The following is a 576,716-nucleotide window of genomic DNA, read 5'->3' on the forward strand; positions in this document are numbered from 1 at the left end:
AAAATAAATAAATCACAGCAGGATCCTCTATGACCCATCTCCTAGAATATTGGAAATAAAAGCAAAAATAAACAAATGGGACCTCATTAAAATTAAAAGCTTTTGCACAACAAAGGAAACTATAAGCAAGGTGAAAAGATGGCCTTCAGAATGGGAGACAATAACAGCAAATGAAGCAACTGACAAAAAACTAATTTCAAAAATATACAAGCAACTCCTTCAGCTCCATTCCAGAAAAATAAATGACCCAATCAAAAAATGGGCCAAAGAACTAAATAGATATTTCTCCAAAGAAGACATACAGATGGCTAAGATACACATGAAAAGATGCTCAACATCACTCATTATCAGAGAAATGCAAATCAAAACCACAATAAGGTACCATTTCATGCCGGTTAGAATGGCTGCGATCCAAAAGTCTACAAGCAATAAATGCTGGAGAGGGTGTGGAGAAAAGGGAACCCTCTTACACTGTTGGTGGGAATGCAAACTTGTACAGCCAGTATGGAGAACAGTGTGGAGATTCCTTAAAAATCTGGAAATAGAACTGCTTTATGACCCAGAAATCCCACTGCTGGGCATACACACTGAGGAAACCAGAATTGAAAGATATACGTGTACCCCAATGTTCACCGCAGCACTGTTTATAATAGCCAGGCCATGGAAGCAACCTAGATGTCCATCAGCAGATGAATGGATAAGAAAGCTGTGGTACATATGCACAATGGAGTATTACTCAGCCATTAAAAAGAATACATCTGAATCAGTTCTAATGAGGTGGATGAAACTGGAGCCTATTATACAGAGTGAAGCAAGCCAGAAAGAAAAACACCATAAGTATACTAACGCATATATATGGAATTTAGAAAGATGGTAACGATAACCCTGTATGTGAGACTGCAAAAGAGACACAGATGTACAGAGTAGTCTTTTGGACTTTGTGGGAGAGGGAGAGGGAGAGGGTGGGATGATTTGGGAGAATGGCATTGAAACATGTATAATATCATGTAAGAAATGAACTGCCAGTCCAGGTTCAATGCCGGTTAGAGGATGCTTGGGGCTGGTGCACTGGGATGACCCAGAGGGATGGTACGGGGAGGGAAGTGGGGTGGGGGGTGGGGTTCAGGATTGGGAACACGTGTACACTTGTGGGGATTCACGTTGATGTATGGCAAAACCAATACAATATTGTAAAGTAATTAGCTTCCAATTAAAATAAATAAATTAAAAAAAAAAAAAGTGGACATGGAACAACAGACTGGTTCCAAATAGGGAAAGGAGTACGTCAAGGCTGTGTATTGTCACCCTGCTTATTTAACTTATATGCAGAGTACATCATGAGAAACGCTGGGCTGGATGAAGCACAAGCTGGAATCAAGATTGCTGGGAGAAATATCAATAACCTCAGATATGCAGATGACACCACACTTATGGCAGAAAGTGAAGAACTAAAGGGCCTCTTGATGAAAATGAAAGAGGAGAGTGAAAAGTTTGGCTTAAAGCTCAATATTCAAAAAACTAAGATCATGGCATCCAGTCCCATCTCTTCATGGCAAATGGATGGGGAAACATTGAAAACAGTGGCTGACTTTATTTTGGGGAGCTCCAAAATCACTGTATATGGTGATTGCAGCCATGAAATTAAAAGACACTTACTCCTTGGAAGGAAAAGTTATGACTAACCTAGACAGCATATTCGAAAGCTGAGACATTACTTTGCCAACAAAGGTATGTCTAGGCAAGGCTATGGTTTTTCCAGTAGTCATGTATGGATATGAGAGTTGGACTGTAAAGAAAGCTGAGCACCGAACAACTGATGCTTTTGAACTGTGGCATTGGAGAAGACTCTTGAGAGTCCCTTTGACTGCAAGGAGATCCAACCAGTCCATCCTAAAGGAGATCAGTCCTGAGTGTTCATTGGAAGGACTTTTGTTGAAGCTGAAACTCCAATATTTTGGTCACCTGATGCAAAGAGCTGACTCATTGGAAAAGACCCTGATTATGGGAAAGATTGAGGGCAGGAGGAGAAGGGGACGACAGAGGATGAGGTCATTAGATGGCATCACTGACTCAATGGACATGAGTTTGAGTAACCTCCAGGAGTTGGTGATGGACAGGGAGGCATGGTGTGCTATAGTCCATGTGGTCGCAAAGAGTTGGACACGACTGAGCAACTGAACTGAACTGAAAGCATAAATCCATATGTAACATAATTCTGTGATATAAATTAGAGAAAATTATTGAGAATTTTGAGTGAAAATTGAATGAAAAATTATTCATAATATTCATAGACATATTTAAAAAAAGTATCAAGGTAAAATGTAATTACTGCTACTATGGACTGAGTTGTGTCCCCCTAAGACAATATGTTGAAGTCCTAACACTCATTATCTGGAAAAGTTACTATATTTGATGTTGGGTCTTTGAAGTGGCAATTAATGTAAAACAGGTCATTAAGATGGACCCTAATCCAGTATGAATGGCGTCATTACAAGTGGAAGAAATCGGGACATAGATCTATACAAAAGAAAGACCATGACAGAGAGAAGGTAACCATTTAAAGCTAAATAGAGAGGCCTCAGGAAAAAAAATTGTTTCCAACTTTATCTTGGACTTCAGCTTCCAGAATTGTGAGATTTCTGTTATTTAAATTACTCCAGTCTGTGGTACTTAGTTATGGCAGCCCTAGCAAACTAATACCCTCTTTGAAAAAAACAAGAAAATTTATTGAATTTGGATTTGTGTGTTTATCTGTACTTTAGTTCAGTTTAGTCGCTCAATCGTGTCTGACTCTTTGCAACCCCATGAATCGCAGCACGCCAGGCCTCCCTGTCCATCACCAACTCCCGGAGTTCACTCAGACTCACGGCCATCGAGTCCATGATGCCATCAAGCCATCTCATCCTCGGTCATCTCCTTCTCTTCCTGCCCCCAATCCCTTCCAGGATCAGAGTCTTTTCCAATGAGTCAACTCTTCACATCAGGTGGCCAAAGTACTGGAGTTTCAGCTTTAGCATCATTCTTTCCAAAGAAATCCCAGGGCTGATCTCCTTCAGAATGGACTGGTTGGATCTCCTTGCAGTCCAAGGGACTCTCAAGAGTCTTCTCCAACACCACAGTTCAAAAGCATTAATTCTTCTGCGCTCAGCCTTCTTCACAGTCCAACTCTCACATCCATACATGACTACTGGAAAAACCATAGCCTTGACTAGACGGACCTTAGTCAGCAAAGTAATGTCTCTGCTTTTGAATATGCTGTCTAGGTTGGTCATAACTTTGGGTCCATTTATTCAGCTGAAAGATTTTGTCATAATTAGAGTTAACCAATACTCATTACTAAATAAAGCAATATTTGGACTTCCAAAATCGCTGCAGATGGTGACTGCAGCCATGAAATCAAAAGACGCTTACTCCTTCGAAGAAACATAGGGGTGGGATTGCTGGGTCGTATGGTGGTTTTATTCCTAGTTTTTTAGGTAATCTCCATACCGTCTTTCATAGTGGCTGTATCAATTTACATTCCTACCAACAGTGCAAGAGTGTTTCCTTTTCTCCTCACCCTCTCCAGCATTTATTGTTTCTAGACTTTTTCATGATGGCCATTCTGACCAGTGCGAGGTGATACCTTATTGTAGTTTTGATTTGCACTTCTCTAATAATGAGCTGTGTTGAGCATCTTTTTATGTGTTTGCTAGCCATCTGTACATCTTCTTTGGAGAAATGTCTGTTTAGGTCTTTTCCCCACTTTTTGATTGGATTGTTTGTTTTTCTGGCATTGAGTTGTATGAGCTGCTTGTATGCTTTGGAAATTAATCCTTTATCAGTTGCTTCATTTGCTATTATTTTCTTCCATTCTGAGGGTTTTCTTTTCACCTTGCTTATAGTTTCCTTTGCTGTTGAAAAGCTTTTAAGTTTAATCAGGTCCCACTTTTTTTACTTTTGTTTTTATTTCCATTACTCTAGGAGGTGGGTCATAGAGGATCTTGCTTTGATTTATGTCATCGAATGTTCTGCCTACATTTTCCTCTAAGAATTTTATAGTTTCTGGTCTTACATTTAGGTCTTTAAACCATTCTGAGTTTATCTTTGTATGTGGTGTTAGGAAGTGTTCTAATTTCATTGTTTTACATGTAGCAGTCCAGTTTTCCCAGCTCCATTTATTGAGGAGGCTGTTTTTGCCCCATTGTATTTTCTTGCCACCTTTGTCAAAAATAAGGTACCCATAGGTTGATAGGTTTATTTCTGGGCTTTTTATCTTTTTCCATTGGCTTATATTTCTGTTTTTGTGCCACTACTCTACTGTCTTGATGATTATAGTTTGTAATATAATCTGAAGTCAGGAAGGTTGATTCCTCCAGCTCCATTATTCTTTCTCAAGACTGCTTTGGCTTTTTAGGGAATTTTGTGTTTCCATATGAATTGTGAATTTTTTTTGTTTCAGTTCTGTGAAAAATGCCATTGGTAATTTGATGGGGATTGCATTGAATCTGGAGAAGGAAATGGCAACCCACTCTAGTGTTCTTGCCTGGAGAATCCTGTGGACAGAGGAGCCTGGTGGGCTGCTATCCATGGGGTTGCACAGAGTCAGACAACACTGAAGCGACTTAGCATGCATGCATGTCTTGGAGAAGGAAATGGCAACCCACTACAGTATTCTTGCCTGGAGAATCCCAGGGACAGAGGATCCTGGTGAGCTGCCTTCTATGTGGTTGCACAGAGTCAGACATGACTGAAATGACTTAGCATCAGCAGCAGCAGCATTGAATCTGTAGATTGTGTTTGGTAGTATAGTCATTTTCACAATATTGATTTTTCCTACCCAGAAACATGGAATATCTCTCCATCTGTTTATGTTGTCTCTGATTTCTTTCATTAGTGTCTCATAATTTTCTGTGTACAGTTCTTTTGTCTCCTTACATAAGTTTATCCCTAGATATTTAATTCTTTTTGTTGCATTGGTGAATGGGATTGATTCCTTAATTTCTCTTTCTGATTTTTCCTTGTTAGTATATAGAAATGCAAGTGATTTCTGTGTATCGATTTTGTATCCTGCAACTTTGCTAAATTCGCTGATTTACTAGAGCTCTAGTAATTTTCTGATACTATCTTTAGGATTTTCTATGTACAGTATCATGTCATCTGCAAACAGTGAGAGTTTTACTTCTTTTTTGATCTGGATTCCTTTTATTTCTTTTTCTTCTCTGATTGCTGTAGCTAGGACTTACAAAACTATGTTGAATAACAGTGGTAAAATTGGACACCCTTGTTATGTTTCTGATCTTAGGGGGAATGTTTTCAGTTTTTACCATTAGGGATAATGTTTGTTTAGGCTTATCATATATGGCCTTTACCATGTTGAGGTAGGTTCCTTCTATGACCTTTTTTTTTGAAGTGTTTTAATCACAAAGTGGTGCTGAATTTTGTCAAAGGTTTTTTTCTGCATCTATTGAGATTATCATATGATTTTTATCTTTCAGTTTGTTAATGTGGTGTATCACATTGATTGATTTGCATATATTGAAGAATCCTTGCATTCCAGGAATAAACCCAACTTGATCATGGTATATGAGCTTTTTGATGTGTTGCTGAATTCTGTTTGTTAAAATTTTGTTGAGGACTTTTGCATCTGTGTTCATCAGTGATATTGGCCTATAGTTTTCTTTTTTTTGTGTGTCTTTGTCTGGTTTTTGTATCAGGGTGATGGTGGCCATGTAGAATGAGTTTGGAAGTGTTTCTTCCTCTGCAATTTTTTGAAGGAGTTTTAGTAAGGATAGGCATTAGTTCTGCTGCTGCTGCTAAGTCACTTCAGTCGTGTCCGACTCTGTGTGACCCCGTAGACAGCAGCCCACCAGGCTCTTCTGTCCCTGGGATTCTCCAGGCAAGAACACTGGAGAGGGTTGCCATTCCTTCTCCAATGCATGAAAGTGAAACGTGAAAGTGAAGTCACTCAGTCGTGTCCGACTCTTAGTGACCCCATCGACTGCAGTCCACCAGGCTCCTCCATCCAGGGGATTTTCCAGGCAAGAGTACTGGAGTGGGGTGCCACTGCCTTCTCTGGCATTAGCTCTGCTCTTCTTTAAATGGTTGATAGAATTCTCCTGTGAAACCATCTGATCCTGGGGTTTTGTTTTTGGGGAAATTTTGATCACAGTTTCAATTTCATTGCTTGTAATTGGGTTGTTCATAGTTTCTATTTCTTCTTGGTTCAGTCTTGAAAGATTGAACTTTTCTAAGAATTTGTCCATTTCTTCCAGGTTATCCATTTTATTGCCATATAGTTGTTAGTAATAGTCTCTTAAAATCCTTTGTATTTCTGCCTTGTCTGTTGTAATCTCTCCTTTTTCATTTCTAATTGTATTAATTTGATTCTTCTCTCTTTTTTTCTTGATGAATCTGGCTAAAGGTTTGTTAATTTTGTTTATCTTCTCAAAGAACCAGCTTTTAGTTTTTATTAATCTTTACTATTGTTTCTTTCATCTCTTTTTGATTTATTTCAGCTCAGATCTTTATGACTTCTTTCCTTCTACTACTTTTGGGGTTTTTTGGGTTGTTTTTCCAGTTGTTTTAGGTGCAAAGTTAGGTTGTCTATTTGATGTTTTTCTTGTTTCTTGAGCTAGGATTATATTGCCATGAACTTCCCTCTTAGAACTGCTTTACCGTATCCCATAGATTTTGAGTTGTCATGTTTTCATTGTCATTTGTGTCTTGAATTTTTTTGATTTTCCTTTTGATTTCTTCAATAACTTGTTGGCTATTTAGAAACGTGTTGTTTAATCTCCATGTATTTGTGTTTCTTACAGTTGTTTTTTCTTGTAATTGTTATCTAGTCTCATAGCATTGTTGTCGGAGAAGACTTTACTGAGGTTTGATTTGTGAGCCAAGATATGGTCGTTCCTGGAGAATGTTCCATGTGCACTTGAGAAGAAGGTATATTCTTCTGCATTTGCATGGAATGTTCTGAAGATATCAATGAGATCCATCTCATCTAGAGTATCATTAAAGATTTGTGTTTCCTTATTAATTTTCTGTTTTGATGATCATCCATTGGTGTGAGTGAGGTGTTAAAGTCTCCTAGTATTATTGTGTTGCTGTCAAATTCTCCTTTTATGTCTGTTAGTGTTTGTCTTATGTATTGAGGTACTCCTTTGTTGGGTGCATACAGCTGTTATATCTTCCTCTTGGATTGATCCCTTTATCATTGTGTAGTGTCCTTCCTTATCTCTTGTAATCTTTATTTTAAGGTCTATTTTGTCTGATATGAGGGTTGCTACTCCAGCTTTCCTTTGCTTCCCATTTGCATGGAATATATTTTTCCATCCTCTCACTGTTAGTCTAAATGTATGTTTAGGTCTGAAGTGGGTTTCTTATAGGCACCATATATATGGGTCTTGTTTCTGTATTCATTCAGCCAGTCTGTGTCTTTTGGTTGGAGCATTTAATCCATTTACATTTAAAGTAATTATTGATATATATGTTTCTATTGCCATTTTCTTAGTTGTTTGGGGTTGATTTTATAAATCTTTTTTCTTCTCATATTCTTGACTATATAAGTCCCTTTAACATTTTTTTGTAAAGCTGGTTTGAAGGCACTGAATTCTCTTAACTTTTGCTTGTCTGAAAAGGTTTTTATTTCTCCATCAATTTTGGATGAGATCCTTGCTGGGTACAGTAATCTTGGTTTAGATTTATCCCTTTCAGTACTTCAAATATATCCTGCCAATCCCTTCTGGCCTGCAGAGTTCCTGCTGAAAGATCAGCTGTTAAGCATATGGGATTTCCCTTGTATGTTACTTGTTGCTTCTCCCTTGCTGCTTTTAATATTTTTTATTTGAGTTTAGTCTTTGTTAGTTTGATTAGTATGTGTATGGTGTGTTTCTCCTTGGGTTTATCCTGTATGGGACTCTTTGTGCCTCTTGGACTTAACCGACTATTTCCTTTTCCAGGTTGACAAAATTTTCAAGTATAATCTCTTCAAAAATTTTCTCATACCCTGTCTTCTTCTCTTCTTCTGGGATCCCTATAATTTGAATGTTGGTACATTGACATTGTCCCAGAGGTCTCTGAGACTATCCTCAGTCCTTTTCCTTCCTTTTACTTTATTCTGCTCTTCGGAAGTTATTTCTACCATTTTATCTTTAAGCTCACTGATTCATGCTTCTGCTTCAGATATTCTGCTATTGATTTTATCTAGAGTATTTTTAATTTCAGTAATTGTGTTTTTTGTCTCTGTGTATTTATTTTTTAATTCTTCTAGGTATTGTTAATTGATTTCTGCATTTTCTCCATTCTCCATTTTGTTTTCAAGGTTTTTGATCATCTTTACTATCATTATTCTGAATTATTTTTCAGGTAGTTTGCCTATTTCATCTTCATTTATTTGAACTTCTGTGTTTCTAGTTTGTCCCTTCATTTATGTAGTATTTCTCTGCCTTTTCATTATTATTTTTTTTATCTTATTGTGTTTGAGGTCTCCTTTTCCCAGGCTTCAAGTTTGAATTCTTCCTTCCTTTTGGTTTCTGCCCTCCTAAGGTTGGTTCAGTGGTTTGAGTAAGCTTTGTATAGGGTGAAATTTGTGTTGAGTTTTTGTTTGTTTGCCTGTTTGTTTTTCCTCTGATGGGAAAGACTGAGTAGGTGGTAATCCTGTCTACTGATGATTGGGTTTGCATTCTTTTGTTGTTGTTGTTTAGATAAGGGGTCCTGCATAGAGCACTACTGGTCCATGGATGATGCTGACTCTTGTATTTAAATGGGTTCCTTTGTTTGTGTTCTTACTATTTGGTACTCCGAAATCTGTATGAAGATCAGGAAGCAACAGTTAGAATTGGACATGGAACAACAGACTGGTTCCAAATAGGAAAAGGAGTGCGTCAAGGCTGTATATTGTCACCCTGCTTATTTAACTTCTATGCAGAGTACATCATGAGAAATACTGGGCTGGAAGAAACACAAGCTGGAATCAATATCAAGCCGGGAGAAATACCAATAACCTCAGATATGCAGATGACACCACCCTTATGGCAGAAAGTGAAGAGCAGCTAAAAAACCTCTTGATGAAAGTGAAAGAGGAGAGTGAAAAAGTTGGCTTCAAGCTCAAGATTCAGAAAACGAAGATCATGGCATCGGGTCCCATCACTTCATGGGAAATACATGGGGAAACAGTGGAAACAGTGGCTGACTTTATTTTGGGGGGCTCCAAAATCATTGCAGATGGTGACTGCAGCCATGAAATTAAAAGACGCTTACTCCTTGGAAGAAAAGTTATGACCAACCTAGATAGCATATTCAAAAGCAGAGACATTACTTTGCCCACTAAGGTCCGTCTAGTCAAGGCTATGGTTTTTCCTGTAGTCATGTATGGATGTGAGAGTTGGACTATGAAGAAGGCTGAGCACCGAAGAATTGATGGTTTTGAACTGTGGTGTTAGAGAAGACTCTTGAGAGTCCCTTGGACTGTGAGGAGATCCAACCAGTCCATTCTGAAGGAGATCAGCCCTGGGATTTCTTTGGAAAGAATGATGCTAAAGCTGAAACTCCAGTACTTTGGCCATCTGATGTGAAGAGTTGACTCATTGGAAAAAACTCTGATGGTGGGAGGGATTGGGGGCAGGAGGAGAAGGGGACGACAGAGGATGAGATGGCTGGATGGCATCACGGACTCGATGGCTGTGAGTCTGAGTGAACTCCGGGAGATGGTGATGGACAGGGAGGCCTGGCGTGCTGTGATTCATGGGGTCGCAAAGAGTCGGACATGACTGAACGACTGAACTGAACTGAACTGAGGATTAGTTCTCTGGTAATCTAGGGTCTTGCTTCTCTGGTGGCTTAGATGGCAAAGCGTCTGCTTACAATGCAGGAGACCTGGTTTTGATCCCTGGGTCAGAAAGATCCCCTGGAGAAGGAAATGGCAATCCACTCCAGTATTCTTGCCTGGAAAATCCCATGGATGGAGCCTGGTAGGCTACAGTCCATGGGGTAGCAAAGAGTCGGACACGACTGAGCGACTTCACTTCACTTTTCTAGGATCTTGGAGTCAGTGCTTCCACTCCAAAGGCTCAGGGCTTATCTCTAGTCAGGGACAAAGATTCCACAAGTATTTTTTTTTTTTTTTGGCATTTAGTGAGATTAAAACAAATATCCCAAAATGAGAAACCAAAGATGAACTCCAGACAAGTGGAAGTTATAAAATCAGCAAATAATAATTAAAATAATGAATATACACATATACATATACATCTATGAGCAAAGTCAAAACAGCCCAACAAAAATAAAGTACAGTAGATTGGCCTGGCGAATAAAGGAAATCAGAAATTATATTTACCAGTTAAGAACAAAACTAACCAAAGCACAAACTGGAAAACAAAACTAAAGCAAGGTGCCAATTGGGGAATAAAGTAATGAAAATAAAATTAAAATATGTTGAGAAGAAAGGAAAGAAAGATAGAATAGATATGCAAAGTTAAATAGAGATAGATGAAGATTTACATACATTAAAGATTAACTGCAAGGGGAAAATAGCAGTAGGAAAAGCAAACAAATGAATAAATGTAGAGAAAATAATAATAGGTTAAAAAATTAAAAATTAAAATTAGAAAAAGAGAAAAGAACAATTTTAAAAAAAAAGGAAAAGTCTACAGAACTGCAGGAGCTCAATGTAGAGGCAGAGGTTTATAACAACAATAAGAAATGTGACAGAGGAAATAAAAAGTTCAAAAGCTTAATTAGATTTCACCAGTTCAGTTCAGTTCAGTCGCTCAGTCGTGTCAGACTCTTTGTGACCCCATGAATCACAGCACGCCAGGCCTCCCTGTCCATCACCATCTCCCGAAGTTCACTCAGACTCATGTCTATCGAGCCCGTGATGCCATCCAGCCATCCCATCCTCTGTCGTCCCCTTCTCCTCCTGCCCCCAATCTCTCCCAGGATCAGAGTCTTTTCCAATGAGTCAGCTCTTCGCATGAGGTGGCCAAAGTATTGGAGCTTCAGCCTCAGCATCATTCCTTCCAAAGAAATCCCAGGGTTGACCTCCTTCAGAATGGACTGGTTGGATCTCCTTGCAGTCCAAGGGACTCTCAAGAGTCTTCTCCAACACCACAGTTCAAAAGCATCAATTCTTCGGTGCTCAGCCTTCTTCATAGTCCAACTCTCACATCCATACATGACCACAGGAAAAACCATAGCCTTGACTAGACGGACCTTAGTCGACAAAGTAATGTCTCTGCTTTTGAATATGCTATCTAGGTTGGTCATAACTTTTCTTCCAAGGAGTAAGCGTCTTTTAATTTCATGGCTGCAGTCACCATCTGCAATGATTTTGGAGCCCCCCCAAATAAAGTCAGCCACTGTTTCCACTGTTTCCCCATGTATTTCCCATGAAGTGATGGGACCCGATGCCATGATCTTCGTTTTCTGAATCTTGAGCTTGAAGCCAACTTTTTCGCTCTCCTCTTTCACTTTCATCAAGAGGCTTTTAAGCTGCTCTTCACTTTCTGCCATAACGGTGGTGTCATCTGCATATCTGAGGTGATTGACATTTCTCCCAGCAATCTTGATTCCAGCTTGTGTTTCTTCCAGTCCAGCGTTTCTCATGATGTACTCTGCATAGAAGTTAAATAAGCAGGGTGACAATATACAGCCTTGATGTATTCCTTTTCCTATTTGGAACCAGTCTGTTGTTCCATGTCTAGTTCTAACTGTTGCTTCCTGACCTGCATACAGATTTCTCAAGAGGCAGGTCAGGTGGTCTGGTATTCCCATCTCTTTCAGAATTTTCCACAGTTTATTGTGATCCACACAGTCAAAGGCTTTGGCATAGTCAATCAAGCAGAAATAGAAGTTTTTCTGGAACTCTCTTGCTTTTTCCACGATCCAGCGGATGTTGGCAACTTGATCTGTGGTTCCTCTGCCTTTTCTAAAACCAGCTTGACCCAGAGAGATGTTATGGGGAGGGAGGTGGGAGGGGGGTCATGTCTGGGAATGCATGTAAGAATTAAAGATTTTAAAATTAAAAAAATAAAAAATTTTGAAAAACAAAAATAAAAAATAAAACCAGCTTGAACATCAGGAAGTTCACGGTTCATGTATTGCTGAAGCCTGGCTTGGAGACTTTTGAGCATTACTTTACTAGCATGTGAGATGAGTGCAATTGTGTGGTAGTTTGAGCATTCTTTGGCGTTGCCTTTCTTTGGGATTGGAATGAAAACTGATCTTTTCCAGTCCTGTGGCCACTGCTGAGTTTTCCAAATTTGTTGGCATATTGAGTGCAGCACTTTCACAGCATCATCTTTCAGGGTTTAAAACAGCTCATCTGGAATTCCATCACCTCCACTAGCTTTGTTTGTAATAATGCTTTCTAAGGCCCACTTGACTTCACATTCCAGGATGTCTGGCTCTTGATGAGTGATCACATCATCGTGATTATCTGGGTCATGAAGATCTTTTTTGTACAGTTCTTCCGTGTATTCTTGCCACCTGTTCTTAATATCTTCTCCTTCTGTTAGGTCCAGACCATTTCTGTCCTTTATCGAGCCCATCTTTGCATGAAATGTTCCCTTGGTATATTTAATTTTCTTGAAGAGATCTCTAGTCTTTCCCATTCTGTTGTTTTCCTCTATTTCTTTGCATTGATCGCTGAAGAAGGCTTTCTTATCTCTTCTTGCTATTCTTTGGAAATCTGCATTCAGATGCTTATATATTTCCTTTTCTCCTTTGCTTTTTGCCTCTCTCCTTTTCACAGCTATTTGTAAGGCCTCCCCAGACAGCCATTTTGCTCTTTTGCATTTCTTTTCATGGGGATGGTCTTGATCCTTGTCTCCTGTACAATGTCACGAACCTCTGTCCATAGTTCACCAGGCAACCTATCTATCAGATCTAGGCCCTTAAATCTATTTCTCACTTCCACTGTATAATCATAAGGGATATGATTTAGGTGATACCTGAATGGTCTAGCGGTTTTCCCTACTTTCTTCAATTTAAGTCTGAATTTGGTAATAAGGAGTTCATGATCTGAGCCACAATCAGCTCCTGGTCTTGTTTTTGTTGACTGTATACAGCTAGTGCCAATAAAATCAACTACTACAATCGAGGGGGCAGGGAAAGAAAAAAAATGGAAAAATCCAAAAGAATCTACAGAACAAGTCAAAACATAAGAAAAATAGTTTTTCTTGAATTGCTGCTTCAGAGTCCTTTTCCTTACTGAGAGTCACAGTCCACCTCATCTGCCTAGGATGCCCTCCAACACTGTGCTGATCTCTGGACCTGCTGTGGGGGCAGCTCGGAGTCTAATCTGGTCCTAGTCCTTTGTGTTCTTGCCTCCAATGTCCACAGCTATCAGAACCAGTGTGTTTTATTTTTTGGGAGCTCTCAATGACCTTTTTTATATTCTGTAGATACAGAGTCTGCCTAGTTGATCATGTGGATTTAATCTGCAGCTTGTACAGATGGTGGGAAGGCTTTGGGTCTTCTTCCTTAGCCACATTGCCCCTGGGTTTCAACTGTGGTTTGTTTTCCACCTCCACATGCGGTTCATCCACTGGGGTTTGCTCCTGAGGCTGCCCTGGAGGATTTGGGTTTGCCCCTCTGAGAGCCAGATGTGGAGGTGGTGCAGCTGCTTGGGTCGCAGGGGTTCTGGCAGCATCAAGTACTCAGGGGAGTTCGCGGCTAGGGAAGCAGGAAATACAGTGCTTTAGAAGGGTATGGGAACCAGTACTGGCCAGTATGCTCCAGTATTCTTGCCTGGAGAACCCCATCCCTGACAGAGAAGCCTGGCAGGCCACAGTCTACAGGGCCACAAAGAGTCAGACACTACTGACTGTGTGTGTAGATGCAAGACTTTTGCTTGCCTGTGGCAGCTCTGCCCAGTAAGAGTTGAGTGTGAAGATGGCACAGCTTCTTGGCTTGTGAGAACCCTGGCTATGCCAAGTGTGCAGGGCCACAGACTGCCTCTGCCACAGGAGTTATGGCCCTATCGGATTTTCAAGCCTCTTGTAGCTGGCAATCAGAAGGCCTCTTTGGCCAGTCTTTCACTGTAGCTCTGCCCATCCAGGCACTTAGAGGGCTCCCTTGCCTGGAGTCCTACTCTGTTGTTCAGCATGTCAGGCACATAGAGGGCCCCCCTGGCTGGGGTCCTACTCTGTAGTTTGGTGCATCAGTCACTTAAAGGAGCACCCTGGGTGGGGTCCTACTCTGTAGTTCAGTGTGTCAGGTGTTTGATGGGCCAGCCTCTCTATTGTTCAGCGGCCGATGCTGGCCTGTGGGGAGAGAGCCTCTGTGATGGCTTCACCCTCTATGCATGACTCGGCAGTATTGCTTTGCTTCCATGGCAGCCAGACTTTCCGCCACAGGTATTTCCCATCACAGTCTCCTCCCTCACATCCCATTGGTCTGTCTCTTCACAGTCAACAGCAGCTCTCACACTGGGATTGCTACACAATTCCTAAACTCCAGCTCCCAGCTGCTGTGCCTTCCAGGGGACCTGTGTCCCTGTCTGGGGTATGTATGGCTGCGACAAGGACTGTCTGATTCTCATTCCATTTAGGCTGCCACAGATCAGCTGTTTCACTCTTGGCCTTAAATGTTTCTCTTCTGACTCAGACAGTTGCCCCGACGTGGGGATCGGATCCCTGTTTCAGTTCCTCCACCGGCCAAGGGCAGGTCCAGTCCTACTAACACTCCTGTTTTTCCCCTTAGTTCTTTTGTCCTACTGAGGCTCTCTACATATTGTGTGTGGCTCTATATATTCTTTTCCACTGGTCAGGTACTCCTGTCTGCTCTCAGCTGGTGTTCTGCATGCACTACTGTGTCTGAAGGCATCTTCCTGATGTATCCATGGAGAGAGATGTACTCCACGTCCACCTACTTCTCTGCCATCTTATTCTCTCCCCAAATATATCTGAATTTAAAAAAAATCTTACATGTTACCCAAGGAAGGTGAGGCAGTCAATAATTATGTCTGATAGAGAAGGTTTTAAAACAATAAGTTGTTGATTGAATGAAGGTTAAACAAAATAACAATTCATATTTTTCTATTGTCTTCCCTGATATCTACATTAGCTAATTTTAATCCCAGGTTTTAATGTAACTGACAGTTATGTGGACTGCGATACCAAAATTAAATGAGCAGAATCCCAAGGTAGAAATTTTGTAAAGTAAACCACTTTTGTAAAAGTGCAACTGACATTAAGAAACTAAATCTCAAGATATTGCCATGATCACTTATAAATTATTTTTTCCTCTATGGAAACTATTGTGTAATCTTAGCATATATTATCTCACAAGACTTAATTAAAGGTTGTGTGTGCCACAACTAGAATCCCAGATGCCACAACTAAAGATGCTGCACGATGCAACAAAGATGGGATCCCATGTGCCACAACTAAGACCCAGTGCCGCCAAATGAATAATGTATGCAATGCTCAGCGGCTCAGTCATGTCCAACTCTTTGTGACCCCATGGACTGTAGCTCACCAGGTTCCTCTGTCCATGGGGTCTCTCAGGCAAGAATACTGGAGTGGGTTGTCATTTCCTTCTCTAGCGGATCCTCTCGACTCAAGGATTAAACTTGCATCTCCTGTGTCTCCAGTATTGCCAAGCAGATTTTTACCACTGAGCCAACTGGAAGCCAATAAATAAGTAGTAAAGATTCGAAGAGTAGATCAAAAGTGGAATAATTCAATTTAAACAATAATTTTGCTATTGTAGTACCACAGTTAACTGTTTTCTTTGCAGATTTTCACAGTACTCCATTAAACTGGGTAAATATATTCCCACAAAATGTATATGTTGAAGCCATATCCCCAGTGTGACTATATATGGAGGTAGGGTTTGTATTAGAGGTGATTAAGGTTAAATGAAGTTACTGGAGTGGGGCCCTACACCAATAGGCCTAATATCTTTATAGGAAAAGGAAGAGACATCAGCAGTACACCTGCATAGAGGAGGCCATGTGAGGACACAGTGAGAGGGCAAGCTGTCTCTAAGTGAAGGAGAGAGACCTTAGGAGAAACCAATCCTGTAGACACCTTGATCTTGAACATCCAGCCTTCAGAACTGTGAGAAAGTAAATTTCTGTTGTCTAAGCCATCTAATATGTGGTACTTTATATGGCAACCCTGGCAAATGAATAATGTCTTAGAAACCTGTTGAGAACATACTAACAGGAGAGAATTGTTATAATTTCTAAAAAGAATGAGTTTTCAACATTACATTTTGGTTTCATATTTGACAGAAAGGCAATGGTTTGTGCTCATGTAGAAAAATACAGGATAAGACCTATTTCATATATGTATATTTTACGTCAACATGCCTTTTCATATTCTTGACAACAAAGGACCTTTGCCAACAAAGGTCCATCTAGTCAAGGCTATGGTTTTTCCAGTGGTCATGTATGGATGTGAGAGTTGGACTATAAAGAAAGCTGAGTGCAGAAGAATTGATGCTTTTGAACTGTGGTGTTGGAGAAGACTCTTGAGAGTCCCTTGGACTGCAAGGAGATCCAACCAGTCCATCCTAAAGAAAATCAGTCCTGAATATTCATTGGAAGGACTGATGCTGAAGCTGAAACACCATTACTTTGACCACCTAATACGAAGAACTGACTTATTGGAAAAGACCCTGATGCTGGGAGGGATTAGGGGCAGGAGGAGAAGGGGACGATAGAGGATGAGATGGTTGGATGGCCTCACACTCGATGGACATGAGTTTGAGTAAGATCCTGGAGTTAGTGATGGACAGGGAAGCCTGTTGTGCTGTAGTCCATGGGGTCTCAAAGAGTTGGACATGACTGAGTGACTGAACTGAACTGAAGTCAACATGCTCTGGCTCATTTATATTCACATTATTTTTCTTCTCAGAATTATCACATGTATTTGAGGGGAAAATTCAGAAAAGAAATTTTCAAAAGACAGTGTTTTGTAATAAAAAATTAATATCCATTAAATAGGGTAAGAAAAAAATCTGACAAAATGTAGTGATATCATTTATATGTTCACCAATTGCATATATAGTAAGCATTAAAAATGTGTGCCATAATTTTTTTAAGTAACTTCTAATACTTTTTGAGTTCAGTTGATTTCTGAGTATGAACCTCACATTATTTTGATGAAAAGTGATATTTTTTCATTAAATGTTTATAGGCATGTTCCATAATAATTTTACACAGGTAAATAAACAACCGTAATAGTTCTTGTATCTCTATAAAAAGAGCAAAAAAGGGAAAGAATATTTTATATTTTCTAATAATACTGTGGCTCTGGCTTAGTATTTAATTTTTCCAGGAGTGTGTGTTTGCATATTAAATACTTGGCACAAGACATATATTTCCTAAATCATGAAAACATACATGCTTAGAATGAAAATATACATGGAGAAAACAGACACAAGTGTTTTGGTTTGCACCCCAGGTGATTCGATTTTATTTCAGCAGAAATTATAGAGAAAGTGTAAGAATGGTGATAAATATCAGAGTACAGAATGTCACCATGATGTTATCTGGCATGTTGAAAAAACAGAGCAATACACTTAAGTATCATTTGACAAGAAAACATTCAAGAATGTTTCATCTCTTGATTCCATTCAGACTAAAAGTAGATTCAAATCAATTATGAAAAACATCATCTAGTATAATACGAGGAATTATTATATCCATTGTGGATCCAATGGACTGATTACATCCATTGTGGATCCAATGGATATATTACATCCATTGTGATAGACATGAAATTTCTGAATGTTTACAAATTCAACAAAAGGTTATCAAAACCCCCAGAGTCTTCTTTCAGAACACTGATGTTGCCTGAGTGTGGACTGCAAGTGGCCAGAGACGTGCTACTCAGTATCACTGTAGTGCCTATTCCTTTTAATTTGCTCTTCCACTGTGAGTTGTTCAGACTGGACTTCCACTCTGGGAAATGGAGGCTTGGCTGTAAAGTCACAGCTCGGAGCATCAAAATCTGTGTCTTTGTTGACGTGTGCTGCTCCTATTGTTTGCCCATGCCAATGTCTGATATCCTTCCCCAATTCTCTTAAATACAAACATGGCATATTTTTAATATGATCTACAGAATCTATTAAATTATGCTTAAAAATGTTCTCATTCCTTTTAGAAAAAGCAGCAATTTTCACAGTGTTCGAAAAGAAGAAATGTAGGGTTTTATTATTTGAGTGGTTTTCTTTGATGTTTAAAATATTTGTCTCAGAAGAGGGCATTGAACTTTTCCCGTCACTGAGGCCTGACCTGGGGACACACTGCACAGGACTGCCTGCAGTCGCTCGGTCAATCTGTTTATCTAGAGTCATAGCCAGCACGTTTCTTGAGTAAGTCTTTTCAGATTCGAATATACCAAGTAACTCCGGGAGTTTAGAAGCATTTTCTAAGCTTTCAATTTGATGTTCATTTGCAGTGCAGTACGCTTCACTTGACAGTGGCAATAGATTAGGAAATTCTAAAATAGATGTCTTCTGCCTGCAATTATTCAGATATGATGCTGCTACATAATTGTTATTATTATTCTTATTCAAATTCTCTTTACGATTTTCTGGTACCACCTCATCATCGGTGTTAGTAACCTGTAGAACTTCTGCACCATCAGGTTCATTAGCTTTTTCGTTTTTCTCTTTCTCAGCACTCTGCACAACCGCATTATTGTTGTCATTAAGATCCATTTCACTTTTCCTCTTATTCTTTGTATCTTCGGCCTCATTCACCTTATCTTGTACATCCTTATTTCCTTCCTTCTTCTCTTTTCTTGCTTCATATGCTTCCATTTCTTTGATTCCTGTAATATCTTCTTTCTGACACATGTGGATGGATTGCAGGCATGGCTGCAGGAAAGAAATGTTATCTCGTTCTTGTCCTTTACTTTCCACAGTTTTCATGTATTCTATCAGTGACCCACTTTTAAATCCAGCAGATGTAGGGGTTGTCATTTCCGGTGGCCATTTAGGTTTACTCATTTTGAGCTCTTCCTCAAGGGAAGAGCTTTTCTTAGGTATCTCCCTGGAAGGAGGCCAAATGATTTTTAATTTCCCCCTCTTTCCACATTTTTTCAAATCATCCCTTTGCCCTTCACTCTTACCAGCATCTAAATGCTTATTAAGTTCTCCAAGCATGGGGGTATTTTCCGCATTGTTTTTACACATATTTGGTTCTTCATTAGGAGTAATGTCAACTGAGCTGCTTTGATTTTTGCAATTCCATCGATCTTTATGCTGTTTGTGTCCAAAACCTTCATCATAATTTCCTTTTGATTTGAAAAGTTGTTTAAAGTGAGGTTTACAATATATTTGTCCATGAAGTGAGGCATAATTTCCCAGACTGTCAAAAAAAAACACAACATTTTTAAACATTTTATATATACACTGCAAATTCATACAGCATTAGGGAATTGATTATTTCGGGCAATGAATCAGAGATTGAGTACAATTAGCTTACTGGCAATAGGAATGTGCCTATTAATTGAACATTCCTGTTAGATAATATTCACCACTAATGCCCTCTATAATACTTGTCTTGCAGTAGTCAGAATTTTGTGCTGTATGTCAGGTACTGCTATAAAAGGTGCTATAGTGTAATGCACATGTAGTTATAGATGATGTAAAATGGTAGGACTAAATCTTTGCTAACTCAGAGAATTGTGAGGGGCTGCAGTTTTCAACAAATCCTGAATAGCATACAAAAATTAACGATTTGAACTTCGTAGTTAACTGGATTTTGAATGAATGAATTGGAAAGCTTGTCTATGCAATTTTTAATCTTGTCTCTTTGGAAATATTAACAAATAGAAATGCCTGTTAAAATTAACATCAAATTTGGTCAAAGGCAGCAGCATCATTTTTTAATATTTCTGAATCACTACATAAAAATGGAGAAAAAAACTAAAAACCCAAGGATAAAATTACAACAAAACTAAGTGACAAGGTATCCTTGTCAACCTCAAAATACAAGGAGGGAAGGACAAACCAACATCAGCTACAAGATTAGCATAATAGTAGCATGTGTGTGGATGACAACAGAGGGAGAAAGGAAGGTGTCTGATGGACCTGAAAATATGAGACTACAAAATAGTCAATCAATAGTTCCTGGAAAGTATCACATGCCAATTGGAGAGCAGCAGCTCAAATTGGGAGAGTTTTGGCATTTCAATAGCCAGTGAGAGTGCAAAAGTCCTGTGGCAGGAAAGTCTGAAGAGGCTGGAGAAATTAAACTCAAAACTGACCCACTGGGATCCTTTAGATCCTACACTGTGATCCTTTAGATCCTACACTGTGAAAAACAAATATGGGAGTGGAATCAAAAGTAAGGTGAACAATGATGACAGAAATCAAAACGTCCCAGTCAACATGAAGGAGAGAATCCAAGACAGGAAATCCCAGGAATATCAAGGCACTATAGTTTTTTGAACAGTATAAGAAAATTAGAAAAGGTAGCCCTGTGAAGTTGGGAAAACCATCCTGAATTTTGCTTCCTTCCAAGATTTGCGTAAATTAACTCCATATAAAAACAAGCAACAGCAAAGTATCAAGGCCAAACAGTATATAAAGTTATTATAAGAAGTGAAAGAATAAGGAGCATTATCATTGTAGGCAACAAAAACATGGTAGAAAAACATGTTCTTGAAACATCAAACTTTTAACCTACTATTTCAAAATGAACTAAAAGACATTAAGAAAATGATAAAAGACCCAAAAGAACAGCATGAATTATAATTAGAAAAAGCAATAAAGAAGGTTTCAGGTATCAAGAAGAAAACAGTAATGAAAGGAAAAGTCAAACATGTCAGCAATAAAAACCAAACTAAAAGAAAAACAAGAGCAAATTAATAGGAAACTTCTTTAGAAAAATATGGCTTTCCTGGTGGCTCAGATGGTAAATAATCTGCCTTCAATGTGGGAGACCTGGTTTCAGTCCTTGGGTTGGAAAGATCCCTTGGAGAAGGGAATGGCAACCCACTCCAGTATTCTTGTCTGGAGAATTCCATGGACAGAGGGGCCAGGTGGGCTACAGCTCATGGGGTCGCAAACAGTCAGACATGACTGAGTGACTAACACTTTCACTAAAGAAAAACAGGAAAATTAAAAGATAAAAAATTTATAATCATAAATGAAAAATATATAATAGGAGTTCCTGAATAAGAAAATAAAATTATGAAACAAGTTAAATACTAAAAAGCTATAATTTAAAGAGCATTTCCCAATATAAAAAAGAATGAAATTACATACTGAAAGATCACAAATTGTTTTCAGTATGTAAGAACTAAAGGAATAAACTTTCCATGAGCCTTTTCTAAGGAATCTACTTGAAAATAAGCTTGAGCAACCATAATGACTAAGGAAATCTCAACATAAGGATTGTGGGTTAGATTAAATACACTGTTATATATAAACTGTGATGAAATGAGGGCACAAAGGAAGGTACTATAACATGTAACGGCTACATATGATGACACCAAAGACTCAGTACACTATTCTAAAATATAGGGTGTGAGTGATCAGCAGAGCAAATACAATTAATGCTTTGATAATCAAATTAGTGGTGCTGATAGTTTTGTTTTTCTAAAATTGTTGTTCAAATGAATATGGGATAGTCTAACTCTGTTATCTCCTTTATCTTTGAGAACCAGAAGCCCTGAAGTAGAAGAAGATACGGCTGTAACAGAGAAGAGGCTAAGCAAAAGCTACGAAATTCTGAATTCAATTTGGAAACATCACTATGAATTCCTATTTTTTTCTGTATATATAAATATTTACTATATCTTAACACTAAAAAGCTTAGAAATAGTGATCAACTCGGTAGAAAGAGCATCAAGATTATAGTCTTGAAATATTTTACATTTCTCACTAGAAGAAACCAAGGCTTAGAGAAATGACTGACTCTGCATCTGGGCCAGTAAATGTATAAGATGAACATGGGACATCTAGACCTATCAGATAAAGAGGAAGCTATCACAGACAACTTGGGTTCTGTCAAAAGGACTCAGGAGACAACTTGAAGTAGCTTCCACTGGCCAGGTATAGAATAACTGGAGTTTCAGTAATGATGATAATTGTTTGCGTAAACATGCGTAAATCTGAAGTTTATAAAGACATTAAAATATCTTAAAAGTCGTTATCTCTAGGAGATAAAAAACTATTATATTAAATTACTAAATAAAAATTGATACATTGACAAAACTGATGAATAAAGGAAAAGAATTATGGACTTATTCTGCCTTTTTAAAAATTAACTTTATCACCGTGTAAACAAATACCAAATACAGGGAAGCATCTTCTGTGAAAGTATTCCAATCATAAAAAATAAAGAACAAAATTTGAGTATCAGGATTTTGCAGACATCATTGAACAGATATAGGTATTGCAAGCTTCAATATCTGCTATGTTACAAAAAGAGAGAAAAGCTGACGTAATGTGTTAAGTACACTCTTGTCAATACTCCCTATGTTCTTCCAAAAGGAATCAAATCTTATTTTAAACTTGAATTAATCTAGAACCTGGATTCAGCTGACAGTTTTTGAAAATACAGAGGATAAAGGAGCATATGAGTGTGTAATCAGCAATTCCAGACTGCAAAACTTCACAGGTCAAATGTCCTGGGTCTTTCACAAGTAAACAATATGGAATGAAAGGAATGGATGGAAAACCTATAGATTATTTTTAAAAAAGACTTGAAAGACTTGAGAGAGTTTCTTAAAAAAGGATAAAACCAGAGTACAAAATTTAAGAACACACATTTGGGTAAACAAAACTATAAAATGCAAGGAAACAATTACTATAAAGGATGATATTTACTCACAGGCAGGAGACTGGTTATGTTTGCATAGGGCAAAGGGAGGAAGGAGCTTCTGGAATGGCTAACAATGCTGTATTTCCTGATCTTGATAGTGCTTATGAAGTGTTCACTTTATAATTTAGTGAGCCATGTATTTGCTTTGCTTGGTTTTCTGTATCTGTGGGTGGTATATGTGCTGTACTGTGTTTAATTGCTCAGTCGTGTCTGGTACTTTCTGACCCCAAGAACGGTAGCCTACTAGGTAACCCTACTCCATGGGGATTCCCCAGGCAAGAATAGTGGAGTGGGTTGCCACGCCCTCTCCAGGGGATCTTCCCGACCCGAGGATTGAACCCAGGTCTCCCGCATTGCAGACAGTTTCTTTACCATCTGAGCCAGCAGGGAAGCCTGGGTTTTATATAATGCTTTTAAAAAATAGCAGTCATTGAATAAATATTTTTGAGTCCTTATTGTATATTTGGGTTTACTTGGTATTGACAAGACAAACATTAGCACATTTCCTACAGCCAGGGAAAATTACACTAGACTGTGTTAGAATGGGGCGAGCACAGGAGATGCTGTGACCCATATACAGGGGTAAAAGCAGGTCACTTCAAAGACATAAAGTCTCAGTTGAGGTCTGAGGAATGATCTGGGGGTGAGGCATGGGAAAACTCCTCCAAGGAGCAGCAACAACATTTGGAATCAGCTAGATGTGAGAGAAAAAAATGACTTTGAGGAACTGAAATTCAGTCTTCATGAAAAGCAATAGGCAACAGGAGGAAGGGGTGTTGGGAGATGAGAAGGGACAAGATATTGAATTGCTTTTTAATTCATATTTATATGTTAATTTTGGGAATAGAGGAAGCCATTATATATTTAAAACTGGGAAGTGATTCCAGATTTACATTTTTAGAAAGATCATTTTTCTTATTCAGTGGAGCATGGCATTGGGAGAGGTTGGTGGTGGTGAGAGTTATTTCTCTTATCTATGTGATCTTCATGCTTGGACTAAAGGGCCCCTTCTGAATTTTATTAAGAAAGCAAAACATCAAAAGGAAAAAGGTAACAGCCATTCCGAGCAACATAGAAAATGACCACATTTCCCTTTGTTGTTTTAACTGAGGGAAACAGGATTTGGAAAAACTGACATCTTTGTAGAGACATGATATTATAAGCATACTGCAAGCTCTTTGAATATTTGGGCCCCAGGCCACAGAACAGTTTTACCTCAGTTTACTGTTGCAATGGTGGCAGCGGAAACAGGATTTATGAAAACTCTGCCTGTCTGCTACTAGGCACTCCATTGGATAAACTGTCTTTCGACAAAGTATACATATTTCCTTGTCTTGGAGTTGCAGTTTCTAAAAATAAAAATATATAAGAGCTTATGTAATACTGTTTTCAGTCACATTGTAAAAGCAAAACAAACAGCAACAGCTTATTAACTGGCCATGCAGTTAGTATAGAAATCTCTAACACTACTGGTCTCGATGTTCCTTCTCTGGATGTAGGGCATCTACCATTAGGCTTAAGGTTCTGGTACAATCAACCTTATTCTGGTTTATCTACTATTTATACGTGGTACAAGTTAATTTTTATTATTTTAGGAAATATACATGAGTAAAGTGTGTTCACTAACTTTAACACACTGAAAAGGATATATAAGAAAATCGCCATGAGGAGACCTCCTGAGACCACTTATCATTCTAAATGACTGAACTTTCTATGTATATAAAAGTTTATACCTAACTTGGTCTAAAGTTTTAGTCTTTAAAGTATTCGGTAGAGATTTTTCTAAAATATATCCATATATTTTTTCAGCTGATATTTTATTTGTTTAGGTATTTTCTTGATGACTTAGTGTTGACTCTGTGACACCAATTCTTAACAATCAGATGAGACTCCTAAATACACGGAACTATTCAGGGCCATTTGTCCTCAGTCTAAATAGCTTAAGATTTCAGGGCTTTGGGGATTCTTATCTCTGCCTCTTATGATTTCCCAAAGTTACATGTGAATGCCAGTTCCTATGAGTAATAGTAGTTATATTACCAAGTGTTTGCATAGTTATATTACCAGTGTTTGCATAGTGGTTCAAAACTGACACAACTTTTGCCAGAGTATTGTTTTGATTCTCACAACTATTCTGTAATAAGCTAGTGTAGTAGTTTTATATATGAGCATATATGTGCACTGTTCTTTATATAAAAAAATATTATATACACACACTTTAATGTTTTGATGCTCAATTTGGGCTACTAAGAAATCTCCTTTATTTATTTTGTTCTAATAGGAGACACACTTCTATATTTAATGCCAATTTCCTTGTATTTTTTATGTCTTTAGTTAACAGAAACTCAGCATTTGAAATTAGACAGCTTTGCTTAATTATGCCAGAAGTCAGTACATTAAGAAATCATATTAACCTGATAAAATAGACACATATGTTGCAAATATGATAAGGGCAGAATTATTAGTTTCAGCAGTTTTTATTTTTAGGCTTGCTATTTCTTTCAATCTATCTAAAATAATGGGCTACATTAATTATGTCAAATCTTCTTATTGTGAAGCCTCATTAATTGTAAAAAGGAGGAGAATATAAAGAAATGAACTGTTCTCTGATGTTAAAAAATCTCTACTAAGTTCATGTGTTTTAAATCTCTTCTTCCAAATAAAATTATATTTTAAAATTATTGTCCATGTTTATCTGTGAATGAGACCAATTGAGCTATAATTTGGGGTTTACGAAAGGCAAAAGAAAATCAGTTATGGGGGAAAAAATAGCAGTGGCATTAGAGAGCCAATTCCATCCAACTCAACAACAATAATTAAATATACTTTTGTCAGAGATCTCAATCAATGAAAATCTTAAAAGCACATATGCAGACTGTAAATTGTTTCTTGGATTATTACCAGGTTGTATTGAATGCAAACTCAAACACCACTTCAGTCTGGCAGTTAAAATTCTATCAATAATAGGTCAAGAAATATTATCTCATATTGTCTTTAACATGTGTATAAAATAATATTTTAATAAGAAATACTCATAATGTACTGCTGCTGCTGCTGCTGCTGCTGCTAAGTCGCTTCAGTCTGTCTGACTTTGTGCGACCCCAGAGATGGCAGCCCACCAGGCTCCCCCATCTCTGGGATTCTCCAGGCAAGAACACGGGAGTGGGTTGCCATTTCCTTCTCCAATGCATGAAAGTGAAAAGTGAAAGTGAAGGCGCTCAGTCGTGTCCGACCCTCAGCGACCCCATGGACTGCAGCCTACCAGGCTCTTCCATCGATGGGATTTTCCAGGCAAGAGTACTGGAGTGGGGTGCCATTGCCTTTTCTGTATAATGTACTAATGGTATACAATAATTAATAAATATATAATTCCATATAATAATGAATGCTACCACAATAGCAATTATTATTATACCTGCTGCTTTATCTAAAGCCTTATTTACCTTGACATAGGTCTCAATAACCTATATAGTAGTGTTTGTTACTCTCACACAGGGCTGGTGAATCATATTAAATGCTTTTGTAAAGAGAAAGTAGTAAAAGCAAGCATGGTAAAGGGAAGGATAGCAACAACCAGGGAAAGCTGTTAGTTTTACGTTATGTTGTTTAGTTCTTTCAATGTACTCTTTTAATTGCAAATCGTCTTAGTTCTGTGCCTTTAAAGGGTTAATCTTACTTCACTCTTTGCAAGGTCATTTACCACGTATAAATGCAGATTCCTCTTGGAAGGTGGTTTCCATCTCTGTTGCAGAAGCATCTGAGGTTGTATATCCCAAGTTTTTAATAACTCTTTCACTCTCCTGCCAAGTCTGTTGAAAATTCCTCCTGAGTTCTTTAGGTGAATCAGAAACATCTAAAATGTGGCCAGCGATGACATCCTCATAGGTGGGTGGGGCGTGCTTGAAGTCAAAGCGAGATCTGCCAGCTTCTGAACCATGTGACGAAGAGACCGTCGTCTTCGACCCTACAACCTGACTCTCAAATGCATCCAGACCTGAGAAATGTTCACTGAGAGACCTTGTTTCAGAGCGTATGCTGGGCAGCTTAACAGGCATCATTTCTTGTCGCTCTCTAGGACGACTGTGAGAAAAACCCGTAAAGCTAGTGCTTTCTGAAGATGTCAATCCAAATTCCTCCTTAAATGAACGGCTTTCTTGCTTTATATTACGATTTGCTTCTCCATTTACATAAACTCTTCTATTTGACTGTGTGTCAAAACTTAGGCCATCCTCAAATCCCCTGAACCATCTGTTTATTTCATTTTCATGGTCACTCACGAAATTTTCAGCCATTTCAACAGTCCTGTTGGCTGCTTCGTATCTCTGCGCGTGCTCTGCCAGGCGAGGTCCTTCGACTTTGCGGATGATTTCCACTGCGTCAAAACTCTCAGTATCTGGCACTGTGTCTTTAGCGGAATTTACTCCATCTTTGTGAATGTAAGTCGACCTTTTTTCTACTTTCCTTACTTCCTCTTGAGCTTCCATGGATTCTTTGAAAGAACCACTATCAGCATGATTGACAGTTATAGGTATTGTGATTGTAGGTGGAGAGTCCCTACCACGAGCCTCTATCTTAATTTGACGGCGAAGCGTTGCAGGAGACGTGATGATCTCAGACCTCTTCTCCACAATGGGAACCGGGGTTATCGATGAACATGGGATGATCCCTCTGGATAACTTCGCAGTGGTGTCTTTGAGTTTCACAAGTTGTTCAGAACGACTCTTGGGTGGCGAAGGGGAGGTACTTGCTCTGAGGATTCTAGTTGGTTGTGACGGTCTTGGTGATGGTTCAGCAAAACTGTCCTTTTTAGGGGACTGGGAAAGCTCATCCTTAGGAGAGGTTTGTGCTCGCCGGGCGGTAGACTCGATCGTTATGAAAGTTGGTGACGGTGGGCGTGTTTTTAAAGATGGAGGAGGAAACTTGGCATCATCTACTTTATTTTCCTGATGGGTTTTCACTTGATGATGAGCAGTAGTTTCTTGATGAGTTGCTACTTGGTGGTGCTCTGCTTTTTCCACAATTGTATTTTCTTTCTGCTGGGTATTTTTATTATAACTGACATTAGCATTAGACACTTTAGATAATGTTTCATTAAGACTGGTAGCTTTATTTCTCTGCTTTCCTGCTTTAGATGATATCATGGCCGTTTGAATTGTATTTTCACAGGACACAAGCATATCCTCTGCCTGAGTCTTAATCTGTGTTATTTCTTCTTTGATTTTTTCTATGTTATTCTCCATAGCAATGCGAACTCCATATTCTCTTTTTTCTTCACTTAATAGCCATACTGGAATAATATTTAACAGCATCTGAAATGTCTTAAGGCCATTTTTATCTGGCTCTGCTTCAAACTCTTTTACCCTAGACAGAATCTGTTGTAGTTCTTCACGTTTTCTCAAGAATTCCAATACATTTATAGCACGTTTTCCATCATCCTGCTGGGATTCTTTCGCAGAGGAAACTAAAGATTTGTTCTGTGTAATCTCTTGCTTTGACTCTTTAGTATTAGAAAAGACTTGTTTCTGTTGTATGCCCTTGACGCCAAGATATTTTTCTTCCTGAAGATTATTATTTGGCTGGGGCAATTTTTTATGTTCAACTTGACTTTCAAAAGACTGTATATGTGTTTGCTGAAAATTCTGAGTCTGAGAATCAAGATGTGCCTCAGCAACCTTTTGTTCGACTACCTTCTGAGCTGATTTATTCAAGTGTTCTTGTTTTGCTTCAACTATTAGACTTTCTTTCTTTGGGCCAATCATTGGCGGTCCCTGAATTGTTTCTTCACTTCCTAGAGGTTTCCCACTCTCAGATTCTCTAAATTCTCTTTGCTTCTCATGAACTATTTTGAGCTTACTTTCATGGCTTTTCCCTGTGGTTTCTGTAGGCAACTGTATTGTTGCTCTCTTTTCCTTCGCAGGTAATTGATAATATTTTTCATTCACTGACTGCTTATTGCTACTACCTTCAGTCCTTGCTTCTGTTCTCTCGGTTTCCTGGTACTGTTGTTTGGTAATGGTTTGAATATCAACTTCAGATTGCTTTTTATGACTTTCATAGCTGTGGTTTGTTTCATTTAACTTATGATCTAGAATTGGAACCTTGATGGTTTTAACTTTGAAACTGGGGGAAACTGGTTTGCTTTGGGGCAAGTGCAACTGCTCCAGATGCTTCTGTTGTGTTTGCTGGGTCCTACATTCTTGCTGACTGTGTTTAATTTCACAAGCTGATTTAGATTGGATCATATCCTTTGAGTTTTGCAAAACTTCCTTTTTCATGGTATCTTTGCCTTCCAAGGTTGCTGGAACATGTTGGAGCCTCTTGGCAGAGAATGTCACTGACGGTGTTGTGGAAAGCTGGTTATCTGTACAGACCCCTAGTTCTTGAGAAAGACTTTGAGAGACTGGGTTTGTTTGGGCCACAGTGACCTCTGAATCCATTCCAGTCAGGGGGACCTCTTCCTTTGTATTTTGTAACAGCACGTCCTTTTTCAGCTCTGATATGTTTTGATTTTGGCTCTCTGTTCTAACTATGTTGTAGCCTGAACTCCCCTGTCTCTGGTTTTCAAGCTCTTCTCTTTGTTGCCTATATTTTTCTTCAGCAATCATTAAAGGTGTTTTAAATTTTCTCATATAAGGTTTTGGACTTTGCTGCCCTGAACCTGCTGGAAATGAATGAGATTTTATGAGAGGTGCTATAGGTTTTTTCTTGGCTGGTGAACTTTCTGGAACTGCCTGTGAGAAAGACCTTGTAGAGTCCATAGATAGTTGTTTTCTTTTATCAAGACTTTTGCTAGATATGTTCTGCTTTGTCTCTATGTGTTCACTGCTAGTTGCCATTATTACTCTTTTCTGATCCATTGAGGGAGTCATTTTACATTCTGTATCTGGCAGAGAATTTTCCAAATCAACTTTTGGGGAACTATGATTCTTTATATCTTCTATCTGCTTGGGAAACTTGGGTTTGGGGAGTGTGGGAGGTGGCAAACGTCCTCCAGATTTTCCTGTTATGATTTTAGCCTGAGAGCTTGAGGCTTCTTCTTGGGAGTATTGTATGAATGTTCCATTATGCTTTTCTTGAACAGAAGAGGAAAGGAGATGTGCTGGTTTTAGAGCTGGAGCTGGAGGAGGAGGGGGCGGTGGTGGAAACATGGATAGACATTCTCTTCCAAATTTCTTGTCTTCTGGTGGTGGAGGAAGAGGGAGGCCTGGAAAACTTTCAAATTCAGCCTGTATCTTCTCAGTGGACAGTGAAGGAGGAAACACATTTTTTTCAGGCAACATCATTAAAGGAGGTGGAGGAGGAAGAGGAAATTCAATTTCAGATGATGCATTGGAAGGTAGAGGAGGAGGTGGAGATGGAGGTGGAAGAGGGAACTCATTTTCCTTTGCATTATTTTCAGGGTTAAATTTGATTGGATTAAAGGACATTTCCATTGCCATTTTTAAATCTTTGGTGGTATTTGTCTTCATTAGAAAGTCCTGGCTCTTCAGATGAATATCAGTCTGCTTTTTGTCAGTTGCTTTAAGTTGATTGTGGCTTTTTTGGGAGACTTTTGCTTCTGTTACATTTGACATGTCTTGATTCACTGGCAAAGTCTGCCACCCTGGTTGAGGGGTCACATTCTTTTTCATTATATCTTTATTAGAATATTGCTTTTCTTGCTTTAACAGAGTCTGCTTCTGAAAGTCCTCTGAAACCTCACGTGTTTCTCCAACCATCTTGTAGACTGGAGCCTGGGTTAAACCAGGCCTAGAGCTTTGTGTACCTGTTGATGTTTTAGTGTTTTTGGGATTTTTAGAACACTTGACAGGGAAAGCCTCAATCTGCTGGTGGTCATTCCCCAGTTGGCAAGTTTCAGTCTGTTGCTTTCCAGTTGTTTTATCAGTAGATTGCAAAAAGACAGCCTCCTTCTTCTGTTCTCTCGCTGTCTCTGCTTCCTTGGTTTTTCGATGTTCCCTAACTGACAGGGTTGAAGTCAACTGTCTGCTTACATGTTCATCCCTAAGATGTTGCTCTGTTGTGTTATCAGTCCAGATACCCGCTTGGTGTGAATTAGATAGTTTTCTAAGGTTTTTTTCAAGAGCATCATTGTTTTGTTCACGATCTATGACGATCTTTATAGGGCCTTTGGGGGCTTTTGGAAGATTAACCTCAGTTCTTTCTTCCATTAAATCTCCATGACAAGATTTGTTTACAGTTTGATTGAGAATGTCTCCTCCCGCCTGCCACCTGGCTGCTGGCTCAAAGGGTCCTGGTCTTGGCTGAAGAATGCTTTTCTTGTCCCTCTGGACAGCCACCTGATGAATCCCTCTTTTCTGCACTTCTTTGGAGCCTGCCATCACAGTGTGCACATCATCTTTGACTGCACTTTTATTTACCTCTTTGAAAGCTCTTTGTGTTTCGTTTAGACTCCTTAATGATGCCTCAAGGTCATCTAGGATAAGCTCCTTTTTCAGTATTTCTGTCCTCGTCTGTGCAGTCTTTTCAAGGCATTCAATAGCTTTCTCAATATCCCCAGGGATGACATCAGGCTGTCTAGAGTCTTTCCATTTTTGACTTGGTTCCTTAAGTGACTTGAGGGAGGTCAGCATGTCACCTTTAAAAACTTCTTCTGTTTTAGCCACTGTTTTCTGACTTACGGCCTGGCTGAGGGAGTTTAGGGTTGACTTCACATCACCTTTAATAATTTCTTCTTTGGGTAACTTACAAGATGTATTCTGAGGCTCTGTCAGAAAAACCTTAACTGTGTTAAGCACATCTCCTGGGATGATGTCAGTTTCATTAACAGTACGTTCAACCTGAGATTGCCTTTTCTTTAATAACAGTTTTGTGCCTTCTACATCACCACCAATTATTTCTTCCTCTTTTTCTTGTTTCCCACCTGTTAGTATTTCATTTGAGCCTGTCTGGAGTTGTCTGAGATAATCCAAAGCTCCAGTTTCTATGCATGTTGTAAAAAACTGAACATTTCCTCTCTCAGAGGCATCAATTTTAGCCCTTTCAGATACTTTATTGTTTGATATGGAAGATAGCAAATTATGAATCGTACGTTTTACATCACCCCCTACTATTTCTTCACGCTTAATTGTGTCAGCAGCATTTTCATGGAGAAGACAATAGATAGTCATGTTAATATCGCCTCTCTCATCTTCCTGAATCAAAATACCTTTCTTTACAGATCTTTCCTCAGAGAACAGGTTTTTTATTGCTTGTTGGACATCACCACTCACTATCTCTTCTTTTTCAGCATGAAATTCTGTTGATCTGTTTAATAACTGAGTTTTGGTCAGATTAACATTTCCCTTCTCTTCTTCACTGACCAAGATCTCTCTTTTCTTACAGTCTCTTTTGGAAAGAAGGTTCACCATTATATTTCTGAGGTCAACCTTGATAATCTCTTCTTTCTGTATCTCAGGTGATGCTTGATTCATTAGCTTGTATTTTGCCATTCGAACATCTCCAACCTCATCAGCTTCAATGATGATTCCAGGAGCCTCGATAACTTTTTGAGAGTACAGTTCTCCTAAGGTTTCTTTAATGCTCTTACCAATAATTTCCACCTTTTCTACCCTCTTTTCAGTAAATCTGTGAAGGGGTGTGGTTTCAAAGAGCCATGTAGTTGTCTTGACATCAGCAGGAGGGATTTCTTCCTTGGTGATTTTTGTGATGCTTTCATCTGCTTCCTTAATAGAATCCAAAGTTTGATTTTCAAAGAGCCATACTGCCTGCTTCACATCACCTTTCTGCATATCTTCCTGGGTGACTGTTTTGAGATTTTCATATTCTGACCCTTCTCCTCTCAGTTCATCTAGAGTATGGGTCTCAAATAGCCACGTGGATGTTTTAACATTGCCCTTCTGTATTTCATTGACACTTACTGTTCTTACATAAGTATTCTTATCCAAATTTTCAGACTCAAAGAATTGTTTACTTGTCCTTACATCCCCACCTTGAATACAGTTCACAGTGGGCACAATATCACATGATTCTTTTGCAATCTGATCCAGTGGCTGGGTTTCAAATTTGTATCTAACAGAACTAACATCTCCCTTCTGAATGTCTTCTTGTGTGACAGATTTAATCACATACACAGTCTCAGATTCATTAATTGAGTCTAATGGTTTTGTTTCAAAAAGCCACCTTGTCCCCCGTACATCTCCGTGAATTACCTCTTCCTTTTTAACTGTAGTCACTTCATGATAAAACCCTTCTCGATCTTGAATTGCATAGAGTGGCTGGGTTTCAAAGAGCATTCTATAGCTTTTTACGTCACCCTTTATTACTTCTTCAGTAATTGTTTTCTTGGTGCTAATATAGTCCGAGTCTTCTTTAATCTCATCTAAAGAAAAAGTCTCAAAAATAAAGCACCCCTTTCTTACATTTCCACCTTGTATGTCTGTCACTGTCTTAACTAATTCATCACCTTCTTGACTTTCTTTTATCATATCAATTGGTTGGTTTTCAAAGAGCCACCTACAATGTAAAACATTGCCTTTCTGAATATCTTCCGTCTTTAGGGTTTTGATCTTTCTCAAAACCTCCTCTGAACCAGAACTTATAGAATCTAAGGACTGACTTTCAAATTTATGCCGCATGCTGGTGACATCCCCAGCTTGGATATCCATTTCTATGGCTTTGATCTCCTTTCCTTCTTCTCCTTGTATGCTGTCCAGATTTTCTGTCTCAAAAAGGAAGCATGTTGTACGAACATCCCCACCATGGATTTCCTCTTGTTTCACAGTTTGCAATTTGACTGTTGCTTCAGAGTCATCTTTTATCGTATCAAGTGGCTGAGTTTCAAAGAGCCATGTACAGGCTTTCACATCTCCCTTATGAATTTCTTTACTGCCAGTCATTAGTGAAACTTTTTCATAAAGAGATTCCATTGGCTGGGTTTCAAAAAGCCATCTACAGGTTTTGACATCCCCTTTAACAATATCAGTGACTTGTTCAGTTTTACTTTCTACTTCTTCCATATTGCTGAATTGTTTAATCGAATCAAGTGGTTGGGTTTCAAATAGCCACTTAGCAGATTTTACATTCCCAGTCTGTATTTCTTGAGCAGATATTCCTCTAATTATCTGATATTTATGAATGCTTTCATCAAACTGATCAATGGGCCTTGTTTCAAAAAGCCACCTACAGCTTCTTACATCACCTCTTAGGATTTCTTCTTGCTGGACTGTCTTTACTTGATGGTATTTTCCAAGGTGATCTTGAATGGCATATAATGGTGTTGTTTCAAAGAGTGATTTATTTAGCTCTACAGCACCTCTGGTGACTCCTTCCACCTCTATTTTATGTGATGCATCAAATTTAATCAAGTTGTTTGACTCGAAGATATGTGTATAATTCCTTACATCTCCTCTGTCAACTTCTTCAAGTTTCACTGTTCGTATGTACTCTTTTTTATCTTCTCTAATCTCTTCCAGAGGTTGGGTTTCGAAAATCCATTTTTGGTGCCTGACATCCCCCTTTTCTTCTTCAGAAGCAGTAATTTTTTGAAGTTTTCCTACATCAGGGCTATCTTTTAAAGCCTCTATTGGAAGTGTTTCAAATAGTTGCTTAGTAGTTTGCACATCACCCCCTATTATCTCTTCAGACTTTAGAAGGTCTGCATCAGGAACGTCTTTCAGAATATCTAATGGCTGTGTTTCAAACATCCAACACTTTTTAGAGACATCTGTACCTATTACTGTTTCCTTTTCAGCGATGACCTCTTCTGTCTCTTCTTTGATTTTCTCCAAAGGTTGAGTTTCAAACAACCACTTGGCCCTACTCACCCCACCTTTGACATTTTCTTCCATGGATATTCCTCTGACGACTTTAATTTCTGTCATATCTTTGTTAATTGTATCTAGGGGCTGTGTTTCAAACATCCAACGTGCTGTTCTTACATCACCCTTTTCGACATCTTCTCTGTGAACAGTTTTAATTTCTAGCATTTGACCTGAGCCATCTCTAATAACATATAATGGTTGCGTTTCAAAACATTTTATACTTCTCTTAACATTCCCCTTAATTTCTTTGAGCTCAGATCTGAGTTGCAGTAGGTGCAACTCATCTACTGAGTGAAGTTGTCCAAGTTGATCCAGATGTTGAGTTTCAAACATGTATCTCACAGTCTTGACATCTCCCCCAGTTATGTCCTTTATGGCAGTTGCTGTTGATTCTTCTTGACTTTGATGCAATTTATTCATCGAGTCTAATGGCTTTGTTTCAAACATCCACCGAGCTGTGTGGACATCTCCTCTGGCTAGCTCAGGAATTTTCTCAGCATGTTCCTCAGTGCCAGAAGAATGATCCCCCAGAGTATCGATGGGTTGGGTTTCAAACATCCATGTGGTATATTTCACGTCACCACCAGCGATGATTTCTTGATCAGCAATGCCCTTGGAGATGTTGTCTTCGTCTGGAGAGCCATTGTTGATGGAATCTAATGGCTGATTCTCGAAGATCCATCTCATGGACTGCACCTCCCCCTTCAGAATTTCATCCCACTCCAAGTGTTCTCTTTCGGAGTTCAGACCTTTTTGAGAACTGTCATTCGTATTTTCAAAAACATACCGGGCTTGTTGCACATCTGCTGAAACTGAGCTCCCCGCATTCATTTGACGAGAAACAATCTCAGAAACCTCACTGATATAATCTTTTTCTAAGTTTTTCCTTAACTCAGGATGGATGTGTTTATATAAACGGTTTAATTCATACAAATTTCTTTGTTTGGAGTAGACTTCTTTGGGGACTGGTGGTATTCTAGGAAGGCTGGGGAGTTCAGGGGACTGGGAAAATGCTGTCACATCTACTGGAGGTTGAAGCATGTCGGGTGGGGGAGGAGGAAATTCTTCTGTCTTTTCCGAAGGAGTGGCATTAATTTGTGCCAGAGTTGAGGAAGCGGCACTGTGGTCACTGTATCTGGTGGCTGATGTTTCCTTCCTCTGGCTGGTTGAAGTGTAAGAAGTAGAAGAGGTACCCACAATTGATGATGGCTTTAAAGTCTCTTCAGATTCACTTTCAATCTTTAAGGGACAGAAAATCAAATCTTATAAAGATGACTATACTGGTGGAGACTTTCTGGGCACTGCCTTTCACCTGCCCATGCTACGATGTCTCCCTTGGGAACAACAGGTGATAGACTCCATTTAGAGACCTACTTCAAAGCAACATTCAGTATATGTTACTATCTTTCCTATAATCCATTTGCACTTTTAGAATTATATTCCCTATTCAATACATCAGGAACTCAGTATTTTAGCATTTACCCATAATCTTGACTGTCTTTCCTTCTTTACTTAATGTGCTATGCACATTAGATTACTAGAGGGAAACAATTAAAATCTTAAAGTACTTTTGAGGGTTGTTTTGTTTTCCTTGGAATTTTAAAAACAACAGAGTAAGTAGATGACATTTAAAAACTGGCTTAATTACTTTATCTAATGTTAATTATTAAACTTAAGTGCATATATAATTTTTTCTCCCCTAATTTGCTTTAGTGAGAAAAGTTTTAATTCTCTGTACTGCTTTTCTCATGTAGAAAAATATTCTTCTTCTGGAACAGAATAAGGACTGGTTCAGGATATTTTTTGCTATTGAGAAACCTCTTCAGTCAATAATTCGAAAATGTTATGTGTTTACATGTGGTTTTATACTTAACATGTCTCTGTGCAGAGAAATTATCTTACCTTAATCTGCTTGGCTGGGGTCAATTCTTTGTCAGAATAAAGGACCTTCTCCTGGACAGACTTTTCAAATTGTTCTTTTAAAAACTTAGTTGAAACCTTTGGAATCTCTTCATCTTCAGGTGTATCTATGACTAAAAACAGAAAAGAACACCATGGATATTATGTAACTAATAAACATGATGTTTGAGAAGTCATTATAATACTATGGAAAACTTCTTATAACATAAGTTAAATAAAAGTATTCAGGATATAAGTGTATACATATGGTACTACTTCATTAGGTAAGTTAGTAGATGCCAAAAAATATAGGAAGAAAAATGATGGTGGTTACTGGATGGAAAGTCGTAAGTTATGAAGCTGTTATTTATTTTAATTGTATATATTTTCCAAATTTTCTACAAGCATGTTTTACTGTTGCACTCAAATAATAATAAAAGTTATAAAACAAGAAAAGAACAGCAGAAGAACAAGAAAGGATCTACTTCCTTAAGCAAAAGTACCATAAGACCAAATTCAGATATAGTTAAGTAACATCTGGGTCACAGTTGGCTTAAATCTTCCCTTTTAGCACGTAAGAACAGCAAAACTCATTCCCCTTTTACAGGCAAGACACTCTGTACCCATTTTATGCAGATCTGCACAAGTTTGCCTGGAATCTAATCTCATATCTGTAGGTTGGAGAATTAGACTTAAACATGCTTGAATCTATCATTAAAGTGAAGTGAAAGTGAAGTCGCTCAGTTGTGTTCAACTCTTTGCGACCCCATGGACTGTAGCCCACCAGACTCCTCCGTCCCTGGGATTTTCCAGGCAAGATACTGGAGTGGGTTGCCATTTCCTTCTCCTGGAGATCTTCCTGACCCAGGGATTGAACCCGGGTCTCCCGCATTGTAGGCAGACGCTTTACCGTCTGATCCACCAGGGAAGATTATCATTAAAAGTAATACAATCTAGGTAACTTTTCTGTTCCCAAGGAGCTTGATAAACATCAAGTTTATTCTAGATCCCTAAGGCCAAAACAATTCAGAGGTGACTGGCTTATCACTTTCTAGGCTTTTTGGATACATCATAAAGTTGAAGGGCAATGAACTATTTTAGAAGCTTATTGCGTCTCTTAGCATAGACAGAACCTAATTATATATAGAAATACTGCCCTGTCTCCATTAGAATCATGAGTAATAGTTACTAACTTTATTCAGTGGGAAGGCTTGTGCTTTGGAAGTCCTCTATTCAAACGCAGAAGCATCAGCAGTAAAAAGGTATATTCAAATCAAATAATATCAGATTCTTACCTGTTTCTTGAACATATTGATGGAGCTGAGAAGCTTGATTTATTTCCTCAGTGTGCTTTTCAAGATGAGAGACCTGTGTTTAAAGATAATTTTAAATAAATAATTGTTTTTAAGAAATCAGTTATTTCAGGATTGTACATGTATTCTACATTGCAGAGTGATTTTCATCCAAGACTTCAGTACACATAGAGAGATGCAAATTAAACACTGATCATTTGTTTTAATGAGCTCATGCTGTAACAGAACATATATGAATGGACATCTAAAGTACCCTTATATTTTCAGGGTGCTCATTTTATATTTCAAAGACTTCAAAGTTGGGAAAGAGACACTGATGTGTATTGGTATTAAATACATAAAGGAATATAAAAGCAATTGTTTATAACAAGATCAGAATGTCCACACAGTTCTGGAAACTGTGTGGAAAGTGTTTTTTCTAAGTAGTTACCATTTCTGTTCCAAGAACATCAATTTTGTGTGCTTCGGAAATTTCTGGTTCATTTCTTTCCATTTCCTGGCTGCGTCTTGAAGTGTCAACCTGGTTGCTACAGATTACCTCCTGAAAATGAATGAATGAATAGACATGCCTTAAGAAAATTCTGAAATTTTTAACTTTTATCAGTGCAATTTCGGTGAAAGAGACTTCTGAAAAAAATTGTTTCCTCAGTATATTGCTTTGCTTGACTGTTGTAACAAATGACCACAAACAGTATCTTACAGTTGTATAGGTCAGAAACACTGAATGGGTCTTGCTGGGTGTTAGCAGGTGTCATTCCTTTCTCCAGGCTCTAGGGGAGGATCCATTCTCTTGCCTCCAGCAGTTCTAGAGGCTGCCCACTTTCACTGGCTTATGGCCTCCTACTAGTTAAACTTTTTCTCTCTCTGCCATCTTGCTGATTTTCTCTTCTGATTCCCCTTTCACTTTTATGGACCCTTGTGATTACGCTGGACTAATCCACAGAATCCAGGATTATCTCCCTGTCAAAAGGATAGCTACTTGGCAGCTGTAATTCCATCTTCAACCTTAATTCTTCTTTGTCACATAATTTAACATATCCACAAATCCTGAGGATTAAGATACAGGTATCTTCAGGAGCCAGTATTCTGTTCACCACCCTTAGAAAGCAACAACTGTTAATGAGGCAACTCATACCCCATATGACAAAGATGAATCTCGAAAAGAAAGTGAAAATCCTTGATGAAAAAGAAATATATCAATATTGTGGTTTATAAGCCAGATTTTTCATGTTACAGAAAGACATTCCTGTGTTCAAGCTGACCTTCTGATTTGGTGGCAGATCTAGAGTCTAATTTAAGAGTATAACCATTACATAAAACCAATATAAACAGGCCATATTATGCTAGCATATCTCCATCACCACACATCAGGCTGCTTTTGATTTTAGTTATGCCGTTGCCTTCTCCAGTTAAGTTATCACAGGTGATCCTGACTGAACTGGATGGTTGAAACTGCTGCTAACTTTGGTGGTCCATCCCTGCTGTTACTCTGGGATGGGATCTGATGCAAATATATGATTGATTGATTGATATGAAGCATTTGGCACGCTGCTAAAAATCTTACCATCAAAAAATAGAATGTAGACAGATGACTCTCCAAGAACACATCTATTTGAACACCTTTGAAGTTGCGATTTTACTTTACTTTTGATAATTTACATGATTAGCAAGTACTGTTTTTGATATGGGATTTCATTAATAAAAATGTTGTCTTACTAAAGAATAGTCAAGTGAGCAAAGGTGAATTATTATTATTAATCAAATAGAAGCACTAGAGGTTTTCTTTTTAAACATGGAGTTAAATAGTTTTAAGTGATTAAGTTCTAAACCTTAAACCAAGAATAAGTTTATATTAAAATTAATTCATGAGATCTTGACTTGTGATTTGTTTTTCTTGCTAGTATACTTGCAGTGTTTGGCTTTTTCCCCCTCAAGTCTATTTGGTATATAGGGTCAAATTTAATAAAGTGGCAGTCATATATTTGCATATATATATTTACATTATATGTATGTGTGTATATATATATATATATATATATATAGTTGCTAAGTCATGTCCAACTCTTGTGACCCCTTGGACTGTAGCCTGAAAGGCTCTTCTCTCCATGGAATTTTCCAGGCCAGAATACTGGAGTGGGTTGCCATTTCCTTCTGTAGCAGATCTTCCTGACCCGGGGCTCAAACTCTGGTCTCTTGCATTGCAGCTGGTCTCCTGCATTGCAGGCAGATTCTTTACCAACTGAGCCACCAGGGAAGTTGTATATACATATATATGTGTGTGTGTGTGTGTGTGTGTGTGTGTGTCTATATATATATATATATATAAAACATGACTTGATCTTATTATATTTCTCTGGGAAGGAGAATTAAGACAAAAAATTGATAACTTCTCAAAAGTCCTACAGAGAATTGAAGCCAAAATCTAGGTTTGCACTTTAAAATGTAGATTATATTCCATTCAGTCCAGTTCAGTCGCTCAGTCGTGTCCAACTCCTTGTGACCTCATGAATCACAGCATGCCAGGCCACCTTGTCTATCACTAGCTCCCAGAGTTTACCCAGATATTTTTGGGTAAACCTAATATTTATACCTAATATTCCATTAGGTGAGTTAATTAACTAGATGGGAGGAATCCTTTCACAGTGTATAAGTATACCAATTATCACTGTGTATGCTTTAAATATCTTATAATTTTTTCAATTATACTTCAATAAAGGTATAACTGAATATCTGAAAAAGGCATTTGAAAAGGTACCTGAAAAAATTTAAATTATACCTCATTAAATTAAAGACCAGTGTAATATTTTCCTAAGCAGAATGCACTTCCAGCTCTAGTCATTTATCACATGATATTTATTAACATGCTTGATGCATAGTTTATGCTAAGGAAAAGCTTACTTAATGAATGAATGAATAAAACAAAATAAAACTTCCATTAACAAATTAATTTCAGTCAACCTTCTATTTGACTGAGAATGTCCTAGGACCAGGGGTTAGAACAATGAACAAATGTGTACTTTATTTTCTCAAGAGGGAGTATAAAAAATAATCCATATTCTTTCAGATTCAAATAATCATAATTCTATATAATAAGAAGTTGTGCATAATCAAGTTTTATTTAAGGTTATTAATAACATTAGGCTGGAGGAAATAATAAAAGTATTATCTTTTATTGTCATCACCTAGGTTTCCCAGGTGGTGCTGGTGGTAAGAAACTCGCCTACCCAATTCAGGAGACATAATAACCTCAGGTTCAATCCCTGGGTCAGGAAGATCCCCTGGAGGGGGGCACGGCAACCCACTCCAGTATTCTTGCCTGGAGAACAACCCCGTGGAGAGAGGAGCCTGGCAGGCTGCAGTCCATGGGGTTGCAGAGTCAGACACGACTGAAGCGGCTTAGCATGCACGGAGAGAATAATAAGTGCCATTGCAGACGACAGAGAGAAAGGAATGCATGGGTACAAATAACATTTCTTTGTGTAAAAACTGTTTGCAACTATGGCAGATCTTTATATCTATCGACATATAATGGGGATATTCTATGGGTTTCTTTTGATGCACTGAGAAATAGGAAGTACTGATTAAACAGTGAAAGAGCAAAGGACATGGGAACTTATCAGTGACAAGATCCTTATTGAAGGGCACTTTGATCATTACTACAGAATCACATCTCTGCCTAGAGGCGCATATGACAAGCTGTGACCCAGAGGCCCATTTATTTGACCCACTCAATGATTTTAAGGTTTTGAACTAGTTAACACCTACCAAAAAATCAAGATTCCTGCTTATGTTTGAAATTTTGAAGATCTGGCAACACTGGATTCACATTCCAACATGGCAGTGGCTTGCTGGACAAAGTAGTGGCCACCTGTCTTAGTTGGGACATATACTTTTCAGTTGGGCACCGTTCCTATCATTCACTAATGTTTAATACCAAATCTGCCTGGAACCATAGAAATTTGAGTTTCTGATACTTGCTGCCAATTGTCAGGCTGAAAGAATAAAGTCAGTGTGTTAACTTGATGTGTTGAGAAAGATAAATGTAAAATGTTGGGAGTAGAAAAACAGTAAATAAATATATTTCAACACATTTTAAAAAAACTATCATTTTCTGGGGCTAACACTTTATACTTTATGTGTATCTGCTTGGTTTAAAACAATCCAGGCCTATCATCTCTAAATATATTTTCTTGTGGGAGATGACACAACATAAATACATAAACAGTACAAGGATACATAAATTTAGTTTAGAGTTATAAGCTTCTACTTCAGCACTTATGTGCTATTATGAAACAGAACTATAACTGTTACACTAGTTCGGTATGTTAGTGTCAAGGCATCAATTTTACTGCCCCCTGTTTTCTGTAATTTACATAAAGCCTGTCTTAAAATATTCCAATTTTTTGTTTCCATTATTGACTGTGTTTCATATTTTGTAAGTAGTGGAGTTGGATTTTAAATCTGACTTTCTTTCTTCCCAAGTGTTGGTGTCTATAGACTGAAGTATTAGATAAAGGATGGATCGTCATAATGATCAGGAAGAAATCCAATTACACAAACAAATGCAATAAAGAATTCTGGCCAGAACACCATACATAAATTCACATGAGAAGTTCACAAAATTGGTATTAATACTTTAAAAATTAAATTCAAATATAGATTGGCTGCAAGAAAAAAAATACAATTTTGGGTTCATAGGTGGATTAACCAAAATCAGTACTCACGCCCTCCTTTATACTAGGTATGTCATAAGTTACTATGGGTAACTTACTAAATCACACTTAACTTAAAAAAAACAACTCATTTATCCCTGAAAAGAAACATATGATATATATGCTTTAATTTTGGAATCTAGACAATATCAGGCAAAATTAAAAAAAGCTATAATGTTCGCATAACTCATGCCAATCTGATATCAGCTCATCGATTAATCAAGTGTATTACAAAGTTTCCATGGATGTACATTTCTCCAAAAGGGATTTCTCCAGCACAGAAAAGATTCTGCACTTCACCTACTTAATTTGCCATTGTTCTTATCACTGTAAGAAAAGGCATTGTACATTTCCACTGATAAAAATGCAAACTCATGCTACCATAATGAGTAAGGGAAGAAAAAAGACAGGTTTTTTATGATGACTCATTATTATTGTGACTCTTAGAAGTACATCCATTAAAATAAAGTGTGATGTAAGACTGGCAGAAGAGTAGTTGATAACTGCCTCACTAAAGTGGAAAAAATAGCTCATTCTCAATGCTAGTAATTCAGCAATTTTACCCGTCACTAACCTCATTCTTAATAAAACCAAGAAGGGTTTGTACCATTGTCAAACAAGCGGAAATAATACCAAAAATGTGCTGTTTATGTTAACAAAAATGTCAGTTGATTCAAGACTTGAAAGAATAATCAGTTCTTTAAGTGATGAACATAAAAATTTGTGGTTGATATATTGTGTTTGTCTATTTGGATATTGGATATATTTGAATTCAAACATGTTTTATTTTTGCCCTGACTTTTCTCTCTTCACTTTTTAAAAAATTTACTTTAAAATTTTACAGCATAAAATTTGATATCCCTATAGTTTGAGCTTCATGTTAGGGTTTTTCCTCATTCACTACACACTTTTGAGCCTTGGCTCAAAAACTGTATTTTCTTTGAAACCTTTCCTGACTTTTCTGTACAGAGTTACCTGTTCCTGCTCTTATTATCATATTCCTATATGGTCAGTACATATCTCTATTACCTACCTATCACATTTCACAGTCATTATTTGATAATATGACATTCTCCTTTAACTGAACTCATACATCTTCAAATCTTGATGTTTATCTTCCTGTTAGAGAGTAGATTCTCCCCTCTAAATGTCAAGAAGTGAATGCATGGATAAAAATAACTTTTTTTTAGGAATGTGAAAACTTTATGATTTTATAAAAATCTAGTTTAAAAATTAAAGTTCTATAGAATCCTATGATTTTATTTTTTTAATATTTCAGTTGATAATCTTTGATACTGAATATTTTGTAATTGGTAGGCAGAGTTACTATTGCATATAGCAATAATATGTTAATCACTGACAAAGTATACTTAGCAGAGTTCTCCTGATAACATTACAAATGGTTGGAACATTTATGGAAGAACATGGGCAGTGCTGTTATGCTATAAAGAGCAATTGAAATCACTAGAGGGAAGCCTGTATCAAGAAACCAAAAGATACACAAAGGCAGCAAACACATACAGAAAGTAAAGAACCTTTCAAAATAGGAAAATTTATTTTCAAATGTTCTTTTTATAAAAGATCTTATTGGTGATAAACTAACTTGTATGTGCTTTTTCTTTTGTAAATTGTTATTATTCATTGAGTTAGTAAATCAATGCATTATCAAGCATTATGTAAAAACAACAGTAGAATGCATTGGGTAGAATTTCTATGACATCAACAAATTAAGTTGATATATTTGTGATGACAATAAAAGATAATATTTTATCCTTATTTTTACTATAAAGGGGAAAGAAGAGTCAAGGCAAATGCGAGTCGTGACCCTTTGTATAACTGTATATACTTGGAAGTGAAGACTCCAGTTGTACTTCATTTAGTTGCCTGAAGCTATGAATGCTCCCTGAAGCTGGCTGGGCTATTGGATCCTAAGAGAGTGATGATGCAAAACATTTGTAAAAAAAATTAAAGTAGCAACTTTTTCCTTTGAAATTACTGCATCTCTAAATGTGAGTGACCTCATATCACTTCACCTATATATTTATTTATTCTAGCAACAGCTACTGAGCACCACCTATCTCTATAGCATTTTGCTAGGCATTGTCAGTATTGTTTTAATAAAAGTTTTATCTACCAACCTATCTACATATCAATAATCTGTCAGTCTATCTCTATATCTATGCAGTATATAAAAATATGTACATATATATCTAATGGAATAAAAATGGCTCCCTTAACTTGAAATTCTCTTAAGATCTGTAATATATAGATATGCACGAATTATGTAGGTTTGTTGTGTAAGTCTCTGAGAGAATTGAATTCATACTTGATTGAATTCATACTAATTCATACTTTAATTGAATGCTATCATTCAATTAATATCAACTATTTCCTGACTCAAAAGAATTATGCTTTGGTCCCATCTAGCTATAAAGAACAAAACTTATCATTTTTAATAAAATATTTAATTTAAAAGTAGAAATATTTGACTTCAAAGAGAGGTTTCTGAATAAGTAATGCCAGCTTTCACTGCTAAAATTCTGTCCTCTTCTTTCCGCAAAGTGTTATTTATACAGTCATATCTCAGCATCTAAAATGCTAAAGATTCATAAAAAGAGCTTTAAAAGATGTACTCTCAACTGAGCCATCAAACATATTAGTTATATAAATAGCAATACTTATTTGACAAACTAAAAAAAACAGGATACATAAAACATTTGATTTTCAGTAAAAGACACCTAGAAGTTTTATGTAGAAGTATAATATACATATTATATATTCACACACACACATATATACATGTATACAACATTTCAGTCTAACATAGAAGTAAGGCATCTTAAAACCAAAAGGGCATTTGGATATAAATAAACATAAAAGTATAATAAAAGAGGCTGAAACATGGAGTCTCAAGGAGTAGTGAAATTGCAAGTAAAAAGCTTGCCAAAAAGAATGAAAATAACTTAAAGAAAAAGAAAACCAGGGGTAACATGTGTATTATGTTAATTAATACAAACCAAAATAGAGAAAAAGAAGAATTGTACCTTTTCATTACACAACTCCTCTTCACCAATATTCAGTTGATTTGTCAGTGAAAGCCCCGCCAATTCTACCTTTAATTATCTTTTGAGTCAGTGTCCCCTTTATTCTAGAATTTCTGACCCATTTAAGCCCTCATATATTTAATCTGCTATTTCAGTATTCTCTTAACTTACTTTCTCCAATCTAACTTTGACACTCCTTACATCAATCCTATACAGCTAGGAAGAACATTACTTAAATGCATATCTATTCTTCTTACTCCCTTGTTTGTTTCTTCAATGGTTTCTGATTGCCTTAGAATAAAATAAAAATTATATTTTTTTCTCTTATGCAGGCTTTGGCTATACTTCCAGCCCCATGACTCAATTATGTTTCACTATATTCATAAATATACTAATTTACCTGTGGCATAAGCTGTTTCTTTCACCTACAGTGTAGTTCTACATTTATAAAAAAAGTATTTTAAGTCTCCGCTGAAGCATTCTCCACTCTCAGATTCCCCTCCTCAGTTATCCCTCATCCAGAGTAAAGTTTATCACAACCTTTGTGTCCTAACAAACCTCATTTATATTTTCTATCATAGAATCTACCATATTGCACTTGTAATCATTTGTCATGTGTCTGTCTCTCTGATAGAGAGAGCTTCTTGAGGGCAAAGTAATATCACACTCATCACTGAATCTTTCGTGCTTGACAGATGGTGCATGCTTAATGACTATCAGCAGAATAACAAAATTACAAGGCACAGACTCTGGAATTAGCCTTCTTGAGTTTGGATCACATTTGCTCACTTTCTTTGGGCAAGTTACTTAGCTCTTCCATGAGTTCATTTCTTGTCCAAAAAAAGTATGTGTGTGTGTGTGTGTGTATGTGTGTGTAGGGGCAGATGAAATAGTACCTATCTTGGAAGGTTACTGTAAGGAGAATCGGAGTAACATATGTGAAAACCTGGCTTATAAGTGCTACATTAATATTTGCTATCTTTGTTTAACAAATATTCATTGTACACTTACTCTGCATCAGCTATTTCCCCAGTAATTCAAGATACAGTAAATAAGGCAAAAGAAAAAAACAAAAAGATTGAATGAAAGTATTGTCTCTGGTTATGTCAATATATTTTGCCATGAATTTTTTCATTATAGAAATGAGTCCAGAAACAAAAGAAAAAACAAGTTTCAATATGTATATTCTTTTTTCCACCAGAGAAGAAGTGGATTTGTGAGGTTTATTGAAAGAGAAGCAAAAAGGTGCCTGTGCATATCATAACCCTTCTAAATCATTCTGGCCCCCAGGACATGGAAATTTCTATAGAGGCATGGCCAGAGAGTAGCTTTCAGATCACCGATTTAGTTTTTCTCTGAACTGACATCCAATGAAGACTCAGTTCACAGGGATTTGATCTACTATTATACAATTCTTTTTACACTTAACTCTTCATTAAAAGGTCCTGTTTTGTGCCTCTCATGTAAATAACAAATTGAATGTTAAGATTTATAATTTTCCCTCATAGCTCAGTTGGTAAAAAGAATCTGCCTGCAATGCAGGAGACCCGGGTTCAATTCCTGGGTCAGGAAGATCCCCTGGAGAAGGAAACGGTGACCCATTCCAGTATTCTTGCCTGGAGAATCCCATGGACAGAGGAGCCTGGCAGGCTTCTGAGCTATTTCACTTTCACCTAGTCACTAAGTCGTGTCTGACTCTTGTGACCCCATAGACTGCAGTCCGTAGACTGTAACTAGGCTCCTCCGTCCATGGGATTTTCTAGGGGCAAGAACACTGGAGTGGGTTGCCATTTCCTTCTCCAGGAGATCTTCCCAACCCCACGTTGTAGGCAGTTGCTTTACCGTCTGAGCCACCAGGGAAGTTCAAAATATAGTGACTAAACCACCACATATATATGTATATTATCAGTCACAGCTCCCAGTGCCAAGCATCAGAGTCTAACTGATATAAATAGGAAAGGTACTTTGTTAAAGAAACAATTCACAGTAGAAGTGTATTTCACAGACCCTGCAGGAATAAGATTCCCGAAATATTCTCAGAGAATGAGACTTGGAGGTTTTATAGGGAGAAACCATGCTGAATAATGCTGCAGAACCTTCCGGTGAATCCACCCTTGCAGTTGACACTGGACACACCCACTGCCAATGCCACTGACACTATATCATGAATACTGTTTTTACAGTGACTATTTCTTGAAACTTGATGCAGCTAATCTCCTGTTACCAGCCATCACCAAAACTGTTTCTGCATAGTTCTTGCTTCTCATGTCCTTTCTTTACTTCCTTATGCAAAGCTTGAATTGGAAGTGTCTGATTGGTGCAGTCTAGTTGACAAGCTTGAGTCCTAGATACCAGGAAGGCCAGGCGAGTGAGCGTATGGTATTTGCAGCTTCTGCTAGTGGAGACTGGTTCTGCCTCATGGGATGGTGAAGTCACCAGGGGTAGACGGAGGTGCAGATGTCCAAAAGAATGAAAATAGGACATTGTCTCTCCTAAGAAAGTGTTATTTATCAACACTGCAGTCTTATTAATCAAACAGAAACCAGTTAAAAACACAAGAAAAGGGATGCCATTCATTGTAGAAAACACTATTCATGTCTTATGATGAAATTGATTCGGGCTTATTTCTTGGTAATATATGTTCCATTTGACTTTACAAATTCCTTTGGGAGGACTGAGACAGTAAAATTTCTCTGCTAAAAGGATCATGAAGAGTTCCTGTTATACAAACCTGCCTCCTTCTTTCACCATTCCTCTGAGTCTTTATGGTCATCAGTCTTACTTACTGGAGGGACACATTTTAATTCCTTATATAAAAATCCAAGCAGAAGAAAGTGCAATAAAACAGATTTAGCTCTGATGTAAGCATTCCAAGATAATCTGTGCAAACAAAGCCTTTCAGGGTAATTATTAATTATGATTACAAATTAATTACTCTGATCACTTGGGTTTTCTTCAAAATGAGGGAAATTTCTGAAAAATAAAAGGGTAATTGGTTGCAGTTGCACTGGTGAATGTATCTACTAGTAACATCTGGAATGGAAAAATAATGAAGTGGAAATAGGAATGGTGGATTATGAGCTGGAGTTTGTCATCAATTCAAGTGAGAAATCAGGTAAGTAAATGACAGCTAATTTCAGTCGCAGTTAGAATCCTGATTCATAACCTGCTGGGGTAGAGTGTAGGGAAGCATTGAAGGAGACAGAAATAAAGACCTATCACTGACTGAGTGTTGTATATGTCAGGAAATACACAAGGCCCTTCACACTTCATAACATCTGATTTGTTAAGAATTTTACCATTTTTAGATTCTACATGTTGATTACCCATGGACTTAATCAGTAAAAGGAGTTGAAGGGAAAATGCTGCACAAGATTTGAAAATTCCAAACATATACCATGGTACAGAGGTTAACAAGAATTCCATCAGTATAGAATCAATGCTTTAACACCAAAAAGCAGTAAGTTATGTGCTCAACATGCACTTGTGATGTACCTAAAGTGTGTTTAAACTAGGAACAAGGAAGGAGAGTCATTATCCTCAAGTAGCTAAATATTTATGCTGAAGAACTGCACTGAAACACCTTCAAAGAATTAAAAAATTAAGTCATGTGCTGTAATTTTTATTGCACATTGATTTCAAAAATCACTGAGTCTTTTCCCCTAATATGGTTTTTACTAGTCCATCAGGTAACTGCACAATTTTCTTCATTTCTTTTAAGGTTCATGATTCAGTGAAACATCTTTTCTATCAATATAATACTGGTAATCACATGCAAAGATTTAAAAAATACAAAAGTTAGAGGGGTCTTAAAATTGAAGAGACTCTTACAAAAAGAGAACAAAGAACTATTTGCTTTAAGTAGATGTTTAAATAGTTTCATTTTGCCTAAAACTATACATCTATAGCTTTTAAAAATTGAGCCATTTAACTCCTATACATATATAGAAACAAATCAGATGAAATGAAATTTAAGGACATAGCCTTTGATCTGTATTGGATTTTTCTCCAATTATACTTATCAATTCCAGGGCAATGTAAAGGGTAGAACACCCACCCACTTGCTGGAGATTCATGACTGAAGGTCAAATTAGTTCTGTAAGGAGGGGTCAGAGCAGATGAGATTCAAATAGACTTTGCTAAGAAGGGGTGATAGTCTTGTCTTTAAAACTTCAAGAATAGTGGTCTAGGAAACAGTAAAAGATAAATACTTGATTACATATCTCAAAATTATAAGAGAAATTATACTGAGCATAAGTGCTAAACACAGAGACAATGATCATTATATTTAAATAAGTTAACCTGTATTTTGTCTGAAATGATATTGTCTCAGTACTATTTTTACAGGAGGAAATCAACACATTTGTATCTGATTCTGATATAGAAAAAGTAGTTGTGTGTGTAAGTATCTCTAATTCTCTCACCCGTATTTCTTTACATTCCCTCATCTCTATAAATTACTGCTTTTTCATTCTCTGTTTTCTGTACCCAGACTTGATGGTACACTCTGTCATTGTCATAATCCCCTCTTTAGTAATGAAAGGGCTGGGAACAATAAAGACAGAAAAGAAAAGAAATTGAGGGGAAGAAAGGAATACTCCTTTTTTAGATCCTCTAAGAAAAACAAAACAATGGAAATGTGATTGGGGGAATTTGTTGTTGATACTTTTAGAATAATGATAAAAAATGCTTATGATAACAGGTTCACAAACTGGACCCCAGCCTAAAGTCTTGACTGCACTGAAGCCTCACAAACCTCCAAACCTATTTCTATACGCTGTGCAATATGATGAATTGCATAATCCAATGGAGGGATTTCAAATACCAAAGCAGAATGATGTCTCTAGAAGACCATGGCGTATACCCAAGGATAAGGACGATGGATTGAGTACTTGGCTCCCCACTTTTGGTGTCCACCTAGTGGCTGCTACCTGAAGTGCTCTGTCCTCCTGACGGGGTTGAAAATGAAGGCTCTCCGGGAGTTGGTGATGGACAGGGAAGCCTGGAGTGCTGCAGTCCATGGGGCCACAAAGAGTCAGACACGACTGAGCAACTGAACTGAACTGAACTGAAAGAGCTCTTTATTGGACCATGTTGAGTAGATCACTCAGGACAGAGAGGGATAAAGAAGAAGCACAAGAAAAGCCTGTTGGAAGGAGATGTAATCTTACTTTTGGGTTCTGTGATGTTGAGATTTGCAAAGAAACTGGAAAAAAATGAAGAATTTCCTAAACATATCTCTGCAGAAGCATTTCCTCTAAGCACAGAATCTCTTTATGCTTCTTCTTTGTTCATGCCTTGTGTTCTTCCAGTTTTGCTTTTTTAGCAGGATAATTCATTTGTAATTATGCAAACTAATAAATAAATGAACATTCAAAAGAACAGACAGGCTTGACTTAATCCAATCATTTTTAGAGCCCCAAGAGGACAGGTTTATTTTGAGAAATATCAGATCCAGAAGCAGCAGAAAAAGCTAATAATATATCCTCTGATATATTATAGAAAATGCCCATTTTCATAAAAGTAATTATATGGAAAAAAACATTTTTGCAGATTTTACTAAGTTCTGAAAACATGATTGTATAATGTTAATGATTTCTATTGGTGCTATAATTTTCCTTGCTCTTCACAAACTAGCAAAATCTCAGAACTTAAAATTCTGTATCTTGCCATTTTATTATTAAATTTAAAAAGAAAGTTTATTTAGTAAATATAGTATACTATATTGTTTACATACTTGAGAAGCTTTTTAGGTGTAATTATACAAAGAGCACAGTTATAATTCTAAACTAATAGGACAATTCAGAATGAAGAAGGGGCTATACAAATACATATTCTTTTTTCTATTCCAACTTTCCCTAAATGTCTACTCTCTCCCATAAAAGAAGACATACAACTTGATTATGTCTAAATAATCTTTACATCTTTATCAACATCAAAAGCTTTTTGAGATCATGTGTTGGAGCACTGAGAATATGAAATTCTGCTGTGATTTTGTGCCTTTGTGGAAAGGGTCCAGGTGACACTCCCTCAACAACCACAGGCCCTGTGATAAGCACAATGCCATTCCTTTCCTCCTAAGCAATCCTAACTCCTTTTACTTGAACGAAGTGAAGGGTATATCTGTAAGCACACTTGTCTTCTGTAAAAGAAATTGGAAATGGGTTCTATAAGAACAAATAGGTTACAGAAATGGAAAACTCACAGTACCATTCAGAAGAAGAGGAACTATGGTCATAATATTCCAATAACTGGGATAAATCTTGTTTCTACAAATTTTTTTTTTGGAGAAACAGTAAGATGATCATAGAAAGAAAAGCAACCAATTCAAGATATTTTGAAAGTGTTGAATCTATGCTTGTAACTTAGTCTTATTTATGAGTATTTGTACTATCCCCCAAGGTCCTGCCTGCCTGGGAAATGAGGGGATAGGGGTGGGGCTTCATACAGTAATGCTTCTAAATCCCTCTAAGCCACCAGGCAGATTAGTTTCTTTGCTCATTTTCAGCACAGTAAAGGTTAACAGAGATTTGTCAAGAGAACACACTGATCATAACAAATAGCCTCTTCCAACAACACAAGAGATGACTCTGCACATGGACATCATCAGATGGTCAATACTGAAACCAGATTGATTATATTCTTTGCAACTGAAGATGGAAAAGCTCTATACAGTCAGCAAAAACAAGACTGGGAGCGGACTGTGGCTTAGATCATGAACTCCTTATTGCATAATTCAGAATTAAATTGAAGAAAGTAGGGAAAACCACTAGACCATTGAGGTATGACCTAAATCAAAGTCAGGAATAGATTCAAGGGATAAGATCTGGTAGACAGAGTGCCTGAAGAAATATGGACAGAGGTTTGTAACACTATTAGGAGGTGGTAATCAAAACCATCCTAAAGAAAATTAAATGTAAGGAGTCAAAGTGGTTGTCTGAGGAGTCTTTACAAATAGCTGAGAAAAGAAGAGAGGCAAAAGGCAAAAGGGAAAGACATACCCAACTGAATGCAGAGTTCAAAAGAATGGCAAGGAGAGATAAGAAAGGCTGCTTAAGTGAACAATTAAAAGAAATAGAGGAAAACAATGGAATGGGAAAGACCAGATCTCTTCAAGAAAATTGGAGATACAAAGGGAACAGTTCATGCAAAGATGGGCACAATAAAGCACAGAAATGGCAAGGACCTAACAGAAGCAGAAGAGATTAAGAAGAGGTGGTAAGAATACTTAGAACTATACAAAAAAGGCCTTAATGACCTAGATACCACAATGATGTGGTCACTTACCTAGAGCCACACATTCTGGAGTATGAAGTCAAGTGGGCCTTAGGAAGCATTATTATGAACAAAGCTATTGGAGGTGATCAAATTCCAGCTGAGTTATTTCAAATCCAAAAATGATGCTGTTAAAGTGCTGCATGCAATATGCCAGCAAATTTGGAAAACTCAGTAGTAGCCACAGGACTAGAAAAAGTCAGTTTTCATTCTAATCCCAAAGAAGGGCAACGCGAAACAATGTTCAGATTACCACACAATTGCACTCATTTCACATGCTAGCAAGGTAATGCTCAAAATCCTTCAAGCTAGGCTTCAACAGTACGTGAGCCAAGAAACTTCAGATGTACAAGCTGGATTTGGAAAAAGAGGAACCAGAGATCAAATTGCCAACATTCACTGGATCATAGAGAAAGCAAGAGAATTCTGGAAAAACATCTACTTCTGTTTTACTCACTATGCCAAAGCTTTTGACTGTGTGGATCACAAAAACTGTGGATAATTCATAAAGAGATGGGAATACCAGACCACCTTACCTGTGTTCTGAGAAACCTGTGTGCAGGCTGAATAGCAACAGTTAGAACTGGACATGGTTTCACCAAGACGCACAGAGCTATAGGAAGGTGGACATGAACAGGAAGAGAGGAGGCAGATGGAGACTGGGTAGCCAGAGGTTACAAGTTGAAAAGCATGTTCAGGGATGTTAATTTTAAATTAATCTTGAATTGCCTAATGAGCTTCTAGGAAATGATTCTGTCTCCCTAGGCCAAAAAGGCAAAAAGAAAGACGGTGTGAGGCATAGAACAATGCCATCCTTCTTTGTCATTTTACTTTTAAATAAAATAAGTTTATGAATCGTATTCTACTTTGAATGGCAAAGTAGTGGCAATACTACTACTGATAGTAGCTGGTGTTTACTGAACTGTTCATATCTGCTGGTCAGTTCTGGTAAGAACTTTACATGAACCACCTCGTTTTATTCTTAACTCACACAGTACTTAATCCTCATTTTATAGAGGAAGTTATGTGGTCAACTCAGGAGACTATAACCTGGGCTGTCTGATTCTGGAACTGATAGGCTTAACCATTCCTCTAAACTGCCTCAGTTTGATTGGGTTACTTTAGTTACAGCAGTCATTTAAAAACCATGCACATAACTTCAAAAAAAAAAAAAAAAAAAACAACACATTTCAAGACATGCTTTTGGTCACAATCCTGTGTGCTGATAGAGATATAAGTTAGGTTGGGGTTGTTAATAACAGTCCAGGCCCTTGAAAAATTATGTATGTGGCAGAAAGCTAAAGTCAGGCTTAAAACACTTTTTATGAGAAATGCTTTGCAATGTGGACATACAGTTGATAAAAATATGTTTAGCTTGCTAGAAAATAATTATGGGTCACCTTTAACGAGTCTAAAACACACAGATGTCAGATACATCACAAGCTGTCAAAAATGTTTTCTATCAGCCTAAAATTGTCTAGAGATTGCTTCAAATCCACATAATCTTAATAGAGTACGACTGTTTATGCGAGGCTTTTTGCAACAGCAGATGTGTGTGGAAAGATACACCCTGTCTTGCAGCTCCCTACTGGTCCGCATCAGACTTGGCGGCAGGGAGTGGAGGTCAGGCATGCTTTAGACTCTTGACATAGATTCAGTGCAGCCGTTCTCATATGAAAGCAATTACCTAAGCACAGCATCGGACTGAGTACTTACCAGATTTTTGGAGCTCCATCTGTTCTTCCCTATGTAGACCACTTAAAATGAGGGAAAAAAGAAGCAACTCCAGAAAAGAGCTGCTAGGACTTCACAATTAATACGCAAAGAGCTACTCAGTACTGTGTAAATACAAGAGAAAGAAAATGAAGAGGAAATAAGCATGAGAGAAGGAAGATCAAATCCTGAATGTGAGAATATGGCACAAAGAAGGAAGCTCCTAAGATTGCTAATGGGTCCAAGGTTTGGTTTTTGGAAGAATGGGAAAGTTCTAAAATTAGATTGTGGCGACACCACACAACTTTGTAAAGATATTGAACAGCCATTGAACTGTACACTGAAAATGGCTGAACTTAATGGTATGCAAATTACCTCAATAAAGCTGTTAAAAATGAAGAAAGAGAGGATGAAAGTCTTTAAAAAGAACAACAACCCAGCAACCATACAATGGGTGAGTGAAAATAAACTCTGACAGGAAGAATGGCATTTTCCTACCAACAACATATTTATCCTAATATCTGCTCCATGTACTTCAAGATCTCTTTTTAAAGATGAGGGGATGGATTATTCAGAATGTTTTCCCAAATGGAGCCTGTTGTAGTGAGTGGATTAAAAATATCCCTCTTAAGTGGTCCTTTCCATTCTAGTATTTAGAACCTACTGCTTTTCACTGGCATAGAATTCTGAGAATTCAGTCCTAAGACAAAATGAGAAACAATGCTAATGTGGTATTTCTAACCTAAATATCAACAGGACACATGCTGAATGGCTCATAATCCCTTAAGGAGGGTTGGATTTCATTCTTATCTACAGGAATAAGTAAAGGATGCTTTGAAAAACAGACTCTAAATGGGTGATATTAAAAGCAGTACTAACTATCAGAACCACCGATAATAATAAAGTTTCCCCAACATATTCTTCTAAGAAGCTGAACTCCATACCCCTGTTACCCAGAGACCATGACTCTCCAGAGTGGCTTCTTTTTCTAATTTACATAAGGATACTCCCACAGGCTAGCAGTGATGCTGCTAACTGTTAGGCAGAACCATAAAGTCGAAGTCTAGAATACATAAATAGGACATTATTCCAAGTTTAAAATGTTTGGCATAGTGAGTGTTCCTGTATCTTGTACCTGCTTTCCCCCCACTATTTAAACCTCTTTCAATAGGTATAATCAATTAAATAAAAGAGAGAACTTTACCCTCAGAGATAGCTTAATTTTCAAAACCTGTTTAGTCCTATTCTCTGTTTTCTAGACAAACTGCTTCCAAATAACTAATTACCTTGAAACATTTGACTTCAGTACATTAGGAAAAAAAAGAGGCGGATTAGAATTCATATTACACCTTATGAAATTATTGGAGGAGGAAATGGCAACCCACTCCAGTGTTCTTGCCTGGAGAATTCCATGGACAGAGGAGCTCAGCAGGCTACAAGTCCATGGGGTCGCAAAGAGTTGGACACTACTGAGCGACATTTGCACTTCATTAGAAGAATTGACTCATTGGAAAAGACCCTGATGCTGGGAGGGATTGAGGGCAGGAGGAGAAGGGGACAACCCAGGATGAGATGGCTGGATGGCATCACTGACTCGATGGACGTGAGTCTGAGTGAACTCCAGGAGCTGGTGATGGACAGGGAGGCCTGGCGTGCTGCAATTCATGGGGTTGCAAAGAGTCGGAAATGCCTGAGTGACTGAACTGAACTGATGAAGTTATTACTAATTGTGATGTTAAATATTGTCAGAAATCCAAAACAAATGTTCTTTCTTTTAACTCTAAACTTGATTTTCAAGTTAATTTATATATGTTAGCAAACTAAATATTTTTCTGGCTATGGGCAGAATTTAGCAGAGAGATAAATCTCAAGTACTTTAAACAAAGAGACAGAAAACACTCTCAGGCATGACAACAATTTGGATAAAACAGAATTAACTGTTTGTCTACCAATAAATGTTTTGTCGTCAATCCTTGCTGATAAAAGAAGAGATTTTTAAAATGCATTCAGAATGCTTTAAACATTTAAGTGAATATCTAAAACATGATTTTTCTACATTTTCTGCTCAAATTTGATAGATATCTCAAATTTCCATGAAGGATTATGTCAGTAATTTGATTTTTAAGGACAGATGACTTGTTTCTTTTATTTCCCTACAGATTTCTGTGTAAGGGTCAATAAATGGTATTTACTTGTTCATTCTCTCATGTTTCCTTTCTATTTTATTTATATTGCATTGCATTATGACTTAGATTTAGCCATTTCTCATGGAATTATGGGGTATTATTAGTATGTCTAAAGGCAGATAATGAAACTGAAGTTCAGAGAGGTCATTACAGGCCTAGAATCATGCAGCTATTCAGATTTTTAGTACATTTTTTAAATTACTCTTACATACTTTAGTATTTCATGTTCTCAGAGCAGGGATTACAGCTTATAATAGTACACTATATTTGCAAGGAGAAAAATACGTCTGCAATACACACACGCATATATTGCTTGATTGCTTTGGTCTTTTTGATTGTTTTTTGATTTGATTGTTTTTACTCAGGATTGATTTGTTTTTGATTGGTTGATTGTTTTGGTTTGATGGTTTTTACCCAGCCTCTATTTACTGTTTGTTCCTAAGGGGATGCTGAGGACATGCACAGAGGCTGCTCAGTCAATCAGCGTCCTCTGGCTAGAGTACTTTAGCTCTAGGGGAAGCACATGTATCCATTTAGAGCCAATTATATGTCATAAGGCTTTTTTCCGAGGCTTCTGGGAAAAGGATTCTCCCTCTTTTTCTGCATCATTTTTAGTCTTTTCTGGGGAAAATTTGAGTGAAAAAGGGGCCAACTGAGAGGAAGTAAGGCTGAGAGGTTAAAAAAGAAAAGAAATATGGTCAAGGAGATATTCAGTTTTTAAAACAAACACTTGGAAAGTGCTTATAAGGTCCAAGCACAACCTTAAGTACTTTACAAAAACAGCTTTTTTAATGCTCTTAACATACCTATGAGGTGGGTGCTAGTCTAATCTTGGCTTTATAATTGAGGAAATTGAGACACAGAGATATAAAGAAACTTGCCTAATGTCACCAGCTAATATGTTAAGGAGGGCTTCCTTGGTGGCTCAGCAGTAAAGAATCCACTTGCCAAAGCAGGAAATGTGGGTTGGATCCCAGAGTCAGGAAGATCCCCTGGAGAAGGAAATAGCAACCCACTCCAGTATTCTTGCCTGGAAATCCCATGGACAGAGGAGCCTGGCGGGCTATGGTCCATGGGGTCCCAAAGAGTTGGACACGACTGAGTGACTAAACGACAACAACAATGAGTTAAGGAGCAGGGATATGGACCCAAGCGATCTTGCTCCATCTGAGTGCTCCTAGCTACTGTGCTAGAGACATACTGTGAATCCTTAGTTAAATCCATGGTAATGTAATACATGCTTAACAATGGGTTCTCAAAGGAAAGACAGAAAGAGGAAAGGGAGGAAGAATAGAAGGGAAGGAAAGCAGGAAGGAAGGGAGGAAAAATATTCCTGATTTGTTGCCAGTTCCCTTGCTATTAATATTCACAGTATGGCTGATTTCAAGCTATTAACATGATATTATCTGGTTTTCAAAATTCCTAAAAATTTAATAATGAAAGTGTTGGCACAAGCCAGCTGCTCTAGTATACCTCTGGAGATTACATCAAATCTCCCTTCTACAAGATTGCATTTTTATGAATTTGTAATATTCTTTTTAGCTTAAAACGTTTGTGGTTGGGTTTTTGGTCTTTTGCAAAATAAAGCATCCTAATTGATATCAAATTTTATAGATGATGAAATGCTTTCATGGAAATGCCCTTTGGTATCTTTGACCACCACAATCACCTCATGAAATAGACAAATCACTCATTGGTTTCTCCATCTTAACAGAAGCTAAGACTTGAGGGGTTATGAATTTGGACTATGTAGTGCTGGCAACATAATTTGCCATACTCAGTGTAAAATGAAAATGTAATGTTACTTGTTTAAAAATCACTAAGAATTTCAAGATAATAGCAGAGTATGAAAATAAGTGCAGGGCCCCTCCACCCAAGGGGTTCTGTGTAACTGCTCCCCGTGAAGATGGCCCTGGGTCTATGTAACTCAGCTGATACATGTCAGAGGTGGTGCGTGAACTCATATCTACCAAGTCTCATAGTTCTTACACTCTATCACACCGCTTTCCTGTAAATTAAAGGACCTGTAAAAACCTGTACTTCTACATAGGATTTATTTAAATTATTAATAATGACTATATATCATGTAGCTGATCAATTTCAAGTAAACACACATACTTGATTCACTTAGATTCCTATGTTGCAAAAGCTATATTTTAGATCGCAACTATATCCAATCCCAGGTTTCCTTGGTGGCTCAGTGGTAAAGAATCCACCTGCAAGTTTGATCCCTAGGTCGGGAAGATAGCCCTGGAGAAGGAAATGTCACCCATTCCAGTAATCTTGTCTGAAAAACTCCATGGGCAGTCCTTGAGGTCACAAAAGAGTTGGACATGTCTTAGCGACCAAACGGCAACAATATCCAATCTTAATTTATTTACATTACATTTCCTTTAGATAAAATTAAAAGAAATCTTGCCTTAAACTTGAGCTACTTATATTGCACCTTAAAATTTTTTTTCAAACAAAGCCAGAAAAAGAAAACAAATACTATTTCACATATCAGACTTTTAATTAATCTATCTGATATACTTTCCCTGCTACCTGACCACCATACACACTTGACTGCCTTAATATTCAAAACTTAGACAACTCTAAATATCCTTGGGATTTTTCTGAAAAAACAAAAACAAAAAATACTTTTATGTCCTATGACAACATTTCAGAAATATCCCAGTTACTTTCTTCCTCATAGAAAGGCTATTTACAGTGCAGTTACTATTTTTCACAGTGCCAGGCTCAATCTAATGAGTCTTATTACTAATATTTTCACAATCAAAAATCATTATAACCCATGACAATATTTGGTGATATATGACAATGGAGTAATGAAATGGGAAAATAAAATCTTTTATGTAAGATAGCATTTAGAGGTTGCATTATTAAGTTTTATATAACATCTGGGTTCCACTACTCAATTTTTGATTATTTTAAGCAAATAGAAAACTCATCAAAATAAGCAGCTGAATAATGCTTCAAATTTAATCTATGCAAAGAAATAACAGGTAGTTTATCATGAGTTATAATGTAAAGGCAGAAGGTCAATGTAAATATTGTTCTCAACATTTCTGTTTACCTGTTTGACTAACTTAGACTATTTAATTTTCATTTTTGAGACATTAGAAGCCGAGAAAAAAATATACCAGTGGGATTTTCTAGAAACATGTCAAAATGCTCCAATAAGTTAATACACTGATATGCTTTCAGGATGATTTTCAAAACATTTCAAAATTACCATTCTTGATGAGTAATAAAAACAAATATACCACCAAAGAGGGCGGGTGTGTGTGTTTTATATTAGCACTGAAATAAGAGCATTTCAGCCAGACAGGATTTATCCTTGACTGATAGTAGTATTACCTGCTCAGATCTGTTCTGGTGTTGGTATTGGTACTGAGTGAAGGTATTAGAGGAAGAAGCAATTTTGTCCTTCTCAAATTGTTTCTTCACTCTGGCCAAACCACCAGGCACTGTGCACATTTCTGATTCTTCCAGCATCTAAAACAAATTAAGAAAAAGGAAAATTCAACTTTACATCATCTCAGGGTAGGATTCTCAAGCTATTAAAAAAAAAATCATTGACAGTTATTAATGGGTGGTATAATAGAAAGACAGTAACATAAAAAATTATTTCAGAAGACCTTTATTACAGAAAACCTTAATAAAAATAATCTATCCATGATGGTGTCTCATGTGTCAGTCTTGTGATATAAAGTTAGAAGAATCTTCAAAATATTGAGTTAATTTTCTTTATCTCAGATTTTGATGTCTGGAGATTAGACCTGTTAGAATGTATTTCTCTCATACTACATAAACTAGCCAGATATTAGAACAATGGATTAAATTTTAATCCATAATAAAGTTGTTATTAAAATCCCAAATGTCTAGATAGGTAACACACCATTAACAATATTAAAAAAGAAATTTGACTTATTCCAAAATGTACTTAAATCATTAAGGATAAACAAAATAGCTTTGGAGTTCTTTTAAGGGAGCATATTTTTAATCATATGAAAAAATATTAAAGTTAATTAAAATAACCACTATTTAATACATAGTGCTGAGTGATTTTCTTCTATATATTTACATATATTTTTTCACTTGATGCTTCTCCATATTCTGTGAGATATGAACATTTATCATCCTCACTTTAAAATGAGGAAATTGAGGTTTGGGGAAGTAAGACATCTTGTTAAATTCTCACAACTAGGGTGTGAGTGTGGGAGCTGGAGTTTGAAACCATATCTGCCTGTCTTAATCACAGCTGTCTGTCTTAACACTAGCCTTCAAAAAATAGGCAGAAAAACAGATACTCCCAGATGGATGTATCCTAGGACTCAGCTCTTAGCCTTGGTATATGAGACTCTGGGTTGGGTGGGAGGGTCTAAGTTTAGAAAGATCCTGGTCTATCACTGGCAGTTTACGGATGAGAAAGCTCATTCTAGTAGGAGTCACTTGGAACAACCTGAACAACTTTGAGAAGTTGTCTCAGATACTCTGTCCCTGTGGGAAGCTCAGTAACTCGACGGCTTTGGTTTTGACGATTCAGCATATTCCGCAGCCCAGCAGGCACTCAAGCCCAGGTGGGATGACAACTGTTAAGCAAACAGGCCCCAGGCCAACCCACTCTCCTCTAGGATGTGTCCCAGTATGAGACTGGGAGGAGATTCAGTGACACTTCATGCACAGAAGGTCTCCTGAGGTCTGGCCCAGTCCTGACATAAGCCTGGAAGACTTGAAACCTGAGAGTATCTGGATACTTGTGAGCTGAGGTTCCCTGGACTGTGGATTCTTACGATCCTGAAATCCTGACTGAAATAGTTTCTCAAAGAAGTACTAAAAGTACAACACTATATTGAGGTTTTCTATACTCTAAAATGGGTTTCCAGAGGTGGCACAGTGGTAAAGAATCCACCTGCCAATGTAGGAGACACAAGAGACCTGGGTTTGATCCCTGGGTCAGGAAAATCCCCTGGTGGAGTAAACGGTAACTCACTCTAGTATTCTTGCCTGGGATATCCCATGGACAGAGTAGCCTGGCGGGCTACAGTCCGTGGGGTCACAAAGAGTTGGACAGGACTGACCATGCATGCATGCCCACACGCAGGCAATACTCTAAAATACTGGAGATGAAATTAATATTCAGGATTGTCTGAATTACTGGCAGATACTCAAGTGGTTGCTTTATCAAGTTTATAACCTTTCCCCAGTTACAGGGCCTGCCAAATATTTAAGAATAGCACATTAGCTCAATGGAAAGAAGGGATACATTCTATCAAACTGTAACAAACTTCACACATAAATCCTGGTCAATTACTATCACTTGATACATGTTAAAATCATAAGAAGTTATGGCATCTCTTTTGAAATTTAAGATAAAGAAAGGGAAGGGTAAATTAAGGCTACAGTACTTCTCTTATCCCCTCTATCATTTAACTTATGTAAATGACCTTTTTCATGTATGCTGCTGCTGCTAAGTCGCTTCAGTCGTGTCCGACACTGTGGGACCCCATAGATGGCAGCCCACCAGGCTCCACCGTCCCTGGGATTCTCCAGGCAAGAACACTGGAGTGGGTTGCCATTTCCTTCTCCAATGCATGAAAGTAAAAAGTGAAAGTGAAGTTGCTCAGTCGTGTCCGACTCTTAGCGACCCCATGGACTGCAGCCTACCAGGCTCCTCTGTCCACGGGATTTTCCAGGCAAGAGTACTGGAGTGGGGTGCCATTGCCTTCTCTGATCATTTATAGATAATATATAAATATCAAATTACAGAAATCAAGCCAAATTTTGTTAAGAAAGTTACCTTTTCCAACAACTATAAACAATGTCCAAATGATGTACAAATTAATCCGGTAGGTCTGATTAATTATGCTAATGAATGGATACTTCCTGGTATGTGTGTTTGCACAAAAATATCAGTTCTTACGCTGAATAGACTGCCTCTTATCTACTAAATGAATTAGAAAAAAATGAATATATCCATTAATTTCCTTTAGCATCGTGCTTTGGAATTAGACCATGTTACACACGCAACAATGCATACAGTTTGTTGATATTTTCTAGTAATACAACCCAGTACTCCTGATGCCACTTGCTGGGCTAAGGCGGAAAGCCCTTTGAGCTATAGTTCAGTTAGTAGGAGTGAAAAGGTTTTTTTGTTTAGTTCAGCTTGTAAGTGCAAGTTTACCTATGTAAGATGGCAGGACTTACTCAAGAAGCAGCCTGTGACTATGAGCTGGAGAGATGTTTCTTTGCTTAGACTGAAATCATTATGCCTTGGTTACCACCATGTACTGACATCCCAACTACTCCATGTAATTGTCAATGACCATGTAACTTAGATTGCTTTGCATTGAACCTTTTAAAAAAATGTTTATCCTTATTCTATGTTTCCTATTCTTGGGCACAGCAATAAGATTTGGAATTTAATGGGTACACCAATAAAATTATTCTATTAACAAGTCAGTTTAAATACCTAACACAAAATCTACCTAATGTTATTTTAATAGTAAGTTAATTTAAATATATAACACTTCAACCTAGGCAAGTATATTACATAGAGAATCAGCAATTTTGTTTAAAAGAATTGTTCTTGGTTTCTAGAGCATAATAGAAATAACATAATTTGGGGAGTAGGACAAACAGTGATTCTAATCCCATGTATGAGCCTTAAAACCTTGGGCTAGAGTTCCTTAATCTCAGTTTTATTTCTTATAAACTGGGGGGGGGAGGGGGAGCAACATATTTCTCACAGATTTTTAGCAAGTGTTAAAAAAGAAGATAAAGGAAATAAAATTGCACAGCACAAAATGTGTTGCTTTGTTGCTTAATAAATGTTACTTCTCCTTTCTCCTCTAGGGGGCTTCTGTAGACTGATGCTTTTTCACAGGCAGGCCTTTCCTTTGATGGTGGTGGTGGTGTAGTCCCTAAGTCGTGCTGGACTCTTGAGCCCCCATGGACTGCAGCCTGCCAGGCTCCTCTGCCCATGGGATTCTCCAGGCAAGAATACTGGAGTGGGTTGCCATTTCCTTCTCCAGGGGATCTTCCTGACCCAGGGATTGAACCCCGGTATCCTTTGCAGGCAGATCCTTTACCAACTGAGCTCTGAGGGAAGCCCCAGCCTTTCCTTTATGTTCAACAAGATACCACCTGGCTGATTCTAGGACAAAGAAAAACTGATCTAGGACAAAGAAACTATCTCAGTGTAATTCAAATATAATGGATTCAGTTTGGGGCCACATCAATGACTTCCAAATTCTGCACATAAAATATTTGGTTTATTTATGTAGACAACACTTGGTTATAAGTAGTTTCCATGCTTTTTTGATTAAACAAACATTTGATGCAATTGACCAAATGAGGCAGTTATTTTGCTGTATCTTAGATATTTATCAGGATTTCTCTGAGATAATATATGTGCTCATTTTTCTCAAAATATTAGCTTAGGGGCAAACCAAACAATAGGGCACTTTTTGGGCCAATATGCATTCCTGTATAAGAAGAGGCAGTTGAATATAGTTAAGAGAGTACTGGAGTCAAGAGACTTTGAATCTAGTCTGGCTTCGTTGCTATCTAGTTACATGACCTCCCATAAATCGCTGTCCCTCAGTTAGTTTTATCTGTACATGGGCAGGAAAGACAGGGACTATTAAATTCCTTTTACATAGACTTTCTTCAGAATAGCACTGAAATTAAAAATTTTTTATATTAAATAGTGAGAAATTGTTTCCCATGTGCTTGATTTAAATGTTTTCCTTTTAACATTAAATACAAATCATGCCTTGTACACATATGTTTTATGGTATATTATCCTCGTGCCTAGCAAGATAAAAGTCTTCCTAGATAAAAGATGGCTTAGTAAATAGCTAGTCTTTATTTAGGTATTTTCAAAGTCAGCTTGTTTCCCCAAGAAACATTCTTCCAATTTATTATCTAACTTGTGGTGAAATTGCTTAATGATCCAGCAGGGGGTGCTATGTAAGAAGACTGGCAGGAGGTGCTGGAGGGATACTATTTGTTTTGGAAGTATTTAGATATTTCTCTACATTCATTCAACATCTATGCTGCGTCTAAAATGTATTTTAATTACTATGTAAAATCTTAAATGTCATCTAGAATTGCAATATTGTTAATGAGTTTGGCACAGTCATTCTTGTCGCTGAATAATTTGTAAAGAAAAACGCCGCTTCACAGTAGCTATTTTAGAATACCATCCTTCTTGGCTATTCTGTTTCTCTTGTGGATAAATGAACATCTTTGCTAATTTGGAGATTATAATTATAAAAGAATATCCTTACAGTCCATTAAAGCTTCTACTAATAAAATGACTTCTCAAATCCTGCGGCTTGCAGGCCGCAGAATATGGAGCCCAACAAACTCTTTTGAATATGACTTTATTATGCATTGGCTCTAAATATCGCTGGTCTTACTGAATCCTGCTCTTTCCTATAATCATAAGTGGTTTAGCAGAGTGCCTACATTGCTAATCTCCCTCATTTCTATGTTGATTAAGCTACTCGTAATGGATTTAGTGCATACAGAAAAATGAAAAAAGCAAAAGAAATTATATTGCCAGTGAATTTAAATTAACTATACATGTGAACAAGGAGGATGGGAGGCAGACCCACATGATTAAGATTTTGAAATTAATTCCCCACCTTCCTGAGGAGAATAGCTATAGGTTAAATGATAATTGGGGCAATAATAACATATTTATACAGTGCCTTATGGCTTACATGTAAATTATCTCTTTGACTCTTCACAGAGACCCTCTGCAGTAGATGGTTTTTCCCATTTTTCAGTTAAGGAAACTGAAGTTCAGAGAGGGGTTAAGATAGGAGCCCAAGTTTATACAAATGTTAAGTGGCAGCATGCATGCTAAGTGGCTTTAGTCATGTCTGACTTTTTGTGACCGTAGGGGCTGTAGCCTGACAGGCTCCTCTGTCGGTAGGATTCTTCATGCAAAAATACTGGAGTGGATTGCCATGCCCTCCTCTAGGGTATCTGCCTGACCCAGGGATTAAGCCTTAGTCCCTTATGTCTCCTGCACCGGCAGGCAGGTTCTTTACCACTAGTGCCACCTGGGAAGCCCCAGTAAGTGGCAGAGCTGAAGCTTAATTTCAGATACCCTGAATTTGATACACATTTTTGCTGTTTTCTCTACTTTATCCAATTGTCCAGTAGTATTCTTATATTGCCATGTAAAGAAGGCATGTGAAAGGCAATCAGCCGGCCTAATGCAGGAGCACCAGGAGCAGCTTACATTGGCGGAGAAGCTGTGGCAGTCGCCCCTGGAAACAGCTGCCTGGTACCTCGCCATCCGTTCCTTCAAGGACACCACTTCTTGGAGGTCTGACACACTCTTGCTCTGCGCGGCAGTGTCTTCTGCAAATCCACTCGCAGGCTTAGTAGGGCCAGCAGTCACTAAAAACAAACGTAGCATGCTCAGATATGATTCAGGTTTTGAAAAGAAAATAACATCATCTTAGGAACAGTGAAGGCACTTAAAACATCTGGTTTTGAAAAGCAGACTGTAATATACCACAGTATTTCCCATGTTTCACAGGCACCTTCTTTTTTTAAAACCTTCAAGCAAAGCTACAAAATGCCAATAGAGAAGCATCTGCTTATGCAAACAGCAAATGAAAATACTGCCCCACTTTCCTGCCATTATTCCGATAAACAGTAAGTATTTATTAAGAGATACATAATGTTAATGAAACTCCTGAAGCACTATGTGTTGGATTTATGCTAAATGCTATACAAGCGTAATCTCATTTACTTCTCTAACAACCTCATGAAGTATGTTCCATTATTTTCTAAAATTTATAGATAAAGAAAATGGAGAATCAGAGTAATTAAAAAACTTTCCCATGATCACACAATTAGTAAGTGTCAGATTTGGTGGTTTGACTAAATCTTTAGCAAGTCTAAAAATTGCTCTTTGCCTGTTACCTTACCCTTCAACCCTCAAGGAGATAGATCTGGAAAGATCTATTGAGATAGATCTAAAGTATGTGAATGCTATGAGAATTATAGACTGGAGTTTTTCCTTTAATTTCACAGAGGCATGTGTTACATAAGACAGAATTAATAGTTCCCTTTAAAAATAAGTTTTGCCAGTCATTCCAGATCACCTGATACTTTCCCATGAAAGCCATCTACCTGACAAAAATACAGGGCATTAGATATTACATATTTGCAAACAGAGCAAAAGCCTGATTGCATGATCACAGAATAACGGATGTTGGAAGCAGAAACGTCTTAGAGATACCGTAGTCTCATCTGGTCTAATCGATTCCTTTTAGGCATAAGGAAACGCATCTACATGTTTCCTGATGTGAAAGGAATATAAGGACCCTCCCTGGTGAGTGTGATTCTCCATGTTTATTTTAATACAGGTGCCAGAGTTGATTTCAAAACTAGTTTTTGTTATTTAATTCAGCGTTCTTTGCTGCTATCACTCTGTTTGTTTGTTTACTATTTACTCTTTAAAAATTGTAATTCCAAAATCATTTCAAGGGCTCCTTCTGGGGCCAACCAGTGAATGGTGTGTGTGTGTGTTTTGATATGTTCATCACTCATTCATACACCCCTGTCTTTCTCCTTAGGGCTGTTGTTTTCTGCACTCATAGGGTAGTGGTCTTTGGTGTGCTTTGTTATTTGAATTGGTTTACCAACACTGACTCAAAGCCCCAGACAACCCCAGTTAACAGACCACCAAGGTGTTTCCTCCCTGCCCTGGTCCCCTATCTTCTCACCGTGTCTCTACACTGAACCATCTTAGTACGTTGTTTGTTTTTTCCATCAGCTACTTGAAAGTTTATGTACACACAGCAATTTGAGAATAATATGCGTGACCCAGGAGAGATTAAAAATCATTTGTAGTTTGACTCCGTATTTTGTAGTTTGACTCCGTATTTGGCTTTCCTTAAGGACTTCTTGTTATATTAAATTATAGGTATATTTTAAAGTTTTAATTTTTTTATATTTTATTTCACACATATCAAAAAGAAACAAAATATAAAGGAATAAGACATTGTATCATATGCATGCTGTGATTGTATAACCTGATATATTCACAATAAATGTGAATTAGTTTTAAAAATTCACCTGTCTTCTGAAAACTCTATATATCCACACAAAAGTATAACTCCTCCAGATAATCCTGATAAAAAGAGATTCACACAAACTACTGAAAGTCTTTCACATGCAGAAGAAAATATGTCTTTATTTTTCTCTGTGCATTGTCTATTTGTACAGATGAATTCTGATTATGTTCAGCCATACTCCTCTTGTTGTAAATGGTCACTATATAAATTTTATTGAACATGAACCACTAAAGTTTTTCCACATTATGATATAAATTTCATTTTGTACATTATTCATAAAATATGTCATTCTTATATCAGTCTTAACAGAAAGTCAGTAGTTTATTTTTGCAAAAATTTACAGAGTATTTACTTTCCAAATACTTCAATTTTTATCCTACATACTGGGAAATGCCTAAGATTATTAATGGTCAGGAAATCAGTTGCCTGAGTATTAGAGAGATTTGGCTTCCATTGCCTTGTGGCTTTTTCTTCTGATCACAGAAAAGACATTATGTTTTAATCTCCCTGTTTCTCTCTCTCTCTCTTCCTCTCTTTTCCCCATCAGTGACTCTGCCTACACAGGCAGGGTAGTGGAGTAGAAAACCTACCTGGAGCAAATAAATTGTGTCCATGTTGTTTTTTAACCTCCTAAGTCAATGTCTTTTAATATCCTCATTTGAAAAACAAGGTGATGCTTCCTGTTGAATGTACTGTGAGGCAGCACACCCATTTGTTCCTATCCTAATGTTGATGACACCTGATGTAAATTTGTAAGGTTCGTAAAACAGTCTCTTTTTTTTCTTTTTGAAGGATAATTGCTTTACAGAATTTTGCTGTTTTCTGTCAAACCTCAACATTAATCAGCCATAGGTATACATATATCCCCTCCCTTTTGAAACTCCCTCCCATCTCCCTCCCCATCCCACCCCTCTAGGTTGATACAGAGTCCCTGTTTGAGTTTCCTGACCTATACAGCAAATTCCCATTGGCTACCTATTTTACATATGGTAATGTAAGTTTGCATGTTATTCTTTCCATATATCTCACCCTCTCCTCCCCTCTCCCAATGTCCATAAGTCTATTCTCTGTGTCTGTTTCTCTATCACTGCCCTGTAAATAAACTCTTCAGTACCATTCTTGCAGATTCTGTATATGTGCATTAGAATACAATATTTATCTTTCTCTTTCTGACTCACTTCACTCTGTATAATAGGTTCTAGGTTCGTCCACCTCATCAGAACTGACTCAAATGCATTCCTTTTTATGGCCACTGTGTTTGTATCACAGCTTCTTTATCCATTCATCTATTGATAAACATTGAGGTTGCTTCCATATTCTAGCTATTGTAAATAGTGCTGCAGTGAACAATGGGATACATGTGTCTTTTTCAATTTTGGTTTCCTCAGGGTATATGCCTAGGAGTGGGATTGCTGGGTCATATGGTGGTTTTATTCCTAGGTTTTAAAGGAATCTCCATTCCATCTTCCATAGTGGAAGATGTATCAATTTACATTCCCATCAACAGCGCAAGAGTGTTCCCTTTTCTCCACACCCTCTCCAGCGTTTATTGTTTGTAGACTTTTTGATGAGGGCCATTCTGACTGGTGTGAGGTGATATCTCATTGTAGCTTTGATTTGCATTTCCCTAATAATAAGCGATGTTGAGCATCTTTTCATGCATTTGTTAGCCATCTGTAAGGACAGTCCCTTTCTTAGTGATGTGTGGCAAAGAAGATAGGAACATTGGTTGTCTGACCTCATGATATTCTCTTTCAGAATATGACTGACATTAGAAACAGGGTTAACTGAGTTTAGGGAAACTTTAAAGAGAAAGGTAACACAGAACAAAGTGGGTGTAAGACAGACTCAAAGATATCCTGTACAACACAGGGAACATAGCCAATATTTTGTAATAACTGTAAATGGAAGATAACCCTTAAAAATTAAATAATTTTTAAAAACATTACTAATAATTGACTGGAAACTAAAGATGCTATTGTCATAAAATACTTGTAGAAAATAGGGAATAATAGGGAAAAATAGGGAATAATAGGACCTGTAAGTATTCTAATGGAAACCAGAGTGTGGAGGACCATGCCATAAGGCTACAGTGGTCTGTGAAAAAGAGGAAAGGAAAATAAAATTTTACATGACTATTTCTGATAAAAAGCATTATAAATATTTACATCACAAAACCATTGTACTAGAAGTTATTTGTTTCTGGGATTTAGAGGTAATTCACTGTGCAGATGAGTAAATAAACTTTTTTAACAGTTCAATGAATTCTCTCAAATCTCCAGTTAATGAGTTCTCCAGCCCAGCCTAGAATCTATTGTAATCCTATATATAGAATATTTTATTTGCTGATAAGAAACTACTTGCTAATCCACCCCCAAATTAATTCTTTCTGTAATAGAATATATCCTGTAAAGCAGAAAGAGCATACAGGGAAGCACTTGGAAAGAATATACACCACTAACAAATCTAAGCTGTTATCATGAGACTATTAGAAACCAAGGGTAAGCATGCATTTTCAAAGAATTCTGAGGTTCTTAGGGGAAAGATTTCTATTATTATCTTTTGTAATATAAGAAGTTATATACTCCAGTTAGACCCAATTTATGTCCACTTCCTATTTTCTTAAATCATGAGAGAGTGTGTCTCTATTTTCCTTGAGCCTCAAACATGTGCTTTTCTTCTGCAGGTTTTAAAAATGAAGAAACTGACTAAACCAATGGATCAATCAAGCAAATTTACCTAGGTTGCAAAGTTTATTATGCTTCCTTGAATTTTACTTCCTGTGGAAAGTCCTTGTTTAAGGAATTTTTAAAAAAGCAAAGTAGTACAAGATAAGGCAGAATGCCCTGATTTTGTTGAGCAATTATTCATCTGCATGTAATCAGTCACAGAAGGGTTTGCATAGTCAGCCTTCTGTGTTTTCTTGGAGGTGATAATAGTTTTAAGATATCAGATATACAAAATGATGAGGAATAGTCAATGTTTTGAATACACATTGAAAATTTCTCGTAATTTCACAATTTCTGTTATCAGTGAAAGAATTCTTAGAAATATGCAGAGACTAATATCAAGAGGCATTTCAAAAGGGTCACTGAGACATTTGCCATGAACTAGTCTTCAAATTAGCTGTTCAGGAATTTTCAAATTTGCAATTCAGTTTTTTTATTTTATAAATGATATGTTCCTAGAGCATTAAAAAATGACAAATCTATCCTTATTTCTCATTAAACAAATGTCTAAAAGCTGAAATAACAAGTTATAAATATAATTAATGACTTGGAAATAAAGGTTAATGTCTAGATACATAGTGGTAGGCTCAGTGTATTGCTTCAAAATACTGTCAAAGTCATAAAAGTGTTTATTTAGAAAACACCTAATGTGGCAGGATTTGCATGACCAAGTGCTTTGTCATGATCTTATTTCTAAAGCAAGATTCAATCTCAACACATTTTCTAAATTTAAATATGTCTTATTATTTTCAAAATACGAGAGGCCCATTCCCAAATTGTAGTTGTGGGTAAAGTTTTATGGAAAAGATGATTATGTCAATGGATGTTGTTGGATGAAAGACTGATATTGAACACCAGGAGCTTTAAAACTGGCTTGCACAAGGATGGTGTAAATTTTTGTGAGTCACCTCTTTACTTCTCCCTTTTGCCTGCACAATATGAGCTATGTGAAATAAAGTAAAAAATACTTTGACCTCTTTATTTCACTAAGAGACTGTTTGCTAGAGTCTGAGTTGTGAAGCTGATATTTGGTCTCTCTGATTTAGAGCACAGGTATAAGCAGAGGTGTTTCTGATTTCCTAGCTGTGGTGAAATCAGAAGGAAAGTTATCAAAGGTGGGAAAAGAATTAAAGGTATAAAAGTTTTTTAGAAGAATTAAAGCACACATTGAAGGCAGTTAATAGAGTTACTGTATGTTGCAGAGGGCTCCCTGGGTAGCTCAGATGGTAAAAAATCTGCCTGCAATGCAGGAGACCTGGATTCGATCCCTGGGTCCAAAAGATCCCCTAGAGAAGGGAATGGCTTCCCACTCCAGTGTTCTTGCCTGGAGAATTCCATGGACAGAAAAGCCTGGCGAGCTACAGTACATGGTGTCACAAAGAGTTGGACATGACTGAGCGACTTTCTTTTTCATATGCTGCAGAAGAGAAAAACCAATAGCGAAATACCAATGACAATGTGAAAGACGATGACAAAGATAGAGAAAAGACAGCAAAAGTCAAAATGCTACTACAAGATAGTAGCATTTCAGTAGGAAGGTGGAGGAATGAGCAGAACAAATGAAAAATAGATTTTTTGCTGAAAATAGAAATATTTGCTGAAAATAAAAGTTGGGCATTGATAGATTTAAAATATTTACCATAATCCAGGATAAAAAGTAATTCTAAAACACCAATAGTAAATCCTGGTAAAACATTTCAGAATCAAGGAAAAGAAATTATCCAGACAGATGAAGGATTTCTGTGATGATGAGGCAAAATTCAGGATGTGTTCTTTTTAACACTGAACACTAAAAGCAGTTAGAGAAATGATTACTGAAATTTTAGTTTCAGTACAGAACTAGAGTTTCTGTGAATTCGAGTCTATGTGAATTCAAGACTCTGAGAACTAGGGTCTATGTGAATTCAAGAGTCTATGCGAATTCAAAACTCTGAGAACTACAGTCTATGTGAATTCAAGTTGGTATTCATGTGAAAAGTCAATAAAAATCAAAACACAATCCTTTTAACAAGTCAGCCAAAAAGAAAACAAAGAGACTTAACAAAATAAAATGGAATAGTGTAAAACCAAATGTAAATAAACATGTGCCAAACTTCACCTAAAAGACAAAGACAAATATTAATAAGTCCAATCATATGCCACCTGCAAGACAAAATTTAAAAAGAAAATATTGGGCAAGAAATTGCCAGGCAAAAATAAATGAAGAGGAGTTATCGTGGCTATATTCCTTTCATGCAGTAGCATTAAAAACAAAAATATATCCAATGAAATAGAGAGCTATTCTATAAATAGAAGATGCTACCCCACTATGAAGCTATAGCAACAATGGGCTTCTGCATGCTGACTAGCATAGAACAGAAACATATAAAGGTCATCTGTAACAAAAAGGAGAATTTTTATATAATTTTTGTGAATATAATTGCTGTAGATCACTTAATATTTTTCCATCTTTGCCATATGAAACTTCAGAAATAAATTAGCTGAATTATACTTTAATAAGGTTTATTTTAATGTCATTTATGTATCTTTTATTATTAAACAAATACCAATTATAATAAACATGACATATTCACTATGCTCCAGAGCCTCCAGTCTAACTGGTAAGAGAGACAGGCAATTTTAGCCCAGAGCTAAAATTTATGGTTTTCCATCAGGTTGAGTTGGGAGCCCCTGGGATGGGGCGAACCTAATCTACCTGGGTGTGTCATTGCGTTGTGTCAGGAAGGCATCCTGAGAAGTGGAACATCTGCACTGAAACAAGAAAGAGTTGGCATGTGACCGCGTGGAAGAGAAGAAGATGCAGAAAAGGAAGGAAACAGCAGCATTCCCAACAAATCGTGTTGGGAAAATCAGGCAATGCTTTTGAGGAAAACATTAAGAGTTTCTCACCGCATGTTAAAGCCAGGAAAATATTTAGAAAACACCTAATGTGACCAGAGTCACACCACCAAGTGCTTTGTTGTGATCTTACTTCTAAAGCAAGACTTAAGTGATTTTTAAAATGATGAAATTTCCTTAGAGAGATATAGCTAACTCATAAAATGAGTTCCGTTGGACATTCTCAGCATAAAAATTCAAGGTGACAAAATCTTTCCAAATATGTAGTGAGACAAAAGGAAACTGGAGGACAGACAAGTATAATAAATAGGCTGAAGTGTTAATTTTCTAATTATTTTCTGACATTATTGAAAAGACAAATAAATGACTCAAAGGAATGATTCACAAGCAAAAAAAAACAATAGAAAATATGTATAAAGTGCTTTCTACATGTCAGACATTAGTCTTTTTAATGCTCTCAACTGCCGTATGAGGTAGTGACTATATTTATTTTTAATCTCCATTTTACAGATAAGGAAACAGAGACATGGAAAGACTGTCAAACTTGTTCAAGATCAGGTGGCTAGGAAGCTTCAGAGCTGGAAAGGAAGCTAGACAATCTGGCTCTGGGTTCTGTGACTTAAGTACAATTCTATGCTATATCTCAAGAAGTACAAGTGTCCAAAAACCAAAAGACACACCCAAACAATTACCTTCCCAAGGAAAGAAATGAAGTAAAATTCAAACAACATAATAATGTCATTTTTTTTTTTGCTAACTGACTCACTGCATATGCAATAAAAACATATAAAATAAATAGACCTAGAAAACTGATCTGATGTATAATTATGAGTCAAAAGAGATTCTAAGGTTTAATAGTAATTTGAATTCTCAGGCAGAGAAATAAGAATTTAAAGATTTTTTTATTAGAAATTTTCTAAACTCAATTTAAGAAGCCTTTATTTAGTCCAGACTAAAAGCTAGGCAGAGAATGAGCTGAAGTGTCACGAAAGTCCGCAAAGCTGATACAAATACAGATGTCATCAGCTTCAAGAAGGCAAGTGTACTTCTGGAGACGTATCAATAGCTTTGCTATTATATTCTGGATGCATTCTAAAGAAGTCAACTACTCAGAAAATTGACTTAGAGCTAAATTGGGAGAATGATGAACTAAATTCCATAAAATCTAAATATATGATTTACAACCCAGCTCAAATTTGTGTACAGCAGATCAAATCTATGGACATACCATAGACTCAGAGCCATTAGCATGAATAAATTTTCTATAATTCTTAATATTTGCATATCCCTCAGCTAATAATAAAATTCATCCCTTTTAAGCATTCAGAATGCTGCTGCCAAGTCAAATTTGTACTCAATTTGAGTTTTATATATTTTACCCTCATTTGAATATTATAAAACCAAGAAATAGGTGGAGAATAAAATGAAAGAGCAAGTGTATAGCAAATCTTGCATTAATTTACAGTGTTTCAAAAAAACATGGAGAAGAAGGGCAGAGAGTTAACTGAGTAAAAGTGTTTGACGTGACGGCACAAAAGGCATGCTGTGGCATATGAACCCAGTAAATCAGATTCCACCTTTAAGACCAACCTCCCTTTGGCCCCATTCCCCCCAGAAGCATTGTGTTGTGTGTCCTCTAGTCGCCTGTCCACACTCTATTCATTCATGTGATTTGCACGATTTATACATTAACAAGAACAGATCATCTCTCAGGGTAATAAAAAGGATTGGTTCTTGCTTTCTTAGTAAATCTTCCCTAACCACTATTCTCCTTATTCAGGTACTAGAAGAGATCCTACACATCCAGTTGCCTCATAGAGGAGAAAGACAAGGTTTAGCAATGCGGTAAACAAAGCATAGGTTCTCAAAAGATGTGTACATCCTTATCCCCCAAATCTGTGAGTGTGTGTGTGTGTGTGTGTGCGTGTTATGCGTTATGAGCAGTTATGTCTGACTCATTGCGACCCTATGGACTATAGCCCGCCAGGCTCCTCTGTCCATGGGGTTCTCTAGGCATGAATACTGGAGTGGGTTGCCATTTCCTTGTTCGGGGGATCTCCCTGATCCAGGGATCGAACCTGTGTCTCTTGCTTTTCTTTCATTGGCAGGTGGGTTCTTTACCACTGCACCACTGAGAAGCCCCAGAATCCGTGAATATGGTATTTAATTGGGTTGACCAAAAGTTCATTCAGATTTTCCTGCAAGATCTTACAGAAAATCTTGAATGTACTTTCTGGTTAACCCAATACATGAGAAAGGGGACTTTGCAGATGTGATTAAATGAAGAATTTTAAGGTGGGAAGATTATCCAGGATTGTCCAGGTGGGTTCAATGTAGTCACAAGGTTTCACATGAGGGAAAGAGAGGCAGGAGAGTCAGAGTCAGAAAGGAGAGACACTGACAGAGGTGAGAGAGGGGGAAAAAGGTGAAGAAGGAGAAGAAAAGGAGGAGGGAGAAGTGGAGGAGGAAGGAGAAGAGGAAGAGGAGTGAGAGGGAGGGGAGCGGAGGAGGAGGAGGAGGAGAGTGGGGTGGGGGGGAGAGAGAGAGAGAGATGTAACACAAAACCTAAGCTACGGGCTTTGAAAGCAGAGGAAAAATTCCATGAGTCAAAGAATGCAGGTAGATTCTAAAAGCTTCAAAAGGTAAGCTCCCCCATAGAACTTCTAGGAGGAGGGGGGGGTCCCAGGCAACACTGTGATGCTGATCCAGTGAAACTTGTTTTGGACCTCCAGAACTGTAATAGAATGGATTTGTGCTACTGTAAGCACAACTGTATGTATTAATAACTGTTTGCATTAATTTGTTACAGCAGCAATAGAAAACTAATACAAGCCTCCACTGTACACGTACGTGCACCACACCAAGTCGGAAATCACTACACAGTCGGTTCTTTTAATGGCATATTTCAGTTCTAGCTGCCCCAAATTTTATAGATTTATATACACAAACCACGCTCTGTTGGAAACATCTTTGAATTTCTTTGTGCCTCAAGGAATAAATGTCTACCTGCTCATAGATAAGACTTAGTATAAAAGTCCACTTAGATTCTAATCTCTCTGGGTAACAGAACTGCCATTTCTAACTGCAATAACAACTTCTTTCTAGACTTGTCTTCTCTTTTCTGCAGCCCCTGGCATCTCATAAGAAGTTCTCCTGGTACAAGAGCAGTTATAAATGTATAGAATTTAGACGGAAATTAAATAATCATTCGTGCTTAATATTGCTAGTTTGGACATATTTGAAAATTCAGTCATATTGCTATTAAATATGTTAAACTGATTGCTAAAAGTATTGGCCAGTTAAAAAATCAATAATTGAATTAAATGACTTAAATTTCTTTGAAGTGGTCAAATAACTTGAAAGTATTAAATGCCTATAGATGATGCATACTTTTACAAAATAAGTCTTGTTAGATATTTCCCTAACACAATGAGACTTATATTGCATTACAACAATAACTACTTGTTAATGAGTATCAGTTATGTGTTAGCCATTTTACATGTATATTCTTACACATCATTTTATGTCTAATTCTTATAACAACTCTACCTGATGGGTGGTTTTATTTCCAGTTTACTAATGGCAAAAGTAACATTTAAAAAGATAAAATCATACAGTAAGGAGCTGAGCTTGAAAAAGTTCAGGTATTTCTGAGTACAAAGCTATTTAACTCTGCACAGTCTTTTATGTAAGTATTTTTCATTAACATATAACATTATAAAGTGAGCTTTTAAAGGGTATGAATCTCCCTTTCTGCTTCCTAAACATCTACACACAAATCCTTTATTTCAGAGTATCTAGGGATAAATCAAAGGGAAACCAGCAAGTTGAATTTCTGTGCCCCTAAGTGAGTTCTTTTTTGTCCTTATAAGCTTGAGTTTAGAACTGGAAATCAAGCAAATTCTTCATCTATATTTCTTTGGTCACTCACTGTAGAGCTCAAACTTGAGATGGGGTTAGGTATTGATCCAAACCAGCAGGGACAGAGTTAAGCTTTTCTGTATGGGAAGGAAATGCAAAGCAAGGGCTGCTCTCATTGCTATTGATTTGTTTTGCCTCAGGGCATGGGAGGTGGTGGCAAGATTCCATCAAAGTTTCTTCTTTAAATCTGTATCCCAGGTATACAATAAGGGTATTTGATAAACTCTCCCCTTAAGGCTTTCAGCATACATTTGGTAAACATTTATTACTCATCTAATGTTGACTATAAAGAAGGCTGAGCCCGGAAGAACTGATGCTTTTGAATTGTGGTGCTGGGGAAGACTCTTGAGAGTCCCTTGGACAGTAAGGAGATCAAGTCAATCCTAAAGGAAGTCAGTCCCGAATATTTATTGGAAGGACTGATGCTGAAGCTGAAGCTCCAATATTTTGGTCACCTGATGCTAAGAGCTGACTCACTGGAAAAGATTGAGGGCAGAGGGAGAAGGGGGCAACAGAGGATGAGATGGTTGGATGGCATCACCAACTGAACGGACATGAATTTGAGCAAACTCCAGGAGATAGTGAAGGGCAGGGAAGCATGGCGTGCTGCAGTCCATGGGGTCACAGAGAGTCAGACATGACTTAGCAACTGAACAACAACTGTTGACGACGCATAGTGCTCAGGGCAGGGCACAAATTAATCACTGTTTTATTTAGTCCTGCTCTCCTTGAAAAGAGAAGAAAAGAAAAACCCCAGAGTGATCCTCGAGAAACACAATGCTCTAAGTGTCGATCTGGCCTTGTGTCTAAAAATAGAACCACAACAGCTTGCATCATTTCCACATGCTGACTTAGGAATAAAAAGTTCCCATATGGCTGGCCCTGCCAAGGAAGTTAGCTTTTGTGAATATGCAGCAGATGGAGTCCTCCTGAGGTGGGGAATCCTAAAGGAACTTGGTGACACACACACCACATCCCCATCCCCCAAACCACGTTCATTTATACTGAGATGAAACTGAATTAAAATAGATCAAGACTAATCATTTTGATGGGGTTGAAAAGTCCCGCACATGTATCCTCATAATGCCTTAATTTCTCTTCAGATTTTTCCCCCTTAACCCAAGCAATGAGTAGCTCTCTCTACTGTGCTCTCCCAATGTTTGAAAATTACACTTCTGTTTGTATTATGTGTTACTTTTTATTGTATTGTTGAACCTCTCTGTCATCCCTACTTCTCTGCCCTTCCACCTATATGCAAATTCCTCCAGCACAGGGCTGGGTTAAGCTCATTTTGAAACCCATTTTATATCCGTTCTACCTGGTTTTCATCCTACATGAGGCAAACCCAAGGGAGATTAATCATCTACTCTGGACCCAGAAAGCCTGATATTTATTCTGTCTCTGACACTTACTTTTGACTTTAAGCAAATTTCTTAACCCCTGGAAGCCTTCTTCTTCTTACCTATAACAAGAAAATGATACCAGAACCTGAATGCCTGTGAGGACTGAGGGATATCTGATTAAAGTAATGAGTTTTACATAGTATCTTGCACATAGTAAATAATATATGTTCCCTAGCTTCCTGTCTCCTTGCTGCTGCTGCTAAGTCACTTCAGTCGTATCCGACTCTGTGCAACCCCATAGACGGCAGCCCACCAGGCTCCGCCGTACCTGGGATTCTCCAGGCAAGAACACTGGAGTGGGTTGCCATTTCCTTCTCCAATGCATGGAAGTGAAAAGTGAAGGTGAAGTCGCTCAGTCGTTTCTGACTCCCAGTGACACCATGGACTGCAGCCCACCAGGCTCCTCTGTCCATGGGATTTTCCAGGCAAGAGTACTGGAGTGGGGTGCCATTGCCTTCTCCTTAGATGATGTTATATATCCTAGGTAGTATTATCCAGATAATTTGAGATGATACGAGTCTGAGAATAATAAAAGTTACAAAGTTCCCCAAATCTCAAAGCCAGTAAGTAGAAAGGATAGGACTTGACTGATGCATATGCATCTCAAGGCTGTTCCACTCCTTTCTAAAGTCAAGTATCTGTCATGCTACTTGAAACAAGAATACAATAGAGCATGACAGAGTAGATAATTACTGGGAGAGACTGGGGCAAAGAAGGCGTACAGTCATGTTCATATGGCCACAGGAACGGAGCAAGTATTTAAGAGAGAAGAATGTCAATGAATGTGATATCCAAAGTATTAGTCTGTCTGTGTTTTTGGCATTAGCCTGCTGGGAGGGATTGGGGGCAGGAGGAGAAGGGGACGACAGAGGATGAGATGGCTGGATGGCATCACTGACTCGATGGACGTGAGTTTGAGTGAACTCTGGCAGCTGGTGATGGACAAGGAAGCCTGGCACGCTGCGATTCATGGGGTCACAAAGAGTCGGACGAGACTGAGCGACTGAACTGAACTGAAATGAATGAGCCATTAAATTTTTACCAGGAAACAAGAGGGCAGTCCCCTAGAAAATGTGACATGTGTGAAAATCACAGCACTGTGGGGATGGATCTACTCCTTTTCTTCCTGCAAATGGTTCCTCACATTTCCCGCTGCCCACTGTTTTGTTAGGTAAAATCATGAAATCATCACTGAAAGCTATTCACGTGTTTTATTTCCCTGTGGTGTCTCTGAGCAGTGGGCTTGACACAGTGAACCCTGGCCTGGACCAGTTAGGTAGTGATGACTGGGCTGCTCCTTAAGACTCTGCCATCCTTGTTGCTGCCTTCCAAAGGCAAAGAAAGAGAAGGATCCTGGATTCCATGTTTAACGATCCATTCCATTGCTGCTCTGGTAAGTACCTCTACATTGCTAGGTACCTCTGCTAAGTATCTCTTCTAAGTACCTTACTAAGATGTTTGATAACTGCTAAAGGAAAAGGGGTTTTTATATTTGGTTAGTTGGAATATAGGTATTCTTTCTATTATTTCGTCTGTATATTCCTTTACTTAAATTGATTTCCATCCCCCTTTTCCCCTAAGGGGAAAACTCTAGAAACTCTCCAAAGTTGATATGTTTCTGCATAATTCACCTCTTGCTAACTCATTTCCTCTTTGATGTCACTTAACTTTTTCTCACCCATTATTTCCTAATGTATTCCTTTTATATTCCTACTGCATACTAGCTTAGAATGTGTTCTTTCCCTAAAACAATCCATTTTTATTTCTCAGGCTTGGAAAAATTTCATGCAAAGCTAGTTCGTGTGTACTGAACTATTTTATTTAGTTCCAAGTATGCTGTTGTCACTCAACAGATCAAAAATAAGCAACAGTAATAAAATGCAGATGAACCTTTAATCATCTGCAGGTTTGAAAAACACCTCCCCAGTATGCCTACCTTTAAAACAAGCTTGGGCAGAGTAAGAAAGTTATTTATTACTTAAATCAGTTCTATGCTAGCTGCAATCTGGAAAAGCCAGACATTTTTAGGAATTCCTCAGTTCTTCATCCTCTAACTTTCCCCTCTCCATTAAGGTTAGCATCTGAGAGTTATTCTGACAGAGGGCATTAAAAGAAAGCCTGAATCATTCAATTCTGATTCTCACTGACTTAGACAATTGATGCTGCGGCAGCTTCTTTCCTACTAACCATATTTTCCTTTGAAAAACAAAATGCATTTAATTCAGTCTGCTTTTTGTCTTAGAGAAATTCAGTCTCTGAATTTACACAAACTTTTCAATGACCTTAAGTAAGTCTTTGTTTAAAATGCTTTCTCTGCCTAAGTCCACAAATAACAGCATACTTTGATATCTTTTTTTTTTTTGAACTAAATGGCTAGTAGACTTCATCAAAGAAAGGAAAACTCACTAACTCCACACAGTTTCCTTACCGAACATTATTTGGAAAGGCTAAGCAATCAAGGAGAAAAGTGAAAATGCTTAAGTAATGCAATGTTTTGCTTGCTAAATAACAGACTTCTCTGGAAGTAAATTCACTCTTTCAGAGCAGTGATATACTAGAAAAATTCTACAAACACATTCCAAACAATGCGATCTTTAATCATTTAAATGTTTCCTGGGTAGGAAAATAAAATTGTGAGTGTTAAGCAGAAATAATAAGAATCCATCCAGTCTATGGGGTTGCAAAGAGTCGGACACAACTGAGCGACTAAGCACAGCTCTTACCAAAGTTCTGGGTTCTCCTAATATGCTATAAAATGAAGGGTAACCAGCACTTGTCAAATATTTGTACTGGCATGACTCCTTTCTGATTATTGTCCCCCATAATTGTAAAGGACACTTGATAATACTGTATACATTTTGAACAGTCTTTTAATTTAGAACAAGGATGTTTATAAATTAAAACTATAATAATTTTAATTACGTCAAAACTGAATCAGCCAGGTGCTGGGTTACTGTCCCTGTCACCATTAACATGCCCTAAATACCCTTTGCATATCAACGCAGCCTGTAATTTCAAAAGAAAGAGATGATGTCAGTTTCCTAATGATATCCTGGTCCTAGAACAGTCCAAAGAGTGGAAGTAATTTAATAGTCTTCCCTGCTTAAGATGCACATGGGACACATAGTCAGTCAGTCTCACCATCCCTTAATTTATTTATAGCTACTATCTTTGCAAATTTGGCATTGGCATTTGTTTCTGTTCTCTCAGATTCAAAAGCTAATCCTATCAGGCCCTGTAAGTGGTGGAACTCAGTTTATGCTGCTTATTTCACTCCTGTTTTTAAAGGGCGAAGTGTAAAAATCAGTCTCTAAATGTTATTCGGATTGAAACTTGCTCTTTTCTGTGCACAATAAGACAGTAATATCTGTGAACAATGAATTTAATTAAAACTTGCAAACAAAAGTTTTGATAGACCACTTATATTTAAATTCAGGCGTGGTGGTAGGTAAGGGGAGGAAAGTTGTGGGGGGGGAGTCGGGAAAGAAACGTAAAAAGGAATTAAAAATTATATAATGTGCTTCTTTGTAAGAGTCCACATGAAGCTAGGCTTTCACAACTTTCAAACAGATTCACTTTCCAAGACTACTCCCTTTAGGCACCAAAAAACCTTAGGCAGCTGGACAAATCACTTCAACTTAGTGCAACTTTCTACTGTTTTAAGACAACTTACCTGAAAAGGAACTCAGACTATAAAGTTAAGTATCTCCTTGTTTATTTTTAAAGATTATTTAAATATCTAGACATTTAACTGCGGCTACAGACGGGAACTAACAATCACTAGACAGGGACTCAGCATCAGGCTCCATCTCTTAAGTCTTCTAGTAGCATACATCACCATGCTTACCATTATTTCAGTCAAAGAATCTCTTAGTCTCATCAGTTTACAGAATGGTCACACCCACAATGTGAATGTGAAAGTCTGGTCATTAAACAGTGGCCAGAAATGATCCCCATGGGCCTTTATATGGGGATAGGAGGAATACAATTCATTTGTTAGAATGATATTCTTGTGCTTTTCCTAACAATGAGTGCCAGAGCCGCTCCTAAAAATTTTTTGTTTTTGGAAGAACAGGTTATATGCAATTTTTATTATTACCAGGAACTAAAATTCCTAGATTGCCAAGAAGCAATTGACAGTTGAGATGAATATGGCCAGCTTCACAGGTATTTAACATATAACATTATAACTTGCCCGGTAAGCATTTATTGAATGAATTTGCCTTGCAACAATACTGCAAAATTCAGTGCACATCTTTTTAGGGTTCCTGTTGACAGATTTTAATTTTTCTCTTGTAGTTCTTTTTAAAGAGTAGAAAAAAAGTTCCAAATTCTGTAACAGAAGTTATTTAAGCAGAGCAGTGATGTGAAATTTGGGATTAGAGCTTCCAGGAAGGAGGAAAAATAAACTTCTTGCCTGTGAACCTGTGAGTCTCCCACAATGAAATCCAGCTCATCTCCCAAAATGCTCAGCAAGACACCACATGAGCAGGTGAAAATTAAAACTGCATAAAATTGTGTGTTTGGAAAATGAAACAAGTCAACTTTGGGCTTTCTGCCCAGTTTAATTTCTGTCAGAAATTCTCTTGTTATTACATATCTGCAGAAAGAAATTAGAAAAGTGTTATAGCTAAAAAATTTCAGATACATTCATATCTCCATCACAGTTTGGTCCAGAAGAAAATAACTAGCTTCCTCATTCCAGTGGATAAGTACAAGACTACAGATAGAACACGTAAGTACTAATACACATACACACACACACACACACACACACACACTTTTCTTTAGGGGACTATTTAATCACAAGTAGTATCCTGTTTGCTTTATGAGATCGAGGAGAAAGACCTCAGGAGGTTTTCAGACTGTCCCAGTGCAGCTCTGGGTTGGAAGCCTGCCAAGGAAAACACATGGGGCAGAAATCCCCAGGCCCCATTCACCAGCCATGCAGGACCTGAGGAAAACATCATGAAACTCTCTGAGCCTAACATTTGCTGTTACAGGAAGTATCTCAGGAGAAGGAATTTAAAATGTTGATGCTTTGCAGCACTCTCTGCAGTGCGCTTTATAAAATCTTAAAACTGAGTGTGGAGTTGGTGAGTAGCTTAGGCCAGACAGAAGTAATACTCATCTATCATGACCAGTCTCCTGAAACACACACACACACACACACACACACAATTCTTGGCACCCAATCACGTACATTTTTCAGGGTTCCATCCCCAGTCTTCTGTTTTTGTCTTACCACACACATTCTATTAGTTCTCAGTTTCATCCATATTATATCAATGTATATCTCTAGTAACTATTTCAGACTTAACCTTGCCATACTTTTGAAAATTCAATGTGACTTTTAAAAAGAATATTACTCATAAACGTCTTTTCATTTTCAAATTTTCCAGTTGTATATTACAATGGAGAACATCTGGGATTGTCAGGAATAGTGGTGAATGTGACATGAAGTCAATTAAAAGTGAATAAAATGATTGTTGGGTATTAACATATATGCAAAACCACAAACCTTTAAATATATATATATACACACACACACAGACACACACAACCTGGGAATGGGGGCAAATATATCAGATGATGAGGAAAATGTTGAACTGGCTTTTGATAAGGTATATTTAGCTCAAGAATGTGAGGACAAATGAAATGGAGATCAATGGAACCTCTAATCTTGCAGCTGACAGTGGGCCCAGGCTGAGTGGGCACTGGGTCTGGCATGGGTCCTTTAAGCTTTAGACCCATGCCTGAAGCCTGGAGTCAGGAGTGCTTAACACCAGGCCACCAACACTCCTGAACTGTTCGTGGCCTCAGTTGAAATGTGTGCCCTAATCCATCCTAGGTTCCATCCTGTCTTGTTCTTAGTTTTCCTTATTTCTGACCTTGTGATTTATTTTTCTGTTTATAGCTTAGCTTCATCCATCAAACCTGATACATTGTACCATTTCACTGGCTCATAAACTTTTGCTTCCTCTTCCATTATTGGATTCCTCTTGGCCTTTTCTGCTTTAGATTCTACTGATGAACAGGTGCCCGCAGCTGCATCTTTCAATGCTTTCCTTCCAAGTGAGAGTTCTCCCTCCATCTTTACTCAGACACTGAGTGGATTCAAAATGCAGAGAGATGAGGCAAAAGAGCAGAGGGGCTGATGGGCAGGATGTGTTGAGGATGGGAACACTATGCTGTGGGTCAAGGTTAGTTGCAGCTAAAAGAAAAAAGACTGTGATCTAAGAGTATTTTGAGAGTTAAGAACTAAGTCAAAGTAATGAGGGAATCCAATGTGTGGCTATGAGCAGCTCCATCAGAAAGGAGACAGACGCATTATGGTTGAAGTGGTTGAAGAGCTCAGTTTCCTGAAGTAATGTGATATTGACATCACTGAAGATAACCAAAAAGTTATTAGTTTCAAGTGTTGGAATGATTATAATAGAAAAATGATATTTAATAGCTTTCTACAACTCCAAAGAGGACAGAAATTTAATTTGAGCTCAAGAGTGCACCTTTGAAAAGGAAGGGTGCCTTTAACAAGAGAACAACCTATTAAAATGGGTAGATAATTTTCTCTCTTAAAAACGTTTTTATTTAGTATGGTGTTATTTTGAATTTGCAGCATCTAGGATAACTTGGTACTTTAAATTCTTAAGTTGTTCTCTGGGAAAGACATAAATGTTATTATATTAATCCCATATATTAGGCAGTAATAATAATGATGATAATAATAGCCAAAACTCATGTAGCATTTACTGTATACCAGGCACTACTGTTTTAGACATTTTACAAATATGAATTTATTTAATCCTAAAAACAGTAATCTATGAGGTAGATTCTATTAGTATCTCCATTTTCAGATGAGGAAATAGGCACAGAGATGGATTTAAGTAATTAACCCAGGATCAATCAGTTGGTTAGGTTTAAGAGCCAGAATTCAAACCCATACTGTCTTGTTTCAAAGTCTGTACTCAGCTAGTTAGAGTTTATGTGACACAGCATTTTCTGGTTTCCTAGTAAAGTATTATGTGGGTTTCCTTTGAGATCTCTTCTGGCTCTAGAAGGTGATGTTCTTGTGATTTTGGTAAACTGAGGACACTCCATAAATCTTAAGGATAGTGGTAGAGCTAGGGTTAAGTAATATATTCCACAGGTCTTTAAGAGAAATGAAATAAAAAAGAAGGAAGGAGAAAGGGAGAGAGAGAGAACAATGCACATCATTTGTGAAATCTTTCTAATTTTGGAAAATTTTCAAAAAACTTTCTAATTTCAAAATATAAAGATGATTATAAATAATGAAATTTTATATATCGACTCCATACAGCTATCTATGGGAGAATAATCTTGTAGAAAAGGTTTATTATTGTTATAGTTTTTATAAAAATATAGCTTTGTACTTTATCAGTACAAATGTTTACAAAACAGCAGTTTTTAAAGCAATGTTACACGAAAGGTAAAGTGTCACTATAGATGATATTGTGGTTATTGGTTATTGTTTGAAGACTACTCTTTTTTTTTTTAACATCTAAATGGACTTTGAGAACATAAACTAAAGGGAAAGCAATATGGAGACATGGGTAACACTGTGCCTTGTGTATAATAATGTATACATATACACGTGCTCAGTTGCTCAATCATGTCTGACTCTTTGCAACCTCATGGGCTATAGCCCACCAGGCTTCTCTGTCCATGGGGCTTTCCAGGCAAGAATTCTGGAGTGGGTTGCCATTTCCTCATCCAGGGGATATTCATGACTCAGGGATCAAACTTACACCAGCAGGTGGGTTCTTTACCACTAAGCCCCTGGGGAGGCCCATACAGATACATACACATACATATATATACACATACGTGTATATACATGATCATAATGGAACACAAATTAAAAGAGATGGTAACCGTATAACAAAATGACATAGTAGAGAAGCTGGGACCAGTTGGGTTGAAATGATGAATTAAAAGAAAAGCAGTGAAAATTGAAATTTGAGGTAATTTGTTGCTTCTAGTTAATGGGTGAACTATTAGAAACTATAAATTGTAGTTTTGAGCCAACAATTGAAATAACTGAACTAGATCTTTACAGAAAAAAAAAAAGATTGCAGTTTAAATACAAAGACATGGCTTCCTTTCAAATTTCATTTCTCTGATACTTTATAGAGTTAAACTTGTGGTTGTTGCCCAATTCTGGATGATGAAAGGATGATGAATCCTGAAATCATTCCCATTCCAGAACGAGTCAGTGACTGAAGCACACACGCATAATTCAGTTATATTCCTCAAAATAAGCACTTTGGAGTCCTCTGAGATCCAGAGGGCTAGCACAGTTTCCACTGCAGAAGTCAGGGCTGTAAAACAGGATTCTGTTCTTGCTCTGAGCAGTCTGGGGTGGCACAGAGGACAGAGGGAATGACCAAGCGGCTGATCGCCATCCACTGCTCTTCCTTTGGCACCTCTGGCTCTAGCCTCTGTGTTCCAACTGGAACCTGGGCTGGGCTGCACCCCAGTTGCCACAGCAGACTTTCATCCTATGCAATACTCAGGAGTCTAGGTCAGGATTCAACAGAAGCAGAGGCAGTGAATCAAAGTTTGGAGCTGGAATTGACCACCCTTAAATAATGTGAATGAACTCATTTTATTTTTGTCTCTTTCCAGGATTTTCCAACTTGATAATAAGGTGCTTGTATTGACAATAAAAAACTCTAATTTATACAACAAATAAGTTAAAAGCTGATCCTTAGCTTTACAAAAAGATTTCTCCCTGTTTCTCTGGAACACTTATTTACTGTAGTTACTTCTGAAGTCTAATTACTTGACAAAAAGGCTTAGTGGTTAGATAAGATAAAGCTGAATTCTTGTTATGACTGCATGGACTGAAAACAGTCAACAACAACAGAGATAGTGATAAAGCACCTGTGGATTTTAATGCAATCCAGTGGGGAAATGTGACTCTACTCATCAAAACTTCAAATATGTAGCTTTTAAAAAAACCCACCACTTAATAAACTGATCTGCCTACATCTTACTTCAGTGCAACTAACTTCTTATGAATTAAGTAAGAAAATCAAGTAATTATTATCTGAACATTATTTTATATGTATAGTTCCTGTTTGTGAAAGTTTACATGAAAAGCATTGACATGTTTTGAAACCATTTATAACACTGGACTTAGCTTTTAAAATTAATGGTGATATGATTTTTTTTTTTCTTTTAGCTTTTCTATGTTGCTGACTACCAAGTAAATGCATCTAGAAACACATATGCTGATATATTCAGATTTGGGTGGAATTGGGTCTTTGACAAATAAAAATTTCCTAAAATAAATTATTTTAGTATTATATTCATTTTAAGTCATATGTATGCCTGGAACAATTTGGCAATTATTTATTTTTGAACAGCCAGACATATCTAAAGTGTTTAGCTCACCAGGCAACAGGATATATCCTGCATACAATTAGAAAAATGTAGAAGACACAAGCCTACTTGAAGGTCTGCCAAAAACAACAGTGCAAAATGATGTGTCCAATGATGGGCTGATGGTGGAGGGCAGGGGACATGGGGAGGAAGTGCTGGGGAAGAGGGGAAGAGTTCATCTAGCACAGATGACAAGCAAACTTAGATGACAGTAAAGTTAAAAAATAAACCAAGCGCCATTTATTAAGTTGTCAATAAATATGTGGATCAGGTCTGCTTTTCCATAATTTACCCTAAATTTGAGAGAAATATGAAATGAAAAATAAAAAGAAAAATAATAACCTGGGACAAAAAGACTTTATCAAGTTGTACTTTGAAATGTATTCCAAGTTGTGGGGGTGGAGTGGGGATGGAGTGATGGTTTCATGAAGCTTTGCAGAATAAAAGAGAGTAGGTTTCTACTTCTCTCTGCCTAAATCTTGTAAGTTGCTAATTAATGTTCTGTGCCTCAGTTTTCTTATCTAGAACTTAAAAGTGTTAAGTCAAATAAGTCAGTGGGGTTCTTTGTGTTATCTATGTGACAAATTCCTTTTATTCTTTGTGACATTTTAAGAACTACAGCCACTCTACCAGGAATTTGGATTACCTATTGCACTGCTCAGTGCCAGATTATTTTTACGCCACCATTTAGGCCCATGGAGTCCCAGGAGTCATTAAATATAGCCATGCTGTCATTTGTTGTATCCAACTGACACAAATAACTCATTGAATTTGCTGACTCTCAACTCTTTTAAGAAAGCAAAATATTTGTTCTTTACATTGTCTGATTGTCACTGTTCTTTGTGCTTTTCTTGACTATAATGTACAAATAGAAAAATACTCAGGTTAGTTAAATTTGCAAAAAAAAAGATTTCAATGATTAGGAAAATAAATACTATGAATATTTCACTCTGGAGTTCATAGGTAGCATTTCACAGAGGAGTAATATTGTGGGACATATGTGAAATAATTAAAAAAATATATTTGGCCTGTTTCCCTGATTCCTGGCGTAGAGCTCCTAAAACTCTTGGAATTTGATGGTGTCTTTGGTATGTGAGCTGGGCTTCCCTGGTGGCTCAGATGGTAAAGCGTCTGCCTGCAATGTGGGAGACCTGGGTTCGATTCCTGGGTCAGGAAGAGACCCTGGAGAAGGAAATGGCAATCCACTCCAGCACTCTTGCCTAGAAAATCCCATAGACAGAGGAACCTGATAGGCTACAGTCCATGGGGTTGCAAAGAGTCGGACACGACTGAGCTACTTCACTTTGGTATGTGAGCTGATGAGGTAACTCCTGGCTTCCTGTTGGTTGTGGGGGGGAATATAGATAGTTTCAGGACAGGGTTTGCATTCAGAAAAACCAACTGAGTAATTAAAGAGTTGGAATATTCAGCTCTACTTTCCACTTAAGAAAGAGGGAGAGGGATTAGGCACTGAATCCTATTACCAATGGCCATGATTCAGCCAATTTCCCCACATAAAGAAATCTCAATTCTAAATAACAGCATTTAGTGAGCTTCCAGGCTGGTGAACATGTTGATTGATGGTGAGCCCAGAGAGGGCATGGAAGTTCTGTGCACCATCTCCACACACACACATTACTCTATAAATCTCTTCCATTTGACTGTTCTTGAGTTGTAACCCAAATTCAGGGCTAAAGTGGGGGCAACCTGTGGGTTCTGCTCTAACACTGGAAGTTAGTATGATTACTGAAATGAATTGTTGCATACCCACTTGCTATCAGAGAATTGGAGAACTGGTTGGTGTTAGAAAACATCAGTCATTTGGTATAAGGGAGGAAAACCAACAATATCATATCTTACACAGTCACATGAAGACCATTTACCTAGGGGGATTCCCTGGTGGCCCAGTGCAGGGGGTGTGGGTTTGATACCTGGTTGGGAGTTAAGATCCTACATGTCTCACAGCCAAAAAACACAAAATATAAAACAGAAGCAATATTATAACAAATTCAACAAAGACTTTAAAAAATGGCCCACATTTAAAAAAAATCTTAAAAAAAGATTGAATAAATCAGTGTTCTAAAATAGTTTATTCCTGAATCAGAAAAGTCTGAAGTTAACCACACTCTGCAAAGGATGAAACTGTAATTTGAATGAGCAAGTGATAGTTTCAGAAGCAGGAAAAAACAAATTACAATTTAATTAAATTTCAAAGTGTAACTCAAATGCTTTTAAAAAAGGAGGTGGAAAACAAATAAAAAGGACAACGTATTGTCAGTTAAGTACTGTTCCCCACAGACTGTTCAATCAGAAGTCTTGAAATTATACTGCCAGGCACTTATTAAGTTGCTGCCCTGGTCTATAAATTACTGAATCTAGACATGACTTTGAGCTAACAAATAAGTGTTACAAATGGTCTCTTACTGCCCAGAGTTGTGTACAGGCATGAAGAAGAAAGAGAGGAGAGAGACGGAGAGAAAGTGAGAGAAGAGCTGAGTATCAATTCCCTGTTCCAAGGTTATCACAGGAGTCCAACCCCAAATTGTCTCATCGTAAGTAATATTTTACCAGACAAATAAAAAAGAATACTGATGTGCAGAAGCTTTTCAGTTGTGGTAAATGTGAGAGGCAAAATGCTTGACTAGCAGACAGCTATCCATGGTAAACAATAATAAATTATACATGAACTTTGTGGTCTTTTTACCCAAAAGTCAACTTGAAGAAAGAGAACCAACCCTCTCTCCCTCTGTAATTGCTGAAGACTTGAGGCCCACCTGACATTTTCTAAAGTGATGCTCTCTGTGATCATTAAACAGTGCCTCTTTTTATTTTTCAGGTGGTTACAGGCAGTTGTATCAAAGATGCCCAGTACTTCAAGCAGAAACATTCATGCCAAACTCCAGACTACATTTTCCCCAAACAGCTGGCACTTTGCCATATTGTAGACATTTGAAATGCTGATTGACTTTAAAAAAATAGGTCGAGTTGTTTGTTTATATATTAACAATAAAAAAGGTAAAAGAATCAAAGATTAGGCAGAGAAATAGAGAAATACTTAAGCATAGAATTCAAGACTTTCCCATTTTTGATCCAGTATTTTTGCTTCTAAAACTCAATGGTAATAGCTTCTAAAACTCAAAACAGGTGCTCTTTCATATTAAAATTCATGGCTCTGAAGGTAGCTGAGGTAAATATTTTACTCGTCCTTTGGCACTCTGTACATAAAATTTTAAAATGATTCAAACAACCACCAACTTGTCAGTGACCAAATAGAGCTCTGATAAAAATAAAATATCTTTCAGTTCAGCACCAGCTGGCTAAATTTAAACCCTGTATTATGTAATCTTAAAGTGTCCTTGCTTTTAGTTGGTGTCTTAATTTAAGAGAATCTGTTATAATGTCTCTTCCAAATCACTTTAGTCTCTAACATTCTAAACATTTAAGGCACAACAGGACCAAATTAAGGTGTTCACAGGCAACTGAAGACAGAAAAAATTCATTTGAAACAGTATATAGGGCATGCTACTTTTAAAGTAAAATCTGTCTTCTCTCTTTAAGTTTGTAGTTACTATAATTAGGGCTGGCAGACCCGACTGGCTGCGCTTTTCTTAATTCTGGAAAACATGTAAGAACCTGATTCTTTAATCCTTACTCCAGTAATACTCCCAGAGGAGATGAGACTGTGGTTGGGGCAAGAAGTACAAAATCAAACTAAGGCTGGATAAAGAATACATTTCATAGATTTCTCTGAGTAAGCTGCAACAGTTGAGAATATTTTAAGTTCTCTTTTTCCCTCAGCAAATTTTAAGAAATATAGTTTAGAGTTTTAAACATATTCATTGTATAGATGATCAATTTATGCTCATAAAAGATGAACTAATTTTTTCAGTTTTCTCTTTTAGCTAAAAACTGAAGTATAACTTCCACTCATGTCTGTTTATCAAATTTGGCTCATTATTCTTTAATACTAAAAATAAAAAAGGACTAACTATTAATCTGCAAAGAGATTAATAGATGAAGCCCTAAATGTAATAATCTGAAGTAATGCTAAATATTGTCATAAGAACAAAATCTGAGTGAATATTTCCTCTGCTAACAAGTACAGTTAGACCTGTGGTCTTCCTTGATCTTAAGCAATCAGTAAGAACATATTACAGCTATGGAAGTAGACATTTATCAATGACAACGTAACACATACCTTCTGCAATATTTAGACTTAACCCCAAGTTCGTGGAAAAAGCATATATCTTTACAGTTCTTCACAGACTAGTTTCCTCCTTTGTACAGCAAATTTCCCAGTCCCCTGAAAGCAATCGGTGGAGTGGAGGCCAGCTCCACTGAAGGGTCTATCAAGCAAGTAGATGGGACGGCTGAATTTATTTTAGCCCTGCGTCTAAGGATGTAACTTAGCACCTATTTTTAGGAACTGAGCTCTGTATAGGTGGGGCCTGAGTCAACTACTCTTTTCAGAAGTGTGTCTCTGAGGGCACTCTGCCTCGTAGTTCCTCAGTAATGTATGCATGGTATTAACACATGTGCAGTCAATCAAACCTCCTTCTGCAGCCAGGACCATCAAGCCAACTCTCCACTTCCGAAAAAGCCTAAAAAATAACCAGCACCGATGAGGGAAAGGATGACAGTCCTTGAATTAGTTTCATTTGTTTTAATAATTTCAACCTTTTAAGAGTCAAGAATATAAAGCATAGAGAAAACAAAGCATAGAGAAAATGTTCTAATTTATTATGATGGAATTTGGGTTTTCAGGAAGCAGAAACACTGTTTTTATTTACAAACAGCTCTTAGGTATTGAAAACATTGGTTTGCGTTTTGAGGCTTCACATACAAAACAAAACACTGCTGTGGTATATTTGTAAGTAAGAAAGTGCTCTCTTGTTTAAAGAAACTGAGAGAGGAGGGAGTGATAAGGCATTCTAGAGAGAGTAAAGGGCGCTTGGCAGAAGGAACAGCAGGCCAGGGAAAGGAGTCACCTCACACGCTCCTGAGAGAATCATATTAGGTGTCCTTACTCAGCACAGCCTGGAGACCTGACCCGGAAGGAAGTAGAACTCGCCTAGAATTGCAATTGAGCTCCATAATGCCAACATCTAATACCTTCTAAGTAAACATAAAACAGGCAGCACCCTCTGTCTTTCCTCTCTTCTATTATTTGCTTCTGATAGGTTTACTGTGTACACTAATGGCCTCACAGGAAGCCCAAATAAAGAGAAAAATCACACTTTGACTTAAATCACTTGACTTACATATTGTTTATTTCATACAAATGCTTACAAGTAAGCTATTCATATTGTTTACTAATAAAGACTAGTATATACATTACACTTTCCCATATACAATATTCCATATACATGTACTTTCTATTAAAAATAGGTCAAGGAGTGATATTCCAACTGATTAACTCTAAGAAAAAGCTTCTGAGACAGTGTTCTGGTACACCCACAGATTTTTCAGGGCCAGAAGCCAATACAACCTAATTACTTTAGAGCTGTGCTGTCCAGTGTGGGAGCTACTAGACACATGTGATCATTCAAAGTTTCAGTTTCAGTTTAGTCACTCAGTCATGTCTGACTCTTTGCAACCCCATGGGCTGCAGCACGCCAGGCCTCCCTGTCTATCACCAACTCCCGGAGTCCACCCAAACTCATATCCATTGAGTCAGAGATACCATCCAGCCATCTCATCATTTGTTACCCACTTCTCTGCCTGCCCTCAATCTTTCCCAACATCAGGGTCTTTTCAAATGAGTCAGCTCTTCGCATCAGATGGCCAAAGTATTGGAATTTCAGCTTCAACATCAGTCCCTCCACTGAACACTCAGGACTGAATTCCTTTAGGATGGTCTGGTGGGATCTCCTTTCAGTCTAAGGGACTCTCAGGAGTCTTCTCCAACACCACAGTTCAAAAGTATCAATTCTTTGGTGCTCAGCTTTCTTTACAGTCCAACTCTCACATCAATTAACAATTACTGGAAAAACCATAGCCTTGACTAGACAGACCTTTGTTGGCAAAGTAATGTTGTCTAGGTTGGTCATAACTTTTCTTCCAAGGAGTAAGTGTCTTTTAATTTCATGGCTGCAGTCACCATCAGCAGTGATTCTGGAGCCCCCAAAAATAAAGTCAGCCACTGTTTCCCCATCTATTTGCCATCAGGTGGTGGGACTGGATGCCATAATATAGTTTTATGAATGCTGAACTTTAAGCCAAGTTTTTCACTCTCCTCTTTCACTTTCATCAAAAGGCTCTTTAGTTCTTCTTCACTTTCTGCCATAAGGGTGGTGTCATCTGCATATCTGAGGTTATTGATATTTCTCTTGGCAATCTTGATTCCAGCTTGTGTTTCTTCCAGTCCAGCGTTTCTCATGATGTACTCTGCATAGAAGTTAAATAAGCAGGGTGACAATGTACAGCCTTAATGTACTCCTTTTCCTATTTGGAACCAGTCTGCTGTTACATGTCCAGTTCTAACTGTTGCTTCCTGACCTGCATACAGATTTCTCAAGAAGCAGGTCAGGTGGTCTGGTATTCCCATCTCTTTCAGAATTCTCCAGTTTGTTGTGATCCACACAGTCAAAGGCTTTGGCATAGTCAAGAAAGCAGAAATAGATGTTTATCTGGAACTCTCTTGCTTTTTCGATGATCCAGCGGATGTTGGCAATCTGATCTCTGGTTCCTCTGCTTTTCTAAAACCAGCTTGAACATTTGGAAGTTCATGGTTCACGTATTGCTGAAGCCTGGCTTGGAGAATTTTGAGCATACTTTGCTAGCATGTGACATGAGTGCAATTGTGCAGTAGTTTGAGCATTCTTTGGCGTTGCCTTTCTTTGGGATTGGAATGAAAACTGACCTTTTCCAGTCCTGTGGCCACTGCTGAGTTTTCCAAATTTGCTAGCAAAAGTTTACTTGATTTAAATGACATAAAATTGAAAGTTTATTTCATCACTTGCACTAGGCACATTTCAAGTATTTAATTTCTACATGTGGCTGGTGGCTATGTATTAGACATTGCAGTGATAGCACATTCCTATTATTGCAGACAATTCTATGCTGATTTACAGCACAGGATTTTAATATAGCTTTGATACCAACTAAACTCTGTGACCTGACAAATTTCATACATTGTTTATATTTCACTTTACTTCTCTATAACTAAATGGGACTCAGTTTACCTACTTTAAATGATGGTTGTGAAGATTAAATGACTCTGTGTGTGTGTGTGTGTGTAATACTCAGGAGCTTCCTTAATGGCTAAGTGATAAAGAATTTGCCTACCAATGCAAGACATGTGGGTTCAATCCCTGGTTTGGGAAGATCCCCTGGAATAGGAAATTACAACCCATCCAGTATTCTTGTCTAGAAAATCCCATGGATAGAGGAGCCTGGTGGGCTACAGTCCACAGGGTCGCAAAACAGTTGCACACAACTTAGCAACTAAATGACAACAGTATATAATATGCGTGAAAGTCTAAATCTAGGAAAAATATTTATTTAAAAATTATCATTATTATTATTATGACTTTATCCTGCTATATGGTTAAGAAAATGGCACTAGATCTATCATCACAACAGTTTGATTTTAGTCATGAGGAGATTGACCTACAAGGTAAGTATAATAATCTTTACTTTTGTATTTGAATATTGAACCTAATGATGCTATCATGGTTTTAGTATTTCAAAATATTGTCAGTTATTCAAAGACAGGACTTGTAGCTTTGTACTTTCTCTTCTTACTCAAAACTGCCTGCTTTCTCATTCCACTGTAGTGATAGATTTCTTCACTTGTTTCTGTAAGTTTAATTCAAGATAATGTTTCTTCAAACTTCCAGCTTTTGGCCCTTTCAGGAAATAAATATATTTGATTTAAATACATAAATAAAATTATTTTTTTCATATTTTCTAGTGTTTGTTGTTGTTAATTGCTAAGTCGTCTGACTGTTTTGCGATCCAAAGCACGGTAGCCCTCTAGGCTCCTCTGTCCATGGGATTCTCCAGGCAAGAATACTGGAGTGGGTTGTCATTTCCTCCTCCCGGGGATCTTCCTGACCCCGAGATCAAACCCGCATCTTCTGCATTAGCAGGTGGGTTCTTCACCACTGACCCACCCAGGAAGCCTCCCTTTAGATTACTTGCTTTCAGTGTGGCTACCAGAAAAGCTGAGTTTGGTTTTGCATCTCCTTGCTTCTGCCATTGTTCCCTGTTATTGAATACTTTTGAAACAACACTTACTAGTTGAGAAGGATTTGTTTCAAATACACAATCTGACTTCTACATTTTTAAAATCTCTGGGGCACTTTGCCTGATGAGGGTCATATTTATCATCGTTACATTCTCAGGGACCTCCAGGTCTGTTCGCATGTAGCACCTATAATCATGTTGTGGATCACAGTGAACTGTGGAAAATTCTTCAAGAGATGGGAATACCACAGCACCTTACCTGCCTTCTGAGAAATCTGTATGCAGGTCAAGAAGCAACAGTTAGAACTGGACATGAAACAATAGACTGGTTCCAAGTTGGGAAAGGAGTACATCAAGGCTGTATATTGTCACCTTGTTTATTTAGCTTAGATGCAGAGTATATCACATGAAATGCTGGGCTGGATGAAGCACAAGCTGAAATCAAGACTACCAGGAGAAATATAAATAACCTCAGATATGCAGATGACACCACGCTTCTGGCAGAAAGCAAAGAGGAACTGAGGAGCCTCTTGATGAAAGTGAAAGAGGAGAGTGAAAAAGCTGGCTTAAAACTCAACATTCGAAAGACTAAGATCATGGCATCTGGTCCCATCACTTCATGACAAATAGATGGGAAAACAGTGGAAACAGTGACAGACTTTATTTTCTTGGGTTCCAAAATCACTACAGATGGTGACTGCAGCCATGAAATTAAAAGATGTTTACCCCTTGGAAGAAAAGTTATGATCACCCTAGACAGCATATTAAAAAGCAGAGACATTACTTTGCCAACAAAGGTCAGTGTAGTAAAAGCTATGGTTTTTCTATATGGTTGTGAGAGTAGGACCATAAAGAAAGCTGAGGGCCAAAGAATTGACACTTTTGAACTATGGTGCTGGAGAAGACTCTTGAGAGTTCCTTGGGCTGCAAGTAGATCCAACCAGTCCATCCTAAAGGAAATCAGTCCTGAACATTCATTGGAAGGACTGATGCTGAAACTGAAGCTCCAATACTTAGGCCACTTGATGTGAAGAACTGACCCATTGGAAAAGACCCTGATGCTGAGAAAGACTGAGGGCAGGAGGAGAAGGGGATGACAGAGGAAGAGATTTTGGATGACATCACTGACTCAACGGCCATGAGTTTGAGTAAGCTCTGGGAGTTGGTGATGGACAGGGAAGCCCGGCGTGCTGCTGTGCATGGGGTCACAAAGAGTTGGACACGACTGAGTGACTGAAATGAACTGAACTAAGCTGAGCTGAACCTAAAAAGTTTGATAAATTCTTTCTAGAAAGTCTGATGGGTCCTCAGTTGGTTTTGTCTCCTGAATTTTTAAAGCTCCTTTGTCTATGTACCCTTTTGGGTTTTCTCTTCGACCTCCATACCGTAATATGGTAGTCCTCTGACTCCTTTTTCTCCTGATGCAATAGCATAAATGCTTCTATATATGGAATCTCATCTCTTTTCTCTGCTCTTTTGCAAAACACTTTTGTGAGATTGCATAATAACTGAGTGGACATTGAGAAGATCCCCTGGAGAAGGAAATGGCAACCCACCCCTGTATTCTTGCCTGGAAAATCACATGGACAGAGAAGCCTGGCTGGCTACAGTCCATAAGGGTCACAAGCCGTTGGACATGACTGAGCGACAGCAGGCAATGTTCCCATTGAGAACAATTAGAAAAGTTGAATCAATTACAAAAAAAGGATATTAAAGGCATCAAGGATCAGCCAAACAATAAGGGCTAGAGGGAGTACCTTTCAAGAAATATGATTTTTCAAATGTGAGCTAAGAATCTGAAGCTATCCCTGGAGGTTATTTTTCATTTCTAGATGCAGATGAAGCTGACAATCCAGGCTAAGTCAGGAAGAACACTGAGGCTGGGGGACAAAAGAACAACAATAGTTTTGGCAGTTGCACCGGACTGGGATAATAAAACTGGAGAGGAGCAGGACCTCAGATTTATTTTACTCCTCAAGATATCGGCTAAGTTTCAAAATTTCACAGGACAGCAGGCTATAGCTATAAGCCCAAACACAGAAAAGTGTAATAGCCTACATTTTCATGATCTACTAGGAGGACAGGAGACAGCTCAAAGTCCTCAAAGGAAAGGGGAATTGACTTTTAAATAATCCTCAATAACTGCTTTGTCTCGGGGTGCTTGATAGTGCAGACTGAACTGGAGCTGAGTGAGGATCCTGTCTCAGCCCCTAGAAGATGGAAGACAGATGAAACAACAAAGGAGGGACCTGTTTAGGCATAGAGTGATAAAATTAATGACTTGAATAGACTTAACAATAGCCAGTCTCTCTTCCTCAATTTACCAAACTCAGAAGCTTCACAGGGTGTGTCACTACATATCCAAGCTGAAGACCTCTGAAAAGTAGAGCAGAGATAGGCTCTGACAGATTCTCAATAAAAACTTTAAGTAGTCAGCCCCTCTACTTCCTCTGCTGTGTCTGCCTAGCAGAGCAGAGGCTAACCTCTCTAATGAAAGTATATTATCTGGAGATTTTTATACCTTTGTTTTTTGAAAACGCAATGCTTGACTTTCAACTAAAAAAAAGTACCTGGCATGCGAGGAGACAGAACATTGTCTCTACATGCAAAAAGGAAAAAAGCAGATATTAATAGATGGTTAATTAGACGATAAGGACTTTAAAACAATCATGATTTATATATTTAAGAAAATATAGTAAATATCACAGGATGTATATAAAAATACAGAGAATTTTTCAATAAAATCCAAATTACAAAATAATAATGAAATGGACATTCCAGTGCTGATCAGAAATTAAGAACTTGAGGGATGGTGTTAAACTATCAAGTGTTCGCTGTCTCCCGCTATCCCAGGTGGGAGACAGTGAAAGACAAGATTAATAATCTGGAAGACAGGTGAATAAAAAATAGAAAGGTTTTGTTTGGATATTTTATATTGGATATCAAAAAGTGTTCATGAGATTTTCTGTAGACATATGCCACTGTTGAATCATATAACTACCGCTCATTAAAATGTAAGCCTTTTTTTTTTGCATATGTTACTGACAAGCCACATTACATTCTCTTATTTTTTAAAAATTTATGCCTAAGTGAATGGTAATGGCACCATCCCATTAGTCCAGCATGCTTCTGCCATTTACCATAGTTTTCTCTTCACAAACTGCAATATATGTTTTATCTAAGTGAATGATAAAGAATATTGAACAGAAAAGAACCACTGACATATTTAAAGTCATACTGCTGCTAAAGACCTCCTTCTGAGGGGAAACTAATGTATGAGTTTAGGTTCATTTATGTATATACAATTGTATTGTTCTTGGTGGCTTGATATAAAATGTTTTGATTAGGAGATTTCAAAATTCTACGTGCTTCTTTACTAGGTCATCAATTATCTTGAATTTATTCCCTTATTCTACTTTTCCTGGTACCATTTGTTGGTTGAAGACTATTATCCTTGACAAAAAGTATAGACACTCTCTGGGAATTCATTTGGCTCACTTTCTTTTCTTGTTCATTAATAGTACAAATTTCCAAGAAAAGCAGTGAATCTTTTTTCTTTAATTTTCTCTTAATAAATATAGACTTTATGAAAAAGAATTGTATCAGAGTGATTTACATATATTTTATTTTATCGTCACAACACCACCAAGATTTTCGGTATTATCACTTCATATTAGGAAACTGAGGGTCAGTGAAGTTAAGGAACTCCTTCAAAGACAAAAGTTAATAATCAGCAGTATTGGAGATTAGATTCAATTTTGTTGATTTCATATGTTTGGATCATTTGGGATATATTATTTATCTTGACCATAATCTACACATTCTATCCAATCACTGTTATGTATGCTGGATGATATGCCTTGAGAGCGATCACCTTGTTCAGTTTAGTTCAGCCACTCAGCAGTTGTATCTGACTCTTTGTGACCCCATGGACTGCAGCACGCCAGGGTTCCCTGTCCTTCACCAACTCCCAGGGCTTACTCAAACTCATGTCCATTGAGTTGGCAATGCCATCCAACCATCTCAACCTCTGTCGTTCCCTTCTCCTCTTACCTTCAAATCTTTCCTAGCTTCAGGGTCTTTTCCAGTGAGAAGGTTCTTTGCATATGGTGGCCAAAGTATTGGAGCTTCAGCTTCAGCATCAGTCCTTCCAATGAATGTTCAGGACAGATTTCCTTTAGAATGGACTGGTTGGATGTCCTTGCAGCCCAAGGGACTCTCAAGAGTCTTCTCCAATACCACAGTTCAAAAGCATCAATTCTTCAGCGCTCAGCTTTCTCTATAGTTCAACTCTCAAACCCATAGATGACTACTGGAAAAACCATAGCTTTGACTAGAAAGACCTTTGTTGGTAAAGTAACATCTCTGCTTTTTAATATGCTGTCTAGGTTGGTCATAGCTTTTCTTCCAAGGAGCAAGCTACTTTTAATTTCATGGCTGCAGTCACCATCTGCAGTGATTTTGGAGCCCAAGAAAATAAAGTTTGTCACTATTTCCACTGTTTCCCCATCTATTTGCCATCAGGTGATGGGACCAGATGCCATGATCTTAGTTTTCTGAATGCTGAGTTTTAAGCCAAGTTTTTCACTCTCCTCTTTCACTTTCATCAAGAGGCTCCTCAGTTCCTCTTTGCTTTCTGCCAGAAGCGTGGTGTCATCTGCATATCTGAGGTTATTGATATTTCTCCCAGCAATCTTGATTCCAGCTTGTGCTTTATCCAGCCTGGCATTTCGCATGATATACTCTGCATCTAAGTTAAATAAGCAAGGTGACAATATACAGCCTTGACATACTCCTTTCCTGATTTGGAGCCAGTCTGTTGTTCCATGTCCAGTTCTAACTCTTGCTTCTTGACCGGCATACAGATTTCTCAGGAAGCAGGTCAGGTGGTCTGGTATTCCCATCTCCTGATGGGAATTTGTTGTGATCCACACAGTCAAAGGCTTTGGCTTAGTCAATAAAGCAGAAGTAGATGTTTTTCTGGAAATCTCTTGCTGTTTCGATGATCCAACAGATGTTGGCAATTTGATCTCTGGTTTCTCTGCCTTTTCTAAATCCTTTTTGAACATCTGGAAGTTCACAGTTCATGTACTGTTGAAGCCTGGCTTGGAGAATTTTGAACATTACTTTACTAGCGTGTGAGATGAGTGCAGTTGTGCAGTAGTTTGAGCATTCTTTGGCATTGCCTTTCTTTGGGATTGGAATGAAAACTGACCTTTTCCAGTCCTGTGGCTACTGCTGAGTTTCCAAATTTGCTGGCATATTGAGTGCAGCACTTTCACTGCATCATCTTTTAGGATTTGAAATAGTTCAACTGGAATTCCATCACCGCCTCTAGCTTTGTTCATAGTGAAGCTTCCTAAGGTCCACTTTGTATCCAGGATGTCTGACTCTAGGTGAGTGACCACGCATTGTGGTTATCTGGGTCATGAAGATCTATTTTTGTATAGTTCTTCTGTGTATTTTGCCACCTCTTCTTAATATCTTCTGCTTCTGTTAGGTCCCTACCATTTCTGTCCTTTATTGAGCCCATCTTTGCATGAAATGTTCCCATGGTATCTCTAATTTTCTTGAAGAGATCTCTAGTCTTTCCCATCCTCTTGTGTTCCTTTATTTCTTTGCATTGATCATGGAGAACGGCTTTCTTCTCTCTCCTTGCTATTCTTTGGAACTCTGCATTCAGATGGGTGTATGTTTCCTTTTCTCCTTTGTCTTTAGCGTCTCTTCTTTTCTCAGCTATTTGTAAGGCCTCCTCAGACCACCATCTTGGCTTTTTGCACTTCTTTTCTTGGAGATGGTCTTGATCACTGCCTGCAAAATAGGTAGACTCTGGAAAGCCCCTTTTGTGCATTGCAGCAAAGTTAACTAACAGTGGACACTCTAAAGACAAAAAGAGTGGATGAGTGAGAACTTTACAGCTGGGACATCTGCACTTCAGTCACCTGATAGATAATCCCTGGACCAATGGGGCCAATCTAAGATTTTTAGAATTAAAGAACTAAATTTCTAAAATCTGTAGAATTAAAGAACTTGAACATATAAAACTCCAAATTCTGTGTTATTATTCAGCACACATGAAGTACTAGTCCACCAATTAGAGTTTAACAATCTGCTGTGAACATTGTTGATGACATGACCCATTCAGTTTTCATGCAAGCCGGATTAGGATATTAGTAAGTCTGAGTGAACTCCGGGAGTTGGTGATGGACAGGGAGGCCTGGCGTGCTGCAGTTCATGGGGTCACAAAGAGTCGGACACGACTGAGCGACTGAACTGAACTGAACTGAACTAAATTGTAGCTCAATTTAGTTAACAGCAGTTTTCACCTGCTTAAGTTTAATTCCATTAAAATTACATCACAATATTAAGGAAGCATGAATAAGTCCTTCAAGGATATATGACTGACATTTAAATTGTATCTCATAGTGTCATATAGGATGATCATGAAATTTATCATGCAAACCAGAATGCTTTAGAGAGTGAACAGAACACTATAAATAAGTATGATAACACAATAGCACAATCTGTAACAGTCCAGGGCAAACAGGATGGTGGAATGGCATGACTAATAAGCCTAATGTGGACCCTCTTGACTCACTATCAGGGTCTGCATGCAAGAGACTGGTGACCTGGCTCCCAATATAAAATAGTCCTTTACTAAGTACTTCAGAATGTGAATCATCTCTACTCGTTAAATATAATTTGGATAAAACATGTTCCCTATAACAAAGATGGAGATGAATTAAAGAACTCCAGGGACTATGAGATTTGATTCCGATAAAGTTAATATTAGGGTACAATTTGGTTAAAAAATGACAGATGACTAGGTATTCCTAATAAGCCACTGTCAGTTAAAATAGTAAAAAAAGAATAAAGCTGTCCAAAATATCATGGATTGCTAATAATGAGAGAGCTAGAATATTAAAGTGATGCTATGTTTGTGTAAGAGAGATGAACAAAGAAGAAAATCAGAGAAAAGAAGAAAGAACAGGAGAAAATATGCTGATGTTTGTGCAGAATATCCAACAGTGGTTTCCCTCCGAGCAATAGACATGAATCACAGTTTTGGATGACACATTGCATAGAAAACCCTCTGAATCAGGCGACACATAATTCTCTCAAATAAGAAAGACTGACTCACTCCACAGTCTCATGTTGCTCTGACCAAAACTAGGAGGTCTTCTCTCTATATCACGTGAATACCTTCTGGACCAAGCTGCACTATAGCCCTGAGTCATCACCACTCCTTCCGCTCTTACTATACATCAGTACATACACTACAGAACAGAATGGAGAAGTGGGGTGGGTTGTTAGGGTTCTAAAAGGGCACTTTAGACAGTAGATGGAGGAACTTTGTACAATTTGTCATGCTTTGCATCATGCAAAGGCAAGTTTATACACTGTATCTGATAATCTTAGTTTAATTCTGTAAGGTAGAAGGTAGAAGCTTTAACCTCTACCTAGCAAATTTGGGTAGGAGCAAAAATTAAAGCTTTTAGATGTAGTTCAAAGAGAAAACGGAAAAAAATTATGGTAAGAATGAAGATCCAAGTGTTCCATGATGGCAAAAACAAAAACAAAAAAGAAAAAATTCCCTCACCCTATATGAAGGAAATGGCAAGCCTGAATCAATCTCAACACAGTGCAAGTAAAGTAAATAAGTCAAGATGTCATAAAGAGGCACTGCTGGAGGAAGGCAAAAGTGTACTGACTTGATGAGGCCAGTTGAGAGAATAATTCCGAGAATTAGTTTATTTTTAAAATAGCTGAAAAATTTACAGCTATATTCTTCATTTTAACATTTACAATCTTGATGTGCTCAGGAGGATTCATGAATAAAAGCCTCTACAAAACTATAATACGTGTTATTAAGGAGAGAATAGGATGAAATAAAAAAATGAGAAAAGTGAAGGCTATAGTAGGTGGCAAGAAAATGCAAAATTCAACAGAAAATTAAAGTAGCAGTTGAGATAGCAAAGAGCATGTAAGAAAAAAATGAATCCAATCGATGAAAAGGGAAAAGATTTGAGAAATTTTTTGTAATGCAGGAGTGAAATCAAAGAGATGAAAATGGTGGCCTAGATAATGATAGATATGAAGGACAGAGATATGATCAAAGAAAGATAACTGTTTAGGGGAAGAAAGAAAAAAAAATAGCAAGGACATAAATAATTAAATTTAAAAGAAAAGAAAAAGTTTTCAAGCTGAAGCAAGATCTGAGAAGACAAAACCAAAGGCTCATCCAGATACCTGGATATGCCCTTATAAATTTTTGAATTTTAAAGATAAAAAATAATGAATAAGGAAAAAGACAAGCTAGTCTCAGAGTTCTCACTGAGACATTATGTACCATGATAGAGTACAATATTGTATATGAGGGGTTTGCTTTTGTTTGTTTTTATGATGGACATAGATTGAATGGACAATTCTCTTTATATCAAGTACCTGTTATTTATGTATGAGGCACATAGAGACATATTTTCAATAAATAAAAAATTTTTCAAAGCAAGTGGTTAATATATCCTCAGTAGGGAAGCTGCTAAAATATATCTGTAAGCCTACAAAAGATGATTCAAATCAAGAATTAAAAGAATGAGAAGTTTATTGTATAAAAGCTTTATTATTTGAGTTAAAAGCAGACAAATATTGTAAATACAGTTATAAAACTGAATGTAAGGCACCCCACTCTAGTACTTTTGCCTGGAAAATCCCATGGATGGAGGAGCCTGGTGGGCTGCAGTCCATAGGGTCCCTGAGAGTCGGGTACGACTGAGCAACTTCACTTTCATTTTTATGCACTGGAGAAGGAAATGGCAACCCACTCCAGTGTTCTTGCCTGGAGAATCCCAGGAACAGGAGAGCCTGGTGGTCTGCCGCCTATGGGGTCGCACAGAGTCAGACACGACTGAAGTGACTTAGCAGCAAGGACTTCCCTGGTACTCCAGTAGTTAAGACTCGTCTGTTCCACTGTAAGGGAGAGGGCAGGTTTGACCCCTATCTGGGAACTGCAATCCCACATGCCACACAGTGCAGCAAAAAAAAAAAAAAAAAATTGAATGTAAACTTCCCCCAAATTCTTGAAAAAGCATATATGGAAAACAACATTTTAGTATTCATAGCATCTTATTTTAAAATATAATAATTCAGGGTTCTAATCACAGATTAAAATAAATTATGTGACATTAAATGTCAAGAGTGGAGAGAAAGCAGGGGAAATAAAATCAAGTGTGTATTTTTTTTGGAATTTGATGAATTTATTCAAATCACTCACTCATACATTCATTCATTGAGTAGGTCAGTCATCAAATATGAATAGAGCAGCTGTATATCAAGCACTGTGATAGATAAAGTGTTTATAGGATGAACAAAACATCCATGGGCCCTAGTAAATACACAAATAGATATACTATATAGGGGATAAGTTGATGAAGGAGAAGAAATCAGCAGTGTGAAGAAGAAAACACTTTAGGTTGAGTGGTCAAGGAACACATTTAAGGTAGTGACCAAATTTCAAATTTTATCAGGAAAATAAATACAAAAATTAAAAAAGAGTGAGTTAAAAAACATGACAAACCAATATGACACACTAGCCCCAACAAAAATTACAATTTACAAAGCTGCTGCTGCTGCTGCTAAGTCACTTCAGTCGTGTCCGACTCTGTGCGACCCCATAGATGGCAGCCCACCAGGCTCCCCTGTCCCTGGGATTGTCCAGGCAAGAACACTGGAGTGGGTTGCCATTTCCTTCTCCAATGCATGAAAGTGAAGAGTGAAAGTGAAGTCGCTCAGTCGTGTCCGACTCCTTGCGACTCTGTGAACTGCAGCCTATCAGGCTCCTCTGCCCATGGTATTTTCCAGGCAAGAGTACTGGAGTGGGGTGCCATCTCCGATTTACAAAGCTGTGTTAACTCAAATATAGTGAAATTGGCATTGAAATCAATATCCTTTTAGTGGAATAAAAATAATCATTCTGAATCAAGCATATAAAATGGAATTAGTTTTCTAGAGCATAGAAACTCAACTAAATAACTGGAAAAAAGGAAAAAAAGAGAACATTTTAAAGTCACACCTTATATTTCAAATACATATTCTAAGCTAATAAAATACTTAAGCCTAAATGCAACAAACAACCATAAGAAATAGAGACATGTATTTTTTCAAAGTCATATATAGTCAACATTTCACACAAGAGAGTAAGAATAAAATTAAATCTCTCTGGAGTCCAGACACCCAGACCTTTTTTATGTGGGCAACACACTGTTGTCAAGTTTTTCAAGTATCCTGAAATGTTCTTTGTATGTAAAAAGACACATTATATGAGTGATAATATATGCATACACACATATCTATATGTATATATATATATCTATCTCCATACCCTCCTTTTTTATAAAAAATGGGATAATTTTATACCCAGTGGTTTATATTTGCCTTATTTTTTCGTGAGAAATGATGCAAATCCATTTATGTCTCCAAAGTAAATAAAGTCAGTCACCATAATTGTAGATTAAAATATTTCAAGTAATTTATCATTCCAGTAACCAAAGAACCATATTTGACAACATTCAACACCTATTCATGATTAAAAACTTTCGATAAACTAAGAATAAAAAGATTGTTTAAAGTTCATAAACAGCATGTACATAAAATTCTGTAGCCTACATCACACTTAATGATGGAAAGTGAATGTTTTGTCTTTATTAAGATTGTGGAGAGGATGTCTACTCTTATCCTTTCCACTTGGCATCATGCTGGAGTGTTTGCCAGTGTAATAAGGTAGGAAAAAGAAATATGAGACAAATGATTAGGAAGAAGTAAACCAATCACTATTCAAATAGCATTACTATATACTTAAAAGTCTTCAAAAATTACTATAACTAATAAAAGCAAAACCAAATACCACCACACGTCTAGTAGAATGTGGGACACCACTACACAGCTAGCAGAACACTAATTTCTAAAAGTGTATGTTTCTACATGCTATTTTACATGTATATCCACTGAGAAAAAACTAGGAGGAAATACACTTGATTCTCCATGGTAGGAATACCAGTAATTTTTATTTTTCTAAACTTTATCTCACAATGGAAAATCACATATTTATAACATTAACAAAACAATAAGCCTCATTAATGTTTTTCAAATAAACATGCTGTCATTTGCCACTGAAAATATAGAAGTGGAAGAACTTTTGTAGCTAGAATTTTTTATGTCTTTTGTGTGTGTGTGATATACCATGTAGCATGTGGGATCTTCCCTGACAAGGGATCGAACCTGTGCCCCCTGCTTTAGGAACATGGAGTCTTAACCACTGGACCTCTAGGATTCTATTGCCTATATAGTCAAGATGTTAGAAACAACTAGATTGCTTATAGAATTATTTGTTAATAATCTCTTCTCCCTCAAACCTACATACATCATTCTACTGTTTTCTAGCAGAGCATAGGTTGGAGAAAAATTCAGTGCATCTTGACAGTGTTACTTTGTATATGACTGATTTTCCTCTTAGGATGCTTATAAGACTTTTTATTTTTTATCCTACATATTTAAGATTTGTAATGGAAGAAATAATAACCATATATGAAAATAATAGCAGCAAATAATAATAACAGCAAGTGAGCATATGTATGTGCCAGTTGCATTCCAAATATATTGCAAACATCATCTAATATAATCTTCATAAGAAATATATGTAGTAAGTTCTACTTTTTTTAAAGCAAACAAACCAAAATATAGAGACAGGTTAAATATTTTTCCCAACATATTTTGCTCAAAGTCTAACAGTCAGAAATTGGATCCAAACTGTCTGGTGCCCAATTCAATGCTTTTGATTACCAGGTTGTAAGTCTTACTCTTTATAGTAATGGGCAAAGTAATTTCAAAATTTTTTATCTTTTAGAAATAAATAGATGAAATATATTTTTAAAAATGATTTAATCCATTAGGGAAGAATAAAATATGTATCCCCTTAGTGAACTGTGACAAATAAATGATATTATGTAATTCATCTAAATGTTCTTGATATACCAATGTGTCATTTATCATTTTATTCCTCTAAGCTGCAAATCTACCCTCGGTGGCTCTGCATGCAATGCTGGAACATTTTTCTCTTGCCAGCTGGCAAGATGGTAAGCTTCATCAGTAGAGAACCCTGAAGGGATCCTGGAAGAGAGTCAGCTCTTGGTTTCTGTGCATCCTCTCTCCTGGCAGCCTCCTACAGTGCTCTGTGGCCAGGGCATATGGTACCTCTGCATGGTACCTCCCTCAGAGGCCCAGAAGGTGATTCCCCAGTTTCCCAGTGCAGCCCCTCTATGAACTTCTCTGCCATCTGGGGGGCCTCAGTCGTGCGCTCTTCAGGGAGGTCTGGATCCCAGCCTTACAGGGCAGAGGACCCTTTCTATATTTGTTAGTTTCTTGGGTGATCTTTGTTACCTCTAGAGGTTGTGGTTGCTTTCTATATCTTCTATTTCTGTATTCCTCAGAGTTTTCTTTACTCCTTTATGTACAATTCTCTTTTGCTCCTATCTCCTGTTATAGTTAATGATTCCCTGTTTTAAACTTCCCCTGTTAAAGTTACTGTATGTTTCTTGTCTCCTGATTGAAATCTTACTGGAAGAACCATTAAGTGCAATAAAATATAAATGGATGTAACAATTTACATTTTCAACAGTGTGAGAGGATTCCCTTTTCTCTACATCCTTTCCAGCATTTATTGTTTGTGATGATGGCCATTCTGACAGGTGTAAGGGGATACCTCATTGCAGTTTTTATTTGCATTTCTGTAATAATAAGTGATGTTGAGCATCTTTGCAAGTATTATTTGGCCATCTGTATGTCTTCTTTGGAGTAATGACTATTCAGGTCTTCTACTCATTTTTTTTTTTAATTGGCTTTTTTTTATATTGAGCTGCATGAGCTGCTTGTACATTTTACAGATTAGTCCCTTGTCAGATGCTTCATTTGCAAATATTTACTCCCATTCTGAGGGTTACTCTCTTTGTCTTGTTTATGGTTTCCTTTGCTATGCAGAAGTTTTAAGTTTAATTAGGTCCCATTTGTTTATTTTTGTTTCTATTCTCATTATTCCAGGAGGGGCATCAAAAAAAGATCTTGTTGTACTTTGTGCCAAGAGTGTTCTGCCTGTTTTCCTCCAAGAGTATTATAGTATCTAGCCTTACATTTAGGTGTTTAATCCATTCTGATTTTATGTTTGTGCATGATATTAGGGAATGTTCTAATTTCATTCTTTTACATGTGGCTGTCCAGCCATTAGGTAGAATAACATGGAGTTTCCTTTAAAAAACTAAAAATAGAACTACCATGTGACCTACCAATCCTGCTACTGGACATATACCTGGGTAAAACCATAATTTAAAAAGAAACATGCACTCCAATGTTCACTGCAGCAGTATGTGCAATAAACACAGATGCCAAGGGAGAAGGGGGGGTTGGGATGAATTGGAAGATTGGGATTGACATGTGCACGCTAGTGATACTATCGAGAACCTAGCGTAGAGCACAGGGAACTCTACTCAGTGCTCTGTGGTGACCTCAGTGGGAAGGAAATTCAAAACAGACAGGATATATGTATACCTATAGCTTATTCACTTTGCTTTGCAGTGGAAATTAATAAAATATTCTAACCAATCATATGTCAGTAAAACATTTTTAAAGATATGTAAATGGCTATTTTTTTGAGATTGAATATCCTCTATACATATCTGTAGTTATCTCTGAACCTCCCAACCTTAAAGTGTTCCAGTTTCAATAATCTCGTTTACATGTTGGGAATAATAACACTTACCTCAAAGGATAAGAAGTAGACAACACAAATGTTTATAAAAATGTATTACATATTGTGAAAGCACAATAGAAACGTGAGTTATTATTACTACGTGGTAAATGCTGTGAGGACAGGCCCATTTCTGTCCTGCTGTTACTGGATGCCCAGTGCCTTTCACAGGGCTTGGTACACTGTGGGTGCTCCATAAATGCTGGTTTGGTGAACAGATGCATGAACACATCTCTGTCATTCCATTTCACACTTAAGTCCGTTTGAGCTAAATTTTAAATATGTCAGATAAAGACATTGAGCAAATGGTAAATATTATACAATAAAAATTTACTTTGCATCCTTCAACAGCATCTCAAAATCTTCTCGACTCTTGTCTCAAACACATTTGTAGTTATAAAAGAGATAGAAAACATGGGAAAAAAAACCCCTATGTAGTCCCAGAGATAAAACTGTGATGTACTGTTTAATTAATGATTTTCAGGTGTATTTTGTAAGAACGGTTACTGTTTGTAACCTGCTTTGGCCACCTGATGCAAAGACCTGACTCATTTGAAAAGACCCTGATGCTGGGAAAGATTGAAGGCAGGAGGAGAAGGAGATGACAGAGGATGGATGAGATGGTTGGATGGCATCACCGACTCAATGAACATGAGTTTGAGTAAACTCCGGGAGTTGGTGATGGACAGGGAGGCCTGGCATGCTGCAGTCCATGGGGTTGCAAAGAGTCGGACACAACTGAGTGACTGAACTGACTGAAAACATTTAATTGTGTATGAGTCTTCTTTTGTTATCTTTAAGGAAATTATAGGTTCTGATGCCAAACTGTTTATGTTATAGCACAACTAGAACACTGTTTTAAGTTATTATGTGGATAAATAACTTCACATTTGATGCCCTTTATTTTCAGGGAGAAAAGAAACAGCTTTCATAGATTTCCCCCCCCCCCTCTTAATAGTCTCTGCTACTATTTTCACCCAAAAGACTAGACAGATATCAAGTTAAAATATGTCACTATGGCCAAGATGAAGCTCTATAATTATTTTCTTCTTACATCTGTCCATGGGCTTGTATACACCGATACTGTTTGTTCCTCCCATTGCAACACTTTTCATAATCATCTTCAGCTGCCTTGTCAAGGAAATTTGTTGCTTTTTTCTAAGAGTATGGAATTAGTAACACTTCACAAACTGCTTTGATCACAGGGGTGGATGGGGAAAGACAGGCAAAAATTCTGGATTCTCAAAATTTTTTCTTGAAAGTAATGAAAATCACTTATTTTTTGGTGGACTTCCTTCTCTGTGTGTCTGGTGTTTCAAAAAAAATGAAGACATAGGATAGTCTCTGAGCTGTTATACATATACGTGTATACTGTATACAGCATATGTGTAAGCTTCTTTCCTTTGCTTCCTGTAAATGAAGAGCAATGTCCATGTAAAGTAGATACTGACTTTTTCACATAGGGACATCCCACTGAACACAGTAGGCTCACATGTTATCCCAAGCATGTGCACGTGTGCTCAGTCATGGATGATTCTTTGTGACCCAATGGACTGTAGTCACCAGGCTCCTCTGTCCATGGAACTGTCCAGGCATGAATACTGGAGTGGGTGGCCATTTCCTACTCCAGGGGATCTTCCTGACCCAGGGATTGAACCTGCTTCTCTTGTGTCTTCTGCATTGGCAGGCAGGTTCTTCATCACTGCACCACTTGGGAAGCCCCCCAAAGATAATGAATTAAGTCAAACGCACACTGAAAACATCTGTTTATGACACACAGAATAAACAGATAAGTAAAGGAGTGAATGAATGAATCAAAGCTGAAAAGATTTGATGGAAGAATTTAGCAATAAAAACTAGGATCCCTAGGCTTTCTCATGAATCTAACATTTTTTTCAAGCATGCCATTTGGATGTCATAAACTGCTTTGTGTGTCTGTTGAGAATGCTTGTCTCCATGTCTTTATTGCAATCGATGCATTTTGTTGTTGTTGTAAATAACAAAGCATAGTAAACATTTCCAAGCAACATTTGATTTGTTTATATTGAGAATTGGGAGAATGTGTAAGGATGATTTAGTATGTGCATTTTTAGACTGTGAATTGAAAAAAAAAAAAAACATAAGCAAGATGAAAATAGAAACCTAAAAGCTTCCAGTGGAGCTTGGAAGAGGAAAATCATGAACAGTCAGTTTCATTGTCTTTGAAGTTTTAGACATTCATCTATTTTTATTGACTAACCAAAAAGACATTTAAGCTTTGCTTCAGATGTCATTTCAGGCTGATAGGTCAGTTTCTCTTACTCTTCAAGACTTAGTTATTAAAAAAATGTTTTTTCCTATTGACAGGTCATAAAACATGAACACAGTAGACTTTATTTGATACAAAGTTTTTTTTCAAAACTTATTATCTAAATTTATGCCTTAGAAGTGCAATCCATAGTCAACCACCTTGTCAAAAGCTGGAAAATCATGTATTCACACAAACTACATCCCTTGAACATCTATATAGCACTGAGTATGCAAATACAACTCATCTTGCATTGATGAACTTACAATTGTTTATTGATGCAAAGAACTTGGAAACATCTTAGATGATTTAAAATAATCCCCTCTAATTATAAATATATCTTATAGAACTTTTATGGACTGCACTTTCCCTAGCGGGCAAACTATTTCTGTGCCATTTTGAGTGCTATGCAGAGTAATAGGTTATTTTCCTGTAATATTTTAGGCAATACCAACAACATGCCTAAGAGATACATATTATTAACTTTACTATTTTAAAGAATAGGAAACTAGAGCTTAGAGAAGTTAAGTAACTTTCTCAAGGTTGCACAATTTGTAAGTGACCCAAATAGGATTTAACCTGAACTTACCCATCACCAAATCAGCATGTTCAACTATGGACTCATATATGAGTCCATATATGAAAGAGCATATTCTCATACGGTCACAATTATACTATGTTCAATGATTCTTGGTATTTAAAAATTAGTTTATTCATTCAACAAGTATTTTAAGCATATAGTCCACACTGGGCATATATTGCTATGTACTTGTGAATAACACAGACAAATAAATCATAACACAATGTAGAATCATCATATAGATATTTGTAAAGGTTGCGTGTGCAATTAGGAAGGGGCTGCATCTGAGGGAGCATCTGAAGAAAACATCCTGGGATCATTTTATCTGTTATTCTAATGCCAGTGGCTCAGAATACCAACTTCTCCTTAGGCTGTCTAGGTATCTTCTATTTTGTAGAATGTACTTCTCAAAGTGATTACACGGGGGAGGGGCGTCAATGTGGCAAACAATTCTCTATGGACCCATTTATTTACTTATTTTAAAAATAATCTCATTTATTTTTGGCTGTGCAAGTCTTTGTCGTTGCCTGGACTTTTCTCCAGTTGTGGCAAGCGGGGGCTGCTCTCTAGTTGTGGCGCAAGGGCTGCTCATTGCTGTGGTTTCTCTTGCTGCAGAGCATGGGCTCAGGGGGTGTGGGCTTAGGTAGTTGCTGCGCCGGGGCTCAGGAGCTGCCGTTCCTGGAGCACAGGCTCTGGAGCACAGGCTCCATAGCGGTGGCCCATGGGTTTAGCTGCTCTGTGGCATGTGGGAACTTCCCAGCTCAGGGACTGAACCTGCATCTCTGGCATTGGCAAGCAGATTCTTTACAACTGAGCCACCAGGGAAGCCCCAGCCCATTTATTCTTAATGAAATAGCTATTCACCTTGTCTAGAGCTGAGATTTCTGTTATATTGCTTTTCTAGCTTTAATTAAATATGATTTGACTTGTCCTCTTGCTCTTCAGGCCCAGGTTGTGTTGGGCATGAAGACACATCAAATTCATTGCTGTGAGGACATAAATGATTATATATATATATATATAAATAAAGACTAACAATGTAAGCAATAATAACCAGCTGGTCTAAAAAAAAGTAAGCTTAACCTGAATGAAATGAAAGTACATGGTCAAAACATTTCTCTCACAGAACTGTCAGCCTCTGGTGCTCACTTTAGGACTAAGTTAATTTAAAAATACAACAGGAAAAGAGAGTTGATATCACCTCTATTAATACAATCATTTGGCAGCCTACTGACACATAAATGGAAAATAACTAGTCAGACTTAGCGAATTCTTCTCAAATCTAGAGAGAAATTCAATTTTAAAGATTATGTGTGAATGGTTCCTTTGTCCCCAGTAATTCCACAGCCACCTCATACACCCAATTTTCTTCCTTTACTCTCAATTTGTCATTATTTATTTTGTTATCATGTTATATACTTATTATCTACTTTATTCACCAGCAGAAAAGATCCATATGGGCAGGAACCACATTTTTGTTCATCATGGTATATCTGGGGCCTAGTATCCAGTAGTCATTTTATTAATGTGTTGCTTGGATAAATTAATAATGACTTCTATAGCCCTACTGGGCTTCGCTGGTAGCTCAGATGGTAAAGAATATGCCTGCAGTGTGGGAGACCTGGGTTGGGAAGATCCCCTGGAGAAGGGGATGGCTACCCACTTTAGTATTCTTGCCTGGAATATTCCATGGGCAGAGGAGCCTGGTGGGCTAGTCCCATGAGGGGTTGCATTTGTATCTATATCCATCTTCTATAAATTCTGAGCTCCTTGAGAGCAAGATCATAGTCTTAATTCATATTTGTGTCTTCTGAGCCTAGTCTATAAGAGATGCTCAACCATAATTTTCTAAATAAATTAACTCAACCCAGATGTTGCAAAACTGTTCCACTCACACAAACAACTACAACATATTTCCTTGAATGACTATAATGGGGAGAGAGGTAGGATCCCAGGATCTGTTTGAGAATTTATTTCCCTGTTTGTCTCTGTCTAAAGAAAATTTTTGCTAATCTAAAATTTATGGTACTTTTTATTTGCATTCTTGTGCTTTATATTGTTAGTTATTTTCACATTGATTGGCCTGTACCCAAAACTCAAACTTTGATCCCACTCCAGCCCAAGTCCTGCCTCTCTCCAAATACAGGATCAATCTTAGTACTGATGAGCTGCTAGAACTCAGTGCTATTTCCCTTAGCAAACAAAAATCCAAGATAATATTGTTTACCAAACTAGATCAGAGTGCAGAGAAATCACTTGGGAAGTTTATTAAAATGCATGGATATTCAGAGTCTAATCAAAGAGGTAAGCTACATTTTACTATAAGCTGTAGGTTGCATTGAGAAATCTGTATTTTAATAATCATGCTGCTGCAGCTGCTGCTGCTAAGTCGCTTCAGTTGTGTCCGACTCGGTGCGACTCCATAGACAACAGCCCACTACGCTCCTCTGTCCTTGGGATTCTCCAGGCAAGAACACTGGAGTGGGTTGCCATTTCCTTCTCCAATGCATGAAAGTGAAAAGTGAAAGGTAAGTCGCTCAGTCGTGCCCGACTCTTAGCGACCCCATGGACTGCAGCCCACCAGGCTCCTCTGTCCATCGGATTTTCCAGGCAAGAGTACTGGGGTGGGGTGCCACTGCCTTCTCCCAATAATCATGCTAGCAGGGTGATTTGAGAAACTCAAATTTTAAGACCAGAGTTGAGAGAGGATGTTTATACATCCTTGCATTGTCAGTGCCTGTGTCTGACACATAATTGGTATTAACATCCTTCCTCAAAATGTAGATGCCTATGCTTCTTAGACAATCGGTTTTGTTCATGATCTGTCTTCTTTTGTTAACCTTTTTTCTGCCCCAGAATCCATTTCCTATCACTTCTTATCCTATGTTATGGCCTAGTCTCAATAGAAATTTAGCCCATTGGTTTATATTTAATGAGAACCTTCTCTACGCCATTAACAATTTCCAATATCACTTAAGATAACTGAGTTGTTTACTAAGAGCAAGTTGAAATGCAAACAACATCCCATAGCCACTGGGACCCAATCCAGATTGCTTGGTGATAAATGATGAACACTGAATTCACTCTTTAAACCTGTAAAAGAATCTAGACCTTGTACTTCACACAATGCTCTGTCATAGACTGAGTTGGGTCCTAAAAAAGATTTTATTTAAAGTTACAGGATTTTACATTAACCTCTTCTAAAATACTTTATTCCCTAATATTTGTTAAACTTGCAAATCTCTAAAAAAACTTCCACCGAAGTAGAAATTGAAAAAACAGTAGTCTTTTACAAAATGTGGAATCAAATAACAAAAGGCCAGTTAACAGCCATATTTTAATATAATAGTTTTTCATTTATATTGCTATTATAAAACTTAAACCTAACTCTTTACAGCTTTTACAATTCTTTTTGCTGCTGCTGGGGGTGGGGGAGGTTGTCACACTTTGGGGAGTGGGCCTGCTGCCATGGCCCCTCAGCTTTTTACAACTCTTCAGCATATAGACGTGCCACTCAACAGTAATAAAAGCAAGCAGGACCCTATGGGGCCCTCCCAGATACAAAAGATTTCCATGTCACTGTTTCTTGTTTGTAGGAAAAGGTTTCAACCTTCTAGACATTCCCAGAGTTCTAAAGGGCAGATTCAAACAGTTACTAATTAGAAGACTGAGGGAATGCGGAAACAAAGCAAAGACTGGCAAGAAACAGGGCAGCGATACAGCAGGGTTCTGGCTCCTCCTAAAGGGATATAAGGGATATACATAACAATGCAATATGTATCCTTGGGATCAACAAGTGTCATTGTTGCTCAGTCTTCCTGCTGTGTTGACTCTGTGTGACCCCATGGACTGCGGTACACTAGGCCTCCCTGTCCTCATCTTCTGGAGTTCACCCAAGTTCATGTCCATTGCATCAATGATGTCTTCCAACCATCTCATCCTCTGTCACCCCCCTCTGCCCCTGCCCTCAATCTTGCCCAGTCTGGGTCTTTTCCAATGAGCTGACTCTTTTCATGAGGTGGCCAAAGTATTGGAGCTTCAGCATCAGTCCTTCCAGTGAACACTCAGGACTGATCTCCTTTAGGATGGACTGGTTTAATCTCCTTACAGTCCAAGGAACTCTCAAGAGTTTTCTCTGGCACCACAGTTTGAAAGCATCAATTCTTTGGTGCTCTGCCTTCTTTATGGTCCAGCTCTCACAACTGTACATGACTACTGGAAAGACCATAGTCTTGATTACACAGAACTTTGTCCACAAAGTTGTGTCTTTGCTTTTTAACATGCTATATACGTTTGTCATAGCTTTCCTGCCAAGAAGTAATTGTCTTCTAATTTCATGAATGCAGTCAACATCCACAGTGATTTTAGAGCCCTTTTCAGAAATCTGTCACTGCTTTCACCTTTCCCACTTCTATTTGTCATGAAGTGATGGGACCAGATATCATGATCTCGGTTTTTTTAATATTTAGTTTAAAGCTGACCTTTTCACTCTCCTCCTTTATCCTCATCAAGAGGTTCTTTAGTTCCTCTTCTCTTTCTGTCCTTAGAATGGTATCGTCTGCATTTCTGAGGTTCTTGATATTTCTCCTGGCAATCTTGATTTCAGCTTATAACTCATCCAGCCCAGCATTTCTCATGATGTATACATAAGTTAAATAAACAGGGTGACAGTAAACAGCCTTGTTATTCTCCTTTCTCAGTCCTGAACCAGTCGGTTATTCCATACAAGGTTCTAACTGTTGCTTCTTGACCAGTATGCAGGTTTCTGAGGAGACAGTTAAGATGGTCTGGTATTCCTGTCTCTTTAAGAGTTTTCCACAGCTTGGTATGATCTACACAGTCAAAGACTTTAGCGTAGTCAATGAAACAGAGGTAGGTGTTTTTCTGGTTGATCTCTGGTTCGTCTGCCTTTTCTAAACCCAGCATGGACATCTGCAAATTCTTGGTTCACATGATGCTGAAGCCTAGCATGCAGGATTTTGAGCCTGACCTTACTAGCATGGGAGATGAGTGCAATTGTCTGGTGGTTTGAACATTCTTTAGTACTGCTCTTCTTGGGAATTGGGATGAGGATTGACCGTTTTCAGTCCTGTGGCCACTGCTGGGTTTTCCACATTTGCTGACCTATTGAGTGCAGCACTTTGATAGTGTCATCTTTCAGGGTTTTAAATAGCTCTGCTGGAATTCCATCACCTCCACTAGCTTTACTGACAGCAGTGCTTCCTAAGACCTAGTAGACTTCATACTGCAGAAGGTCTGGTTCTGGGTAAGTGACCACACTATTGTGGTTATCTAGGTTATTAAGATCCTTTTTTGTACAGTTCTTCTATGTATTCTTTCCATCTCTTCTTGACCTCTTCTGTTTCTCTTAGGTCTTTACCATTTCTGTCCTTTATTATGCCCATCTTTGATATTTCCAATGTTCCATCTTTGATATTTCCAATGTTCCATCTTTGGTATTTCCAGTTTTCTGAAAGAGATCTCTAGTCTTTCCCTTTCTGTTGTTTCCCTCTATTTTTTTTTTTTTTTGCACTGTTCTTTGAAGAAGGCCTTCTTGTCTTTCCTTGATATTCTATGTAATTCTGTATTTATTTGGGTGTATCTTTTCCTTTCTCCCTTGCCTTTCACTTCACTTCAGCTATTTGTAAAGCCTCCTCAGACAACCCCTTTGCCTTCTTGCTTCTCATTTCCTTTGGGTGGTTTTGTTTGCTGCCTCCTATAAATATTATTGGAGAAGGCAATGGCACCCCACTCCAGTGCTCTTGCCTGGGAAATCCCATGGACGGAGGAGCCTGGTAGGCTGCAGTCCATGGGGCCGCTAAGAGTCGGACACGAGTGAGTGACTTCACTTTCACTTTTCACTTTCATGCATTGGAGAAGGAAATGGCAACCCACTCCAGTGTTCTTGCCTGGAGAATCCCAGGGACAGAGGAGCTTGGTGGGCTTCAGTCCTTGGGGTCGCACAGAGTTGGACATGACTGACGTGACTTAGCTGTGACTTAGCATACAATATTATGGACATCTGTCCATAGTTCTTCAGGCACTCTGTTTACTAGACCTAATCTCTTGAATCTATTCATCACCACCACTGTATATTCATAGGGGATTTTATTTAAGTCATACCTGGCTGGACCAGTGGTTTTCCCCACTTTCTTTGGCTTAAGCCTGAATTTTGTTATGAGAAGCGTATGACACAATACTATAAAGATTTTAACAATATTTTAACAAAATTAAAAAAATTCAACAATATTATAAAGATTTTAGTATCTTAATCAAAAATTTTTCTCTAGTAAAATCAATTCTTCAATATATATCCTCCATCATTGATGATTGTACTTACTTCTAGTGTTTCTTTTAGAAAAATAGATAAAAGTTGGTACGAATTTTTAGATTGAAATTTTGAATTTGATTAACATTGTTAAACTGTCTCTCCAAGTGATCATACTTTTTTTTTTTTTCACCACCACAACATATGAGAGGGTCTATTTCTTTATATAGCTTCTCTGGTGGCTCAGACAGTAAAGGATCTGCCTGCAAAGCAGGAGACCCAAGTTCATTTCCTGGGTCAGGAAGATCCCCTGGAGAAGGAAATGGCAACCCACTCCAGTATTCTTGCCTGGAGAATCCCATGAATAGAGGAGCCTGGCTACGGTCCATGGCCACAAAGAGCTGGACATGACTGAGTAGCTAACACACTTTCATTACCTAATACATCCTACAAATGAGGGGCTTCCCTTGTGGCTCAGCCGATAAAGAATCTGCCTACAGTGCAGGAGACCTGGGTTTGATCCCTGTTGGGGAAGATCCCTTGGACAAGAAAGCAGCAATCCACTCCAGTACTCTTGCCTGGAAAATTCCATGGACAGAGGAGCAGGACAGGCTGCAGTGCGTGGAATTGCAAAGAGTTGGACACAACTGTGCAACTAACTTTCACTTTTCACAAATGGAAGTTTGTCGCAGAAAGTTTTTACATTCTGATCGTCTGATGGAAAATATTATGCCTAATTCTTATGTCAATTTTATCAATAATTACTAGTGTTGTTCACATTTTTATATGATTATTATAAATTGTAGCTTTATTTTGGTTCCTACGCTTACTCCTTGGAAGGAAATTTATGACCAATCTAGACAGCATATTAAAAAGCAGAAACATTACTTTGCCAACAAAGATCCATCTAGTCAAGGCTATGGTTTTTCCAGTAGTCAAGTATGGATGTGAGAGTTGGACTATAAAGAAAGCTGAGTGCCAAAGAATTGATACTTTTGAACTGTGGTGTTGGAGAAGGCCCTTGATAGTCCCTTGGATTGCAAGGAGGTCCAACCAGTCTATCCTAAAGGAGATCAGTCCTGGGTGTTCATTGGAAGGACTGATGTTAAAGCTGAAACTCCAAAACTTTGGCCATCTGATGCAAAGAGCTGACTCATTTGGAAAGACCCTGATGCTGGGAAAGATTGAAGGCAGGAGGAGAAGGGGACAACAGAGGATGAGATGGTTGGATGGCATCATTGACTCAGTAGACTGAGTTTGGGTAAACTCTGGGAGTTGGTGATGGACAGGAAGGCCTGGTGTGCTGCAGTCCATGGGGTCACAAAGAGCTGGACACGTCTGAGTGACTGAACTGAAATGGAAACTGATACTTTGCCCAGTTTTAAATTTGGTTGTTTCTTTGATAGATGCTTCCTATATATCCTGGATATTCATGTTTTGTTGGTTACATGTGCTATAATATTTGCTATTTTTCTATTCTCTTATTTAGTTAGTATATTGTTTTCAGAACCATAGACAAAATATGTCACCTGCCATATCAGTAACCAAAGGACATTGGGGCTATCAAGCTATCAGCCACTGAGGCCACCCTCGATGAGAGTACACCCTAGGGGGATTCAGGATGAAGAAAAACAGGACACTGGCCCTACTTAGTTAAGGAGCATATCAGAGGAATAATTTCATTAAGCCCAGATTTAAAAAAAGAGACTTCCCTAATGGTCCAGTGGTTAAGACTCTGCACTTCCGAAGCAAGGGTACAGGTTTGATTCTTGGTTGGGGAACTAAGATCCCACAGGCCCAGCAACATGACCCCCCCCCCCCCAAAAAAAAAACCTAGACTCGCATCTTCTCATACAGAGAAAAGTGCTAAGTTCATTAACTTAGGATGTTTGCTCTTACTTTAATTAGCAGTAATCTTTTCATGTTCAACTCTTTTTGTTTGTTTGTTTGTTTTGCAAAAATTCCAATGTCCTGGCTCTTCCCTTACCTCTTTAGAACAGACTCTTAGAGATATCTAAGAGGCTATATTCTGGGCTTAGTATTGTGTATTCTGGATAAGTCTTCAATAATGCCCCAACTAAAACATAATGCTCACCTTTTAGGCTGTGCAATTTTTTCAGTCAACGGAAGCTTAAATATTTTTATGACATTGGGTCTCATATATTTTCTGTTTATTTTCCCCTCTCAAGTCATAAATATATACTTATATTAATATAATTTTATACAGAGCTCCCTTTCTAAAACCTCTAATTCACATCTGATGTTTGTGTATGTATAGTTCTGTTTTGTTATACATGTTGACTCTTACATAGTGTTGTTTCTTGCCTATAGTGTGATTTTTGATTGTGAGCTCACGTTCATTGGAACTCTAACCCTGGACTTTATTGAGGCCTTAGTCAACTAAGTACATTCTGCCAGAGAGGATTTATATTTTGTCCTACCAGCTGTTTACTAACCTGGATCCATTAAAAATTGATATTAAAGTTCCTTAATAGTTACCTATCCATAATATAACTAAAAGTAATGGGCTTCATGCTCTGACATCATCTTCCCACAGAGCACTTCATCATCACTAGGGATAGAGACTGAAGATACTTAAGCCATGAGTCATAAGTATTGTTACATGATGATATAAAATAGGTTTGGAGGTGGTGTATAAAATTCTTCCCTGATGTTTTTGAAAGGCAATGGTCTTAACAAGTCACTAGAGAATGATTACGCATCCTCTAATAAATCTGGAACTACCTAGAATGTTACACGCTGAAATATTAGACCTAGTAAACTATTAAACAGGATGTTTCCTATTGTGTTTGGCAAGAACTGATTATTTTTTTTAAATAGATGATCTTCAAAAAATTGAACAACTGGTCTTTTATATTAGGCAATACAAAGTTATGTGTTGTTCTTCAAGAATTCCTGAGACCCTCTGGCTGGGACTTTGTGTACTCTTCTAATTGAGGCCCCATATAGTATTTCATCACTTTGGAAGTTGTAAATAAAGAATCATAACTATGACATGCAATATTTATTCATAGAACATTATTTTAGCTCAATCCTCATATTTATAGATGTGCAAAAAAAGCCAAATATAGAAACATGTAACTCTTTGTAAATATAACTTCACATTCATGTGCTATTATTACTTGTTTTCATATTCCTTATTGATAAGTTATTATTCTTCTAATTCACCGTGGACACTAAATATTTTAAGGAGCATGCAAAGCTGTATTAAGCAGAAATAATAAGATATTATCTTAAAAACAAAATGCTTCTAATTAATTTTGATTTCAAATAAGTGAGATATTTCTTATATTAGATTGTGTGGAAAAAATACACATTTGTAATAAAAACATTTGGCTCAAAATCTGAAAATACAAATACATAAAAAACATATACTTTGAAAACTGAATTTTTCAAGAACTGCTAATTAGCTAATGTACTTGGCAGCTTTTTTCCCCACTCCTCATATCTAGGATGTCTAGAGTTTAGGATTGTCCTTAGAATGTTTTTTTATTGTGGTAAAAATTTAGGTAAATACTCCACTCCTTCACTTTTATAAATTTTGTTAAAACATGTCAATCAACATTTTAATCAACCCTGAATGCATAAAAATTGCCTTCCTTTTTCATTCAAACCAGCTTTCTTAACCTGGCAACTGAGTCATATTAACCTCAACCTAAATTGTTTCATTTTGGAATTGAGATCCTACTCAGGTACCACCTCACTGGGTATAAAGACATTCATTGACATGAACTGCTAAGTATAAAATATATGGAAGCTTTCCTATTCCCCCCAAATTCCTTACTTTCAATTGATCTACCTGGAATTTTCCCCTTTCTCATATTCCTCCCTTTCAAACATCTTTGAAAAAAAATATTCTTTACAAATCCAATCATATTTCACAGTCAGCACCATTCCCCTCCACAAAAAGACTTCAAAAAGGAAAAAAAAAGAAAATCAGCACTTCTACAAAGCATCTTGGGTCCAGGGACAAATGACTTTCTGTATGTCCTTCTACTATACAACTATTCATCCTTTAAAGACAATTTTTTTGTGGACGTGCTTCCTTTCTTAAAAGTGGCTCAGGGACAGAATATGTCTTCATATACCCTACTCCCCGATACCAAATACAGAAGCAGGCTCACAGTACATGTTCAGTAAACATTTGCTGAATTTATGGATGTTGCTATTGCTCTCCGTCTGTGTTTGTCTTTGACTCCAGTTATTTAGTAACTGGATTCTAGATATTTCTCAAAAACTGTTTTAGAACTGCTTTTCCCTGATGCCTTTTCCTGCCTTTCCCCCTCTATTCCTACTTCTGTTTCTGTCCCTTTCTCTCTCTCCTCCTTTCTTCGTTCTCTCTTTCTTTTCCCTCAAAAATCACTGCCTCAAAGTAATGTGTTTTCATAGTCATGCATTAATCCTTTGTGACTAGCTTTGTGCTTAAACCCAGCTATGATTGCATCTTCAACACCTGTCATGAAACTTGTCCAGTGTGGACCCACCACATTCGTGAACCTCTAACGTTGCCTTTATTTTGAAACACTGACAGCTACATGAGCTGTGCCAACCTGGAGAGAACATGAACTCAGGTTAAGATGCGGGGTTCTTGTGTTTCACCTTTGTCCTAACATTCTAATTTCAAACCTATTAGGTAACACAATTCTCATGTCCCTTTCCCTAGAATAACCACTTCTTGGTTCAGGTCCCACGTGTGAGCTCCAAGTCTTTAGCTGGCCCTGTGATTCTGCCTGAATCATTTGCGTCATATCTTAGCCTGTCCTCTGGAGACCAAAAGTGAGCAATAGATACGCCAAACGTACAACATGTGTACTGAGGAGCAAAGGGCAGAACAGGCACACACTTTGCGTGGCGACACTGGTAAGGTATAAGGGTTCTGTGTGTGCTTAGTTGCTCAGTAATGTCTGACTCCATGGTCCCATGGAGTGTAGCCTGCCAGGCTCCTCTGTCCATGGAATTTTCCAGGCAAGAATACTAGAGCAGGTTGCCTTTCCCTTCTCCACGGATCTTCCTGACCCAGGGATCAAACCCATGTCTTTTGCATCTCTTGCATTGGCAGGCGGATTCTTTACCACTAGCTCCACCTGTGAAACCCCATAAGGATTTTACTGCCACGTTACCTTTGCTTCAAGTAACTGCGTAAATACCAACACTATAGTCAACTCAGATCATGGGGCCTGTCATCTCTCAAGGAGGATTCTGCTTCAAACCTTCCTGAATATATCTGTTTTAAACACATTAAAAACTATAACTTTGTATACTCCTAGGGATGAAGAAAGAGAAAAAATCTTTTATTTGAGTGTTTGCTTAAATGTCATCTTTTTGTTGTGGCTCATCCTGACTATCCTAATTAAAACTGCAAACCTTCACAGGTCCTAATCCAATTTATCCTAATCTATATCTTTTATAGTACTCATTGCCTTCTGATATATAATTTACTTAACTATTTTTATTGTGCATTGTATGTTTCTCCCTGTTAGAATACAAGCTGCACGAAGGGAGATTCTTGTTTTTCTTTTCCCTCGTCTTAGTCTATTTTATTCATGGATGTTCCCAAGCATGTAGACTAGTACCTGTCTCAAATAAACAATCAAAAACATTTGATGAATGAGTGAATGGACAAATGAAAACAGTGCATCAAAAATATTCTCTAGGAATAGATATACATTTCTGATTCTATAATCAGAATATTTAAAAAATAATATTTAGTTCTTCCAATATACAAGATGAATGAATGGTTCTCAAGTGGGATATTTATATTTGTTGTTCTCTTTCTTTGATGGCATCATGTTTTAAAATTAAGTATGACCATGTCCCAGCTCAAAATGATTTCCTGGGATTTTGATTATTAACCAATGGAAATTTTCCAGCATTCCAAGGTGCTGATTTATAGCTAGCATGTGAAAGACCTCAGGAATAGATCCTTCACTACAGTTTCCTCAGAATAGCAAACCCCCAGCTGCCCCTTCCAACAGAGTCCATGATTTAACTCTGGACTTTGTTTTGACTCACTGACTATAAAAAGAGACTAAAAGGAACGTATGGGAGTCATTGAAAAACTGCAGGTGAAACCCACTTTAAGAAAGAAAAAGAGCAACCTCAAACTGAGTAAAGAGATCAAACATAGCAAATCCTTTTGATATGACAAAAGGAATCTTCACTTTGTAAAGGACGTCGCTGTGAGATTATTTTAAATGGTGATTCACTGACAATATTTTTACTGATGACATGTCTCCTGTATGAATTAAAATAACATGGCTATTTTATAGGAGATTACCTGGGGGCATGAAAAAAGGTACAAGCAGGTAAGGAAGCAGGTCTGGGAGTAGAAGCTGGGGTTGAGAGTCTTGGGTTCACCATGGTGTGCCCAGAGGCTGGGTCTAAAAGCCTGTATTTTGAGTTTCATTAGAGAGAGCATGTCAGTCAGAGCAGAACAAATGGTGCTGACGGCTGTCGCTGGAACTGCTCTGTGTCTAATTTATTTATGAGCTTCCAAATGAAGCCCCCCTTTTTTTTTAAATTAAAGGAATGGTTCTGTTAATTTTAAGGCATCCTGTTACTGTATTTCATTTAACTTTTTTGACCTTAGGTATTTAGAGAATGGTTTGCTTCCTGACCTGAGTGGATTCATATTCCTAAGACAGTTAAGCTCTAGAAAAGATATTGTAGGAAAATCGCATACCCTCACGGTAGAAATGTCTGTTCCTATAATAGTACCATTGTTTTATAGTGCGTTGAGAAGGGGACACAGGTGAAACTATGTTTCTCTTAATTTTGTCACTAGGAAATACTGCACAGAAGAGATTACTAAACCTTGTAGACAATCTTTTTATTATGTGGATTATTGTTTATTTTGCTTGTTTATTTTGCTGAGATAGACTTTCTTTATACTTACCCACCTATATTCTTAGAAGGATAAATTTGCAGAGAAAGGGCAAGTTAAAATTAACTATCATCTGGATCCCTTCCTATGAGAAAGGTGGATGATGAGTTTCTTGAGGAAATGACATCTACTAAAACTATAATGTCCAAAATGGTAACTATTTGCATTCAAATTAATTAAAATTCAGTAAAATTCACAAATTGCTCCATCTCAGCAGGTACTTTTGAAGTACTTAATTGTCATTAGTGGTTATTTGCTACTGGTGTTACCACACTGAAGTGTACACATGTGGAACACTTTTATAAGAGACATGTGTACCTGAATGTTCATTGCAGCACTGTTTACAATAGTTAGGACATGGAAGCAACCTAGATGTCCATCGGCAGATAAGTGGATAAGAAAGTTGTGTTTCATATACACAATGGAATATTACTCAGCTGTAATAAAGAACACATTTGAATCAGTTCTAACGAAGTGGATGAAACTACAGCCTATTATACACAGTGAAGTAAGTGAGAAAGAAAAACACCAATACAGTATATTAACGCATATATACAGAATTTAGAAAGATGGCAGCAATGACCCTATCTGTAAAACAGCAAAAGAGACGTAGGTGTATAGAACAGAGTTTTGGACTCTGTGGGAGAAGGCGAGGGTGGGATGATTTGAGAGAATAGCATTGGAACATGTATACCACCATATGTGAAGTAGATCACCAGTCCAAGTTTGATGCATGAAACAAGGCACTCAAAGCCGGTGTGCTGGGACAACCCAGAGGGATGGGGTGGGGAGTGAGGGGGCAGGGGGTTCAGGATGGGGGGTGACGTATGTATGCCTGTTGCTGCTTCATGTCAACAGATGGCAAAAACCACCACAATATTGTAAAGTAATTAGCCTACAACTAAAATAAATTAATTAAAAACATCAAAACATCTAATTTTAAAGAACAAATGAGACATGTGAATAATAATCACACACAAGTATAAGCAGTGCACATATATCAATATTGTGGAAACATTAATAACTGAAAGGATCCCACCACTTATAGAGTCGTGGAAGATTCGGACAAACAGAACCCAGAACTCTATCAGGGAAGACGAATGGCCATTATGAGAATAAAAATAAATTTTGCTTTAATTCGGCATAATAAAACAAGAAATATACCAGGTACTATCTTAAGGTTTATCAGAAAAGCCTTGAAAGAGTAACTTTGAATGTATATTTTATCTGTTAGCATTTTACATGTTGATAATTTAAAAAATCAATATTAAAATAATGGTTTGCAGAATAAAAGCGAAAAGTAGGCCACTGTCCTATTAAAAAAATCCCAATTAACTTAAAATTTATGAACATTACCCCATCACCTGTGATATTTGAAGCATCTCTTGGTCCAGAAATTTTCAGCAGAAAAAGTAGATATTGCATACTATGTACATGTGGGTCAAACTGAAGTAGATCAAACCATGTAAATCAGTATCTAAGACCCTCATCATTTACTTTCCAACTTAGTGGTTTTTAAATTTCTGAAGGAAATTCCATAAATCAGATTTTTAATAGCAGTACAACATTTCGGTCAAAAACCATTTATATGAATTTGTCTTTTCTCACACCTATCATATCATCCAAATTTGTCAAATTATGGATTCGTCATGCTTGACATTTAATTTCAAATGAGCCAAGTCTTCTTAGAAGCATTGGAACAACTAACTACTAGAGTACATTCCACAGAAAATGTGAACATAATGCACTCACACGTACACACAGCACTATATGTTATTCGACTCTAGTACACCAGTGAGGAAATCTTACAAACCTAAGAAGAGGTAGTGAGGGCAATGAAACACAAGCCGGGATGGATCATCAGACATGGAAAGGAGTCTGGGGAAACCCCAGTGCCCTTCTGTGCTGCTTCCTATGACCTTCAGTTTGGATAAGGGACAGGGCTAATCATTCGGCATCTTCATTCCTGAGTTCCGAGATGGGACTATCAATTTACATAGATTTTACTAAATTCAAACAATGCAGGCCATTAGGTAACTACATGTTAATAATCTATTGTTAGTTTATTTTTAAAATGTTACTGTCTATAAAAGAGCTTTAAGTAAATGTTACCTTCAAGTATGAAATGCTTGAGGCTACTTAAGAGGTTTAACTAATATGTGAGGCCATTACAGTCACTCATATAATTGTATAAACTCTGATATCTTTCAGTTATTACAATTATTCAGACACTTGTGTTTACCTTCTTGGAATAAATTCTATCTCTGTGCAGCAGAACAACAATATGAATATACTCTTTGATTGTGTTGGCTTTGTCAAGATTATAAGTTAACTCTAAGTATTAAAAGGGCTTATGATTATTCCATCAGAGAGAAAAATTGGGGGTACCATGGAAGAATTAAAAGGACACTATAATGAAAGAAGCTTCTCTTAGAAAGTAGTGGTGCAGAGGGATCGGGTCTCGTGCAAGGTACATATAAAATAAAAATTCAGTTAGTTGCTATGTTCATCTGTAGCGCAATTTCTCCACTCTGGCTTTGTTGTTGTTTTAGTTTAGTTGTTTGAGATGTTCAATATACCTAGAAATTTAAATCTGTGGTCACTCTAAAATTTACGTCATACCTTGATAATAAATAATACCCTTCAGACTACCTTTTCTAAGCTTGTAAAGTTAAGACGCTTTTGAAAAGCTTTGCACGGAAATGAAAGAAAACAGAAGAGAGAAGTAAGGTGAGATGAGAGGAGCTGTTTATCTCATGTAACTTTGATTAGTTTGCCAGCCTCTCTGTGCTAAGATCTCCACAGGCCAGCATCATCAGACATAAATCATTCACTAAAGCTTCCCCTTTTTTTTTGGCCTCTGCTAATCTAATTCTTAGCATTCAGCCAAGTGCACACGAAGTTTAATCACAAGGCCAGAAATATATGGAGTAAATTCTTCAAGACTAATACTAATCATATTAGGATATCTACTGGGCATACCAAAATGAATTGAAAATGAAAAATAGAGATTGAGATCCCAATTTGAAGGTATTTTGAAATCCATGCCTGGCCCTCATTAGAAAACTAGCCCTTACCCCCACCAAAAATGAAAGAAAGCTCTCTTTTATTCTTCCCACATCATCTCCCACTCCAAACTACATACTTAAATCAATTGGAAACAGAATGGGCTAAATCATATGTAAATTATTCTGAGGTTCAGTTTGTACTGTCATAGATTATAGCTTATCAAACTTTAATGTGCACACGAATCATTTGAGGATCTTGTTAACATACAGATTCTAATTCAGTAAGACTGATGAGGAGCCCAAGGTTCTGCATTTGTAATATGCCTCCAAGGGATGCTCCTGGTCTGATTCACAGAAGACACTTTGAACAGCAAAGTTTTAAAGTAGAGCATCATTTGCTTTCCCAAATTGTGACTTGTCTATCATATTCCAAAGACTATTTCACATTACTTTCGACTGGCATCTTGATGTTTGGCTGTATATAAATATATATATCAAAAGTATCCTAAAAGTTGTACTAATTGTGATTATTAACAATCATCACAAATACTATAATATGCATTACTTGGCTAAAATAGAAAAACCCAGAATATGACTAATCAGAAATGATAAATTATATCCATATTTTACAATAAATTATTTATATTTTGCAGTTCTGTCATAGTTGAAATTATACTGATACTGTAATTTCTAACATATGAGCTATTAACTTTTTAATGACATTTGCAGAACATTGATCAAATTTATGAGGTTTTCCCTTAAATTATGACACGCTCATGTCATTTTTTATTCTGAATTCATTAAGCACATTTAGTTTAATTGTCTGAAAAAGAGATGCTGAAGGCTTTACACTTTTTTTTTGCCATTGACAATTACTTATATTTTATTCTTTTATTTCCCACAGACAGGGAGACAAATATGTTTTTCCCTTTAGAAAAGGAAAAGTCAAGTGACGGTAAAATGCGTAGCTCCAAAAGCCTAATACTGAAAACACGTATTGTACTGGCTTATAATCAATTAAAAGATATTTTATTTTTAAAAATCAAAGTAAATATGATATACGCTGCTGCTGCTGCTAAGTTGCTTCAGTCATGTCCGACTCTGTGCAACCTCATAGACGGAAGCCCACCAGGCTCCCCCGTCCCTGGGAATCTCCAGGCAAGAACACGAGTGGGTTGCCATTTCCTTCTCCAATGCATGAAAGTGAAAAGTGAAAGTGAAGTCATTCAGTCATGTCCAACTCTTAGCGACCCCATGGACTGCAGCCCACCAGGCTCCTCCGTTCATGGGACTCTCCAGGTAAGAGTACTGGAGTGGGTTGCCATTGCTTTCTCCAGAATATGATATATAGAGAGAAGTATTTAAATATACCATTTCTCCCCTGAATTGTGTTTCTTGAGCTGTTCTTTCCCAATTTTTAAACAAAACTTTTAAAGATTTTACTTATTAACCACTCATGCTATCCAATGTACAACCCTAAGAAATATAAAAAAATTATGCTAACCTTCAAAGATGTGACTGTGACTACTTTCAGATGAGATCTTGTCAAAAGATGTTTCCTTGTCTTTCTTGCCTGAATCTTTCACAGAATCATCGGACTGGCTCCCAAGGTGACTCTTAAATGCTGGTGAACACAAATTTCTCTCAATTTCCACTTCCTGTTAGAAGACATTAAAGGGATATGTGTTAAAAGCTATCAGTGGGAAACAGATGTGGTTTTTAGGGGGTTTAAAAAGTGGGAGTGAGTGAGGGAGGAGGTTTCTATGAGTGATGCTTTCCAATATGCTTCGGGTAAAATGTTGATAACTTAGCCAAGCACTGTAAACACATATCTGACACTTAGTTTACTTCTCTGGAACTAGTTCCACTTTCCAAATTAGCTTTTCTTTCATGTGGCTTATTTTGTTCTCATAAAAGAGAGAAAGTAGAAATAAGGGTCAAAATATAACCTAATACATGTTAATAGATGCAACTTCCTAAGGCCTGAGAAATGTCCTTAAGGGATTTAAAAAAATAGCTATATATATCAACGTCATATGCTTAAGACAGAAGGAAATGAGTTTTTCTTTAATATCATGCTCATCCTATAGCGATAATCTTAGTAATTATAGAATTCCCAAATTACTAACCTATTCAACTACCATACAGTAAGTACAGTTTGGCCATTCATAGAGATTATGAAATTACTTCTTTGAGACAGTAATTCGAAATTGGAGAGATAAAAATTTCCCAAATAAAAATGTGTAAATGATATTTCAAATACAGGGAGTCTACTGTTCCTTGTTTTATAGATTAACACAATCCAATCAAGCAAACCCCATCAATCAGACTAATTATTTTGAATAAAAAATTGTAAAATGTAAATGAGCCAAGACAGCTTGAGAAGCAAAGGGTACTTTTTAAAATCAAGTAATATGTTGAAAAAACTTTAATAGCTACTCACATCTCTTATATTTTTGTACATGAAGTTGTATTTTCTAAACCATGACCATTCAGATAAAGAACTGATGAATTGCTCTTTACTTTTGTTACATTTTAAATACACTGGCATGAATAAGTCAAGTTTGAGAGACAGATAAAAACTCTAAAACATTTCTTAGAGTAGGTACATTTTCTGTGTCTATGACATGGTTAGACAGGCAAGTCTTTCAGAAAAATAACCTCTTAACTTCTTAGCATGTTTATGTTTTCTAATTTTCACACACACAGTATATATACATACATATATTACATTTATAACATTTATATATATACACTCCGTTCAGTTCAGTTCAGTCACTCAGGCATGTGCGACTCTTTGTGACCCCATGAATCGCAGCACGCCAGGCCTCCCTGTCCATCACCAACTCCCGGAGTTCACTCAGACTCGCGTCCATCGAGTCGGTGATGCCATCCAGCCATCTCATCCTCTGTCATCCTCTTCTCCTCCTGCCCCCAATCCCTCCCAGCATCAGAGTCTTTTCCAATGAGTCAACTCTTCACATGAGGTGGCCAAAGTACTGGAGCTTCAGCTTCAGCATCATTCCTTCCAAAGAAATCCCAGGGCTGATCTCCTTTAGAATGGACTGGTTGGATCTCCTTGCAGTCCAAGGGACTCTCAAGAGTCTTCTCCAACACTACAGTTCAAAAGCATCAATTCTTTGGCACTCAGCCTTCTTCACAGTCCAACTCTCACATCCATACATGACCACTGGAAAAACCATAGCCTTGACTAGACGGACCTTAGTGGGCAAAGTAATGTCTCTGCTTTTGAATGTACTATCTAGGTTGGTCATAACTTTTCTTCCAAGGAGTAAGCGTCTTTTAATTTCATGACTGCAGTCACCATCTGCAGTGATTTTGGAGCCCCCAAAAATAAAGTCTGCCACTGTTTCCACTGTTTCCCCATCTATTTCACATGAAGTTCATATATATAATTAGAAAATAGTGGTATGTGATTGACCATCTCATCTTTCAGTACCCCTCCTTCCAATATATGATACATACTGTCTTCTTTACTGTGACTGTTTAACTGGAACTAAAAACATTTACAGGAGTCAAACAATGGTAAAGAAGTTTCCATTTTTAAAAAGGCATTGCCTTTAACATTTCTGTTTCCAACTATGAGCAAAAACCCAAATGCTCATAACAGTAGTTTGCTTTACGTCATCAAGATACAACGTCAGATAAGCCATGGCGCTTGGCTTGATTGCCTTAGCTAGCGGAGAAGCACAGAACTCTCTCCTCAGTTCAATCTGGTGTCTTCTCCTACTGTCACAGGAAGTGACTGCTGTGCAATGGATGCAGCATGTTTGTTTGCTTGTTTCGGCCATTTAATCCAGCTCCTTGCATTGGCAAAAATAAACTAAGATAAGCAAAGGAAAAATAAAAATGCCTTAAAAGTCATGATTCTTATTCAGAAAATTTTTGTTTTGATAATGGCCAGAATGCTGAAAATGGTCCACGAACCTGATGTGCACATGCGCTCAATCGTTCAGTCGTTTCCAGCTCTGTGTGACCCCATGGACTGCAGCCCACCAGGCTCCTCTGTCCCTGGGATTCTCCAGGCAAGAATACTGGAGTGGGCTGCCACTTCCTTCTCCAGGAGATCTTCCCAACCCAGGCACTGAACCCCTGTCTCTTGTGTCTCCTGATAGGTGATGTGAAATTTATCATCTCTCTGTTTCATATGCAAACACAAAATGTGATTTGGTGAAATTGTTTAAGCAAGTTTCAGCCAGTGATGACTCTGACATATATTACATTGGTATTTCCAACTCTGAATTCACAACTATCAAGAGTGTCTCATATACTGAGGCAGTAAATGGCCCCACAGACAATTCAAATATGGGCAAGTAGACCCATTTCCAAGCCTTGATCATCAGATTCATATCAGTGTGTGGCAACTTCCTTAGCACCCTGTCAAATGGTAAGAAGGGGCCTGTACAGAAAAGGACTTTTTAGATAAGGTTGAATTGAGTTGTCTCTAATCAGTGATCTGCTGTAATCTCTTTAATCTGTTTTACGCACTACAAAAGATTTACTCTGAGTAAAAATCCACAGGCTTAAATAAATGCACAGAACACCAGTTTAGAGGGGGAAAATACCCACAGCTTTTGATTATGAGAAACTGAGATTCAAGCCTTCCCTTCACTACTTATTAGCTATGTGATCTTGTTCAGGTCACTTAATATATCTGGGACTAAGTTTTCTCATATATTATAGGAAAAGATTTAGTCACTGAACATCTAATATCCAACAATCAACTATTTGTAGTGTAATTTCATTTGAAATAAAATAAAATAAAATTTTAAAATGTGATTAATTTTTCCTAGCTTCCAGTCTAGTCAAGGAGACAAGGTATAATATACCACATAAATCAACATAAATATGCAACTATGTACAGGTGAGGAAGAAGAGATAGATACACTCTGAGTGTCTAAAATAGAAGAATTAGCCTAGTGAGGAAAATCACAAACAGTGTTCCCCTCTACCCTTACCCTAGAAGAACTTGGCTGATATTTGAAGGATAAACATCCTACTTTGACAAAATCTACTCTAGCTTTTCACACTGTAGCCCTGATTCTGTCATGTGTGCATATGTACACACACACATACGCAAACACACACACATACACACATTGCTTAAAATTCTTCAGTAACTCAGCTAAGGTCATAACAGTTAGTGTGGCCTTCCATTGGTGTTACTGACATTTTGAACCAGGTAACTCTATATTGTGAGGAGCATATTCTGTGCATTGTGGGATGCTTAGCAAGTTTTCTTCCATTTTACCCACTAGATGCCAGTAGCATGCCCCCCTGGCTGTGACCATCAAAGGTGTGTTCAGACATTGCCAAGTTTCCCATGGAGAGCAAAGACATCCCTGATTGAGCTGCTACTTCAGAATAGGCTGGACCAGAAGAAGATCAATATTTATATGAGAAGATAAATTATGAGAGCATGGTAGTGCTCCAGGCAAGTGATGACAAAGGGTGGTGATGGAAATAAAGAGCAGTGAACTAAGCTGAACGCTATTTAGGATGTAAAATTGACAATGCTAAATGATGGATTGTCTGAGGTTTGAGAGAGAGAGAATTTCATCTTTCTTCTTTCTGGTGTACATAACTAAATGAGTTGTGGTATAATTAAATAATGTGAAAGCACCAGAAGAAGACTGGTTTGGCAGAAAAAAATAGACCATGAGTTGGGTAGCAAGATATCCAAAAGGATTGCATTTGTAGCCCTGGAGCTTCGTGGAGAGGTCTTAATGAACAAGTAATCTGTGAGTCATCTGTCTTATGGTGGTAATTGAAACAGTGGTTGTGCATGAACTTTCCTCAAGTGTGATGAGGAAAACATCCAGAGTTGAGCCTTGAAAAATGCTGACATTTAATATTAGGGCAGAGAAGTAATAGCAGACAAGAAGAATGTTAGAGGAAAATTAGAAGGGAAGAATATCTTTAACAATATTACATTCTTATTGGGAGTAAAATTAGATAGAAACTTAAATACATACTTTGAGCGTAGCAACATGGATGTACACTGTTGAGTAAAATTGTTTTGGTGAAAGTAAAAAGCTCGGAGGCAGATGAAATGGGTGAAGAACTGACTGAGAGATAGTGGGTGAAGATAATTTCTTATAAAATTTAGTGTTAAAGCGAAGGGAAGAAATAGAGCAGTAACTTGAGATGTGTTTTGTTTATTTCTGTGGTAAAGAGAGAGACGTGCATGTGTTGAAAAGTCAGTTGAATGGATTAAGTGAGAGGGAGAAGCTGGTTGGCTATGCTGCAGAGACAAGGAATATCAATGATGTAAAATTTCTGAGAGGGGGAAGAGAGTGGGACCCAAAACATGGGATCAAACATAACCCAAAGATAAGAGAACATAAGCATTCTGGTTGTCACTGAGGGGAAGGAAGGTGAAATAAATACAGATATAGATAATTTGTAGGCTTGGTAGCTTGAAGATAAGAACATCCCAATCTGAGATCGTCTGTTTTCACTGTTAGAATGTGAGGTCTGATGCAAGCAGGGAGAGCTTGGAGAAGACAATGAAAGAAGTTTAATTTCATTGCTGTGGGATGCAGAGAAGTGAGATGAGCAGACAGATGGCCAGGCCTAATGCAGCCCTGGGTGCCCATTTGAGGTTGATAATATCGAGTTTACAGGGATATTGTTAGATGCTATTGAGTGACTTTGTCTGAAAATTCTCCATAGTTCTACTTTAGGCAATGAGAAAGTGGATAGTTGCTGACTTCAACCTGGTAGAGGTTATGTGAGGAAAAAATCAAAATAAAATGTGTACTGTAGGGTAGGCTAAGGTGTGGGAGGGAAAGGTTTAAGGGTGTTTAGGTTCCCATCAAGAGAAATAAGAAAGTGATTGAAATGAAACCCTGGGAGGTAAGATGAATTGAAAGGGAAGAAAGTAAAGGAAGGGTGGATCAGAAGACAAAAAAAAGATTAACAGACTAGAATCCTGGTGAATTTAAAGAACACTTATACTGTGAATATTTGGTGAAGCAAATTGGAAAGGAAGGTGAATGAGGTATTTGCTTCAGTGATTTAGGAAGTAAAACAGATATGGTTTCTAGGATCTAGATGTGACCATGAATATGGAAGCTAACGTAGAATAGAGGAGAATATTGTTAAAAAAGGGGAAAAGGAACTCAGAGGCTATGCTTTCTCAGGTTAATGAGAGGGCTTGGAAGCTTGAGAATAACTGTAAGTTAAGTTTCAACATCCCTGGTAAACAAGGGAAACTTGACTGAAATTACTTAACACAGTAATGAACGGGGACAAGAGGGTTCATTATGAACCTCAGATGATCAGAATTTTAACAAGAGAGTGGGAAAGGAGTGGCCAGAAAGAGCAATGCCTCCAAGTACACAAGGAGGAGGATTCAGGGATGGCAGGTTTTCAGGGGAGAGTCATGCTTCTGTGAAGGCAAGAAAGTAGAGAAAGCATCTGTGGGGGAAGTGGAGGGTACAGGGGAGGTCGCCGATGATGGAGGGGCAGCTCCAGAAGTACTGGTGAAAGCTCTGGTTTAAATAATATCTAAATAAGTCAAATCTCTCAATAATGTTTACAACCTTTTCTAGCTTTAAGACACCTTGAAACCAGGAAAGCCATGGGAAGTAGGAGAAATTTAAGCTTAAAAGAGAATGAAATTTTTTTTGTTATTTATATACATTTATGTATTTAACATACTGAATAATTTGTCTTAGAAGATGAAATATATGTGTTTTAAATATGAGAATGGAAAATGCCAACTTTTAATCACAATCTAGCCGTCTAGTTCCCAAGAGACCATGGAGCTATATAAGATCACCTAAAACAGTCAGAACATCTTCCCAGACATTTCAAAGGAAAGTGGACTGCCTTATTAGTTTTTCCTCTCAGTATGGATACGTGAGTGGAAAGGTTGCTGAGGTGGGAGTGGGTGGAAGATGAGCATGGATGAATGAGAATGTTTAGACTTGCCTGCATTTAAAGTGCTGAGCTTGCTTAAGTACATTTCTAGACTCAGTGGGTTCTTGCCTTTAAAGAAATTTTTAAAAAGGGAAGTTTTATGCCTTCATAAAGAAAAGGTCAGAAAGAAACGGAAATCATCAAAATGCGAGAGATAGGAGAAGACACCTCCTCACGATGAATTTTGCTAATGTGAGAGAAAAAGAGAACTCTAATCATGGCTTGAAGACGTCATAAGTGAACAATCCTCTTGAAAGTTTATAATCCCCTTTTCCTGGCCCATTTTTCTGGAAGCTTTTACCTTCTCCCTCTATGTATTAAAAATATAATTTTCCTCATAACTCAGTGCAGCCTTGTCTATGAAGTTCCTCCAATCATTCCATTCCATAAACATCTTTTGTTCATTCAAAATATATTTGAACATTTAATATGTCTCAAGCATTGTTCTAGGCACTGTGAATACAAAGATGATTAAGATGCAGCTTGGGTCCTCAAGATGCTTACAGTCTAGTGACAGATGAAATACATTAATTGACCCTTCTAACACAAATAGGAGTGTGTAATAATAATGAAATATTAGGCATCCTGGACACACAGAGGGAGGATTCCTTTAAGACGTGGTGAGAGAGAGCTTCCTCAAAAAGTTTACGTCAGAGCTGCTTCATGGGCTGGAGTTGAGCTCCATCCTGTAGGTAACAGGAATCCTTGAAAGTGAATGAAATAGGGGTGACAAGATTAGATTCATACTTTAGATAAATGTATCTGTCAGTTCTATGAGAAATATACAATGGAATAAGATGATAGTATCTTATACAGTGAGTTTGTAAGGAAACTGTTTGGGGGACAGGACAAACCTACAATAGCATAGTGAAAAGGAAAGTAGAAAGAGAGCACATTAAACCATATTTATGAATGAAATTAGTAACTGGTAGGCTAAAGGAGGTAGATGAGTAAACAAAGTCTAGCATAACTCACAGAGACTCTAACATGGATTGTTCTCTGAAACTAATAAACCAGGATGAATTTCTTCTTTAAACCAATCAGTGCCCTGGAGAGCTGAGGCCAATTTCAGGTTTCCTTCTGGACCCACTACAGTGAGGTATCCTGGGAGGAATCCTGGGAGATGAAACATACACCACACCTTCGCAGTTTGGGCACAATATTACTCCGGATACAAGTTACAGGGGCAATACCACAAACATGGGATTGCTCTTCTCTTCTCCCAATACATATTTCACACGTGAAAGTGAAATTGAACTTTTTCATTAAAATAGGGGTAATAAAACAGTTATTTTGCTTTAAAAATGAAGTCTGGGTTTCAGTTTTGAAGGGTTGGTAGGTGCAGCCTCCTCTGTGAATTACGCTTTTGACATGCTGACTATTACTTTTACATGAGACATCCAGATGAAGACATCCAGGGGGCAGCTAGATTTCTCAAAAGACAAGTCTGTGCTAGAGTGAAAGATTTAGGACTCACTAGCAATAAGGTGATAGTTATTACAGTAAAACTATATTAAATTTCCCAATCAGAGTATGTTGACTAAGTCCAGACAGCTGAGAAAGAATGTCACTGACATTTAGGAGACAGGCAAAGGAAGCTTATCTAGGGAAGGCAGGAGAGGAGAAACAGTCAGAAGCAGGGCTACTCTGGTCCACATGGTACCTTGTGTGAATCAAAAAAAAAAAAAAAAAAAAAAGCCTCTTCAAGACACTATTCCATCTGTCAGAAACTATATGTATTTTGTTAGATCAGAACATGTTACTGCCACCTGCTGGAAAATATCCTAATAGATGACACCACTCTTGTTTTGGGTACCTCTTTCCCTAGATGCGTGACTTAAGCAGATTATAACCTGCACAACTCCATGTGGCTGCCAGAAGCACCTAGTGATGATTGAAAGCCATAATTGCCCAGGATGTGCGCATTTTCAATGCAGCAGAGAGTTTAGAGAAAATAAGCAATAAAAATATTTCCTGGTTTAGGCAATGAGGAGCTGAACTAGGTAAAACCCATTCTGGTAGAAGAGAGTTGGTTTGTGAAGAATTGATAATGAGGGGAAAAAATGATATAAGCATCCTAATTCTTGAGGATTTGAGTAATAATAAAAATAATAGCAATGAAAAGAATAGCTAGTAAGCCTTGAACATGCTACATTTTAAGCATTTCATGTGTATTACTCTTGCAAGCCTAATCTCAATTTATGAGAAGGTAAATTTACCCCCATTTTAGAGATTATGAAACTGTGGTTCATAGGAAGGACAGGGAACAGATAAAGAAGGTGAGGGTGACACATAGATGTGGGGCGAGTTGTGTGGCAAAGAGATCATAGCTTTGAGCCTTCATGATCTTTCCCATCTCTGCAGAGAATTCACAATGGGATGTGTAAGGAGAGGCAGATGGTTGTTTTCCCAGAAGATGCAATTTGGATTCAGAAGGCCAAATCCACTGTCCAGTTCTTTCATTAAGAATAATGTTCTCCCTGCTAACTGTTAATATCCCTTAGCCTCGGCTTCCTCATCAGAGAAATGGAGACACCTTGCTGTCTGCCCTATTTTCACGGTACTTTTTAAAAGACTGTCACAAAACAGCAATAGTTTCCCTCCTCTGCACATGTTATCTTGCCCTCCATTGTCAATTTTGCCAAGACAAGTAAGGTCTATATCTCTGCTTCTTTGAGTCAGGGCGTACCTAGTGGATATGGCAGGTGCGCTTACAACAGAGAACACCATGGCGCAAAAGGCCCTTGTGAATGAGATGGGGGAGAGAAGGGGAAAGGAGGAGAGAAGGAAATTGCAAGCAGCATGGGTGCTCAGAAATGCAACTGAAGAGTCTATACAGTTTCTGGCCCAGTCTTGTGAATGGTTTCTTTCAGAAAGCATCCCTATGCTTTGAGGTGTCCAAGCCACTGGGACAGATCATTTGTACATGCTCCATTCTACAGCCAGGCTGGATTTCCAAGGCCACAGGAGAATCAGCAGCTTGCAGTGTGTATGAGCCATCTTGGCTGTTGAGTGCTGTGGAATCTTCAGACACTTATGGCCTCAGACCATGTGCATAGCCTCAGACCATGTGACATGCAAAATTCATGAAAGAGTCTGAGTAAGATCTGCTCAGTTGAATCAAGCCAACCCATAGAACCATGACAGATAACAATGAATCATATGAAGCCACCAGATTTGGGGACTGGCTTGTTATGCAGTAATAAATAACCAGAAAATGTATCTTCACCCACCGTATCTCCTATTGTTCAGCTTCTGTGGCCCTCATTTTTCTACTCAGCAATAAGAAAGCTGGAGAAGAGAAACACCCTTTGAAGAAATCTTAAGGGCCAGCATTTCCTGAATATTATGTTATGCCATATGTTTTGCTCTACATGCATATTTTAATTTAATACTTTAATACTCTGAGGTAGCTACTTTTATTTTTTTAATACTTAAAGTTAAAATAATACCTTTTTCATTTTTGCTGTTGTTTATTTCTTTTTCGGTCATGCCATTGGAATGCAGGAACTTAGTTCCAGTTGGACCAAAAATGGAAACTGTGTCCCCTGCAGTGGAGGTATGAAGTCTTAATCACTGGATCACCAGGGAATTTCCAGCAGTAACTTTTATTTTATAGTAAAGAAAATAAAGTTAGAGAACTTAAGTAACTTAAGAGAGTTGCCCCCATCCGCACAGTAGAAAGTGCTAGATTTTCATCTCAAATGCTGATGTCTTTGATTCTTAGCTGATATTTTTAATTGCTACATAAACCTGTCTTCCTAGTGTAACTTATTAATCAGTTCCCCAAACTGAAATAATATGGATTAGAATGGGATGACAGGCAAAATATCAAGTCCTTTACAGCTATAAATAGTCTCATTCCTCCTTAAATACCTTTGGTAGCATTATGCCTTATACACAGTAGGCATTTAACAAATGTTGAGGCAAATTTCTAAAATCTCATGATGTTTTATATTCACACGGCATCCAGGAAGAGACATAAAGAAAATAAGCAAATTCAATAATTAGATGGGGAAAGCTTGATGGGCACTACAACATAATTTATACACTCTATTGCATGCCGTCACTCAAGAAGGATCAAAAGAAACCATGGCTAGCTCCCTCATTTAACCACACTTGATAGATGATTTCAATGTTGGGTTTATCAGGTGAGTTAACTGAGCTGCATGATTTCCCAGGATCATCTCAGAAACTCTGCATCTAGAATCTTTCAGTATGGCTCCACCAAGTTCCATCTGCCCATGCTTGGCCATGTCTCTGGCTGTTCTCAAAGGTATTTCCTAAATCGTCTCTGTACTTTCTGCTTCTTCACCTGTGTTCATACATGTTTCTCTATAGAATACTCTCCCCCATGTCCCTACTTGCCATATTTACTATAGCAACTTCAACTGTCTTTTCACATGAAGGTTAAATGGCCCTTGCTTCAGGAAGCTTTCCCCTAAGACCATAGAGAGAAGCAGTCCCTTTCACATGAGAACTCCTCCAGTATTTGCATTCTCCTTGATGCCTTTCTGGAATGGGTGAATTTAACTCAGATGACCATTATATCTACTACAGTGGGCAGGAATCCTTCAGAAGAAATGGAGTAGCCATCATGGTCAGCAAAAGAGTCCGAAATGCAGTACTTGGATGCAGTCTCAAAAACGACAGAATGATCTCTGTTCATTTCCAAGGCAAACCATTCAATATCACCATAATCCAAGTCTATGCCTCAACCAGTAACGCTGAAGAAGCTGAAGTTGAACGGTTCTAAGAAGACCTACAAGACCTTTTAGAACTAACACCCAAAAAAGATGTCCTTTTCATTATGGGGGACTGGAATGCAAAAGTAGGAGGTCAAGAAACACCTGGAGTAACAGGCAAATTTGGCCTTGGAATGCAGAATGAAGCAGGGCAAAGACTAATAGAGTTTTGCCAAGAAAATGCACTGGTCATAGCAAACACCCTCTTCCAACAACACAAGAGAGGACTCTACACATGGACGTCACCAGATGGTCAACAGTGAAATCAGACTGATTATATTCTTTGCAGCCAAAGATGGAGAAGCTCTATACAGTCAACAAAAACAAGACCAGGAGCTGACTGTGGCTCAGATCATGAACTCCTTATTGCCAAATTCAGACTTAAATTGAAGAAAGTAGGGAAATCTGCTAGACCATTCAGGTATGACCTAAATCAAATCCCTTATGATTATACAGTGGAAGTGAGAAATAGATTTAAGGGCCTAGATCTGATAGATAGAGTGCCTGATGAACTATGGAATGAGGTTTGTGACATTGTACAGGAGACAGGGATCAAGAACATCCCCATGGAAAACAAATGCAAAAAAGCAAAATGGCTGTCTGAGGAGGCCTTACAAATAGCTGTGAAAAGAAGGGAAGCAAAAAGCAAAGGAGAAAAGGAAAGATATAAGCATCTGAATGCAGAGTTCCAAAGAATAGCAAGAAGAGATAAGAAAGCCTTCTTCAGTTATCAATGCTAAGAAATAGAGGACAAGAACAGAATGGGAAAGACTAGAGATCTCTTCAAGAAAATTAGAGATACCAAGGGAACATTTCATGCAAAGATGGGCTTGATAAAGGACAGAAATGGTTTGGACCTAACAGAAGGAGAAGATATTAAGAACAGGTGGCAAGAATACACAGAAGAACTATACAAAAAAGATCTTCATGACCCATAATCACGATGATGTGATCACTCATCTAGAGCCAGACATCCTGGAATGTGAAGTCAAGTGGGCCTTAGAAAGCATCATTAAGAACAAAGCTAGTGGAGGTGATGGAATTCCAGTTGAGCTGTTTCAAATCCTGAAAGGTGATGCTGTGAAAGTGCTGCACTCATTATGCCAGCAAATTTGGAAAACTCAGCAGTGGCCACAGGACTGGAAAAGGTCAGTTTTCATTCCAATCCCAAAGAAAGGCAATGCCAAAGAATGCTCAAACTACCACACAATTGCACTCATCTCACATGCTAGTAAAGTAATGCTCAAAATTCTCCAACCCAGGCTTCAACAATATGTGAACCATGAACTTCCTGATGTTCAAGCTGGTTTTAGAAAAGGCAGAGGAACCAGAGATCAAATTGCCAACATTCATTAGATCATCAAAAAACCAAGAGAGTTCCAGAAAAATGTCTATTTCTGCTTTATTGACTACGCCAAAGCCTTTGACTGTGTGGATCACAATAAACTGTGGAAAATTCTGAGAGAGATGGGAATACCAGACCACCTGACTTGCCTCTTGAGAAATCTGTATGCAGGTCAGGAAGCAACAGTTAGAACCAGACATGGAACAACAGACTGGTTCCAAACAGGAAAAGGAGTACATCAAGGCTGTATTTTGTCACCCTGCTTATTTAACTTCTATGCAGAGTACATCATGAGAAACACTGGACTGGAAGAAACACAAGCTGGAATCAAGATTGCCAAGAGAAATATCAATAACCTCAGATATGCAGACGACACGACCCTTATGGCAGAAAGTGAAGAGGAACTAAAAAGCCTCTTGATGAAAGTGAAAGAGGAGAGTGAAAAAGTTGGCTTAAAGGTCAACATTCAGAAAACAAAGATCATGGCATCCGGTCCCATCACTTCATGGGAAATAGATAGGGAAACAGTGTCAGACTTTATTTTTTGGGGCTCCAAAATCACTGCAGATGGTGACTGCAGTCATGAAATTAAAAGATGCTTACTCTTTGGAAGGAAAGTTATGACCAACCTAGATAGCATATTCAAAAGCAGAGACATTACTTTGCTGACTAAGGTCCGTCTAGTAAAGGCTATGGTTTTTCCAGTGATCATGTATGGATGTGAGAGTTGGACTGTGAAGAAGGCTGAGTGCCAAAGAATTGATGCTTTTGAACTGTGGTGTTGGAGAAGACTCTTGAGAGTCCCTTGGACTTCAAGGAGATCCAACCAGTCCATTCTGAAGGAGATCAACCCTGGGTTTTCTTTGGAAGGACTGATGCTAAAGCTGAAACTCCAGTATTTTGGCTACCTCATGCGAAGAAGAGTTGACTCATTGGAAAAGACTCTGATGCTGGGAGGGATTGGGGGCAGGAGGAGAAGGGGACGACTGAGGATGAGATGGCTGGATGGCATCACTGACTCGATGGACACAAGTGTGAATGAACTCCGGGAGTTGGTGATGGACAGGGAGGCCTGGCGTGCTGCGATTCATGGGGTCACAAGCGTCGGACACGACTGAGCGACTGAACTGAACTGAACTGATGACTTTCATTCTGCTTTGCACTCTATTCATTTTTGACTCATGTTGTTTTCCCCATTATACCATCAGCTCATTAAGGATATGCTTTTTCACCTTTAGAGCCCACATAGCATCTAACACACTGCTTTCCTTGAACACTGCAGATGGCTTACTAAATGTTTGTTGAATGGATTCAAATAATTTTTGAATTTTATATTCAAATAAAAATTCAGAACTAAATACAATCTAGAAATGTCCAACGAAGGTAAAGATGTGAGAGAGAATGAAAGGAGCAGATGTTAAAAAAAAAAAAAACAGGCTAACTCCTCTGGGGAGAGAAGAAAAAACAAAATTTATACCCTACACATGACAACCCAAAACTTTACGGCCAACACTTTAAAATTACTCCTTTAGATACAACTCAGCGGTCTAATGCAAAACAGTTTTTTCACAATTTAAAACAATTCTAAACTTAAAAAATCCATCACATATGAGAGAAACAATTGGGGTACTAAAATTATTGTTTATAAGCAAGAATATATGCATTTTTGCTAAAGTGTTATAAAACAATTTCCTTTTAAAAAATGGGTCATAAGTTATCATGGTATTTTTATTCATCCTTCCAGAATGAGTTTAAATATTAAATAACAGAATAGAAGTTACCACTTCCCAGGGGAAAAAAATGCATCAATAATTTTTATAATTTTCAAGTTGTTATAAATCCTTATTGACTATATGGCCATAAAATCAACATCATCCTAGTCACTCCTGTAGGTACTTTTATCCCGAGTAGTCCCTATAGTCCCCTGTTCTAGTACACTACATACAGATACCACACCCATCCATGCTCATTAATTCATTTCACTTACTACTGAACTGGGCTGAACTGTGTGACCCTCCCCGATTCATACACTGAAGTCTTAATGCCTTGTAGCTCAGAATATGACTGTATTTGGAGATAAGGTCTTCAAAGAAGTGATTAAGTTAAAATGAGGTCTTTAGGGTAGGTATTATCCAGTTGGACTGGCATCCTTATAAGAAGAAGAAATCTGGGCTCACTAATAGACACCAGGCGTGCACATGCAGAGGAATGACCGTGTGCAGAGGCAGCAAGAGGGTGGCCATCTGCAAGCCAAGGAGAGAGAGAGGCCTTGGAGATAACCAATCCTGCCAGTGAGTGGAGCTTGGAACTTGACCTCCAGAATTATGAGAAGATAAATTTCTGTTGTTTAAGCTAGGGATCCTCAACCTCTGGGATCTATTGCCTGATGATTTGAGGTAGACCTGACGTAATAATAATATAAATAAGGTGCACAATAGATATAACATGCTTGAATCATCCCAAAACCATCCCCTCCTCACTCAATTTGTAGAGAAATTGTCTTTCATGAATCTGGTCCCTGGTGCCAAAAATGGCTGGGGACTGCTGGTTTAAGCCACCCAGTCTGTGTATTTGTTATTGTAGTCCTAGCAAACTAATATAGTATACTTAGAGTGATAAGGATATGATTGATTACTGCATGCTAAGTCACTTCAGTCATGTCCAATTCTTTCGACCCTAGAACTGTGGCTCACCAGCCTCCTCTGTCCCCTGGATTTTGCAGGCAAGAATACCGGAGTGGGTTGTCATGCCCTCCTCCAGGGGATCCTCCTGACCCAGGGATCAAACCCACGTCTCTCGCGTCTGCTGCACTCGCAGGTGGGTTCTTTACAACTAGCATCACCTGGGAAGCTCCATGTCTCTGTAGTTAAGACAGAAAAGTCCTTACTACCACTAATGTGGTCTCTCAGTCACACTTACTGGATGCATTTAACAGGATAACTATCAAAGTAGTTGTAAGGCTCACATGTGATATAATGTATGCAGACCCTCTCTTCTGAGACAAAGCCACAGGCAAAAGTTTTCCTAGCTATTTTATAACCTCCTGACCAAACTGAGATTCATTCTTGAAATTCTGACTTTTGCAAATATGTTTCCTCTGTGACTCTGCCTGCATTCTAGTCAATGTCATTAAATTCTGGCAGATTTTTAGGTCCTCAGGTGAAATGAATGTAACCGTTACCCAGTTCTTGACAAGCCAGCAGAACTGAAGGCACAAAGTCCCATAGAAGTCTCTGGCAGAAAGATCTAAAGCAAAAAAAACTATAATTGCATAAACAGCATTGACTCTCAAGATCATTCTCCCTGTGTTTTATTTTACATTGTGTTTAATTTATTTTCTTTCATTCTAGGTTTACCACTGAAGGCCATTCTTCACTTTGATTTTAGTTCTAAAAAGATATGAAGACATCTTGAATTTTATCTCTAAGCCTGTGGTGTATACTAAAATTCTCCCCAAATTTTCTTCTTCAGGATTCCTGAAATAGACGCCGTGGCGCTCAGGAATAAGGGTCTGTGTCTTCTATCTTTCATCTTTTCCTTTTTGTGTTCTCTACAGGTTAGGGTTGGAGAAGGCATTCAGCAAGAAATGTTCTCAAAATAAATGACAGTCTCCAGGATTTCTGTAGACTGCCTAATGTAATGCACCTATCAATATTGACTATATTATCAAAAAAATTTAATGTGTTAATTCAAAATGAGGCTTTTTGCTCACAAACGCAACTAGTGGGCAGTCACATAGCCGCAGAATTCAGGCGAGCTCAGCCACTGGGACCTTGGGTCTCCATGCGGCCACAGTCAGGTCCTTTTCAGATGGTACTCTCTGGCGCCTGTGTTTGGCCAGAGAGGCTGGTGAGCCTGGACGGCTCATTCAACACTATCACAGTCTAGTCAACACTGTCACCTATAATTCTGCAGCCTGGCATGTTGCAGTCCATGGGGTCGTGGAGACTTGGACACGACTGGGTGACTGAACAACAACACATTTCTGGGGCTGGGAACAATGTCACTAGTAACTATGGGTAGACCTTCAACCTTTCTCATGTCTGTTATGTTATTTCTCTGCAGAGTGAGTCTGCTCCTCCTCGTCTCTACTGCTGCTGCTGCTGCTGCTGCTAAGTCGCTTCAGTCGTGTCTGACTCTGTGCAACCCCATAGATGGCAGCCCTCCAGGCTCCCCCGTCCCTGGGAATCCCCAGGCAAGAACACCTGAGTGGGTTGCCATTTCCTTCTCCAATGCATGAAAGTGAAGAGTGAAAGTGAAGTCGCTCAGTCGTGTCTGATTCTTCATGACCCCATGGACTGCAGCCCACCAGGCTCCTCCGTCCATGGGATTTTCCAGGCAAGAGTACTGGAGTGGGGTGCCATCGCTTCTTTGTCACCTATACTAGAACACACAAATTCCCTTATCCAGGGCATCTTCCCAACCCAGGAATCGAACCCAGGTCTCTTGGATTGCAGGCAGATTCTTCACCACATGAGTCACCAGGGAAACCCAGACCTTCAACCTTTCTCATGCCTATTATGTCATTTCTCTGCAGAATGAGTATGCTCCTCCTCGCCTCTCCTAGAACACACAAATGGGTATGAAACAACTCAGCATATATTCACCTTCTTGGTATGGAATCTTGTATTTGTGCCCCACACAGAGAGTTAGATCTTGTCATCCCTGTTTTCTAAGTGAGAGAAATTAAGTACAATTATAATCCTGGTTCATAACCCCATTTTTGGTTGGGTCCAAAATGAATACTCCTATGCCCCAACTTTTTACTTTATTTTAGTTTTTGCCCCAACTTTTCAAAGAAAATATTCAGTGTGCCGTTATTTAATATTCTTAGAAGAAATATTCTTCAGGGAGGGGAAAAGCTGATTCAGGTCTTGAATGCACATTTCCTCGTTTCTTTAGTTTAACATATCTCATTTAGAAGCTGGACATGTATATGACTATTTTGCTATTTGCTACTGACTTAACAGAAAGAATTGAAAGAAGTATGTTTCAAAGTCCACTGAAGTTCCCCATGTGCAAAAATAAACCATGTTGTTATCTGAGCTTTGAGTGGCAGCGCATATCATTATGTCCCTTTGTTTCTCACCTCCTTTGAGACCATGCTCATCTGACTTGCTGTGTGCCTAAGAGAGCCTGTGGCATTTTATGCTCCAGGAGAACTGAACACAAATTCCCTAAGACGCAGAATTTTAGTGCCATGTACCCTTATTTTCATGCTGGTATTTCATTTAGGCAGTTAATTTTCCATAAAAAGCAGAAATACCACCTTCTTTCTCTTCTCAGTCAAGAATAACAGCCTGCAGCTTGCCCCCAGTTGCTCTCATTTTGCTTAAATGGACCCCTGAAGTATTTTATGATTATCTTTATTAGTTGGAGACTATATCCAGGCTTGAAATAATTCTAATGAAAAGAAAACTTCTATTAAAATATTCTAACTAGTTTCAATCGGCCATATTACTGCAATGGAAAATTCCCTAATGGCCAAACCCTTTAAAGCTAATCTGCTTTAACACGTTTTAAAACTGATGTGCCTTTTGAGATTTAGGTGTTAGCATGCAAAGTGTTTTCTTTTCCTAGTCTTATATTCACTCATTATTTCATTTTCCCTTAACTTTTTGAAAATGAGATAACCTGATGCTATTCCCTAGAGCTGCATGAATGAGTTAAGAGCAAATTTCTGTACTCAAACTATCATTCTAAAAAATGCATAAGAATAAAGTGAAGAAATGTGTAATTGTGTGGATGATGACCTAACAATGCTCTGAGTGAATCATGTATGTTTCCCAAGGAGTACAAAGTTCTTGACAACTACAACAATTCACATGATTGTGTTGAGTTGGGGTGACAAGGTGGAAAATGGCCCAAAGCTAGTCACACCTGGGTTTAAATTTCAACTTCATTACTTTCTGGCTTGGTGAACTTGAGAAAATTATTTCACCTCCATGAGCTTCCATTTCTTCCTCTGTAAAATTATGATACTATTGCTCATTTTGTGGTGAATATGAAATATGGCATTGGATAGAGCAGGCATTCAACACCTGATAGCTACTCCATAGGTATTTCAATACGTGATTTTAACAGTCATCAATAAAATGCTAAGTAAACCGAGTTTTCAAAGTCAAAGAAACACTTCAGGGAAGATTTCTTGGGGAGTGTATTTGATTTCTGGCTGCAAATTTTCTTCTAGACACTAAATTGAATATTCAAAAAAATATGTGGTCCTCATAAGGTATAAATATTTATATCCATGAACTAATTATGTCCCATTGAAATTTTGTTAAGAAGACAGCCTGAGATACACACTCTTGTGAAGCTTCTGACTATCCATGTTTTATGAAAGAATCTTCTAATTATCAGAAGAGATGAGCTTTTATCTTTTTTCATCCCTTATGAGGTATGCTACTGCTGCTAAGTCACTTCAGTCGTGTCCGACTCTGTGCGACCCCATAGACGGCAGCCCACCAGGCTCCCCTGTCCTTGGGATTCTCCAGGCAAGAACACTGGAGTGAGTTGCCATTTCCTTCTCCAATGCATGAAAGTGAAAAGTGAAAGTGAAGTCACTCAGTCGTGTCCAACTCTCAGCGACCCCATGGACTGCAGCCTTCCAGGCTCCTCTATCCATAGGATTTTCCAGTCAAGAGTACTGGAGTGGGGTGCCATTGCCTTCTCCATTATGAGGTATGGGAACTTGATATATCATAAACTACCTATAACTCTTACTTTACCATAAATGGAAGGCAATGATAGCTCAGACTTGCTGTAGTGATGATTAGAATAAGTACTGAAAATAACGCTTACAAAATACCTTAAATGCTTCAGAGGCAGCATGCTCTCATTCAAAGTTCGAATTGTTCAGAAGCAAAAGGTAGAAACACTGACTTGTGAAGGTATAACACGCCCTGACACCATTATGTACAGTTCTTAGGGAATAAAACACTCAACACCATGGAGGAACAGATGGCAAAGAAAAAGTCTGCGCCTCCTTGGAGACTGTGCTTTCTGCTAGAAATAATACTGTGGAGTTCTAGGAAGCCAGATACGGCCCCAGAGAGAAGAAGTTCATGAAGTGGCACTGAAGAAGTGCAGAAAGGACTTCATCTTTTCTAAAACTTTTCCTGGGAGAGTTCTTGTTTCTGCATTTCTGGACTACAGATGGTCAAAAAAGTGTTCAGGGAAATCAGTCCCACTGTGACTGAGATAAATCCTTCCAAAGACTTAGGGAAAAGTAGAAAGTGTACAAGCACTCTAAGATTTCTTATCTCTTAGAAACTCATTTTATAAATCCCCATGAACAACACAACTATTTTAAATATAGTAGCACAGAAGGGGAGGCTTTAAGTGGATTATCCATATAACATTTTTACGATGCTGAAAGGGAAGAGAGAGCTCTTATAGGCCAATTAGATGAGCACTTTGCATGCGTGACAGACTGATGTTTAACATTTGCAGCAATGAAGGAGAGAAGTAGAAACAAAATTGTCCTATAAATAAACTGCTGAACTTTAGCATGTGCCATATTAAGAAATTTTCAATCTTAACTCAGAAACTGTGTGGTTTGAATTATAATTATTTTTGTAGTCTTTGGAACAATTGTGGGCATCATAAGTAAAATCTATTCATTCAGCAAATATTATTAAGCACCTATCAAATGCCAAAAATGTTATCAAAGACTGAAATTTTAAAAAGACAAACAGTCAAGAGCCTGTCTTTAAGAGCTCCCAGTCTGGCAGAAGTAACTGTAGGCTGGTGCAATGGTGCTCAGAGGTAGTGAGTCCTGAGATGCTACCCAAGTGCTGAACTTTGCAAGTGAATTACACATATTGCTTCTTAGTCCTGTTCCTGGTGATCCCTACAGTATTTTATTCTTGTTCTGCATATCAAAGCATTATCTTAATTAAAAAAGGGGTGCAAGTCCAACCAGAGCAGTAGAAAATGAGGAGTTTGTTAAGGAGAATGCGTCATTCCTATTATGGAGAACACTTAAGTTAAATTAAAGAGGGTAAATTTAACAACTAAAATTCCATAGAGACCATTAATTTTACTTTAAAATATTGCTTCTGTCGATGAAAACAAGGAAACTACAAAGAGTGATGAATCTATTCAGCCCGATTAAAATATTATTCCATTTCAAAGAAATTGTATCTGCTTTCTCACTAAATTGACAGCACCAGGTAAATGAAACAGGCATAACCTTTCCCTCTAAATTTACAATTTTGCATCTCCAGTTCACCCTTGCTTCTTTTCTATAGACCAAGTGGTATCCTCCCTTTTCTAGGGTCAATTCTCTCACTTGTGCCCCTATTATTACATGTTCTGCTACAGTTTTCATCTCTGGATGCTGTTGGGGCCCCACCCTGCTTTAATTAAATTAGATTCTCTCAGACTAGAGCTAGGACTTAAGTACTGTTAAGATATTTTGCAGGAGATTCCAGTGTTCACCCAGGATGAGAACCATTTCTTATCATCTTTGAGATCTTACTCAACAGTTATCCAGTGTCTCTAACGTACCATGTCAGAAAAATTATCTAAAATTTGAAAAAAAAGGCCAAAAAAGTGATGGTATATTTCAATATCACGTTTGAGCTAAGTACATAAAGATTGTCTTGGGGAATGTACTTAATTCACGTCATATCTTTACTACTGATTAGAAGTCAGAATTGCAGACTTAGAGAAGACACATATTAATGTGCAAATTTTTGTCCGATAGAGATGCAAATAATTTCTGACTGGTACAACTGATAACTTCAGTGACTTATGGCCTTTTGGACATGAACATGTTTTATATCTAATCCACTAATCCTATCATAGCATATCTTTGTGAGTTTGCCTATAACAATCTCAGCTTCTCAGCTGCTATAGGAACAGGTCAGAGTATCACACTGCTTCCTTCATTAATTAATGTTACATAAAATCTTTGACTTTATATTGCCATTTGTTATGTTAAGATATTTTACCTTTTTAAAAATTATATTTTAAACACTTTCAATTTCTCCCCAGTTATTAGATTCCTCCTAAAAGATGTTAATGTTTATCTAATGCTAAAGTTTTAAAAAGAAAAATTTTCCTGGTTCCCTTTCAGGAAGTCCTTATCTTCCTTCTCCTTTTCCAAAACCCTGGAAAGAACTGTTCACTGCTACTACTGCCACTCCATTACTTCTCACTTGCTCCTCAACTCACCCCAAGGCAGATTCATGCTTCCACGGATTCACTGCATTGATTTTTCATGCTGTCAAGCTCATCCATATCCTCCTTGCTGCTGAAATCAATGGACATGTCTCAGTCTTTAGCTCACTTAACACTCTAGCTTCATTTGTCCCCTTGAAGTCATCTCCTTCCCTGGGCTTCTACAACATCATACTCTCTTGATTTTCCTCTTGTTTCTCAGGCCACCGTTTTTATAAATTGCCTTCTTCTTCAGTCGTAGTCCTCTCTCATTCTCTCTCATCTATGTACATAAGTGCTCATAACAGCTTTGTTTATAAGAGCCCCAAGCTGCAATTGACACATGTCCTTCAATGGGTGAGTCAACAAACGGACGCATCCATGTCATGGAATACTTTTCAGCAATATAAAAACCAAATTATTTAGACATATTCCCAACTACTTGGATGAATCATCAGAAAATTAGAGTGGATGAAAAAAGCCAGTTCTAGAAGGTTACAAACTGTATGATTCCATGTATAAAACATCCTGGAAATGACAAAATTACAGAAATGGAGAACAGATCAGTGGTAGCCAAGGTCTGAGGAAGTGGTGGGTTTGGAAGAGAAGTGGATGTTACTCTGAAAGGGAATAGAAAGGGTCTGTGTAGTGATGGATATATTCACTGTGGATATCCTGGTTGTGATACTGTGAGAGTTTTACAAGATGTTACAAGTTTTACAAGATGAAATTAGGTAAAGGGTGTAGAGGATCTCTGTTATTTCTTACAAGTTTGTGTAAACCTATGTGAAGAAGTGAAAGTGTTAGTTGCTCAGTTGTGTCCGACCCTTTGAGACCCCATGGACTGTAGCCCACTAGGTTCCTCTGTCCATGGGATTCTCCAGGCAAGAATACTGGAATGGGTAGCCATTCCCTTCTACAGAGGATTTTTCTGACCAAGGGAATGAACCCAGATCACCTGCACTGCAGGCAAATTCTTTACTGTCTGAGCCACCAGGGGAGTCCCAAGAACACCAGAATGGACAGCCATTCCCTTCTTCAGGGGCTCTTCCTGACCCAGTGATTGAACCTGGGTCTCCTGCATTGCAGATGAATTCTTTACCATCTGAACCACCAGGGAAGCCTGGGTAAGACTATAACTATCTCAAAATAAAACTTGATTAAAAAACTAGTTTACTTATGTAGTAATTAGTTATTAATCATAAGTAGATTTTGCTATTCAAATATATCAATTCAACACAATTCATAGATTGGTTTAGCAGAAAAATTGTGTTGAGGAGTTTGGTTTTACTTTTAGTAAACACTTATATTGGATGATTTCATCATCTGGACTAGTAATTTGAATGAGCTAACAGGTATGTGCAGAATAAGGATAACTGAATGTCATTATATACTGGTAGTGAGTGATCAAGAAAGCAAATTGAAAGTAGCTTTGATGACATAAATCCATCATAACTATGTCTGTGGGTCAACTGATTTGAATCATAAATATACCTAATGCTACTAACAATGGCAAAAACTCAATTTCATATGGGAAGAAATAAATGAAGCAACACTAAAATAAAGCTATGAGAGTACAATATTTACCAAGAGGTTGTTAATTTGGCAACTACAACCATTAAGAATGAAGACAGGCACATATAAACAAGTAAATATCTCTAAGAAGCCAATAAATGTCACTAAATTCACACAATGAAGCACAAGCATTTGGTTCAGGTCATTACTTTACTCATTTAATTTTACCTCTGAAAAAAATTTAAATCGCTTGATTATTTGATATGGACAGGGAGGCCTGGTGTGCTGCGATCCATGGGATCACAAAGAGTCGGACACGACTGAGCAACTGAACTGAACTGAGAAATAGAAAAATACAATCTGTGAGAGTATATAAATATAAACTGAGAATATTCTGCAAGGATAATGGTTATTTTGGGGACAGGAATCAAATTAATATGTAGGGTTGGTAAAAGAGGGAAGGGGAATTTTTAATTTTTATTCTATACTCATTGATATTTTTGAATATCTTACCAGTATGCATTTCTTTATTTATTAATTTTATAAGGAATAAAATGGAAAATAAAAATTGGACATGAAAAATACACAGATAAATTCTATTGTAAGAAGTAAGATAATTATTCCAATTAAGTAAAGATATATAAATCCTTCATGAGGAAAACCAAGAGAATAAAAGACAGTAATTTCTTTTTAAGGAGAATTAATCACCAAGGAACGGCAGCTCCTATCAGCTGGTGTGCCGGTAGCTTAGTTTTTGTTCTCATATAAAACCCAAGTGAACACTTTGTAAGAGAAATTTCTAAAGGAGTCCTAATAAAAACTATAATGTGCAAGGCATCACTGAGGAAGTCAGCTGACTTTTTTTTTTCCAACAGTAGGGAATACAGATTAGGGCAGAAAAAAACAATCACTGTTTCTGGTAATAATGCAATAACTTAATAGAGTTTTGTGATAACAGAAGCTACATTTAAAATTAGCTGCAGTTTGGCCTTGGCACTTCATTACTTTTTCTTTTCTTTTTTTAAAATAACGTGAAGTCCTAAGAATGAGTTTTCACAAACCTGGGCAAGGACATTACCAGTGCTTGACTCCATTTAGTTAGAGTGTTTCTGATGAATGGATTTCTGTATTTCCTTAGGTATAACTATTTTATAAGGTTTCTGTAGAGTCCAAAACATAAAGAGTAATCTGTTTTTCTACTCTGTAATAACATCTGGTCAAATAACAGCTTTCCTGTAACCTAGAGCATTGCTATAATATTGGCTAAGTCTGTTTGCTGACTTTGGGCAACAAGTTCCTGGAAGCAATGGTGCCTTCCCAAATCTCAAGATTTGTTAGAAAAGCCTGTTTGGGTAAGAAATAAAGAAAGATCTTACTGTGCAAACCTAGAAGACACCAATCTCAAAGAGCAACAACAAAGGGAAAAAAAGAAAGAGAGAGAAAAAAAGAACACACTGAAGCCAGTTTTATCTGTGATAGAACATTATCCTTTTCAAGTATCATAGCTGATGATTTTCAATTTGGAAAAGAAAAATAGTCAATGCTCCAAGAATGTCCCAAAATAGGACACAATTCTTTCTTTGAAATTATTAATCTGGTAGATCACAGTAGGCCAATTCCAAAGGATTTTTAGTCTTTGTTATTTACAGCAATTAATCTTTTATCTGACAGGCCAGTTATAGAAAGAGTATATTGTAATAAAATAGCCCAAGAGATAAAGAATAAGACCTGAATCTCAAAGGAAAAAATTTTTCATTTGGAAACCAAATAGTAGTAGAACAAAAAAATTGCTGCCAACAAAGTCTGCTGTATCCTGTAGAGAAATAGGAAAGAGTGAATACTTGTGAGACACAAAGCTGATAAGACCACATTCTGATGCAGAGGAGGGCAATGAGAACTGTGTTGATGGTCTCTTCAGTTTTCTGATCTTTCTAAAGATAGTACTTTTATGGAGATTAAAGGAGAGCATATCTTACAATTTTTATTCTGTCAAAAAACAATGGTATTGTCACCATTTTAATTTTAGATTTACAATGAAACTCTTCCTAGCAATAAATCTAGGTTAATGATAGAGTAAGTGCAGTTTTCACACAGCCTGTTTTCAAGCTTTATACATAATTTAATTGTCATGAAGTTAATTGCTTCTTTACAATGTTTATTTGTATGTTGTTTATATGAATGCCAATATGTATACTTCTGCAGTTATTTTTCACAGAAAATGGTTCATAAATGTCCATGTTAATGTAATATAAAGATGGTTATTGAGAATGGCTGAGCTAATCCTAAAGGAAATCAATCCTTAATATTCATTGGAAGGACATGCTAAAGCTGAAGCTCCAATACTTTGGCTACCTGATGCGAAGAGCTGACTCACTGGAAAAGACCCTGATGCTGGGAAAGATTGAGGGTAGCAGGAGAAGGGGGCATCAGAGGATGAGATGGTTGGATGGCATCATTGACTCAATGGAGATGAGTTTGAGCAAACTCCGGGAGATAGTAAAGGACAGGGAAGCCTGGTATGCTGCCATCCATGGGTCACAAAGAGATGGACATGACTGAGCAACTGAAAAATTGAGAGTGGCTATAGCATAAGGGCCTAGAGGAGCTATCCCACGTTGAAGGTCAGGAATGGTGGCGGTAAGGAGATACCCCTCGTCCAAGGTAAGGAGCAGCAGCTGTGCTTTGCTGGAGCAGCCGTGAAGAGATATCCCACGCCAAGGTAAGAGAAACCCAAGTAAGGTGGTAAGTGTTGCAAGAGGGCATCAGAGGGCAGACACACTGAAACCATACTCATAGAAAACTAGTCAATCTAATCACACTAGGACCACAGCCTTGTCTAACTCAATGAAACCAAGCCATGCCTGCGGGGCAACCCAAGATGGGCGGGTCATGGTGGAGAGGCCTGACAGAATGTGGTCCACTGGAGAAGGGAATGGCAAACCACTTCAGTATTCTTGCTTTGAGAACCCCATGAATAGTATGAAAAGGCAAAATAATAGGATACTGAAAGAGGAACTCCCCAGGTCAGTAGGTGCCCAATATGCTACTGGAGCTCAGTGGAGAAATAAGTCCAGAAAGAATGAAGGGATGGAGCCAGTGCAAAAACAATACCCAGTTGTGTATGTGACTTGTGATAGAAGCAAGATCCGATGCTGTAAAGAGCAATATTGCATAGGAACCTGGAATGTCAGGTCCATGAATCAAGGCAAGTTGGAAGTGGTCAAACTAGAGATGGCAAGGGTGAACGTCGACATTCTAGGAATCAGCGAACTAAAATGGACTGGAGTGGGTGAATTTAACTCAGATGACCATTACATCTACTACTGCGGGCAGGAATCCCTCAGAAGAAATGGAGTAGCCATCATGGTCAACAAAAGAGTCCGAAATGCAGTACTTGGATGCAATCTCAAAAACGACAGAATGATCTCTGTTCGTCTCCAAGGCAAACCATTCTATATCACAGTTATCCAAGTCTATGCCCCAACCAGTAACGCTGAAGAAACTGAAGTTGAACGGTTTTATGAAGACCTACAAGATCTTTTAGAACTAACAATGAAAAAAGATGTCCTTTTAATTATAGGGGACTGGAATGCAAAAGTAGGAGGTCAAGAAACACCTGGAGTAAAAGGCAAATTTGGCCTTGAAATGCGGAATGAAGCAGGGCAAAGACTAATAGAGTTTTGCCAAGAAAATGCACTGGTCATAGCAAACACCCTCTTCCAACAACACAAGAGAAGACTACATATGGACATCACCAGATGGTCAACACCGAAATCAGATTGATTATATTCTTTGCAGCCAAAGATGGAGAAGCTGTATACAGTCAACAAAAACAAGACCAGGAGCTGACTGTGGCTCAGATCATGAACTCCTTATTACCAAATTCAGACTTAAATTGAAGAAAGTAGGGAAAACAGCTAGACCATTTAGGTATGACCTAAATCAAATCCCTTATGATTATACAGTGGAAGTGAGAAATAGATTTAAGGGTCTAGATCTGATAGATAGAGTGCCTGATGAACTATGGAATGAGGTACGTGACATTGTACAGGAGACAGGGATCAAGACCATCCCCATGGAAAAGAAATGCAAAAAAGCAAAATGGCTATCTGGGGAGGCCTTACAAATAACTGTGAAAAGAAGAGAGGTGAAAAGCAAAGGAGAAAAGGAAAGATATAAGCATCTGAATGCAGAGTTCCAAAGAATACCAAGAAGAGATAAGAAAGCCTTCTTCAGTTATCAATGCTAAGAAATAGAGGAAAAGAACAGAATGGGAAAGACTAGAGATCTCTTCAAGAAAATTAGAGATACCAAGGGAACATTTCATGCAAAGATGGGCTCGATAAAGGACAGAAATGGTCTGGACCTAACAGAAGCAGAAGATATTAAAAAGAGGTGGCAAGAATACACAGAAGAACTGTACAGAGAAGATCTTCACAACCCAGATAATCATGATGATGTGATCACTAATCTAGAGCCAGACATCTTGGAAAGTGAAGTCATGTGGGCCTTGGAAAGCATCACTAAGAACAAAGCTAGTGGAGGTGATGGAATTTCAGTTGAGCTGTTTCAAATCCTGAAAGGTGATGCTGTGAAAGTGCTGCACTCAATATTCCAGCAAGTTTGGAAAACTCAGCAGTGGCCACAGGACTGGAAAAGGTCAGTTTTCATTCCAATTCCAAAGAAAGGCAATGGCAAAGAATGTTCAAACTACTGCACAATTGCACTCATCTCACATGCCAGTAAAGCAATGTTCAAAATCCTCCAAGCCAGAATTCAGCAATACATGAACTGTGAAATTCCTGATGTTCAAGGTGATTTCAAAAACGGCAGAGGAACCAGAGAACAAATTGCCAACATCCGCTGGATCATGGAAAAAGCAAGAGAGTTCCAGAAAAACATCTATTTCTGCTTTATTGACTATGCCAAAGCCTTTGACTGTATGGATCACAATAAACTGTGGAAAATTCTGAAAGAGATGGGAATACCAGACCACCTAACTTGCTTCTTGAGAAATCTGTATGCAGGTCAAGAAGCAACAGTTAGAACTGGACATAGAACAACAGACTGGTTCCAAATAGGAAAAGGAGTATGTCAAGGCTGTATCTTGTCACCCTGCTTATTTAACTTATATGCAGAGTACATCATGAGAAACGCTGGACTGGAAGAAGCACAAGATTGAATCAAGACTGCCGGGAAAAATATCCATAACCTCAGATATGCAGATGACACCACCTTTATGGCAGAAAGTGAAGAGGAGCTAAAAAGCCTCTTGATGAAAGTGGAAGAGAGAGTGAAAAAGTTGGCTTAAAGCTTAACATTCAGAAAACGAAGATCATGGCATCTGGTCCCATCACTTCATGGGAAATAGATGGGGAAACAGTGGAAACAGTGTCAGACTTTATTTTTTTGGGCTTCAGAATCACTGCAGATGGTGACTGCAGCCATGAAATTAAAAGACGCTTACTACTTGGAAGAAAAGTTATGACCAACCTAGATAGTATATTCAAAAGCAGAGACATTACTTTGCCAACTAAGGTCCGTCTAGCAAGGCTATGGTTTTTCCTGTGGTCATGTATGGATGTGAGAGTTGGACTGTGAAGAAAGCTGAGCACTGAAGAATTGGTGCTTTTGAACTGTGGTGCTGGAGAAGACTCTTGAGAGTCCCTTGGACTGTAAGGAGTTCCAACCAGTCCATTCTGAAGGTCAGCCCTGGGATTTCTTTGGACAGAATGATGCTAAAGCTGAAACTCCAGTACTTTGGCCATCTCATGTGAAGAGTTGACTCACTGGAAAAGACTCTGATGCTGGGAGGGATTGGGGGCAGGAGGTTAAGTGGACGACAGAGGATGAGATGGCTGGATGGCATCACGGACTCGATGGAAGTGAGTCTGAGTGAACTCCGGGAGCTGGTGATGGACAGGGAGGCCTGGCATGCTGCGATTCATGGGGTTGCAAAGAGACGGACACGACTGAGCGACTGAACTGAACTGAACTGAACTGAAGCTTTAAAAGCTACCATACCAAAGGATTCCTTTTCTTTAGGATTTTGATTATTTCATCCTAGTATTAATAGTTTTCAATGCCCCTCCAGGTTTCTGATTTGGACAGCTGTTTCCACAATCTCTAGATTTCTTCCTATTAATTCGTGTCCTAGCTAATCTAAATCAAGCTGTTATTATCAGGGTTTAAAAGTTCTGTGCGGGTAACCACTTACTGTAGGGGTAACCTACTTGGGCAACTAAACCCTTCAGCAGAGATCGCTAATCTGCACTAAGGCAACCTGAACACAGAGTATGAAATTCATCTTGGCTGGATAACTGTTCATTTTTAATTTTCAGAAATGTCAATGGCATCTATTCTACTCATTGTGTCCTGGAAGCACACTGACCACCCTACTCTCCACCTTCTTCCCCAACAACAAATCCAGTTTAATAGGCAGAACATTAAGGAGATTTAATAAATAGTTCTTAGATGAATGAATGAATAAATGCATTATAACAGTATACTCTTGTTTGGAGAAATCTTGAGTTGTGTCATTTTATTTTTTAAAATTTAAACTACCTGAAGCATTTCATAAAGATCTTGAATGGTACACAAGAGTGTATGAGTTAAAAAGTAAGTTTCCCTTCCACCAGGGAACTCAGAAACTATTCTCTTCTGAATCTTTCCACTTACAATCAATGCAAAACAAACTATGTATGTACATATCCAGACACTTTCACCATTTTTCACAAATAAAATTATACTCTAAACACACTCCTCACTTTCATTTTTATTTAGTAATAAACCTTAGGGATTATTTATAACATTACATATAGATTTTCATACTTAGTATTCCAATGTATGAAGTATATTATTAATATTTTAAAATTATACTTGTGGATTTAGAATACAGGGAATGTAAGGTAAACCATAGTTTTGCAAGATTATAAACTCAAAGGGTTCAATGGTTTTTTTCTTAATGACCTTGAGCATCTGGGTAAAGATATTAGAGAAAAAGAATAAACAACAATAGCAAAAGCAAACAAAAAGTAGAACAAAGGATCCTTTTTTTTTTTTTTTAAAGGATCCTTTTATACTTGAAACTCTGAGAAATAAACATCTGCTTTATCTTCTCCATAACGTATTTTTCTGGTAAGAAATGAGATGAATTAAAACATGACTCTATTCAGAGCTTGGGAGCAGGGAATTAATAATGATGGAAAGAGGAAAGCTAGAGATGGAGGACTGAAGATCAAAGTAGCATGCACAGACCTGACAAGAAGCAGGTCTTTGATTTCACATCAACCACTATTTCCTGAGTGATTACTGCAGTCAAGATGCTTACTCGCTTTTAATCTGCAAAGACAAATGACAATTCAGCACAACATATGTTCAGTCCCAGGTGAGTGATTATAGATTGTAATTGCTAAAAGAGTCTGCTGAAAATATTAACACTGCATGTAGCGTCCTTCTAGGCCAAAGGGAAGTACTGTTGTTTTTAATGGTCTGCTGCTATGGGGGAGAGTTTGGTGCTTGCTAAATGAGAGATTGTCTCCTCAGAATAATAATCTAGACAGGCTAATATGTCACATGTGATTCAATAATTTCCACGCAATTGTTATATTATTTACTATTCATATATACCCTGAGTTTTAGGTGTTTTATGTACTCTGATAAAATCAAATATTTGAAATAATTCTAAAGAAATAAATATTTCTCAGAAAACTGATTATTAATTCACCATCTTAGCCACAACCAGAGATCCTTGCACAATATTTCATATATATTGTATGTATGTCTGTGAACACTAGTATCATGTCTGATTTTGCATTTTTTATTCTACTTGATATGATACAGTGGGGAAAATATAATTTGGGGGATCAGATCAGCCAGTGCTCATATCTCAATTCAACTACTCAGCTACTGGTTGAGTCATTTCTGCAAAGGCTTTTGTGGTCCCAGTTTTTGGTGGTATTGTGGGGAGTAAATGAGGTAAACTGTGTAAGAGGTTTATTGAGTTAAAAATATAAAACAAAAATATGCATTGATATATATTTGTCAAGTAATATACTTCATATTCTACTTTATTAAGTCATATGTCTAATATTTATTAATATTTAATTTATTAATTTTATACTAATTAATATAACTATAGTGTTATATTATTATTCCCAAAACCTTAAATTAAAAATTTCTGGCACACATTAAAGTTGGAATAGTAAAGCAGAGGAAAACAAACAATTTTTACTTTTACAAATATTTTACTATTTGCAGAAGTATGTTTTGCTTTAACATCTATTGTAAAATAATGTTATTATAAGAGGTTAATAAAGTGTTTAATTTTGGTTGCTTTCTTAGACACTATATAAACCAGTAGATAAAAAATATATATGTGTGTGTATATATATATATATATATATATATTTAAAAATTCTGTTATAGTCTATATTCCAGTTAAAGTTCACCATTCTTTGTTGCATTAGTGGTAAAGAACCTGCCTGCAAATGCAGGAGACTTAAGAGATGCAGGGTCAGTCCCTGGGTTGAGAAGATCCCCTGGCGAAGGGCATGGCAACCCATTCCAGTATTCTTGCCTGAAGAATCCCATGGAGAGAGGAGCCTGGCCGGCTACAGTCCATAGGGCTGAAGAGAGTCAGACACAACTGAAGGGATTAAGCACACACACACACATCCTTCAATATTGTGTCTCCCTTTCTAGATCAGTACCTGGCTTGTAATTTACTTAAATCTCTCTCTATAACTCATATATAATCATCAGTTTCTATCACTAAGTATGCTTCTTCAAGTCAATTCCTGGTTAAACCACAGTGGAGCAATAGCATTTCATCATTAATTGTATAATCTGTATGTGATACAAACAAGAAGTCAAGAAAGTTATCAAATATACTTGGTAACAGTTATTAGTCTCCAAGGCAAGAATATACAATGGGAAGAAGATTGTCTCTTCAGTAAGTGGTGCTCGCAGAACTGGATAACTATGTGTAAAAGAACGAAATCAGAACACTTCCTAACACCATACACAAAGATAAACTCAGAATGGATTAAAAACTTAAGACCAGAAACTATAAAATGCTTAGAAGAAAACACAGGCAGAACACTGTATGACACAAACCATAGCAAGATCCTCTATGACCCACCTCCTATAATAATGGAAATGAAAACAAAACTAAACAAGTGGGACCTAATTAACTTAGAAGCTTTTGCACAGAAAAGGAAAACATAAACAAGGTGAAAAGATAACCCTCAGAATAGGAGAAAATAATAGCAAATGAAAAAATTGACAAAGGATTAATTTCCAAAATATACAAGCAGCTCATACAAGTCAATACCAGAAGAACAAACAGCCCAATCAAAAAGTGGGAAAAAGAACTAAAGAGACATTTCTCCAAAGAAAACATACGGATGGCTAATAAACACATGAAGAGATGCCCAACATTGCTCATTATTAGAGAAATGCAAATCAAAACTACAATGAGATATCACCTCACACTAGTCAGGATGGCCACCATCGAAAAATCCACAAACAACAAATGCTAGAGAGGATGTGGAGTAAAAGGAACCCTCTTGTACTGCTGGTAGGAATGTAAATTGATACAGCCACTATGGAAGACAGTATGGAGGTTCCTTAAAAAACTAGGAATAAAACCACCATATGGCCCAGCAATACCACCTCTGGGCATAAACCCTGAAGAAACTAAAATTGAAAAAGGCACATGTACCACAATATTCACTGCAGCACTATTCACAATGGCTAGGACATGGAAGCAATCTAGATATCCACCTACAGATGAACGGATAAAGCTGTGGTACATATATACAATGGACAACTACTCAGCCATAAAAAGGAACACATCTAAGTCAGTTCTAATGCGGTGGATGAACCTAGAGCCTAATACACAGAGTGACGTAAGTCAGAAAGAGAAAACAAATAAGGTATATTAACCTGCTGTGAATGCTAACTCACTTCAGTCGTGTCCGACTCTGTGTGACCCCATAGATGGCAGCCCACCAGGCTCCCCGTCCCTGGGATTCTTCAGGCAATAACACTGGAGTGGGTTGCCATTTCCTTCTCCAGTGCGTGAAAGTGAAAAGTGAAAGTGAAGTCGGTCAGTTGTGTCCGACTCTACGCAACCCCATGGACTGCAGCCTTCCAGGCTCCTCCGTCCATGGGATTTTCCAGGCAGAGTACTGGAGTAGGGTGCCATTGCCTTTTAACCTATATACATGAAATCTAGAAAGATGGTACTGATGAACCTATTTGCAGGGCAGCAGTGGAGATGCAGACATACAGAATACACTAATGGACAAGGACGGGGGAGAGGAAGGAGACGGTGAGATGAATGGAGAGAGTAGCATGGAAGCATGCACACTAACATATGTAAAATAGATAGCCCATGGAAATTTTCTATGACTCAGAACTCAACTGGGAATCTGCAACAACCTAGAGGGGTGGGAAAGGGTGATAGGGGAGGGATGTTCAAGAGGAAAGGGGACGTATTACACCTATGTCAAATTCGTGCTGGTGTATGGCAGAAATCAAACCAACACTGTAAAGCAATCATCACTCAATTAAAAACAAATAAACATCATTTAAGGAAAAGAATTATTATAGATTCTAAGAAATGCTGCCTGGTTGGGAATATTTTTTAGATTTAATATGGAAACTAAATTTAGACTCCAGGGACAGATCACAGTAAACTGCAATGCCACATGGAAAAAAAAATACCTCATGTCTAAAAAGTATGTTAATTTGTGGGATAACTTTTATTAAATGTTTTGATTTTGGTGTCAATATTGTGCAGTTTGGTGCAATTAAGATCAGAAGGTGCTTGAGACATGAAAGTGCAATCGGTAAGTTCTTTCCTCTTCTGAAAATACCACTTGCAGATGGAATGATTGAGAAAACTTATTTGTATTTAAATCCATGATATTAAAAAAGTAAGCATCAAAATATTATGAGATATGAACTGTACAGTACTCAAAACAAAGAACATAAAAGTTGAAATAATGAAGTGACATGTAGAATGGGCTATGACAGAGGTATACCAATCCAGAATTTACTCCCAATAAGGGTAGACTAGGTAATTTGGTTATATCTGCCAAACTGTAACAGTTATCTGAAAAGCTGAGAAGCAAAATAATTAACAATTGTATGAAGACACCGAAAAGCTTTAAAAGTAGTATCAATTTTTACGGCTAAAATCCAGGAGAATAATAGAACCCCAAAAGGTGAGCCCCACCTTTGGGCTTCTTTTCTTCTAGAGTTAGCTGCTGATCCCATAAAATGTGACAGATTTTTAAGAGGCAGAGCAGGGCTGTTGACAAACTATGGAGGCTAGAGTGACAAAATAATTAGTTTGGAGGCTCTAAGGAGGGATTATCTAGTATATGTCCCAAGCTTTGAGACTCAACCCCAAGGTACTACAAACTAAAAGGAAGGAGGAACTGACAATTGACTAGCACTAAAATGAAAGGAGAACCAGTGTCAAATGATCTCTGCTGAGATATAAGGATTTGGATACCAAGTACTCATAGTAGCCTGCCAGATGTAATTATTAATTCCTACATATTTTCATATGCAATGTTTAAACTAATTCAGAAGTAGTCAAGAACATAGGAATACAAACCCACAGGATCACAAAAGCAACAGACAGTAAAAACAGAATTATCAGATACAGAATAAAAAGTATGATTTAATATGTTCAGGGAAACAAAAAGACAAATTTAAGAATCTGAGGAGAGAAAAAGATATGTTTAAAAGAGCCTAATGGAGATTCTAAACAAAAGGAAGATACAATTCCTAAAATTAACAGTATAATACAATGGTTTGAATTCTATTAGACACAACTGAAGAGGGAATTAGTGGAGAAGTCAGAAAAAATATACAAACTGAAATACAGATAAAAGTTAGGTTGCAAATACAGATAGGGAATAAAAGATAAAGGGGGAGTATGAAAAGTGTATAATAAGTATAACTGGAGTCTTAGAAGGGACTGGGAAAGGGAACATGATGGAAGCAAAGTTTAAAGAGATTAACTGACTAAAAATTTCCCAAGACTGATAAAGGCAGCAAACATTTCCACAAAGCAAAGAATTATAGATATAAGGAAAATGATACTCTTTAGAGTGTCATCATAGAAAAATGACTAAAAGTCAAAAGCAAAGAAAGATCATTCTAGATCATACTCCAGGAACAAGACTGTCAGTTAATTCCTCATTGAAAACTATTTCAAACAACTAGTAATGGAATCATAGCTAGCATTACAGGTACTTCATTTCAGCATGTTGAATATACTATGCCTTATTCAGCAAAACATCCTTCCAGTATGAAAGTGAAATACAGATATTTTCAAGCAAATAAAAATGTGGAGCATATACTACAACCAGCCACAGATCAAACAAGATACCCTACAGTGTTTTTCAGATAGTTGGCCAGTGATCCATGAGAAAAGGTTGGAGATTTAAGAAGCAATATTTGAAAATATATTTGAGTGATATTAACTTTTGCCTGCAATGCAGGAGACCTGGGTTCAAGCCCTGAGTCAGCAAGATCCCCTGGAGAAGGGAATGGGTACCCACTCCAGTATTCTTGCCTGGAGAATTCAATGGACAGAGGAGCTTGGCAGGCTACAGACCGTGGTGTCACAAAGAGTTGAACATGACTGAGTGACTAACACTTCACTTCACTTCAACTGCTTAAAAACAATAATGTCTTGTAGAGTTTAAATACAGAGAAAATCCCTATCACAATGACATAACAATTGTGAATGGAGCAAATGGAGTCAAAGTATTCTAAAATTTTGCATTGTCTAAGAGGTAAAACTACTAATTTATATTAGATTCTGATATGAATGCACATTGTAATATGAGGATTAATCCAAAGTGTACTGTACTCGTCTAAGGGGTACCTAAGACCATTAGTGTGTCCATGAAGATGGTTTGATTTTCATAATAAGATGCTATTTGCCCTTTTCACTGAGTTGGCATTTTATTTGACTGTGCGAAGGCCATGACAAGTAAAATTGCTAGATTCTTACCCCCAAATAAGGCAGTGAAACCAAACTCTTACTAGTTTTTGTTGTACTTTTTTGTGCTAAATGTCAGCTGTTTTTTTTTTTTTTTTCCTGTAAAGGTCTAGAAAGGAAAAATTTTAGACGTTGCAGGCCATATAGTCTCTGTCTTAATTACTAAACCCTGAAATTTAAGAGCAAAACATCTGTAGACAATATATAAATAAATGGGTATGGCTGTATTCCAAGAAATTGTCTTTTTTTTTTTTTTTAAAATAGCTATGGGTTGCAATTGACCTATTGACCATCATTTGCTGACCTCTGTTCTGTGACTCACATTTGCAGTAAGAACAAGTTAACACACATACACACACATATATACACATACACATAGACAGGTTTACTTAAAAATTTCCCTTGCTGAAGCAGTAGGAATTATTGATTTTTTAAAAGCTTAACTCTTGAGTACATGTGACATATATTCTTTGTGACATAGTGGGAAGTAAGCATAAAGCATATTGCCTGCATGCTGAAGGAAACTGCGTATTGTCTTAAGGAAATGTACGCGACCCTAATCATTTGTGTGCTGAACTAACTGCTTCCTTGTTGAAGACCATTGCCACTTGAAAGAACAATTAACACATCAACTATAGTTATTTAGATTTTGAAATTTGGTAGACCAGACAATGAGATGTGAAGGGAACTTTTACAAAGGGTTTTGGGAAAAAGTTGTCTTCGCTATCAAAAATAAAAACAAAACACTCTAATAATTGCTTCTCCTCCACTGGGTATAATCTTCTCTGCATGTGATGCCCAGAAGTATGACAACCATCTCATAAGGTAGAAGGCCACTTACCTGAGGGCAAAGCCAACGGCATCTTAAGTGACATACTGCTGGTATACTAAGTGGACAGCATTGTAGTACAAGGGTTATTCTTCCAGTTTTTTTCAGGTCATTAGTCTATCCATTTATTTAGCAAACATTTGTTAAATGCTAATTATATGCCTAGTACAGGGGAAAATGGCAGAGTCCCTCATATCCTAGATGCTAAATTCTAATAGAGAAGACGGAGAATACACTTGTAATTAAACGCGTGAGAAGAATTCAGAGGGCTATGGAAATGTGACCTGTCTGGGGTGCAATGAATGGCTTTCTGAGTACAGCATAAGTCAAACTTGAAAAATGAGCTAGAGTTGGCTAGGATAAAGGATAGAGAGAAGGGTTTCCAGGAAGGAAACCAATGCATTGAAAATATGAGAGAGCAGGGAGTACATGGAAGGAAGTTAAGGGAGGCCAATATGCCTAGAACACAAAGAACAAGGCATGGCAGTCATGAAGGCTGGAGGAGTGCTTGTGCACTCTGCAATCTTAGAATGTATAGAGCACATTAGAGATTTTAAACCTTATCCTAAAAAATATGCCAGGGATATGAGGCTTTAAATCTCGGCTTTGGTATGCTCAAATTAGCATTTTTAAAAGATCATTCTGGCTATGAGGTGGAGAATGGATTAGATCGGGCCTGCATTGGAAGCCAGGGCCTCAGTAAAGAGGCACCCAGTGGAGACAGATGAGGCAGCGGGTGGTGGGGCAGACGCAGCGGAGTTACACAGAGAAAGGTAACCTAGTCTGAAGTGCAGTGAAAGTGAGAATGAGAGGTTGGAGCAGGCACCTGAAGGATGCCTAAGAGTTGGCTAGAATAAAAGACACAGCGAATTTTTGACAGTGCTTTTGGGGGTTGAGTCAGGGAGGGAGCATATATAAAATGTTAATAGAATAAGTCCCAGATCAAAATTTTTATACTGTTTATGTAATTTTATAATATGTTGGATACTTTCATGCACTCCAGATTTTGTCCATCTATAATTTCTCTTCTTTCCAAAAGAAAAGTTTTACGATCACTATTGTCAGAAATCCTGTAGCTCCTAGTGAAATATTTTCACAGGACACAGGATTTACAATCATACAGCCTTTTATATGATTACAGTTATCTGATTAAGGTACATGGTTAAGTTGATGTGATCTCCACCCCTTCTAGCTAGCTATGTTTTCTCACATAAGATATCAACCATAATATCTCCTGAATATATTTAAAGTATTTAAGGGAAATAATATTTCAAAGCAGGTGTATTTTTTTGTATGCTTGAATAGCTTTACTCCAATCTTAAATTAAGGGACCAGCATTTAAATAATTTCTGGCTTCTGATCTAGTAATTAGAGATCTCTTATTTTATTCATCATAGATAAATAACAGAAGATAACACTCAGATTCTAAGAATCTGAAAACTCTTTGTGCATGAAGAGTCTCCAATTCATCATCTGATTATTTTAACAACATAAGACTTTTTCTTACTGTAAGTAACATTTATTATGTATTCTGATTCCTTTTAGCTTAAGAATGAAGGTTCTTTGGGTTCTTTCTGAAGCTATGACAGTACAAGGTGAGCTAAGCAATTTAATTTAGAAATTAAAATTGACCATTATGTAAATTTAAAGGTAGAGTCAAAACAAATTCTACATGATTTCTTAGTTAAGTTACTTCATTTCATTAAAAAAAACTAATTAAATTGAATATCATATATTCAGATCAAAAAGTTATAGCATATTATTGTCCTAAAGCCTTCAAAATCTTCACATTCAGTGTTTTGGAAATTACTAAATATTTTCTTAACACAATCATAAATATCATATTTATTAAAATTATATATAAATTGGGGGTAAATAAAAAATCATGATCATGGAAATGGCTACATTTGTCTCCAGAAATGGTTCTTTCGTGTAGGGAAAGGTTCCACTGTACTTCTAACTTAGAGAGAGAAATTATCTTATTACAGAACTCCAAAGTATAAACTAACATTCATACAGTAAACACATTCATGAGTTAATTCATTTAGCCAAAAATACATATTTGATTTTGAACTCTTCAAATGAGATTGGAATATTTCTGCTTTCCTTCCTTCCATCTCTTTGCTCAATCCTCAGGGAGTGAAAAGGACTGATTTAACTTCTGGGTCATCTTTAGCATAATAAAATTCTTGTCTTTCAGGGTTCTACTTTATTATACATACCATTCCATACTATCCCATAATGTATACTGTTAATGGTTCTTGCCATTAATACCCTCTGGCATTCATTTCTACTCCCTCTCATTCAGAGTCCATCATCTTATCAGCTAGCAAATGTTCTTTGGGCCACTACATCTTAAGTGTCCTGTTTTACCTCTCTGGGATTTTTGCTTTCTCTGATAATTATTTATTCTGAAAGTCCTTGCTGTATGCTCACTTCCTAAAAGCTTTCACAGAACCATTTTGATTTTGTCTCCTGCATCTCTGTTTCAGAGTTGGTCTCTAAATAACCAATATTATCATTACCGCAAAGAGTGCCATGTTGTAGCTCAGTCCCTAGGTTGTGTCTGACACTGCAAACCTGAGGCTGCATCACGCCAGGCTTCCCTGTCCTTCACTATCTCCTGGAGTTTGCTCAGACTCATTCCACTGTGGCTCAGCTGGTAAAGAATCAGCCTGCAATGTGGGAGACCTGGGTTAGATCCCGGGGTTGGAAAGATCCCCTGGAGAAGGGAAAGGCTACCCACTCCAGTATTCTGGCCTGGAGAATCCCATGGACTAAGTCCATCGGGTCACAAAGAGCTGGACATGACTGAGCGACTTTCACTTTCACTTTGGGCTTCCCTCATACCTCATTTGGTGAAGAATCTACCTGCAGTGCAGGAGACCCAGATTCGACCCCAGGGTGAGGGAGATCCCCTGGAGAAGAAAATGGCAACCCACTCCAGTATTCTTGCCTGGAGAATCCCATTGACACAGGAGCCTGGCAGGCTACAGTTCATGGGGTCATAAGAGTCGGACATGACTTAGCGACTAAACAGAGAGAAAGATGTCCACTGAGCTGGTGATGCTATCTAAACATTTCATTCTCTGTCCCCCACCCCCTTCTCATTTTGCCTTCAATCTGCATCAGGGTCTTTTCTAACAAGTCAGCTCTTCGTGTCAGATAGCCAAAGTATTGGAGCTTCAGCTTCAGCATTTGTTCTTCCAATGAATATTCAGGGTTGATTTCCTTTAAGATTGACTGGTTGGATCTTCTTGCTGTCCAAGGGACTCTCAAGATTCTTCTCCAGCACCACAATTTGAAAGCATCAGTTCTCTGGAACTCAACCTTCTTTTTGGTCCAACTCTCACATTCATACATGACTACTGGAAAAACTATAGCTTTGATTACATAGACCTTTGTCTTCAAAATGTTTTCTTTGCTTTTTAATATGCTAGGGTCTATGTTCATCACAGCTTTCTTCCAAGGAGTAAACGTCTTTAATTTCATTGCTGCAGTCAACATCTACACTGATTTTAGAGCCCAAGAAAGCAAAATCTGTCACTGCTTCCACTTTTTCCTCAGCTATGTGCCATGAAGTGATGGGACTGGATGCCATGATCTTAGTTTTTTGAATGTTGAATTTTAAGGCAGCTTTTCACTCTTCTCTTTATATACCCCCATCAAAGCTGTGGTACATATACACAATGGAGTATCACTCAGCCATTAAAAAGAATACATTTGAATCAGTTCTAATGAGGTAGGTGAAACTGGAACCTATTACACAGAGTGAAGCAAGCCAGAAAGAAAAACACCAATACAGTATACTAACGCATATATATGGAATTTAGAAAGATGGTAATGATAACCCTGTATGCGAGACAGCAAAAGAGACACAGATGTATAGAACAGTCTTTCAGACTCTGTGGGAGAGGGCAAGGGTGGGATGATTTGGGAGAATGGCATTGAAACATGTATAATATCATATATGAAATGAATAGCCAGTCCAGGTTCGATGCATGATACTGGATGCTTGGGGCTGGTGCACTGAGACGACCCAGAGGGATGGTATGGGGAGGGAGGAGAGAGGGGGGCTCAGGATGGGGAACACGTGCATACCCGTGGCAGATTCATGTTAATGTATGGCAAAACCAATACAATATTGTAAAGTAATTAGCCTCTAATTAAAAGAAATAAATTTATTAAAAAATGATAAAAATAAAAGATAAAAAAAAGAGTCTTTAGTTCCTCTTTATGTTCTGTCATTAGAGTGGTATCATGTGTATATTTGAGGTTGTTGATATTTCTCCCGGCAATCTTGATTCTGGCTTGTGATTCATCCAGCCTGGCTTTCTGCGTGATGTACTCTGCATATTGAAGTTAAATAACAGGGTATTTAAAAACAATATTTAGCCTTGTCATATTCTTTTCTCAATTTTGAACCACTCCATTGTTTCATGCTTGGTTTTAACTGTTGCTTCTCAACCTGTATACAGATTTCTCAGGATTCAAATAAGGTGGTCTGGTATTCCCATCTCTTTAAGGATTTTCCACCGTCAAAGGCTTTAGGATAGTTAATGAAGTAGATGTTTTCCTGGATTCTCTTGCTTTTTCTATCATCCAGTGAATGTTGGCAATTTGATCTCTGGTTCCTCTGCCTTTTCTACACCCAGCTTGTACATCTGAAGTTCTCAGTTCACATAATACTGAAGCCTGTGTGTGGGCTGAGTCATTTCAGTTGTGTCCGACTCTCTGTGACCCTACGGACTGTAGCTTACCAGGCTCTTCTTTCCGTGGGATTCTCTAGGCATGAATACTTGAGTGTGTTGCTATGTCCTCTTCCAGTGGAACTTCCCAACCCAGGGATGGAAATTGTGTCTCTTATGTCTCCTGCACTGGCATGTGGATTCTTTACCACAAGTGCCATCTGGGAACCTTAAGCTCAGCTTGAAGGACTTTGAGCATAACTTTGCTAGCATGTGGAAATTAGCATGATTGTATGGTAGTTTGAACATTCTTAGGCATTGGCCTTCCTTGGGATTGGAATGAAAACTGACCTTTTCTAGTCCTGTGGCCACTGCTGAGTTTTCCAAATTTGCTGACATACTGTGTGCAACACTCTAATAGCATCGTCTTTTAGGATTTTGAATAGCTCAGTTGGAATTCCATCACTTTCACTAGGCTTTGGTCGTGGTTATGCTTCCTAAGGCCCATTTGACTTCACACTCCAGGATATCTGGCTTTAGGTGAGTGACCACATCTTCGTAGTTATCTGGGTCAGTAAGACTTTGTTTGCATAGTTCTGTGTATTCTTGCCACCTCTTCTTAACCTCCTCTGCTTCTATTAGGTCCTTACTGTGTCTGTCCTTTATCATGCCCATCCTTGCATGAAATGCTCCAGTTCTCTTGAAGAGATCTCTAGTCTTTCCCATTCTATTGTTTTCCTCCAGTTATTTGCACTGTTCACTTAAGAAGTCTTTCTTATCTCTCCTTGCTACTCTCTGGAATTCTGCATTCAGTTGAGTATATCTTTCCCTTTCTCTCTGCCTTTTACTTTTTTTCTCAGCTACTTGTAAAGTTTCCTTAGACAACCACTTTGCCCTCTTGAGTTTCTTTTCCTTTGGGATGGTTTTGGTCAGTGCCTCCTGAACAATGTTATGAACCTCCATCCATAGTACTTCAGGCACTCTGACTACCAGATCTAATCCCTTGAATCTATTCATCACCTCCACTGTATAATGATAAGTGATTTAATTATGTCATATCTGAATATCCTAGTGGTTTTCTGTACTTTCTTCAGCTTAAGCCTGAATTTTGCAATAATTAGCTCATGATCTGAGCCACATTCAGCTCCAGGTCTTATTTTTGTCTCTGTATAGAGCTTCTCCATCTTTGGCTGCAAAGAGCACAATCAATCTGATTTCAGTATTGTACATCTGGTGATGTCCATGTAGAGAGTAGTCACTTTTGTTGCTGAAGAGGAGGTTTGCTGTGACCAGTGTGTTCTCTTGATACAACTGTTAGCTTTTGTCCTGCTTTATTTTATACTCTAAGGCCATACTTGCCTGTTACATCAGGTACCTCTTGACTTCCTACTTTTGCATTCCAATCTCCTGTGATGAATAGGACCTTTTTTGGTGTTAGTTCTAGAAAGTCTTGTAAGTCTTTATAGAACCATTGAACTTCAGCTTCTTCAGAATTAGCAGTTGGGGCACAGACTTGGGTTACTGTGATTATGAATTGTTTGCCTTGGAAACAAACCAAGATCATTCTGTCATTTTTGAAATTGCACACAAGTACTGCATTTTGGACTCTCGTTGAACATGAAGGCTACTCCATTTCTTAAGGGATTCTTGCCCACAGCAGTAGATATCATGGTCATCTGAATTTAATTAGCCTATTCCTGCCTATTTTAATTCATTGACTCCTAAGATATCGATGTTCACTCTTGCCATCTCCTGCTTGACCATGTCCAATTTACCTTGACTCATGAACCTAATATTCCAGGTTCCTAGGCAATATTGTTCTTTAGAGCATCAGACTTTACTTTCACCACGAGACACATCCAGAACTGAGTGTGGTTTTTGCTTTGGTGAAGTCTCTTCATAAGAGCTCTTTCTGGAGCTGTTAGTAATTGCCCTCTACTCTTTACCAGTAGCATATTGGACACCTTTCAACCTGGAGGATTCATCTTCTGATGTCATATCTTTTGCCTTTTCAATAGGTTCTCAAGGCAAGAAATACTGGGGTTGTTTGCCATTCCCTTCTCCAGTGGACCACGTTTTATCAGAACTCTCCACTATGACCAGTCCATCTTGGGTGGCCCGGCATGTCATGGCTCATAGCTTCACTGAGTTACACAAGCCCCTTCACCATAAGGCTGTGATTCATGAAGGAGAAAGAGCACCATAGCCCCCCCCCCCTTTTTTTTTTATCATGCTACCACTTTGGCGCATGCCACCATTATATTTTATCTGGACTGTTTCAGTAATTCCTAACTGTTCACAATTTTTATTTTCCTTGCACACCAACAGTTATTTCCCACAGAACAGCTAAAACAATCCTCTGAAAACTTAAAACTTATTATGTTACTTTTTTGCTCAAAGCCTTCTACAGCTTCTCATCTTACTGTGGTAATGGACATATCCTAACAGTGGCCTATAGGTCTTTTCTGTGATACTCCAAATATGCTCTTGACTTCAGGCCTTAGTACTTTATGTGTGTAAGGCTGATTCAATGTTTTCCCAGGTATTTTTATGACTAATTTCTTCATGCCTTTCAGATATTTACTTAGATGTATTTCAGTGACTTTCCTGGGCTGCACTATTTAAACCACAGTCCTGTCTCCATCTCTTTTAGTCCTATGCCCTTACCATTCATTATTCTCCTCTATAGCACTTAGGGCAAGCTGTGTATATATTTTATTTTGTGTCTTCTTAACTAAAAATCAGCCTTTAAGTGGAGGTTATTTTGCAATTTCTAAAACTCCTCCATCTTCCGTGTAGACTAGCACCTGCCACAAAATATGCTCCCAACAATTATTTGTTGAGTCGTAAGTGATTGAATATATGGACACCAATATTGGAGAGGCAAACCATTAAAATGCTTGTACTACCAGTTTTGAAATGTCATTTTGCAAAGTTCATCTAACTACTCCATTTATACTGTCACAAAGGTTTTCCTTCATTGAATAAGTGTTTTTCCCTCAAATAATTTAGAAAAAAATAGAGCACAAATAAACAAATAAGTAATCGTAGTCTGTCACCTTAGAATGGAGAAATACTTTCTTAGCTCTCCTGTTCACCACAAAGTGGGTATACATTTCATGACTATGGATATAGTGAATCTTCCATTTCAAAAATACGTTTCTCTCTTTAAACGTGTAATCAATTCACCTGGATCAGTCAACCTGAAGGGGCTAACAAACACTGCTAAAAGGCAAGAAAGAAGATTTGTAAAGCTTATTAACTGTAATGAAGAAAGAAGATTGTCTTTGTTTTTCTTTAGCAAATCTCTCTTCTCTCCCCAGTCTACATTCATTTTTCTGCATGTTAGTTGTCTTTTTTCCCCTCAACTCATCTTGCAAGTTCATTTTCTTCTCTTCAGTGTGTTTTCTCTTGCATATAATAGACACTGTTTTCTGAACATTCATCATGTCTTTTGTAACAGTTTATTCACCTACCTCCATTGTGTTATTTTAACTTCAATAGTAACTGAAAGCCTTCCAGCTTGAGGTGTCAGCATTAAAATAAAAAATTGAGTATATTCGAAGGCAGAAATTACCTGGGTGCCATATAAATTGCTTCTAAATTTCTTTGGAAATGTTACCTTAACTTTCACCTATGAGTTGAACACCTAATAATTTAAGATCATTTACATTTAAGAAAAATAAAAGCTAGACAAGTGAGCCACCATTTTCTATCATAATTAGCAAACATCTGTTGCCTCTCTCATGATACCACCCTCTGCATGTTAAAGAAGGTTGTATTCTAGGGACCTATTCTCCTTTCAGCGAGAACTCAGTTAAGAACTGCCTACTCTGCAGGATTGGTGAAGTGAATACTCATTGGTCCTTGTTGAAAGATAAATCTCAGTAAAAGAGGTGAGACTAAAATCTCTTTTAAAATAGTGGCCCTGAATGTGAATGAAGTTTAAAAAAATGGACAGAGAAAATAAAACCCAGAGACACTAAGAAGCAAAAACTGTTAACAAACTAACAACAGTGCTCCTTGCTAAGAAATGAAAATGGTACCTCGATGGAGCACCTGTGAAACTGTTAGAAATGCTGTGCCTCAAATGTGAGTGAATTGTTCCTGATGTGGGGGGGGGGGGGGGTGGCTAAATATAGAACAACAACAAATATCTCCCCAAATCTTTCTGTGATATTGTTTCCTCATGTTGAAAGGTCTACTCAACAGGCAATCAGTTCAGTTCAGTCGCTCAGTCATGTCTGACTCTTTGCGACCCCATGGACTACAGTATGCCAGGCTTCCCTGTCCATTATCAACTCCAGGAGCTTACTCAAATTTATGTCCATTGAGTTGGTGATCCCTTCCAACCATCTCATCCTCTGTTGTCTCCTTCTCCTCCCGACTTCAATCATTCCAAGTATCAGAGTCTTTTCAAATGAGTTGGCTCTTCACATCAAGTGGCCAAAGTATTGGAGTTTCAGCTTCAACATTGGTCCTTCCAATGAATATTCAGGACTGATTTCCTTTAGGATGGACTGGTTGGATCTCCTTGCTGTTCAAGGGACTCTCAAGAATCTTCACAGTTCAAAAGCGTCAATTTTTTTGGGCTCAGCTTTCTTTAGAGTCCAACTCTAACATCCATACATGACTAATGGAAAAACAAAAGCTTGACTAGATGGATCTTTGTTGGCAAAGTAATGTCTCTGCTTTTTAATATGCTGTCTAGGTTGGTCATAGCTTTACTTCCAAGGAGCAAGCATCTTTTAATTTCATGGCTGCAGTCACCATCTATAATGATTTGGGAATTGAAAAAAATAAAGTCTGTCACTGTTTCCATTGTTTCCCCATCTATTTGCCATGAAGTGATGGACCAGATGCCATGATCTTAGTTTCCTGAATGTTGAGTTTTAAGCCAACTTTTTTGCTCTCCTCTTTCACTTTCATCAAGAGGCTCTTTAGTTCTTCGCTTTCTGCCATAAGGTTAGTGTCATCTGCATATCTGAGGTTATTGATTTTTCTCCCGGCAATCTTTATTCCATCTTGTGCTTCCTCCAGCCCAGCATTTCTCATGATATACTCTGCATATGAGTTAAATAAGCAGGGTGACGATGTACAGCCTTGATGTTCTCTTTTCCCAACTTGGAACCAGTCCATTGTCACAAGTCCAGTGCTAACTGTTGCTTCCTGGCCTGCATACAGATTTCTCAGGAGGCAGGTCAGCTGGTCTGGTATTCCCATCTCTCAGAATTTTCCATAGTTTGTTGTGACCCACACAGTCAAAGGCTTTGGCATAGTCAATAAAGCAGAAGTAGAAATAGTCTCTTTTAATTCCACATTTCTAAACACCCTTTTTTTCCTTCCCACCACCATTGTACCTTTTGATCCTTACTACTTTTATGCAAAACAAAACAAAACAAAACAAAACAAAACACAATACCCCTGGGGACCAGATAGTGTTCTAGGTTCTATGGATTCAAAAAATATTTACAGGCTGTACATTGTGTAACATACACCCAACATACAAACACGAACTCATTGTAGATGTTAAAGCTGGGAGTGCACATGAAGATAATTCATCCAATCCCCATTTTACAGCTGATGATTTGGGCCTCTTATGATTGGCTGTCTAAGATCACTCCTTCAATTAAATGGTGAAACTGTTGTAGTAGTCCTGACAACTTCTGTTGCCTGGTTCAATTCATTTTCTCCTAAAGCATGTTGGCTTTCAATGAGAACAAGCTCTTAACAAAGTAGACAAATGAAAGTGTACAGTGAACAGAAGATTTAAAACATGCTAGGCTACACTATCAAAAAACTAACCTTACTTTTATATTCAAAGATAAAGTTCTAAATCTAAGATATTCACTGTTTAAGCTTAGTATAAAGATTATTATTTAAATAGTTTTATAAATAGGAAATGAAAAACTGATCCCTCTGGTTAGGACAATATATTCTAATACCTAGAAATAATCTATATTTATGAGAATAGAGAGCTTTTGATTTAAACAGTCAAGGAAATCCTTTTTCTAAATTTCATTTATCTTTTTGTTCCTTACTCAAACCTTTAATTTTACCAGTAGGTTCACATCGGTAGACATTTGCTACAAGAGAAAAACTGTAGTATAATGCACTGAATCATGAATGGAATGACACTGATATGTGGTTGCCAGGATTTGAAAGCATATCATAAAACTGAAGTAAAGTTAAGTGACAGATCTTGTAAAGTAGGTGAAAGAACACAGTATATTATTGGACATATCAATAGCCTAAAAACGGGAGCATGGATCCTATAAGAATAGACCTTTATGTAATAGTTTTCACTACTTAATAAAAGAAAATAAAGAATTGTTATTTACAAGGGGATTCATTTATTTTTAAAAAAGAATAATATATTTTAAATAACAATTCAAATTTGAAGGTTTAATTAATGATCATTTGACATGTGTTTAAAATAACTGTTGTAATAGTCTTCAATTCATTTTAAAAATAATAATTTTGTCCTACAGAATGGCTTATGTTTAAAAATTGTTTTCTTTTATCTTTTTATTTTTGTTACTCAATAGAATAAACCTAAACTGGAAAATGCAAAAGGGTTTAAAAAATTCATATTGTAACTATGCTATGGGACTGACAAGTACACACTGCTATATTTAAAATGAATAACCAACAAGGACCTACTGTACAGCACAGAGAACTCTGCTCAACATTATAAAACAATATAAATAGGGAAAGAATTTGAAAAAGAATAAATACATGTATGTGCATAGATGAATCACTCTGCTGTATATCTGAAACTATCACAACATTGTTAAGCAATTATACTTCAATATAAAAGATAAAGTTAAAGCAATGAAATGAAAATATTAAGAATAAAACTATGCTATGAGATATAAATATACTCTATGCAGAGTATGTGACCCTTGATGTGGTCTGACTCAGGAGATGATGGCAGTCTCTCTTGGATCCTCAAATATTTCCTATCTGCTTTGTAGGATGGAAAAATTTCAATTGTTTATTCATAAATGTTTTTATATAAGCAAGATATCCACAATGTGAATATGATTGGAAAGGTGGTCCAATAATACACTAGGTTAATGTATAAGTCATTGTTAGACATACGCATCTAAGAGAAACTTTTGATTTCGGAGAACATAGTTCACATGAAGTATTTCTGAATGCGTGTCACTCTACTTGGGTTGAGGATATAGAGTAATACACAATTAGCCCTGTATGCTGAATAATATGACATAGGTATTGCTGTATTAAAGACAAAAGAAATCAGGGTACCAGAGAATTGTAAAACAAAAGGATTTGACCCAATGTGAAGAGTGAAGGTTGTCTTATCACATGAAGAAAAAGTATAGTGTACCAGGCAATCCAGTCAGGGTTACATATTTACTGATTTAATGTTGGTGATTTTTTGCCTGATTTTGAGAAGGGGATGGAAACCCACTCCAGTATTCCTGTCTGGAGAATTCCATGGACAGAGACATCTGGCAGGCTACAGTCCATGGGATCACACAGTCGGACACTACTGAGTGACTAAACAGAACTGATACGTTTAAAAAATATTTACTCCACTGTGCCGCTATATTTAATGACCATTATTTTTAAACACTGTACCATGCATGGCTCCAATATTCTTGTTGGGGAAATCCGATGGACAGAGGCTCCTAGAGGGCTACAGTCCATGGAGTCACAAAAAAGTCAGACATGACTTAGCGACTAAACATCAACCACTACCATGCGTGGCATATGGTATATCACTGATAAGCGCCTGTGCATTATTTCTGAGTATAATACCTCAAAGCGATTTATGAGCAAAGTCTCTCACCAAATGTGGGTTCAGTAGTGGCTGGATGTGTTCCTCATCTGGGCTCCTGATTCTTCACTCAATTATCTATGCCCACAGGGAATAGCTGATGCTGATGATATCATGGGAGGTGTCCAGCCTATGAGACACTGACACCAGCCATGCACCACATTCTCAGGAGTTGGCCCTACGTGGAGGCCAGCTAACTTGCAGCAGAAGTGGGGAAAAGACCCTCTTCCCTTTTTCTTTTCTTAGGTTTTTGTTGTGCTGCCTTACACAGTTTAATAGTTATTCTGATTTTTATTTTTTTTTTTTGCTCCTTACAGAGAAATCAGTGAGGAAATGGACCAGGAGCTGAATCTCAGTGACAGTTCCTACCCTCTATGTGAAATTCCCTTTCCCTTCAGAAAATGATTTTTAGCACGAGACCAAGCTTCTCTTACGAGTTTACTCCATATGATATTTGTAGGTCCCAAGTAAGACAGACTTCTGAAGAGTCCTCTCCAGTTTCCCAGGCATGCTTACTTCAGATTTGTTACAGTCAACAGCAATGAATTCTTATATCTGTGACATATATTACGTCTAAAATGGACATCTTTCAGATATAGATACTTTAGGAAAATGTTTCAATTTTATTAATTCATGAACTTTTCTATGTAAAATGGGGCCATTCATATTAATTTATGGTCAAAATTAACATTTTATTAATCTGATTCAGGTCAACACTTAATCATACACGTTCAGGCTATAATATTTTAATTTGATTTCTTCCTTCAAAAATCGTTGTTGGTGACTTTCCATCTCTTGGTAGAAGGCCAGCAGCTTATACGTTAAGTGTACAGAGTTTGGAATTCAGACAAAATTTGGTACAACTCTCATTCTGGCACTTGCTAGATGTTTGGTCTTGGGCAAACTACTTAATTATTCCAAGACTCATTTACAATGGTTAGTGTATAATTATAAATGTATAATTACAACAGTTATAAGGGTATCCACCTTGTGACGTTATTGTGAATTTTAAAGGAGATATAAACAGGAAAATTGCTTAGTACAGGGATGTCAACATAATAAACTTCTAAGAAGCAATAGTTGTTGCCATTGTATATTGTTTCTTTAAGATATTTTTTCCTTCTGAATCAGTTTTAAAAAAAGGTATCAAGACGAACTTGTTCTTTAAAGAAAAATGCTAAAACCATGTCATGGATAAAACAACTTTCTGTGAGTCTCGTTTGCTCCAACTTAAATCTTTAAAAGTATTAATGGCAGACTTTTCACCAGCAGATACACTGTCCATCCCTATAATAAAAACTCATAAAGGGAAAGAACAGATAAAAGTGTTAATAAGAAATTCTATTTTTATTAGCTGATAAGAAATAGCTATCTGGACTCCTATGGACATTTTAAAGAATAATGTATCTGAATTTAAATTCCAAACTATATTAGTCATTAAATTCAGAATATGTCAAAGATAAAGATTTTAATTTCTCTGGTCTGTTCAGTTACTAAAATTCATTTAGATATCGTATTTTCTGTTTATTTGGTTCTATATGGCTAACCTGAAAGTCAATGAGCTCAAAATCTGAAGTTTCACCAGGAAAAATCATAGCTGATAAAAGACTTATCTGGAATTGAACTTTCCTAGATTAATGGGTCATAGAAGAAAGAGCAAAGGGTGTCAAAATACTAAAAAAAGGCTACTCAAATAAGATCATTGAATATTTATTGGGTTCCTGCCACGCTTATAGCTCTGAATGACGAGACACCAGAAAATGTAAACACAAGCATTACTCAGTCTGTCTAAGTTCATGGAGCATTTGACTATGGAGAGAGTTAAGTAGACCTTACTTCTACAACCAGGGAGTCAGAGAGGTTAGATTAAGAAATCTAACGAGTGACTTGAGAGATTATTTGGAGCACTTGCAAGTTAGAACCGAAGCATGTCACTCGGGCATAGCTGAGATATGACTGGAATAAAGAGAAAGGTCAGACTGTGGAAGGCTAAACTGATGATTTTTTGCTTATTATTAGATCATCTTAATGAGCTCTGCTTCCAGGGGGATGGGGTAGCTCATGGCAGGGTAGCACTTCTAGAAAAACTAGGACAGCCAAATAGACTGTAGAAATCACCTGTTTGAAGGAAATGGAGAATAACAGAAGCCAATTAGAAACAGAGAGGCTAACATGGAAAAAGGCGTCAGCCTAGAGAAGTGAGCCGAACTTTGCCAGCTTCTCCTGGGGAAATGCGCCTGTTCTGGGCATGAGCGGGGAACCGAGGATTCAGACCAAATTTGCTGGGCATGCAGATGGCGAGGATGGCCACTGTGGGGTGGAGGGCTACGGTGGACAGAGAGGCTTTGGTAGTTTCCATAACAGAGCCAGTTTCTTCTCAGGATATTTCCAAAATACTGGGGATATCTGGTCTCAGTTCAGTTCAGTTCAGTCGCTCAGTCGTGTCCAACTCTTTGCGACCCCATGAATCGTAGCACGCCAGGCCTCCCTGTCCATCACCAACTCCCGGAGTTCACTCAGACTCACATCCATCGAGTCAGTGATGCCATCCAGCCAGCTCATCCTGTCGTCCCCTTCTCCTCCTGCCCCCAATCCCTCCCAGCATCAGAGTCTTTTCCAATGAGTCAACTCTTCGCATGAGGTGGCCAAAGTACTGGAGTTTCAGCTTTAGCATCATTCCTTCCAAAGAAATCCCCGGGTTGATCTCCTTCAGAATGGACTGGATGGATCTCCTTGCAGTCCAAGGGACTCTCAAGAGTCTTCTCCAACACCACAGTTCAAAAGCATCAATTCTTCAGCATTCAACCTTCTTCATAGTCCAACTCTCACATCCATACAGGACTACTGAAAAAACCATAGCCTTGACTAGACAGACCTTAGTTGGCAAAGTAATGTCTCTGCTTTTGAATATGCTATCTAGGTCTAGGAGACTGCAAATCTGAGCAGAAAGCCCCTTTTCAGCAGAGTAGAAATGTTGAAATTCTGACAAGACAATGACTAGAGTATAGGACACACTATGAGGAGGGATCTGCAGGTTATATACCATGCTCTTAATTAAAAATGCTGGAGGGCCAGGGGAATAGCAGAGATAAACAGAATGTTATCAGACATCTACCCAGTTTAATTCTGCACAGTGCCTGTTTATATTAAGGTGCTCAACCACTGTTCTATCTATCTACTGTTAGGAAGTGTGAACTCTATAATAGAAGATAAGATTCTCCAGAGTGAAGAAATAAAAGTATTTTGCAATAGTATTCAATGTCAAAATGTTTTACCAGGAAAATAGCTAAATATTAATAATAACAACTTCTACATAAGAAAGGTAAGACTTTTTTCCTATATATATATATTTTTTCAAGATTAGGTTTAATAAATATCTATTTAAGCTGTTATAGATACTCATGCATTAGAGAAGGAAATGGCAACCCACTCCAGTGTTTTTGCCTGGAGAATCCCAGGGACGGGGGAGCCTGGTGGGCTGCCGTCTCTGGGGTCGCACAGAGTTGGACACGACTGAAGCGACTTAGCAGCAGCAGCAGCAGCAGATATAGGTCAAAGGATCATGGTTGGGAAGCTACAGTATTTAATCTATTGAAAATAATACTGTGTATCATATGAATATGTTTATTAACTTTTGAGCATTATTATTTACTTACTAGTCTATGATGTTGAATAATCTGCTATGTAAAAATATAGTCATTTCAAAATTCATGTTATTATTTGATTGATTTTGTATCAAAACATGATGTAAGAAGTGTTGTGTTTTCAGTGCTATTCTAAGGGCAAATCAGCAATTTACAAGTTTCAAATACGCTTTTTACTAGTATTGCAGTTTGAAAAATTTTTTTACAAAATATACTTTGCTGTCTCAGTATAAACTCTGTAGAAGTTTTGTACAAATATGTTTATCAAGAAAACAACAAACCTAATTCCTATTTTGTTCAACTCTAGCTTTACCTTTGACCTTGTCCTAAACTGTCATCTTGAAAATTTCTAATCTTGACGGTGGTTGATTGTTTAGTTTCCAACTCTTTTCTTGCCTCTCTTTTAACTCTGCTCTCACAGAGATGTCTATATCTGTACCATCGGCATCCTATTTCCTAGTTCATCATTTCCACCACCTAACCCCCAGCCTTTCAAGATTTCACAGCACTGAACTCTTTACCAACAACCGCCTACCACCATGAGCACTGGTGGAGAGTTCTGACAAAATGTGGCCCACTAGAGCAGGCAATGGAGAAGGCAATAGCATCCACTCCAGTACTCTTGCCTGGAGAATCCCATGGACGGAGGAGCCTGGTAGGCTGCAGTCCATGGGATCATGAAGAATCAGACATGACTGAGCGACTTCACTTTCACTTTTCACTTTCATGCATTGGAGAAGGCAATGGCAACCCACTCCAGTATTCTTGCCTAGAGAATCCCAGGGATAGGGGAGCCCGGTGGGCTGCTGTCTATGGGGTCGCACAGAGTCGGACACGACTGAAGTGACTTAGCAGCAGCAGCAGCAGAGAAGGCAATGGCAAATCACTTCACTTTTCAGGCCATGGACTTGGCAAACCATGGCTGCTGAGACACACATACTGCTTTGCCCACACAAACTAAACTGTTTTTAAAGGGTTGTTACCAAAAAGAAAGAGAAAGAAAAAAGAAACATACGAGATAGAGATCATATACAGCCTTCAAAATCTAATATTTGCAATGCCTTTCTCTAGAAATTCTACAATTATCCACACTCACTTTTTATCATTCAATTAAGAAAATTATTCTTGTAAAATAAAGGGACACATGACTGAAAATCAATATTGAAAACAAAGAAATGGAACAGATATAAAGGTGACTTAGATGCAGGTGTTAGCTGAGGAAGACTAAAATAACTATAGTAATAAGCCTCTTTAGTTCTTCTTCTCTTTCTGCCATAAACGTGGTGTCATCTGAGGTTATTGATATCTCTCCTGGAAATCTTGATTCCAGCTTGTGCTACATCCAGCCCAGCATTTCGCATGATGTACTCTGCATATAAGTTAAATAAACAGGCGGACAATATACAGCCTTGACATACTCCTTTCCCGATTTGGAATCAGTCTGTTGTTCCATGTCCCATTCTAACTGTTGCTTTTTGACCTGCATGCAGATTTCTCAAGAGGCAGGTCAGGTGGTCTGGTATTCCCATCTCTTTAAGAATTTTCCACAGGTTGTTGTGATCCACACAGTCAAAGGCGTTGGCATAATCAATAAAGAAAAGTAGATGTTTTTCTGGTACTCTCTTGCTTTTCTGATGATCCAGTGGGTGTTGGCAATTTGATCTCTGGTTCCTCTGCCTTTTCTAAATCCAGCTTGAACATCTGGATGTTCATGGTTCATGTACTGTTGAAGCCTGACTTGGAGAATTTTGAGCATTACTTTGCTAGTGTGTGAGATGAGCGCAATTGTGCAGTAATTTGAAATTCTTTGGCATTGCCTTTCTTTGGGATTGGAATGAAAACTGACCTTTTCCAGTCCTGTGGCCACTGCTGAGTTTTCCAGAGTTGCTGGCATATTGAGTACAGTTCTTTCACAGCATTATCTTTTATGCTGATGAGGCCTTACAAATAGCTGAGAAAAGAAGAGACGCTAAAGGCAAAGGAAAAAAGGAAAGATATACCCATTTGAATGCAGAGTTCCAAAGAATAGCAAGGAGAGATAAGAAAGCCTTCCTCAGCAATCAATGCAAAGAAATAGAGGGAAACAATAGAATGAGAAAGACTAGAGATCTCTTTAAGAAAATTAGAGATACCAAGGGAATATTTCATGCAAAGATGAGCACGATTAAGGACAGAAATGGTATGGACCTAATAGAAGCAGTAGATATTAAGAAGAGGTGGCAAGAATACACAGAAGAACTATACAAAAAAGATCTTCATAACCCAGATAACCACAGTGGTGTGGTCACTCACCTAGAGCCAGACATTCTGAAATGCAATGTCAAGTGGGCCTTACGAAGCATGACTATGAACAAAGCTAGTGGAGGTGATAGAATTCCAGTTGAGCTATTTCAAATCCTAAAAGATGATGCTATGAAAGTGCTGCACTCAATGAGTGCCAAAGATTTGATGCTTTTGAACTGTGGTGCTGGAGAAGACTCTTGAGAGTCCCTTGGACTGCAAGGAGATTCAGCCAGTTAATCCTAAAGGAAATCAGCCCTTAATATTCATTGGAGGACTTATGCTGAAGCTGAAACTCCAATACTTTGACCACCTGATGCAAAGAACTCACTGGAAAAGACCCTGATGCTGGGAAAGATTGAAGGCAGGAGGAGAAGGGGACAACAGAGGATGAGATTGTTGGATGGCATCACTGACACAATGGACATGAGTTTGAGTAGGCTCTAGGAATTGGTGATGGACAGAGATGCTTGGCATGCTGCAGTCCATGGGGGTCTCAAAGAGTCAGATACGACTGAGCGACTGAACTGAACTGAATAAGCCTCTTATCCTCATCCATCAGAGGGCAGACAGAAGAAGCAAGAACTAAAATCCCACAACCTCTAAAACAAAAACCACATTCACAGAAAGCTAACCAAGATGATCACATGGATCACAATCTTGTGTAACTCAGTGAAGCTATGAGACATGCCATGTAGGGCCACCCAAGACAGATAGGTCATGGTGGAGAGTTCTGACAAAATGCGGTCCACTGGAGAAGGCAATGGCAAACTACTTCAGTATTCTCACCTTGAGAACCCCATGAATAGTATGAGAAGACAAAAAGATATGGCACTGGAAGATGAGACCCCCAGGTTAGTAGATGTCTATTATGCTACTGGGGAAGAGTGGAGAAATAATGAAAGAAAGAGTGAGGCAGCTGGTCCAATGTGGAAACAACACTCAGTTTTGAATGTGTCTAGTGGAAAAAACAAAGTCTGATGCTGTAAAGAGGCTTCTCTTTACAGAATATTTAATAGGAACCTGGAATGTTAGGTCCATTAATGTTAGGTCCACAGTCAAGCAGGAGATGGCAAGAGTGAACATCAGTAAACTGAAATGGACGGGAATGAGTGAATTTAATTCAGACGACCATTATATCTACTACTGTAGCCAAGAATCTGGAGAAGGAAATAGCCACCCACTCCAATATTCTGGCATGTAGAATCCCATGGACAGAGGAGCCTGGCAGTCTATATAGACCATGGGGTTGCAAGAGTCGGACATGACTTGGTGACTAAACCAAAACCACCAGGCAAGAATCTCTTAGAAGAAATGGAGTAGCCCTCATAGTCAATAAAAGAGTCCAAAATGCAGTATTTGGGTGCAGTCACAAAAATGACAGAATGATCCTAATTTATTTCCAAGGCAAACAGTTCAACATCACAGTAACTGAAGTCTATGCCCCAACCACTAATGCCAAAGAAGATGAAGTTGAATGGTTCTATGAAGACCTACAAGAACTTCTAGAACTAACACCAAAAAATATGTCCTTTTCATTATAGGGGATTGGAATATAAAAGTAAGTAGTCAAGAGATACCTGGAGTAACAGGCAAGTTTGGCCTTGGAGTACAAAATGAAGCAGGGCAAAGGCCAACAGAGTTTTATCAAGAGAATACATTGGTCATAGCAAACACCCTCTTCCAACAACACAATAGATGACTCTACATATAGATTTCACCAGATGCACAATACCGAAATCATATTGATTATATTCTTTGCAGGCAAAAATGGAGAAGCTCTATACAGTCCGCAAAAATAAGACCAGGAGCTGACTGTGGCTCAGATCATGAGCTCCTTATTGCAAAATTCAGGCTTAAATTGAAGAAAGTACAGAAAACCACTACGACATTAAGCTATAAGAAAGAAAGTGAAAGTGAAGTTCCTCAGTAGTGTCTGACTCTTTGCGACCCCATGGACTGTAGCCTACCATGTTCTTCCATCCATGGGATTTTCCAGGCAAGAGTACTGGAGTAGGTTGCCATTTCCTTCTCCAGAGGATCTTTCTGACTCAGGGATCGAATCCAGGTCTCCTGCATTGTAGGCAGATGCTTTACCATCGAGCCACCAGACATTAAGGTATGATCTAAATCAAATCTCTTATGATTATACAGTGGAGGTGATGAATAGATTCAAGGGATTAGATCTGGTAGACAGAGTACCTGAAGAACTACAGACGGAGGTTCATAACATTGTACAAGGTAAAGTGACCAAAACCATTCCCAAGAAAAAGAAATGTAAGAGGGCAAAGTGGTTGTCTGAGGAGGTTTTACAAATAGCTGAGAAAAGAAGAGAAAGGAAAAGGAGAAAGGGAACGATGTACTTACTGAATGCAGAGATCCAGAGAATAGCAAGGAGAGATAAGAAAATCTTCCTAAGTGAACAATGCAAAGAAATGGAGGAAAATAATACAATGAAAAAGACTAGCTATCTCTTCAAGAAAATTGGAGATACCAAGGGACTATTTCAGGCAAAGATGGGTGCAATAAAGGACAAAATTAGAAAGGACCTAATGAAGCAGAAGAGACTAAGAAGAAGTGGCAAGAATATACAGAAGAACTATACAAAAAAGGTCTTAAGGACCCAGTTAACCACGATGGTATGGTCACTCATCTAGAGCCAGACATCCTGGAGTGTGAAGTCAATTGAGTCTTAGGAAGCATTACAGCAAACAAAGCTAGTGGAGGTGATGGAATCCAGCTGAGTTATTTAAAATCCTAAAAGATGCTGCTGCTAAAGTGCTGCACTTAATATGCCAGCAAATTTGGAAAACTCAGCAATGATCACAGGACTGCAAAAGATCAACTTTCATTCAATTCCAAAGAAAGGCAATGCCAAAGAATGTTAAAACTGCCATATAATTATAGTCATTTAACATGCTATTAAAGTAATGCTCAAAATGCTTCAAACTAGATTTCAACACTACATTACCTGTGAACTTTCAAATGTACATGCTGGATTTAGATAAGGCAGAAGAATCAGAGGTCAAATTAGCAATATCCGTTGGATCATAGAATAAGCAAGGAAATTTCAGAAAAACATCTACTTCTGCTTCATTCTCTATGCTAAAGCCTTTAACTGTGTGGATCACAACAAACTGAATCAAATTAAAATACCCTTGCTCCTTGGAAGGAAAGGTATGACAAACCTAGACAATGTATGAAAAAGCAGAGACTACTTTGCTGACAAAGGTCGATGTAGTCAAATCTACAGTTTTTCCAGGAGTCATGTATGGCTATGAGAGTTGGACCGTAGAAAAGGCTGGATGCCAAAGAACTGATGCTTTCAAATTGTGGTGCTGGAGAAGACTCTTGAGATTCCACTGGACTGGAAGGAGATCAAACCAGTAAATTCTAAAGGAAACCAACCTTGAATATTCATTGGAAGGACTGATGCTGAGGCTAAATCTCCAATATTTTGGCCACTTGATGCGAAGAGCTGGCTCATTGTAAAAGACTCTGATGCTGGGAAAGATTTAGCGTGAGAAGAGAAGGGGGTGACAGAGGATGAGATGTTTGGAAGGTATCACCAATTCAATGGAACTGAGTTTGGGTAAACTCCAGGAGATGGTGAAAGACAGGGAGCTGAGTGTGCTGCAGTCCATGAGGTTGCAAGGAGTCAGACAACACTTGGTGACTGATCAACAACAATATATTAATAAGATCAAGAAGTCAGAGAAGAAGATGAAACCACAGAAGGTGAGTCTGAGATTTTCACCAGAGAAAAGAATCTAATGGAAATTCTATAGATGAAAAACTCTATCAAGAAAATTTAGGGGAAAGAGCATATTAGGGAAGGATTGCTGCTGCTGCTAAGTCACTTCAGTCGTGTCCGACTCTGTGCGACCCCATAGACGGCAGTCCACCAGGCTCCCCCATCCCTGGGATTCTCCAGGCAAGAACACTGGAGTGGGTTGCCATTTCCTTTTCCAATGCAGGAAAGTGGAAAGTGAAAGTGAAGTCACTCAGTCGTGTCCGACTCTCAGTGATGCCACGGACTGCAGCCTACCAGGCTCCTAATCCATGGGATTTTCCAGGCAAGAGTACTGGAGTGGGGTGTCATCGCCTTCTCCAAGCGAAGGATTAATGATGTGTAATATAGAATATATTGAGTTTCCCTTATGGCTCAGCTAGTAAAGAATCTGCCCACAATGTGGGAGACCTGGGTTCGATCCTGGGTTTGGGAAGATTACCTGGAGAAGGGAAAGGGGAAATCAGTCCTGAATATTCATTGGAAGGACAGATGCTGAAGCTGAAACTCCAATATTTTGGCCACGTGATGCGAAGAACTGACTCATTTGAAAAGACCCTGATGCTGAGAAAGATTGGAGGCAGGAGAAGAAGGCGATGACAGAGGATGAGATAGTTGGATGGCATTACTGACTCAATAGACATGAGTTTGAGTAAACTCCGGGAGTTGGTGATGGACAGGGAGGCCTGGCGTGCTGCAGTCCATGGGGTTAGAAAGAGTCTGACATGACGAAGTGACTGAACTGAACTGAACTGAATATAGAGTCTTAGAATATATGCATAATGAGCCATAAAGGAAAAGATGTGAAAAATATAAAAGTATTTGAGATCTGTAGAGTGGAATAAATATGATTAAATTAACTTAAATTGGGGTCTCTGACAGAGTAAAGAAAATGAACAGAAGCGCACTTCAAGAAATAATAGCTGAGCAATTTCCAAAACTTATAAAAGGAGTGGAGCTCTGGAGAACACCATTAAGGATGGAGAAGGAAATGGCAACCCACTCCAGTGTTCTTGCCTGGAGAATGCCAGGGACGGGGGAGCCTGATGGGCTGCCGTCTATGGGGTTGCACAGAGTTGAACATGACTGAAGCGACTTAGCAGCAGCAGAGAAACGCAGAAAGGTTCCTCAAGTTTTTGGCTGAGTTATGATCTAACATGAATAAAGAAAACTAAAAACTATATTGAAGCCTGAGATAGAACCCTTGGAAAGGACATGTCAAACAGTCATTATAATTATCTTCATAGCCTCAAAATATGTATTATGAAGATATCTATACTTTTAAAAAGGTAGAGGAAAATGTGAGTACCAGATATAGAGAAAAATGGAAATGGTAGATATAAAACAAATTTAAATATAGAATTAAAAGTGTGCTGTTTGGGATTAATAGTGCACTGCAAAATAAAAGATCAGAATGGGAGAAAATAATAGCAAACGAAACAACTGACAAACAACTAATCTCAAAAACATACAAGCAACTCCTGCAGCTCAATTCCAGAAAAATAAATGACCCAATCAAAAAATGAGCCAAAGAACTAAATAGACATTCCTCCAAAGAAGACATACAGATGGCTAACAAACACATGAAAAGATGCTCAACATCACTCATCATCAGAGAAAAGCAAATCAAAACCATAAAGAGGTACCATTTCACGCCAGTCAGAATGGCTGCGATCCAAAAGTCTACAAGCAATAAATGCTGGAGTGGGTGTGGAAAAAAGGGAACCCTCTTACACTGTTGGTGGGAATGCAAACTAGTACAGCCACTATGGAGAACAGTGTGGAGATTCCTTAAAAAACTGGAAATAGAACTGCCTTATGATCCAGCAATCCCACTGCTTGGCATACACACCGAGGAAACCAGAATTGAAAGAGACACATGTACCCCAATGTTTATCACAGCACTGTTTATAATAGCCAGGACATGGAAACAACCTAGATGTCCATCAGCAGATGAATGGATAAGAAAGCTGCGGTATGTATACACAATGGAGTATTACTCAGCCATTAAAAAGAATACATTTGAATCAGTTCTAATGAGGTGGATGAAACTGGAGCCTATTATACAGAGTGAAGTAAGCCAGAAAGAAAAACACCAATACCGTATACTACGCATATATATGGAATTTAGAAAGATGGTAACGATAGCCCTGTATGTGAGACAGCAAAAGAGACACAGATGTACAGAACAGTCTTTTGGACTCTGTGGGAGAGGGAGAGGGTGGGATGATTTGGGAGAAAGGCATTGAAACATGTATAATATCAAATTAGAAACAAATCGCCAGTCCAGGTTCAATGCATGATACTGGATGCTTGGGGCTGTTGCACTGGGATGACCCAGAGGAATGGTATGGAGAGTGAGGTGGGAGGGGGGTTCAGGTTGGGGAACACGTGTATACCTGTGGTGCATTCATGTTGATGTATGGCAAAACCAATACAATAATGTAAAGTAATTTACCTCCAATTAAAATAAACAAGTTTATATTAAAAAAAAATCAGTGAAACCAAAGACAGCATTGGAAAAAATATTGAAAATAAAGCATGGATAGAAAAATAGACAAAAAATCAATAAATAGGCTATCAGGGAACTGGGATATATTATCAAGTTGTCAAACATATACATATGTAACTGGTGTCACAGGAAAAGAACACAGAGAAGGAAAGAACACAGAGAAGGAATGCATATACTTGAAATAATGACTGAAGAGTATCTAAGTTTACTGAAAATTATATACCCACAGATTCAGTTCATGGAGTTCAATGACCCACAGATTTAATTCAAGGAGGTCAATGACCCTTTGCAGAATAAAGATAAAATAAAACCACCCCAAAGTATATCTTAGTGAAATTGCTTAAGGGTAGTAATTAAGAAATATAGCCAGATGAAAAAGACACATTATGTACAGGGGGCAAAGATAAGAATTAGCATCAGAACTATGCATCTGAGGATGGTACCCATAACATACTGCAAGAAAACAAAATGCATAACCCATATAACATACACACAGAGATATACACACACACACCTCTGTTATTGCTGAATTCTGTAACCAGTGGAAAAAAACTTTCAAAAATGAAGAAAAATAAAGAGTTTTTGAGTCAAACAAAGAAATTGTATCACTTGGAGACATGCATGGCAAAACTGTTATAGATTGATCTTTACAGAGAAAAAATAGCCCACAGAAATTTGAATCTTCATAAAGAATAAAAAATGAGCCAGAAGTGATAAACATGTAGGTTAACACAAAAACAAGTTTTCCTTTAAAAAATCTTGAAAAATAATTTATATGGCAATGATTTTTTTGGATATGTTACCAAAAGTACAGGCAACAGAAAGAAAAATATTGATAAATCAGACTATATTAGAATAAAAACTTATGTGCATCAAGGATTACAGTGAACAGAGTTCATGGAATGGGAGAAAATATTTGGAAATTATATGATACGGGATTAATATCACAGAACTCCTAAAACTCAACAACAAAAAGATAAGTAACCCAATTTAAAAATGGGCATAGGGTTTCAATGGACATTTCTCCAAAGCAGATATACAAATAGCCAATAAGCACATAAAAAGATGTCCAACATCATAACCACTAGGTAAATCTAAATCAAAACCACAATGAGATATTACCTCATACCATTAGATTGGCTACAATTATAAAACCAGAAAATAAGTATTGGTTAGAATGTGGAGAAATTGGAATGCTTGTAACACTGTTGGTGGAAATGTAAAATGGTGCATCTGCTATGGAAAAATGTACAGTTTTCCTTTAAACAATTAACATCTGCCATGGAAAAATGTACAGTTTTCCTTAAAACAATTAACAGAGTATTATCATATATTCCAGACATTCCCCTTCTGGGTTTATATCTCCCCAAATGAAATGAAGATATTTGTATACCCATGTTCACAGCAATGGGGCTTCCCAGGTAGCAGTAGTGGTAAAGACCTGCCTATCTATGCTGGAGACATAAGAGACAAGGGCTAAATCCCTGGGTCAGGAAGATTCCCCAGAGGAGGGCATGGTAACCCACTCCAGTATTCTTGCCTGGAGAATCCCATGGACAGAGGAGCCTGGCAGGCTAGGGTCGCAAAGAGTTGGACATGACTGAAGCGACTTAGTACATTCACAGCAATGTGATTCAGTATAGCCAAAAGGTAGAAGCAACACCAGTGGCTCTCGAAAGGTATATAGATGAGCAAAATGTGGAATACATATACATGACAAGATATTATCCAACCTTGAAAGGAAATTCTGACACATGCGACAGCATAGATAACTCTTTGAGAACACTGTGCTAAGTGAAAGAAGCCAATCACAAAAAGACAAGTGCTGTGTGATACCATTTATATGAGGCACCAAGGAGAGCCAACCAGTCCATTCTGAAGGAGATCAGCCCTGGGATTTCTTTGGAAGGAATGATGCTAAAGCTGAAGCTCCAGTACTTTGGCCACCTCATAAGAAGAGTTGACTCATTGGAAAAGATTCTGATGCTGGGAGGGATTGGGGGCAGGAGAAGAAGGGGACGACAGAGGATGAGATGGCTGGATGGCATCATGGACTCGATAGATGTGAGTCTGAGTGAACTCCGGGAGTTGGTGATGGACGGGGAGGCCTGGCGTGCTGCGATTCGTGGGGTCGCAAAGAGTCGGACATGACTGAGCGACTGAACTGAACTGAGAATAGTTAGACTTACAAAGCTAGGAAGTAGAATGGTAGTTGCCAGGAATGAGGGAAAAGAGAATGGGGATTTGTTGTTTAATGGGTACAGAGATTTAGCTTTGCAAGATGAAAGAGTTCTGGAGATAGGTTGCACAACAGTGTGAATGTACTTGACACTAGAGCTGTACACTTGAAAAATGGCCAAGATGGTAAATTTTATGTTATGTATATTATATCACAGCTACAAGTAAAATTCAAATTAGATTACACATAGAGATAATATAGGAGAAGGCGATGACATCCCACTCCAGTACTCTTGCCTGGCAAATCCCATGGACAGAGGAGCCTGGTGGGCTGTAGTCCATGGGGTTGCTAAGAGTCGGACACGACTACTGAGCAACTTCACTTTCACTTTTCACTTTCGTGCATTGGAGAAGGAAATGGCAACCCACTCCAGTGTTCTTGCCTGGAGAATCCCAGGGACCGGGGAGCCTGGTGGACAGCCGTCTATGGGGTCACACAGAGTCGGACACGACTGAAGTGACTTAGCAGCAGCAGCAGAGATAATATATGTAACAATTATATAAAGGACAGAAGGACGTGAACTGAAGTATACTGTTATAAGGACTTTATGCTACAGACAGTGTGGGGGGTGCGTGTGTGTACTCAGTTGTGTCTGACTCATTGCAACTCCATGGACTATAGCCCACCAGGCTCCTCTGTCCATGTAATTTTCCAGGCAAGAATATACAAGTGAGTTGCTATTTCCTACTCCAGAGGATTGTCCCAACCCAGGGATAGAACTCACTTCTCTTGCGTCTCTTGCATTGGCATGTGGATTCTTTATTACTGAGCCCCTGAGAAGCTCAATGTGGTATAACTATTTGGAAACAAAGTGTGATAAATTGGAGACATATAATGTAAATCCTAAAGTAATCACTATAAAATAAAACAAAGAGGAATAATAGCAAGTGTGGAGCTAAAACAGAATCTTTTGAAAAGGCAAGGAAAAAGGAGAAAAAATAGGCTGATTGCAGATTTATCTAAACATATTGATATTTTGCAAAAGGTCAATTGTTTACACACTCTAAAAGTTAAAAAGTCATATTGAATTAAAAAATTAACACCTACTATAGATTATCTATAGTAAGCCTATTTCAAATATAGTCACAGAGATTAAAAGTGGGATGATGGAAAAATATAAACCTAGAAAATAAAAATTAAAAACTAGATTGGCTCTTTAGTATCAAGACAAACTGAATATTAAAATAGAATATTACTAGGAGTAAACAGGGACATTTCATAATAAAAGTTGTCAATTTATTAAGACAGAACAATCTTGGGTGTGTATGTGCTTCAAAAATAAATGAAGCAAAACTGATAAAATTGAAAGAAGAAACAGATAAATTATATCACATACACATATCCTACCAACTACAGGTGGGGATTTCAACTGTTCTCTCTCTCTAGCTGTTAGAATGAATACAAATAAAATCAATAAGGATACAAAAGATTTGGTAACACTATCAACCCATTTTACTAAACTGAAATTTAGAGTGCACTTCATCTCAAAGGAGGAGAATACACATTTTTTCAAGTGCATACAAAACATTCTCCAACACAGACTATATATCATTAATCAAATCTCAAAAAGTATGAGGATTAAAATCAGACAAAATACAGCCTCCAAACACAATAAAATTAAAATGGAAATCAATAACAAAAATATTTCTGGAAAATATTGAAATATTTGAAAGTTAACTTCTAAACAAAAAGGCATTCACAAGAAAAATTAGAAAATATTTTGAAGATTGAAAATAAAAATGGTATTTGAAGGATGCAGCTAAAGCATTTATTGGAGGGAAATTTAGAGCAATGCTTCTAATGCTTACATTAGAAAATACGAAAAATCTCAAATCAATATGGAAGCTTCCATTTGGAAACTAGAAAAATGAAGATAAAATGAAACTTAAAATGAGAAAATAATAAAGAACAGAAATCAACAAAATTAAAACCAGAAAGTTGATAAAAATCAATAAATCTAACAGTTGATTCTTCAGAAAAATCAGTAAAGTTGATAAAATTCTGCCCAGACTGACAAATAAGAAAAGAGAGAAGACGCCAATTAATGATATCAGAATGAAAGGAGGGTATCACTTGTTTAGGTATCATAAGCATTATACAGGAATTTTATCAACAACCTTATGACCACCAACTCAATAAGTTAGATGAAATCCATAGTTCAATGATGACATGTCATCTACAGCCAGAATCAACTAAGAGGAAAAGCTAACCTGAATAACTCTGTACCATCATAGTAAAATATTTTCCACAAAGAAAACTTGAAGCCCTGGTATCTTCACTAGTGAACTCCACCAAACATTTGAGGCTAAGATAATCAATTTTACACAATCTCTTTTTGAAATAGAAGAGAAGGGGATAATTCCAAACTCATATTATGATGCCTGTATTTGTTATTAAAACCAGATAATGATGTAACAAAAATACTATATTGCAGCAGCCCCAGTGAATAGGGAAACAACCGAACAAAACTCCTTAACAAAATTTCAGCAAATCAATTCCAGAAAAAAAAACAACATATCATGAATAATAGATTTATCAGAGAGACACTAATTTGATTTAACAGAGTGGTGTGTTCATGTATTTGTAACAATAGGCTCCAGAATGAGGAAAAAGAAAAACGGATAATTTGCAGCATTTGTCAATTTTCCTGTTGCAATTCCCACCATGGACAATTTCTTTCCAACTATTACGGTTCATTTTACTGAATTCAGAGTTGGGAAAGATGCACACAATTGGCATTTTACTGATTTAATGTTTAAAAATCAATTCAAATAAATCATCATATTAACATACTGTAAAAGGAAAAAAAACCTATGATCCTCTCAATCAGTTCAGTTCAGTTCAGTCACTCAGTGGTGTCCGACTCTTTGCGATCCCATGAATCGCAGCACGCCAGGCCTTCCTGTCCATCACCAACTCCCGGAGTTCACTCAGACTCACGTCCATCGCGTCAGTGATGCCATCCAGCCATCTCATCCTCTGTCGTCCCCTTCTCCTCCTGCCCCCAATCCCTCCCAGCATCAGAGTCTTTTCCAATGAGTCAACTCCTCTCATGAGGTGGCCAAAGTACTGGAGTTTCAGCTGTAGCATCATTCTTTCCAGAGAACACCCAGGACTGAGCTCCTTTAGAATGGACTGGTTAGATCTCCTTGCAGTCCAAGGGACTCTCAAGAGTCTTCTCCAGCACCACAGTTCAAAAGCATCAATTCTTCGGCGCTCAGCTTTTTTCACAGTCCAACTCTCACATCCCTACATGACCACTGGAAAAACCATAGCCTTGACTGCTGCTGCTAAGTCGCTTCAGTCGTGTCTGATTCTGTGCGACCCCATCAACGGCAGCCCACCAGGCTCCCTCCTCCCTGGGATTCTCCAGGCAAGAACACTGGAGTGTAGATAAATCATTTACACATATGCAATACAGATTATGAAAACTGAGCATGTTCATTTCCTAGGGCTGCTATCACAAATTACTACACATTGGATAGCTTGAAACAACAAATGTTGATTGCTTCACAGTGCTGAAGGCTAGAAGTCCAAAATCAAGTTGTTGGTAGGGGCATATTTTCTCTGGTGCCTCTAAGGGAAACGCTTCCTTGACTCAGCTTTGGTGCGTGCCGACAATCCTTTGCATTTCTTGGCTTGCAGATTACTCTGATTTCTGCCTCCCTCTTTAATGGCCTTCCTGTGTCTATTTTTGTCTTTGTTATCTTCTCATGAGGACAACCCTAACCTTGTATGATTTTATCTTGATTATATTTGTTTTATTTTATTTATGTATATATTTAAATTTATTTATTTTAATTGGAGGCTAATTACTTTACAATATTGTATTGATTTTGCCATACATCAATATGAATCCGCCACAGGTGTACACGTGTTCCTCATCCTGAACCCCCCTCCTACCTCCCTCCCCATACCATCCCTCTGGGTCATCCCAGTGCACCAGCCCCAAGCATCCTGTATTCTGCATCGAACCAATAAGGTCACATCTACAAGTATTGGGGGTTACAATTTAGACGTATCTTTTAGAGGGATGTAATACAATCCATAATACTGAACAAACTTGAAAAAATGACATCTACAAAAAATCTACCACAACATTGCACTTAAAAGACCAAATGGTTTCCCCCTAGGATCAGAAAAAGGCTAGGTTTTCTGGTTCTACCACTTTTTAAAATAAACATTTTACTGGCAGTCCAAATTTTATCAATAAAGCAAAACAAAGAAATGAAAGGGATACAGATTGGGGGAAAAATTGTGTTTATTCATAGATAACCTGATTTTCCATGTAGAAAATCTTAAGTAATGTACAAATTAATTGTTAAAGATATAATTTGTGAGTTTAGTATTGTCTTAAGATATAAATAAGATTAGTATACAAAAGTCAATTGAATTTCTATATACCAGCAAAAAACAACCAGAACTTAACATTAAAAATTCCTTTTAAATTATATAAAACATGAAACATGGGGTTACATTTCAATTTATATTTTATACTGTATGCTTAAAACTACAAAACATTATTGTAATAAATTAGAGAACACCTCAATTCAGAGAATGTATGAACATGGATCAAAAAGCTTAGTGGAGTTTAGATGTAAATTCTCTTCAAAGTGATCTAAAAAATTTTAATGCAACCGAATCAAAATCCTTTCAAGTTTTCTATAGAAATTGATAAGCTAATTTTAAAATTTATGTGAAAAGGAAGACAATATAATCAAGGCAAATTTGATAGAGGAAAAGATACATTTTGAAAAAGAAGCAGTTTTATTTCAAGTATCACAGTTGACCCTTGAACACTGAGGGAGTTAGGATCCCTGAGCGTCACTTGCAGTTGCAAATTCGAGTATAATCATAGTCTGACTTGCACATCCTGGTTTCCTCCATATTTGCAGTTCTGTATTGGTGCACTCAGATAACCTAAGATCATGGCATACTGCACTATTAACACTATTGAAAAAAAATCCCATGCAAGTTCAAGCCCAATTTTTTTAAGGGTCGACTATACTATTACTTTACAGTAATTAAAATAGAATTGTATTAGAATGAAGAAAAACATACAGATTAATGAAACAGGACAGATTTCACGTTAGACCAATGTGTACTATCAAAGATTTCTGAAAAGTTTCCAAGGAAATTAGTTAGGGAATGCCAATAAATTGATCTGGGTCAATCAGATATTTCTATGCAAAAGATTAAATCTCAAAGCTTATTTTATACTATGTATACCAAAAGCATCTCAAAATGAATCATAAACATAAGTATAGAAGCTAAAATAATAAAATGTAAAGATGAAAACTTAGGGAACAATATTTCCCCTTTGTGTAGGTTTAATTGTCAGTGGGGAGGACATATTGATAGGAGAATTTGCCTGAAATATGGAAGAGGGGCATGGAAATACCACTACCACTAAATTGCCACACTAAGGAGAGGCTGTGGGGATTTTAGTGTTCTTCCCCTGGTGGATGTGGTTGCTCTTTTTTCTTTCATCTATATGCCTTCCCTGCATCATGAATGTTCTATACAAAAAGAATTACACAATTTCTATACTTTTCTCCCCCAGTTATCTATTTTTCTCCCTTACCTATTGCTGTATAACATGTCATTTGAAAATTTAATGGCTTATAAAACAAGCATCTATTTAACTTGAATTTTGCAATTTGGGTAAATTTGATGGGATCTGGTTGTCTCAACTTCAAGTAATATCAACTGGGATCACTCGTGGCAGCTCAACTGGGATGGAAATGTCCAAGATGCCCATGATTCAAGATGTCCACTGTCTTTCCATGTGGTGTTTCTCTTATTAGAAAGTTGTAGCCAGAGTTCCTTAGAAGGCAGCAGGATGCTCTTCAAAGCTTCCCACATGGCAGTCCTTCACTGGGTAGGCTATTGTGAAGCTCCTATACTACTCTTGCTGTCTCATGACCAGATTCAGTGTTTGCAGAGAGAACACAAGGTGTGGATCCTGGAGATGTGTTTCACAGTGGTCTCCAGTGCAACAGTCTGTCATGCACTGGGAAACCTGTCTTCTAAGCAGGCCGCTCTCTTTAATCAGACTGCTACTACTCCCTACTGCTTGATATATTTGGATTTTATGTAGGTGGGAAGGGAGATAGTTCCCTGAAAATTCCCCTCAAAATTAATCCAACTAATTCTATTTGTTCTCTCTTGAATTCTAGTTTTTTTCTGGAATGAATGTTTCCTTTCAGAGATATTTCCTAAGCTTCCTTTGAGTACAGTTCTCTCAATGAGTCAATCAAATCCTGCCTATGATCTAAATCTTCTAGTGATATCTACCAAATTTTAAACTCACAATTACTTTTCATCTTTATGATAGATTTATTGTTACTTTTTTCCCCAAACTTTTTTCTATATTTTTTCCCCCTGAGATTTATGCTTGAAAGTAGACATGCAGACTCTGTCCACTATAATGTTTCATGGTGATGATAAGTGACTCTAGTTGACTATCTTTCAATCCTTTCCATTAGAGCTGTCAGCATCTCCCATTCTCAATACACACACAAGTCACAACTCTCAGTATCTGTATCTTCCTGTGTTTCTCATATTGACTCCAGATGTTTATTTACATGACTTGCTTTCATGACTCAAGCAGAGGCATTTATTTGTTTTTACATTGGGAGTAGCACGTTAGGCCATTTTGCTGGAGAGGGGTCACATGGAGAGAACCTGGGGTAGATGAGACGTCATGTAATGAGAGAAAAAGATACGTCAAGGAGAATAAAGACATTTATGCCAGATTCCCCACTGAATGAAGCCACTTGAGTGACCCCAGTCAAAACCTTGTGGATCAAAAGATCTGACCAGTTAATTCCAGAAGAGCAAGAAGGAAAAATCCCTGTTTTAAGATACTGTTTGGGGATATTTCCTTATGCATCAATAAATAACTGAATTGGGCACAAAGGAGAGCCTTGTTCCCAGACCAACTGGACTACACACATTTTCCATAAATTCTTTCTCATTTTCCCTCCTTTTATGGTGGTCTTCTCATGTTTCTACTTCCTTCTAGAATGTATATGCCTGCGTATTGGAATCCTACACATCCTTCAAGATGTTGAAATATTAAGTATTGAGCAAAGTGATATAGGTATCCTGTATTTCTAATACGTTTTGACTTATCTTTCTTTACTTCTCACCTAGGAGAAAATCCCCCAGGATTTATGGTTGTCTCTATTTTCATTAACCAGGCTGAACTACAACACTATGTCATTATTTTAAACCCAAGTGATTGTAAACTGTCGACATGCCAAGAAAACCACTATTGTAGATGATTGAAGCTGTTTCAGGAGTTCATTTTCTTTTTCAGCTATCTGGCTGTTGCAGCAAGTGGAAAATGAACCCAATGATAATAATCATAGCAATCAGTTTTTTGAATGCTTACAGCACTGTGTTCAGGCCTTTGTGTGTGTAAATTCAGGTGTCCTAAATTTCAGCATTCTGTGCTTACCAAAGAAGGTTCTCATCTGAAGCTACCATGATATTCTACTCCTGCTCTGGCTCCACTTATTTCTGTCTCTGTCCACAAATACAGAGACAGAGATTTGGTGAAATCTCATAGTATCATTTCCCATCATGAAAATGCCAATCTACATTAGGAGTGTGGTCTCCCTATGTCCTCATAGTTTGGAACTACTTGGTTTGGGAGGTAAGAATATAGGTGGGAAAGTAGCTTCCTACCCAATTCTTTCCTATGCTTGTCATCTAGGATCTGAAACAGGCCAGCTTGTATACAGTCTTACAGATGATAAAAAATAATAATAATAGATTAATCATTGGCCAATCATTTTACAGTTCCATTTAATACAACCAGCACCTCTATGAAATAGTACTGTTATCATCACCATTCCTCAGAGGGGTATGCAGACTTCAAGAGGTGAAAGTGCCAAAGATCAAACAAGTTTCCAAGAAACTGCATCAGTTTTTGTCTGATCAGCTTTACTCTAGTCACAAGCGCACAAACCCAGTTCAAGAAGCTTTTTGGTTGTCATGTCCCATTTCATTTGTTTACCCAAGTCTGATTGATACCAGGAACTTTCATCCCATCCCTTATTCCACTTCCTTGATTTTATAACCAAAGCTTCTCTTATAAGAGAATGAAAACAGATATGGAGGAAAGGCAGGTTTACAGGGGAGCTGCTTGCATCAACAGGTGTATCCAACTCAATCAGCCAAAACCGCCCCATTACACCTGCATTATTGTACTATTCTGAACAACAAATACAATATGTAGGGTGGTTAGCCTTGTTCCTGTTTTATAGCTGAGGAAACCAGCACTCAGCACTGTTAAGCAATCTGCCCACACTCACAAAAGGATCACGTGACTATGAGCATGGGTGATTAGGAGTGCAAGCCAAGTTCATAATAAGCCCATCATAATATTTCCCAGAGAAGGCCTTAGGAAAGTAAGAAAACAAAGTTTTCTTAATAAACTGGGAATTTCTAATATTTATTGAAAAGGAAACTTTTTTTGGCATCACTTTGTACAAAGGGACTTCCAAGAACTAGAGATGTGTGTTGAGACTCTCAATATAGAGATACCATGCAGACATGAACAAGTAACCACTTAAATCAATCAGATTTATATTCATAAAAAAAGTAATTTCACATTTATGTTCTCACATTGATTTTTATAACTTCAGCTTTCTAGCAGGAAATGAGAGCAATGCCCTCTTTTTATTTTCCCCCAATGACATAGAAGCCTGCACGTACTCTATTTCCTTAGTAAATGCCACCCTAGCTATTGCTTACCTATCATATTAAAATATTTCTAATACAGGTAAGGTTTATGCTTTCTCTAAGGAGAACTGGCTTTATTTTTATTATGTACTTAAGGATCATGTTAACTTTCCAGAAAATTAGTGAATAAGGGAATATATTAAGATGAACTAGAAGGTATTTACTGAACCTGGTATATTTCTAAAGAAAAGTGTGTGGTATATCACATAATTATGAAATTAGGTCTTATTTAAAATGGCAAATGCTTAATTTGCTAATGTATTTCATATAAAATTGAACCCTAGAGCATACTGTCCAAAGCAGAAGATAAAACTTTTTTGTTCCCCTAAAAATACATAAATAAAGATTCAAAAGAAGATGTTAGCAATCTAGTCTGAGACCAGGTTGCAATTTTATTGTATCAATCAATCAGTTTTTTAAAAAAATTATTAAAAGCATCCCTTCCTCAATATATTTTCTTCAATATGTTAGGGGAATATTATAAATCTATTCATTTTCCTGGGTTTCTTAATGTTCGGTATAATAAGCATATTCAGAGATGAGGCTGTAGCATGATTTCATGTTTTTACCCAGGAGGGGTGCAATGGGCTGAATATCTGTGTCCCTTGAAAAATTCAAATGTTGAAATCCTAACTTCCAATGTGGCAGTATTGAGGAGCAGGGCCTTATGGGAGGTGCTTAGGTCATGAGAGTTGAGCTTTATTGAAAGGGATTAATACCCTCATAAATGGGATCCTAGAGAGATTTCCTGCCTTTTCTTCACCACCCTAGAATACAAGAAGTTGGCAATTTGAAACCAGAAGAGGATTTTCATCTAACCCAACCATAATGCCACCTGATCTCAGTTTTCTAGCCTCCAACAATGTGTGAATAAATTTTTGTTTATAACCCACTCAGGCTATGGGTATGTTGTAACAGCAGCCTGAGAAGAACTAAGACAGGGAGTATGCTTCATTAGTCATCAAGGAGAAAGGCTTATATTTCTGATAAACTTTAGTAAATAAACCATAACATTTCTTATATTTATTCCTATAGCACTGAATTCATAGATTATAATTTTTATATAAAGTGACCCATGCAATATTCCCAATAAAAAACACCTTGTGGAATCTCCTCCATCATTAAAATAAACACATAAAGTCTCAATGTTTCACCCTTAGAAGAATAATCTGTAGGTGGCAGGGAGCAGTTGGACTGAGTTACTCCACATCTGTTGCTCTTGAATTGTGCTTTCTCTACCTTCACTTAGTCCCCAGATAAAAGGTCCCCACTGCCTTTTTAAAAAACAAAACAAAAATTCTTTTTCAAGCATTGACACAGAGATTTCTCTTTGGTGTCCTTGTGGTTGAAAAGGAAGAATTTTCAAAGATTTTATAGAATACAATACTGAGGTACAATAAAAATGACATTAAAATAGAAAGTATATGAAGCATAAATGGGTGACTGATTCTACCATAACTGGTTTACCTTCAGGACTGTAAAGGCATGAGGAAGTACAGCTGAGCTTAGACATCAGAGGAACCCTACAACTAGCCCAGATAAATTTTGACCCACAGAATTATAAGCTCAATAATTATTGATTTAAGACTAAGTTTTGGAGTTTTTTGTGTAACAATTAGATAATGTATCATATTTCAACATAATCTATTCTGAAAGTAAATTCAAATATCAGTATCAATTTGGGGTTCTTATAACACATGAATGAGAGAGAAAGAGAGAGACAGAAATAGACAAAGACAGAGACATAAAAAATTTTCAATTGGCTCCAGAAAAATCACATACATTATCACACACAAGAGCTTCCCAGGTGACTCAGTGGTAAATAATCTGCCTCCAATGCAGGAAATACAAAAGCCACAGGCTGGGAAGATCTCCTGGAGAAGGAAATGGCAACCCACTCCAGTATTCTTGCTTGGAAAATCCCATGGACAGAGAAGCCTAGTGGATTACAGTCTATAGAGTTTCAATGAGTCATTCAGACACAATTGAGTGACTGAGTGTGTGTGTGTGTGTGCACACACACACACATCACACACAAAATTATGTTCACATACCAATAAAAGTTAAATCAAGTATGGTAAATTAATGCTAAGATAAAACTTGTTCCTGATCCCTTTAGATCTCAGAACACATGTCAGTCATTAATAAGTCAATTTTAATACCTAATAATTATTTCTGCTAAAGCATTAAGCAAAGATGTTCAACGCTTTCTCTTAAGGTATGGATCATTAATAACTGAAAATTACAAAGCATCTATTGTAGTTGATGTAAAAAAGCAACTCTGTTCAAAATAGAGGTGCAATAAAAATACTTCTTTGGGCATTTTGCATTTGATTTTTTAGTAGCAATTGTGATAAAAAACTATACTGGTGAATTTCTGAAGGCAGTCATGCAAAATATGATGCTGGCCATCTGGTTAAATCTTAAGAAGTCATAAGATTACTGAATTTTAGTCTGTCAACTGTAATTGTGAAAACTACAGTAACTGTATTCTCAATATGTTTAGGGAAATTTAAATCCAAAATCAAGGCAATTCTTCAACCATAATAAAGAACATTTCCCCAAAATATGACTTTAGGAAACTATTCAAAACATCACAATTATTGCTGTCCCTTCACTCAACAAACTGCTTATCAAGAACATCTGACTATGAAATTCTTATTATTGTGAACATGTCTGGAGCAATGTGATTTTGTTGTCTGATATTTTGAGAACTAAGAAAGATATAAGATGCCAAAGGTCAGTAATTGGAAGTTTCAAATTAAATGTTTAATGACCCTATTACCATACAGAATTACTTAGAGTAAAACATGATAAATGATCAAAATATGTATGAAATACCACTACAAAATGAAACAAGAAAGTGGGTACAAAACATTTTTCTTTCCCATATTTTACATAACAATAATTAGATTTACACCCAAGGAAATAACTTAGGACTCCCTTCTCTGATAGAGAGAAGGCGTCTTCTCACTCTTTATCAGATATTCATGTCATAGTTGGCTCTAGCAAGATGCTTACATAAAGAGATCTATAAAGTGATCTATTAGCCCTATCCTCACAAGGATTAGATTTTAAAAAATCATAGCAATAATGAAAGATCCAGTGTTAAATAATGTATTGAAACACAATTGAACATCCTATTTTGTAAATGAAGAAAAGTTAAGCTTATATTGATATATATGTACCATACATATGTGGAAACGATGGAAACAGTGACAGACTTTGTTTTCTTGGGCTTCAAAATCACTGCAGATGGTGACTGTAGCCTTGAAATTAAAAGACGCTTGCTACTTGGAAGAAAAGCTATGACAAACCTAGATAGCATATTAAAAAGCAGAGACATTACTTTATCGACAAAGGTCTGTCTAGCCAAAGCTACGGTTTTTCCAGTAGTCATGTATGGATGTGAGAGTTGAACCATTAAGAAAGTTGAGCACCAAAGTATTGATGCTTTTGAACTGTGGTGTTGGAGAAGACTCTTGAGTGTCCCCTGGAAAGCAAGAAAATCTAACTAGTCAATCCTAAAGAATATCAGTCCTGAATATTCATTGGAGGAACTGATGCTGAAGCTCCAATACTTTGGCCACCTGATGCAAAGAACTGACCTGATTCAGTGCAAAAGACTCCAACGCTGGGAAAGATTGAAGGCAGGGGAGATGGGGACACCAGAGGACAAGATGGTTGGATGGCATCACTGATTCAATGGACATGAGTTTGAGCAAGCTCTGGGAGTTGGAGATGAACAGGGAAGCCTGGCGTGCTGCAGTCCATGGGGTCTCAGAGTCGGAAATGACTGAGAGACTGAATTGAATTGAACTGAACTGTATGTATTTGTCTCTTATACATTCACAAGCATAAGAGCAGTGAAGAAAGACTGGATATATTCTAAAGGGGCTTCCCTGGTGGCTCAGACAGTGAAGCATTTGTCTGTAATGCAGGAGACTCAGGTTCAAACCTTGGATTCGGAAGACACCCTGGAGAATGGAATGGCAACCCACTCTAGTATTCTTGACAGAGGAGCCTGGTGGGCTACAGTCCATGGGGTTGCAAAGAGTCAGACATGGCTGAGTGACTAACATATATATCAGTTCAGTTCAGTCGCTCAGTCGTGTCCAATTCTTTGAGACCCCATGAATCACAGCATGCCAGGCCTCCCTGTCCATCACCAACTCCCGGAGTTCACTCAGACTCACGTCCATTGAGTCAGTGATGCTATCCAGCCATCTCATCCTCTGTCATCCCCTTCTCCTCCTGCCCCCAATCTCTCCCAGCATCAGAGTCTTTTCCAATGAGTCAACTCTTCACATGAGGTGGCTAAAGTACTGGAGTTTCAGCTTTAGCATCATTCCTTCCAAAGAAATCCCAGGGCTGATCTCCTTCAGAATGGACTGGTTGGATCTCCTTGCAGTCCAAGGGACTCTCAAGAGTCTTCTCCAACACCACAGTTCAAAAACATCAATTCTTTGGCGCTCAGCCTTCTTCACAGTCCAACTCTCACATCCATACCTGACCACAAGAAAAACCATAGCCTTGACTAGATGGACCTTAGTCAGCAAAGTAATGCCTCTGCTTTTGAATATTCTATCTAGGTTGGTCATAACTTTTCTTCCAAGGAGTAAGTGTCTTTTAATTTCATGGCTGCAATCACCATCTGCAGTGATTTTGGAGCCCCCAAAAATAAAGTCTGACACTGTTTCCACTGTTTCCCCATCTATTTTCCATGAAGTGATGGGACCGAATGCCATGATCTTCTTTTTCTGAATGTTGAGCTTTAAGCCAACTTTTTCACTCTCCTCTTTCACTTTCATCAAGAGGTTTTTTAGTTCCTCTTCGTGTTCAGCCATAAGGGTGGTGTCATCTGCATATCTCAGGTTATTGATATTTCTCCTGGCAATCTTGATTCCAGCTTGTGTTTCTTCCAGTCCAGCATTTCTCATGATGCACTCTGCATATAAGTTAAATAAGCAGGGTGACAATATATAGCCTTGACGTACTCCTTTTCCTTTTTGGAACCAGTCTGTTGTTCCATGTGCAGTTCCAACTGTTGCTTCTTGACCTGCATACAGATTTCTCAAGAGGCAGGTCAGGTGGTCTGGTATTCCCATCTCTTTCAGAATTTTCCACAGTTTGTTGTGATCCACACAGTTAAAGGCTTTGGTCAATAAAGGAGAAATAGATGTTTTTCTGGAACTCTCTTGCTTTTTCCATGATCCAGCGGATGTTGGCAACTTGATCTCTGGTTCCTCTGCCTTTTCTAAAACCAGCTTCAACATCAGGAAGTTTACGGTTCACATATTGCTGAAGCCTGGCTTAGAGAATTTTGAGCATTACTTTACTAGCATGTGAGATGAGTGCAATTGTGTGGTAGTTTGAGCATTCTTTGGCATTGCCTTTCTTTGGGATTGGAATGAAAACTGACCTTTTCCAGTCCTGTGGCCACTGCTGAGTGTTCCAAATTTGCTGGCATATTGAGTGCAACACTTTCACAGCATCATCTTTCAGGATTTGAAACAGCTCAACTGGAATTCCATCACCTCCACTAGCTTTGTTCGTAGTGATGCTTTCTAAGGCCCACTTGACTTCACTCACATTCCAGGATGTCTGGCTCTAGATGAGTGATCACACCATCGTGATTATCTGGGTTGCGAAGATCTTTTTTGTACAGTTCTTCTGTGTATTCTTGCCACCTCTTCTTAATATCTTCTGCTTCTGTTAGGTCCAGACCATTTCTGTCCTTTATCAAGCCCATCTTTGCATGAAATGTTCCCTTGGTATCTCTAATTTTCTTGAAGAGATCTCTAGTCTTTCTCATTCTGTTCTTTTCCTCTATTTCTTTGCATTGATCACTGAGGAATGCTTTCTTGTCTCTTCTTGCTATTCTCTGGAACTCTACATTCAGATGCTTATATCTTTCCTTTTCTCCTTTGCTTTTTGCTTTTCTTCTTTTCACAGCTATTTGTAAGGCCCCCCCAGACAGCCATTTCACTTTTTTGCATTTCTTTTCCATGGGGATGGTCTTGATCCCTGTCTCCTGTACAATGTCACGAACCTCATTCCATAGTTCATCAGGGACTCTATCTATCAGATCTAGACCCTTAAATCTATTTCTCATTTCCACTGTATAATCATAAGGGATTTGATTTAGATCATACCTGAATGGTCTAGTGGTTTTCCTTACTTTCTTCAATTTGAGACTGAATTTGGTAATAAGGAGTTCATGATCTGAGCCCCAGTCAGCCCCTGGTCTTGTTTTTGCTGACTGTATAGAGCTTCTCCATTTTTGGCTGCAAAGAATATAATCAATCTGATTTCGGTGTTGACCATCTGGTGATGTCCATGTGTAGAGTCTTCTCTTGTGTTGTTGGAAGAGGGTGTTTGCTATGACCAGTGCATTTTCTTGGCAAAACTCTATTAGTCTTTGCCCTGCTTCATTCTGCATTCCAAGGCCAAATTTGCCTGTTACTCCAGGTGTTTCTTGACTTCCTACTTTTGCATTTCAGTTCCCTATAATGAAAAGGACATCTTTTATGGGTGTTAGTTCTAAAACATCTTGTAGGTCTTCATAAAACCGTTCAACTTCAGATTCTTCAGCGTTACTGGTTGGGGCATGAAACTGAAGTTGCTCAGTCATGTCCAACTCTTTGCGACCCCATGGACTGTAGCCTACCAGGCTCCTCCGTCCATGGGATTTTCCAGGCAAGTGCGCTGAAGCGGATTGCCATTTCCTTCTCCATGGGATCTTCCCAACCCAGGAATCGAACCCGGGTCTCCCGCATTGCAGGCAGACGCTTTACTGTCTGAGCCACCAGGGACATCAGGATAACTGTGATATTGAATGGTTTGCCTTGGAGATGAACAGAGACCATTGTGTTGTTTTTGAGACTGCATCCAAGTACTGCATTTCGGACTCTTTTGTTGACTATGATGGCTACTCCATTTCTTCTGAGGGATTCCTGCCTGCAGTATAGATATAATCGTCATCTGAGTTAAATTCATCCATTCCAGTCCTTTTTAGTTCGCTGATTCCTAGAATGTCAACGTTCATTCTTGCCATCTCTTGTTTGACCACTTCCAATTTGCCTTGATTCATGCACCTGACATTCCAGGTTCCTATGCAATATTGCCCTTTACAGCATCGGACCTTGCTTCTATCACCAGTCACATCCACAACTGGGTATTGTTTTTGCTTTCGCTCCATCCCTTCATTCTTTCTGGAGTTATTTCTCCACTGATCTCCAGAGCATATTGGGCGCCTACTGACCTGGGGAGTTCCTCTTTCAGTATCCTATCATTTTGCCTGTTCATAGTGTTCATGGGGTTCTCAAGGCAAGAATACTGAAGTGGTTTGCCATTCCCTTCTCCAGTGAACCACATTCTGTCAGACCTCTCCATCATGACCCGCCTGTCTTGGGTTGCCCCACGGGCATGGCTCGGTTTCATTGAGTTAGACAAGGCTGTGGTCCTGTCTGCTCCCTGTCCCCACCCCCAGAATCTCAGAGCACACTGGGATCTGCCTGAGTGCCTTGTTTACCCCACGTCAGAGGTCAGGGGCAGCGGCCAAGAGCGCCAGGCTGCGACAGCACAGGAACGGCCTAGGGGAGCTACCCAAGTCCAAGGTCAGGGGCGGCGGCCAGGAGAAGCTACCCCATGTCTGAGGTCAGGGGTGGCGGATGAGAGGAGCTACCCCGCATCCGAGGCCAGTGGCGGCCGGGAGAAGACACCCCACGTCCGAGGCCAGGGGCGGCCAGGAGAAGCCACCTCATGCCCAAGGCCTGGGGCGGTGGCCCTGAGGAGCAACCCCGCGCTTGAGGCCAGGGACTGAAGCCGGGAGGAGCTACCCCACGACTGCGGACAGGGGCGGCGGCCGGGAGGAGCAACCCGAGGAGTGGTGGCTGCGCGGGCGCAGGAGGGCCTAGAGGATCTATCCCACTGAAGGTCAGGAACGGCGGCAGTAAGGAGATACCCCTCGTCCAAGGTAAGGAGCAGTGGCTGTGCTTTGCTGGAGCAGTGGTGAAGAGATACCGCACGCCCAAGGTAAGAGAAACCCAAGATGGTAGGTGTTGCAATAGGGCATCAGAGGGCAGACACACTGAAACATAAATATATATATATATACACACACTTATGTACTTATTTAATAAGAACATATATATACATATATGTGTGTGTGTGTGTGTGTGTGTATATACACTTATGTACTTATTATAACACATTGGAGACATGGACCCTCTTAGGTATATCTATAAAATAGGAGTCATGCTTTGGAAAAAGTTTAGAAAATAAAATAGAAATTCATACATTTGGATGATAAAATAATGATAAGATAGTTTCTTAAAGATTGTAGGCTCTTATGAATTGTTTCTGGCTAGTGTGAAATACAGAAGGCTTCATGAAATTCCTACATTAGCTGGTAGAAGAGGTGAGATTTTGTTTTGATATTTAATGGAAGCCTGGTTTGTACACATATGAGGATGAAGGGAAAAGAGACAGTATGAATTACAACTCTAAGAGAAGAAGCATGAGGTATTTTCCATAGACAGACAATATAGTGCAGTTTAGTTGATGCCAAGAATGCCTAAAGAGGGCTAGTGAGAATTTAGAAAAACAACTTTGCGTATATATTGAGGAAGCTTGAATTCTAGGATGGATTACAGGAACACATTATGGTAGACAACAGAGTACTATTTCAGTTGTCTCAAACAACTCCTTTCAGTCTCTCCCCTTCTCTCAAACTAGGGAGCCAGTGTAATTACACAAGAAATGTGCTGGCAGATGCTCAATATTGATAGTGTCAGTCTTGACCCATTATTCTACTTTTCCACAATGTGAGCTTGCTGCTATTACCTTCTTTTTCAGCTTTATCTTCTGCTTAACCCTTTTGGTTTCACTAATAATTAACTTTAACCAGATTTTAATCTTTAGTTCAATTCTTCCTGTTTCCTAATGTTTTCTCTTTTCTGATATGACATATATGGAACAGACCTCAGGACTTCTCTCCCTAGGACTGTTTAGCACTTCATGCTGGGTGCCATCAGGTCCTACGTGTATTTCCATTTCAAAGACCCTAGGAAAAGCATCATTTGACTTAAATCCTTTTGTCTTCTAGTGAAGACATCTTTTGTCTTCTATTCATGCCAGGTACACAATTAACTTTCCATACCCTGGGCTAACTATCATTTTGGTTTCACTTGAAAAACACGAACAATGGAGCTAACTGTACTTATATTGCTTAAATTTCTCAAATGCATATTAAGTAGGGCCCCTGTGTTCACAGACCTCGTATGACCATCATGTAAATCTGTGATAACAAAATATTTTGGAGCCACTTGTAGATTTAGATTGAATCACTGCTAAAATCCCATCTGTATCACTGTGTGTGTATCTGTGCTCAGTCACTCAGTTGTGTTCAACTCCTTGTGACCCCATTGGCTGTAGCCTGCAAGGCTCCAGTGTCCCTGGAATTTTCTAGGTCAGAATACTGGAGTGGGTTGCCATTTCCTACTACGGGGGATCCTCTGGATCCAGGTATCAAACCCATGTTTGATCTTGCATCTCTGGCAGTGAAAGGTGGATTTTGTACCACTGTGCAGGCTAGAAATCCCATCTATGTCACTGGAGTAAGCTTTCTCATATGTACCAGCTGAAAGATAGCTTCTACTTCTCAAGAACAGTACAAGTTTTTAGCAGTTACTCCATCACTAGTCACACTGGAAACTATAGGAAAGCAAAATATCAAGGAAACTGGCAACTGGCTATTAATGAGAATAGTATACAGTTTTGCATAGCTGCAGTTAGAATTCCAAGTATTTTAGTAGAAGAAAAGTACCATATAACCATAGTGTCAGAATCCCAAACTCATTCTTGAGATTGTTGTTGTTTGGTCACTAAGTCCTGTCCAACTCTTTGCAATTTCATGGACTGTAGCACGCCCGACTCCCCTGTCTTTCACTATCTCCCAGAATTTGCTCAAACTTATGTCCTTTGAGTTAGTGATGCCATCCAACCATCTTATCCTCTGTAATCCCCTTCTCCTGCCCTCAATCTTTTCCAGCATCAGGGTCTTTTTAATGAATCGGCTCTCCACATTAGATGGCAAAGTATTACAGCTTCAGCTTCAGTATCAGTCCTTTCAAAGAATATTCAGGACTGATTTCCTTTAGGATTGAATGGTTTGATCTCCTTGCTGTCCAAGTGACTCTCAAGAGTCTTCCCAGCACCACAATTTGAAAGCATCAATTCTTTGGTGCTCAGCCGTCTTACAGTCCAACTTTCACATCCATATATGACTACTGGAAAAACCATAGCTTTGACTATATGCATCTTTGCTGGCAAAGTGATGTCTCTGCTTTTTAAAATGCTGTCAATGTTTGTCACAGCTTTTCTTCCAAGGAGCAATGGTCTTTTAATTTCATGGCTGCAGTCACTGTCTACAGTTATTTTGGAGCCGAAGAAAATACAATTTGCCACTGTTTCCTTTTTGCCCAGCTATGTGCCATGAAGTGATGGGTCCAGATGCCATGATCTTTGTTTTTTGAATGTTGAGTTGTAAGGCAGCTTTTACATTCTGCTATTTTACCCTCATCAAGAGGCTCTTTATTTCCTCTTCACTTTCTGCCATTGTAGTGGTATCATCTGCATATCTGAGGTTGTTTATCTTTATTTTGGCAATCTTGATTCCACCCTGTGATTCAACCAGCCCACAAAGAATGGGACAGAACTGAATGCTTGAACTGAATTGAACTGAAGACAATCAAAGCCCTACAGACTCAAGAGTTTTTTTTTACCTCCCCACCCTTAACTGCCTAAAAGAATGTACATAGGAACCCCTTATAAAGAAGAGAGCTATTAGGAAAATAATATACTTTACATCAGAAAGACTTCAATCTCCATGTAATTTGTCTTCTTCCACTTTGAAATTCTGGACTCCTACCCCATTCTTCTCAGCTCAGGTTGGTGACGGGGTTTGGAACAGTGATTTTGGAGCCCAAGGAAATAAAGTCTGTCACTGTTTCCATTGTTTCCTCATCTATTTGCCAGGAAGTGATGGGATCGGATGCCATGATATTAGTTTTTTGAATGCTGAGTTTTAAGCCAGTTTTTCACTCTTCTCTTTCACTTTCATCAAAAGACTTTTTAGTTCCTCTTTGCTTTCTGCCATAAGGATGGCATCATCTGCATATGTGAGGTTATTGATATTTCTCCCCAGCAATCTTGATTCCGGTGTACTTTAGTCTCACACTATCATTTTTCATTTATCTTCTAATTCTGGTTCTCTCCTCCTTTAAGATGAATTGAAACTCTTCACAGTATCAATTATGATATCATAATGATGTATGATATCATAATGTATGATATCACACATATCAAATATGTCCAGCAAAAATAAAAAGGCAAAAAGGGGAAAAAGTTAATCCAAACATTCTAGTTTTCTTTATTGTGAATGCATAAAGATAATTTCCACACTAAGTATTTTCAAAAGATGTCCTACGAGGCTGTAAATTTAGGGCTCATGTAAGAGTTTTAATAGATTTTTGAGCTGGGTAAACAACAAATTAAATTGTGCGCTTCTTAATTACGTACATTTTTCTGAGCAGAGTCTCCAGTATTTGAAAAAACAAATATCTGTGAAACAAACAAAAGCACTTAAGAAATACAAATGATGACAAAAGATCCAATCAGAAAATGAGCAGAAGACCTAAACAGACATTTCTCTAAAGACAATATATAGATTGATCAATAAACACATGCGTCACTAACTGCCATAGAAATGCAAATCAAAATTACAGTGAGCTCATTCTGACATCACACTTGTCAGAATGGTCACCATTAAAAAGTCTATATATAAGAAACAAATACTGTTGGGCAATTAAACTGGTGCAGTTGCTATGGAAAACAGTATGGAGGTTTCTTAATAAAGTTAAAGTAGAGTTGCCATATGACACAGCAAATGCAGTTCTGAGTATATATCCAGATAAAGTATAATTCAGAAAGATACAGGATGCTTGGGGCTGGTGCACTGGGATGACCCAGAGAGATGGTATGGGGAGGGAGGTGGGAGGGGAGTTCAGAATTGGGAACACGTGTACACCCATGGCAGATTCATGTTGATGTATGGCAAAACCAATATAGTATTGTAAAGTAAAATAAAGTAAAAAAAAAAAAAAAACCCAAAAAACAAAAAGACACATGATCCCAATGTTTATAGTAGTTATATTTAAAATAGCCTAGATAAAGAAGCAAATGTCCATTGACAGATGAATGGGTAAAAAGATGTGGCAAGTATACAGAACAGAATACTATGCAGCCATTAAAAGAATGAAATTATGCCATTTGCAGCAACATGGATGTGCCTAGCATATCAAGTGAAGTAAGTCAGAAAGAGAAAGAAAAATACCATATAACCACTTACGTGAGGAATCTAAAATATGACAAAATGAACTTATTTATGAAATAGACTCACAGACATAAAAAGCAAACTTACAATTCCAAAAGGGGAAAGAGGGTGGAGGAGGAATAAAGGAGGAGTTTGCAATTGGAAAAGACCCCAGTGCTGGGCAAGATTGAAGGCAGGCAGAGAAGGGGATGACAGAGGATGAGATGGTTGGATGGCATCACCGACTCGATGGACATTAGTTTGAGCAAGCTCCGGGATTTGGTGATGGTCAGGGAAGCCTGGCGTGCTGAGGCCCATGGGGTTGCAGACAGCTGGACATGGCTGAGCGACTGAACTTTGAACTTTTGAGATTATCAGATACAAATTACTTTATACAAAACAAATAAATAACAAGGTCCAGCTGCATAGGACAGGAAAGTATATTGAACATCCTATAATAAACCATAAGGCTAAGGACTTCCCTGGTGGCTCAGACAGTAAAGAGTCTGTCTACAATGCGAGAGACCTGGGTTCAATCCCTGGGTTGGGAAGATCTCCTGGAGAAGGAAATGGCAATCCACACTAGCTGGAAAATCCCATGGACAGAGGAGCCTGGTAGGCTACAGTCCATGGGGTCACAAAGAATTGGACACGACTGTAATGGAAAAGAATATATATGCATGTATATGTATTAAATATATATATATATTACTATACATATATATATATAGATAGCTATACTTCAATAAAAAAAGAAATACAAAGTACTTTATTCTCTCCTGTTAACAATCTATTTTTATAACACATAAGCAGCAAAGACTATCTTTATCTTCAGCTGAATATAATGTTGGTTTTTGTTTGCTAGTAAATTATAGACAAAGTTTTAAAATAAAAACAAATTTAAAAATAAAAAGGCACTTCAATTTCTAGCCAAGATGACAAAGCTTGGCCAGATCAATAAGGGCACTAACAATTAACAAACTGATAAAGAAAAGTAAATCCGTTTGAAAACTTCTTAGAGATTACTAAGAGCCAGAAATGAAAAGAAAATTCTCAGGAAGAAAGAATGAGAAAAAAATAGCTCACTGAGGTAAGTTCAAATTTTTGCATACTACTTTACCCTTCAGGCATTTGTCTACTCTTAGTTTCAGACACCCCACTCCAGTACTCTTGCCTGGAAAATCCCATGGATGGAGGAGCCTGGTAGGCTGCAGTCCATGGGGTCACAAAGAGTTGGACATGACTGAGCGACTTCACTTTCACTTTTCACTTTCATGCATTGGAGAAGGCAATGGCAACCCACTCCAGTGTTCTTGCCTTGAGAATCCCAGGGAAGGGGGAGCCTGGTGGGCTGCCATCTATGGGGTCGCACCAAGTCGGACACAACTGAAGTGACTTAGCAGCAGCAGCAGTTTCAGACAAGGGGCCAAGAAGCTGGACAGAGGAAGCAGTTAAGAAGCTGGGAGACCAGTAGGGCTTTCAGCAATCTTATAATCCTAGGGAGGAATAACAAATTCAGGGATATGAAAGCAGTCAGATTTTCATGCAAGATTGTGGGATCATGGGGGAAAAAAAAGGAAGGCACATGGAAACAAGATTGTTTTCCAGGTTTTTTCTCAATATAAAAAATAGAGTATAATCTAAATGGAGTACAAAAGTAAAAATAATCATGTGCAGAAAAAACACATAAGACATATTGATCAGAGTAAATAAGGATGTTGTTTGTATAATTGAGGTTCAGAAAGGGAGGAAAAAGGGAATGATATAGAAGCAATATTTGGAGAGAAAATATTTGAGAATTTTTCCAAGATTGATAAAAGATGTAAAAATACAGATTTAAGAAATTCTGGAAACTCACGTGGTATTAATAAAAGGAAAACCATACCTAGGAATATCACAATAAAACTACTCAAAAACAAAACCAAAGTTCTAAACTTGACCAGAAAAATAAAAGGTTAATTATAAAAGGCCATCATTAAGGTTTTTGCTGACATCTCAATAAAATAATTGAAAATGGATAGCAGTGGAACAGTATCATTAAAGTGCTAAAATGAAAATATTGAATATAGAATTCAATATACAGGGAAAATATTATTCAGTAATAAAAACAAATCAAAAATATCTCTAGATATATTTCCTTACCCACAAAAATCTAAGAATTTATTACCATAAGTTAATTCCAAGAGTGATACCAAGACAAATTAACTGGGAAAAACCAAACTAACTATTTTAGACATAAGCATGGGAATGCAAAAAAGAAAAGAAAAGTTTGGTTTATGCTTGAGGGGGAAAAAAAAAAGAATAATAAATGTTTAAGTCAATAAAAATAGTGACATGGGGGGTTAAAATAGAGCTTCCTGGTGGCTCAGTGGTAAAGAATCTTACTGCCAACACAGGAGATGCAAGAGATGCAGGTTCAATCCCTCGGTCTGGAAGATCCCCTGGAGTGAAAAATGGCAAACCACTCTTGTTTTCTTGTCTGGAAAATTCCATGGACAGAGGAGCCTGGGGGGCTGCAGTCCACGGGGTTGCAGAGTCAGACATGACTGAGTGACTACTCATGCACAGGGTTAAAATACATGTATATTAAAAAACATAATGTTAATAATAAATAGTTCATTAACAAAGGCTTACTCCAGGAATTAAATGGTGGTTTAGCATTCAAATATTAACCAGTGTATATTAATAAGATAAAAAGATAAATAGTATAATTAAAAATTTTTATGATAAAAAAAGTCATAAATAATCAGTGTGACATTGTACAAGGCCCATCTAAGTTTACTGTAGTCTAGCAAAGTGACTTTCACCATTTTTCCTCCTCTCCTTCCCCACATTCTTTCCACACCACATTTTTCATGGCTTCTTTCATTATGCTCTGTTTTGTTGGAATCGCCTTTCCATAACCGTTTAGCTACAGGAAGGAGAAGTCATCCTGGACTCCCTCTAGACAGACTTGATTGTTCTTTCCTCTACCATTTACTCTTGACTTTGCTTCATAATTATTTGATTCTTTGACCTTGCTTGCTCTTAAGCCTCTTAAACCTTTTTTCCACTAAAGTTCCTGTAGAACTTATAGGTTCTATATTTTTTTAATATGTGTTTTCACAGTAAGGACCAGCAATGCCTGGCATACCGCAAATATTGTTAAATAAATGAGTGAATAATTAAATAAATGAATGAATCAGTAAAGGAAAATTTGAAGGCTTTATACACAAAGAAAGTAGAATTAGTGAGACAAATGTGTTTCTCATGCAAAAGTTGTGCCCTGCCAAAGTTAAATTCTTTGTGGCTCTTTAGAATTATCTTTGACAGATAGACAGAAAGATTCGCTCAGTCATGTCTGACTCTGCAACCCCATGGACTGCAGCCCACCAGGCTCCTCTGTCCGTGGGATTCTCCAAGCAAGAATACTGGAGTGGGTTGCCATTCCCTTCTCCAGGGGATCTTCCCGACCCTGGGGTTGAACCTGAGTCTCCCATATTGTAGGCAGATTCTTTACCATCTGAGCCACCAGGGATTATTTTGTGACAAATCCCTCTTTTATAGAGTATAGGTAGATATGTATATGTGTGCATCTTCTAAATTATATTTTTGTCAAGATAAAATCAAATACCAATAAATTTTTTTGAAAAGTATTATACAAAAATAATTCAATGAATTTGTATTTTTATGCTGAAAACAAGTTGAGGAAAACAAATTGGTGTGTTCAGTTACTTGATTTCATAAAGAGAAATGTGATTGTACACATCAGTACATTTAGTACACGTCAATGACTGCACACATTGTACAAATCATTTTTTTTATTTAGGGCTTGACTAAAATAGATATTTAAGTGGTCCTGTATGGATTTATTCTATGGTTGTAGACAATTACATACACAATTTTCAAACTCTTTAGTCTTCTTGGTTTTACAAGCAGATTAGTCAAAATTAATGTGTAGACTCATGAGGCTCATGCCATAAAAATTATCGATAAATCATTTAGGTCACATTTTAGGATATTAGTATAAATACAGTGAGGACTCCATATTTTAAAATTAAATAATTAATAGTAGATTATATTATTCTAGCCTTAATATTTGCACGTGTGCACGCTCAGTTGTGTCCAACTCTTTGCCTGCCAGGCTCCTCTGTCCATGAGATTTCCCAGGCAAGAACACTGGAGTGGGTTGCCATTTTCTTCTCTAGGGGATTTTCCTGACCTTGAGATTGAACCTATGTCTTGCTTACTATTTACATGGTAAAAAAATGAAAGAAAAGAAAAAGAGGATTTTTCTCATTAATTATTACATACTATTTCAATATTGAAGATAAAAATTCTAAAACTAAGATTGCTCTGAATAGAATTTATGAGTCAAGAGCTTAATCTCAATATGTAGGATAATGTTTATCTCCACTATTTATGGATTTTAATGATTATATAATGATTTATAACTTTTATGGATATTGATTGGAAAAAGATACAAATAAAGCGTATCTGAAATTTGTACTTAACTTTAAGTAAAGCATATTTTATTAATTTTTATGGTTTCTTAGAGCTTCATTAACGAGAGGTGATAAGAATGACAGCTACTAAATTTACATTCCCAAATCAAGAAATTTATAAATAACAGCTTTGAACTATAAAGATAGCAAAGCAAGACATTTACAATTTTCATTTTAAAATTCATATAAAAGATGCTGTCAAATATCACATGGCTTATTAATGATTTGAAATTTATTAAATGAAGAAAAACTTTTTATTGAAAATGTCTACATATATATTGAAAGTTTCTCAAATTGTGTTTTTCTATATGCTGACTATATTAGGTTTAATTCAATTTAATATTTGAATTTACCTTGCTATTTTCCTGCCATAGAAAGGGTAAATCTGATTGAAGGAAAACTTTTAAATATAGAAACATATTATGAAAAATGAAAAATCAATGATTTCAACATTAGAAATAACAATGCTTACTATTTTGAATAATTATAAATTTAGCTTATTACCATAATTATATATTTTTTGTGTGTGTGCTCAGTCATTTCCGACTCTTTGCAACCCCATGCACTAGAGCCCATGAGGCCTCTCTGTCCAAGAAATTTTCTAGGCAAGAATACTGGAGGGGGTTGCCATTTCTTTCTTCAGGGATCTTCCTGATCCAGGGATCAAACCCATGTCTCTTGTGTCTCCTATATTGGGAGGCAGATTCTTTACCACTGTGCTACCTGGGAAGTATTATATTTTTAGAGTATAATTGTGCATCCTGATTCCTTTTATAATAATGTCTATAAAATTTTCCAATGCCACTTTCACATTTTACTAGTTATATGATGCATATCATCTTAAAGTTTTATGTTTTTCTTCAATTGTGGTTAGTAGGTCATATGTTATTGTGAGAAATAAAGATATTGCAACTAAGTGTGTACGTGCTCAGTCACTTCAGTAGTGTTCAGCTTTTTGTGACTCCATGGACTGTATAGCCTGCCAGGCTCCTCTGTACACGGGGTTCTCCAGGCAAGAATACTGGAGTGGGTTGCCATGCCCTCCTCCAGGGGATCTTCCCAACCCAGAGATTGAACTCACGAGTCCTGCATCTCCTGTATTGCAGGTGGCTTTGGCACTCCATAAAATGTCCAGCATTTTATAACAAATATTGATTGAGTGTTTGTGTGCTCAGTCATGTCCGACTCTTCATGACCCCATGGACTGTAGCCCACCAGGCTCCTCTGTCTGTGGGTTCTCCAGGCAAGAATACTGGAGTGGTTGTCATTTCCTCCTTCAGGGGAGCTACCCAGGCCAAGGATCTAATCTTTGTCTCCTGCTTTGGCAGGCAGATTCTTTACCACTGAGCCACTTGAGAAGCCAAAATTTAAAGCAATAATTTCCATATTGTTGGACATTTGTGATTTAGAAGAAGTTTATGGTTTAAATAAATCTACATTACATAGATTTTATCATAATGCTAATTATGATTATAGAAGTACATTTAATAAAATATTTATGTATTTATGGTTTCCTGTGGCTCAGATGGTAAAGAATTCACCTGCAATGCAGGAAACCTGGCTTCGATCCCTGAGTCAGGAAGATCCCCTGGAGAAGTGAATGGCTACCTACTTTAGTATTCTTACCTTGAGAATTCCATGGACAGAGAAGCCTGGTGAGCTACCATCCATGAGGTAACAGAGTTGTACATGACTCAGCAACTAATACATGTGTGTGTATTTTTAGAGGATTATCTGTGATCCTTGGCTTATAGGATTATGAAACGTCAAAACATGTTGATTCAAACTTCAGCTTTGTTAATGACTAGCTGCATGATCGGAGAAGACAATGGCACCCCACTCCAGTACTTTTGCCTGGAAAATCCCATGAACGGAGGAGCCTGGTAGGCTGCAGTCCATGGGGTCGTGAAGAGTTGGATACGACTGAGTGACTTCACTTTCACTTCTCACTTTCATGCATTGGAGAAGGAAATGGCAACCCACTCCAGTGTTCTTGCCTGGACAATCCCAGGGACGGGGGAGCCTGGCGGGCTGCCGTCTCTGGGGTCGCACAGAGTCGGACACGACTGAAGCGACTTAGCAGCAGCAGCAGCAGCAGCTGCATAATACTCTCTATTCTAACATTTTCAGAACTCAGTTTTCTAACTCATAAGAATGAGCACATAATATTGTGTGATCAGTATGTTGTAGGGAAATGAAATGAATTAACAATTAGAATAATAACCAGCAACATGTACCTAATAGATATAAGGTGATATTGAAATAAACTATATCTATCTTTTACATACATTGCAAAAATTACTCTCAAGTGAACCTGTATTTAAATATTTTATGATGTTGTTGCTTGGAAAAATTTGATGCTGCCTTAGGAATACAGAGTACTGCTAACCCTCATAATTTCATATATTACTGTTCTATTATCTGTAAGAAAACTCTACACTCTAAATTCCATATATATGCGTTAGTATACTGTATTGGGGAGAAGGCAATGGCACCCCACTCCAGTACTCTTGCCTGGAAAATCCTATGGATGGAGGAGCCTGGTAGGCTGCAGTCCATGAGGTCGCTAAGAGTCGGACACGACTGAGCGACTTCACTTTCACTTTTCACTTTCATGTATTGGAGAAGGAAATGGCAACCCACTCCAGTATTCTTGCTTGGAGAATCCCAGGGACGGGGGAGCCTGGTGGGCTGCCGTCTATGGGGTCGCACAGAGTCGGACACGACTAAAGCGACTTAGCAGCAGCAGCAGCAGCATACTGTATTGGAGGGATGGTATGAGGAGGGAGGTGGGAGGGGGGTGCAGGATGGGGAACACGTGTACACCCATGGTGGATTCATGTTGATGTGTAGCAGAACAAATACAATATTGTAATTAGCCTCCAATTAAAATAAATAAATTTAAATTTTAAAAAAGAAAACTCTGCCTTAACATTTGAAAATGTTATAAGAGAAAAATTAAAGGGCTGTATTAAATATTGACTACAGAAGTTTAGAACTGCTATGAAAAGTTCTTTAAGCATTGAAAACTACTATAGTGGTCATAAATACATTAGATGTGAATAAGTTAATATTTTATTTTTAATCATATGTTTTGGATCTTCCCTTTTGTAGGGATGATAACTTTCAAAAAAAAGACAATATGATGATATATAGAAAATATATCTAAAAATAATTAAGAAACTTGACACTAGTTTTACAGATTTATTTATTAATTAACTCTCTTTTAAATGGCAATTTTTAAAAATAAAAACTCCCAGTGAACTTTAGAAACCATCCATAGAAAGGGGAAAATTGAGCCTGAAAGTGGTATTCCAAAAGTAAAAGCTTTAATAAAATTTAACATTATTAATAATAATTTTTAAGTATAGCAATATATTTAAAATATCATTTGGAAGGAGAAATGTCAGAATATAATAAGCAGATAGTTGTATCATCATAAAATAGTTTCTTGAAAAAATTATGCAAGTTACTGATAAAATAACTACATTTCAAATAGAACAATGAAGCATAGGATTTAATTTTTTTTTTTACAATAAGAACATTTTTTCAATCAAAATCTTATGAGTAATTATTCTAAAACACATCTGAAACCATGGCTCCTGTAGAATGATAGGTGCCAAAATATTATATGTGAGAATTACCCAGAATGTTTTAAAAGCATACAGATTAGACCTCATCACAGACAATTAAAAGTAATACTCCTCCCAAGTGATTCCAACATAGCTAGGGGTGAGAATCAGGTCTCTGGACCACTGCTGTCAACTGAAGAATACAAGAAATAGATTTGGAAGACCACTAGAATAGCAAGTTGTTTCTCTTTGACAATTAATAAGTACATTATATTTTGAAGTAAGTAAAATTTTAATAAAAGTAATTTATGAAATAAAAACAGTAAATGTTGCTTAGTCTTTTGATGAGTTTCTCATCACATGAAATATACCACACAGTGATAAAATAAATAATTGTAAAACAGGAAAGGAAGCCATCTGCTATTGAAAAATATCTCATCAATTGAGGCAGTCAGAGAAACTGAAAAAAGCAACAGCCTGGCTAAAAAGCACATGAAAAGATTCTCAACATCATTAATTTTTAGAGAAATGCAAATCAAGACTACAATGAAGTATCACTCAACACTGAATATAATGGCTATGATCAAAAAAATCTATAAAGAGTACATGCTGGAGAGGGTGTAGAGAAAAGGGAATCCTCCCACAGTGTTGGTGAGAATGTACATTGTACAGTCACTATGGAGAACAGTATGGAGGTTCCTAAAAAAACTAAAAATAGAGCTACTATATGATCCAGCATTCCCACTGCTGAGCATACAGCTGGAAAGTGAAAGTGAAAGTCACTTAGTAGTGTCCAACTCTTTGCAACCCCATGGACTCTACAGTCCATGGAAATCTCCAGGCCAGAATACTGGAGTGGGTAGCTGTTCCATTCTCCAGGGGATCTTCCCAACCCAGGGCTCAAACCCAGGTCTCCTGCATTGCAGGGATATTCTTTACCAGCTGAGCCACAAGGGAAGCCCAAGAGTACTAGAGTGGGTAGCATAACCCTACTCCAGGGGATCTTCCAAACCCAGGAATCGAACTGGGTTCTCCTGCATTGCAGGTGGATTCTTTACCAGTTGAGCTACCAGAGAAGCCCTGGAGAAATATATCTGGAAAAAATCATAATCTGAAAAGATACATGCAACCCAATGCTCACTGCAACAGTATTTACAATAGCCAGGATGTGGATGCAATCTGTCCATCAACAGAGGAATGGATAAATATGAGGTACATACATACATGTGATATTAATCAGCCATGAAAACTAGGAAATAATGGCATTTGCAGCAACAAGGATAGGCCTGTATGTAGTCTTACTGAGTAAAGTAAGTCAGACAGAGAAAGAAAGACAAATATATAATATTGCTTATATTTGGTATCTAGACAGGGTAGAAATTAACTTATCTCCAAAACAGAAATAGGGTCACAGATGTAGAAAATAACCTTATGGTAACTAGGAGATTAGAAGGGAAGGGATAAACTGGGAAATTGGGATTGACATATACACACTACTATATATGAAGTAAGTTCAGTTCATTTGCTTAGTCATGTCTGACTCTTTGCCACCCCATGGACTGCAGCATGCCAGGACTCCCTGTCCATCACCAACTCCCAGAGTTTACTCAATCTCATGTCCAGAGAATGGAACAGCTACCCACTCCAGTGTTCTGGCCTGGAGATTTCCATGGACTGTAGAGTCCGTGGGGTTGCAAAGAGCTGGACACTACTGAGTGACTTTCACTTTCCAGCTGTATGCTCAGCAGTGGGAATGCTGGTTGGTGATGCCATCCAACCATCTCATCCTCTGTCGTCCCCTTCTCCTCCCACCTTCAATCTTTCCCAGCATCAGGGTCTATTCCAATGAGTCACTTCTTCGCATCAGGTGGCAAAACTATTGGAGTTACAGCTTCAGCAACAGTCCTTCCAATGAATATTCAGGACTGATTTCCTTTTGTTTTGGATTGACTGGTTGGTTCTCCTTGCAGTCCAAGGGACTCTCAAGAGTCTTCTCCAACACCACAGTTCAAAAGCATCAATTCTTCGGCGCTCAGCTTTCTTTATAGTCCAACTCTCACATCCATACATGACTACTGGAAAAATCAGAGCTTTGTCTCCATGGACTTCTGTTGGCAAAGTAATGTCTCTGTTTTTTTAATAGACTGTCTAGGTTGGTCATAACTTTTCTTCCAAGAAGCAAGTGTCTTTTAATTTCATGGCTGCAGTCACCATCTGCAGTGATTTTGGAGCCCCCCAAAATAAAGTCTGTTGCTGTTTCCATTGTTTCCCCATCTATTTGCCATGAAGTGATGGGACCAGATGCCTAATAGTGACCTACTGTATAGCACAGGGAGCATTACTCAATACACTGTAATGGCTTAGATGAGAAAAGGTTCTAAAAAAGAGTGGATATGTGTATGTATAACTGATTCATTTTGCTGTACTCCTGAAATGAACACAACATTGTATGTAAAATATACTCCAATAATTGTTTTTTAAAAAGCATCAGCCAATGAATTAACAATTAGTTTCATTCAGTATGAGACACTTGGAGCTATACATTTTAGAGTGGACTTGATTTCTACTCTCAAAAAACATAATAAAAAAGAAATTTCCAGTTAGAACATATACAAAATTTATGTAATACATGGTGTTGTATATTATATATAACATGTTGTATGCATAATACTGTATGTAATATGCTCTACACATATACATGCACATAAGTTCATTTTTAAAAGCTTAAATAATAATCTATGGTCTTTGTTGCTACAAGGAGATAGATTTAGAATATACTTTTAAAATCAGAATTGGTCATTATTTATATTTCATCATTATTTGAATATTATTTAATATTACACAAACTTTTAAGCTACTATTCAAATAACTAAAATATCTGTTAATAAATTTTAACCTGAAAGTTCCAGATAGATAACAGTGACATTCTTATTATCAATTTTTTGGATCATCTACATGTTCCTTCAGCCTAATTATGACTCTATTTTTAATTTGGCTCCAAGAAAATTGAAGCAAATGCTTTAATACAGATGAAGACAAGTTAATTAGTATACTTTCTTTTTAAAGTTAATCAGTGGTCTTCATTATGCCTGAAAGAATGTGTGATATTACTATCTATCCCTTAAATTAAATAATGTACTTGTGAACCACAAGGTAAGTATATTGAAAACTAGAATATTAAAATATATGCATTAAAAAAGTCATCTTGCTACAAATAGAAGCACTTAGAGTGGCAACACAAATAATTGCTATAAAATGTACCTGTTTCAATATATTAAAGCATGTGATATTTTTCTCACTTGAGAAAGTGTAATAACTTTAGGGCTTCCCAGGTGTCTCAGAAGGTAAACCATCTTCCTGCAATGTGGGAGACCCGGGTTTGATCCCTGGGTCAGGACGATCCCCTGGAGAAGGAAATGGCAAGCCACTCCAGTATTCTTGCCTGGAAAATCACATGGACGGAGGAGCCTGGCGGGCTACAGTCCGTGGGGTTGCAAAGAGTCGGACACGACTGAGTGACTTCAATTTACTTTTTAATAACTTTAGGAATTTATAATCCCTGAAGTATATAATTCATTTCCTGTTATTTTGGCCAAATATCTTAATAAAAATTCAAGGTTATGGAAATCATTTTAAAATTAAATTTTATTTAATCAATGGGAAATCTTCTGACCATATTGCTATTTTCCAGTAAAAAAAAAAAAGAATAAAAACACTGAACATCTGAGTTTAAATTCAAGACTGTAGGTCTTAACCCTGGCTGGCTAATGGGCATGTCTGCCATTTTTTTTTTTTTTTTGCCTTGTTCTTTTTCACTTTGAATTTTTTTCCTTAATGAAGACAAAATTCTTGACAATCACACACTGCCCCAGAGATTAGATTTGTAGCAAAGAAATAAATCCCTTTACATTTATATTTCTCTTAAATTCTCATCCTTTTTAGTAACATTATTTCCTTACCTTTTCGTGGTGACTTATTTCACCTGCTAACGTTTCTCATTCATGGTATTATTACTGTGATCATTATTGCTTGTAATCAGAATGCACATCTTGCTGTTAGGTTAAAGCACAACTTAAAAAAAAAAATAAGCTGACACACAGATTTTGATAATAGCAGGGACTGAATGGCACCTTGAGTCATTTACTTCTTAAATCACTTCAAAGTTTAAGTCTCCAAACCATTCCAGGCAGTTGCAAATATTTCACTATTTACAGAGAGATTGTAGACTTGGCTTGGCACTTACTTTTAATCACTGTTGTATATCAGTTTTTGAACATCTAACCAGAAGAGAGCTCCTTTGGTCTCTTGTGCATGCACTTATTCACTCAGCAAACACTCAGAATTTGCCATATCCTAAGAACTCTATGAGGCACTAAAAAGTCAAAAATTAAACAAGAAAAAAGTTCCTACCTTCCAGGTGCTCATATGAAAGATCAAAGCAAGCAGACATTTGGTATACACTGGGATCTGGGGAATGGATTAAAGTTTTGCATGTTATAAGGACATGGAGAAAGGGAAGGGAAGAGGAGAGGGAAGTTTTCCCAGTGGAAATAAACAGAAGCTAAATTTGAATTAACAGTAAATGTCAGCAAGTGGTGGGAGAATGGTACTTCAAGTCTCTGCAGGCCAAGAAAATGCACTGCTCAGGTCTCCTCCTGTGGAGCACAGTTGACTGACAGCCCCAGCTGGACTCAATCCTTTATTGAGGTAGAAGCTATACTTCCCTTGGCTTGTTTTGGACCTAACGCTGAGAGCTGTGGGGTACTTCTGCAGGCCATTCCTGTGGGATGGGGGACTCGTCTAATGGATGCCTTTGGTTCCATTCCTCTTTGCCGGATAAAACATTCTTTTGTGCTAAAGTCTGAGAATTTTCCTTCCAAGTCCTCTTACCTCTCCCCTCTTATTTATTTATTTTTTTCAGGTCAGGTCTCTAGGGACTCATTGGTTTTTCTCTCTATTTCTTCTTCCTTTTTATCTTTCGTATATGTTCCCTTTCCCCACCCTCAATCTCTCTTTTGTGACTAATCTAGGTTTGGAGACTGCTTCTTATGCTCAGATGCTCAGTCATATCTGATTCTTTGTGACCCCATGGACTGTAGCCTGCCAGGCTCTGCTGTCAATGGGATTTTTCCAGCATGGTGTGCCATTTTCTCCTGCAGGGGATCATCAGGACCCAGGGATTGAACCCACGTCTCCAGCATTGGCAAGTGGATTATTTACCATAAGCTCCATGTAGAAATCCCCTGTCTTTTGGGAAACCTGAAATTACACAGTTGATACCAAGAGTAGTCAAAAGAACATGGGGTTTTGTGACTGGTTCACTTGCTGCCTGGTGAGCAAGGAGGATACTATCTTGCATGGTATCTGGGTATAGATAGCCCTGAGTTGAGAAATCTGTATGCAGGTCAGGAAGCAACAGTTAGAACTGGACATGGAACAACAGACTGGTTCCAAATAGGAAAAGGAGTACGTCAAGGCTGTATATTGTCACCCTGCTTATTTAACTTATATGCAGAGTACATCATGAGAAATGCTGGGCTGAAAGAAGCACAAGCTGGAATCAAGACTGCCAGAAGAAATATCAATAACCTGAGATATGCAGATGACACCACCCTTATGGCAGAAAGTGAAGAGGAGCTAAAAAGCCTCTTGATGAAAGTGAAAGAGGAGAGCGAAAAAGTTGGCTTAAAGCTCAACATTCAGAAAACGAAGGTAATGGCATCCGGCCCCATCACTTCATGGGAAATAGGTGGGGAAACAGTGGAAACAGTGTCAGACTTTATTTTTGGGGGCTCCAAAATCACTGCAGATGGTGGCTGCAGCCATGAAATTAAAAGACGCTTACTCCTTGGAAGAAAAGTTATGACCAACCTAGATAGTATATTCAAAAGCAGACATTACTTTGCTGACTAAGGTCCGTCTAGTCAAGGGTATGGTTTTTCCAGTAGTCATGTATGGATGTGAGAGTTGGACTGTGAAGAAGGCTGAGTGCCGAAGAATTGATGCTTTTGAACTATGGTGTGGGAGAAGACTCTTGAGAGTCCCTTGGACTGCAAGGAGATCCAACCAGTCCATTCTGAAGGAGATCAGCCCTGGGATTTCTTTGGAAGGAATGATGCTGAAGCTGAAACTCCAGTACTTTAGCCACCTCATGTGAAGAGTTGACTCATTGGAAAAGACTCTGATGCTGGGAGGGATTGGGGGCAGGAGGAGAAGGGGACGACAGAGGATGAGATGGCTGGATGGCATCACTGACTCAATGGACGTGAACTCCGGGAGTTGGTGATGGACAGGGAGGCCTGGCGTGCTGCGATTCATGGGGTCGCAAAGAAACGGACACGACTGAGTGACTGAACTGAACTGAACTGAGTAGAAGTGGTGGCCTAACTGCTGAAGATTTTTATGGAGATAACCTGGGAAAATGTCCTGGTACAGGGGAAGCCCCATGAAGGTGCAATGATTGAGACATTTATATTTCAAATGACATGACCAATAATGGGCTAACATTCAAATATACAAATAGTTTATACACATTAATATCTAAGAAACAAACAACTTCATTTAAAAATGGGCATAAGACCTTAACAGACATTTTCCCAAAGAAGACATACAGATGGCCAACAGAAATGTTAAAAGATGCTCAATACTGCTAATTACTAGAGAAATGCAAATCCGAACCACAAGGAGATGTCACCTCCAGCCGTCAGAAAGTAGTATAGTGTTAATCGCTCAATGGCTGTCACCAAAAAGTCTACAAATAACACATTTTGGTAAGGTTGTGGAGAAAAGGGAAGCCTAGTACACTGCTGGTGAGAATACAAATTGGTGCGACCACTGTGGAAAATACATGGAGGTTCCCCAAAATACTAAAATCAGAATCACCATATGATCTAGCAATTCCACTCCTAGGTATATATGCAAAGAAATAAAACACTGATTCAAAAATACATCCACCTAAATGTTCATAAAGCATTCTGTATGAAAGCCACAATATGGAAGCAATTTAAGTGTCTATCAGCAGATGAACAAATAAACAAGTGGTATGTATATATATATATATATACAACAGAATATTACTCAACTATAAAAAAAGAATGAAATTCTTCCATTTGCAATAATATGGGTGGACCTAGAGAGTATTATGCTTACTGAAATAATTCAGAGAAAGACAAATAATATATGTTATCACTTATATGTGGATTAAAAAAAATAAAACAAATGAATGAATATACCAAAACAGGAACAGACTCAGAAATACAGAGAAAAAGACAGTGTTTGGCAGTGGGGAGAGGAGCATGGGAAGGGGCAAGATAGGGGCAGAGGATTAAGAGGCACAAACTACTATGTATAAAATAAATAAGCTACAAGGATATGTTGTACAACACAGGAAATATAGACAATATCTTATAATACCTTTAAATGGAGTATAGTATACAAGAACATTGAATCACTATGTTGTACACCTGAAATTAAAATAGTATTATAAATCAACTATGCTTCAGTTAAAAATATTTTTCTGATTAGTAAAAATTAAAAGATTCAGGAGTTTTAGAAATATGGGGTCAATGATTTCTACAAGGACCTCAGAGTTGGCTGGTTATTACTACTTTGAATTGACTTCTTTCCAGTGAGATAATGAGAAACTGAAGGATGTTAGTGAGCAGTAAGACTGAGAGTACTGTGAGGTGTCTTGAATGGTAAGCGCTATTTAGATATAACTTTTATTGTTATGATACAAAGAAGATTGACGCTAGAATAGTAAAGATAGCTCAAAGTAAGAGAAATGGCATTCTTTACTGGTTTGTATTAACTGAGTAGCAATAATATGGATTTTAAACTTTCCTGCAAAGATTTTAACACTATGCCTGTAAGAGTGTGCTAAGCATCTTCAGTCGTGTCCAACTCTCTGTGATCCTATGGACTATAACCTGACATACTCCTCTGTCCATGGGATTCTCCAGGCAAGAACACCAGAGTGGGTTGCCATGCCCTCCTCCAGAGGATCTACCCAAACCAGGGAACGAACCTGTGTCTCTTATGCCTGCTGCACTGGCGTCAGGTTCTTTATAACTAGTGCCACCCGAGAAGCCCAGCACTATGTTTGTGCTGTGTGTGTGTAGTCGCTCAGTTATATCTGACTCTTTGCGACCCTGTGAACTGTAGCCTGCCAGGCTCCCCTGTCTATGGGATTCTCCTGGCAAGAATACTGGAGTGGGTTGCCATGTCTTCCTCCAAGGGATTTTTCCAGTTCAGGGATGAAACCAAGGTCTCCTGCTTGGTAGGCAGATTCTTTACAGTCTGAGCCACCAGGGAAGTCAACACTATGTCTAATAAACTCCAAACTGTCATCAGCATCAACCAAAAGAAAAAAGCATTTTGAATTTATATTGAATTTATGTGGTAATGTCTGGTAGATTGTTTATGACGAACTTATATGTGGACTAGAGAAGGTCCAGTGAAAGAACTCATTTTCACAGAAAACAAAAAACAAAAAACAAAAAACAGTCATGCTGTGCTTAAACCAGCATGAATATTTTAGTCTTCTAAGAAAACTGGTGAATGTGCAAAATTACGGTTGATTGGACAATCTACCCAGTAGGTGAGATTAGGAGGCATAAAATATGTTCCATTTCTGTAGTGCTGAAGAGCAGGAGGTTTAGAGTGACATCTGAATCCATTAGGTGCTAGTCATGTAACAGTGAGCAAATAATTTAATTTCTACAGCCTCACTTTTCTGTAAAAGAGGAATAAATATTTGGCACAGAAAATCACACACAATAAACAGCCTAAGAAAACTAGCTATTGTTATGGTTACATCACTCATTCCTCTTAACATTTTATGGGTCCTTTTATACTGAAGATATTTCCTTCCCTTTGGCTCTGGGAAATTAACTTTTATCACATTCTTCCTCTTGCTTCCTCTTTAGTTTTTGACCTTCTTTCTGTTGTTCTGATATGTATTTAATTGTTCTTTTTCATTTTTCCTTTCATATTTTCACCTCTTTGTATGTTTGTTCTTTGCTTTGAAAAATTTCATCACATTCTATCCTCCAATGCTTTTACAGATTTATAACACATACGGTCATATTTCAGATTTCAAGGTGCTATTTTCCCATGACCTTTCCTTTTTCAGAATTAAGTATTTTATTTACAGAAACAATACATTCTTGATTTTTTCAGTGTTATATTTAGATCTTTTTATATGTACCAATCTGGACAGGGAGGCCTGGCGTGCTGCAATTCATGGGGTCGCAAAGAGTCGGACACGACTGAGCGACTGAATTGAACTGAACTGAACTGACTCTAGTTTGCTATTTTCATATTCCCTGAAAAATCTGTTTATTCTCTGTTTAGATGTTATTTTGTTTATTTTATTCTAGACGTTTTCCTCAGAGGCCTGTTGATCCTTGTCTGTCCCTCGTATTTTTTGTAATGTGGATTAGCCTGTTTCTTCTCTAAAATAGAAAGAATGACTGGATTAGCAGTGGACAAGAAGTGGTAAACAAATTTAAAAAAAAAGAGGGTGAAAAAGTTATTGTTTCTATTAAATCTCAACAGATAATTACCAAATTGACAAGAAGTAAAAAATGTTACAGCTGGGTTAATTAAGAGCAAGACAATGATGAAAGTGCTTAAATATTGAATTCTAAACTGATTTTCATTCAATTTATTTCATAAATGTTAAGTTCTTATACCCTTTTAAAGAAAGTGATACTCTATATTTAATTAATATCTTAGGATGTGGAAAGGCAAGAAAGAGAAAGGAATACTCTAATTAACTAATTCACTCAAAAGAAAAACTTTGGAATTATGTGGAAATATTGTGTCTGAATGTATAGTCATGTTTAAAGCTACCATGAAATATTTAAGATTGATAGATATTATTTCTGGGGTTTCTTGTAATAAGTGACTTTTTTGATCTATTGACTAAATGCTAATAGTTTCACATTAGAAGTGTGAACTAAAATGGCATAAAAATTTGTCTTTAACAAATATAATAATAGTGCTATAGTATATTCATCTATATTTTCACATGTATAGTCTTTATATTAATTTATGGATCCCAGTATAATCAGTGTATTAGTATACACTTTATTATGAGGAAGAGCTTTGCTACACAAAGATTCCAAGCTGGAATCAAGATTGCTGGGAGAAATATCAATAACCTCAGATATGTAGATGACACCACCCTTTTGGTAAAAAGTGAAGAACTAAAGAGCCTCTTGTTGAGTGTGAAAGAGGAGAGTGAAAAAGCTGGCTTAAAACTCAACAATAAAAAAAAAAAAGAAGATTATGGCATTTGGTTCCATCACTTCATGGCAAATAGGGGGGAAACAATGGAAACAGTGACAGACTTGATTTTTGGGGGCTCCAAAATCACTGCAGATGGTGACTGCAGCCATGAGATTAAAAGATGCTTACTCCTTGGAAGAAAAGCTATGACCAACCTAGACAGCATATTCAAAAGCAGAGACATTACTTTACCAACAAAGGTCTGTCTAGTCAAAGCTAGGGTTTTTCCAGTAGTCATGTATGCATGTGAGAGTTGGACTGTGAAGAAAGCTGAGCGCCAAAGAATTGATGCTTTTGAACTGTAGTGTTGGAGGAGACTCTTGAGAGTCCCTCAGACTGCAAGGTGATCCAACCAGTCAGTCTTAATGGAAATCAGTCCTGAATATTCATTGGATGGACTGATGCTAAAGCTGAAACTCCAGTACTTTTGACACCTGATGTGAATGTATCAACTCATTGGAAAAGATTCCGAAGCTGGGAAAGATCGAAGGCAGGAGCAGAAGGGGATGACAGAAGATGAGATGGTTGGATGGCATCACCGACATGATGGGCATGAGTTTAGGTAGGCTCCGAGAGTTAGTGATAGACAGGGAGGCCTGACATGCCGCTGCAGTCCATGGGATGGCAAAGAGTCGGACAGGTTTGAGTGACTGAACTGAACTGAACTGAGGGAGTTTGTTAGAAATGGAGAATCTCAGCCCCTCCCAGACCTACTGAAAAAAATCTGCATTTTAACAAGGTCCCCAGCTCATTCTTATGCTCACTGAAGTCTGCAGTAGATAGGAAAGATGATCAAGTTGAGGGTCTTTATTTCTTTTTCTAGAACTAGTTTTTCCTTAAAATACATTTTATGTTGAATATCTTATTTCAAAATCCTGGAAGCATTCAGTTCAGTTCAGTTCAGTTCAGTTCATTCGCTCAGTCATGTCCGACTCTTTGCGACCCCATGAATTGCAGCATGCCAGGCCTCCCTGTCCATCACCAGCTCTCGGAGTTCACTCAGACTCGCGTCCATCGAGTCCGTTATGCCATCCAGCCATCTCATCCTCTGTTGTCCCCTTCTTCTCCTGTCCCCAATCCCTCCCAGCATCAAAGTCTTTTCCAATGAGACAACTCTTCGCATGAGGTGTCCAAAGTACTGGAGTTTCAGCTTTAGCATCATTCCTTCCAAAGAAATCCCAGGACTGATCTCCTTCAGAATGGACTGGTTGGATCTCCTTGCAGTCCAAGGGACTCTCAAGAGTCTTCTCCAACATCACAGTTCAAAAGCATCAATTCTTCGGCGCTCAGCCTTCTTCACAGTCCAACTCTCACATCCATACATGACCACTGGAAAAACCATAGCCTTGACTAGACGGACCTTAGTGGGCAAAGTAATGTCTCTGCTTTTGAATATACTGTCTAGGTTGGTCATAACTTCTCTTCCAAGGAGTAAGCGTCCTTCAATTTCATGGATGCAATCACCTGGAAGCATTAGCATAATATATTTGGGTGGGTGGGGGGGAGCTTAGAGAAGATCAATGAGCAGCTTTTTACATTATATATTTGCATGAAAATCCATGTACTTGTGAAAAGAAATATATTGAAAACCTCTGGTGAAAATAAAGGGAAAGAGAAAGTAACTGGCAAGGTCAAATTAGAGATGACCAAACTAAATCAGAGATAAGATATGGTAATGGTGGACATTTTAGCTTGATAGACAGTTTCTGGATGATTCAGTGTAAAAGCAGGTTAGCAGATAAATTTTTCAATTTAACTGAGGAATTAATGTTGATTTTTCCACTGAAAAGAAAAAGCAAGTGACAAGAAGTTTTACTACCATTGTCCTACTTTTACCATCATGGACGAGTCAGTTGATGAACTGGAAATAATAGCAGGCTGGAGAATTGGAGTTAGCCATTTAAGAGTCGGTGATAATGAAGAAACCTAGGAGAGCCAGTCTGACAGGCCAGGTTATGGGAAGTTACATTTCAAAAGCTTGAAAGAATGTGTTGGATATGATCCCATAGTCTGGGTCTCTAAAATAAAAATAGTTTAAAAGGCATGCATTCAAAAAAGAAGTCACTTACAATTCCAGTAAGAAAGCAGACTGCTGTAGCTTTAAGCACCACTGGAGCTGACCAGTAAGTCTTATAAGATATGGATTGACAGAGATGAGGAGACATAGAGAATGAACATACGGTTTGGTTCTGTCAGGACAATGACAGAAAAGTTTAAATCTAGAAAGACAAAGACCCTCAAATATAGATTATTAGGTGGAGATTGTGATGTAAATTTAATAGTCATGAGAAGGAAATCAGACTACTCAACTCTCATTGGGTTTCTCTCTCAGTTCAGTCACTCAGTCGTGTCCGACTCTTTACGATCCCATGAATTGCAGCACGCCAGGGCTCCCTGTCCATCACCAACTCCCGGAGTTCACTCAGACTCATGTCCATCGAGTCAGTGATGCCATCCAGCCATCTCATCCTCTGTCATCCCCTTCTCCTCCTGCCCCCAATCCCTCCCAGCATCAGAGTCTTTTCCAATGAGTCAACTCTTCGCATGAGGTGGCCAAAGTACTGAAGTTTCAGCTTCAGCATCATTCCTTCCAAAGAAATCCCAGGGCTGATCTCCTTTAGAATGGACTAGTTGGATCTCCTTGCAGTCCAAGGGACTCTCAAGAGTCTTCTCCAACACCACAGTTCAAAAGCGTCAATTCTTTGGTGCTCAGCCTTCTTCACAGTCCAACTCTCACATCCATACATGACTACTGGAAAAACCATAGCCTTGACTAGATGGACCTTAGTCGGCAATGTAATGTCTCTGCTTTTCAATATGCTATCTAGGTTGGTCATAACTTTTCTTCCAAGGAGTAAGCGTCTTTTAATTTCATGGCTGCAGTCACCATCTGCAGTGATTTTGGAGCCCCCCAAAATAAAAGTCTGACACTGTTGCCACTGTTTCCCCATCTATTTCCCATGAAGTGATGGAACCAAATGCCATGATCTTCATCTTCTGAATGTTGGGTTTTAAGCCAACTTTTTCACTCTCCTCTTTCACTTTCATCAAGAGGCTCTTTAGTTCCTCTTAGGGTGGTGTCATCTGCATATCTGAGGTTATTGATATTTCTCCCAGCAGTCTTGATTCCAGCTTGTGCTTCTTCCAGTCAGCGTTTCTCATGATGTACTCTGCATATAAGTTAAATAAGCAGGGTGACAATATACAGCCTTGACGCACTCCTTTTGCTATTTGGAACCAGTCTGTTGTTCCATGTCCAGTTCTAACTGTTGCTTCCTGACCTGCATACAGATTTCTCAAGAGGCAGGTCAGGTGGTCTGGTATTCTCAAGAGCCAGGTCAGGTGGTCTGGTATTCCCATCTCTTTCAGAATTTTCCAGTTTATTGTGATCCACACAGTCAAAGGCTTTGGCATAGTCAATAAAGCAGAAATAGATGTTTTTTTGGAACTGTCTTGCTTTTTCCATGATCCAGCTGATGTTGGCAATTTGATCTCTAGTTCCTCTGCCTTTTCTAAAACCAGCTTCAACATCAGGAAGTTCACGGTTCATGTATTGCTGAAGTCTGGCTTGGAGAATTTTGAGCATTACTTTCCTAGCATGTGAGATGAGTGCAATTGTGTGGTAGTTTGAGCATTCTTTGGCATTGCCTTTCTTTGAAATTGGAATGAAAACTGACCTTTTCCAGTCCTGTGGCCACTGCTGAGTTTTCCAAATTTGCTGGCATATTGAGTGCAACACTTTCACAGCATCATCTTTCAGGATTTGAAATAGCTCAACTGGAATTCCATCACCTCCCCTAGCTTTGTTCATAGTGATGCTTTCTAAGGCCCACTTGACTTCACTTTCCAAGATGTCTGGCTCTAGGTGAGTGATCATGCCATCATGATTATCCGGGTTGTGAAGATCTTTTTTGTACAGTTCTGTGTATTCTTGCCACCTCTTCTTAATATCTTCTGCTTTTGTTAGGTCCATACCATTTCTGTCCTTTATCGAGCCCATCTTTGCCTGAAATGTTCCCTTGGTATCTCTAATTTTCTTGAAGAGATCTTTAGTCTTTCCCATTCTGTTGTTTTCCTGTATTTCTTTGCATTGATCACTGAGGAAGGCTTTCTTATCTCTTCTTGCTATTCTCTGGAACTCTGCATTCAGATACTTATATGTTTCATTTTCTCCTTTGCTTTTCGCTTCTCTTCTTTTCACAGTTATTTGTAAAGCCTCCCCAGACAGCCATTTTGCTTTTTTGCATTTCTTTTCCATGGGAATGGTCTTGATCCCTGTCTCCTGTACAATGTCACGAACCTCATTCCATAGTTCATCAGGCACTCTATCTATCAGATCTAGGCCCTTAAATCTATTTCTCACTTCCACTGTATAATCATAAGGGATTTGATTTAGGTCATACCTGAATGGTCTAGCGGTTTTCCCTACTTTCTTCCATTTCAGTCTGAATTTGGTAATAAGGAGTTCATGATCTGAGCCACAGTCAGCTCCTGGTCTTGTTTTTCCTGATTGTATAGAGCTTCTCCATCTTTGGCTGCAAAGAATATAATCAATATGATTTTGGTGTTGACCATCTGGTGATCTCCATATGTAGAGTCTTCTCTTGTGTTGTTGGGAGAGGGTGTTTGCTATGACCAGTGCATTTTCTTGGCAAAACTCTATTAGTCTTTGCCCTGCTTCATTCTGCATTCTAAGGCCAAATTTGCCTGTTACTCCAGGTGTTTCTTGACTTCCTACTTTTGCATTCCAGTCCCCTATAATGAAAAGGACATTGTTTTTGGATGTTAGTTCTAGAAGGTCTTGTAGGTCTTCATAGAACCGTTCAACTTCAGCTTCTTCAGCAATACTGGTTGGGGCATAGACTTGGATTACGGTGATATTGAATGGTTTGCCTTGGAAATGAACAGAGATCATTTTGTCGTTTTTGAGATTGGTTTCTCTCTACTTGTATTATAATCATTTGTTCACATCAGTTTCCCTTATTAAATTGATGACAAAAATCCAATCTGGTTAATTTTGATATTACCAAATTATAGTTTAAAGTACACTCATTCAACTCTGTTGAATGAATGAGAAATAAATATTGGTAATAGGGACTTGTAACAATGTCTGCTGAAAAGAGAAGTTATCTCTTAAAAATATTTTTACTTATAGTTTTAAAAACTGTTATTATGATGACTAAATAATCATTTCAGAATTTTATAAAATTCTATACTTGCAAAAGGAAGTCCTACTAAACTCAGGCAACAGGGACATTTAAGTACAGTATCCTGATCTTAATTAAACAGATACAAAATGATTGAGAAAAACATGAAGAATATAACTCCAAATTCCCGTTCTCCATACCTTTCCTAATATTTGAATAGATTTTATATGAATATAGTTAAAATACTGGAATTTATAAAGGATGTAATTATGTTCTTTAATTTCATGTTGATTATATTTAGTTTTCAGTTTTCACAGTTGCATATATTAACAACTCATTTTTTACTTTTACTGACTTGTGTGATGTAAGTAAAATTAATGCTATGTTTAAGTTTATTATTCGGTCCTCTTCTGCAGCTAACCACTTCTATTATTAGTTTTTTATGTAACTTTCCATAGCTTTACTATGTATCACTACAAGAATATGAATCTATATTTTTATTTCTCTTTCCCCTTCTTTTATACAAATGGTAGCATAGTATACAAAATATTTTCCAACTAGGTATCTCCCAACTTCATTGTATTTTGGTAATCTTTCCATATGCATACATAAAGAGGTTTTTGGTTTTATATTCAGTTTTTATTATGGAAACTGTTGAAACAAATAAAGGTAGAAAGAATAGTATGATTCCTGAAATAATTCTCAATATTCTGCTACTCATGCTTCATCTGTTTCCTATTTTTATTTTTTCTTGGTTATTTTAAAACAAATCTCAGATATCTCATCAATGAATGTTTTGTACAGCTGACCATTGAAAAATATGGATTTGAATAGTGACAGTTCAGTTCAACTGGATTTATCTTTTTGAACAGTAGATACATGAGTTTGAGCAAACTCCTGGAGATGGTGAAGGACAAGGAATCCTGGTGTGCTGCAGTCCATGGGGCCACAAAGAGGTGGACATGACTTAGCAACTGAACAACAGTACTAGAGGATCCAAGTTTAGTTGAATCCATGGGCTGGGGCACCTCAGATACAGAGAACCCTTGTATAAGGAGGGCCAACTAAAAGTTATACACATATTTCTGGTAGCACAAAGAGTCAGCACCCTTAATTCCCACATTATTCAAGGGTCGACTGTATTTCTAGTAGCTAAAAACATAATTTATGTATTTGCATAAACACATTGCCACTATCACATTCAGTTAAATTAACAATGCATTTATATAATCTAAAACTCAGATCATGTTCAAGTCACTCCTCAACTTTGCTCAAAATTAGTTTTGTACAATTGGTTTATTTGAATCACTATTCAGACAAGTCTATATATTGCTTTTGGTTGATGTGTCTCTTAAAGCCTTTTTTAATCTATAACATTTCTCTTTCTCTTTTCTCTCCCTGGCCTGGATTTTTTAAATCTAAGGATCATTTGTCATGTAGAAGTTCCAACATTCAGATTTAATTGACTGTATCCTCCTACCATTTAACATGGTCCTCTTCCCACTATACTTCCTATAAAAGGACAGTCAGAACTAGAGGGTTTATTGGAGTCAAGCACTTTATTAAATTCAGGTATAATTACCTACAAGCATCTTTCATACGTGAGCCTATCTTCTTCCTGATGCATCTCAGCAGGATGCATGTATCATGGGGTACTTCACTTGCAGTGATTAATCAGTGGGTCTAGGTGGCATCAACCTGGTTTATTCAGTACAAAATTCTCCTTCACTGATCCCCTGATGATGCAGCCACTGATGATTGTTGCCTAGATTCATGTTTCAAAAGGAATTGCAAAATGATGCTTGTATAATTCTATCATCCCTCTTGCTTTAATTTGCTGTAATTCTTTGATAACAAACCTTTATTCACCAACTTTGGGGGGTACTGTGAAATACCTATAGGAAAGATAGGATACTTATCACTTCTTTGGGTAATGAACTAATGTCCCAGCATCCTGTAACAGTGACTCATGGAGGTACATTTTTGTCATTTTGAACTCATGATTTTATATATTTAATATGTTTTAATTTGCTGTTATCATAATTTCTTTAAAGCTTGTTCTGTGTTTCATCATTTGACTGCATTGCCATTTTTAAAACAGAGGCATATAATTCTGTTATATGAATGTACCATGATTTATTTAACCAGTCCTCTACTGATAGGCATCTAGGTTATTTTTGATCTTTTGGTACATTATGTAATACTGTAATAAATAATCTTATATGTAAGTTTTTCACACATGTACAAGCATATATGAAGGTAAATTCTCCAAAGTGAAATTGGTCATATGATAAACACATGTGTAATTTTGTTGAACATCACCCCATTGGCCATTGAGGATATCACTCACCAACAAAAGCTGATTTTTTCAGTTATTTTATGAAAATCATCTAAAATGGGACAGCAGAAATACTATATTATTATAACAATATTTTATGACTTTATTAAAAATTCATCATATCATATCTTGCTTGTTATGGTCTTAGCAATGCTTTAAGAGTAACATGAAGCGTAGACAGAAAAGAAAGATCAATTTACTATTTCCATATAAAAAGTAAGTGAGGAAACAGGATACTGTCCAGCAAAAATAAGACAGAGGTTAAAGAGAATAATCACTTTAGTTTGGAAAAAATAATAAAGATTGCTCTTTTTTGGTTTTTGAGGATTGAGTCTTGGTGTGTAGGAAAAGACAAAGGTTGACAAGTTTGAGTTCAACATGGTAAAACAAGCTACATGCCTTATAATGGAATGGCATTGGAGATAAAGTATATTAAATTGAAGGATAGCTCCTGACTTTTTGGAACTAAAGATTTTGCAATTTGGTGGCACTATCTTTACGAAAGTAAACAAAAATACATAACTGCAATATAGAAATAGGTACAGCAGCACATGCTTATTTAAAATGAGAAAATATCCAACAATGTACACATTTTCAAAAGATGTCCAATACCACAAGTTTTATAAAGTCTAAAAAATAACCCAATATTTTAATTAAAGTGTCTGTTATATTTCTGTAATACTCTCCCCCCTATATTTTTGACTGCATATACTTACACATCTTTTTTGGATACTATTTCTGTCATGGGTCCTCCCTGGTGGCTCAGAGGTAAAGAATCCACCTGCCAATGCAGGAGATTCAGCTTTGATCTCTGGGTAGGGCAGATCCCCTGGAGAAGGAAATGGCAACCCACTCCAGTTCTTGCCTGGGAAATCCTATGGACAGAGGAGCCTGGCAGAGTATAGTCCATGGGACTGCGCAGAGTCAGGCATGACTTAGCCATGAAACAACAGCAGCAAAATCAAATTCTGTCATACCATTTTCTCTTGGGTATTGGAAAGATAACTCAGTCTTTTCTCTGGCAATGTTGATTAATGCATATGTTTTTAAAATAGTAATTTAGAAATGTTTCTGTTAGCTTCACAACTCATTACTGGCAATGGCTTGCTTTTTTGTTTAGTTGTTTATTTGCTGTTTTTTCCTAAATCTGAGATTTCTGAATCTGTGACTATGTAACTTCTAAATTCATTTTAGTTCCTAGTCCTAAGTGTGGTTTCCAAGTGTCTCTTTAACTTATTTTACAAAAAAAGTCTTTTTTTCTTTGTAATTATGTATTTCCTATAGCAACATAGAAATTACTGCCAACATCTTTGAAAAATCAAAAGAACTCTAGAGAAATTAAATGTTGTTTTTAAATAAAACATTGCTCCTTATAAGTTGTTTCAGGTGATTTTCCTTTGGTGTGTAACATCCAGTTGTTCTAATTCTATACTCCATGAAAAATTATTGTTTCTATAGAGTTTCTTATTACTTTTCTATATTACTTTAGTGAACGATGAAAGCACATAGTTCAAACATATTAAAGAAGAAAGGGGAAAAAATGAAACTACAGGAAGGATGAGAAAAGTAAAACACTTAAAACTTAAATCTTTATGATGGTAAGACTTATTCAAAGAAAAAATATTACTAACAGAAGAAAACTCACTGACATGATAGAATTTTTAACAATGCTTTCAATTCATCCAAAGGTTTTTTTGTCCAGCTACTGATATGAAAGTCATATGCATTTTTTTTGGGATACTTTGTCTCCTTTGTATCTAAAAGATAATACATATTTGGCTATGGCTGTAAATAAAAACTGCTGTTTTTAACCTTAGAAGGGACTGCCTTGCCTATCAGCTAGCTGAACACTCTCATGATAATATTATGCAGTACAGTTTAAAAGCAGAAAGGACACACTTTCTATTCCAAGAGAATATTCCCCTTCTACAAAAAAAGATAAAAGGGTTTTTTAAAAATGGTGCAACTCATAGACAATATTTTAGCTTTTCACAATGAGCAATACCATAAATTTTCCTTCTGTTTTGGCAAAGGATTTGAATCTTCTATAACCTTCATTCATTTTTTTCATGGAACTGTTGCCATCTACACTGTTCTTTATAACTCTCAGGAAAAGAAATCCTAGGCAGCTTATAACATCATACATGATTTGCCAAAAAAAAAAAAAGAAAGAAAAGTAGCAAGCTTATCAACATTTTTTATTTCCAAATAATAGAAACATCTCCTCAAATGTTTTTTGTAACTTCTGTTTCAACCTCTCAATTCATTTATTCATTCATCAAAAATAACACTGAACATCTAAAACATGCCAGGCACAGCACTAGGTTCTGGAATACAGTGAGGAACAAAATTAACATAGTACATAGCCTCATGAATTGTACATTCTAAGGGAAGACAGACATAATAGGCAGAGTTTGTCCCCCTCAAATTTATATGTTGAAGCTGTAATGTGAACATGAAAGTCCCTCAGTCTAGTCCGACTCTTTGTGATCCCATGGACTATACAGTCCATAGAATTCTCCAGGCCAGAATACTGGGGTGGGTAGCCTTTCCCTTCTCCAGGGGGTCTTCCCAATGCAGGGATGGAACCCAGGTCTCCTGTATTGCAGGTGGATTCTTTACCAGCTGAGCCACAAGGGAAGCCCTGAAGCTGTAAGGAGGAGGAGATGAAGCTGCAATAACCTCTAGTAACTCAGAACATTACTATGTTTGGATACAGAGCTTTTTAAATGAGTCAAAATGAGACCATTCTGATTGGTATCCTTAGAGGAAGAGGGAAGTAGATGCACAGAGAGACACCAAGATTGTGCACATGGAGAGGAAAGACCATTTGAGGACACAGTGAGACCGTGGCCATCTGAAAGCCAAGGAGAGATGCCTCACGCGAAACCAGCCCTGCCACTGCTTTGATCTTGGACTTCTAGCCACCAAAACTGAGAAAATAAATTATGGTTTAAACTACTCAGTCTGGGGTATTCCATTGCCTTTGTTGTTGTTCAGTCGCCAAGTTGTGTCCGACTCTGCATCCCTGTGCGCTACAGCATGTCAGGCATCCCTTTCCTTCACTATTTCACGGAATTTGCTCAGACTCATGTACATTGAATCGGTATGTCATCCAACCATCTAGTGCTGGGGTCCAGCCCCGGTGGATCCAGGGAGTTCGAAGTGGGGACGGAGTCAGAGTCTGGGAAAGGACTATTTAATTAGAAATATAAAGATTAGGAAAGAATAGTATAGTAGGAAAATTGGTGGAGAAAAGAGGCTGAATAACTTGGTTTACGTGGAAAACTAATAAAACCTCGAGACAAGAGGTTTGCACCATCTACGTTAGGCCACTGCCGCCCGCTTGAATAACGGAGGGTGCTCCGCCTTGGGCTCCCTCTTGCATGGGTCTTAGAAGCCAGGGCAAGTAAGTAGACGTGGTGAGCCTCTGCGCTCCAGATGGGAATTCAGCCTGAAAAGGAGAGGGAGGGAGAGGGAGAAAGAGAGAGAGATTCGACATGGGGGTGGGGGGGGGCAGATTTCCAAGAAACCAGTTCGAGAAGCTCATCTGAGAAACTGGTCCATCCTTTATTGTCCGGAAAGGCTTTTTATATTTTTGATTGTACATAGAGATCAATGGATAATACAAAATTATGCAGTGTCAGCAGCCCTGACTCTTATCGAGACCAGGCTTTCTCTCTGCATACCTAGTTGTATACACAAGTCTTAGGTGATTTACATCATCTTCTGGCCAGAAGGCCAATTAGCATTTTACGGCCCTTTTCTGATAAGGGTCTGTCAACCAGAAGACTTATTTGCTTTAATACTGTTGTTCTTCCCAAAGTCTGGTGCCACTCTCAGAAAGCACTAAATAAAGTTACATTCTTACATAGCAAGGACACAACAATTTATAACAAAGAAAGAGGAGTACAGCGATTTATAACAAAGAGAAAATTCATTAACTCAAAAGTCTAGTGTTGCTAACATCAAAACTGCTATATTCCTATTTCTGAATCCTGATTACATTGATTAATATCCTCTCAGGTGCCTAAAAGATAAAGGATATGGAGGCCTGGTGGCAAACATTAACTCAACAAACTCTTCACCAAACCAATTCTTAACTCTAAAAGGCTCTATATCTTTAAGATGTTTTAAGCTTTGTGCCTCTCGCGGTTGGGGGGCTGTAAAGAATCACAAGTTGTAAAAGTCTCCAACTGTCAGGCAAGTTAGAGAGCCATCAGAGGGATTTGAGCTGAAACATTCCTTTCATATGCAGGAGACCAGTTGGAGCTCTAAGTTAACTTTTTCCAGAGAAAGGTGGTCGGGGATAGCCGCCTGTAATGTCAGAAGAGTATAGTATAGCAGACAGTAAACAGACAGATTTTGGTTTCGGGGTAGATGCTCAGACAGAGGACCCCTTGAGACCTGACTTGCCTTGCCCGTCAGGTCTCTCCGCATGACCTTGTCATGGGTGGGATCTCCTGTGCTGGCTCCCAGCATCTAGTCCTCTGTCACACCCTTCTCCTCCTGCCCTCAATCTTCAGCAGCATCAGGGTCGTTTCCAATGAGTCTGCTCTTTGCAACAGGTGGCCAAAGTATTTGAGCTTCAGCATCAATCCTTCCAGTGAATATTCAGGATTGATTTCCTTTAGGATTCACTGGTTTGATCTCCTTGCTGTTTAGCAAACTATTTAAAAAATAATTTTATTATAATAAATTAATTCATTATATGCCTATCAAACTAATAAGATAAACATTAAATTATCACATAAATACTTCTAAAGTTACAATTCTGACATGCATGCACCAGACCAAATACATTTGGAACAACATCCCCACTCTCACACATATGCTAACTCAGAACTAGCAAGAAGTCAAGCTTTTTAAAGCTGATTCTAGTCCCTGGCTTAGCAAATAGCCAGTTGAATAACTGTTCAGGCCCTTCCATAAAGAGACTCTTCTTGACATACATAAAATTTGTCCAGTACTTTGCAAATGCTCTTCTTTGTATTTATCCGCCTCCCCCCTCCCAATCAAATTTAAATTCATCCTGTTCTGTTTCGTTCTAACCTATGGTTAAATTGAGAACAACTACAGAACTTCTCCTACTGAGTAATCCCTATAACTACAAATTACTTATGAGGTCATTCATTCTATAGTCTTCTATACTGTACTTCTCAACAGTTGCCAAATCTTTATAACTGTTCTAGAAATTTTGATTATTCTAAATAATTTTCCATTGTTCTAAATCTCAATGTTTTCATTATTCATTAACTCACTGGGTGACTTTAATCTCTTTACATCTCAGTTCCTTCATCTGTGCATGATAGGATTGAGCTACAGTAGTATCTCAAAGGTTTCCTCCTGCAGGGCAATCCCTGATTGAAGACCTGTGGTGACTACACTTACAAATAAAATAGATAAAATATAGTACCCGTGCCCTAGGCTGATCTAGTCTCTGAAGAATGATATAAAAGTCAAGCTTGTTCCTTCTAAAGACTAAAGGGGAAGAGGTTAGGATGAAAGTAACTCATTTCCTTATCATTTTATACATAGAATGACTCCCAAAAAAATGGAAAATCCCCAACATTGGTTTTAACTTATTGTCTACAAATGTACCAAAACAAGAAATTGTGATAAAAAAATTTCCCTAAATGGTATTTTTTATTTTAAAATATTTTAGTTGCTTTCATTTTTGAAGTTATCATTTCTTCTATATAGGAACTCAATTATATCAATGCCAGGTAGTAATACAATGCACTTCACTTATGAAACAAATCAATAGCTAGTTATAAATGGAGATTGTATTGTGCATGGAGAGCTAGTTTCAGAAGCTTCAAGTCTCCTACTTCTGTGAGAATCTATCTACACATTTTTTTAGATAATGGACATACTGCTTTTACAAATTACACTGTGTTTTATTCAGTTTGTGATCTAATACCCTGCAATAAAAAACTTTTTAGCTGCCTTTACATGTAGCAGATCACGTTCAGTAATACGGTCTTGAAAATAAATACTAGTTAAAGATTACTTATTGGTATTTTTAAAAAGTTAAATAGCTGTGCCAATATTATTGTCATGAACTCAGGGAGAGTATTAAACTTCTCTGAAACTCTGCTCTCTGTGTCTGGAATATCTTTCACTGCCTCTCTCCACATAGATTTGTCATCGTCTATTCGCTAAGTCATGTCCAATTCTTTTGTGACCCCATGGGCTATATAGGGTGCCAGAACCTGGGCCCATAGGATTTTCTGGGCAAGAAGACTGGAGTGGGTTGCCATTTCCTTCTCCAGGAATCTTCTCAACCCCATGAATCCGCATCCCCTGCACTGGCAGGCAGATTCATTACCACTGAGCCACCAGGGACGCCCTCTCTGTACAGATACTTATCAACAAAATGTATACTTAAAAACCAGCTCAAATGTCCCTCTTCTTCAAAGTTTCTTGACCAGTTCTCAATTTATTTTTAGTTGTGGCATCCATTCATGGTATTTGCTCCCATCACTTCATGGCAGATAGATGGGGAAATGTTAGGTAGATAGAATAGGGAAAAGAAGTCCAAAATGGCGGTGGCTAAAAGACAAGGAAGGGAAAAGTCCTGGAAAATAGAACAAAGGAAAGATAAAAAAGGTCCGAGGACCCCAATGAGGACTGCAGGAAGAACCAACAGCACTCCTGGCTAAGGCCAATTTGCACAGGGCAGGACCAGAGGGAGGAAAAATAACATATAAAAGGAGGAGCCAAGCGCTCTCTTGCTCTCTCTCCCCCGCGTGCCTGCGCTCTTTCTTTCTCTCTCTCTGGCCCCCCACGCCCCCACTGTGCACACTGGCACACTCCTCCACTCTTCTCTTCTTCAAGGAGGGATTCTCCTGCTATCTCCTAAATAAAATAGAGCTGTAACACTCGTTTGTCTAAGAGCTATGACACGGTTTGTTCAAGACCCGAGACACAGTTTGTTCAAGACCGAAGAGCTGTGACGCTCAGAGGGCTTTAATGTCCATCACCCCAAATCATTGTTGTGATGAGACAAGAACCGAGAAACATACACTTGCCTGACAGAAACAATGGAAACAGGGAGAGACTCCCAAATCACTGCAAATGGTGACTACAACCATGAAATTAAAAGACGCTTACTCCTGGAAAGAGAAGCTATGACAAATCTAGCAGCATATTAAAAAACAGAGACATTACTTTGCCGACTAAGGTCCATCTAGTCAAAGTGTGGTTTTTCCAGTAGTCATGTATGGATGTGAGAGTTGGACCATAACAAAGCTGAGCACTGAAGAATTGATGCTTTTGAACTGTGGTGTTGGAGAAGACTCTTGAGAGTCCCTTGGACTGCAAGGAGATCCAACCAGTCCATTCTGAAGGAGATCAGCCCTGGGATTTCTTTGGAAGGAATGATGCTAAAGCTGAAACTCCAGTACTTTGGCCACCTCATGAGAAGAGTTGACTCATTGGAAACGACCCTGATGCTGGGAGAGATTGGGGGCAGAAGGAGAAGGGGACGACAGAGGATGAGATGGCTGGATGGCATCACGGACTTGATGGACGTGAGTCTGAGTGAACTCTGGGAGTTGATGATGGACAGGGAGGCCTGGCGTGCTGCGATTCATGGGGTTGCAAAGAGTCGGACATGACTGAGCGACTGAACTGAACTGAAGATTAGGCTATGCAAGATGACTGTTTTCTTGCTCTCTATACATCCCATGCAGGACCAGTCCCTGTTTCACCTACACTATATTCACATGACTGGCCTTCCTACATACTTGCCTCAGGCCTCAGCTACTGATTGTTCTTATCAAAGAGCTAGTGAGGGGCATGCCCCCTCTGCTAGTTTCTCTGATAACTGGTGAGCTAACCTAACATCAGTTTCCTCTGTATCCAGTAATCTCCCCATTCCCCTGGGAGCAAAGACTGATGTCATGCCCTGCCCCAGCATTACCTCACAGGGTAGAGTATTGCACCAGGTCTTTGCTTCAGACATGCAATTCCCCCCTATCCCTTAAACCGCTGATGTCAATGATGCTTACTCCAGGCTCTGTCTTTGGTCTTGAAGATAAGCAAGTTTAGGCCTTGCAAGTCTGTGGGGTGTATCCCATACCTACACATGTGTGTTAACTAGATAAATGAGATCCATTTATATATAATGCTCACCTGCAACTAATGAATATTACATATGTTTTTGACTGTCAAATTATATCTCTATTTTCTTCTCTTTAATGTAGACATATTTTATCTTGGTATTTATATTTTAAAACTAAGTTGGCTTATTTTATGAATTATTCACTAGGAGAAACACAAGAAATAATGATTTTGAGAAATACAGGCATACCTTGTTTTATTAAGCTTCACTTTACTGTGCTTCACAGATTTACAGTTTTTACAAATTGAAGGTTCGTGGCAACCCTAAGTTGAGCATCTATTGGCACTGGTTTTCTAACAGCATTTTGTCACCCAAGTTTCTGTCTCACATTTTAGGAATTCTTGAAACATTATGGACTTTCCCACTATTATTTGATTTGTAAGTTGACCTGAGATTAGCGACCTTTGATGTTACTTTTGTAATTGTTCTAGAGCACCCCAAACTGTGTCTGTATAAGATGGTGAAGTTAATAGATGGATGTTGTGTGTGTTCTAACTGCCCCACCAAATGGCAGTTCTCTCATCTTTCTCCCTCTCCTCCCAGCTCGCCATTCTCTGAGACACATCAATATTGAAATTTTGCCAATAACTCTACAACAGCCTTTAAGTGTTCAAGTGAGAAGTGTGTGTCTCACTTTAAGTCAAAACTAGGAATGATTAGGTGTGGTGAGGAAGCCATCTCAAAAGCAGAGACAGATCAAAAACTAGGTGTCTTGTACCAGTAAGTCACATTGTTACTACAAAGGAAAAACTTTTGAAGGAAATTAAAAGTCCTACCCCAGTTAACACATGAATGACAAGAATGTGAAATGGCCTAATTGCCGATATGGAGAAAATTTAATGATCTGGGTAGAATATCAAACCAGCCACAATATTCCCTTAAACCAAAGCCTAATCCAGAGCAAGGTCGTAACTCTTTTAGATTCCATGAAGACTGAGAGGGGTGAGGAAGCTGCAGAAAAAAAGTATGAAACTGGCAGAAGGTGTTTCATGAGGTTTAATGAAAGAAGTTGTCTCCTTAAAATCAAAGTGCAAAGAGAACCAGCAAATGCTGATATAGAAATTGCAGCAGTTTTCCAGAAGATCTAGCTAAGATAATTAATGAAAGCAGTTACACTAAACAATGGATTTTTACTATAAACAAAACTTCCTTCAGTTGAAAGAGAATGCCATCTAAGACATTCATACCTAGAGAGTAGGCTTCACAGGATAGGCTGACTCACTTGTTAGGGGCTAATGCAGATGGTGATTTTAAGTGGAAGCTAATATTAATTGACCATTCTAAAATCCTAGTTAGTTCAGTCGCTCAGTGGTATCCGACTCTTTGCGACCCCATGAATCTCAGCACGCCAGGCCTCCCTGTCCATCACCATCTCCCAGAGTTCACTCAGACTCACGTCCATCGAGTCCGTGATGCAATCCAGCCATCTCATCCTCGGTCGTCCCCTTCTCCTCCTGCCCCCAATCCCTCCCACCATCAGAGTCTTTTCCAGTGAGTCAACTCTTCTCATGAGGTGGCCAAAGTACTGGAGTTTCAGCTTTAGCATCATTCCTTCCAAAGAAATCCCAGGGTTGACCTCCTTCAGAATGGACTGGTTGGATCTCCTTGCAGTCCAAGGGATGCTCAAGAGTCTTCTCCAACACCACAGTTCAACAGCATCAATTTTTCAGCGCTCAGCCTTCTTCACAGTCCAACTCTCACATCCATACATGACCACTGGAAAAACCATACCCTTGACTAGACGGACCTTAGTCGGCAAAGTAATGTCTCTGCTTTTGAATATACTATCTAGGTTGGTCATAACTTTTCTTCCAAGGAGTAAGCGTCTTTTAATTTCATGGCTGCAGCCACCATCTGCAGTGATTTTGGAGCCCCCCAAAATAAAGTCTGACACTGTTTCCACTGTTTCCCCATCTGTTTCCCATGAAGTGATGGGACCAGATGCCATGATCTTCGTTTTCTGAATGTTGAGCTTTAAGCCAACTTTTGCTCTCCTCTTTCACTTTCATCAAGAGGCTTTTTATCTCCTCTTCACTTTCTGCCATAAGGGTGGTGTCATCTCCATATCTGAGGTTATTGATATTTCTCCCAGCAATCTTGATTCCAGCTTGTGTTTCTTCCAGTCCAGCATTTCTCATGATGTACTCTGCACAGAAGTTAAATAAGCAGGGTGACACTATACAGCCTTGACGTACTCCTTTTCCTATTTGGAACCAGTCTGTTGTTCCATGTCCACTTCAAACTGTTGCTTCCTGACCTGCATACAGATTTCTCAAGAGGCAGGTTAGGTGGTCTGGTATTCCCATCCTTTGAAGAATTTTCCGCAGTTTATTGTGATGCATACAGTCAAAGACTTTGGCATAGTCAATAAAGCAGAAATAGATGTTTTTCTGGAACTCTCTTGCTTTTTCCATGATCCAGTGGATGTTGGCAATTTGATCTCTGGTTCCTCAGCCTTTTCTAAAACCAGCTTGAACATCATGGTTTACGTTTTGCTGAAGCCTGGCTTGGAAAATTTTGAGCATTACTTAACTAGCATGTGAGGTGAGTGCAATTGTGTGGTAGTTTGAGCATTCTTTGGCATTGCCTTTCTTTGGGATTGGAATGAAAACTGACCTTTTCCAGTCCTGTGGCCACTGCTGAGTGTTCCAAATTTGCTGGCATATTGAGTGTAGCACTTTCACAGCATCATCTTTCAGGATTTGAAACAGCTCAACTGGAATTCCATCACCTCCACTAGCTTTGTTCATAGTGATGGCTTCTAAGGCACACTTGACTTCACTTTCCAAGATGTCTGGCTCTAGATTAGTGATCACATCATCATGATTATCTGGGTCGTGAAGATCTTTTTTGTACAGTTTTTCCATGTATTCTTGCCACCTCTTCTTAATATCTTTTGCTTCTGTTAGCTCCAGACCATTTCTGTCCTTTATCGGGCCCAATTTTGCATGAAATGTTCCCTTGGTATCTCTAATTTTCTTGAAGAGATCTCTAGTCTTTCCCATTCTGTTGTTTTCCTCTATTTCTTTGCATTGATCGCTGAAGAAGGCTTTCTTATCTCTTCTTGCTATTCTTTGGAACTCTGCATTCAGATGCTTATATCTTTCCTTTCTCCTTTGCTTTTCGCCTCTCTTCTCTTCACAGCTATTTGCAAGGCCTCCCCAGATAGCCATTTCACTTTTTTGCATTTCTTTTCCATGGGGATGGTCTTGATCCCTGTCTCCTCTACAATGTCACGTACCTCATTCCATAGTTCATCAGGCACTCTCTCTATCAGATCTAGGCCCTTAAATCTATTTCTCACTTCCACTGTATAATCATCAGGGATTTGATTTAGGTCATACCTGAATGGTCTAGCAGTTTTCCTTACTTTCTTCAATTTGAGACTGAATTTGGTAATAAGGTGTTCATGATCTGAGCCACAGTCAGCTCCTGGTCTTGTTTTTGTTGACTGTATAGAGCTTCTCCATCTTTGGCTGCATAGAGTATAATCAATCTGATTTCGGTGTTGACCATTTGGTGATGTCCATAAGAATTATGCCAGATCTAGTCTGCCTGTTTTCTACAAACAGAACAACAAAACCTGGCAGACAGTGCCTCTCTTTACAACACAGTTTAGAGAATATTTTAAGCACACTGTTAAGATCTACTGCTCAAAATAAATAAATAAATCAATAAATCAGATTCCATTCAAAATATATCTGCTTCTTGACTTGGCACTTGGTCATTCAAGAACTCTGATGGAAATGTACAGTGAGATTTATGTTGTTTTAATGACTGTTAATGAGGCTTCCATGGTGGCTCAGAGGTAAAGAATCTGCCTACTAATGCAGGAGAAATGGGTTTGATCCCTGGGCCAGGAAGATCCCCTGGAGAGGGAAATAGCAACCTGCTCCTGTATTCTTGCCTGGAAAATTCCATGGACAGAGGAGCCTGCTCGGCAGGCTAGTTCATAGGGTTGCAAGGAGTCAGACATGACTTAGCGAGTAAACAATGACAACATGACTGCTAACATAACACCCATTCTACAGCCCAAGAATCAGCTAATAATGTAGACTTTCAAGTCTTATTATTTGAGAAATACATTTTGTAAGGCTATTGCTGCCATAGACAATTATTCCTCTGATGGATCTATGCAAAGTCAATTGAAAACCTTCTGGAAAGAATTCTCCATTCTAAATGGCATTAAGAATATTTGTGATTCATGGGAAAATGTCAAAGTATCAACATCAACAGAAATTTGGAAAAACTTGATTCCAATCCCCATGGATGACTTTGAGGGGTTCAAAACTTCAGTAGAGAAAGTAGCTGAAGATATGGTAGAAATAGCAAGAGAACTAGAAGTGGAGCCTGAAGATGTGACTGTATTCTACAATCTTATGATAAAACTTTAATGGGTGAGGAGTTGATTCTTATGGATGAATAAAGAAAATGGTTTCTTAAGATAGAATCTACTCCAAGTGAAGGTGCTAGTATGGTTATTGAAATAAAAACAAAGGGTTTGGAACATTACATAAACCTAGCAGGGTTTGAGAGGACTAGTTCAATTTTGAAAAAAGTTCTACTGTGGATAAAATGCTTTTAAATAGTACTGTGTGCTACAGACAAATTGTCTGTGAAAGACAATTGCTGCAGCAAATTTCCTTGTTGTCTTATTGAAGAAATTGCCACTGCCACCCCAGTCTTCAGAAAAATTACCCAGTCAGTCAGCAGCCATTAGCATCAAGGCAAGATCCTTCACCAGCAAAAAGATTATAAAGAGCTGAAGGCTTAGATGATGGTTAGCATTTTTTAGCAATAAAGTATTTTTTTTTAAATTACAGTGTATACATTGAGTTTTTAGACATAGTGCTATGGCACAAGAGGCTATAATATAGTATAAGCATAACTTTTAAATGCATTGAAAAACCAAAACATTTGTGTGACTTTCTTTATTGCCATATTTGCTTCATTGTGGTGGTTCTGAACTGAACCTGTCCATGATATCTCTGAGGTATGCCTGTATGCAAATACACTAGTGACTTTTCTTTCTCAAGCTTTATAAGCTATATTAATAAGCCATGAGCATCTGAAAATCCAAACAGCAAATGGATGCAGATTATGCCCTAATGTTAATAGAGTAAGACAACATTGATACCACATTTGTATATTTAAAGAGGTATTTACCAGATAAAGATAACTTTATCATCTTTACTTTCACTGATGCAATTCTATTATTTTTTCATTCATTCAACAAATATCTATTGAAAATCATTATGTGCAAGACACTAGACCTGATGCTCTGAGAAATAATTCTTATTTCCAGAGAATTTAAATTCTAGGAGGTAAGATAAGGCATGCACATGAAAAAGCCAGACATTGATAAATGACATGAATAATGAAATACAATAAAAGTTCAAAATAAGGAAAGATAACTCCCTTTTAAAAGTAGAGAAGAAAACTTTTGAGTTTTACCTTAAGACTCTAACAGGATCTGGACATGTGATGATAGGAAATTACTCTCCTTTCAATTTTTCAGTATTTTTCTTTTTTTATTTTTGGTGAAGAGAAGTACATAGATATTAAAAAACCTACCATAAACACTTTGCTGCTGCTAAGTCACCTCAGTTGTGTCAGACTCTGTGTGACTCCATAGACGGCAGCCCACCAGGCTCCCCCATCCCTGGGATTCTCCAGGCAAGAACACTGGAGTGGGTTGCCATTTCCTTCTCCTATGCATGAAAGTGAAAAGTGAAAGTGAAGTTGCTCAGTCGTGTCCAACCCTCAGCAACCCCATGGACTACAGCATTCCAGGCTCCTCCATCCATGGGATTTTCCAGGCAAGAGTATTGGAGTAGGGTGCCATTGCCTTCTCCAACCATAATCACTTTGGGCATGCTTAAATTACAGTAAAATAACATGACATCATGAAGACAATAACTTGTGAATACTAGATATTAGGTCAAAGCCTAATTGATTTGTCTAATTGTGAATTATTGAAACTAGATTTTTAACAGATCTGTCCAAGCTTATGTTTGGCTCTCCTCTCTAGCTGGGGCCATTCAGTTATTTTTATCTGGATATTTTATAAAACTGGAATCTAATAAAAAGTTTTCAGAAAAATATTTAATATTATTATATAATCTTCCAATTATAGTTGGGCCACATTCAACCAAACTAAGTGAACTTAAAAAGTTTTTCTGAAAATTACTTGTATTGCTGTATAAGAAGTCATGTTATTTTGCCCAGACTAGAGTATAACATTAGTGAGCAAGTTTAGTAGCATTCTTTCAAACAATACTTTATTTCAAGTGAAAATAAAATATTTTAAGTAGCTGGAATTAAAAAATATTTTTACAATAGTTGATTGACATAAAGGTACAATGAAGAAAATAAAAAATGTCAATTAAAATGTTGATATAAAAAAGAGTGGACATGTTCTCTACTAGTATCTCTTTCATGATTCTTTTAGCTAGAGCTACATTTCAAGACGTAAAGTCAAGAAGAAGATAATTATCACAAATATAATAAATCAAAGTTGAGTAAGCATATAGATACCTGAAAATCAAAAAATAAGTTTCAATACTAGGGGCGCTTAGAATATCTTAGGTTTTACAGCATGTATTTCCTTCTTTTTTAAAACAGTTGACTAATAGGCTATCTTCAAAAGGGGCAAGTTTATTTTGGTAAAGATTTCATTGATAGTAATGATTAGATGACTGGTTCAGTGATGATGTTATTTCCAATGTAGTATTTCTTTTCTAGTTTTATACTTTATCTAATACTATGATTTAACTTTATGTTCAGAGCTTAAGATTTATGGTATACTTGAAATAGCAATAAAAGACGTATTGATAATATTGTATAGTATAGACATCATTCGGAGAAGGCAATGGCAACCACTCTAGTGGCAACCACTCTAGTACTCTTGCCTGGAAAATCCCATGGATGGAGGAGCCTGGTAGGCTGCAGTCCATGGGTTCGCTACGAGTCCGACACGACTGAGCAACTTCACTTTCACTTTTCACTTTCATTCACTGGAGAAGGAAATGGCAACCCTCCCCAATATTCTTGCCTGGAGAATCCTAGGGACAGGGGAGCCTGGTGGGCTGCCGTCTATGGAGACGCACAGAGTCGGACATGACTGAAGCAACTTAGCGGCAGCAGCAGCAGCATAGACATCATTTGAATTGAAATAATAACTGCTTGTTAAAGACGATCTCTAACTCTTAACCAGTGCTTAGAATCTCTGAATCACTGAAGTTTCCATTCTTTATGACTTGCCAGAAATGATTCAGGAAAGTGAGGTGAATATTTGTTTTTCATGGGGAATATAGGTTCTCATGTTTGGGGAAGGGATGTGGAGTTCAACATAGAATTGATGTTATTTATTGGCACATATTTGCTTTGTGTCAAAGTTATTTACCCAATAGGCTCAGAAAGTAAAGTTTAGCGTCTTTGAAAAACTAACTCATTCACCCCACTAAAACATTCTTGAAAGAATTCAGTATACAATTTTTAAGAAAAAATTGAAGTGACCATTAGAGAAAACAATAATGACTTGTCTAGACTTTCTTACATCCATTTCATTGTTTACTACTTCTGTTATTTGAATATTATGTAGGGCTGAAATAATAATCTTTAAGTGCTAGATTATAAAAAAGAATAGGATATTGTCAAAGTGGCACAGTGATCAACATGAAGGCACTCCCAATGTCCCAGTTGAAGACAATTGGAACATAATTCAAGAAAATAACTGCAAATTATTGAAACACATAATATGTGTTTAAATTCATGAGTCCTTAGTGGTACTAAAAAAATTAAAAAACAACAACAACTATGAGTTAGCTTATTTATTGCCACAAAAATTCTACATAAAATCATATATAAACTCAGTGGGTTAAAGCAATAATTATTTATTCTTTCCTGCATATGTGGCCTAGAGGGGATTGATTGATCTAGGCTGGATTCAGCTGATTTTAGTACTAAACTGCAGGCTGGTTTAGGATTTTTCACATCTTACTCAGCCTCCTTAGATTAGCTGGTTTCTTAGTGCATGCTCTTAAAACAATGCCAAATGCCAAAAAGAAGCCCAACTATGCCAAAAGCAAGCCTAAGCTTCTTTCATTTTCCTAATATCCTGTTGACCAAAAGAAATCCATGGTTAGAGTCCAAATCAAGGAGTCAGAAAATGTGCTTTGCTTTTATTAAGAGAAACTGTAAAGTCACATGGCAAAAAGCATGGATAATTTGAGATGGAGAAATTGTGGCCAATAATTATACTAGAGTTAAAATTAAAGACTGCTAAGGAAAAAACTTATTGTTTGGAAAAATGATAAATAAAGAGAAGAACCAAGTTTTATTCAGATCTCTTATAGAAACTATACCTCTATGTAAACAAATAGATGAGATGTATTTCTTTATAACCAATTTTAACCCTTAATGAATCTATGAAGCTGAACACCCATGGCCACTGTGTGTGCTCAGTTGCTTCAATCATGTCTGACTCTTTGTGACACTATGGACTGTAGCCTGCCAGCCTCCTCTTTCCATGGAATTCTCTAGGCAAGAATACTGGAGAGGGTTGCTATGCCCTCATCCAGGGGATCTTCCCCACACAGGGACTGAACCAGAGCCTCTCATGTCTCCTGTATTGGCAGGGTGTTCTTCACCACTAGCGCCACCTGGGAAGCCCCACAGTCACCAACATACCAAAAAGAGATACACGTTTCTCCTCTTAGAAGAACATAATCCAATGTTAAATTAGCCTTGGCCATAAAACAAACAAACCAACAAAAAGTCAAACTTGACTAAACCCTAAGCCCAACTACAATTTTATAGGACTTTCAGAAATCAGAGGAACTCACATAATGAGAAAAAGTGTATGGAATAGGGAAAATCTACAGGAAAACTAAGTTTCTTCAACAAGTAATAAACAAAAAAGATATTAAAGTGTCTTATAAAATCCATTAAATAATCACAAAATGTGGGGCTTTATGGATCTTAAGTTAGGAAGAAACGGAAAATTTCCTTTTTTCCTTTCAAAAAAAAAATAGTATAAATTAGCAAAGACACAAAAGCAATACTTCCAGTTTCATCAATGATGTTTCTCTAATATGTTCTCTGATATTCCTCATCAAATGTTATTTTTACATTTTTATACTGGAGCACTCTCATATTTATGACAGAAAACCCAGTGGGCAACTTAAATTTTATACTACTATCAAGGCTAGGCTATTGTACACGCACATTTCAAATGGGAATTAATTATCCAAGACATTTGCCTACTTTAGACCAAACCTTCTAAGTTAGTGTAAAATCATTTATGGCTCTACTTGAGCTCTCTGTACGATAAATATTCTTTTCTTAAAATAATATCCTTTGGCACCCCACTCCGGTACTCTTGCCTGGAAAATTCCACGGATGGAGGAGCCTGGTAGGCTGCCGTCCATGGGTTCGCTAACAGCCGGACATGACTGAGCGACTTCATTTTGAGTTTTCACTTTCATGCATTGGAGAAAGAAATGGCAACCCACTCAAATATTCTTGCCTTGAGAATCCCAGGGATGGGGGAGCCTGGTGGGCTGCCATCTATGGGGTCGCACAGAGTTGGACACGACTGAAGCGACTTAGCAGCAGCAGCAGCAGCTAAAGGAAGGTAATAACAACTTGAAGAATGGCACTAAATTCTAATAGCCACTTTCATATATAACTTGAAGTGCTCTTGGATTTTTAGTTGCCTGTGTTTGGAAGAGTAAATGCTTATTACACTTTATTTATCCTTTACTGAAGTTTATCAATGCTGCAGATTTTCCTATAAATGTAGATTCAAAATTAAGTCATCTATTTTAAGTGAGAGTCAAATAAGGGGTTAATTTTAAGTGAGAGTCAAATAAGGGGTTAAAAATTGATAGTCTAAAATACTGGGTTAGTCAGAAACAGAAGTGTTCCTTGAATGCACTGTGAAAGGATATAAAATGTGTATCTAAGATTTTTACAACATTAAATTTGCAAGTAGAATTTGATATAAGAATGTGGATATATATTGCATATACATTGGCAATGGTGTCTTTGCTTTTGGTCAAAATAACAAGAAAGCAGCACTTAAACACAGTCATACATGGGCTACTACTCTTCTTTTTCCCTTTAAACATTTTTTCTTAATTTCTTAGCTTAGAAAGGTAATATATATTTGGCTTAAAATTTTCAAAAGAACTGCCTTATGACCCAGCAATTCAACTGTTGGGTATATACACCGAGGAAACCAGAATTGAAAGAGATGCGTGTACCCCAATGTTCATTGCAGCATTGTTTATAATAGCCAGGACATGGAAGCAACCTAAATGTCCATCAGCAGATGAATGGATAAGAAATCTGTGGGACATATACACAATGGAGTATTACTCAGCCGTTCAAAAGAATACATTTGAATCAGTTCTAATGAGGTGGATGAAACGAACCTATTACACAGAGTGAAGCAAGCCAGAAAGAAAAACACCAATACAGTATACTAACACATATATAAGGAATTTAGAAAGATGGTAACAATAACACTGTATGCAAGACAGCAAAAGAGACACAGATGTATAGAACAGTCTTTTGGACTCTGTGGGAGAGGGAGAGGGTGGGGTGATTTGGGAGAATGGCATTGAAACATGTATAATATCATATATGAAATGAGTCGCCAGTCCAGGTTCAATGCATGATACTGGATGCTTGGGACTAGTGCACTGAGATGACCCAGAGGGATGGTACGGGGAGGGAGGAGGGAGGGGGGTTCAGGATGTGGAACATGTGTATACCTGTGGCGGATACATGTTGATGTATGGCAAAACCAATACAATATTGTAAAGTAATTAACCTCCAATTAAAATAAATAAATTTATATTAACAAAATATTTTTTTGAAAATTGCATGGCAACGCAAAACACCCTGAGTAGCCAAAGCTATCTTGAGAAAGAAAAATGGAGCTTGTGGAATCAGGGTCCCTGACTCCAGACTATACTACAAAGCTGAAATGAAACCATATGGCACTGGTGACAAAATAGAAATATAGATTAATTAAACAGGATAAAAATTCAATAAATAAGCATACATACATATGGTAAATTAATCTATGATAAAGGAATCAAGAATATAAAATGGAGAAAAGACAGTCTCTTCAATAAATGGTGCTGGGAAAACTGAACAATTACATGTAAATGAATGAAATTAGAACACTCTAACATCATACACAAAAAACAAACTAAAAATGGATTAGAGACCTAAATGTAAAAACAGATGCTACAAAAATCCTTGAGGAAAACAAAGGCAGAATACTCTTTGACATACATCCTAGCAATATACTTTTGGGTCTGTCTCCCATAGTAATTAATGAAAGTAAAAATAATCAAATGGGACCTGATAAAACTGAAAGCTTTTGCACAGCAAAGGAAACAATATACCAAACAAAAACACAACCTACAGAATGGGAGAAAATATTTGCAAATCATGCAACCAACAAGAATTAATAACCAAAATATACAAACAGTGCATAGAGCTCAAACGCCCCCCGCCACACACACACACAAACTCAGTCGAAAAATAGGCAAAAGACCTAAATAGATGTTTCTCTAAAGACGGCATACAAATGGCCAAAAGGCACATGAAAAGCTGCTCAGAGTCACTAATTATTAGAGAAATGCAAATCACAACTTCAACGAGGTGTCACTTTATACCAGTCAGAATGCCCATCATCAAAAAGTCTACAAATAATAAATGCTGGAGAGGGTATGGAGAAACAGGTACCCTTTTTTACTGTTGGGAAAGTCAATTGGTACAGCAACTCTGGAGTATGTGTGTGTGTGTGCTAGCTAAGTCGCTTCAGTCATGTCTGACTCTGTGTGACCATTGGACTGCACCCTGCTAGGCTCCTCTGTCCGTGGGATTCTCTAAGCAAGAGTACTAGAGTGGGTAGCCATTCATTTTTCTAGGGAATTTTCCCGACCCAGGAATAGAACCTGGGTCTCATGCATTGCAGGCAGATTCTTTACCATCTGAGCCAGCAGGAATTATTATTATGCCCTTCTCCAAAAGAGCAGTATAGAAATTTCTTAAAAATCTAAAAATAGATGTATCATATGATCCTGAAATACCTCTCCTAGGCATAAATTTAGAGAAAACCATAACTTGAAAAGCTATGTGCATCTCAATGTTCTTTGTAACACTACTTACAATAGCCAAGACCTGGAAGCAACCTAAATTTCCATTGACAGATGAGCGGATAAAGAAGTGGAATAGTTACATAATGGAATATTACTCAGCCATAAAAGGAATGAAATAATGTCATCTACAACAACATGGATGGACCTAGCGATTATCATACTAAGTGAGAGTAAGCCAGACACAGGAAGACAAATATCATATGATATTGCTTATATGTAGAAAAAATGATACAAATGAACTCATATTCAAGGCCCCACAGACATAGAAAACAAACTTATGGTTACCAAAGGGGAAGGGGGAGGATAAATCAGGAGTCTGAGATTAACACTACACACTACTCTATATAAAAGAGATAACCAATAAGGACTACTATAGAGCACAGGGAACTCTACTCAATATTTCATAATAAACTATAAGGGAAAAAATACGTATGATTATCTGTTTCTGCATTTTTCTCCTTGAAAAAAAACTAATTTCCACCTATGCTTATGTGAAAATAAATTAGTATACATCTTTTTCCTCGCTTCCCAAATTTTATTCTTTTCACAATCTGATGTATTTTAAATTATTTTATTATTGTATATTGTTTGTATTATCATTAAACCAGTCTGACTATGTTTGAAGCTATATTTATGATAACTAGGAAAGTAAATTGATTCTTAATATAAGTTTCAGTACTGATACCTTTCATTATGTTAAAATTTCCTGCTAGGCTAGAGTTCTTCCTTAAGTAGTTTCTCAAGGGTGCAGTGTTACATAGTTCCTTGATAAGTTAGTATTTTAAAATTTATTTCTGTAATCTCTTGCTGTGAATGACTACTTGGCTGAGTTTATAAAAACCTTAGGTTTCAAATTTTTCATCCCAAAGCACTATACATTTTCCCTTCTATTACATGTTTCAGAGAATACTAAGGCCAACTTAATTTTTCTTTCTGTTTTTCAATTAGCCTGTTGCTTTAAATCCCTGCATGGATGCTGTAGATACCTTGGTGATTTAGAAACTTTCCAACTCCTAACATTCTTCCTATTTGGATGAAGGGAAAGGAAATCCACCTTTCATGGTTTCTGTAGGAGACAAGCCTCCACCTCTCCATATGAAGCTGTATATCATCATCTTCCCTGTCTCTTCTCCTTAGTAGGTAGACCCCCTGCTCATTTTCTAAGATCAATTTTGCATTATTTTTTCAATAAACTACCATAGCTTCCAAAAACTCTGAGCCTTTTCTCTCAGCTAGAGAAAGTTTGTGTTGCATACAGCTAAGAGACTGACAAACCAAGAATTTGCTCCTTGTCCTTTATATATATATATTTTTATATGTAAATATATATTTCTGTATCACATATGTATTTGTTGTTTAGCTGCTAAGTTATATCTGACTCTTTACAACCCTATGGACTGTAGCCCACCAGGCTCCTCTGTACATGGGATTTTCCAGGCAAGAATACTGAAGTGAGTTACCATTATTTTTCTCCAGGAGATTTTCCCAACCCAGGAATTGAACATGCATCTCCTTCATTGGCTGGAAAATTCTTTACTGCTGAGTCACTAGGGAAGGCCCAACATATATGTATATACATTTTTATGTTGAATATTGACTGACCGATTAATTTTGTTTTCAGATACCTCATGTTAACATTACTAAAATGAGATTTTTTAAAGGTAGAGCTGTATTATAGAAATTGGGTATCCTTTCCTTCACTCCTCTCACCCCGCCCCACCCCTGCTTGCCACTATGTTTAAAATTGGTTTTAGAGATCTCTTAGCATCAAAGACTCATAGATATTTGCTTGTTCTGGGAGAACAGGAGAACAGGCAAATATCTAGGCAGGTAATAAGCAACCCTTAAAAAATAAATCCATAACTATTGTCTGGTCTCTATTCCTCAAAATGCCAAACATAATGTGACATATTTTTCATGCTTGAAAAGTAATGGCTTTTATATTTTGTCCAATGTCACAGTAAAAAATAAAATTCAGTGTTTCAAGAGACTAAGAAGGCATCTGCTATGTCTTGACCTAAGCAAAGAACAGGGCCAGCTGTCAGATATAGAGTGAAAATACAGCCTGTCCAGAAGTCCCCATGCCTGCTAACCTTGTCTAAGGTAAAGTCGGTAAAACCACCAACTTTCACTCTTAAAAGTGCCCCAGTTTAGATGATATACTAGGTACAGGCCTTGTGTGCACAGTGTCCAAGTCCAGTTTCACAAAGTAGTCAACAGCGGTATCACCAAAAACAAACAATTCCTGGAGATGGCACTCCTCCAGGGCTCCTGCCATCACAGCAGGCATCCAAACCTCCCCATTGCCATGGATACTGTATGCAGTTGTGGTTTCTCCATTCAGTTTCTCACCAACTGGAACTCTTATAGCAAGCAGTCAATTGAATTATTAGAAACAATCGAACTATTTCAGGGGGAAATCCATTCTAAATCACGTTAGTGGCCTCTGGGTGTTCTGCTTATCAGTGATTTTGGTTCCTGACTGCTGTTGTCCTGGAACTAAAAAGATTTACAGTGACAAAAATGATTTAAATTGAACTTTCTCAGCCAGCCTTATGAACCGCACCCATTCCAAATCTAGCTATTGATATTTCAAGTTCAGTGTTGTTCAAGAGGTCAGAGGTTTCATTGATTTACTTCTGATATAGCAGTGGTTTAACAGGAGACTTATAAATTGACCAGGCTCTTCTATAATCTAGTGTAATCAACAGTATATCAAAGAGACATGTCTGAAATTTGTTGATATTTTCACAGCTATCTTCCTTAGTTTAAAGGAAGAAAGGAATTATTCTTTCTATATACCTATTCTGGACTAGTTCTGTTGTAATTGTAGAAGTGGGGAAAGGTAGGAGAGTTGTGAATTTAAAGCAATACGGATTCACCCACTGCATTATCTTTAAGGTATTTTAAATATTTAAAGCTGATATTTAAATATTTTCAAAACATTTTCCTGTGTCTAAGTCCTTCCAATTCAGTGAGGCATATGTCTTTGCCTGAGCAAGCAAAAAAAGCACTTGAGTGGGACTCATACTTTTTATATATATATGTATATATTTTTTAAGGTAGCTATTACAAATCTGCTATGTCTAGAGTTGAATGAAATAATCCAGATTTTTACTTTGAGTTTGTATTTAAAATTAGCCTTGCTTCACTTACCACTTCTTTTTTTAGTTTGAAGTGAAGTGAAGTGAAAGTCACTCAGCCGTGTCTGACTCTGTCACCCCGTGGACTGTAGAGTCCAGGGAAATCTCCAGGCCACAATACTGGAGTGGGTAGCTGTTCCCTTCTCCAGGGGATCTTCCCAACCCAGGTCTCCTGTATTGCCGGTCGATTCTTTACCAGCTGAGCCACAAGGGGAGCCAAGAATACTGGAGTGGGTAGTCTATGCCTTCTCCAGCAGATCTGCCTGACCCAAGAATCAAACCGGGGTCTCCTGCATTGAAGGCAGATTCTTTCGAAGGGAAAGGCTACCCACACCAGTATTCCGGCCTGGAGAATTCTGTGGACTGTACAGTTCATGGAGTCACAAAGAGTCTGACAGGACTGAGCAACTTTCACTTTCACTTTTAAAGTTAGGTATTATTATTTTTTAATCATCTATTTAACTTAAAATTTAGATGTCAATTTCTTCAAAAATTCATTGAATGTTAAAAAACAACACTGAAAAATCTATTTTGAATAAAAGTTACAGATTTTAAAGTTGCTTTCTAGAGATAAACTAGGGATATATTTAAGTTTTGAGTTAATTCTAGAGGATAGAGTTTAGAGGCACATGCATTTGATGTTATGATTTATAAGGAACGTATGAAGCCATTTATGAACTTCATAATGAAACAATTTTATCTCTCCATATTTGTCAAGTTGGAACTCTTTAATATGACCTACAGAAATCAACATCTAAACCAAAAAGTCTTCCAAAAATTCTCAGGCATTTCAGCTACATTTCATACAGAAATTCAATTTGTGCAAAGTCAAAGCACACATTTTCTGCAAAAGTCACCTCAAAATGTCATTTCTGAGCAACTTACATTTATGGAGAGACAATGACTAGGAAAGAAATAAGTAGTTAAATGGGACTTACTCCCTATGTGACTGACATATTGAACTAGATTTTCTTTGCAACTAACCTACTTCCTGATTTAACCTTCTTTATGTAGCTTTTTAAAGCTACACGAGTTATTTATTTGCTCTTGGGGACTAAGTTGGGACCTGGAAAATATTGCACAGTTATAAGAAGAGTATCTTTAGGTAAACAAAAATACAAAAATGCCTATAATGTACAAGACAGAATATAAAGAAATATAAACAAAATTAGGTAAAGGAGATAGTAAAAATAAATGGTGGTTTTGGAAAACTAGAAATTATTCAAAATCCTTTAAAAATAACTTTATGATCTTGAAATATATCAGAGCTAAAAATATGTTCTGATCATCACCAAAGATGTACAGATAATCCTGTATTTAGGTTGAGTGATATCCTTCCTAGCATAAGTAAAACAAAGCAAACGTACCTTCATTCATTACTCTGTGATATCTATCTTAGGTATATTTATCTTAGATATATTTTTAATTATCACCTCTCTATTAATGTTTAAGTATTTCCTAGAAAGGGCAAATATTACTTCTTCTTGAAGCAATTTAATTAGACTTTTGGGAATGGGCACAAGTGAGATTCATTTTAAAATGGAGATGGGATCTAGCCAGAATTACAGATTGGATGAATTCTTAAATTTGAGAGGTGAGTTTGTGTGTTTGTGTGTGTGTTGGTGGGCAGTGGGGTTCTCCTGTAAATTTGGGTTGTGATAAGAAGGGGTACAAAGCTGTGAACAACAGTGAATCATTTGGTTTAGGCTGATTATAATCTTCCTGCATTATATTAAATACTTGGAATTCTAAAACACACTAAAGAAATATGTCCAAGGAGACATTTTAGAATTTTGCTTAGATTAACAAATTTTATGAGCTTCAGTTCACTTCAGTCGCTCAGTTGTGTCCGACTCTTTGCGACCCCATGAATCGCAGCATGCCAGGCCTCCCTGTGCATCACCAACTCCTGGACATGAGGTGGCCAAAGTACTAAAGTTTCAGCTTTAGCATCATTCCTTCCAAAGAAATCCCAGGGCTGATCTCCTTCAGAATGGACTGGTTGGATCTCCTTGCAGTCCAAGGGACTCTCAAGAGTCTTCTCCAACACCACAGTTCAAAAGCATCAATTCTTCGGTGCTCAGCCTTCTTCACAGTCCAACTCTCACATCGATATATGACCATTGGAAAAACCATAGCCTTGACTAGATGGACCTTTGTTGGCAAAGTAATGTCTCTGCTTTTGAATATGCTATCTAAGTTGGTCATAACTTTTCTTCTAAGGAGTAAGCATCTTTTAATTTCATGGCTGCAATCACCATCTGCAGTGATTTTGGAGCCCCCCAAAATAAAGTCTGACACTGTTTCCACTGTTTCCCCATCTATTTCCCATGAAGTGATGGGACCAGATGCCATGATCTTCGTTTTCTGAATATTGAGCTTTAAGCCAACTTTTTCACTCTCCACTTTCACTTTCATCAAGAGGCTTTTAGTTTCTCTTCACTTTCTGCCGTAAGGGTGGTGTCATCTGCATATCTGAGGTGACTGATATTTCTCCTGGCAATCTTGATTCCAGCTTGTGCTTCTTCCAGCCCAGCGTTTCTCCTGATGTACTCTGCATAGTAAGCAGGGTGACAATATACAGCCTTGACGTACTCCGTTCCCAATTTTAAACCAGTCTGTTGTTCCATGTCTGGTTCTAACTGTTGCTTCTTCACCTGCATGCAGGTTTCTCAGGAGACAGGTAAAGTGATCTGGTGTTCCCATCTCTTTCAGAATTTTCCACAGCTGATACAACATTCAGTTGCAGATATGTCTGGTAGTGAAAGTAAAGTCTGATGCTGGTTGCATAGGAAGCTGAAAAGTTAGGTCCATGAATCAAGGTAAATTCTACATGGTCAAGCAAGAGATGGAAGAAAGAACATCGACAATTTAGGAATCAGTGAATTAAAATGTACAGGAATGGGCAAATTTAACTTATATGGCCACTGTATCTGTTACTGTGGGCAATAATCCCTTAGAAGGAATGGAGTAGCACTCACAGCTGAGTATCAATGCTAATTGATTCTGGCCAATATTGCTCGACCAGCCAGTAATTTAGAGAGGCAATACTTGTGGTAAAGCACTAAGAAAAAAGAAAAAAAAAAAAAGGTCACTAGTGCTTTTTCATTAAAAATTTAGTAAAACTTGATCATGCCAACAAGTCATATATCCAAATGCTAGATGGTCACTTCCACCTTTGTATTTATCCTAACAATTTCCTAGAATCAATAAAAAGTTTCTGTTAAAATAAAAAAAAATCAAAGTATACATTTTTCTTATGTTTAAACTTTTTATTTTGTAATATTTATAGACTTAAAAAAAGTTGAGTATATAGTACAAAATTTCTGTAAACACTTTAGCCAGTTTCCCCCAGTGACAGCATCATTTATAAAACCATAGTGCAATGACTGAAACCAGAAAATTAACACTGATATTGTACTAGCAACTAATCTACAAATTTTAACCACACCTTCATGTTTTCTTGATTAAGGCTCTTTTTCTAGTGGAAGATCCAGCCTAGGATCTCACATGGCAGTTAGCTGTCATATCTTCTTTGTCTCCTCCACTTAATGAGAGTTCCTCTGATTTTCCTTGTCACTTTTAAAGAATATTGGCAATTATTTTGTAAGTGTCCCTCAAGGTGGATTAGTTTGATGTTTTCTCATTATTAAAATGAATTTCTACGTATTATTGGCAAGAGTATAACGGTGGTGATGTTGTCTCCTTTTCAATGTTCCCATAACTGGAGGCCCTTGACGTCAATATGTCTTATTACTGCTGAATCAAAGTTATTCCTTTTCCCTTTTGTTCTTCTTTGTAATCAAAAGAAATATCTTGTAGGAAGATCCTCTGAGGCTAAGCAAATGTAGTATTTCCCATCACGTTGTTATTCCCAGGCTTTAGAACTCATCAGTATTTCTTGGTCACCACAACTGCTGTGGAGTTTGCCTAACAGTTGTTTTATAGTTCCACCATGCCTTCTATATTAATTAATTAGAATTCTACTGTATGGAAGAATATATTTTTCCTTTATTTTTGTTTCATAATTATCCTTTTTATTATCTTCAGAATATTCTTTAGAATAGCATTATCCAGTGGAAATACAATAAAACCCTCATAATTTAAAATTTTCTAGTAGAGACATTGAAAATGTAAAAGAAACAAGTAAAATTAATGTTAACAATATATGTAACTGCAAATATTTTAAATAATTATCATTTCAACACATATTTATATAAAATTATTAATTATATTTTAACCTTTTTTTCTTTGAAATTGGTATCTGTTTTACATTTGGTTTTTTAAAATATAAATTTATTTATTTTAATTGGAGGTTAATTGCTTTACAATATTATACTGGTTTTGCCATACATCAACATGAATCCACCACGGGTATACACGTATGGATTCATGGATGGATATTTGTTTTATTCTGTTGACTAGATTAGTTACTGTTCTTACTTATTTTGTTGTTCAAGTTGTCCTATATGTGGACATTGGGAGCTCCCTCAAATAGGATCCTTCCTTCTTGATATATATTCTCATCTTTTCTGCACACTTTTCTTAATGGTACCTAAAAATGTTCCAGGTACATCTTGTATTTTCCTTTGCAAATCCCTGGAGCCAAGCATTTCTATAAGAAACCCAGATTCCTTTAATCAGAGAATGGGTTTTAGAAATCATTATCTGGCTGTTAGTTGAATGTGTATCTTTAAAATCCTTTACTGAATAAAGATTTATAATTTTAAAATTCATTATATTATTCACTGGTGAGGTTGTCATTACTCACGGATGTCATGAATGCTTGACCTTAATGAACACCTCATTATTAATAATATTTGATTAATATTTACCCCCAGGTATTTCATTATTTGTATAGATGTTGATAATTGAAGAATTCTGTGCAGAGATGATCTATGGTGTGATGGGGGAAGTTGGTGGCTCCCAGGCTTCTTGCTGTTGCCTTGGTCTTTCTGTTGTTGCCATCTACCTTTCCTGAGTCTTTTATAAAGATTGGTCTATCTTTAGGTTTTTTTCTTAATTCACTCCATACATAACCCATCACTTAGGCATACACTATCCTCTTGCTGCCTCCTGACTACTCAAAACTAATATCAAGGTGATTTCGGGTTAGCTTATGTTGCTCACAGCCCTATATTAAACTACTCTTTCCTCTTCCTGCCTCAGCCAAAACTCCTGAATTCTCAGAATTGCTGACATGGGCTACATGTTGAGAGCAAAGCAATGGATTTTACCATGATTATACTAAATTTAAATGACATTCTTACCCTATTCAGATTTTCAAGTTTTATTTGATGTCTAAATGAAGTCAACTACTAACTCTAGTGAATTTCAACCTGTTGATATGATAAGGTAAAACATTTTGGGAATCATGGGCAGTAGTTTGGCTAATAATTCCTATAAAATCCTTGAAATGAATAATACCAAATCTCAACAACCCTACTTCTTCAGCAGTATGTGAAAAGAAAGGGCAGAATCCCAGTACAGACTGGGATTTATGTAGTGCAGATTCCACAATGTTATTCATCTAAATGTATGGTTTATGACACCATTTTGCAGCTAAAAAAAAAAGTTAAAGTAATTCAATTCAAAGACCTCCAGACGAACATGTATAGAATAATCTCACAACTGCTTTCACAAATTTACATTCAGGATACCAAAAAGTATCTTTTCATAAACTGATGTAAAGTCTGAAGTTTCTTGCTATCTAGTAACTATTTGATGGTATGAGCAACTCAAGAGGAAGCAGATGCTAAAGGCATGTGTGACTTGGTTGATGCTATTTACGCTGTGATGCTTTCCCCACTTTTGACATGTATCTTTCTACCATGGATATGTGACTGCCAACAAAAAGAATGTTATGCAATGAGTATTCCACACTGAATACTTCAGTTGAAATGAGAATTGGTATTTTATGCTGTCTTGAAGGAACTATGAACATTTCATAAAAACCCTCCATCAGGTGGCAACAAGAAATCAGTTACATGGGGGTTTGGAAGGATTGGTTATGAAGATTCCCAGGCTGTATTGATAAAGGTCTGAGGATACTGGGAAACATCTTCAAAACCACAGGGTCAGTTAGAATATCCTACCACAGGAGAGATCTCAAAGCACTCCTCTGGTCATTCCAAATAACCAAGTCAAATCAAATATATGAAGTTGTGTCTCTTATTCCCCCAAAACCTCTTTTACCTGATCCAGAAATGACAGATGCAGCTGGGTGCCTTTACAGGGTGCACATTCTCCCTCTGGAGCAGCCTGGTTCCCCACTCCTCTCCTCCCGCCCTTGAAGGAGAGATGTGTGTGACTTCCTAGCTCATCAGTGCCCTTCTCTCAACTTAAAGTCATGCTCTGCCAGCCTCTGCTGTCTTGCTTCTCCTTATGACTTATATCACTTGAACTTGAACCTGAAATATGATGCTTCCCTCTGGCATGGACTGAACCATGAGTGTATTATCATTGTTATTTTCAGAGTGGAGCAATCAGAAATTCCCAACATCTCTCCAAATTCAGACCAACTCTAGGACTGTTAGAAAACCATTTTAGGTGAAGATATCGTAATATTATAATTATGTAATTAAAAGAGTATTCATAGATTTTGGCAATGTTCACCAGTAAGTGAAAAACAACTACATGCTGGGGCAGATGCACATGGTTACAAGTTCTTATAACTGTATAGATTACTTTTCTGTACTTTTCTTATCTCTCTCTCTGACCTGCCTATTAGCTAGGGTTACTTAGCTGCACTGGTTATTGCTTTAATTGCTCTTTTAATTGATTTCCATTTTTAATAAAGACAAAGGGCAAAAGGAGTTGTAACATGTGCTTAGTTATCAATCCAAGAACCAAGAACCAAACTTTGCACAAGCTGTTGTGAAAACAAAGAATCATATAATATACCTGGCAATAGGAGTTCTAATGGATACACATGGCAAAAAAGCAAACAATTACAACTCTATGTAGTAAGAACATAGTTACAATAAGTACGATTACATGAGAACACTTGGTTTGTGGGCGGAGGCAAAGGCGCAGCAGTTGGAACTGTTCCAAAAATAAGCAAATTTGAGTGAGTCTTACGATGCGAATAGCTCACCAGTCTGTAAGCACAAGAATGACTTGGCCTTGTCTTAATCCTCTAAACTCCTTGGTGGGACCCCTGTTGAGTGGCAGAAACCCAACACTGATATTTCATGAGACAATTTTATTCAAAACAAATTAAGAATAGCAACAATAACAAAAAATCTAACTAAAGGCACCAGAGAATGAATCAAAATAGGCAAAAACTTGAGGTAAGTTGGCACGTAGTACAAAGGGATAGCCTTGGGTAAGCTTCACAGTTTAACAGCTATTAATAAGATGGAAATCCCCAATCGGTGCCAAATCAGGAAAGACTACAACTCCAGTGGAAAATTTTGACTTGAAAAACCATAGCAGAGTCATTGGAAAGGGAATAGAGAGATAATGCACATGTGGAATTAGCAGGCAAGAATTTTAAAGTAGCTATTTTAACTAGGTTCAAAAACAAAGGGAAATAATCTTACAAAAAATTAAATGACAGCATCAGTTCAGCTCAGTTCAGTCGTTCAGTCGTGTCCAACTCTTTGCGACCCCATGAATCACAGCACGCCAGGCCTCCCTGTCCATCACCAACTCCTGGAGTTCACTCAGACTCACATCCATCGAGTCCGTGATGCCATCCAGCCATCTCATCCTCTGTCATCCCTTTCTCCTCCTGCCCAATCCCTCCCAGCATCAGAGTCTTTTCCAATGAGTCAACTCTTCACATGAGGTGGCCAAAGTACTGGAGTTTCAGCTTTAGCATCATTCCTTCCAAAGAAATCCCAGGGCTGATCTCCTTCAGAATGGACTGGTTGGATCTCCTTGCAGTCCAAGGGACTCTCAAGAGTCTTCCCCAACACCACAGTTCAACAGCATCAATTCTTTGGCGCTCAGCCTTCTTCACAGTCCAACTCTCACATCCATACCTGACCACTGGAAAAACCATAGCCTTGACTAGGCGGACCTTTGTTGGCAAAGTAATGTCTCTGCTTTTGAATATGCTGTCTAGGTTGGTCATAACTTTTCTTCCAAGAAGTAAGGATCTTTTAATATCATGGCTGCAGTCACCATCTGTAGTGATTTTGGAGCCCAAAAAGATAAAAGTCTGACACTGTTTCCACTGTTTCCCCATCTATTTCCCATGAAGTGATGGGACCGGAGCCATGATCTTTGTTTTCTGAATGTTGAGTTTTAAGCCAACTTTTTCACTCTCCTCTTTCCCTTTCATCAAGACGCTTTTGAGTTCCTCTTCAATTTCTGCCATAAGGGTGGTGTCATCTGCATATCTGAGGTTATTGATATTTCTCCCAGCAATCTTGATTCCACCTTGTGTTTCTTCCAGTCCAGCGTTTCTCATGATGTACTCTGCATAGAAGTTAAATAAGCAGGGTGACAATATACAGCCTTGACGTACTCCTTTTGCTATTTGGAACCAGTCTGTTGTTCCATGTCCAGTTCTAACTGTTGCTTCCTGACCTGCATACAGATTTCTCAAGAGGCAGGTTAGGTAGTCTGGTATTCCCATCTCTTTCAGAATTTTCCACAGTTTATTGTGATCCACACAGTCAAAGACTTTGGCATAGTCAATAAAGCAGAAATAGCTGTTTTTCTGGAACTCTCTTGCTTTTTTGATGATCCAGAGGATGTTGGCAATTTGATCTCTGGTTCCTCTGCCTTTTCTAAAACCAGCTTGAACATCAGGAAGTTCACGGTTCAAATCTTGAAGGAGGAATGGTGAGGCTCAGAAATTATACATGTGTGGGTATATGGAGATTATTTTTCTTCCCTTGAGTTCTTTACAAGGAAAATGAATATTTTAAAAAAAGAATAACACTATAAGATGGGGTCTTTGATACATGTAGAAACAAAAAAAGTAGACAACAATAGCACAAAGGATGGGAGGCCATGCATGGGATGACGTTATCAGGAGGCTCTGATATGCGTTGAATGACTTATGAAGTGGGAGGTGGGACTTGTCAGGTGTTGGGTGGGAAATGGAAAGTGGTACAATATGAATTTGAAGGATTTAACAATTTTAGGGTTGTCTTCATCCATTCAGTCTGTTACAACAAAGTGACATAGACAGGGTGGTTTATAACCAGAAGAAATTTATTTCTCACATTTCCAGAAGTCTAACTGGTCAGGTTCCAGTTAGAACCTTTTCTCCAGATCACAGATTGCCAACTTTTCCTGTAACCTCACACAGCAGAAGGATTTAGCTACCTTTCCAGCTATTTTCTTATAGTCTCTGATCCTATTCCTGAGAGCTCCCCTCATGAACTAATTACATCCCAAAGGCCTCACCCCTGAATATATTCACATAGGGATTACAGTTTCAATATATGAATTTTAGGGGGGACACAAACACTCAGTCCATTGCAAAGATGCATTTTGTAACCACTCCAGCAAACACTAAAAACACATTTAGAAGAGTTGCAGCTAAAACTCTTATGGAAGAAAAAGCCAATAATAGAAAGGTTTTATTATTATCACCCTGCCAAAGAGGCAAAAAGCAGCAGCCAAATAATTCAGATACAATGTAGATAGAAGAAATTTAAACGCTAACACAGTGTGAGAGTGGAAGAAACACCACACAGCTGGAAAAGTTGGCCTTAGATAAAACAACCGACTTGCTTCTGAGTATAATAGAAAAGAGAGGGAAAGAAAAACTGCGAGATGTGGTCAATGACAATATCAGGATGCTGATTTGTCTTATGTGAAAGAAAACACCATATTATTGCAGATATGGTCCCAGTAAGATTGGGAGGTAATTATACACTTAGATGAGTTGAAGCAGCCAACTAGATGTTAATGGTAGATCAAGACAATGATAGTATTTGTATGATGATCTAGGAAAATTTCTCCATTATATTCACCAGTGTCTTGATCACTATGAAGTGGTGCTTTCAAAGCAACAACTTAATTTTAGCAGGTCAAGAATATTGCTTCTCTCAGACAGGTTAAAGAAAGCAGTGCTGTTGTCTGTTTTAGGAAAAAAAAAAAAAGATGTCTTAATAACTGCTTATCCCATTTGAGAAGTTGTATAAAGTATTGACTTCTTTTTCTCTATTTTATAAGAGAATTGAATATAAATGACTCTGCTCACATTTCCCTTAGCCATTAGAAAGTTTATCTTTCAGTTCCCATTTTCCAAATTATTGATGATGATTATCAGAGGATATCTGTCTGAGGACATTTAAGGCTCTGTCTACAACAGTTGTGGAATGATTATTTTTGAATATACACTGAAATGCATAGATAATAATTCACAGGATTTTCATAAGTATATACACCTGTGTAACCATCAATTATGATGGAGGACATTCCTCTCACTCTGCAGAATTCATTGCTACCCTCTTACAATCTATCCTTGTTCACAAAGGAACAAGGGTCCTGATTTCTATCATCATAGCTCTATTTGGCTTATTCTTAAACTTTATATAAAACCAATAATTGAATATACATTCTTTATAACCTGTTTTACTATGTTCAACATAATAATTACATGATTTATTCACGTTGTTATATGTACCAGTACTTCTGTTTTATTTTTGCTGAGTAGCATTCAATTATATGGCTTGATCACAATTTCTTTACTCATTGCATTTTGAACTACAGGAGATGGTGAGGGACAGGGAGGCTTGGTGAGCTACAGTCCATGTAGTTGCAAAGTGTGGGACATGACCAGGCAACTGAAAATCACCAACAACTTTTGTTTTTTGTTTTTGTTTTTTGCTGAGTAGCATTCAATATATGTCTCTGTCACAATTTCTTTATTCATTCAATTTTGAGAGTATTTGCATTATTCACATTTTGAATAAAACTTCCATTAATATCTTTGTGGTTATATACCATCTTTTATCTCAGATAAATACCTAGGAGTAGAATTACTGACTGATAGGGTATACATGTATTAACTTTGCATATGTAACTGACTGAGTTGCTATACATATCCACTAACATTTAGTATTATAAGTCATATTAATTTTAGATATTCTAGAAAGTATATAATTGTGTTTCAGTATTTTGGCATCTCATGATTTGGATATGGACTTCTCTGATAAATAATGTTAAACATATTTTCATCTACTTTTTGGTCATTTATATAACTTCTTTTGTAAATATGTTTTCAAATCTTTTATTACATTTTAATTGTTGCTTTTTATTCAATTATTAGTTTCCAGAAGTCTTTTTTATATTCTTTCTGTGAGTGCACGTGTGTGTTCAGTTGTTCAGTCATGTCCAATTCTTTGCGACCCCATGAACTAGCCCGCCAGGCTTCTCTGTCCATGGTTTCTTCCAGGCAAGAATACTGGAGTGAGTTGCCGTTTCCTCCACCAGGGATCAAACCCACATCTCAGTCTCATGCATTGGCAGGTGTATTCTTTACCACTGAGACACTTGGGAAGTCCTTTTAACACTCTTTATGCAAGCCTTTTTGTATTTGTGTTTGTTGTTTAATTTTCATTTTACCTAAACCTAGGTATGCAGGTGAAGAAGCAACAGTTAGAAGTGGACATGGAACAAAAGACTGGTTCAAAATTGGGAACAACAAACTGGTTCTAAATTGGGAAAGGAGTACGTCAAGGCTGTATATTGTAGCCCTGCTTATTTACATGCAGAGTAGATCATGTGAAATGCCAGGATGGATGAAGCATAAGCTGGAATCAAGACTGCTGGGAGAAATATCAATAACCTCAGATACAGATGACACCACCCTTATGGCAGAAAGCAAAGAAGAACTAAAGAGCTTCCTGATGAAAGTGAAAGAGGAGAGTGAAAGCTGGATTAAAACCCAACATTCAAAAAACTAAGATCATGAAATCCAGCTCCATCACTTCATGGAAAATAGATGGGGAAACAGTGGAAACAGTGAGAGACTTTATTTTCTTGGGCTTCAAAATCACTGCATATGGTGACTGCAGTCATGAAATTAAAACACTTGTTCCTTGGAAAGAAAACTATGATCCACCTAGACAGTATATTAAAAAGCAGAGACATCACTTTGCTGAAAAAAAGTCTGTCTAGTCAAAGCTTTGGTTTTTCCAGTAGTCATACATTGATGTGAGAGTTGGACTATAAGGAAATCTGAGTGGCAAAGAATTGATACTTTTGAACCATGATGTTGGAGAAGACTCTTGAGAGTCCCTTGGACTGCAAGGAGATATAACCAGTCAATCCCCGAGGAAATTAGTCCTGAATATTCATTGAAAAGACTGGTGCTGAAACGGAAACTCCAATACTTTGGCCACTTGATGCAAAGAACTAATTCATTGGAAAAGACCCTGATGCTGGGAAAGATTGAAGGTGGGAAGAGAAGGGGATGACAGAGAATGAGATGGTTGGATGGCATCACCGACTTGATGGACATGAGTTGAGCAAGCTCCGGGAGTTGGTAATGGACAGAGAAGCTTGGTGTGCTGCAGTCCATGGGGTCGCAAAGAGTTGGACATGACTGAGTGACTGAACTGAACTGAAACCAAGGTAGAGGGGAAAAAATGGGCTTAATCAAAATTAAAAACATTTGCTTTTCAAAAGACACAATTAAAGGACCAAAACAGCAAGTCACAGACTGAGGAAAATATTTGCCAGTTACTTATCTGAAATAGATGTGTACCCAGAATATACAAAAATCTCTCAAAATTCAATAAGAAATCAACCAACTCAATTTAAATATGGGCAAATGACTTGACCAAACATTTTACCAAAGATGACATATAGAGGACAAATAAGCACATGAAAAAATGCTCAAGACTTTTAACCATCTAGGAAATTAGATCACTTTATGACATTGATATTCAGTCATTTCAGTCACTCAGATATGTCCAAGTCTTTGTGATCTCATGGACTGCAGCACACCAGGCCTCCTTGTCCATCACCAACTCCTGGGGCTTGCTCAAACTCATGTCCATCGAGTCAGTGATGCCATCCAACCATCTCATCCTTGTCGTCCCCTTCTCCTCCTGCCTCCAATCTTTTCCAGCATCTGGGACTTCTCCAATGAGTCAGTTCTTTGCATCAGGTGCCAAAAGTATTGGAGTTTCCGTTTCAGCACTAGTCCTTCCAATGAATATTCAGGACTGATTTCTTTGAGGATTGACTGGTTTGATCTCCTGCAGTTGAAGATACTCTCAAGAATTTTCTCCAACACCACAGTTCAAAACCATCAATTTTTTAGCACTCAGCTTTCTTTATAGTCCAACTCTCACATCCATACATGACTACTGGAAAAACCATAGCTTTGACTATATGGATCTTTGTCAGCAAGATAAGGTCTCTACTTTTTAATATGCTGTGTTGGTTGGCCATAGCTTTTCTTTTTTTAATTTTTTTACTTTATTTTACTTTACAATACTGTATTTGTTTTGCCATACATTGACATGAATCCACCATGGGTGTACATGAGTTCCCAACCCTGAAACCCCCTCCCACCTCCCACCCCGTATCATCTCTCTGGATCATCCCCGTGCACTACCCCCAAGCATCCTGTATCCTGTATCAAACATAGACTGGCGATTCGTTTCTTACATGATAGTATACATGTTTCAATGCCATTCTCCCACATCATCCCACCCTCTCCCTCTCCCTCAGAGTCCAAAAGTTCATTCTATACATCTGTGTCTCTTTTGCTGTCTCGCATACAGGGTTATCATTACCATCTTTCTAAATTCCATATATACGTGTTAGTATACTGCATTGGTGTTTTTCTTTCTGGCTTGCTTCACTCTGTATAATCGGCTCCAGTTTCATCCATCTCATTAGAACTGATTCAAATGTATTCTTTTTAACGGCTGAGTAATACTCCATTGTGTATATGTACCGCTGCTTTCTTATCCATTCATCTGCTGATGGACATCTAGGTTGTTTCCATGTCCTGGCTATTATAAACAGTGCTGTGATGAACATTGGGGTACATGTGTCTCTTTCAATTCTGGTTTCCTTGGTGTGTATGCCCAGCAGTGGGATTGCTGGGTCATAAGGCAGTTCTATTTCCAGTTTTTTAAGGAATCTCCACACTGTTCTCCATAGTGGCTGTACTAGTTTGCATTCCCACCAACAGTGTAAGAGGGTTCCCTTTTCTCCACACCCTCTCCAGCATTTATTGCTTGCAAACTTTTGGATCACAGTCATTCTGACTGGTGTGAAATGGTACCTCATTGTGGTCTTGATTTGCATTTCTCTGATAATGAGTGATGTTGAGTATTTTTTCATGTGTTTGTTAGCCATTCATATGTCTTCTTTGGAGAAATGTCTATTTAGTTCTTTGACCCATTTTTTGATTGAGTCGTTTATTTTTTTGGAATTGAGCTGCAGGAGTTGCTTGTATACTTTTGAGATTAGTTTTTGTTGGTTGCTTCATTTACTATGATCTTCTCCCATTCTGAAGGCTGTCTTTTCACCTTGCTTATAGTTTCCTTTGTTGTGCAGAAGCTTTTAATTTTAATTAGATCCCATTTGTTTATTTTTGCTTTTATTTCCAGAATTCTGGGAGGTGGATCCTAGAGGATCCTGCTGTGATTTATGTCAGAGAGTGTTTTGCCTATGTTCTCCTCTAGGAGTTTTATAGTTTCTGGTCTTACACTTAGATCTTTAATCCATTTTGAGTTTATTTTTGTGTGTGGTGTTAGAAAGTGATCTAGTTTCATTCTTTTACAAGTGGTTGACCAGTTTTCCCAGCATCACTTGTTAAAGAGATTGTCTTTACTCCATTGTATATTCTTGCCTCCTTTGTCGAAGATAAGGTGTCCATAGGTGTGTGGATTTATCTCTGGGCTTTCTATTTTGTTCCATTGATCTATATTTCTGTCTTTGTGCCAGTACCATACTGTCTTGATGACTGTGGCTTTGTAGTAGAGCCTGAAGTCAGGCAAGTTGATTCCTCCAGTTCCATTCTTCTTTCTCAAGATTGCTTTGGCTATTCGAGGTTTTTTGTATTTCCATACTAATCTTGAAATGATTTGTTCTAGTTCTATGAAAAATACCGCTGGTAGCTTGATAGGGATTGCATTGAATCTATAGATTACTTTGGGTAGTATACTCATTTTCACTGTATTGATTCTTCTGATCCATGAACATGGTATATTTCTCCATCTATTAGTGTCCTCTTTGATTTGTTTCACCAGTGTTTTATAGTTTTCTATATATAGGTCTTTACTTTTTTAGGTAGATATATTCCCAAGTATTTTATTCTTTTTGTTGCAATGGTGAATGGAATTGTTTCCTTAATTTCTTTGTCTACTTTCTCATTATTAGTGTATAGGAATGCAAGGGATTTTTGTGTGTTGATTTTATATCCTGCACCTTTACTATATTCGTTGATTAGCTCTAGTAATTTTCTGGTGGAGTCTTTAGGGTTTTCTATGTAGAGGATCATGTCATCTGCAGACAGTGAGGGTTTTACTTCTTCTTTTCCAATTTGGATTCCTTTTATTTCTTTTTCTGCTCTGATTGCTGTGGCCAAAACTTCCAGAACTATGTTGAATAGTAGCGGTGAAAGTGGGCACCGTTGTCTTGTTCCTGACTTTAGGGGAGATGCTTTCAATTTTTCACCATTGAGGATAATGTTTGCTGTGGGTTTATCATATATAGCTTGTATTATGTTGAGGTATGTTCGTTCTATTCCTGATTTCTGGAGAGTTTTTATCATAAATGGATGTTGGATTTTGTCAAAGGCCTTCTCTGCATCTATTGAGATAATCATATGGCTTTTATTTTTCAATTTGTTAATGTGGTGAATTGCATTGATTGATTTGCTGATATTGAAGAATCCTTGCATCCCTGGGATAAAGCCAACTTGGTCATGGTATATGATCTTTTTAATGTGTTGTTGGATTCTGATTGCTAGAATTCTGTTGAGGATTTTTGCCTCTATGTTCATCAGTGATATTGGCCTGTAGTTTTCTTTTTTTGTGGCTCTTTGTCAGATTTTGGTATTAGGGTGATGGTGGCTTCATAGAATGAGTTTGGAAGTTTACCTTCCTCTGCAATTTTCTGGAGGAGTTTGAGTAGGATAGGTGTTAGCTCTTCTCGAAATTTTTGGTAGAATTCAGCTGTGAAGCCATCTGGACCTGGGCTTTTTTTTTTGCTGGAAGATTTCTGATTACAGTTTCAATTTCCATGCTTGTGATGGGTCTGTTAAGATTTTCTATTTCTTCCTGGTTCAGTTTTGGAAAGTTGTACTTTTCTAAGAATTTGTCCACTTCTTCCACGTTGTCCATTTTATTGACATATAATTGCTGATAGTAGTCTCTTATGATCCTTTGTATTTCTGTGCTGTCTGTTGCGATCTCTCCATTTTCATTTCTAATTTTATTGATTTGATTTTTCTCCCTTTGTTTCTTGATGAGTCTGGCTAATGGTTTGTCAATTTTATTTATCCTTTCAAAGAACCAGCTTTTGGCTTTGTTGATTTTTGCTATGGTCTCTTTTATTTCTTTTGCATTTATTTCTGCCCTAATTTTTAAGATTTCTTTCCTTCTACTAACTCTGGGGTTCTCCATTTCTTCCTTTTCTATTTGCTTTAGGTGTAAAGTTAGGTTATTTATTTGACTTTTCTCTTGTTTCTTGAGGTATACCTGTATTGCTATGAACTTTCCTCTTAGCACTGCTTTTATAGTGTCCCACAGGTTTTGGGTTGTTGTGTTTTCATTTTCATTTGCTTCTATGCATATTTTGATTTCTTTTTTGATTTCTTCTGTGATTTGTTGGTTATTCAGAAGCGTGTTTTACAGCCTCCATATGTTGGAATTTTTAATAGTTTTCTCTTGTAATTGAGATCTAATCTTAATGCATTATGGTCAGAAAAGATGCTTGGAATGGTTTCGATTTTTTTTGAATTTATCAAGGTTAGATTTATGGCCCAGGATGTGATCTATCCTGGAGAAGTTTCCGTGAGCACTTGAGAAAAAGGTGAAATTCATTGTTTTGGGGTGAAATGTCCTATAGATATCAATCAAGTCTAACTGGTCTATTGTATCATTTAAAGTTTGTGTTTCTCTGTTAATTTTCTGTTTAGTTGATCTGTCCATAGGTGTGAGTGGGGTATTGAAGTCTCTCACTATCATTGTGTTTTTGTTAATTTCCCCTTTCATACTTGTTAGCATTTGTCTTACATATTGCGGTGCTCCTATATTGGGTGCATATATATTTATAATTGTTATATCTTCTTCTTGGATTGATCCTTTGATCATTATGTAGTGTCCTGCTTTGTCTCTTTTCACAGCCTTTGTTTTAAAGTCTATTTTATCGGATATGAGTATTGACACTCCTGCTTTCTTTTGGTCTCTATTTGCATGGAATCTTTTTCCAGCCCTTCACTTTCAGTTTGTATGTGTCCCTTGTTTTGAGGTGGGTCTCTTGTAGGCAGCATATATAGGGATCTTGTTTTTGTATCCATTCAGCCAGTCTTTGCCTTTTGGTTGGGGCATTCAACCCATTTATGTTTAAGGTAATTATTGATAAGTATGACCCCGTTGCCATTTACCTTATTGTTTTGGGTTCGGGGTTATACACACTTTTTGTGTTTCCTGTCTAGAGAATATCCTTTAGCATTTGTTGGAGAGCTGGTTTGGTGGTGCTGAATTCTCTCAGCTTTTGCTTGTCTGTAAAGCCTTTTATTTCTCCTTCATATTTCAGTGAGATCCTTGCTGGGTATAGTAATCTGGGCTGCAGGTTATTTTCTTTCATCACTTTAAGTATGTCTTGCCATTCCCTCCTGGCCTGAAGAGTTTCTGTTGAAAGATCTGCAGTTATCCTTATGGGAATCCCCTTGTGTGTTATTTGTTGTTTTTCCCTTGCTGCTTTTAATATTTGTTCTTTGTGTTTGATCTTTGTTAATTTGATTAATATGTGTCTTGGGGTGTTTCACTTTGGGTTTATCCTGTTTGGAACTCTCTGGGTTTCTTGGGTGATTATTTCCTTCCCCATTTTAGGGAAGTTTTCAACTATTATCTCCTCAAGTATTTTCTCATGGTCTTTCCTTTTGTCTTCTTCTTCTGGGACTCCTATAATTCAAATGTTGGAGCATTTCATGTTGTCCTGGAGATCTCTGAGATTGTCCTCATTTCTTTTAATTCATTTTTCTTTTTTCCTGTCTGATTCATTTTTTTCTACCATTCTATCTTCTATTACACTAATCCTATCTTCTGCCTCCGTTATTCTACTATTTGTTGCCTCCAGAGTGTTTCTGATCTCAATTTATTGCATTATTAATTATATATTGACTCTTTTTTTATTTCTTCTAGGTCCTTGTTAAACCTTTCTTCCATCTTCTCAATCCTTGTCTCCAGGCTATTTATCTATGATTCCATTTTGATTTCAAGATTTTGGATCATTTTCACTATCAATATTCAGAATTCTTTCTCAGGTAGATTCCCTATCTCTTCCTCTTTTGTTTGGTTAGGTGGGCATTTCTCCTGTTCCTTTACCTGCTGGGTATTCCTCTGTCTCTTCATCTTGGTTATATTGCTGCGTTTGGGGTGGCCTTTCTATATTCTGGGAATTTGTGGAGTTCTCTTTATTATGGAGTTTCCTCACTGTGGATGGGGTTGTATCAGTGGCTTGTCAAGGTTTCTTGGTTAGGGAGGCTTGTGTTGGAGTTCTGGTGGGTAGAGCTGGATTTCTTCTCTCTGGAGTGCAAGGAAGTGACCAGTAATGGGTTATGAGACGTCAATGGTTTTGGAGTAACTTTGAGCTGCCTGTATATTGAAGCTCAGGGGTGTGTTTCTGTGTTGCTGGAGAATTTGCATGGTATGTCTTGGTCTGGAACTTGTTGGCCCTTGGGTGGTGCTTGGTTTCAGTGTAGGTATGGAGGCATTTGATGAGCTCCTATCGATTAATGTTCCCTGGATTCAGGAGTTCTCTGATGTTCTCAGGATTTGGACTTAAGCCTCCTGCTTCTGGTTTTCAGTTTTATTTTTACAGTAGCCTCAAGACTTCTCCATCTATACAGCATCGATGATAAAATATCTAGGTTAAAGATGAAAAGTTTCTCCACATTGAGGGACACCCAGAGAGGTTCACTGAGTTACATGGAGAAGAGAAGAGGGAGGGGGTAGTTAGAGGTGACTGGAATGAGATGAGGTGGGATCAAAAGAGGAGAGAGCAAGCTAGCCAGTAATCACGTCCTTATGTGCACTCCACAGTCTGGACCGTTCAGAGGTGTTCACGGAGTTATACAGGGAAGAGGAGAGGGAGGAAGTAGACAGAGGTGTCCAGGAGGATAAAAGAGGGAAATGAAAAGGAGAGAGACAGATCCAGCCAGTAACCAGTTCCCTAAGTGTTCTCCACCGTCTGGAACACACAGAGATTCATAGAGTTGGGTAGAGAAGAGAAGGGGGAGGGAAGAGACAGAGGCCTCCTAGTGGAGAAAAAGGAGAGTCCAAAGGAGGAGAGAGTGGTTAAGCCAGTAATCTCGCTCTCAGGTAAAATTGGGTACTAAAGACTGGGTTTTTAAATGTACAAAATTGACAACAAATACCAAAAAGCAAAGATTAAAAATCTAGAGTAGAGGTTGGATTTTCAAAAATACAATATTAAAGAAAAGAAGAAGAAGAAAAAAAACCCGAAGCCATAAGAATTATTAAAAAACAACAACAACCACAAAAAGACTATATACGGCGTTTGCTTTAAAAATAGGGTCTGTTTTTTTTTTGAAAAGTAATAGTGCGTTATAAAAATAAAAATTAAAATTAAAGGAGAAATAGAGGACTTAAAAATTTTAAAAAGTTAAGAAAAAGAAAAGAATAAAAAACAATCACACAACAACATCAACAACAACAACAAAAAAAGGAATGATCATAAAAATAGTAAAGATATATCTGGCCCTTTCTCTGGTATTGTGGGCAGTGTAGGGTCACTTCCAAGGTGGTTCCTTCTGTTTAACTTCTTCTGTTTGCTGGTCTCTTCAGTGTCTGATTTCCACCCTGACACATGGGGGGCGGTGTTGGACACCTTTTTTTTTTTTTTTTTTTTTTTAGGCTCACTTGTTCAGTCGCACTGTGGGGAGGGAGGGATGCTGCAAACAAATAACACTGGCATGTGCTCACAGTGTCTCAGCCCCGCTGGGCCTGCCTCTGCTCGCGGCACACACTGCTCAGGCTCTACATTGCTCCACTGGGAACCGTCTGAGGCCGGCCTTAGGATGCATGCACCTCCCCAGTCTAGGCCGCTCAGGCTGGGCACTCAGGTAACCCTCAGAGGCGCAGATTTTTGGTTGGGCCTCCCAGCTCCGAGTAGCTCAGGTGTTTGGCGAGCGTGGTCACTGCAACTTATCGCCTTTCCCATCTCTGCTGCTTAGTTTTCTGGGTGTACTACTGGTGTCCCTTCTCAGGCAGATGATGGCTGTCCAGAATCCCCTGAAGTCTTAGTTAGCAAAGAAGCCTGCTTGCATTTTGGTAGGTAATGTCTCTCTTGGGCTGCAATTGCCCCCTTCCAGCCCTTACGGCTCTGGCTGCCTGTCACCGGCGGGGGATGGTCTGAAGCCGGGTAGTTCTGTTCCATCCTTTGTTCTGTGTGCAGTCCTGGAGGTGTCTTATGTTCGAGCTTTTCGCGTGGTAGCTATCCCACAGTATGGTTTGCTAGCCGAAGTTAGTTTCCTCTGGTTACACACGGGGTGTTCCTTCCCAATTCTTAAAAGCACTGCAGCCCACACCTCCCGCGCCTCCTTGCCCAGCCCCCACTTGCTAGTGGCAGATGCAGGGGTCTACACTGCTTCTCCACCGGGGGAGTTACTGTTGGGCTCGTAATCTGTTGTTTTTAATTATTTATTTTTCCTTCCTGTTATGTTGCCCTCTGTGCTTCCAAGGCTCGCCACAGACTCAGCAGCGAGAGTGTTTCCTGGTGTTTGGAAACCTCTCTTCTTAAGATTCCCTTCCTGGGATGGGACTTCCTTCCTGGGACGGAGCTCCCTCCCTACCTCCTTTGTCTCTTTTTCATCTTTTATATTTTTTCCTACCTGTTTTTGAAGACAATGATCTGCTTTTCTGGGTGCCTGATGTCCTCTGCCAGCATTCAGAAGTTGTTTTGTGGAATTTACTCAGCGTTGAAATGTTCTTTTGATGAATTTGTGAAGGAGAAAGTGGTCTCCCCGTCCTATTCCTCTGCCATCTTAAGACCACCCAATCCATAGCTTTTCTTCCAAGGAGGAAGTGTCTTTTAATTTCATGGTTGTAGTCACCATATACAGTGATTTTGGAGCCCAAGAAAATAAAGTCTGTCACTATTTCCATATCTATTTGCCATGAAATGATGGGACAGGATGCCATGATCTTAGTTTTTTGAATGTTGAGTTTTAATACTATTAGATACTATTGATACTGTTGATACTATTAGAATATCTAAAGGTAAAATGATTTAGAAGAAAACAAAGGCAAAATGCTTTGACATAAATTGGAGGAATATCTTTTTTGATTTGCCCTCTAGAGTTATGAAAACAAAACAAAACAAATGGGACCTAATTAAACTTAAAGACTTCTGTACATCAAAGCAAATCATAAACAAAACAAAAAGACAACCCACAGAATAGAAGAAAATACTTGCAAATGATCCAACCAACAAAGGTTAAACTCTAAAATATGCAAACAGTTCATGCATCTCTACATCAATACAAAAACCAAACAACCCAATCAAAAAATGGGCAGAAGATTTTAATAGATACATCTCCAAAGAAGACATACAGATGCCAAAAAAGCACATGAAAAGATGCTCAACATCACTTATTATTAGAGAAATCCAAGTCAAAGCCACAGTGAAGTATCACCTCATACCAGTAAGACTGGCCATAATCAAAAAGTCTACAAACAATAGATACTGAAGAGGGCATGGAGAAAGGTAACGCTCCTATACTGTTGGTGGGAATGTAAATTGGTACAACTACTATGTATAATCATATGAGGGTTCCTCAAAAACTAAAAATAGAACTATCATATGATCCAGTAATTCCACAGCAGATATCCAAACAGCAGCACTATTTATAATAGCTAAGACATGGAGGCAAACTAAATGTCCATCAACAGAGAAGTGAATAAAGAAGCTGTGGTACATATATACAATGAAATATTATTCAGCCATAAAATTTAATGAAATAATGTCATTTGCAACAACTTGGATGGACCAAGAGATTGTTATGATTGTTAAGTGAAGTAAGTCAGACAGAAAAAGACAAATATCATATATTACTCACCTGTAGAATCTAATTTAAAAATGATCCAAATAACTAGTTTACAGAATAGAAACAGACTCACAAATTTCAAAAACAAATTTATGGTTACTAAAGTGGAGAGGAGATCAGCCCTGGGATTTCTTTGGAAGAAATGATGCTAAAGCTGAAACTCCAGTACTTTGGCCACCTCCTGCGAAGAGTTGACTCACTGGAAAAGACTCTGATGCTGGGAGGGATTGGTGGCAGGAGGAGAAGGGGACAACAGAGGATGAGATGGGTGGATGGCATCACAGACTCAATGGACATGAGTCTGAGTGAACTTTGGGAGTTGGTGATGGACAGGGAGGCCTGGCGTGCTGCGATTCATGGGGTCGCAAAGAGTCGGACACGACTGGGTGAACTGAACTGAAAGTGGAAAAGGGGAGCGGAGGGACAAATAAGGAGTTTGGGGTTAAAAGGCACAGTACTATCAATTATCTGTAAATAAAAATACATTGTAAAGGGTATTTGCTGAGAAATTTATATGTAAGCTACACGATCCATCTTGCTTAAACGTTCATGAATTACAGGACAAACCATTTTCTCTCTCAGTCTTTGTTTCTGCTCTGTAGAGTAAGTTTCATGTCTAATAACCTAAGTATAAAGTTAGGCATACTGCAGAATTTTCATATTTTTTCCTACCTTGTATATGGAAAAATAACTGAGACACTGTATTATTTGGGCCAAGGTTTGTCTTCAGTGACACAACTGATCTAAAGCACTACGTGCTCAACTTTAATGTAAAGTTATTACTAGAATGTAGATTCTGATCAGTTTTCTCAGATGAAGACTGAGATTCTGCAGTGTTCCGATGTGTCCATGTGATACTGAAACTCCTGGTCCGTGGAACACATTTCAGTGAGAACCTGCAGTGTAGAGCAGCACGGCACAGATCTGAACTTTTTTAGCCAGGCTGACCTGGATACGGCACTCTGCCCTGTGATTTTGCGGCTGTGGGCGTGTGTGCTCTGTTGTGTTCAACTCTGTGAGTCCCCATGGACTGTAGCTCCTTAGGCTCCTTTGTCCATGGGATTTTTTTTTATATATCAGTTTTCACTTATGCACAAACATTTAGTGATTTTCTATAATGAATCAGGCAATGTATTTAGGTTCTTAAAAAAACAAATTAGCAAAAGTATCCACAGTTCCTCTCCTGATGTAGCTTATATTCTAGTAGAAGAAACTGAAAGAACTATTTAAAAATTAAAGTAAAATTGCAGTTGTATTAAATGGCACGAGGTAGAGCTTTTCTATTAAGAGAGTATGTGATGTGGGAAAATAATATCAATACACTTACCCCCTTTATTGTTCCTCTTAGTTCCTTGCTCATTCATGTTATTGAATTTTTTAGATAAATATTATATTATCTAACAATTATATTATATGACCCATCTTCCCTGAATGATATCTTACCATATATTTGATATACACATTCAGTTCTATTCCTAGAGTTTTTATTTGGCTTCATTTCTTTATTTATGAACAGTTTTCATTATTAAGGCCTTATAATATTTTAATAGTACAATAGCATATTTATTTTAAAATATGAACTTCAGAATCAGTTTTTAAGCTATTGGAAAATACTGTTGATATTTTTATTGGGATCACTTTGAATTTATATGTTAACTTGGGGGAGATGACATCTCACCAAGGTTAAATATTCCTATCTGAGATCATGTATTTTCATTTGTTCATATCTTCCACGAGTCCCTCAGTTGCATTGAGAATGTAACTTATATGTGCTCCTTTAAGTTCAATTTAGTCTACAAATGATTATTCACCACAATATTTGAGAAAAAAGTGGCTAGAGAATGAGATACTAAGTCCAACCTGCCTTCTCAGTTACCAACATTGAACTGAACTCAACTGGGAAAGCAACAACAACAAAAACAACAACCCCAGAAAACATAGCAAGAAATCTTGCCAAGAACTCACATCATTTAGAGAGATATATAAAATCAGGTAAAGTTACAGTGATTTCCACATTCAGGCAAGAAGTAAGGGTAGAAGAAATGCCATATTACAACCCTAAAAGGTAAATCAAACTATTTTATATTATTCATGTCTCCCTCATCAAGACCTTTCAGACCCTAAAGATTATTGTCAAAAATCAAGAGTGAAAAAGTTAAGCCTGAAAGTATATATATACACAAGAAAATTTAAGTAAAATATAGATGCTCTAAGTTTCTAAAACCTGCCATTTACAGGACCCCCAAGATATTCAGATTTATGTTTCCATGAACACCTAACATTATGTGGGCAGACTGTCCACTTCAATAACCTAGAACCTAAAATGAAAAACAAAAATTATCCAAATGCTAACTGTTCATGAACTGACCTATAGATTTTTTAAGTTGTCTCTGCTTTTAATTTGCTGTCTTAAATATATACAAATGTTTCTTGGAGAGTTTACAAGAGTAAAGGGGGAGTTGCTGCTTATTTAAACAATTTTAATGAAGGACTAACCTTTTACATTTAACATTTATTCCCTTCATTTGCTTTCTGGCAGCAGTTCATAGATTTTTTTCCCCTCCCAAAGGACATAGCATAATGAACATACACGAGATCATTTAAATGAATGTTTTTAATGAGTTCTTTGAATAGATTCTTTAAAAAGCAAGCATGAAATTGCTTTCCCAGTTGGGATTCTTTAAAATATTTTTAGAAGATTCATATATAAAGCCTTAAAATTTGAACCATTTTCTAAAGGAACAATGATTGAAAAGGTTTTTTTTTTGGGGGGGGGGATATGATTTATTTTCACTCATACTGCAGAAGACATTACAAAACCCAGCAGGATTCTTGACTCATTTTAATGGATTATCACATTTCATATTAATAAGTAGTTATAAATAGTAACTCATATAATATTTTCATATGTAGAAACATGTAATCTCTGTAGTTAGTGAATATCAGATGCAAATAAATTTACATAATATAGTGAACATTGTTCCCCCAATCTCATTAAATACTTGCTCAAGGTGTCAGAGTTTTGAGTTTGAATGGAATTAACCCCATCCTCTCACCTCTGTGATTGTCTCAGTTGGGCAAATACTTCGTTTTTTTCTTATCAAAGCCATGTTCAAACTGCTGTTGGCATACATCTCATTCAGTTCAGTTCAGTTCAGTGGCTCACTCATGTCTGACTCTTTGTGACCCCACGAATCGCAGCACGCCAGGCCTCACTGTCCGTCACCAACTCCCGGAGTTCACTCAAACTCACGTCCATCGAGTCGGTGATGCCATCCAGCCATCTCATCCTCTGTCGTCCCATTTTCCTCCTGCCCCCAATCCCTCCCAGCATCAGAGTCTTTTCCAATGAGTCAACTCTTCACATGAGGTGGCCAAAGTACTGGAGTTTCAGCTTTAGCATTATTCCCTCCAAAGAAATTCCAGGGCTGATCTCCTTCAGAATGGACTGGTTGGATCTCCTTGCAGTCCAAGGGACTCTCAAAAGTCTTCTCCAACACCACAGTTCAAAAGCATCAATTCTTCGGCACTCAGCTTTCTTCACAGTCCAACTCTCACATCCATACATGACTACTGGAAAAACTATAGCCTTGACTAGACGGGCCTTTGTTGGCAAAGTAATGTCTCTGCTTTTGAATATGCTATCTAGGTTGCTCATAACTTTCCTTTCAAGGAGTAAGCGTCTTTTAATTTCATGGCTGCAATAACCATCTGCAGTGACTTTGAAGCCCCCCAAAATAAAGTCTGACGCTGTTTCCACTGTTTCCCTATCTCTTTCCCATGAAGTGATGGGACCAGATGCCATGATCTTCGTTTTCTGAATATTGAGCTTTAAGCCAACTTTTTCACTCTCCTCTTTCCCTTTCATCAAGACGCTTTTTAGTTCCTCTTCACTTTCTGCCATAAGAGTGGTATCATCTGCATATCTGAGGTCATTGAGATTTCTCCCGGCAATCTTGATTGCAGCTTGTGTTTCTTCCAGTCCAGCGTTTCTCATGATGTACTCTGCATAGAAGTTAAATAAGCAGGGTGACAATATACAGCCTTGACGGACTCCTTTTCCTATTTGGAACCAGTCTGTTGTTCCGTGTCCAGTTCTAACTGTTGCTTCCTGACCTACATCTCATTAGCTCTCATTAAAGAGATGTTCAAGACTTCTGTTTAATAATACTATTCACTTCCTTGTTGGGGAGGAGGAAAAGTACAGGGCCAGACACTTTTGGAAGCCATTATGCCACCCTGAGGACTAAGGATGACGTGGACACAACAAGCAGTGTGCAGTTGTTAGAACTGCACAGAAGAGGAACCAAAACGTGATAAGACACTTCCTTACATGTGATATGGTCTCGGGCTTTTCTGTTATGTGAGAAAATGAGTTTTCTTTATTATTTAAGTTCCTCTGAAACTGATATGTATTACCTTTGCTGCTGCTGCTGCTGCTAAGTCGCTTCAGTCGTGTCCGACTCTGTGTCACCCCATAAACGGCAGTCCACCAGGCTCCCCCATCCCTGGGATTCTCCAGGCAAGAACACTGGAGTGGGTTGCCATTTCCTTCTCCAATGGCAGGTATCATTTCCCTAATTTTGAAACCATTTAGCCATTTGGTAGCATAGAGTGTTTAACTGCCTCTGACTAGATTCAAATTAACTATTCTGATAGCTCAGACCCTTAAATCTGGCATTTTAAAAATTAAACCACCTTATAAATAACAAAAATTTGGATGTTGATCAGTCTTGTGAATGTTGTTATTATAACAACTTGTGAGTTTTGTTTCTGTCAGTTAAAAATATTTACACACACTATCCATCTTCTTTAGAAAAGAATGGAAATATTAAAATCAATTTTCTTATCTTTAAGAGTTAGCTAGGTCCAATGTGATTTACATATACTTTTGAAAACAGAGCACATTTAGTATAAAGGAACATTGTGGCAAAATACATTCAGATATTTCCTTATATGTGAAAAGATATTTTCTTATATGTGAAAAGACTTTGTAACAAATAACTAGTAAGTTTCTTTCAGGCCTTAATATTCTGTGATTATATGGTAAATGAGATATTGGGAGTCTGTGGGGAAAGTGGTTGAAGCACACAGCACATGGTGATCATCAGGAAAGCAAGAATTCTCTTGCCCTTTATAAGCTGGTTTATTGTTTAACTACTTCAGAATCTTAAAGGACAGATTTTGTGTCTGTTTTCTGCATTGTTTTTCATATAATTCTCTTTGATGATGTTGAAATTTGTCATGTTCATATATTCTTTATTGTTTTACATATTCAATTATATATATATAAGAACATTGCTTTGATGTTAAAGATTTTGAAAATTTAAATATAAAAGGTTCAGAACTAGGAATATTTCTTCACATTGGGAGGATCTTTAAAGCATGTTCTCCAAGTCATGCTTGAGCCTCCTTGGGAACTCCTTTGTTGGTAAAGAACTCATTAGTTCCTAAGTAGCTCATTTTATTTTCATATAGTTCTCATGCCTCCATTGATGTATTTAGCCTTCATATATATACTCCTTGGATTCTAGAAACCCAACTGACATATCATTGTAAATGTCACTAAATATAATCTTTCGAGGAAAACTGCTATACTCACTTATCTGACTGTACTTATTTTTGTCAAATTTTTTAAAAACATGCAGTCATCAATTGGGATTGACATATACCAACTACTATATAAAAAATAAAGTAAAATATAGCTATAGGATTGGAAAAGTTCAGTTTTCATTCCAATCCCAAAGAAAGGCAATGCCAAAGAATGTTCAAACTACCACACAATTACATTCATCACACACACCAGCAAAATAATGCTCAAAATACTCCAGACTAGGCTTCAATAACATGAACCAAGAACTTTCAGGTGTTCAAGCTGGATTTAGAAAAGGCAGAGGAACCAGAGATCAAATTGCCAACATCCGCTGTATCACAGAAAAAGTAAGAGAGTTCCAGAAAAACATCTACTTTGGCTTGATTGACCATGCTAAAGCCTTTGACAGTATGGATCACAACAAACTGTGGAAAATTCTTCAAGAGATTGAGAGAGTCCATTCTTAGGTAGGTTGATAAGTCCAGGGTCCCCAAGGAGGAGAAAGGGGTCTGGAGTTCTCAAGGATGAGATAGGGGTCTGGAGTTCTCAAGGAGAAGAAAAGGACAAACATTTTTTTCTTTAAGCCCAGAGCTGATGATTGCATAGAAAAAACACTCATCTTGCTCAAGGATATATTTTTCCTTACACTCTGTACCAATGACTATATAACAACAATGTATCCTGCTTGAGGACTTGTTTATCCTTCTTCAGAAACTTCTGGTTAATCCTGTCATCTTAAAATGTCTATTATGGGAGTGAGTCTGTATAGGAAGACCTATACAACCTTGAGACATTCTTTTGATTTATTGTTAGTAACCAGGTGAAAATTATATAGCTTCCATGCTAAGACTAGTGAGTGGGGCTCTCTCTGTCCCCCTTCTGATGTCTATGTCAGAAGCTTTCTCTGTCTCTTTTTCACTTTAATAAAACTCTGCTATGCAAAAGCTCTTGAGTGATCAAGCTAAATCTTGATCTTGAAGCTAAATCTTCTTCTTCGGAGATCACAAATCCAACACCGTTCACCATAAGATATCAAAATGGGAATACCAGACCACCTTACCTGTCTCCTGAGAAATCTGTGTGCAGGTCAAGCAGCAACAGACAAGGAACAAGAGACTGGTTGAAAATTGGGAAAGGAGTACGTCAAGGCTCTATATTGTCACCTTGCTTGTTTAACTTACATGCAGAGCACATCACGCAAAATGCCGGGCTGGATGAAGCACATAGTGAAAGTGAAAATGAAGTCTCTCAGTAGTGTCCATTTCCAGGCAAGAATACTGGAGTGGGTTGCCATTTCCTTTTCCAGAGGATCTTCTGGACACAGGGATCGAACCTGGGTCTCCCACATTGTAGGCAGACGCTTTACTGTCTGAGCTACCAGGGAAGCCCTAAGCACAAGCTGGAATCAAAATTGCTGGGGAAAAAATCAATAACCTCAGATGTGCAGATGTCACCACCTTTATGTCAGAAACCAAAGAGGAACCAAAGAACCTCTTGATGAAGGAGAAAGAGGAAAGTGAAAAAGATGGTTTAAAATTCAACATTCAACCAGATCACAGCATCTGGTCCCATCACTTCATGGAAAATAGATGGCGAAACAGTGACAGACTTTCTTTTCTTGGGCATGAATTTGAGCAAGCTCTGGGAGTTGGTGATGGACAGGGAAGCTTGGCATGCTGCAGTCCATGGAGTCACAAAGAGTCGGACATGACTTAGCAACTGAACTGAACATATAAAATAGATAACGAATAAGGACCTATCATATAGCACAGGGAACTCAAATCAATGCTCTGTAATGATCTGTATGGAAAAATAATCTAAAAAAGAGTGATGTAGGTATATGTATAACTGATTCATTTTGTGGTACACCTGAAACAAATATAACACTGTAAATAAACTATACTCCAATGAAATTTTTTTAATGCAATCTCTTAAACACAGATGTTAATTCCTCATGATCAAGCAAGTAATTTCATCAGTTTAGAGTCAAAAACTTAAAAATCACTAGTGTCACCTTTTAGGATCACAAAAATGAACTTATTTTCTACTTACTATTATATAGTTCTGTGGGACATGATTGAAATGGTGAAACTATTCTTTTTGGAAATGAAATGTCCCACTGATTATAGTCACAGCCCTGGTAAGAGTATGTACTGTGGTTGTTATTGGAAGACAACAGCCTTATACATTATGTTTAAGCATAAGACCCCTCTTACCCTTGCATAGGATAGAGAGGCCTCCCTTAACCATGTAATTCTTCACATCAGCTTTCTGATCATGTAGTGCCCAATGTGCCCAGTGATAAAAGCATCTCTCCAGTACTCCTTTAGAAGAGCCTAGACTACTTTGTACTGAAAATCAGAATCAATAGATGCATCAATATGATTTAGCAATATGTACTTTGTTGGACTGTGAAGAAGGCTGAGTGCTGAAGAATTGATGCATTTGAACTGTGGTGTTGGAGAAGACTCTTGAGAGTCCCTTGGACTGCAAGGAGATCCAACCAGTCCATTCTGAAGGAGATCAGCCTTGGGATTTCTTTGGAATGAATGATGCTAAAGCTGAAACTCCAGTACTTTGGCCACCTCATGTGAAGAGTTGACTCATTGGAAAAGACTCTGATGCTGAGAGGGATTGGGGACAGGAGGAGAAGGGGACGACAGAGGATGAGATGGCTGGATGGCATCACTGACTCGATGGACGTGAGTCTGAGTGAACTCCTGGAGTTGGTGATGGACAGAGAGGCCTAGTGTGCTGCGATTCATGGGGTCGCAAACAGTCAGACACAACTGAGCGACTGAATTGAACTGAACTGAACTGAACTGAACTTTGTGCTTTAAAGGCTCTATATGGAATAAATGGTTCATCAAAGATGCTTTGAGCTAATTTCATTTCACATAATTGAAGAAAATTTCCCACCAAAGGTGATTTCAAATACGTGAAAGCAATCTGTTTTTCTTAAATCTGGAGAAAGTTTAACTCAACAGTGGGTCTGTCTTTCATGAAAATTTGCCATAGGGTATATGGAAACATTTCACTTTATTTATTTTTAATGTTTTCTTAACAAAGATTATGAAATGGTTTTTATCTTCCCACTGTTTCAGTTATCAGATTTTGACAACTACCAATGGAAAGGTGAAGACGCTGAGATGTCATATTAATGTACCTTCTTTCTGAGTGAATCTAGGGTCAAAGATACAACCCTGAACCTCTGCTATGCTGTGTGCACTATATTATCTGACTTCTAAATAAAGAATTAACTGAACAATCTCATCAGCAAAGAGAGGGATTTTTCTCTTTAACAATATACCTTATATCCCTTCCTTGAGTTCTACACATCTGAAGTTATTTATGCCAATTTAAAAATGTACTTTCAAAAAAGTCAGATATGTAAACACCAACTATTAATAAATCAGAGACCTGTGATGCTATGTTAAGTCATTTCATGTAGAATGCAAAATGGTGAGATTTCTGGGGACACAGTAGCAATTTATATAAATCTGTCATCATTGAGTATCACTGAAGCCCTATACTGCCTTTTATTTTTACTGTTGGTATTTTCTAGAAAGCCTAATCCAACCATTTTGGTCTATGTGAAATTACAAAACTGAATAAATCATAGGGCACAGCTGAAGGACAGTCAAAGCTATTGTGTTTCTAGTAGTCACAAAGAAGGCTGAGTGCTGAAGAATTGATGCTTTTGAACTGTGAATTTGGAGAAGACTCTTGAGAGTCCCTTGGACTGCATGGAGATCAAACCAGTCAATTCTAAAGGAAATCCATACTGAACATTCATTGGAGGGACTGATGCTGAAGCTGAAGGCCCAGTACTTTGGCCACCTGATGTGAAGAGCTGACTCGTTGGAAAAGACCCCGATGCTGGGAAAGATTGAAGGCAGGAGGAGAAGGAGATGACAGAGGATGAGATGGCTGGATGGCATCACCGACTCGATGCACATGGGTTTGAGTGGACTCTGGGAGTTGGGGAAGGACAGGGAGGCCTGGTGTGCTGCGACTCATGGGGTCGCAAAGAGTCGGACATGACTGAGCAACTGAACTGACTGATCACATTTTAATGGTGCTTTTTATTCAATTATTAATTTTCATGAATTTGAGCAAGCTCTGGGAGATGGTGAAGGACAGGGAAGCCTGGTGTGCTGCAGTCCATGGGGTCACAGAGTCAGACACAACTGAGTGACTTGTTCAGTGACTGAACATGATGGCTGCCTGAGATAAACTTAACTTACTTGAAAATATTGCCCGATACTTCTGAAATATATTTGAACACTAAATATATATACAAACACAGCTAAATAAGAGGTGACAAAAGATTCACTCAGTCCAATTGGCTTATGCAGGTGGACATGTGGAAAGAAGGCTGACAGGGGTAGAGTCACAGGTAGGCAGCCACGTAGGAGAAAAAATAGTGAAAGGAGATCAGGACCAAATTCTCAACTAACTCATTAATGAATTTTAGTAGGTAAGCTTTACTCTTCATTAAAATTCTTTTAAAATCTATTTGTGGTAATCACGATAAAAGTGTTTTAGTGTGACAGTATCAATACAGATATCCATATTTAAGCATACATTGCTGATGTTTCTTTTTAAAAAAGTATACGTGAACCATGAACTCCCTGATGTTCAAGCTGGTTTTAGAAAAGGCAGAGGAACCACAGATCAAGTTGCCAACATCCTCTGGATCATCAAAAAAGCAAGAGAGTTCCAGAAAAACATCTATTTCTGCCTTATTGACTACGCCAAAGCCTTTGACTGTGTGGATCACAATAAACTGGAAAATTCTGAAAGAGATGGGGATATCAGACCACCTAACCTGCCTCTTGAGAAATCTGTATGCAGGTCAGGAAGCAACAGTTAGAACTGGACATGGAACAACAGACTGGTTCCAAATAGGAAAAGGATTACGTCAAGGCTGTATATTGTCACCCTGCTTATTTAACTTCTATGCAGAGTACATCATGAGAAACGCTGGACTGGAAGAAACACAAGGTGGAATCAAGATTGCCGGGAGAAATATTAATAACCTCAGATATGCAGATGACACCACCCTTATGGCAGAAAGTGAAGAGGAGCTACAAAGCCTCTTGATGAAAGTGAAAGAGGAGAGCGAAAAAGTTGGCTTAAAGCTCAACATTCAGAAAACGAAGATCATGGCATCTGGTCTCATCACTTCGTGGGAAATAGATGGGGAAACAGTAGAAACAGTGTCAGACTTTGTTTTTTGGGAGGCTCCAAAATCACTGCAGATGGTGACTGCAGCCATGAAATTAAAAGACGCTTACTCCTTGGAAGAAAAGTTATGACCAACCTAGATAGCATATTGAAAAGCAGAGACATTGCTTTGCAGACTAAGGTCCGCCTAGTCAAGGCTATGGTTTTTCCTGTGGTCATGTATGGATGTGAGAGTTGGACTGTGAAGAAGGCTGAATGCCGAAGAATTGATGCATTTGAACTGTGGTGTTGGAGAAGACTCTTGAGGGTCCCTTGGACTGCAAGGAGATCAACCCTGGGATTTCTTTGGAAGGAATGATGCTAAAGCTGAAGCTCCAGTACTTTGACCACCTCATGAGAAGAGCTGACTCATTGAAAAAGACTCTGATGCTGGGAGGGATTGGGGGCAGGAGGAGAAGGAGATGACCCAGGATGAGATGACTGGATGGCATCACTGACTCGATGGATGTGAGTCTGAGTGAACTCTGGGAGTTGGTGATGGACAGGGAGGCCTGGCATGCTGGGATTTATGGGGTTACAAAGAGTCGGACACGACTGAGCGACTGAACTGAACTGAACTTAGATGGCCTTAATACAGTATCAAACAGAATTACAACTAATTTTTACTGATTATTACATTCTTCTATATATGTGAGAAGTACAATCTGCCTATACTTTAACAGAATGACAAGTGACCAGTAATACAATTAAATATTTAAAAATGTTAACAATATAATTTTAAATGATACTGATCTAAAATAGTTGCTATCGTAAAAATTTAAGCACCAATTAATTTTTATCCATATGTTTAGAGTTAGCATATGTGTAGAATCAAATTACACTGACAAATACTCCACCGTTACCCCAACCTACTCAAGTCCTCAAAACATAAACATGTCAGTCATCTTTATTCCTCTACTTCAGTTCCTACATCCACATCTGTAAGTTTTGTCAAATCTATTCTGAAAATGTATCCTGACCCTTCTCCCTAAGCAGACCATCTCTTCTCCTGTACTATTGTGACTGCCTGCTTCCATGTGTGCTGCCGTCCATGGGGTCTCAAAGAGTCAAAGGTGACTTAAAGACTGAACAACAAACTGCTGGTTCCATTTTTCTTAGAGTAGCCAGAATCGTTGCAATTAATTATCTCTGCTTAAAGGTCCTCAAGGACTTCCTGTTGATTTAAAAACACAGTTAAAAAAAAAATACTTACCATCAGTTACAAAATCCTATGTGACATAGGATCGGCTTCTTTCTGGTTCCACATGTACTCTTCTTTGCTCTGCTTCAACCAAGCTGGCCTTTGTTCCATCAGGTTCCTAAATCCACCCTACATCTGCCTTATGGCCTGGGCCATAACTTATACCTTTACCTGGAATTCTCTTAATCAAGACCTCTGTATGGATGACTCATTTATCTTAAGGAATCTGCTCACATATCCCTTCCTTAGACCTGCCATCTCTGACCACCCACTGTAAACATTTTCTCTTCCCTTTCTTTATTCTTCATTAATGTTTACTTTATTGTCTTCATTAACATGTATTGCTTGCTGTCTACCTAAAATTATTTTATTTACTTGTTTTACTATACTCTTCCCTAAACAATAACGCTAGAGAAATGATAGAACTGTGAATTCTACTGTCATCTGTGAATTCCCAGAAGCTTTAGTGAAGGAATGAATGAATAAGTGAGAGGAGGCAGGGAAAAAAAAAAAAATGTCAAATGAAATGTAAATAACAAAATAGGTATTCAGTGCTAGTATGGAGCTATTTTGCTTATAAATTACTTAAATTTTATTGATTCTTTTTGTATCTTTGAGTGGTTGGCATTGTATTAGGATTTTATGCAAGAAAGAAAATTGGCACAAACTGGTTCTGAAACAGGAATTTTGGGGTCATTCTAACTCACAAATTCTGGAAAGTGACAAATATTTCTGATAAAGTGAATTTTTAATGTAATTTAATGAGATTAAGAACTACATTTACAGTCACCTCTATTAAATTACTAATGTTGGATCATCCCTATGACAAGAAATGTTAATAAGGCATTCTTTTATTATATTGCCTTTTTAATTTATCTTGGCCAAGAAAATTCTTTTAATTGCTTTTTTATAGCTTTTTTTTTTTAAGATTTTTGTGGCAGATTCAAAATAAAATTTGAATATATGATTGTAATCAACTGTTTTAATAATTTCATGTTATAGATGTGTACAGCAATGCTTCTGCCTGCTGAAAAATAATTCAGATTTAGCATTAACAAATCAGTGCCAATGAGGTAAAACTTCCCTCAGTGAAGCCTACAGCAATACAATGTTCCCCCCATAAGCTTCCGTATGGGTCACACATCATACATACAATTTCTGTGGTTTTACTTAGACCTACATGGATTTTCCATCCCAATTTAAACGCTGTGCTTAGTTGCTCAGTCATGTCTAACTCTTTGTGACCCCATGGAGTGTAACCCACTAGGCTCCTCTGTCCATGGGGTTCTCCAGGCAAGAATACTGGATCCCCTTCTCCAGGAGATCTTCCCAAGCCAGGGATTGAATCCAGGTCTCCAATATTGAAGGTGGATTCTTTACCATCTAAACCACCAGGGAAGCCCCTTTAAATGCTAAGAAAATCTTCAGTCTAAGATCTATCTCTTCTAAAAGATCTCCTTTAAATCCTCTAGAAATATTTTATTTTCAATGAAGGCCAATTCAGGCTGTTTAGATGGCTTTTGGAAATGAGTGGACCAGTTCAGTTCAGTTCAGTTCAGTGAGTGGATACTTTTACTTTTTAAAGTTGTTATTAGATTGGTGGGTGACAGGATGTCAGGGATTCTTAACACAATATTATTCTGGTCAAGATGCTGATAGCATTCCCATTGAGAGACTGAAAAAACTATCTCTTCCTATTTAAAGTCCCATGGTCTTTGATTGTTCATTTTCATCCTCTGGTCGCCATTCAGGGGCATATTACAATCCTTTAACTAAATTAAAGATTCTTTGGCTGATAGACTTAAGTGTGATCTATCCTCACCTTTCCTACCAGGCAAGTGTTCAATGATATTTTTTGAAAAAGTAGATGATTAAATTATATGTATTTTAATGTGTTCCATTAGCCATGACATATTTACATTTGCTAACTAATCAAAAAGCAGCAAAGTTAATAATAGAAATTTCAGGTATGTTGGATTATAGTCTACTCTGTGGAGAAAAACTCTAAGATATTTTTAGCAGGATAAGAAATGAAGATGGTCACCTCGTGTATTTATAAACAGAATCATCTGAAGGTAGATATAATGTCCCCTTTCCAAGCCCTTACTTGTTAAACTCGGACAGAAAAATTCTCATATCTATTCCTGACAAAATGGAAAAAAGGAGAAACGTAGTTGATCAAGATTATTGTTACATTCCCTTGTTACATATAGCACATTTTATTTCATTTCCTTGTTTTCTAAATAGAATACAAAATAAGTAAATAGATATATAGTTGTTTAAAGGATAATTGAACTGTCAGATCTGAGGTTACTCCTATTTGCTTTTACTTTTCTTTTTTTAATTAACTGATAATGCAAACTCAAAGTGATTAAGATAATTTAAAGCAATCCCATGACCCTAAAATTTACTGGACATCAATTGAGGTCTCTAAGAAACATTCTGATGCTTTAATTAGATGCTGTTCTGATGAATTTAGATGAAACATGTTTAAATGCTCTCTGGCATACCTCCTTTTGATGCTGGATGGGTCACTTTGTGTCCAAGGGAAGAAACAAGCTCTAAATGACAATTAATTCAAAATGACTCAATCATCATTGTTAATGTCTCTGATCCTCTCACCCAGAAGTGAGGGTTAACTCTGCTCTATGCAAAATATTCTCCTCCTAATTGCAAGTTTGCTAAACTTCCATGGAATCCCACACAGAGCCCCAGAGAGGGGGGCTGTGCCATTATACTTTACATTAAAAGCACTCTTCAAATTCATGTCATGCTAATTAAGCAAGTACAACCATCTAATGCAATGATGGTACTTAAACTAAGCTTTCTGATAACAATAATGTGTCTCAAAGGGCACAAGTCAGTGTCCTGCCAATGAGTTTAATCCATGCCTGAAGAAGTTAAAGGTGGAGAATGGTTACAGCATGCCAGTAAATGCTTCAAAGTAGGCTTGGAATAAAGCCAATCCTAGTCTCTCTAATAGGGTCCTTATAAAAGCTCCTGACTTGACTTTCATTATCAAGTATTTTACAACTATTAATTACGCTATATCTCCTTCCATTGAGATAAGTGATATTGATCCAAATTCTCTGATTTATAGGTGCGCATAAACTACCTTAGAGTCAAAGGAAGCTAGGATTCATACTAAGCTTCCCCCAGTAATATGCTGCTTTTAATCTGAGATTCATAAGGACATTTGAAGCAAATCCTCAGTCTTCATGAACTGGCCCTCTCAAGAGACTCGCAAGTTCAGAATGAACAGGGCTCATTCCTTCCCAAGATTCATTACAATTGTGAAAACCTCCAATAATATGATCATCAGATCATGGGTCTGCAAAGTCGGTCCAATTTGATCTTGGTGGGAGCCCCATGATCCTTATTTTGAAACATTCACATGGCCTTTTCATAAGTTCAACTAGCTGAACTAAAATGACACATTCACATATTTGACCTTTTCTCCCATCCCTCTCTTCTTTTTCCCATTTTGCTACTTGCTCTGTAAGCTCTAGGTTGTAAGGATTTTGTTGCTGGCATTTTCTTTTCCATTCATTGTTTCATTTCTTTTCTCTCATCATTCAGCTAACATACAGCATAAAGGGACTGCTAACATATTCCCTTTCCACCAACTACTGACTCCTCCAAGGTTGTGACTTCCTTAGTTAAAAAACAATTCCACTTTTAGCCTAGTGTCTCACAATGAATGGACATTCTGCAGAGTAAAATGGATTTCCCTGTTAATAACCTCAATTTTTAAACAGTAAGCCTCGCTACACTGAAGCATTCTCAAATTACAGACCATGTGACATGCAACTGGCAGGATAAAAATAAATGAAGCACTACTATAATTGTGATTTAAAATTATTTTTAATTTACTCAATTATGCTTTCCTATTTTCCTAAAGCTCAGCTACAATCCATCTCCATTTCCTTAAAGCAATTGTGTTTATCAGTTCCACTAGATCAGCTGCGTGTTTAATAGACCTTGTTTGGAATCACAAAGACAGTCACTGGGATTGTATGCTCTGAAATAGGAGATGTTTAACCTCAGAGCCTCATTCTCTTCAGTGCAATAACTTGTGGGCAAATTATGAAAAACACAATAAGTGTCAAAACCCAATCCCAAGGAATGAACACCGGGAAATGAGCCCTCCTCCACTGAAATTTCAGAGCAGTCAGGAGGATCTTTATATCCAAAAGCAAATCTAATCATCATAGAGACTTTAAAAACCCCTGCCAGTAATTCTCCATAACTGGTTGCCTCTGCAGTTTTCCTTGCTTTTTCCTTTTCCATCCTGACTGAAGGAAACATTTAATCACTTCTCCTTTCCCCTGCATTTCTAAAACCAGACACATACTGTAAGTACACAGCTTCTGAGAAGCAATTAGAGTTAATGGGGTTAAAAATCTAATCACACTGCTGCTCTTGGCTTGTACCTGCAGAACTGCATAGCAAAGCCTAAGTGCTGCAAATGCACAGAAATGAGTTATTACGCTGGCCCGTGGAATGTCTCTGTAGCCCTTGTTTTATTTGGCTCTCTTCAGGGGCAACTTTTCATGGTTTGATCAGAGAAAATGGCTTAGATTTATTTTTTCCACCAGGGATCTTCTCACTTGCTTGCTTTTTAAACTGATTTTGATATATGTTAAAGACAACAGTGAGAGAAGAAACAGGACAAAAAACAGCGCAAAAATACATTAAAAAATAGTTTCTCCTGAGTCCAGAGAGATGGCAGTCACCAAAGAGATTCTCCCCTTTCTTTCAGAAATGTTTCTACTTTGAGAAGTTGGAAGAAACTGAGATGTTCCTGCCAAAGCCTTAAGGGATGTGGAGCAGTCATTGTAAAAGCAGAAGGGGCCTGTGCTGGGGTCCTCCTGACCCTCTGTGACCAAGTGGAGACTGGAAGATAGGCCCTTTAAAATTCCCCTTGCCATTGAAATTCTATGAGCATATGATGTGATTGAAAGGCTTGGGATACATTTATGTTGTGATAATTTAAGACAACCAGGACAAGAAGATATATGTTGAAAGAGAAAGACATACCAGGAAGCAATTTCACCATAGAAAGATGAAGGGCTTACTCTTGATGTTTTTTAATCCAATAAAATAAAAATTAATAATAATGATAATAGTGATAATAATTATAACATTTACTGATTACATCCAACTCCATGGCACTATTCTACTTTCTATGTATTATTCAGTCCTCATAACCTTAGGAGGCAGCTTCTATCATTAATCTTTTAATTTTTTTTATACAGAGAAACTAAGGCATAAATGATTTAATAATTCACCAAGGTCACAAACTACAGTGCCAGGGCTCAGGCTGGAATGCAGGCAATACGGCTCTAGACCCGGCTGTTAACAACTTTATATAAACAAGAATATTTGCTTGAAAAACCACCAGTCTGATTCTGTTCACATGGAGAGAACCCTTAAAAGCCCTTCATAAAGAGATAAACATCATTTAACAAAGAAAAATAAAATCTGCCCTAGTTTCTCTATTAAACATGATAACTAGTTTTCTTGTGCAATTGAGTCAGCTTAGGTATTGCTGCATACTTATTTAATTCATATAATTATGCAAGCATTTTTGATGGCCACCCCCCGCTACTACTGTCCAATATATAACTAGTTACCTGACTCACAGTCAGTGGGTCTTGTCTGTCAGTGCTTTCCAAGGGAATGCAGAGGTAGCAAACTGAAATTTGTCCTCGGTGTGTATGCCCAGCAGTGGGATTGCTGGGTCATATGGCAGATGAATGGATAAGAAAGCTGTGGTACATATACACAATGGAGTATTACTCAGCCATTAAAAAGAATACATTTGAATCAGTTCTGATGAGATGGATGAAACTGGAGCCGATTATACAGAGTGAAGTAAGCCAGAAAGAAAAACACCAATACAGTATACTAACACATATATATGGAATTTAAAAAGATGGCAATGATGACCCTGTATGCAAGACAGCAAAAAAGACACAGATGTGTATAGCGGACTTTTGGACTCAGAGGGAGAGGGAGAGGGTGGGATGATTTAGGAGGAAAGGGCATTGAGACATGTATACTATCATGTAAGAATCGAATCGCCAGTCTATGTCTGATGGAGGATACAGCATGCTTGGGGCTGGTGCACGGGGATGACCCAGAGTGATGTTGTGGGGAGGGAGGTGGGAGGGGGATTCATGTTTGGGATCGCATGTACACCCGTGGTGGATTCCTGTCAATGTATGGCAAAACCAATACAGTATTGTAAAGTAAAATAAAGTAAAAATAAAAATTAAAAAAAAATTGAAATTTGTCATGATTTTAATCTAGGAAACACACAATTTACAAAGTTTCATATTTTAAGGGCAAATATAAATATGACTCAGATTTTGAGATTGCCAATCATATAAGATTCTTAAGATTTTCACCTTCATTATTTTGAAATTATTTTTAACTATTATCAACACTCAGCAAGTAGCCACCAATCACAGTGAGAAAAAGATATAAGCTAACATAGGAAGCTCCTAATACAGCTTCAAAAGGAAATTCGCTGTATGTAATGCAGGATACTTTCCAAGGCAGTTGTATCATACACAGGGTTAGGCTGTGAAGTCAGTGATGAATGTGAAAATGACAAAAATTACCCTGGAAGATGTCCTAATCACTCGTATGTGTTCGTCTACATGGTTTGTTTTAAATAGAGCTGTTTCATGCTCAGTGTTCCCTCCATGCAGGAACAGACCACAGTTTCATACTCATAGTTCAGTTCAGTTCAGTCGCTCAGTCGTGTCTGACTCTTTGCGACCCTATGGACTGCATCACACCAGGCCTCCCTGTCCATCACCAACTCTCAGAGTTTACCCAAACTCATGTCCATTGAGTCAGTGATGCCATCCAACCATCTCATCCTCTGTCGTCCCCTTCTCTCGCCGCCGGGGTCCAGCCGCAGTGGATCCAGGGAATTCGAAGGGTGGATGGCGTTGGCATGAGAAAAACTTATTGATTGATTGATATAAGATTAGATTAAGAAACAATAGTGTAGTAGGAAGATTAAGTGGAGAAAGAGGGCTGAATAGCTTGGTTTATGCGGAAGACCAATAAAATTCCAGACAAGGAATTTGCACCATCTACGTTGGGCCACCGGCACTCACTTGAATATCTAAGGGTGCCTCGCCTTAGGCTCCCTTTCGCGTGGGTCTTAACAGCCAGGGCAAGTAAGTAGACTTGGCGAGCCTCCGCGCCCAGGTGGAAATTCAGCCTGAAGTTAAAGTAAAGAGCAGAGGGAGGGAAAGGGAGAGAAGAAGAGAGAGAGAGACACGGGGGAAACCAGTCCAGCAACTAGCTCCGTCCTCTATTGCTCAGAAGGCCTTTTATACTTTTGATAAAACATGGAGATCAATGGGTAACACAAAGTTATGCAGCGTTAGCAGTCCAGACTTATCAAAACCAGGCTTTTCTCTCTGCATACCTAATTATATACACAAGTCTTAGGTAATTTACATCATCTTCCAGCCAAAAGGGCCAATTAACATTTTACAGCCTCTTTTCTGATAAGGGTTTGTCAACCAGAAGACTTATTTGTGTTGATCTTCCCAAGGTCTGGTGCCACTCTCAGAAAGCACTAAATGAAGTTACATTCTTACACAGCAAGGATACAGCAACTTATAACAAGTAGAGGGAGTACAGTGATTTACAGCAAAAGAGAAGCAATTAACTCAAAAGTCTAGTGTTGCTAACATCAAAACTACTATGTATCTTTTCCTACATCCTGCTTACTTTGAGTAACATCCTTCCAGGTGCCTAAAAGATAAAGAATATGGAGGCCTGGCAGCAGTCATTGAGTCAACAGTGAAAACCCTCTACCAGTATAATTTTTAACTCTTTAGAAAAGGCTCTGTATCTTTAAGATGCTTTCAAGCTTTGTGCCTCTCACAGGTGGGGGGCTGTAAGCAATTCACAAGCTGTAAGAGGTCCAGGGAACCTGTTAGGCAAGCTAGAGAGTAATCAGAAGGGGTTAACTGAAACATCCCTTTCAAATGCAGAAGACTAAAGCCCTGAATTGACTTTTTTCCAGAGAATATCAGAAGAGTGGAAAAGCAGGCAGATTCTTATTTTTTGGGGGGTGGATGCTCAGGAAATTCCAGGGGAAAAACCTGAGGTCTGATTAGCCTTGCCATCAGAGCTCTTGCCACATGACCTTGTCACGGGTGGAATTCCTCACACTGGCTCCCGGTATCTCGCATTCAATCTTTCCCAGCATCAGGGTCTTTTCAAATGAGTCAGCTCTTTGCAGCAGGTGGCCAAAGTTTTGGAGTTTCAGTTTCAACATCACTCCTTCCAATGAATATTCAGGACTGATTTCCTTTAAAATGGACTGGTTGGATCTCCTTGCAGTCCAAGGGACTCTCAAGAGTCTTCTCCAACACCATAGTTTAGAAACATCAATTCTTTGCAACTCAGCTTTCTTTAGAGTCCTACTCTCACATCCATACATGACTCCTGGAAAAACCATAGCCTTGACTAGACAGAACTTTGTTGGCAAAGTAATGTCTCTGTTTTTTAGTATGTTGTCCAGGTTGGTCATAACTTTCCTTGCAAGGAATGTCTTTTTATTTCATGGCTGCAGTCACCATCTGCAGTGATTTTGGAGCCAAAAAAAAAACAAAGTTTCACACTGTTTCCCCATCTATTTCCCATGAAGTGATGGGACTGGATACCATGATCTTCGTTTTCTGAATGTTGAGTTTTAAGCCAACTTTTTTACTCTCCTCTTTCACTTTCATCAAGAGGCTCTTTAGCTCCTCTTTGCTTTTGCCATGAGGGTGGTGTCATATGCATATCTGAGGTTATTGATATTTCTCCCAGCAATCTTGATTCAATCTTGTGCTTCTTCCAGTCCAGCGTTTCTCATGATGTACTTTGCATATAAGTTAAATAAGTACGGTGACAATGTACAGCCCTGATGTAATCCTTTTCCTATTTGGAACCAGTCTGTTGTTCCATGTCCAGTTCTAATTGTTGCTTCCTGAATTGCATACAGATTCTCAAGAGGCAGGTCAGGTGGCCTGGTATTCCCATCGCTTTCAGAATTTTCCACAGTTTATTGTGATCCATACAGTCAAAGGCTTTGGCATAGTCAATAAAGGAGAAATAGATGTTTTTTCTGGAACTCTCTGGCCTTTTTGATGATCCAGAAGATGTTGGCAATTTGATCTCTGGTTCCTCTGCCTTTTCTAAAACCAGCTTGCACATCTGGAAGTTCATAGTTCACGTATTGCTGAAGCCTGGCTTGGAGAATTTTGAGCATTACTTTACTAGCGTGTGAAATGAGTGCAATTGTGCGGTAGTTTGAGCATTCTTTGGCATTGCCTTTCTTTGGGATTGGAATGAAAACTGACCTTTTCCAGTCCTGTGGCCACTGCTGAGTTTTCCAAATATGCTGGCATATTGAGTGCAGCACTTTCACAGCATCATCTTTCAGGATTTGAATAGCTCTACTGGAATTCCATCACCTCCACTAACTTTGTTCGTAGTGATGCTTCCTAAAGCCCACTTGACTTCACATTCCAGGATGTCTGGCTCTAGGTGAGTGATCACACCATTATGACTATCAGGGTTATGAAGATATTTATTGTACAGTTCTGTATATTCTTGCCACCTCTTTTTAATATCTTCTTCTGTTAGGTCCATACCATTTCTCTCCTTTATTGAACCCATCTTTGCATGAAATGTTCCCTTGATATATCTAGTTTTCTTGAAGAGATCTTTAGTCTTTCCCATTCTATTGTTTTCCTTGATTTCTTTGCACTGATCACTGAGGGAGGCTTTCTTATCTCTCCTTGGTATTGTTTGGAACTCTGCATTCAGATGAGTATATCTTTCCTTTTCTCCTTTGCTTTTTTCTTCTCTTCTTTTCACAGCTATTTCTAAGGCCTCCTCAGACAGCCATTTTGCTTTTTTGCATTTCTTTTTCTTGGGGATGGTCTTGCTCCCTGTCTTCTGTATAGTGTCACAAATCTCCATCCATAGTTCATCAGGCACTCTGTCTATCAGATCTAGTCCCTTAAATCTACTTCTCACTTCCACCTTGTAATCTTTAGGGATTTGATTTAGGTCATCCCTGAATGGTTAATGGTTTTCCCTACTTTCTTTGATTTTAGTCTGAATTCGTACTCATAAGGTAGACATAAAATGCAACACCCGATTTACACTTAGGGGCCCTAGTGTATAAAAAAATTCTATACTCCCCATTCTTAGATACTGTGTATAGCTAATTTTGTTTATAGAGTTAGTTTTGTGTGAAAAGGGGTTCATTTTATGTGGAATCCATAAAATCCATGAAAACAAAGAGAATTATTAGTGTTAAGCCCTAAGTTAGTCCTTTTATTGAATCATAAATGTAAATTAGTGTATATTTGCCTAGGAAAATAGTATAAATAGAATTTTTCCAAATTCTAGCAAGCAAAAACAATGAAATTAAAAACTTATCAAATGATATTTTATCTTAAATAACTATTGATGTTTGAAGAAAAATATTTTAGTCAAGGAGTAAGGGAAGGTAGACAGGAATTTGGGGAGGGACATTTTCCTACAGTTTTCTCCCATGTACAACTTGACTTTAATAAATAATGATTTTTCCAAATTGAAAATTTTAAGGTGATCATAAAATGTCAATATCCTTTAAGCAGAAATTAAGAAAACTTCCAAATAAGCGGAAAAATAACCATAAACAAAGGGTACTCCACAAAATAAAACTATATATTATTAATGATTAATGAAATATATACTATTTCAGCACATTGGTTTTAAAAAACAGCTAAGCTGTGAAAATCCTTAATGATACAACAACAAAGTAAAATTACAAAATACTGATGTATTGTTACTTATCTATTCAATATCCATTCTACCTTCTTTTTCCTAATAGAATTCCAGTTTCTAAAGAGTAACCATATATAGTCAAAATAAATTCAGAGTCCTGGAGAATGGAACTCTGAATGAAGAAGATCTCCTGGAGAAGGGAACGGGCTACATACTCCAGTATTCTGGCCTGGAGAATTCCATGGACTATATTGTCCACGGGGTCACAAGGAGTCAGATACAACTGAGCGACTTTCACTTACACTTACTTTTAGACTGCTATGAAGCCAGAGCTGGTCATGTGACACATTTCTGGTTGTTGAGATACAAGTGGAAGTCAATAGGAGGATTTTACAGGGAAGCTCGTTTAAAAAGGGACAGAATCTGTAAATACTCGGCCCTTGACCTTTCCCTTTCTTCCTACCTAATACTCCAGTGTTATGCTACACATGGAGCAGCCATCTTGAATCCATGAGATATTGTCTGAGAATAAAACGCTCCTTGGGAAGGATAGTGGACTATAAAGAGAAAGATCCTGGGAACCTAATCACTGTCTACTCTGGACTTCTTTTATATGTGGAGAAAAATTACTATGTTTAAAACACTTTTTCTCAGGCTTTGTGTACTTCAATCTGAATGCATTTGACAACTGACATGAAATTGATCACACAGGCACATGTGCCCCTCCCCAAACACACAGAAATTCAGGCAGTCCTTGCTTTGTACAATCTTGACATAAATATATTTTAGTAACCATAAGTTAGTTAAATGACACAAGTTCCCCAAAACTACAGTTCAAATTTCAGTCACTACAGAACATTAGCAGTGAATTATTATATTAAGTTTAAAACTCCACTACCTGTTCATTTCAGAAATGACTACACACACAAAAAAACACTCATTGTAATCAATAATCAATCATACCACTTCTTCAAAAGTCTGTTGGTGATTAGTCAATGCACATCTGTTTTTCATTCCACACAGGCAGCAAAGCATATGGTTGCATTGTCTTCCAGTGATAAATTCATGTTCATTTTTCAAAAATGAATATGGAAAGACAAAACTGGTCAATAAAGATGAAAATACAGCAGAGAATGAAGAGAGAAATGCTAAAAGTAAAACTACAGTCAAATGTGATGAAGTTACACAAAAAATAGCAGAGCACGGGAGTGTTAACATTGGTCACGTGAGACAGCCTAGATATGTACCAAAGGAACTTAGTAAAAAGAAAGTTAATAACATATATGAGGAAAGTGGTTGTAAGGAAAAGGATCAAGAGAGCCCAGAGGAAATGATGATGGCAACCACTGGCTTCTCCCTCCCTCCAAAACCTTCATATTAAGTGAATGCTCAGAAATATTTCACAATACAGATAGTGGATAAATTCCTGGGCAACCTATTCAGACTTAGAATGTAAAATGAATGACAATTTACTAAGGCATAGAACAGATGATTACTCTATACAGGAGTGATATGGATAAGAAGAAGGTGAATGATACTCAAACTGCTCTTGACATTGCTTTTAAATATACCACTTTATTGAAGCATATTTTAAAATATATCATATCATATCATATCATGTAATTTGTTCATTTCAAGTGTATAATTCAATCATTTTTTAAAAAGTAAATTTATTAATTTTGGAACCATCACCATTTTGAATTTTAAGAACATTTTCCTTCATCCTCAAAAGTCCTTCATGTTCATTTACTATAATCCTGTTACCCTCAGTCTCTACCCTAGGCAACCAATAATTATCTGTCTCCATAGCTTTGCCTTTTCTAGATATTTTTAATAAATCAGTCAATCAGTTCAGTCTCTCAGTCGTGTCTGACTCTTTGCGACCCCATGAGTTGCAGCACGCCAGGCCTCCCTGTCCATCACCAACTCCCAGAGTACACTCAAACTCATGTTCATCAAGTCAATGATGCCATCCAGCCATCTCATCCTCTGTTTTCCCCTTCTCCTCCTGGCCCAAATCCTTCCCAGCATAAGGGTCTTTTCCAATGAGTTAACTCTTCGCAGGAGGTGGCCAATGTACTGGAGTTTCAGCTTTAGCATCAGTCCTTCCAATGAGCCCCCAGGACTGATTTCCTTTAGAATGGACTGGCTGGACCTCTTTGCAGTCCAAGGGACTCTCAAGAGTCTTCTCCAACACCACAGTTCAAAAGCATCAATTCTTCAGTGTTCAGCTTTCTTCACATTCCAACTCTCACATCCATACATGAATACTGGAAAAACCATAGCCTTGACTAGATGGACATTTGTTGGCAAAGTAATGTCTCTGCTTTTGCATATGCTATCTAGGTTGGTCATAGCTTTTCTTCCAAGGAGTAGGCATCTTTACTCTTCTTTCCAAGAGTAATTTCATGGCTGTGATCACCTTATACAGTGATTTTGGAGCCCAGAAAATAAAGTCTGACACTGTTTGCACTGTTTCCCCATCTATTTGCCATGAAGTGATGGGACCAGATGCGATGATCTTCATTTTCTGAATGTTGAGCTTTAAGCCAACATTTTCACTCTCCTCTTTGACTTTCATCAAGAGGCTTTTTAGTTCCTCTTCACTTTCTGCCATAAGGGTGGTGTCATCTGCATATCTGAGGTTATTGGTATTTCTTCCGGCAATCTTGATTCCAGCTTGTGCTTCTTCTAGCCCAGCATTTCTCATGATGTACTTTGCAGATAAATTAAATAAGCAGGGTGACAATGTACAGCCTTGACGTACTCCTTTTCCTATTTGGAACCAGTCTGTTGTTCCATGTGCGGTTCTAACTGTTGCTTCCTGACCTGCATATATGTTTCTCAAGAGGCAGGTCAGGTGGTCTGGTATTCCCATCTCTTTCAGAATTTTCCACAGTTTATTGTGATCCACACAGTCAAAGGCTTTGGCATAGTCAATAAAGCAGAAATAGATGTTTTTCTGGCACTCTCTTACTTTTTCCATGATCCAGCAGATGTTGGCAATTTGACCTCTGGTTCCTCTGCCTTTTCTAAAACCAGCTTATGATTTCTTGTCTTTGCCTTCTTTGACTTAGCACAATGGTTTTGAGGTTTATCCATATTATAGCACATACCAGTAATTCATTCTTCTGCATTCCTAAATAACATTCCATTGTGTGGATATACCACATTATCTATACACCCACCAGATGATAGACATTTATGTTGCTTCAGTTTTTGGCACTTTTTAAATAACACCATCATGAACATTCGTGTTTAATTCTCAATATTTCTAAATTTTTAAATTACAGTTTACTAAACACATATATTTGGGTTTCCCTGGTGGCTTAGCAGTAAGAATCCACCTGCAATGCAGGAGACATAGGTTAGATCCCTGGGTCAGGAAGATCCCTTTGTGAAGTAAATAGCAACCTATTCCAGTGTTCTTGCCTGGGATATCCCATGTAGCCCCTGGCAGGCTACAATCCATGGGGTCACAAAAATCAGGCACAACTTTACAACTAAACAAACAACACATATATAGTTCATCTTTTAATTTCTTCATTTATTTTTAATTACTAGCAGGAGATTTTATAATAGTTTGATAAAAATTTTATAGACTGTGGAACATTTGTAAATTTTCCCATTGATCATTAAGATTGTTTTGCATGATTTAGCTTGAACGGCCATTTCTATGGTCCCTCACTAGCATGAAAAGTGAGATCTGTCTGTATACACACACACACACACACACACACACACACACAAGATTAACAGGGTCACTCAAAAATATATTAGTTGCCTAGGATGATGGGCTTTTAGATCATATTTCTGATCTTCTTAATATTTTATTCCTTTCACAATTAAAATTAAAATGTAAAAATAAATCCAAGGGGAATATTCTTAAAATGTCAATATATCTCAATATCGGGGTAATGTTCATCATACTTTTATTCATAGTGGCATAACTGAAATTATGTTTATCTTTTAAAAAAAGTAAAGGCAGGATAAGAGAGAGAGGGAGGCTGATTTACTGACTTACAATCAGTACAAAAGAATTAGGACAGAAGAAAGGAAGGTGGCTATTAGAGAAACAGTAAGAATGCCATGAGAATGTTCTAGAGAAGAATAAAGCTGTGTGTGGAGTAAAGGGTCTCTTGAGGTGGTGCAGTTGAGAGTGATCCTGAGTCCTCACCCTTAGAACCTACACTGGTTTCTAAACTGGTGGAACATTATAATTCCTTTCAAAAGGCAAGGCCAAACTAATGAAACCTTAGCAACAATTGCAACCTATTGCTTAATGTAATTTTGATTAAATCCAAAAATTCAGGCTACATGCCTGATAACAGTTAGGCATCCTCAATATGATCATGTCTACAAAGAATCTTCTTGATCAATGCTTAAGATGATATGAATAATTTCCTTTGAGGAGGCAATAGTATTAGCCTAGGCTCTGTAAGTGACAATACAGTGTACACCATGTGTTTGCCATTAAGAGCATGCAACGTGTGTTACATCTAAGTGACAGGACAGGAATATTACAATATACACTAGGGATATCCTGGCTGGTTCCTGAAGCAATAATATATTTTAAGGAACAAAAGTTAATCCCTTTAAAATTATGTACATATTCCTTGACATATTTCTATCAACATCTGTAATAACAATAGTGTCTATGAAAATACTTAATTTTTAAATTTAATCTGACATTATCCATATCAATATAGTATAATTAAGTTAGCCATGATAAAATTTGAGACTTTCTTAATCATTTGTTTTTACTGCAGTCTACCCTGGCTGTGAAGACAATTGAGAGTACAAAATTATTGTCCTTTATAATATTTGTTGAAACATGGCTATGGTCTAAAATTCAAGTTTTGCTTGAAATGAGACTTTTATAACCAAAATCAAGGATAATTTGAATAAAAAACACAGGATAAAGTTGATTATAAATTATTCTTTCATATTTAAAAATATGATTGATTAAAGTTGTGACAGAAAGAAACTAAACCTTTGGAAGACTATTATCAATTTATATTATTTTAGGATTCATACAGGAATTCTAGGATTAATCACCAAAGAGAACTGGTATTCATGGTGATAAAAACTACTCTCTGAATGTAGAGAGATGTGAAATTTGTATAATTCTAGACATGTTTGTCCTAACTGCAAAAGTCCCAGAAGAATGGATTTTCTCATGTATCAAGGGGGTGTTTCTTGAATCTGTTACTTTATGAAATTAAATATTGGTGTATAAAAACCTCAACAGCTCACTTATTACCTAAATTAAAATGTGTTATAATTTGAATTTTGTTCATTTAAAATTGCGTGAAGATTAACAGCATAAAAGAGGTTTGGTGTGGAAGGTAAGAATATAAAAGATAAGGAATTGGCAGGATATGGAGATTTTGTAAACGGTTCAGTGATTCGCTCTTTTTGTCCCTTTTTTATAACAGTGAATTGTAAACAGCAAATGATACTTCACTATTTTTTAGAGTTAGTTCTCCATAAAATTAGGTGTGACAGCCCACCTCCTTTACACTGTAGGTACCACCTCAGAAACAGCTTAGTTTTAAAACGTTACTGTTCCAAGGTTAAAACAAACAAACAAACAAAAAAAAAAACCTAAGAAAATTTAACTCCTGATATCCTATAAATGCCAGAAAATATGTTTCAAGTTTTAGAGAAAAAAATCAACAGTTTTGTCTCCGTGGGAGATATTATTTCATAAAACCACTTTCTACCACCTACACCTCTCTACCAAATCATGGAGAGATTCAGGGCAACCTGAGGCTTGGAACACTATATAGGGTCAGGCAGGAAAGGAGTAGAGGTGGTCTCTTGTTGCTGGAGTGCCCAAGGCCTGGAAATCAGGTGCTGGAATGATTCAGCTACAGCAGAATATCAGCTGCTACAATTTCCTAAAAACACAGCACGGGGTGAGAATCTTGTACAAGTGAAAAATGTTAGCAATGATGTCTCTGACAAAAATGGTGGTGCCTTGTGTCTTCAAAATTTTTCATCTTATCCTCATAAAAATTTGAGAGCATTAATTCCATTTTATGAATAATAAGAACAACTTTATTATGCGCTTTTTTGTCTGCATATATGGCTGTCCACATTTTCTCCTGTGCCAGCATGGTTTAGATAAGCAAATGAAATGTACTGAGGCTAAATGATTTTCCAAAATAACACTGATAACTGGTGGAGCCTGAAGATAAAGCATGGTATATTATGATCATCTCCTGCCTCTTATTTGAGAGGCTGTGAAATCAGATCTCAAGTCCATGCATTACAAAGCAAGTACTTTGGTGGGGGGCGGGGGATATAACAAGTGGTTCAGTGTAGCTTAAAATTAAAATTCATGGGTAAAAATTTCAGAAAGTGTTAGTCGCCTAGTCATGTCTAACTCTTTGCAATCCCATGGGATGTGGCCTGCCAGGCTCCGTTGTCCATGGAATTCTCCTGGCAAGAATATTAGAATGGGTTGCCATTCCCTTCTTTAGAGGATCTTTCCAAAGCAGGGATGGAACCCCAGGTCTCCTGCATTGTGGGCAGACACTTTACCATCAGACCATCACGGGAGCCCTATGAAAGGTCCATGCATTATATTTTAACCTCTGGTTCAGTGATTCCTAAACCTTAATCAGTAATGGGATTTTGACTAATCTATGACAAAAGACAAAAAGAATAAAAAATTATACTAAACTCAATACAAGGCATTCAGATTCCCAACTCATTTTCCCCTTGCAAGTGCATGCAATTCTCTGCAGGAAACTGGCATTGACAGGAACCCCTCATCCCTTTCTGGTCAATTCAGCAAAGCTATGTTGTAACTAATTTTAAATCAGGTGCCCCCTCTCTACCCATTCGTAGCACACCCATCAAATCTTTTGATCACATAATACCTTGCCTAATCTGTATGCAGGTCAAGAAGCAACAGTTAGAACTGGACATGGAACCAAATAGGAAAAGGAGTAAGTCAAGGCTGTATATTGTCACCCTGCTTATTTAACTTATATGCAGAGTACATCATGAGAAATGCTGGGCTGGATGAAGCACAAGCTGTAATCAAGATTGCTGGGAGAAATATCAATAACCTCAGATATGCAGATGACACTACCCTTATGGCAGAAAGCAAAGAACTAAGGAGCTTCTTGATGAAAGTGAAAGAGGAGAGTGAAAAAGTTGGGTTAAAGTTCAACATTCAGAAAACGAAGATCATGGCATCTGGTCCGTCACTTCATGGTAAATAGATGGGGAAACAATGGAAACAGTGACAGACTTTATTTTCTTGGGCTCCAAAATCACTACAGATGGTGACTGCAGCCATGAAATTAAAAGACATTTAGTCCTTGGAAGAAAAGTTATGACCAACCTAGACAGCATATTAAAAAGCAGAGACATTACTTTTCCAACAAAGGTCCATCTAGTCAAAGCTCTGGTTTATTCAGTAGTCATGTATGGATGTGAGAGTTTGACTAAAAAGAAAGCTGAGTGCTAAAGAATTGATGTTTTTGAACTGTGGTGTTGGAAAAGACTCTTGAGAGTCCCTTGGACCACAAGGAGTTCCAACCAGTCCATCCTAAAAGAAATCAGTCCTAAATGTTCATTGAAAGGACTGATGCTGCAGTTGAAACTCCAATACTTTAGCCACCTGATGTGAAGAACTGACTCATTGGAAAAGCCCCTGATGCTGGAAAAGATTGAAGGCAGGAAGAGAAGGGGACGACAAAGGATGAGATGGTTGGATGGCATCACCAACACAATGGACATGAGTTTGAGTAAACTCTGGGTGTTGGTGATGGATGGGGAAGCCTAGCGTGCTGCAGTCCATGGGGTCACAAAGAGTCAGACATGGCTGAGTGACTGAACAGACTAACCTACTGGTAAAATGGGAATCTGAGTTCTTGTTCACAGAGCCAAAGAATGAACTTCACAGACATGCAAACCCTCATGGTAGCAAGTGAATAGGATTTAGTGAAGAGAAGGAAAATACAAAGTTCTCAGCATAGACAGTGAGAGGGGTTAAAGAGTCCCCAGAGGCAAGACTCACAGCAGTTTATATCCTCACCAGTACTAATCTGAACGTTTTTGGTTGGCTCCTGTCCTTAAAATACATCATTTCTAACCAATCAGTTTAAAGGTCAAAATGTTTAACTTAACATCTTTATGGTTTCTCTTGATCCTTGGATTAAGTCACCACCCTTTATCATGCCCCCTGAACATTTTACCCTGGACCAGATGTATGGGCTCAAGATTAATGATCACTAGGTCTTTCTCCCTCAGGCATATGGGACTGAAGTTAATTACTGCCCTTCCTTGGATCTGAGTGCTGATAATTTATCAGACCAAGGACACACTGCAGGAATTCAGGACAAAGTGTAGAGCTTTAGGTTATTGGAATGAGATGTTTATTGAAAACAACCAAGGTCTTAAGAGTCCAACACTGACTGTCTAGCAATTTCTGCCTCACTGGTTCTTTCTGTAGATCAAAGAGGTAGAAATGAAGAATAAGTAATTAACAGATGATGAGATATCTTCCTATCTTACCTTTCAGTAATCTCCAGAACAACCTGTGTGAAGGAGATGGCACCTAAAGAAAGACCACCAGGAGTGGCTAAGCCTATACAGAATGGTATATGATAACAACTCTGACCCCCATCTCAGAGATAAATTCAGAATACTTCCCTTTAAACGTTTTCATGGCTAAGCAGAATCTTCTTTGGAGTCGTCTTTTTTTTTTTTTCATTCACTTAATCCACCATCTCCCCAGATTACCAGTATTCTGATTAAAAGCAACTTTCTTTTAACAACTGTCTCTTAGGTATTTATTTTTAAGCATCAAGCAGCTGGACCTGAGTTAGGTGATGAAAGGACTCTCCCTTCATTTGCAATGATGTCCTTTCTAAATTTTAAAAATACATTTATTTTGTAAAATAAAGTAGAGAACAGAGAGTTGTAGGTTTTTTTCTTCTAAACTACTATTTGGCAAAATAATATATATATATATGTACACATGTATATAGATATATATACACATATATATGTATGTAAAAATGTTTATTTCTATTAATATATGTTCATACATACATATATTGGAGAAGGAAAAAATGGCTGCCATTTCTTCCTTCTCCAATATATGTATATGCAAGTGTGGATAGAAGTAAACATTTTTTACTGTCTTATGAAATCTAAAAATCTAGGAGGCTCAATGCACACCTGAAACTCTGGAAGCCAACATATTTTTATTTTTTAACCAAGCTTAATTCATTATTATATCATGACTATTTAAATATACAGTTATTTGTGTTTAAAATTATAAAGTAATAATAACTCACAACGTTTAGTTTTCTTTCATTCGTTATTCAGTTTTTATGGTCATATCCCTGCTTACTCATGACTATTCACAGATTATTTGGGAACAAATAAAGAAGAGAAAAAAAATCCTAAGCATCATTTTTAGCTCTTCTAAGCATCTTTGGTTATACCAACCATCATACTGAGTGCCTATTCTGTTCTGTGAATGTATATAATAATTGCTCAGTTATTGATCAAATAAATGATTGAATGACTTCTTAAGGAGAGCTTTGTTATAGTTATACTTTTATAAAATCATTGTTATCCCTAGCTTTGAAAATGACTAGACAGCTTTCATCATACACAATAGGAGGAAATAATATTACTGCTTTAAAAATGCCTTAGGAAATCATTCCAAACTGAAGTAAACAAAACGAATTGTAGTAACAAGCTTTTATTTTAGCACTCAGTTTTAATCTATGAAATTCAATGATGGGCAGTAATTTAGAGAAATTGCTTGTAGTGTAAAGCACGCTTTTTCCATCTTCAGTTGAAAAAATAATAAAATTTAGATTGTATTCTACAATAGCTCCCTGTAACTTGCTTCCACTAATTAAGGCTTTTATAATTTGAGTTTAACTCTGCCTTCAACCTATTTTCCATCATTTTAAAAAAATCTATAAGCTGTCAAAAGTAACAGCTCTACTCTCATTTTTCCTTGTACAAAAGTCAGAAACTACTCCCAAGATCTCACCACAATTAAATACATGACTGGAAAAGTAGATATTATAATGGGAAGCAAATTAGTTTTTTTGCCTCAGTGACAACAAGTACTTGAGATTCTGTGAAGATTCTTCAAATAGCAAAACAACCATGGAGGGCACTTCAATTGCTGCATAAACAAATACTACGTGCAGATATTCTAATCAAGAGCATTGCCAAATGCTACCTTTAGCATTTGGTTTGCATTGCTAATTTAAATTATTCAGCATGGAGTAATTTCTTAGAATTTTAAGGGAGTGCTAGCCATCACATTTGTAAAACTATTTGTATGTAATTAACTGTCATTGGTACTGATGGCATATCCTTTATATCCAAACGTGAAGTCTGCTGTTCAGTTTCTACTCCTTTAAAGGACAGTAAGTTCAAAATGGCAAGTAAAATGAAAAGGAAAAAACGCGGATTTGAGATTGAGTCATCCAGATTTTTAAAGTACATACTCCAGATAAAGTACCTTTACAGTTTTAAGGTCAACGAAGAAACTACAGAATTATCATAGTTATAAATACAGTGTGTGGCACATTTTAATACGAAATTCAAGGAATTTTATACTATGTTAATGCATTGGTTCTAAAACCAATCATATAATCTTTGATGACCTGGTCCTGGAATCATGAATATGCTTGTCTCATGTGTAGTGATATTACATTAATCACACTTGCTGATCGACTGTGTGACATGAAGGTAAATACTTACAAATTTAACCAACTGGAAACACAGTTCATAAAATTTAATAGCATTAAGTACAAAGTGGTATTGACATAGAGAAATAAAAACAAGGTAATGAAAGAATGTCCAGAAGTGAACAAGTGAGACTGATGCACAAAACCAAGTAATCCCCTCTTCCCACCCTGCAAAATTCTGACTGCTGGAGCCTCTTCTCATGGCTACAGTGAAAAAGGCCAAAATGAACTCAGCCTTGAATTATTAACCATGACTGGCTAGTTATTTGCAATGCACAAAGCTCCCTTAATTCCCACAACAGTCTATGAAAGGTAAACTCCGTCATTATTTTTCCTCATTTTAAAAATTAGGAAATAAAGACACAGAGAATTTAAATCAGTTGCGTAATGACACAGAACTGGGGGGAGGACATAGCATTTAAACAAAACCAGTTTGTGTCAGAGCCTGCAATCTCAAGTCACCATATTCTGTGAAAAACATTTCAAAATGGGAAATAAACAAAAAATGCTATCTTTGATTTTTAAATATCATGCTAGACCATTTGCTAATAAATCTTTTTCACTCTCCTCTAACTATCTTGTAGGGTATACTTCTGTTTTACTAACAAAAGCCCAAATGTTTATGTGCCTAAACAGAGGTTAACTTGCAGAGGAAATGGGAAAAAAAAAAGCTTATGAGGTGTGATTTCAGGGGCGGAGGACTAGTAGGAAAGACAACTTCAAAACTTATCATTTTATTCCCTAGCAGGAAATAACTGATTTTGTATTTAAGAATCTCAAGTTGATATTTCTTTCCTTACTGACCAAACACAAGTGTGCTTTTCAAATACTCTTGGAATCAGCTCTCTTGTCTTTCTGTTGGTTACCTAATTAATTAATGAAATTTTGACATGTGGCCACTATCTATCTTTACATTTTTAGCGTGTTTTTTTTTTTAACTTTCTCTTTGCAGATTAGAGGATAGAAAGTTTGAAATATAGAGGCATCATAGTGAAGTGTACAGCTTATTTGAGTTAGATGAACCTAGGAACAAGTACAGATATAGGCAACTATGTAACGCCTCTGAGCCTCAGTATGCTGCTGCTGCTAAGTTGCTTCAGTTGTGTCTGACTCTGTGCGACCCCATAGACAGCAGCCCACCAGGCTCTCTCGCCCTGGGATTCTCCAGGCAAAAACACTGGAGTGGGTTGTCATTTCCTTCTCCAATGCATGAAAGTGAAAAGTGAAAGTGAAGTCACTCAGTTGTGTCCGACTCCTCGTGACTCCGTGGACTATAGCCCACCAGGCTCCTCAGTCCATGGCATTTTCCAGGCAAGAGTACTGGAGTGGGGTGCCATTGCCTTCTCTGAGCCTCAGTATCATTATCTATTAAAAGATAATAATTTTTACCACCTAAGAATTATTGAAATGATTACAAATAATATTCCTGAGGTAACTAAACTGGGCTTGACACATCATCCTCTCAAATTCTTGACTCCTTTTCCTCTCATTTTTTTAAGCTGAGACAAATGAATATTGTTAATTTTCTGCCACCTCACAACAGACCTTTGAATACCACACTTAAGTAAGCATGTGCTGTGAGGGGGTGTGGTGGGGGAATTTGAGACTAATAAAAACAACAGAAAGGTAACCGAAATGAACACAAATGTCAAAACTAAACAGTATGAGGAAATATTAAAGAAATTTTTCTTTTCTTTCTTTTTGAAAACAAGATTCTGTCTTTAAGCACAAGAAGAAACCTTAGACCAAGGAAGTGAATACTATGTGTTCTCCAGTTAAGGAAGTACTTGAATGAATGAGTTCATGTTACAGAATTCTCTTTCAATGTACTCCCTAAAGAACTGGCTTCAAACCACTATGTATCAAACACTGTTTTAGATTTTGATGAAAGCAACTGTTTTCTTCCTACTGAGAATATAAATGCTGGTCATGTACCCTGGGTTAAGAACCCCTATTTTAAAAGAACTATGAAAAATGAGGCAATAATCATGGCTAAAGTCAGAAATGCTTTAGATGTCACCTATTTTATAATTAAAATGAATATGATATGGGCATTTGTCATTTTAATTTAAAGTATATCCATTCCTTTATATATCTACTTAGATTTTTTTCGATAAAAATTATCAAAGATTTGCAATGGGTCATTGAAAACTAAAAGTCTAGCAAACCCTTCAGTGTTATCAGATTCCATGGGGGTGCTGTGTCTTTCATTGTTTTGGAGCTATTTCACAACTCTGTCATGAAAAGTCCTGAGGTTTAAAAAAAATTGATTAAAAATTGTTTTTTAAAAATCAAGATATATATATGTACATATATATATACACACATATAATTAAATTTTTACAAAAGTAACATTTGGCAAGATAACTGTGACTCAACTCCACTCATATACAGATACATTTTAATAGGTTTGGTATAAAAATGACTAAGTTCCCCAGAAGAATGAGAATCCTTGAGCCTCTGGAGGTCTGAAGAAGGCATAGTTCCACTATTATAGCTCTTGGAGGACCAGAGTACCCAGAGGGATAAGACAAAAAATCGCACATTGTCACCATTCAGTGAATTTCATTTGCCACCTTTGATCCATGTCACCTCAAAACAAATGGAGCTACTTAAGCTTTGGTTACCTTTTCTGAGTTTCTGCCAAAGTTCTCACAAGTAAGAAATTCTCATCCTGTGTTTGCTCACAGAGTATAAAGATGATGATGATGATTTCTAGAGTGGTTAAATATACTTATATTTTTAAACGAATGACACTGACCTAAATATAAATTATCCTGATTATTCAGGTTAAATTCGGAATTATAGTATGTACTGTTTAAGTAGAACATAATATTGAAAGTGACGAATTATTCTTTAGCTGTTGGATGTAAGTTATGTTATCATAGTGCTCTGTCCTTGGGCCACCAACCAAGCAAGCTACCTCTTTGCTTATCTGTTTTCATATTTCACATAGACAAAGGAGAATGTGCTTTTGCTTTTATTGTGATGTTTTATTGTATTATTTTGACTGATGCAGAGTTTTTAAGTGTAGGCTGGATAGGCCCTATTTAACCCATATTTCTCCTTTTCAGTGGAGTATAAGTACATATATGCAGCAGTGAGGTGTGACGTGACATGGCATATTGGCCCATCTTCATAGAACATAATTTTGCCCAAAGACTTGGGGAGATTTTTATAAATATACAAACTCGTATATATTTACGGAGATAGATCAACTGACAGGTAAAGGATGATTTTCCAAAAAGAGTAAAACCATGATTCGCATACTTATAAAAGGCATATATGACAAATATTTTGTTCAACTCATTAATTAAAAGGGGAATCAGTAAGATGTTACTAATCAAAGAAGAACTTACAGTATCATATATTGATAGATTAAAAAGTGCTTAAATTAATTTATACATAGGTACACAACTTGTCAGTATTCAGGAGACAATGCCAGATTCCACTGAATACAATTTGGACTTCTATGGGGAAAATATTATCTTCATTACTATCCCTTATCTAAAACTGACAGAGTTGGATGAACCAAGAAAGTCTTGCTGTCAAGTCTGTGTTTGCAGTTCCCACCGCATTTCCATTTCTGGGAACTATCTCAGCAACAGGAGCATGAGTCACTCTAGACTGGAAAGTCAGTGCATGGCCTCTGCAACTGAGCTGCATGGGATCACCTCCCAGCTCTGCTGCTTTTTAGCTCTTGTGTCCTGTTCACATTAGCTAATATATCTATGAATTGAATTCTTCAAAACTAAAAGAGTGATTATAATAATGCTAATAACACCTAGGTCACAGGGATATTTGTAAACATAAAATGAATTAAAGCATATAAAGCACTTAGAATCCTGCCTAGTACATAGTGAATGGTGTGTTAATTACTATTTTTGATCACAGTGACATGAACAAATATACTGTTTTCCTTAGGGTAGTTTGAATAGGTTTCTGTAACAAACAATATAGCCATGATTATTAGAGGCATGTCATGGTTCCTCCTCTCGTATGACATGGATGTTAATTCCCACTACCTCTTTGTAAAGTTACCAGTTTCTAAGTAGGAATGCAATGTAGTAATAATTTGAGATTTCAGAAAAGCTATGGTGTTGGCAGCTCTTATCACTGACTCAAGCATGAAATATTCTTTTTAAAAATTCCCAGACAACCTCATATTAACTTATCCTACATAACTTATAAACAGAAGGTAAAATTATTTGTTTTAGAGATCTGCCCAAATATATAACAAATCATAATTGGTCTTTATGTTTTTATGGAAATATGAATGAACAAGTGACACTGTAAAAACACATATATTTTAAGTAAAATAATCATTAGTATTACATATTAATTTGAACTAAAAGAGAAAGTAAAAACATTAAAACCAATAAACCAGAAGATACCAGTAAAGAAAAATGAAGGATTAAAGTGTGGTTTAAAAATATCAGTAAGCTTCATACCAGCTTTAATTGTACCAATTATTCATTTTTTGGTTGGAAAAAAATTCAGAGGGTCAGAGAGAAAAGGCTGCCATCATACATATTTCACTTCTCATTATTTGCCATTTTACCCAATTATATGCATCAGAACATTTTGTGTGTGAGGATTCCTGCTGAGGACTATTTCAGAACTGGAAATAATTGAACTGGACATGAAATCAAACCCACTATGGAACAAGAGTCTGTACTCCAGAGGAAAATCATCTTGATAAAAAAGTCCAGGCTAAAGGTCACATCAATGACCCCAGCTCACCTCTTGGAGTAGCAGCTAGAGAAAAGGTGAAAAGCAGGAGACTCAAATGAGACTTTAAAAATTCTAATTTGGGTTGAAAATGCACAGGTATGGAACATCCACCATTCTGATTGGCCTGATGAGGCAGTCATATGCCTACCACTAGCCAGTTTCTGTGACATGGGACGACCATGCTCTTTTTTGGCCAGAGTCACATGATCCACCCCAGAAGCTATCTACTATCCTCAGGTGAACTGAAAAAGAAGGGTATTGCTTGCTATAAGGAGTCAAGTATACATCAAGGCAAGTAGGTACATAATGACCAAAATCTCTACAGGTCCACCACCATTACAAATAGTCAGTACTCTGTCTGATTCTATGAAAGCAGTAGCATTTTGAAACAGCTTTAAAGTAAAGAACAAAAGAATCCTTTGAGCAGAGCAAGTACAGAGTAACGGGAGAGCAAAGTTATTTCATGAGGGTCTCGTAAAATGCTTTCATCCTTGAACGTTTTGGCTAACTTTTAAATTTTTATGTATTGAGTTGCTATTTTTTAAATTAAAAATGAATTAAGAGTCATGGATTATTTTTCTTCTATGTTTTAAAAATAAAAAGTGATATGTTATCTAAATTATATTATCAGTCCTATGGCAAAGATCTGTAGCTGGTATGGTTTTTTTACTTTTCTCCTGTGAATCCTGAAGAGAAAATGCTTTTACTTTAAGTAACAAAGGAAATAATGTTTCCTACAGAAATATTTCAATTAAAAACATTTAATTATTCCATCTAATAGCCATTTATTTGTATATAATGGTATTGAATTCAAATTTAATGGAACCATGTTTTAAATTATTCATTTTCCTTAGATATTACTCCTGATGATTCATGTATATTTTGATGTTTTCATTGCTAACATAAAAGATGCCATTTGAGAATTTCTGTTTAATTGGTAATATTTTGATGTTGTTAATTATTTTTAACACTTATGTCAGCAATTTGGTTGATGCTGCAGAGCTGAATATTCAAAACAGTCCCTCTTCAAAGCATTCATTTTGCATTTTAAAAATACCTGACACTGAATATCTTTTTAAAATACAGGGGATATACAAAAATTTTCAATGAAAAGATCATATTTTGAAAATAATGATTATAACATTTTCTGTCTCCTCTTAGGAACTGTTTATCAGCACCAGTTTATAAAATATGCATAATCACAATGCTCCTTAAATAATACATAGAATTTGATGCTTGTGGCTATATTGGACAATATATTTATGGAAAGAGCACAATGAACAGTCTTGAACTTGGCAGCTGATTTGAGTTCTAGCTCTTTCACTTACTAGGTGTGTATCCTCAGACTGACTATAGCTGCAAAGGACCTTTAGCTTATATATGAGATGAAGATCCCCTGAAGAAGGAAATGGCAACCCACTCCTTTTGCCTAGAGAATTCCATGGACAGAGGAGCCTGGAGGGCTACACAGTCCATGGGATTGCAAAGATTCAGACATGACTGTGTGACTATGTTCAGTTCAGAGATGGAAAGAATGATATTCGGCAATGCAATTCTGTGCTTTTGATGTTTTTCATAAATATAGTGAGCCAGTCTCTGTGACAGCATACTATATATTCTTAAGGGCTACATAAATTAAAGACAATATTGTTTCAGGGGTCTATGCATGACCCCTAAAGCTATGTTTGTCCTGGGATTGCAAAATACCCAAGAGGGTCAGGGGTTTTTAAAGCCTTAACTGAGTCAGGGGAGTTTCATGTAGTAGAGAAGTAATATGAAGAGGGATTTGACTGTATTGCTGTGGAACCTTCTGGCAGCTTTGGAAGCTTTGCTAGGGCATGGGTGCTACAGATACAAAAAGCTGAGAAACTAAATATTGAGGAGAATATATTGTCCTGGAGAATTTCTGTATTAACTGGGAGAAACTTGACGTGTTAGAATTTTCAGAGAAGACAGAAAACAGAGTCAGAGGAATATGTTTAATTACTGCTCCTTTATTACATCTTTATCACCAGACTCAGTTCAGTTCAGTTGCTCAGTTGTGTCCAAATCTTTGCAACCCCATGAACTGCAGCACGCTAGGCCTCCCTGTCCATCATCAACTCCCAGAGTTCACCCAAATCCATGTCCATTGAGTCGGTGATGCCATCCAACTATCTCATCCTCTGTTGTCCCCTTCTCCTCCTGCCCTCAATCTTTCCCAGTATCAGAGTCTTTTCAAATGAGTCAACTCTTCGCATGAGGTGGCCAAAGTATTGGAGTTTCAGCTTCAGCATCAGTCCTTCCAGTGAATATTTAGGAGTGATTTCCTTAAGGATGGACTGGTTGGATCTCCTTGCAGTCCAAGGGACTCTCAAGAGTCTTCTCCAACACCACAGATCAGAAACATCACTTCTTTGGTGCTCAGCTTTCTTTACAGTCCAATTCTCATATCCATACATGACTACTGGAAGAACCATAGCCTTGACTAGATGGACCTTTGTTGACAAAGTAATGCCTCTGCTATTCAATATGCTATCTAGGTTGGTCATAACTTTCCTTCCAAGGAGTAAAAGTCTTTTAATTTCATGGCTGCAATCACCATCTGCAGTGACTGTGGAGCCCCCCAAAATAAAGTCTGACACTGTTTCCACTGTTTCCCCATCTATTTGCCATGAAGTGGTGGGACCGGATGCCATGATCTTAGTTTTCTGAATGTTGAACGTTAAGCCAACTGTTTCACTCTCATCTTTCACTTTCTTCAAGAGGCTGTTTAGTTCCTCTTCACTTTCTGCCATAAGGGTGATGTCATCTGCATATCTGAGGTTATTGATATTTCTCCTGGCAATCTTGATTCCAGCTTGTGTTTCTTCCAGCTCATCATTTCTCATGATGTATTCCGCATAAAAGTTAAATAAGCAGGGTGACAATATACAGCCTTGACGTACTCCTTTTCCTATTTGGAACCAGTCTGTTGTTCCATGTCTAGTTCTAACTGTTGCTTCCTGACCTGCATACAGATTTCTCAAGAGGCAGGTCAGGTGGTGCCATGTAATTAGTAGTAACTTCTACTAAAGATTGGCATCAAAAGTGGAAATACTCTGCAAGATTCTCTGCTCAAAGTCAGACATGTAAATTCCTGAAATAGCTTATATTAGCATGTTTTTTATTTCTTCTATTAATAGAATACATGTTCTATTGATCATTTCTTTTTCAAATCATTTTTATTTGGGGATATAATAAAAATATGTAGAAAAATTTTAAAGAAAGACAGCATAAAAGAATAATGTAAAAATCACTTAAAAAATCCCAACATTCAAAGACTTAGACATGAATATGGTTAGCAGGTTGATAGTATTCCTTTCAGCCCCTCTCTCCAGCTATCTGTACTTACACATGCTATTTATCTAATGACCTATTATTTTGCATAGTTGCAAATATACTTTACATGTGGTTTTAGCAATTGCATTTTACATTATATAATCATCATTTTCCCACATAACAGACTCATTTACTAACTAGAATAGTTGCTATTACCACCTATTAGAGATTTCTTAACTTCTTGAAACAAATTTTAAAAACTTTATTATTGTCTCATATATCATAGTTCGGGGTCATTTATGTCTTCAATTATAAATGGGAATCCTCTGCAAATATCTTAAGATAACATTTCATAATTTAGGAAAGATGTCTCTGAAGACACATTCTCACTCAAGAAGATGCTTATTTATTACCTCATATTCAACAAATGCTGATTATTGAAGTATTCACACGCAATTCATGCATTTTTTTAAGATGTGGAAAAAGAAAGTGGAAGAAGCTGTGGCCATAGGTAAGAAAGCTATACTGGACCATTGACTTGACTTTCTTTGTATGTTCTTTATGTTCATTTTTTTATCGCCAGGTAACAAATTATTGTTAAAATTTCAGCTTAAAGCAGCACACATTTTATTATCTCACAGATTCTATAGGTCAGAAGGCTGGACAGGAATTAACTGCTTCAAGGTCTCAGCTGGCTATAATCAGTGTCAGTTACAACTGCATTCTCATCAGAGGTTTCAACTGGCGAAAAGATTTCCTTCCAAGATCCTTCACTTTGTTGGCTAAACTCATTCACCTGAAGCTGAAGAACCGAAGGTTTTAGTTTTTTGCTGGCAGCCACCATCCCTTTTGAGACTGCCTGTAATTTCTTCCCATATGAGCTTCTCTGATATGACCACTTATATCATGGTGGCTTTCTTTTTCAAAGCAAGCAAAGAGAGACTAGCAGGATAGAGTCTTACATAATGTAACATAGTCATGGGAATGACATCTTTGACTCTTGCCACATTCTGTTGATTAGAAGCAAAGGTCCTACTCTCACTCAAGGGTTTGAACACTAGAAGACAGAGATTATTGGGGCCATTTTAAGAGCTGTCCCCATAAGTGATTTTCAAAATTTTAAGTGATTTTCAAAATTCTACAATAAATATGTATTATGTTTGCAACATTTAAAAGAATAAAAATAAAAAAGCAAAAAAAAGAGCCCACATACAAAAATAAACAAAGGGACTTATATCTTTAACACAACAATGAAATAATTTAGAAGATGATAATGATATTAAAAGTACCATCTACAAATAGCTTCAGAAATATCCAGCACATAGGAATAAATCTAACAAATATGATAGACAGCTACATTGAAAAATAAAAAATATTACTCAGAGCAATTTTAAAAGACCTCGGTAACTAGAGATGTTTTATGTAACAGAATTGAAAAATTCAACATTTATATGTATAAATTCTCTCTAAACTGACACATAGTTTTAATGCATATCAATTAAAATTCCAGAAGCAGTATGCATGTATATGTGTATGTGTCTGTAAGTTAACAAACTGATTCTATAAACTTAAATGTAAGCGTAAATAAATTGGTATAGCCAAGACAATCTTGAAGAAGAAGAACTAGATTGAGGAAGTTCACTAGATTCTAATATTTACTATAAAGATACAACGATGAAGATAATGTGGTATTGGTGTGTAGATAAACAAACAGGCCAAAGGAATGAAATAATGGGTCCAGAAATAGATTTGTATGTGGAAGATAACTTGATTTGTATCAAATGCACCACAATACTTCATTGAATGTTGGGAGGTGGGAGTGGTCTTTTCAAGCCATGGTGCTGAAGCAAATAGATACACAGAAAAAAAAAAAAAAGTCTTGACCTCTACCTTATACCACACACAAAAAATAATTCAAATTGAACCATATATCTAAAAGTGATGCTAATAAAGCTTTTAGAAGAAAACATTAGAATATACATCATAATATTGAGGAAGGTGGGACAGAACATTAAAGTAAGAATTTACAGATTAGACTTCATTAAAATAAAGCAGTTCTGATGAGCAAAAGACATTATTAGGAAAGCAATTACACAAAGCACAAATAAGGAGATGAGAGATGGAAATGTGACAAACGACTTAAATACCTAGTGTATATATATACATATACATATATATATATAAATGCTACAAATACAAAATTTCGAAACCTAACGTAAAATGATAGGCAGCAGGCTTGAACTGACATCACACAAAATAAGATCTCCATATGGCTAATCAACATTGACAAGGTGGTCAACATCGTTAGTCACCAGGGGATTGCAAATAAAAGCGTAATTAGAGCAGTATACATCCACTTGAATGGCTAACATTAAAAATACTGAAAGACATAAATAATGGCAAGCTACTAAGTAATTAGAACTCTCATATGTTGATAGTGGAAATGTAAATTAGTTCAATCACTTTGAAGAGCTCTTTGTTTGACTCTATTTAAGCTAAACATAAACCATCAAATGTATCAAAATTTCTACTCCTATCTGAGATAAATGTGTCTATGTCTACCAAAATTCATGCATAAAAATATTCCTCACAGTGTTATTAAAAAATCTTTAAAAAGCAGTCACAAAATGCAAACAACTCAAATGTACACCAATAGGAGAATGGATAAACAAGTTGCAGAATACTTATACAATGGAAATTCAACTCAGCAAGAAAAACATACACACCACTATCATACACAGCAATGTGGACAAAGCCTAGAAAAATTGTTAAGGGGAAAAGACCAAACACAAAAGGATACACACTGCATTATTTCATTTATATGAAGTTTAAGAACACAGACAATCTATATGATAGAACTCAATAGTTGTTAATTCCGGGGAGGGTATCATTTACTGCTACGGAGCATGAGGCACACTTGAGGTGAAATCTTGGTCTGAGTAATCCTTAAATGAGTGAGTGGAAATAGTCAAAAATCAACCAAAATGCACACTTGAAATCTGTATACTTTACTGTATGTAAATGAACCACTTCAAAGTAAGAGATAAAACTGTCCATTCATGTCGGTCTCCAGACATCACTGCATTACAAGTACTGGGGCCATTCCTGAGTCTTCACATTAGTTTGTAATCTTATTTGACCTTCACCAGTCCTAATTCTTTTTTGAAAAGTCATAGTTTTCAATATTTTGCTAATTTCTGAACTTTAAGTTATCTTCTCTGAGTTTATAAGACAATACTATGATATGTTTTTCATCCTGGTGAAGAAAAATTGCATTGTATTTTCATCCTGGCTGTGCCCTACTGCTCAAATCCTTCCTGGCTTCTGAAATTAGTAATCATCTTCTCCATTCTTTCTACTCAACAGCTAAGGTATCTGAGGTCTAAAAGCTTACACAATCAGTACAGACTAATAAGACTGAAATAAATTACAGGCAGGAAATAGGTATAGAATCCTGGTTAATCGAACTTTTGTGACCGATATGAAACAAATCACCTTTATTGAATGAATGGCAAGGCAGATGTATTTTAGAAATGTATTATTTACATTTTGAATATATTTTTAAAATGCCAGGAATATATATTAGCATCCATTACTTTTAGGTCAACTGTAAATCAGAAGTGGGACTTCCCTGGTGACTCAATGGTAAAGAATCTGCCTGCCAATATGGGAAACATGGGTTTGATCCCTAGGTCAGGAAGATCCCCTGGGGAAGGAAATGGCAACCGACTCCAGTATTTTTGCCTGGGAAGTTCCGTGGATAGAGGAGCCTGGTGTGCTACAGTCCATGAAGTTGCAAAAGAGTGTGACACGATTGAGCAACTAAACAACAATACAACTAAGTATTCTCAAAATGTTTACAGAACACATAGCTCATTTTTTCAACAGGAAGGTCCTGAGATAATACAACTCTGCCTATAAAGTCTGGAGTAGATGAGATAATACAACTCTGCCTATAAAGTCTGGAGTAGAAGGAAAGAGAGCAGCAGAAGTACAAGAAAAGCAGAAGGGCTTCTACTATAATTTTAAGAGATCATCATTTTAGAGAGATGAAGCCTGGCATTTAGAAATTAAAATGAATTACTCATTTATCATTAGTAAACTGTATTAATGTCAATCAAAGAGTATGTTCAAATACTAATTTTCCATGTTTCTAATTCAAACGGATCTATCTGAACAATACAAATAAATTATGTTTATGCAATTTAATTTCTTTATCTCAAAACACTTTCCCTACTGACATATATCAATTGTTAAATTACTCATTCAATAATTGATTGTGTACCTATCATGTGTCTTCCATGAATTTATAGAAATAAGCTGCTATAAATAGAAATCTAAGATGTCTACAAGTGACTTCCATTCTTGGCAGCTAATGTAATATCAGCAATGACAATTAAAAAGAGTTCTTTTGTGTTCCCTTGTTTCAAGGAGGGAATCTGGACAGTTAATCAGTGAAGACTGGTGGTAAGTGGTGCGTTTCACCAAGGGTTAGATTACCCTTACTTCTGTAATATGCCTCAGGGGAAACTAACAGGTGTCATTGTGTATCAAGTTAAAAATAAATGGAGGTGCCTTATATTAAACATAATCTAGCTATTACCCATGTTGCTGATGTCCTGTTCAAATCTAAAAAAATTCCATTATCAACACACACACAAAAGCTAGAATCTAGTATGAAAGTAAAAGTCACTCAGCTGTGTCTGACTCTTTGTGATCATATGGACTGTATAGTCCATGGAAATCTCCAGGCCAGAATACTTGAGTGGGTAGTCTTTCCCTTCTCCAGGGGATCTTCCCAACCCAGAGGTCAAACTCAGGTCTCCCACATTGCAGGCAGATTTTTTACCAGCTGCACCACAAGGGAAGCCCAGAATCTAGTATAATACCTCTGAAATTATACTGTAAGGAACTTGGACCTGAGGGAAAATCCATATCAATGGGTCTCAAACTTAGCTATCTATTGTCATTATTTGGGCATTATTAAATTATAATAATTCTTTGTATCTCAACCATTAATTATTTCAATTTAATTTGGTCTTGGATGAGGATCACACATCGATCTCTATTTTTATAATATTCCCATGCCAGGCCTGAGAATCATTTTTCCATGTGAAGAAAATGAATTTAAAAGATTATTTAAACGGTTTGACTCAGGATGTCATATCAAGTAAGAAACCAAAAGTAACAAGGGCAGAAGAAACAAAGTACATCTCCAATCATGTCCAATCACCCTTTCTTTCTGGAAATCAGCAAAACAATATAAGAAATTAAAGAACAGATATACTGGTGAGTTTTTATTTTAAAAACATCAAACATAGACCAAAGCAATAAATAAAAATGAAAAAGAGCACTGGTTTAAAGAAATATGTAGTCAGAAACACTCCAGTAGTTTTTTTATAGTGCTATAATCACCATAACCTAATAATACTACAATACTATGTGAAAGGTCACTCAGTAGTGTCCAACTCTTTGTGACCCCATGAACTATATGGAATTCTCCAGGCCAGAATACTGGAGTGGTAGCTGTTCCCTTCTCCAGGGGATCTTCCCAACCCAGGGATCGAACCCAGGGCTCCCACATTGCAGGCCGACTTTACCAGCTGAGCCTCTAGGGAAGCCCGAGAATACTGGTGTGGGTAGCCTATCCCTTCTCCAGCAGATCTGCTCGACCCAGAAATTGAACCTGGGTCTCCTGCATTGCAGGTGGATTCTTTACCAGCTGAAGTACTAGGGAAGCTCACAATACAGTGAAGACTTAATTACAATAATATTCCCATAATAACACAATCTCCTCTAATGGGTATCTGTCAATCTAAAAAGAGAAGCAAGTCAAGCTAATTAAGGTTTTGATTAGAGCCTTCAAGAAGTAACATGGAAAGTTAAATTTAAATCCCTGAGGTGATCTTTTGACGTTGGGCTTTCAGAACTCTTATCAGTGTAATTGGAAGCAGGGTTTTGTGGCAGCAAATAAATAAGTAAGGATCCCCAAAATGCTATATTACTAAGGACCACAGTCTTCACTTAACAAGGAGACAGATCCAAGTGAAAATATGTCCTAACTGGCCTAACTATAAGTGCAGTGTAGAGCAGGGGTTCTTATATTTTAACATGCATCAGAATCACCTGGAAGGTTTGCTAAAATGCAGATTGCTGACTCCAGAGTTTCTGACTTAGTAGGCACTGGTTAGATCCCACAATCTGTATTTCTGAAACATTCATGTGTGACACTATAGCTGCTTATTGGGAGATCACTCTGACAGAGAGCATTTACAAAAGCTTTATGCTGGTCTCTGGTACTTGAGAACTAGACCAACTTAATCCACTTTCTGTTTATGCTGAATCATGGAAATTCTAAGGAACTTCCACTATTCTAATTCCACAATTCTAAGAACTTGTGGCAAGATAATGTCTCCCATGGATGATTCCCCCTACAGACCCTCCGCTTATCCAGAAGATTATCCAGAAGAGCTCTAATTCATGATTAGCCCTACTAATCTGTACTCATATTTGCCTAGAGGATGAAAAGTGAGGAGTGTTCACTAGCATTATATTCCATCAGTTGTTTCTATTTCTTGTGTAAACAGCGTAAGTTAAACATTTGGGAGAGAAAAAATTTCAGAAGGTCATTTTAATTCTATGAAGGAAATGTAACCAATGGCACTGAGATTCTTTAATGAGGGTGATGATCTTGGGTTAACTTTTCTCACAGTGATTTCCTTTTCTCTGGGAATGGCCCCACATTAAAGAGGAATGGATCCCAAATAGCCATACTTTTACCTGATCCTCCCCCTGGCTACATCTGATTAGTGCTGCACTGAGCAGTTATATATCTATCAGTAGATATTTTCTAGATTTTTAAATGGAACTGTGAATCAATCTTTCTTTGAAGGAAAATAATGAAAGCTGTAAAACTCAGATGCTGAGTGAAGGAGGTTGTATTTCCCAGCATGATGATCATGATGAATAGGATAGACACCATATTCCCCAGCATGTGGTGGAAGATGGTTCACACTGATGCAAAACTGAACAGACAATATCGGGAAGGAAAAATATCCAGATAGGGAGGAAATGAGAGAGGAGGAGATCCAGCAGACTTCAGTGATCGATTTACCGTCGTTCATAATGTTCAGTTACATAATTTCCCAGACGATCAGCTGATGATTTAACCCTTTTCTGAGCATCAGATTTTATTAGTTTTTTTTTGTTGTTATTTTTGAGTTGGTTGTTATTACTTGCAACTTAATTCAAGAGATCCTTCATGTTATTAAGCTTAAGTCAAGAGGGCTTCCCCAAGCTTCCCTTGTGGCTCAGATGGTAAAGATTCCACTGCAATGCAGGAGACCTGGGTTTGACCCCTGGGTTGGGAAGATCCCCTGGAGGAGGGCATGGCAACGCACTTCAGTATTTTTGCCTGGAGAATCCTCATAGAAAGAGGAGCCTGGTGGGCTACAGTCCATGGGGTCACAAAGAGTCAGACATGACTGAGGGACTAAGCACACAAGAGGTTGCTGCTTAAAAAAAGAAAGCCATTTAAGTTAAGTTCTTAGAGTCAGTGGGGAGAGAAGAAAGGAAATAGAAAGAGGAAAATGGAGTAGCAGATATGTGTTTGCTACGTCTAGAGAAAAATCCTATAGATGAGTGTGAGACAAATGAGGGAAAAGAGCAGAAGACCCTTTCTTGCTCCATAATTGATATTTTGTAGAAGATTCTTTGTCGTGCCTTGTGCATCAACTTGTTATGTGTGAAACAAGCTAGGGAGCAAACAGCATGGCCAGGGATAGAAGGACTTTAGTTAGCCCTTCTGAACTTGATTTAGTTCTAGTGGGATATGGATATTTAGTTGAAAGCCAGCAGACTTACCATAGATCTACTGCAATGAGAAAATCATGACCCTTTCCTAGATACTAGAGTTCCAGTCACACAGTCTGGATGGAAATAGGGAGAGATTCAGGTTAATAGACTGTGAAGAGTGAGCAGTCTTAAAAAGAAAATCATGACTATTGCTTCCTTGAGCATCGTTTTAGCCAAAAGTATGGACTGCAAAGTAACCAGGCAAAGCCTATGGCATCAAAGACCAGTAGAGCACCCAAGGCAATCAAGGAAGACATGGCTGTTCACTGGGGAACAGAGGAGCAAGCATGATAAGTTGTTTCTCTCCCTCTAGAACAGACATATTCTTGAAAAGAAGCTAAGAAGGGCACTAGAATATTAAGAATGAGAGCACTAGGGAGAGACTGCTTATGTGATCAGAGCAGGATATGTTTTAACAAATATGCCTAAACTTAAATTGCCCCCTCCTCTGTCTACCTCTTTTCCCAATAACCAAGAGAAAGGAACTTGGGATAAAGTTTACATCACTTATATCATTCTACTTTGCATATGGAAATGTGGTGTGACCAAAAGTCAAGTTGTTTTGTCTCTAACTAATTTGATGTTTGTGACTGACTACCCTGCATGCTCTTATAGCAGCATTTAATTTAAAACTGTTATGAGCGTTTGGTGGTGATTGCTAGCTGACAACATTTGACTTGACTCCCTACAGCCCTCTCTGACTTACCTGCCACCTTCTTGCCACACTTTTACATCCTATCTTTTCCTTTTTTCTTTTCAGTCTCACCTGGGTCTGGGGAAGGGCTAACTTTTCTTTACTCCCATTGTGTATACGTCTACACTATAACAACACACCTCATGACTTTTCTGCCATGGGCATAAAGAATACCTTCTTTAGCATGATAGACCTCTTCAAGCTGGTTCTTTGAGCCTTGGACATTGATATATTAAAGTCAGAGCCAAAATATATTTTAAATTCTTTTAAACAGTTCCATTTTTGAATGTCAGAAGCTGAGTTTCTAAAAAGTCTTTCTTTGACATTCTTTAAAATTTGTAGTTTCCTTTATAGCTAGATGAATGCTAGGGGCCAAATAGTAAATATATATATTTACTATATATATATATACTATATTATTTATTATATATAATATATATATATTAGAAAAGATAAAAATAAAAGGCACATTCATGATTTGAAATATGATATTTATTATATTATTGTGGTGACAGAATAAAAGACTCCAAGGATGTCTTTGTTCCAATCCCTAGAACTTGTGAATATGTCAGGTTACATGGCAAAGGAGAATCAAGGTCTCAAGTAGAATCAAGGTTGATAATCAGATGACCTGAAAACAGGGAGACTATCCTGGATTTTGTCATCCCAGTGTAAGAGTTCTTAAAAGTGGAAGGGGAAAGCAGAAGCTGAGATCAAAGTGATGCTATGTGAGGAAAACTCAACCTACAACTGCTGGCTTATAAAGACGGAGAAAGGGGCCGTGAGCCAAGGAATATGGGCTGTCTTTCAAGGCTGGAAAAGACAAAGAAATGGATTCTTCCCTAAGGCCACCAGTAAGGCATGTAGCCCTGCTAATACTTTGATTTTATCCCAGTGAGATTCATGTAGGACTTCTGAACTCTAGAGCTGAACAGTAATAAGTTCTTGTTGAAGCCACAAAGTTCAAGACAATTTGTTACAGAAAAAATAGAAAAGCAATATTGTTACTTAAACTGGAAACTGGACGGATAAGCCTAAAGTAATACACTTGCCTGGAAAATCCCATGGATGGAGGAGCCTGGTAGGCTGCAGTTCATGGGGTCGCTGTCGGACACGACTGAGCGACTTCACTTTCACTTTTCACTTTTCTGCATTGGAGAAGGAAATGGCAACCCACTCCAGTGTTCTTGCCTGGAGAATTCCAGGGATGGGGGAGCCTGGTGGGCTTCCGTCTCTGGGGTCGCACAGAGTCGGACACGACTGAAGCGACTTAGCAGCAGCAGCAGCTCTTATCTCCCCTCTCAGTTACTTTTTATCCCGTTGCTTCTATTCTGGCCATTTCTTTAATAATTAATTGTAACTGCTAGATTTAAAGCCTATAGTAGTAAGGAGGAACACAAAGACTAAAATATTAGTTTTCCTGTTTGAAAGTAACTCCAACAATAACACGAGGAAGAAAATATTTTAAACTAATAGTACACATGAGTCTTTTAAAATTACATTCTCAACTAAATGAGCCATGTCCATCTTTGTCTTCCGTTACCAGGAACAACTGAGAGCTGACTATTTAAAATAAACCATGTTCTCAGGCTTCTGAGCTATTGCTGACTATATTTTGACTGGTGTATTTCTCCTGCTGGGTCCAATGGACAGTTGCTATTTTATTATTTGCAGACTCTTGGGCTACATTTTAAGCATGAAAAACATTGTGCAGGGCTGATGTTTCCTCTGCTCTATGATCTGTTCACTGTGTAAATTCTTAGACAATGAGATTGTATTTCTTTGGCAGAAAGTAAACATTCATGATAACTCATGTCAAGGAAAAATTCTGTACAAAGCTTCAATAGTAAAATGGTGACAAATGAATATGTGAGCCTGTCCTGCCAAATACAACACCTGTGTTAATGTGGATATAGAAGGCAGCATTGCCACTGAATAAGTGGGCTTTATAATGTAAGGCAGATTGATCTAGGTATTTGTGATAAAAGCAGAGATTATTGTGGTTGCCTCTTATGCTCTTTGAATGCCGCAATAAAGTAGAGACTAGTGCTTAAAGATTCTTTATAATGGCAATGATGAAAATGACAGGTGGCAGCAAATGGGAATAGTGGCTATTTCAGATCAAGATGGATAGCTTTTTACACTTAGGTGGGAATGGATGTATAGATTATTGGTTTGGCCAGATTTCAATGATTATAGATTATTTTACAGTTGTTGTGATAATGAAAGAAGATAGGTAGGCAGGAAACATTTTACAAATTTGAGAATTGTTTCAATGTGAAATGAGCAAATATGTTACCCACCAAATAAACTGAATAGTAGAAAAGGCTTCAGAAAATCAAATAAACTCAGGCAGTCATCCTTCAAATTTTATATAAGTAACTGTCAAAGGCACAGAATTGCTTCAAAATGGATTTATTTACTCAATAAATATGAATTGCACACTTGTCCTGTGCCTATCCCCCTGCTAACCACTGGGGATACTAAGATGAATTCTGACACGGTCCTTCTGCATGAGAACAGTGGGGAGGGATCAGACATATACATAAATACTTTTTGGTATGGACATTGGGATATGCATTTATGCAAAGACAGTTGCATCAAGTGAGTTGAGGTGATTATAGTGCATAGGGCACCTATTAAGTCATAACAGATGAAAAATTAAAACTAGGCTATAAACTAAGGAGTAACATAAATCTGGTGGTCTTTTTGATCAAAATTCCAAGAACATAGCAAAAATAGGAAAGATAATATTCCTAAATGCACATTCAATCATCAGTAATTATAGGAGTTTGGTGAATTTTTGGCCTCAGAAGGTAAAATTCTAACTTAGAAATTGAATTAAATGGCTCAGTGAAAACTGTATAAACCTTTGACACAAAGCATTTAAATGCATAATATTGAGCCTCCCTCAGATATTTCACAAAACAATACTGAATGCAGGCTGACAGCTGTCTAACTGCAGAGTTGACAAGATTTTTGACAAATATAGCTACTACCTAGTATGTGTGAAAGTACAGCCTGCAATCCTTTCAGTACAGAGAAAAATATATGTAGTGAGGCTGGCCTGGCACAAGGTGTTAGAGAGTGGGAAAGCGGGAGAGAAAAGCCTGGTAATACTTAATATTAAAAATCAGACTGAAAGACTCATTTTCTGAACAAAACAAGATAAACTATCCTGTTTAATGAGGAAAAAGAAGTCAACTTTTAAATGTCAGCTCTATGGAAACCTCAATACTTTTAAAATTTAAATGGTCCATTTAAATCTTGCAGTACTATTATTTTCCTATCACTCTTCAACTTGGAATCATAAACCATGATTAATATCAAAAGCTATCTACAGACTCAAAGCAATCCCTATCAAAATTCACAAAAATAGAAAAAAATCTGAAAAATTTCATGGAACCACAAAAGACCCCAAATTGCTAAATTCTCAGAAAGGAGAACAAAACTGGAGGCATCAAATTTTCTGATTTCAAACCATATTATAAAGCTATAGAACTAAAAACAGGAATAGTATGGGCATAAAAGCAGACAAACAGATCAATGGAGCAGAACAGACGGCTTAGAAATAATCCTATGCACATAAGGTTAATTAACTTTTGACAAAGGAGCCAAGAATATACAATTGGGCAAGGAAAATATCTTCAATCAATGGTATTGGGAAAATTGGACAAGCACATGCAAAAGAATGAAACTGCACTACTGTCTTACACCATACACAAAATCCAACTCAAAATAGATTCAAGTCTTGAATCTAAGACCTGAAGCCATAAAACTCCTTGAAGAAAACCTACAGAGTAAGCTCTTTGCCATTAGTTTTGGCAATTACATTTTGGATTTGACACCAAAAGCAAAAATAAGAAAGAGAGACCACAAACTAAAAGGCTTCTGCTCAACAAAATGAAAAGGTAGCCCATGGGATGGGAGAAAATATTTGCAAACCACATATTAGGTTGATTAAAAAGTAATTGCAATTTTGGAATGTGACTTTTAAATCACTATAACCAGGCTCAAACACATCTTTATTAATTAAAATAGGAACCATTACAATCAACATATTCTTGCCAACAAGAAATAAGTTTGCTTATTCTTGTAGCAAAAAATCCGTGTTTTGAGATTCAATGAGCTCTCAGTAAGCATTTTCTGCTTCCTGCTGATGTGGAAGCGTTTTCCCTGCAAAAAGTTGTCAAGATGCTTAAAGAAGTGGTAGCCCATTAGCGAGAGGTCAGGTGAAATGGTGGCTGAAGCATAACTTTGTAGTCCAATTGATTCAACTTTTGAAGCAATAGTTGTGTGATGTGCGATTAGGCATTTTCATGGAGAAGCATTAGGCCCATTCTGTTGACCATTGCCAGCCAGTTTCTGGTGCGTCTCATTGATTTGCTGAACATACTTCTCAGATGTAATGGTTTCACTGGGATTCAGAAAGCTATAGTGAATCTGACAAGCAGCAGACCACCAAGCAGGGACCATGACTTTTTTTTGGTGCAAGTTTGACTTTAGGAAGTGCTTTGGAGCTTCTCGGTCCAACCACTGAGCTTGATGTTGCCGGTTGCTGTATGCACTTTTCTTTGCATGTCACAATCCGAAAAAGAAATTGTTCATTGCTGCATAAAATAAGAGAAAATGCCACTTCAAAATGATGATTTTTTTTTGGCAGGGGGGTCAGCTCATGAGACACCACTTAATGAGTCTTCTCATCTTTTCAATTTGCTTCAAATGTCAAATGATCACAGAATGGTCAGTGTTGAGTTCTTGGGCAACTTCTCATGTAGTTCTTAGAGAAGCAGTTTCGATGATCCTCTCAATTGGTCGTTGTCAACTTCTGATGGCTAGCCACTGCACTCCTCACCTTCAAGGTTCTCGTCTCCTTAGCAAAACTTCTTGAACCACTGCTGCACTGTATATTTGTTACCAACTCCTGTACCAAATGCATTGTTGATGTTGTGAGTTGTCTCTGTTGCTTCACAACCCATTTTGAACTTGAATAAAAAATCACTCGAATTTGCTTTTTTGTTTAACATCATTTCTATAGTTTAGATAAACAGCAAGTAATATCATTAGAAAAAAGCATAAAGTGAGAAATATGTACTAAAATGATATATAGCATAACCAAATTTATTTAAGAATGTGTTCCAATATCAGACTGCAAATTTCAACAGTGCAAAACTGCAATTACTTTTGCATCAATCTAATATCTGATGAGGGGTTAATATCTCAAATATACAATGAACTCATACAATTCAATAGCAGAAAACCCAATGGCCTAATTTAAAAATGGGCAAAGGATTTGAATGGACATTTTTCCAAAGAAAACATACAAGTGACCAATAGGTTTATGGAAAGGTATTCTATATCACTATTCATCAGGGAAATGCAAATCAAAACCACAATGAGATATCACTCACAACTGTTGGATGACTACTGTCAAAAAGACAAGAGATAACAGATACTAATGAGAATGTAGAGAAAAGGGAACTCCTACCTTTTGTACCTTGTAAAGGGAACTTTTTACAAGGTACAAAGTGTAACTTGTACACAGTTGGCAGGAATGTAAACTGGTTCAGCCATTACAAAAAAATATTATGGAGGTTTCTCAAGAAATTAAAAATAGAACTACCATATGATCTAGAAATTTCACTTTGGGTGTACACCCAAAGGAAATAAAACCATTATCCTAAAGAGGTATCAGTACTCTCACGTTCATTGCTGCAATGGTCACAACAGTCAAGATACAGAAACAATCTAAGTGTGCATCAATAGATGAAAAGATCAAGAAAATGTGGTGTGTGTGTACTGCTGCTGCTAAGTCGCTTCAGTCGTGTTCGACTCTGTGTGACCCCATAGACGGCAGCCCATCAGGCTCCCCCCGTCCTTAGGATTCTCGAGGCAAGAACAGTGGAGTGGGTTGCCATTTCCTTCTCCAGGTGTGTGTGTACATTCAGCCTTTAAAATATTGGAAATTCTGTCATTTTTGACAACATGAATGAAACTTGGAGAGCATTATCCTAAGTGAAATAAGCCAAAAAGAGAAAGACAAATATTCCATGATACCGCTTCATGTGGAAATTTTTTTAAAAAAGTAAATAGAAACAGAGGAGAGAAAGGTGATTGTTAGGAGCTCTAAGATGGAACAAATATGGAGAGATGAGTAAAAGAATACGAACTTGCAGTTGTAAAATGAATAAGGTCAGAAGATATAATGTATACATGGTGACCACAGTCGACAGCACTGTATTGTATAATTAAAAATTGCTAAGCATGTAAGCAAACAAAAGAGGTAAATATGAGGTGATGGATGTGTAAATTAACTCAGTGAGGGGAATTCTTTCACAATACATACATATATCAAATCATCACATCACATAATTTAAATGTTACAACTTTATTTGTTATTTATACCTCAATTCCCTAGTGGTTTGGGGTAAAATATCTACCTGCCAATGCAGGAGATGCAAATTTGATACCTGAGTCAGGAAGATCTCCTGAAGGAGGAAATGGCAACCCACTCCAGTATTCTTGCCTGGGAAATCCCATGGATGGCAGATCCTGGAGGGTTACAGTCCAAGGGATCACAAAGAGTTGGACACAACTTAGCAACTGAGCACACACACACACAAACTGGAAGAAAAGAGACACAGAGCTGGGTGCTGAGAGACAGAGATGGGAGTGTACGAGCTGGCTATAGTGAATAAGAGGAAAGTTTACGTTCTGTTATTTGGCATCTACAAAAGAGGATTCTAATGGCAGAAACATGTAGGGAACCTCTTCTTCAACTCTGGTCCTTAACTTGCCTGTAATGACAGAGGAGATAACTATCAGAGGAAGAAGAGCATGTACACAAGCATAATCAGTCAAAAATAGTTAGCATATATATATATTTGTGACTGAAGTCACTATTTTGAAGACTTTTTTTCAATATAAAAATATAACAGTAAAGAAGATGAAAAGAACATATTTGGTATCTATCTATACAAATAAAAGGTTTTCCAGGTGGCAGAGTGGTAAAAGAATCCAGCTGCCAGTGCAGAAGATGCAAGAGACACAGGTTCAGTCTCTGGATCGGGAAGATCCCCTGGAGAAGGAAATGGCAACCCAGTCTAGTGTTCTTGCCTGGGAAATCCCGTGGACAGAGCAGAATGGCAGGCTACAGTCCATGGGGTCATACTCATTGGGCACAACTGAGCAACTGAGCACACCTGGATACAAATAAAACTGCTACATGTCCTTGGTTTGAAGCCTAGCCAGAAAAAGCAAAGCCTCAAAAAGGACACACTATGTCAGCACCACAGGGTACTAACAGCTTGGAGGAATATTAACTACACTCAAGAAAAATAATAAAAATGCTGGATGAACCCCATTGTGTCAAATTCTCTACTTTCCTTACCCAAATGCTTGTTATATAACACTCGGACAAAAAAAAAAAATGACATCAGTTATCCACTAAAAAATAAGCATAAAACTCCCAAACATTTAAAAAATACCTTTGAAGCAAGATGCCCAATATATTGGCTGACCTCTGCAGTACAGATTCCTTAATTAATATCCAAACTTTGTGTGATGTTGTCTTCAGGGCATCTGTCTTTGCTTAGTCTGAACCTGCTGAGTCTTCTCATGCCCTTGTCATGTACTGGTTTGGCCATAACTCTTCCTAAATCACTCAGGAGAATCTCAACTTCACCTCCTATTGCTAAGCAATGTCCTGATACCCCAAGGTTAGACATAGCCTGTCATTTCCCACTGTGAAAAATGCAGAATATTATGTTGCTTCAAAGGCCAAAACTTTATTCAAAACATGGATGTTCCCAGGAGACATTCTACTCAACATGAGGATTGACCTTCTATGAAAGAGAGTCATCTGACAGTTGAAAGAAATGCTTTGCAAAAGCATGAACTCCTTGAAACTGGAAGTATATAAAGGGAAGCTGGGTTGCCATCTGTCCCTGATATAATATGAATTCCAACCATGGGAGGGAGTTTGACTCTAAGACATCTGAGTGCAGCTTTCTCCTTTAATAATTTTATCATTCTTATTCATTCACTTTAATTGCCATATCTTTATGAAATCTGGATCATCTCTTATTTTTAATGATTATCTACTTTGGAACTGCACTTGCTAGTTAAAAGACAGTATAATCTCTTCATGCTGGGAGAGGACTTATTAGTAATGTTCATATTGAAACCAGAATAATTTCTTTGGAAGAATTTATAGTTTTTAATTTCTACATTTGGAAAAGCATCTCTCAGTAGAAATGATGAATGAGCAAGATTTCATTAGATATACTCGGTTGAGGCAACTCTGAGCAATATGCCAAAAAACTCCAGGGAAAATACTGGCAGAATACATTATTACAGAGAAGGTGTTTGTAGTAAACTAATTTTAACTTTGCAGTTACTTTTTCCTTTCAAACATTAAAAACCATTTAATATAGGTTTATTTTTGCTTATACAGCATTTATACGCTAACCACCACTCTGAAGTTATTGTTAGTGGCATTGCAAGAAAATAGGATCTGTGCTTCTTAGCAGCTCATTCTTCCTTCATTTCCACCCCTTCATTTTCTCTGAAATGGTAGGAATGCCACCTATATTTTTTTTTCTTTCAGCAGCAAAGAAATCCAGCTGCTGAATACCCTTGGGGCCCAAAGCCTTGTTTTTATTCACCGATGAAGAATAAGAAAGAAAATATGATGATTCAGCACAACTGTGTCTATGAACACTTTGCTTCGAGTATTTGAAAACATTTCACTTAGGTATATGTGCTATAGACTTCTGGTTACCTTTCTTTAAAAAAGAAAGAGAGTAACTGATTTTTCTAGTTGGTTCATTGTTGTATATGCATATGTATGTGTGTAGAGCGGTATATTTTTATTATGTATTCTGAGTTCTGCATCTGCTGAATTTATTTTCTCCTGTTTTATGTTGAAATCTTCAAATATTATGGGAAAAGGGAATTTAGTACTAGCATAATATAAAGCTGCTTGCTAGCCAAAAATATCTTTCAATGCCATGTGGTGCATACATACAGGACCCCAGTACCTGCGAGGTTTATATGCTCAGCACTGTACTTCTGATGTGCAACTGCAGGAAGATGCATAATACAGTTTTTTTACTAATCTTTTTGGGTGAAATACTTCATAATATAAAAGAGAAAGTAATAATTGATTATTACTTAACATTCTCTAGAGTAGAAAAAAAAAAAGAAAAAAAAAAAAAGCCAAAGTACATTATGAGAAGCTTCCTGAGCTGGTAATGGCAGTGGGATTGGGTGTAGGTTGGCAGTCATGAGGTAGTCTCTACCAGGAGGATCGGTGCAATGCAGAGATGGAAATTCTCTCTGATATTAGCTCCATATTCCAGGTCACTGTTAATAACACAGGGCAAAATAGAATAAATATGAATCAGGAAGGCAAAGTATCCTTTGATAGCCTGGTAGATATAACCTGATGTCAAAGTAACATCAGACTTCAGAAATAAAAAAGGCTATAAAACAAGCATTAATTCCTTTATGCCCATTTCTTGCACAATTTCACCTATAGTTATGTCATCTATAGGGCATACAGAATAATAACATAGGGTGTCCAACTCAGAGAAGCTGGCACACAACCACTGAAAAGATTGCTTTGGCTGGGATGACCATATGCAAGGGACAAGTGACATCAGGTTATCAAAGACCTGCTGTCAAATGAACAGAAGGTGTGCAGCTATAGGCAGCGCAGGCTGAAGAATTCCTATAAGGTTAGGTTGAAGCTGAGTCCTATGGTTGAAATGCTACAGCACCTGACCTAGAAAGTAGATCTTAAAAGAGCCAGCTTGTTTTCACAAGGGCCTTCCAAACACCCATTCCCATGGTACCAAGTAAACACATCCAACATACTCGACACTCTGTTAAAAACAATGGATGGAAGGAAAAGGAAGAGAAGATATGTTTTTGCCTTATAATCCAGGTGGATATTCAAACAGAATAATAATATAATTTACTACTCAAACTGGGACAATGCAAAGGATTCTATTAATAACTATGTTGGGGTAATACATGTAAACCAGAACTGTTCCTACATGGCAGGACATATGGTTGCCATATAGATCAAATAAGTAAAACCCAATCTTCAATGACAAAACATCTGGGGAACTGAATATAAAATGATACAGAGTAAAATAAAATGTAAAATAGGACTTAAATAGCATCTTGTCATAAACAAAGAAAACGAATTTATGCCTCAAAGTTGGAAACACCCAAGAATAGTGAAAAATTAAAGTCATTTTAGCATTAGTGGGCACAAGCAAGATATAATAGACAAAAAATCACACCATTCACTATATATTGATTAAAAATTCTAAAACTCAACATACTGAGAACTCCCAATGCTGGCAAGATATGGGCTTCAGTTAATAATGTATCAATAATGGCTCATCAATTTTAATAAATGTACCACACTAATGCAAGATGTTCATAACAGAGGAAAACTGGGGGTTGGAGGGAGAGGAGATATAGGAATTTTTCGTTTGTTTTTTCTCTAAACTTTCTTTTCTCTAAAAGCAAAGTCTATTATTTAAGAAAGTGAATATACATATCTGGAATATTATCATGACCTGGTGGTGGCAGGAAATCAAAGAACCCTACTGCAGGGATAAAGGGGCCCAAGGCAGCAACACAAGACAGGTGTTTGCATGGAATAAAGAGCTGGAAGAAAGGAAATAGATTTTTTTTTAAAAGTTTTGTTAAATAAGAAAATCCATCCAGGCATGACTGAGAAGATTCATTTGGGTCCTATAGAAGCTTATAATTAGTCCCAATATCATGCTTAGCATTCATGATAAATAAATTACTCTAAGCAGATTCATGTTGGATTGGCTTCTCCTTCCCTTGGGATTGCTCCTTGGAGAGGCTCCAAAAATACAGTGTGTTGAGAATCCAGGGGAAAGATCAAAATGAAAATGTTAGACAAAGTTCACCTGAGGCATTAGTATGAAGTGGAAATGCGGAGATATAGACTGGAATACACCGGAAGAACTTGAGAACACATATACCACTAGGAACATCTTTAATGGGGAAGTTGAAGCTCTCTATAGGAGAACTAGGGTCCAATAGAACTTTCAGAGGTGATGTCCTTTACATGCATGATGTCCAATACAGCAAACATTAGTCACATGTAGCCACTGAGAACTTGCAATATGGCTAGAGTGATTAAGGGAATAAATAAGTCATATCCAATTCTTGTGACCCCATGGACTATACAGTCAATGGGATTCTCCAGGCCAAAATACTGGAGTGGGTATCCTTTCTTTTCTCCAGGGTATCTTTCCAACCCAGGGATCCAACCTAAGTCTCCCACATTGCCTGTGGATTCTTTACCAGGTGAGCCACCAAGGAAGCCCCCAAGGATACTGGAGTGGGTAGCCTATTTTTCTCCAGTGGGTCTTCCTGACCCAGGAATCGAACTGGGGTCTTCTGCACTGCAGGTGGATTTTTCACCAACTGAGTGATGAAGGAAGGCCTAATTTAATTTTAATTAATTGCAGTTAAATTAACCACACATGGCAGTGACTTTGACAATGCAACACAATAAAATAGAATGCATATAGATGGCATACATGAGCATATGATATGGCACACAAGTCCATGGCTGTGGGAATTAGCAGTTGATTGTATCACTGAGATCAAGCCTGGACAAAAATGATTTGGCCTAGAAGGATTAAGATGCTAGACATGAAGGTATGTAATGAAACAGGTAACAAGTGACAAAGGCCAGGTGATAAATGAAAAGTAGAAAGAGAAACTGAGAAATGTGGAGTTGAAGGCAAATAAGCAGGATAAATTAAACTATCAGAGAGAACTCTTGGTCACTGTACACTGGGCTTGTCACTGAGAATAAATGGACTTTGGGTAAGAAGTTGATTTGCATGGAGAATAATGAGCTGAGAGTGAGGCATTCTGAGGTATCTGAGTAATATTCAGAATGACTTAAAAATATGGGGAGAGAACTTAGGTAACAAGGTAGGACTGAGATAAATACGTCGGCATTATTTACATAGGGTCAGAAATTGAAATCACAGAAAGAGAAGAATGAATCTGAGTGACTATCCACAGTAAGTAATTGAGAGAATTAAAAAGAAGCACCTAAACTGGAAAAAGCAGACTATATTCCTGTTCATTAAATTTTAAAAATTTTATCTGTCTTGACCTACTGTCTTCCTCCCCTCTGGTTGCCCTCTCCAGCAGCTTTTAGGCTTCTAAAATTCTTACAGTTAGACTTATCCCCTAGATTTTGGCTTTATTTATCTGCGAATTTGCCTTATAATGAATATTAAATAAACTTCAAAGATTTTTTTTTCTTAAAATAATCTCTCAGAAGGGAACCCTCATACACTGCTGGTGGGAGTTAAACTGGTACAACCATTTAAAAAGATACATGCACCTCAATGTTCATAGCGGCATTATTTACAATTGTCAACACATGAAAGCAATCTAAGTATCTATCCATCAACAGATGAACGGATAAAGAAGACATATATGTATTATGCTGGGTGAAATAAATCAGAAAAAGAAAAATGCTGCGTGATATAACTTATATGTGAAATCTCAAAAATGAAACTAGTGGAATATGACAAAAAAGAAAAAAAATCTCTTTTCCTTCAAATATCTCTAAATACCTTTGTCTGTGTCAAGTTACACTAAATTCGTCTCTGCTTCTATTCCCAGCCCCTGGAAGAGAAAGAAGTTAAATAAAATGCTTGTTCTTTCTGCCAAATAAGCTACTGTTGATTGCTTTCACATCTTTATTAAGTTCCTTGTTAGTGTGTAAGTTATTTTGCACAGGGTTTCTTGTTCATTAGACTAGAAAATTTTAGCTTAAAGTCTACTAGCCCAATAAGCATAATACAAAAACTAGCCTTTAGGAATAAAGCCTCTGGACTCAGCCTGTTTGCACGATTCCTTTTTCAACCATTTCTACACAGAAGGACCTTAGAACAAAAGGTCTTATTTTTACTAATCCTCTATTTTTTCATTCACAAAATGATAGTGTTGTACAAGCTTAATCTATAGGGTAGCTATGAAAATTAAAAAAAGAGAATATATTTCAAGTGATTAGTATATTCCTGGCACACAATGAATGGTTATTGACTTTTTAACTGCATTTATTCAAAATACAAAGTTTATTTATGCTGTCAAAGGAAAGTGATATCATTATTTTATGTACCTCTAAGAAAAGAGGAAAATTCTGGCAAACTATAAAGTGCCATTGACTACTAGAAGCATGTCAGTTTCAAAGGCTTAACATGTGAAGAAATATGTGTCTTAGAATTGAGTATATCTAGTGGCGATTCATGGGGTTGCAAAGAGTCGGACACAACTGAGTGACTGAACTGAACTGAGTGGCATTTGTGGCTTTCAAAATTTAGCAGTTGCTGTGATTTCTATGACTGACTAGGGTCCATTTATACCAAAAACACAGCTGTGAGAGCCTGTATGAAGATGGACAATATGAATCCAGGGAATATCCATAGGGTTCTAGATTTAGATAGATGTGGGTTCAAACCCCTGCTCTATTACTTACCAATGGTGTATGTACCCTTCCATAAGTTATTTAACTTGTCTACCCTGTAGCTGTAAAATAGGAATAATGATAGCTCTGAATTTCTAAGATGACTCTGAGTGTTAAATAGGCAGCAATACCCATGAAGCCTTCAACAAAGTACCTGGGAAATACTCAGTGTTTGAAGAATTAGTACTTGCTAGCCACAGTGCCTTATCCTCCAGGGTCTAGAGGCAGACCAGTGTTGGGGTGAGGGGAGGGATTCAGGGATAAGCTCAAATATATGTGGGACCTGCTAAAAAGACTATGCCTATAAATCAAAGAGAAAACTTTAAATGTACCTCAGAAAAAAAGATACTTGCTGGTTCTGGAAAAATAAGTCATTTTTATAGATACTGACACAACGTCCTACAGTCTCTCAATTTTACTTTTAAACATAAAATACTTTTAAAAAGCCAATGCGTGTGTGTGTGTGTCTGTGTGTGTGTGTGTCTGTGTGTCTGTCTGTGTGTCTGTGTAATTGGGGTGAGGCTGGGGAAAAAGATAAAATTTGTCTCTGGAAGTCAGTTTTTGTTTATTTTTTTTTAATACCTTGAATTACCTTTCCTATGAGAATTTCAGTCATATTTCAAAACAAGGAAAAATTGCTCCTAACACTCAAAAACAAAGGTAAATGGGAAAAAGATTAAATTATAAAATCATTATGACCAGAAATGGATATATTTTATATCATCTTTATCATTAATAAAAGATTCTGATATCTAATCAAGGTTGAAATCAGAACAGTCTGATTAATTTAAGTGTATGCTCCTGACATGGCTCCACAAAAGGCGGTGAGGGGAGAAATGCATACATTATGATGCATTAGCATGCTTTAGAGTGATTTGTCTCATGGTACCCAATAAATGACTTTACATTGACATAAAAACAAGTTAGTGTACTATTAAGTACCATAAATCATCATATTTGGTGGTGGGAGTAGATGAGAAACATTAATGGAGCTTGAATTTGTTTCAGGTGTTTGAAGCTCAATGCATTCACTCACTGCTACACATTAAACAGATAAAGAAATATCTTTCCAAGTAGGAAAACGGGTTAACCATTTGTTTTCCACACACAATATAGCGAGTGCTAAACAGCTGCTAAAATAAGGGTACAGTTTAGTGTCTAAAGGCTGACTGATGTCCAGGAAAAGGATATCAGGATGACTATACCTGTTGTAATAGCCACATCCATTCTGAACTGTCACTGCCTCCAGTGCTCTCCAGGCTAAATATATTTAATTTCAAACCTGTCCAAAAATTCCAGACTTCTAAGTTCAGATAAAGGACTTCATTTCAGGAATAGAAAGAACACCTACATAAAGAAGGCTTTACTATAACAACACTCAGGCTTGGTACTCAGTAAGAAGAACCAACAAGGAGTCTACGAAGTTAAGAAAGTTTGCATCAGAGGGGCTAGTTCCAAAGAGATGGAAGAAATTTTAGGAGCATCTATCAAAAGACAATGCATTATAACTACCAAAGAGAGGGTGAGGATTTTGGAGGGGCTGACAATGTATTTGAGAGACTGAAGTTTGCTGTCAAATCAGCATCAGAAGGGCAATAGAGAGTTATAGTTCACGGAATTTGAGTCTGAGACCAGAGGTATTTGAGTTTCTTGAATTTGAGCCAATGACTTAGGATTGTAATCAAGACAGAACCAATGGCTTAAATAACAGTAACAACTACAACTACGAAAAAGAAAAAAAAAAGGCAAGCAATTTACTTCTGAAAATGTAGTAAAACTCAGTGAGTGGAACTAGGGTATAAATTCAAAGCTGATCTAAATGTAGAGCTGGGGCTTCCCTGGTGGCTCAGTGGTAAAGAACCCATCTGCCAAGCAGGAGACACAGGTTTGATCCGTGGGTTGGGAAGACACCCTGGAGAAGGAAATGGCAACCCACTTCAGTATTCTTGCCTGGGAAGTGCCATGAATAGAGAAGTCTGGCAGGCTACAGTCCATGGGGTTGCAAAAGAGTTAGACACAACTTAGTGACCAAATAACAACAAACTGTAGAGCTTCCATTTATTCAACTTCTGAACTACTGAGTAGGCTCCTTAAATTCTCCTTGCTAGAAAAACAATTAATTGCAGAGAACCTGAAATTATAGGCAGAGCTTAAATGGCTGAAACTTCCAAAATTTTAGAAGTAAGGGAGTAGGGAGGTAGGAATCACATTCTACAAAGGGACATAAAAATAATAAATCTGTGAGGTATGTAAAAATCAGAGTAAAAGGGACCATAATCTTTCACTCCACAGTGCTAAAGTCTCAAGATTGATCATAAATATTTAAATTTTTATTTTGAAAAAATATTACTTATTGAACAGTTGCAAGAAAAATATGGAGATTCCCATATACCATTTGTTCAGCTTTCTCTAATCTTAAAATTTTATTTAGTCACAGTATGATTGTGAAACCAAAAAATATTTAGACCTTACTAGAATTTCACCAACTTTCCCACTAATGCTCTCTTTTCTGGCCCAAGATTCAACAGACAATCCCATCCTCAATTTAGTTATCATGTCTCTAGTCTCCTCCAATCTGGGGTAGTTTTTTAGTAATTGCCCAAAGTGACCCTACCAGTTTTGAAGAGTAATGGCCAGCTGCTTTATAACATCTCTGTATATGTGGGTTTAAATGATGGTCCTCCATGATTAAACTGAGATTATGTATTTTGGTAAGAATACCACAGGGGTGGTGTTTTGTCCATTCAGGGGATGCATGATATCAGTGTATCTTAGCACTGGTGATATTAACTTTGATAACTTAGCTTTTTTCTTTTTTTTCTCCTGAGCTTCTCCACAATAAATAGAAATTTATCTGTCAGAGTGTTTTGGAAGGTATTCCTGTGTTGTTAGAGAGGAAGAGAGGCAATGCCCTGAGGCTGTTCTTCAGGGCAAACCCTCCAGAAACAGACATCACTGGTCTCCTGTGACAAATTCTAAACACACTGCAGATGCCGAGAGGAATAACTGGCCCCAAGGATATGCAATGGAATGATGCATTCAGGTTGCTGTAGACTTGGACCATAATAGACATCAGGTTGAGGCCCCAGGGTTCCGTGTTTAAAGCCCCAGTTGCTACCCTGGGGCCTTTCTTCTCCTCAAAAGCTACAGATTTTGAGCCCACACATATGCAGTTCACTGCTCTGTTTTAGCTTAGGGTAATCTCCCGTCTACACAGACTTTGGGCCACATCCAGTTTTTCGATACCTGGTTGGAACCCTGGGACAAGGTGCCATGGCAATATAACTCTGACTAAGGGACTGGGCTTAGTGATGAAGTTTGGGGTTTTGCTTGATAAATAGCTTGAGCCAGACTTTTCATCTCATCTGAAAAGAGGCACCCAAATGCCTGGTGGGCCAGCTGTCTGTCAGGCACTGTCCAGCACTCTGCTTTGTGCTTTGAGATGCCAGATCAAGTGTTGAGCCATTAACTCAGCTCTGATGAAATTGCTTTGGCATAAGTCTCTAGAGGTGGCCAGATGTGGGCTAAGGCAAAGGAGAAAGCAAGGATGAGATGGTTTTCAAATTGCTGATTAAGAAACTGGAATGTCATTTTCATGGCCTTTGGTAGGATTAAGGCCCTTGAATAAAAAACAAAGTTTTATTTAATTCTCCCTCCCCAGGTAATGTTTTCTTTATTTTTCCTCTTAGCTTATCCTGATGGTAAGGTAAAATAACCTGGTAGCATATGAAAAGCAGCCATTGGGAGGACAGGAAAGAGGAAAAGAATCATGTATGAGACTCAGAGAATTAATTCAATCAGTAAGTAGATATGTTGGCTAAGCATCTGGGGAAGACGGAGTGGCTAAAAGAAGGTGGGTTTGCAGTAGAGGCAGCAGCGCTGGTATCAATATTCTTATAACACAAGGCTGAAAAGCTTCACTAGGCTTTCAAGTAAAATATCAAAGAATGCCAATCATGAATCGACAGCAGTTTTCGCAGCTGAAGGTGAGTCAATATTGCTTAACATTTTTCTGTGGTTACTGGCGCTGCGTTCTCTACAGTCATATTGGGACTGCATATGTCACTGCAATACACAAGTGGGACAAGATGGCAATTTCCTCAGAAAGTCTTTAAGAGCATGCAGATGAGTTCAGCTGGGAATGTTACCATCAGACCACAGAACTATTTTTCCTTCAGCTAACATCAAACACTGGGCAGGAGGCAGTAAAATAACAAAGATATAAATGGACAAAGAACAACCAAAGAACACTAGCAATAACTGAAAAGCAAATTATATCACTAAGAAAAAGCCGCATAAAACAAAGCAAACCATTACAGCCCATCCTTGTGGTATCTTTGAAGTCGAAGTTTAATTTATTCTCTTTCTGTGTGTGAATACAATAAACACTTTCATACAATGTAAATCTCATCTTTTTTGGATTTCGATTTGACTAAGTGCCAGTAACTTCTGTTAATCAGGACAATGAAGGTGCAAACATATCTCTGTCTAGGGCCTTAATAAAACTTTGAAAACTGTAGTTTAACAAACTGTCTTTTCATCTCAAAATGGGATTATAACTCATGGTGGAAATTTTCATTAGCATTTGCTCTAGCTGGTGAGAGTGTAGGCTTCTGCCTTTATAGATGAGAAAACAAAAGCTCGTTGAGATTAAATATTTCCCCCCAAGGACATCTACTGAGTTATACAAATGATACTGGAGAAGAGAAAATAGAAGAAAAATTCATTCGGTTCTAGTTTGGTACTATTTCTTAAATTTCATTTGGTGCTACTTCTTAAATACCTCTTCCCCTTCAGGTGTTACATAACTTTATCTTCACAAAAATCCTGTGCCATATTAATATACTCATTTTATAGGTGTGGAAATTAAGGATTAATGAGGTGAAATAATTCATTTAAGTTCACTCATTGAGGAAGTAGCTGAGCAAAGGTTTCCAACTGATTCTTTGTCACCAAATATTATGCTCTTATATTCTATGCTGAAATGAAAATTACAATCCTGTCTAACATATCCTCTAACAAAAATAAAGGGGTCATCTTTCTCATTATTTACTTAAGCTCTCCAAAATCTACTTGCTCACTTTCAGACACAGAAAAAAATATTTTCTGTCTTCAAAGATCCTTAAAACTTTTCCTATAGGGGAAATACTTGAGAGTTTGGTGAACAAATTTTTCAGCAGTGATTTTCAAGACTGTAATAACCTCCATCTCTTTAAATGCTTTTATAAAATACTTTATGCTTGACAGAAATTATCTCAGAAACACTGATGTAATGGACGGTGGGAGATAGAGAATCAGAGGCTCTGACAGGGCAACTGCCTGCGAAGAGTAGTGCTTCCTGCTCCTTGAGATTAGAGATAAATTAATCCCTGAGTCCCCAGGTGCCCAAGTATACGAATAAATGGAAGTGTGTGTATCTAATGAAGTGATTTTTAGTGGAAGCAAATTGGAAGCCATGATTCACCTGGCCTTTAAAGGTTTGATTTTATGCAGAACTAAAAAGTAGATGAAAAATTGGTCATTAAATGAAAAACCAGAGGCTTTGATTATTGGAGGGAATGAAAATAATATTCTGGAAACTAGCCCATATTTAATTGTTTATATCCTATTCAATCACTGATGCACACATAGGCCCACAGTCTGTTAGCCTGTGTCTTCATGTCCTTCTTTGAACCTCCAATCATACAATAGACGGAATCAATGCATTCTGAGGCCACACAACTAGCTACAATAGGATGACTGTGCCTCCTGAGATGGATCAAGTTCAGCTCATGCCTGAATGCTCTGTGTCAATCTATAGCCTAAGTGAACGACAGAAACAGTTTCTGTTGGAGTGTTAGGTAAATTAAACGGATTGCACAAGTGAGTGGGGTTTATGACAAAGATCATATCTGTGCATTGAAAACAAGCAGGGTGGGATGATTTGGGAGAATGGCATTGAAACATGTATACTATCATGTAAGAATCAAATCACCAGTCTACGTCCGATGCAGGATATAGCATGCTTGGGGCTGGTGCACGGGGATGACCCAGAGGGATGTTGTGGGGAGGGAGGTGGGAGGGGGGTTCATGTTTAGGATCACATGTACACCCGTGGTGGATTCATGTCAATGTATGGCAAAACCAATACAGTATTGTAAAGTAAAATAAAGTAAAAATAAAAATTAAAAAAAAGAAAACAAGTAAATCATTATGTAATCTATTGTGAAAATAAAATCATTTAATATTTGGAGTCTAAAGATATGAATGGAATAGATGAAAAATTAATTATTAATTGAATCAAGAAACCCTTTATTCACACTAGGATCATAGGGAAGGCTGAAGTGATCCTTCAGTGGTATTTGCTTAGTGGTCTCACTGTTCTAGTGCTATGGATAGCAACCGAGAACTGGGAAAAAAGACAAAAGAACTTGAACAAGCTTGCTTTGCTCCAAGTTAGTCTAAACACTGCTGCTATTCAAAATCTAATACCCAGAGTTGTTTGTGTTGTTCAGCTGCTAAGTTGTTTCTGATTCTTCGCAGCCCCATGGACTGCAGTACTCCAGGCTTCCCTGTCCTTCACCATCTCCTGGAATTTTGCTCAAGCTCATGGTCCATTGAGTCAGTGATGCCATCCAACTATCTCATCCTCTGTTATCCCCTTCTTTTCCTGCCTTCAATATTTTCCAGCATCAGAGTCTTTTCCAACGAGTTGGCTTTTTGCATCACGTGGCCAATTCAGAATTAAGTTGAAAATTGCATGTATATTCCACCTAAATATATGTTTGCTCATAGAGAAACATGATTTGAAGCAAGTGTATCTCACAATGCTTTGTGTTTACTTGTTCCTTTATGATATCTTCCTTTTCTTTTCCTTTTGTTATTGTTCCTTTGCCAAACTTCCTCTCCTAACAAATTCACCCTTTTAGGTGACTATGTGTTGCATATCAAATACAGATCATCCAAAACTAAATTTATTAATGTTTCTTGGTTACCTAAAGTTACAAACACACATATCATCAACTACATATAGAAAAGATGGGATTTAAAATATGGGATTATGTTCATCAGGGAAGAGCAGAGGAAAACTCCAAAATCATATACTACCTAACATTTTTTAGCAGATTTTGAAAAGTCTACAATATAACTGTATTAGTCTCATAGCTGCTGAAGCAAATTACCATAATCTTAGGGGCTTAAAACAACACAAATTTATGACCTTATAGTATTGGGGATCAAAGTCCGAAGTTCGTTTCACTGGTCTAAAGTCAAGATGTCTTTAGGAAAACATTCCTTCTGGATGCTGTGGGCAGGGGAGGGGGTGGAGGGGAGGGCCTGGCTTCCTTGCCTCTGTTTCCAGAGGCTGCCCACGTTCCTTGGATCATGGCCCTGTACCATTCCCATCTCTGGTTCTGTCATCATATCTTCTCAGATTATCTCTCACTCTGACATTCTTGCCTCCTTTTTATAACACCCTGTTTTCACCTGGTATACTTCAGGAAAACTTTTCCATCTCAAGATCCTTAACCACATTTCAAAGTCCCCTTTGCCTTATTAGTAACATATTCACAAGTTCTGGGGATCAGGATGTGGACATCTTTGGGAGGCTATTATTCTGCCTCTGTATTATCATCAGTGTAGTCAATTAATTGAATCTAAGAGAAGAATAAGAAAAGAGTTTTGTCCACAAATAGCTAACATTATGTATCCCTTTGTGTAAAGTCTTCCTCCTGATTTTGCATTTATTCATGATACATTAAACCATTCTGATTCTTGAATGTGTTTGCGTAAACTTGCTTGTGGTAGATTGTTTAGAGTAGCTCCAATTATTCATCTCCTTGACTGTTTACCCTTGCAAATCAGTTCAGTTCAGTTCAGTCACTCAGTTGTGTCTCATTCTCTGCAACCCCATGGACTGAAGCATGGCAAGCCTCCCTGTCCATCACCAACTCCCAGAGTTTACTCAAACTCATGTCCATTGAGTCGGTAATGCCATCTAGCCATCTCATCCTCTGTCATCTTCTTCTCTTCCTGCCCTCAATCTTTCTTAGCATCAGGGTCTTTTCAAATGAGTCAGTTATTCACATCAGGTGGCCAAAGTATTAGAGTTTCAGCTTCAGCATCAGTCCTTCCAATAAATATTCAGGACTGATTTCCTTCAGGATGGACTGGTTGGATCTCTTTGCAGTCCAAGGGACTCTCAAGAGTCTTCCCCAACACCACAGTTCAAAAGCATCAATTCTTCGGCACTCAGCTTTCTTTATAGTCCAACTCTCACATCCATACATGACCACTGGAAAAACCATAGCCTTGACTAGACAGACCTTTGTTGGTAAAGTAATGTCTCTACTTTTTAATATGCCATCTAGGTTGGTCATAACTTTTCTTCTAAGGACTAAATGTCTTTTAATTTCATGGTTGCAGTCACCATCTGCAGTGATTTTAGAGCCCCTCAAAATAGTCTGTCACTGTTTTCACTGTTTCCCCATCTATTTGCCATCAAGTAATGGGACCAGATGCCATGATCTTCATTTTCTGAACGTTGAGTTTTAAGCCAACTTTTTCACTCTTCTCTTTCATTTTCATCAAGAGGCTCTTTAGATCTTCTTTGCTTTCTGCCATGAGGGTGTGTCATCTGCATATCTGAGGTTATTGATATTTCTCCCGGCAATCTTGATTTCAGCTTGTCCTTCATCCAGCCCAGCATTTCTCATGATGTACTCTGCATATAAGTTAAATAAGCAGGGTGACAATATACAGCCTTGACGTACTCCTTTTCCTGTTTGGAACCAGTCTGTTGTTCCATGTCCAGTTCTAACTCTTGCTTCCTGACCTGCATATAGGTTTCTCAAGAGGCAGGTCAGGTGGTCTGGTATTCCCATCTCTTTCAGAATTTTCTGCAGTTTATTGTGATCCACACAGTCAAAGGCTTTGGCATAGTCAATAAAGTAGAAATAGATGTTTTTCTGAAACTCTCTTGCCTTTTTGATAACCCAACAGATGTTGGTAATTTGATCTCTTTTTCTGCTGCCTTTTCTAAAACCAGCTTGAACATCTGGAACTTCACAGTTCATGTACTGTTCAAGTCTGGCTTGGAGAATTTTTAGCATTACTTTTCTAGCATGTGAGATGAGTGCAATTGTGCAGTAGTTTGAGCATTCTTTTGCATTGCCTTTCTTTGGAATTGAAATGAAAACTGACATTTTCCAGTCCTGTGGCTACTGCTGAATTTTCCAAAATTGCCAGAATATTGAGTGCAGCACTTTCACAGCATCATCTTTCAGGATTTGAAATATCTCAACTGGAATTCCATCACCTCTACTAGCTTTGTTTGTAGTGATGCTTCCTAAGGCTCACTTGACTTTGCATTCCAGAATGCCTGGCTGGGTGAGTGATCATACCATTGTGATTATCTGTGTCCTGAAGATCTTTGCAAATGTTAGTCTGCAATTTCTCCCATCAAGCTAAAGCTAAGTCACTTCAGTTGTGTCTGACTCTGTGCGACCCCATAGACGGCAGCCCACCAGGCTCCCCCTTCCCTGGGATTCTCCAGGCAAGAACACTGGAGTGGGTTGCCATTTCCATCAAGAGGTGAAATATATTTCAGCACATTATAATCTGGCTTGTTTTGTGATGATTCTGGCCAATACAATATGGAGATGAGATGTGCAAGCTCTGAGAGAAGACCTCTAGAGCCCTCAGGAAGTTCCACTGTCTTTCTTGATACTTCTATGACCTGAGCATAAATCTGGGCAACGCACTGGAGGAGGAAAGACTACATCAGGCAGAACAGAGTTGTCCTAGCCCTGGAACCATCCCAGAGTAGCCAGACTCCTGCTCACTCGGCAACTGACCATAGATATATGTGCGAGGCCAGAAAACACTAGATAAACTTCCCAGCTCACCAGAGGATTGTAAGCAATCACAGATGTATATTGTTTAAAGATTCTAATTTCAAGGTGGTTTGTTATGCAGCAAATGCTAATGGATACATCGCATGATATAATAACAATTTCTTATTGTTACAAATGGATATGGCATTTTCTCTGAAATTTATAATCTTAGATTCTTAAAAGTTCTTAAAAACTCTATTAAAATCATGTTCCATTTCATTTATTTGGGATAATGCCTGTTTGAATTTATGTCTTTGAATTATTGTCTGCCTCATGAGCATAAAAATCCTCAGTGCAAAAGTTCATTCTATGTTGCTTTTATAAGGAGTTTTACAGTTGATCACAATAGGTTGTGTGAAATTATAAAATGCCAGCAGGTAAATTATTTTAAGATTTTCTCATTAAGTTTCTATTGCAATTATATTAGGGTAAATTGTTATAACAAAAGCTGTGGAATACAGTGACTACTTTTAGGGGTTAAGATCATCTCTATTTTATGAGCTTATATTTTATAGAAACAACATTGGCTCTTATAATTCCTTTTACCAATTAACAAATATTTTCTAAACTATCTGTTAATGGACACTTTTTAATAAAGACATGTTTCTCCTATGTTGACTTTAAATGTTTTAAACAAATATATTTGTGTGCATATCTGTAAATATGTATACATATATATATATAATTCCATGCCTTTAAAAATTTTACAAACTTAGACTGAACTTCAATAATTTTATGAAATTTTTCTTAACAAGTGCCTATTGCTGAAGAGTTCCCCTCTACAACAACACAAAAATGCAGTTCTTGTTTATCATTGTTGAGATGAATTTCTAACTGTAATAACCTTTCTTATCTGAAATAATTTTTTGTGTTTACTTTAAATATCATAAATATTGAATACCTTTCCCCACATCACCAATATCTCAATAGAGAGTCTCCATAAATATAACTGTCAGTTATAAAATAGTTAGTATATTTTGGATAACTTATGCAAATCAATATTATGCCATTAACTTATAATAATAACAAAGTATTGATATAAGAAGGAAGAAAGGGATCTATAGAAACAAAGGGTTAAATGTTAAGTTGTATAAAATTGCTAGCTAAGCTTTTGCATGAAATATATAATTTTAAGTTGAACGAGGACTCTTTTTGCATGCCTAGTAACAAAATATGATTCATTGGAAGAAAGCAGTTAATTTCTTATTGGATTCTCATTTTTCTTTTCCTTTTTTCCTCCTTGTTTTAGAAGTCATATGGAATTTATATAGAGAGTTCTGCAGCCATTACTAACATTCATTCCTAAGAACTTATTCTAAAATTCATGTTTGTTTCTACAGATGAAAAATTTCTAAACACACAGTCGATGTTTTATACATTTAGGGAAATACCATGTTATGGCATAGTACCTTAGAATGGCTAGAACACAGTGTATTAAAGATGTTGATCAAATTTAATTTTTGAAAACCAAGAGGTGTTTTCACATCTGATTTCTTTCCATAATTATTTTTATAGGCACCAGGTCCAAAAATCACATACCAACCAATAGCAGTAATCTCACATTTCAACCAGAAACCCTTATTAATGTTTTATTTTTTAAAAATAATGTATTTAAGCAGCTACATCTGTTCCAGATGAGGCTAGGTTCTATTACATAATTTATAAAAATGTCATTTTCTATCTTTAGCCAATTCTTTAATTAATTATCTTGGGTTAATATTCAGAATTATAATACTAAAATCAACAGAGATGAAACTCTTTTCTGTGGCTTAACTTAATTCATTAAGGTAAGAATAAATGACATTGTAAGGATCTATGTTAAGTGTTCCCCAATCCCTAGACATCCAACTGTGTGTGTGTTGTGTGTGTGTTAGTCGCTCAATCATGTCCAATTCTTTGTGACCCCACGGACTTTAGCCCACTAGGCTCCTTTGTCCAGAGAATTCTCCAGGCAAGGATACTGGAGTGGGTTGCCATTTCCTTCTCCAGAGCATCTTCCTGACCCAGGGATCAAACCAAAAGATATTATAAAGCCATAAACAAAAAATTTGCACCTATAGAGTAAAAAGAAGGGAAACAAAGTCCTCAAATTGAAGATTGGTAAGTATCAACAGTTTGATTTTTTTTGAGACATTCTCTAGCTTCAACATAATCTCATATATAACTTTATATCCTTTATTCTCATTAAATCAAGTTGAGTTACCTGATATACAACAATGGTCTCATCATAACTACAATATGTCCCAATAAAAACCTGAGAGAAAATATTAGCAAAATAATTTATTTTGAAAATTTTTCTATTTCTGTGAAGCTTTCAACAAATTTTTCTATTTCTGTGAAGCTTCAAAGCTAATGATCCATTAACAAGAATAGGCCTGTGCCTCCCTGATAACTTTCACTAAGCTTAAAATGAAAAAGAATAGAGCATGGAGTTTGCTTCCCAATGGAAAACCTGAGATTATTTATTAATTATTTATGAAATTCAACTATAATCTCTTTTGTAGGGACTCTACTGAGTGTGATACATTCAAGCAATTTCAGTTTAAGCAGTAGTTGCTTTTAACTGACAACAGAAATATAAATGTGGTATTTGTTAACAATGTTGCTAATCCTATTTCCTGTATTTGAATAAATGTCCCCTTCAGCTAATAGACATATTTTATAGGTGACATTATAGTACACCATAATCACTGAGGCAGAATCATACTTTACCACAAAATACTCCAGACTGTATGCCCTGTGGTATAAATATAATATCAACAATTCTTACAAGATGCCTGAGAAGTGGCAGATTAAGACACACATTCACAATGCTAAGCTTCACACAGCTAGAAGTAAATGGCAGGTGTCAGGATTAAAATCTAGGTCACAGTTGGTTCCAGAGCCTTCACTTGTTTCACTTCTCCATCATTACTGATAAATTCTTATAAATCCTCATGGAGCTAAACGCAGCACCATTTCTTAGATGTTTGAAGTACAAAGATTGATAAGAAATTGTCCTTACCTCTAAGGAACTTACAACCTAGCCGCAGAAATAAGGCATATACATAAAGAAACATCTACATAAAAGGGCCTATCAGAGCTGTTTTTGTGGGAGTGAAAGGAGATCAAGTTCCCAAAGGAACAGACCATAGAGGAAGTCAATAACAGTGGATGCCACGTTTCACACTGTATTACATGGTTTCTTCAGGATATCTGTCTCGAATAGTGGAGGGGTGGGGAAACTATATGCTTAGAAATGGAAGGCTAGGCAAGCTGCCTATCTTGACTATTATAAATGTGGACTCTCAATCAATGGCTCCTTACCTTCCGGCTGTACTCAGCCGGTCCAGCTTGTCTGTTTCCACTCCGTGGAGCTTCAAACACACTCTTCAGCTCGTCAAGGGCGATGGAGAACCGTTCAATCCTGTGCCGACCACTCAGGGAACCCTCCTTCAGCACTTCCAGCTGAGCACAGTCCCTAGAGTAGTCACTTTTGTCCTCAGGACACTTTCCTTCAGGCTCTGCACTCAATACCTCTTCTCTGACACTTCGGAGCAGACTTGGAGGATCTGGAGGTCCAAGTGTTGATGCTACCTCTCCTTCAGGTTCAAGCAATTTGTTTTCTTGAGGCTGGAAAAGCCTGCAACGACTGCCCCTGGGACTGTACTCGCTTTTCTGGTAATCGCTGGATTCCCATTTCTGTCGCAGGAGGTTCAGAGAGCCCTTCTGCATTGGGAATATGGATGATTCCAGGTTGTCCTGCAATATAAAAAGTCCTTTCATTAAAGATATGTGTGAATAATTTTCTAAACACTGCTTAGGCATGCTAGATCTTGGGATTTGTATTCCAGTATAGATATCCAGCTTTCCTATATAATTTCTGGCTCATGACTTGACCCTTCAAAGTTATGTCAGTTAACTGAGAATTAGATTATAGAGAGGACTGATTTGTACAGCCATGGACAGTTGTGTCCAACTCTTTGCAACGCCATGGACTATAGAGTCCTTCGAATTCTCCAGGCCATAATACTGCAGTGGGTGGCCTCAGATTCTTCACAAGCTGAGCCACAAGGGAAGCCCAAGAATACTGGAGTGGGTAGACTATCCCTTCTCAAGAAAATCTTCCCAACCCAGGAATCGAACCGGGGTCTCCTGCATTGCAGGCGGATTCTTTACCAACTGAGCTATCAGGGAAGCCCTAAGTCATGGACATTTGACTATAAATGTCGATTTATAGGCAAAACTATAGAACCATACATATATATCAAAACCATATATAGACAAAACTAGGAAAACATTATTTTCTTCCCTTTTCTTTTATGTTAAATCAGCCAATAATTACTTACAAAGTAAAATTTAAGCAATATTCTCTCATCATTTAGTATATTCTGTTAGTCATTCAGTCATGTATGTTCTGAGGAAAGAGCAATTTAACAAGTCCAACAGGAATGTCATTCCCAGGTGGTACTAGGGCTAAAAAAAATCCATATGCCAATTCAGGAGACTCAAGAGACATGGGTTTGATCCCTGGGTAGGGAAGATCCCCTGAAAAAGGAAATGGCAATGCACTCCAGTATTCTTGCCTGGGAAATCCCATGAACACAGCAGCCTAGCATACTACAGTCCATGAGGTCACAAAGAGTCACACACGACTGGGTGATTTAACAATAGCAGGAAAAAAGGGGGTTTATTTTCTGCCTGTAATCATTCAGGACTTCTTTTGTAATTCTTGGTTTCTGCAAATGTATTAACTTAAAAGTTTTGGACTAATAGCTAAAAGCTATTAAGCTTTTGCTATAAGAAAAATACTTTGATAATAATTTATATGTATACCTCATTTTAATTCCAACATTCTCAAAATGAGTTGCTACTATGAATACTATTTCAGGTAAGGAAGTTAAGAATTAATTTGCCTAAGGTTCTGTGTAACAGAGCCTAGATTTGAAATACATCTGTGTGACTGCAGAACCTTCCCTTTTAACCACTGGAGTGTAATGTCCTCTTTGTACTTCAAGTGTCCAATTCATATCTCATTATGAAACTGATTAAATTTTAACTTTGATACAGAGTTTTGTGGTAAGTAGGAAAAAATCAAATTGTAAAATGTCCTTTTACCAGAAACAAACATATACACACACATAAACGAATCATAGGCATCAAGAACTTCACATTAGCATGAATTCTTGTCATAGAAACAGCAACTTTCTGTTGTAACCCAGAGATTCTACACAGTAAATTTGGGGCTTCAAAAAATATATTTTGCTCTTGAAAGATGATGCTTTTTCCTGGAAAAGTATTAGCACAGTGGGTATGGTAAACAATCTCACTTAGATTAAGTGAGAATATCTCAAAAGGTCACCTAACAAAATGGCTCCAGACTTCTTTGTCTGCCAACCACATTATAAAAAATGTTTTTATGCACTGGGACTCAGTGCATATATATTAATAAATTTATTTATATGTATCTATACATATATGCATATGAAGTGAGCTTGTTTTCATTAAATAATTTTTCACTTTACTATGTGAAATGTCTGATGATATTTTCTAATATCCTTCACTTAAGAAAATGTTTTCTATCCATTAATTGATTAATGGTTGACTAATGGTTCATAGACTGCTGGCTAGGTCTATGAGTACAGTAGGAGCTCAATCCCAGGTTGGGTTTCTACCAACTGTGTGACCTTGCAAAAGCTTCATTGGTAAAATGGACTTATATACATTAAGGCTTTATTTTGAGAAATGTATTAGATAATGTGTAAAATGTCTAGTGTGAATTAGATCTTCCAGTAGCTGTCAGTTCCATTCCCAGATCCACCTCTGGCTAAATCATTTTAATCACTCAATCATTTATGCTAAGTAGCAGTCTCCTAGATAAGAAAGCTTTAAAGAAAGAGGTTATTTTAATCCACAAATCCATAGACTGAACAGACTGGAAAATTTGGTTTTAATGATATTGCTAATTAATAAGTTTGGATTAGCCTCTTATTATAGAAAGTCTCAATAAAGCAATAGCACCCAACAAGACCTGAATATCTGTTTTAGAGAATGATCAACATATGGTGAGAGTCTAATCAACATATGCTGAAAATGTCTGTGTCTCATGTGTAAATGGACTTCAGAGAAGATCTCACTAGCAAAGGAAAGAATGGTGAAAACATCTCACAGCTGTTAATAGTGACCTCATGAGGTTATTTAATGAAAAAATTGTTTCTGAGTCAATCTTGCATAATTAGGAATGCAAAACTGGGAGGGGAAAAAACTCGAAGATGGAGAAGGAAAACCATTTTTCTCATATAGGAAAGATGATCCTAATATTCAAAACTGACTTGGAAATTCTATCTCTAGATGAAGATGGAATAGGCATATTTTCTCAATTCCTCTCTCTAAATATAGCTAAAAATCCTGGAAATAATACGTAAAATGAAACATAAGAGGACTTTGAAAGAGAAGGCAGACAGTCTAGGAACTTTTGCGCTTGAGGAACAAAATGGTGGTGAATTCCTTGAGTTTTCTTTTAGTCATATATCCAGAACATGTTGCTCAAAGAGCCAGTAACTCAAAGACTCCAATAGGAACAAACAGCCTGCTGTCTCTAGCAAAAGAAGTAGGAAAGGGGAAAGTCAGCAAAACTTTTAGACAATAATTGCCATACCTCTCTGGACTCCAATGGGGTGTGCTACCATTCAGTTTAACTATCTGGCATTAGCACAGATTCCAAAGGTTAAGGCTTCAGTTCCACAAGACTGCCCCTACTTCAGAGGCCAGTTATAAGACAAACTGGTTATAAACTGGGGGTTCTCATGATTCCCTACTCAGGTTTGTTAATTTTCTAGAAGAGTGTATAGAACTCAGAAAGCTACATTACTTAAATGTACCTGTTTATTATAAAGAATGCAACCCATGGACAGTCAAACGTAAAAGACGCACCAGGCAAGTATGGGAGGGGTTGTGGAGCCTCCATGCCTTCTCCAGGTGTGCTACTCTCCAAGAACTTTGATGTAGTCACCAACCCGGAAGCTCTCCAAATCCACCATTTAAAGAGCTTTTGCAAAGGTATCATTATGTCAGGGGAGTTTGTAATTTCCTCAGTTCTGTCTCACCATAGCAAAAATTTGAAGTGATGGGTGGGTCGGTGCTACAGCTCAGTTTTAATCGGCAAGCAAAGGAAAAGAGAGCCTCGAGGTGTGAGTGTGGGCCGCCCCAAAAGATGTGAAGAGAAGAAAAGCCCCCGACTCAATTTTGGCTCCTCTTTTTGTACGTTTTTTCTCCTCCCCCCGAGCTTGCCCTGTGTAAACTGGGCTAGCCAGGAGGGCTGTTTTACCTGAGATTCTCACTCTGGTCCTTGGACCTTCCTTTGTTCTATGTTCATGGGCTTTTCCCTTTCTTTGTCTTTTAGCCACCACCATTATGGACTCCTTTTTCCTATTCTAACTACCTAACAATTACATAGGCATGATTGATTAAATCATGGGTCATTGATGATTAACTCAATCTTTAGCCCCTCTCCCCTCCTTGCAGGTCAGGGTATGTGGTTAAAATTCCCATCTTTTAATCACGCTTTGGTGTTTCTGGTGAGTAACCCTCATTTTGAAGCTATCTTGGGCCCCCAGCCATGAGTCACCTGGTCATCATACAAAACACAATCAGTCATCACTTCAGAGATTCTAAGAGCTTTAGGAGCTACGTGCCAGGAGTGAGAGACAAAGATCAAATATATACTTATCACAAATCCCTCATTGACTTCCCTCCCCACTATAACCACGGTATCAGAGAAAACTGGGTGAAGAGCCAGGGTTTTCATACCCATTCAATGGTAATAAAGTCTTCCTCCAAGATGTCACTGGTGACCATGTAAGGATCATGGACTTCCCTGTAGCTCAAATGGTAGAGAATCTGCCTGCGATGCAGGAGACCTGGGTTTGATCCCTGGGTTGGGAAGTTCCTCTGGAGAAGGGAATGGCAATCCACTCCAGTATTCTTGCCTGGAGAATTCCATGGGCTGAGAAGCCTGGCGGGCTACAGTCCATGGGGTCACAAACAGTTGGACATGACTGAGCGACTAACACACACACACACACACACACACACACACATACACACACACACACGGATCATGTACTTTTGCACCACCTAGTGGTAATGAAACATTTCTCCTCTTCCCTGCCTGTGTCAGAGGACACTGGAGTTTGCAACCACAACTTTCACCAACATTCACTGTTGGTAGGGGTTCTCTTCTAGCAGTGGTATCGGTGGAGGCTACAAGGGGAGCAATAAAGAGGAGCAATCCCCTCCCCAGCCAGGCAGGATAATATCAGTGAATCCTACCACCACATAACAGTAGTGGATTCCCTTCTCCAGGAAGTCAAAGAACTCTGATTGGGGAAACTGGACTTCTACCTCAACTCGGCAATAATGAGGCAACTCCTCCCTTCATCTTCTGAAAGAGATTTAGGTAAGATCCAAAGTTCATAACATAGTTGCCCAAGTGTCCAGATACCGAAATGCCACAAAAACTTAAAAACTGAAGGAGAAAAACAATCAATGGGTAATAACATTGAGGCCACTCAGATACTGGAATTATCTGGCAAGAATTTTAAAGTAGCTTTGCTAAGTGAACAATTACAAACTGCTTTAAACATGTTCAAATGGAAAACGCTTAGCAAATAGAAGATTAAAAAAACAAATTGAATTTTAGAAATGAGATATAAATAAAGCAAAAGAAAAGGAAACGTCGCTGGATAGTCTCAGCAGAATGGAAAGGACAAAATGAAAGGTCAATGAACTCAAATACAGAATGATAGAAATTACCTGATGTAAACACACAAAGAAAATATAATTTAAAAAAAGTAGAACATCAGAGACCAGTGAGACCATAAAAAAGATCCAGCATTCATGTCATTGGGATCCCAGAAGAAGAAGAGAAAGACGGTGGTGCTGAAAAATATTATTAGACAACATGGATAAAAAGTTTCTAACTTTTTAAATAACAAAAGATATGAAAAGACAGAAAGATATAGTAAAAAAAAAAAAAAGATAGTAAAAAAGTTGAGTGTATCCCTGTGACACATCAAAATAAAATTTCAGGAAAACAAGATTTTGAAAAAAACAGAAATGTTGAAATCAGTAAGAAATATATGAAATCTTACCTATAGAGGAAAAACAATTTGAATGACAGTGAATATCTCATCAAAAACCATGAAGTTCAGGAGGAAGTGACAAAATATTTTTCAAGTGCTAATAGAAAATTACTGTCAACCCCAAATTATATCTCTACCAAAATTAACCTTCAGAAATGAAGGCAAAGTGACAATATTCTTGAAGAAAAACTAAGAGAATTCATTACCATCAAACTTACACTTGACCAGACCACTTGACCTGCCTCTTGAGAAATCTGTATGCAGGTCAGGAAGCAACAGTTAGAATTGGACATGGAACAACAGACTGGTTCCAAATAGGAAAAGGAGTACCTCAAGGCTGTATATTGTCACCCTCTCTTATTTAACTTATATGCAGAGTATATCATGAGAAATGCTGGACTGGAAGAAACACAAGCTGGAATCAAGATTGGCGGGAGAAATCTCAATAACCTCAGATATGCAGATGACACCACCTTTATGGCAGAAAGTGAAGAGGAACTAAAAAGCCTCTTGATGAAAGTGAAAGAGGAGAGTGAAAAAGTTGACTTAAAGCTCAACATTCAGAAAATGAAGATCATGGCATCCGGTCCTATCACTTCATGGGAAATAGATGGGGAAACCGTGGAAACTGTGTCAAACTTTATTTTTTTGGGCTCCAAAATCACTGCAGATGGTGACTGCAGCCATGAAATTAAAAGACGCTTACTCCTTGGAAGAAAAGTTATGACCAACCTAGATAGCATATTCAAAAGCAGAGACATTACTTTGCCGACTAAGGTCCATCTACTCAAGGCTCTGGTTTTTCCAGCGGTCATGTATGATGTGAGAGCTGGACTGTGAAGAAGGCTGAGTGCCGAAGAATCGATGCTTTTGAACTGTGATGTTGGAGAAGACTCTTGAGAGTCCCTTGGACTGCAAGGAGATCCAACCAGTCCATTCTGAAGGAGATCAGCCCTGGGATTTCTTTGGAAGGAATGATGCTAAAGCTGAAACTCCAGTACTTTGGCCACCTCATGCGAAGAGTTGACTCATTGGAAAAGACTTTGATGCTGGGAGTGATTGGGGGCAGGAGGAGAAGGGGACGACAGAGGATGAGATGGCTGGATGGCATCACTGACTTGATGGACGTGAATCTGAGTGAAATCCGGGAGTTGGTGATGGACAGGGAGGCCTGGCATGCTGTGATTCATGGGGTCACAAAGAGTTGGACATGAATGAGCAACTGAACTGAACTGAACTGAACTGAACTGATACATACATTGTGTTCGTATTGATTCCTGCTTTTGAGAATATTCTATAGTCATGAGGTACATAAGCTCATTTTGTACTATGTTTGCAACTTCCTTGAACCTAGAATAATTTCAAAATAAAATAGTAAACTCTGGGAGCTGGTGATGGACAGGAAGCCTGGCATGCTGCAGTCCATGCAGTAGCAAAGAGTCGACACAACTGAGCAACTGAACTGAGCTGAAGATGTTGAAAACCAAAAAAATAAAACAGTGATTTGGTAGTAATTCCTCCAGATTTTATTTTACTTGGGAAGGATTAGAAACATAGAAATATCAGCATTTCACCTTGTGCAGTGACAGAGAGTGGTAAGGTACTCTGCTACACAGGTCACTATTACGAATGGGAAGCTACATGCCTATGTCAGTTGTCAATTTATTGCCTCTCACCTCAAGGTGTATCATTCAATATATGCACCATGATAAATGCACCATCACCATCACCGACTCAATGGATATGATTTTGAGCAAGCTGCAGGAGATGGTAAAGGACGGGGAAGCTTGGCGTGCTACAGTCCGTGCAATTGTAAACAGTTGGAGACGACTGAGCCACTGAATGACAAATGACTAAATCCCTTTAAGCATTTCTTCTTTACAACGTTTAGCTTTCTCAGTAGAGGGCGCCAGAGGGACATTGTAGGAAGAAGAGCTTCTAGCAAGTTCTTGCATCGCCGCTGTGTCAGGGGTTAGGAGAATGTGAGAACACCCAGTGGAGCCTGTCCAGTCACAGACATGGAATGCCACCACTCATGATCTTAGCCTTAGCCTGGGAATAATCTTTCCACAGTCCTCTCAGGATGGAAACAAATCCCATAGCTGCCTGTGTCCTGGAGGTTCACACAGGGAGCAGCTGTTGATTCTAGGAGGCCTTGAGCAGCTTGCGTGCAGCTGGTCCATAACACAGGAGATAACACCCATCTGCTGTTTCCTCAGCCAGCTCCTGCACAGTTTTGTCCTCTGAAGTCTCTTGCCCAGATAGACACACTGATTACCACTGTGTTTCCTTGCTACCAATTGTTGATCACCCATTCAGGCTGCACCCTGAAGGGTGGCCTATTGCTTGTTCAGAAACTCCAGAGCAGCTCCAGCCTAGCTAAACCAGCAAGCCTTTCCACTCTGCTTTTCGAGGGGCTGAGCCACACCTCCTCCAAGGGGTTCTGAACTCTTTTCGAGTTTGTCCTTCCTTGGTTACTGTCCTTCAGCCCTAGGTTACCATATAGTATTTCCTTATGGTTACACTTTTATTGTGGCTGTTAATTCTTTATATTCAACTTTTGCTGTTTAACCTGTATTTGGTTTGTATTTGCTGATTACACACTGGCATATTACTCTTGCTCAATAAGAGATGCTGCTGTTTAGTCGCTGTCATGTTTGACTCTTTGAAACCCCACGGACTGTAGCATGCCAGGCTCCTCTGTCCATGGGATTTCCCAGGCAAGAATATTGGAGTGGGTTGACATTTCCTTCTCTAGGGAATATTCCTGACCCAGGGATAGAAACTGTCTCCTTCTTGGTAGGCAGATTCTTTACCACTGAGCCATCTGAGAAGCCCTCAATAAGAAATATCCACTATCTAACTCCAACAGGTAGGTCACGAGGCCACATGTTCTCAGTATTGTCATGAAGCATGCCACTGTCCCCCTTATAACTAAGTGTGCTGGGATGTGGTATGGCTGGGAATAACTCTTCCTATATTCCCTGGTCAGGAAATGACAGTCAACATGGCAGATGGAGGCATTGCCCTTAAAGGGTCCCATTGAACTCTATAGTCTTCCATGACATTTTACAGAAAACATTACAGCAAGTATCATCTAGATAAAAAAGTTTAAGAAACTTAATATTCATACTGTTCTGAGAGAGCTATAATGTGAACTTTTAAATTAAAGGCTTTTGAAAAATCTTTGAGACAAAAGGAAGCCTAAGCAATTCAGGGTGTTCTACGCTTATTTAAGCAAAGGACCTTTTATTATAAACTGCTCCTAACATCCTTAAGTATTATGTTTCATCAAAGCCATTTTGGAAAGTGTTGACATAAGGCAAAAATCACTAACTAGAAAAAGTAAGCCTCAGATTTCTTCTTAGTATGTGTGTGTGTGTGTGTTTGTGTGTGTGTGTGTGTGTGTGTGTGTGCGTGAGCACACTCAGTTACTCAGCCATGTCCGATTCATTGTAACCCTGTGGTTTGTAGCCCACTAGGCTCTTCTGTCCATGGGGTTTTTCAGGCAAGAATCCTGGAGTGGGTTGCCATTTAATAAACTGATTAGCTATTCATCAAAGTTCATGATTTTGACAAGTTTTAAAAAAGTGTTTCTGTTAATTACTATATTTAACAAATACCTTTTTTATTAAAAAACAGCTGGCATCTGTTAAAAACCACATGACAAACTGCAACATTTAGGTATAAAAATGAGAGAATTTCCCAGAATTGAGGAATCTGGGATGTGTGAACTGAGGAAGATAACTGCATAGTTTGTACAACCAAAATCACTGAATTAAAATGTAGTTAAAATCAAAGAAAATATTAACTTAAAAAACTGAGTTGAAATAAAGAGCCCCAGGAGCTATGTAAGTGATCTCCCTGTGACTATACTGCAAAGGCGGCCAGTTGGTTACAGCATCCTCGTCTTCCACATTCAGTAAGACAAAACCGGACTCACACAGGATTTACTTGTGTTCACGTATCCAGAGGCTTGTTTGTGGATATGGTAGAATCTAGACCCCCAAGGGAGCAATACTCAAGAACAACTTGAGTTTAGGAATTTTGGACTTTGGTTTTCAGTGTCGAGTGGATGTCTTGCCTAAGTTAGGCATAACTATGTTGAGTCAATTGAGACAGAGGTTTTAGCTAAGCAGACTGAGGTAGAGTAAAACTGAAAAATGTCCACAGGAGCAGGATTAACTGAAAAAAAAAAGAAAAAGCACTAGGGGATAATACATCCAATGTTGGCGTAGAAATGCACGCTGTCCTGCATTGTCACATGTGACACAAAGTGTTTTGATCTAACTTCAGTAAATGGACTGTGCATTTTTCCTTGTTTGGGGGATTGTGTTTATGATTTAATAGGTTTTCAAGCAATATTCTTCTCTATCATCCTCTTTCTCTGGGATTTCAACACTTTGTTCTTTCAGTCTCATATATTCCTTATTTTCTCTCCTTCCAGAAGACTTTTGCACATGCTGTTCTTTCTGCCTCCATACTCTTCCCCCTTATGTTCTGATACCTCATAATTATGCTTCCGGTCTCAACTTAAGGCATGACTCTCTTGAGGAACAGTTCCTGACTTATCAAAGATGCTGTGGTTCACTATTTAATAAGCATCTGAGGTCATTTTAAGGAAAGTGATCTGAAGTCCACACTTTCAGATCTGTTGTGAAACAATAATAAAAAGAGTAATAGTTTGTATGGACTGACAGAGATAAAATCTGCCAAGATTTAGTGCATTATATAAATGAGCTAACGTTCACGTGAGGATTCCAAAGTCTTTAGTTCTTGTTGCTACCTAGTGATCTGCTTGCTATCGTATATAAAAGAGTATCAGGTGTATAGAGGGAGAATTTTTAAGCAAGGAAAGGAAAACCTTAACCAAGATTAAGTCATCAAGGCATTAACAACTGAACACTTACAAAAATGTTCTTATACCTTGTGATCTCTATAAGAATTATCTCCTGCCTCTATTATTGTTACATTGAGTTTATTTATGAATATAATTATAGTATATAGCTATAATAATATATAACATAATATGTAACTATAACACTATGTGATATATAAGGTGTGTGGCACGTGTCACAAACAACAATGATTTTTGCCTGTCAAGCACACCAATCTGCTCAAAGAAAAATGAAGTCTCTGAGCAACTCTTGGTGAGAAGAAAAATTACCAAATGCTTTCCCGTTCTACTGAAATTCCCTGAAGTCAAATTTTAAATAAGCTTCGTAAATAGTCTTATATGGTTGATTTACTAAAACTTCTTATAAATCATAACTCTTGTTTCTTATATTTAGAAACATGCTTTGGTATAATTTTGTTCTAAGAGTGTTTCAAGTTTAAAGCAGAGTTATTTATCAATTTGAAACGCACTTCCAGATCTAAAAGATATATGATTATTATTATAGAGTCATAGTATGTGAAAAATTTTGAACAGCCTGATATACAGCAAGGGTGACAAAAGTGCTGATAATTTTGGCAAAATGGAAAATTTATCCTGAAGTAATAATTTAATAGAAGAACCCTCTTTATATGCAAATGTCCCTTCCAGCGTTTTTATAGTTGTTATAAAAGAAAATCCTAAAGTTCAAAGCATGAGGAATGTTTTAATTATAGTTCAGCTACACAGTGAAATTATGTGACCATCTGAACTAGTAAATAGGAAGGTAGCATCAAAATCTTGAAATAACATACAGTATAACATTGTAATAACATTGTAATGTTATTACAGTATAACATTAAGCAAATAAACACATGAAAGTAAATGTATTTCATTAATTCAAAATACATTCATATGTTCAAGAACTGAAAGCATTTTAAAAAGTAAAAATAATTGTGTTAGTGTATTGAGATTTGAGGAAGTTGGCTTTCCCACACTTAAAAACAATACTGTCTTTAGCAACTTTAAATTGTCTACCTCCTTCCTTGGGAGAGAAAAAAAAAATGATGCCTTTTGAAACAGTTATAGATTTTTCTAAAATATTTAAAAATCTCCAACCTATTACTCTAATATTTATAGCATCAAATTCAAATATTCTCAGTTTTCACGCAGCAGAGAAAAGCCATTGAAGGTAATTTAAACCCAAGAGTCAGTTTACTGCAGTCATCTCTGTTTTAAATTACAACACTACCAAACCCTCCCTAGAATCAGCATGCAATCATTCCTTTTTCCCTCTGTGGTTATGTATATATATTTATATTGCTTCTATGAAATGATGCTTGAGTCTGACTACAAGTGATGCCATTTCCATTGCTCAAAATTCATGGCACTTCACATTAAGTAACCAGCCAAACATTATGACGGATATAAACTTGACTTCAGGAACTCGGGAAGCCTCTTCAATATATTTCCTGTGGGGACCTGGATGGGAAGCCTTTTGCCAGATACAGGAAGGTGGAGTTCTTCATGGGGTTATTTAACCCTGTTTACTCTATCCAATTATTTAATGTTAATTTTGAAGTTCTGAACACAGCATGCTGCAGAGGGTTTGGATTGCATGACAAAGCTGTTTCATACAAGAATTTTTACATAAATCAACTTGCTTTTTAAAAATAAATGCCTGTTTGCATGCAATTATTTCTACTGGTTTCTAAATCTTTTATTTTCCCAACACACACCACCCTCTTAAGCACTGCATTTCAGGGATCAGAGTAGAATCTGGGCTTCTCCTGAAGCCCTAAAATATGACTACAGTATAAAAACATGTTTTGACATACATTTTAGCTATTTTCATACCAAACAAATTTAGAAAACTCTGTCAATCAAATGAAGTCTCTATCAATTTAATAATAAAAAAATCAGATTAGAATAAAAATGTATTATATGGTAGAACTTTTTTTAGTGGGTGTCTCATCTTTGGTAACTACAGCTATATGCCTGGAAGGGGAAAATATTTCACAATATAATACTAGCCTCCTTTAACACAGTAGCTAATGAGCCCAACAAGATGACAGAACATAAGAAGATTGTGAGGCATATCAACATCAGCAAACTTTCAAAATACAAAGCAAAAGGTTTCTAAGAACATGCCAAATTTCTGTTGTCACTGAGCCAGATTCTCTGGCGAGGAAATCCTCAGTCTTGCAACTGTTGAAAGCAAGTTAAGATTAGGGAAATAATTTAAACTAGCACCTTCCAAAAATGTGTAAGAATCCCTAGCATTAGGTTTATAATACTAATATTAGTGTAATTTATTTTTCTCTTTTGGTTATATTTCTTTTATCCAGCATTCAGTATTTTTGTCCTGACTTTGAAATATTCTCAGACAGTACTCATTTTTTCAGAGAAAAAAATCTTATGACAATGAGATTGACAAAAAATATTTGTCAAAAAATTAATTGAGCTATTCTGGGGAGGGAACTTTTAATTAGCTTTGGCGAATAGTTGCTGAACATCTCCCTGATAAGAATTTGAAAGAAATGAATCAAGAGTTTCAAAGACTATTAAAAAAAATCTGACTAAAGCTTTAATATTAGATGTTGCTGATTCCATTAATTTTTTTTTTTTTGGTATTCTAACTTCATCAAAACAGATTTTCAATTAGTTTTCCTTCTGAAAATGTACCTAAAATTAGTACTTTACTTAATTTGTCACTAACAAGATACATGCATAATTCATATACATGAAGAAAAAGATAGGAATAATACATTTGTTTATTATTCTTTTTTTACCTCCTCATTCACATTTATTAAAAGAACTGGCAAAGCAACTAGCTAAGACAAGTTATTAAAAGAATTTGTGAAGTTGTATATTAGCAATAAGCTTATCTTACCGCCATGTCCTTTTCTGTCAAGTTCCTGTGCTGTGACTCGGCTACCACAGTTACATATTCGTTAAAGGAAAACACAAATTTAACAGTGCTTTAACTCACTGATCTCATCTAACTAATGAACATCAAGCATGATGGACATACGTCGCTAGATAGCGGTTACAAGACACCAAATCTCTCATAGCTAGCTCTGGGAGCTACATTATTTAGTAAGTCATGGGAGAGAGAAGTGCACTTTCGACCATAACCCCTGCTTGTGCTGGGTACTCAGCTTACAAGGTTTGCCAGGTAAAGGCTGATTGAAGCAGCTTTTGTTTTCAAATTCTATAGAACAAAAACCCATCCACAGTCAAAGGACCGATCCCCCAGCATCCCGGAAACTGTCTGCAGGATGTAGATAACTGGTATTTAATGAAAGAAGATATTATTAAATGTTTCATGGATTATCCCAAGCAGGCTGGGTACCAGACAATACCTGTTATTTAGCACAAAGCTCATGTTCTGTTATGGGCAGGCTTCTGCCACTCTCACAGAGAGAATCCATGGGTAGAAAAGCAACCATCCAAAACTTGCTCTTGTGAGGCTTAAAATACATATAAATACATATCTCAGTGTTCATAATATAAAGGAAAACAGTTTTAGAGTTTACTGTGGGAATCTGCCAAAGGGTTAGAAAGGATCAATCCCATGTTGTAGGGTTTACAGTCTGGCCAAATGCACTGATTCCTACTTTTATCTTGCACCAAAATCATCTGAGATGCTGTTAAAATTGCAGAGTCCTAAAACCCCAATTGGTGTGGAATGTGGCCTTGGGAATCTGCTTTCTTACAAACTACCACAAGTGATTCTGATGCCCATGGATGCCGGATTTAAAAAATACCTTGCTACAAGGCCATAAGTATCAATGAACTGAAGATATAACATCATTTCCTAATTCAATAAATGCTTGTGGAGGACTACTAGAGGAACGGCATAATGCTATATAGTTATAAAGCATTTCTAAAACAACTTTAATCTAAAAACAGAAAATATCCAGTGTTTGTGAAGTATGGAAGAATTGGAATGTTTGCACATTGCTGGAGGGTACTTAAAATGGTGCAGCTCCTCTGGAAGACAGTATGGTGGTTCCTCACAAAATTAAATGTGCATTTATCATGTGATTCAAAACTTTCATGTCAGAGTACATACCTAAAAGAAGTGAAAGCAGAAACTCAAACAGATTTTTGCCCACCTGTTTTCATAGCAGCATATTCACAATAGTCAAAGGGTAGAGGTAAACAAGGTATCCATCAACATATGAATGGATAAGCAAAATGTAGCATATACATACAATGGAATATTATTCTGCCTATAAAAGGAAGGAAATTCTGATATATGCTGTTACATGGATGATCCTATGCTGTGAAAGTCAGTTACAAAATAACAAATATTGTACAGTTCTACTTATATGAGGTACTTGATGGAAGCGGTTTAGTCGCTAAGCCATGTGCAACTCTTGCGACCACACGGACTAGGGGCTTGCCATTTCCTTCTGCAACATATGAAGTACTTCAGTTCAGTTCAGTTCGGTTCAGTCGCTCAGTCATGTTCGACTCTTTGCAACCCCATGAATCACAGCACGCCAGGCCTCCCTGTCCATCACCAACTCCCGGAGTTCACTCAAAACTCACGTCCATCGAGTCCGTGACGCCATCCAGCAATCTCATCTTCTGTCATCCCCTTTTCCTCCTGTCCCCAATCCCTCCCAGCATCAGAGTCTTTTCCAATGAGTCAACTCTTCTCATGAGGTGGCCAAAGTACTGGAGTTTCAGCTTTAGCATCATTCCTTCCAAAGAACACCCAGGGCTGATCTCCTTTAGAATGGACTGGTTGGATGAGTATTTAGAATAGTCAAATTCATAGACATAGACTATTGAATAGTGGTTACCAGGGCTGAGAGGAGAAGAGAATGAAGAGTTATTGTTTAATGGGTACAGAGTTTCAGTTTGGAATGAGGAAAAGTTTTTGGAGATGGATGGTGGTGATGGTTACATACCAATGTGAATGCACTTAATGCCACTGAACTGTAAACTTATAAAATGGTTGAAATGGCAAATTGTATATATACATACATACATACACACACACACATATATATATATACATACACACACACACACACATATATACACACACACACACACACACACATATATATATATATATACACAATTGAGTTTAGTCGCTCAGTTGTGTCTGACTCTTTGGGACCCCATGAATCGCAGCACCCTGGGCCTCCCTGTCCATCACCATCTCCCGGAGTTTACTCAAACTCAAGTCTATTGAGTCGGTGATGTGATCCAGCCATCTCATTCTCTGTTGTCCCCTTCTCCTCCTGCCCCCAATCCCTCCCAGCATCAGGGTCTTTTCCAATGAGTCAACTCTTCGCATGAGGTGGCCAAAATATTGGAGTTTCAGATTCAGCATCAGTCTTTCCAATGAACACCCAGGACTGATCTCCTTTAGAATGGACTGATTGGACCTCCTTGCAGTCCAAGGGACTCTCAAGAGTCTTCTCCAACACCACAGTTTAAAGACATCAGTTCTTTGGCGCTCAGTTTTCTTCACTGTCCAACTCTCACATCCATACATGACCATTGGAAAAACCATAGCCTTGACTAGACAGACCTTTGTTGGCAAAGTAATGTCTCTGATTTTCAATATGCTATCTAGGTTGGTCATAACTTTCCTTTCAAGGAGTAAGCATCTTTTAATTTCATGGCTGCAGTCACCATCTGCAGTGATTTTGGAGCCCAGAAAAATAAAGTCTGACACTGTTTCCACTGTTTCCCCATCTATTTCCCATGAAGTGATGGGACCGGATGCCATGATCTTAATTTTCTGAATGTTGAGCTTTAAGCTAACTTTTTCACTCTCCTCTTTCACTTTCATCAAGAGGCTTTTTAGTTCCTCTTTACTTTCTGCCATAAGGGTGGTGTCATCTGCATATCTGAGGTGATTGATATTTCTCCCGGCAATCTTGATTCCAGCTGTGTTTCTTCCAGTCCAGTGTTTCTCATGATGTACTCTGCATATAAGTTAAATAAGCAGGGTGACAATATACAGCCTTGACATACTCCTTTTCCTATTTGGAACCAGTCTGTTATTCCATGTCCAGTTCTAACTGTTGCTTCCTGACCTGCATTCAAGTTTCTCAAGAGGCAGGTCAGGTGGTCTGGTATTCCCATCTCTTTCAGAATTTTCCACAGTTTATTGTGATCCACACAGTCAAAGGCTTTGGCATAGTCAATAAAGGAGAAATAGTTGTTTTTCTGGAACCCTCTTGCTTTTTCGATGATCCAGCAGATGTTGGCAACTTGTTTTCTGGTTCCTCTGCCTTTTCTAAAACCAGCTTGGACATCTGGATGTTCACAGTTCACGTATTGCTGAAGCCTGGCTTGGAGAATTTTGAGCATTACTTTCCTAGCGTGTGAGATGAGTGCGGTAGTTTGAGCATTCTTTGGCATTGCCTTTCTTTGGGATTGGAATGAAAACTGACCTTTTCCAGTCCTGTGGCCACTGCTGAGTTTTCCAAACTTGCTGGCATATTGAGTGCAGTACTTTCACAGCATCATCTTTTAGGATTTGAAATAGCTTAACTGGAATTTCATTACCTCCCCTAGCTTTGTTCGTAGTGATGCTTTCTAAGGCCCACTTGACTTCACATTCCAGGATGTCTGGCTCTAGGTGAGTGATCACACCATCATGATTATCTGTATCATGAAGAGTTTTTTTGTACAGTTCTTCTGTGTATTCTTACTACCTCTTCTTAATATCTTCTGCTTCTGTTAGGTCCATACCATTTCTGTCCTTTATCGAGTCCATCTTTGCATGAAATGTTCCTTTGGTATCTCTAATTTTCTTGAAGAGATGTCTAGTTTTTTCCTTTTCTGTTGTTTTCCTGTATTTCTTTGCATTGGTCACTGTTTTCCTCTATTTCTTTGCATCGAAGTGCGGTGGCTGTGACACACTGCACAGAAGCTTGGCTGAGAGGAGCTACCTTTCGCCCAAGGTCAGGGGCGGTGGCCGAGATGAGCAACCCCACGTCCAAGGGGGGGCGGCTGCTCGGGCGCAGAAGGGCCAAGAGGAGCTACTCCACATTCAAGGTCAGGAGGGGTGGCTGTGTGGCGATTCCCCTCGTCCAAGGAAAGGCGCAGCGGCTTTGCTTTGCTGGAGCAGCCATGAAGAGATACCCCACATCCAAGGTAAGAGAAACCCAAGTAAGATGGCAGGTGTTGTGAGAGGGCATCAGAGGGCAGACACATGAAACCGTAATCACAGAAAACTAGCCAATCTAATCACACATACCACAGCCTTGTCTAACTCAATGAAACTAAGCCATGCTGTGTGGGGCCATCCAAGACAGGCGGGTCATGGAAAGAGGTCTGACAGAATGTGGTCCACTGGAGAAGGGAATAGCAAACCACTTCAGTATTCTTGCCTTGAGAACCCCATGAATAGTATGAAAAGGCAAAATAATAAGATACTGAAAGAGGAACTCCTCAGGTCGGTAGGTGCCCAATATGCTACTGGAGATCAGTGGAGAAATAAATCCATGAAGAATGAAGGGATGGAGCCGAAGCAAAAACAATACCCAGTTGTGGATGTGACTGGTGATAGAAGCAAGGTCCAATGCTGTAAAGAGCAATACTGCATAGGAACCTGGAATGTCAGGTCCATGAATCAAGGCAAATTGGAAGTGGTCAAACAGGAGATGGCAAGGGTGAACGTCGACATTCTAGGAATCAGTGAACTAAAATGGACTGGAATGGGTGAATTTAACTCAGATGACCATTATATCTGCTACTGTGGGCAGGAATCCCTCAGAAGAAATGGAGTAGCCATCATGGTCAACAAAAGAGTCCTAAATGCAGTACTTGGATGCAATCTCAAAAATGATAGAATGATCTCTGTTTGTTTCCAAGGCAAACCATTCAATATCACCATAATCCAATTCTATGCCCCAACCAGTAATGCTGAAGAAGCTGATGTTGAACATGTTGGTCTATGAAGACCAACAAGACCTTTTAGAACTAACACTCAGAAAAGATGTCCTTCTCATTATAGGGGACTAGAATGCAAAAGTAGGAAGTCAAGAAACACCTGGAGTAACAGGCAAATTTGGCCTTGGAGTACGGAATGAAGCAGGGTAAAGGCTAATAGAGTTTTGCCAAGAAAATGCACTGGTCATAGCAAACACCCTCTTCCAACAACACAAGAGAAGACTACATATGGACATCACCAGATGATCAACACCGAAATCAAGTTGATTATATTCTTTGCAGCCAAAGATGGAGAAGCTCTATACAGTCAGCAAGAACAAGACCAGGAGCTGACTGTGGCTCAGATCATGAACTCCTTATTGCCAAATTCAGACTTAAATGGAAGAAAGTAGGGAAAACCACTACACCATTCAGGTACAACCTAAATCAAATCCCTTATGATTATACAGTGGAAGTGAGAAATAGATTTAACGGCCTAGATCTGATAGACAGAGTGCCTGATGAACAATGAATGGTGGTTCGGACATTGTACAGGAGACAGGGAGCAAGACCATCCCCATGGAAAAGAAATGCAAAAAGGCAAAATGGCTGTCTGAGGAGGCCATACAAATAGCTCTGAAAAGAAGAGAAGTGAAAAGCAAAGGAGAAAAGAAAAGATATAAGCATCTGAATGCAGAGTTCCAAAGAATGGCAAGGAGAGGTAAGAAAGCCTTCCTTAGTGATCAATGCAAAGAAAAAATATATACACACACATATGCATATATACAGGCTTACCTGGTGGCTCAGTGGTAAAGACCCCACCTGCCAATGCAGGACATGGGTTCAATCTCTGGGTTGGGAAGATTCCTGGAGAAGAAAATATCACTCCATTATTCTTGCCTAGGAAATTCCATGGACAGAGAGGCCTGGCAGGGCTACAGTCCCATGTGGTTGCAAAAGGGTCAGACATGATTGAAGTGACTTAGCACACACACAAAATAAAAAATGCAGGAAAGCATGACATTTTCAATGATATGGAAATAATAATCAGAAAGTATAGAAAGTACACTGGTAAATAAATAACAATTTTGATAAAATAAATTAAAGTAGCCTTATGGGTGAAGGGAATTTCCACATGTGATATTAAAGGCAAGAGCACTCAATCTATGCTGCTTCCACCCTCTGTTCACTCCCACCCCACAAACATTTGCAAATCAAGGGGAAATGGAAAATTGGTAATTAATACAACAAAAAGATCAGCCCAGCTGAGACTTGTAGGTAGACACTGCTTAAATTCTGTCATTAAATAGGCAAGTGCATATATAGATTTTTTTTTCCACTTAGGAAATGACAAAAAACAACAATAACAAAATCACCTTCTTATTCAGTAAGTGAACATGAGGGAGACGGAACAGTGTAGTAAGAATGGATGTAATGGTGTGGACATGCTTGCAGTATAGTAGCAAAGAATATAGATCTGGAACTAAGTTCATGGACATTGTCGCCCTTGATTTTCTGTTCAGCCACCACATGGTCTTGAGCTTCAGTGTCTTAGGAATAAAATGGAACGCGAATGCTTTCCGTGACCTGAGAGAGTTACACAGATCGTGTGTTAGAGGAAATATGTGGAACTCTGAGAGTATTTCAGTGTCAGAAGAATCTCTTCATGTGGTACAAGAGATAGCATTCAGTAGACTTATTTCTTTTGAGTACTATACTAAAACCAATCAAGATACATTTAAAAATTTCCCCAAAGATTGTCAATTAATTTTGAATTTATAAAACTGAATTAATTTTAGATTTTTAGGGGAGACAAATTATCTGTTAAGGATGGATTTGCCTTTCAGAAATAAAGTCAGTGTAAGTCAAAGGATTAAAATGGTATTATGCTCTTAGAACACATCCACAAATACCGAGATGACAGCCAGCTGCGCAGAGAGGCAAGTGTGTACCTAAAGATAGTCAGTTAAGTCACTTGGTCTCTCAGGGCCTTAGTTTCTTTACATTTATATGAATTGGGTGGTCTTTTAATACTTGGGGGTTCAAAGACTATGCCTAGCTCATTCCCTGAATGCCATGGCAAAATTAGAAAGTTTCTAAATTCTCCACCCTTACATTTTCAAGAAGCCCTCAGTCAGAATGAGAGGTGAGTCCAAACACTCTACATGCCACTGTGGGGAGCTGACTCAGGTGATGAAGGTCTATAATCAAGTATCTCTTGTGGAAGTCATGAAGATGCTCAGGATGAGGTTGCCGTTAGTTTTCAGAAAAAGATGCACTTGTCAGAAAAGGGCCTCTCTTCTGTTCCTGTGGGCAATGCTGCCCACGGTGGTTTGGCAAAGACTCCATGACTAGTACAGAACCTCTGCTCTGGTCCACATGCAATCCAGAGTCATGCCCACTGACAGCAATGCTTTGGAGGAAGTTCATTCCCAAGAGTAAGTCTCATTTGAGAAGGGCCCTCAGAACAACTTTGTTCATACATAGAGCCACTTCCCACGGTGAAACAGCCTACAGGTGTTGGGTAAGGACTGGTTTCAGGAAAATTATTCTAGGAATTTAGAAACTCTGTTTCCCATTCCCCCCGCCCCGAGACTCCCTATATCTAGAGATGTGGAGTGTTTCTTTTTTAAAAAATATCTTCAAAACATAAATGGGACTCTGCATTTCGCATTCCAGATTCTACAGACACATCCCTCAGACATTCCCAGGGTTTTTATTTGCTGCGGGAGGTTGCTCTTAGTGAGCTCTTCACCTACCCTGTGATGAAACTGAGTACTTCTCTAGTCAATAAGAACAGGTTTGACCTGTGGCAGGACACCCCCTCTAGTAAGATTTGTCATGACTTGGTAAGGCAGAGGCAATAATCTACAATCATATTCTGTAGGGACTTGAGTGCCCTGTGGAGGTACCTGTGAGATCTGCATAAAGGACAATGGTGATGAGATTAGTCTCTCCATAATAACAGAGCTCCTTGTCAGCAGTTAAAGATCAAGGGAGTCTTCACAAATGAATGAGTCCGTAATGTTTTGCTGGACAAACACAAAGACCATTTTCAAATGCACCTTATTAGAACCTCTTTTGGCCCTGTTGAAGTTCGCAAACTTGGAACTGTAAGGTAACTTTTCTCTTTGGTATGCAGTGTCCGGAGCTCTCATCTGTCCTACATGGGTTTCTGCAGGACTTTCCTCCCCCAGAGAGCCACAAGGCTGTCTTCATCTACAAGAGCAAAGCTGAAATTCTGATATAAGTGTGTAGAGAGCACACACCTCTGGCTAATGAGCATTTCACTCCTCCTGATTGCAAATCAAACTTTAATAAACACAAAGTCTTATTTTACTTTGAGTCTCTTAATTTTTTTCCAAAAAAGGATAGTCAGGGGTGCTTAGAATGGGAACCCACATTTAATACCCTTCCCTCAACCTAGAAACAATGATTTTAACTATTCTATGTTTAAGGTATATATATATATATATATATATATATATATATATATATACACATGAAGTAATTTAAATAAACTACATTATGACTAAAATAATTTTGGGGAATCACTGCACTTCTTTTAGGACTCCATTAATAAATCATATTTCATATGACTGTAAATTACAGAAATCCCTGGCACAGTGGCTTAAACAGAGAATCATACCACATCATTTTCATCTACAGATGTATTCAGAAGTAGGCCAAGATAGGTTACGTCATCAGTCTTTCTGCATCATTGTTAGAATGTAGCTTTTAAGTTTATAGGAAAAGTGCCATACTCAAGGAAACAACAACTGCATCTATGTTCTCAGAAGAATGCAGAAAGACCAAATGCTCTTCTCTTGGCGAGACTCTTTTTTCTTAGTTTCCTCCCCAGGACTCCCTGGCTACCTCTCTGTAGCCAGAATTGTGCTCTATAGCCAGCCCTATCTGTGACAGAGCCTGGGAGAGCAATAATTTCTCTTGGGTATATTGACATCTCCGAGTTTTATTTCTCTTAGTGAGAAAGACAAACAAATAACTGGAGAGTCTAGAAGCAGTCTGTTACCATGTTCGAGCCCAGATATATCTATCATGCCATGATTCTATGCTAATTTAATGAGCTATTTAAAAGAACATAGAGAAAATGAAAGTGTCCTGTTATAAGAATCTGAAGGGAACCATGTATGTGTAAAAGAATTATGAAAGATCTTCAGTTCAGTTCAGTTCAGTTCAGTCACTCAGTTGTGTCCGACTCTTTGCGACCCCATGAATCACAGCACGCCAGGCCTCCCTGTCCATCACGAACTCCCGGAGTTCAGTCAGACTTGAGTCCATCGAGTCAGTGATGCCATCCAGCCATCTCATCCTCTGTCGTCCCCTTCTCCTCCTGCCCCCAATCCCTCCCAGCATTAGAGTCTTTTCCAATGAGTCAACCCTTCGCATGAGGTGGCCAAAGTACTGGAGTTTCAGCTTTAGCATCATTCCTTCCAAAGAAATCCCAGGGCTGATCTCCTTCAGAATGGACTGGTTGGATCTCCTTGCAGTCCAAGGGACTCTCAAGAGTCTTCTCCAACACCACAGTTCAAAAGCATCAATTCTTCGGAGCTCAGCTTTCTTCACAGTCCAAGTCTCACATCCATACATGACCACTGGAAAAACCATAGCCTTGACTAGACGTACCTTAGTCGGCAGAGTAATGTCTATGCTTTTGAATATGCTGTCTAGGTTGGTCATAACTTTTCTTTCAAGGAGTAAGCATCTTTTAATTTCATGCTCTTCTCCAGATGTTCCAGTCCCTATTGGGATGCTCCCTCTTGGCTGCCTAAGGACATGCTCTATGACTCCAAAGAGTTGTACTTCCTGGGTACACCCACATATAGACCCTTTGAGTTATAGAAGAATTTGTCTGTCTTAAGCCTAATCAGAACCAGATTCTTTTCACTATTTTGAAACTAACAGGTTAATTTGTTCCAGATAAATTAATGGTTACTTATTATTTTTTTCCTGTAGATCTCTAGAGACATAGGGTATGAATTTGAATCTAGGTGGCATTTTTGAACTATATATGACTAAACTATGTGTTAACCATCACTGAGACTTGAGTTCCATATGTATAAAAATGAATATGATATCTAACTCCTGAGTTATCTGTGACAGTTTGGAACATTTGGCAATGTTATGAAGTGGTCAGGCACATGGAGTCCACATTAAGAACAACTGGCTTCAAATACTCAACCACCAGTACTTATATGACTTTAAATACATTATTTACATGTCCAAACATTAGTTACTTCATCTAAAAATTGAAATGATAATATTTCTCAGTAGAACCCTTGTGAGATGAATATGCTAAGTGAAATCATTTTTATTAAGAACTTAATATAGTTCCTATTAGGGAGGAAGTGTTCAATGGATATTGGCTTTTATTAGCAGTATTTAAGTGTAATGACTGGCATCCCAAAAGTGCTTAAAAAATCAGTTATCTTCTACAAACCATGGAATATCACAGTTTTGAGATACTTTTATTTTATTTTATATATTTTAAAGTATATATTATTTCAGTTGAACTTATTAAGTCTTTCTCCTTAGAGGCTGTAATCACAAAAGTCTAATTAGCCATCTGATTTTTATTTGGTCCTTCTAATAGATATTATTCCAGTCTGGAGGTTTTCATATATAATTGTTAGGGTGATATATTATTTAGGGCAATATTGCCTAATTTTTTTTGATAAATGAATCTAATGGCAGAAATACATTTTAGTGTAAATCACTTCTTACATGTTTAACTAATGAGTTTTCTTACATAAAAAGGATCATAAATCATATAAATAGTTGCAGAGTTTAGCCAATCCTCAAATTACGTTTCCTAAATTTATTTGAAAACTTGAAATATACAACAGCTATGATATTTGGGTGTGATATAAAGTTTCTTATGTAAAACTAATCTCATAAACTGTGACATACTGAACTGCAAGTTCTGGTGACTTACAACACTTTTTCAGGAGTTTGCCAAAGCCAATGAAGAACAATTAATCCAACATCATTTAATTTGTAAAGGACTTGGGGAGTCAACTATGTTGAAAGAATAAATGCAGTTCTTATCTCAGTGTGTTTCTTTTTCCTACTCCGTGATGATTTAAAAAATAAAGATATCCCTAAAAATTATAGGTCTGTCATCATCACTACTTATATGTTGGAAACTTATTGAAAGATATCAAAAAATCAATTTGCAAGAACCTAGAAAATCATGGGTTACTGGGTAAAATCTGCCTGGCATTGTGAAAGGTAAATCTTGTCAAATCAACTTAATTTCCACTTATGACAGAAGTGACAAGACTGGTAGCCACAGAGAACTTGATAGACAAAATATATCCTGACTTTGGCAGCAGCAGCTCCATATAATAACTAGAGAAAATACAGTTTGAGTGCCACTTTATTAAGAGCTCCTATTAATGACTATGCTTAATATATCTGGAAACAATACTTATTTGGAATATTAGATGAGAAATTAGATATAAAGATGCTCAAATCCAAGACTAAACTGTGACAGGGATGATTCTGGTAATTTTCTCATGAAAATTTGAAAGGTAGTAGAATTTAAATTAGTAGATTTAAAACCAAGGAGGAATCACCATTATTTCAATTTGTTGAAAGTCACTCAGATACTCAGTCATGTCTGACTTTTTGCGACCTCATGGCCTGTGGCACGCCAGGCCTCCCTGTCCTTCACCATACCCGGAGCTTGCTCAAACTCATGTCCATCAAGACAGTGATGTCCTCCAACTAACTCATCTTCTGTTGTCATCTTCTCCTGCCTTCAATCTTTCTCAGTATCAGGGTCTTTTCTAATGAGTCAGCTCTTTACATCAGGTGGCCAAAGTATTGGAGCTTCAGCATCGGTCCTTCCAATGAATATTCAAGGTGGATGTCCCTTAACATTCACTGGTTTGATAGCCTTTCAGTCCAAAGGACTCTCAAGAGTCTTCTCCAACACCAAGTCCATCATGCCTCTTTTCTTGACTTTTTCATCCCTTTGTTAAATTATGAATGTCAAGTTAAAGATTTGCAACTAGAAAGGGTATAGAGAATCATAATGTCCATGTAATGTTGCAATGGGATCATTCTCTGAGCTTTTGGAGCTTGGAGGCACAGGAGAATAGAGTAAATTAATGGTAGGAAATCAGATGTACCATTGAATCACTGCTTCTGCCCTGTGAGGGATATATTTATATGTATGACCACAAGGATTTCTTTCCACAAGAAGAGTTTAATGCATCCCTCTCGTTTCTGAACACTCAAGACATTTAACAAAATGAAGACTTTGCTCAAACCAGAGAAAAAGTCCTATTTTTATGAAACACTACTAGTTCCCAAGCAGTAACTCAGATATCTGAATACACATTAAAATAGCAAACCATTTGATAAAAGAAAATTATTAATTTTAAAGTGAATTTTGAGGAATCATATTAGCAGAGATTTATTTAGAAATAGTGTTAAAAGACCTGATTTCAGTATGCTGTATCCCAGCCTAGACAATTTAAGTTCATTAGAGACTCACTCGGTAAAAAATGTGCCTGCAATGAAGGAGACCTGAGTTTGATCCCTGGGTCAGGGAGATCCCCTGGAGAAGGAATTGGCAACTCACTCCAGTATTCTGGCCTAGAGAATCCCTTGAAGAGAGGAGCCTGGTGGGCTAGGAGTTGCAATGAGTCTGACATGATTTAGCAACTAAATCACCACCAGAATAGGAGACAGATTCAGACTTAAATTGAAGAAAGTGGGGAAAACCACTGACCATTCAAGTATGACCTAAATCAAATGCCTTATGATTATACAGTGGAAGTGAGAGATTTAAGGGACTAGATCTGATAGACAGAGTGCCTGATGGACTATGGATGGAGGTTCGTGACATTGTACAGCAGATAGGGATCAAGACCAACCCCATGAAAAAGAAATGCAAAAAGGCAAAATGGCTGTCTGAGTAGGCCTTACAAATAGCTCTGAAAAGAAGAGAAGTGAAAAGCAAATGAGAAAAGGAAAGATATAAGCATCTGAATGCAGAGTTCCATAGAATAGCAAGGAGAGATAAGAAAGCCTTTCCTCAGTGATCAATATAAAGAAATAGAGGGAAACAATAGAATGGGAAAAACTAGAGATTTCAAGAAAATTAAAGATACCAAGGGAACATTTCATGCAAAGATGGGTGTAATAAAGGAAAGAAATGGTATGGACCTAACAGAAGTGGAAGATATTAAGAAGAGGTGGCAAGAATACACAGAAGAACTGTACAAAATAAATCTTCATGACCCAGATAACCACCATGGTGTGATCACTCACCCAGAGTCAGACATCCTGGAATGTGAAGTCAAGTGGGCCTTATGAAGCATCACTACGAACATTCAATACAATATTGTAAAGTAATTAGCCTCCAATTAAAATAAATAAATTTAAAAAAAAAAAGCTAGTGGAGGTGATGTAATTCCAGTTGAGCTATTTTAAACCCTGAAAGATGATGCTGTGAAAGTGTTGCACTCAATATGCCAGCTCATTTGCAAAACTCAGCAGTGGCCACAGGACTGGAAAAGGTCAGTTTTCATTCCAATCCCAAAGAAAGGCAATGCCAAAGAATGCTCAAACTACTGCACAATTGCACTCATCTCACACGCAGGTAAAGTAATGCTCAAAATTCTCCAAGCCAGGCTTCAGCAATACGTGAACTGTGAACTTCCAGATGTGCAAGCTGGTTTTCGAAAAGGCAGAGGAACCAGAGATCAAATTGCCAACATCCGCTGGATCATCGAAAAAGCAAGAGAGTTCCAGAAAAAAATCTATTTCTCCTTTATTGACTATGCCAAAGACGTTGACTGTGTGGATCACAATAAACTGTGGAAAATTCTGAAAGAGATGGGAATATCAGACCACTTAACCTGCCTCTTGAGAAACCAGTATGCAGGTCAGGAAGCAACAGTTAGAACTGCACATGGAATAACAGACTGGTTCCAAATAGGAAAAGGAGTACGTCAAGGCTGTATATTGTCACCCTGCTTATTTAAATTCTATGCAGAGTACATCATGAGAAACACTGGGCTGGAAGAAGCACAAGATGGAATCAAGATTGCCAGGAGACATATCAATAACCTCAGATATGCAGATGACCCCACCCTTATGGCAGAAAGTGAAGAAGAACTAAAGAGACTCTTGATGAAAGTGCAAGAAGAGAGGCGAAAAGTTAGCTTAAAGTTTAACATTCAGAAAACTAAGATCATGGCATCTGGTCCCATCACTTCATGGCAAATAGATGGGGAAATAGTGGCTGACTTTATTTTTGGGGGCTCCAAAATCACTGCAGATGGTGACTGCAGCCATGAAATTAAAAGACGCTTACTCCTTGGAAGGAAAGTTATGACCATCCTAGACAGCATATTAAAAAGCAGAGAAATTACTTTGTCAACAAAGGTCTGTCTAGTCAAGGCTATGGTTTTTCCAATAGTCATGTATATATGTGAGAGCTGGACTATAAAGAAAGCTGAGTGCTGAAGAATTGATGCCTTTAAGCTGTGGTATTGGAGAAGACTCTTGAGAGTCCCTTGGACTGCAAGGAGATCCAACCATTCCATCCTAAAGGAGATCAGTCCTGAGTGTTCATTGGAAGGACTAATGTTGAAACTGAAACTCCAAGACTTTGGCTACCTGATGCAAAGAGCTGACTCATTTGAAAAGACCTTGATGATGGGAAAGATTGAAGGTGGGAGGAGAAGGGGACAACAGAGGATGAGATGGTTGGATGGCATCACTGACTCAATGGACATGGGTTTGGGAGGACTCTGGAAATTGGTGATGGACAGGGAGGCCTGGTGTGCTATGGTTTATAGGGTTGCAAAGAGTCAACATGACTGAATGACTGAACTTAACTGAAACATTGCAAGAGGTAAAACACAATAGACCAAAAAAAAAAAAAAAGTGCTTCCTAGACCAGGAATTTTCATCTTACATACCTGCTCTAACACATTTGCAGTGGCTAGTGAGAATTCCAGAAAAACATTTATTTCTGCTTTATTGACTATGCCAAAGCCTTTGACTGTGTGGATCACAATAAACTGTGGAAAATTCTGAAAAAGATGGGAATACCCAGCCACCTGACCTGCCTCTTGAGAAACCTATATGCAGGTTAGGAAGCAACAGTTAGAATTGGACATGGAACAACAGACTGGTTCCAAATAGCAAAAGTAGTACGTCAAGGTTGTATATTGTCACCCTGCTTATTTAACTTATATGCAGAGTACATCATGAGAAACTCTGGGCTGGAAGAAGCACAAGCTTGAATCAAGGTTGCCGGGAGAAATATCAATAACCTCAGATATGCAGATGACCCCACCCTTATGGCAGAAAGTGAAGAGGAGAGTGAAAATGTTGACTTAAAGCTCAACTTTCAGAAAATGGAGATCATGGCATCTAGTCCCATCACTTCATGGGAAATAGATGGGGAAACAATGAAAACAGTGTCAGACTTTATTTTTTGGGGCTCCAGAATCCCTGCAGATGGTGACGGCAGCCATGAAATTAAAAGACACTTACTCTTTGGAAGAAAAGTTATGACCAACCTAGATAGCGTATTGAAAAGCAGAAACATTACTTTGCCAACAAAGGTCTGTCTAATCAAGGCTATGGTTTTTCCAGTGGTCCTGTATGGATGTGAGTTGGACTGTTAAGAAAGTTGAGTGCTGAAGAATTGATGCTTTTCAACTGTGGTGTTGGAGAAGATTCTGAAAGTCCCTTGGACTGCAAGGAGATCCAACCAGTCCATTCTGAAGGAGGTCAACCCTGGGATTTCTTTGGAAGGAATGATGCTAAAGCTGAAACTCCAGGACTTTGGCCACCTCATGCAAAGAGCTGACTCACTGGAAAAGACTCTGATGCTGGGAGGGATTGGGGGCAGGGGGAGAAGGGGATGACAGAGGATGAGATGGCTGGATGGCGTCACGGACTCGATGGTCGTGAGTCTGAGTGAACTCCGGGAGGTGGTGATGCACAGGGAGGCCCGACGTGCTGCGATTCATGGGGTCGCAAAGAGTCAGACACAACTGAGCGACTGAACTGAACTGAGGCTTACTGTAAATAGTAACATGATCAGCAAGTGAACCATAAGTGGGCTGAGCATTCATTTGATGGAGTGGAAGACATTCTCCTCTTCCCATAATGACAAAGACCAGAAGTTTATATCATAGCTTAACTCTAGTATTTATATTTGATTGTACAATTAATCCAGATGGAGTAATTATTCTTGAATATCCACTTATTCAGACTCAACTAGGCACTAGTATCTTTGTTAGGATTTGAATTAAGACTTCCAAGTGTCATTATACACACTCAATCTATATAAAACTACCTGGCTGCTAACGTCCAGAATCTAATGCACAGAATATGTAACCCGGACCTTTTAAGGAATTTTAGCAAGACTTATTCTGCTGGACAGTGCTAATTCATCCAATCTAAAAAATTACATGATGCCTGGATTTCTCTTATAATACATCTATGAATGGGCACTCCAGAATGGGCTGGAACATCTTTTTTAAAAATTAATCATTCACTTGAGACACACTAACTGATATCCAATATGTGCTGGAAAAAGGCATCAGATATTGGATAAACCCAATGATCCCATGCTATCTTTGCCCAGGATTTTATAGTCTGATAAGAGATTCCAAGTCAGAATTTATCTCTGACTTCATTAATTCTTGAAAACGTGATGGTAGTGGTGCTGTGAAAGTTCAGAACAGGACACTGACATTAACTTTGATTTTTAAAAACTATTTCTTGCATTAACCTCAGATATCCTTGTAATGTTCCCTCCCACCCCCCCATGAGCCTATTCTAAACTTGAGGCTATACAGAACAAGTCTAATCCTTCCTCCACAGGAAAAAGGGCTTTAAAATTCTGAAAAAAATTTTTTACTTGGTCCCATAAATCAACTTCTATCCAAATGGACCTTACCAGAAATAGTCTTAATTTTCTCAAACATCTCAGCTGTAACCCATCACCTACGACCAGAATTAATCATGTATCCTCTTAGTGCCTTGTAGATAAGTCATGTATCTCTCTTCCTTTAGTAGATGGAAAAATCTAAAAGTCAGTGTTTTGAGTCATTTGTGAGCTCCTGTACATTTTACACAGAACAAAATTGAATAGATTTTAATTGAATATAAAAGAGAAAAACTTTTTAGCTCCTGGAAAATAAATATCAAAGGCTTGTAGAGAATATAGAGAAATTACAATGACTGGTATAGATTCTCAGAGAAATATGACATATTTAAATCTTAAGAATTCCTTTTTTGATAATGCTATTTTTCATTAAAGTCATTTTCTGAATGAGAATAAACTGTAACATACAGAAGTGATATTCAAAACATTTAACAAATAATATCTGATGGACATGACCTTAGTATTGAAGTAGGGTTCAAGAAGCATTGATTTTAGGTTGGGAAGGTCTGGGAGTCTCAGAGAAAGACCAGAGGCTATTTGAAAACAATTTCAAAACTGTTTCAATATTTTAAAAACCAGTAAGACAATAATAGTCTATAACGACTAAATAACAGCCTTTGAAACATAGATTTCTTGCATTAGACATTGTAATAGACACCCTGCAATCAAACAACCTCATTGTCCTGGTCATAACAGAAAACATTGGTTGTTCAAATTCACAGTTAGTGACAGAGACAGTAGTAAATCTGATGGACACCAGCCTTAACGTGTCTTTCAGTTAGACTAAACATTAGATTTCTTATTGACTCTAGGTCCCTCTCCTCCCATTTCTTAGAGTATTTACTTTAGATAGCTTGCAATTGCAATTTCTTTCTTTGTCCTTTGCCATGGAAATCTTCTTCCAGTATCCTGTCAATTTTCCAACCCAGGAATGTTGGTTTTTTCAAGAAACTGGGGCCATCCCTTTGAAATGTAATCATTAAGAAAGGTAGTTCCCTTGTGTCTTGAGAGACTAGAAGTCCAAATTCAATAATCGCCAATTAGTAAACACAGATGGTTCAGTCATATTGACCAAACTCCCCACCAAAGTCTTAAGCACTATTCAGCTACCTCATGCCAGGGCCTAATATTCTCCCAACTCCCCCCACCCCCCCCCCGCCCCCCCCCGCCAACCCCACAAGTGAAGCTGAATGCATATTGCAATATTCTTGTGTTCAATTTTCCTTGATTATTTAACTTGCCCATACTTCTTTGACAGATTGCATATTTTCAGACTTGACCTATTTCTATGATGCCATACTCTTTCTAGTTGGTAACTGGTGTTACCACTTAAGAGAAAAAAGAAAGACAGCTACCAGTTTCTTGGGCCACTACAAAACAAATCATACTCCAAAGAAATTCCTTTGTAAACTGTGGAGTACTGATGTCAAACTTTAGTATGCTTAAGAATTTCTCACAATGCTTTTTGAAAATGTAGATTCCCAAGTTTCATTATCAGTGATTCTGATTAAGTATATCTGTGGTTGGTTTGGAAACACATATTTTAATATGAATCAAATGACCCCTGCTACAGGTTCTGATTTACATCATAAACTTGATAAGGGAAAAATTCAAATCTATCTTGTTCACAATTTTATCCCCAGCTCAGGACCCTGCTGCTGTTGTTGAGCTGCTAAGTCATATCTGACTCCTTTGTGATTCCATGGAGTATAACCCACCAGGCCCCTCTGTCCATGGGATTCCCCAGGAAAGAATACTGGAGTAGGTTGCCATTTCCTTCTCCAGGGGATTTTCCTGACCCAGGAATCTTCTGCTTGACATGGGAATTCTTTACCACTGAGTCATCAGAGAAGCCCAGCATAGCACCTAGCATTCCATAAATATTATTTTGAAAATAACTATTTTTGCTAGATGTTTTTCCAGTACATATGTTTTTCCTTTATGGAAATTTAATGCTTATGACTAGAATTTTAAATATAACTTATTTCATAAATTTATAAATACTTCAAGAAGTTTTCTTTTCTTGGAGAAAATAATAAATGCCCTAATAACAGTCATATCTTAAGTTTCGTTGCAATATTTAAATGTGTTTCTCTCACATTTTCTTATTAGGTCCTCATAACAGTCCTTCTAAGAAAACATATTATCTTCCCATTTTGCAGATGAGAACACTGAATTTCAGAGAGAATTAGTGACTTCTAATTACAACAAATTCATCATAGGGGGCTGGAATGCAAAGCTAGGAAATCAAGAGATACCTGGAGTAACAGGCAAGTTTTGCCTTGGAGCACAAAATGAGGCAGGGCCGAGGCTAACAAGAGTTTTGCCAAGAAAACACATTGGTCATAGCAAACACTCTTGTCCAACAACTCAAGAGAAGACACTACACATGGACATCACAGGATGGTCAATACCAAAAACAGATTGATTATATTCTTTGCAGTTGAAGATGGAGAAGATCTATACAGTCAGCAAAAACAAGACTAGGAACTGATAGTGATCAGATCGTGAACTCCTTATTGCAAAATTCAGACTTAAATTGAAGAATGTAGGGAAAATCACTAGGTCATTCAGGTATGACCTAAATCATATCCCTTGTAATTATATAGTGGAAGTGACAAATAGATTCAAGGGATTAGATCTGATAGAGTGCCAGAAAAACTATGGACAGAGGTTTGTAACATTCCACAGGAGCAGTGAACAAAATGATCCCCAAGGAAAAGAAATGCAAAAAGGCAAAATGGTTGTCTGAGGATGTCTTGCAAACAGCTGAGAAAAGAAGAGACAAAGACAAAGAAAAAAAGAAAAGATACACCCATCTGAATACAGAGTTTGAAAGAATAGCAAGGAGAGATAAGAAAGACTTCTTAATTGAATAATGCAAAGAAATAGAGGAAAACAAAAGAATGGGAAAGACTAGAGATCTCTTTAAGAAAATCAGAGCTAACAAGGGAACATTCCATGCAAAGATGGGCGCAATAAAGGACAGAAACTGTACAGACTTAACAGAAGCAGAAGATATTAAGAGGAGGTGCCAGGAATACACAGAAGAATTATACAAAAAACAGTTTTAATGATCTGGATAACCACAATGATGTGAACACTCATCTAGAGCAAGACATCCTGGAGTGTGAAGTCAAGTGTGCCTTGGAAAGCAGTACAACAAACAAAGCTAGTGGAGGTGATGGAATTCCAGCTGAGATATTTCAAATCCTAAAAGATGATGCTATTAAAAGTGCTGCACTCAATATGCCAGCAAATTTGGAAATCTCAGAAGTGGCCACATGACTGGAAAATGTCAATTTTTAATTCCAATCTCAAAGAAGGGTAATGCCAAAGAATGTTCAAACTACTATAGAATTGCACTCATTTCATGTCCTAGCAAGGCAGTGCTCAAAATCCTTCAAGCTAGGCTTCAACAGTACATGAAATGAGAACTTCCATATGTAATAGCTGGATTTAGATAAGGCAGAGGGATCAGAGATCAAATTGCCAACATCTGTTCCATGACAGAAAAAAAAAGTGAATTCCAAAAAAGCAACTGCTTCATTGACTATACAAAAACCTTTGACTGTGTGGATCACAACAAACTGTGGAAAATTCTTAAAGAGATGAGAATAGATCACCTTACCTGTCTCCTGAGAAATCTGCATACAGGTCAAGAAGCAGCAGTTAGAACTGGACATGGAACAACAGACTGGTTCCAAATAGGAAAAGGAGTACATCAAGGCTGTATATTGTCACTCTGCTTATTTAACCTATATGCAGAGTACATCATGCAAAATGCTGGGCTGGATGAAGCTCAGGCTAGAATCAAGATTGCCAGAGAATTATCAGTAACCTTAGATATGCAGATGATAGTACTCTTATGGCAGAAAGTGGAGAGGAACTAAAGAGCCTCTTGATGAAGGTGGAAGAGGAGAGTGGAAAAGCTGGCTTAAAAGTCAAGATTTAAAAACTAAGATCATGGCATCCAGTCCTATCACATCATGGAAATAAATGGGGAAACAATGGACACAGAGATAGTTTAATTTCTTGGGCTCCAAAATCACTGCAGATAGTGACTACAGCCATGAAATTAAAAGATGCTTGCTGCTTGGAAGAAAAGCTATGACAAACCTAGACAGTGTATTAAAAAAGCAGAGACATCACTTTGCCAACAAAGTTTTGCGTAGTCAAAGCTACGTTTTTTCCAGTAGTCATGTACAGATGTGAGAGTCGGACTAATAAGAAGGCTGAGTGCTGAAGAATTGATGCTTTTGAACTGTGGTATTGGAGAAGACTCTTGAGAGTCCCTTGGATAGCAAGGATATCAAAGCAGTTAATCCTAAAGGAAATCAACCCTGAATATTCATTGGAAGGACTGATATTGAAGCTGAAGCTCCAATACTTTGGCCACCTGATGCTAAGGGCCTACTCATTGGAAAAAACCCCGATGCTGGGAAAGACTGAAGGCAGGAGAAGGGGATAACAAAGGATGAGATGGTTGAGCGGTATCACTGATTCAATGGACATGAGTTTGAGGAAACTTAGGGAGATTGAAAGGACAGGGAATCCTGTCATGCTGTAGTACCTAGGGTCACAAAGAGTTGGACATGACTGAGTAACTGAACAACAACAAGAACTGCAACACAACACAACACATGATAGACAATATGTGTTGTCTTTTGGCTGTAAGCTTAAGACCATGGAGAAAGTTTGGTAAATGCTTTTAAATTATGTGTTATATTAAACAGATCTATAGATGTTTAAAAATTAAAAAAAAAAAACATGTATTTTTGATGGTTTATTAATAGGGTTATATTTTACATTGTAATCTTTAGATTAATGTTGTAGATTTAAATTCTTTTTATTTTTATTTTTTTAATTTTTTTTTAATTTTAAAATCTTTAATTCTTACATGTGTTCCCAAACATGAACCCCCCTCCCACCTCCCTCCCCATAACATCTCTGTGGGTCATCCCCATGCACCAGCCCCAAGCATGCTGTATCCTGCATCAGACATAGACTAGCGATTCAATTCTTACATGATAGTATACATGATAGAATGCCATTCTCCCATATCATCCCACTCTCTCCCTCTCCCTCTGAGTCCAAAAGTCCGTTATACACAGCTGCGTCTTTTTTCCTGTCTTGCATACAGGGTCGTCATTGCCATCTTTCTAAATTCCATATATATGTGTTAGTATACTGTATTGGTGTTTTTCTTTCTGGCTTACTTCACTCTGTATAATCGGCTCCAGTTTCGTCCATCTCATCAGAACTGATTCAAATGAATTCTTTTTAATGGCTGAGTAATACTCCATTGTGTGTATGTACCACAGCTTTCTTATCCATTCATCTGCTGATGGACATCTAGGTTGTTTCCATGTCCTGGCTATTATAAACAGTGCTGCGATGAACATTGGGGTACATGTGTCTCTTTCCATTCTGGTTTCCTCGGTGTGTATGCCCAGCAGTGGGATTGCTGGGTCATAAGGGAGTTCTATTTGCAATTTTTTAAGGAATCTCCACACTGTTCTCCATAGTGGCTGTACTAGTTTGCATTCCCACCAACAGTGTAGGAGGGTTCCCTTTTCTCCACACCCTCTCCAGCATTTATTGCTTGCAGATTTTTGGATCGCAGCCATTCTGACTGGTGTGAAGTGGTACCTCATTGTGGTTTTGATTTGCATTTCTCTGATAATGAGTGATGTTGAGCATCTTTTCATGTGTTTTTAAAAATAAGCTTTGCTTAAACAACAAATGTATTTAGCATATATTTTTTTCTAAGTTTCCAATATTCTTAAAGGTTTGAGCAACAACTACTCTTTACAATTTTATTTCTATTGGTATCTCTTTATTATCTTTAAACCAGACATCAAAGAAAAAATTTTAAAAATTTTCCATTGCCTTGTGTACTATAAGAAATTTTTAAAGCTTAAAATATACATAGTTAAATCCAACTGATGCTGAAGTTTGAATAAAATAAAAGAATCTACTTTTTTTCCAACTGAGAGGACAGAAGCTTTTTAGAAACTCTCAAGTATTGCTCCTTTCATTTGTTGTAGGTCCATTGGGGATTTTTAAAACTAAATATGCTTATTAATAAGTTCACTTTCTAATAAGTAACTTCCTGTGCTGTATAAAATTTTATGTTTGGATACAAAGTTCATCTATACAGTGATTCTATATTTTAGTGGGGGTAAGGTGATTGGAGGTATATATGACACTTTGATTTTTGTTAATGCTAATTCCATAGAATATTCAAATATATTTCTGAGATTCTAACATGAATGTTCTGTGGAGGGGGTGGATATCTTCTCTATCCTAAATGTATCACATTTTTTATAAAATATTTTGCATAACTACCAAAGCACAAGGATATTTTACCTAACATTGTTGAAATATGTATAAAATCAGGCCTCAAGGAAAATATGAAAGTTCTTAATGAAAGGAGAAAAGAACCTCTCCCAAAACTGCGACCAAGGATAATCTTCCCAGCATCTCAGTCAAACCTAATATACAGCGAGATCTTAACTAATTATCTGTCCCTTTAAAATGCTCCTTCTACCCAAGATATGCTAAAGTCTGATCACAAACGTCTTTTCATCTCTTTCTTCTCCTTCCATTTCTTGCTAAGCTCACTGAAAAAATAATGTGTCTCACCGTCTACAACTACTTGTTGGCATTTTCTCATTCAGTTCAGTTCAGTTCAGTCGCTCAGTCGTGTCCGACTCTTTGCAACTGATTTCAGATCTGCCATATTGCTGAACTGATTCTCACAAATTGAAACTAACATCAATATCATAGTATTCTATAGACACTTTGCAGTCTTTATCATATTGAAGTTTTCTACTTTTTTGCTTCTTGTAGAACTATGAAATCATCTTTGTGATAAGACCTACTTACTTTTATTATGAAAACACTTTTGAGAAATGATCTGTAAGTTGACAAGCATGTGAATTATTTTCACTAATTACTAAGCACTGCAAATTATCTATGCTTAAGATAAATGCATTAACATATAGTCCTGATGTAAAGAACATGAAGGTCTCTACTGATTTCTTTGTGGCTTCTCTGCATTGGGAGGGTTAACACCTAGTTGGCACAGCTTTGTGACAGATCAACAATTCCTCCCCAATTTTTGGCAATTTACTCAACTTTACTTGTTCAACATATTCATAGTATATATCCTCACTCTAAAAAACTGATTTTGATTGGCTGTGGAGAAGGGTACAGGGCCTTGCTTAAAACATTTTATAGAACAATCATCAGGCATTTTTCTAGTTTCTGTATGTACCAGACCAGGTATGTCAATAAATACATGTTTAGTATGAGAAAATGTAATCTTGAAAATACATCACAAAGAGATTAATGCCTATGAGCAACAAATCAGCCAACCCTTGAAGAATGTTCTCTCACTTTCTATGTCTTTGGTATTTCCATAGAAAATTATTATGTTTCATAATTATTTGAGGGTATACAGCAAAATTCAATAAGGATTTATATGATTCAGTCCTATCCTAGGGAATGCATTCTCTTCCCCAGAGGCTTTCTCTATCAGTGCTGTTTACAGTTGAACCCTGAACTTTCCAAGTTGTCTGCAAAGCAGTTGGTACTGTGCCTCTAGAAAGCCAAACTAGTAAATTGAGGGGTAATCTGCAGTTCAAGTATAACTGAACATCATTTTTTTTTTTTTTGGCTGAAAAGCACCATGTCTTTAAAAAATTTTTAAAAAGGAGTTATATTTATGTGAATTTAACTTTTTAAAATTAACCATATCAAGGAAATAATAATTAAAAGAAAACAGAAATCATAAATTATAATGTATTCCATGTCCAAAATAGTGTGCTTGAGGATTTTTCTTCCTTTGTTAATAAGCGTTTAATTTACTTCCTTCCAAGTTACTTATGTTATAACTTGCCAATTCATTAAGCTTCCCTAAATTTATGGCCATCTGTTGTATTTTTGCTTGAGCAGAAGAATGCAAAAATGCATTAAACTACATGGTGATTCATTTTCTACCTTACTCAAGACTGGCAGTTTCACAATTAAAATGAAACTGTTTTTTTGACAGATGGAATGATAGTCAATGGAGCATCACTATGTCTTCTGTTGACTCCAGAAGATCTGAAATTAACCTGACTAGAGCTACCTAATTTGGCCAGTCATGGAGAGTTGCTTGAGGAAGTTGGTGGGTGGGGGGAGTGTCACTTTTTTCCAATTAAGTAGAAAAGAGAAGAACAGAAAACAAATAAAAGAAGACAACAGAAAAGAGAAAATAAAGGAAACTGAATCTTTTCATTATGGCCTGAATAGGAATCCCTGAATTCCAAAATTAAGTTCAATAGGTGCTTTGTTTCAAATGAAACGCAAAGATATTGGGAGAAGCAACACAATTAGCCTTAACAGTAATCTCTACCTAAAGCTCTGCATAGGTTTCCAAGACACAGACAGTAAGACTAGGACCATGAAATACCAGCATTACAATAGTCAACTGCGTGACAGAGCCAAGTCCTAAAGTTCATTAACAACAAAAAAAATGACCAGCCATCAGAGGCCATGTGTGGAGAAAGAAATGCATCAGACCATTAGATGTGGAGTTCCTAAAATTAGGAAGTCAGGAAGCTATTTATGACCTAAAGGAATCATAAAGGGGAATTAGATATATCAAACCTTGTTTCTTCTCACCTGCCTGTTTCTTGTTATATGAAATCTGATCCATGTCTTGGCTGTTAGACTGAAGTAGAGATCATATAACTGAAAATTTATGAGGGATATTCCCCAAGCTATTTTTTGAGTTCCTTCTCTCACCTTCTAAGAATTTTTAAACCTTTGTGTTTTATTCTAGGACAGTTCATCTGTAGTCAGACATATATCCATCTGTGGCCTTAACTTAGTCATCAAAGTATCAATATTATTCATCAAAATATTAATATCAGATTTCCAAGTTTATACTGGATCCTTCATGCAGAAATGAAATCATAGCTTTTTTAATTCTCCCCACCATAATTTTTTTTGGTAATTATCAGTTCTGCCAAGAGCACTATCCTTCTAGTCTTCCATTTTCATCATTATTATTTTAATTTTTTTACCTTTATGCCCAGTTACTCAACCCAGGAGTTGCCATCATAACTCCTATTTTGGAGAATTGCATTTAACAATTAGTTTTTCTCTTTCATGTTTTCTCTACATCCATCTAAATCCTTATCACGTCACACATGGATTCACCCAGGTATCCAACGAAATGTCCATGATCATTTTCTTTTTCCTTCTGCTCTCAGAAAAATATGTCCTATATCACTCTTTAGCTAGTTAATTTTCCATGTAAAAACTATTTTTGCTCCTATATGATTCACAGAATAAGACCTAGACCCCCCTAGGCTATCAAAATTCTAGATGAGTATTACTCAACCCCACAACATTCCATATAATCAAATCTTGTTTTAAGTTTTCCACAGTATGAACCCCTATGCTAGGAGGAAGATGGGTATATTAGAATTACTGCTGGAACAAATTACCATAAATTTAGTGGTTTAAAATGACAAGAATTTATTATTTTATGGTGTGCAGACCAGAAGTACAAAATGAATTTTAGGGAGCTAAAAGCAAAGTGTCAACAGACTCTTCTCCCCTAAGAGGTTCTTAGAGAGAATATGTGTCCTTGAATTTCCTAGCTTCTGTCGCTGCATTTTTTCCATTCTGCCATCTTCCTAGCCAGCAAGATATCTTCAAGCCTATTCTCCAGCTTCACTTTGGCTTTTCCTCTCTGATAAAATCTCTTTGTGCTTCCCTCTTACAAGATACTTGTGCTTGGATTTTGGACCCATTTAGTAATCTAAAAAATAATCTTACCAATCTCAGGATTCTTAACTATTACATTGAGGTTATGCTGACAAATTATAGAAATTTGGAGGTAGTTATCTGTAGAAGCCTTTATTTAGCCTAGGACAGTACGTAATACTCTACACAGTCTTCAAAGTAAATTTTATGTGTCTTGTACAAGTTCCCCTACCACACCTTTAAGCAGACCTTTGAAAGCTTTTCTCTCCACCAACTGGAGACATGATTCATTTTTCTGAGCAAAAAATCATAAAATATTTTGTTTAACAAATATAAGAAACAGATAGTACCTATACTATTCAAATGAATTCGTTAGGCACTATGTGGAGTATAAATATGTGATCCTGCCCTCACTGAATTTACTGAAGAAAAGAAACATGCGCTGAATAAATATGAGTGGGAAGAAGCTATTTATAGTCACCATTCCCATTCACTCATCTTCATTTTTTCCTCCAACCCTGTCTTATCAAGCTAACACTCTACCAGCACTGCTCTTTGCAAGGACCACAATGACATCTATGTCAGCCCAAAGTGATAAGATCATTTTTGTGTTATTTATTTTACTTGATTTTCTTCAACAGAACTCAAAAAAGTTTCATTTTTACCTGGAAGGTGTATTAGCATCATTATTAGTCAGAGTTCTTTGGAGAAATAGAACCAATACAAAATTTGGAGATATATATCTGGAGAGAGAGCACTATATAGACACACATACAACTATAGTGTATATATATATAGATTGATATATGACATCAGGTTTGGTAATACATTTTCTGAGGCATTGTATATTATTCTCTTATTTTAAAAAATCTTTATCATATATGTAATTCTTTAGAGTTCTTAGATCAAATTCCATAATGTGGAGAGGGGAAATTTCCCCAACACCAAGTACTTCTTTAATTGTGATAGTTTCAAGTGGGACACAAAGGGGACTCAGCCAGACACATATGTGTAACAATTTTCCCCAAATTCCCCTCCCATCTGGGCTGCCACAGATCATAAAAAGGATGCTAATATTAAAAATAAAACTACTAAATGAAGTTCAAGGTTTCCCATATAGACCTTTCTGCTTTAGTATGCATCCTAACAGACATATGTATACAATTTACTTTGTCTTAGAATCACTCATAACTCATCTCACATGACTACAACACTATTTATTTGTGTCATTTATGGCAGTTTATTTAAATTTGAAGGTGTTATTACAAAAGATAACAGTTCCATGTTCTTCAAAAGTTTCATTTTTAGGTGTTAATATTTAGATTCTGACATGGAGTGCTGGAAATAAGTTCTATTGATCTACTTTAGGAGATGTGGAAATAAAAAAAAATCAGCAATTTAAACTCTGAATCCCTATACAAAGTGTTTCATTTAGCCACCATCTGGTCTATCCACTATGGTTAAATGCATAGTTATATGTGTAAGATTCACATGTATGACTTTGGCCTGTGTAAAACAATTCTGTCTTCTATGTTAACTTTCAAACAATATTAAAATCTACATGTTTTCACATATGCACAATTTTTACTCTGTAAATTCCTGTTGTGATATATTTTATTCCTCCTACTCATTTTAAAAAGCTTAGAGTCACTTTCTTTTTATAAAATATAGTATTCTCTTATAACCTTAATCTATTTTGCTGCACACTGCTATGCCAAAGCTTCGGAGAAGGCAATGTCACCCCACTCCAGTACTTTTGCCTGGGAAATCCCATGGACGGAGGAGCCTCATAGGCTACAGTCCATGTGGTCACTAAGAGCTGGACACAACTGAGCGACTTCATTTTCACTTTTCACTTTCATGCATTGGAGACGGAAATGGCAACCCACTCCAGTGTTCTTGTCTGGAGAATCCCAGGGACAGAGGAGCGTAGTGGGCTTCCGTCTATGGGGTTACACAGAGTCTGACACGACTGAAGAGACTTAGCAGCAACAGCAGCAGTTATGCCAAAGCTTACATATGTATATATTCAATTTCTGTTAATATTATCACTTAGTATCAATTATTTATTTCATTCCAGGAAGATTTTGAGAAAGATGTCTAGAATCTTGGATGCTATCTTCTTGCTAAGTTAGTATACATAAAATAAGTGGTTTGAAAATCCATCTCTGAGTTCCTCTCCCACCCCAAAATTCTGGATATATAAAACTGGGATCTTTCTGAATTATAGAAAATTCTACTGAAGAATTCCAATGTATCTATTACTAAAATAACATATGAATTTAAATTTCTTAAAGTGAATTAAATACTAGAACAATAGAATTTATCAAGAACAAAGTTATTAGATAACTAGAGTATTGTGACCAAAAAGCATAAGACTTGTACCTTGAAACCTTCCTAAATATTTCAAATATAAATTTTTCCTTAGAACCATAGACATGTAAATTATCTGGCTCATTAAAACATTAGTGGAAAATACTAAATTTTACAATTGTTACACAATTTAATATTCACATTGCTCTTACAAATACTATGTTCTACTCCATATTTTTGTAAAAGCTCAACTATTAATTTCAGTACAGAAATTAAAATTACTCAGAATGGAAGAATGCCAGGCCACAAACTGATAATTTTATGCTCAGTAGTAACTGCATTTACCAGTATAGACTACAACTATAGAATTATTATTTTAAAATCAATGTTAAACTACACTTTCTCTGTTTAATGCATAATTAAATGAATTAAGAATTATGAATTCTTTTCCTCTTTTAAAGAGGAAACATACATTTTTCCTTATAAACCTTTAAACAAAACTTTGTTTTTAAGAAAAAAGTTGGCAAACATTGAAATAACCAAATAATTTTTAAAGACATCTAGCCTTATGCAAATAAGACTCTTATTTCCTACCTATGTTCTATCATGAATACAAAATTTGGATTTCTTTATGAGCTGGACACTATCTGAAAATAATTTATCACTGGTTACAAATAGGTAATGCTCAGGATTTTTAGTTGCATATAGTATGTTCTCAGAGTCATTTTGTCCTTTTAGCTAGGAACATACCCTGCAGCAAGCTATTGTTACAATTTTTTTTTTTTTTACCATTTTGCAATAAAATAAGTGCTTATAGTCAAATATTTTATGTTTTTGTTTTATTCATAAATACCACCCTGAATAATCATTTTTGAGACCCTAAGATACTTGAATACATTTTAAGATTGAATACATTATCATAATGTGGTTATAAAAATCATAGTAGCCAGAGCTCCTTTTCAAGGGCGGAAATCTTTTTTGTCTCCAAAGCAATGATTATCTAATCTGTGCAAACAGAGCTGCTTACATGTATACATATTGAAATCTTAGGATACACTCAATGTCACTTGCTAGACTTGGGTTCCTAACTTAAAGCATGTGTCCTCTGCCATGTGCTGTCTAGGCTTACTGTGAGTAGAGAATCATTCCCTTTTAATCAATTTCCATTGCTCAAATGTGTTGCCTTTAACAGCTAAGTGTTCTTGTGGGTGTTCTGAATCCTTTAGTTTGAGAGACAGCATATCACAAAGGTCAAGAATTTTGGTGATGCTGCCTTAAAGCCTCAGTCACATTCTAGGGCAAGCTGAGGCGTTACTAGCCTCCCAGAAGCAGGAATTCTAGAAGCAATTGGAAACTTGATATACATGTGGACTTAGGAAACTCCAGGAACAGATGAAAAGGAGAGCTTGTCCATCTGGAAGATTACTGCCTCCTGACAGAAGGAGAGATTAACACAGAGCTTCATACTCCGAAGTTCATACCCAGGTATAGCAGCAATAAATCATGTAGGCTACATATATGAAATTGTCACTCCTTTAGTTTTATTCAACATTCTTTATTTAGTTTTGTAACTTCTTTGGAGTATTTGAGTGGTAAAATTCATTTCTCACATGTACCATTGTATTAATTGGTTAAAATGGATTTCTATCAGGTTGCAGGATTTCTTAGATGACTCAGGGTATCTGGTCTCTGGAACCATCGAGAGGAAATGGTCATTTGAAGCGTCTCTGCTGTATCAATATACGATTATATAGATCAAAAACTGTAACCATCTACTCTCCTCTGAATAGGAGTAGAATGTTCCTAAAGTAGAGGCACACGTGATATATTGATCTGAACTTGAGACAAATTCAGGGCACCTGCTAATTTCATGGAATCTTTTAGGAAAAATTAAGAGGTATAGACATATTACACAGAAGCTAAACAAATATTTGGTTATTATTCCTGAATAAAACAACAAAAGTCTTCTGAACTAAAACAAGGCAGGGAGGAGGAACCAAAAAAAAAAAAAAAAAGAAAGTGATTTTCCCACAACTGGTCTTCATCCTGCTCACTCATTCCACCATGTTGGGCTCTGTGCCAAGTTAATAAAAAATCATTAAACACTAAATACTAGACTGTTGTAGAAAATAAAATCATAGATTCAGAATTTAAAATGAGACTTTGTCATTAATTATTTTTAAAAATTTAATGCAGAAAGAGAAAAATGGCTATTTTATCTATTATTGCATAACAATACTACCACAAAGTTAGCAGCTTAAACAAGACATGTTTATGGTGTCATTTCCTGTGGACACTGTGTAGTAGAGTACTCTGCAGTTGGGTTGAAAAGAGCTACAGTCAACGTATCAGACAGGGTTGCTAGTGCCAAGCATTGTATTAGGTACTGCTGCTGATGCTGCTGCTGCTGCTGTTGCTAAGTCGCTTCAGTCATGTCTGACTCTGTGCAACCCCATAGATGGCAGCCCACTAGGCTCCCCTGTCCCTGGGAATCTCCAGGCAAGAACACTGGAGTGGGTTGCCATTTCCTTCCCCAGTGCATGAAAGTGAAAAGTGAAAGTGAAGACACTCAGTCGTGTCCAACTCTTAGCAACCCCATGGACTGCAGCCTACCAGGCTCCTCCATCCATGGGATTTTCCAGGCAAGAGTATTGGAGTGGGTTACCATTGCCTTCTCTGTATTAGGTACTAGAGATACAAATATGAAAAATCTGAACACAATCCATTCCTCCATGGATTTTATCATGTAATGGGAGATTTTCACCCATGGATAGATGATTTCAGCATAAGGAGTTATTTAGGATATAGATGAGCTAGGATTTGGTGATTGGGATATGTGTGGTAACTTAAGGGGCCCAGTCAATATGAAAACTTGCGTTTTAACTTAAGCATCTATGTAGCTTGTGAGCTACATAGATGAATATGTTGAATATAAAGAAGAACTGTTAACAGCTCACCATTAAATATACCTCCATAAAATAAGATAATGACACTCTACTAATATCCATAAAGTCTGTTTTCTGTTATACATTTACATGTAAATAAATAAATACAGGCATTGTAAAAATCTCTGCTATAGAAAGATTTTGTTTCCTTTTCCTTTTTCTTAATTAGCAATGCCATTCCCCTGACATGGTTGATTGAGCCAAGAGTAGCTATCCAACCCCAGAGGAACTAATCCATAAACCAATCTGAATTAATCAGGTTCCCTTTTGAGAATATGAACTAAGATATGTGGAAACCTAATAAGCTGCTAGCTGAGGTAATGGCAGATCATTAGAGTAAAGGTCCGTGAACTTCTACAGATGAGCTCCCTGGAGCTTCATGTTATCCAGTAGTACTGAAATCTGGTTGTTCTGTTTTTCTTTAAATTTTAAAAATATGAATTTTTACAATAAATATCTTTAACTTGGGTTAAGTAGGCCTTTATCGTCTTCAAACAATTTTTCCTGCCTAAAATATTTAGAAGACATTGATGTCTATCAGAAAAACCAAGGAGCAAATCCTATGACTCCATTCTGATACCATGGGATTTGTTTCTACCTGAATTTAAAAGAGGTACCAAGGGAACATTTCATGCAAAGATGGGCTTGATAAAGGACAGAAATGGTATGGACCTAACAGAAGCAGAAGATATTAAGAAGAGGTGGCAAGAATACACAGAAAAACTGTACAAAAAAGATCTTTATGACCCAGATAAGCACGATGGTGTGATCACTCACCTAGAGCCAGACATCCTGGAATGTGAAGCCAAGTGGGCCTTAGAAAGCATCACTACAAAGCTAGTGGAGGTGATGGCATTCCAGTTGAGCTATTTCAAATCCTGAAAGATGATGCTGTGAAAGTGCTACACTCAATATGCCAGCTCATTTGGAAAACTCAGCAGTGGCCACAGGACTGGAAAAGGTCAGTTTTCATTCCAATTCCAAAGAAAGGCAATGCCAAAGAATGCCCAAACTACCACACAATTGCACTCATCTCACATGCTAGTAAAGTAATGCTCAAAATTCTCCAAGCCAGGCTTCAGCAATAGGTGAACAATGAACTTCCAGATGTTCAAGCTGGTTTTAGAAAAGACAGAGTGCCGGGAGCCAGCACGAGGAGTCCTGCCCGTGGCAAAGGTCATGAGGTTAAGGGGTCCGACAGGCAAAGGTGAGTCTGGCCTTAAGGGAGCCTCGCCGGATTTTCTCAAGCATCTACCCCCAAAACCAGAGTCTGCCTGCTGTACTGCATTATGCTTTTCTCTTACACTTCTGACATTAACAGGGGCTGTCCCCCACCACCTTCCTCTAAAAGGAATTAACTTAGAGCTCCAGTCAATAAGTCTCCTGGGCATAAAAAGTAAAAAGAATATCTCGGCTTAAACCCCTCTGATAGCTTTCTAACTTATCTGACCGGTCTGTCCGGATTTTTTCAACTGTGCATGTGAATTGTTTGCAGCCTCCCAACAGCGAGAGGCACTGAAAGCTTAAGAAATTCTAGGAAAATTCATTACAATAAAACTGATTAAAGGTTGCATTGTTGAGCCAATACTTGCTGCCGAGTTTTCATATCTTTTAATGTAACTTTATTTAGTACTTTGAAGGTGATGCAAATTGAAGAAAAACACTACAGGGAAAATGAGATTAACATTCATTAAGGAAGAAAGCCAAAAAATGTTAACAGGCTTTTTGGCCAGAAGATAATGTAAATCACCTGAGACCCTAAGTATACGGAAAGATTTGCAGGAAGAAAGTCTGGGCTTGATAAGGGTCAGGGCTGCTGACCCTGCATAACATTGTATTATCCATTGATCTCTATGTACAACCAAAATTATAAAAATAAAGAAAAATAAAGGATGGACCAGTTTCTGGAAAGACTGCTTTCCCCCGTGCAGTCTTTTCTCGTTCTCTCCTTTTTAGGCTGATCCCTTGGAATGCGGAGGCTCTCTGTGTCTACTTATTTGCCCAGGCTTCTAAGACCCACGTGAGAGACACAAGGCGGGGCACCCTCTGCTATTCAAGCAGGTGCCTGTGGCCTAACGTAGACAGTGTAAGTTTCTTGTCTTGAGAATTTATTAGCTTTCCATGTAAACCAAGGAATATCAGCCTCTTTTCTCCACTAATTTTCCAACTACACTATTCTTTCCTAATCTCTCTTTATATCTCTAATTAAATAATTCTTTCCTAAGACGCCGACTCCGTCCCTGGATCCACCAGGGCTGGACCTTGACAACAGAGGAACCAGAGATCAAATTGCCAACATCCGCTGGATCATGGAAAAAGCAAGAGAGTTCCAGAAAAACATCTATTTCTGCTTTATTGACTATGCCAAAGCCTTGGACTATGTGGATCACAACAAACTGTGGAAAATTGTGAAAGAGATGGGAATACCAGACCACCTGACCTGCCTCTTGAGAAACCTATATGCAGGTCAGGAAGCAACAGTTAGAACTGGACATGGAACAACAGACTGGTTCCAAATAGGAAAAGGAGTACGTCAAGGCTGTATACTGTCACCCTGCTTATTTAACTTATATGCAGAGTACATCATGAGAAACACTGGGCTGGAAGAAGCACAAGCTGGAATCAAGATTGCTGAGAGAAATATCAATCACCTCAGATATGCAGATGACACCACCCTTATGGCAGAAAGTGAAGAGGAACTAAAAAGCCTCTTGATGAAAGTGAAAGTGGAGAGTGAAAAAGTTGGCTTAAAGCTTAACATTCAGAAAACGAATATCATGGCATCTGGTCTCATCACTTCATGGGAAATAAATGGGGAAACACTGGAAACAGTGTCAGACTTTATTTTTCTGGGCTCCAAAATCACTGCAGATGGTGATTGCAGCCATGAAATTAAAGGATGCTTACTCCTTGAAAGGAAAGTTATGACCAACCTAGATAGCATATTCAAAAGCAAAGATATTACTTTGCCAACAAAGGTCCGTGTAGTCAAGGCTATGGTTTTTCCAGTGGTCATGTGTGGATGCGAGAGCTGGACTGTGAAGAAGGCTGAGCACCAAAGAACTGATGCTTTTGAAATGTGGTGTTGGAGAAGACTCTTGAGAGTCCCTTGGACTGCAAGGAGATCCAACCAGTCCATTCTGAAGGAGATCAGCCCTGGGATTTCTTTGGAAGGAATGATGCTAAAGCTGAAACTCCAGTACTTCGGCCACCTCATGCGAAGAGTTGACTCATTGGAAAAGACTCTGATACTGGGAGAGTTTGGGGGCAGGAGTAAAAGGGGATGACAGAGGATGAGATGGCTGGATGGCATCACCGACTGGATGTACATGAGTTTGAGTGAACTCTGGGGGATGGTGATGGACAGGGAGGCCTGGCGTTTTGCGATTCATGGGGTCGCAAAGAGTCAGACACGACTGAGCAACTGAACTGAACTGAACTGAATTTAAAAACAGAAAAACCATCTGGATTAAGGAACCATATTTTCCAAATCCAATTTCTTCTTTCATGGGTGTGTTGTATATCCCAGTATTTTCATTAGCAATGTAAATTTATATTTTTTGGTTTTCCAATAATACTGTAGAATACTAAAGGAAGAGGATCAAGGTTCTTTGGTGATCCCAGAGTACCTAGCGAATAGGAGTTTAATACTTGTTGGCTTTTTAATTAGCTTTTGGTATTATTAAATTCCATGGGCAGAAGAGCCTGGTGGGCTACAGTCCATTGAGCCACAGAGTTGGACACAAAGGAGTGACTACATGTATGCATACACATTACTTTCATAGAGAAAAAATTGTGTTGCACTAAATGTAGAAGACCAAGTCTTCACTCATAACATAAAGCAAGGGTCTTATTTATAATTACATGTCATTCAAGGAGGAAGGTGACTGAATTCTGAACGGACTATTTCTAATTGTTATGAGGGGGCTAGAATATCTTTTTTTTTTTTTAACCTTTATCGTTTCCTTAGGGGTTTTACAAAATTAAGGCAATTTTTGTCCAGCAAGTGTGATGTATCTGTTAAATGACCTATATTGAGATTTTAGGGAACACTCTAGAAAATCTAGTTAAATACTGTTATGTACTGAGAGTTAACTTAGGCAGGGATTCCAGTGCCCTTTAAGGAGGAGGTGAACCTTTTTGGTCATGCCTTCCCTTAGCCTTGTGCAACAAGGTATCTTGCCCAAGAACTGGCCTTTCTTTAGGTCCTGGAGCTGATAATTACACTGCAGGACATTGTCTTACTTAAAGAAATGCTTTTCTTAGGCTCTATGTTATAGATTTTAATTGCAACAAATCTTGCTGTTTCTCAAGAATTGTACCCCTGATTACACAGCAACAGTATATCTCACAGAGAGATCTTGCCAGGAACTTGCTCCTTCTGGCTAACATTGCACTGGAGTTATCTCAGGATGTATGACTTGGGAAAGGGTCTATGGAACTCTTACAACCTTGAGGTATTCTTTTTATCTATTCTCAGCAGCCATTTGAGAAGTATATAAGGCCCTGCTTAAACTAGTGACGGTGAGTTCTCTTTCTACCCGTTTCCAATGTCTATGTCTGAAGCTTTCTCTGTCCTGTCACTTTAAATTTTGCTGCACAAAGCTCTGAGTGACTGAGACTCATTTTTGAGTTAAATCTTCTCCTTTGGAGATCACAAACTCGGCAACAACTTCTGTAAGCTATCAGTACCATGCCCATACATCTTCATATCTAATCAATATAATAGAATTAAAAACTGGCTATTTAAGATTATATGTTTACTGATCCAAAATTCATCTTTTTTCTTCCAAATGTTACTGTGAATTTATTCAGGACATATTTAGGATCATGTTCTAACTATGAGGCATTATGCTAGGAATAGGTCTACTATGGGAGACAAGACACAGGATCTGACTTCAAGGAGCTTACAACCCACTATAAGTTTATATATCCATTTATAATAAATTTAAATAGAAAAGACAAAACAACCTATGTGGAAAATGTTTTAAATGATTTGTGTCAAGTCACTGACTCCACCTCTTCTGATATTTTTATGATAAACTATGGCACGACTGAAGTGACTTAGCAGCAGCAGCAGCATGGCACCCAGAACAAGTAATTCTTCCCCTTCTACCCTTAAAAGCTCTTTTTCTTGTTTTCTGCTTTTATGTTGACTAAGCCATTTGACTTAAATATAACATTTGAAGGTATAAATATATGTAGAAAGTTTAAATCCATTGATAACTAATTTCATAATTTAGAATCTGATTACTTTCTCAGTAGTGAAGATATTACTTTCATGATGGCAAACGTACAGGAAGAAGATGTATGGAAAGGTGCTTTGGGAGTCTTTGAGACTGAGACATTTCAGGGCATTATTTCATCAGATAATTTTATTCAGCTAACAAGCAAGAGAAAATTTGGACTGGCAGGTTAAATCAATCAATCAGATTAACAGAGGAGAGTTGCCCTTGAAAATCATCTTTGTCATGCAAATATTACCAGAAATAAAAAACAGCAGTAAGCCTAAATTCAACTACACCATCTGGTATCAGAATTTCTATAAATGTCACAATTTTCTCCCAATCTTGCTTTGCATGAGGTCATTTTCACCACTTATTTAAATTAGTTTGTTTTCAATTTATATTCATATATTAAAATGTAGGTATTGACTACATTAAAGTTGTTTTTCTCTTCATTATTCATAATATCAAGTCCCTGGAGAAACTCATAAAATCTTTGAATTTTAGGTCAACTCCCTGGACACTTGTGAGACAGATCAATTTACTTCTTTCCTCCTTTTGAACCACCTTCCAAAGGAGACACTGACAATATGACTTATGATTTCAGCCCCACTTAATTCCTTCTACCTGAACTGTTCCTTTTATCTGAAACATTTTCTTCATCTGAAATACTTCTTCATTAGTTGGGTCATTTAAACTACACCTGCTATCCTTTCCCCCTTCACCCAGCTTTATAACAGAACATTCTTCATTCATTTTCTTTAATTTTACACTAAAAAATAAGTTTCCAATTTTAAATGTCACTTCATTCATACATAATGAATCTGTCCCCAGAAAACTTTTTACAGTATCAGATATGAAAGAATTTTTCTTGTTAGCTTTTTCACTCAATAAAATGATTTTTATAGGACAACTGGAGACACATTGTTCAGAACATCTCAAGTTAAAAACCACAAACCTTAAAACTTCAGCCAAATGTCACCTTTCCAAAGTGTTCTACACATTTTTAGTTGCTAAAACAACTACATTGGCCAAAAGAGTGAGATTTCTAAAGCAGCAAATGGAATAGTGAATCTCTGTTTTTAAAAAAATCTGTTTCCTAAGAGGTTTCTTAGCTTAGTGAAAACACAGAACTTGAAAACAACATTAAATGAAACAACTTATTTTATTAGTATTTTTTTTTTTCTTTTTACCAAATACTGAGAATTGGTAAAATGTCAAACAAAGAGTCAGTTCAGTTCAGTCGCTCATTTGTGTCCGACTCTTTGTGACCCCATGAATCGCAGCACGCCAGGTCTCCTTGTTCATCACCAACTCCCGGAGTTCACTCAGACTCGCGTCCATTGAGTCAGTGATGCCATCCAGCCATCTCATCCTCTGTTGTCCCCTTCTCCTCCTGCTCCCAATCCCTCCCAGCATCAGAGTATTTTCCAATGAGTCAACACTTCGCAGGAGGTAGCCAAAGTACTGAATTTCAGCTTTAGCATGATTCCTTCCAAAGAACACCCAGGGCTGATCTCCTTCAGAATGGACTGGTTGGATCTCCTTGCAGTCCAAGGGACCCTCAAGAGCCTTCTCCAACCCCACAGTTCAAACACATCAATTCTTCAGCACTCAGCCTTCTTCACAGTCCAACTCTCACATCCACACATGACCACGGGAAAAACCATAGCCTTGACTAGATGGACCTTTGTTGGCAAAGTAATGTCTCTGCTTTTGAATATGCTATCTAGGATCCTGTGAGTACAAACATATGTTTAATTACCAGGATCACTGCTCTTTTTTAAAATCTTGCTCACTTGAGCTAGCATATTTGGGCTTGCCACCTCATCTTATTAAGAACAGAAATTTGGTATAAATGATGTGTTTCCACCTGTGTCTCCAAATAAATTTCATGGTTTATAATTATACAAGCATCTTGTGATTCTTTTCTAAATCTAAATTCGTAAAGAAACATTACACTTCAGTTAATTGCAGAAGCCACAGGCAGTTTACAGTTTGCCAGTTTTTGTAGTTTGATTGCTTGAAAATGCCTATTTAGCTGAAGACTAGGCTTATAACTAGAAAAGAAAAAAAGAAAAACTATGTTTGTCTATTTAATGTTCCAACTTATGTGGTCTCTTTCTAGAGCTGACATATCTGCCTTAATTAGTCCAATCATCTAAACCATATCTGTTATCTTGATCACATGTATACATTTATGTGCTTTCTCTCAGATATTCATTTTTCTCATTAACATGCTTCACATGCTAATTCCAACAGTTTGGTTCTTTACCTTAATCCAATGTCAGGCTTTCTCTTCCTCTAAAAAGGATGTTTTTCTCCTCTTACAGGTCAAAATTATGAATATTTGCAGTTCCTCTCAAGTGTAAAGAGTTGCTACAGTTTTTCAGGTACTATACTTTGGATCATAAATGAATTTGGTAATTAAGTTTTTTTTGTTTACTATTTATTTTCTAACTTATAAAATGGAAAAGGTAGGCAAGATTAGGTTTAAGAATTGGAGAAGCTTTGGGCAAAACCCAGCTATAGACACTTGGTATGTTTGTTTGTCTTATTTTTTCTTAATTGTAATTTTCACACCTTAAAATAAGAAATCTGTTTTAGGTTATCATGGGAACCAACTTATTCTATTTTCTAACATCAAGTTCAGTTCACACATTTATAGCCTGCCTGGTCCCTGTAGGCATCTAAGTTTACAATTCTGAGATAGAAGAGGTCTAACATTCCATAGAACCATAGCAAGGTAATAAACTGAAGAGATTTTTTTTTTTTTTTCTTACAGTACATTCAATTCCATTACCGATTTGTTATTAAACATTAGACCGTGAAACTGAGATATTAGGACATTAAATGTGGACAAACAATATAAGTCCCATTAGCCTACAGGGGAAGCAATGAATGATCTCATTTAATTTGTGGAAAGTTGAATAGCAGCAACTCTGCAAATGAAATTAAGTGCTATGCCTCATTGAATGAGCTCAGAGCTCTCCAAGGGGAGATCTGTGTTCCAAGATACAGCAAATAACAGGCAATGTCTTTAACTTAGCTGTAATTTTGGAATTGTTAGTTGGCGGAAGATATTAAGAAGAAGGATGTAAATGATCTAACTCTACAGGAGGCTTGAAGTGCCCATGTCAATGAAGCTCTCAAGGTTCTAAATTGAAATAAAAATGTTAGATTTTTATTTTTACTGTCCATTGATTGCATAACTTCTAATTTGCCTACTTATTTCCATATCTCTCCCAAAAAAGCTAGGTTTAAATTTTGGTGAGGTTCTTAATCAGACCTTTCCTCTCAAGAGGTTCAATGATCCTTTCTTTTTTATAACTACTTTAATCATTTTTGACAATTTCTGCTCTACCATCACTTTGGCACATTTGCTGATTTCCATGAATCATAAATTCTGGGATATACTGAAGTATCTGACACTTTCACTCAGCTTACTTTGACAATTTATCTTAAAAATAAATGCAGGTGAAAGTAAGGTTGTTATGTAGAGGTTATAAATGGGGCAAAGTGCAGGCAGCTTATGGTTCTGCAGTGAAAACTGTATAATTTTGCGTGCAACCTTTGGCATAACTACTCTCTGTCTAGTTCAACCATTATAGATAGCAGACATTTAAACAATTTTATTTTGTACAGAGTTTTTATTAGAGTCACGTAAAAGTTTCTTCCAATGGTTGTTTAGTGTATAATTTCAGACATGGCAACTATCCCACCCTTACAGCAGTAGAGATTTTCTTATTTCTTTTCTTAATGTTATGAACTTGTTGAGAAATAACCTTGTTTTCATTTACCTGTTAGATGGTTTATTGGATGGAGCACTAAGCATGGAAATAGAAGATATGACTTTGAGTTTTGACTCTGATATTTGATAGCTTGACACTTTCTTACAGGAATTCCTTAACTTCAGTGATTGCTAATTTTCACATCAGGTCAATGAGACTAAAAGTATCTTCCATATCAAGTTGTTAAGAGTACTAAATAAAGTAACAGGTGTGAAAGAATCCTGTAAATGGTTGATCACTAGGTTAGATACTGATACTAGTAATTTCTGCTAGAAATTACCTTGAGATTTAGCAAATGTTTAAATGGCAATTGACTGTGATTTGGGCTCATTCATATTGGCTTGAATGTTCCAGTTAATTATAAGGCAATAAATAAAGCTATTCTGCTACATTCAAATAACCATGAAATAACTTGTCTAGACAGGCTGATGGTGGGGCTATGTAAAGCTCTTCTAGTAATCTCATTGTACCCAAATTTCAAGGAAGTGGCTAATTGTTGGGAGCCAGCATGAGGAACTCCGCCCATGGCAAAGGTCATGAGGAAGGAAGCTTGGGATACGCAAAGGTGTGATCAAGCCTCAGGAAACCCCCTGCTCCTGAGCATCTACCCCCCAAACCAGAGTACTTTACGGGGAGCTCTCCCCCATAACCATTTCTCTCAGAGAAGGAGTTAACTTGCAGCTCCAGTTAATAAAAATTCCTGGGCATGACAAGAGTGTTTCAACTTACGAACTCTGGAGGTTCTCTGGCCTGCCTGATCAGGCTCGTTCGGCCGCATGTGATTGTTTATAGCCTCCCAACTGTGAGAGGCACGGGATGTTTTAAAGCTTTCTAAATACAGACTCTTTTGAGAAGTTAGAAGATCATTAGTATAGCATTAGTAGGATGATTAGGAATTATATTGGTGAAGGGTTTTTTCATTTATCCTGCCAATAATTACTGTTGATTCCCTGCCCTGGGTGTGACAAGGATGTCTCAGGTCAAACCTCTCTGCTGACAGACTAGCTTGTGTGACAGCCTCTTAGCCATAAACAGCACAGAGAGTTTGGAGTATTAGCACAGGGCTTTTTTCATTGATGAGTCAATGATTGCCATCAGGCCTCCATATCCTTAGGCACCTGGGAATATATTAATCAATGTATTTGGAATATAGAAAAGGATATATAGTAGTTTTTTGATGTTAGCAATACTAGACTTTTTGAGTTAATGAATCTTCACTTTTGTTATAGATCACTGTACTTTGTTATAAAACACTATAAATCACTACACTATGTAAAAATGTAACTTTATCACTATCTTAAGACAAAATAGATCTTAAGGGGAACATTGGCGAAGGGTTTACATTTGTTGAGCCAATATTTGCTGCTAAATTTCCATATTCCTGCCCTTATAATGAATATAACTAGCATATAGGAGAAATAAGTATTAACCTTTAAGATTAATCATGTTAAACCTTAGGTTAAGCAAATTCCTTTCTTGATTGTAACTCACTACACCCTCACCCTATAGGAATGCAACTTTATTTGGAGGGTGGCACCTGATTTAAGAAAAAATCACCCCTGGAAAAATAAGTTTTCTGGTTAACTGACCGGTATCAGAAAGGGCCATAAAATGTCAGCAGACCTCATGGCCAAAAGATGATGAAACTCATAAGACCTTTGTATAATTTTATATGAAGCACCTGATTGTGACAAGGGTCAGTCTGCTGACCCCCCACGTGACTCTGTATTCATCCCTATGTATAGCAAAAAGGTATATAAACAAACCTGAAAAATAAAGAAATCGGATCAGTTTCTGGAAAGACTGATTCCCCCATGTCGTTTCTTTCTCGCTCCCCACTTTCCTGGCTGAATTATCATCTGAAATGTGGGTACTCACCAAGCCTGCTAATTCTGCCTGGGCTTCTGAGATCAGACCGGGGAGGCCTCAGTGCCTCCTCTCCTTTGGGAGAATGAAAAGACGCCTGTGGCCTACGTAGGTGGTGATTGGTATTCCATGTAAACCAGTTATTCAGCCTCTTTTCTTCACTAATTCTTCTACTACACTATCTGTTTCTAATTTCCCTCTATATCTGTTATTAAATAAGTTTTTTCCAGGACACCAACTCCGTCCCCACCTTCGAATTACCCTGGATCCACCGGGGCTGGACCCCGGCAGCTAATGGTCTTAAAATTAACTTTTAAAACAAATTGAAGGTTAATAATATTCTGATAGAGATTTTCTCTATATAATTTTAAGGTAAGCTTCTTTTAAAAGCTTATAAATAACATGACAACAAAGTAAAATGATGTGACTCATTCAGCCCTCCTAGAAAACCTTATTGGAGAAGACAATGGCAACCCACTCCAGTATTCTTGTGGAGAATCCCAGGGATAGGGGAGCCTGGTGGGCTGCCACCTATGGGGTTGCACAGAGTTGTACACGACTGAACTGACTTAGCAGCAGCAGCAGCAGCAGCAGAAAACCCTAACAGCATCATGTTTTTCATTGAAATATAATTCACAATGCAATGAATTACACAGATCTGAACAGTGAAACTTGATGAGATTAACATATGTATAAGTATATAATCTGCATCTTAGAAAAATATTTAGAATTTTTAGAATATTTCTATTAGAATTCTCTTAGAATATTTCTATTATTTCAGAAAGTTCCCCTTGCCATATTCCAGTTAATATCCCCACATGTAACCACTGCAATTGTCCTTAATAGATGATTTCACTTATTTAAACTTCTTAAAAATGGAATCATACCACATGTACTTTTTTTGTGTCTGTCTTCAAAATGTTTTAATTGTTCGTCAATATACGCTTGCTTATTTATTTTTGTTTATTGCTAAGCAGAATTCTACTGATTGAGTACATAACAATGTTATTTCACTTTCATGTTAATCGAATATCTGTGTTGTGTCTAGTCTTGGGACAGTAAAAAATAAAGCTATTTTTTAATAGACATATATTTCCTTTCTTTCTAGAAGTGGTATCGCTGGGTCATAGGATAAACGTGTGTTGTGCTGTGCTGTGCTGAGTTGCTCCGTCATGTCTGACTGTTTGTGACTGCATGAACTATAACCCACCAGGCTCCTCTGTCCATTGGATTCTCCTTGCAAGCATACTGGAGTGGGTTGCTATGCCCTCCCCCAGGGTATTTTCCTGACCCAGGGATCGAACCCAGGTCTCCCACATTGCAGGTGGATTATTTACCATCTGAGCCATGAGGGAAGTCCAAGAATACTGGAGTGTGTATTTAATTTTAAAAGAAACTTCCAAAATATTATTCAAAATAGTTGCAGTATTTTACACTTCCACCTGTAATGAATGTTTCAGAGGCTCTGAACCCTCATCAAAATTTTATATATTATATAGTCTTAGCCATTTTATTTAGTGCATGTGATATAGTATCTCATACTGGTTTTAATCTGATATTTACTGATGACTACAGATTTTGAATGCATTTTAATAGAATTATTTATAATTATAAATTTATAATTTATAAATTTATTTATAATTCATAATTTAATTTATAAATTTATAATTTATAATAATTTAAAATTTAAAGTTATTTATTAATATTATAATTTAAAATATAATTATAAATTTATAGTTTATAATTTATAAATAAATTTATAAATTTATTATAACTCATATATCTTCTTCTGTGAAGCTTTTTCATTTGTCCATTTTTAAAGTTGATCTGCTTATTTTCTTAGTACTGATTTGTAGAGATTCTTTTTTTTATTCTAAATAAAGGGCCTTTATCAAATAGATGTACCAAGAACACTTTCTCCCAATTTGTACTGCTTTTTCATTCTCTCACTGAGGTATATTCACAAGCTGTATATTTAATTTTGAAGGAATCCTGTTTATGGCATTTAAAACTCTGAAAAAGTTTTGCCTGTCTCAGGTCTTAAAGGTATCCTCTGACATATTTCTCTAATAAGCATCACAGTTTCAGTGCTTACTTTTAAATCTATGATCTATCTCAAACTGAGGTAGAAGTGAAAATTCTTTTCTCCCCCTATTCAACCAACATATGCACCATTATCTGTTGAAAAGACTATCCTGTTCTTTGAATTGTCTTGGCATCTTTGTCTAAAGTCATCTATGTCTGGTTTTGTGTCTAGATCCTCTTTTCCCTCCACTGATCTTTTTGTTTATGCTATGCCTATGCCACAACATTTGAGATAGTAGCTTTATATTAAATTTGAAATAAGGTAGTGTGAAGCCTCCAAATAACTTTTTTTCATGATTATTTTACTATTCTCAGTCCTTTGCTCATCAATATAAGTTTAAAATAAACTTGCTTAATTCAACTAAAAATGACTCTGTTAAGATTTTAATCAGAAATAATAGACTAATTTTGAGGGGATCAACATTTTAATTTTAATTCCCCAAATTCAGGACAAGAGTATTTATATAGGTAGCACTGGTTTTTTCATTCTAATTTCTCTTAGCAATACTTGGTTGCTATTTGTTTAGAGGTCATGCATCTCTTCTGTTAACAATATTTTCAACTAGTTGTTTAGGCTATTACAAAACTGAATGGTTTTTTTTCCTTAATCTCATTCTCTAATTATTTACTTTTAATATACAGGATCATGGCATACTTTCACATTGTATTAATTATCTACTGCTGTGTTAGAAACTACCATAAACTTAGTGGTTTAAAACACCATCCATTTAAAACTCTCATTTCTGTAGGTAACCAGGCATCACATAACCTGATTCCTTTTATTGGGGCTTTCTAAGATTGAAATCAAGGTGCCCACAATACCAATTTCTCATCTGGAGACTCAAGGGAAGCATTCACTTTCAAGATCATTCAGGTTGCTGGCATAATTCAGTTCTTGCATTTCTGTAAGACTGAGGCTTGGTTTTCCTACTGGCTCTCAGCTGGACATGGCTCCATGTTCTTAGAAGATACCCACATTCCTTGCTGTGTGGATCCAACCATTTTCAAAATGAAGAATCTCCATGTCAAACCACTCTTCTGCTTTGAATCTCTCTCATCAGCAAAAAGTTCTATTCCATTTAAGAGTTCACCAGATCCACTAAGGATAACCTCTTTAACTAATTGGGGATCTCAATTACATCTGTAAAACTTCTTCATAAGAGATTAGGGTTTCAGTTAATGACTGGGAGAAAGTATGGGTACACCAAATGGGTGGGAATCTTGGGGTCATCTTGGAATTTGGCCTACTGTAGAATTGACCTTGTATTCAAGAATTTCACTGTATCTACTCATTGGTTCTAACATTTGCTTTGTAGAATTCTTTATGTAAATAATAAAACTTTGATCATTTTACTTCTTTCTTACCAATCTGTATATCCTTTATTTATCTCTTATTTTATTGAATTGGTCAGGACTTCAGTTCATTTTTGATAAAGGTGGCAAAAACATATCCATCTTTATTCCTACTTTGTTGAGTGTATTTATCATGAATATATGTAACATATGGTCAAATTCTTTTTAAATGCCAGTTTATAATTACATATTACATTTCTTTAACAGTTAGTGGGTAGTCAGATTTTCTTTCTCTTATCTTGTTAATTCTGGCAGTAATCGGCTAAAATTTTGCAATATTTTATTAATAAAAAATGTGTGAGGACTTTTTTACAGCCTACTATAAGTTCTATATTTGATGACTAGTCTATATGCCTTTTAAAATGATGTCTATTCTGTTCTGCAGGATGTCTATTGTTGGTCATGTGAGTGCTAAGCAGCTTCAATCGTGTCCGACTCTTTGTGATCCTATGGACAGTAGCCCTCCAGGTTCCTCTGGCCATGGAATTCTCCAGGCAAGAATACTGGAGTGGGTCGCCATTTCCTCCTCCAGGGGATCTTCCCAACCCAGGGATAGAACCCATGTCTCTTACGTCCCTTGCACTGGGAGGTGGGTTCTTTATCACTATACCACATAAATGTCAAATAGGTCAAAATATTTGATAATGTCATTTAAATCTTATATTCACTTATTGATGCTGTGTTTAGTCATTCTTTCAGTTATTTGATAAAGAGGCATAAATATCTCCCGGTATCACAAGTAACTTTTCTTTTTCTGCCTTTCAATCCTGATAGTTTCTTGCCTTATATATTTTGAATATTTTATATTTAAGTGTATAAACATGTATGATTATATTATCTTTCTGATTAATCTTCTATCATCATCAAATAACATTCTTTATCGTTGGGAATACAATTTGTCTTAAAGTATACTTTATTTGATAATACCACAGTCACACTTTCTTTCTTATGCTGCTTTCATGGTCTATATCTTTTCATCCTTTTGTTTCAACTTCTCTAATTCTTTAAAGTGAATCATGCATGTGGCATTAATTCAGTCTTGTTTTTAATATATTTCCCTCTACATATTTCCATAATCCCTCCACCTGCCCATTTTTGTACTATTAGTTTTACATGCTTTATATCTACATTCTACAAACCATACAGTCCAATGTTATACATTTTATATTAAGCAACAACTTTCTACTTTAACATTTTCTTTTGGTGAAAATTACTGCTTTTGTTCTGCTTATTAAATATTAGACATTAGATGCAATCTTAATAAATAAATTTGCTCTTTTTCTTTTTAAAAAATCTGAATGGACTTTAATATTTCCCTTTTCCTTTAGCCACCAGGATATTCTAACTTCTGGTGGCTGTTTACTTATGGATTTTTAAAAAGGAATCTGGAAAGATATCTGGTTATATTTAAACAGCACGTGTGTAAGCTAAGTTTTTTCAGTAGGCTTTGTGGCACTATGGATTGTAGCCCACCAGGCTCTTCTGTCCATGGGAATTCTCCAGACAAGACTATTGGAGTAAGTTGCCATGCCCTCGTCCAGGGTATCTTCCCAACCCAGGCACTGAAATTGTGTCTCTTATGTCTCTTGCGTTGACAGGTGGATTCTTTATCATTAGTATCACTGGGAAGCCCATATTTAAGTTGAGGGAAAGTTAAAAAATTATAATTAACTGAAGACTTATATGTGTGGCAAAAGAGTTCAAGAAAGCCTGAAAGTATTTCAGTTCAGTTCAGTTCAGTTCTGTAAAGTCGCTCAGCTGTGTCTGACTCTCTGCAACCCCATGAATCACAGCACGCCAGGCCTCCCTGTCCATCACCAATTCCTGGAGTTCACTCAGACTCATGTCCATCAAGTCGGTGATGCCATCCAGCTATCTCATCTTCCGTCATCCCCTTCTCTTCTTGCCCCTAATCCCTCCCAGCATCAGGGTGTTTTCCAATGAGTCAACTCTTTGTATGAGGTGGCCAAAGTATTGGAGTTTCAAGCTTAGCATCAGTCCTTCCAATGAACACCCAGGACTGTTCTCCTTTATTTTTTTTATTTTTATTTTTTTTTATATTTTTATTTTTTTAATTTTAAAATCTTTAATTCTTACATGTGTTCCCAAATATGAACCCCCCTCCCACCTCCCTCCCCATAACATCTCTGTGGGTCATCCCCATGCACCAGCCCCAAGCATGCTGTATCCTGCATCAGACATAGACTAGCGATTCAATTCTTACATGATAGTATACATGATAGAATGCCATTCTCCCATATCATCCCACCCTCTCCCTCTCCCTCTGAGTCCAAAAGTCCGTTATACACAGCTGCGTCTTTTTTCCTGTCTTGCATACAGGGTCGTCATTGCCATCTTTCTAAATTCCATATATATGTGTTAGTATACTGTATTGGTGTTTTTCTTTCTGGCTTACTTCACTCTGTATAATCGGCTCCAGTTTCGTCCATCTCATCAGAACTGATTCAAATGAATTCTTTTTAATGGCTGAGTAATACTCCATTGTGTGTATGTACCACAGCTTTCTTATCCATTCATCTGCTGATGGACATCTAGGTTGTTTCCATGTCCTGGCTATTATAAACAGTGCTGCGATGAACATTGGGGTACATGTGTCTCTTTCCATTCTGGTTTCCTTGGTGTGTATGCCCAGCAGTGGGATTGCTGGGTCATAAGGGAGTTCTATTTGTAATTTTTTAAGGAATCTCCACACTGTTCTCCATAGTGGCTGTACTAGTTTGCATTCCCACCAACAGTGTAAGAGGGTTCCCTTTTCTCCACACCCTCTCCAGCATTTATTGCTTGCAGATTTTGGATTGCAGCCATTCTGACTGGTGTGAAGTGGTACCTCATTGTGGTTTTGATTTGCATTTCTCTGATAATGAGTGATGTTGAGCATCTTAGGAGGGACTGGTTGGATCTCCATGCAGTCCAAGAGACTCGCAAGAGTCTTCTCCGACACCACAGTTCAAAAGCATCAATTCTTCGGCATTCAGCTTTCTTCACAGTCCAACTCTCACATCCATACATAACCACTGGAAAAGCCATAGCCTTGACTAGACGGACCTTTGTTGGCAAAGTAATGTCTCTGCTTTTTAATATGCTATCTAGGTTGGTCATAATTTTCCTTCCAAAGAGTAAGTGTATTTTAATTTCATGGCTGTAATTACCATCTGCAGTGATTTTGGAGCCCCCAAAAATAAAGTCTGACACTGTTTCCACTGTTTCCCCATCTATTTCCCATGAAGTGATGGGGCCAGATGCCATGATCTTCGTTTTCTGAATGTTGAGCTTTAAGCCAACTTTTTCACTCTCTTTCACTTTCATCAAGAGGCTTTTTAGTTCCTTTCCACTTTCTGCCATAAGAGTGGTGTCATCTGCGTATCTGAGGTTATTGGTATTTCTCCCGGCAATCTTGATTCCAGCTTGTGCTTCTTCCAGCCCCGCATTTCTCATGATGTACTCTGCATAGAAGTTAAATAAGCAGGGTGACAATACACAGCCTTGACGTACTCCTTTTCCTATTTGGAACCAGTCTGTTGTTCCATGTCCAGTTCTAACTGTTGCTTCCTGGCCTGCATATAGGTTTCTCAAGTGGCAGGTCAGGTGGTCTGACATTCCCATCTCTTTCAGAATTTTCCACAGTTTATTGTGATCCACACAGTCAAAGGCTTTGGCATAGTCAGTAAAGCAGAAATAGATGTTTTTCTGCAACTCTCTTGCTTTTTCGATGATCCAGCGGATGTTGGCAATTTGATCTCTAGTTTTTCTGCCTTTTCTAAATCCAGCTTGAACATATGGAAGTTCACGGTACTGCTGAAGCCTGGCTTCGAGAATTTTGAGCATTACTTTACTAGCGTGTGAGGTGAGTGCAATTGTATGGTAGTTTGAGCATTCTTTGTCATTGCCTTTCTTTGGAATTGGAATGAAAACTGACCTTTTCCAGTCCTGTGGCCACTGCTGAGTTTTCCAAATTTGCTGGCATACTGAGTGCAGCACTTTCCCAGCATCATCTTTCAGGATTTGAAATAGCTCAACTGGAATTCTATCACCTCCACTAGCTTTGTTTGTAGTGATGTTTTCTAAGGCCCACTTTACTTCACATTCCAGGATGTCTGGAAAGTATGTAATAAGACCTCCCCCCACCCCCGCCAAAAAATGGGTAGGCATATCTTGGAATCCATGTAAAAAATACCACAATTAATAATTTAATATCTTCTAAAAATCAAAGGAACTAGACAATGTATTATATGCTTTTCTAGTTAGTTATTATAATTCATATACAACTTCACCTAACCTCATAATATATTATGTTCAAAATGTGAATAACAATTCCTGGGACTTCTCTGGTGGCTCAGACAGTAAATAATCTGCCTGCAGTGCAGGAGACTCAGGTTCAGTCCTTGTTGGGAGGTCTCCTGGAGAAGGGCATGGTAAACCACTCCATTATTCTTGCCTGGAGAATTCCATGGACAGAAGAGCCTAGCAGGCTATAGTCCTAGGTCACAAAGAGTCAGACACAGCTGAATAATAATTCTAAGTACCCAGAAAGAAATATATTTTCCTAATCCCCACATTACCAACTTTATTCTACACAAATATTATTCTAGTTGACTGGTCTGACCAGAGTTTATCTATTATTAAAAGTAATTATAATAAGCCTTTCTAAGAGATGGTCTTTGGTGTAATTTTAGATATAAAAGCTGATCCTGGCAAAAATACTTTTCCCCATTCCATTATAAATTGAGAATCTTAAAGTGGTGTGGTTATTAAAACAACAACAAAAAAACTCCTGAGGCTCTCTCTTATCCACAGAGAGGGAATTGTTGGAAAAGGTATAAATATATACCTGTAATGTAATGGTGTTCCATAAGTGAAGAAAGGATTTTATTGCTCCTCTCAGATTTACTCAAAAGTGCTTTGGAATCATTTATCACTTGCCAGATTAAGATGCCACTGGTTTCATATTAGTACTGGGGTGACATGTGACTAATACCTCAGGGAAAATATATATACATCAGGAGTAAACCGAAGAAGGCAATGGCACCCCACTCCAGTACTCTTGCCTGGAAAATCCCATGGACGGAGGAGCCTTGTAGGCTGCAGTCCATGGGGTCGCTAAGAGTTGGACACGACTGAGCGACTTCACTTTCACTTTTCACTTTCATGCATTGGAGAAGGAAATGGCAACCCACTTCAGTGTTCTTGCCTAGAGAATCCCAAGGACAGGGGAGCCTGGTGGGCTGCCATCTATGGGGTCGCACAGAGTCGGACACAACTGAAGCGACTTAGCAGCAGCAGCAGCAGCAACAGGAGTAAACAGGCCTTCATGTTCAACAGTATAAAAGTTTTCCCTTATTGTTATTTAATAATTCATTTACTACTGCCAAAAGTTGAAAAATTTTACATTTTAGAGTCCTTTTCTATACTAAGGGAATCAGAAGCCACTTCCACATGTGCGTGCACACATACACATGAATGTTTCACTTCTATTCTCATCATCCTGACTTGTATATATTATAACAATCTATCTCTATAAAATTTAAATAAATTTTACAATAACATCCAATATATTAAATTTTAAACACTTTCTGATTGCCAAAATAGACCAAAGTTACATATTTGACATGGAAGTAGACACAATAATTAGTGTTGGCCAGGAATTTACATATTTTTTCCTAACCATATTGTTGTTTTAAAATAAATATTATCCTTAGTTTATAAGCAAAGAAATTGAATCCAAGATAATTTAAGCAACTTAGCCAAAATCACAAGCTAGTAAGTGCCAAATCTAAGAAGTATTATCTTAAACACAATTTAATGAGGAAATGGTTTGGAGAGCACATTTTGTGGGGCAAAGGCTCTTCTAACCACACTACCCTCACAGAGCAGATGAGCTGGTGAGGATCCTTTATTACTTACCCACTTATAACTCTGTTCTCCTTCAGTGGTTCACCACAATTGCAATTAAATGATTACTTGTTATTGTCTCGCTCCCTTGGATTATAAACTTCATGATAGCAAAACTGTTTACATCTTGTCGATGCTGCTGCTGCTGAATTTTAGCTTTTAAGATAGTGCTTGGCATACCTCAATCTGTCTGTTAAACAAACAACTGAATAATCATGTGGCAAGTCTCTAATAAATGGGCAGATTTCTTATGCTGTATCACAATTTTTACAGTTCAGATAATGCTAGCTTACAACTGTGTAAACTGGACCTTGCATAAGAGAAGGTGTGTGATCACAATAAATTCTCAGTTTATGATTGCACTGTTTAGTTTTCACTATAATTTCATGTTAAGTTCTTGGGAAATGTTGACAGTTGTTATTTACTGCTTAGCACTGGTATAACAGATGAATGCCTTTAAATCAGCACATTATCATAGGAAATAGTTTCATTATGTCTTTCAAACATGAGTAGCCAAATGTTTTGTGGCACTGTAATTAAATAATAATTATATTCACTAAAGATTATGTTTGTGCCTATGGTGTACATGAAACAGTACTCAGTGTATCTCATTTAATCCTTACAACACATGCAGTACTATGTTCTGTTAATTCCTCCATTTTGCAGATAAATGCTAAAGTTTATACAAGCTATTAACTTGGTAACTGACAGATATTCTTTAAATCCAGGCAGACACCCTCAAGAGAGACTTCCTAGATACTGCACTGTATCACTATTAACTAGCATGAAATTCCATAGTGTGTTAGATTCTACAAATTATTTCTTTGGTAATGTCCAAAGAAATTGATTGCTTTAGAAGGAGAAAGTTAACTAAAAAGTAAAACAAGAAGACTAAAATTGCTCCTTTTTTGTAGAAAGAGACTGGGCTACATATTCTAGCTCTGTCTTTCTAAAAGGGTAAGGCAAATTACTGCAATGGACAACTTAGACATTTTCTGTTGATTGACTTCTAAAGGGTAAGACAGCAGTATTGGCATCTTAGTGATATACAATAAGGAATCACCCTGAGAAATGGGCTATGGAGAAAAAAAAAACCACTCCTTATATTATTCAATTTATCTTCCTCTTGAACTTTCCCTTGAGTGGTTGAGTCCCTTTCTCCACAAAACTCAAAACTTGGTGTCAGTGTGGTGGGCTGAAGGTGTGAGTAGGTCTGTAGACTATAGGTGTCTCTTTCTCTAACCTAATAGAGCAATCACAGGGTGAAACAATGCACACCAATTACAATCAAAAGGTAGGAAGAGAAAACTCTTCACCTCACTCACAAGTGCTGAGAAACAATGATGGTTTTTTTTTCTCTGTGCTTTGCAGTCCCCAATTGGTAAAGCCAGAACACCGGTAAAAGGCATTTTGGGACTGAGTATCTCACCCAAGGGCGTACAGTCTGAGAAGGGTAGGAAATAAAGGGAAGAACAGAGGAAGGGAAGGAAGGTGGAGGAAGATGTAATGTTTTTTGAATTTTTAAATATCATTACTGATATATAATTGACACACAGTGAGCTGCACATATTTAAAGTAGATGCTCTGATAAATTCTGACACATACAAATGCTCAAAAAACCATCACAACAATCTGGAAGTGAAAGTAACCATCTCACCACCAAAAGATTCCTCATTCCCTTCATCACCTCCCTATTTTCTCTAGTAACTTTTACTCCACATCGTTATTTGGTGATTCATCTGATAGTTCATCTCTTTTTATTACTGAGTAGCATTTCATTGTATTTTTCAGTTTACCCATTCATCTGTTGGTGGCTATTTGGGTTATTTCAAGTGTGAACCATTAGAAATGAAACTGCTATGGATATTTGCTTTCATTTATTCTGGGTGAATATTGATGAAAGTGGTATGGTTGAGTCATTGAGGTGTATACTTAGCTTTTTTAAAAAAATTCATAGATTTTTAGAAGCAGTACACACATACACAAAAAGAGTGAAATGTACAGATTTCCCATATATACACTTAGCCCCTCAGATTTCCCCTATTTTCTAACATCTTGCTCTGCTGCTGCTGCTGCTAAGTCACTTCAGTCGTGTCCGACTCTGCGTGACCCTATAGATGGCAGCCCACCAGGCTCCCGCGTCCCTGGGATTCTCCAGGCAAGAACATTGGAGTGGGTTGCCATTTCCTTCTCCAATGCATGAAAGTGAAAAGTGAAAATGAAATCACTCAGTCGTGTCTGACTCTTCGCGACATCTTGCTCTAGTGTAGTACATTTGTACAACTGATAAACCAATATTGATGATCACAATTAATTAAAATCCATGGTTACTTTGGGTTCACTCCTTTAACTATATATAATATGGGTTTTGACAATTGTATGATAACATGTCCTCACCATTACATAATGACAGTTTCACTGCCCTAAAAATTCTCCTGTGCTCTATACATCTATTTTGAATGTACTCTTAAGAGAAAAATTGAAAGGTACAGAAATATTCCAAATTAAAAAGATATGACATTCCCCCTCTGGAAGAGGAATAAGAAGTGAGCAGGAAGATGGCAGAGGTGGGGGAGATGGAACCAAAGTAGTGCTAGTGGCCGTCCCTCACTGAGAGAACTACAAAGTGCAAGATGAGTACGTCCCCTTTACCCTTTTCATAAAAGAATAGAAAACTGAGGGTTAAATTACTGAACATCATGTTCCAGCACGCTGACTAAGCAAGATTCAAGCACAGGGTTTGTTACTCCTCATAGGAACTACACTATCAGGCAAACTGGGTTACAGGGATCATTTTTCAATGACTAATTAACATTTTAAAAGCCCAGTTTCACCAGGGTGCACTGCTGGAATATAATAACATTTTACAAAGTAATAAATTACTTAAAGTGGAGCACCAGAGCCTGTGTCCTACTGCCTGTAAGTCTAACTAACCTAGGATATTTTCAAAGATCAGCATGTTAGATTAGATAGACTCAGATTTGAGTGTATGAATTATGGCTCATGGGATGCTATGAAACAACTTCTGCTCCCCAACTATCTCCTCCCTTGCTTTATCACCCTGCTCTCATACAGTGTCAGAGGAGAACTGCTTAGTTAATTTGCAAATATTTAGTTTACATAGGTGCCTCTTCGAACTTTAATATCACTCAGTTTGGTTTTCTGTTTCTTAGCTGAGGACAATGATAGAATAGTAGATTACAGAGGAATGAAGAAGGCATGTAATAACATAATTTTAGGACACTGAGAACGATCAGGTTGATGGAAAAAACTATAGCAACCAGAGAGCAGTATGAGGGCATTAGGTATCTAGGAGTCAGGTAAATAGGGTCTCCAGCAGCGGAAGACAGAAGAAACCAAAGGGAAGAGAAAGCAGTAAGCTACATGCTGCATCTACCAGGGGACTGCAGAGGTCTTGTACAAGGTATACGACTTACAGTAGGTTCAATTTTAGTCTTCTAAGAAGAAAGCCAATAGAAGGCAAGATGAGTACACTTGTCAACAATCTTCCAATACGTCTGCTCATTATCTCTGCTTTCACCTAAAAACTTTCTCCTTCCAAATGCATCACATATTTCCAGACAAGTGGGGGAAAGCACAAAAAGCTGACAGAACAGGATACAATTAAAAAGTATTTGTAGCAGACATAACCATGCCTTGCCCACACCCCTTCCGGATCTTTGACGCTGATTGACAAATGTTTGTAACTTCATTAGTGCCTGAAGGTTTTTTCTTTCTGAAACTCCAAGTATTAAGGAATTACCAATCCTCTTCATCCTTCCTACTGCTCCCCAACCAATGACTCCTGGCTTCTTGGAAATTTTGAAGTGTTCTGTACATTTCCCAGAATTCTGTCATGATTTAAGCTCTGATAGTCTACTATGGTAGGTGGCTTGATTGAACACACTTTATCAACTATATTCTCTTCCCAGAGACACTTCCACACTTCCCTACCAGGTACCTATATTTCTCAAATAGGTTATTGTTCACTGGAATTTATGTCTCCAGTCTTGTGCCTGGCACAGAATTCAGACAGTGAATAAAGAAGAAATTATTGTACTACTAAGATCTGGGAGATAATTATGGGTAATCCTTTTTATTTTGTGGTAAGATCCATTTACTAGCATTAACTTTTTCAAGAAACATGGGATCTGAGGCTTTGGTGGGGTTCAACAGACATTTAAGGAGTAGTTATTATATGACAGATGTTTTACTAGATTGGTTAGCACGTTGTTTTCTTCTTATAGCCTAATTACAGTGTCAAATTTCATTAACACTTACTATGGTTTTCATCCATTTGGTTAATAAACTTGTTTCTCTAGGTTTCAGCAGTTATAAGATAAATCACATCACAATAATAGCCAAGAGGAAAGATGTTTTAGTTATGCGCAGATTATTGCGGAGACTTCCAAATCTCACTTTTGAAAATCCTTGAAAAGAAAGATGCTCAGTCGTGTTCAACTCTTTGTCACCCTATGGACTGTAGCCCACCAGGCTCCTATGTCCATGGGATTCTCCAGGCAAGAATACTGGAGTGGGTTGCCATTCCCTTCTTCAGGGGATCTTCCTGATCCAGGCATAAAACCTTCATCTCCTGCTCTGCAGTGGATTCTTTACCTCTGTACCCCCAGAGAAACCCTCAGGAGACTTCCAAATCTCACTTTTGAAAATCCTTACACCAAAGCAAAAATAGGGTGGGGTGGGATATCTTGGTTACTTTCACAGACTCCTCTCCTTTATCATGTAGCACCTGCCACTTTACAACCCCCTCTACTCTAGCTTTGCTTCCTGAAACATTGGCTTGAAACATCTGTTATCCAAGTTAGTGACCCTGTGAAGCCAATTGAAAGTGCCTTATTTCTGCTACCATGTATAAGTCAGTAATGCTTTGACTGAAAGTAATAGCCTGCTTGGCTCACAGTGGCTGCAACAATAAAGACATTGGATTATCTAATATAACAAAAAGTTTCAGAGCCAATGATTTCAAGTCCGTGGAGTAGCTCAGTACTGTCTTTAAAGGCCCATTTTTGTTTGGCTCATTTCTGCTCTGCCCAAGTCAGTGTGTTACAAATACTGCCCCTTTATGGCATCCGGTACCATCACTTCATGGGAAATAGATGGGGAAACAGTGGAAACAGTGTCAGACTTTATTTTTTGGGGCTCCAAAATCACTGCAGATGGTGATTGCAGCCATGAAATTAAAAGACACTTACTCCTTGGAAGAAAAGTTATGACCAACCTAGATAGCATATTCGAAAGCAGAGACATTACTTTGCCGACTAAGGTCCGTCTAGTTAAGGCTATGGTTTTTCCTGTGGTCATGTATGGATGTGAGAGTTGGACTGTGAAGAAGGCTGAGTGCCAAAGAATTGATGCTTTTGAACTGTGGTGTTGGAGAAGACTCGAGAGTCCCTTGGAGGAGAAGGGGACGACAGAGGATGAGATGGCTGGATGGCTTCACTGACTTGATGGACGTGAGTCTGAGTGAACTCCGGGAGTTGGTGATGGACAGGGAGGCCTGGCGTGCTGCGATTCATGGGGTCGCAAAGAGTCGGACACGACTGAGCGACTGAACTGAACTGAACTGATGGTCACAGAATGGCTGCTAGAGCGCTTCATATTACAGCATTCTAAGCGGCAAGAGAAGGAAGGAGGCACTCAGACAAAAAATGGTCTTTTTGCTTTGTTAGAAATATCTTTCACATAAATCATGCCAATTTCCCTTTACATTACGTGGACTAGAACTTGGACCATGTAGCCACATTAGACTAGTAAGTGCTAACAAAGAATACGGATTGACTTAGACCATCATGAATTATCTTCCCACCTTGCACTTAGCTCCAATAAAAAAATATATAGGTATTCTGCTGACAAGAATAATGGAAGGGTGGCTGCTAGGTGTAATGAACAGTGTCTGCTTTGCTGCAGTGCCTGTTGAGATCCACCAAAGTATTTTCTGATGAAATCCTGCACCCTGGTCTTGGTTGATGAGAATCTCTCTTCCTTTATGATTGATATACAAAATGTTCTACATACTTTTGTAACCAGCTTGACGAGTTGGGAGATAAGTATACATCTGTGAAACAATAAGCACAATCTATGCCATAGACCTATCCATTATCTCCAAAGTTTCCTTCTTCCCTCTTTAATATTAGTATTAGTTTAGTTTTAGTATTATTACTTTGTGATAAGAACATACAGCATACAATTTACACTTGTAGCAAATTTCTAAGTATACAGTACAGTATTATTGACTATGGGATCTATGATGTTGGATCTCTAGGACTTATTCATTGTGCATAACTGAAACTTTGTTCCCTTTGGTTAATATCTTTCAATTTATTCTCCCCTAGCCCCTGGCAACCACCATTCTACTCTTTACTTCCTTGAGTCTGCTTTTAGATTTTCCATGTAAGTGGTATCATATAGTATATATCATTTACTTTTGGATTGCTCTTTTTATGCCTTCTAAAGCTGTGATTCCTATATTTGTAATGTTTTATGGATTTCTTTTGAAAACTTGTTTTATTCAAAAACAAACAAACAAATGTATCATCCCTGGTGATGAGCTGAAGGATCAAGAGTGACAAGCTTTGGGTTTCGAGTCTCCCTGTTATCAATACTGAGATGCTGTTGCTGCACTAAGCCTGTATATTTGATTCCTTCTACACTTGAGATTTCTTTCTTTCTCACACTCTCCTCAGTCCTATAATAAATAGTCCTCTGATGGCCCCATAGTCTCAAGAAAAATATCTGAATTCCAGTGTGAATTCAATATGCACTTCACATGAGACTCTCATTACAGATACCTACCTAGAATCAACTCTTCAGTTTTCTTATAGATTTGAATCTTTCCTCATTCAGGATTTGAATCTACTTGTATAACTTTATTTCTTATCAGAGTTTGGGAAATAAGAACACGCTGAAAAAAGTACCTTTCTTTTTAGTCTCTGCTTTCCTGGTATCTTCAATTTTTCTTAATATCCACATTAACCTTTTTAAAATTTATTTTCTAATTGGAAAGTAATTGTGTTACAATGTTGTGTTGGTTGTTGGTTTCTGCAAATCAGTCATTATTCAATATATATCCTTTCCCTCTTGAGCCTCCCTGCCCACCCCAACTCTCTCACATTAACTTTTTAAATGAAAGGTAGAACAAAATAAGATGAAAAACAACTTAGAGGCTAAGTTTCCCAAATAACCAAATTCAGCCTTTAAACTCAGGGAGGTACAGCTTAACCTACACCAATGACATGATATTCAAGTGCAAGGTCTTCTTACCGTTTTTTTTTTTTTTTTTTAAATTTCTGTCCTAGATTCATTACAACTGAACACATAAGAATGAAAATTGCATGACCCTTTAAAAATTATTTGCATGGTTTTTAAGGTCTATAAAATAAAGTACAATGACATCTTCCAGACTGACATGATTAATCATTCTAGAAGTCTTTTCCCAGGGCCTATCTTGTGACTCTCAACAGTTGATCTGGTTTGCAGAATTCTTTTCTTATTCCACACTATCTTGACAGTCATATTTACACTTAGAACTTCTGAATCATATATATGCTGACTACCAAAACTTTATCTCCATTCCAGATATCTCTGTTGAGTATTAACTGCCTACAAGACATCTTTACTGACCTTTACTTATCCTATAAATACCTTAACAACAGATCCAAGATATAACCCATATTATTCTTCACTAAACCTACTCTCATTTTTACCTCTATTTTATGGTATTGAACCACGTCACCCAAGCTAAGTCAAGAATCTTACGATACTCTGGTTTTTCTGCAGATAGTATAAATATTTCTGAATGCAGAGCCTATTATACAGAGTGAAGTAAGTCAGAAAGAGAAAAATAAATATCATATATTAACACAAATATATGGAATCTAGAAAGATGGTGCCAGTGAACCTATTTGCAGGACAGCAGTGGAGACACAGACATAGAGAACTGACTTCTGGACACAGGCAGTGGGGAGGAATGAGAGGGAGGGGTGAATGAAGAGAGCAGCATGGAAACATGTATATTACACAGATATACTACTATGTAAAATACATAGCCAATGGAAATTTGCTGTATGACTCCAGGGACTCAAAGTGAAGCTCTGTAACAACTTAGAGGGGTGGGGAAGGGAGGGAGGTGGAGGGAGGTTCAAGATGGAGGGGATATGTGTAAACCTACAGCCAATTCATGTTGATGTATGGAGGAGCAATACTGTACAGCAATTATCCTTCAATTAAAATATACAAATTAAAAAAAGAGAATCTTACAAATCATATTTGATTCCCTTTATCTAACTGCCCACTTTTGACCAAACAATATCAGGCCTATCAATTTTAACTCCTAATTATGTGTTGGTTCTGGCCACCTACCTCCAAACTTTTACCCTAGTTAACATCACCATTTCCTTTCATTCTGAAATTTTATATTGTCTTGAATGATAGCTATGGTTTTTCCAGTAGTCATGTATGGATGTGAGAGTTGGATTATAAACAAAGCTGAGTGCCAAATAATTGATGCTTTTGAACTGTGGTGTTGGAGAAGGTTCTTGAGAGTCCCTTGGACTGCAAGGAGATCTAACCAGTCCATCCTAAAGGAAATCAGTCTGAGATATTCATTGGAAGGACTGATGCTGAAACTGAAACTCCAGCACTTTGGCCACCTGATGCTAAGAACTGACTCATTTGAAAGGACCTTGATACTGGGAAAGATTGAAGGTGGGAGGAGAAGGGGATGACAGAAGATAAGATGGTTCGATGGCATCACCGACTCAATGGACATGAGTTTGAGTAAACTCCAGGAGTTGGTGATGGACAGGGAGGCCTGGGGTGCTGCAGTCCATGGGGTCACAAAGAGTGGGACACAACTGAGCTACTGAACTGACCTGAATGATAGTTTATCTACCAATAATACCCACTCTCATCTGCAACCTATGCTCCACAATGCAACCAGAGATTTTTCTAGGACATAATTCTATCCTGCTTGTTTAAAATTGTGAAATTATTGCCATTGATCACAAGATAAATCCCTAAATTTGATAAACTAACAAGGTTCTTTATTTCTTATCTTTGACAATATTTCAGTCTTAACTCTCTTCATACTCCATTCTGATTCCATTTTCCAGAAACACCAAAATGCTCAAGATTTTTGTGATTTGCCCATGACTTTGTTCCTGTTGCAGGTATTCCTACAAAAAGCAGTTCTATAAATTCCTTTTTTTTTTCTCTACCTCTCTGTTCTGCCAAGAGAACTTAATGAGATTTTCTGATTCACTTAAGAAAACTTTATCTCTCCTCATTGCCATTACTGTAATCAGCACATCTCTTGTTGATAGACTTTGGTTATCTGAGTCTTCCTTCCTCTTAGACTACATATTCTTAAGAACAAGGGACTATGTATTATTTACCTTGACATGCTCAAGGAACTAAATGTACAAGATCAAATACAAGTAGGATGTCAATAAAATAGTTATTGAGTGGACGGATAACTATGGATTGTAACTTTTCCTATCTACCATTTATTTCCTGGTTTCTTCCCAGGTCATCAAGGATAAGTTTCGATCCCTTCTCAGTTTTATATGCTCAGGTTTTCATGCTTATTCCAAACAGATTTTGAGAAAATTTACCATGAAAACAAATATGTACTCTATTTAAAGATGAAATGAAGGATAGGAGTAAAAGAGGAAAAGAAAAAAGAAGAAAGGAAAATTTCCCTGGCCCTCTCGTATCTTGCTGTTTACATGACTATGGAGGAATGAGCTCATGAGAGAGCACTGACACGATGCTCTCTTCCCAGATTCACTGTCCTGCTTTGTGTCTCTTCTTCTAGAATCATATTCACTTCATGTATATATGGCCTCTTGAGATTCTCCTTTCACCTTGCTTCACTTTTCTGAGCACTTTACCACTGTCTCTAAACTTTCATACTTTCACAAATCCCTATATATGGAGCCTGACATTTTTCTGAAGCTGCAGTTTTTGCTGATATTGCTTTAAGTTAAAATAGACACACCTTTCAGGAAATGGAAGGTATAAATTTTGGTTTGTAAACTTGATTCCAAAATTATTATATTCTTTGTGGAAATGACACCAGTAGATATGTTAAATCCGTGCATTGTATGTATTACTTGAGTGTATATTAAACTGTAAAAAAAAAGCTCCAAAGGTATTTAGTTTTCTTCAAGAAAATTAGACATACCAAGGGAACATTTTATACAAAGATGGGCAAAATAAAGGACAGATATGGTATGGACCTAACAGTAGCATAAGATATTAAGAAGAGGTGGCAAGAATACACAGAAGAATTATACCAAAAAAGATCTTTATGACCCAGATAACCATGATGGCGTGGTCATTCACCTAGAGCCAGACATCCTGGAATGTGAAGTCAAGTCGGCCTTAGGAAGCATCACTATGAACAAACTAGTAGAGATGATGGAATTCCAATTGAGCTATTTCAAATTCTAAAAAATGAAGCTCTGAAAGTGCTGTACTCAACATGCCAGCAAATTTGGAAAACTTAGCAGTGGCCACAGGACTGGAAAAGTTGAGTTTTCATTCCAGTGCCAATGAATGTTCAAACTACCACACAATTGCACTCATCTCACATGCTAGCAAAGTAATGCTCAAAATTCTCCAAGCCAGGCTTCAACAATATGTGAACTGTGAACTTCCAGATGTTGAAGCTGGATTTAGAAAAGGCAGAGGAACAAGAGATCAAATTGCCAACATCCATTGGATCATTGAAAAAGCAAGAGAATACCCCAAAAACATCTACTTCTACTTTATTGATTACCCCAAAGCCTTTGACTGTGTAGATCATGACAAACTGTAGGAAATTCTTCAAGAGGTGGGAATACCAGACCACCTGACTTGCCTCCTGAGAAATCTGTATGCAGGTCAAGAAGAAACATTTAGAATTGGATATGGAATAGACTGATTCCAAATGGGGAAAGGAGTATGTCAAGGCTTTATACTGTCACCCTGCTTATTTAACTTATCTGCAGAGTACATCATGTGAAATGCCAGGCTGGATGAAGCATAAGCTGGAATCAAGACTGCCGGGAGAAATATCAATAATTTCAGATACACAGATGACACCACCCTTATGGCAGAAAGTGAAGAGGAACTAAAGAGCCTCTTGATGAAAGTGAAAGAGGAGAGTGAAAAAGTTGGTTTAAAACTCAACATTCAAAAAACTAAGATTATGGCATCCAGTCCCATCAGTTCATGGAAAATAGTTGGGGAAACAATGGAAACAGTGACAGACTATACTTTTGGGCTCCAAAATCACTGCAGATGGTGACTGCAGCCATGAAATTAAAAAATACTTGCTCCTCATTGTGGAGATGCCTTAAAAAATCTGGAAATAGAACTGCCATATAATCCAGCAATCCCACTGCTAGGCTTACACACCAAGGAAACCTGAATGGAAAGAGACACGTGTGCCCTAATGTTCACTGCAGCACTGTTTACAATAGCCAGGACATGGAAGCAACCTAGATGTCTATCGGCAAATGAATGGATAAAAAAGCTGTGGTACATATATACAATGGAATATTACTCAGCTATTAAAAATAATGCATTTGAATCAGTTCTAATGAGGTGGATGAAACGAGCCTATTATACAGAGCGAAGTAAATCAGAAAGAAAAACATCAATATAGTATATTAACACAGATATATGGAATTTAGAAAGATGGTAACGATGACCCTATATGCGAGACAGCAAAAGAGACACAGATGTAAAGAACAGACTGTTGGACTCTGTGGGAGAAGGTGAGGGTGGGATGATTTGAGAGAATAGCATTGAAACATGTATATTATCATATGTGAAATAGATCATCAGTCCAGGTTCGATGCATGAGGCAGAGTGCTCAGGGCTGGTGCATCGGGATGACTCTGAGGGATATGATGTGGAGGGAGGTGGGAAGGAGGGTCAGGATGGGGAACACATGTACACCCATGGCTGATTCATGTGAATGTGTGGCAAAAAACACCACAATATTGTAAAATAATTAGCCTCCAATTAAAATTATAAAACAAAACAAAACAAAACCCTGGAGCCATCCTTCAGAAAGTACACAGTGCTCAATCAATAGCATTTGCTCATAAAATATATTTTGTTTTTTGGAAGAAAAAATTGAAAAGATACTTGTTCCTGGGAAGAAAAGCTATGAAAAACCTAGACAGTATATTAAAAAGCAGAGACATTACTTTGTCAACAAAGGTCCATCTAGTCAAAGCTATGGTTTTTCCAGTGGCTATGTATGGAAAGCTGAGCACTGAGCACTGAAGAATTGACACTTTTGAACTGTGGTGTTGGAGAAGACTCTTGAGAGTCCCTTGGACTGCAAAGACATCCAACCAGTCCATCCTAAAGAAAAAGTCCTGAATATTCATTGGAAGGACTGATCCTGAAGCTGAAACTCCAATACTCTGGCCACCTGATGCAAAGAACTGACTCATTGGAGAAGACCCTAATGCTGGGAAAGATGGAAGGCAGGAGAAGGGGATGACAGAGGATGAGACGCTTGGATGGCATCACTGACTCAATGGACATGAGTCTGAGCAAGCTCAGGGAGTTGATGGGCAGGGAAGCCTAGTGTGCTGCAGTCCATAGGGTCACAAAGAGTCAGACACCAATGAGCGACTGAACTGAAAGGTATTAATAAATACTGTGGTTTATAGATATCCAGATGTTCTAGGTATGACTATGAGCCTCTTGAATTTATTTTGGATGACTGGTTCTGAGGCAAAGTGGGCATAGATAGTAGCTTCTAAGGAAAGCTCAGACGAGTCAAATCCCTTCCCATGGAAGACAATAACCAACTAGTTTTGTTATCTGGAATTATAGCTGGGAAGGGGAATTTCTCAGATAAGTTTTAGAGATTCAAAACCAGAAGCATATGCAGAGGAGAGTTGAGTAAGTACTTTTTATTAATTAAAAAATTAATTCAAACTTATTTCCAAAATTTGAAGTTTCAAAAGCAGTTATAGAGAATTGGGATACAAAGTGGAGAAATTAATATCAAGAGGAACAAGAACTACTGGTGTCAGGTTAGTCTCAATCTAGGATAATTGCCTATAAACAATTTGGTATCAACAATTGCCTTGAGGATGTCAGTTGTACTATTATACATGGATAAAGCATTCATATTTAAAGGCAAGAGAGGAGATAAAACAGGAGTTTGCATTCCCTCATTCTCCTTACTCCTCAGACCTGGGTATTTTTTTAACAAATAATATGAAACCATATCCAGGCCTAAAAGGAAAAGCCTGTGATTGACAATAATAAAATATAGGTGCCTTACTTCCCAGGCTCTTTCAAGTAAAAATGCCAAGATCTTACCTGATAGAACAATAATTTACCAAGATCATTCTTATAGTCACTATTTCAATATGACCCCAGACTGATAAGGTCACCCAGATCAGGTCCCATAGTTGGAGAGGAAAGCTTTGATAAATGAGTCATCTCAGGATATTTTTATGAGGAACATTGTATGAGGTCTTGGGAAATTTCCTTTCTTGTGCCCTCTGCATATATCGACTCTAATCATTGCAACACAAGCACTGAATGCTGTTTATATAAGGAAAGCCATCTCACCTGGTATCTGGAGCCAGAAACACATGGAGACCTTAAGAAAAGTGATATCAAGTAAAATTACATTTCCTATAAAAACATAGTTTTGGGGCTTGGCAAATATTAGACAATAAAGGTTTTTGAAGTGAGTTAAATCCTCTGAATATGTGAAGAAATGAATTTCATATAATCTGTGGGCTATGTTTATGTACCATTTTGAAATCGGGACAAAGGGGAGCTGTTGGAATAACAAAAGACAAGTGTAGGATTAGAATGAACCAATATCATATGCCAACAAGGGAATTAACACACAAGAAATGCAATTTCACAGGATTTGTAGAAAAGCTTTACCATCAGCAACCAAGGTCTACTGCGAGAGGAACTAGGTAATTCACACAGCCATGATAGCTCTCATAGAAGCAGAGTAAACTTATAGAATTTTCCTTTAAGAAGAATAAAAATAAAAAGTGGGTTTTAAGAGCAATACAGGCCTACTAATGCCCAGAAACTACCAATTTGAAAGATATAAATTCATCTCAGACAATAGCGTATATTTGGGCATAACCTGAACTAAATGTTCTGATCTCAGACCTGCTACTAATGAGCTGTCTAACTTTGGACAAGTCTCTTGACTGTTCAATATCTCAGCATTCACTTTTGTAAAAAGAAGACACTGCATTATATGCTTGCTACAGTTCCTCCTTGTGTTGTGATTCAATTAAATCCTAAAGGATCTAATAAGACATTTATATTTAGATCTTCCTCTTAACTTTGTACATATAAACAAAATAAGCTATGGTTTAGATAGTAGTAATATAATAGAGACAACACTCTGTCAGCATATTTTTTCTGCCTCATTGCTGAGACTGCATATAATTGAAGCTAGAAGGTAATTTAAAAGTGACAGGGTCTATTCTGTGTTCACCTGCCAGCATGGGCTATATACTGGTTGACAGAGTCATCTAATTCCTATTTTGAATCAGAAAATTTGACACCTTCATAAAATAAATCTATTAGAAGGTCAGGGAATGATTATGTTATTACTTTAAATATGGCTTAAAATATGGCCTCAATGGTTCCTTTTCTAATAGAATGTTTATGACCTAAAACATTTCTGAAAGGATATATTCCAAACGGTTTACTTTGGAGATAGAGGGCAGGAAAGAAATTACAGGTGATTTTCATTCTTTTCACATGTAACTATGTGATTTTTTTTTTTAAATTAGTGGGTAGTATTTGTTTAGTCCCACAAACAACATACAGAAATGTATTTAAGCCATTACAGTTGTAGTCTATGTGTGTGGCTACAACTTGTCATTACTTGTGGTGAATATCCTCTATCTGACTGAGAAACACAAGCGATAAAGAAAGAAATGGGACCCCTATCTCAACCCTAGACCGTGTTTTTGGTTACTTTTTAGAACAATCCCTAACCATACAGTGCTAGTTTAAGCTGACTGTTTCTACTGTGGTCCTCACCTCTTCAAGATGAAGAGAAAAACATCTGGGAAAGCTATGAGTGACCACGAGGCAACTAACTTTCAAGGTCAAGACTGTATCAATTCTACTCCCAGATGTTATGTATTTGACCCCATTTGGCCTCTACAGACTGACTTACTAATAGGACCTTGTGAAATGTTTCTGCCATAAAGTGGTAGCCTGTTCAGTTTCAAGAAGTATTAACATTCCCCATGACAAAACTGCATTGGTAGATTAAGTTAATCTATGATGTTTTTTCATATCCTCCCTTTTTTCCCCAAGTAAGCCCAAGAGGTGATCTGACCCCAAAACATGGACTCTAGTATTAAAATGAACTAGTTCACATTTGTTAGTTTTGTCAAATGTAAACGAGGACAGGACCAGACAAAGCCCCCTGATTCACTGAATTGTCTGCAACAATAAAATTGGGGATGAGAGGCCCTATGAGAAAAAAGAGGATTTGTGGTAGATTCATCTTTGATTACACATTCTCTCAATATATTGTGCTAAAAACAATGCTGTGAAAAAGTTGGCTGCCTAACAAACTGTTTAAAGCATGTATGTGCTTTACCAAAAAATAATGGAAAACAATAATGTAGTGAAATGAAGAATTACACACCTGTAAAAGTCCCCAAGCTTCATTAGCATCATTTATCAGAATAAAACAGTGCAGCTTCAGTTTGCTAAGAAAAATTGAGTACTGCTTAGGTGCTTTGTTCTATTTCTTCCTCCCATAGGAAAAAAAAATATGCTATTTGAAAACAAGGCTTCTTTTTCTTAATGCAAAGTTGCAGAAATCTACATGCGTAGGAAGATGAAATGTTTCACTACAGTGAATGACAAACATTTTCTGATTTAGTTTGACAGCTAAACAGAGTAAGAGTCTGCCACACAGAGAGCTGTGAAAATGACAAGTCAACTATGAGAAGCAGTTGAGGGTGTCTATTTCCTGTTTTTATTCCATTTCCTTACATGGTCCCATGTAAAGGGCCAATTACCCAAGTGCTTTATGCAGGCTACATAAATGCCCTAATTGGATGGCCCAGTTATCTCAAGGATTCTAACTTCACAGTTGGATAGGTTTAGATAAAGAAAGGAAATGTGGTGTCATCAAGATATTAAAACAAAACTCAAACAAAAAACAGTTCTATACAAACACAAACAATATTTCTCACTGACTAACTTCAGTTTCTTCTGTTTTAGTAGACTACTGAGTTACGAAAGGAACACAGAATTTGCACTAAAAGAATGTAGCCAGGAAATAAGTGTTGTGATGATATAAGAATAATCCCTTACAGAGCGTATTTCAGTAGATTTCTCTAACTCAATATGTTTCAAATGACAGGACTTGCATTGTATTGCTTAGGGCATGAATCCAACAGAGATCTCATTACGGCATCACAAAATGTTTTCTGATATCCAGTTCCTTTTATTTTGAATGCTCCCTGGTCTACCTTAATATACCTTCTCTCCTACTGGAGTTCAGGTTTCCCTGGAGCCGGGTCACCCTGAGTTACCCGATGCTCCCTTCTATGCCTTCTCCTCCTTGCTGACCTTACCCCTCCTTGTACAATGATCAGGCTGCATGTGGCCACGTCAGACAGACCTTTGTTTTCCTGGGTTCCTTTCTTGTTATTGTCCTTACTTGCCCCTTACCCATACCGCTTCTCTCATTCTTTTTGCTGTGTCTTCAGCTTTAGGGTCCTCCACCTCTTCTCTCCTGTGTTTTTCAAGAGAGATATACTTCTCATGATTTTACTGACCGTATACTTTCTCTACCATTATTCAGGAGTGATGTACTAAATTCTCCCCACAGTTCTGACCATATGAAACCATAGTTATAAGTTTTAATCTTTCCATTTAAAAAAAAGCTAGAAGAATTTTGTTTCATAATAATAATAATAATTTTTATGCAAGGTTAGGCATGAAAGACAAAGAAAATAGAAAAAAGAAAATAGTCAATGTCTTTCTGTTTTCACATGTGAATTATTAGGGCAAAAATGTTATCTGACTTAAGTGACTTAGGGATGAAAAGTCTCATTCTCCATTGATATTGCTGACTTAGGTCCCAGTCAATCATTCTAATAACTGCCTTAGAAACACTATGTAGGGGATTTCTTAAAAAGGTATTTGACCTGAACATGAAATCCTATTCCATTTCCTAATCTCCCAGATAGACACATATTTTTTCCCTAGGGTATATATTTTCTTTGGAAAATGCAAAATTGTGTTAACACTAATAGAATATTGCTATAAGTCAGTAAGAAAATCACCATTTATTACTCCTCCTGCTCACAACTTCTGTCTGCCATGTGCTTGGTTAAAAGCTTTCATGTGCTTGATCTTGTTTAATTATTACGTGTCCCACAACAGAAATGATACTATTCCTATATTCACAAATGATGAAATTAAAGTTAATAAAGGCAACTGTTTTGCCCAAGGTTACACCAAATAGTGTGTGAAAGAAGGATCATGTTACATTGTGACTAATATAAATTAACCTGAATAGAAATATTTGTTTTTTTTTTAAGGACCAAGATGGATATTAAGAACATATAATGATCCCTTGGGGTCCACATGAAATTGGTTCCAGGATCCTTGTGGTCCACTGGAGAAGGAAATGGCAACCTACTCCAGTATTCTTGCCTGGAGAACTCCATGGACAGTATGAAAAGGTAAAAAAGATATGACACCAGATGATAACTGCCTCCTCCCCCAGATTAGAAAGTGTCAAACATGCTCCTGGGGAGGAGTAGAGGACAATTACTAACAGCTCCAGGAAGAATGACGTGGTTGTGCCAAAGCAGAAATGATGCTCAGTTATGGATGTGTCTGGTGGTAAAAATAAAGCCTGATGCTGTAAAGATTGCATAGAAATCTGGAGTGTTAGTTCCATGAACCAAATCAAATGGGATGTAGTCAAGCAGGAGATGGAAGAATGAACATCAACATTTTAGGAATCAGTGAATTAAAATAGATGGGATTGGGAGAATTTATTTCAGGTGACCATTATATTTACTACTGTAGGCAACAATCTCTTAGAAGAAATGGAGTAGCCCTCACAGTCAATAAAAGATCCTGAAATGCAGTACTTGGGTAAAAATCTCAAAAATGACAGAATGATCTCAGTTCTTTTCCAAAGCAAACCATCTAGCATCACAGTAATATGAGTCTATGGCCCAACTGATGCTAAAGAAATTGAAGATGACCAGTTCTCGGAAGACCTACAAGACCTTCTAGAACTAACACCAAAATAAGAGAGATGTCCTTTTCATCGTAGTGGATTGGAATATAAAAGTGCGAAGTAAAGAGATATCTGGAGTAACAGGCAAGTTTGTCCTTGAAGTACAGGATGAAGCAGGGCAAAGGCTAACAGAGCTTTGCCAAGAGAACACACTGGTCATAGCAAACACCATTTTCCAACAACACAAGAGACAACTCTACACATGGACATCACTAAATGGTCCATACCAAAATCAGATTGATTATATCCTTTGTAGCTGAAGAAGGAGAGGCTCCATACAGTGAGAAAAAAACAAGACCCAGAGCTGACTATGGCTCAGATCATTAGCTTCTTATTGCAAAATTCAGGTTTAAATTGAGGATGGTGGGGAAAACCACTAGGTAATTCAGGCATGACCTAAATCACATTCATTATGATTACATAGTAGATGTGATAAACAGATTCAAGGGATTAGATCTGGTAGTGTGCCTGAAGAACTATGGACAGAGTTTCATAACACGTACAGGAGGTAGTGATCAAAACCACACCCCCAAAAAAGAAATGCAAGAAGGCAAAATGGTTGTCTGAAGAGGCTTCAAAATAGCTGAAAAAAGAAAATCAAAAAGCAGGGGAGGAAAGGAAATATGCCCAACTGAACGCAGAGTTCCAGAGAATAGCAAAGAGACACAAGAAGGCCTTCTTCAATGAACAATGCAAAGGAACAGAGGAAAACAACAGAATGGGAAAGACTAGAGATTTCTTCAAGAAAATTGGAGATATCAAGGCAACGTTTCATGCAAAGATGGGCATGATAAAAGACAGAAACACTCAGGACCTAACAGAAGCAGAAGACATTAAGAGGTGGCAAGAATACACAGAAGAACTATACGAGAAAGGTCTCGATGATCTAGATAACCGTGATGGTATAGTCATTCATCTAGAGCTGGACATCCTGGAGTGTCAAGCGGGACTTTGGAAGCATTACTATGAGCAAAACTAGTGGAGGTGATGGAATTCCAGTGGAGCTGTTTCAAATTCTGAATGATGATGCTGTTAAAGTGCTGTACTCAGTATGTTAGCAAATTTGGAGAACTCAGCAGTGGCCACAGGACTGGGAAAAGACAGTTTTCACTCCAATTGGAAAAAGACAGTTTTCACTCCAATCCCAAAGAAGGGGAGTGCCAAAGAATGCTCAAACTAGCATACAGTTGTGCTCATTTACACACTAATAGTGTTATACTTACAATCCTTCAATCTAGGCTTCAGCAGTATATGAATAGAGAACTTCCAGATGTACAAGCTGGGTTTAGAAAAGGCAGAGGAACCAGAGATCAAACTGCCAATATCCACTGATCTTATAGCAAGCAAGGTATAATTCCAGAAGAACATCTGCTTCATTGACTACGTTAAAGCCTTTGACTGTGTGGATCAAAACAAACTGTTAAAAATTCTTAAAGAGATGAGAGTACCAAATCACCTTATCTGTCTCCTGAAAAACCTGTATGCAGGTCAAAAAGCAACAGTTAGAACTCCACATGGAACAATGGAATTGTTCAAAATTGGGAAAGGAGTATGTCAACGTTGTATACTGTCACCCTGTTTATTTAACTTATATGCAGAGTACGTCATGCAAAATGCCAGGCTGGGTGAATTATAAGCTGGAATCAAGATTGTTTGGAGAAATATCAACCATCAATATGCATATGATACCGCTCTAATGGCAGAAACTGAAGAGAAATTAAAGAGCCTCTTGATGAGGGTGAAAGAGAAGAGTGAAAAATCTGGCTTAAAACGTCATATTCAAAAAACTAAGATCATGGCATCTGGCCCCATCACTTCATGGCCAATAGAAGGCAAAAAAAAAAAAAGAGGAAATAGTGACCAATTTTACTTTCTCGGGTTCCAAAATCACCTCAGATGGTGACTGCAGATATGAAATTAAAAGACCCTTGATCCTTGGAAGAAAATCTGTAACAAACCTAGACAGTGTATTAAAAAGGAATCACTTGGTTGACAAACATCCATCTAGTCAAATCTATGTTTTTTCCAGTGGTCACGTATGGATGTGAGAGTTGGCCCATAAAGAAGGCTGAGTGCTAAAGAATTAATACTTTCAAATTATGGTGCTAGAGCAGACTCTTGAGAGTCCCTTGGACTGGCAAGGAGATCAGATTAGTCAAACCTAAAGGAAATCCATCCTAAATATTCACTGGAAGGACAATTTTGCTGAAGCTGAAGCTTCAATACAGCTGATGCAAAGAGCCAACTCATTGGAAAAGACCCTGATGCAGGGAAAGACTGAAGGCCAAAGGAGGAGGAGACAGCAGAGGGTGAGATGGTTTGGTAACCTCACCAACTTAGTGGACATAAATTTAAGCAAACTCTGGGAGATTGTTCAGGACAGAGGAACCTGGAGTACTACAGTCTACTGGGTCACAAAGAGACAGTCATGACTTGGCAACTGACCGACAACAACAAAATCCCCGTGGATACATAAATCTAAGGAAGATGAAGTATCTTATACAAAGTGGAGCAGTACATTCCCACCTTCTGTCCATTTCCTCAAGTTCCATATCCTCAGAAATGGAAGGCCAACCGTATCTTGTCAGATTTGAGGAGTATAACTATTATTTAAAAACTTTGTCCAATTCTGCTTTCAATTCCATATTAAGCAAGTAATCAGTCCATATTTTTATCTTCTGTTCCCAATCACACAAGTTATCTGTATTTAATACTGCATGAGATTTCCAGCCTTTGTGTAAGGTATTAGAATCTTCTCTTTTTTTAAGGATCAATATTATGAAAGATGGTCTAATGGCTTTCCTTACTTTTTTCAATTTAAGTCTGAATTTGGCAATAAGGAGTTCATGATCTGAGCCACAGTCAGCTCCTGGTCTTGTTTTTGCTGACTGCATAGAGCTTCATCTTTGGCTGCAAAGAATATAATCAATCTGATTTTGGTGTTGACCATCTGGTGATGTCCTTGTGTAGAATCTTCTCCTGTGTTGTTGGAAAAGGGTGTTCACTATGAAAGGTGTGTTCTCGTGGCAAAACTCGATTAGCCTTTGCCTTGCTTCATTCTGTACTCCAAGGCCAAATTTTCTTGTTACTCCAGGTGTTTCTTGACTTCCTACTTTTGCATTCCAGTCCCATATAACAAAAAGGACATCTTTTTTGGGTGTTAGTTCTAGAAGGTCTGTCTTGAAGGTCTTCATAGAACCATTCAGCTTCAGTTTCTTCAGCATTACAGGTTGGAGGATTGACTTGGATTACCGTGATATTGAATGGTTTGCCTTGGAAAGGAACAGAGATAATTCTGTCATTTTTAAGACTGCACCCAAGTATTGCATTTTGGATTCCTGTTGACTATGATGGCTACTCCATTTCTTCCAAGGGATTCTTGCCCACATTATTTGATATAATGCTCATCTGAGTTAAATTCATCCATTCCAGTTCATTTTAGTTCACTCATTCCTAAAATGTCAACATTTACTCTTAACAACTCCTGTTTGACCACTTCCAATTTGCCTTGATTCATGGACCTAACATTCCAGGTTCCTATGCAATATTGCTCTTTATAGCATCAGACCTTGATTCGATCACCAGTCCCATCCACAACTGGGTGTTGTTTTTGCTTTGGCTCCATCTTTTCATTCTTTCTGAGTTATTTCTCCACTGATCTCCACGAGAATATTGGGCACCTACCAACATGGGTAGTTCATCTTTCAGTGTCCTATCTTTTTGCCTTTTCATGCTGTTCATGGGGTTCTCAAGGCAAGAACACTGACGTGGTTTGCCATTCCCTTCTCCAGTGGACCACATTTTGTCAGAACTCTCCACCATGACCTGTCCAATTTGGGTGGCCCTACAAGGCATGGCTCATAGTTTCATTGAGTTAGGCAAGGCTGTGGTCCATGTGATTAGATTGGTTAGTTTTCTGTGATTGTGGTTTTCAGTCTGTCTGCCCTCTGATGGAGAAGGATATAAGGCTTATGGAAGCTTCCTGATGGGAGAGACTGACTGGGGGAAAAATTGGGTCTTGTTTTTATGGGCAGAGCCATGCTCAGTAAATCTTTAATCCAATTTTTTGTCCATGGGTAGAGCTGTGTTCCCTCCCTGCTATTTACCTGGGGCCAAACTATGATGGAGGTAATGAAGATAATGGCGACTTCTTTCAAAAGATCCAAAGTATGTACTGCTACACTCACTGTTCCCAACCCAGCAGCAGCCCACCACTAACCCATGCCTCTGCTGGAGAATCCTGGACACTCCCAACCAAGTCTGGGTCAGTTTCTTGAAAGTAGGGAAAAACCAACGGGCCATTCAGGTATGACCTAAATCAAATCCCTTACTATTATATAGTGGAAGTGAGAAATAGATTCAAGGGGTTAGATCTGATAGAGTGCCTCATGAACTATGGACAGAGGTTCTTGACATTGTACAGGAGACAGGGATCAAGACTAATGGCAAGAAAAAGAAATGCAAAGAGCAAAATGGCTATCTGAGGAGGCCTTACAAATAGCTGTGAAAAGAAGAGAAGCAAAAGGCACAAGAGAAAAGGAAAGATATACCCATTTGAAAGCAGGTTTCCAAAGAATATCAAAGAGAGATAAGAAAGCATTCCTCAGTGAACAATGCAAAGAAATCTAGGAAAACAAGGGGATAGGAAAGACTAGAGATCTCTTCAAGAAAATTAGAGATACAAATGGAATATTTCAGGCAAAGATGGGCTCAATAAAGGACAAAAATTGTAAGGACCTAAGAGAAGCAGAAAATATTAAGAAGTGGTGGCAAGAATACACAGAAGAATTATACAAAAAAAAATCTTCATGACCCCCGATAGTCACGATGGTATGATCACTCACCTAGAGCCAGACACCGTGGAATGAGAAGTCAAGTGGGTATTAGGAAGCATCACTATGAGCACAGCTAGTAGATGTGATGGAATTCCAGTTGAGCTGTTTCAAATCCTAAAGGATGATGCTGTGAAAGTGCTGCACTCAATATGTCAGCAAATTTGGAAAACTCAGCAGTGGCCACAGGACTGGAAAAGGTCAGTTTTAATTTCAATCTCAAAGAAAGGTAAAGCCAAAGAATGTTCAAACTATCACACAATTGCACTCATCTCACACACTAGTAAAGTAATGCTCAAAATTCTCCAAGCCAGACTTCAACAGTACATGAACTGTGAACTTCCAGATGTTCAAGCTGGTTTTAGAAAAGGCAGGGGAACCAGAGATCAAATTGTCAACATCCGTTGGATTATCAAAAAAGCAAAGAGTTCCAGAAAAACATCTATTTCTGCTTTCTTGACTGTGCCAAAGCCTTTGACTATGTGGATCAACACAAAATGTGGAAAATTCTGAAAGAGATGGGAATATCAGACCACCTGAACTGCCTCTTGAGAAATCTGTATGCAGGTCAGGAAGCAACAGTTAAAATTGTACATGGAACAACAGACTGGTTCCAAATAGCAAAAGGAGTACGTCAAGGCTGTATATTGTCACCCTGCTTATTTAACTTCTATGCAGAGTATATCATGAGAAACGCTGGGCTGGAAGAAGCACAAGCTGGAATCAAGATTGCCGGGAGAAATATCAATCACCTCAGATATGCAGATGATACCACCCTTATGGCAGAAAGTGAAGAAGAACTAAAAAGCCTCTTGATGAAAGAGGAGAGTGGAAAAAGTTGTCATGAAGCTCAACATTCAGAAAACGAAGATCATGGCATCTGGTCCCATCACTTGATGGCAAACAGATGGGGAAACCTTGACAGACTAGTTTTTTGGGCTCCAAAATCACTGCAGATGGTGACTGCAGCCATGAAATTAAAAGACGCTTGCTCTGTGGAGGAAAAGTATTGACCAACCTAGACAACATATTAAAAAGCAGAGACATTACTTTGCCAACAAGGTCCATCTAGTCAAGGCTATGGTTTTTCCAGTGGTCATTATGGATGTGAGAGTTGGACTGTGAAGAAAGCTGAGCACAGAATTGATGCTTTTGAACTGTGGTGTTAGAGAAAACTCTTGAGAGTCCCCTGGACTGCAAGGAGACCCAACCAGTCCATTCTGAAGGAGATCAGCCCTGGGTGTTCATTGGAGGGACCGATGTTGAAGCTGAAACTCCAATACTTTGGCCACCTGGTGTGAAGAGCTGACACATCTGAAAAGCCCCTGATGCTGGGAGGGATTGAGGGCGGGAGGAGAAGGGGACGACAGAGGATGAGATGGCTAGATGGCATCACCAACTTGATGGACGTGAGTCTGAGTGAACTCCAGGAGATGGTGATGGACAGGGAGGCCTGGCGTTCTGCAGTCCTTGGGGTCACAAAGAGTCGGACACGACTGAGCGACTGAACTAAACTGAATTATGAAAGATGCTTTTCCTCTTCTGATTAAAAGAAGGAATCAGGTTAAATTTTTAACCACTGACAGAGGTTCAACAATCTATGACATATTCTCTTGGTTGCAAAGAACTATTTCATCCTAAAGTATATTTTTCATTTGTTCACCACTGAAGGTTCTGTTTCAATAATTTTATTGCGTTTTGCTCACTAACCAAAGAAGAAAGAAAAGAGCTTCCCCTTTCTGGATTCCAAGTTGGCATCTGATTATTTTTCTCATGTATGCACATATTTATATATGACATCTGTCCTTTACAAATTAGTTTTGCACATGATAAGTTATGAAACTTGCACATTATATAGAAGAAAAAAATTTCACTCTTCAAAGATTTCTGACACAATGTGCTTATTAAATAGTTTTTAAAAAATTGCTTCAAATGATTTTAAAATAACATTTTTTGGCAGAATAAATTGACTATTAAGTATCCCTGAAAACCACTTCTAAGGTTGTCATAGTTTCATTTTGCTTTGCTTTATGAAAGAAATCCCTTAAAATAAATTTTAAACAGAGTTTTAAGATTACAGAAGAAGAGGCACAGAGACACAGATTTATGTTTAATTTCTTAAATTTCAAGTGCACTATTGAGTAGAATTGATAACATTATAAAATTTTTATTACAAACCTAAGGCTTTCTTAGAAATATGCACCCATGTCCATTAAATTCTACAAATGTTATTTCCAGTAATTATATTGAAAGTCTAGGTGAATTTTTAGAATTTTTGAATTATTTAAGTAATATTGAGTTCAAAATTTAAATTTATACTTTCATTTCAGAGAAACCTGTTGCTTTTTATTCTGAAGCTGTTTCTGAAGCTAGAACTAATAGTTATCATAATAAAATTTAGCACTGAAATAAAAGGTAAGTTGAGAAAAGCATGGAAATTGCCATCATTACATTATGTTCTCTTCAGCAAGGTAATTTAGTTGGGCAGACATATCTCTATTAATCAAAATACTTTTGACCATGACCTTGCAGCATTTTTATAGTTCTAAAGCTTGCAGAGATTTTAATACAGATCATTATAACACAGACCCTTTTATTTGAAGCCATTTCACTCTATTCACAACAAAGAAATCTTCATTTAACTTATTTTTTCTTGGGTAATTGATATCAGCTAAATCTATTACGGAAATGGGAGACCTATAGAGGCAGATGACTATTCTATTTTTTATATTCTATTTTATATTTTAAACTGGAATAGTTGAACATTTCCCATAACTGTCTAAAAAACATTGATTTGGAAAAGATTAGAAAGGTGACACCAGTAATTGCAGCAAAAGTATTAACTTTTATTGTAGCCTAGGAAAATGTGTGTTAGAAAATGTGTATGTGGAGCTGAGTTTTTCAAGTAGATGTAGTGAGCAATTTAAAGAGTAACCCTCATGGTTTTCTTTTTAACACAGATGAATGGTAATGATTTACATCTTGTTACAAAATGTTAACTTGATTAAAATGCAATTAAAATGTACAAGTCATTTATCAAAGATATAATGCTCCGAGAAAAGTAAACTAAAGAGTACTTGATTTTTAAAGCATTTTTCTTGTAAAAGAAATGCTTGCCATAAAAACAATAGACAACTTTGTAACATATAACTCTTCATACCACTCTCATTACATTATTTAGAGAGAACAGTTATTAAAAAATTTAATATGAGTCTGCCAGACATTTTCATAACACATATAATACTTAAGTGTATAATGCTGTTATTTTTTTCAAAAATAAAATCACATTATATAATACTTGCTTTTCTAAGCAACAGTATAGCAGACATTCTATGTACGTGTACATAACAATTACTCTTTTTAAAGGTAAATTGACATTTTAGATGTATGGCTCATATGAGTAAATAATGTATTATAAGTATTTCTTTGTTATTTTAAAAAGTCATGTTATTTTTCACCAGGCACTTTTCTGTTTTCTCTTACTACCATCAGAGTGCTTCAAGCCATTTTTTTTCAGATTCTTAGATGTACAATTATACAATATGTAAAAATAGTAATTTCCCTACCTTTGTCTATTTGTACTATTTTTCTTTTATTTATTGCATTGGCTAATATTTGCAGAGCAAGGTAAAATTAATTTTCATTAGAAATTCTTATTTTGCCCTGATTTTAATATGTATCATTTACATTTTCACTAATAACAATGTACTGGTATTAGTTTGAGGCAATTTCTTATCCAACACAAAATCTCACTCTAATCCTAATTTTTACCTTAAACTATAACTCTTTTCAGAATTTTTCTAGCTAGTTTCAGTTTTGTAGGAGCTTTGTTTTAAAACCAGGAGTTACATTGTTATGTACTTATAATTTTTTTTTACTTGAAATTGATTTTTTAGGAATATCTAAGTCCAATCTATAGATAGCATATTAAAAAGCAGAGACATTACTTTGTCAACAAAGGTCCGTCTAGTCAAGGCTATAGTTTTTCCAGTAGTCATGTATGGATGTGAGAGTTGGACTGTGAACAAAGCTGAGCGCCGAAGAATTGATGCTTTTGAACTGTGGTGTTGGAGAAGACTCTTGAGAGTCCCTTGGACTGCAAGGAGATCCAACCAGTCCATTCTGAAGGAGATCAGTCCTGGGATTTCTTTGGAAGGACTGATGCTAAAGCTGAAACTCCAGTACTTTGGCCACCTCATGAGAAGAGTTGACTCATTGGGAAAGACTCTGATGCTGGGAGGGATTCGGGGCAGGAGGAGAAGGGGATGGCAGTCCATCACCGACTTGATGGACGTGAGTCTGAGTGAACTCCAGGAGTTGGTGATGGACAGGGAGGCCTGGCAAGGTGCAATTCATGGGGTCACAGAGTCGGACACGACTGAGTGACTGAACTGAACTGACTGAAGTCGTCTATCTGCTGTTCAATCTCTCCTAGAACAGTTCTATTTGAACCTTGTATTTATATTACTGTAGAGTCCTCCTTGACCCCTTTTACTTTACACAGCTCTGTTTCTTCCAATGTACAATACGCTGATGTTTTTCCATAAAGAAACGACTTTATGAAGGTGGATAGGTTCCCAGGCGGACTTATAGAATTTACTAATGACTTGATGATTTAACTAAGCTAGATTACTAATAGTATATTTCAACTCTTTACCATAGTTAAAAGTCATACATTTAAGGCCTAGACAGAGCCCAGCTATGCCTTTGGCACATGTAGGTGTTAACAATGTGGAAAGTTGGTACATTTTCATCATTTCCTAGATCTCAGCAGGATTTGAAATTAATTATGCATGTCTTCTAACTCGTCACCAAAACTGGAGCTGTCTAGCCAATCAAGCAGGCCCATATCCTTCCTGGTCAGGTGGGTCTGAGGGCTTCCTGATGCTTTCAGCATACTGAACACCACAGAATCTGTCTATTTGCCAGAATTTCTCATTGACAGTGCCCTCATCCTTGCCACTATCAACTCTAGTTTAGACCAATGCTATTGCCTTTCCACTCCTGGCCTTTTAATGCCACTACGATAGATTTCCTTACAGCAACCAGAAGGATAACAGTAAAACATATATCAGATCACACTGCTCTCCTTCTCAAAATTTCAAATGGTTTTTACTTGTGCAGAGGATAAAATATTACATTTACTATGATCTATAAACCCTTCTGGAATGACCTACCTCACAATCCTTACCACTTATAACTCTCTCCACTCAGAGAACTGGAGCTTTGCTGCACATCCTTTGTTTCTGACAACACTACAACTCTTTCCTGATTCAGGAGATTTCTTTTTTTTTTTTTTTTTAAATCCAAGAGGTTTTTCTTCCCACTCACTGCCTGGATAATTCCATCTCCAGATCTCAGTTTCAATGACAGCTTCTCAAATAAACCATCCTGAACACCTTAATCTAAATTCCTACCCCCTATCGGACCTTAGTCGGCAAAGTAATGTCTCTGCTTTTGAATATGCTGTCTAGGTTGGTCAAAACTTTCCTTCCAAGGAGTAAGCATCTTTTAATTTCATGGCTGCAGTCACCATCTGTAGTGATTTTGGAGCCAAAAAAAATAAAGTCTGACACTGTTTCCACTGTTTCCCCATCTATTTGCCATGAAGTGATGGGACCGGATGCCATGATCTTCGTTTTCTGAATGTTGAGCTTTAAGCCAACTTTTTCACTCTCCTCTTTCACTTTCATCAAGAGGCTTTTTAGTTCCTCTTCACTTTCTGCCATAAGGGTGGTGTCATCTGCATATCTGAGGTGATTGATATTTCTCCTGGCAATCTTGATTCCAGCTTGTGTTTCTTCCAGTCCAGCGTTTCTCATGATGTACTTTGCATATAAGTTAAATAAGCAGGGTGACAATATACAGCCTTGGCGCACTCCTTTTCTTATTTGGAACCAGTCTGTTGTTCCATGTCCAGTTCTAACTGTTGCTTCCTGACCTGCATACAGATTTCTCAAGAGGCAGTTCAGGTAGTCTGGTATTCCCATCTCTCTCAGAATTTTCCACAGTTTATTGTGATCCACACAGTCAAAGGCTTTGGCATAGTCAATAAAGCAGAAATAGATGTTTTTCTGGAACTCTCTTGCTTTTTACATGATCCAGCAGATGTTGGCAATTTGATCTCTGGTTTCTCTGCCTTTTCTAAAACCAGCTTGAACATCAGGAAGTTCATGGTTCACATATTGTTGAAGCCTGGCTTGGAGAATTTTGAGGAGGGATTTGGGGGCAGGAGGAGAAGGGGACGACGGAAGATGAGATGGCTGGATGGCATCACTGACTCAATGGACGTGAATCTGGGTGAGCTCCGGGAGTTGGTGATGGACAGGGAGGCCTGGTGTGCTGCGATTCATGGGGTCGCAAAGAGTCAGATATGACTGAACGACTGATCTGAACTGAACTGAACTGATGATAGTATCTTAGAGCACACAATTATTTTCTTTTCTATTATATATAATAATTGGTAACTACTTACTTAATTCTAATGATTTCCTTCTGTAAACTCACATGTGGTTTTTTTCCTCTCTGTATTTTAAGGATTCATGCATAGAAAGTATGGCATTCAACATACATTATCACAGAAATCAGTGAATGATGATTAAATGAATAAATTGATGAAACGGACAAATATGCTTCATTAGCCCCTAAAGAGATAATTATACTGAATTACAAGAATAGATTTCAGTTATTTGAATGTTATGTATCTAGCTCTGTATTTGAATATTCTCTCTAGTCATCAAACAAAAAGAGTGTACTCCATTCTGAAACACCTTGCGTTTATTCACTTCCCATTCCATTCCATGCTTTTTGTCTCAAATCCAGTCCCAAGGGATATTTACTTTTAGTTAACAGCCTTGGACTCACAACCATGTTTGAGAAAAGACTGACATACATCTGCCAGTTTTTTATATTTGACCAACTAAATTTCTCACAAGAGTCCTCTGTCCAACTAAGATTCAGATCCAGAGATTTCTACAAAACACTGACTTTGTTATAAGTGGGTATTTTGAGTGTACACTATCATATTAATGATCTAGGTCTTTTTCCCACAACAATTATTCATATCCTTTCGTGTATGCCTTACTATCCATAGAAGGTAGTGAAAGCATTTTAGAAATTCCTGTGTGTGTGGTATCATGGAGATTTTAAGGGTAAGTAAGATCCTACCCATGTTTTCCACCTCTGAAAAGTATGGTAGCTATACCATTCTGGAAAGATGAGTACTCTTTTGTATTTAAAATGTTCTCCTTCAGTGACATGATTACAAAATCATCATGGCATACTGGGGTTTCTGCAGAGAAGACTGACATGAATAAGAGGAACAAATAGGAAATCTACATTTTATGTAGTTTTCATCATAAGAATTGGCAATAATTAAATCTAGCAATAGGTAGTCTGGAAGGTAGCTGCCTATCATTCTAAAGATAATCTGAATTGATTTTTTCCCCCTTGAACAGAGTTTTTATCTTTGAAGTTGATGATACAGATGACGTCTGGGCTAGGCCACATAATCCATATTTGAGTTAGTCAGCCACAAAGCCAGACAAAAGCATTCATCTTGCTTAAAATTCACTGAATTCCTTCTTTTGAATTGATTTCAAGGAAAGAAATGCTACGTTTTAATCTAAATGAATACTGAGAACCATCTGCTGTAGAGGATCAATGTGACTGACTTCTCCAGACACTTGGCACATCAAGAGAAGGTGGGAGAATAGATTCAAAGACAGCAATCCCTCTTGCATTAAATATTTCCTTAACTACATATGATGCTATATTCTAAATCTAATTCAGTAAATTATTTTTCTTTAGAGGCTTATACAGATGAGAATTTATAACTTTCTTTGGTGTCTATATATTTTCTCAAGAAGCTATTATACCATGCAAAGTTCATTCTTCCTGTTTCCTCCTATGCTTGCATCAGTTGATATATAAGGACACAATATATGATCATAGTGTACACACACACATATGCATATATATTATACACACACATACTATTAAAATAAAATACACAGAAAAAACTCCAGAAGAGTAGCTGTTCTTTTGCTTATTTTATTAAGTTTCTGTTATGCTTGAAAAACTAAACTAATATCTTTCTGGACATGTATTTCTTTTAGAAAAATTAAAACTACCAGAGTTAGCTTAAAAGTCTAGCATTATAGTAGACTTTTAAATGAACATCTGTGTTTATGACAATCAGTTCCTGGTTCTAAATGTGACACCTATGAATAGGTCACTTTATTGAAACAAGCATTTGAATTGCATACACCTTGAGGCCAGGGAGCAGGAGCAAGGCTTTCAGCTGGTATCTGAGACCAGCAGAACTCATAGCATTTCCATTTCCACAGGACTTTGTTGTTTTCTGTTTGATGTTGCGTACCCAGTGAACTCTTTTGAAGAGATAAGCCTTTGTCAGTGAGAAACAGTCTCTAAGAAAAATTGACCAGTAGTGATACTCATGGAAATGAAGAGAAGCAAAGTGATGGTTCTTAGCCAGAAAATGGAAATGCCAAATAAAGCTCAGCATACAATATTAAATTTGGGGCTTAAATGTATTCAGTTTGTTTAATTAATTTTTCTTGAGCAGCAACGCCACATCAGGTATTATTCAAGATCAAGGGGATTTAAGGATGACCAAAATGGACATGTGGGCTTCCCACATAGCTCAGTGGTAAAGAAACCACCTGCGACGCAGGAGACACAGGTTCAATTCCTGAGTTGAGAAGATCCCCTGGAAAAGGAAGTGGCAACCCACTCCAGTATTCTCGCCTGGGAAATTAAATGGACAGAGGAGCCTGGCAGCTTACAGCTCATGGGGTCTCAAAAGAGTCAGACTAGCGACTAAGCAACAACAATGACGAAAATGGACATGTAGACTGACCATGGAAAGCACGGAGTCTACTGTCAGGGAGGAAAAAGCTTTCCCTACTCTGTGGGTTCTTCTAGATGGCCTAAGAATTATGTTGATATGACACAGGTTAACAGGAGAAAATCATATTTAATTTTGCACATATGTGAACTCTATATACACAAGAAAGTCAGAGACCCTACATACATAAGAGGTTCATAGATAGAAAGGTAAAATGAGGTATCTATGCCATCTGGAGTTAAGAAAGGGGGTAAGGGCCTAGGGTTATCAAGGCTGGGAGGGTCATTTACAAGACGGCAAGAGAAATAGATATTTGGTAATCAGATGCTTGCCCTGACACATGATGAAGTCACTTAGATAAAATTGATTGCTGATAATAACTCTTTTTCTGGTTAAAAAAAAAAAAACACTCAAATTCTTATAGGTATTCTAGGGAAGGGTGGTAGTTTCCCTTGAGACTACAGTGTCTTGAAGGCTTTCAGCTCAAAACAATCCATATGCCAAATTAGCACATCTTGGGGAGGTCTATTCTAAGCCCCTATGATAACAATAATTTATGGGCCTAAAACTGTTACATATGTATGTATAAATGTAGGTAGGAGGTACGCATCTCTTTACTTTTTCAACAAGCTAACATTTACATAACTCAGAGGAGCGTGATAGGCTACAGTCCATGGCGTCACAAAGAGTCAGACACGACTGAGCGACTTCACTTTCCCTTTTTTCCTTTTACTAGAAAGTGGTATACACTTTCTAGTGTACATTCTTATTAGAAAGTGGTATACACTTTCTAAACTTGATAAGTCTGATAAATTTCTCTTTTGATATCATGAAGTAGGTCCTATCATCATATGCTTTATATAGATGAGAAAATGAACAGTGCAGAAAAGGTTTGCAGCAAAAATATACTTTCCATTTATTGATTTTATTTGTGTATCAGCTAGCAATCAGCCAGAAGCTTTTAGTCTACAAAACTTTCAGCAGAAATTATGACTAAAAAGTTTAACTGAAGTATAATGTGCCTTCATTAAAATATACATATTGCAATGGTATAACTCAATAAATGAGTGTAAACATTCCCATGACATATGACTCAAATCTTAAAATGGAACATTATCAGTACATCAAAAGCCCATAGCATGCTCTATTTATGTCACTCCCCCCCACTCACCCACCAAAATATCTGTATAGGACTTAGAGGACAATTGGAAGAGTTGAAGAACAGAAGTCACTAAAGCCACTCCTAAGGTTTAGGAAATCTGTGAATATAGAAAACAAGGATTTCAGCACAAATGACTTCAGCCTCCTGTAGCAATGACTTGAGTCTCTCAGAAAGCTGGTTTACAGTATACCTTTGCCCAAGACTCTGCCTAAAATTGCCACCAGAGAATTATGGCTTCTTATTTAATGTCTTCCAACTATTTTACCACTGGCTTTCACTGATTGAATATTTCTTTGTGAGAATCATTGCAATGTAATATCCATAACAATCCCTTGTGGCTGATGGGAAATCTTAGAAAGGTGGAGATGGTACTGAGCATCAGCAGAACTTATCTGTTTTAGTCTGTTCAACTTCTTTAGCTATTCAGCTTCCACACACACTTATGTATATGTCTAAATTACCAAGTCACAACAGGATACAATCATTCATTAAACAAATGAAGATTTTAAAAATGGAGAAAAAAATTCATAAGTAATGGCATCCATTTTTCACTGATACACATATCCTGATTAAATCAGTTGCAATCATCGACTGATATCACATAACTTTAATACCAATATAATACCTTGTATAAACTCCTGAAGAAAGAGGATACAGAAAAATCTGTGTGTGTATAGATAAATGATCAATGATATATGCATATGATCAATGATAAATATGGTTACTGAAGTTCTTGTTTCTGCAAATAACCTATACCACCACAAAACCCTTACAAACACCTTCCTTCTGCCACTACGTATTCTATGTTCTTTTCCTCAGTAAGAATCCAATGTTTAATGGTTCTTCACTTGTTGGGTGAACAAGATCTTCACTTATGAAAGCCTGAGTTATCTGTGACCCTGGCTGTCTGAGATTGCAATGTGTATGTGTGTGTGTGTGTGCGTGTGTGTGCGCGTGCGTGCATGCACATGTATGTATGTGTGTGTGTGTGTGTTAGTTGCTCAGTTGTGTTCAAATCTTTTGCAATCCCATGGACTGTAACCCACCAGGCTCCCCTGTCGTGGAAATTTCCAGGCAACAATACTGGAGTGGGTAGCTCTTCCCTTCTTCAGAGTATCTTCCGGATCCATGAATCAAACCCAGGTCTCCTGCATTGCAGGCAGATTCTTTACCATCTGAGCCACCAGGGAAGCAGTTTCCCATTAACTTTAAGTAGAAGCATAATAGGTGCTTGAGAGAATCCTTTGGGTTCTTGATATATTCTCCTTGTCCCTACTGTGTAGCAGAAATTATAATTCCCCTTGATGACAGTTCCTCTTTGCCTATTGCTACAGGATCAAAGGTACTTAAGATGACAAGACAAAATTCAAACTTGAATTCAATCTGGTAATAACTGTGTTGTGAAGATACATGGAAGAAGTTTACAAAAAAGATCTTCACGACCCAGATAATCACGATAGTGTGATCACTCACCTAGAGTCAGACATCCTGGAATGAGAAGTCAAGCGGGCCTTAGAAAGCATCACTATGAACAAAGCTAGTGGAGGTGATAGAATTCCAGTTGAGCTATTTCAAATCCTGAAAGATGATGCTATGAAAGTGCAGCACTCAATATGACAGCAAATTTGGAAAACTCAGCAGTGGCCACAGGACTGGAAAAGGTCAGTTGTCATTCCAATCCCAAAGAAAGGCAATGCCAAAGAATGCTCATACTACTGCACAGTTGCACTCATCTCACATGCTAGTAAAGTAATGCTCAAAATTCTTCAAGCCAGGCTTCAGCAATACGTGAACCGTGAACTTCCAGATGTTCAAGCTGGTTTTAGAAAAGGCAGAGGAACCAGAGATCAAATTGTCAAAGTCTGCTGGATCATGTAAAAAGCAAGAGAGTTCCAGAAAAACATCTATTTCTGCTTTATTGACTATGCCAAAGCCTTTGACTGTGTCGATCACAACAAACTGTGGAAAATTCTGAAGGAGATGGGAATACCAGACCACCTGATCTGCCTCTTAAGAAACCTGTATGCAGGTCAGGAAGCAACAGTTAGAACTGGACATGGAACAACAGACTGGTTCCAAATAGGAAAAGGAGTGCGTCAAGGCTGTATATTGTCACCCTGCTTATTTAACTTCTATGCAGAGTACATCATGAGAAACGCTGGACTGGAAGAAGCACAAGCTGGAATCAAGATTACTGGGAGAAATATCAATCACCTCAGATATGCAGATGACACCACCCTTATGGCAGAAAGTGAAGAGGAACTAAAAAGCCTCTTGATGAAAGTGAAAGAGGAGAGTGAAAAAGTTGGCTTAAAGCTCAACATTCAGAAAACGAAGATCATGGCATCCGGTCCCATCACTTCAAGGCAGATATATGCGGAAACAGTGGAAACAGTGTCAGACTTTATTTTTCTGGGCTCCAAAATCACTGCAGATGGTGATTGCAGCCATGAAATTAAAAAGTGCTTACTCCTTGAAAGGAAAGTTATGACCAACCTAGATAGCATATTCAAAATCAGAGACACTACTTTGCCAACAAAGGTCCATCTATTCAAGGCTATTGTTTTTCCAGTGGTCATGTATGGATGTGAGAGTTGGACTGTGAAGAAAGCTGAGCGCCAAAGAATTGATGCTTTTGAACTGTGGTGTTGAAGAAGACTCTTGAGAGTCTCTTAGACTGCAGGGAGATCCAACCAGTCCATCCTAAAGGAGATCAGTCCTGGGTGTTCACTGGAAGAACTGATGTTGAAGCTGAAGCTCCAATACTTTGGCTACCTGATGCGAAGAGCTGACTCATTTGAAAAGACCCTGATGCTGAGAAAGATTGAGGGCAGGAGGAGAAGGGGACAACAAAGGATGAGATGGTTGGATGGCATCATTAACTTGATGGACATGGGTTTGGGTGGACCCCGGGAGTTGGTGATGAACAGGGAGGCCTGGCGTGCTGCGGTTCATGGGGTTGCAAAGAGTATGACACAACTGAGTGACTGAACTGAACTGAATAACTGTGTACCCCATAAAGGCATAGCTCCTTTAACAACTAAGATTCACAACCAACCAAGTCTAAAGATGTATATACAAGAATCAGAAATTACCTAAGCCACTTTTACTTCCATACTTATTTCCAGGACACATGCTTTCTCCTGGCCATGGGAAAAACATCTTCATATGTTTATGCAGGTCATATGCTAAAATCTGTATAGCACCACACAAGTCTTAACGCTTTATCATAATCCAGCTTTTTCATTCGAGAAGGCAATGGCCACCCACTTCAGTACTCTTGCCTGGAAAATACCATGGATGGAGGAGCATGGTAGGCTGTAGTTCATGGGGTCGCTAAGAGTCGGACATGACTGAGCGACTTCATTTTCACTTTTCCTTTCATGCATCGGAGAAGGAAATGACAACCCACTCCAGTGTTCTTGCCTGGAGAATCCCAGGGACAGCAGAGTCTGGTGGGCTGCCGTCTGTGGGGTTGCAGACTGAAGTGACAGCAGCAGCAGCAGCTTTTTCATAATTGAATATGTTGTAACTATTTCACTTATCACTTGTTGGGTGAAAGAAGATCTTCACTCATGAAGGCCTGAGTTACCTGTGACTCTGCCTGTCTGAGATTGCAGTGTATGTGTGTCTGTGTGTGTTAGTCGGTCAGCTGTGACCACTTCTTTGTGATCCCATGGACTGTAACCCACCAGGCTCCTCATCCATGGAATTTTCAAGTCCTGTTGATTCTGGGTAATGGGTGCATAGTAAGATCAATGAATCCCATGGGTGTGAGCACTTTATCTCACTTATTTTGTTTTGATATTGGTTATAATGCAAATAACAGACGATTATTTTAAAGAAATCGACAAGTTGATTCTAAAATATGTACAGACAGGCATATTTTATAAAACACCTGGGCCACCTTTTTTTTTTTAAAGAACAAATTTGTATTTCAAAGCTTATGCTAAAGCTATGGTAATCAGAATAGTGTGGCTTTGACAAAAAGACATATAGATAAGTGAAAAAGAGTAGAGAATTCAGTAATAGCCCTGTATCTATACAGTAAATTAACTTTTGACAAAATGATTGTGTATGCACTCACTCACGTCTGACTCTGATTCTAATTTCCAGGCAATAATACTGGATTGGTTTGCCATTTCCTGCTCCAAGCGATCTTCCTGACCCAGGTATCAAAATCATGTCTCATGTGTTTCCTCCACTGGCAGGTGGATTTTTTACCAACTGAGAAAACTGGGAGGCCCTTTTGACAAAGGTACCTAAGTAACTCAATAGAGGAAATAAAATATTTTTAGTAAAAGTAATATTTTTACTAAAGAAAGGAATATTTGCAGTAAACAATGCTAAACAACTGGATATTCATGTGAAAAGGAAATGAAATTCTACTCCTTACCTCTCACTATAAACAAAAACTAACCCAAAATATTAATAAATAATAAATCTAAACATGAAGGCTATAATGTAAAAATACATTTTATATAAAAAATGGTCTTTGCAAACTTGGAGTAGGCAAATTTTCTTAAATACAAAGTAAAAACTATAAAAATAGGTAAAATTATTATCATAAAAGTTAAAAACTTTTGTTCTCTGAAAAATAACACGAGTAAAATAAGAATGTAGCCATAGATTGGGAGAAAATATCTGCAATACACATACAGTGAAACGCTATCCAGAATACATACAGACTTCTTACAACTGAAGACCAACAACCCAGTTTTTAAATGGGCAAAAGATAGGAATAAACAGACACTTCACACAGCAAATTATAATATGGCCAATAAATACATGATGAGATACTAAGTATCAGTCATTAGGAAACACTAGTTAACAACATGATACATGATGAAATACTATTTCATGTCGACTAGAATGACTAATATTAAACATATTGACAAACTCGTTTGATGAGAATTTAGAACAACTGGAGCAGCACTGCCTGGGAAGCCCTTAGCATGGACCTCTCATGCCTTATATGTAGAAGTGCAAAAATGGTACCAACAGTTCAGAAAATTTTGGCAGTTTCTTGAAAATTAAACATCCTCTCATCTTTGACCTCCTAAGGCCAAGTATCACACAATATTAATAAAAACTTATTTACAAAATGCAATGCAAAACTTGTTCATTGCAATTTTATGCATGAGTCATATACTGTGAAAACCCTAATTATCTGTTAGTTGGGAAATGGATAAACAAATTGTATAATATTTACACAACAGAATCTTACTAGCAATATAGGATATTGAACTATTGTCATACTTTAGTAATATAAGATGGATGAATATCAAACAACAACAACAACCAAAAATATTATGCTACATGTATAAAACAAGAAGCAAAAGGCTACATCCTCTACAATTCCACTTACATGAAAGTCTAGAAAAAGTAAATCTAGCATGCAGTCATAGAAAGCAGTGTTCACCTATATCCAGGATGGAGAGAGAGGGGTTGTGAGGGGTATAGTGGAAGCTTTTGGGACTGATAGAAGTGGTTCATATGTTAATTGTGGTGTGTGTGTGTTAGCCGCTCAGTCGTGTCCAACTCTTTGCAACCCCATGGACTGTAGCCACCAAGCTTCTCTGTCCATGGAATTTTCTAGGCAAGAATACTGGAGTGGGTTGCCTTTCCTTCTCCAGAGGATCTTCCCAACCCAGGGATGGCACCTGTGTCATTTATTTATCCTGCATTGACAGGCAAATCTTTTACCACTAGTGCCACCTGGGAGAAGCTAATTGTGCTAGCAGTGGTTAAAAGGCACATATGTTTGTCTAAATTCATTAAATTCTACATTTTACATGTGTGTTTTATTATACAGAAAGTAAAATATATTTTTTTAATTGATCCTTGATCAGAAGCAATATCTGAGCTGGAACCCTTATACACTGTTGATGGAAATATAAATTTGTGGAGCTACTATATAAAACTGTATGGAAGTTTCCCAAAAAATTTAAAATAGAACTACCATATGACTCAGCAATTCCACTATGAGTATTTATCCAAAGAAAATGAAAATGCTAATCTGAATATATATATATACACCCCCATGTTCATTGCAGCTTTATTTACAATAGCCAAGATATGGAAATAATCTAAGTGTCCATCAACAGATGAATGGAGAAAGATGCAGTGAATATATGTGATTAATGAAGTACTATTCACCCATAAAGAAGAATAAATCTTGCCATCTGGGACAACACAGATGGATCTTGAAGGCATTACATGGGTGAAATTAGACAGATAAAGACAAATACAGTATGATTTCATTGCTATGTATAATTAAAGAAAAAACAAATCCAAGTTCATTGATACAGACAACAAATTGCAGGCTGGGACCTGGACAAAATGGATAAAGGGGTACAAACTTCTAGTTATAAAATGAATAAGTCACAGGGATATAGGCAGATCTGTAAGCAGAATAAATAACCAGTAAAATAAATATCCAGTGAGTTGTAAACTCTGGGAGATAGTGGAGAAGGAAGCCTGGCATGCTGCAGTTCAGGGGATCACAAAGCATCAGACATGACTTAGAGACTGAAAGAACGAAGTTGGGAAAAAAGGATTAAGCAGAAAGATTCAGAACTACACATAAGTCTATAAGGATAGAACTCATAATGCTGCTTAAGAATTCATGATGTTTCTATCATTTACAAATGTGCATTATATTCCTCATTTTATTCAACATCTACATTTTGGGGAAGCTTTTAGTGCAATCCTGCAAAAATTTTAGGAGGAAATTCCTCAGTTGTAAACTAATTTCATTTCACTTAACAGAACAGGTCTTCATTGTCATAAGTAAAGTTCTTCTTAGTGCCCAAAGAGTGCAGCTTCATTTGTTATTATCACCACTTTAATTAGACAGATTCAGTAAAATTCTAAGTTAACATTAACAACAAAAAAATGATTGTCATATAATGTTGTGGAATTTTAGTACAATTTTATTTTAGTAGTTTTATAAATGCATTTATTACTATGCACAGAAATAATGGAAAAAAATACCACTTTAGACTGTCAATCATATTTTTAGTGAATGTTATTAAAAAGTATGTTAAAATTGCATCTATTTTAAAATGCATAAAACCTTGGTATATATTTCATGTGAATATAATGAGTGATCTGTAATACTTTAGCATTGAGCCTGATCACAGTGAAAAAAATAGCCAAAAAACATTACTTTTTGTACCCACAGCTTAAGGTAAATATATGGAAACTGATTCTGTATTCAGCCACTTTTAATTCTCACTGACATACGTGTAAGATGTATTTTGTTTTCTTTATTAATGAAAATGTAACTTTCTACTAAAGTATCACATGAAATTTCACTGCTTTGTTGTGAACTATATTTTACACTAATGCTTATTCTAATGTTGGAATATTGTATACTATAGAAACATAGTAACAAAGGAACTTGAAAAGGAGTTAAAAGACATGTTTATATACAATGTGATAAAGCTGCGTTTAGAAAAGGCAGAGGAACCAAAGATCAAATTGTCAACATTCACTGGATCATGGAGAAAGAAAAGGAATACCAGAAAAAAACATCTAATTTTGCTTCATTGATTAAGCTAGAGCTTTGGACTGTGTTGATCACAACAAACTGTTTAAGAATATTCTTAAAGAGACTGGAGTACAGACCACCTTACCTGTCTCCTGAGAAACCTGTATGTGAGTCAAGAAGCTACCGTTCGAACTAGACATGGAACAATGGACTGGTTCAAAATTGGAAAAGGAGTATGTCAAGGCTGTATATAGTTGCTCTGCTTATTTAACTATATGCAGAGTACATCATTCAAAATGCCAGGCTGGATGAATCACAAGCTGGAATCAAGACTGCTGGGAGAAATATTAACAGCCTCAGATATGCAGATGATATCACTCTAATGGAAGAAATTTAAAAGGAACTAAAGAGACTTGATAACGGTGAAAGAGGAGAGTGAAAGAGATGGCTTGAAACTCAACATTCAAAAAACTAAGAGCATGGCATCCGATCCCATCACTTCATGTCAAATAGAAGGGAAAACAGTGGAAGTAGTGACAGATTTTATTTTCTAGGGCTCCAAAATCATTGCATATGGTGGCTGCAGACATGAAATTCAAAGCCTCCTTGGAAAGAAAACTATGACAAACCTAGACAGTATATTAAAAAGGAGAGATACAACTTTGTCAACAAGTGTTTGTATAGTCAAATCTATGGTTTTTCCAGTAGTCATATACGGATGTGACTGTTGGATCATAAAGAAGGCTGAATGCCGAAGAATTGATGTTTTGGAACTGTGGTGCTAGAGAAGGCTCTTGAGAGTCTCTTGGACTTCAAGGGGATAAAAACAGTTAACCCTAAAGGAAATCCACTCTGAATATTTATTGGAAGGACTTTTGCTGAAGCTGAAGCTCCAATTTTGGCCACTTGATGCTAAGAGCCAACTCACTGGAAAAGACCCTGATGCTGGGAAAGATTAAAGGCAAAAGGAGAAGCGGGTGGCAGAGGAGTCATTGGTTAGAGCATCACTGACTCAATGGATGTGAATTTGAACCAACTCTGGGAAACAGTGAAGGACAGAGAAGGCTCACATGCTTCAGTCCATGGGGTCACAAAGAGTCAGACAGGACTTAGCGACTGAAAAACAACAATAAAATAGATATTCCCAAATTAAATTACCAGATTCAGATGAGATGGCCATTTTTTCAACTAGGAATAATATCTGTCAAGGAATTTGAAATGCAAAATACTAGAGCTTTGGATGACTTCATTACTAAACTATTTTATTCTCTCAGAAAATTGAGGAACAGGTTAATTAAATAATCTATAAACACTTGCACTGTCCCCAGGACTAAAATTTTGATTTCATTAAATCCCTGCTTTCCAATCACAATTTGTATCTCAACTTACTGAGAAGAGAAAGTATATTAAAAACAAACACATAAAATCCTGTCAAAGCATAATTCTGATTATAAACATTTTTCTTCCATGTATCTTCAGCAATGATTCAGTAACATTTCCTGGCCTTTTCCTTGTCTTTATGCTCACATTTATCCATCTTTTTATCATATTTTATACTAGGAAGTCTTTTTTTAAATAAAAGAATATTTTTAGAGGAGTTTTAGATTTACAGAAAAAAATGAGAAGTGTGTACAGACAGCTTTCATATATCCTCACACTCAGTTTCTCCTATTATGAACATCTTATGCTAGTGTGGCATATTTCTTATAGTTTTTAAAAATTTATTTTTTAACTGGTTTATTAAAGGATAATTTGCCTTCATAAGGATTTGCAAAGGGTAATTGCTTTATAGAATTGTGTTGTTTTCTGTCAAACCTCAACATGAATCAGCCATAGGTATACATGTATCCCCTCCCTTTTGAAACTCCCTCCCATCTCCCTCCCCAACCCACCCCTTTAGGTTGATACAGAGGTCCTGTTTGAGTTTTCTGAACCATAGAGCAAATTCCCATTGGCCATCTATTTCATATATGGTAATGTAAGTTTCCATGAAACTCTTTCCATACATCTCACCCTCTCCTCCCCTCTCCCCATATCCATAAGCCTATTCTCTATGTCTGTTTCTCCACTGCTGCCCGGTAAATAAATTCTTCAGTACCACTTCTAGATTCCATGTATGTGTGTTAGAATATGGTATTTATCTTTCTGTTTCTGACTTACTTCACTCTGTATAATAGGTTCTAGGTTCTTCCACCTCATTAAAACTGACACAATTATGTTCCTTTTTATGGCTGAGGAAAAAAGTTATGACCAACCTAGATAGCATTCTGAAAAGCAGAGACATTACTTTGGCAACAAAGATCCGTCTAGTCAAGGCTATGGTTTTTCCAGTAGTCGTGTATGGATGTGAAAGTTGGACTGTGATGAAACCTAAGCCCCGAAGAATTGATGCTTTTGAACTGTGGTGTTGGAGAAGACTCTTGAGAGTCCCTTGGACTGCAAGGAGATCCAACCAGTCCATTCTGAAGGAGATCAACCCTGGGATTTATTTGGAAGGAATGATGCTGAAGCTGAAACTCCAGTACTTTGGCTACCTCATGCGAAGAGTTGACTCATTGGAAAAGACCCTGATGCTGGGAGGGATTGAGGGCAGGAGGAAAAGGGGACAACAGAGCATGAGATGGCTGGATGGCATCATGGACTCGATGGACGTGAGTCTGAGTGAACTCTGGGAGATGGTGATGGACAGGGAGCCCTGGCGTGCTGCAATTCACAGGGTCGCAAAGAGTCGGACACAACTGAGAGACTGAACTGAACTGAATATTCCGTTGTGTGTATGTACCACAACTTTATCCATTCATCTGTCGATGGACATGTAGGTTGCTTCCATGTTCTAGCTATTATAAACAGTGGTGCAATGAAAAATGGGATACATGTGTCTTTTTCAATTTTGGTTTCCTCAGGGTATATGCCTAGGAGTGGGATTGCTGTGTCATATGGTGGTTTTATTCCTAGTTTTTGAAGGAATCTCCATACCATCTTCCATAGTGGCTCTATCAATTTACATTCTCACCAACAGTGCAAGAGGGTTCCCTCTTCTTCACACCCTCTCCAGCATTTACTGTTTGTAGATTTTTTGATGATGGCCATTCTGACTGGTGTGAGGTGATATCTCATTGTAGTTTTGATCTGCATTTCTTTAATAATGAGCGATATGCTAAAGCTGAAACTCCAGTACTTTGGCCACCTCATGCGAAGAGTTGACTCATTGGGAAAGACTCTGATGCTGGGAGGGATTGGGGGCAGGAGGAGAAGGGGATGACAGCAGATGAGATGGCTGGATGGCATCACCGACTGGATAGACATGAGTCTGATTGAACTCCGGGAGCTGGCGATGGACAGGGAGGCCTGTCGTCCTGCAATTCACGGGGTCGCAAAGAGTCGGACATGACTAAGTGACTGAACTGAACTGAATAATGAGCGATGTTGAGCATCTTTCCATGTGTTTGTTAGCCGTCTATATGTCTTCTTTGGAGAAATGTCTGTTTAGGTCTTTTTCCCACTTTTTGATTGGGTTGTTTGTTTTTCTGGTATTGAGTTGTATGAGCTGCTTTTATATTTTGGTAATTAATCCTTTGTCAGTTGCTTCACTTGCTATTATATTTTCCCATTCTGTGGTTGTCTTTTCACCTTGCATATAGTCTCCTTTGCCGTGCAAAAGCTTTTAAGTTTAATCAGGTCCTACTTGTTTAGTTTTGTTTTTATTTCCATTACTCTAGGAGGTGGGTCGTGGAGGATCTTGCTTTGATTTATGTCATTGCGTGTTCTATCTAAGTTTTCCTCTAAGAGTTTCATAGTTTCTGTTCTAACATTTAGGTCTTTAATCCATTTTGAGTTTATCTTTGTGTATGGTGTTAGGAAGTGTTCTAATTTCATTGTTTTACATGTAAGCAGTCCAGTTTTCCCATCTCCATTTATTGAAGAGGCTGTCTTTATCCCATTGCATATTCTTGCCTCCTTTGTAAAAAATAAAATGTATGGGTTTATTTCTGGGCTTTCTATCTTGTTCTATTGGTCTATATTTCTGTTTTTGTGCCAGTACATAATGGCACAATTGTCTTGATGACTGTAGCTTTGTAGTATAATCTGAAGTCAGGAATGTTGATTCCTCCAGCTCCATTCTTCTTTCTCAAGACTGCTTTGGCTATTCAGGGTCTTTTGTGTTTCCATATGAATTGTGAGATTTTTTGGTTCTAGTTCTGTGAAAAATGCCATTGATAGGGATTGCATTGAGTCTAGATTGTAGATTGTGTTTGGTAGTATAGTCATTTTCACAATATTGAATCTTCCTACCCAGGAACAGGCAATATCTCTCCATCTGTTTATATCATCTTTGATTTCTTTCATTAGCATCTTATAATTTTCTGAGTACAGTTCTTTTGTCTCCTTAGGTAAGTTTATTCCTAGATATTTAATTAGTTTTTTTTTTTTTTTGCAGTGGTGAATGGGATTGATTCCTTAATTTCTCTGATTTTTCATTGTTAGTATATAGAAATGCAAGTGATTTCTGTGTAATGATTTTGTATCCTGCAACTTTGCTAAATTCACTAATTAGCTGTAGTAATTTTCTGATACTATATTTAGGGTTTTTTATGTATAGTATCATGTCATCTGCAAAAAGAAAGAGCTTTACTTCTTCTTTTCCTATCTGGATTATTTTTATTTCTTTTTCTTCTCTGATTGCTATAGCTAGGACTTTCAGAACTATGTTGAGTAATAGTGGTGATAGTGGACACCCTTGTCTTGTTCCTGATCTTAGAGGGAATGCTTTCAGTTAGTTTTTCACCATTGAGAAAAATGTTTGCTGTAGGCCTATCATATATGGCCTTTACTATGTTGAGGTAGGTTCTTTGCCCATTTTTTGAAGAGTTTTAATCATAAATGAGTGCTGAATTTGTCAAAGGCTTTTTCTCCATCTACTGAGATTATCATATGGTTTTTATCTTTCAGTTTGTTAATATGGTGTATCACATTGATTGATTTGCATATATTGAGGAATGCTTGCATTCCTGGAATAATCCTGCTAAAATTTTGTTGAGGATTTTTTGCATATATGTTCATCAGTCGTATTGGCATGTAGTTTTATTTTTTTGTGTTGTCTTTGTTGGATTTTAGGGTGATGGTGGCCTTGTAGAATGAATTTGGAAGTGTTCCTTCCTCTGCAATTTTTTGAAAGAGCCTTAGAAGGATAGGCATTAGCTCTTGCAATGGCACCTCACTTCAGTACTCTTGCCTGGAAAACCTCTGGACACAGGAGCCTGGAAGGCTGCAGTCCATGGGGTCGTGGAGGGTCAGACACGCCTGAGCGACTTCACTTTCACTTTTCACTTTCATGCATTGGAGAAGGAAATAGCAACCCACTCCAGTGTTCTTGCCTGGAGAATCCCAGGGACGGGGGAGCCTGGTGGGCTGCCATCTATGGGGTCGCACAGAGTCAGATACGACTGAAGTGACTTAGCAAATGTTTGATAGAATTCTCCTGTGAAGCCATCTGGTCTTGGGCTTTTGTTTTTCAGGAGATTTTTGATCATGGCTTCAATTTCAGCGCTTGTAATTGGGTTTTTCATAATTTTTATTTCTTCCTGGTTCAGTCTTAGGAGATTGAACTTTTCTGAAAATCTGTCCATTTCTTCCAGGTTATCCATTTTATTGCCATATAGTTGTTCATAACAGTCTTTTATAATCCTTTGTATTTCTGCATTGTCTGTTGTAACCTCTCCTTTTGCATTTCTAATTTTGTTTATTTAATTCTTCTCTCATTTTTTCTTGATGACTCTGGCTAAAGGTTTGTCAACTTTATCTTCTCAAAGAACCAGTTTTTAGTTTTTATTAATCTTCACTATTGTTTTTCATTTCTTTTTCATTTATTTCTGCTTGGATCTTTATGAAGTCTTTCCTTCTATTAATTTTGGGGTTTTTCTGTTCTTTTTTCAGTTGTTTTAGGTGTAGAGTTAGGTTGTCTATTCGATGGTTTTCTTATTTCTTGGGGTAGGACTGTATTGCTATAAACTTCCCTCTTAGAACTGCTTTTGTTGCATCGCATAGGTTTTGAGTTGTCGTGTTTTCATTGTGATTTGTTCCTAGAAATTTTTTGATTTCCCTTTTGATGTCTTCAGTGACCTGTTGGTTATTTAGAACCATATTGTTTAATCTCCATGTGTTTGTGTTTCTTACAGCTTTTTTCTTGTAATTGATATCTAGTCTCATTGTGGTCAGAGAAGATGCTTAATACGATTTCAATTTTCTAAAATTTGCTGAGGTTTGATTTGTGACCCAAGATGTGGCATATCCTGGAGAATGTTCCATGTGCACTTGAGAAGAAGGTGTATTTTTCTGCATTTTGATGGAATATCTGAAGATATCAATGAGAGCCATCTGAGGTAATGTATCATTTAAGACTTGTGTTTCCTTATCAATTTTCTGTTTTGATGATCTGTCCCTTGGTGTGAATAGGGTATTAAAGTCTCCTACTATTATTATGTTACTGTCAGTTCCTCTTTTTATGTCTGTCAATGTTTGTCTTATGTATCAGGGTGGTCCAATGCGGGGTGCGTAGATATTTACAATTCTTGTGATTCCTCTTGGGTTGTTCCCTTGATCATTATGTGGTGTCCTTCTTATCTCTTGTAATCTTCATTATTTTAATGTCTATTTTATCTGATATGAGGATTGCTATTCCAGCTTTCTTTTGCTTCCCATTTGCATGGGATATACTTTTCTGTCCTCTCATTTTCAGTCTATATGTGTCTTTAGGTCTGAAGTGGGTTTCTTGTAGATAGCATATATATGGGTCTTGTTTTTGTATCCACTCAGCCAGTCTCTGTCTTTTGGTTGGAGCATTTAATGAGTTTACATTTAAAGTAATTATTGATATACATATGTTCCTATTGCCATTTTCTTAGTTGTTTTGGGTTTGATTTTGTAGATTTTTTTTCCTCTTGTATTTCTTGATTATATAAGTCCCATTAACATTTGTTGTAAAGCTGGTTTGGTGGTGCTGAATTCTCTTAAATTCTGCTTGTCTGAAAAGATTTTTATTTCTCCATCAATTCTGAATGAGATCCTTGCCAGGTAGAGTAATTTTACTTGTAGATTTTTCCCTTTCAGTACTTTAAATATATCCTGCCATTCCCTTCTGGCCTGCAGAGTTTCTGCCAAAATATCATCTGTTAAATGTATGGGTTTTCCCTTGTATGTTACTTATTGCTTTCTCTCGCAGCTTTTAATATTCTTTGCATTTAATCTTTTGTTAGTTTGATTAGTATGTCTTGGCATATTTCTCCTTGGGTTTATCTCATATTTTCTTGGCAAAACTCTATTAGTCTTTGCCCTGCTTCATTTCATATTCCAAGGCCAAATTTGCCTGTTACTTCAGGTGTTTCTTGACTTCCTACTTTTGCATTCCAGTCCCCTATGGACATCACCAGATAGTCAACACCAAAATCAGATTGATTATATTCTATGCAGCCAAAGATGGAGAAGCTTTATACAGTCAACAAAAACAGGACCAGGAGCTGACTGTGGCTCAGATCATGAACTCCTTATTACCAAATTCAGACTTAAATTGAAGAAAACAGGGAAAACCGCTAGACCATTCAGGTATGATCTCAATCAAATCCCTTATGATTATACAGTGGAAGTGAGAAATAGATTTAAGGGCCTAGATCTGATAGAGTGCCTGATGAACTATGGAATGAGGTTCGTGACATTGTACAGGAGACAGGGGTCAAGACCATCCCCATGGAAAAGAAATACAAAAAAGCAAAATGGCTGTCTGGGGAGGCCTTACAAATAGCTGTGAAAAGAAGACAGGCAAAAAGCAAAGGAGAAAAGGAAAGATATAAGCATCTGAATGCAGAGTTCCAAAGAATAGCAAGAAGAGATAAGAAAGCCTTCTTCAGAGATCAGTGCAAAGGAATAGAGGAAAACAACAAAATGGGAAAGACTAGAGATCTCTTCAAGAAAATTAGAGATACCAAGGGAACATTTCATGCAAAGATGAGCTCGATAAAGGACAGAAATGGTCTGAACCTAACAGAAGCAGAAGATATTAAGAAGAGATGGCAAGAATACACAGAAGAACTGTACAAAAGGATCTTCACGACCCAAATAATCATGATGATGTGATCACTCATCTAGAGCCAGACATCCTGGAATGTGAAGTCAAGTGGGCCTTAAAAAGCATGACTATGAACAAAGCTAGTGGAGGTGATGGCATTCCAGTTGAGCTGTTTCAACTCCTAAAAGATGATGCTGTGAAAGTGCTGCACTCAACATGCCAGCAAATTTGGAAAACTGAGCAGTGGCCACTGGACTGGAAAGGTCAGTTTTCATTCCAATTCCAAAGAAAGGCAATGTCAAGGAATGCTCAAACTACCACACAATTGCACTCATCTCACATGCTAGTAAAGTAATGCTCAAAATTCTCCAAGCCAGGCTTCAGCAATACGTGAACTGTGAACTTCCAGACGTTCAAGCTGGTTATCGAAAAGGCAGAGGAACCAGAGATCAAATTGCCAACATCTGCTGGATCATGGAAAAAGCAAGAGAGTTCTATTAGGTAAAAGACAACCAGGTACATCAAAAAATGTCTAATAGGCTTTAATGGCAAAGCGCTCCCAGGCGGGGTTCCCGGACCGGAACGGGGCAGGTCAAGGAAATCCGCATGCGCGGGCCATGTTCGAAGTTTGTCTATATATGCACGCTGCAAGGGATGGCTGGGCTAGCCGATGGGGGTTTGGATAGGTTGCCGGTTCGCGGCGTCGCGAGCTGATAGGTTTCTCTATGCAGCTGAGGTGGGGCAGTTCCTGTAGCTGGGGCAGGGCGGCTTTAGCTGGCAAAGTGTACTGTCATTGGTCCCCGGGATCCGGGAGGCGCCCTCCATTAGGGACTTCCCCAGCCGGCGGGGGAGAGGGGGGGCGGCTCGTCATGGCAACCGGCGAAGTGTGCTCTCACTGGTCCCCTGGATCCGGGAGGATCCTCCGTTAGGGACTTTCTCAGCGGCGGGAGGGAGAGGAGGGGCAGCCTATCATGGCCCCTGGGGTCCGACCTTGCAAGTTCCAGAAAAACATCTATTTCTGCTTTATTGACTATGCCAAAGCCTTTGACTGTGTGGGTCACAATAAACTATGGAAAATTCTGAATGAGATGGGAATACCAGACCACCTGACCTGCCTCTTGAGAAATCTGTATGCAGGTCAGGAAGCAACAGTTAGAACTGGACATGGAACAACAGACTGGTTCCAAATAGGAAAAGGAGTACGTCAAGGCTGTATAGTGTCATCCTGCTTATTTAACTTCTATGCAGAGTACATCATGAGAAACGCTGGACTGGAAGAAACACAAGCTGGAACCAAGATTGCTGGGAGAAATATCAATAACCTCAGATATGCAGATGACAACACCCTTATGGCAGAAAGTGCAAAGGAACTAAAAAGCCTCTTGATGAAAGTAAAAGAGGAGAGTGAAAAAGTTGGCTTAAAGGTCAACATTCAGAAAACGAAGATCATGACATCTGGTCCTATCACTCCATGGGAAATAGATGGGGAAACAGTGGAAACAGTGTCAGACTTTATTTTTTTGGGCTCCAAAATTTTCATGGTGACTGCAGCCATGAAATTAAAAGACACTTACTCCTTGGAAGAAAAGTTATGACCAACCTAGATAGCATATTCAAAAGCAGAGACATTACTCTGCCGACTAAGGTCCGTCTAGTCAAGGCTATGGTTTTTCCAGTAGTCATGTATGGATGTGAGAGTTGGACTGTGAAGAAGGCTGGGCGCCGAAGAATTGATGCTTTTGAACTGTGGTGTTGGAGAAGACTCTTGAGAGTCCCTTGGACTGCAAGGAGATCCAACTAGTCCATTCTGAAGGAGATCAGCCCTGGGATTTCTTTGGAAGGAATGATGCTAAAGCTGAAACTCCAGTACTTCGGTCACCTATGGCGAAGAGTTGACTCATTGGAAAAGACTTTGATGCTGGGAGGGATTGGGGGCAGGAGGAGAAGGGGACGACAGAGGATGAGATGGCTGGATGGCATCACTGACTCGATGGACGTGAGTCTGAGTGAACTCCGGGAGTCTGTGATGGACAGGGAGGCCTGGCGTGCTGCGATCCATGGGGTCGCAAAGAGTCAGATACAAGTGAGCAACTGAACTGAATTGAACTTATCCCATATGGGACTCTCTGTGCCTCTTGGACTTGATTGACTATTTCCTTTTCCATGTTGGGGAAATTTTCAACTATAATCTCTTCAAAATTTTTCTCATATCCTTTCTTTTTCTTTTCTTCTGGGACCCCTATAATTCAAATATTGGTGCATTTGATATTGTCCCAGAGGTTGGAAATGGCAACCCACTCCAGTGTTCTTGCCTGGAGAATCCCAGGGATGGGCAAGCCTGGTGGGCTGCTGTATATGGGGTTGCACAGAGTTGGACACGACTGATATGACTTAGCAGCAGCAGCAGGGGTCTCTGAGATTATCCTCAGTTCTTTTCATTCTTGTTACTTTATTCTGCTCTTCTGAAGTTATTTCCACCATTTTATCTTCCACCTCATTGATTCATTCTTCTGCTTCATATATTCTATTGATTCCTTCTAGAGTATTTTTAATTTCTGTAATTGTGTTGTCCCTGTATGTTTATTCTTTAATTCTTCTAGGTCTTTGTTAAATTAATTCTTGCATTTTCTTAAATCTCTTTTCAAGGTTTTTTTAATCATCCTTACTGTCATTATTCTGAATTATTTTTCAGGTGGTTTGCCTATTTCGTCTTCATTTTTTGGACTTCTGTGTTTCTAGTTTGTTCCTTCATTTGTGTAGTATTTCTCTGAATTTTCATTATTATTTTTTTAAGTTATTGTATTTGAGGTCTCCTTTTCCCAGGATTAAAGGTTGAATTCTTTCTTCTTTTTGGTTTCTGGCCTTCTAATTTTGGTCCAGTGGTTTGTGTAAGCTTTGTATAGGATATGATTTGTGTTGAGTTTTTGTTTGTTTGTTTTTCCTCTGATGGGCAAGGCTGAGTGAGGTGGTAATCCTGTCTGCTGATGATTGGGTTTAGTGGTACTGAATGAGGTTGTTTAGATGAGGTGTCCTGCACAGAGTGCTACTTGTGGTTGGGTAATGCTGGGTCTCGTATTCAAGTGGTTTCCTTTGTGTGAGTTCTCACTATTTGATGCTCCCTAGGGTTAGTTCTCAGAGAAGGCAATGGCACGCCACTCCAGTACTCTTGCCTGGAAAATCCCATGGATGGAGGAGCCTGGTAGGCTGCAGTCCATGGGGTCACTAAGAGTCGGATACGACTGAGCGTCTTCACTTTCACTTTTCACTTTCATGCATTGGAGAAGGAAATGGCAACCCACTCCAATGTTCTAGCCTGGAGAATCCCAGGGATGGGGGAGCCTGGTGGGCTGCCATCTGGGGTCACACAGAGTCAGACACGATTGAAGCGACTTGCAGCAGCAGCAGGGTTAGTTCTCCAGTAGTCTAGGGTCTTGGAGTCAGTGCTCCCACTCCAAAGGCTCAGGGCTTGATCTCTGAATGCATCCTCCAGTTTCCCTGGAAATCTTTGAAACTTTTAAGCATCTTCTCTTTCCCATTTTCCTAATGGTCCCTTTCTGGATGTGGTACAAGAGCAAGAGCTCTCTCCTTGCAAATCAGATTCTTTCTGATGCCAGCACCACTCAGGCAAGCAAAGTCTTCCACTGGCAGTAAAGAGAGGAATATATTTCTTATAGTTAATGAACTATATTGATCTGTTTTCCCAAGTGGCTCAGTGGTAAAGAATCCACCTGCCAATGCAGGAGATAGTTCTATCTCTGGGTCAGGAAGATTCCCTGGAGTAGGAAATGGCAACCCACTCGTTATTTTTGCCTGGAAAATTCCATGAATGGAAAAGCCTGGTAGGCTGCAGTCCATGGGGTCACAGAGTTGGACATGACTGAACAATCAAGCACACACATGTGCACATTAATAAGTTATTATTAACTAAAATCCATATTTTATTAAAATTTCATTGCTTTTTACTCATGTCTGTCTTCTGTTTCAGGTCTCTGTCCATTATGCCACACTGCATCTAGCTGCCCTGACTCCCTGGGATCCTATTGGCTATGAGAGTTTCTCAGACTTTTCTTGTTTTTGAAGATCTTGACAGTTTTGAGGTATACTGGTCAGGTATTAGAGAATGCCCCTCAACTGGGGCTTGACTTGTGTTTTTCTCATAATTAGACTGGGGTTATGAGTTTGGGGGAGAAAGGTCAGAGTGGTAATGTGACATTTTCATAACATCTTATCAGGAGTACTCACTATCAATAATTGGTCCTGACCTTAATCACTTGGCTAAATAGTGCTTGTCAGAATTCTCCACTTTAAAGTTATTTCCCGCCCCCCCCCCCCCCTTTCTATACTATCCTTTTGGGAAGGAAGTCATTATATACAGCACACACTCAAGTAGTGGGGAGCTATGTTCCCTTTCTTTCAGGATGAAGTATTTATATACATAAGTTGTAATTCTCCTACATAAGATATTTGTCTCTTCTTCCCTACTAACCAATTTGCTTAATAATTTTCTTGTTAAGCATGAACTCATGATATTCTTTCTATATTTTGGGCTATTTTGTTGCTCAAATTGCTTCAGATCTGGCTATCAGAAGAATTTTGAGTTGGCTCTTGTGCCCTTTTGACATTCATGAATCAATGTTTTTTATTGTTGTTATCTTTTATTTGACACTTCCTCAATTCTGGGCACTATAAAATGCTCCAGGCTGATCTCATTTTCCTATCTCAGTCCTAGAGTTAGCCAGTTCTCCAAAGAGCTCCACTTTCTTTTCTTGGAGGACTGTATCAAAAACCAAAATCTGTGTGTGAGTTTAACCCACAGGCCAATTGAAATCAGGGATTTGGTGTATTTTGCGCTGCCATAAAAATGTTTGTAAAGAATGTAAGTGCATTATCAAAGATAATCATCAGTGATTTTTAAAAATAATATGTTTCTCTATCCAAACTGAATATTTTCCTTTATATTCTCTGAATTGAGAGAAGATATATGCTATTATATTTTATGTGGGAGCTGTTTACTATATCTATCAGAAGCAATATTGTGACTTCCCACTGATTTACTTCACTTTTGTCTTGTTAATAAACTTTTGCTGACTTGAGTTACTCAAACTTCCCTCTACTTCTAGGCCTGAGATTTGATTAAAAGAATATACAGAAAGGTCAGATAATCTCTTAGCTGAGTTCAGGTTCTTACTCTAATCAAGTGAAACTAATTACCAATTTTTTTCAATAAAAAATTTATTTTTAGCTTTTTTAAATAAAATTAAAAAAATTTTTTTTTCCTATGCCAAGTGACTTCCCAGGTAGCTCAGCTAGTAAAGAGTCCACCTGCAATGCAGGAAACCCCAGTTCAATTCCTAAGTCAGGAATTTCCCCTGGAGAAGGGATAGGCTACCCACTCCAGTATTGTTAGGCTTCCCTGGTGGCTCAAATGGTAAATAATCCATTTGCAATGTGGGAGACTGGATTCGATCCCTGGGTTGGGAAGATCCCCTGGAAGAGGGCATGGCAACCCAGTCCAATATTCTTGCCTGGAGAATCCCCATGGACCAAGGAGCCTGGTGGCTACGGTCCATGGATTTGCAAAGAGTAGGATATGACTGAACAACTAAGTACAAGCAGCTTGTGGAATCTTAGTTCCCTGAACAGGAATTGAACCTCGGCCTTTGGCAGTGAAATGGCAGGGCCTTAACCACTGGACCACCAGAAAATTCCCTAATCACCAATTTTTTAGTTCTTATTTCTTCAGATATTCCAGCATATTTTCATCTGAAAAAAAAAAAAAAAAAGATTTTCAGATTTTTGTGAAATTTACCACCATCAAAAAGATTTTAAGAGAGAGCAAAGAATTCTCTAGGAGGAGAAAGAAGGCTAGGAAAATGGCACATCATGTCTTGAGTCTAAATGGAGGTTGTCATCTTTACAAAAATTAGAACCGTAGAGCATTCTAATACCATGTGTAAGGGACAGTAATTCTATAGTGCTAGATTACAGATTTTCTTCAAAGACATTTCCTATTTGGAGAATGAAAATGACAAACTAATCTCTGAAGGGGGCATACTTCTGACTTACCTGAAACTGGAGCTACAAATATTTTCATCTTTACTATATTAATAAAATGATGAGTGGTACTCAATGTTATACAGGCTGAAATTGAAGAAACTGGAGAAAACCACTAGACCATTCAGGTATGACCTAAACCAGATCCCTTATGACTATACGGTGGAAGTAAGAAATAGATTTAGGGGACTAGATCTGATAGAGAGAGTGCCTGATGAACTATGGATGGAGGTTCGTGACACTGTACAGGAGACAGGAATCAAGCCCATCCCCAAGAAAAAGACATGCAAAAAAGCAAAATGGCTTTCTGAGGGGGCCTTACAAATAGCTGTGAAAAGAAGGGAAACGAAAAGCAAGGAGAAAAGGGAAGCTATATCCTTTGGAATGCAGATTCCAATGAATAGCAAGGAGAGATAAGAAAGCCTTCCTCAGGGATCAATGCAAAGTAATAGAGGAAAACAACAGAATGGGAAAGACTAGAGATCTCTCCAAGAAAATTAGAGACACCAAGGGAATATTTCAAGCCAAGACAGGCTCAATAAAGGACGGAAATGGTGGGAACCTAACAGAAGCAGAACATATTAAGAAGAGGTGGCAAGAATACACAGAAGAACTGTACAAAAAGATCTTCACAACCCAGATGGTGTGATCACTCACCTAGAGCCAGACATTCTGGAATGTGAAGTCAAGTGGGCCTTAGAAAGCATCACTATGAACAAAGTTAGTGTAGGTGATGGAATTCCAGTTGAGCTGTTTCAAATCCTGAAAGATGATGCTGTGAAAAGGCTGCACTCAATATGCCAAAAAATTTGGAAAACTCAGCAGTGGCCACAGGATTGAAAAGGTCAGTTTTCATTCCAATCCCAAAGAAAGGCAATGCCAAAGAATGCTCAAACTACCACACAACTGCACTCATGTCACACGCTAGTAAAGTAATGCTCAAAATTCTCCAAGCCAGGCTTCAGCCATATGTGAACCATAAACTTCCAGATGTTCAAGCTGATTTTAGAAAAGGCAGAGGAACCAAGATCAAAATGCCAACATCTGCTGGATCATGGAAAAAGCAAGAGAGTTCCAGAAAAACATCTATTCTGCTTTATTGACTATGCCAAAGCCTTTGGCTGTGTGGATCACAATAAACTGTGGAAAATTCTTCAAGAGATGGAAATACCAGACCACCTGACCTGCCTCTTGAGAAACCTGTATGCATGTCAGGAAGCAACAGTTAGAACTAGACATGGAACAACAGACTGGTTCCAAATAGGAAAAGGAGTACGTCAAGGCTCCTTTGATGTACATCAAAGTATTGTCACCCTGCTTATTTAACTATATGCAGAGTACATCATGAGAAACGCTGGGCTGGATGAAGCACAAGCTGGAATCAATATTGCCAGGAGAAATATCAATAACTTCAGATATGCAGATGACACCACACTTATGGCAGAAAGTGAAGAAGAACTAAAGAATGAAAGACAAAGAGAAGAGTGAAAAAGTTGGCTTAAAGCTCAACATTCAGAAAACTAACATCATGGCATCTGGCCCCATCAGTTCATGGCAAATAGATGGGGAAACAGTGACTGACTTTATTTTTCTGGGCTCCAAAATCACTGCAGATGGTGATTACACCTATGCAATTTAAAGACGCTTACTCCTTGGAAGGAAAGTTATGCCCAACCTAGATAGCATATTGAAAAGCAGAGACATTACTTTGCCAACAAAGGTCTGTCTAGTAAAGGCTATGGTTTTTCCAATAGTCATATATGGATGTGAGAGTTGGACCGTGAAGAAAGCTGAGTGCCAAAGAATAGATGCTTTTGAACTGTGGTGCTGGAGAAGACTCTTGAGAGTCCCTTGGACTGCAAGGAGATCCAACCAGTCCATTCTAAAGGAGATCAGTCCTGGGTGTTCTTTTAAAGACTGATGCTAAAGCTGAAACTCCAAAACTTTGGCCACCTCATGCGAAGAGTTGACTCATTGGGAAAGACTCTGATGCTGGGAGGGATTGGGGGCAGGAGGAAAAGGGGACGACAGAGGATGAGATGGCTGGATCACATCATGGACTTGATGGTCAAGAGTTTGAGTGAACTCTGGGAGTTGGTGATGGACACGGAAGTTTCGGGAGCCATGTTAGGCATTACTGACAAAATGGAGGCACGGCCCCAATCCCCTCTCCTCATCTCGCAGGCATGGCCCTGGGATGAAGGAGTTAGGCCTTGTGATTCTGACTTGTTCTTTCCTTTCTTTGGTTGAGTTGGCTGCAAAGAATGTTAGGGTGCTTGAGAGAAGCATGAGAAAGCACAAAGACTTCTACAGTTGTGCCCAGAAAATAATCTATAAAATAACCATTGACATTTGTGCAAGGATCTTTACAAAGAATATCCCAGGATGAACACATAGGCTGTAGCTTGAGGCCATGGGAAGGATTGTTATCTGAGACCTGTTTGTGAGGGGAATGTTTATGGCAAAAGAAGTTTGCTGAATTTAAGTTTTAGGATTAATTAAGAATAGCTAGAAGTCTTTTTAGGAGATAATGATCTTAAAATGCTAGGGGTAAACAGGATTTAGAAAGATAAGAAATAAACTGAGGAATGTAGCATGAGTTACAATGTAATCACAAGTTAAGTACAGTAAATCTGGGTGGGGGAAACTAAAAACCTCTAACCTAATGCTTTTGTCAAAGTATAAAAGAGAACCTGAAGCTTGAAATGAACATGTAGTTCCATACTTTGAGTCAGAGGCTACATCGTTGTCCCCCGGATGTAGTCCCATACCATGAGTCAGAGACGACAGCATCGTCCGCCGATGTAGCCTCTTACTATGAGTGAGAGGCTACATCATCATTGCCGACACCGTCCATCTCTTCAGGTTGAATTCCTGGCTGCTGGAGCCCAACTCCAGCAGGGAGGCCTGGTGTGCTGCAATTCATGGGGTTGCAAAGAGTTAGACATGACCGAGTGACTGAACTGAACTGAGTGACTAAACAGAGCTGAATTCAGTGTTAAAATATATATTTGTCTTTCATGTTTATGTGAAATTATTCATGTTTACAGTCTCGGTTCAGGTTCAGTTCAGTCGCTCAGTCGTGTCCGACTCTTTGCGACCCCATGAATCACAGCATGCCAGGCCTCCCTGACCATCAACACCCAGAGTTCACTTAGACTCACGTCCATCAAGTCCGTGATGCCATCCAGCCATCTCATCCTCTGTCATCCCCTTCTCCTCCTACCCCCAATTCCTTCCAGCATCAGAGTCTTTTCCAATGAGTCAACTCTTCGCATGAAGTGGCCAAAGTACTGGAGCTTCAGCTTTAGCATCATTCCTTCCAAAGAAATCCCAGGGTAGATCTCCTTCAGAATGGACTGGTTGGATCTCCTTGCAGTCCAAGGGACTCTCGAGAGTCTTCTCCAACACCACAGTTCAAGCGCATCAATTCTCCGGTGCTCAGCCTTCTTCCCAGTCCAACTCTCACATCCATACATGACCACAGGAAAAACCATAGCCTTGACAAGACGGACCTTAGTCGGCAAAGTAATAGCTTTGCTTTTGAATATACTATCTAGGTTGGTCATAACTTTTCTTCCAAGGAGTAAGTGTCTTTTAATTTCATGGCTACAGTCACCATCTGCAGTGATTTTGGAGCCCCCACCCCAAATAAAGTCTGACACTGTTTCCACTGTTTCCCCATCTATTTCCCATGAAGTGATGGGACCGGATGCCATGATCTTCGTTTTCTGAATGTTGAGCTTTAAGCCAACTTTTTCTCTCTCCTCTTTCACTTTCATCAAGAGGCTTTTTAGCTCCTCTTCACTTTCTGCCATAAGGGTGGTGTCATCTGTATATGTGAGGTTATTGATATTTTTTCCGGCAATCTTGGTTCCAGCTTGTGTTTCTTCCAGTCCAGCGTTTCTCATGATGTACTCTGCATAGAAGTTAAATAAGCAGGGTGACAATATACAGCCTTGACGTACTCCTTTTCCTATTTGGAACCAGTCTGTTGTTCCATGTCTAGTTCTAACTGTTGCTTCTTGACCTGCATATAGATTTCTCAAGAGGCAGGTTAGGTAGTCTGGTATTCCCATCTCTTTCAGAATTTTCCACAGTTTATTGTGATCCACACAGTCAAAGGCTTTGGCATAGTCAATAAAGCAGAAATAGATGTTTTTCTGGAACTCTCTTGCTTTTTCCATGATCCAGCAGATGTTGGCAATTTGATCTCTGGTTCCTCTGCCTTTTCTAAAACCAGCTTGAACATCAAGGAGTTCACGGTTCATGTATTGCTGAAGTCTGGCTTGGAGAATTTTGAGCATTACTTTACTAGCATGTGAGATGAGTGCAATTGTGCATACTTTGAGCCTTCTTTTGCATTGTCTTTCTTTGGAATTGGAATGAAAATGGACCGTTTCCAGTCCTGTGGCCACTGCTGCGTTTTCCAAACTTGCTGGCATGTTGAGTGCAGCACTTTCACAGCATCATCTTTCAGGATTTGAAACAGCTCAACTGGAATGCCATCACCTCCACTAGCTTTGTTCGTAGTGATGCTCTCTAAGGCCCACTCAACTTCATATTCCAAGATGTCTGGCTCTAGATGAGTGATCACATCATAATGATTATCTGGGTCGTGAAGATCTTTTTTGTACAGTTCTTCAGCGTATTCTTGCCACCTCTTCTTAATATCTTCTGCTTCTGTTAGGTCCAGACCATTTCTGTCCTTTATCGAGCCCATCTTTGCATGAAATGTACCCTTGGTATCTCTAATATTCTTGAAGAGATCTCTAGTCTTTCCCATTTTGTTGTTTTCCTCTATTTCTTTGCATTGATCACTGAGGAAGGCTTTCTTATCTCTTCTTGCCATTCTTTGGAACTCTGCATTCAGATGCGTATATCTTTCCTTTTCTCCTTTGCTTTTCACCTCTCTTCTTTTCACAGCTATTTGTAAGGCCTCCCCCGACAGTCATTTTGCTTTTTTGCATTTCTTTTCCATGGGGATGGTCTTGATCCCTGTCTCCTGTATAATGTCACGAACCTCATTCCATAGCTCATCAGGCACTCTATCTATCAGATCTAGGCCCTTAAATCTATTTCTCACTTCCACTGTATAATCATAAGGGATTTGATTGAGGTCATACCTGAATGGTCTAGCGGTTTTCCCTACTTTCTTTCATTTAAGTCTGAATTTGGTAATAAGGAGTTCATGATCTGAGCCACAGTCAGCTCCCAGTCTTGTTTTTGTTGACTGTATAGAGCTTCTCCATCTTTGGCTGCATAGAATATAATCAATCTGATTTTGGTGTTGACCATCTGGTGATGTCCATGTGTAGAGTCTTCTCTTGTGGTATTGGAAGAGGGTGTTTGCTATGACCAGTGCATTTTCTTGGCAAAACTCTGTTAGTCTTTGCCCTGCTTCATTCCACATTCCAAGGCCAAATTTGCCTGTTACTCCAGGTGTTTCTTGACTTCCTACTTTTGCATTCCAGCACGGCTGAGAGGAGCTACCCCATGTCCGAGGTCAGGGGCAGCAGCCTAGAGTGCCAGGCTGCGATGGCACAGGAACACCTGAGAGGAGCTACCCTGCATCCGAGGTCAGTGGCGGCGGTCGGGAGGTGACACCCCAAGTCCAAGGTCAGGGGCGGTGACCTTGAGGAGCCACCCATGCCCAAGGCCAGGGCTGGCAGCCTGGAGTAGCAACCCCAGGAGTGGTGGTTGCACAGGCACAGGAGGGCCTAGAGGAGCTATCTCACGTTGAAGTTCAGGAACGGTGGCGGTAAGGAGATACCCCTCATCCAAGGTAAGGAGTAGCGGCTGTGCTTTGCTGGAGCAGCCGTGAAGAGATACCCCACGCCAAGGTAAGAGAAACCCAAGTAAGATGGTAAGTGTTGCAAGAGGGCATCAGAGGGCAGACACACTGAAACCATACTCACAGAAAACTAGTCAGTCTAATCACACTAGGACCACAGCCTTGTCTAACTCAATGAAACCAAGCCATGCCTGCAGTGCAACCCAAGATGGGCGGGTCATGGTGGAGAGGCCTGACAGAATGTGGTCCACTGGAGAAGGGAATGGCAAGCCACTTCAGTATTCTTGCCTTGAGAACCCCATGAGCACTTTGAAAAGGCAAAATGATAGGATGCCAAAAGAGGAACTCCCCAAGTCATTAGGTGCCCAATATGCTACTGGAGATCAGTGGAGAAATAACTCCATGAAGAATGAAGGGATGGAGCCAAAGCAAAAACAATACCCAGTTGTGAATGTGACTGGTGATAGAAGCAAGATCCGAGGCTGTAAAGAGCAATATTGCATAGGAACCTGGAATGTCAGGTCCATGAATCAAGGCAAATTGGAAGTGGTCAAACAAGAGATGGCAAGGGTGAACACTGACATTCTAGGAATCAGCGAACTAAAATGGACTGGAATGGGTGAATTTAACTCAGATGACCATTACATCTACTACTGCGGGCAGGAATCCCTCAGAAGAAATGGAGTAGCCATCATGGTCAGCAAAAGAGTCCGAAATGCAGTACTTGGATGCAGTCTCAAAAACGACAGAATGATCTCTGTTCATCTCCATTCAATATCACGTTCAATATCAATAAACCATTCAATATCACAGTTATCCAAGTCTATGCCCCAACCAGTAATGCTGAAGAAACTGAAGTTGAAAGGTTTTATGAAGACCTACAAGATCTTTTAGAACTAACACCCAAAAAAAGATGTTTACAGTCTACTTAGTATATTATCCTGGCATTTCATGCCTTTTTTTTTTTTTTTTTTTGCTTACCAGGGCCTAAATTCAGTTCAGTTCAGTCGCTCAGTTGTGTCCAACTCTTTGCGACCCCATGAATTACAACATGCAGGCCTCCCTGTCCATCACCAACTTCTGGAGTCAAATTAGCAGAGAATATAACAAAAAAATGTTTCAGTACAGATGTGTCACTTTTGCTCTATTTAGCTAAAGACTTGTAGGGAAAATACTACAATCAAATCTATCTTTTAATTTAAATAACATAAATGTATTTTCTTTTCAGATGGTATTTCCTGTATGCCAATTTAAATGCTATAGGTTATTTAAATATAGTAGATGACTAATTTCATTTTCAAGGATATTGGTTCCTAAAAAGAGACAATATCCACAGTGTTAACACAGACATTTCTATGTATGTATGCATATATCTACTTATCCACTTATCATCAGTGAACTACTACATGTACTACTATCAGAAAAAATATAGGCACATGCATTCCAAATTGAACTTTCTTTAATATTCCCCAAAATACAATGACCAAGATATTTTTTCTAGTACTGATAGTGTCACAGGCTGAAGTTACTTGATAGGATAAATTAATTTTGTAGTAATTTTTTTTTCGAAATGAATTTTAAGATATAGTGTAGCCCAGTTCTGACATTGTCAATATTTACAAGATATCCTTAGCCAGTAATGAACTATACCTTTATCTTCGTATCCTCAATTGTACTTGACAATCAATTGAGGTGAGGCTCTTATGGCACCAGTATTCTCTGATCAGTTTTGATACTTTGATTTTTGCTTCTGTACTTTTCATGACTATAATCAACAAGCAAGAAAAATATCCTTTAGTAAATAACTCTGCCATGTCTCTTCCCACAGATGCATTGCTTCAAATGCAATTTCCTCCACAAATCTGCATAAGCAAGCATACCCAAGAATAAGAACTAATTGTAAAATCATGCCTTTCAAGGAAAAGGCTTAGGTTTTCCCCTCAGTGCATGAAACAATTTAGGAAACAGTTATCATCTTTGCCAGGAAAAATGATTCTCTCCATTGCCTAACTTTATTTCATTCAAGTAATCTGGGGATAGGGTTCCTTAATATTTTAGAAGCAATCAATAGCAGCTGATATCTCTTAGCTATTCTACTCAAGAGAGCCAACTTTATCTTCATTTTATGCAGAGTCAATGTTCTCTTTAACTCTAAATTATTTATCATGTACCATTTGGGATACAGAGGAAGCCATGTTTTAGAAAATGAGGGTTATGTAAAATAAATTAATTCTGAATTATTATTCATGTATGTCTCACATAGGCCTAAGGTTTACTTTGAAGCACGATTGAACAGCAAACAGGAACAAAGTGTTTCTTCTGGAAAAAATTTCTAAGCAGATTTTTGGACCGAAGAGATAGAACATGATTACATAAGCCTCTGCTTCTTGTGGATGTGCCTACAATCCAAGGATTATTTTGTATTTGATCAGAGTAGAAAAGACATTGAGTATATTCTGATTGTGATCAGGAAAACTTAGCATGGTGCTAAAAGCATAGTAGACACTCAAAACACTTTTGCTAAGTGAATAAATACACAAAAAATGAATACATGATTCAATCACTAGATTCACCCCACTTAGTTATTAATTGCTTTATAATGTTATCACTTGTGATACATGGAAAAGACGAATTATGTATATGAAATCCAAAGCTTCATTACTGTAACTGCTATTTTATTTGGTAATATTCACGTTGTTAAATAAACTGGCAAATTGCCTCAATGCAAGGTGCTATGTAGTCATATACTTTAATTATTAAATCATCTCTAGCAAAAAATAGACTATTAAGTTTCTTAGAATTTCTCTGAAACTCTGACTCCCTTAGAATTTTCTTACAACATTCTATAAAAGTTATAGAAATAATAAAATTAAAGTAATAATGTATACCGGAGGAAGTCATAATTAGAATGCTGTTTTAAGTCACCCATGGGTTGTATAGCCTGCTAGCTGTTTGTTGCAAGCAGAAAGTCCTCTTTTTTCAAAAAATAGAGGAGAATCTGGTTTTAAGCTACAAAAACACATGACTAAAAAAATAGCAATCCTTTTCAAGCTTCCCCCAATATTAACATGTGTAATTAAGAAATCAGCATTAATACAATACTATTATTGAAACTAGAGGCTTACTTGGATTTCATCAGTTTTTCCACTAATGTCCTTTCATAGCCCCACCTTCTCATCATAGTAAAAAAAAGTTCAGCGCAAAAGTTCTTTAGTCACTCAGTCTCGCTTACTTTTCTAGTTTCACTCCTGATTCTTTCTGCTTTGTCATTTATATTCTGGTAGTACACATCGATCGGAGAAGGCAATGGCAACCCACTCCAATACTCTTGCCTGGAAAATCCCATGGACGGAGGAGCCTGGTAGGCTGCAGTCCATGGGGTCGCTAAGAGTCGGATATGACTGTCTTCCCTTTCACTTTTCACTTTCATGCATTAGAGAAGGACATGGCAACCCACTCCAGTGTTCTTGCCTGGAGAATCTCAGGGAGGGGGGAGCCTCGTGGGCTGCCGTCTCTGGTGTCGCACAGAGTCTGACACGACTGATGCGAATGAGCAGCAGCAGCAGCAGTACACATCAATATTCCTTAAATGTATTATCTGCTTTATGCTTACATAAATTGATTAATGCAGATATATTCTTCCTATCTTTCCTCACCTGGTATATGATCACTCAGACTTGAGTTTAAGTCCAGCATCATTTCCTTCCTGGAATTTCTTCAAGTCCTTAGATTGGGCAAATATGCTACTGCTGGGCTCCAGTAACACTCAGGCCATGTGTCAATGGAAACAATTATCATATTTTATTAAAATAATCTGTTCATGTGTCTGCTTCCCTGACCATACTGTGAATTCCCTTAGGGCAGGGGACTTATTCTTTTCTTTACCTTTATATCCTTGTGTCCATTAAAGGCATTCTGCAAGTATTGACACAATCTGGAAAAGGGAAATAGAATTTCAAATCTACTTTCTTAGCTTTAAAACATACTTTTTCCATTATGCTATTTTTATTTCCTGTCAGTAAGATTTATTAGATGATTTGTTAAATTATAAATTATCAATGAAATAATTATAGAAGTTGTCCAATGTTTTGCTGCTTGTTATACTAGCTTTGCTTCTATTTATAAGCAACAATCAACCATTCTATTCAGTAGGAATTAGTACATCTGAGGTGTTTGTGAATATAAACAAAGATTAGGGTCTGAATCATTCATTTTCCACCCAGGCAACTTTGACAAATCTCTTATTCATCTATATAACTGATGGAACTGAAGATGTGTCTTAAGTATCAAATGAAGTAAATAACGGGAAGATTAAATAGAAACTATACAGTTTTTCACTTACAAAAGAAGTTATTGCTACTTATATTATCTGTACTCATATCACACATATAATGATATTGAATAATGGCTTATTTCAGCTGAAGTTTGGATACTTACTATAATACACTATTTTCTCAATAAAATAAATACTATATAAAGGAATCTTTCTAGAGAAAATTGTTGCCACTTTTATGAAAGTGTTGTGAGACTCCTAAAAGGCTTTATTTTTATTTTGTTTTGCTTTATTTTTCTTTTTGCAGGGTCAGACAGATTCTTTGTGGATATTCACTGAGAGAAAATATTCTATAGATGAAATTACCACAGCACTACATGGTTCTTTCTAGACAGTCTACATTTCCTAAAAGTTATATAATATAGTTCTTTAGGGAGTAAAAACTATGATCATGGCATCTGGTTCCATCACATCATGGCAAATAGTGGAGAAAAAGTGGAAGCAGTATCAGATTTTATTTTCTTGGACTCCAAAATCATTGCAGAGACTGACTGCAGCCATGAAATTCAAAGATGCTTGGCTCCTTGAATGGAAAGCTATGACAAACCTAGACAGCATATTTAAAAGCAGAGACATCACTTTGCCGACAAAGGTCCCTATAGTCAAAGCTATGGTTTTTCCAGTAGACACGTATGGATGTGAGAGTTGGACCATAAAGAAAGCTGAGCACTGAAGAAGTGATGCTTTGGAACTTTGAAAGTCCTTTGGACAGCAAGAAGATCAAACCAGTCAATCCTAAAGGAAATCAACCCTGAATATTCTTTGGAAGGACTGATGCTGAAGCTGAAGCTCCAGTACTTTGGCCACCTAACACGAAGAGCTGACTCATTGGAAAAGCCCCTAATGCTGGGAAAGATTGAGGACAGGAGGAGAAGAGGGCATCAGAAGATGAGGCAGATGGTTGGATGGCATCATCGACTCAATGGACCTGAATCTGAGCAGACTCTCCAGGGAAGCCTGGAGTGCTGCAGTCCATGTGGTCCTAAAGAGTCGGACATGATTTAGCAACTGAAAAACAAAAACAAGGGACTGCAAATGCATAGAACATTATGATTTTAACTGTACCAACATAAATCTAACAAACTAAAATGACCACAGTAGTAAAGATACAATGTCACCTATCATACTGAATAAATTAGTCTAAATAAATGTGATAATTAACTGACTTGAACACACATGGTAAACACTTCATGTCATTTCATTTCATTTTGAGCACACCTTAACCTTTGAGAAATTTATCTTACCCACTCCCCTCCCCCCATCCCACCTTATATATATGAAAACTAATACTTCGAGAGATCTGGTAACTTGACTTAAGCCTAACAGATAGAAAACAGTGGTGGTGCCGGGATTTGATTCTGTCTCCAGAGTCCTTGCTCTGTTTTTTGTCTCTGTTGGATTACAAGTTCAAATTCCCCCAATGATTTGTACATTTCTTTATTGGATGTGAGGGTTAAGGAGAGGGTTTATTCTTCATCATCTATTAAAGTGACTAAATTACTTTCTTTAGTGCAGTTTGCTGACATTTTGTTGACACTGAACTAAAACACATTTATTTTGCATGTTATTATTGTATTAACATGAAACTATCTGGAGACCTTTGTTTCCACTGTTTACTCACAATTTTAATGCTCATCTGCATCTCTAGCCTAAAAGATCATAAATACTGAATCCTTCTAAGCTGTACCCAGCTGAAAAATATGTACCTTTGGGAGGATGATAACATTATTTAACAACACTATATTTCCAATGATGCGTCCCATGTGACTATAAATTTAAGCCCTATAGTGTACTGGAGGCATAATATTGTAAAAGTTGTCTTCCTTAGAAGTTTCTAAACAGTGTCCTTGATTTATTGACAACTTCATGAAAAGAAAATTCATGCCCTGAATGAGTCGATGACTTAAACATTAACTTAAAACTGAAACATGAACAGAGTTTACATTAAAAAAAATGTGTCTGTATAATTAACTAATAATCAATAAGGAGTCAAATTCAACTAAAGACCGAAAATGGAAGTTTTGTAAGCTCTGAAAATTCTCTAGTGAACCATTTAGAAATTGGAGCATAAAACTAATTTAGATCCATAGGGGAAATTCACAGAGAGGAGACAGTAGAATCAGAAAAGTCAACTTAAAGAATATTTTTCATAGTTACTGTTGCACAAAATGTATGTATTTTAAAAACTGCATTATCATAATCAAAACAGATGTGTAAATGTAATCATTTATCATTATCTGTTATTTTTTCCAAGTGATGATTATTTCTCTTCTCTTAAAACAACATATAACTCAATACATCTGATATCAATGTATTCTTACAAAGGAATAAAAATAATAAAAATATAGGTTCCATGAGGTTTGGTGACAGTTGGTGGTAGGAGAACAAGTGTCTATTCTATTTTTTTAAATAAATTTCACCCACAGAGATGTTATGGGGAGGGAGGTGGGAGGGGGGTTCATGTTTGGGAACACATGTAAGAATTAAAGATTTTAAAATTAAATTAAAAAAAAAATAAAAAAAATTAAAAAAAAAATAAATTTCAAATTAGTAAAATTAATTCTAGTTACAGAAAGGGGAGTGGTGATATGTCTACCAAGATGATTGTGGCCCCACAGACTATTGTTAATATTCCCCCTCAGAATTAGCCTTTTGTTTCTGGATAATGGGTGACTTATAGTAAGACTTCAAATATGGGAGAACCCAGAACAAACCACAGGTGAACTTGGACTCAGGCAAGCAAGAGGAGAGGGAAACTTTTTATGATTGGTAAGGGGAACCAAAAAACGTCACTCTGTGTATTTAGGTCAAAGCACTGTGATCATTATGTGGACAGCCCATCAAAATAATTCTGATAATTAGATATTAATTAGAATTTAATATTATGATAGGGCTAATTAGCTAATTTTCAGCAAAGGAATAATATATTGACAAAAGGCATAACTCATTCAACATAGTTCATCTAGTTTCATACTTCATCTATTAAGAAACTGATTCTCTTTTTTTAAGAACAAATTTTTTTTTTTCTGAAGTATAAATGCTTAAGACAACACAGCGTCCTATTGTTTGTGGTAGGAGTTAAGAGGCCAGGATTCTGCTTCTTAATTAGACACTGATGCTGGAAAAGACTGAAGGCAGAAGGGGACAACAGAGGATGAGATGGTTAGATAGCATCACTGACCAATGGACATGAATTTGAGCAAATTCTGGGAGATGATGGACAGGGAAGCCTGGCATGCTGCAGGCCGTGGGATTGCAAAGAGTCGGACACGACTGAGTGACTGAGCAACAGCAGCAAATCAGCTTTATGACCTCGGGCAAGCCGCTTCACCTTCTGAGCCTCAGTTTACTCATTATGATGAAATGATGAACAATATAGGGTTATTTCTAACACTAATGTTGCATCGGCCTGTATCACTGTTTTCTGCATTTGATGGTTATTTTCAAATGTAACCTTATAGCAAATATTATAGCAATATCTGTAATATTAAATCAGATGCTAGTATATATATTACTATATATAATTAAGATTAAATAAATCAGCAGAAATATTAAATGAAATAGAAAACTTTCATAATCCATCCAAATTCCTAAGAGCATATGATTTGAAGGGTATGGTAAACAATTCTTCTCTATTTCTATGGTTGACAGAGAACAAATATACCAATTCCATAGGAAGATATAAATAGGTCTACCAAAATAAAAATGCACTGAATTCAAGGTCATATAAGTAAGGAACATGATTTATTTTATCAGGGGAAGTTAAATAGCCCCTTTAACTGAGAGTCAGCAATTTGGAACCTATGAGCTTTCAGCAGTATCAGAAGACACAGCTGAAGGATAGGATAGAAAACTATCAATCTAGACTGTCTAAGACTCTCCAGAAGCCACTGGAACAGACTAGATAATGTCTTGACAAAATGGATGAGTTGGCCCTACATGTCCTATAACTGTGTGTGGGTTTGCTGAAACTGGCAGATATATAGCTTCCCATCTTCTTCATCCTTTCTGTTGTTGATATGATTCCAGCTGTATGAAACTCATCCATCAATGCTTCTATATCTCCTTATATTTGCATATCTGGAATGCAGTTGTTGGGATACTAAATCAATGAAAGCTCCATGAATTTCTGTGTGGACTTGAAGTCTACTGAGATAAAATACTTCACAGTAAATCTCAAATAAAAATTAAATCTAGTGCTTAAAACCATTACATATTACTAGGAAGAAAAATGGCATAATCCAAGACAGTACAGAGGGCATTATTTTCCAAATGAAGTCTCTTTGTTTTATGAGAAAAATCAAATAAGAAATGGAATTTTTTGGCTGACTTGTAAAACAGGTTTCAGTGCTAATTATATATTAGGATCTAGTTTACCCTGGCCTATAGGTTTCCTTTTACTGTTGACTTCCTAATTATTCTCATTATATTTGAGAAGCTTGAGAGTAAACCTGAATCAACTGAGACAAGTTAGGGTTAGAAAGAAGGGACAAGGAATAAACGCAGTGGCAAGTGAAATCTGGCAGAGCACAGTGACACGTGGTAAGAGTGGTATATAAAATCAAGGAAGGAAGAGGCTAAAATTAATTAATTAAAGCACAGTAATTATAAGCAAGTTTAGTGTAATAGAACATCAACGACTAGCATACACTGACAAGCAGTCATTTTCAGATCCTTATATTTGTAGCTCACTTGATCCAAGTCAGTCCCAGAACATGGTCAGTCTAGAAGTGAATGTCAATAGACCATAGGTTAACATGGGTAGTTTTGAGAAAGGCAGATATTAGTAGATCATAAAGAAAAACAATCTGAACTTATTATAGTGTTCTAAACCTATGACGAATTTTCTTATGGTAGAACCTCTACATATTTAGAGTACAGTGTGAAGAAACTTAATGATCATTAATTATCCTATAATGTGCCAATATTGAAACCTATATGCAGGTCAGGAAGCAATAGTTAGAACTGGACATGGAACAACAGACTGGTTCCAAATAGGAAAAGGAGTATGTCAAGGCTGTATATTGTCATCCTGCTTATTTAACTTATCTGCAGAGTACATCATGAGAAATGCTGGGCTGGAAGAAGCACAAGCTGGAATCAAGATTGCCAGGAGAAATATCAATAACCTCAGATATGCAGATGACACCACTCTTATGGCAGAAAGTGAAGAGGAACTAAAAATCCTCTTGATGAAAGTGAAAGAGGAGAGTGAAAAAGTTGACTTAAAGCTCAACATTCAGAAAACGAAGATCATGGCTTCTGGTCCCATCACTTCATGGGAAATAGATGGGGAAACAGTGGACTTTATTTTTTGGGCTCCACAATCACTGCAGATGGTGATTGCAGCCATGAAATTAAAAGATGCTTACTCCTTGGAAGGAAAGTTATGACCAACCTAGATAACATATTCAAAAGCAGAGACATTACCTGCCAACAAAGGTCCATCTAGTCAAGGCTATGGTTTTTCCAGTAGTCATGTATGGATGTGAGTGTTGGACTGTGAAGAAAGCTGAGCACCGAAGAACTGATGTTTTTGAACTGTGGTGTTGGAGAAGACTCTTGAGAGTCCCTTGGACTTCAAGGAGATCAACCAGTCCATTCTAAAGGAGATCGGTCCTGGGTGTTCATTGGAAGGACTGATGTTGAAGCTGAAACTCCAATACTTTGGCCATCTCATGTGAAGAGTTGACTCATTGGAAAAGACCCTGATGCTGGGAGGGATTGGCAGCAGGAAGAGAAGGGGACCATAGAGGATGAGATGGTTAGATGGCATCACTGACTTGATGGACATGAGTTTGGATAAACTCCAGGAGCTGGTGATGGACAGGGAGGCCTGTCATGCTACGATTCATGGGGTCGCAGAGTCAGACACAACTGAGAGACTGAACTGAACTGGCATCCAATGTACAGTTTTCAATTAAATTTTTGAAAACCAGTACTTTTTTAGTGACACAGATAAAACCTTTGTAGAAATCATTTGTTCTATTTAATTTTATATTGTAACTTGACTGAGCCACTGGATGCCAAGATATTTGGTCAAACATTATTCTGGATGTTTCGGATAAGTTTAACATTTAGATAGATAGACTAAATAAAAGATTTTCCTCCCTAACATCAGTGGGTTCCATCTAATCAGTTGGAAGCCTCAATAAAACAAAAGTCTGACCTTCCCTCCAGTAAGAGATCTTTCCTACTGTCTGATTGCCATTAAGCTAGGACATCATTTCATTCTGTCCTCAGATTCAAACTAAAATGGGTCTCTATCTGGTTGACTTTTGAACTAGAACTACACTATTGGCTCTCTGGTTTTCAGGGTTTTAGACTCAGACTAGTACTATACCATCAGCTTTCCTAGGTCTCCAGCTTACTAACTGCAGACCTTGGAACTTGTCAGTCTTCATACTCATGTAAGCCAATTCTTGATGGTAAATCTCTTTCTTTTTATATATTGTGCAGTTGGTTCAATTTCTCTGAAGAACTCTGACTAGTAAACAGGGTGTTTAATAAACCAGAATAGATGGCCTTTTTAAATAATTATGTGCTAATTTTGAGAAAATATAAAAGTTATAAACAATTATTGGAAAGAAAATGGGCCCTTTGGCTGTGACAGTTTCTTAGATTTTTCTATAATGTTAATGACCTTGATAGTTTTGAGGAGTTCTGGTCAAGTATTAAATATATAATAGTATGTTTCCATATTATAATTTATTTGATACATTTCTCTTGATAAGACGGGTTATGAGTTTGAGGGAGGAAGATGACAGAGGCAAAACATCATTCTCATCAAATCATTTCAAGGGTACATACTATCAACAAAATTTGACAGTTGACATTGACCTAGATCATCTGGCTGAAGTAGTGTTGGTCAGAATTCTTCACTGTAAAGTTACTCTTTGCCCTCCTTTCCATCTTTCCCTACTTCACTTTTCAGAAAGAAGTCACTTTGTGCAGCCCATACTTAATAAGTGGGGAGTTACATTCCTCCTCCTTCAGGGTGGAATATCTATACTTTGGAATTTTCTGCTGGAATATTTGTCTCTTATCTCTTACTTATTTAGTCATTCTTTTATCTCAGTATGAGCACATAGATATTTATTTTATACTTTGGGTATAAAGCCAATAATGCTTTGTTTTGCTATTTCATGAAGTTTTTGTTCTATTTGCTTAACATTTTCTTAATTTTTGGTATTACCAAAATCTCCAGGCTCATCTTGAATGTTTCCTCTTCCAGTCTTAGAATCAGTCATATCACCAAAGTACTTTTAAATACTATTTTATGTGATATTAATAGAGCTAATCCCAAGGGTTTTGTGTGGGGGGTGGGGTGGGGGGGAGGACAGGGATGGAACATAGGCATGGGATTTTACTGATAATATATTAATTTTCTATCATTTAAGTTTCACCTTTTCTATGTCACTGGGTTTAGGTGTATTTAATGAAAATAACTCTTAGGTAGATTTGTTTTGTTTTATCTAATTGAAGAATGCCTCTAGTTTGCTGAGTAAAAATAATCAACTTGTATTATATTCATTTGCCTATATGCCTGGGCTTATTTCTATAATTTTCATGTTTTTATCTATATTTTCTTCTATATTTCATGCCTAACTTTTATTGAATTGGGAGAATTTTCCTTATTTCCTTTTCTCCATTCTTTAGAACTATATTTGAAATTTTTAGTGATTACTCTGAATTCTTCACATGAATGTTCATCTTAATGCAGTTTAAAATTAGTATCTATCCTCTTTTCCTATGTAATTAAAGAACATTAACATACTTGATCATTTAAGTTTGATCACCTAAGTTTGATCACCTTTGTACTGTCTATATTATATTGTCTTATAATTTTACTCACTTGGACATTTGGATCAGATTGGCAATGATTTCTTGTTCTTTTTAAAAATCATAGTTATACCAGTGGTAACCACCTTGACAACAACAACCACAGTACTCTATTTAAACCATTATTTCAGAAGCCAGTGTAAGTTGGGGAGGAAGGACAAAGACAAAAATTTAAAGCACACACACATATCATGAATATGAAAAAGCAAGCTCATCCAAAAGATGGAATCAGTTTTAAAAATCATTTATCATATTACTAAAAATGAAATAAGAATTTGTTTCCCTAAATGTAGTAATCAAAACTTATCCATTCTACCTTTCTTTATTCTAGTATCCATCGTTCTGCTAAAGAAATGAATAGATGTGGTTCTTATTTTTTTTTGAATGGACAATGTAGCTAAACTGGGTTTCAAGTGGACTTACACTACTTCTACAGAATTTGAAGATGTTAAGTTGTAAAACATGGAAAGTGTGCACCTTTGCCAGAGGCAAATTTGAAATTTTTCCCTTTCAACAGACATAGGTGCCTGACAGCTTATTATCAACTCTTTAGAACAATAAGAAGAATGTGAGAAAAATAAAACTATGAGATTAAAAAAATGTATGAGAATTACATGGGCTAGCTTTAAATTTTCAGCTTAGCAAACAACTTGGTTATTGACTAATGTTAGCAGAAATTAAAAACATATTTGAAGACTCAAGTCAGAAAGCTAAATGTTATAATACTCGTGTGGCAGGTAAGCGGTGCTGTCTAGAGGAATAGGAGCGCCATCTCAAGAGAGACAATTGGGTTTATTCATAGGTACAAAATCCAATTGCAGAGATTTTAAAAGAAGGAAATAGAATTGAAAAAATCTGACAATTTTTTTTACTGGCCACTAATTTGCATCTCATATTGGAAAAGTTTAACTTCCTAAATAAGTTAGAAAATTAATACTTTAAATATAGCAAAAACAAACAATAAAACTTTAACAATACCTTTTGTGATAGATTTTAAAGGAACACCCATGATTCCCATCTCCCTGTAAACACAACTCTCCTAATCCTGCCCCTCTGTGTCTGAGCAACACTTGTGAATTGTTTGTAACTAAATGGATACAAAAAGGTAATAGGATATTTGTGATTAAGTGTATGAGATTTCATGAGTGTTACATTCATCTTGCCAGTGTTTCTGTCTCCTTCAGAGAAGTAAGTTGCCCTAAATCATACAACTGAAGGAAATAAAATCTCTCATCACCTTGAGACAGCTTGGAAGCAGATTTGTCCCCATGAGCCTCCAGATGAGAACCTAGCCCAAGTAAACACCTTGATTGTAGTCTTACAGAGGATTCCACTAAGCCATGCCTGTGCTTCTGGATCATACCACTTCAGGGCTATGTGATTTTATTTTATTATTTTAAAAATATTTTGACCATGCTATGCAGCATATGGGATCTTCATTCCCTGAGCAGGAATAGAACCTCTGCCTTCTGCATTGGAAGCATGAAATCTTAACCACTGGACCGCCAGGCAAGTCCCAACCATGCCTGGTCTCCTGACCCATGAAAACTGCAAGATAATGAGTATGAGTTGTTTAAAGCAGTTATGTTTATAGTAATTTTGTTATTTAGCAATAGAAAACTAATACTCCTACTTATGTCAAATCATAGTTTGTTTATTCAATAAATATGTGCCCAGGTACCGTGCTGGGAGTTGGATCCAGTGCTAAACCAAGTTTTTAAGGCCTGATGAGTCAGACATTCACTATTTTATGCATGAATTTGGAGGAAATATAGGATCCTGCTGGAGCTACAGAAGGCTTTCTGGAAGAAATGGTATCTAATATGAAATTTAAAATGTGAATATAAATTTTATAGGTGAAAAGAAGAATGTTTTGGAAAAAGACAACTCACGCAATGCTCAGGATGAAACTAGATTGATTTAGTAGTTTAAAACTGTGGGTGTGTGTTTTTTAGAGGTGGGAGGTAGCAAAAGATTAGGCTGAAAAAGCATGTAGGTTTATGCAGATTTGTTTTTATAAATCATCTTTCAGAGTTTGGCCTGTGTCCTAGTAAGCTAATGTTTTCCTTTAGATATATATGTCAAATGGTATTTTATCTTCACTTATTAAAGATTTTATATCATGGAAAACAGCAGTTTTGTGTTTTTTTTTTAATCATTCTGGTCTCAGTTCATCCCTTCTCCAACTTCCTTATGTGAAGTAACTACGATAATTTGCTGGAGTGAATGGTAGCAATAGCATTGCAGAACTTGCCTCTAATATCATGGTTGTTATTCATGTAAACTGCAATATTAAGAACTCCAGAGAATTTTAGTTGTATACAGCAATGTTTCTCAAACACCAATATGTGTAAGAACTACCCAGGGGATATTTTTTAAGAGCAGGTTCCAATTCAGTAAGTCTGGAAAAGGCCTTCTGAATTTCTAACAGGCTCTAACGTGATGCTAATGTCTCAAGAGCACCCTTGAGAGAGCACAAAATGTTAGTCATAATGTGCCTAGAGTACTCTGCAGTTGGTTAGTAGGTTGGCTCACCATTAGAGTATCTGGGGAAGCATTAATTTGACAAATTTCAGGTGTAGTCACAAAAATGTATTAAGACTCAATAAAGTATGGCCAGAGATTTTTAAAATATGAAGGAATGCTTTGGAACCATTTTAAGTAAAAATAGCTTTAGTGCACCCATTTTCAGTTCCTTAGATTGTATACTACATTATATTATATACTCCATGATTAACATGGAGTTTAGTACTTTATGAGTATCAGTATTCAGTTTGATACTGGGCCTCTATCATCTCTGAAATCCCAGGCAGAATCCTAAGATGAGAAAAATAAAGTTGAATTTGTGAATATATAGAAAGGAAAGGTTATCCCTGGAAATGAAGAAGAAAAATGTAGATCCCCAGTCCCCTCCTTATATAAAATTAAAGGCCTGAGTCTTCTGCAATTGCTTCCTCCCTACTCCTGGCCCAAGTGACCTGGGCTCTCAGTTCCAGCCCGCTCTCACAACTACCAGATAGCCCCCACACTCCCAAGATCACTCTCCAGATTCACTTTTTCATTATTTCACAGTGTTATTCTCTATCAAGGTTATCTTGATGAAAAAAAATCAAAATGAAAATATGTCTCTACAAATCACTGTAATAATTCTTGGTTTCATTAGGAAGCAGAATTGGAGGCAGAAATTTGCATACTGGAAGTTTATTGGGAAGTGCTATTGAAATCAACAGCTTTGGGAATGTGGAGGCAGTAAGACTGAGCCCAGGAAAAGAGTAGGCTGTGATACAGTCCCAACAAAAGCCTCAGCTAATGCCATGCGAAGCTCTGGAGCTGGGATGGTACTGTAAAGTTGTTTCAAATTGAAGCAATGAACCAGCTTATAAAATCCCCTTATAGAACAGTGATTATATTCAGATGGGAAGGGGGACATATTATTAGATGAGGCACATCTTTTCAGCCAAGAGTAAATATCAGGAGAGACTAATCAGCTGCCAGCAGCAAAATACACAGCAGCTGGGGAAATAAGTCTCCTCATCTTGAAGGAGGGTTAGATACACTTCACAATGGAGTATCCACTATGACCCTTTCCATAAAAAAATTGGTATGTTAAGACCCTTAAATGACTTAATACAAGAATGCAAAAAGATCCCCTGGAGAAGGGAAAGGCTACCCACTCCTGTATTTTGGTCTGGAGAATTCCATGGACTATACAGTCCTTGGGGTCACAAAGAGTCAGACACCAATGAGCAACTTTCACTTTCACTTTATAAGGGAAAAGAATCTGAAAAAATATATGTATATAAGTGAATAACTTTGCTGAAACAAATACAACACTGTAAATCAAATATATTTCAATAAAAAATGTAAAAAAAATGAAGCCATTTCCTACCCTATCATATATGGAGTATGGGATATGAGAATCTCTCAAACCATTCACAGAAGAACTTCTAAACCCACATTGGTGATGGACCGTGGTTTTGATTTTTGTCTTTTGCTATTATTTGAAATCTTTCATGAACAGATATATGATTTTATCACACATGACCAGTACATAACCTGCACCAAGAGAGTTGAACATTTCCAATATATCTTATTTAGTATGATATGTCCACTGATCACAAGCTTAAGTGTTGTAGCAAAATCAACCCATTATAAGTATTTGTAAAAGTTTACTCTCCACTTCTGTACTTATCAAGGATGGCTCACTGAGGGGTAATGGAATTTGTCTGCTATTCAGACTCACACTGTGGTTTGTGAAACCTAGTTTTAAGTGGTCATATGGTTCCCATCTTTCAAGAAATTTAAAAAACAATCTAAAGAACAGACAAAACACCAACAATAAAATGTATAGCAATAATACTGTGATTACTGCTTTGAGTAGGAAAATAGATACATAAGATTTTTCTCACTTCTTAACTTAGTTTTAAGGCTCAATGAAGTGAAACGCATCTGTTTTAAGTCCAAGCCTTTTCTAGGTTATTTTAACTTTGGTTTCTATCAGGAAAGGACATTTGTAGTCAGTGCCCCGGTTTCATGAAGGTGATATTCCTTTAGCTGCTTTTTAAACTTTATAACATCCTTCATACTTAGGGGACATTTTTAGACCCACACTGTGCACTTTCTGAATCAAACACCCTGAGAAAAGTCTCTTTTTCAAAGGCTACTCCTGATAAATTTCAGACAGCCTCCTGTCACAGAGTGTCATTCTAAAGTTAAGCTGCTGCAAGTTCAAAAAGGAGTGAAAAAAATTGCTAGACAGGTCCCTTACATGTGTGGTGCAGTTCTTATCAGCCTTCTGAATAACATAACTGCTTTGACAATCTACTTGGAGTTGAGATGAGTAGCAACATTGTTCTAACTTACAGGGAATCAGCTGCCCATTGCAGGAAGAATTTCTTGTAATTTCTTATTTCTGCAGTTACATTCCAAAATATAACATGCTTTTTAATAGGCATTCTTTATTTGCCTGCTATCCATGAAGAAAACACAACTTCATTTCAACTTTGAACCCTAATCATCAGACTATAAAAACAGAGCCTCTGAGATTAACTAATTGACTTTGGAGATGTAGAGCTTTCTGGATTCAGTTTAGTTAAGCCGCTCAGTCACGTCCGACTCTTTGCGACCCCATGAATCGCAGCACGCCAGGCCTCCCTGTCCATCACCAACTCCCGGAGTTCACTCAGACTCGAGTCCGTCGAGTCCGTGATGCCATCCAGCCATCTCATCCTCTGTCGTCCCCTTCTCCTCCTGCCCCCAATCCCTCCCAGCATCAGAGCCTTTTCCAGTGAGTCAACTCTTCGCATGAGGTGGCCAAAGTACTGGAGCTTCAGTTTTAGCATCATTCCTACCAAAGAAATCCCAGGGTTGATCTCCTTCAGAATGGACTAGTTGGATCTCCTTGCAGTCCAAGGGACTCTCAAGAGTCTTCTCCAACACCACAGTTCAAAAGCATCAATTCTTTGGAGCTCAGCCTTTTTCACAGTCCAACTCTCACATCCATACATGACCACTGGAAAAACCATAGCCTTGACTAGATGGACCTTAGTCGGCAAAGTAATGTCTCTGCATTTGAATATACTATCTAGGTTGGTCATAACTTTTCTTCCAAGGGGTAAGCATCTTTTAATTTCATGGCTGCAATCACCATCTGCAGTGATTTTGGAGCCCCAAAAAATAAAGTCTGACACTGTTTCTACTGTTTCCTCATCTATTTCCCATGAAGTGATGGTACCAGATGTCATGATCTTCATTTTCTGGATGTTGAGTTTTAAGCCAATTTTTTTGCTCTCCACTTTCACTTTCATCAAGAGGCTTTTTAGCTCCTCTTCACTTTCTGTCATGAGGGTGGTATCATCTGCATATCTGAGGTTATTGATATTTCTCCTGGCAATCTTGATTCCAGCTTGTGTTTCTTCCAGTCTAGCGTTTCTCATGATGTACTCTGCATAGAAGTTAAATAAGCAGGGTGACAATATACAGCCTTGACGTACTCCTTTTCCTATTTGGAACCAGTCTGTTGTTTCATGTCCAGTTCTAACTGTTGCTTCCTGACCTGCATACAGATTTCTCAAGAGGCAGGTCAAGTGGTCTGGTATTCCCATCTCTCTCAGAATTTTCCACAGTTTATTGTTATCCACAGTCAAAGGCTTTGGCATAGTCAAGAAAGCAGAAATATATGTTTTACTGGAACTCTCTTGCTTTTTCCATGATCCAGCGGATGTTGGCAATTTGATCTCTGGTTCCTCTGCCGTTTCTAAAACCAGCTTGAACATCTGGAAGTTTCATGGTTCACGTATTGCTGAAGCCTGGCTTGGAGAATTTTGAGCATTACTTTACTAGCATGTGAGATGAGTGCAATAGTGCGGTAGTTTGAGCATTCTTTGGCATTGCCTTTCTTTGGGATTGGAATGAAAACTAACCTTTTCCAGTCCTGTGGCTACTGCTGAGTTTTCCAAATTTGCTGGCATGTTGAGTGCAGCACTTTCACAGCATCATCTTTCAGGATTTGAAACAGCTCAACTGGAATTTCATCACCTACACTAGCTTTGTATATAGTGATGCTTTCTAAGGCCCACTTGACTTCACATTCCAAGATGTCTGGCTCTAGATTAGTGATCACATCATCATGATTATCTGGATCGTGAAGATCTTTTTTGTACAGTTCTTCTGCGTATTCTTGCCACCTCTTCTTAATATCTTCTGCTTCTGTTAGGTCCAGACCATTTCTGTCCTTTATCGAGCCCATCTTTGCATGAAATGTCCTCTTGGTATCTCTGATTTTCTTGAAGAGATCTCTAGTCTTTCCCATTCTGTTCTTTTCCTCTATTTCTTTGCATTGATCACTGAGGAAGGCTTTCTGATCTCTTCTTGCTATTCTTTGGAACTCTGCATTCAGATGCTTATATCTTTCCTTTTCTCCTTTGCTTTTTGCCTGTCTTCTTTTCACAGCTATTTGTAAGGCCTCCCCAGACATCCATTTTGCTTTTTTGCATTTCTTTTCCATGGGGATGGTCTTGATCCCTGTCTCCTGTACAATGTCACGAACCTCATTCCATAGTTCATCAGGCACTCTATCTATCAGATCTAGGCCCTTAAATCTATTTCTCACTTCCACTGTATAATCATAAGGGATTTGATTTAGGTCATTCTGGATTAGGGAACATGATTTCTGGAAATTCCTTACATGTTAAACTCTAGACTAAACCATGGGTAAGAGCTTCTGATGGAAAATATGTTCCCCCTAATGCCAAACAGGGCTCAACTAAACTGGGAAAGAGCAGCAGAGGGCTGTACTACATACATAAGGTGGTTGAATATATTCTTATTCCATGAACTAGTGATCATTATCATGGCTTCTTATATATTTTAATAGAGTGGAAATTGATCTTAGAAAAAAACAAAGGATGTTACAAATCAACTAAAGGCATCATCATAATCACCATTATTGTACAAGTTCTTACCATGTGCCAGTTACTATTCAAAATACTCATCTAATCTTCCTAATAAATCTATGACATAAATATATTCAGGCAAATTTTCATATACATATAAGTTCACATATTTCTATTACCTTAGAATGACTATTACTGAGAATTGTATTTATTTCCCATTAAAAAAGCAACTTCTTAGATAATTAAGTTATTCAGCATTAAAATAAGAACCTCCTCAAACTTACGAAACTTGAAAGAAAGATGACAGTTGTTTAAGCCCATGCTGCAATGTAAGATGTACTTATGGTGTTTGCTTTGAACGTCAGCACGAGCCAGATAGTAATGTATGATGAATTTAGTTTAAATCCTGCACACAAAGTCATTGACTTTCTAAAGAAAAACATCATTTAGCTGCATGCTGTGAGCCTCTCACTATAACTGTTAGGTGTGCTTGGAAATAATTAGCAAACCGATATGATAAATATGACTTTTGAAGTTGATTAAAGTTGATTATTCCCTTATACTTCCAGAAAATGTAACCATTCTAAAAGATTACTGATATATTACTGATAGATTTTTGCTCATTCTAAATATAGACCAAGGTAAAAATTATTTCTGTACTGAAGCACAGAAGAGAAATATGACTGTTTTTTGATCTCTCCCTTTATTCTTTCTTTGGTTGATCTCATTTTCTTCTGTCTTATATCTAAGTACTTCTCAATAAATCCCACCCCTAAGAATTCAATTTCAGGTTTAAGAGAGATGTGTACAGTTTTATTCTATAGTGATCAAAAAATGGGCAAGGTAGATCTTCCTTTTCAACCTACTTTTCAATCTACTAATATTTTTTCCCCTAGACTTTTGGAGTCAAAGTATTTCTAGAATCACACACAACTGCTGAAATTCTGATAAAGAATTTATCAGAATTCTGAACTGACTGACATGCTGAAATGACTGATAACGTTTTTTCTTATGCATGCTTTCAGAACCATCTGAAGAAGGAAATGTCCTAATGTGCTTCCCTAAAGCTACTAAAACTAACTAATGGAGCAGCTTCAGATTTAAGAGTTAATCAAACTGGAGCACCATCTACTGGAAGGTGATTGAGGCTGGTATGAGTGCACTGAATTCTCTAACAGTGAAATATGAGGATGAAAAATCAAATTGCTTCTATATTTAATGCAAAGATTTCACCTGACACTCCTACTCATCTTCAAAATGTGCAATAGAAATGCGGAAAAAGCAGTGATTTTCAGGCTAAAACATCTTTAAAAATGGATTTATCTGGCACATGTTAATTGTGCCAACAGGGGCTCTAGTGGTTAAATGGATTCAATGACTTAATTATAATCTGCTTCCTTGATTGTTCAATCAATGGAGGCATATTAGTCTCTGGGTTAGCCAATAATATTCAAGGTACTCTGTTAAATAGGAAAGCTAAGAAAATGGATCTATAGTAGCATTATTGTTAGACACTAAATTACAAGGTGTATCTGTAAAGTGCAAAAGGAGAACAGATAAAAAAGAGGGATTGTAGCACTAATGATAAATTCATTGAGGAATTAATATTGGGTTTATTCCTTAGAGGCAGGATTCTATTAAACAAGGGTAAAGAGAGAAAACTACAACAACAGTGAACAAGTTGTCATATTTGACAAGTCAGCCAAAATCTAAGTAAATCTCTCTTCTGATTCCAAAATCTATAATCTATCCAACAATTCATGAATTTGAGAGGCATGCTCCCTCTAGTTGAAAAATATGGCCGATAGAGTTAACTGAAGTCTGGACATATCATGATGTCCATTCGAGACCTTTTAGAACACTTTGCTCAAACTACCGCAGAATTGCACTCATCTCACACGCTAGTAAAGTAATGCTTAAAATTCTCCAAGCCAGCCTTCAGCAATACATAAACCATGATCTTCCAGATGTTCAAGCTGGTTTTAGAAAAGTGTCAGGAGCCGCATTAGGCATTACTGACAAAATAGAGGCACGGCCCTAAACCCCCTCCCTTTGTTCTGTAGGCATGGACCCAGAATGAAGGAGTTAGGCTTTGTGATTCTGACTTGTTTTTTCCTTTCCTCGGCTGAGTTGACTGAAGAGAATATTAAGGTGCTTACTGTTTTTGAGAGGAGCATGAGAAGGCATAAAGCCTTCTGCAGCTGTGCTCAAAGAATAATTCATAAAGTTAATCACTGACATTTGTTCAAGGACTTTTACAAAAAAGTGTTCCAGGGTGAGCACACAGGCTGCAGCCTGAGGTCATGGGAGAGATTGCTATCTGAAGCTCATTTGTGAGAAAAGTGTTTATGGCAAAGGAATTTGCTGAATTTAGGGCTTAGGAATAATTAAAATAGTTAGAAGCTAAAGATTTAAGGATTGCTGTGATGTTACAATATTCTACTATAGCTTATAGAAATTAGGGACTTTAGAGATATTATTAGCTAGAAGCCCTTTCTAAGAAATAGTGAGCTTAGGATACTAGGGGCACACAGGACTTAGAAAGATAAGAAATAAACTGAGGAATGTGGTATGCAGCCCAGACATTAGCATGAATTTCAGTGTATTCACAAGGACACATGAGAAGAAGTAGATAAGAGAATCGCTGAGGAAGGAACTCCTATTGAGGGGCAACAATGATTTTTGGAGAAAAATAAATCTGGGTCAATGGGAACTAAAAATATCAAACCTCTGACCTCATGCTTTTGTAAAAGTATAAAAGAGAATCATAAGCTTGAAGTAAACAGCCAGTCCAAAAAAAAAAAAACCTGAGAGGCTGCCTCAGTTTCTCACCGACACCATTCACACCTTCAGGTTGAATCCTTGGCTGCTGGAGCTGGACTCTGGCAGAAAAGGCAGAGGAACCAGAGATCAAATTGCTAATTGGATCATCAACAAAGCAAGAGAGTTCCAGAAAAACATCTATTTCTGCCTTATTGACTATGCCAAAGCCTTTGACCGTATGGATCACAATAAACTGTGGAAAATTCTGAAAGAGATGGGAATACCAGACCACCTGATCCGTCTTTTGGGAAACCTGTATGTAGGTCAGGAAGCAACAGTTAGAACTGGACATGGAACAACAGACTGGTTCCAATTAGGAAAAGGAGTACGTCAAGGCTGTATATTGTCACCCTGCTAATTTAACTTCTATGCAGAGTACATCATCAGAAATGCTGGACTGGAAGAAACACAAGCTGGAGTCAAGATTGCCAGGAGAAATATCAATAACCTTAGATATGGAGATGACATCACCCTTATGGCAGAAAGTGAAGAGGAACTAAAAAGCCTCTTGATGAAAGTGAAAGTGGAGAGTGAAAAAGTTGGCTTAAAGGTCAACATTCAGAAAACAAAGATCATGGCATCTGGTCCCATCACTTCATGGCAAATAGATGGGGAAACAGTGGAAACAGTGGCTGACTTCATTTTTTTGGGCTCCAAAATCACTGCAGATGGTGATTGCAGCCATGAAATTAAAAGACGTTTACTCTTTGGAAGGAAAGTTATGACCAACCTAGATAGCATATTAAAAAGCAGAGACGTTACTTTGTCAACAAAGTTCCATCTAGTCAAGATTATGGTTTTTCCAGTAGTCATGTATGGATGTGAGAGTTGGACTATAAAGAAAGCTGAGCGCAGAAGAATTGATGCTTTTGAACTGTGGTGTTGGAGAAGACTCTTGCGAGTCCCTTGGACTGCAAGGAGATCCAACCAGTCCATTCTAAAGGAGATCGGTCCTGGGTGTTCATTGGAAGGACTGATGTTGAAGCTGAAACTCCAGTACTTTGGCCCCCTGATGTGAAGAGCTGACTCATTTGAAAAGACCCTGATGTTGGGAAAGATTGAAGGCAGGAGGAGAAGGGGACGACAGAGAATGAGATGGTTGGATGGCATCACCGACTCAATGGACATGAGTTTGGGTGAACTCCGGAGTTGTTGATGGATAGGGAGGTCCGGCGTCCTGTGGTTCATGGGGTTGCAAAGAGTTGGACACGACTGAGCAACTGAACTGAACCGATAACACTTTCTCTAAACCTTTACATGGTTATACAAAATACGGTAAAGGATAAGGAAGCCTGGTGTGCTGCAGTTCACAGGATCACAAAGAGTCAGACATCACTTAGCAACTGAACAACTATCAACATATTTATATGAATGCCATGTGTGTGTATGTACATATAGATGTACACATGAACATACTCCTGAACATATCCAAATATTAGCAGTTCTTAGAGTGTAACCAATAAAATCAAAGTACATGAGAGTCCATAGAGCATGATTGCATTAATATAAAATTATTTATATAAACATCTTCCCGACCCAGGGATCGAACCCTGGTCTCCTGCATTCCAGGAAGACATTTTAACCTCTGAGCCGCCAGGGAAGTCCAAACAAAAAAATACATGTTTGTATAATATAAACATATTTCTGTAAAGATACCAAAAAAAAGAAAAGAAAACCAAAACCCTGGTAACAGCATTTATCTTTGGAGAGAGAAACTGGTAAGCATATTGAATAGAAAGAAATTTTCAATTTTATACTGCACTAGTTGATTTTGTTGACATGTTCACATATTGCTTTTATACTTAAAAATCTAGTTTAAACCTAGATACTAACATTTTCATAACAACAAAGATATTAAAAAATATGTAGAATATGAATGTCACATGATATATATTTCCTGTTTTGTTTGAAAATGATCCAGTCATAAGAGCTCTAGAATGATCTAATTGAGAGTCTTCTTCATCATCTCTAATTCCTCCTTCTCTGTGAACATTTGCCACATGGCTGTGACTGATGGTAATGTGACTTTGAGACTTCAGCAAAAAGGAACAATTTCCATTTGCTTTCTCTTATGATTATGAGCTCATGGAGAGTTACAAAGTGCAAAATGAAGGGGAAATATTCTGTTTGACATCAGTTAGTAACAATAAGCTGTCATCCTTTAAAAGGAATACAGTAAATATTTCTTTAAAGTAGCTTCTCTAATAACTCACACAGTAATGGAAAGGAACATGATGCCTCAACTTTTTGCTACCCTTCAACTGGGTGACAAGGAATCTGACAGAAATAGGCCTCTCACACTCACCCAGAAAATTAAAGAAATTGTTCATTGATTTCTTCTATTCCATTCTACAAAAGGCTTTAACTATGACTATTCTGTTTATATCTATCGTCTGTAGACCATCCAATGAGCAAAGGCATTTGAATGAGTTTTCAGTTTATAAATGTTACTCTGCTTTCAAGTATCCTCTGCATCGTCTTCTCATGCCATAGTATTTTCTTTGAGGTGGATATCTTCTTTGAGGTTAGAGCAAGTGATAAGTCTCTGGGACTGATTAGTGCCCAGAAGTTGAGACATATTTTATTCAGGCATTAAAGTCAAACTCAGAGAGATTAACACGTTAAAAATGTGCAATTTGACCTGAGTGACACAAATTATTTATAATAAATTTCATTGGATTTACATAAGAGAACAGTAAGAACTATTTGGAAAGATGGTTCATTTTCCTAGTTTTCATTGAAAATAAAGTGAAAAAAAAAAAAGCAAGGCCCATAGACATTTAACTTCCTTGTCAACTAGCAGAGATTAGAGTTACAAAAAGTATTTCATATACATATCCTGTCATTCTGATCTAAGAAAGTATAAGGAAGTAATTTCTTTACCTCTATTGGTTGAAAAAGTTAATCCTATATAGGGGACCAGAAAAATTTATTTCATTACATATACTCAGTACTCTTTATATTTTACTTGTTTGGCAGGCTTTGTATTTGTCAGCTAGAAGGTTAGGGAAAATGGTAAAAAAAAAAAAAAAATGTCTAAACACCATAAGATTAAATCACTTTCATGCCAAAAAATGACCAGTTGTCCTTAATAAGATGGCCAGAATTCCACTTAAAGAGAAAAATGTAGTAATTCTAACAAAGGGAAGTAATGGGAAAATGTAAGCAATTGAAGTTTGTTTACCAGTAATGCTGCCTCATTGAGCATCAACCCTGTGTGCTTTAAAACTAAAGTCAACAGTTCTACTATTTGTCATCTTCTTGTATTTTTTTGTGGGGGAGGTGAAGTAGAAAAGAATAGCCTTATTGCTTTGCCAAACAAAATGGACATGGTGGGCTCATGCCTCTCAAAACTGTGTGTCCCAATTTTACTGTCTTTTAATCAAGGACGCCACAATTTATAAAACCCATATGAGTCATCTTTTCCTTCTTCTATTAAGGATTATTTTGAAGAATATAATTGAACATTAAAATAGTTAATGTGTTCTAAATAATGCTGATGACTTAAAATTACCCATCAAGTTAATGTTTCCAAGTAGAAGGGATTATAGTATATGAAACTGTCAAGTTCATAAGTGTCAAAAGTAACAAATGCTTTTCAAAATCCTCTAAAAGAAAGGAATGCACCTAAAGCTGACCAGTTTCATTCTATTAGATATATATCTGGTTTTGTACCCATTGCAGTTATAAAACATACAGAAATCCCATACTTCAAAGAGCAACATTATGTTTTCTACGGTTTCTTCATGATATAAGCTAAAACCAAAATGAGCAATCTTTTTTTTCCCCTTAGGTGAAGAATTTATTTGAGGGACTTTAAAATAACTCAAAAATAGTCAAATCAACTTTACTCACACTTTTAAAAGAAAGAAAATGTCCTTTTTACAGAATCCAGGCATAGAAAGATTTTGCTCAAAAGCACATTTTTCTTTAATGTTATAAACTGCATAGAAGAGAAGCAACAGTTTAACATAGTATCAATTTTGTGATGCTATCTTTTGGATAAATAAATACTACTTTCCTATTGATTTGAGAGCAACTTTATACATAGATACACTAATGATAAAGACAGTCTGTTAGAAAAAGTATAAGTTCAAAGGTGTGACCTTGCATCTACAACAATTCAGTTGGAATTTTCACCAACAGCAGTGAACAGTCATCCTGAGAAAGTTATTAAAAATATTCTTTCAGATTTGAAAATAAAATGGGCAGATATATATAACAAATTTATAACACATAAAGCAATGGCAAAGACTGCAGTGTCCTTGCATTAAAATACAAAGAAGCACCATTGATACAGTTTAATAAATGTCCCACTCTATAATGTTGGAACATGAAAAAAAGAATAGATACACCAATCTATTTCATTAGTGCATAAGGAAGAAATTCCAGGCCTAAGAGGTAATGTGAGTCGTCCATGGCTACTTATGAGGCAGTCAGTGGTAAATCTGGGCTGAGTACAGAATTTCTAAGTATACCATTATACCTTCCCCTTTAATTAGTTAGCATAATCCTAACACAGGCTCAGTCAGTGCACTTAAAAGATCTGAAAATGTAAAGGCACTTATATTCAGTACAAGTATACTTATGGCTCGTACAACAGACCTAAGTGGATGTACCTTCTTAGTAGGAAATCTCCGGTTAACACAATAATTCTGGTACCTAGGCTGCCTGAAGCTCTGGGGCTTTCCCAGAGTTGCCTTGGTTGTATCATTTCCTTCCTAATTGTCTAGAAGAGGGAAATAGCATGGAAGAAAACATGTCGGAAGCACATTTTGTGGGACATGGCCAGAAATGACAGCCATCACTTTTGATCACGTTCCAACGGCTAGCACCTAGTCCCTGACAACAGGAGAGGCTCAGGAACATTCTCAGTTCCTAAATCTATTTGCCTAGAAGAAAAAGAAAAATTCTGGTGTATATCTAGTAGTTATTACTTCATGTTATTAGGTACAAGACACTAATCTTCACAGATAATTTAGAAAAGAAATCATTCATTCCAGCCCTGAGTTCTATAAATAAGAGATAATGTATAAATAAAAATATATTTAGTAAGTAAGTGTAGATAAATAAAATCTGGTAATCTCTAACACAACACGCTAGTACTTCATGACATACAGGGCCTTAATCTTCAAGGTGCCCTAGTTAAAAGCATCCAGCAGCCCATCCCCAAAATCTATGTCAAAAAGGTATGTGGATAGCTGCTCCAGGGTTATTTTCCCCAACCATCAAATCCTTGGTGATATCAGGAAGAGTGGCTTCTGCATGCCTGGTTGGAATGGAGGAGCTCACTCTCCCATCCTGTGCTGACCTTTGTACACACCTCCGCTTCCAGTTAAACACACAGGTACTGGGGAAATAAGATCATTATGGCCACTTTAAAAATGAATTAACTACTTTATTCAGAGAATATGACTATTTATATGCTGTTCATACGTTTTACAAATGTGAAAATACACTTTGGAGAAATCACGTGAACTAGGTTCACAAGGGCATTTAATTTTAAATTCAAAGATAAAAGTTTCTTTGTAGATAGATTTTTAAAAATTGTCAACTAATGCAGATAAAATAAATTCATTAATACTTTCATATTAGGATACATATTTTTAAAAACATATATATTTTCTTCTATCTCATGGTCTTCATCCCATTAAGAAAACCAGGCTCTTGCTTGGAGTTACTGAAGGGATGTGAGAGAAAACAAAGAAATAAAGACTGTCTTTGAATTTTTAAATGCTGGAACTTAGAATTAAAAGCACTCAAAGCATAGGCAATAAATCTGGAAGAGAACAACATAAATAAGAGGAGGATTATCACACTTGAAGAGCACAAGCTGAATCCCCTATCTGAAGAAAGGAGAAAAGGAGGAGGAGACACCATGAGTTTCCCTGAATGAGGGACTCCCCTGGACTCTGCTTCCTGGGTCAAGCGCAAGGGGAAAGCTAGAATGAACAACACAGACAACAGCAAGTTACTTGCCTGTATTGTTATTTTAGCCTTCCTGTTCGGGATATAATTGTACATCACTGTCATTCTTAACTTGTAGCTCACTGCTGAATAATGATGTTAATCCCCACTTCAAGTACTTAGTGTTGATTGAGATATCCTCCTTTGAGAAATTTCTCTTACACTCTTTGCTTATTTTTTAAAATCTGGCTTTTCTTATTAACTTGTAGGAGGTTTTTTTTTTTCTTACAGTTTTATTGAGATATAATTGATACTGCAATGTATAACATTGTGTATACCACAATGATTTATGTATATTGTGAGATGACTACAATAAGTTAACATCCATCATCTCATGTAGATAAAAAACATTTTCCTTATGAAAACTTTTAAGATCTACTTTCTTGGTAACTTTGAATATCATACAGCAGTATTAGCTATAATCATCATGCTGTACATTACATTCCCAGTACTTACTTATAACTGGAAGTCTGCAGCTTTTGAACACCTTTTGTCAACGTGGGAGGTTTTATATATCATATAAAATTTATTTATTTTATTATAATACTATATATTTAAAATATATATTTCATATACTTTGGATAATAGTTGCCAGAAATATGTATTGCAACTGTTTTCCACATCTGTAGCTTGACTTTTTATTCAAAATGTTGTCTTTTGATAAGCAGAAATTCATAATTTTAAAATGGTCCAAATTTATCACTGTTTTATTGTCAGTGCTTGTTCTATTTTTATAAAAAATATCTTATTTGCTCAAGTTAATAAAGATATTCTCATGTTTTTCATAGAGTACTTATTGTTTCACCTTTCAAATAAAAGTATTTTATCTACTCATACATTTTTATATGTAGTAGGAGGAAAGAGTGATTTTTTTCTATAATATGTAGATATTCATTTGACCCTCAATGAATTATTAAAAAACATTCCTTCCACATTGAATTGCAATATTGAACTTATATTGCTGTCTATTTGGGAATCTCTTTTTCGAGATTTTTTTTTTTTACTTGTTTTATATTTCTTGTTTTACTCTACTTACACCAATAACTACACTTCTAAATTACTATAATTTTATAGTAAGTCTTCCTACTTAGCAGGCTGTCTTCCAGCTATCTTCTTTTCCTCTTTCTCATCCTCATTCTTAAGACTGCCTTAGCTATTCCATACAACTTTTCATGTAAAACATTCCATAGTATTATGGGATTATATTCTATAATAGATTTCTATTTATATCCCATCTAAAATTTCATTTAAATTTTAGACTAAACTTGCTAATTTCAGCAAGAACCCTATGATTTTGATTCCAATTATATCATCCCCTGAAACCTCAAAGTCTAGTAAGTCTCTCCTTTTGTATTGAAGGGCAAATTGATTATGTATCTGAGATAGGAACCTCTCTCTACAGGGACTTTTTGAGATAATAAGATAAGGCTCTGTTTTTTCAGATACTTTCAGCGGAGCTCCCACACTGCCTCAGAACTTAGCAAGTGCACCACAGAGGAAGCTGGCTCTGTTTTTGAGACTATATCCAGAATTGGCAAATATCCACAGTGAGGAAAATGGCCAGCAATCAGCTCACCTCAGAAAGGCTCTCTTTCAGAATTAAAGTTCATCACAGTTTCCTCAGCTTTCGTATCTTAAAAAGGATTATTTTGTCATAAATCTCACTTTTTTTTTTTACTTTTACATTTAGAACATTCACTTCATGATATCTACTTCATATAAGTAAAAAATGGAAGGCCATTTCTATATGGATTCTTGAAGAAAAGATGCTATCTTGGAAAAGATCTCCCTTCTACCCTTATTGCCCACCTCTGTAGACCTAACATTTATACAAGCAATACAATATGAGGAAGACATACCCCAAATTGTTTTATAACAGTTTCTGCTGCCTAAATGCCCGAGGTACTTGACATAGAAATTAAGGTGATTTATAGTAAAGAATTAAAGCTATATGTTTTGGTAACCTAAAATTTTTGGACTAATATAGGTACATATTAATTAAATTTAGTCAAATTTTAAAACAATTTAAAAAGGCTTCAAAACCACATTTCTTCATTATAAGAGAAATTTCTCTCAGACAGCTCCTTCAGAGACTGAAATGGACAAGTGATATTCTGGCATCAGCTACCAGATCTGTATATTACATTTATACATTTTATGGATTGGATGAAGATTTTATTACTTGAGAATTACACATAGCAAAATTCAGTGGGCTAATAAGTATGCCTCAGGCACAACAGAAACAATAAGAGGAGGTAAAAAATAATTGAGACCAATCTCTGCTTTAGAAATGGATGAGGTGATCGTGTTTTGAACCCATACCCTTGAGTATCAGTTCAGTTCAGTTCAGTTCAGTTTTGTCTGACTCTTTGCGACCCCATGAATGACAGCACGCCAGGCCTCCCTGTCCATCATCAACTCCCGGAGTTCACTCAGACTCACATCCATCAAGTCAGTGATGCCATCCAGCCATCTCATCCTCTGTCGTCCCCTTCTCCTCCTGCCCCCAATCCCTCCCAGCATCAAAGTCTTTTCCAGTGAGTCAACTCTTTGCATGAGGTGGCCAAAGTACTGGAGTTTCAGCTTTACCATCATTCCTTCCAAGAAATCCCAGGGCTGATCTCCTTCAGAATGGACTGGTTGGATCTCCTTGCAGTCCAAGGGACTCTCAAGAGTATAGCTTCAATAATATATATATAGCATGTATATATGTACTGCTTCAATAATTCTCAAGTATAGCTTTAATAATTACCACATAAATTTACCTACACTTCAAGTCTGATTTATGAAGAGCCCAGGTTGGAATGTGAGAAACAAAGGGTCATTTTAAAGAATTAACTCACAGAATGAGGCTTCATAAATATTTACGGGCCTACTAAACTTAAGGTATTATTCTATAAACTTTTAGAAAAGGGAAAAGCATATGATGCCCAGACCAAGATATTACTGGTTTAGAAGAGAAGAGAAACAGACAAGAGAAGCAAACTTACAATTTAACATATCATAAAGCACTTTTAGAAAAGGCAGATGAACCAGAGATCAAATTGCCGACATCCGCTGGATCATTAAAACAGCAAGAGAGTTTCAGAAAAACTTATATTTCTGCTTTATTGACTATACCAAAGGCTTTGACTGTGTGGATCACAATAAACTGTTGAAAATTCTGAAAGAGATAGGAATACCAGACCACCTGACCTGCCTATTGAGAAACCTGTATGCAGGTCAGGAAGCAACAGTTAGAACTGGACATGGAACAACAGAGTGGTTCCAAATAGGAAAAGGAGTACTTCAAGGCTGTATATTGTCACCCTGATTATTTAACTTGCACGCAGAGTACATCATGAGAAACGCTGGGCTGGAAGAAGCACAAGCTGGAATCAAGATTGCCAGGAGAAATATCAATAACCTCAGATATGCAGATGACACCACCTTTATGGACATGAGTTTGAGCAAGCTCCAGGAGTTGGTGATGGACAGGGAGCCCTGGCGTGCTGCAGTTTATGGGGTCGCAAAGAGTTGGACACGACTGAGTGACTGAACTGAACTGAAAGCACTTTGTGATATTGATAACTGTAGTGTTTTACTGTTGCTGTTTTGTACTATCAGATTATTATTATATGACTATCACTGAGCAGAGTACATTATGAGAAACACTGGGCTGGAAAAAGCACAAGCTGGAATCAAGATTGCTGGGAGAAATATCAATAACCTGAGTTATGCAGATGACACCACCCTTATGGCAGAAAGTGAAGAGGAACTCAAAAGCCTCTTGATGAAAGTGAAAGTGGAGAGTGAAAAAGTTGGCCTAAGGCTCAACATTCAGAAAATGAAGATCATGGCATTCCGTCCCATCACTTCGTGGGAAATAGATGGGGAAACAGTGGAAACAGTGTCAGGCTTTATTTGGGGGGGGGGCTCCAAAATCACTACAGATGGTGACTGCAGCCATGAAATTAAAAGATGCTTACTCCTTGGAAGAAAAGTTATGACCAACCTAGATAGCATATTCAAAAGGAAAGACATTACTTTGCCAACAAAGGTCCGTCTAGTCAAGGCTATGGTTTTTCCAGTAGTCATGTATGGATGTGAGAGTTGGACTGTGAAGAAAGCTGAGCGCTGAAGAATTGATACTTTTGAACTGTGGTGTTGGAGAAGACTCTTGAGAGTCCCTTGGACTGCAAGGAGATCCAACCAGTCCATTCTGAAGGAGATCAGCCCTGGGATTTCTTTGGAGGGAATGATGCTGAAGCTGAAACTCCAGTACTTTGGCCACCTCATGCGAAGAGTTGACCCATTGGAAAAGACCCTGATGCTGGGAGGGATTGGGGGCAGGAGGAGAAGGGGATGACAGAGGATGAGATGACTGGATGGCATCACTGACTCGATGGACGCGAGTCTAAGTGAACTCCGGGAGTTGGTGATAGACAGGGAGGCCTGGTGTGCTGCGATTCATGGGGTCGCAAAGAGTTGGACATGACTGAGTGACTGAACTGAACTAAACTGAATCATTACATTGGCTTTCATCTCAATGCAATTTTAACTATCAGGAGGGCTCTTTTTTCCTGATAATTCTTTTCATGTTTTCCAGATAATCAAGATAAATATCCACACAGGGTCAGAAAATTAGCCTTTCCTTATTTTTTTTAATGCAAACACAAAAAATAAACAATAACAACAAAAAACAAACACACAGAGGACCTTGAATGAGACAGTAAGATCTCATAATCTCTGGGCATGTGACTTCTAGGGGCTTACTTATCAATTCCCCACCTATTCTTTTTCTTATGATGGAAAAGTTGGAACCACTATAAAGGTGTTAAGCTTTGTAGGGAGGAGATTTGAAGATGGCCCCAACAGTCCTCACTTCCAGCTACCAGGCTCACATGAAATCCCCTCTTCTTGAATTGGGCTGATCTGTGACGTGCTGTTAAATACTTGAATATGGTAAAGTTGAAGGGATGCCAATTCCATGATTGCGTTATGTAAGACTGTGACACACAACACACACACACACACACACACACACACACACACACACACCACACCACGTCTTCTTTATCCATTCATCTGTTGATGGGCACTTAGATTGTTTCCATAACTGGCTTTTAAAAAAGGCTGTTTCACTCTCATTTTTGAAATATACCTTTGATGAATACAGGATACTTAATTTTTAATTTTTTTCCTCTATGAACTCTGAATGTGCTAGACCACTGTATTTCAGCTTCCACTGTTTCTGATTAGAAGTCAGCTACTGTTTTATCAGAGTTTTTTTTTTGTAAATGATAAATCATTTTTTTTCCCCTTCTTGCTTCTTTCAAGACTTTCTCCTTGACTTTGACTTTCAGCATTTTTACCATGCTGTGTTGATCATTTGGACCTCCTTGAATTTATTCTACTTCACATCTACTCAGGTTCATTTATTCTACTAGGTTTAATGGATGTATGCATCAATGTTTTTCAATAAATTTGGAAAGCTTTTAGTCAGTATTTCTTCATATATATATATATTTGTTATTTCCTTCTCTCTTCCTGGAACTACCATTACATACATACATGTTGTAGATGGATGGTGTCACATTTTTCTATGGCTGTCTTCATGTATCTTCATTCATTTTCTCCCTCTCTTCTTCATCTTGCATAAGCTCGATCAATCAGTCATCAAGTTCTTAAAGTCTGATAATTTTTCCATTGGTTCAAAATGGTTATTGAGCCCCTATAATGAATTTTTCATTTTGGCTATTGCACTTTCAATCCCAGTACTTTCATTGGTTATCTTTTTTATAGAGACAATTTCTCTCTCCTTATTGATATTCTCTATTTGATATGGCACTGACATCTTATTTTCCATTACTTCCTATTATGGTTTCTTATAGTTATTTGAAGTCTTTTTCTGTTAACCTGACATCTGTTTGCTCTCACAGGCAGTTTTCGTTGCCTCCTTTTTCTTTGGTTTATAGGTCCTACTCTCCTATTTCTTCGCATGTCTTCTAAATTTTTTGTTGAAAACTGGAATGCTAGACATTTTAGCAAGTCTGGGTCATGGTTCTCCCAATTTATTATTGTTATTTACTTTTGTACTTAGTTAGTGACTGGCTGGGTTATTCCAGTGAAGTCCATTTTCCCCATCACGGGGGAGTTAGTACGAAACCTCTAATATTACTTCTCAGGGAATGTAGTTTTTTATATGCTCACAGTCATCCTGAGATGAAAACAGTTATAGCAAGGCTCCCTTTGACTGTCTCAGTTCCCTGACTCAACTGATAAACTCCACTAATTACTGATTGCTTCACTGTTTTTGAAAATCTTCTGAGGCATAAATTGCTTTATAGATGTATCAAAAAAAAAAATCAGACTTTATGAAGGGATAGTTCTTCAAGTTAGTATTTGAGGTTTCTCCTGATCTCTGAAAGGTTCTTCCCAAATGTCTCTTTTCCTGTTTCTCCCAGGCAAACTAACTGTCCTATATCAGTGTATTTCTCTGATATCAGAATCTTCCCAATAACTTTTCACCAAATTTTCAGTGGTTTTGAGATTGACATTAAGCTTGAATTTTATATTCTGTTGCAAAATAAGTCAGTTCCAATGGGGAGAGACTTTGAGCTAACCCTAAACCTAGCTTCTCTCATCAGGCAAAATCTCTGAGTTAAGCATCTTGTGCTGGGGGAAGGAATGATGGCTTGCTTCTGAGAGACATCTTTACTTTAGAAGATAAGCATTTGATAGATGAAGGGACCTCCAGGTCTCCTCATCTTTCTTTTCTTGTCAGGGTATATCCCACCCATGAGTTGGAGTCAAGGGAATTCAGGTCTAGTATTTTCAACCGAAAATAGTATTTTCGGCTAAAGATGGAGAAGCTCTATACAGTCAGCAAAAACAAGATTGGGAGCTGACTGTGGCTCAGATCATGAACTCCTTACTGCCAAATTCTGACTTAAATTGAAGTAGGGAAAACCACAAGACTATTCAGCTATGACCTAAATCAAATCATTTATGATTATACAGTGGAAGTGAGAAATAGATTCAAGGGATGAGATCTGATAGACAGAGTACCTGAAAAACTATAGACAGAGGTTCGTGACATTGTATAGGAGACAGGGATCAAGACCATCCCCATGGAAAAGCAATGCAAAAGGGCAAAATGGCTGTCTGAGGAGGCCTTACAAATAGCTGTTAAAAGAAGAGAAGTGAAAAGCAAAGGAGAAAAGGAAAGATATACCCATTTGAATGCAGAGTTCCCAAGAATAGCAAGGAGAGAGAAGAAAGCCTTCCTCAGCGATCAATGCAAAGAAATAGAGAGAAACAAGAATGAGAAAGACTAGAGATTTCTTCAAGAAAATTAGAGATACCAAGGGAACATTTCATTCAAAGATGGGCTCAATAAAGGACAGAAATGGTATGGACCTAACAGAAGCAGAAGATATTAAGAAGAGGTGATAAGAATACACAGAAGAACTAAACAAAAAAGATCTTCATGACCCAGATAACCACAGCGGTGTGATTACTCATCTAGAGCCAGACATCCTGGAATGCGAAGTCAAGTGGGCCTTAGGAAGCATCACTACAAACAAAACTAGTGGAGGTGATGGAATTCCAGTTGAGCTATTTCAAATTATCAAAGATGATGCTGTGAAAGTGTTGCACTCAATATGCCAGCAAATTTGGAAAACTCAGCAGTGGCCACAGGATTGGAAGAGGTCAGTTTTCATTCCAACCCCAAAGAAAGGCAATGCCAAAGAATGCTCAAACTACTGCACAATTGCACTCATCTCACACGCTAGGAAAGTAATGCTCAAAATTCTCCAAGCCAGGCTTCAACAGTACATGTACCATGAAATTCCAGATGTTCAAGCTGGATTTAGAAAAGGCAGAGGAACCAGAGATCAAATTGCCAACATCACTGGATCATCGAAAAAGCAAGAGAATTCCAGAAAAACATCTACTTCTGCTTTATTGATTACCCCAAAGTCTTTGACAGTGTGGATCACAATAAATTGTTCAAAATTCTTCAAGAGATAGGAATACCAGACCATATTACCTGTCTCCTAAGAAATCTGTATGCAGGTCAAGAAGCAACTGCTATAACTGGACATGAAACAACAGACTGGTTCCAAATCAGGAAAGGAGTACATCAAGGCTGTATACTGTTACACTGATTATTTAATATATATGCAGAGCACATCATGTGAAATTCTGGGCTGGAAGAAGCACAAACTGGAAACAAGATTGCTGGGAGAAATATAAATAACCTCAGATGCACAGATGACACCACCCTTATGGCAGGAAGCAAAGAAGAACTAAAGTGCCTCTTGATGAAAGTGAAAGAGGAGAGTGAAAAAATTGGGTTAAAACATTCAGAAATCTAAGATCATGGCATCTGGTCCCATCACTTCATGGCAAATGTATGCGAAACAATGGAAACCATGACAGACTTTATTTTGGCGGCTCCAAAGTCACTGCAGATGGTGACTGCAGCCATGAAATTAAAAGACACTTGCTCCTTGGAAGAAAAGCTATTACCACCCTAGAAAGCATATTAAAAAGCAGAGACATTATTTGCCAACAAAAGTCTGTCTAGGCAAAGCTGATATTTTTCCAGCACTCATGTATGGATGTGAGAGTTGGACTATAGAGAAAACTGAGCACCAAAGAATTGATGCTTTTGAACTGTGGTGTTGGAGAAGACTCTTGAGAGTTCCTTGGACAGCAAGGAGATCCAACCAGTCAATCCTAAAGGTAATCAGTCCTGAATATTCTCTGGAAGGACTGATCCTGAGGCTGAAACTGAAATACTTTGGCTACCTGATGTGAAGAATTAGCTCCCTGGAAAAACCCTGATGCTGGGAAAGATTGAAGGCAGGAGGAGAAGGGGACGACAGAGGATGAGATGGTTGGGTGGCATCACCAACTCACTGGATCTGAGCCTGAGCAAGCTCTGGGAGTTGGTGATAGACAGGGAGGCCTGGCATGCTGCAGTCTATGGAGTTGGAAAGAGTTGGGCACGACTGAGCGACTGAACTGATTTTCAGTGGTGTCATGCCTAGTGGCAGAGCATCTCTCTCCTTTCAGTGAGAAGGCAGTAGAAAAAAGGAGTCATTACCTATCAGATGCCTTCAACTGGAATTTAGCCTCAGCAATAGGTAGCTTAGCAGGATGAGAACTGCAGACAGCCTGCACCTCCTTGGAAAATTGCCCTTTGAAGAAAGCTAGTAGGAGAGTGAGCCCTGTGTTTTCAACTCACCAGTGTGGGCTGAGCTGGGAGAAAAAAGGCTTGGTCCAAACACTAAAGATTCTGCCAGTATTTACTAATTTTAGTCAGTCAGTCAGTCAGTTCAGTCGCTCAGTCATGTCCGACTCTTTGTGACCCCATGAATTGCAGAACTCCAGGCCTCCCTGTCCATCTCCAACTCCCAGAGTTCACTCAAACTCATGTCCATCGATTCGGTGATGCCATCCAGCCATCTCATCCTCTGTCGTCCCCTTATCCTCCTGCCCCCAATCCCGCCCAGCATCAGAGTCTTTCCCAATGAGTCAACTCTTCACATGAGGTGGCCAAAGTACTGGAGTTTCAGCTTCAGCATCAGTCCATCCAATGAACAACCAGGACTGATCTCCTTTAGAAAGGACTGGTTGGATATGTTGCAGTCCAAGGGACTCTCAAGAGTCTTCTCCAGCACCACAGTTCAGAAGCATCAATTCTTTAGCACTCAGCTTTCTTCACAGCCCAACTCTCCCATCCATACATGACCACAGGAAAAACCATAGCCTTGACTAGATGGACCTTTGTTGGCAAAGTACTGTCTCTGCTTTTTAATATGCTATCTAGGTTGGTCATAACTTTCCTTCCAAGAGCAAGCGTCTTTTAATTTCATGGCTGCAATCACCATCTGCAGAGATTTTGGAGCCCCCCCCCCCCCCCCCGCCCCCACCAAATAAAGTCTGACACTGTTTCCACTGTTTCCCCATCTATTTCCCATGAAGTGATGGGACCAGATGCCATGATCTTAGTTTTCTGAATGTTGACCTTTAAGCGAACTTTTTCACTCTCCTCTTTCCATTTCATCAAAAGGCTCTTTAGTTCTTTATTTTGCCATATAGGTTGTGTCATCTGCATATCTGAGGTTATTGATATTTCTCCCGGCAATCTTGATTCCAGCTTGTGCTTCTTCCAGTCCAGAGTTTCTCATGATGTACTCTGCATAGAAGTTAAATAAGCAGGGTGACAATATACAGCCTTGACGTACTCCTTTTCCTATTTGGAATCAGTCTGTTGTTCCCTGTCCAGTTCTAACTGTTGCTTCCTGGCCTGCATACTGATTTCTCAAGAGGCAGGTCAGGTGGTCTGGTATTCCCATTTCTCTCAGAATTTTCCACAGTTTATTGTGATCCACACAGTCAAAGGCTTTGGCACAGTCAAGAAAGCAGAAATAGATGTTTTTCTGGAACTCTCTTGCTTTTTCCATGATCCAGTGGATGTTGGCAATTTGATCTCTGATTCCTCTGCCTTTTCTAAATCCAGCTTGAACATTTGGAAGTTCACAGTTCACATATTGCTGAAGCCTGGCTTGGAGAATTTTGAGCATTACTTTACTAGTGTGTGAGATGAGTGCAATTGTGCGGTGGTTTGAGCATTCTTTGGCACTGCCTTTCTTTGGGATTGGAATGAAAACTGGCCTTTTCCAGTCCTGTGGCCACTGCTGAGTTTTTCAAATTTGCTGGCATATCGAGTGTAGCACTTTCACAGCATCATCTTTCAGGACTTGAAGTTGCTCAACGGGAATTCCATCACCTCCACTAGCTTTGATCGTAGTGATGCTTCCTAAGGCCCATTTGACTTCACATTCCAGGATGTCTGGCTCTAGGTGAGTGATCACACCATCGTGATTATCTGGGTTGTAAAGATCTTTTTTGTACAGTTTTTCTGTGTATGCTTGCCACCTCTTCTTAATATCGTCTGCTTCTGTTACGTGCATATCAATTCTGTCCTTTATCAAGCCCATCTTTGCATGAAATGGTCTTTTGGTATATCTAATTTTCTTGAAGATATCTCTAGTCGTTCCCATTCTGTTGTTGGCCTCTATTTCTTTGCATTGATCGCTGAGGAAGGCTTTCTTATCTCTTCTTGCTGTTCTTTAGAACTCTGCATTCAGATGATTATATCTTTCCTTTTCTCCTTTGCTTTTCGCTTCTCTTCTTTTCACAGCTATTTGTAAGGCCTCCATCAGACATCCATTTTGCTTTTTTGCATTTGTTTTCCATGGGGGTGATCTTGCTCCCTATCTCCTGTACAATGTCACGAACCTCCGTCCATAGTTCATCAGGCACTCTGTCGATCAGATCTAGTCCCTTAAATCTATTTCTCACTTCCACTGCATAATCATAAGAGATTTGATTTAGGTTATACCTGAATGGTCTAGCGGTTTTCCTGTCTTTCTTCAATTTAAGTCTGAATTTGGCAATAAGGAGTTCATGATCTGAGCCACAGCCAACTCCTGGTCTTGTTTTTGCTGACTGTATAGAGCTTCTCCATCTTTGGCTGCAAAGAATATAATCAGTCTGATTTCGGTGTTGACCATCTGGTGATGTCCATGTGTAGAGTCTTCTCTTGTTTCGTTGGAAGAGGGTGTTTGCTATGACCAGTGCATTCTCTTGGCAAAACTCTATTAGCTTTTTCCCTGCTTCCTTCTGCATTCCAAGGCCAAATTTGCCTGTTACTCCAGGTGTTTCTTGACTTCCTACTTTTGAATTCCAGTCCCCTATAATGAAAAGGACATCTTCTTTGGGTGTTAGTTCTAAAGGTGTTGCAGGTCTTCATAGAACCATTCAACTTCAGCTTCTTCAGCATTACTGGTTGGGGCATAGGCTTGGATTACTGTGATATTGAATGGTTTGCCTTGGAAATGAACAGAGATCATTCTGTCGTTTTTGAGATTGCATCCAAGACTGCATTTTGGACTCTTTTGACCATGATGGCTAGTTCATTTCCTCTCAGGGATTCCTGCCCACAGTAGTAGATATAATAGTCATCTGAGTTAAATTCAACCATTCCAGTCCATTTTAGTTTGCTGATTCCTAGAATGTTGACATTCACTCTTGCCATCTCCTGTTTGACCAGTTCCAATTTGCCTTGATTCATGGACCTAACACTCCAGGTTCGTATGCAATATTGCTCTTTACAGCATCAGACCTTGCTTCTATCACCAGTCACATCCACAACTGGGTATTGTTTTTTCTTTGGCTCCATCTCTTCATTCTTTCTGGAGTTATTTCTCCACTGATGTCCAGTAGCATACTGATAGAGTCTCCCAAATCTGTTTTTCTCAGTGGTCTTATGATCTTATAATCATTTGCAGATATCTTAAATTGTTAGGGTTTTTTTTTTCTTTTTTCCTTTTTTAGACCAGAGATCAGTTTCATGGGAGAACAGGTTTGTGGCGCTCAGTCTGGCATGATGAAAGTGGAACTCTACACACCGTCTGTTTTTAACACTTCAGAACTTTGACTTCTGCTTTATTCATGGGGAAATAATCCATTATAAAGGTCATATCTTCACTTACTACAGTGAGGATTCAATATTTGCAATAGATGGAGGATTTTTTTCCTTGGCCATTGTCTGGGAGTATCAGTTGTTTCTCTAAATAAATATACTTTGCATTTCCCTTCTTGGCTCTTGGTCAGGACACAGCTGATAAAGCAATGGTGTGATGAGGGAGCTGGTGAGAGCAAACACTCTATGGTTCCCCGTGATTCATAATTTTTTTAGTAACTAAATAAAAAGTTCTTGGAATATTTATATTTTATGCAGCAAGCACATCGAGACGTGTTGTCAGTTTCCATTTTAATTACTCTTCTAATTGCTTTTCATTTTAAATCCTATCATAAACCTACTGCATACCACCTGCTTATTCACAGTAAAATGGAAAGGGAGTGGGAAGAGAGAGAAGGAGAACAGAAATTATGGCTTAAATAAATTCATCTTAATCTTAGGCATTCAAAAATATGCACACAGAAGAACACTGCTTCCACTACTTGAGGGTATGAAGTAATGTAATCAAGAAACAGCATGCACTGTTATCTAAATCAGCTTGTGTTTTACATAAGAAATGCCAGACACTCAGGCATAAAACTTACCCAACATAAGTGTCTCTATTATGTTCAAATAACATCAGTTCTAAGTTATTCTATAAACCACTAAAGATTTGGGGTGTACTTTTTAAAAATCATAATTTCACATAGTGTGATTTTCTGTCCACTTGTCACCTACAAGTGTATATGTAAAATGCCAATTCTAGTTCCTATTCAAGTCATTATCTGTAGGGGCTGAGAACATAATATGTTTTTAACAAGACCTCCAGGTGATTTCAGTGTACATTAAAGTTTGAGAGCTAGTCTCTCTGTACTTGTATTATGTAAGGGTTTCACTGACATGCTTTGCTTAAAGAGATGATGCTCATGATGGAAAGATGTTCAGGATGCGTATCAGGAAGAGGCTGCTCTGCCATACAGAAGCTGATGATGGCTGAGTGACTTGTTCATTCTGACCACTGATATCTTTATTTTTACAACTGTGATAATATTTCAGTTTGCTTCTTTAGGGCTGAAGTGACTATCACATGAGATCAATCAATCCAGCAAAAACAATTTGCAAAAGGAGACACCTTTTTACAAACAGCAAGTCTTAGATAAAAAAATTTTGTTTTACCTTCACAAAGACTAAGATATATTTTACAACTATACTGGTACAGACAGTAAGAAAAAAAATGGAAAACTGTAATTCCAGAATACAACAAAGTAGTCATAAAAACCAGCTTTCAGTTTATTTCAATAAGTGACTCAGAAGCTAGAAAATGTGATACAGACATCAAAATACATCCAAAGTTTACATTCTGATGGTCACCTTAAATAAATTTAGTGAGTCACAATAAGTTACGGCTGACTTGCCATGATTGATAATATTAATTATATTCTTGAATTATGGCACCTATGTTTAGTGCCCTCAAAACCAGAATGATTGTCACATCAGCAATATTTATTGAAGTGACACTAAAGACACAATATATGTATTTACTCTTCACCTACTAGATTTAAGACTTTGATTAGATCATATGATGATACATGCAGGACATCCTGGAATTATTGCATATCAAAAGGGCAGCTCTGCTGACAGCTTCCCCTTGAAACATCTGCAAGTCACCAAATTCCAGAGAGCATATGTCTGGAAATGGTATCAATGGCATACTGTTAATGGGTGAATCACTTATCTGCAAAAAGTCCCCCACCTCAGTTGCCATTAGAGGTCACTGATTATTTTTATTCAGGATAAAGGAACATTTACATTAGCTACAGTTTTTCCTGTACAACGCCTAAAGCCTGTGTTAAGGACAATCAATCAGAAATTTACAGGGAAACCACTATGATGACCACCATTGTGTGGGGAAAGAGAGGGCTGATGCATATCCCTAGTAATACAAATAGGACAACTGTCAAATTTCAGGCAACCAGAATCCTGTTTCTTCTATAAAATTTTGGCTTAGAAAGAGACCACTGAAATTATCTACCTCAAAGAGACAAACACAAATATTTTAAAGATAATCAGCTAAGCTAAGTAAATAGAGACCTATGGCTGCCACATAGAGGCATTTGGATTCATGTACTAGAAAGACAGGGGCTTCCCAGGTGTCTCAGTGGTAAAGAATCCACCTGCCAATGCAGGAACTTCATGAGAAGTGGGTTTGATCCCTGGGTCGAGAAGATCCCCTGGGGGAGGAAATGGCAACCCACTCCAGTATTCCTGGGATAATCCAATGGATGGAGAAGCCTGGTGGGCTACAGTTCAGGGGGTCACAGAGTCAGACAGGACTGAGCAACTGAGCACCTACACACTCGAAAGACAGAGACCACTGTTCTGTGAACTCTGACTCACCCAATCCTCTTGTTTCTAAATGATTTCTGAAAGAAACTGAGAATGATAAAGATCATGCAGCTTTTCAATAGCAAGGCCCATGTCACAACTCAATTCTACTAATATATTCCATTTGAGTTTGATTTATAATCAAAGCTAGGGACAAATTTGGCCTTGGAATGCAGAATGAAGCAGGGCAAAGACTAATAGAGTTTTGCCAAGAAAATGCACTGGTCATAGCAAACACCCTCTTCCAATAACACAAGAGAAGACTCTACATGGACATCACCAGATGGTCAACACTGAAATCAGATTGATTATATTCTTTGCAGCCAAAGATGGAGAAGCTCTATACAGTCAACAAAAACAAGACCAGGAGTTGGCTGTGGCTCAGATCATGAACTCCTTGTTACCAATCAGAATTAAATTGAAGAAAGTCAGGAAAACCGCTAGACCATTCAGGTATGACCTAAATCAAATCCCTTATGATTATACAGTGGAAGTGAGAAATAGATTTAAGGGCCTAGATCTGATAGATAGAGTGCCTGATGAACTATGGAATGAGGTTCGTGACATTGTACAGGAGACAGGGATCAAGACCATCCCCATGGAAAAGAAATGCAAAAAAGCAAAATGGCTGTCTGGGGAGGCCTTGCAAAGCGCTGTGAAAAGGAGAGAGGCAAAAAGCAAAGGAGAAAAGGAAAGATATAAGCATCTGAATGCAGAGTTCCAAAGAATAGCAAGAAGAGATAAGAAAGCCTTCTTCAGTGATCAATGCAAAGAAATAGAGGAAAAGAACAAAATGAGAAAGACTAGAGATCTCTTCAAGAAAATTAGAGATAGCAAAGGAACATTTCAGGCTAAGAAGGGCTCAATAAAGGACAGAAATGATATGGACCTAACAGAGGCAGAAGATATTAAGAAGAGATGGCAAGAATACACAGAAGAACTGTACAAAAAAGATCTTTACAACCCGGATAATCACGATGGTGTGATCACTCATCTATGCCAGACATCCTGGAATGTGAAGTCAAGTGGGCCTTAGGAAGCATCACTATGAACAAAGCTAGTGGAGGAGGTGGAATTCCAGTAGAGCTATTTCAAATCCTGAAAGATGATGCTGTGAAAGTGCTGCACTCAATATACCAGCAAGTTTGGAAAACTCAGCAGTGGCCACAGGACTGGAAAAGGTCAGTTTTCATTCCAATCCCAAAGAAAGGCCATGAAGTAAGTCAGAAAGAAAAACACCAATACAGTATACTAACACATATATATGGAATTTAGAAAGAAGGCAATGATGATCCTGTATGCGAGACAGCAAAGGAGACACAGACATGTAGAGCAGACTTTTGGACGCTGAGGGAGAGGGAGAGGGTGGGATGATTTGGGAGAATGGCATTGAAACATGTATACTATCATGTAAGAAACAAATTGCCAGTCTATATCCGATGCAGGGTACAGGATGCTTAGCACTGGTGCACAGGGATGACCCAGAGAGATGTTATGGGGAGGGAGGTAGGAGAGGGGTTCATATTTGGGAGCGCATGTACACCCGTGGTGTATTCATGTCAATGTATGGCCAAACCAATACAGTATTGCAAAGTAAAATAGAGTAAAAATAAAAATTAAAAAAAATATATCGTATTTAGTAAAAAAAAAAAAAAAAAAAAAAAAGGCAATGCCAAACAATGCTCTGACTACCACACAATTGCACTCATCTCACATGCTAGTAAAGTAATGCTCAAAATTCTCCAAGCCAGGCTTCAGCGATACATGAACCATGAACTTCCTAATTTTAGAAAAGGCTGGTTTTAGAAAAGGCAGAGGAATCAGAGATCAAATTGCCAACATCCACTGGATCACGGAAAAAACAAGAGAGTTCCAGAAAAACATCTATTTCTGCTTTCTTGACTATGCCAAAGCCTTTGACTGTGTGGATCACAATAAACTGTGGAAAATTCTGAGAGACATGAGAATACCAGACCACCTGACCTGCCTCTTGAGAAATCAGTATGCAGGCCAGGAAGCAACAGTTAGAACTGGACATGGAACAACAGACTGGTTCCAAATAGCAAAAGGAGTACATCAAGGCTGTATATTGTCACCCTGCTTATTTAACTTCTATGCAGAGAACATCATGAGAAACGCTGGACTGGAAGAAACACAAGCTGGAATCGAGATTGCCGGGAGAAACATCAATAACCTCAGATATGCAGATGACACCACTCTTATGGCAGAAAGTGAAGAGGAACTAAAAAGCCTCTTGATGAAAGTGAAAGAGGAGAGCGAAAATGTTGGCTTAAAGCTCAACATTCAGAAAACAAAGATCATGGCATCCGGTCCCATCACTTCATGGGAAATAGATGGGCAAACAGTGGAAACAGTGTCAGACTCTATTTTTTGGGGCTCCAAAATCACTGCAGATGGTGATTGCAGCCATGAAATTAAAAGACGCTTACTCCTTGGAAGAAAAGTTATGACCAACCTAGATAGCATATTCAAAATCAGAGACATTATTTTGCTGACTAAGGTCCGTCCTGTCAAGGCTATGGTTTTTCTAGTGGTCATGTATGGATGTGAGAGTTGGACTGTGAAGAAGGCTGAGCACCGAAGAATTGATGCTTTTGAACTGTGGTGTTGGAGAAGACTCTTGAGAGTCCCTTGGACTGCAAGGAGATCCAACCAGTCCATTCTGAAGGAGATCAGCCCTGGGATTTCTTTGGAAGAAATGATGCTGAAGCTGAAACTCCAGTACTTTGGCCACCTCATGTGAAGAGTTGACTCATTGGAAAAGACTCTGATGCTGGGAGGGATTGGGGGCAGGAGGAGAAGGGGACGACAGAGGATGAGATGGCTGGATGGCATCACGGACTCGATGGACGTGAGTCTGAGTGAACTCCAGGAGTTGGTGATGGACAGGGAGGCCTGGCGTGATGTGATTTATGGGGTCGCAAAGAGTCGGACACAACTGAGCGACTGAACTGAACTGAGGGACATTTTAACATGTATGAAATAATTTATATATTTCCTAAGCTCAAATTTGCAAGAAAGAAGATTTCTACATTTTATTTTAAACTATCAATTTATGACTTTTCATTTAGAAACCTTGGCAGAATAATTATTATAGGTTTTAAAATGTTTGATTTGCACAACTAATGTATAGTTTATTTTTTCTGATTTTCTCAACTGTGCTTATCATGACATGCTATACTTTGTTCCTATATGTACTGTACACTGCCTCTCAATAAGAAGTATATATCTCCATACTTGTTCAGACACTTCAATTGTTTTCTGATACATCTAAAGACTAAGTGGCCAATGGAAAAATTTTACATATGGCCTAATTCTCTAAACAGTTAGTCAGTGAAATTGTTTTTTCAGTAACATGGTACATAATGGATTATTAACCAACTAAATTGAGGGATTTTATTTAACTGAATTCTTGAACTACGACTAGGTTCCAGATGGCTGGTCTATTTAATAGGCAATGTGGGAAAATGTAGAAGGTTAGGAGAGCTGCCTCAGAAATTATTAAATAAGTGCTAAAACTTTTGGACATACTGGTGATACTACTCAAACACTGCAAAATGCTTTTTACATTAAGTACAACCAATAAACAGGTGAACTCATAAGCACAAGTTCTCACCTTTAAACAGGGGACAGAATACATATAAAAGCAAGGTCCTAAATAAATTATAAATTTATAACCAGATGTTGTAAGGGTAGATTAAAAAAATATGCTCTCTAAAACTAACAGCCAGCTCATTAAGGACACAGTCACCTTCTGCTTTTCTAATAGTTACATTGTAAATGAACACCATAGAAAATGGATATTATGGAGAAAACAGCCACAAGTTAATAGAGGGAAAATAAAGTAAAGGAAAATGGACAATTTGAGAACTTATCCTCAATGGCTTTGGTCTATGTATTAGGCACTAAAAGAAAAAAAAACACTGCATTTTATTAAACCATGATGGAAGCCAGTATTTTATTTTTATAAAACATAAAGGTTGAAGTATCCTCTTTCAGAAATACTTAATTAAGTACAACTAATATTTATCCCCTAATGGTATAAAATATTTATATTTAGAGGGCATATGCCAAAATCATTGCAGATGGTGACTGCAGCCATGAAATTAAAAGATGCTTGCTCCTTGGGAGAAAAGTTATGGCCAACCTAGATAGCATATTAAAAACCAGACACATTACTTTGCCAACAAAGGTACATCTAGTCAAAGCTATGGTTTTTCCAGTAGTCATGTATGGAGGTGAAAGTTGGACTATAAAGAAAGCTGAGCACAGAATAATTGATGCTTTTGAACCGTGGTGTTGGAGAAGACTCTTGAGAGTCCCTTGGATTATAAGAAGATCCAATGTGTCCATCCTAAAGGCAATCAGTCCTGAATATTCATTGGAAGGACTGATGCTTAAGCTGAAACTCCAATACTTTGGCCACTGATGTGAAGAGCTGACTCATTGGAAAAGACTCTGATGCTGGAAAAGTTTAAAGGCAGGAGGAGAAGGGGATGACAGAGGATGAGATGGTTGGATGGCATCACCGACTTAAGGGACATGAGTTTGAGTAAGCTCCAGGAGTTGGTGATGGACAGGGAGGCCTGGCGTGCTGCATTCTGTGGGGTCACAGAGTTGATGACTGAACAACTGAACTGAACTGCCTCTTAAAAGATTATATTTCTAGGGAAGAATTATAGATCTTAATGTGTAATGAAATAACAGAAAGGGAAAGGAAATGTTGAATTTCAAGTGCCAGTGGAAATGCTGGGCCTTTGGTTGGAAGTAAAGAATAAATAACCTGGAAGGAAGCTATGGCTGGAAATTGATTTTATAAAACTCCTGCTGAGAATTTTAGCTAAAACAATGGGTTAATAGTCTATTCACTATGAGATAAACCAATAGACAACTAAAGTGGAAAATGTGCAAAGAAGGAAGGACTAAAGCTCTAACTTTGGCTAAGCTTTGGACCCAGAATAGGAGATCTTTAAAAAGGGAAATAAGCATGGTACTAAAAAGCAAGAAAATTTCAAGGTTAATGTTACTTTATTAAAGTCACTAGTTTGATTTTAAGAAGAACTAAAGATGCAACTAGGATAAACTATAAACACTTCTGGGCCATACTTTCCTCATCTACTGAAGGACATGGCATAGAAATGCCCAGAGATTGCTTCCAGCTTAAGCAAATTTTATCAGTTGGCAATTAGAAGTTTGGGTGCTTTAGGGCAATTTTAGTGGACTGAGAGAAAATTCAGATTTCAAGGGCCTATTCAAAGAGCAGCTGGGTAGTCAATGGTTTATCTCTGATGGCATCATCTATGTCAAGGACTTTCAAAATATTCTCAGCATATAAAAATTCACAAACATTTGCACACGTCTATTTAATCTGTAGAATTGACTGTTCCAGATATAATTACAGCTATCTTTATTTTCATGAAATTCCTTTTATAGTAAACTTTAAAAATAAAATGCTACTATTAATCATAAGACATTGCTGAAACTATCTTTGATCTTAATATTAACTTAGAAAGGCCAGTGAAGACATAAAGAATGAGCTATGCCTGTAACTATAGCAACAAGGTCAAACATGGTAAGTAGCAAATGGCAGACTTCACATCTTTCTAGGCAAGAGGGCCCTGACTCTGCTCTCTCTTTACATGGTGACTACATTTACAGTTTAAAAGAAATACTTAAATATTACTAAAAGAAATATGAAAAAGAAAGTAGTTAGAATAATATTACTAAGAGGACAGTATTATTTTGGACAAAATATTAGGAAATATGAGAACCAACCCACTAGAAGAAATATTATTTATGAACTTGTGTGCACTAATAAATTTCATAGAAAGAAACAGACCATAAACAGATAAAATAATAAAGAGAAAAACAAGACTATATTCATAGTGAATGCATGTAATATACTTTTAGTAGAAACTGACAGTCATAAACTTTATCTGAATAGAAATGTAAATAACATAATGAATTGATTAGATGTGATATATACTGATATATTTATATTTATAGAATTATATACCATAGAGAAAATAGATGCATTTTAAAACAAATGGAATAGAACATATGAAACATTTACAAAATTTTATTGGACACCAGGTCTTAAAAATTTTTATTTTTAATTTGTTATGTTAGACACCAGTTTGCATATATTTTGTGTATTTTAATAATATATTATATACATATATTGTTAAATATAACTTCCTTGCAGCTCTATGTATGTGACTAAGGTCTTGCTAATATAATGGAGTGGAAATGATGAGGGCAACTTCTGTAGCCCTTGTTACAAGTAAGTTATTTGCCTAAGATTTTCTTTCTTTCTTTTCTGTAAGCTGGATCTCACATAGGCACAAATGAGATTTCACTCTGCAGACAAGGGAGGCACCTCAGGGAGAGCGGAATAATCAAGATGGAAGAAACCAGAACACTTGAGCAACCTTGTGGAGCAGAGCTGTCCCTCCGGCATGGAGCAAGCAGACTGCCATATAAAAGAGAGAAATACATTTCTATCCTATTTAAGCTACTCTAGTATTTTTGCTACAGAAACTTAGAAGTGATGCTAAAAACATTTTTCAGAGGATTTAAAACCACTGGAAAGATGCAGATCCTTTCCAGTTAATGCAGACATGTCTGTATAGGATTTCAAATACTGTGGTATTATAAACCGTCCCATGCTAACTCACTACACACATGTACTCTAGTACCAGCAAGTTGATGTCTATCAACTATCTAAATCCTTTTATCTACAGTACATTGTTCCCAATTTTCAGTTCTCCCACAATTCAAGATTGCACTCAAATATTTAATGAGAAAACTGCTGTTTCAAACAAAGGCTAACTTTTTGCATATCATAAAAATTATATATATATATATATACACACACACACACAAAACTGCCAAAGGGATCAAAGATTCTATAAATCATTTAAATTAGTAAACAGTTTCATGCATTTCTACCACAAATCAATTAAGTTTGAGAGTTTTGTTCTAAGCAGAGAGATAACAGACTGAAACTTAGGCTTATAAAATCTAGTTGTTCCCTTGGAAGAAAAGTTATAACCAACCTAGATAGCATATTGAAGAGCAGAGACATTACTTTGCCGACTAAGGTCCATTTAGTCAAGGCTATGATTTCTCCAGTGGTCACATATGGATGTGAGAGTTGGACTGTGAAGAAAGCTGAGCGCTGAAGAATTGATGCTTTTGAACTGCGGTGTTGGAGAAGACTCTTGAGAGTCCCTTGGACTGCAAGGAGATCCAACCAGTCCATTCTGAAGGAGATCAGTCCTGGGATTTCTTTGGAGGGAATGATGCTAAAGCTGAAACTCCAGTACTTTGGCCACCTCATGCGAAGAGCTGACTCATTGGAAAAGACCCTGATGCTGAGAGGGATTGAGGGCAGGAGGAGAAGGGGACGACTGAGGATGAGATGGCATCACTGACTCAATGGATGTGAGTCTGAGTGAACTCCAGGAGTTGGTGATGGACAGGGAGGCCTGGCGTGCTGCGATTCATGGGGTCGCAAAGAGTCGGACACGACTGAGTGACTGAACTGAACTGAGATTGAAAACAAACCTGAAGAAAAGGTGTTGATTTCTGAGTGTCAACTATGTGCTTGGTGTTGTTCTCTTTTATCATATGCCTGTATACAGCTAATAATCTCCAAGAATTTGATGTATTTAACTTGTAGTATTTCATCTTATCTTTTAAAAAATCCTTATAAAGAAATTATTATTAAATCTATTAATTGGTTGGAGATCAGAGTTGTGCAATGGCTGCTGTGGAATGTGAACAAAGATCTCTCTAATCACTGGACTGTTTTAGAAAAAGAGTAAACTTTGAGAACTAGAAATAATTTTCTAAATCCTTGAACTTTTTCCACTGTAAAAACTATGACAAAGAAACCTGTCCTTAGTCTAGATATTGGGGTTTAGATATCCCACTGATGAGAAAATGCTTAAGTAGAAAATTTAAATTTTAGTGGATTTAAATAAAATATAAACAGGTAAGCATTTATTTTGGAGAAGGAAATGGCAACCCACTCCAGTACTCTTGCCTGGAAAATTCAATGGATGGAGGAGCCTGGTAGGCTATAGTCCATGGGGTCACAAAGAGTCGGACATGACTAAGCAACTAACACACACATACACACAAGCATTTATTTCATTTAAAGAAACTTGGAAGCATTACATAAATCTAAATAACAATTTATATCTTTCTGAAGTTCATCAAATATTTATAAATTTATCATTCACCAAATATTCATGAAATGCTGATTTTGGCAATTAGCAATATTTAGCAATATATTTGTATTAAATATCAGCAGACTTTGTTAAATTTGGTCAACAAATTTTAATCTATTTATTAATATCTAGTTCTTTCTTTTATTCTCCACCATTGCCACATTCCTTTTCTCTGACTTCTTTAAAAGAAATCTTTTTTTACAAATATAAAAGTAGAGCTTTCTGGATATATTTATCAACAAATACTTGTTAAATAGTGCTATCTTTCAAGAAAGTGGTGCTAGGCATATGAGAGACAAGAAAGAAAGAAAAGGATTCATAAACCACAAGGAACTTGCTAGGTTACTTAGGAGAAAAAACTGATATAGCAGAAATAATACAGTGTACAAGAACTGAGAATTGAAACTGAGAAGCAGAATATGTAAAGCAAATATAATTTCAAAGAAAGAGGTGGTTAGTGATGGTGAGAAGTCTTCTGTGAACCAGAGAGAACATTAGAGAATGACTCATTGCCAACTTGTTTATTAAGCCTATTCAAGCGTTTCTTTTAGAAGGGACAGCCATTATGGACATTTGTGTTTTTAAGACCAGTATTTAACATTCAAAACACATTTAAAAACAATCAATATATAATATAAACAATAGGATCTATGTCTTGGACTTCTGTAGTATTTTATTGTGAATTTGAAATATTCTCCATGTAAATTCTTCTACTATTGCACTGTGTGCCAGTCATAATCAAGGTGGGAAAACAGAAACAATTATTGTTAAACAAAACAAAATAATAAGAGAATTTTATAGAGGAAATTAGGCTGATATTAGAAAACAAAACAAGAATACTAACATGGAAAGAAATAGTAACTGTAAGAAGTAGATAAGAGCCCTAACTAAGGCTAAGGGACCAAAAGGAAGAGTAGGGTTATCAGAAGTTAGCAGTTCAGAGGAATGACCCTGCAGATCTAGAACCAAAGAATTTGAGGGGCAGATGCTATAGGGTTAACATTAATCTCTGGAACCTCAAAGAAGAGCCCTGTGTATCTTGGCCCAGACCCTGAGGGACGAAGGCCAGCTTTGATGCTGACATTGCTACCAAGGCCACTTCTAAGAGGAGTGAAAAACCTGGGAACTAGAGGTGATTGCTACTGCACCTGGTAGAGGGCCAAGGCTGGAGCAATGCCAACAAGAACAAACAAACAGATAAACAAAATTCCTTTCTCCCCTCTCCTATTTTTTTGCACTTGCTCCAGTGTCCCTATGGCAGGACCTAATGGGGAGCCAACTGGCAAAGAAGAAAGGTGGTTGGCAGAGGACCAGCCACAGCATCAAAATACTCCATATGGAGGATGAACTCATAGCTGACAACAGTTTAATAACTAACACAATTATGTTCTAAGATGAGGACTGGAATGTAAACATTTCATAATAAACTTACCATTTTACTATGAAATTGAAATCCCTTCCACATAATTTTATTGTACTGCATTTAGATTTTGTAATTGCTAAATGTGCATCTCTCAGTGGGAAAAATTCTTGAAAGGTGAGTGAATGTAATAATATTTAATATAATCACCGACTATTTAAAGATTATCACTGAAAAGAAGAAAACATTTTACTTTCTTTAGAGTTGTGTTTAGTGAAAGCAGAATTTTCACTGTTAAATTAATACAGATGAGAAGGAATTAGGGACTACAGATCATCCATATGTGTGCTAATGAATAACCACTACATACCAAATGAGAAAGACAGAGTAAAAGAAGGCTAAATGATGATACTAACGAGCAGCAGCTGTGGAACATTCTTCATGCTTTTCCTACTTTTGTAGGTGAAGCAGAAAATCCATGTCTGTAATCAAGGTGCTGGCTGGATTAGAGTTATTTTATGGCTCTGTTGGGGGGAGATCTGCTTTCAAGCTCAGCCTTGTAAGTGTAAGGACAGGCTCAGGTCCTTGATGGTCACTGGCCAGAAACACAAACTCCTGGCTACATGGGAATCCCTTAAGGTAGCTGTGAAATAAAGAAATACATATATCTCTTCCCCCTGGTTCCTAAGACAGCATTCCTAAAACTCTTATAAATAGAATTGCCAGGAGAATCTTTTTCTCTAACATTTAGAGTTTGAGCCCAGTTCTTAATACAGAAGACTCTAATTACTTTAGTGATAGGAGCATCTGACACCAAACTCCCAAATCCCTTGAATTTTCTGGCTGATAGAAATGTCTTTTGTTCTTATAACTCGGTAGGCTCCTAGGTGGGAGCTGTTAACCAGAAAGACCTACCCAAGGGCTGGGAGCCAGCACGAGGAGTCCCGCCCGTGGCAAAGGTCATGAGGTTAAGGGGCCTGACAGGCAAAGGCGAGTCAGGCCTTAAGGGAGCGTCGCTGGATCTGCTCGTGCATCTGCCCCAAAACCAGAGTCTGCCTGCCTTACTGCATTGTGCTTTTCGCCTGCTCTTCTGACATTATACAGGGGGCTATCCCCCACCACCTCTCTCTGAAAAGGAGTTAACTTAGGACTCCAGTTAATAAATCTCCTGGGCATGGCAAGGGTGTTTCAGTCCAAAAACTCCTCTGATGGCTCTCTAGCCTGCCTGACAGGATTATCTGGCCACAGGTGATTGTTTATAGCCTCCCAACTGTGAGAGGCACAAGATGCTTTAAACTTTCTAAAAACAGATTCTTTTGAGAAGTTAGAAAATTATTAGTATAGTACTAGTGATTTATTAGAAATTATGTTGGTGAAGGGTTTCATTGCTGAGTTGATGATTGCCGCCAGGCCTCCATATCCTTAGGCATCTGGGAGTATGTTAATCGATGTAATTGGAATGTAGAAAAGCAAATATAGTAGTTTTGATGTTAGCAATACTGGACTTTTGAGTTAATGAATTTTCTCTTTGTTATAGATCACTGTACTCCTCTTTCTTTTTTATAAATCATTGTGTCCTTGCTATGTAAGAATGTAACTTTATCGCTATCTTAAGACTTAGTAGATCTTAAGGGGAAACAAGCTTTCTGATAGACTAATCTTTATCAATAGAAAGTAAGGTGGGGCCATAAAATGTTGATTGGTCTCCAGACCAGAAGATATTGTAAACAAATGTAAGACCCTTGTAAGAACAAAGATATACTGAGAACACTGTCTTTAGATAAGGGTCGGAGCAGCTGACCCTGTGTGACTCTGTTTCTTACATTTATCTCTATGTATAATTAAAAGTATAAAAGTGGACCTGGAAAATAAAGAAACGGACCAGTTCCTGGAAAGACTGGTTTCCCCCATGTGGTCTTTTCTCGTTCTCTTCTTTTCTGGCTGAATTCCTATCTGGAGCGTGGAGGCTCCCCAAGCCTACTAATTTTGCCCTGGCTTCTAAGACCCACGTGAGAGGGAGCCCAAGGCGGGGCACCCTCCACTATTCAAGCGGGCGCCGGTGGCCTATGTAGGTGGTGCAAACTCCTTGTCTCGGAGTTTTATTGGCTTTCCATGTAAACCAAGTTATTCAGCCTCTTTTTCTCCACTTATTTTCCTACTACATTACTTCTTTCTAATCTCCCTCCATATCTTTAATTAAGCAATTAATTCCTCAGACAAACTAACGTGTGAAATGGGCGTGGCTCAGATGGTAATGAGTCTGCCTGCCATGCGAGAGACCCCAGTTTGATCCCTGGGTCAGGAAGATTCCCTGGGGAAGGAAGTGGCAACCCACTCCAGTATTCTTGCCTGGAAAATCCCATGGACAGAGGAGCCTGGCTGGATATAGTCCATGGGGTCACAAAGAGTTGACATGAATAAATGACTAACAATTTCAAAAATTTGGGGTACAGTGCAGTCTTGTAGAACTAGCCCTTAGCCTATAGTGTCTTTGCTAACTCTGGTTAGTGTCAGAACTGAGCTGTAGGACACACAGCTGGTATTGCAGAGAACTACTTGGTGTAGGAAAACTCCCCATTCATTTAGTATCAGAAATGGTATGCGGGAGGCAGTAGTGTGAGAGTAAAAAAGAAACACACAGGGAGTAATTTTCCTATACAGCAGCTCACAGCACAGAATAGGGAGGAAGAGAGCCAGAGAGATCACCCAACATACATGCCACAATCTTCCTATAATCTGATCTCAGAAATGACAACCCATCACTTCTACTGCATCCTACTTGACAGAAGCAAGTCACTAAGCCTGGTTCACATTCAAAGGCATACATACATGCATAAATACCAGATTGCAGGAATCCTTGGGGACCATGAGAGGACCAACCCAGATGCTTAAATACTAAGACAACAGGGTGGTCTGTGTTCTGTCCTCTGAGAGAATCATACAGAAGGGTTGGCATCAAATTTCTGAAGACTTTGGAATCTACTATTCAAAATATTTTCATAATAAATCTGTCAGTATCATATGCTTAAATAAGGTAGGCTACAAAAATGGGAGGAAACACAAGTGTATGCTTTGGAGTCATTTTCAGTTCCATAATGATTCTTCCCCTAAAGCTATAGTTTCCTATAGTGATCAGCTCATTAGATCAATAATGTTATCCCTGGGATGATAATGCTCTTTGTGCTGTGATCTCTGGGGCTTTTTCCTTAAGATGCAAGTTGGCTACCACAACTTCAGGCATCATATCTTAGGTCAAGGAAGGAAGGAAAGAAAAGAGATGGACCTAGCAAGTATACTTCTCCTCTCATGAAGAGGAAACCTCAGGAGCTCTCTAAAACACTCTGCTTATATAACAGTGTTCCTCATTAGACCAAAGAGATTGAGATCACGTTGACAGGTTTAGACTGATGATGATTTATCTCTGGGATGGAAAAAAGAATGCATCTCTGTCAGTTGAAAAATCAGATCTTTGTAGAAACAACAAAGAGAAATGAACAATCTGCCACATTTACAACCAGGTTTCTGAATAATATCAATTGTTTATCCCTTCCTTGCATATTTTTGAATTCAAAGAAACTATTAGTATTCTAATTTATTTCTACCTTCTATTTTATCATATTCAATTATTAACTGCAGGAGGAAAAAAGTGAAGCCAGATGAAGTTAGATGAATCATGGGTCTTAAGGCAATAAAACATAGCTTTAATTTTGGAGTTGTTAACTTACTTCTAGACAAAAATATATTAGAACAACAACACCACCACCAACAACAACAACCACAGAGGGAATATACATGAGGTGTTAGTAACAAACCTCTTTTTATAAAATCTTTAACTACTAGAAAGCCTGTTATCAGGACTGTTTCTTCTTTTTTCATTAAAAAGTCTGCATCTATTATTTTAAAGTCTGATTTAATTATAGATGGTGATGTTGCAGTCCAGTCACTAAGTCACGTCCAACACTTTGTGACCCCATGGACTGTAGCATGCCAGGCTTCCCTGTACTTCACTATCTCCCTGAGTTTGCTAAAACTCAGGTCCATTGAGTCAGTGATACCATCCAAATATCTCATCCTTCTCCTCCTGTCCTCAATCTTTCCCAGCATCAAAGTCTTTTTCAAGGAGTCAGCTCTTTGCATCAGGTGGCCAAAGAATTAGAGATTCAGCTTTCAGCACCAGTCCTTCCAATGAATATTCAGGGTTGACTTCCTTTAGGATTGACTGGTTTGATCTCCTTGCTCTCCAAGGGACTCCCTAGAGTCTTCTCCAGCACCACGATAAAAAGGCATCAATTCTTCAGCATTCAGCCTTTCTTATGGTCTAACTCTCACATCCATATATGATTACTGGAAAAACCATAGCTTTGACTATATAGATCTTTGGCAGCAAAGTGATGTCTGCTTTATAATACACTGTCTAGGATTATAACTTTCTTCCAAGGAGCAAGGGTCCTTTAATTCTGTGGCTGCAGTCACTATCTGCAGATTTTTAAGCCCAAGAAAGTAAAATCTGCCACTGTTTCCATTTTTTCCCTACCTATTTGCCATGAAGTGATAGGACCAGATGCCATGATCTTCATTTTTTGAATGTTGAGTTTTAAGCCAGCTTCTTCACTTTCCTCTTTTTCCCTCAACAAGAGGCTCTTTAGTTCTTCTTCACTTTCTGCCATTAGAGTAGTATCATTTGCATATCTGAGGTTGCTAATATTTCTTCCGACAATCTTGACTCCAGCTTGTGATTCATCCAATCTGGCATTTCACATGATGTAAGTTAAATATGTAGGGTGACAATCCACAGCCTTGACACACCTCTTTCCTAATTTTGAGCCAGTCCGTTGTTTCACCTCCGGGTCTAACAGCTGCTTATTGACCTACACACAAGTTTCCCGGGAGGCAGGTATGGTGGACTGGTATTCCCAACTCTTTAAAAACTTTGCAGAGTTCATTGTGATCCACACAGTTAAAGGTTTAGCATAGTCTATTAAGCAGAAGTAGATATTTTTCTGGAACTCCCTAACTTTCTCTAAGATCCAACGGATACTGGCAATTGGATCTTTGCTTCCTCTGCCTTTTCTAAATCCAGCCTGTACATATAGACGTTCTCAGTTCACAGGCTTTTGAAGCCTAGCTTGAAAGATTTTGAGCATTTCTTTGCAAGCAAGTGAAATGAGTGCAATTGTCCAGTAGTTTGAACATTCTTTGGCATTGCCTATCTTTGGAACTGGAGTGAAAACTGAATTTTTCTAGTCCTGTGACCATTGCTGAGTTTTCCAAATTTGCTGGCATGTTGAGTACTGCACTTTAGCAGCAGCATCTTTTTGGAACTGAAATAGTTCAGCTGGCATTCCATCATGTCTTCTAACTTTGTTTGTTGTAATGCTTCCTGAGGCCCACTTGACTCACACTCCAGGATGTCTGGCTCTGGATAAGTGACTACACCATCATGATTATCTGAGTCATTAAGACATTTTTTGTACTGTTATTCTGTGTATTCTTGCCACCTATTCTTAACTTCCACTTCTCTTAAGTCCTTGCTGTTTCTGTTCTTTATTGTGCTCATCTTTGCATGAAATGCTCCCTTGGTATCTCCAGTTTTCTTGAAGAGATATCTAGTCTTTCACATTCTACTGTTTTCCTCTATTTATTTGCATTGTTTACTTAAGAAGGCTTTCTTACCTCTCCTTCCTGTTCTCTGGAAATCTGCATTCAGTTGGGGATATCTTTCTCTTTCTCTTTGCCTTTCACTTCTTTTCTCAGCTATATGTAAGACCTCCTCAGACAATCATTTTGCCTTTTTGTATTTCTTTTTCTTCTGGATGCTTTTGGTTACCACCTCCTGTGCAATATTATGAACCTCTCTCCATAGTTCTTCAGGCACTCTGTCTACCATTGATAAAACGTGGTCCACTGGAGAAGGGAATGGCAAACCACTTTAGTATCCTTGCATCAAAAACCCCATGAACAGTTGAAAAGGCAAAAAGATATGACAACAGAAGATAAGCCCCCAGGTCAATAGGTGTCCAATATGCTACTGGGGAAGAGATGACAAATACCTCCAGAAAGAATGAACCAACTGGGCCAAAGCAGAAATGATGCTCAGTTATGGATGTGTCTGGTGGCGAGTGTAAAGTCCAATTCTGTAAAGAACAATATTGCATAGGAATCTGGAATGTTAGGTCCACAAGTCAAGGCAAATTGGACATGGTCAAAAAGGAGATGGTAAGAGTGAACATCAACATTTTAGTGAACTAAAATGGATGGGAATGGGCAACTTTAACTCAGATAACCATTATATCTACCACTATGGGCAAGAATCCCTTAGAAGGAATGGAGTAGTACTCATAGTTGACAAAAGAGTCTGAAATACAGTGCTTTGGTACAATCTTAAACATGACAGAATGATTTCAGTTCATTTCCAAGGCAAACCATTCAATATCACAGTAATCCAAGTCTATGTCCCAACCACTATTGCTAAAGAAGCTGAAGTTGAACAGTTCTATGAAGACTTACAAGTTTTTCTAGAACTAACACAAAAAAGATGTCCATTTCATCACAGAGGATTGGAATGCAAAAGTAGGAAGTCACGAGATACCTGGAGTAACAGGCAAGTTTGGCCTTGGAGCACAAAATGAAATAGGGCAAAGATAACAGAGTTTTGCCAAGAGAACACACTGGTCAAGGCAAACAACCTCTTCCAATAACATGAGAGATGTCTCTACACATGGACATCACCAGATAGTCAATACCAAATCAGACTGATTATATTTTTTACAGCTAAAGATGGAGAAGCTCTATATAGTCAGCAAAAACAAGACCTGGAGCTGACTGTGACTCAGACCATGAGCTTCTTATTGCAAAAGTTAGGCTTAAATTGAAGAAGGTAGGGGAAAACACTAGATCATTCAGGTATGACTTAAATCAAATCCCTTAAGATAATACAGTGGAGGTGATAGATGAAGAAACAAATGTGAAATTGTTGTTACTGGTGTCGTATTAATGTGTGCTTTAAAACTTGTACATTGATGCTTAAAGCTACTTAGTCTGTAATGATAGGGAACTTAAAAGTTTTAAAATTTTAAAATGACATTGTGTAGACAGGCTATTGGAAAAGACAAATTAAAAAATGACAAAAACTACATTTAGAAAGCTATAATATAATCAAGATTGTACTTTATATTTATGGTGAAAATATAAACTTTAATAAATGGTATTAGATATTTGGATAGGCATATTTTAAACAAAGATTAATATTTGCATAAGAAATATTGAGGAATAAAAACAATAGAACATTATTAAACAATAAGCACTAAATGGAACAACAGAACAGTAGAGGAGCCAGCCTCTTTTCTTCCTCAGCCCCCTATTGGTGATATTGTGTGACAGTCCTATGACAGGCCCATAAGTAGAGCAGGAATAAGGGCAGGAGTGGACACTATACATGGCCTTCTGCTCAACAGTAACACATCAAGAGTGGCTCCAGACTGGCTTTGTTAGGATATTAAATCATGACTAATGATAGAATTCCACATATCAATAAAATTTCTTTTATAGAGCCTTATTTCTATATCCCTTACTATTCTACCCCCATTTATCCCCAAACCAGGCCAGTACTTTCAAATTCCTATTGATATCTTTTAATTATCCAGTCTTTTGGTAAATCAAACACAAAAAATAAAAAACACCTCTATTTTCACAGTAGAAATAGTCATTTTCTGCCAGTGATGTGATGATACTTGACATTAGTCACTGATTTAAAAAAAATAAAGATCAATATAGTGAAAATGAGTATACTACCCAAAGCAATCTATAGATTCAATGCCATCCCTATCAAACTACCAACGGTATTTTTCATAGAGCTAGAACAAATTTCACAATTTGTATGGAAATACAAAAAACCTCGAATAGCCAAAGCAATCTTGAGAAAGAAGAATGGAACTGGAGGAATCAACCTGCCTGACTTCGGGCTCCACTACAAAGCCACAGTCATCAAGACAGTATGGTACTGGCACAAAGACAGAAATATAGATCAATGGAACAAAATAGAAAGCCCAGAGATGAATCCACACACCTATGGACACTTTATCTTTGACAAATGAGGCAAGAATATACAATGGATTAAAGACATTCTCTTTAACAAGTGGTGCTGGGAACACTGGTCAACCACTTGTAAAAGAATGAAACTAGAACACTTTATAACACCATACACAAAAATAAACTCAAAATGGATTAAAGATCTAAACATAAGACCAGAAACTATAAAACTCCTAGAGGAGAACATAGGCAAAACACTCTCTGACATAAATCACAGCAGGATCCTCTATGACCCACCTCCCAGAATATCGGAAATAAAAGCAAAAATAAACAAATGGGACCTAATTAAATTTAAAAGCTTCTGCACAACAAAGGAAACTATAAGCAAGGTGAAAAGACAGCCTTCAGAATGGGAGAAAATAATAGCAAATGAAGCAACTGACAAACAACTCATCTCAAAACTATACAAGCAACTCCTGCAGCTCAATTCCAGAAAAATAAATGACCCAATCAAAAAATGGGCCAAAGAACTAAACAGACATTTCTCCAAAGAAGACATACAGATGGCTAACAAACACATGAAAAGATGCTCAACATCACTCATTATCAGAGAAATGCAAATCAAAACCACAATGAGGTACCATTTCACGCCAGTCAGAATGGCTGCTATCCAAAAGTCTACAAGCAATAAATGCTGGAGAGGGTGTGGAGAAAAGGGAACCCTCTTACACTGTTGGTGGGAATGCAAACTAGTACAGCCACTATGGAGAACAGTGTGGAGATTCCTTAAAAAACTGGAAATAGAACTGCCTTCAGTTCAGTTCAGTTCAGTCGCTCAGTCGTGTCTGACTCTGCGACCCTATGAGTCACAGCACGCCAGGCCTCCCTGTCCATCACCATCTCCCAGAGTTCACTCAGACTCACGTCCATTGAGTCCATGATGCCATCCAGCCATCTCATCCTTGGTCGTCACCTTCTCCTCCTGCCCATAATGCCTCCCAGCATCAAAGTGTTTTCCAGTGAGTCAACTCTTCGCATGAGGTGGCCAAAGTACTGAAGCTTCAGCTTTAGCATCATTCCTTCCAAAGAAATCCCGGGGCTGATCTCCTTCAGAATGGACTGGTTGGATCTCCTTGCAGTCCAAGGGACTCTCAAGAGTCTTCTCCAACACCACAGTTCAAAAGCATCAATTCTTCGGTGCTCAGCCTTCTTCACAGTCCAACTCTCACATCCATACATGACCACTGGAAAAACCATAGCCTTGACTAGATGGACCTTAGTCAGCAAAGTAATGTCTCTGCTTTTGAATATAGTATCTATGTTGGTCATAACTTTTCTTCCAAAGAGTAAGTGTCTTTTAATTTCATGCTGCAGTCACCATCTGCGGTGTGACCCAGCAATCCCACTGCTGGGCATACACACCGAGGAAACCAGAATTGAAAGAGACACGTGTACCCCAATGTTCATCACAGCACTGTTTATAATAGGCAGGACATGGAAGCAACCTAGATGTCCATCAGCAGATGAATGGATAAGAAAGCTGTGGTACATATACACAATGGAGTATTACTCACTATTAAAAATAATACATTTGAATCAGTTCTAATGAGGTGGATGAAACTGGAGCCTATTATACAGAGTGAAGTAAGCCAGAAAGAAAAACACCAATACAGTATATTAATGCATATATATGGAATTTAGAAAGATGGTAATGATAACCCTGTATGCAAGACAGCAAAAGAGACACAGATGTACAGTACAGTCTTTTGGACTCTGTGGGAGAGGGAGAAGGTGCGATGATTTGGGAGAATGGCATTGAAACATGTATAATATCATATAAGAAATGAATCACTAGCCCAGGTTCGATGCAGGATATAGGATGCTTGGGGCTGGTGCACTGGGATGACCCAGAGGGATGGTACGGGGAGGGAAGAGAGAGGGGGGTTCAGGATGGGGAACACGTGTATACCTGCAGTAGATTCATGTTGATGTATGGCAAAACCAATACAATATTGTAATGTAATTAACCTCCAATTAAAATAAATAAATTTATATTAAAAAAGAATGAACGTATAAAACAAAAGTTCTTGAGAAAACAAAATATTCTGTAGAAAATGATAATGAAAATTCAAACAGAAAACTGTGATTTGTAACTGAAGTAGAACTTAAGGAAACTTTTTACTTTAGATATCTATGTTTTAAAGGAAAAAAGATTTACAATAACTTATCAACGTTTATAAATTAAAAAGCTAGATTAAAAAAGAATTAAAATCAGAGTCAGTAGGAATTAAAAAATAACCAGTAGAAAAGAAGAAATCAATGAAAACAAAGCAAATATTAGAATTAATAAAGTCAAAATCTGGTTCTCTGGGAAGATTAATAAAACCAATTAACCATATAGTAAGGCAGATAAAGAAATACAAAGATAACACAAAAAGCCAATACTAGGAAAACAGAATGTGATATTACTATAGAATCTAAAATCATTAAATGAGAATATCATAAATAGTATTATGTGAATATACTTGAAAATTAAATGAAAAGGATGATTCTTTGAAAAATAAGTTATTAAAACTAGTGAAGAATAAAAGAGATAACCCAAAGTAATATTCTACCTGTACAAGTAATCAAACTCATAATTAAAAATAAAACATAAATGAAAGCTCTGAAGGCAAACACTTGCTTTGGTAAATTTGTCAGACATTTAAGGAAAAATAATACTATCAATCATTTAACCACCCTTGAAAAAACAGACAAGAGAAGGAAACTTACCAACTTACTGTGTAATACCAGCACAATCCTGATACAAATTCTGATCAAAACACTACCAAAAAATTACATAACAGCAGCCCTTATAAACATAGAAGCAAAATATCAGAAAATCAAACACGAATATATATAAAAGAAAAACACATTGTGAACAACTGGGAATTATTGCAGGGATGCAAAATTAGTGTAATAACTAAAAATCAATAACGTAATTTGCCCCATTAATAGAACAAAGGATAAAACTCATAATGAGCTTAATAGGTACAGAGAAAGCCTTTGACAAAATTCAATATCCATGTACTAAAAAAGTTCTCAGCACACTTGAAAAATAAAAAAATGTCCTTAATTTGATAGAAGGTATCTAAAAACAAAAAACAAAACAAACAAAAAAATACCTACATCTTTATTGTGAAATATTGAATGATTACTCTGTAAGACCAGGAACTATGCAAAACTGTCCACTCCAACTTTTTATAGATATTGTACTGTAATGAGTTTTAACAGTGAAATACAGCAACAATTTTGGGAAAAAATAAATCTGTCTATACCCACACACTTCAGTTCAGTTCAGTTGCTCAATCGTGTCCAAATCTTTGCGACCCCATGAATCTCAGCACGCCAGGCCTCCCTGTCCATCACCAACTCCCGGAGTTCACTCAGACTCACGTCCACCGAGTCAGTGATGTCATCAGTGAAGAGGAACTAAAAAGCCTCTTGATGAAAGTGAAAGAGGAGAATGAAAAAGTTGGCTTAAAGCTAAACATTCAGAAAACAAAGATCATGGCATCTGGTCCCATCACTTCATGGCAAATAGATGGGCAAACAGTGGAAACAGTGTCAGACTTTATTTTGGGGGCTCCAAAATCACTGCAGATGGTGATTGCAGCCATGAAATTAAAAGACGCTTACTCCTTGGAAGGAAAGTTATGACCAACCTAGATAGCATATTCAAAAGCAGAGACATTACTTTGCCAACTAAGGTCCGTCTAGTGAAGGCTATGGTTTTTCCAGTGGTTATGTATAGATGTGAGAGTTGGACTGTGAAGAAGGCTGAGTGCTGAAGAATTGATGCTTTTGAACTGTGGTGTTGGAGAAGACTCTTGAGAGTCCCTTGGACTGCAAGGAGATCCAACCAGTCCATTCTGAAGGAGATCAGCCCCGGGATTTCTTTGGAAGGAATGATGCTAAAGCTGAAGCTCCAGTACTTTGGCCACCTCATGTGAAGAGTTGACTCATTGGAAAAGACTCTGATGCTGGGAGGGATTGGGGGCAGGAGGAGAAGGGGCCTACAGAGGATGAGATGGCTGGATGGCATCACTGACTCGATGGACGTGCTTACATAGAAAGTCTTAAAGACTCTACCAAAATAATAAAAATCTAGACTTATTAAGTAAAATTAGCATGATTACAGTATATGAAGCCAAAAAATAATTTATTGCATTTATTTATACCAGGCAATTAAAATTTTTAAATGACGCTATAATATTATCATAAAACATGACATTTATAGGAATACATTTAACAAAAGATGACTAAGACCTAAAAAGCACAAAACATTACTGTGAGAAATTAAAGGCAATTTAATAGATACCTATTCTATGTTCCTAGACTGAAAGATTCAATATTATTAAGATATCTATTCTCCCTAAACTGATTTACAGATTCATTGTAATACCAATCAAAATACCACCAGGAGTTTTTGAACAAATTGACAGACTGATTTGACCATTTATATAAAAATCTAAAGAACCTAAAATAACCTAAATAATTTTTAATTTTTAAATTATTTTTATTTTTAATATAAAAATGTTTATTAATATAGGAGTCAAAGTGGTAAGGTAATCATCTGTGTATAAGTGGAGGACAATATATAATGCCAGTATTTCCAAAATTGTGTTTGAGGAACACTAGTGTATTGAAGATGAAGACATGAGTTTCATGATCTAATAGAGTTAGTGAAACATTGCAAACAAACAGTTCATCTTCAAAGTTTTAACATTTTATGGGTGGAAAGTGATTCTAAAACAAATATAGCTACTTTTACTTAATATATTAGCTCCCAAACTTTTTAAACCATAGACCATTCTGTCTAAAAATCTCGACCATTCCATTTAACATGTGTAAACATTTTTACCTTGTGCAGAACAGCATGGGGAACACATACTAGGCATATTCTCCTCAGCAGTCTGTAGTGGGAAAACAAAAGCAGATGCACTGACATCACGGAAGCAAACAGAAAGCTATTTCATTATAGCAAATATAATAACTGGAAGTACAATTGCACAGAATATTCTGTTTAGAAAGCATGCCCTCCTTTACATATGGTTTTCATTTACATGATTAAACATAATTGCCATTTCAATACTTCAGTTAACTAGAAATTATTTTAGGTGAAAGAACTTATACCAATAATTCAGGATAACATAATTTAAGAGTTTTCACTATATCACTGTTACTTCTTAAGTATGTCCTTAGTTAACTGTATGTTCATGGTTAATCATAGATTCCTTGTGGGCTACAATATGTTTTTTCCCCACTAAACATAATTAAGTGCTGCATGCATATTCACCAGGAGTTTAATAAATGTTTCTAATCAATATTTCATGGAAAACATTGAGATTCAGTACCTCCAGAATTCTTAATTTTTAAACCAGAATTTATATTAATTTGTTTACTTGTTACTTAACATTTAGGTTAAAATATATATATATTTCAATTTCAGTTTACATTTTTGAGACTATTTTGAGCTAGTTGGTTATATTACTAGATATTAAATTGCTACTTAACAATTATCCTGATTTGTTGATTTGATTATATAGAAATTTACATTTTGGGTGCAGTATCTGCTGGTGTGTTATCAAGAAGATGTTTTTGTTCAGATAAATCTATTAACTATTGTCTAATAAAATGAATTATAATCTTAACTAGATGTACAGGCGCTATATAGTATATTCAAACTGTTCAACATCAAATCCCTTTAAAATATACTTAAGTGATTAATACAGATGATTTGGAATGAAAACACAGTATACTATATTGGATCAATAAACTAGGCTTTGACTGTAAATAGTGGAAAGTATTCATGTAATAATGGAATTTGCACATAAACAGGTGGAAAGTGTCACTGACCAAAAATCAAAAACATTATACAAGAAAGTGGTGAGGTTCCTGACTAACTTACAGACTGGAAAACATTCTAATTACACAAAATCATGTTACTTAAAAAGCTGTCAAAATCTATTACTGTGAAAGTAGCAGATTTGCAATTATACAGTCTATCTAATACTAAACAGGAGACTGGCTAAATAAAGGATACTGGAATAGATGCATAAGAATTTATAACATGGACCACATTTTACATACACTAGTTTCTATAAAAAGATGAATAAAAAAACACTTTTCTTTTTGTTTGTTTGTTTTTTTTGTTGTTGTTTACATTTTTTTAGAAAAAAATTGGAGTTCTGTAATTACAAATTGTTGTTAATTGCAACTTCAAATTTGCAAATATTTGAAAGCAACTTTTAAAAAGAAAAAAAAAATCAGGTTTTGACTCTAATGCTCAAAACCCAAACAAAATAATTATCTAAAATAATATGTAGCATTAGTATAATTTATAAAATATACAATTTAATTTTAGATATCAGAGGATGTTGATGTTTCCAGTTAAAGTTGCCTTTTTTTTTTTTTCATTGAAAGTTGGAACCCTGTCCTACTGATCTTTATTTTTATTTTTTGGATTTTGTAACTTGATTTTTTAAATATTAATTTATTTATTTTAATTGGAGTTTAATTACTTTACAATATTGTATTGGTTTTGCCATACATCAACATGTATCTGCCATGGGTGTACACATGTTTCCCATCCTGAACCCCCCTCCCTCCTCCCTCCCTGTACCATCCTTCTGGGTCATCCCAGTGCACCAGCCCCAACCATCCTGTATCATGCATTGAACCTGGACTGGCGATTCATTTCATATATGATATTATACATGTTTCAATGCCATTCTCCCAAATCATCGCACCCTCTCCCTCTCCCACAGAGTCCAAAAGACTGTTCTATACATCTGTGTCTCTTTTTGAAAAGAGCAACTGCTAAATCAAATAATCTTGCTAGATCTACATGAATCAACATAGTTGTATTTCCAAAGCAGAATAAGTAAAAATAAACCAAGATATGTTTATTGGAAAAGACAGGTTTATGATTTCATTATTTACGTAAATACACAAAGTACCATCCTTTTTTTCCTGGAGTAGTAAACTTTAGGAGAGTGAGAGAAGGGAAATATGTCATGGAAAATGAGTTTAGCTGTATCTGTAATGTCTAATTTATTGGAAAGAGATACAGGAGGGAGAGAGGGAAAGGCAGGAAGAAGGAGAGATCTAAAGCAGAAACAAGCCAACAAAAACCATTATTTGATGTCATTCACAACCAAATCTATAATCTCAATGTATATTTTTCACAGTTCCTTTGAGTATTTGGGAAAAGAGGAGGAAATGAAGAGATGAAATTCTGAAATTTATAATGGCAATCCACTTTGTGTTTAAGCATCCACCTTGTGTTTATGGCACCCCACTCCAGTACTTTTGTCTGGAAAATCCCATGGACGGAGGAGCCTGGTAGGCTGCAGTCCATGGGGTCGCTAGAGTCAGACATGACTGAGCGACTTCCCTTTCACTTTTCACTTTCATGCATTGGAGAAGGAAATGGCAATCCACTCCACTGTTCTTGCCTGGAGAATCCCAGGGACGGGGGAGCCTGGTGGGCTGCCATCTATGAGCTCGCACAGAGTCGGACACGACTGAAGCGACTTAGCAGCAGCAACAGCAGCTTGCATTTAAGTGGCTTCAAAGAAGCACGTCTCTCCAAAGTGATGTTCTACCTCCCATCTCAGAGCCATAGCATTAATTAAAGCTCAAAAGAAAATACTTGGTAATGCCCTTCTGGGAATGGCACTTAAACAGCTAATGTTAGAAATTCTAAATTCTTCCTTTTATTGCATGCTGAAAGACCACTTTGAATTAATTAAATGGAAGCAGTGAAAACATATCATACTTATGATAATTATAATACAACTTATACTTTCAGTATTCAATCACCAATAACTCTTCCTCTCCTGATCATCCTCAAAAGGAGTATAAATCAAATAAACTCTCTCAGGGACAAACTTATTTGGATGCAGCTTTTAGAACTTGAGGTGTCTGCAGCATACACTGTTGGTAACCATCCATACCTGGAAGCAGCATTTGCACTGATGGCTTCTTGCTTCAAGCCCCAGTGACTATGAAAACTCTCTGGTATATGTTGTAAGTGATCTTATTTACATTTTATAGATGAAACATTGCTAATGAGATTGGGCTGGTAATTATTAAAAAAAAAAAAGAAAGAAAACTTGAATACTTTTAACTATGAGTATTTTTTAATATAAAATGTGCATATTTCAAAAAGTAGCCATCCATATCTCAACACTCAAATTCAACTATTCACTTTTGCATCCCTCCTTCTCTCCTAGTGCACAGGCTCTTTCTCACTTCCCCATCTCTGTCTCCATCTTTAAGAACAGTATTTTCACAGAACTAGAACAAATAATTTCACAATTTGTATGGAAACACAAAAGCCCTCAAAGAGCCAAAGCACAAAGCAACAGTCATCAAGAAAGTATGATACTAGGACAAAGACAGAAATATAGATGAATGGAACAAAATAGAAAGCACAGAGATAAATCCATGCACCTAGAGACACTTTATCTTTGATAAAGGAGGCAAAAATATACAGTGGAGAAAAGAGTCTCTTCAACAAATGGTGCTGGGAAACTGGTCAATCACCTGAAAAAGAATTAAACTAAAACACTTTCTAATACCAAACACAAAAATAAACTCAAAATGGATTAAAGACCTAAATATAAGACCAGAAACTATAAAACTCTTAGAGGAAAACATAGGCAGAACACTCTGACATAAATCACAGCAAGAACCCTCTATGACCCACTTCCAGAGTAATGGAAATAAAAATAAACAAATGGGACCTAATTAAACTTAAAAAATTTTGCACAAATGCTTTTAAGGTTAAAATTTAGTATTATTGGTGATTGAATACTGAAAATATAAGTTGTGTTATCATTATCGTAGATATGGTTTCACTGCTTCAATTTAATTAATTCAAAGTGGTCTTTTAGCATGCAGGAAAGAGAAGAACTTAAAATTTCTAAAATTTGCTGTTCAAGTGCCATTCCTAGAATGGCACAGGAAACTATAAACAAGGTGAAAAGACAGCATTCAAAATGGAAGAAAATAACAGCAAATGAAACAACTCACAAACAATTAATCTCCAAAATATACAAGCAGATAATGCAACTTAATACCAGAAAAATGAACAACCCAATCAAAAAGTGGGACAAAGAACTAAACAAAAGAAGACATACAGATGGCTAATAAACACATGAAAAGATGCTCAATATCATTCATTATTAGAGAAATGCAAATCAAATCCACAGTGAAGTGGCATCTCACGTCAGTCAGAATGGCCATCATCAAAAAGTCTACAAACTATAAATGCTGAAAAGGGTGTGGAGAAAAGGGAACCCTCTTACACTGTTGGTGGGCATGCAAACTGGTACAACCAGTATGAAGATTCCTTAAAAAACTGGGAATAGAATTGCCATATGACCCAGCAATCCCACTTCTGGGCATACAGTCTGAGGAAATCAGAATTGAAAGAGACACACGTACCCATGTTCACTGCAGCACTATTTACAATAGCTAGGACATGGAAGCAACCTAGAAGTCCACTGGCAGACAAATGAATAAGGAAGTTATGGTACATGTACACAATGCAATATTACACAGCTATAAAAAGGAACACATTTCAGTCAGTCCTCATGAGGTAGATGAAACTGGAGCCTATTATACAGAGGAAAGTCAGAAAGAGAAAGACAAATACTGTATATTAGCACATATATATATATATTTTAGAAAGACAGTAACAATGATCCTACCATGCAGGTCAGCAAAGTAGACACAGATGTAAAGAACAGACTTTTGGACTAAGCGGGAGAAGACACGAATAGCATTGAATAGCATTGAAGCATGTATAGTCCCATATGTAAAACAGATGACCAGTGCAAGTTTGATGCATGAAGCAGGGCACCCAAAGCCAGTGTCTGGGACAACCCAGAGGGATAGGGTAAGGAGGGAGGTGGGAGGCAGGTTCATGAAGGGGATACACATGTATACCTGCGACCGATTCATGTTGATGTATGGCAAAAACCATCACAATATTGTAAAGCAATTATCTTCCAATTAAGATAAGTTAATTAATTTTAAAGGAGAATGCAAATTGATTCCCTACATCCATTCTCTCCTTATGTCTTATCTGAACAAGCTAGAATGCTGCATGTCTCAGTATCTCTAGCACTGAGCCGTACCATACAACTGCTGCTAAGTCGCTTCAGTTGTGTCCGACTCTGTGCGACCCCAGAGAGAGCAGCCCACCAGGCTCCCCCATCCCTGGGATCTCCAGGCAAAAACACTGGAGTGGGTTGTCATTTCCTTCTCCAACCATACAACTAAATTTGGCTAAAGAGATAGAAATGAAAGTTAGTTCCTGAAAAGAATGGAGAGATATTTTTAGGAACCCTTTTTCCTGCTACTGGTTTAGAATGCAAAAATGACAACTAAGGCTCCAACAACCATTTTGGATCATGACTTGACATTTAAAAAAAATTCTCAAAATAGCTGAGAAGGATTGGGTGCCACCATGATGTCACCATACCAGCCTTGGTAACCTACCTCTTTCACGTGATAGAGAAATCAACTTCTATCTTGTGTAAACCACAATTTCTTGGTTTTATGTCACATACAGTTGAGTATAATTCTACATGATATCTATTAAAAATTATACAAAGACCATTAACAAGTTGCTAATATAAACTGTTAAAAGACAGCAGAATGTAAAGCTTACTTGGCCTCTTCTCCAAGTCCTATCTATTTGACATCTGTTTAGAAGTTTCCATTGCTATGTGTTTATGATTCATCCTTCCACTCCCTTTCTCAAAACTTTACATATGTATCCATAGCAAGTATATAGCATTTTCATTAATTTACATGAAGGATAACATGCTTTTTATGCAACTCACTTTGTTCACTCCATAATATCTTAAATATTTTTACACACTAGGAGGTCTGGTGTGCTGCGATTCATGGGGTGGCAAAGAGACACAACTGAGCAACTGAACTGAGCTGATCTATACAGTTAAATTTTATAAATGAGTAAATTTTAAATATTTATATGTATATATCACTTTCTATTCATTTATCTCTTTATCAACTAGCACATGTATCATTTTTTCTAGTATTTCACTATACTCTCCAGTCAGAAATGGCCATCTTTGAATCTGTCTCATCTGACATATGAGTAAGTATACTCTAGAGTAGATTCCTAGTCATGTAAGTGTTGGTTGTAGGAACTGCACATTTTCAGTTCTCATAGATGTTTCAGGTACTCTCATAAAGAAAGATACAGTTAACACCACTTTTACACAGCAAGTACAATCTTGATAGTCTTTACAGATTTACTGTTATGAGCGATGCCTATATAAGTCTAATTTTTATTCACATCCTTACAGATTACTATAACCGGTATAAAATTTTTATATAATTAGAGTAGATTTCTGTGGTTTCCTACATTATTTGCTTGGCGAGAAAGATGTCAGAGAGAAACAAAAAAGATTAAGGGGAACAACAGCCAAGAGAAACTTAAGACCAACAGAATAAAATCATCAGTATGCTGAAAACAACATTTTCCCTACTTTCTATTATCAATTGGTGGACAGAAAAAGATAAATGGCAATGTGAAAAAGATACGATTTTCTCTGAATAATAATTATTTTCTGTCCCATGGCACCTTCTATTTGACATCTGCTCAAAGTCTCAGCTTTATATCTACAGATAAGCTCTATTTTTATAAATTCAGAAAATAAGGTATAGTGAGATGTTAAAGGCTATGGCGGGCAGGGGAGCCCAGAACTATAAATCTTCTATCACATCTATTCACCTTAATAAACCACCTTAATCTTAGACATTGTGACCATGTGCCCTTAAACAGTAATATCTAAAATGATTACTTTCTTCAAGGTTACATTTTAAATGTTAATTTATGGGAAGCAAGAGCTCTGTAGAATTATCAATTACAGTATGTCAATCTCTTACTTTGAAGTCCAGGGAAGATGTTTGTAAACAGTGAAAACTCAGCTTTATTTATTTATTTTTTTGCAATCATTTTGCTTTCAAAATACATCAAAATATACCTCAAAGACAAAAGAGTCAAATTATAATCTTTGACATGTTTTTCAAACAGGAGTGGTTTCTTATGTTTATAAGACATTTTTGCACAGCTTCCTTAGATTTTGATGACATAATTTAAAATTTTAATACATTTACCCAGTATAAGGAAAGGTTCATTTTTCATATGAAATCAACTTAAAAACACTTTGTCACTGGTTCTTCTGTTAATCAGATCAATAATAAGCAATCATTCAATAATATAACAAATTATTTCATTTATATTTGAAAATATATATGTATCCCAACCTTAATGCATTATTTTATGACTTCTTTAAAATTTCAAAATAAATAATCAACCTAACACCACAAAATTATTGCCATGAGATTAAAAGCCTAATATGGAATGCTAAAATGTTCTTTTATAAAAATATTCATAATTTTTCTTTAATAATACCTAGTTCAAAATTAAGTGGAATTTTTGATAAATTTCAGAAAATATTTTTACACACTTAACAAGGTTTCCTCAATAGTCAAAAAAAAAAAAAAGACTGTTAATATTTTACATTAGAACTTCAATACTGGTCCTACGTAAATGGAAAGCATCTTACTGGCAGCATATGAAAAAGCTTTACTATAATAGCTTAGACTTTGTATTAAAGACAGATACGGGCATGAATTTTGAAAGAGATTCTAACAATTTATATTAAAATAATAATATAACAATAACATTCAAAATGTAAATAATACAAAATTCAACTTCAATACTATAATAAAATACAAATAATATGTGTTTGAAATTAATTGCCATCCTCAAAAACTTAGCCATACCAAAAAATATACTAACTGGTGCTTTGATTAATACCACATGGAGGTAACAGTCATTCGGTGCAAATAAAACTAGTGCTTTTTGTTGTCATTGTTTTTTCTGCATTTAGATATAATATCATATATCAAATAAAAATATTAATTCAGGTTCCTTTGACAAATGACAAAATCCTTAAGTGATCATTTATGTTAATCTATTTATCTAGCTTGTTTTTTGTTATGTGCTTCACCCTCATCAATAACACAGTTTGACAAGCAACTCTGTTCTGCTTTGCTGGAAAGAAATTTGAGAAGCTAGTTTTAATAGCAGAAATAAATGTGAAGGATACTATGTCCTTTTCTAGTTCTGTGAAATCAGGCGGCCTGGTGTGCTAAACCTGATGATTTGGCATCCTCAAATCATGCATAATAAATTACATTTGAGTACGGAACATCCCCCAACATTTTTCACAGTTCCTTCTAAACTTTTCTCTGTTGGGACTCTGTTTTCACTGAGCTAAAATATTTTCTTACAACATATCCCAAAGTAACTTTTTAAAGTGCAGTTTCAGGTACCTTTTAATAGTTCTTGTTTTCAAAACAGCATATGTACAAACATTGAGTAAAATATATGTGCAAAGTTGTTTTTAAGAAAAAAAATGTTCAAAAAGAAAGTGTAATATTTTAAAATTTTTATGTCTGTTCACTATTCAGGATTTCACACTTTCTCCTAAAGGACTACTCTGAAAATAATTTTTAGATGTAATCAAAATAACTTTGTGTGGACCTCTCAAGTCAGTACTTTGACAAGACTAGCCAAGAGATAGACATGAGCACCTACCAGTTGTCTGCAATGTAGCAGACACTCAAGAGAATATAGGGAACGAGAAGTCACTGTCCTGACTATTACTTTTTTATTGAAAATTATCTCTCCAAGCAGGTCTAGCAGACGATTGACAATTATTTGCTCCATTTGAATTATTTAAGTCTCCAAAACAACAACAATTCAAGAGATTTAAGTCAGCCATATTTTTGAGCAATTTTTTCCATTTCATTTTTCAAATTTTTGACATACAATTTTTTGCAGTACTGTCTTAATATACTCTATAGTAATCATATACCCTTTTCATTCTTCAAACAGTCGTATTTACTTTTTTCCCTTTATTTTTTAAAATCTATTTTACTAAAGTATAGCTTATTTACAATGTTGTGTTAATTTCTGCTGTACAGTAAAGTGATTCAGTTATACATATACATATATACACATATATATTTGGAGAAGGAAATGGCAACCCATTCCAGTATTCTTGCCTGGAGAATCCCATGGACAGAGGAGCCTGGTGGGCTACAGTCCATGGGGTCGCAAAGAGTAGGACACGACTGAGTGACTTCACTTTCACACATACATAATATACTTTTTCATATTCCTTTCCATTATAGTTTATTACAGGACATTAAATATAGTTCCCTGTGCTACACAGTAGGACCCTATTGTCTATCCATTATATATATATAGTGCCTTGCATCTGCTAATCCAAAACTCCCAGTCCAGGTCTCCCCATGCCCTCTTTCCCTTGGCAACCACAAGTCTGTTCTCCATATCTGTGAACCTATTTCTCTTTTATAAATAGATTCATTTGTATCATACTTTAGATTCCCCATATAATTGATATCATACAGTATTTGTCTTCCTCTTTCTGCCTTCAGTTAGTATGATAACTTCTAGGTCCATTCATGTTGCTGCAGATGCATTTTGTTGTTTTTATGATGAGTAGCATTCCACTGTGTATACATACCACATTTTTATTCATTCACCTGCTCATCAGCATTTAGGTTGTTTCCACGTCATTTCTGTTGTAAATAGTGCCGCAAGGAACACAGGGATGCATGTACCTTTTCAAATTATAATTTTCATAAGATTCTGTACAGCAAAGAAAACCATAAATAAAAAGACTACCTATGGACTGGGAGAAAATATTTGCAAATGATGCAACTGACAAGAGAATACATTTCCAAAATACACAAAAAGCTCATACAACTTAATAACAAAAAACACTCAATCAAAAATGGCATAAGACCTAAAAATTCCCTTCCCCAAGGAAGATATACAAATGGCCAACAGACACATGAAAAGATGCTTAATATCCCTTATTACTAGAGATACGCAAATCAAAACTACAATCAGGTACCACCTCACACTGGTCAGAATGAGCATCATTAAAAAGTGTACAAATAATAAACACTGGACAGGGTGTAGAGAAAATGAAACCCTTTGACACTGTTGGTGGGAATGTAAATTGGTGTGCCACTGTGAAGAACAGTGTGGAGATTTCTAAAAAATAAAAACAAAAATAGAGTTGCCATATGATCCAGCAACCCAATTCATGGGCATATTTCTTATATTACTAGAGGGAACTTAAATAAATTGTATTTTTGTCCTGAATAGAGCACATTAAAGGAAATAGCTACTACTCCCATTAATTCAATGATTAAATTAAAATTGTAGTTTTCATAGTCTACATGATAATGTAACTAGGTGGCTACAAACTATCTTTCTTAATCATCATTTTTTACAAAGGAGCATTTTATGCAATGATTAACTTCTACTTATTTGCAATTATATTGTATCTGATTTCTTTTTCTGACATCTCAGCAAGATGAGGGGATTGATACGGCCTTTTTCTTCCCAAGTATAATTTGATAAACTAAAGCATTTTCATTATATTCATCTTTATGTTATCTTTCTCCTTCTAGAGGACACAAAGAGATATATTCTGTATAAATTGCTATGTTATAGGGGCACACACAATTTAGAATAGCTAACACAATCTAAACCTTTATCAGTGAGATGCATTATACTGGCTTAACAATTTACCTCCACTTTTTAAGTAGTATCAAATACCTAGGTGAAAACAAAATTGAAGTTCTCTCAGATTTTTTTCCCTAGTTTACTTCCCCTCACAGAATAGTAATTTCTAAACAGAAGAAAAAGAAAGTGGCAGGGGTGGGGCGTGGTAGAGGAGAAGGAGCATGTAGCAAAGCTCTGGTAGAAATCCGGTCTGAATGTCTATATTTATATTTTGTCTCTATTATAACTATACTGTGTTTCTTTACACAATTGAAAACTAAGGTTGCTGGATCAGATGGCAACTCTATTTTTATTTACTTAATTTTTAAAAAATCTCCACACTGTTCTCCATAGTAGCACACAAATTTATATTCCCACTAACAGTGTCAAAGCTGATTAATGTTGTAAATAGTAGTTAAATTATATATCTATAAGCTGGAGAACAGAGAAGGCAATGGCAACCCACTCCAGTATTCTTGCCTGGAGAATCCCAGGGACGGGGGAGCCTGGTGGGCTACCGTCTATGGGGTCACACAGAGTCGGACACAACTGCATTGACTTAGCAGCTGATAGGCATTACTCCAGGTAGCTGGAGAAATTCAATTTATCAACTACTTTCTTTGGGGGCTAGAAATAGAATCTAACTCTAACTAATTCACTGAAAATGAAATATATGGGGAAGGTTTGAAGTGGCTCACAGGAGAAGCTGAAGGACTAGAACTTAGCATCCATAGGAAAAAGAATTACACAGGGCTGAGAGTCCCTTGGACTACAAGGAGATTCAACCAGTCCATCCTAAAGGAGATCAGTCCCGAGTGTTCATTGGAAGGACTGATGCTGAAGCTGAAAACCCCAATACTTTGGCCACCTGATGCAAAGAACTGACTCACTGGAAAAGACTCTGATGCTGGGAAAGATTGAAGGCGAGAGGAGAAGGGGACGACAGAGGATGAGATGGTTGGATGGCATCACCGACTCAATGGACACGAGTTTGGGTGGACTCCAGGAGTTGGTGATGGACAGGGAGGCCTGGCGTGCTACGGTCCATGGGGTTGCAAAGAGTCAGACAGGACTGAGCGACTGAACTGAACTGAGAATTCAAGAGCAGGAAATAAAGACCAGTCTCTTCAGGGCAAAACTTTGGAAACACAGACATTCCAGTTATTTTCAATTTTTTGAAATTGTTGTTGTTATTGTTGTTGGTTTCATTTCTTTAAAAATCATTGTTCAATGGTAAAGTTCCTGGAAGCATGTCCCATTGGCCAATTTTGAGTCATGTGTCTAACCCTGGGCCAAAGGGATCTAGAGTATCTTCACAGATGGCATCATCAATACTGTATCCAGTGAGGAAGGGATAATTTCCCAAAGCCAATCCGTGATCCTTTGTTCAAGATGTGAACAAATGTTCAGGTGGCAGAACAGATTTCTACTGGTATAACTATTAACAGAGAGGTGAGTAAAATTCATACGTTCACAATGACTACATTGACTTGGGTTACTATGTTACAGAGATGATTCTTGTCAATAAATTAATTTAGCTCCATAAGTCAATGTCAAGATATATATTCTATTGCAATATAAGATTTTCCATATATAAAAATCTTATTTGTACTTCAATGTAGATATTACTTTGCATATCTTATATAGAGAAAAGTAGATTCAAAGGTATTAAGAGACATAGTCATGATTAGAGAGATAAAAAGGAAAAGAGATAGAAACTCTGGCCATTTTCAGTTTTGATTTTATTTTAAATGTTAAGTGCTCAGAAGTTCTGTGGGTTTATCAGTTACATTTTGTATTATAAGAATGAGAAAGACTTAACTTCAATCAATATTTTTATAATGTAATGATTTCTATATTTTTCTACAAAGAGTATTAAATAAGAAAAAATTTACTTCCTTAAACAGTGATGATTCTGCATAATTTACTATCTACTTATGAATATTTATGTTATCAAATTTCCCAAACCTGCATTTTCTTTTCCAATAAAGAGACTCTTTTCTGTTTATTTGTATTATGACACCCATTATACCTCTTGCTTTTAAAAAAGTAATTTAGCTTCTCTCTCCATGTTGGATCTCTGTCTTTTTTAATCAAATGTATTATGGAATCTATTGAAATTCTTTTATTTTTTTATACTTGACAATTTCCCAGGTATCTATATTTTCATTTAGGGGCGTGTGTGTGAAATGTGCTCTGGTCTTTGTAATCCTGATACAAACTACAGAATTTTCATACATTCTTCTGTTGCTTATGCTTTCTTTCACTTGGTCTTTCTTTTGCCCTCAAACCCCAACTCTGTTTTTATTTATTTAAGTCTTAACTTTGGGCAGGGGATTGTGAGAGTGCTTTCACACTCAGATTTAAACTGACCAGATTTAACCTAAGTAGTGACAAATTTAACAAGTACTGACAGTTTAAATGATACAAATTGTTGGGAGCTGCGTTAGGCATTACTGACAAAATGGAGGCATGGTCCCCAGCCCCCTCTCCTCATTCCGCAGGCACAGATCCTGGGATGAAGGAGTTAGGCCTTGTAATTCTGACTTGTCTTTTCCTCTCCTCGGCTGAGTTGACTGAAAAGGAATATTAAGGTGCTTATTGTTCTTGAGAGGAGTATAAGAAGGCACAAAGCCTTCTGCAGCGTGGCTCAGAAAATAATTCATAAAGTTAATCATTGACATTTGTTCAAGGACTTTTACAAAAGAGTGTTCCCGGATGCGCACATAGGCCGTAGCTTGAGGCCACGGGAGGGATTGCTATCTGAAGCCTATTTGTGAGGAGAATGTTTAGGGCAAAGGAGTTTATTGAATTTAGGGCTTAGAAATAATTAAAACAGTTAGAAGTTAAAGATTTAAGGAATGTTGTAAAGTTAGCATATTTTACTATAGCTTATAGAAGTTAGGAATTTTTAGAGACACTATAGCTAGAAGCCTTTTTTAGAGACAGTGAGCTCAGGATGTTAGGGGCAAACAGGACTCAGGAAGATAAGTAGTAAACTGAGGAATATAGTATGAGTTACAATGTAATCACAAGATAACTATAGGACACATTAGAGGAGGTAGATGATAGATGATAAGGCTGATTCGGAGAGAATCACTAAAGCAGGAACTCTGTTGGAAGAGCAACAGTAATTTATGGAGATAATAAATCTGGGAGAGGGGGAACTGAAAATATCAAACCTCTGGCCTAATGTTTTTGTAAAAGTATAAAAGAGAATCTTAAACTTGGAATAAACAGGCAGTCCAAAAGAAAACTGAGAGGCTGCCTCATCACCAACACCATTCATCTCTTCAGGTTGAATCCCTGGTTGCTGGAGTTGGACTCCGGCAACAAATAAATGTTGAAATCAGGAGCTATGCTTGGAAGCATTGATAACCCAAACAATGTGGTTGAAAAAGAGAATAGGCAGGAACTACCAAGATTCTGGAAACTGGGAGATGCTTCTCTTCCTTGACCTCTCATTGTTCTATTTGTCTTGATATGAATAATGTTGGTCTTTTAATGGGAATGGCAGTTTTCCATAGTTTTTGTTTGTATATTATATTGTTTGTGTTTAGTTTTCAAACACAGAAAAACTTACAGAAATGAATATAAAAGGGACCTACATATTATTTGAAGACAATTGATGATAAAAATGCCTTTTCATACTGTCCATGCAGTTCTCAAGGCAGGAATACTGAAGTGGTTTGCCATTCCCTTCCCAGTAGGCCACATTTTGTCAGAACTCTCCACCGAGACCCGTCTGTCTTGGGTGGTCCTACATGGCATGGCTTAGTTTCATTGACTGCAGCATAAAGTTAAAAGATGTTTATTCCTTGGAAGGAAGTTATGGCCAACCTAGACAGCATATTAAAAAACAGAGACATTACTTTTCCAACAAAGGTCCATCTACTCAAGGCTATGGTTTTCCCAGTAGTCATGTACGGATGTGAGAGTTGGACTGGAAAGAAAGCTGAGCACCAAAGAATTGATGCATTTGAACTGTGGTGTTAGAGAAGACTCTTGAGAATCCCTTGGACTGCAAGGAGATCCAACCAGTCAATCCAAAAGGAAATCAGTCCTGAGTGTTCATTGGAAGGACTGATGTTGAAGCTGAAACTCCAATACTTTGGCCACCTGATGTGAGAGCTGACTCATTTGAAAAGAACCTGATGCTGGGAAAGATTGAAGGCAGGAGGAGAAGGGGATGACAGAGTATGAGACAGTTAGATGGCATCACTGACTCAATGGAGATGAGTTTGAGCAGGTTCCGGGAGTTGGTAATGAACAGGGAGGCTTGGCATGCTGTGGTCCATGGGGTCGTGAAGAGTTGGACATGACTGAGTGACGGAACTGAACTGAAGCTAAAAATTTACATATTGGCCTTGAATTTTTGTCAAAAGCTGAATACTACAATGTTATATACACTAAATAATTATCCCATTTAATTATATATGTATATATATTTGTGTGTTTATATATTTAATATACTTGTGTATTTACATATATCATACATAATACATATGGGTATATACATACATACATGCATAAATATACACATCTTAAACTTATGCATGATCTTTCTAACGGAAAATAGTATATATATTTAAGCCTTTTAGAGGTACTAGTTAATGTAATAAAGAGACATTCCTTTGTTTAATGGAAGTATAGCTTCTAGAACAGATTATCCAAATGCATCAATGAGAAGCTATCAGTAGGAGGGACAAAGTTCAAAGTTCCAAATTCTTTCTCTACAGCTTACTTTCTTTAAGACAGTAGCTGAACATGTTGCTACCTAATGAAATCAGGTTACAAGTTCTTTGTCTACAGTGCAAGTTTCATGGAGGTAATATTATATCTACACATTTTTATAGCCCTTTATGTCTGGCACAGTGGACTTGAACATTTTAATCAATGAAATAAATAGTGATTATATGACTGCTTAGTGAAAATGGTCTATTTTGATTTCATCCTCACAGAATTAAGCTTTTGCTACCTGGGGACTTTTGTTCTTCTCGGTTTAAATTTAATAAGTAGAGATATATTTTTCTTCATAAGATATTGTAACTAAATCCTTCTTTCTCAGTCTTTATGTAATATTACAGCACATTCAATATCTAAAAACAAAGATGTTCCTTGCTGCTGCTGCTGCTAAGTTGCTTCAGTCATGTTCGACTCTGTGCGACCCCATAGACGGCAGCCCACCAGGCTCCCCCGTCCATGGGATTTTCCAGGCAAGAGTACTGGAGTGGGATGCCATCACCTTCTCAAAGATGTTCCTTATTGTATATCCAACTCTGCTTATAACAGAGTTTTTGTTCAATCTTTTTTTTTTTTTTTTGCCTGTTCAGCTGAGTCTTCCACAGTTACAACTGTCATTCATTCTATAAATCTGAATAAATGTGGCAAATTTACTACAAAAACCAAACCAAAATCACTGAAATCATAAATGAGGATAAACTTTCTCCACCTAAAAGTTAAAATGAGAGGAAACATGTTTTCAGTCTTCTTGCCTTCATAACAGTGAGGATGTTTTCATTTCATTTTTAATTTTGCACAAGAATTGCACCATTACCCACATTGTAGATTTATTACTCTTTTCCTATTTTTGTTATTAACATTTCTAGGTCATTCTTCAACTATAAAGTAGTTAGCACTTCCATTTCACAGTTTTACAGCAATCTGGGCCTAGTGATCTTAGTATCCTGTTATCTTATTTTCCATGTTCTTGATATTAAGAATTAAAGCAAACAAGTAGAGAAAGTGAATGGGATGACAATGTGAGAGGGAACAAGAAGCAGGTAGAAGTTAAAGACTGAACTGTCACATAATATGCAGTCTTTGGCCTGACTTTTAAAGAGCTCTTACTACTGAGGTGTCTTACAACTGTGCACAGTCATGTCCGATGCTTTGCAGTTCCATGGACTGTAGCCCACCAGGCTCCTCTGTCCATTGGATTTTGCCAGCAAGGATACTGGAGTGGGTTGCCATTTCCTCCTTTGGGGGATATTCTTGACTCAGGGATCGAACCTGTGTCTCCTTTCGCTCTTGCATTGGCAGAAGGATTCTTGACCACTGAGCCACCTGGGAATCACCACCTTATGCCTAATGTTCTTCAAATTTATTTTTAAAAATATGTTTACTGATTGATTCCAGTCCTCCACTTTTTATGGGATTTTTAATAGAACAACCTTGAAATTGATTAGGTGTCAAAAGTGCTAGACAGCAACCATTGAATGAATTTAAGTATAGGCATATCTCAGAGATACTAGTGGGTTCAGTTCCAAACTACCACAATAAAGCAAATATCAGTAAAGAAGCTCACAGGAATTTTTTGGTTTCCCAGTGAGTATAAATGTTATGTTTACACTATGATCTATTAAGTATTCAACCGCATTATGTCTAAAAAACAATATACACACCTTAATTTAAAAAATAATTTATTGCTAAAAAATGCTAACATTCATCATAACCATAACCATTCACCTTCAGTGAATTATGTTTTTGCTGGTGTAAGATCTTGCCTCAGTTTTAATGGCTGCTGACCAATCAGGGTGGTGGCTGCTAAAAGTTGGGGTGGCTGTGGCAATTTTTTAAAATAAGACAACAGTGAAATTTGTTGCATCAATAGACTCTTCCTTTCACAAATTACTTTTCAATAGTATCAATTCAGTTTTGATACTATCTATCCACAGTAGAACAAACAAACTGAACAAACAGTTTGAACTGGCTTACGATGTGGCTTAAGGGAATACTGTGACTGGTTTGATTTTCTATCCAGACCATTCAAAATTTCCCATACCAGCAATAAGGCTGTTTCACTTTCTTGTAATTCATGTGTTCGCTGAAGCAGCACTTTTAATTCCCTTCAAGAACTTTTCCTTTGTATTCCAAACCTGGATATTTGCAAAAGAGGCCTAACTTTAAGCTCATCTTTACTTTTGACATGTCTTTCTTACTAAACTTAATCATTTCTAGCTTTTGATTTCAAGTGAGGGATATGACACACTTCCTTTCACTTGAACACTTATTGCAGGATTATTAATCAGCCAAATTTCAATACTGTTGTGTTTCAGGGAAAAAGGAGGCCCATGGAGAAAGAGAAAGACTGGTGAGTGGTCAGTTTTTCAGTGGATCAGTGAGAACACAGGATTTACTGATCAAATTTGCCATCTTATATGGGCATAGTTCACAATGCCTTGAAATAATTATAATAGAAACAAAGATCACTGACCACAGATCACCATAACAAATAATGAAAAAATGTGAAATTGCAATAATTTCCAAAATGAGACACACAGCCACAAAGTGAGCAAATGATGTTGGAAAAAATGGTGCTGACAGGCTTTCTCAATGCAGCATTGTCACAAATGTTGAAATTGTAAAAAATGAAATATTTCTGAAACACAATAAAGCAAAGCACAATAAAATGAAGTGTACCTGTGTTCAAAATAAAATGAGAAACTGAATTTTCCCTTCTATTTCCATAAAAATAAGGCTAAATTTCCTAACTTCCTTAATGATTCATTTCTCTTTGTTACTTTTGAGTAATACTACAAAAAAACTTTGGCCACCTCATGCAAAGAGTTGACTCATTGGAAAAGATTCTGATGCTGGGAGGGATTGGGGGCAGGAGGAGAAGGGGATGACAGAGGATGAGATGGCTGGATGGCATCACTGACTCGATGGATGTGAGACTGAGTGAACTCCAGGAGTTGGTGATGGACAGGGAGGCCTGGCATGCTGCAGTTCATGGGGTCTCAGAGTCGGACACGACTGAGTGACTGAACTGAACTGAACAAGAAAACTGTGCAGGTAGATATGAAACCAGGATATGGGGAAGGAATAATATTTATGAAGAGGAAGATAGTCAAGAAGGGAATTGAGACTGAAAACTGAACAAAATAAATTGAACTGGATTAAATATTTACCTGGAATAAATTACATGAAAGAGCATTTTAACTGTTTTGCTGCTATAAAGGAATGCTGCTGCTGCTGCTAAGTCGCTTCAGTCATGCCTGACTCTGTGCAACCCTATAGACAGCAGCCCACCAGGCTCCCCTATCCCTGGGATTCTCCTGGCAAGAATACTGGAGTGGGTTGCCATTTCCTTCTCCAACTCATGAAAGTGAAAAGTCAAAGTGAAGTTGCTCAGTCGTGTCTGACTCTTTGCGACCCCATGGACTGCAGCCTACCAGGCTCCTCCGTCCATGGGATTTTCCAGGCAAGAGTACTGGAGTGGGGTGCCATTGTCTTCTCCATATGGGGGCACTCATAAATAAATTAAAATTAAATTGTATTAGAAAAATTAAATTACTTATTTCCTGTCTTTTTATGATTAAGCAAGTGATAAAGCATTTATTAAACACATACTATGTTCAAGGTTTTCATCTAGATTCTCAAAGATAGGATTAAAACAAATACACAAACATCACAGAGCAGTGACACTTTAAAGAAAAAGCCCAGGATATTGAGGCCAATTTCTATCCCTGCTCTGCCTGTATCAGCCATGCAGTTTATAATCTGAAAAAGAACAAGACTGAGGTGCTCCCTAACTGGGTTGTTGTGAGAATCTAATGCAAAGTAATAAATTACAAAACAGTGTAAACATCTAAGAGACTATTATTCTCGTTCCTCTTGAAGAACATATAGCATAGCAGTAATATCTTAGCATAGGAAAGAATCTTTAAAAAACTTCTAATCAAATTCCATTTAAGAAAGGAGAAAAAAATTAGTGGTGAACCTCAGATTACATATATTAGGTTGGTGCAAAAGTAATTGCAGTTCTGTCTCACCTATAAGGGTCATCATTACCATCTTTCTAAATTCCATGTATATGTGTTAATATACTGTATTGGGAGAAGGCAAGGGTGGGATGATTAGAGAGAATAGCATTGAAACATCTATATTACCGTAAGTGAAATAGATGACCAGTTCCAAGTTCGATGCATGAAACAGGGCACTTAAAGCTAGTGCACTGGGACAATCCAGAGGGATGCGGTGGGAGGGATGTGGAAGGGGGGTTCGGGATGGGGGGAACACATGTACAACCATGGCTGATTCATGTCAATGTATGGCAAAAACCACCACAATATTGTAAAGTAATTAGCCTCCAATTAAAACAAAGAAATCAATTTTAAAAAATAAAAGAAAAATTTTGAGTCTAACATAAAAAAAAGCAATTGTGGTTTAGCATTGTTGAACTTTGCTTTTTGATATTGGAATACATTTTTAAAGGTGGTTATGTTATGTATCATTTTAATGCACATGTCTCACTTTATGCTGTTTTGTTAATGACTTATTACTCATTGTTTATTTTATACTTGTTTTAGACTACAGAAATGATGTTAGACAAAAAGCAAATTTGAGTTCAAAATGGGTCGTAAAGTAGCAGAGACAACTTGCAACGTCGACAATGCATTTGGCTCAGAAACTACTAACGAACATACAATGCAGTGGTTTGAGAAGTTTTGCAAAGGAGAAGAGTGCCCTGAAGATGAGAAGAACAATGGCCAGCCATCAAAAGTAACAAGGACCAACTGAGATG

General features: G+C 37.6%; 1 protein-coding gene across 2 annotated transcripts; it reads right to left on the bottom strand.

Moving 5' to 3' along the window:
• Positions 1-19,171: 19,171 nt before the first annotated feature.
• Positions 19,172-364,610, bottom strand: XIRP2 (xin actin binding repeat containing 2). Of its 2 annotated transcripts, XM_052657157.1 has the most exons (10): positions 364,200-364,610; positions 130,640-130,793; positions 65,959-66,119; positions 60,057-60,194; positions 38,197-38,307; positions 37,749-37,821; positions 36,457-36,587; positions 26,475-35,793; positions 23,990-24,123; positions 19,172-19,309 (listed from the first exon to the last, which is right to left on the bottom strand). In XM_052657157.1, exons 1-9 carry the CDS (start codon positions 364,605-364,607, stop codon positions 24,029-24,031), a joined length of 10,590 nt encoding a protein of 3,529 aa, XP_052513117.1. In that variant the 5' UTR covers positions 364,608-364,610; the 3' UTR covers positions 19,172-19,309; positions 23,990-24,028. The 2 variants fall into 2 exon arrangements, with proteins under 2 accessions (XP_052513117.1, XP_052513126.1); XM_052657166.1 differs by lacking the exons at positions 130,640-130,793; positions 364,200-364,610 and adding an exon at positions 92,305-92,439.
• Positions 364,611-576,716: the final 212,106 nt, after the last annotated feature.

This window comes from Budorcas taxicolor, chromosome 2 (genome assembly GCF_023091745.1).
Source record: "Budorcas taxicolor isolate Tak-1 chromosome 2, Takin1.1, whole genome shotgun sequence".
Taxonomy (NCBI): domain Eukaryota; kingdom Metazoa; phylum Chordata; class Mammalia; order Artiodactyla; family Bovidae; genus Budorcas; species Budorcas taxicolor.

Bases quoted from the DNA above. Each gene is read 5' to 3' on its own strand.
- XIRP2 (XM_052657157.1), bottom strand. From the start codon at position 364,607: ATGCAGAAGGGCTCTCTGAACCTCCTGCGACAGAAATGGGAATCCAGC. The intron at 38,308-60,056 runs GTAATACTACTA...ATTCATTTTCAG, and splicing joins ACCAGAACAGATCTGAGCAG to GAGGTAATCTGTAGCAACCA. The intron at 35,794-36,456 runs GTAAGATAATTT...TGTCCCTTAAAG, and splicing joins CCCCAGCCAAGCAGATTAAG to ATTGAAAGTGAATCTGAAGA.